General features: G+C 39.6%; 11 protein-coding genes and 1 long non-coding RNA gene across 35 annotated transcripts; 6 read left to right on the top strand and 6 right to left on the bottom strand.

The window, feature by feature from the left end:
- Nucleotides 1-1,611: 1,611 nt before the first annotated feature.
- EMC3 (ER membrane protein complex subunit 3) lies at nt 1,612-6,919 on the bottom strand. The gene is made up of 8 exons (XM_075433148.1): nt 6,698-6,919; nt 6,555-6,612; nt 5,944-6,037; nt 5,112-5,216; nt 4,324-4,405; nt 4,093-4,172; nt 3,403-3,485; nt 1,612-1,856 (listed from the first exon to the last, which is right to left on the bottom strand). Exons 1-8 carry the CDS (start codon nt 6,850-6,852, stop codon nt 1,728-1,730), a joined length of 786 nt encoding a protein of 261 aa, XP_075289263.1. The 5' UTR covers nt 6,853-6,919; the 3' UTR covers nt 1,612-1,727.
- A 232-nt stretch (nt 6,920-7,151) lies between these two features.
- On the top strand, nt 7,152-58,791 carry FANCD2 (FA complementation group D2). The gene is made up of 44 exons (XM_075433147.1): nt 7,152-7,251; nt 7,880-7,981; nt 8,738-8,872; nt 9,487-9,554; nt 10,435-10,538; nt 11,071-11,134; nt 12,164-12,216; nt 14,652-14,730; nt 15,475-15,599; nt 17,480-17,567; nt 18,526-18,630; nt 19,807-19,907; nt 20,399-20,507; nt 21,257-21,292; nt 21,701-21,844; nt 22,784-22,918; nt 24,333-24,464; nt 26,161-26,268; nt 29,372-29,481; nt 30,351-30,411; nt 31,124-31,249; nt 32,574-32,647; nt 32,736-32,876; nt 34,037-34,137; nt 34,433-34,548; nt 34,811-34,919; nt 36,810-36,908; nt 39,590-39,699; nt 41,087-41,233; nt 42,379-42,495; nt 43,358-43,486; nt 43,687-43,805; nt 45,404-45,517; nt 46,021-46,148; nt 47,513-47,612; nt 51,263-51,385; nt 52,156-52,249; nt 52,724-52,795; nt 53,647-53,685; nt 54,342-54,416; nt 55,536-55,610; nt 57,882-58,028; nt 58,545-58,634; nt 58,704-58,791. The coding sequence occupies exons 2-44, from the start codon at nt 7,903-7,905 to the stop codon at nt 58,767-58,769; spliced, it is 4,347 nt and encodes a 1,448-aa protein (XP_075289262.1). The 5' UTR covers nt 7,152-7,251; nt 7,880-7,902; the 3' UTR covers nt 58,770-58,791.
- Nucleotides 58,792-58,828: 37 nt separating this feature from the next.
- On the top strand, nt 58,829-59,379 carry BRK1 (BRICK1 subunit of SCAR/WAVE actin nucleating complex). Its single transcript, XM_075433146.1, has 3 exons — nt 58,829-58,991; nt 59,074-59,156; nt 59,237-59,379. The coding sequence occupies exons 1-3, from the start codon at nt 58,874-58,876 to the stop codon at nt 59,261-59,263; spliced, it is 228 nt and encodes a 75-aa protein (XP_075289261.1). The 5' UTR covers nt 58,829-58,873; the 3' UTR covers nt 59,264-59,379.
- A 20,469-nt stretch (nt 59,380-79,848) lies between these two features.
- Nucleotides 79,849-91,151, top strand: TMEM40 (transmembrane protein 40). Its single transcript, XM_075432450.1, has 12 exons — nt 79,849-80,086; nt 80,687-80,826; nt 81,433-81,586; nt 83,337-83,444; nt 84,327-84,389; nt 85,242-85,277; nt 86,617-86,649; nt 88,076-88,141; nt 88,380-88,451; nt 88,534-88,608; nt 89,363-89,425; nt 89,871-91,151. The coding sequence occupies exons 1-12, from the start codon at nt 79,849-79,851 to the stop codon at nt 89,888-89,890; spliced, it is 1,068 nt and encodes a 355-aa protein (XP_075288565.1). The 3' UTR covers nt 89,891-91,151.
- Nucleotides 91,152-92,438: 1,287 nt separating this feature from the next.
- TKT (transketolase) lies at nt 92,439-117,428 on the bottom strand. The gene is made up of 14 exons (XM_075432641.1): nt 117,156-117,428; nt 111,860-111,977; nt 110,146-110,259; nt 109,359-109,456; nt 107,516-107,707; nt 106,549-106,667; nt 104,636-104,829; nt 103,888-104,052; nt 102,455-102,611; nt 99,716-99,846; nt 98,291-98,374; nt 98,020-98,113; nt 96,213-96,335; nt 92,439-92,745 (listed from the first exon to the last, which is right to left on the bottom strand). Exons 1-14 carry the CDS (start codon nt 117,260-117,262, stop codon nt 92,558-92,560), a joined length of 1,884 nt encoding a protein of 627 aa, XP_075288756.1. The 5' UTR covers nt 117,263-117,428; the 3' UTR covers nt 92,439-92,557.
- A 150-nt stretch (nt 117,429-117,578) lies between these two features.
- LOC142362690 (uncharacterized) lies at nt 117,579-157,792 on the top strand. Its single transcript, XR_012765225.1, has 3 exons — nt 117,579-117,613; nt 139,171-139,271; nt 157,656-157,792. It is a non-coding gene; the product is annotated as an uncharacterized LOC142362690 (long non-coding RNA).
- Nucleotides 127,181-165,253, bottom strand: DCP1A (decapping mRNA 1A). The gene is made up of 10 exons (XM_075432523.1): nt 164,924-165,253; nt 164,168-164,208; nt 162,239-162,366; nt 153,951-154,017; nt 147,513-147,651; nt 143,257-143,376; nt 137,731-138,495; nt 135,142-135,207; nt 132,832-133,050; nt 127,181-131,244 (listed from the first exon to the last, which is right to left on the bottom strand). The coding sequence occupies exons 1-10, from the start codon at nt 165,056-165,058 to the stop codon at nt 131,164-131,166; spliced, it is 1,761 nt and encodes a 586-aa protein (XP_075288638.1). The 5' UTR covers nt 165,059-165,253; the 3' UTR covers nt 127,181-131,163.
- Nucleotides 165,254-209,222: 43,969 nt separating this feature from the next.
- On the top strand, nt 209,223-404,893 carry CACNA1D (calcium voltage-gated channel subunit alpha1 D). Of its 22 annotated transcripts, XM_075433149.1 has the most exons (51): nt 209,223-209,270; nt 210,056-210,100; nt 212,264-212,582; nt 215,045-215,150; nt 277,894-278,033; nt 281,953-282,095; nt 283,495-283,647; nt 284,590-284,786; nt 298,192-298,295; nt 308,711-308,880; nt 316,720-316,807; nt 317,527-317,553; nt 323,835-323,995; nt 324,582-324,807; nt 324,952-325,159; nt 327,061-327,181; nt 328,241-328,355; nt 329,063-329,132; nt 329,760-329,829; nt 330,647-330,791; nt 332,614-332,743; nt 335,573-335,632; nt 335,713-335,772; nt 340,087-340,193; nt 341,319-341,406; nt 341,891-341,998; nt 342,168-342,220; nt 342,478-342,624; nt 343,291-343,492; nt 344,676-344,834; nt 346,148-346,258; nt 351,431-351,514; nt 351,840-351,923; nt 363,681-363,719; nt 364,138-364,266; nt 364,941-365,006; nt 366,768-366,859; nt 368,189-368,348; nt 369,590-369,717; nt 369,832-369,928; nt 371,541-371,643; nt 372,723-372,824; nt 378,456-378,586; nt 391,925-392,041; nt 393,558-393,925; nt 394,234-394,260; nt 395,202-395,351; nt 397,853-398,016; nt 401,817-401,938; nt 403,174-403,494; nt 404,525-404,893. In XM_075433149.1, the coding sequence occupies exons 2-51, from the start codon at nt 210,061-210,063 to the stop codon at nt 404,816-404,818; spliced, it is 6,606 nt and encodes a 2,201-aa protein (XP_075289264.1). In that variant the 5' UTR covers nt 209,223-209,270; nt 210,056-210,060; the 3' UTR covers nt 404,819-404,893. The 22 variants fall into 22 exon arrangements, with proteins under 22 accessions (XP_075289264.1, XP_075289266.1, XP_075289265.1 ...); XM_075433151.1 differs by lacking the exon at nt 209,223-209,270 and having other exon boundaries at nt 210,012-210,100; nt 330,650-330,791; XM_075433150.1 differs by lacking the exons at nt 209,223-209,270; nt 298,192-298,295 and adding an exon at nt 297,610-297,713 and having other exon boundaries at nt 210,012-210,100.
- A 390-nt stretch (nt 404,894-405,283) lies between these two features.
- CHDH (choline dehydrogenase) lies at nt 405,284-426,477 on the bottom strand. Its single transcript, XM_075433173.1, has 10 exons — nt 426,039-426,477; nt 424,182-424,301; nt 420,286-421,094; nt 419,692-419,843; nt 415,199-415,328; nt 414,404-414,538; nt 413,145-413,287; nt 412,219-412,321; nt 409,609-411,654; nt 405,284-405,370 (listed from the first exon to the last, which is right to left on the bottom strand). Exons 3-9 carry the CDS (start codon nt 421,037-421,039, stop codon nt 411,236-411,238), a joined length of 1,836 nt encoding a protein of 611 aa, XP_075289288.1. The 5' UTR covers nt 421,040-421,094; nt 424,182-424,301; nt 426,039-426,477; the 3' UTR covers nt 405,284-405,370; nt 409,609-411,235.
- Nucleotides 426,478-445,361: 18,884 nt separating this feature from the next.
- On the top strand, nt 445,362-453,086 carry IL17RB (interleukin 17 receptor B). Its single transcript, XM_075432449.1, is given in 6 exon segments — nt 445,362-445,569; nt 446,704-446,810; nt 447,486-447,575; nt 449,414-449,564; nt 452,730-452,986; nt 452,988-453,086. Coding segments are annotated over 6 exon segments (912 nt in total).
- Nucleotides 453,087-454,215: 1,129 nt separating this feature from the next.
- ACTR8 (actin related protein 8) lies at nt 454,216-462,394 on the bottom strand. Of its 3 annotated transcripts, XM_075432479.1 has the most exons (13): nt 462,186-462,394; nt 461,854-462,024; nt 460,919-461,029; nt 460,557-460,661; nt 459,748-459,921; nt 459,082-459,175; nt 458,514-458,646; nt 458,036-458,189; nt 457,404-457,499; nt 456,699-456,839; nt 456,032-456,296; nt 455,566-455,729; nt 454,216-454,903 (listed from the first exon to the last, which is right to left on the bottom strand). In XM_075432479.1, the coding sequence occupies exons 1-13, from the start codon at nt 462,306-462,308 to the stop codon at nt 454,760-454,762; spliced, it is 1,875 nt and encodes a 624-aa protein (XP_075288594.1). In that variant the 5' UTR covers nt 462,309-462,394; the 3' UTR covers nt 454,216-454,759. The 3 variants fall into 3 exon arrangements, with proteins under 3 accessions (XP_075288594.1, XP_075288596.1, XP_075288595.1); XM_075432481.1 differs by lacking the exons at nt 461,854-462,024; nt 462,186-462,394 and adding an exon at nt 461,704-461,801; XM_075432480.1 differs by lacking the exons at nt 461,854-462,024; nt 462,186-462,394 and adding an exon at nt 461,188-461,658.
- Nucleotides 462,395-464,909: 2,515 nt separating this feature from the next.
- On the bottom strand, nt 464,910-467,238 carry SELENOK (selenoprotein K). Its single transcript, XM_075432483.1, has 4 exons — nt 467,139-467,238; nt 466,515-466,605; nt 465,675-465,755; nt 464,910-465,006 (listed from the first exon to the last, which is right to left on the bottom strand). Exons 1-4 carry the CDS (start codon nt 467,155-467,157, stop codon nt 464,910-464,912), a joined length of 288 nt encoding a protein of 95 aa, XP_075288598.1. The 5' UTR covers nt 467,158-467,238.
- Nucleotides 467,239-487,387: the final 20,149 nt, after the last annotated feature.

The raw sequence follows: 487,387 nt of genomic DNA, 5'->3' as shown, positions 1-487,387 counted from the left end.
AGGTCAAGGGGGCTTGTGACACCCCAGTAAGAAGGTTTGAAGTCTTCATTTACCATGACAGTGTAACAGTGGAGCAGCTTGATCTTAGCTGGTGCCTCAGAGAGGGTTGGAAGAGCCTTAATGTAGAACAGCAGGCGGTCAGCTTCACTATGAAACGCTGACTTCCGCAGTGTGGCGTGGAGCCCACCGCAGGAAGAAGGGAGAGTGAAGTGGCAGCTCTCAGGTGCGGAGGTGTTTGGGTGTTCTGTGTCAGCATGCAGGCTTGCAGGAATGGCTCGTGCAAGAACACTGAGGGCAGGAAGGGAGGTGACACTCCCTGTTGCAAAAGGGAGGGTAAAATAACCCAAAACACTGGCTGTTTTGTCAGTGAAGCACTGTTATGGGCATGCAGGGAGGAGGTCGCTGAGGCAGAGCAGAGCATCTCTGAGCTAAGGCTCCTATTCAGAGGGGAAGTGATTTGGTAAGAATAGAAAGCAGGCTCTGTCTCAGTCCTGGCTCAGCTCCTGCTTTGAAAAGGGTCTGCAATTCACCCCAAAACAAAGGACCCAGAATAAAGAGGGGGGGGGGGAAATACCAGCTCTGGAATATGGAAGAGCTTCTGTTGAAGAAGTGTTTCCCCAGGTTAGGACTCTTCACCCTGGGGAAGAGAGGCCTGAGATGCTCCTGCAGAAGGGCAAGCCAGGAATGGTTGCTCCCTGTTCCCCGCAGTGCAAGATGGTCAGGTGGGAGGCTTAAAACAAGCGGAGCATGTATTTTCCCTGCCTGGCACAGTAAATAACTGCACAGGGACTACAGGGGCTGGCCAGGCACCCCTGCTAGATTGAGCATGCTGCTGCAAGTGGGGCAGCAGGAGGGGTGCTGTAGGCGGTCTGCAGGGTTTATAAATGGGCTTGGGAAGGATTAACAGGGAAACAGGCCATGTGTTTGCTACATCTGCACAGAAATGCCATCTCTGGCTCTCCGCTGCCCAAAGACCTCTGAGGAGCTGCTCTGCCCAGGAACGAAAGCAGCAGAGGGGGCCAGAAGTTGCCCCCACAACCACCGGTGTGTCCACCAGCAGGCTGGCCAGGGCAGGAGAGCAGAAGGGATTTTGCAGCACTGGGGAGCCTTGAGACAGGCTTGGATATGAGAGGAAGGTGAGCTGTCCCATGGTTTGCCGTGGGTGAGTATCTCCCTCTTGCTTTTGTTTTCTTCTGAGAAAGCTTCAAACCCAGATTATTGTAACAGGGAGAGTATGGAGGAAGGACAAACAACCACTTTCAGACACTGAATCCTCACACTGCTCCTGAAAATGTGTTAGATACTTCTTGCCAAGTCAGTTTTGAATTGCTAACATGATGTCTTAGTTATTCAAAAGCAAATGATAACTAGCTGTGCATTCGTTTAAAAGGATAAAACCAGAAACATAGGCATTCCTTGTACTTTTTCAGTCTCAGGAACCTTTAAGTTCCTTAACCCAAGCAAGCTTACTCTTTGTGTACTAGAACTGGAAATTTTAGGTCTTTTCTCCAGCTGACCTTTCCCAGGAAGAGAAACAGGACGCCACACCAAGAGCCTCTGGCTCAAATACAACCATACTCGGTCCTGGGGCTCAAATTGAGAGACTAAAGGTCTGAACATCATGTTTTTATTTTATTCTCAGCCTTGCTAAAATACAGTATATAGTTTTATGTAACACTTCTTTTCAAATTACTTTTACAAGAAGAGACAAAAGCCTATTTGCAAATTCAGAAGATGGAGGTCTGAAGTTCTTCCTTAAACATGCCTTCAAAATGGAGGTCTTTTGCCATGAGCTCTTCTTCTACATCTTCTAAGGCCCACTGATGATCAGTCAGTTCTAAAGCTTCCCATTCCGTCTGCATTGATAATAAACAGAGGTAGAGAAAGGAAAGCAACACAGCATTAGACAAGAACTATGAAAAGCAGTGCTTACCTTAAAAACTGCAATAAAAACCAAGTTCTGTTAAAAACCTGGCAATCCTGTCAACTCTCTGAAATCGGTGTTTGGCGCCTAATTGGGTATTAGGTAGTTGGTCAATACAAGTACATCATAGAAATTAGAAAAATTACATTATCTGCTTTTTGAAAGCCCTCTAACCTCCTAGAATAGTCTGTTTCTCATAAACCAGCTGTCTCTAGGAACACAGCCAATTCTCTTCTGGGGGTCAGGTGCTTTGTGGTTGGTTAATTCTTTAGTTCAGAGACATTTGATAAAAACAGTTACAGGCCAAAAATTTTGCAACTCATCAGACTTGCTGTGCCTCATTAGACTGTTCTCCAACCAACAAGCTCCCTGGAGCTGCAGAGTTTTTTAGTTAATTAAGCCAGGTGTTCATAGCAGCCTGAGACTTAAAAACAGAACTTCATCCTAAATATGAGAATGATCTCCCCCACTATTCATTTTCCCCACCTATGAACACAAATGTCTCCTCCTCTTACTCTAGTGTTGCTCACAGTAAGTATGGTGGCATAAGCTGCATACAGCCTGCAAAATCACATCATGCAATGCCCAGCAAGAGATTTGTATTTCTCGGCCAGAACAGTTCTCCTGCGCTACGGGCTTGCTTTCTTTGTTCCTGCTGGGGCCCACGTTGTGGGTTCAGGTCCCTACGGGGCTGAAGGGCAAAGCTGCTCTGGATAGGCAGTACTGGCAAGGGAGCAGAGGGATGCGAGCCCAGAGAGTGCACAGCACCAGCTGGAATTGCACCTCAGTGCCGACAGTGCAAAGCACAGACACCCTCTTCCCTGGCTGAACCCTGGGCTGGGTGATGGGTGTGGGGGTTTAACCAGGAAGGTTACAAGAAACTACAGGAGCAGACCATCCTGACTCCCCAGCCAACAGGTTGTCCGTGGGTAAATCTATATTACAGTACATGAAAACAGAAACCAGGACCTTCCCTTCAGGCATAGACTAGTGTCATGAAAGGCAGAGGCAGTTGTTAATCAAGTGTCTATGGAGACTGCTTAGGTGAGCTTCCAAGACACATGCAAATCCTGACAGATTTTCAGTTGAGCTAACTTGCTGACATGATTTTCTTACCCAAGTTCCATCATGTGCCTGCTGGACTCATGCTCAGCTGCATTATTATCATAACTCTCTGGGAGCCAGCTTCTGCTTCGGGACTAAATTGCAAGGGGGAGAAAAAGCTTTCCTCTGCAAAATCAGATGGTGATGCATGAATTCAGCTTTTGTGTCAGGAACGACTAAGTGGGTTTGCTTCAGGCTATTAGAGCTCTGCCAGACCCAGGGCAACTTCCATACGCTTCATCAGTTGTCAGCTCTAATTTTAGGAACGGGAATCCAGAGCAATTCCCTTGCTTGATGGAGGGAGAGGCCAAGTTACATACAGCCTCCAATCCTCTTAAGTTCACAGCACGGGAGTGCAGGTGGGAATACTGTACCTTAAATGCTTTGTTAGTATCTGCTGGCATGGCCATTGCTGCCCCTGTCATTTGTTCTTGCATCACCCTAGACTGATCTGCAGCTGTAAAAGAGAAATGAGAGGTTCATTTTAACTTGTGTCATTTAAACAGCATTTCTTGGAACCCAGTGCCACCAGGCTGTTATCCAGCTATGAACCAGAAAGTTGCAGAAACACCCAGAATGCAATACTAACTTGCCAGAAGGAGTTCTCACAAGATATCTTGTTCCCACTTTCTACATCTCAGCTAAATTTACATAAAATATGCAAATGGAGGAAAATAGTCTTCTAATTCCCAGTAACCCCAGAAACAGTATCTGTCCGCCCCCGCATCTACCATTAAGAAAGCCTTGCAGCTTTCCTTAAAACCAATCCTTACTAGAAATAAAAGTAAGCCTGAGCAAAGTTTCTGCACACCAGTTTGCAGGGAAGGAAAGCATGGGTTAATTCCCTTGGAATTTTACGAGCAGTTAGCTAACAACTGGTGCAGAAGATCTGGGTACTTGCTTCGGTGATGTCAAACCAGGCCAGTGGAGATTAACCTCACAGGAGTGAGAAAGGCTTTCAAGAGCTTTTTGGCTGGAAATTTAGAAATCCTTCCCCAGCCTCCCTCAGAAGTCACCCTGTGGAAGGAGAAGCCAGCTCTTTGACAGCAATGACAGTGTCTTACCATTATCTTGGCCCAGGATGAGAGTATAAATGCTTCTGAGTCCAAACACATTCAAGAAGTACCAGGAAGCAGAGCTCACCCTGATAAATCAGAACAAGCATGGCTGATTTCAGTTCAAAGCTGGCTTGTGATCTCATTTCAGAAGCATGCACAGACCATTCAAGGGTTATTAACACATTCAAAGTTTTCCAAGTGAACCTTCACCCTTGCTTGCTGAGGCCACAGGCTTACCAGGACGCATCTAAAGTGAGCAGTTCAATTCCCTGCTGCAACATTGGTTTAAAACGCAGCGTCAGAGGAAATGGGACCTTTGCTGCAGGATGAAAAAAACAAAAAGCCCAGTTTCACAAGGTAACACTACGTAATTGCAAAGCAAATGGTAAAGCGAGTCAATGTTTCCTTTACTGAATCTAATGTAGTCTGAATGCAACGCAGACAATAACAAGTTAACACACACTTTTGAAAAAGCTGTAGTTCTGTATTTACTTTAATATGAAAAGACTTTTTGAAACTTAATCAAATGGCCAAACCATCACAGGCGTTGTTTCAGTGACGGTGAAGGGGAATGTCTTTTGTTAAGGAAGCAGTGATCGCGTAAACAGTAAGAAAAAAACCCCAGACCCGTGAATTTAAGGTAGTATTTTTGATGTGTTCACTCTGCATTACACAGTAACCAACTCCCTGGACAGGTTCAGAGGAAAATCCACTCTATCAAAGCCCTGGCAGTTTTAATAAATTTAAACACTGTTTTCGCCACTACAATTGCTCCCGAATATATCAGCTATTTCCTTTGTGACTGTGGCCGGTACTCTGCAAACCATTTTCCCTCCTTTTGCTAGGGGGCAAGAAAATCCATGGAGTTCATGGGGTGAATAGTGGCAGTGCCACATGCCACATTCATGCTGCTTCCCATCGACTGCTTTCAGGTAGAGGAACAAATCTCTGCTGCAGCCCAGACCCTCGAGGCCACCATCAGAAACCCAGCCAGACCCGCAGGCCGTGTGATTCCAGACACTTACTTGTGACAAATCCTGAAAATGTCATGTTAATCCAACCACCGATGAGGATCATAGGCAGAACATTGGTTACATTCCCTTTCATCATATCTGTCAACATGGTAGGATCTGCAATTCAAAGACTTGGTGTAAAACAACAGTGTATCACAATAAAGGGAAAGAAGAGATTACTATTTTAATTAATAAATTAAGAAATTTAATTAAGAAACTGAATGAGAGTTAACAGTCATATCCTGCTATCTATCCCATATCTGTTGTTTTCCAGTGTTGTAAAATTCTTTGCAAAATAGGATGAACAGGCAGTGCGGCGGTGGCTGCTGCCCAAAGGGTCTTGTGTTCTCCGCTGCGTCTGACCCCAGCTGCTTTGTTTGACCCCATCCCTTGCTCCAGATCGCTGGACTTGCTAGAGCCCTCTGCGAGCCGATTTAGCTAGAAAAGGGACAACGAACTATCCAGCTAATTTGCTGCTGAGGTCTTTGGCCATGTTAATGAGTTAGTTACATCAGTTTAGAGAAGGTCCTGCAGGAGCTGGTGAGAAAAACTGATAAAAGGGCCCAAGTGAGCGCAGGACTTCCCACTCCTGGCCACACTGCGGTGGTCGTGGTCTTGTGAGGTGCTGCAGGCAGCTGGAGGCTGAAGTTACGCAAAATGAGGTGACCCAGCATTTTGGTCCTGAAGAGAGGGCTCTCGCCCCCGCCTCCTCCCCAATACCTAGCGGCACAGTCCCATCCCCTCCCCCCGTTCACTGAGCTCTCTGTGAAGCGGATTCACCTTCCTCCCTTGGCACAGAACTACAGATTTTCTGCCCAGCTGTATTTATGGTACCTTGACGTACCTGTCATTGGTGAAGGAGGCACTACTTTTCTTTTTGTTTTCTTAAAAAATCCATCCTCTGGGTTATTAAAAAAATACTTCCGAGTCAGGAAAGACTGGAAACAAAAAAAGCCAATACCAACACGGTAAGAAATTACAGGACAGAAGCGTTATTTGCTGCTCAGACATGCAGACATCTTACAAGCTCTTTCACAACACGTCCTTCTTGGAGGGGCACCTCACTGCCCACATGCTCTAAAGGTCCCCACTTTGCAGCTTCCCTGGGTCCAGAGTACCAGCTCTCTGCCTTTCTAAAATTCTTGAAATAACTCTTAAGAATTCTCTAAGGAAGGATCCAGAGCTTTCAGCGCTCTGCGCGGAGTCCTTGCTGGCTCAGCGCTGATACCGGCGCACCGGACGTTTCCACTCCCCCCAGCTGCCTTCTCCATCTCGCCGCACAGGTGTCTGCCAGCAGACCAGCCCAGGGGAGCGACTGGCTTCCAGCCCGGCAGCCGCCACAGCCGGCACCGCGCGGCTCCCCGCCCGCCGCCGACCCGCCGTGCGGCCACGGGCCGGGGCAGCCCCCGCCGCGCTCCGGGCCCCCCCTCCGCGGGGCGCGACGCCGGCCCGTACCTGCTTCGGGATGTACTTCCCGTTCTCCCGCAGGACCCTGCTCCGGATCAGGACTTGGCTGGCGGAAGAAGAGACAGCCCCCGTCAGCGGCCGCCGGCGGCAGCGGCCCCCCGCCCCCCTCCCGGGGCCGGCGCGGCGCTGACCTGTCGGACACCTGCTCCTGCGTCAGCCTCTTGTCGCTCTGCAGCAGGACGGACACGTAGTGCCGGATCATGCCCACGAAGAAGGTGATGAAGACGATGGGCAGCACCACCCACAGCCGGATGTTGGAGTCCAGCAGCAGCTCGGGCTCGCTCATCGTGGCGCCGCCGACGCCGGACCCGGCTCCCGCCGCTACCGGGCCGCCCCGCTTCCGTTTCCGGGACCGCTTCTTCCGCCGCCGCCGGAAGGGCGTCACCGCGCGCCGGTGGCGGGAAGCTCGAGCGCGGAGCGGTGGCAGGGCTCTGGAGGCGGCTGCGGCCCGGGGGAGGGGCCTTGGGCCGGCGCTCCCGAGCCTCCCCTGGGCGAGCCCGGGCTGCCGGTTCCCGGAGCGCCGGGTCGGCTGTCGAGCGGGGCCGGGGCCGGGCCCGGGCCCTCGCGGCTGAGGAGCCCGGGGCGCCGAGCCTCCGCGCGCGGCCGCTGAGGTGAGGGGGAGGCGGTCAGGCCGCGCCCGCGTCCGGCCCAGCTGCTGGAGGCCGGGCTTCTGGCTTTCCTTCAGGTATTCCACTTCACTCCGGGGTTTTCCGCAACTCATTTCCGCGGCCTTGGCTAAACAGTTAAAACTGATGATCAAACGTCTCTTTTAAATACTATTTTTTAAGTTTTAAAGGCGAGCCAAGCTTTATTTTTTCGTATCGGTCGCTGCCACCCACCAGAGGAGGACGAGAGGGCGGGAGGGAGATTCGTGCTGACAGAGCCCTCCTTGCAGCGGTACTGGGGCTGGCCTGTGCGTGCTGCGTTGGGAGGCCTCGGTGGCTTTCTCCGGGTGCGGGGAGAGCACCGCAGGCTGGGGTCACCGCAGTTACCTTAGTTACTCGGTTGAGCTTGCTATTTGATTTGCCTGGCGTCTGAAAGAAAAGCTAAGCCTTGTTTTCTGAGAAACTGAATTTCAGAAAACAGGATGTACTGCGCTGTTTAAATATGACAAGTTCTAAAATTTCAGCCTGTACAGCAGAACAATGCAGTGCGGCACTGGTTGACCAGGCAATCTGCCTTTTGTTGAGCAATTTCAGTTTCTGGAGCATTTCCCTTCACTATTCGCTGATACACTCTAGATTTGCGTAAAAAAACCCTGAATTAAAGTCACATCTGCTTGGCTCACTTGTCTTTTTCCTGCATTTTTATAGGCAACAGCAAAGGTTTTGTTACCATGGTTTCAAAGAGGAAATTGTCTAAAACTGACGCTTCCGCAGAGAGCTGCGGCACAGACTTGCCAAGCCGGTGCTCAGGTACGGTCTTAGGGGGAGGGGAGACCTGTTGGTGGAGGTGATGTTCTGCAGCAAGGAAAATGACAGTTTTGATAATGCTAACTGTTAATGACACTGTTGACCTTTAAATGGTTTTTTAAATACATAGCAATAAAGCAACAATGCTAAAAGCAGCACCGTATCTTTTTTTAGTTCTCGTACCTTTGATCGGTGTTTATCATCTTGAGCTTCACTGCCTTCAGAGTCTGCAGATTAATCACACTGGATCAAAACTGTTATCTATAAATCAAACCAAAATAAGCTCTCTACGTAGCTGGAGGGAAGTTATTTTTTGCTTTAGCAGATGAGTGGGTAACTAAGAGATAGCTCTAGTGGAGGAACCTAGATTAAATTTGTGCTTTTCAGGGCAGAGGAAAGCACGTGCTCTAGTGTTGCTCGTAATCTGTTAGTGGCTGTGTCTCCCATGAGAGTAAGCCGCTGAAGGTGTATCTGAACTGCCTTTGGTTATGGATCACTAAAAGGGGTGAGTAGGAAATGTTTCTGTCTGGTGTCGTGCCGCAGGGGTAACTGCTTTATAGGATCTGCGCGCTGGCACCTGGGCCGGCTAATGGCTGCTGTCAAATAGCAGTATGCTTTGCTGGTCTGGTCCCATAAGTGTATTCCTGTGTTCCTCTAATTTCTTACTAGAAGGTTAATTTTGAATTAGTTGTTCATATGAAGGATCCTTGCTATTTTTATTGTAGAATATTTTTGATGTAGCATGTCTTCTTTTCTCAGAAACCAAGAAGTCACGGATTTCTGATAAGAAAAAGGCCTCTGCCCATGATAGAGTGGAGAGTGAGGGAGTCTTTGAAGAGCTCCTTAGAACATCAGGAGTTGCACTGAAGACTGGGGAGGGACAGAATGAAATAGGTATGGGTTTAACACTTGCGCGCTCTGCTTGTATCTGAAAACTTGCAAAGATGACTGGTACAAAGTACAGATGTGTTTCACTTGCAGAGCTAAAATGCTTGAGCTGGCTTGTTGCGAAGTTCAAGCAAACCTTCATCTGCCCTCTGATTTGTTATATACCACCTGAATTGCAGTTCCTGCTGAATTCAGTGCATCAGCTAAACTCATTACACCAGCTTTTTGGGTGTATACGTGCTAAATTGAAAGGCTTCTGAAAGATTATTGGAGGTATGTGGAGTAAGAGTAGACTGCCTCTGTGATTACAGGATTGAGTTACCAAGGCAGGAGCTCTGAAACAGGAAAACGAACTTGTCGTGTTGCCTTTTGGCTTAGGCAAGGCCTTCAGGAGTTCGTGTGTTAAGCCTTTTTGATGCTATTAGCTGCTCTCGGCCAGACTGGAGAAAGCACACGTGGTGATACCACTCAGGCTTTTGCTAACTGGACTTCTCAGTAGAGCAAACGCAGAAGTGTTGGTGGGTGGGCTTGAGAGCTTGTACTTAGTGCAGCTTTTGTTGTGAAATTGTGTGGATAAAATGTGTCTGGGTCTTTCTTTTCATTTTCAACTTTCTCCTTAGCTGTAGATCAAATGGCTTTCCAGAAGAAGCTCTGCCTGGCCCTGGAGAAGCACCCTGCTTACCCAGGCGTAAGTAACAGACTGTGCTTTGGCAGGAGCCACCTTTAAGACTGCTGTGCAGCAAAAGGCACAGACGCAGCTGCCTGTCCCTGCTAGTCCTATACAAAAGTATGCAACACAGTGTCACAGAATCATAGAATGGAAGAGTGGCTTATCTTGGATTTCTGTGGTTCAGACTCCAATTCTCCCAGTGCTGCTGTTCTAGCCTTTTGGTCCCATTGTCCTTCTGCTACGTCTGTTTCTTCTCAGCTGTTAGGTCTGAATGGTCAGAAAAAGACGACTGGCCTGTGCCTCTGTTAAACCAGCCTTGGTGTGCATGCTCTGAGATTGGTTTCATACAATTACAAGCAAAAGTGCTGCACTTCCACCACCTTGCCCTGTCAAAGTAATTAACTGGCAATATTATTCAATGGAGAAAGACTCTTAAGGGAGAAAAATCACTTGCTTAACTTTCTAGGGGAAGCTGTATTTGATTTTGTGTTGGCTGGAAACTGGCAGCATTGAAACTGCCACGATGCGGTGCTCCTCTCCAGTCAGCAACCCCATCATGAAAGCCCTGAGGCCAGTGATTTGAATCCTGCAAATGTTTTTTTGGGTGCAGCTCTGGTCACATAAAATGTTGCTGTCTCAGCAGAACAGGGGGAAAGCAAAGTAAAATGTGAGACTGTTGCTTCAGAGTTATTCTGGAGAACAACCAGTGTTTCCTTTTGGAAATGGTTTTGACTAGAGTTCATTTATTATCCAGCTTTCCTTCCATCACAATTTCTGTCTGCAGTTCCCTGGCTAGCTCTTCCCTGTTCTCGTCATCCGCTCACAAAGAACGTCCTAAAAGACAGCAGTTGATCAGGGCGTCTTTTCAGGAAGTGGATAACTTCTCTCTGCTTTGCAGGTTGTGAAGCAGTTTGTCAGTGGCTTGGAATCTCACATCAAGGACAGAAACCAGTTCAAGAACTGTCTCTTGCCGTGCACTCCTGTACGGACTGAGGGGTCAAGGTCAGAGAAAACGTATTTTGTCTTCCCCTTCAGACAGAGCCAGTCTCTAGTTAAATACCGTGTACTGCTGAGCAGAGTGACGGGAGAGGCCATAGCTTCAGCTGATAAACAATAAGACTTGTTTTGTATGTAAAAGTGGCTAGTGTAATACGTTGCTATTTAATAGCAGTAAATTTAAAGTGGTAAGTCATGGAATTTACTAGTTGCCTGTGGCATGTATTGCGCTCCATGGCATTTTATAGCAAGAACCAACTGCTGGGGAAAAGAAAATTGACAAGGCTGGCAAAGATACAGCTTAACTACAGAAAATTCTGCATTTCCAGTTCACACTAGTCTTGTAGAGAGTAAACTTGTTTAGAGCTAAAATGTAATTTTAGATTTTTTTGTGTCTGTCTGTGGTTACCGTACATTACCATAAGTTGTTGTAGGTGTTTATTTTTGTTTTGTTTTTTTTTAAAGTAATGGAAAGAGTTAGAGCCTGTTGTCCTCACATGTGTTTATTACAACTGTAGTGGAATCTTTCATCTTGCAGGACTCTGGTGCACTCATATTGTGAAAGCCTCATTAAACTGCTTCTTGGAATTAAGATCTTACAGGTATGGACATCTTTCTTTGCTCTTCACAGTGGTGTTTATTTATTTAGGGGTCCTTTTGCTTATGTACGCAGAGGATTAATAGAACTGGTTGTGAGGAAGATGAGGCTGCATCTGGAATAGTGTCCAGTTTATTGTTTCTTTAGGGACACAAAGATGCTCAGGGCCTAGAGCACATAGCATACAAGAAGAGACAGAGAGAACTGGCTTTATTCAGTCTTAAGAAGAGGATTAAGCAAGATTTAGTTGTCTTCAAATATCTAGTTGCATGGTGTATAGAAAACAGAGCCAGACTCTTCTCAAAGGCAAACAGGGGCAGGATGATAGATGACGGCTCAGGTTAATCATGGGAAATTCTGATAGGATATAACCACTTCCACTGTGGAGAATATTTCCTTTAAGTGCTAGAACAGGTAGGCTAGAGAGGTGATGGAAACTCCGCTGTGCGAGGAATTTGAATCTTGGAGGTGTTTAAAAACGTGCAAGATGCGGAGCAACCTACAGCATGAACAAGTTCTGTTAAGTTGTATACAGGTTGCATCAAGATGTACATGGAGTTGAAGATGACAGATATCTCACCAAGACATGGGAAACCTTAGAGCAGCTGTGGATTTAAATCCTCTTATCTTTAAAATGTTTTAAAAGTTCTTGTCTTAAATACGTTTTTAGAATTGCATTTGGGTCAGGGTTAAAGGGAGGAAGAATTAGACCTACAAAGGGAATGGCACAAGCATGTGGGCTCTGTTTTAAAAGTTATCTAAAATTGATGTTTTAGATTCCTGTGTGGTGAAAGGCCACTCGGCTGGGTCTGAGAAAGAGAGCTTCGTGTGGCCCAGAGGAACTGTAGGCTGTATGCCTTCTTTCTGGTATTAGGGAACAGATTTCTTATACAGGAAGTATTTTAATTTGTCCTTTTGAGTCTTTTATTCTCTGCGCGTATTTAATCTTTTATGAAAGATCCGTTTTGGTGGTAATGCCGTAGCACACGCAGTAAATCATCATCCTAATGCTGTCTTTTTGCCTTTCTTCTAGCCTGCTGTCATAACACTGTTGTTGGAAAAGATCCCCGAATTCTTTTTTGACATGTGAGTATAGACTGTCTTCTCTGCCTTGAAATGAAATTTCTTGTTTTGGACCATCACCAGCTGTTTGACTTCTGCTGTTACATCAAATTGACCTGAATGCATGTTTGCACTGGTGTTTTTTTCTTCATACATGTGTGAAATTATCTGTGAGGTACCATGACTTCAAACATTTATGGAAGCTCAAATACAAACATTTCCCATGATCATTATGCTTTTCTTAGCTCCTGGCACAACCTTGGGAAGTATTTCAATAGAGGGACTGTGGAGCATCTCATTTAAAAAAAGGTGAAAGTGGCTGGCAGAGTTTTAGGAGGCTGCTAGATGCAAAGAGACCTCCTTTTGAAAATGCAGGTTTTGTTCAAAGAAACAAAATAGAAAAAGCATCTGTTGGTTTTTGAATGTAGAATGTCGTAGCAGAGTGAGAGATCTTGAGGTGCAATGTAGGCAAGACTTGAACACTTAAAATTCTTTTTCTGTTGCTCTGGGTGCTCGCTACAGAGTTGGCAGAGCAGGTTAATGGATAGAAAGAAGCCGAGGCTGTTTCTGATACAGGATTTGTTTCCATGCTGAGTATCAAGCAGGGTACAAATGCTGTACAGAGGCTGAGTCTGAAAAATTGTCTCAGATGAAAATCTCCTTAGAGGAGGGTTTAACACAAACAATCACAAGAACTGAATTGTCTTCACCCAAGAATTCTGAAGGAGCTTCGATGTATAAGTGATAAGCTGTTACTTGTGCTGTGAACCCTTTAGGAAGTCTTAAGAACGGATGTTTGAGCTGGAAGCTCAAACAAGCTGGAAGCTTGTCTCCTGTCAAACTGTAAGAAGTTTTTCCTGTGTGTTAATGACCAATTAAAAGGTGGGGGGTGGGGGGTGTGTGGGGGAGAAAGAAGTGGTCCATTGTGCAGTAGGAGGAGGATGGTCCCATGGAGATCTGAGTTGTTCAGCACATTCGCAAATGAAAAAGGAAATGAAAAGTGAGGTAACAACTTATGGTAACAATTTCCAGGATAATCCAATCTAAAACTATTTGCAAAGAACAATAGAGTTTTTTTTCAGTGGACTTCCTACTGTTTTTTTGGTTTGTTTAATTATGGGACAAGAAACAACACTGATTACAGCTAGTCTGTAATCAGACCTGTACTGACCAACCAATTTCTCCCAGATCTGACGTAAAAGCATAGACCTGTCAGACCTCTACAGGCTTAATGCCAGTTGATGCCTGGACATGCAATTTATTGACTTGGTTTATCCATGCAGTTTGGCAACAGCCAGCTGATTAATATGTGTGTGCTCACAGACCAGTGTGACTACAAGTTACAGAAGAGGGAAGGCATCTTAGACAGTACAGGTCCATAAACCTTGTTTTCTGAAAAAATCAGACTAAAACTAATCCCGATTGTATAAATGCAATTACAAACTCAGTGTTTTCATTGGAGAAAAGTATGTTGTATGGGTGCTTCTTTTCGTTTCTTATTTTTAGTATCAGTTCCATACCTAGCAGTAGTCAAAGCAGCAAACATAATGTTAGGGAAGGAATTGGGAACAAAATGGAAAACATCATGTCACTGTAAATGCACAGGACAACCACATTTTGAATGTTGCATGCACTTCTGGTCAGGCTGTCACAAAAATGTAGTAGAACAGTTTCCATGTAAGTAAGGAAAAGTATTCTAAATAAAATAGAATTCTGCCTGCCTTCAAAGGAGATTACTGGCAGAGAGATTATAGATGTCTATAAAAGCAACAAAGATTTGGAAAAGTTAACAGAGGAAGGTTTAACCACTGTTTCTAACTGTGCAAGGCAGCAAACAAAAAAAACAGATTTAAGTGTAATTACCCTGTTGAATTCAGCATTGGAGAATGTAGAGGTTAGTTGTGTGGGGTTTTTTTAAAAGGGTTAGGGAAATTGATGGAGGATAGATGTACTGCTGGATAGCAGACATGGGTTGGGTACCAGCTTCTGTCTTGGAGATTTTCTAAACTGCTTATTGTTGGAGGCTGAATGGAAACTGTGAAAAGATTGCTCTGTGAATGCCCTGTTAGCCAAAGTTATCCAAAAGCATCTCACTGTAGTTTGGGACAGGGATGCTGGACTCAAAGGAGATTTAGGCTAAGCTGGTGCAGCCACTCCTACAGTAGGCAGCACAGGAGATCTGAAGTAAGATCACATTGTATGTTTTGCTTTTTGTGCCATAACTTAGGATGGTGGTGGTGGTGCTATATTGAAACAGGCTGGTAGTATCCCTGCTTTGTCTGCACAGCAAATAAGAAGTAGGGTTCTAAAACCTGTAGGGGTGTTAATGATATTTTTATAATATGGTTTTGATAGGTGGTTAATTTGAATTGCATCTCACGGTCTTGCTGACCAGCAGCAAAGCTTTTGAGTGTGTCTGTAGGTCTGACTAATCTGTGTCTTGCTTTCTGCTGTTTTAGCGTGGGCACCTTTGGAACAAATTTTCCCCGGCTCATCGTCAATCAATTTAAATGGCTTGACAAGCTTCTTGACAGCCAGGTGGGTACTGACAGTGCGATCACATGTATTTTTTTTCCAGTTAACTTTTGGAATGTCTCTCAGGTGGAATGAGATTGATTATTATGCTAATAAGAACTGATGTTGTTTGTGTATTCATATGATGGAGGAGATTTAATTCTTTCTGTTTTATTATGATTGTCTTCAGTGACTTTTGAATCTCCTCTTTTACTATTTTTCTTCCTCCCTTGCTTTAGGTCTTTTTTTTCATAAACTTGTATCTGTATGTAAAATGGGTGACCCCATTTTAAAGGTGTTGCTGGCAGGAAGTTACAATCCTCTCTTCTTTAAATTTAAGAAGAGATGTTGGTTACTTGCAAGCATCTGGGGATGAACTTTCTGTTCCTCCTTTGGTGGTTCTTTTCTTTCTGTCCCTAAGTCAGGCAGTCTCTGTGGGTTACTTTGTACCGGAGGGCTGTTACTAGAGAGTCCCAGAATTAACTGAATCAAGACGTTGCACTAGACACTGAGAAGCTTGCTGTTGCATTTCCCAGTTTCCTTTGCTTACCAGGATAGTTATGTCTTACCTGTAAAATACCATTGTTCTATAAAAGTCTGTGGTACAATTCATGACTTCAACAGGACGATGAGTTAAGACACAGTTTGTATAAATCCAGACAAATGACCGACTGAGTGATCTTACAGGCATAATATTGTTGCCATGCTAATGAACCGCTTGCTCACAGCGAGACTCCTGCATCTTACAAGTCTTCCTCTCCTCTGCAGGATCTCGTCAAGAAGTTAATGCAGATGGTTAGTGTCTCTCCAGTACCAATCCAGCATGACATTATTACCAGTTTACCTGAGATCTTGGAGGATTCCCAGCAGAGTGAGGTTGCCAGAGAGCTCAGGTACATATGATTCTGTTGGGGTTTTTTTCTTTTTCTTTTTTTTTCTTTCTTTTCCCCTTGCACTTAGCAGAAAAGAACATCATGCATTAATGCAGGTTGGACCAGGACTGACTGAAGCAGTAGGACAACAGTCCGTTTCTGTTGGTGGTAACATTCAGGGACTGCTAGCACTGGCTTAGGACATTTAATATGTGCTGTTATGCTCTTAAGGAGAGGTCTAAATGCTCCAAAAGTGCTTTATCTGAAAAATTATTAAACTCTTGACTACCTGGATACATCACAGGTAGAATCCAGTTAAGCACTCATTACTTTTGCTGGATCAGTCTGTAATCAGTCACTTGGATATTAATATAGGCAGCTCTTGATTTGTCTTGGATTCTGCTACAGTAAGGGTCAATGTTGTTCTTATTAATAAAAAAAACCCAAAACACAATAAATGTGTGCATGAAGCAGAACTTTCTGGCTACTTTATATACGTTTCTCAAGCAAATTTACTGACCCAAAGAACAGAGGGACTTAATACCAATGAGAGCGCTACATTAAGCTAGCCCTTACATCTGTATTTTTTTATAGTGTATTCATTTTACACAATAATTTTTTCAGCAGTCTTAGCCTATATTTAATTATACACATCAGTGTTTATAATTCTTATCATTAGAGAGATCACTTATATTTATGCCCATGCTAATTATCTTTTCACACCTGTGGTCATTATTTCAGCCTACACCTGCAAGTGGTGCATCCTGTTCTTCTACCCTCTCAAAAATAATTGTAGCTTTGTGTTTCCATTCTCAGTTTACTGTCTCAGCTCCTAGATAAAAAAGGCCTACACAATTAAATTTTTATGCTAATTAAACTTCTCAGACTTCTGTTTTCTCTACTTGTATTTTTTCAAAGCTGAGAATCTCAACAGTATCAGCAAGGCATATTTATTTTCGTATTCATAATAGCCTCTACCCATTTCTGATGTGAAAAAGTACTCATTGCTTGTTGTAATGAATTAGGGAACATAAATGGAATTATTACCAGGAAGCTGAAAATTACATGTTTTTAAACTAGCACAATTCCAGTAGAACTTCTTGCTAGAGAAAGTTTATAGGAACTTAGATGGCAGCCAAGAATGATTAGATGAATTTTGCGAAAGTCCATGAGGCTGTGAAACACAGCTGCAGTCACTTGGTCAAGAAGATGCCAAACCACAGCTTGCTGGAAGCCAGACCAGTTTATATAGGAAGCATTTGTAAATATTTGTCCAATTCTTAGTCCGTTTGTTCCCTATTGACCAGTGCTGGGAAGAGGGTGCTAAATTAAACAGCTATCTGGTTGGGCCCCTTGTGCCTTTCGTTACATGTTTGCAGTTATTAGAAAAATACTGTGACTAGGAGAGCAGTCACACGTGAGACAGATTCAATCCCTGGCTTTGGTGGCAATCTCAGTTACACTTTGCTGATGGCACGTCCCTGGGACAGAAATGTGGCTGGAAGGTATCGGGCCCAAGTGATGTGTGTGGTTAAATCATATACCAGCAATCTCACAAATTTTTTCTATTTATGGTGAACCCAGGACCTTCCAGGTTTCTAGTTCTTGCTCGAGACTTGTACCAGGTCTTTGTCCACTCTCCGTGTTTTTAGAAGATTTGAAAATGGTAGATTCTTCATATCTGCTTCTAATCAGCAGCTGCAGAATCACAATTCAGCGTGTTCAGAGGGGGGTGATAATTTAGGGAACAAGTTTTTCATAATGCCAGTGGCATATGTTGTTGTCAGTTTCAGAGATCTTTTTGCAGTGACCACAAAAATTACTTGAATCATAGAATTTAGTAAAGATCCATTCATGGTTCTATTAAGAGGATCATTTGTTTCCTTTTTCTTGTGTATCAGCTGCTTACTAAAACAGGGCAGACGGCTAACAGTTCCAATCCTGGATGCCCTTTCTCGTCTGGATCTCGATGCAGGCCTTCTGGCTGAGGTAAGGGCTTTTACTGAGCAGTTGAGCAGAACCCAGCCCCTGCTTAGCAACACAAGTGCTAGAGCTGTTTGGTCATTCAAAGTATTTTGCTAGATCTGACTCCTATAGGCCTTCAAAAGTCCTGAGCTAGCTGAAATTGGAAAGGAGTCGGAGAAACTAAAACTGTTTTGGAAACATGCATGAGGGGTTCAGTGAGGAGCAGAGACATGTTTTCTGGCTGTTACAGTATGCATTCAGAAATTTCAAACACAGCTGTCTTAGCAAATGCAAAAGCACTTTGTCCTGCTGCAGTAAATGTTACTGCCCATCTTAAACCTGCTTGCTGTCACCGTTTCATTTTTAGAGGTACAGTGACCAGACTAGACTGCTATATTCTAGGAGAAGGCAGACTGGTGATTAAACAGTATATTAGACATAACATGGTCATAGTTTTTCTCTGCAGGATAATGATAAAGGAGATGAGATGCTGTGCCTTGGGTCTTTTGGAGGTGCTGGATTGTTGCACTTCTTGCAGTTAGGCTTCTTATAAATAGAATAAAATTGGTTCTTTTGAGTGCATTAAATATTATTTTACATAGTCCCCAAAGGCTCATGCTTTCTCGTTTTGAAAGCCAGTTTAAAAATGATGGAGCTAAGCTCTTCTCAGCAGTGCCAAGTGAAATGATAAGGGGCAATGGTCACAAATTGCAGCCCAGGAGGTTCAGGTTGGTCGTTTGGAAAAATGAGTTAGGGTCTGCAGCACTGGCATAAATTATCAAAGAGGTGGCAGGGGTTGGGGGGCTTCCTCCATCCCTGGATATCTTCAAAACTCAGTTAGCAAAGCCAAGGCTAGTCTGATCTAGTACTGACACTATTGCTGCTTTGAGCAGAAGGCTGGACTGTAAGCCTCCAGAGATTCCTTCCCACTGTTTCCGCGAATCATAGTCTTACACCTGATGCAGTATTGCTTCCTCCTCAGGTGCGTCAATCTGCCATGACCATTGTACCTTCTGTAAAACTGGAAGATTTGCCTGTAGTAGTAAAATTCATCCTCCATAATGTCAAGGCAGCAGACACAGTAGAGGTACAGTACTTTCTCTATACTAATAACGACCAATAAGTTGTTTAATCCAGTGCATGTTTTAACAGAGAGAAGTTGTTTCACACACAGAGGTGTATGCTTTAATGCTTTCAAGTAAAATTTTTCATATTGCCAAGGATGAAAGCAAATGTAGAAACTATTTCTGTCCTTTGACATGGGTTTGGTTATGCCTTCAGGCATGAGCATTGAAACCTCCTTTCTGCTGGCTATTGCAAATTTTTCTCATTTGTTCTTAGAATACTTTTTTTTGGGTGTAAACATCTTAAAGAACTGAAAGCAGTCAAATAGTCTTGAGTTAAACTCTTAGACCGAAAAACTGTGGTTAGGTGGCAACTTTAAGCTTTTGAATTTTGTCTAAGAATTTTGCATTGTACAGACCTTTTAAAGGTTTTAAATTCCAGAAATGTCCAGCAGACCTGGGACTGGAGCTTGGTAATTCTGTCCTTGTTTTCTCCACTGAGTTCTGTTCTAAATCATGTTTTGGAAACATCCCTACAAGGGTGGTTCTCCTGTTGGAGAACTGTTTTCATTCTAAAATGTAAACTTCCTCAGTTTTTTATCTAAGGAACCATACTCGGAATATCCTTAAAATGAACCAGATGGGTTTTGTCGAGACAGCCTTGCTGAACTATTGAACGTGCTTTTTTTCATACTTGGAGAAAGCCTCATCTTAGGCCAGATGTGGATTGTGATCTGCCCAGATCTTTCAGGAAGACTGCTGTGAAAACAGCATGCATATAACGTGCAACCCAGTCTGTGCTGGTCCACTACAATTTGACAGCAGAGAAATTGGTGAATTCACATGCCCGAAATTCCTGTGGCTGTCATATATCTTGCTCTGCTGCTAAACAGGATAAAACTAGTTCACAGTAACGTACAGCAGATATAGGTGTGAATTTCATGGAGTAGCTCTTACGAAATCATCTGCTTTCTGCATGCATGTGCATGACAGTGAAGAGCTAAGTGTGGCTGGTTCACTTTCTAAGTATTAAAAAAAAAAGTCCGAGCATGGTCAAATGCTTGTAAGTCTTTACAAATACATGAGGTTTTGATTTGTAATTTTAAGGTTATTCTGTGAGATTGTGTTTTCTTTTCCTCAGCCTTTTCTTTCCTCATATGTCACAGTGATTTGTGCTGGGATTTATTTATGTTTTACAGGTGATTTCTGATCTTCGTAAGAGCTTGGATCTGTCGTCGTGTGTTCTGCCCCTGCAGATCCTAGGTTCCCAGAAGAAGCTTAAAAGCCAAGTCCAGGCCAGGTACTTGAGCTGATTTGCATGATTCTCCAAGGGTAAGATGAGACAAGAGAACTCAGGCTCATCTTTATCTGCTCTCTCTGATACACATAGTTACATACATGAGCCTAATTTATCCCAAGTAAAAGTGCTGACATCTTTATTCCTTCCCGCTTGGTGCTTACATAACACATTTGTCAGTCCTTCTGGAGCTGGCTTCCCCTGCCATGCGTGTAGTTCCTTTTGAGCCCTCTGCATCCACGTCTGCATGGGGCTATGCTACTGCGTTTATTTTAGTGTTGGTGCTAGTTCATCTGTTTTAAGTTCCCTTCAATATGTCTTTGGTTGATTCTGCAGCCTCTGCTTCCACCCTTTTCTGAAACTCCCTATCCTTGCCAGAGCATTCCCCTCGAGGAATGGCTGCTTTAAGTAACTGCTGTGACTGCTAGGCTGCCTGGTTCCTTTTACTACAGTATTTACAATGACTGAGTCTCTTCCTTTCTGATCACTTGCAGTTCTTCCATGAGCCAAGTAACCACCAGCCAAAATTGCGTGAAGCTACTTTTTGATGTGATCAAGTTAGGTGTGAGATTTCAGAAAGATGTCTCTGAAGCTTGGATTAAGGTAAGATGCTTCAGTCCTGTCTCCTTGTTTAAATGAACTCCTAGGTTGAGCATGAGCCTTTCTTGTAATCCTATGTGATACCGAAAGACAAATATTAACCCTTTGTTTTGCTGGTACAAATTTCATTCTGTGTTCCAAATTAGCAGTGCTTTTTCAGGAGTCTGCTTTCTTCCTCAGCTACCGATTTCACAGTGCTTGCAAGATGGCCCCTGGGTTCCACTGTACAGAGCTCAGATCTTGAAATGCAGAATAAAGCTCGTTCTACATGTTCACGAGACAGTTTTGGAAAAAATAATCTTAGAGTTTTTTATGTCTGCAAGAGAGCAAAAATGTATGCCAGTATGTTGAGACTGAGCTGTGTGAAGCCTTAAGGTGCTTGAAAATATCCAGCAAGAAATATATATTGGCTAGTATTGAGCTAAATTTAATTTTAAGTAACATTTCAGTATAAACCATGAGACTGTTCCTTGTTCTCAGCCTTCTGTTGCTCAGTACCTTAGTTCCTTTTTCAAGCCTGTTGTTATTTGAGAACGTCCTCGTTCAAGCTGAATTTTCATGCTGTTTTTTTGAGAGCCTTCTGGATTCTCTGCTGTTGGCAAGATCCAGTTTGCTGGCTTTGATAGCTGTCCTGTTGTAGAGGAGACAAAACTGTGAGCAGTATTTCTTTTGGTGTCTGCCTTTTTTGATTTGGTTTTGAAATATAGTTTTGTACTCTAGCATAACAGCTTTCTTGGTTTTTTTGCTCTTAGGCTATTGAGAACAGTACGTCTGTATCTGACCATAAGGTAATACATCTGACTCTGCACTTGTCTCTGGGAGTGTCCTCTTCTGCTGGTGTTTTCAAGGGCTTCCTTTGTGATTGTAGGTGAAGAGATTTTTCTAGTTGGAGCAGCAACTGCCGGTGATGTTGCATGGGTGGTTCTTTTGGTATTTGACTTGTTCCTAGTAAAACAGCTATCCATTTTCTTTGTAACTCTTAGTTCATCCCTTCTAAAAGTCGAGGGACAGAGTTATCCTGCTTTAATCCTGCTTTAATTCTGTCCTGTTGGACTGATGATGTTTTCCTACAGTTGTGGCTGTCAGGGCTTTTTCAGCTCTCGATTTTCTTCTCAGTTTTGATTTCAAAGTCTGTAGTTGTCTGGACTGTTTAATGTCTTTTCAGCATAGTGATTGGTGGTTATTTCCTCAAAAAGGTTCTGGATCTGATAATTTTGCTGCTAATCCATTCTACAAACACCAAGAACAGGAAGCAAACTGAGAAAGTGTTGAGGAGTAAAATTCGACTGGGCTGCCTGCCAGAAAAGCTGATGCAGAATGCCTTCCAGAATCATTCAATGGTCAGTGCTGATTCTGCTTTGGGACTCCCTCTTCTCTTTCGCCTCTCAGAGATCTTGTCAGATGATGGTTTAACCCTATGCTGCATTATTTATACTATTCCTATGATGTACATTTACTTCTGTTTTTTAATTTTTGGTCCCAGGTCAGTCTCCCAAAGCACGTCCTCTGTTGTAACTGTCATGTGTTTTTTTTTTTTTAGAGATGAACTTTCCTCAGAATTGGATAGGCTTTTTATTTTGGTGCAAAACCTCTCAGCCCAAGAGATGTGGTCTAGCCTAAGATCTCTGCTGTGTGTTCCAGACACACTGTTGTCTCCGACAGTGTTTTTAGAAGTCCATATGTTTACATGCACCGTTTTTCAAGTGTAATGGTTTCTAGGTCTAGATATGTGTATATAGATTGGAGATATGTTTGTAATGTAATGTAAATTTCCATCTACTATGAGAAAACTGAAAAGATCAATGAAAAATGACGCAGTGCTGCTTGTCGGAGGTAGAGGGCAGATGACAAATACTGAACTATGAATTTAAAATTAATAAATTGAACTGTAATAATGCCTTAAGTAGGCATGTTTTATTCTGAATATAACCGGGTTTAACTCCCTTCCAGAGTAAGTTAAGATAAAGTAAATTAGGCCACTTTACATCTGAATAAGAGCTTGTTGTTCAAAGGAGCTCTGTGTGATTAAGCTAACTTTTGATGTAGCGGAGTGCTTCTGTTAAAGTAAGGCCAAGAGTGTGTCCGTCCTGGGGCTTTTATTCAGTGGCACATTGCTGTAATGTGACTTCTCTGGTGTCACCCGTAAGGGATATGCTGCTGGGAGCTTTGCAGGTTGGCAAAGTGTTCGGGATGAGCTGCAGCACGCTCTTTATTTAGGGAGCTGAATGTGTTTAAAATGAGCAGCACTAATCCCCTCTTTCATGATGTCTGTGTTTCAGGTTATCAAAGACTTCTTCCCTTCAATCCTAGCACTAGCGCAGACATTTCTGCACTCTGGACACCCAGCCATAGTCTCCTTTGGCAGCTGCATGTACAAACAAGCTTTTGCAGCCTTTGACTCTTACTGCCAGCAGGTACAGTGTGATGAATGCCATCTATTTATTTGTGTTTTGCATTTTGTTCTAGATGTATGTCGTGATCGTTTAGGGGGAGAGGATTTGAGGCAGCTGGAAGCCTTCGGACAGAGGTCTGTGCTGTAGAGTAGGCCAAGCAGAAGATGGGGAACACTCCATGAGGCTCTGGTAGCAAGTGACTCAAGCACAGTCCCTACTGGGAGGAGCAGGGAGCAAACAGGCAGACCTCACAAGTGACAGTACGAAAAATACTTGTGGAGCGGGGGGGACTGTGCTGGGTTTGCTGCAATTCAGAAATCAAACAAGATGACTGAGATCTAGCCAGGAAGTCAGGACTGGCCCCCAGGGTCAGGGAGGAGACTTGTTCATAAATCCATATTCCCGTTCTGTCATACCTAGTTGGTTTGAGCATCCTCTATTTTAAAAAGCCATTGTTATAGTTTGTATTGAAACTTTTTTCCCTTTCCCTGGATAACATACTGTGGTGAAAAGGTTTACACAGATTTCCCTCAGAGCTCTGACCACCTTGGACTCCTGCTGCATACTCTGAAATAATCACAGACTTGACTTTCAGCTCTGAGTATGAGGTCCAGCAGACATGCTGACATTAGAAAATCTAGGGATTGAAGACAGCTCTGCACAAGCTTTTGAATTTGCACTTTTTTGGGGCACAGTATGTTTATAATTAAGACTGTTTCCAGCGTTGTATCTGTATTACTTATTACAGCAAACTTAACAAATAGACAGAAAAGCAGCTGGGAAAAACCTGAGATGTGAAGGCATACGATGTCATCTGCAACAAGCTAGTGAGTCTAGTAATGCTCTGAGATGTTAAGAATTTCAAAAGAGGATGGCACTAGCAATTAGTGACATAGGAAAGACCCAGAGCCTCAGACAGGGGGTGGGAGTGGAGAGAGATCCCTGTCCAGAAGTCAAATGAAGTAAGGCTATAAAGGTATTTTTGGGGGAAAAAAAAAAAAGTAGAAAATTTTGAACTGCTGTTGATAAAGATTGTGAAGACACTGGAACTGCTGAAGTTAGAGGCAATGTCTTCCTGGGTATGGTGCCGTGTTCTTTGTGCCAGAGAAAACAGGGTAGATTTTTATCATTTTACGTGTTACTAGCAAAGAGCAGAAGCTGTAGCAGTGTTAGCAAGCAGGCAGGAAAAAATTGGTGAAGAGCTGCTTTATGGAATCATGGAGCTTTTAGAGCTGAATAAAATTCAAGCTCAAGGAGAACATCAATACTGTGGGTATCTGGTATTAAAGAGCAAACTGAAAAGGGACCTAGAATAATATGGTTGAGTTTCAGGATGATTTCCTGCACTCAGTCAACACATTCTATATGAGCAGAACAGGGCAGACATTTTTCTGTTGATATTTCGCTATGGTTTCTCTGGGGTCTTTTTCCTTAGGAGGTTGTGACTGCTTTGGTGACTCACGTGTGCAGTGGAAATGAGACAGAATTGGACATCTCCCTGGATGTGCTCACTGATTTGGTGATGCTGCACACATCCCTGCTGATGCGCTATGCCACCTTCGTGAAGGTATGGATATTTCTGGGAACATACTACGTTTCGGGACCCTTGCACCACTTTGCCCCAGATCCAGAACAGATCGGTACTTTTCAGAAACAGAGGTAACAGAACAACTTGTACCTGCAAAGCTGTCTGTCTGGAGAAATGCAGTGGTCAGAGGTGAAAAATATTTACTATGAAGGGGTGAGCTGTAAGATAGAACTGTATGATTTTTTTTGACAGAGGAAATTGAGATTCACAAAGAAAAAAGTTACCCTTCACTGTAACTAGAGAATGCTTAAATTGCAGGTGTGGAAAATACCTATGACAGAAGGAAAATGCTGTCTTTATTAACATGAGCTATTTCAAATACTTGGCAAAAAACTGCCCCCTTTGTGCACTGCCTGTTCTACCACATTAAAAGACTGACAGTACTTTAGCCAGTATATGAATCCTAAAGCAAAACTCCTGGCAGGAATCGGAAAAGACTTATGTCCTAAAATTTAAAAAGAAAGTACTCGATGGGGAGAAAAAAAAGTGTTCTTAACTCCTAAGAGTGACAAGCAGGGTCAGGCCTGCCCAGTTGCCTGTTTCCAAAAGTAGTAAAAGTGGAGACTGAGGGAAGAGCAAAATAGCAAGGCAAGCATGTAGCAATACTTTTCTTAAACACCCCCCCTCTGTGGTGATTTGTAGCTTAAGAACATCGTGTATTTAAGAGCCCTTGAAGAATATGGATATGTGTATTACCCCCACCCCTCTGACTCTCTTGATGCCCACTTGGTGTTTGTGGATTCTGCAGTTTAAGTACACACTGTGGGAAAGCTGTATACTTTTTGCTGTTTGGCTGGTCGATTGTTAAATTTAAATTACTTGCTTAAAATATGCTAAAAAGTCATTAAGATCTGCCTTAAGAATTTGCAATGCAATCTGTTCTGGCAGCGTACCATGTCTGGCATGCGTCTCCAAGGCGGTTGAGACACTAGCCAGCTACCTGTAAAAAGGTCTGTAGAGCTGCAGATGCCTGGCATATTTGACACTGAGCTGGAGCCTCTCCAGCACGGAGAGAACATGCAGATCTTAGCACAGATCAACTTCCCAAACAGCTATTTTCGAATCTTAAAACAGGGTGAATTTTCTTGAGGGACGCTAAAGTGCTTATCTAATCCTGTCAAACTTGACACCTTGTTTCAAATCTGGCTTGAGGCTGACCAGTAGTTAAGAGAAAAATAATGGCAGCAAAATGCCGTCTCAGTGGTAGGAAAGCCAGTGTGGCTCTGGGAAACAACTGGACTGTTTTCACTGAAGCACTGGAAGAAGAAATATCCTGAGAATGCCAGCCAGCACAGAAAATTCCACCCCTAAATTGTTAACAACTTGACTCTTACAGGGCTTATAATTTTGTCAAATACTTTGAATGCTACGACCAAACCTATGACAGAATATAAACAGCTGTCACTGATGGGATTGGAGTGCTCCCAAAATGCCTATGGTAGCCAGATTGTTCTTCCCATTGAGCCTCTGATAAAATGAAGTGCAATAATTGAGGGCAGAGCAATAGTTCTGCATTTATGTTTATTTAATTTGAATGTAGGTTTTTTTTTTTCCCTGCCTGTACAAAAAAGGTAAAGTTAATTGGCTTCCCTGGAGTTGACAGTTGGGGTATTATTTGGAACATGGACAGGGACTCTTGCTATATGTGAGCTAGTTTGTGGCTTTTCTCTTACAGACCATTTTAGACTCTACACAGAAACTGAATCCATGCCAAATCCGGAAGCTCTTCTACATTCTCAGCACACTAGCATTCAGCCAGAGGCAAGAAGGAAGCTATATTCAGGTAAGCAGGGACAACAAAAAGGATTTCAGGCTGTACCTTGGTCCTTTTTCCTAGGTTAACTTCCAGAGGTTTTGTTGTGCAAATAGTGGCCTTGTCTATGAACAGTGATGGATGTCAGGATGTTCTGCAGCTTAAAACACTCTTCTCTCCAACGGGCTGCAAGCCAGCTTGTGACTCCAGACTTTCCTACCCTGTATAGCAAGGACTCGTCACAGTGACTGCATACCTCGCATCTTTCCTGGAAAGGTCCTCTTCTCTTGCACATCTGAGAAATGTAGAGCTGATGGAAATGTTGGTGGAAGGGGACTGATGGCAGTCTCTAACCTCCCAGTCAAAGTGGGACTGTCACCAGCATGATATCAGGTTGGCTGTGGCTTTGTCTAGCTGAGCCTTGAAGGCTTGCAACAGTGTAAATTCAGCAGCCTCTTTCTCAAGTGCTGTTTCTCCATCCTTTGGAAGCATTCAGAAAGCATGGTTCAGCTTCTTCCCCGAGATGTTCATCTCGATTCAGCTGCTTAACATTTGTACTCCAGAGACAACAAAGACTCTCATGTTAGAACAACTGAGCTACACAGCACAGAGGACTCTGCTGTGAAGTGGTAGACTTCACACCTTTTGGGCCTGTAGTTTAAACACGAGAAGCTATCAAACCTGATCTGTGTAAAATTGTGTTCGTTTTACATAGGATACCTTGTGTGACTCAGTTGCAGCATAACAGTCGTGGTATCAGATACCTTTGTTTGGATTTCTGATTCCTTGAGCATGGCAGTGATCAGATAAAGAAATATCTCACAGACATTTATTTCACAGTGGAGATGTATGGGTTTAAAATCTTCCCATTCGTAAAACTCAGCTCCCAGAAATTAGGACTATATTTCTTTGAGTCCCTGCATAGGGTATGTTTGCACATGCTAGCTTAAGACTGTGAAGGAAAATCTGTTCCTCTTCTCTTCCTGATTGGTCTGTGGCATGTAAAACAGCATGTCTTTAGTCGTTTCTTCCCTGTCACCCTGTTAAGATGGAGCTCTTCACTGGCAACATTTCTGGCTGTATGGCAGGTTTAGCTCCTTTCTGAACTACTTTCCTCAGTGATTTCCCCTCCCCAAGTCTGTCTGTCTTGTGTGACTTGTGAAAATCACCTTGGCAACACCCAAGGTGACTTTGCAGCCCAGAAGGACTAGCTGTCAGGAGGAAGTGATCTGCTTCTCAGCCTCATAAATTGCAAGGAGAGGAGTGTAAGCTCTAGAATTTATTCTGAGCTGAGAGTTTGTGACTGTGGGGATCCAAGGTTGGCAGTTTGACCCTGTCCTTGGTGATACCAAAGACTGCAGGGGTAGATCGCCAAAGAAATCAGTATCCTGCGAACTAACTTCCTCTTTGCCTTCTCTTAACTATACTTCTAAAACCAATGCCTCTTGGACACGAGAATCTCTACAGGCAGATTAGGCATTTGTCCTTGCACTGCACAGGTCATTCCAGAGGCATCTTGCCTAGTGAAGATCAAGAAAAGACATAACCATGTACTGTCCTTTTCTCTGCTACCAGATTGATCTTTTTGGCACTGATAGTTTGCGTAGGATAACTCAAGCATTCATCTTTTCTGACTCAAAACCCCTCTCTGATCAGAGCTTGTGCTTTTGTGCAGCTCTCAATCCTTGAGGATCTCTGTATGGGCCAACCTCCTTCTTTGCAGGACCTGTAGGAAGAGTTAATAAGAATCAATGCAACCAGGACTGGATTGATTCCATAATGTTTTTCAGTGGCCTGTGAGATCTTTAATGCTTTTATGAAGCTGCTTCTGAGTTCTCGCACATGCTCTGTCGCGGTCTGGGAATGCTTCTCATAACAGGGATGCTGCTATTCTGCAGTGATCTCTGCTGAAGCTAGCAACAGGACTGTTGCTAGCTGGCTAAAATAAGTAGGTTTTCTGCTTAGTGCATTCATTGTTTCGTGTCTACTCTGAAATCAATTATTTCCTGATACCTACTTTTAGATATCAGGAAGCTGAGCGATCCCTTATGTTTGGTCAGGACCCTCTTGGCAGCCCTCTGCCATAATTGTCTACTTAGCTAAGGTTTCTGTCTTTTTTCACCTACCGTTTATCAGTTTAAGGGATCAGGCAGAACTTCTCCCTTTGTCAAAGACACTCTTCTGGACCACTTGGTATCTGCCCTGTTTTAGCCTCTGGTCAGCTGTTCCGTCCTCAAATCTCAGGATGATGGCTTTCTTGATTAGCATTCCTCTGCCAGCCATGCAGATGCAGCTTGGATTCCTGTGGCTGATTTGCTACACACCCCTCTGTGCTTTGTCTTTGATCTCTTCAGTGAGTATTAGACTTCTCATCCAGAAGACTAGTGTCCCAACTTTCCTGAAGTATCGCACTTCTATGACTGAGTGTACTTCATGTTCTCAGTGTCAGGAGAACTCTTGGTCCATCAGACTTCCAGAAATCTTCAAAACTCTTTGTGCCCATTTTGAGTAAGTGCAGCCGATCAGTTGCTTGACACAGCTATTGCAGTTGAGCGTGCTGCACTGGGACCTGCCGCGGGCTTACGGAGCTGCTGCAAAGAAACCTTTACAATGGTGCAGGGCACGCTTGCCCATAGCCAGGGGAAAAAGGGAGGCAGCATGAGAAATGGCTTAATCCCAGGTGTCTGGTATGCTGTTACCTGCAGTGGTCTTTGGACCTTCACCAAAAACTGCTCCATCTCTCAGCCACCTGAAGTTGACAGTGTCTTGGAGGGCAGCTCTGCAGCTGCTGTTTGTGTGTGAAGGGCTCCAAGACCATCGGCTTTTTTTTCTAATATATTCTTCTATTAATTTAGATGGACTAAACCTGAACCAACTACATGTTCTGTGTAGTAATTAGAGCAAAGTCAAAGCGAGTTGCTTTTAATGCTGTTTGCATCCTTTCCTAGAGTTGTGACCAGTGTTTTCATAATAAAGGAAATCACAGAATCTGCATACCTTTTGCAAAGCTGTAATCCCAATAAACCAGCCCCCTGCACCCTTTGCAGAGGACATTAAGTGAAGATTCCAATGGAATTGTGAATGATGCGCACAAGTACCTCTGTGGTGACATGGTCTGTGTTTTTCTGTTTAGGATGATATGCACATGGTGATCAGGAAATGGCTCTCCAGCACAGTTCCCAACCACAAGCAAATGGGGATTATTGGTGCTGTTACCATGATAGGCAGCATGGCATTAAAAAGGTGAGAGAGAAGGTAGCAAAGATGAATTTAACATGCTTTCAGTTCAGACCAAACAGAGAGTGCGACAAAGAAAGGGAGGCATTGCCTTCTTGCTCATGGTCAAATCCAGGAAGTTAAAACTTTCCTGCAGACTGGGGTATTTGGTGTTACAACCCATTTAATACTGCTCACCTGCTGCTAATCTCAAAGGTGCCCTGAATTTCTTGTTAATGCCTATTCACGGATGCCTTGACTAGCACCAGCAAGACCTGTTGCTTGGAAAAAAATCTGAACATTGTGGTGGACTGACTGCAGATCATCTTCTTGACACTAAGGTTATTCATCCTCCATGTCTGAATACAGGGAAATCTAAAAGAGAAGTAAGGAGAAAGATTGTTACTGCTGTGCTGGGCGTTGGCATGACAGTTTCCAATGTACTGTATAAATAATTTATGAGCAGAATTCATAAAGCAGGCAAACTCCTGATAAGATCTGTGACAAAGATTAAAGCACTTGGAAAATAAGAGTTCGGTGTTGGGAAGCGTTATGTAGCTTGCTGATTTTCCACTTCTTAGTAAAATGCTCTTGCTGTTTATTACTTGAAGAGAAAAACCCATCTTAGCTCCAGGCTGTGATTTGGTGGACTTCATTGTGGGGATGACTAGAGGGCTTTAGGTTTCAACAGGTTAGAAAAAGCATATCCTTGAAGAAGGCATTGAGTCTGGTTCTGAAGGACCCAAACAGCAGCAGGTCTTTTCCTAATAAATTCCAAAGAACATCTTTTTCATGCATAATTCTCCAATTTCTGGAGAGAGAATCTTGTGTGTGTGATGGGTTTTTCCATCTTTTAAGCGTTCTGCAACAAAAGCAAGGTAATCAATTGCTTTCAGAAACGAAGGAGATGGTAATTCATTGGAGAGACCAGAGCTGAACAGCGAACGTGATGGGCAGGTGAGTACCAAGAATGGGGCAGTGTGGGAGAGAGGGAGGACGTGGTCAGCAACGAGGTATGACTGGGAACACAGTCCTAGGTGAAGTAGTATTGTGTGTAGCTTTACTGGGTCTCAGATTCTGGTAAGTTGACTGCAGAGCCAAGAACCTATTAAAAATTGTTTCAGAGAAACAAAGATCTGTATTAAGATAGCACCCGCTGGTCTTGCCTATGGCTAGTCCAGGACAAGCAGTACTGCAGCCATCTAGTGAAAGTCTTCTATTCAGACGTAATTTCAGATAGAAAGGAAAGAAACAGGACAATCTGCTTCAGTGAACCAAAGGCAACCTTCGTCTTCCTCTCAGCTTGGCAGTGGTGCCTTTCAGGCCATCTAGAGAAAGTACTTCTGCTGTACAGGGTTGTCCCAGCCTCGGCCTTTTTCCTTAATTTGTGTTGAAGAGCATTCTTCTGGGGTGGCACTCTAAGTGTGGTCCTGAGCAGACTCCTTTGTGTTACTGCATGGTGGAGCAGGGCCAGGACCTTAAAAGACCCATATTCCTTCTTAAAACTGGGTCTTTGCAAGACCAGTCACCACAGGCTGTTACCATAGAGATGAAGCTTTGGATATGCCTCAGAGTAAATTAGTGTAAAAGAGGGAGGGACTCGAGGTAAAAGCTCGAGCTGGATCCATTTACCTTGCCCATTTCTGCAGACTGCTCTCTCTCCTTTCAGCTTTCTACCTTGCTGGACCTTGTGGGCTTCTGCTGTGAGCAAACACCAGAGGTCTTGGCTCTGTACTACGATGAACTCGCCAGTTTGATTGAGAAGCAGAAGGGGAATTTGGATTTGCAGCTCCTGGTAGGTTGCAGAGTAGTTTGAACTTAATCACTTTAAATGAATTCTTGGAAACATGATGTTTTTCAGGCAGTGGCAAGACAGAGTCTTTTGGAGGATTTCATCCCAGTCTGAGAACTCTTTTTTGTTCTAGGTATGCTTAAGGTTCCTGTAAGAGATTGATCAGATACAAAATCCTCTTTCAGCTCTCTCAGCTTTTTTGATGTGGGAGATTCTTCACTGTGCTTTAACAGCTTCGTTTATGTGAGCTTTTACATGACAACAGAGACGCCTTTTAATGGAAATTAAATGACGCTTCAGAGCCTGCTTTTAAGATCCATATGTAAAAGTAGAATCTGGAAGAACTTTAAACTTGGTATTGAAATTGGCTTCTGGTCTGACTGTTAAAGCTGTCTAATGCCTAAGGACTTGGAACAGCCACAGTAATTTATATAGTAAATAACATGGTATTTGTGGTAACAGGAGGAGGTTTGCAAAGGCCACTGGACAGTTCTTTCTTCTTGCTGGGGACTCTTTGCACGTGTGCTGTGCCTGCCAGGAGGGCAGCAAGCTGTTGTGGGGCCCAGGAGAGCATTGAGGGCTGCTGTGGAATTGAACACTCTTTGTGTCACAAGTGTTCTTTGCACCTGCTGGTTACGGAGAGGGGGAACTGCATGTTAGAGCAAGGGAAGGTGACCAGGGAGCTGTGAAATGCTGGCAGTCATGCTAAATGCTCTGTGCTTAGGGCTAGAAATGGCAGTCTCCTGAGGTCCAGCTGAGTACTCTGAGGAGGAAAAGCAAAGGAAGGAGGGTTTCTCCTTTTTCCTTGCAAGACTGAAATGTAAAAGCCAGCTAAGGTGGTTCTCACAACTTTTGTGCAGATATTTTGGGGTCTTTTCATTGTCTCTCTGGTCTGTGTCACATCTATTACTTTACTTCTCCCTTAGTTTTTTCTAACAGTGTAAGCGTGTGGGACATGTATGAAATAAAACTTTGCTAGCACTTTATAGCCATTTAATTCTGATGATTGGCTCTCAGGACAGAGAACTTCCCGTGGCTGCTTTCCTCTTCCAGCTGGCTGCTCTGCCTCTCTGCAGCACTGCAGAACTTGTAGACAAGCCCATGTCCAAAAAGCAAGGAAGAAATTGGTTGTGCATGCTTAGCAATGTTTCCTGGCTTTGTCTCTAAAGGCAGGCCTTGGCTCTCCCTTGCAGGCAGTGGGCTTCATTGCTCTGACTGTTCCAGGATACTTTTGCTTGGCCTTGTCTTCTCCATTTTCCACTGCTGCTGTTGAAGCTTTCTTCACTGAGCCCCTTTGCTGAGCAGGGTTTTTTTCCTTTCTTTACAGGACGAGTTTGGGAAGGGTTTGGTGGAGGACTTTCCCAGTGACTTTGTGGTGGATCTCAACCCTGCAGTGGATGGGTATGCTAATCCCAGGCTAAGTATTTGTAATGTCTCTGTCACCGAGAACTGAGGTGGTCAACAAGAGCTTGTCTGTGTTTCCTTGCAGTTCGTTCTTGTTTCCAGTGAAGTCCTTGTATAATCTGGATGAAGATGAAAGTCAGGGAGCAATTGCTATTAACCTCTTACCTTTGGTGTCACAGAGCGAGCTTGGCAGGGTCACTGATGGAATGAGTAACCAGAATAAAAGGTACTTTGACACTTACCTTTGCAGTCATCCCACAGTTAAAGGAATTGTTTTCATTTGGTGCACTACACTGCTGTCAGCCCTGCCTGCCAAAGTGCCTGGTAAGGAGCTGGTCAGAGAATTTACAAGTTTTCAGTGTTCTTTTCCTTCTTTTGCTGTTGGACATATTCAGATAGATGTAGAGGTATAAGCTGGTGAGGAACCGGCAACCTGTTTTGGCTCAGGCTGTTCAGGTGATCTTGGGTTAAGTCATGTTGCATCTGCCTTGTTCCCATCTGTTATATCAGAAGAGTAACTCTTTCTTCCCATGTTATGGTGATATTGAATGCCATATTGAGATGGATAGGCAACTTTGTGGTGGCAAAATTAGTATTTTGAGTGATGATTCTCAAATAGAGTGTCACCAAGGACTTGGGTGTGCATCAACAGTGTACGACTGGTTCTCACCTTCAGTTGTACTTTGACAACGTAGACTTGTGCTCCAGAGCAAAACCACAAACCTGCAGCCACAAGTGAAATTTGACTGAGAAATATGGGGTTTGTCTTTGGAGGATGGAAGAGGAAGCATGTAAGAAATAAAAACATTCATTTAAACAGTAGGGCATCAAAGTTAAAATAATAAAAGGCTTTTTTAACTGGCACTTTCATATCCTGCATAATTTATTGTCATAAGATTTTGTTGAGATTTCAATTGTGCTTAAAAAAAGACACGATCACTTTAAAATATAGCTGCTTTACATTCCTCTGTGGAAAAAATTTACTTTTTCTCACTTGGAATGTGAGCAGCAGCATGCTACAAAACATTCAAGAAGGTTTCTCCACTGCTCACAGCTGTCTTTTGCACAATTTATTATAGTTCCTTCTGAATTATTCAACTTTGCTTTCTACCAGAAATAAATCTGACCCCATTTTTTGTCCATTACAGCAGTTTTTCTGTCCTTATATACTTTTCCAGAAAACTGGTGATCACCAATTTTTAATTTTTTTTGTTTTAACCATATGGTGCATTTCTGATCAATATGCTGGGACTTGCAAGAAGCAAAATAGAAGGCATAGGCAAGGTGGAATGGGGAGGACGTAGGACATAATGGAAAACTGATGAGCATTCTGGAGGTGTATAAATCATAGGACCCACTCTATTTCTTTTTTTTTTTTTCCCCCAGGGTAGTGTCACCGATATGTCTGTCACCGTGTTTCCGATTGCTGAGGCTCTACACTGGAGAACAAAACAGTGGAAGCCTGGAGGAGATTGATGCCTTATTAGGTATGGGAAATGGACCTTTTATAGCGTCTGTCTGGCTGACTTTTTCCTGTCCCAGGTCTGCAGTTGTAGGAAGAATTGTGCAGTTAATGAAGGAGGCTGAGATGTTCTGTTGCCCACAAAGTGGAAGGGAGGCAGGGGAGACAATTGCTTTGTCTGGGGATGGAGTGGCTGACAAGGCTTACTCTAGATAGCCACTGGAATTGATACAGGCTTTGGTAAGAGACTTTGTCCACTCAAAGACCAGCGAATGGGTAGCAGACACAGTCCAACGTGTTCTCTTCCTGCTCTGTCGCAGGTTGCCCCCTGTACCTGACTGACCTGGAGGTTGAAGGGAAGCTGGACTCTCTATCCAAACAAGAACGGGAATTTCTTTGCTCACTCCTGTTCTATGCTCTCAACTGGTTTCGTGAGGTGAGTAGAGCATTGTCTGCAGGTTCTGGAGTGGCACTGAGGAGCAGCACTTACAAACACTGACCTTAGGCTTCAAGGGTGCAATTGTTTTTGAAGAAGGGTCTTGCCTTTTGGAAAACTTCTCCAGCAAGATCCTGGTGATGTCTCTGTGTTCTTCTCTTCGTTGCCTTTATCCTGCTGCTAACAGCAACTCTGCTTTCTTGGTCAGAGGCTCAGTGGGTACAAGCCTCCCTAAGTCAGTGAATTTGGTTTGTGTCTCTAGGTTGTAAATGCCTTCTGCCAGCAACAGGACGCTGAGATGAAGGGAAAAGTTTTGACTCGATTACAGAACATCACAGAGCTGCAGAATGTGCTGGGAAAATGCTTGGCAGGTGAGTATGAAACATTGGTACGTTCTGGGCCTGCACCAGCTGTGAAGTTAAAGGGATTGGCTTAAACATCAACAGAGGAAGTATATGGTAACACATACTGTGTTTTTACAGTGACCTAAGAGTTCATGCACAGACAGCTATTGTTTTCCATCTGTCTGAGTCCAAACTGCCCTTCTCGGTCACCTCCTCCGTGACATCTCTTTGACTGTTCCCAGGCTGACTTGGCAGAATCTGCCTGAGTGTGGTGGACACTGGAGTAAACCGGCTGCTATCCTAAAGAAACAGTGTGTTTCTCCAGTATTCAGGTTGTAACAAGCTGTTAAGGGATGTTGTAAGAATCTGCTGCCTCCATCTGCTCTAGGCCACTGATTTTCTCCTGCCTGGCTGCTGGAGCCTAGTGTGGAGATGCCGGGGTCTCTATCCCAGGCCAATGGATATGGCTACACAGACTGCCACAGACAAGGTGCTGCCTTCAATAGCACCAATGTATAGGACGCACATAAGTACAGACAGCTGAGGGACTGCTCTTCAGCTGGTTAAGACTGAAGTTCACTAAGGAAGGCACACATGCGACACACTCTAGAGTCACAAGTACACAAACATTTGCAGATGCCACAAGTATTGGCACAGCCCCTCCGTTTGCCCAATAGCCTGCCCAGATTCCAGGCCCTTTAGTCTGCTCCACAGGCTCTCTGCTCACTGGCTAGTCCAGCTTGCTGCTTGTTAGCAGGCAGACACGCACACTCACAGGCACAGGCTCCACACACAGTCTATGTGACCTGTAGGGATGCTCTCAAGAACTATGGCACCTTTAACACTGAGACGCTCGCTCACTCCAGTTACTGGCACTGCAGGCCCAGGGTGGTCTGACTGTAATTGCTGACCCAGTATTTACTCACACAGGTATAATGACCACTAGTTGGCATTTAGTCCTTGTAGCATGCGCGTGCACACAGGACAGTGAAATTACACTGAAAAATAGTTAAGAAAGTACTTAAAAAGAAAACAGGACAGACTGCGGTGATCAGGCACAGGGTTCAGTCAGACAAGTGTACTGATCGGACAGTTCTGCTGACCAGCAATGCTTTACTCATGGCCAGTCCATTTTACACTGTTTCTGCCCATTCCCCTCTTCATTCATCCCTGCCCCACTTCCCTGCACATTCCTTCATTAATTTGCATGGTTCTACCCTCCACCCCCATCAGAATACCCCAAGTCCTCACATTCCTCACATTCCTCCCATCTTATCAGTTACAAAGTCCAGGTGTCCGTTCCCAAAGCCATGTCTGGAGTTTCTTAATGCCCCATCAGTTACAGACCAGAGACTTTTGGTATTTGGCATTGTTTCCATTATCCCTTGTCTACCAGCTTTGTGTCTGTTATTGTTTATGGCTTGCCCCTTTACTTATTATCTCCTGTTACATTGAAAAGATCTTTGATAAGATAAACATAATGAAGAATACACTGTCGCCTTCCACATACCCTTACACAAGCTATCCATTAAGAGCTGTGTTTGTAAACCAAGACCAATTTCATCCGAAATAAAGTGCAGCCTCAACACCTTTCTGTTGCTCAAAGAGCACGAAAGGCCAGCACAAAAAGGGCTCAGATGTGCTAGAACAGCCCTTTAGGCTTCACCAACATGGACAGCTGTCCAAGAACAGCTGAGCACTTGTTATCCTCCCTTCCTGGAGGAATGCAAAGATCTGTAATTCCAGTGCAGTGTGGACATATGATAAGGCCAATTGGAGCTAGATGCATCTAAGCATAAGAGCAGGGGGATGTTTGCCAGGACAGTGAAATGTATGGTACTTCCTCTAGATCTGTATCTTGCCTGTATTTCGTCATTCGGCTCAACTAACCGAATTTCTACATTTTGGCTCTTTCAGCAACCCCTGGCTATGTCCCACCACCAGCTGCTTTTGATTCTGAAGCTCTGGAGGCCATACCGTCTGTTAATGCTGTTGGTCCAGTGAAAAAAAGGAATGGTAAAGGAAGCTTAAAACATTGAAGCAAAGGGATGTGATGTGGGGTTTAACTGGCATATTGTACTGCAGCCATTGCGAACAATTGTGTGTGCATAAGGCATAGAATTTCTGGCAAGGTCTATCTAGCTTGAAATCTTATGTGATCAACTCCTGTTGCAGCTGAAGTGGAGATGTAAAATATCCTACTCAAACAGGTGTTGGATAGTCTTATCTCCTAGGGAAAGCTGATGCTTAGCATTTAACTGTGAAAATCCAAGGCTTTCATTCACTGTTTTTACCTGCCAAAGTATTTTCTGCAGCAGTAAGTTCTGCCTTTGATGGGTTCGTGCAATTGTCTGATACTGACCTTGTGGCTTGAGCTGCCTTGCAAAATCCTTGACCTTTAGGTTGTACCTAACTGATCTCTTGGGAGCCTTGTCATGGCTCTACTGCACAAGGAAATGCTTCCTTCATCCTTCCCCATTGCTGGCTTCCACAGAGAAGAAACAGAACTCGCCTTGCAGTTTTTCAAGCTGAAGTAGATTTGCTGTGTTCTTTCTGTCTCTAATTCTATTTCTAGTTTAGATTAACATTTCCTGGGAACATGTCTGCCTTTGAGCCAAAGTGGACAAAAATTCACATTCCATTCAATGAAAACAACTGGAGGAGGCCACAGATTAGAGAGTACTTTTCTCCTGTGCCAAACCCATTCTGCAGGGACTGAACTTGTCACGTAAGAGTGATTAAGGCAGAAGGAGAGTTAGGACTATGTTCTGCAGACAAGAGGAGGATCCATCGCTTTAGGTACTTTATTTTGAAGGAGCAGAAGTGCTCAGACTAGTCAGACCAAGCCAGACCATGAGATTCTTGAGCTCAACTTATCTTGCATACAAAAAAAATCAGTGAATGTGGTGACCGTGGCTCACAGCCTTGAGAATGTACAGTTGTCACACCAGCCTTGCTCCTCCTTTAGGCTTGCAGCATCTCGCTGTGGCTGAGCCAAATTAAAGTTTGCTGATCATAAGTAGGGGAAGGCTTACCTCTCCCTGCGCTCTCAGCTGCATGATTTCCTGCCCCATGCTACTACATGGTAGCTTTTTTGCCAGGTTGTTTTTTCACTGCTTTAAGAAGTTAACTCTGCTTAATCAGTGATCAGGCTTCCTGAGTCAGTGCAAGGCAAGTGTCAGGCGTGTGTGGCTGGGCACAGGAGAAGGGTAGGAGGAGGAACAGCAGGACTACCCCTGAGCTGTTAGATCAGCTCAAGCACTGTCATAGAATCTAATCTAAGACTATTCCTCAGAGGAGAGGGAACAAGGAGCCCCTTAGAAGAGCTATAACATATCAAATTCACTTTCCAGTCTGGTTCAGAGGGTTTATTTATAATGACATAGAAGACTTTCTTCTATCTGACCCTGTTCTTCCAAAGACAATGCAATAAAACATGCAGCTTCGTTGATATTGTTTCACTTCATCTATGGCTTGGCCCCCAGAAAGGACCACAGAGATACAGAAGCAGAAGTCTCTGATGCTCATCAGCACAGCAGTTAGAAAATGGCAGATGAAAGCGCATGCCAGACTTCTCACGTGGGATTTCCCTGAGCATTCCCTTCTCCAGATTGCTTATGAAGCTGAATAGAACTGATTCCTGAAGGACTCAGTGGCTGATTCCATCTGAAAATTGCACATTAAGTACTACCCTTTGCTGCTTCTCCTCTAACATGCTTTCAGTCCAAGAAAGCACTATTCCAGTTCAGTTCCTTATTGGTTTCTGGTGTAAAACATTGTCAAAGTCCTTTTGGAAATCTAAATCTCTTCTGGCTGATACGTCCCTTTTATCCACATGATACCAACACCCTGGCAGGCTACTGAGGCAAGGTTTTCCTTTGCAGAAGCCCTGCTGACTTTACCCCAACAGACTGTATGTCCATGTGCTCGGTGATCTTATTTTTTTATTGTAGATAAATCTGCCATTTTCCCAGTAATGGAGGACAGGCTCATTGGTCTTTAAGTCCCTGGATTCCCATTAGATCCCTTTTTATCAAGAGGCATTATGTTGACAAGCTATCGGTCCTCTGGCACTGTGGCCCGCAGTTCTGAAATGTCACCTTTTAGTTCCTTTGAGGACCTTGTGTGAATGTCACCTGGCCCTGGCCTAAAGCATCCTGTGCAATTACTTGAAATGAATGTAGTTTCTTTGATCTCTCCACTACATAGTGCGTCAAGTATGAGAATCTCCCTGTCGTTGTCAGCAGTGAAGACCGTTGCAACGAAATCACTGAGTTACTCAGCTGTTGGCTTGGCATCCCTGCAAGTCCCCTCTGTAGCTGTGTCTTATCTTCCTTTTCCACATCCCCTTCCTTTCTCAATACAGAAACAAATTTTGGTTCAAGCGTTTTTCAAAATGAAGTCCCAGTCATTTTTGCAATCAGTTCATAATGTTTAAACTACAGTAAGAACAGTGAGACTTGCTTTAATTTCTTACTGTGATTTTGTAAAAGAGAAGCTGGTTGTGGGGGAGCCCCAAGTGCATTTGGCTCTCTTTTGGACCGTGATCCTGGCTTCGGATGACACATAACCTGTGTGTGCTCCATGCTTTCTTAGGGCTGATGAAAGCACAACCTGTGCGGTTTCCCTGGCTGCAAGTTCTGTATAGTGTTGACTGCAGTGTAGCCTTTGTTTCTGAATTTGCTTTTCTCTTTAAGGAAGGAAGAAAAAGGCTGATGGCAGTAAAGCCTGCTCTGCAGATCGTTCTCAAGCAGATGAAAGTTCTGAGGGAAACCAGCCTGATACTGAGCTCTCTGAGCTGGAGAAGGTAGGTGTACATTCCCAGGCACTTGCAAGAAAGACAGACTAGGGGAGATGACATAGAAGCATAAACAAAAGCTTTGAGAAGGATTGTTAATTTCAAAAGTTAATCACTGTCTAATGGTTCAATTCTGCTTTCTGTCATCTGCCTCCCACCTGAATTTTTGAAAACTGCTGCAGAGGCCAGCGACTCTCCAACAGGCAGTGTGGGTCAGGGCAGCACGAATGTGCGGGATTGTCAATAATAATATTAGTTACGCTCTGGTTAAGACTATGGAAGGTTTCTATTTTAAGCCAGCATCCCATCTCTCCAATTACTGCAATAACCTGCCATTCCTAGACAGATGTCGGAAATTGTGAAATGAATCTGGAAAATACAGACCCTGCTAAGGATCGTATCCCCGTCTGGTTCTAGTCTGTGTCAGTCACAGGTGCTCATTTTGTAAATTTTCCTTGAAGTATCTGATCAATGTATTTGTGATAAGGCATCTTTAAAATTATCCATTTTCATCACATGCCAAGAACTACTTCCCAAATCTATCAACACATGAATTACTGGATTTTGTTTCTTGTTCTTTTGAACAAGCTCTTACAGTATTGTCATCGTGTCTGGAATGCAAGATCTGTGCTGGCTGAAAGAGAGAGAAGCCACAGAAACGTGCCCAGCTTCGGGCTCAGCATCCTGGGGGCTGGGAATCTTACAAGCATCCCACAAGGTCCCACTTCTACCACTGTTACTAATAAATGTTATTCAGAGTATGTTTTATCAATTTCAGCCAGGCAAATATGCTGCTCCTACTTCCCTACTATTGTACAGATATGTAACTGAGCCAGGTATGGTAACAAAGTCACTTAAGTTACACAGAATAAGCAAAGTTTCAAATAGTTTTGGGAAGAAATGTATCTAATTTTTCTTACCTAACTAGAGTATCGGTCCCAGATTAGTCCTTAGATGCCATGCCCTGCCCAAGATGACAGAATACAGAAATCCCGTTGTGAGCCACGTGTAATGTACATTGGCTCCTGCCTCAGGGTTGTGCGGAGCAAATATGTAAGAACTTCATCTTGAGGTGCTTATGGTACTTGGTCTTTCACCAAGCCCAGAATGGGTTTCACAATGGCCACTGATTCACAGAAAGGAGATAGCAAAGATTATTCCAGTTTCCTAAGTATTATTTTTTCCTAGAAAATTTTTAGCGACTTGTACAGTCCAAAATGAAAATGCTGCTGATTCTACGTGCTTGTCTCTCTGCTAGCTATCATGAATTCTTCATAGCCTTTTTTTCAACCTGGCACAAAATATAGAAATCTGTGTGAAAGAAATAGCTTTATCTGAGCTAGAAAGTCTTAGAGTCTTGCAGGTTGCAACCTTAATTCTGCCATTTACTTTTCAGACTGCTTCTGAGAGAGAGGCAGGAAATCCTCTGGCACAGCTGCAGAGCTATCGCCCGTTCTTCCGAGAGTTAGACCTCGAAGTGTTCACTGTACTGCACTGTGGGCTGCTGACAAAGTCTGTCTTGGACACAGAGATGCATACAGAGGTGAATGGAATAGCATAAAACCATGCTGATAAGGCTTCGTGTAACTGCCTCTCTTGGGGCCCTTGGCCCCTTTGGCTCCATTAAAGTGAAAAGAAGATTGATGTTAAGCTGTGTTGGTCCAGGGCTGTGAGCTAGGTACCAGGGGAGAATTTGCCCCCAAAGAAACCAAAGTATTTCAAGGCACTGAGATAGAGGACTTTTCTGAGAGCAGCTGACACGTAGTATAGGAACATTAAAAAAGGAGTAATACAAATGTTGCATATAAGGCAAAAAAGATACCGTATAGCATGTATAGACCTAATGGAAAGAAAGGGGATTTAATATTAAACATTGCTAAGCTGTAGGATGTTAAATACACCAAGCGGTGGCTTGTCTATTAAAAAGAACCTATGACATTTAAGTAAAACCCATGTTGCAGAAAAGCAAGTGTCTCAAGGCATCAGCAGATGGGAAACAGCACAAATGTGGGACTGGTGTCGTGGATGTGCCCTCAGTGGGCAGACTCCCGTTTATCATCTGGGAGCTTATATAAAACTGCATTACTGTGGATGTGGAAAGCAGAAGTGCTTCATTTTGTTCGCTTTTTGTAGGCAGGCTGAGTCCTTCTGGAGTCTACTTTTGTCAGGCTACAGTAAGATTAGTAAAATGTGAAAAGGCCCTGGCAGGCTGGAATACAGCCTGGCCTACTCCAAGGACAATGCTGTCTGTGTGTGCAGGTCGCAGGCCAACTGAAAGGCTGTTTGACAAGTCTCTTGGGCTGTGTGGCATTATTTCAAATTACTTCTTGATTACTCAACTGGTGAATTTCCTGACTCTGAGCTTAAACCTCTTCTTATCCTTAGGAGCTTATTTTCAGTGTTGGTGTATACAAATCAGTTCTCTCAGCAGTTAAGTGTTACTGACATTGCCTCAGCTATGTTCAGAGCACCACGTCTGCTTCACGCTTTGAGTAACCAGAACCAATGCCCCATACCTGCAGTGGGGGAGACATAAAACCATAGCATCTACCAGATTGGTCCCTGTTAGGGGACCAGTTAGGTTAACTAAGCCAGGATTCATAACTGGAAATGGAGAGGGTGAACCTGAGCTTCAAGGTACTACAGTTATGTGCTGGGTTCTGGGATTGACTGTTCTTGTCATTGCAGGCTCGTGAAGTTGTGCAGCTGGGGCCTGCTGAACTTTGCTTCCTTCTGGATGACCTGTGCTGGAAGCTGGAACATGTGCTGACCCCGGGCTCCTCAAGAAGAGTGCCCTTTCCAAAGGCAAGTGGAGCAGCAGCCGGTGGGGCTAGACCTAGGCTGAGGCGAGCACATCAGTGGCCTCCAGGCCTTTCCTGAGATAAATGTTTTTCGGAATTATTTTTACCTAACAGTTAAATGGAAGTCCTGACGCCCAACTGTGTATCAGAGCAGTGCTTGCTCTGTCAAAAGAGGCTTCTGTACCGCTTCCCTTGCTGAAGTGTTTGCAGCATCTGATTCTCTGCATGTCTCAGGAAAGGGCATATAACTGAGGGAAAGCCTTGTAGACTCAAAACTCAAGTGACCCTTTTCCTAGCCCTCTTTGGGGACACTGCCTCTGCTGTTCAAGCAGCAGCTCAGGTTAGGCAGGCCAGGATCCAACAGAAGCTGCCCCATCCAACAGAAGCTGCTGGGTCTGGGTTTCTGCTTTTTCTGTAGCCTATAGAAGAACAACCTGAGTGCAGCGACTCCTTGCATTCCTGGCAGATGCCTTCAGAAGGAAAGTAAATGTGTGGTCCATTGCATTAAACCATGAGAAATTCCCTGCAACCTGATGGACTCCCCCATATTCAGTGTTCTTTCTCCTTGTCTTTCTACCTGTATTCATTCCCATGTGCAGAGACTGTCGTCTCTTAGTGTTTGAGTAAAATGTAAAAAAGCTATATGTCACATCAGTTTCATTCTTTTCATTGAATGTTATCCACTTGTCTGAGTTGGTGCTGGCTGTTCAGCAGAAGCCAACTTTTTTATTCTGTGATGCTTCCTGACAGAGTGTATGACATCAGGGACTGCGCTGCTTGGAAGCTGTCTAAGAGGTAGTGCTTGATGCGAAGTTGTTCTCAAGTAAGGCTGATGAGGTGACTTTAATCTTTTGGGTTTGCTGCAGGAAAGAGGCTACAAGGATATTGGCTTTTCCCACCTGTGTCAGAGATCCCCCAAGGAAGTTGCTACATGTGTAGTCATGCTACTAAAGCCACTGTGTAATCACATGGAGAACATGCACAACTACTTCCAGGTCAGTGGGCAGCAATTTTGACTCAAAAAACTGACAAATTTTGTCACCTCTAAAGGTATTTCTGGTTTTGTTTGTGGGGAAAAAAGAGAGTGGCTTTATTTTTTTCAGGTTTTTTAAACATGGAATTTATGGAAATGGATTCTTGTGCTATTATCTTTCCTTGGCACAGCATTTAATGACTTATTTGTTCTGTATTAAAGGCAATTGTTCTACAAAATCGGGATGTGGAAGACAACCCACGAGTGAACAGCCAGGAGCACCAGCTTATGTCCTGTTGTTACCAACAGCTGTTACTAACTTTTCGCTCCCTATTTGCTTGGTGAGTTTAAACAAGAGTATATAGTCACCTAAAGGAGCATAGTCTGTTTGTTGCTTCCTCTTCTTGTTCCTTTTCTTTAAAGTGTTTCCACCCAGCAAATGGCCTGTCAACCATGCAGCGCAACACACTGCAGCGGTTGGAGAATTTTAGGCTCTTTATAGTTATGTCAAGCATCATTTGCTGATCCTGAGCTGAACTAAAACTGTAGGTGATTAACAGTGAATGCACGGTGAGGCACTGAACTGGCTAGAATTCAGTGTGGTTTCAGATCAAAACCGGCATAAGTGGCATACTGGCACACCTAGTTGTGCAACTCCCATTCTGCCTAGGGATCCTGGAATGTCTTACCCAGTAAGTCCCCTCATCCTTTGCTAAACTGTCACTGCTTGAATCCTGAGCAATGACAGAATTTCTTTTGCCAGTGGGAAAGGATGAATGTGTACTTCGTTGAAGGAAAAGCCTGTGCTGCTGAGGCACTCAAACTGGATTCATAAATGCCAGTTGCAACAATGCGCGGGCAGCCTGAATTTGACCTCTGCATCTGCTAATATAATCCAGGATAACATCACAGAATTTTTTTCTGAACTCTAAATTAGTTCTTTGTGTGGAAAGTGTTTTACTTTTGTACTTAAAAAAACAGTAGTAATTATGTAAAAAGTGTCTGAGGTGTACTTCTCCTGTTAGCCACTACTGGAGCCTCAGGGACCCTGATCTGCTGCTGGTTATTTCCAGATTGGTCATTTTCTCATTAGCCAGTGTGAATGTTGGTTGTTCCTGAGCATATCCATCTTGTAAACCAAAGAACCTGACCCAGTTTATAACCACAGGCAGCTCAAGATCAGTTTTGCCATTTAGTTCAGATGGAGAATTCTGTTTCGCTGTAGGTCAGGCAGCCACATATCGGGGCTAGCTGTCCGGCCACTTTAGTCTAACAACCAAATTACAACTCCTTTTTACATACATTTAATCAAGCCCTCTTATATTACTGATTGATAGTTGTGTGTTAAAGGTGCACTTGAGCATTACCATTATCAAGTCCATGTATTCACTCTATAGATACAGAACGTGGATGCATTTGAGCCTTTCCAGAATGCATATCCTCACTGAATGATTTCAGACACCGGTAGTTCAAAGAACTGATGAAGATCTCTACAGTTTTCCACCCTGTTAGGCTCATACCTGCAGTTCAGGAGGTGACCAGCCACTATCGCTGCACTTGCACAGCAACTGTCATTAGACATCCTCTTTTTTTCAGGTCTGCATAGCATTGTTTTAGTATATACGGACCTCCGCTTATGTGAAACAGCTTGCCCTGTCCTAGCCAGGTCTGCAGCCTAGCTGAAAAGTTAGTTTTGTGTGTGCACATGATTTTCTGTTCCCTGGAAAGGATAAAATATGTATGAACTAAGTTTGCTATCAAAATCAGTTTTCAGTTTTTTATGTCCCCATATCACTTTCATATTGCAGGGTTATTCTTGTATGTCCAGCTTCTTTAATTTTCTTGTTGCAAAAATATGCCCAAATATGCTTTTGTATCTGATACTTCTCTTCCTTCTAGTCTGATGATGAACTGGATTTTTTTTTTTCTTCCCCTTCAGGAATGGTTTTTCTCAGCATGAAAATACTGACTTGCTAAGGTCAGCTCTCCAGGTGCTTGCAGACAGGCTAAAGCCAGGAGAGACAGAGTTTCTTCTTCTTGAGGAGCTGATAAGGTAGAATCAGTATTTTCCAGGCTCTGAAAGGGATGAATTTCAAGCATTTTTCCCTGTTTTGTGTGGGCACTATGGGTAAATGTGTGTTTGGGAGCTGTCAGAGACTGTACTACCTTCAGAGAGCTTTGTATTTAATTGAATGGCAATGCAGTCAAAGCTAATGAAAAGGAGCTAATGGATTATAAAATATGCATTAGTCTATGGCTCTCATTCATTTGTATGCTATTTGAGATTAGGAGATTAGTAGGATTCACAGAAGGAATGCACTTGTTCTGGGTAGTTAAAATGTCTACGGGAACATTAGGCAAAAGCAATATCTTGGTGACTGAATTTTTATCAGTGATTGACTACCCTTTCTTCAGAAGGGCACTGCCAGAGACAAAATAATAGGCTAGGGAGACCCTGGATCTGAGCCGGTCTAATGCTTCCTTTCTATTTATGTGTTTCTGGGAGATTACCCTATCTACAGTGTTCTCAGCTTTTCCCTTTCCTGTCATCCCCAGTGAGAGTTTTCAGTACCTACTGAATTTCCAGCAGAGTGTTCCCAGCTTCCACTGTGCGTTCATCCTCACTCAGCTCCTGATTGCCATCTCTGAGAAACCGATGGCTGGCTGGAAGAAAGAGAAAATGGGTAATGTGTGAAGAACCTCTAATCTCAGATCAGTTTTCTGCTGTCCTTTGCCTATAAATCTTGGGTTCTGTCTCTGGAATGCATCTTTTGAAGGGGAGATTTTTCCTTCAGTATCCTAGTAATCTCAGAGGGTGAACAGTCCTAGTGGTTAATGAAAGGAACAGCAGTAAATATATTGGAACCTCTTTGGTATTTGTTTTGCTGTGCCTGAGTCACATGCAGGGAGGCAGACTCACGGAATCACAGAATCCAGCTCTCTTAGAGCCTCATAGCTTTTAAGAGTTCTAAGAACAAGCCCGCTGTTCAGTTTTGGTACTGGTTTAATCACTGATTATGGAGGTGATCATAGACTTAATCCAATGTAGCTTGCTAGTGTAAGAACAGATGTCTGTGACACCTCATTTCCAAAAATTATGGAAATAAACTGCAAATACAGCTGTTACTTCAGAGCAGGGGGAGCAATACCTATGTGTTCTTAATGCCATGCAACAAACATTTTCAGTTAAGAGAGCTCTTCTTGGGGATTAGGACCCGTTCTGTAAGAGAAGCAGCATTCAAGAAGAGAAGACGTAGACATGTTTGGAGGGAACATGCAAGGAAACTGGTTTGTCTCCACTTAGTCACACATTGAAATAAAGACTCCAGACACAGTCACCTCTAGAATTTGTCCTTCTCAGATTCCCCTAGCCACTCAGAATTGTAAATTCCCTACTTTGAGATTATTTTACTATTCTGAACAGTCCCATGTTGAGAGAACTGCCCACTGAGTGTGGCAGGGAGTAAACAATTTTAAGTAATAATTTTCTGGTTTTAAACAGTCCTGCAAGAGACAAGCAGGTTTGTTAGCAGTTTTGATTTAAGATATCTGTAAACTTTAAACTTGCCTGTTCACATTTATTATTATAGCGCTGTGGCCAAAAAGTCAAGTCACTTGTTAGTAGAATTCCATTTCTAGAAATGGATGACCTAAGGGTTGCATATTGCCCTAATTAAAAACAAACAGTTGGCACATTATAGGAGCTATCAAACAAATAATGTTTAACATAAGTTTGTCAGGGAGAAATGGCCACAGACGGTTCACAGCTCTGATGTGAACAGGTATCCCAGACCAGGAACACACTGGATGTGCATATATTTTATTATCATGATATATGTCCTTGTGGGCTTACTGCTTTTTTGGGGCAAATGCATTCTGATTTACCAAAGCTCAGGCATATTGAGGGGTAGCAATGCTGTGATCTTTCAGAAAGCTATTGGGACCCACTGCCTTTATAGGGAAGAAGGAAATTGTCCTGGATTCTTGCAGTACATGGGAAATGAAACACACCTGTTTCCTTCAGCAAGTTATCCCTTATCTTTTACAGCTTCCCTAGCAAAGCAGTTCCTCTGCCAGTCTTGGGTGAAGCCCAGTGGCGACCGAGAGAAGGGCAGCCAGTTCAACAGTGCGCTGCACACTGTGCTCTGGTAAGGCACAAGCCATTTTTCCAAGCACTCCGAGATGCTCTTTTTCTAATAATTACTGTTCCTGCAGAGAAATGACCCCCCTCAATAATAAACCCACAGAATCACAGAATCACAGAATAGTAGGGGTTGGAAGGGACCTCTGTGGGTCATCTAGTCCAACCCCCCCGCCGAAGCAGGGTCACCTACAGCAGGCTGCACAGGACCTTGTCCAGGCGGGTCTTGAATATCTCCAGAGAAGGAGACTCCACAACCTCCCTGGGCAGCCTGTTCCAGTGCTCCGTCACCCTCAGAGAGAAGAAGTTCCTCCTCATGTTCAGACGGAACTTCCTGTGCCTCAGTTTGTGCCCATTACCCCTTGTCCTGTCACTGGGCACCACTGAAAAGAGCTTGGCCCCATCCTCCTGACACCCACCCTTCAGATATTTGTAGGCATTTATAAGGTCCCCTCGCACCCTTCTCTTCTTCAGGCTGAACAAGCCCAGTTCCCTCAACCTCTCCTCGTAGTGGAGATGTTCCAGTCCCCTCACCATCCTTGTAGCCCTCCGCTGGACTCTCTCCAGTAGCTCTTCATCCTTCTTGAACTGGGGAGCCCAGAACTGGACAGAGTACTCCAGATGAGGCCTCACCAGGGTAGTGTAGAGGGGAAGGAGAACCTCCCTCGTCCTGCTGGCCACACTCTTCTTGATGCACCCCAGGATCCCATTGGCCTTCTTGGCAGCCAGGGCACACTGCTGGCTCATAGTTAACCTGTCGTCCACCAGGACACCCAGGTCCCTCTCCGCAGAGCTGCTCTCCAGCAGGTCCACCCCAAGCCTGTACTGGTGCATGAGGTTGTTCCTCCCCAGGTGCAGGACCCTGCACTTGCCCTTGTTGAACCTCATCAGGTTCCTCTCTGCCCAGCACTCCAGCCTATCCAGGTCACGCTGAATGGCAGCACAGCCTTCTGGTGTATCTACCACACCTCCCAGTTTGGTGTCGTCAGCAAACTTGCTGAGGGTACATTCTAACTCTTCATCCAGGTCGTTGATGAAGAAGTTAAACAAGACTGGGCCCAGTACTGACCCCTGAGGGACACCACTTGTCACCAGCCTCCAACTAGACTCAGCGCCGCTGATGACAACCCTCTGAGTTCTGCCATTCAGCCAGTTCTCTATCCACTTCACCGACCACTCGTCCAGCCCACACTTCCTCAGCTTCCCCAGGAGGATATCATGGGAGACTGTGTCGAAAGCCTTGCTGAAGTCAAGGTAGATAACATCCACAGCTCTCCCTTCGTCTACCCAGCCAGTCATGTCATCGTAGAAAGCTATCAGATTGGTCAGGCATGATTTCCCCTTGGTGAATCCATGCTGACTACTCCTGATAACCTTCTTTTCTTCCACTTGCTTGATGATGGCCTCCAGGATAAGCTGCTCCATCACCTTTCCCGGGATGGAGGTGAGGCTGACCGGCCTGTAGTTCCCTGGGTCCTCCTTCTTGCCCTTTTTGAAGATTGGAGTGACATTGGCCTTTCTCCAGTCCTCGGGCACCTCTCCAGTCCTCCAGGACCTCTCAAAGATGATGGAGAGTGGCTCAGCAATGACATCCGCCAGCTCCCTCAGCACTCGTGGGTGCATTCCATCGGGGCCCATAGATTTGTGGACATCCAGATCGCTTAAGCGATCCCTCACACAGTCCTCCTCGACCAAGGGAAAGTCGTCCTCTCTGTAGGCTTCTTCTCTTACCTCCCGGGCCTGGGATTCCTGAGGGCCAGTCTTAGCACTGAAGACTGAAGCAAAGAAGGCATTCAGTAGCTCTGCCTTCTCCGCATCCTCCGTCACCAGGACACCCGCCTCATTCAGCAGCGGCCCCACGTTGTCCCTAGCCTTCCTTTTGCTGCTGATGTAGTTGAAGAAGCCCTTCTTGTTGTTTTTGACATCCCTGTTTTTGACAACCCTCATATTTACACAGTTTAGTCTAAAGCACTGTTTCTATAGCATTGGAAGACCGTGAGTGACAGGAAGAATTCTGTTGGCCATTGGCTATAGAAGCATGTTTGGACCTCAAGTTTGCTAGACTACAGCTTGTCAGTATACATCAACACATCTATACATGTGTACATGCATAGATACACATACAAGTGTGGATCTGGACCAAAGTGCCTGGTTTTGTTTTCTCTAAACTGAAAGCAAACTGGCTCTCACTAAAGTCCAGGAGAGCAGGACTGAGTATTAGGTGCCTCCCTCAGCACTTGTGGGTGCATCCCGTGAGGGCCTGTTGACTTACGTATGTCCAGTTTTCTTAGCTGTTCCCTAATATGATCCTCTTCCATGATGTCTTCCTTGCTCCAGACTTCCCCTGCTCCCTGAGGCATGGGATTTCTGAAGGCCGGTTTTGGTAGTAAAGACTAAGGTGATGAAGGCATTCGACCCCTTAACATGTACCTCAGCCTTTTCCATGTCCTGTGTCACCAGGGCCCTGCCCCGTTCAGCAGTGGACAACCACATTTTCCCTAGTCTTCCTTTTGCTACTTCGGTACTCAGAGAAGCTCTTCTTATTGCCCTCAACACCCCTTGTCAGATTCAACAGATTCAAATCCAGGAGGGCTTTGGCTTTCCTAACCACATCTCTGCACGCTTGGACAGTGTGTCTATATTCCTCCCAAGTTACCTGTCTCTGCTGCCACCTTCTGTATAATCCTTTTTCTGTGTTTGAGTTTTGCCAGGAGCCCCTTGTTCTTATGTGCAGGCCTCCCAGCACTTTTGTTTGACTTTCTGCTCTTTGAGATGGACTGTTCTTGAGCTTGGAGGAAGTGATCCTTGAATATCAGCCAGCTTTTATGGACCCCTCTTCCCTCTAGGCTCCTACCTCATGGCAAGAAGATCCATGAAGAGGCCAAAGTCTGCCCTCCTTAAGTCCAGGGTTATGATCTTCTGTTTGTCCCGCTCCCTGCACTCAGGATCCTGAACTCTGCCATCCCATAGTCAATGTAGCCAAGACTGCCTTTGACCTTCCTGTCCCCAGAGTCCTTCCTTGTTTTTAAGTGTGAGGTCCAGCAAAGCACCCTTCCTCATCAGTTCCTCTGTCACTTGTGTCAGGAAGTTGTCATCGATGCTCTCCAGGAACCTCCTGGATTGCTTATGCCCTGCTTTGTTGTCCTTCCAGCAGGTATCATGGTGGTTAGTCCCCGGTAAGGACCAGGGCCTGCAAACGTGTGGCTACTTTTAGCTGTCTGTAGAAGGCTTTGTTTACTTCTTGTTCCTGATCCAGGTGGCCTATAGCAAACATCCACTACAATGTCACCCGTATTGGTTGGCTGTTTCATCCTTTCTCCATAAGCTCTAGTTGGCTCATCACCCATCCTCAGGCAAAGCTCCACCCGTTCTCTCACATAAAGGGCAACTCCGTCTCCTCCTCTCCTGGGCCTGCCCTTCCTAAATACAAGAATGAGGAAGTATTAAATCCAGGTTTCTGTCAGATCATGGTAGCTTCTAACGATATTACTGTGACAGGTCTAAGTATTGCTTTGGATTTCCTGCATGTGAGTGCCTTTGGCCTAAGAATGAGCTTGACAATTTTAGGCCACATGTTGCAGCTAGGGAAGTGTTCAAAAACTTGCTGTGTTATTCTGCATAATATTTACTGATGAACTAAGCTGGTTTGGGATTTAGTGTCTACCTGGAGCACACAGATAACATCCTGAAAGCTATAGAAGAAATCTCCAGTGTTGGTGTTCCTGAGCTGATCAACTCTGCCAAAGATGGATGTTCTTCTACTTATCCTACACTAAGCAGGTATTTAGATCAATAGAAACTTTGAATTTCATGAGATGCATAATGGCAATTTCTGCTTTTTATTATTTTCTTATTTTGTCGTCTATTATGGTTTCATGTTAGTATTGCTGTGGGCTACTCCAGGCATTTGTACACATTTTTTTGGCAATATGCAACAGGTTAGTACACGGTTAGCTGTATGTCAAGGAGGAATGGCCTTGTGCATTAACACAATAAGGAATTTATTATTTGTGAGCCATTTTAATTGGAGAATGAACTGCTGTCTGTTGTTAGGTATGTTGCCTCTTTCTGTGCTACTGCAGTGGTATAAAGCACTTGAAGTAGTCAGTCTCAGAGGCCTGGGGCGGCTGCAGGCAATCCTGGCTGGTATGCAGTGTGCAAAAGCACAGTCGGGGTGTTTCTACTCCTACCGCAGGAATTTGGAAGCATGGTTTACGAGGCATGGCCAAAGTTCCTGCACTTTGGAACCACCAAATTCATCTTATGCTGAGAGCTACAGACCTTTTACTGTGCACCCCCAGAGCTGGAAAGAAGTGGGTGGTGTCTATGTGTGGTTCACAGTGGTAGTGACTTCCCAGGATTCTCCATCTGTCCGGGCCATGGGGCTGGGCTAGACACACTTAGGAGTCTTGGGGTCAATCTCCTGTGATTTCCTATTGAGAAGGATGCCCAGCTGGGTAACCTTCAAGTTTCCCACGTTGTTCTGGGGACAAGAAGCCTACCTAGATGCTCAGAGCTGGATTTTAGTTTTACTTTCACTTTCTCCACAGGCAGACTTTCCCAGTTTTCTTCAGAGTAATGATGGCTCAGCTAGAGAGTTCAGTGAAAAGCATCCCAGCTGGGAAACCAGCAGACTCCAGTGAGGTAGGAAAATAAATGCACTGGACTCTTTGAGGGGAAAAGACATAAGTTAAACTGTACAGTACAATAAAAATGCATAAATGGGAAAGGAATCTACCTCTGAACTTTGTCTAGGAAATGCAGTCAGACAGCCTCATTCATCAGCCAAAATGGATATATAGGGTAATATATAAGTAGCATCATTTTTTTCCTGGCTTGTACCAAGTCAAAAATCCGGTAAATCCAGCATAAGCTATAACCAGAAAAGAGGTATTAATCAGCAAGGAGGTGTGTTAACTCTTGGCATTTTAAGCCATGTGGGCATTGATCAGGCTGGAAGTGCCATTAAGTGGTTTTGCTGTGGTAAATCTGCCAGTGGTGAAGCTTTGTTCCTCTGTCCTCAACAACAGTGCTTTGGGTACAGCAAACGCTGAGAGCATCCAGCAAGGTGAGAGGAAATACACCACCTTGGGTTATTGTCCCCTTGCATCCTGCTAGGTGCAGCTGGAGAAACTGCTGCAGTGGAACATTGCTGTGCGGAATTTCCATATCCTTGTTAACTTGGTCAAGGTGAGGTTCTGATTGTTTTTCTGGCTTTACCATCAGATTCCTAGCAAAGCCCAGTGTACCCAGGTTCATGAGCACAAGGGAAAAATGTGAAGTATGGCTGACTAGTGGAACAACCTGCAGGTGGTAAATAAAGCCAGTTATAATGTGTGCAAGGGCTTCCATTTAACTTTCACTTCGATATTACTTAATTTTTACAGCCTGCACGTCTTATTAACATAGTTCTCACACAAATAATAAGCCTGCACAAAGACAGGATGATGTAAGTAAGTGCAGAAAAAGGACTGAACGAACACCCCAATTCCCTAGTACAGTGTTCTGTGTCTGACAGACACCACTGCCAGCTGTGGAAGAGGCAGATGATACAAAACCCTTCAGGTAGATCTGGAATAACATCTGACAGAAGGAAACGTTCTTCTGATGTACTCAGCTGAAGGCAGGCCAATACTCTGAACAGGAGGCTCGGATTCCTGTCTGTAACCTGCGTTCAGTGTTTAACTGATAGCCCTCAGCTTCACTTGCTCTTATGGTAACATACGATCTTCCTTTGAGCCTGCTGACAATTCATGTCATTCTGTGGTGTGCCATCTGCAAAAGGTGGACCTTAGATCACCAAACAGCCATCCTGCAAGTGCTTCTGCCCGACAGCCACTACATTTCATGCACTTTTGTCGTGTTCCCTGTTGAAACTTGAGAATGGATGCCACCTTAGAACAGGTTTCACACTTAAATGCAGGGTATGTAATGAAGGGCTATTTTTAATTGGCTGCTGTGCTTACAGTGTTCAGTGTTTCCTTTTAGACCTGACTACTGATCTGCCTCTCTCCTTGCCCCCCCCCCCCTTGCCCAAGTAGGTATTTGACAGCAGGCCTGTACTCGGCATCTGCCTGAAGGTAAGAAAGAATTCAAATTAACAGAAGAGAGCATTTTAAGTACTAGCTTTCTTGAATCACTGCCTCCAGTGGAGTAGAGGTTTCCAAATTCTCTGGAAGAAGCAGATACTGTTTCTTACACCTTTAACTGCCTTCCACTAATCCTCATTGTATGGCTTGACCACAACAAACTTACTGCAACTGGCATTACTAACTTTAGACCCTTCTACCTCTCTCCTTTCCTTGTGGTACTCCAAGTGAGAGGAGACATCACAGCAGTCAGGTCTCCCCTGGAGCCCAGAAAGATCATGTGTCCCTCCACAACTCCCTTTTCTGGCTAGGACTCATAGATATATATATATATATATATATATATATAGTGATTCTAACGTTTTGTGTTTAGTTCAGTTTTATTCCCAGTTTGCTAGAGAATAAAACCAGGGTTGTGTACAATGATGAGACCTTGACCTTCTAGCTCTCTTTGCAGTGATTGAAGTGGGATCCTTTACTGATCCTGTATATTCCAGTACAGCCTTCACATGAATGTAGTCTTTTACGAAGTGAAAACAGTCTCTGGGGTAGCTTGAAAGAATGTATCGTTATCTTGGCTGTCTTTGTGATGTTCTTCAAAAAGGAATTTAAATTTGCCTTCTGATATATTTATCATTCTGTTATAGTACGGCCGTCTCTTTGTAGAAGCATTTCTGAAGCTTGCCATGCCTCTCCTGGACTACAGCTTTAAAAAGCACAGGGTAAGTCTTTTGGAGACAGAATTGTCTGGAACCAGGTGGGAAGCATGACTGATGCTTGCTAGGGGGAGACTGCTGTCTCTGGTCACATGTTGGCATGACACTTTTGACACTTCATGACGAATGTGTCTGATGTCTCCAGCTGTGCTCCTCCCTGTTTACTTGCCCGTCCAGTGCTCTCTCAGCAAACAGATCACTGTTTCCCATGGCTTCACTGTTGGCAAAGTGAGCCCTTTCAACCTCCATCTTCTTCAGAATTTATTACCCAAAAGGTGTTGCTCACAGAGTAGGAAGCTCACGTGAACCGTCAGGTTGGTGAGGGCTTGTGGTCCAGATGGACAATGACATCGATGTCTTTGCAATAATTCTGGGAGCTTTGAGCAGGCCAACATGCATGAGTGCAGATGGGCAGGCCAACCTTGCTGCCCTACCTGACAAGCAAGAACAGTTCACTTATTCCTCCTGCTTTGTTGCAGGGCAGTCCAGCTTTGCCAGTGAGACTCATTCTTCGGCTTGGTCATCACAACTTGTCACTCTAATAGATAACTCCTTTCTGTTGCAAATGTGAGGTCGGTTCTTACAGATGTTTGAGGGAATGATGTTATCAAACAGGTATCTGTTCAGTGCCACTGGGCAATAGAAAGTGCCACGTAATTTGCTGAACAGAGAGGACTGATATCCAGAGTTTGTGCTGGATGCGTTTCAAATACCACAGTCTAGCAGTATGTTTTATACTTTTCCACTGGTTCACCTATTTCAGAAGGTTGTACTCAAGGCAAGATGTGACCAGTTTGTCTTGATTTTAATTTGATTTAATTAATAATTCTATTAATTGCCCCACTTTCACTGATATGCGTTCATTCCAAACTCTGATTCAAAATCCATTTCAGTTCAAAGTGCTTGGCCTTATGACATGTGGTCGTACTTCTGTTAGCAGTTACTTGACTTACATGCGCAGTGCAAGTCTCCTATGGCTTCATCCCGTTCATCTGATGCATACGTGCATCGTATCTCTGTCCCATAACCCTATGAAAGGATTGCTAGGACTGATACTGTTTCATTATTCTTGTTTCCCTTACGGAAAAATCCTTTGAGAATGATTTGCTGGCCTGCTTATTGCAGGATGATGTGCAGAGTTTGCTGAAAACCTTGCAGCTGAGTACCAGACAACTTCATCACATGTGTGGCCATTCCAAGGTAAGATAAGTTCTAACTGCAGCACAAACTCCTGTCCCAACACCTTGCATAAAGTATAGATGCCAGATTGATAACACGGGAGGGAAGCTCTTACAAAGATCAACAGCCATGCGAGCCAGAAGAATCAGCAACAGGAGGCGGATGAGTGGAGAACAAGGAGAGGGTTAGCGCCCTGCTTACAGTGTGGAGAGCCAGAGCTTTTCGCAGGAGAAAATCACGTGGGAGAAGGCAGTTAGGAAGAACTTCCTGCATGCTGCTTTGTTCCTGTTAGACACTGAAGAGGCTCAAGAACATGTCTGAGAAGGGAGCTTTGCCAAAGTAGTTGGAAGGGAGAAAGCATGGCTCCCCAACCTAGATTTGCTACCGATTTAGCCCAGAGCTGGCATCAAGAGCATAAAAGTCTAGCTGGAGATCAGAACATGCCATTGCAGCTACCGACACAGGGGAGAACTGGAAGCTGGCACAAACCCTGGAGAAGCTAAAAAGTCCTTCTCATGTTTGAAAGTGAAATCCTTGTGCCTGCTTTAAAGTCCCAGTTCACCTTGTGAACAGGATGACGACATTGCGGCTTGCGATGTCTTGTTTGTCTCTGCACTTAACTAGCATTTTCAAGTGCTGTGTCCCAAGGTCCCTCTTAGCCTACAACTGCAGTTGGTGCACACCTGTGTTTTACCATGGCTCTTGTGTCTGTTGCAATCTGATTAGGTCTCTGTGCTAATATGTTTTTGCAAGAATGAGAAGGCAGCAGCTGAATCTAGGCAAATAAATGTATGCAAGGAATGCTCCATATCTGTATCAGCTTCACCTATAAATTCCTGACTGTTTGCCATTTATTCTTCCACACCAAGCCTCCTTCTGTTTGCATATCTAATGCAGACCTAAGGACTGTTTCTGGAGACAGATTTTTGCAGATGCCATGGTACTTTGAGTCTCCAAACTGCCTGCAGACAGCTGGGCTGGTTCCAAGATGCAGCGAACACTGACTGCTGATCGTGTCGCTATCGAGGTTTTCCCTGATTTGGTTCTGATTAGTGCTGCTGATTGCTAGGCCCTGCCTGTTTCACGGGCTAGAGAACAGACTGCTGCTGGTGCTCAGTTCCCATTGCCCGTTGGCAGAACATGAAGCGAAGCAGCGTCCCCTCCCTCTTGAAGCAGCTTCAAGAGGTGTGTTGAACTCTTGCAGTTCTGCAGTACAGAACAGTACTCTGTTCTGTACTGCAGATCCAAGCCTAGCAGGAAGAGGTGCTGAATCTCACGCAATACCTGGCATAGCTGCCCTTCCTCAGCTGTTTTTTCGCTTGCAGCAACTCCATCTGTTCCTTCCTGTCCTAGTTCTCCAAAAGCCAGGGCTTCTTTGGTCTGGACAAGCTGGCTTTGGAGTTTACAATGTGCACACATTCCATGTAGCTAGTGTAAAGGAATTGCATCGGACACTGAGCAAGAAAAGATTGTCATTGCAGTGGCTTATTCAACACCTTTCTCATTTTTTCTTCTTTGTGCTTGGGAATTCAGCAGTTTCCTGACATGAAACTCCTTGCAGCACTAGTTTGCAGCTTGTGGCTAGCAGCCACCCTTCCTCAGGAGGTAGTTTTGCAGTCTGGCCACTTGTAGCATTGCTTTTTGCTTTGGACTGGAACAGTGTTACTGTCCATTGCTGACTTCCATAGGTAACCCTGCTACTTCACTGACACTAACTTGTCGGTGAGGCAGACTTACCCAGACGTTACCAACTGCACACACCACCGGCACCAGCAGCAGTGCGGCTTCCCGACGTCTGTGTGCGAGCAAGCTGTCCCTGCCACGAGCAAGATGGCAGCAGTGGGAGATCTGTGCATGAAGAGCTGTGTGTTGTTCTTGGAGGGCAAAGCAAGTGACACCAGCCTGTTGCTGATCTGATGGAGCAAAGGAAAAGCAGATTCTCAAAATGATTTCCCAAGGGTCAGCAGAATTCATCTGACTTGCATAGAAGAGTTACTAGCCTCTCTCTAAGGTTTACAAGAAAAGCTGAGGCTCCTTCTATTTTTATCCACAGTGGATATGGCTGTTTGGATTATTGCAAGGCATCATTTTGCTGCCTTAGACAAAGTGTTCTGAGTTTTATTTTTTTTAACAAAAGCCATAAAAGAATTTGGCCAAGAAATGATGTGATCTGGGCAAGCTTTGTGGGGATCGTGCCCCATCCCTCCCACCTGTGTAACCAATGGCTTTTCAAATAGCCAGAGTACTTGGACAAGAATGAATTGTAGTCACGTTGTGCTTTTTCACACTTAGATTCGCCAGGACATTGGACTGACCAACCACGTGCCTTTGCTGAAGAAGTCACTGGAACAATTTGTGTACCGTGTGAAGGCGATGCTGGCCTTCAACCACTGCCAGGAGGCCTTCTGGGTGGGCATCCTGAAAAATCGGGATCTTCAGGTGAGAATCGCTGTCCTGCCTGGGGCGATTAAAAACCGGGAAAGCGCAACGCTCCTCTTGCCCAGACAACTGTAACTGCCCTTGTGCGCGGGTGGAGCTCAAAGGCCGAATCCGAAGTCACTGTGCTATAGTCCTGCCCAGCGCAGCGGCAAGAAGTGGTTTATTTCAGGATTAAGGGGCTGCTTCTCGCGCTGAAGTGGTCAGGTCCTGCTGTTTGTAGTGAATGGGTGCGGGGATCCTTCCTCTGCTGGCTGGCGAAAGCTACGCGCAGCGAAGGGAACAGGTAAAGGCCACTCGGCACCTCTTCACACGCTCGTGCGTGGCTTGGGCGGAAGCCAGCCCTGGCCGTTTTGTTCACCTCTCACTTTAGAAGCAGGAGGGCTAAAATAAAACCTGCTTTTCGCTCAGAAGCTTCTTGGTTAGGATGGTACCAAAGCGCTGCGTTTTCCCCTGCCACCCTAGCGCGCTTCGGCTGCTTCGCATATGCTCAGCACAGGTCTCTGCTGTCCCACCTAGGGAGAAGAAATTTTGTCTCAGGCCTCTGAAGTGCGGGACTCGGAGGAGCCGGACTCGGAGGAGCCGGACTCGGCCGGCAGCGCGGCGGAGGTACGGCCCCTCGGGCGGGCGGCGCGGGCGCGGGGGCAGCTGCGGCTCTGACGGCGCCGTTCCCCGCAGGAGCCGAGCGGCAGCGGAGCGGACGGCAGCGACGAGCCCGGCCCCGAGCCTTCCCCGCGGCCCTGAGGCGGCGACGGCGGCGGGCGGGGCCTGGGGCGGCGGCGGCTCCGCCCGGCGGGGGCGGGGGGGGGAACTGCGCAGGCGCGGTGCGCGCCGCGGCGGGGGCGGCCATGTCGGTGCAGGAGGATCCGGTGCAGCGGGAGATCCACCAGGACTGGGCCAACCGGGAGTACATCGAGGTGATCACCAGCTCCATCAAGAAGATCGCAGACTTCCTCAACTCCTTCGGTGAGGGCGCGGCGGGGGCGGGGAGGGGGCGGCGGGCCGGGCGGGGCGGGCGCCGCGGGGCCTGACTGCCGCCTCCCCGCAGACATGTCCTGCCGCTCCCGCCTGGCCACCCTCAACGAGAAGCTGACGGCGCTCGAGCGCAGGATCGAGTACATCGAGGCCCGGGTGAGCGCCGAGCCGGGCCGGGCAGGGGCGGGCTGGGCCCTGGCGCCTCCGCTGAGGCCTTTCTGCTCTCTTCCCCGCAGGTCACCAAGGGCGAGACGCTGACGTAGGCCCGGGACGGCCCCGGTGCCCCCCCCCCCCCCCCCCGCCGGAGCACCGCCGCCCCGCTCGGGGCCCGCCGCCGCCTCTGCTTGTGTTGCCAATAAACCGCTGTGCTCCTGCCCTGCCTGCTCTCTGCCTGCCTGCTGCCTGGGGCTGGGCCACAGGCTGCCCGGTCCTCCTGCCACCTTGGATGCTCGGAGCCTGCCCTTCCGCCTGGCTGCCCCGCGGGGGTCAGGCCGCCTTCCTCCTCGCACGGCGGGGCTGTGACGGGAGGGGACGTGTGCCGGGGGCTGCGGGCTGGGCTGCTGGCAGCTCGGGGAGGCACCCAACCGGCGTGGCTCAGCCTTCGAGGTGCCTCGTGCTCCTGCTGGGGTGACGGCGGGAAGTCTGGTGGTCGTGATGGTTTGCAGGGTGTCTCGGCCTTCGCACCCGCTTGCTGTCAGGGCCCGGTGGGGACAGCAGGCTGCCCCGGCATGGTGCACATGCTGCAGGAGAGTGCCCTTTGCTGGCAGCTTGCCTGTCCTTCTCTCTAGGGACGCAGGTGGCAAGGAGAAGGAAATATCTCTTCCCTTCCTACCGCTCCTCTGTTTATCTCAGTTTTTCAGTGGGCATCCAGAGCTGCAAACTCACTGCTCGCATTCAGTGTTTGTTGCGGAGTCCATGGAGTTGGCATCAGTAAAGGTTGACTTGCTTCCCAGCAGGCTTTCTATGTCTCGGTGTATTATTCTCCAGCTGGAAGCTATCTTTTTCATGGCAGTATGATGTCTGCAGTGTTTACTCTGCTGGACACCTGGGTAACTTAATGTTCTTCTTTACATTTTTGAGCCTGGCAGGTCTGACATCGGCTGGTTGCTTCTCAACATAGATCCTCCCCCAAGCTCACAGGTTGTTCTCTGTAGGAAGCTCTCTGTTTTCCATTGTTTGAGTAAGTGCTGCTCCACCCTTTCCCTCAGTCCACCTAGTCGGTTATGCTTTGCTGTCAGGTTGGGCTGCACATCTGGGAGGCTTGGTGGCTTCTGGTGCCTACTTCCAAGGGGAAATAAGGGCTTATACCAACCCTGCAGAGCTTACAGTGGTATGGAGCCGCCACGGATCATTGCGTTTTTGCTCCGGGGGAGTACCAGACGATGAGAGATGATGAGAGATGGTGCTGCCATACAGGGTTGGCAGGTGGAGTGAAAGGACCTGTTTCTTACCGCAGAGGCAGTTGCTCTGTGGCCCAGGTACAGTGCGTGGCCCACGCGCTGCTTGTCCTGGGTGTGCTGGTGTGCAGTCCTGAGATGTCCATCCTTGGATCTGTCTCTGGAGGGTACCACTCCTGGCACGCATGGCCTCACAGAGTGTGAGTGCTGTGGGCTCAGCCTGGCTGGTCCGTCTCCCAGCGGGGATGCTGGGCAGCTCACTGCAGTACAGAGTTCAACCCTTTTTCTTTCCCTCTCAGGGTGTCTCAGTAGTTCTCTAGGGCTCTGCAAGACCAGGCTTTCTGGTTTGGGTTCTGCTTATTCCAGGCCATCTCTGGCAGGTGGAGAAGCCTTCTGGTCCTTAGGCTGACTGCTTCTTCAGTGCAGCTGTGTGCAGCCCTGTAGTAGATGGAGCTTTGGTATGTTTGAAGCATTCAGATTGTTTTGAAGACTGGGGAATTCTGCTTGCCTTTTTTTCTTGTGCTGTGTCTTTTTCAGAGTACAATGCCACAGGAACCCACATTGAACTTTTCTGGAGTGGATTTGTGTATTATAGATCAGGAGATTGATTTACATGCTGTGTTAGTGGTGCGGTTCTCCCCACCGCCCATTTAATGTAGCAGGAGATGATAATGTGCTCTGTGTCCTCAAAGCATGCCCTCCTCTTGTCCTGAGAGAGCTGGGTGCCCAGGCACTCTTGCAGCTCTGGTTATTGGTAGCTGAGACCTTTTGGTGGTCTGAGACCTCTTCCCGGAGCCTGAGCTGGAGAGCAAGCTGTTTTGAAGCCTCTTACAAAGGTGCCAGAATGGAGCAGTTCCATTAGAGCCTGAGCCACATCTGTAGCTTGAGAAAGGTTTGCGCTCTGAAGTGGCGAACAGGGGGCTTCAGTGCTCGCTGCCTGCTGGACAGGCAGCCACACCTCGTGCAGTCCTCGGAGCAATCCTGCAGTCGTCCTGTCAGTGACGGTTCCAAGTTTGGGAGGGAGGGGGCAGTACTGAATTTTGATCTCGTGCGGGAGATGAGGTGATAACTATGTTGGCATCGCCATTTTTCTGGTGTCAGCAAAAGTGGGAGATAGAGCTTGAACTCGGGCTTTGCACGCCCCCAGAGGTAGTGTCTGATGCGAAGCGCATATTTTAAGATGCATGGATTGGCCCAGACTTCTCAAATAATTCTAGCTTACAGTAAATAACCTCTGGGCTCTCTAGGTACCTGCTGCTAGCAGAGCCGTGATTTTAGGAAACCACTTTAAAGTCAAATGTACCTTCATCCCCTCTGTATTGATTGAACCTGATAATAATTCAGTCACCAGAGGTGATCTCCAGAGAGGAACATGTTAGGACACAGCTGAGTTGTTGAGGGAGAGCTGTTCTTTGTCTCTAATAGCGTTGCAAAGCTGGACTTTTCTTTAAAGATCCCAGAAGACAGTGTCTGCTTGCAATTTGGCACCAAGGCGCCGACAGCAGTGGAAGTCACCTCAAGTAGTTGTCTCCCAAAGAAAAGACTGGCCCTGCCTGCCCGTGGTTGCCAGAAGATGGCCCTTGCACCAGGTCACTGAGTTGGGAAAGTCACGGGGGTGTGGAAAGTCTCCAGATTCACTGAGATTTTTGTGTCCAGTTTCCAAAAAGCTGCAGGATTGCTCTGAACTCTGCAAACCATCAGGTCCTAGTGCCCATAAAAGCATTAAGGTGGGTACACTGTCAGCTTACCTTTCCCCTCGCCGTCCCTCTCTCCCCCTGCAGTCTGACACATCCTTGTGCACTTTCACTTTGTATCACAGAAACATGAAGCCAGTAGTTGACAGAGGCCTCTTTTTTGGGGGGGGAGGACTCTCACTGGGTACCTGGTGGAGCAGAAGTTTGAGAATAATATCGTGGGGAGACACTGGATAGATCAAACTCGGAGTCCTGCTGACAGCTCACCTTGACTTGTGTTCACAGGAGATCCGTGTGCCCGTGCCTCTCTAGGTACAGAAGGAGCACCCCAGGGAAGTCGCCAGGGGAGACATTACCTGATATTTAGCCTCCCTTAAAAAGCTAGATGTACACTGGGGGTTCTGCCTCTGGCCCCAGAGGAGGGCAAAAAGGCCGCTGGAGCCGAGGCTGAGATAACCATTGCTTTTAACGCAAGGGAAAGGAGTTGGAGGAGGGCTCTCTTGCAGTAAAATACTGCTTGCAGGCGGGAGAAATGGGGGTGAGATGTGGATTTACATCTTGGAGGCCTTTCTCCCCTCTATGCTGCTGCTGTCCCTGCTAACCCTCACCATTTCCCCTAACAAAACTGTGATGGCAGTACCTGATTTGGTGGCCCTAGCTCCACAGAAGTCCTCCACAAAAGGTCGGGATTGTGCTGAGGAAGGGGCTGTATCAAGAGGGAGGATCAGCTGGAGCAGGGAATGGGCACTGGGGCTCCCTGCACTTTGCGGGGAGCGTGGGCTCTCCCCTGCCTGCGGCTCTGCCTCCATGAGGTGCTTCCAGCCCTACTCTGAGGCCAGAAGAATGGAAGTGGGAAGCAGCTCAGGGAACTGTAAGGACGATGAAGAGGAGATGTGCTGATTCTGAGCAGGTTTTGTTGCAAGTTGCTCCTGGAAGGCTGGTCAGGGGAGAGCGCCCTCGGCCCTCCCGTTGATTCCTGGTGCTTGCTGCAGGATTCATGGGCTCAGCCAGGCCAGCGGCGGCGTGCAGTTCACTGCTCCCCACTGCTCTAGCAGCCCCTTCCTCAGATCCCCACCCTGCCCAGGCCTTCTCCTTGCTCCTTCAAGCCATTTGGGAGCAGGGTAAATATGGAATTGCACTAATGAAAAAATTAATTTAGATGTGATGAAACATTATGAACATTAAATAAAATACAGTTTAAACTGAACAGAAGCTGCCACGTTTCTGGTCAGAATTTGAAAGATGTTCTCCATACTGTGTTACCTTTCGTATCTGCAATGACCTTGGTTTGAGCTGAGGACATTGCCACCAGGAGAAATTCCCCATTTGGGGAGGGGTTCTCCCTTAGGAGGGCTGGGCTGGCTTTGCTTTAGCTACGGCCAGTGGATCGGTTCCCACAGCGCAGAGGCTGCTCTCCCCGTGGGACCCTCGTGGCCTGGCTCGGGGGCATGGAGCTGAGCTCAGAGCTGCCCCGGGGAGGGGAGACCTGGGCTGCCGCGTTCAGCGTTCCCTCAGCCGTGGCTGGTGAAGGGCCCGAGAGGTGCCCGTGTTGCTGTGGTCCATACGCTGGCGCTTCTCGAAACCTCCCTGTGGCAGAAGCTGGGGCTGGGCCCTCCAAGGCCCGCGGGAGGCTGGCATGGCGTGCACGAGAGGCTGGTGGTGCCCTGTCAGCTCCTCCCAGCCCCTCTCCTGCCCTGGGTGGGCTCGTGGCCAGGCCCTGAGCTGTCACAGTACCATTTGCCTCGGCCTCCAGTTCCTGCACCCGGGCTCAGGGTGTAGCACGTGCACGGCTGGGATCAGTTTTCACTCTTTGCTTTTGCCTCCTGCAAGGAGTAGGAGCAGGCCAAAGCCCTGGCCCCGCTGTGGGACAGGAGTCCTCGCAGAGAGAGGTGTCGCATCGGGAAAGCACAGAGGCAGCTGGAGAGATAGGAGCACGCGGAGTCGAGGGAGAGGGCAGAGGAGAAGGCCAGGTCCGCCTCTGCAGAGCGCGGCACACTGTGGCCTACACCTTCAGTTTATTTAGCCTGCTCAAACAGAAGAATCGTGCCAAAGCCAAGGGAACGTGCGAGGCCTCTCTTTCCCACCCCTGGCCAGTCCCTTGGTTTGCATTAACTGGCAAGAAACAGGATTCTCGGCTCGCTGACCGTGTGCTGACTTGTGCAGGAGCAGGCTGAGGCCGCACACGTCACGCCAAGGCAGCTGCAACAAGGGAGAGCTCCTTCGGTCTCGGGTGGCTGGGCTGCCCGCGTCTCCCTGGCCCCGCAGTCCCTTGGCTGTGGTCTCCTGTTGCTGTGGGGGACCGTGAGCTCCTCGCTGCCCCTGTGACAGGGCCCGGAAAACAGCGCAGAGCCGGGGGCTCGGCCCCGGCTGGGACTGTGTGCCAGCCCTTGGACGCAGCTGCCCAACGGGACGTGCTCCCCTCCCCAGGAGGGCAGCTCCCCTGGCTGGGCTCCAGCAGCTCTCCACGAGTGCCCTGAGAGCTGTCCCCATGCAGCCCTGGCCCGGCTGTGAGGCCATCACAGCGGGGCTGTGAGGTCGCAGAGCCCCGTGGGCCATAAGAACAAACCGCTCGGCCCCTGGCCCCAACTGCAGCAGCGGCAGCCAGAGCAGCAGCAGCAGTAGCAGCAAGGTGCGAGCGCAGTGGGCCGTGGCTGCTGTTCGACGCCTCCTCATCATCTTCTTCCTCCTGCTGGCCCTGCGTGTCAGGACTGCCAGCGCTGCTCCGTGGCGAGCCCAGAGAGCAGGTAAGCGGGCAGTGCTGGTGCAGCCTTTCACGGGCCTGCAGCCTCTTCTGTGAGGAGGCTGCCAGAAAGTGCTAAAGGGGATTTACTGATCGTTTTTCTGCTGGGTCCCAGTAAGACTCCGGTCACCTTTTTAGCGGATACGGGAGCTCAGATGTTGGCTCTCCGGACTGATGTTGCTAACCCCCAATGGCAGCAGCGTAGTCGCTGACAAGAAACAGGTTTGGGTCACAAATATTTTTGAAAGCTCTAAACCACAACCGAGGGCTTGAGTTAAGTGCTGGCTGCCTGAGGACAAAACCACCGCAGAGGCTGATACGATGCTGGGGACTTTACCAACGAATATTCTGGGGCTTGATTTGCTTAAAGGGCGTGCCTGGGTGGATCACGGGGCATTGGGGGGCATGGTGGTGGCGGGGGTAGGCGGGGAGAGTGTAAATTTGGCCTCAATGCGATGGCTCCAACCTGTGCTGGAGTTACCACCCTCAGTAACTGTAAGTGTTAAACCTGACCCTCTTCCTTAGGGGCCTGGGAGGGAAGAAGTCTTGTTGTAACTGAGGTGCGTGAGCAAGGGAGAACTATCCCGTCTCGCTCGCCCTACAAATCTCTGTTGTGGCCAGTCGGTAAACCAAATGGAAGGTGGCAGCTAACCCTTGAATAATGGCAATTAGTTGCCAGAACAGGTCCACTAACCGCTGCCGTACCTAACATAGCCAAACTGATTGCAACCATGCAGGAACAAGTCCACCGGATTTTAGCAGCCGTTGACGTGAAAGATAGGGGTTTTTATGGTTCCCTTGCAGGAAGCAGGCAGAGGCCGATGTGCCTTTACCTGGGAAAGTGTGCAGTTTGCTTTTACGTGTCTCCCCCAGGGATAATGTCATTCACCGACCATAGCCCACTGTGCGCTAGTACAAGAGCTTGTCCAAATTACTCCTGAAGAAGGGGTCAAAGATACATTGATGATCTACTGATTGGTGGCTCTGATACCACAGCAGTAAAACAGACCCAAACTAGAATAATCGATGTTTTGGGAAAGTTGGGGCTCCAAATCCCGGTGGAAAAACTTACCTCTTCTGAGGTAAAATTCCTAGGCGTTTGGTGGAGGGGAGGGACAGTATGTGTTCCCCTTGAGACCTTAAGCTTGAAGAGGTAAAAATGCCTGCAAATAAGAAGGAGCTACAACATGCCCTGGGCATGGTGGTCTTTTGGAGAAAAGACATTCCAGATTTTTTCTGTCATAGCTGGACCCCTTTACGAACTGGCCCGCAAGAGGGCCTGTTGGGACTGGACGCCTCTCCATGAGGAAGCCTTAAAACTACTGATCTTTGAGGCTGGGGTATATCGGAGCTTAGGGCTCACACATCCGACTGACCCACGCCCATATCGATGGGGGTTTTGCGATTCATGTGCTATCCATATGTATGTGGCAAGGTGGGCCTGAGGGTCGGATTTTCCCTATTGAGTTCTGGTCAGGCAGCTTCAAAGATGCAGAGAAATTATATTTGGCTTGGGAAAAGGGCCTCTTTGTGATCAGTTTAGCACTGCAGGAAGGTGAAAATACCACATGGCAACAGTCATTTTACGGGGGCCTTTTACAGCTTGAAACCAGCATTGGTATGAACCCCTTCCACTGTAGGCGTTGCACACAGCTGCAGCCCCGAGCTTTCCGGCAGTCGCTAGAGGCCCAAGGCCCAAGGGCAGCCCAGAGTAGGATCCCTCCCGTCAGCTGAGGTCCAGAGCGATGCCCTGACTCCCAGACTGGGCAGGGGCTCAGAGGGAACCTCCCCGTCCTCCTGCATCCTCTGTGCCTGAGCCGTGCTGAGGCTTTACCTGTCGTCTCTGCTTTTTGGCAGTGCTGTTAAAGCCCGGAGAAGACCACCATGGCTACGTCTATGGATTTTTTTCGGACGGACTCAGGTACTGAGCAGTCTTGCTGGGGTCCCGAAGTGGGAGACACATCCCAAAACCTGGGAGCGTCTGCAAGCGGTGCTCACGCTGGAGAAAAGACAGAGGGGAGCGCAAGGTTCAGGTGGCTCTTGAGAAGGCCTGACTCGGTCCCCTGGGGGGGGTGGGAGCTGGCCCCGGGGGAAGGAGAGTTGGGGGTGGCCCTGCCTGCTGCAGGGTTGTTTTTGTCCACGTCTCTCCAAGGAGCAAGCGGTCAGCCAGCTGCGCTGCCCTCCCCTGCTCTCCTTCTGGCCTTGTGGGTTTTGTTCCGTGGGACAGCCTGTCCCGAAGGGTCAGAACGTGCCTCCACGCACCAGCACTGGGGGGAAAGTGGTGCCATGAGCTTACCAGTGGTGCACGGGGCAGGCTAACGTCCTGAATTGCTGTTCCAGATGCGGTCGGCAAGAGAACTGCTGGCCATTCCACAAGTGTTCTCTGCCCTCAAGATGTGAGAAGGGGCTGCATGATAGAATCACAGAATGTTCGGGGTTGGAAGGGACCTCTGTGTGTCATCTAGTCCAACCCCCCTGCCGAAGCAGGATCACCAACAGCAGGCTGCACAGGACCTTGTTCAGGCGGGTCTTGAATATCTCCAGAGAAGTAGAAATAGTCACTGCAGATAGGCACAGCGGTGATCCTTGTTCTACTGCCGCTTGGGACAGTGTGTTGCCGTATCAGCATGCAGATGCGCAGGAAGGTCGAGCAGTGAGGTGTTGATTTCCCCCTCTGCACCCTTTGCTGCTGTAGGTATCCACTCATAGCCATGAAGCATTTCCAGTCAGGCTGCTGTGGAGTGGCACATTGGTGGTTGGCCAGAACACTCTGCTGAGGTTTCTGCTGCTGTCAGATGCTTTCTGTGGCCTCTTAATTCCTGGGCCACCTTCTCGGGAGCCTGCTCTGACTGGAGCCAGTGTGAGCTCAAACTGGACCTTGCCTGGGCAAGAGCAGCCCCCAGGAGTGACAGGCGCAGGCAAAGCAAGGTCAGGAGGAGAAAGAGCAGGGGATGAGATTGCCCTAGAAAGCGAGATGCTGCAGGCGCTAGTGCCCACTCCAGGCAGTGAACCTGCCCAGAGGAGTGTCCCCGCTTGGTGGTGCCATGAGGTGCAGGTGTCCAGCTCGGGCAGGGTGTGCCAACAGCTCAGCCCGTGCTGGTGAGCCTTGCCAGCTCTGGGTCGCGCTTCGGAGCACAGTCCCTGTGTCCCATTGGCAGCCGAGGGCCTCAGCAGCTCCCTCTCTCCACAGGCACTTCCCCGCAACTTCAAGAGCCCATGTGGAAACTGGTGGCTACCCCGCACAGCCAGACAGGCAGACCAGCTGCCCTGGCACACCTGAGAGCTGGACCCAGCCCCAGCAGCTGCTGCTTGTGCTTCGAAAACCTGCACACCTGCCTTCTCCACGGCCCCCCAGCCCTGGCTGCGCGGCTGCATCGGGGCCAGCCTTACACCGCCCATCTGCAGTTGAGATGGCCACCGTGCCCACTGAACGTGCGCAGTGTGAAAATGCTGGCCAAGTGTTACGTGAATGATGTAACCGACCAACAGCGTGGGACTGCTCCGTGGGCTGAAACTTACTGATAAGAAATTGAATGAGGACTTGTGCCTTTTGTGAATCGTGTGTGTTAGTTTCACCTAGCATCCAAACTTGCTGTCCGAGGTTCGGCCAGAGCAGGGTTAATTTTCGCCAGGAGGGGACGTAGCCAGATGGGTTGACCCAAGCTGGCCCAGCAAAAGAGGGTATTAGATACCATGTGCCATCACACTTGGTTTGGGGTGCAGGAGCAGGCTGGGCGAAGTGAGTCATGGTTTGGGAGCACGCTGGGCACTGGGCGGTGAGAGTTGCTCTGTGCATTTTGCCATTTGTTTTGTGTGTTTTTCGTATCAGTATTATTGCTGTTACTCTTTGCTTCATTTGCTGTTACGTTAAACTGCCTTTATCCTGACCCGCAAGTTTTTGCTTTTTTCCATTCTCCTCCTCACCCTCAGCGGGACAGTAGAGTGACTGTGTGGCCCAATTGCATAAATTTGTAATAAAACAGTATATTGAGTCAGTGCATGAGATTGGTCATTGCACACCGGGAATGAACTCGCATTTTTGCGACAACAGTTTTAGAGGCATGGTGTGAGCGCAGAGGGCCATGGCCTCTGCCCGATGCCTCCTCATCTTCTTCTTCCTCCTGCTGGCCCTGCATGCCAGGGCTGCCAGCGCTGTTCCGTGGCGAGCGCAGGGAGTCAATAAGCTGACAGTGCTGGTGCAGCCTTTCGTGGGCCAGTAGGCTCTTCTCCTCGAGAAGGAGGGACGATGGCTCTTTCCCTGCAGTATTTTAGAGAGGGTTTCCTCTGTGTGTGTGAGAGCTGTCCCAGTAAGAAAGCCCTGAGGGCCGTATGTTGGTCCATCTGCCTGTCGAGGGATGTTGCACGTGGCTGGGAAGAGTGCCGGAGAGCTGCCAGGAGCCAGCCAACAGGTCACCAGGCCCCTCTGCTGCTGACAAAATTTGTGCTGTAGATTGCAGGGATACGGGAGAGCACACAGGAGAATTATCCCATGCTTGCCTGGCTCTGGCGTGCCATCCTGGACTTCACTCACAGTCAAGGGACCCGAGGCTGGACTGCCCTTTGGGTTGAGGCAATCCTTCTCTTGAGAGGACAGCAGGACTGGATTCTTCCCCCCTCCCCATATTTGTCATGGAGTCATCCAGAGGATTGAGATGGGCTAACTTCAGACATGTGAGCTACTTAGCTGGTGTGCCCGCACAAACGTTGGTAGGCTGTTGCTGTAAGGCCATGGTCTCCCTCTAAGGCAGATACATTAAAGAGTCGTAAGGTTTGCACTCTGGGAGGGTTCCATGAGCACAAAGCAGGAACGAAAAGACCGTGCTGTATGTAGGTATCTGACTTGTAGGTGTGTAATGTCAAATTACATGAATCCTTGGCATTGTATAGCTGTTTCTTGGCTTCTGTTTCTCTAGGAATTAGAAAGGAAGTGCAAATGAAAGAAAATAAATGCATGCAGGCAGTGCAGACTCTTTTCAAGGCATAATCAATAAAGGATTTTGCGATATCAGAACTGGTGGCTTGTCAGTGGCAAGCCTCAAGATCCAGGCTCATCTGAGGCACTGGGAGGCAACTGGCTGGTGCCTCGCTGCCTGGTAGTGCCCTGGAGCATAGCTCAGGTTTCCTTAGATCCCTCTTTTGTTTACTAAAGCTCAGCTACAAAAGCTACCACTACAAATATGAAAAAAAATTTTAAATATTCCACGTCAGCTTATGCGAGACATTTCACAACCAACCCAGATGTGCTGCATCAGTACCAGCTCTACATTTAGTGATGACTGCAGGAACTGGTTTGGAAAAGTTCAGCTTTTCTCTTAGACCCAACCTACATTAGTACTACCTATCCCTCAACCTAGAGAAATTCTTAAGGTGTACTCCTTTTCTCTATGATCACGCACAAATACTACCATGTCTCCTGATCCAGAGCCCCAACCAAACTCCAAGTTCCAAAAACATAGACCATTTTTTGTTTTGGAACCTGGTCAGGGAAAAGAAATAGCTCATGTGGCAAGTGCCAGACCCAGGTCCACTTTCCCTCTGCTCCAGGCCAGAGTGGGTTTGCATTTAAGTATGACAGCAACTGCCTTCGCTGGGGTTTGTGACCTGGAGGGCTGTGCATCTGCAGGTGCTGTGACGTTCAGGTTCGCACAGCCACCTTCGTGTCTCTGGCCTTTAAGAGAGGCTACCCTTGCAGTTGCTGTGTTTCTGTGCTAAGAAACTGAGTACATTTCCACAAGAAGTTTGAGCTGTGAAATGATACTTCTGCTTTGCAGCTGAGTTGTCTGAACTGGCCTTCAGTTCTGCTTTATTCCAGCCATATGGGAAAGCCAGAAGAGCTTCTCACTTTATAGCACAGCAGTGAAAGAACCCATAGTGGCTGAGAAGGGCTTGCTCGGGCAGGCTGCAGCCGCAGCCCCTGCGGCGAGCTGGGACAGCCTGTGCCTGAAAAGGCCTGCGGAGCCGAGCATCAGCAGAGCCAAGCAAAGCTAAAAAAGACCCCTGGAGAGGGATATGGAGGGCAGGGTGGGAGCCAGGCTGCTGGCAAGGGCCTCCTGCACTCTGTCCCCCTGGCCAGGCACAAAGTCACACGATGGAAGCCTTTCTGCACAAGTGCTTCAGCACACACTGAAGGACCTTCAGGGCATTCAGCGGTACTGATGGGCCGGTGGCTTTTTCCCTAACTTCTGACTGCATGGGAGGGTGGGTGTTGAAATGATGGTCCCTTGTAGAGGGAAAAGAGGAATACCTTCTGGGGAGCTGCAGCAACTTGGAACATTTGGCCTTTGCCAAACTGGGAGCTGCATTTGCAAGAGCCACCACAGTCACCTTCTGAGTGGCACAAACTGCGAAGGGTCAAGTCTGTCTGCCTGTGACACTCCTAAGCAGTGCGCACTGTGGCATAGCAAAGCTGCTGGTGGCTCAATAGCTCCTCCGCACGGTTCCAGACCTGCTGTAACAAAATCTGATGCTCGTTTATTTCAAGAGCTGTACGCACCTGGCTTGCCAGCAGAGGCACAGGACAGCTGCTTAATATCCCTTAACACCCGGCCAAAAAACCCAAAAAATGGTGAGACTCAAGAACCTGCAGCATAGCCTGCTATTAGCAATATTATCATTGGTAATAAGGAGAAACAAAGCAGAACATTTCTTTGGAGTTTGTCAATGGGGCCTGCAACACACTAATTTAATCTTGTGCATCTTCAGCCTCTATCGCTACTGTCTCAGTAGTGCTTAGAAACCAGAGATTTTTAATATAAATAATAAAATTTTACTATGAGAATATAGCTATAGCACCCCAATCCACTTTCTACAATACATCGTATTAGAAAGCTTCTAAGGAATTTGAAGAAAATGTAATTTTGACTAGAAGAAAAAGTTTAAGGAAACAGAAAAAACAAGCACAGAGGTGAGCATTGTGTTCTGCTTGGCTCTTGATAGGGTTTAGAAGATATGCTAAAAGATCTGTACAGAACAAGAAACTCAGGTTACAAGATAAAAATTAGATAAAATTATGCCTGGTTCTTAAATTTAACAGGCTTCAGCAAAAATTTTAGTGCATTACCTTGAAATATTAATATAATAATTTAGTTATTATGGCAAGTCATTCCACAGAAGGGTACAGAATTAGAAAAAAATCTCCAAAAGGTCTCAGTAAGGTACAATGTGATGCACTCTTTCATATGATTCTGCAAAAACTTTCATGGCCAAACCTCAGACCTCCTCTCAGCTCAGCCAAAGGCAAAAGGCTGCTTTCTCATGACCTCGCAGCCTCAGAGGGTGTTACTGGCTCAGTGGCAGTCTGGAGGGTTAGGGGAGCAAGCTGTACTTACCACTTGTTGCTTTTCTCTTCCCTCTCTCTCTCTCAAAGGTGTGCAGAGTTTAAAAACAGAAAGGTATCTGTAAACTAGCCGTAGCCTGCAAAATGCAGCTGGCAGTGAAGAATAATCCTCTCTCAGTTCCTCATGCTTCGAAGTCTCACAACAATTGTTTTAGCAGGCTTTATTTAAAGAAAAAAAAAAGCACCTAAGTAAATGCATAGAAAGCACTAATTTAAACCAACCCTTTGAATAAAATTCAGGGTAGGGCAAGAGGTGTCATGGGAGTGTTTTAATCTGTCAGAAATGTGATGACTAAACGAGCAATTATGACTCTCAAAATGTACCAACACTGGGCCCCTCCTACACTCAGGAGTATTTCTACATTTCTTATGCAACCTGCCTGTGTGACAAATCTGCACACACACTGTACCCAATTAGTGTCAAGCATAAGAGCTGCTCAGCATGTGTCTTGTGCCTCTAAACCCCTCCTGGAAGCAATTTTCCCAGCATATAAGAAAAAAATCACCATTCTCCTAACTCTCCCAGAGGACAGTTCCCAAATAAGAGCAAAATAAACACATGTAATACACAATAAAGCATTCTAATTAATTAGATAATATTCTCCCAGCAGAAGTGTTAAACATTACACGTCATTAGATATGTCAGGGTAGGTGAGACAAGGCACTTGAACAGGCACTTGTGGAAAACCAGTGAAACAGCCTGCTTAAAAAAAAACCAAACACCCCCCCCCCCCCCCCCCAAAAAAAACCCACCCAAACACGACTGGAAAAGAAAAAAATCAATGTGCACCTACTACAGCAAGTACAAATTACTTTCTCTGTCTGTGTCCCAGTCTCTCCAGAAGCATCAGCAGAGGGAGAGGAGAGCAGAGGGAAGGTACGCAACCTGCTCTCCACACCCCCTCTTCAGGCCTCAACTGCACCAAGGTGAAACCGTTACCTTTAATTTGACAAATGACTTAACATGACCACACCTTGTAGAATCGATAGACACACTGTGCTATCAGAATGTCCCTATTAGTCTGCTATGACACCAGCTATTGCTCTTCACACACATTTTCAAGTGAGCAAACTTCATGCTTAGACAGAGACAATGCTTGCTGAGAAAAAGTAACTCTTACACCAGGATGTAATACAAATCCTACTGAAATGAAGCCAAACCCAGAACTGTGTTTTAGTCCAGCAACTGAAAGGTTGTGCTACCTCTGAGCAGGCCTAGAAGGAGGCCGTGGGAGACAGAGTGATTCCTTCAGTGAGAATGCTAGGGGCCAAAGGCAAGAGACTGGCATAAGAAAAGGCTTAATTAATCAGTTAATTATCTACCCAGGGGCAGCTGTAGTGGGAAACACCAAGGTGCAAATGTCTATTTCAGCATAGCTGGTGTATGTTAGGTGCTGAGCTGGGCTTCCTTTTTCTACAATTGTGCATAGGAGAGGTCTGCCCTCCCTTTCCTACTCTCTTGTTGCCTTCTGCCGAAGGCTGGCTGGGTCATAAACCATCATCTGCTAGTGAAGGAGCAGCTCCCCTGAACAGAAAACAGCCGTGGGGTGGCTTCAGTTTAATATTGTGCTGAAGAAGTTACATGCATCAGAGGTGGATGAGAAGGGCTCCGACGGGAGCACCAATGAGCTTACCGCAACAGGACAGGCAAAGCCAAGCACAGGGTTGCTTTGTTTCAGGTTATTCTAAGAGAGGCAGTGAGGATTATGAGGAAACAGTTTATATCTCTTCCTCCTGCCAGAAGATAAAGCATTAAACCTGCAATCAAAGTAAATTGGTACTCCGAGTGGCTGAGAGTGTGTAGCAGCCTGTACGCAGTAAGAGAGCCAGAGCACACGGATGCTGCACAGCCAGGTGAGGAGGACACGCAAGCAGTCACTAGCATGCGAGAAATTGCCTGTGGACAACTCAAGGAACTGAAAGAGCTTTATCCTTCAGGACTGTCCATCCTAATCTCTGATATTTGCTATTCTCAGAACTCAAGAGGCTGTTAATAAGAGTTACAGATTGCAAAGCAGATTGCTGGGTAAAGAAAAAAAAAAAAGGAAAAAAAGGGCAAAGAGATCTCCCCTTGTTTACCACCATTGCTCAGGCTCATCAGGGACTGGAGGCTGGATCCAGTCTAGGCTGCTCCCTGTTGCTCTCTAAGAGCAAGCAAACAATGCACTGCGAATGACACTTGACTGTGTAACAAATGGAGGATTTGCACCCACTCACTATTATTATATGTGTTGCTGGTAAAGCACACCCAATTTCATAGAAATTTAACTTCCAGCTATGAAATCCAGAGAACTTTTGTACCTGGCAAAGGTTCAGGTGGAAATCTATTGCAGGGTGCATGACGACAGACCTGAGACCCCCCTGTGAAAGTGAATGCTACGCTGGAGGGGTTCACTTAGGAAATACTCATATTTTCTTGGCCTCAGCTGACTTAGGTATTGGGATTTCTGTCTGATACTAAGCAGGTAAGCTTGGTGGGGATTTCGGGGGAATTCAGCATGCCTGGGGGCTGAGGGCTGGCAGGGTGGAGGGCCTGGGGGTAAACGGCCAGCCCTGCTCCTCACAACCCAGATGGCTCCTGGCAGTCAGCGCAGGCTGCTCCACCATCATACCCCAAGCACCTGCAAACAGCAGGAGATTGTGCTGTGTTCAAGTTCATCACCTGGTCAGGGTGGTGTAAAGGCCCTTTCCGCAGAGAGGTAGCTGTGCCTCTTACCTACGCAGGAGCCATCATTGACTTCCATGCAGAGCCAACAGCAGAGGAAGGTTTTGAAGATGGCTCCGTCCGTCGTGCTGCAGTGAGCATATCCGTAAAGCAGTGGTGGCTCTGGCTTTGTGTTCTCAGCACCCTCTCTGGTTGCTGGAGGCTGGTGTGATGGATGGTTTCCCTTCCCGCTCAGTGGCCCCCACTGCTCCATCACGGGACACCGCAGCCCTGGGGCACCGGGCCGTGGGCAGCGCGCTGCCTCAGGGCTGATGGCGGGGCCCGTCCTGGCCCCCTAGCGTGGAAGGCTGGACCCGACTCCCATGCTGGCAGTGTCCCATTCCTGATGAGGGTGGGGTACGAAAGCCAGCCGTCTCCTTACTCCCTGCACGTGCATCCCCCCCTGCACCTCGCTCCCTGAGCCGGGGACGCTCTGGGCAGGAGGGCAGTGCGCCTGCGCCTCCAGACCGCCATCATGGTGTCCCTGCTTGGCTTTCGGGAGCCCGGGGTGTTTCCCCTCAGAGAGGGATCCCCACGACCCCAGCCTCCCCCTCGTGTTCCAGACAGGCAGTCCCGGGCCTCCAGCCCGAGCAGGGGCTGCGCTGGAGCAGCCGCGGGCAGCTGAGGGGTCCCATCCAGCCAGGGTCGCTGAGGCCCGTCGGTGCCTGGGACAGGCTGGGAGGCCGCCCAGCTCCTCTCCCCGACGCCGGTGGGAGCAGCCCTTGGCCGCCTTCCCCGGAGCTCAGGAACACGGAAAACACACAGCTTCTCTCGACGCACCTGGAGCGCGACTGACGGTGGCCGGAGGACGACGCGGAGCCGCCTCCGCCTCTCTGGCTGTGAGTCAGGACAGGCCACGTGAGGCCCCATCGCCAGCCCTGACGCCTGCCCGCCATCACACGCCAGGGCCGGCGCTGCACACGCCCTGCCCTGGGATCCTGGCCCACAGCACGACCGGGCAGGTAAGCGCCGGGGAGCGGCTCGGGAGCTTCTTCTGGTCGAGGCCGAGGGTGTTCCAGAGTTGTGTCTGGCTCTTGGTACACAGCTGGGCTGTTGATTACTCCCCGAGGCACCACGACACTGTATGAGGGGTCGTGGCACTGTGGTAACGAGGCACAGGACTTCCCTGTAGCCTCTGTGTCTTCCTGACTAGACTTCCCCATCTTTTAAATATTTTTTTTCCTACAAATTTTTTTTTCCTCGTGGCAACCCCCACATTTTATGTGTAGAGGAAGATTTATTTGCCTTAACTTTACTCGGACTACAAACATGAGCTTTTCTGGCTTCTGATCAGTTCATTTTCTACCCTTCAGAGCTTTCCAGCGACTGCCGAGAGGAGCACACGGTGCGTGAGCAGTGATACAAACCAGGTAATTTCAAATGCTGTATGTAAATGCATACGGGAGCGCTGTCATTCTATGACCAGCACAGATGCAAAACAGGCAGCAAACCACCCCAGGTTTGCAGCTGCAGGGCTGGCAGCAGCGCAGCCACCATGTCCGGGCTTGCTGCGAGAGCTGGGAGAGGCAGGAAGCACCAAGGCTGTGGCAAGGGGCAGACGGGCTGCTCACCCCCATGGGGACGGCCACACCAAGCTTGGGGAGCTGCCCTCCCCACGGTGACATGCACTCGCTGAGTGTCTCCATGTACCTGGGTTCAAGGGCGCTGTAAAGAGTAAAAAGTCTTTGAGTTTTGTGACTTCTCTCTGTCACATTTCAACTATATTTGACAACAGGAAGGCAAGCAGACGAATAGCAGAATTATTTCACTGGCGGCATTGCCTGAGGAGACTAGAGTAGGAACTCAAACTGAGCTGGCGTGGATCTGTTTTTGTTGTCTCAGGGGAAGAAACTACCAGCTTTCACCACAGCCACAGCCCTCCAGGACATCTTCCTGTGGAACCAACCACTAGGACCAACCTGAGATTTGCAGGTGTGCTTTATGAAGTTGGTTTGGTTTGGTTTGGTTTGGTTTGGTTTGGTTTGGTTTGGTTTGGTTTGAGAGGAGGATAGGGAGGGACTTAACATTTATGTTTAAAATAAAATTTAGCAAAATTTGGTGTCAGCATATAACTTAAAATGAAAGCAAAAAGTAGTTTCAAATGGAAAAGGTTTAGGATTGTCTGGTTTTTGACTTCAAGTCAAAACAACCTCATTTTACTTTATTTATATTTTTTGCTATTTCACTCAGATATATTTCAACAGCTAAACAAAGAGTTGCTGTGTATGGCACTTATTACCCTCATTTTCTGAACAACTAGGAGAAGTCTGACTCTGCACATTAATTTTATTCTAACATGCTAAAAAGACCTCACTGCAATTAAGTTCTGATTTACTGTGGGGAAAGCAAGATGAGGTCTGTTCTTCATGTCATTCCCCAATGAGCTCATGGCCAGGCTGAAATGCGAGTATATCATCATCCTTCTCTCATTATGAGGTATAATCAACTAAATCACTTTTAAAACATACAATAATTAAATGCCTATGTTTATCCTTTGTTTAGATCTGATTTTCTTTCCAGAAGAGCCACAGGGGAATTAATTGTCCATAGTCTAAGAGAAATTAGGAACCCAACTTCCTTAGCTACGTAAAGCTTGGTGGCTGACTGGGCTTAGTTGTGCTGGAGGCACAGAAAGGGAGATAAGAGCAGACGCTGGCTGTTTCTGGATCCTCTTGTGGCATCCAGGTCTTATCATAGCAGGATGCAGAAGTGCATTAGGCAAATGTGTCTCTGGTGCTGGTACAGCTGAGCACCTGGTCATCTGGGCCAGCAAATGAATAGTTTTAAGGTAAATCAGTCTGATGGTAGCAAATGAAGTGGACAGTGTCTCCTCTGCCTTCCGTGTTGTATCTGCTCTTCCTTTGCTCGTGGTGGGACAGATCTGCTAGTGCCTACCTGCTCGCCTTGTCTTTGGGATGACGCAAAGCCAACGTAAGGCAGCTGCTGCGACAGGTTCGTGTCACAGGCAAAGCAACGTGCCTCGAGTGTGCCAATGAAAGTGGCCTTCACTAGGCATTGGGAGCCCCAAAGACAAACCTCCTGAATTTCACTCAACAGTAAAATCTGTGGATGTTTATATTTTTATGAAATGTGATTCATCAGTCAGAAAATAAATGTTTGTATTTAAAATAATTCTGTTCCTTTAGGCCTAGTATTTCAACAGTGCAGTCTACAAAGAGGTCTAAAGGATTTAACTTACAAGAGCAAACACCATTGCAAGGTTTAAGCTGAGTAAACAGGAAGGGAAGAAACATACTGAAAAAGGCTGAAAGCCATAGCTGAAGATACATAACTGCACAGAAATTACGTTTTTTATTGTGCGGCCAAGAACGAGTTTATCCAGGGTGCAGTATCCTGAGTTCCTGTATTTCAGCATCAGCCGCTGCTTACCAAAGCAGAGGGGACAGATGCGCTTCCGGCATTCCCTGTCGGGTGCTCACAGTCTCACATTGCCAGCGACTGTCACACAGTGCTGCTGCCACAGTGCAGCAGCAAAGGTCAGGCAAGGTTTGTGCAAGAGGTAGAAACTTTTATTAGGCTAGCTGATAGAGTTCAAAGCTTGTTTGTCAGTTTTTCCAGGTATATGAGGTGGTTAAATAAAAGTTATTATCTGCCGTTGTAGGTATCTTGCTTAGACTCATCATCAAGAATAATTTCAAAGTGTTCTTAAAATGTTAAATTATTTTTTCTCACAATACACCTAGGAGGTAGGTAAGCAGTTTTCTGGGCTTAGCCTGTACAAGTGTTTAAGGATGTTATGTAGTTTTCCCATAGCCTAACGGCAAACCAGCGGCTAAAAAGAGTTTCGAACTAAGGACCTCATCACTTGAACACTTGCAACCTAGGAGAGGAGAAAGCCCCCAGAATCACCTACATACCGCAAATGTGGGACCTTGACCCTGGCTCCAGAGCAGGGACGGGATTTGCAGCTACTTTGGAGTCTGTTTGTGTCTAATTCTCTATCTGAGAACTGACACACTAAAAAGTTGTTCTGTTTCCATAATGAAAATGTTTTTGCTTGTGTGTTATACTGTCCTTCTGAAGATATGAGCTGGACCTGTTTTGGATTTTGTATTAGAATATTTTTCTGACCAATGCGATGGTCTCTTAGAGAACTGAAACTGCCTGTAGGAAAAGAAACAGTTTTCCATCTGGAAAATTTAAAGGAAATACTTTGTTTTCGAACTACTTGATTGAAAGTGTTTTGTTGAATGGACCCAAAAGTCAGATAAGAAGAAGTGTGGGTGTATATGCTGTTTTCCTATTGCGCTCTGCAGAGTGGAAACTGTACTTCAGGCTCCCCAAAAATATTCATTTGCAGCTCTCAATACAACAGTGCTTTGGCTGAAATGCTGCATCAGGAGAGATGCAGTCAGTGCAGGATGCCTGGACCACAGCAGGTGGAGGCAACTGTTCAGAACCACATCCACCACAGGAAATGGATCACCAGAACAAAATGGCCTCAAAACAAAATTTCTGCAGTGAGTTTCGCAAAACAAAAGGAAACATTGTGTTTTGGGGATGTCAGAATATTTTGTTTCTGTGGCAAATACCAGTAAGAAATCTGGGGTCAACACTTAAAAATTTTTAACTAATAAACCCAAAGTTAGTGGAAATTTCCTTTGCATGACAACTTACGAAGAACAGGCATTGAAGTGTCGAAGTCTGCTCTGAGACAAGGATTCCACATCTCATGGGGCTCTCCTATGAGCTACTGCTATTCTCCCCAGTTGTTCATTTTAAGTATAGGGATGTGAAAGGTACAGAATAATCATTCTGTTTTGTGAATGGAACAGGGCTTATTAAGTTACTCACATCTGCTGTAAATAGTTAATTAGACACCTTGGTAGCTGTAAAAGAACAACAATGTGAATGATCAAGTTGAACTTCTTTCCGTTTTACTCATGATGATCAGAATTTTGTCCTTTCTTAATAACCAAAGGCCAGCCCAGCAAGACTCACTCATGGGAGTCAAGAATGGGTCCTGGGAAGGAAAATGAATCATATGTGAAACTGCCATTGCAACAGAGAAGTGATTTCAAAACCAAAGTGCCTAGAGACAGACGGCACGTCTGCAGAAAATCAAGTGAAAGAGAGAACAATGGAGAAGGTGGGACTGATTCGTTTCTAAACATGCTTTTTCTCGCCTTTCCAACAGGCACAGCAATGGAGAACCAGAATATCCCACTTCCCAAACTTACTGAAGAACAGCAAGGTAAGGGTAGCGCACAAATGTCAAAGCTTCTGCTCATTCACATTACGCAATGGTTTTTGTAGAGTGGTCATGAGTCAATGAAACTTGTTCCCTCCGAAAAGACACCCCATCCATCTCCTTGCTTGTAACAGAGAGACCAGCAGTCAGTTCCCAGCTCTTCCACAGGCTTCTCATCAGACCTTGGGCATGTGCTTGTGGGAATTTAGATGCAAGAAGGAGATTTCGCTGCCCATTAAATGCCTATTAAGCTATTTCAATGCCTTGGTATCCAGCCCTTTGTGTCTTTGTGTCTATCTGTCAGATAGCATGGACAGACTAAGCACGAGTTAAACAGCTAGGAATACTTCCCTTGCTTCTTTAACTGAGACAGTAGCATCACAAAGGCACTGGTAGGTAATTTGTATGGATTACTGACATTTTTCTACTGATTTCTGGCAGACTGAGTTGCTTTGTACAATACAGCACTACTCTCTTTCCTGTGTGCTAACATGCTGCAGAGTCTGATGTCTGTCACCATGCCTTCACCGCGCACCACAGAGAACCCCACCATGCAACCCACCTCTACTGCTTCCACAGTGATTTGCTCATTTTTCTTCCCAGACATTTTCCAGACGAGTTTTACTGCTGATGCCAGCTACTTGGAGGATCATGAGGAAATGAACCACTCCTTCTGGGAATCACTTGTAAATTGTTTAGCTACCACTGACCCGCCTGTTCTGAATACTGAAGAAAAGAACAATGTAAGTTACCCAAGAAACATTCATCATTTGTAGGACAGTGTTATACAGATACTTTTATACTTCTCTGATATATTTTGAGGAGAGAAAACATACAGTCCAATTATCTGATATGCTAAAACATATCTAAAACATGCTAAATGCTGTAAAAGGGCACTTAGATAAATGAGACTCAGGCCACGGCTTTTTACTTCATTGTTCTCCATGTGAAAAAACACCTGGCCTTGTATAAATTCCTCAGGATCAGCTCAGCTCACTATTTTCTAGGCAGGACCATTGCTGATGACATTTTGCTGTAAGATACTGCAGAGATTACATGTCCATTTTCAAACCCTATAATTCTATTTCTCCAGCTCTTTAAATAGTGAATTATTACACACCATGTTTTTTTCCCAGTTTCCTGCTCTGAGGTGCCGAATGGTGTTTACATTCTCTTCCCATCTTTGCCATTACTCTTTCTCCCTGATTTCCCACTTTTAAAGCAGGGACAGGAGATTACATTTCCCACAGATGGGGTGAGATGATACACTGATTTGTATAGCAGGGTATTTTTTTACTGGCTACATTTTATTGGAAGGACTAGTTACTATTTACTTGCCTTTCTTTCAGCTCCTCAACAGCTGCAATGTCCTGCCTGGAGGCTGTGCAGCCTGCCTGAAAGCCATAGAGAAGAAAGGAGTTCAGGCAATGGCTGTTCTTTACCTGTTGCTGAAGACAACCAACCCATCTGGGTATAGGCAACTGCCCAGCTCCAAGGGAAAGGGTGAGTCCTACCTGGCTGCTCGTCAGCTATTTTGTTAAAATTACTGCAGTGCCAAAGGGACATCATATCAGTTGGAAAACTCTGATGTATGCTTGGAAATGATTATTAGTGAACAACTAATATGGCTAGAAATACTGCTTAGAAAATTCAGTTAGGTACGGTGATAATGGGAGGAAAAGATAGTGTTTGACTTGGCTGCTTGGCTGAAAAAAACTTGTGTGTTTAGGGAGAGAGGATGTCGTGGGATGATGATGCTAAAGAAATTTCTCTGACTGGAAGTGGTGTCCCAGTCTTTCCTGTCTAGCTGGATTCATGACACCCAGGACACTTTTTTGCATGGACTGTTATACAGCCAGCCTAGGCCTCTCTGAGCTCTCATAGTGGTAAGAAATCCAAGCTGAGCCACCTGGAGAAGGCTGAGAGAGGACCTTATAAATGCTTATAAATATCTTAAGGGCAGGTGTCAAGAGGATGGGGCCAGACTCTTTTGGTGGTGCCCAGCGACAGGACAAGGGGCAACAGGCACAAACTGAAGCACAGGAAGTTCCACCTGAACACAAGGAAGAATTTCTTCACTCTGAGGGTGATGGAGCACTGGAACAGGCTGCCCAGAGAGGTTGTGGAGTCTCCTTCTCTGGAGATATTCAAGACCCACCTGGACAAGGTCCTCTGCAGCCTGCTGTAGGTGACCCTGCTTCGGCAGGGGGGAATTGGACTAGATGACCCACAGAGGTCCCTTCCAACCCCAAACATTCTGTGATTCTGTTTCTTCACTCTGAGGGTGACAGAGCCCTGGAACAGGCTGCCCAGAGAGGTTGTGGAGTCGGCTTCTCTGGAGATATTCAAGACCCGCCTGGACAAGGTCCTGTGCAGCCTGCTGTAGGAGACCCTGCTTCGGCAGGGGGCTTGGACTGGATGATTCCCAGAGGTCCCTGCCAACCCCAAACATTCTGTGATTCTGTGAAACATGTCCATGCAGGGGAAGAGACCTCCCAGCCTGGAGAGCAGCCCAGCTCTGGTCAGCTGTCAGAGTGGGAAAGTTTGCCACAGCAGGGACCCCCGTCCTGCTCTTGTATGGTGAGCAGCATCAAGCAGCCACGGGGGAACCGTGTCTAGCCGCGTATGTCCAAATATTACAACTAATAATGAAGAGATGCACAGGCACAGCGGCCTTCAGCGCAGAGCTGAAATTGAGCTGCTAAGACTCACCTGCGACTGCAGCCACACAAACCGGGAGCCACACAAATCGGGAGCCCAGGGGTCAGCACCCCGCAGGCTTCTCCTCCCCGGAGACCAGCCTAGCTGCCCTGGAGGGCCCTGCTCTTAGGCCACAAGAGGGTGCTGGCACTGCGGCATAAATCCCGGGAACCCAGCAGGAGTCACAGGGGTGGAGGGAGGAGCATCCCGGGGAAGGGTGAGCAACCAGGACAAAACGTCTTTCAGTTGCAGCTGCTATTGCTTCAGGGAGTGGGAATTGCATAGGGGTAGCATTATGGGTAAATTAAAGGCCAGCATATGAAAATTTAGGCATCTGCCACAACTATTGAAGAAAGTCTAAACAGTAATGTATGTGATGCTTTCATTTGTAATGCCGTGCATCACTTGTGTGCAAAAACCACAGCTGAAATAAGATTGAGGGTCTGATTTCCTGTCAGACAGACTTTAATAAAGCATTGTGAAATCTGTCACTGTAAAAGAGAGAAAATGTAAATAGTAGTTTCTAATATTTTTTCCTCTATATATAAAACAGATGAAAAATCAAAACCCTTGAAGAGATTGGAAAGGAATTTCACTCTTGCACAAGGGGAAAAAAAGGCTGAAAATTCATCCCAGGAGTCCACGGATGAAGATACACAAGGTAAAGAGGATTTACTTTATATTTCCCTGATCCATAATTTAGTCTGATTGCACAGTTATAGGAGATTCACAGAGGCTACTTGCAGCAATTCAGCTGCAATTCAGCAGAACTCTGAAAAAAAGTAAAAAATTGTGCAAAACAGAGAACACAGAAAACAATCAGTACTGCTAGATTCAATATCAGCAAAATAGTGGCTGCCTCCCGCTCTTCTGGAAGTTGGAGGTTTCAGAAACAGAAATCTGCTGCAAGATTTCTTCCCAAATAGAAGATCATAACTGTTACGATCTTCAGTGCATTTATGGTCTAACTGAAGCCTGTGCTATGGCAGGAGGCAAAAAATAGTCAACATACAGTAGTAGCTGGTGATGCTGTAGTACTTCTCTAGCATTTCTTTTCTTATTAGCAAACATCAGCAGTGTATCAAAAAATCACTTTGGCTACCACTAGAAGATTTCATTCATGGAAAATGAGAGGGACTGAGAAGTGACAGGCAACATGGAAATGATAATGCTAATATTGGCTTATTCTATTACAGAAAGCCACTAGCGGATTAAGATCAAATGAGTTGAATTTAGAAATAAATTTTTTAAACTAATTAGCAGTGCTAATGATGTGTGTGTTTAAAATAAGAACTTTCTCACTACACTCCTTTATACAAATTATTCCAATTTCAGATTTTGCTGTTTTTCTCCTATTCAGCCAGCTTTGACAAGAGCTGTGAGGCAAAAGCAGCTAATAACGATCCTTGCATTTCAAAGCCTTGATTTTTACCTACATACCCCAAGGCCATTATTATATTATGAGCAAACAATTACAGTGCTGTTTCTGATACTGCTGGGACATTTTTCTTTAATGTGATGAAAAAACACTTTCTCTATCCAGACAGTGATGGGGAAGATTTGGAAGATTTAGGAAGACAGAAGGCTGAAGGCCGATTACTTGGAGGTAGGACAAAATGACAACAATTTTGGTTTTTACTAGAAACAACCAATATAAACTGAAAAAAGGATAATTTCTGTTATTGTTTGGTTTGACTTCTGAACAAAGGTATATTAACATGTATATATGTAGGAAAAAGAGCAGTCAGAATTTGGCTGTAGGAAAGGTATGAAGCTCATGTAATACTAACACTCAGCCATGCCCTGTGCTTAGAGTTGACCCAGGAGAATAGCAAAATCTACTGTTGTGGGAGAAGTCCTGCTGCCTGGGTCTGCAGTTACCACTGAAATGCAGCAAAGGAGTTTTGAAAATATCTCTCACAGCCACTACTTACAGCATCTGCAGTTAGCCCTCAGCACGGCCTGCACCTTGGATCTCATTCCCGAGGCTTTTCCTTCCTTCCAAAGGAAAAATGGAAAATAAGTACAATGTAGATGAAGAAAATATGCTGTGTCAACACACAGAAATAGCTATCAGCTTATGGTATAGAACCATGGGTATAAAGAAGTTAGGGCTTTAACAATTTAATTAATGTCTTAAATTGATCCAGGCCGGATGTAAGAGCAGCTCATTTAAATTGACATTAGGACATCTGTCTCACAGGAGCCGGATTCTCCCTGACTCTAGATATCGTGAGAGATGGAATGTGGGGGGTTAATAATCCATCCATCTTTCCCACTTTCAAACTGCATAACCCACAACAGAGCTGCCCTCTCTCGCGAGTCAGAGTTGGGATCTACCTTGCCACTTGTACACCAGCACACTGATTTCAACAGAGTTGCATGGGCTAGGACTGGCAGCACAATATGCATACTCATTATGAATATTAATCTACATCATCTTTGTGTAATATTTTAGGCATGCCAGCAGAGGTTGTTCCCTACAGAGATTCAGGTAAGCATTCCCAGATAACCTCACCCTGCTGGAACGCTGTAACTGCAGTTTCTTCTTTCTGACATGCTTATATGTTAAAAAATAACCCCCTGCCTGTAAATCCATTGGTTTCCAGTCAGCCTGGTGCTGGACCTGGGCATGGTGCAGCCATTTTGTTGCAAGCTTGTCATAGTGGCTGGTAGATAGCAGCTGATTTGTACAAGGTGTTCTAGCAGATTAACCCATTTCTTTGTAGGCCTGCCATGTTCTTGCAAGATCAGTTCACAGCAGTTGTCATCCTTTTTAGGGGAAAATCCAGCAATTCTATTGGGCAACTATTCAGTCTTTTCCAAGAAAGCTAGGCAGTTTTCAGCATCCTTGCAGCCCTCCATCTCCTGCTGAATAGAGATGTAAGATGGGGAGGGATCCGGAACCTGGTTTCTGCAGAACACTGACACTCAGCTCTGAACACCTTCCTCACCTAGCTCAGGGCACAGGGCATTCCCCAACAGAAGACACGAGGTGAAAGCCAAATGACAAGCAACAGAGAGCCTTGAACAGTCAGCCAGTCTAAAGGCCAGTTTCCCTTTATCAGGCACTGCTGAGCAGCAGCAGAACAGATGTAAAAAGCCCACAGAAGGAAATTATCAATGGCTTGATTGCATTACCAACCTCATCCCTCCCACTCCCAGGCTAACATGCTCAACTGCTTTTCTTCTGTGGAGCGGGGAATAGTTGCTGTGACTTGGACTGTTTCAGCTGAGGACAGAGTTGGGAAGATGTAAATTGCGGCGTAATCTCTAGGGGAGGTTTCCGAGTTAGTGATCCCCAGGGAGCTACATAAAATACCGGGGTAAAGGAATATTCTCCCCGCATTGCAAGGTGCAGAAAGAGGATTCCAGTATTTTTCCAGTTGGATTTGGCCACTCCACCTCTCACTGTGGCCTTTGTTCCTTCAGTTCTAGATTACTTCAATACGCCAGACTGAGACACTGAAAATATTTAGCTAGTGCAGGACACCGTGCCTACTGCACTGGACAGGTTCAGGTGCTACACACATGCAGCGCTTGTGATCCCAGCTCTGCTTGGTTACAGCTTCAGTTCTAGCAGCTGAATATTGACACAGAGGCCAGCAATCTTCTACTGCCCAGCTATTTCAAAGAACCTGGGATCACTCTGAAGAGTCAGTTTTATTGTTATCTGTTCCTAGGCCCCTTTAACTTCCCACATTTCCTGGCATTTTCAAATACTGTTTTGTCTATACTGAGTCACTCGCTGTGCTTGCTAGTGCTGATAATGGTGGGAAACAATATATTTGTACTTTTAACATCAGCAATAATAAAACTATGTTGCTTTTCAGAGATTACCAGAAGAGAAGACTCCATTGCAGATGGTAAATACAAACAAGCGAACAGAAGCTTTTCTTCTGGATGCTCTCTTTCAGGACTGGGTTTTGCTTAAGTGATGATAGCTATTCCAGCTCATTCATACCTTGGTATTTCCTAATCAAACAGCAGAAGTTTGAGAATAGTTATTAAAATGCACTGTAATGCTTTAATAGAAGAAATAATGTGCAAGTCATTCCATGATACAAAGTTACAGTGGGACTATTGTATTTAGGAGGCAGAGTGATACAGAACAGACACTTGCCAAGTATGAACTGATGTTCTGATAAATTCTGCGTCTATAGATCATTCATACAACTGGACAGAGGAACATTTGTGAGTCAGAATAGTGCAATGCTGTGTTAACATTAGTAATCAAATAACCGAGTTTGTCCCTGAACCAGAACTTGATCAATCCAGAATGCTCAAAGAATCAAAAATTTAAAAATGTGACTCTGGTATCAGGTGACCCAGAACAGAATTTTGTGGCAAAGTTTAGTTGCTTCATGGTTCAAAAACACAATAGCAAAAGTCTGCAGCTCATTTGGAGTACATTTCCAGTACTCTCCTGTTACCATCTTTAAGGAAATTAAATTCACTACCAGGCAGTGGTTGCCTGGATGCACAGCCCAATGTAAGTGAAATCAGCATCGAAAACTTGTGATGAACCGAATCCCAGAGGCTTATGTACAGCAGAATGCCTAGGGGTCTTCTCAAGCGATCAACAAACCAAAAAGTAAAAAGCTTTCTGCTTTGAACATGTCATTGGAAATCTGGTAAAATATTCAGCTCTTTCTGACTCTTGAGATACAGTCAGAGAAAGAACAGAATTTGGCAACTGCTCACAACTAGCATAGGGCAAAATGTGATTTAAACCTCTAAAAATATCTAGCTTGTTCTTATGCTGTTCTTCCCATGTATCCGTATAGTTATCTATAGGACATGAATTGTCAGTGACATTTCTTTATTTGGGAGGTGCTGAAATACTTCAACATCAGGCTTAAGTAGATTGATGGTACTCGTACGCTTAGTAATGAAGATGGTTATGTTATTGTAGCTGTGACTGTGCAAAGCACCCAAGAATCAAACTGAAGCTCCCTTGTACTACTGCTTTACTCCCCCACTGTAATTCTGAGACTATTGGTTGTCCCAGACTAGCTAGAAAAGACCTGGAGTCCTTTAAAACAATTCTGGATTGTTAATGCAGCCATCTGATTATGCAGGTGTGGGGTTTGTTTCTTTTTTAAATACCTGCTCTTTTTGGAGCAATTTAAAAATTGCTAATTTGACCTTTCTGAAAGGCTTGCAGATTTTCCTTTGAACAGTTTTACATATATTCTGCTCTGAGAATTGATTTCAGATACAAAAAGGGCAATAAACTTAAAACACCTTAATTTCAGAGTTCCATGGCAATAAAAGACTTTTTTTTTGTAGCATATGAGAATGAGAACACTCATCTCCATCAGTGGACAGTACGGTGGATGGGCATACGGAAGGATGGTAATTTTTCTTTTTTTTTTTAAACTCAACTGATATCAACCGTGTTTAGCCTTAGTCCACAATAAGAATTCTGGCTCAAAACTTACTTGTGTGCCTATATATTTTGAAGTTGAGTCTGGTATATGAGACATGTCATGTGGAAATAAACTTTATTCGCTGAGCGATACACTCTACCTTAAGGTATATTCGTAAGGGCTGTGCCTCCAGTTGTGACCTAATTTTCCCCTCTCTATTTCAGATGAATTCTTTCATTTTGTCATTCTTTGCTTTGCAATTGGAGCTTTACTCATTTGCTACTACTACTACAAAGGTAAGGCAAGACTTCAATAGAATGATAAATTGTTGGACACTAGAAAAATGAACAAAGCCAAACATTTGTTTTGTTGCCTTAGATTGGACTATTTCGCTTGGAATTGGCTTAATCACCTTTGCTTCCCTGGAAACCACTGGGATATACTTTGGTCTAGGTAAGTGTACCCACAGCAGCCAGCTCTTTATCCACACTAACGATACGAGGTCACAGTCGTTAAACTATGCACGGCTATAAAACTGCTAGTGCTGATTCCGTAAATCATCACGTAACTCTCCCGTAGCATCTCATTCACAGTTACACGGTGTGGCTGGAGACAAACATGCCTTAGTGACACTGAAGGGAGAGGTTGACTCATTTTTCATTCTCAATAATCACAAGACCCTGAGTCACCTCTTTCTGCAGCAATGGCTGAACGCTACGTTGCCATGACAACGTATAATTTTAGCAGCAAGGCAGTCTTCCCAGATACACTCTATAAGGTGCTGCGCACTCGGGCTGCCATTCATTCCCCTGGGACTGAGGCGGCCGAACACCCCGAGGAAGAGCTCTCAGTAGAACCTGGATGGTGGCAGCTATTGAAAACAATATTAAAAAAATGGGGATTCACCCTAGGGGTGTTGTAGGAAAGGTGCAACTAGCAGCAAGTTATGGCTTCCCAGCTGAGAACAGAAGTCTCCTTTGTAATCTTTGCTAATATTTTTGGTAGGTTGTGGTTGGTTCTCTCGGGAATCAGCCTTGCCACTACTTTATTATTAATGGTATCACAAAAGTGCGTGTTTAAACAGTAATCTTTGGGTCATTAATATTGCTAGTGTAAGTGTTTGGGTTTTGCCACTTTTCTATTTTTTATAGTTTATATTGCTGTCTGTCTAATCTTGAAAAAAAAAAATGTTTGTTTTCACAATTAGTGTATCGAATTCGGAGCGTACTTGACAGTTTTGTTCCTCTGATCGACAAATTCAGGCCAAGAGGTAATAGTGTCCTTCTTACTGACTGCATGCATATTCCCTAGGCCTTCCAGGGTACTTAATTTTCATCAATTCTTAAGACCAACTTCTCTAAATTACAATTTCCAATCTTCTTTTCTTAATTAAAACAAAAAACCTACAGTTCATTACAGCTGCTTGGGTTTATTGTTGACTCTTTCCTTGTGGCAGAGCATTTTCACATTTTTAATACTCTCTTTAATATGGGGTATTAGCTATTTCCTCTCCGTGTCTGAATAAGAGTTCTACAGCTCGATTAAAAATTCAGGGAGTGGGAGTAGGTTTCTCCTGATGGGTCTTCAAACAGACTCCAGGGTCATGTTTTTCTGTGTTTCTGAACACAACATATGAAGAATGCAGAAAAGCTGCACAGATACGTGACAATTTGAACACAACAGTCCTGACAGTCATCTTTTTCTTCATTGTGCAGGCATGAGGAAAGTTGCCTAGGAGGAATATTTCAGGAGAGTTCCACAAAACCGTGCTGTCTGAATTTCTAATATTAAAAGAACTGCTTTATGAGGTGAACATAAAAACTTAATGGCTAACATGAAATATTGCAATGTTAAACCATAGAAAGACATCATTCCCACCCCTCAAAAATAAAGCTGAAACTGTTGTACAGGGTCCCATTCTCTCTTCTGAAGTGATTTGTGGCTCAGCAGAGCTCATATGACAATCTAGATGTAGGTTTATATTTAATTCTATTAAATGTAAGCACATTCTCCTTCCTTCCCCCATGCAACCATGTTAGTCTGCCTATGGTCTATCAAAATCAACAAAATGACCAGTATTATTCTCTGCTGGTTCTGGATTAGGCTCTGGATGTTTCAGTAGGAATCTTGGCAACCACTAAGCCACCTCCTTTCACCCCTTGTGATGCTGCAAACCAGGCAAACACCAGCTGCTTGCTTACACAGTTGAGCCCCAACAGTGCAATAGCACTGAAGCAGATTAATTTATTGTGGCAGAACTCAATATAGTGGGCGTATAATGATTTCACCCAGTGAAAGCTGGGTGAGATTTTACACGCAGTGACATAATGGTGCAGTAATGAGATTATTAACAGCAACAAATTTCATCTCTTCTTCTCAGGGGAAAAATAAAGTGCTTGATTTGACTTGCCCCCCAACATTTTTCTGTCTGAGTAAAATAAAGTGCAACTTTGACACACCTTTCATTTTATAGGCACATCTTACACATTCTATATGTGGGGCTAATGCAATCATAGGCAGACAGCAGAAAAAAGGATACTTTTAAGTTTTTAGTAACAATTCATACCCATAGAAGGATGAAGGCATCAAGTCACACAGGAAGAGCCATAAAAAAAGAAATTATACGAAAATGCAATGTAAAAGCCATTAGCCCAAACAGCCCAGAGTTTTAGAGAATTAATTTCAAGCCTTGCTCAGAAAATGAAAAAGCTTACTTTTTAGTTCTACTTAATTTTAAGCACCAGTGTTGATCATTCTTGTATATTGCAGTTCCGTTTGCACATCCAGAAATATCAACCATTGTATGCAGGCCTGTACCAACACAGCACAGCGATTACCTAACATGTCAGGGGTTAAATTAAGCAATAAGGATGAATACAAGTTATTTTGTAATATTTATATTCTCATTTACATGTACTATTTACATGTCTGTAGAAATACTCTGTCATACCAAAGCACTGTATATTTTGTGTTGTTAGTCTGCAAATAAAGTCTAATGTTAATGTCAAATGGCCTTTAGGTGAACTGAAAACTATGCATAGTCGCCCTGCTCCCATGAAAATTGCTTTTTCAGTTTCCTCTAATGTAGAACATCTTTCTGAAAGGTAATTTGTGGAATAGTCAGGACAAGAAACATTTTAGTACTAAATGTTTTCAAATTTGGTACTCTGCAGTCAACAAAATGAATTTTTTTTTATAAAAAAGAAAACAGAATCTGCTTAACGGTAAAATAAGCAAAACATTTAAAAATAGCAAAACATTCAAAAATCACCCAGTGGAATCCATCATGCGAGATGAACAGCTCACCCAACTTAGAGCAGCTCACATGAGAAGAGCCAATTCTACAGAAAAAAGCAACTTACATGTTCAGCTGCATCTCTTAGGTATCTGGGAATTTCCCGCTGTTCTTTCAGATCCTTCTTCCTGAGTCCATTTTAGCATTTTAAACATCCCTGCCTCTTGCCCAACAGCAGTGCTCTCATTCCGATCTCACGTATCACCCTTGCTGCAGCACTGGCGAAGCACTCCAAAATAATCAAGTTCCTATGAAGAGTTTCAGCCTTTTCAAATGAGTTTGTGCTCACTGAGCTGCCATTCTCCAGTCCAGCAAGTCCCTGCTGAGCCCAGGGCTCATCGCTCATTCCCACGGCTCATTGCTCATTCCCACGGCTCTGCTGGGCCTCCACCTCCCACTGTTGGTCCCCCAGGACCAACCTAGATACCTCTCTTCCACTTCGACAGTACCCAGCACATAGGGTGCTTCCTTCTTATCTTCAGTTTCAAATGGCTGGAGGGCAACGCAGAGAGGAAGAACTGAAGCAAAGGCACTAGCCACCCTCCTCCTGCAGCACATGTTCCTGCTTTGCACTATCCAATGCCTAACACTTCTGTCCAGAAGAGGGGCTAGGGAACTCTTCTGGCAGCGAGGGAAGAACCCTGCCTTCACCCTTCAAGACAGGATTTTAATCTTCAGCAGTAAGCTGGACCAAACATTGAACAGAAGTTACTCGATTCTCTCTGGGCTGCAATGCCCAATGTCTATTTGCCTGCTGAAGCACAGCCCGCTCAAACCCTCAGTGAACACCCAGCCACTCCACCACTAGAGATCACAGCAGGGAAGCTTAGCTGCAAAGCACAAAATGCTCCTGCTACACAGCAGGCAGGAAAAGGGCTGCCGCCCACAAATTGTTAAATAACCTGAAGGTTTTTCAATGACTGAAAACATTCAGTTGTTACCCCACTGCACAAAACCCCAGAGGAAAAAAGAGATTAACAACCAGAAGGTTTTTTAAGCTGGTATTTTTATTAGAACTCTCTACATAAAGCACCTTTGCGCCTGCCTTAAACTTATAGTACTTCTCTGAACACTGCTTTTCTGTAACACGGTACAAGATTCTTCAAACTACTCCGCATTTCTTGATTTGGACACTGCTGCCTTCACAGCTTGCATAATGGCATCTTTATCAATGCCAAACATCTTCAGAAGCTCAGCTGACTTCCCGCTGCGTGGTACATGAGATACAGCCAAGCGACTGACTGTGATGCCAGGCTCACCCACAACTGCAGCGCACACTGCTTCTCCAATGCCACCTATGACAAAAAAGCCAAACACAACATACATCCATATGCTTCAACAGGCAACGTATAGATTGCATGTATATCTGATGCAAACGCCCGTGCAAGTTAAATCCTCAATTCACATGCTTATGAGAAACACCAATCACAATATATGTCTGAGTTGCACATTTGCAAAATGAAAACAATTCCCTATTTCAAAGGCATTCTGAGGACAACCAGCCTGACATTTCTGGCAGTAAGAAACATATACCTCTAAAGGGCACAGAACTGTGAGAAAGCGCTCACCACTTCAGCATCATCCAACAAGAGCCACGTTTCAAAATGTATTTAGACTAAGGAGTATTTACAAATGTACTTAATGCACTGAAAGTCTTAATTCCCACCAATCTCAACAGCATTTAAGAGCTCCATCTTTTCACAATGCCTGTACACGTCGCTAGACACCTCCCTCTGAGTTATGCAATACATTCATCACAACCTCTGCTTAGAGCTCAGCTCAGACTGAATCATGATCAGTCACAGGGACAAAGGATGCAGCGGGGAACTGCGTGGTGGCAGGAGAGACACTGGGAGCGGGAGTACTAGGGAAGAAGAAAACACAGGACTAGTGTCAAGAGCACGTGCTCTGAGACCTGGCAGGAGACACCTTGGTGCTGCACTTCAGTTAGGGTGTATCCAGGAGCACAGGGCTTCCCACAGCTCTGGGCATGGTGTGATATAAACAAACTTAGCTTCCAGCCAGAGACACCTCCATGGATGTGGCTGACAAGATCAGACTGATGTGGGCTTGCAATGCATTCAGGCTTCTGATGTGTGCACACTTGACCTTCCTCGACTGCATCACACAGAGAAAGATGCGCCAGTGTAAATCGCATGTTTATCACCTCAGAGTGTGATGATATTACCATCTTGCAAATCTGCAGTAAAATATTTGCCCAGAGTTGAAAGATAAGCTAGAAAATGATGAGGGTCAGTGATGCTATCACCATCCGTAGTCTGGAATAAAAGTGTGGTGTAACCAGCACTTATTGTAATACCAGATCACTTCAGATACCTGGCAAAAGTGATGCTTCACCTGAAAGTAGGACAATATTATCTTATCTACTAATTTCTATTAGTAGATATCTATAATATCTACTAATGCCATAGTTCACAGCTGCCCCTCTGCAAATTTCTCCATCTCCCCCCAAGAGGAGCAAGCCTGACATGCAATTCACAACAGCTGCTCTCTGTTTGCATATGGTGTTATCTTCCCGGGACATGTTTGCACAGGCAAGCCCCTGAAAACCTGTGCAAACAAGGCATGTCAGAGAGCAGCGGCAGCAGATTATGAAGTTAACTCCAGTTGGCAGCCGCTCACAAGCAGTGCTCCCCAGGGCTCAGTTTTGGGGCCAGTTTTGCTTAATATCTTTGTCAACAATCTGGATGAGGGGATCAAGTGCTCCCTCACTGAGTTTGCAGATGACACCAAGCTGGGCAGGAGTGTCTATCTGCTGGAGGGTAGGAAGGCTCTGCAGCGGGATCTGGACAGGCTGGATCGATGGGCCAAAGCCAGCTGTATCAGGTTCAACAAGGCCAAGTGCCAACTCCTGCACTTTGGTCACAACCACACCATGCAATGCTACAGGCTTGGGGAAGAGTGGCTGGAAACCTGCCCGGCGGAAAAGGACCTGGGGGTGCTGGTCGACAGCCGGCTGAACATGAGCCAGCAGTGTGCCCAGGTGGCCAAGAAGGCCAATGGTATCCTGCCTTGTATCAGGAACAGTGTGGCCTGCAGGAGCAGGGAGGTGATTGTGCCCCTGTACTCGGCACTGGAGAGGCCGCACTTCGAATACTGTGTTTAGTTTTGGGCCCCTCACTACAAGAAGGACATTAAAGTGCTGGAGCCTGTCCAGAGAAGAGCAGCAAAGCTGGTGAAGGGTCTGGAGAACAAGTCTTGTGAGGAGTGGCTGAGGGAACTGGGATTGTTTAGTCTGGAGAAGAGGAGGCTGAGGGGAGACCTTATCGCTCTCTACAACTAACTTAAAGGAGGTTGTGGTGAGGTGGGTGTTGGTCTCTTCTCCCATGTACCAAGTAATAGGACGAGAGGAAATGGCCTCAAGTTGAGTCAGGGGAGGTTTAGATTGGATATTGGGAAAAATTTCTTTACTGCAAGAATGCTCAAGCATTGGCACAGGCTGCCCAGGGAAGTGGTGGGGTCACCATCCCTGGAGGTATTTCAAAGACAGGCAGATGTGGCACTCAGGGACATGAGTTAGTGGTGGACTTTGCAGTATCAGGTTAACGGTTGGACTCCATGGTATTAAGGGTCTTTACCAACCTAAATGAGTCTATGATTCTAAATAAAATCCTGGCACAGAATCTGGGGGAGTGTTATAGAGACTGCTCTGCTTCTCCAGAGAAGCATGTTATCTTAAGATTTACTGGGGAATCATCTTAGAAACTCCTTCTTGCATGCATCAAGCACTTTCTACCCTAGCTTAAGAACACTACCGTGTACCAGCAACAGATCCTGAAGCAGTCTGTAACCAGGTGAAATGAAGGAACAAAAAAGAGTCCAGTCAGGATGTGAAGTGCTCTGGCTCTTCACAGGCCCTGATCTACTCTTTTATAGCAGTGGAGAAGAAAGAGAGAGGAATTTATCTCAGGGTGACCACGGAAACTGTCAAATCCATCTGATTTCAGGAAATCTGAAATCAAGCTTTTGGACATAGGGAAAACTTATGAAACCTGCACAGCAACGGTCTCTCTTGCAATTTAATGAACTGCAGAGCAGCTGCTGTAAGGCCATTCTGCAACCATTCTGTGCAGAATCACTGCACCGCAGCAGGAATTTATAATTTCACTGGGTATAAATGAATCAAGATTTCACTTGGACCAAGCATACAGAAGGGCACTCAAGGGCAAGTTAATTAGAAAAGCAGCCATGATTAACCCATTATCTTTGGAAACTTTCAAACCTCAGTGTCATCTTCTAATCGGAACAGCAATCAAAAAGGCTGAAACTTCTCTTTTGCTTTAACTGAACAACACTTTCAGTACTTAAAGGCAGCCTATAGGAAAGATGGGGACAATCTTTTTAGCAGAGACAACAGTGACAGGACGAGGGGTAATGGTTTTAAATTAAAACAGGGTAGGTTTAGGCTAGATATAAGGAAGAAATTCTTTACAATGAGGATGGTGAAACACTGGAACGGGTTGCCCAGAGAGGTAGTGGAGGCCCCATCCCTGGAAACATTCAAGACCAGGTTGGACAGGGCTCTGAGCAACCTGATCTAGTTAGCGGTGTCCCTGCTCGCTGCAGGGGGGGTTGGACTAGATGACCTCTAGGGGTCCCTTCCGACCCAAAACGTTCTATGGTTCTATGATTCTATGAACAGCACCAAATCCCATACTTCTGTCTCAGGTTTGGAGAAGCTGTGAGCTTCCAGCCACTGGAGAACAACTGTGTGGGCTGTGACGTCCTGGACCCAGCTCACCTTCATGGTAATGGTCCTCAACAGTGATGATTCTGCCCTTGGTCGCTCTTGCATTTTCAAGTATTGTCTTCTTATCCAGGGGCTTTATAGTGAAGGGATCAATCACACGGATGAAGATTTTTTCTGCAGAAATAGAGTGAAATGATTTACAACATGAATTTGGAGAATATAAGACAATGCAAGTGGTACAGGCAGCCCCTGTGATCTTTTAGAGCTATTATGAAAACTGTCTAACTCCCAGGTATCTGTACTCACAGCTTGTCTACCACAGAATCCAAACAACCCTGATTTTTGTATGCACTCTTTCTTTATGCACCTTGTGAAATAGAAATATCCATGCATTCCACAGACGAACTTCCTGAGGCAGAAAAGCCTTGCAAAAGTGACTCACGGTGACTAGGACAGCCCATCAGCAAAACAGTAACTTAACTGGCCTTCCCACACATAAGGGCAGAATCTAGTTACCAGGAAATCCTTATTCAGACTATCAATCACAGTTGCTTTCCCACACCTTTATTTTACCTTTATTACCAAGTCAAGCACAGTTTCCTCCTCCTTCTTTGGTCTGTAGGTGTCCTGAATTCTTTATTGCAGGCTGCCCACCTACCAAGTACACCTGCTTGAACTTTTCCAGCCCTGATTGCAGCACCCTTAAGTTTGGCATCAAAACCAGAATTTTTCCTGTCATCACAAGGCAGGCCAAGATTGCTTATTAAAGCTATGTACAAATGGTGATTGTTTATAAAGAATAGCAAATTACATGAGGTTTTGGCTGATCTTGGCTAGCTGAACACTGAGTCATCTCTTACCATACATAAAGAAGCTCTATGTTCTGTTGACAGTTTTGTGACTGAAGGCTCTTTAGTGGTCCATGTATTTTAGGTACTAGACACTGCCCCTACACTAAGGGATTATCTCTCCATAGCTGGTTATTCACACTTCAAGATCAGCAGAGCATTGCAAAGCATGGTAAATGTGGAAAAATAACAATAGTTCTGAAATTACAACTTTCAAAATGTCCCAAGCTTGATGGCTCAGCGTCATGACAAAGTATCTGCACACCTAGATACAGCATACAAAGCTACCCATAAGCCACAGGCAGCACTAATTGTATTATCTCTTACTATTTGTAATCTCTTCCTGGGCATAGGCTACTGACTCATAGATGGATTTTTGATGGTTTCTTTCTCTTCTTATTTCATTAAAGGATTTTTATATTTGCTGTGAAACGTCTGTGCATTTGAGCACTATCATAGCATTATCGCCTCCCACACTAGTTAAAAGCCGATATATTCATTCAAAAAAACCTGGTTAGCAGTGAACCATATCCACACAAAGGCACTGCATATCAACAGCATTGTGTAAGGGCACACACAGTTGCTGTGGCTCGGCTGACAAACTGTATTTTGTTAACTGGCCCCAGCCTGATTGCATTCTGTTTTGTTGGCTCCCTAGCCCACCCAGGCAACATGCCAAGGGAAGGACCACTCCTGCTTCTTATGCGCTTCCTCTAAGATTCTGCCTGCAGGGTGCTTTCAGACAGAGAAGCAATTCTAAGGAGGCTTTGATCTGATCAATTTGGCAATTTTCATGGCTACTAATGGTGCTAAGCTAACTAAAACCTACTCAAGTAGGCAAGATTGGCAGATGTCATTGCACTGTACCAGCTTAACAGGTGACCAGCTGTGTGTATCATTTTAATTAATGTTTACTAGTACAAAGGGTGAGCAGTTAGGCTGAGTGGTATTGATTTCTTTGCTGTGTTAAGTGACAAAAAAAGGAAAAAAACGTCCCATAATCTGATCACCTTTTCTCAGCTGCTCTGCTGCAGCCAGAGCCTCATGCAGAGTGACTCCTGCTCCGATCACAGTCACTTGGTCATCCTTACTCTTCAGAACCACCTGCAAGAAAATGTTTCCATGTATTTTTAACAATAAATCTTACTGACATTTCTAACATTTCTGGAGATTTTATTAAAAAGATCAAATCTTTGGCATTAGAATGCTTTAGAGGGAAAGAGGCTTTCACAGGAGGAACTGCATATTTTTTCTGATTCTATTTATCTGGGCAATATTTACCTTTGCCTGTCCAATATGGAAGTCCTCATTGTTGTTGTAAATGACAGGATTTTCAGGACGACTAGTTCTTATGAAACAAATGCCCTGTTTCCGAAGTAAACATGTTATAAGTTACAAAACCAGAAAGGTGTTGACATTCTAGTTTGTAAACCCTACGAAAAAATACAGCAAAATGACTTTTTATGTTTGTCTGATTTTCATCCTTCTATGTTACCTCTGGTTCTACTCAGTAAACTCCTCCCTCCTCCCATTTCCATTATTCTTTTTTCAATAGCTGGTTGTTTCAGACATTACAATACAGTTAACCTCTTCTTTGAGCACGCTGATAACCTGTAATTTTCTTTATGATTCCAAGATCCTTATTTCTCTTTTGTTTTCTCGTGGAAATGGTGAATCCTACTTGAGCTAATTAGAATCTTAGAACTTTGCCATACATGTGCAAATCTTACTCTAGCGACTTTAAAGCAAAAGAAGAAATGCTCAGCTGAAAGCAAGGAAAAATGCTTTCCATCAGTTAATGTTCAGATGCCCTTCCAATATAAGTAACAAACCAGTACTTAAATCTAATCTCTCCCTCACACTAACTTTCCCTTTCTGCACCCCCCCCATCTTGTTTCACATTTGTTACATACCACATTTCTACATTCCTTCACTTAAAAGCTGTACTAGCAAGACTGAATTTTTTTTTCAGATTATTTGCTTCTTTCTCAAGGTAAACTCCTAGGGCAACCAAGAGAAGTGCCAATCAAGGAGATAATCCAACCCAATGCGACCAATGATGTTTGACCATTACTATGTCAAATTAGCTGAGGGTAAGAGAGATCAGAAACTCTGTCACAGCCACATTGGAAGTCTTAGTCATCTTCAGCCACAGCCCAATTTAACTGCAATCCACCACTGGCAACAGAGGAGCAAAAGATGACCAGTGAGACTGTCAACTGGTACAAGCACCAGCTCTCAGTATCTCCAAAAGATGTAGACTGTCTTGGACTCCCAGAGGACATGACTCCTGAACTTCTACATAAAGGCACTTGATCAAACTCCTCAAGATAAATTTGTCTCTCCATATCCAGCTTCAATTTTGACCCCAGAGATATCCCAATAGGAGACTACTTTCTGTAAATTTGTTCAAGACCAACAAGAGTTACACTTGCCATTATTTCTGAGCCAATTTAGGCCCAAATTACAGTCACTACATCTCCCCAAATATGGCCCACAGCATTCTAGACTGTTCATTCTGCACTAGCTTGGACAGAATGTCTGCAATCTTTCCACACAAAGAAAACATCCCACTGCCACACTGGAGCCTTTGAAAGAATTTATGTGGGTAGACACATGCAAGAAACACGCCAGAAGCGACAAAAGTAGTACCAAAAAAAACCCAAAAACAACAACACTCTGGCTCAGAAATACTGCAATGCAAACCTTGGTGTTGGCAGCTATTTCCACTGCTTTTTCAGTGGCTACAGCATCGCTAGGGTAAAACACAGTGGCATTGGGAACAGCCCGGAACATGCACAGATCCTCCAGTCCCATCTGAGATGGCCCATCCTCACCTAAAATAATTAAACCAGGGTTATAAAAAAGTAAGTGCACGTTTTTGACAATCACTCAATACAGCAGTGAGGTTCAATGTAAACCAGAAAAAAAAAATTTGTATAAAATCAGGCACACACAGGACATGCAAGTCTACCTGCTTGAGAAAAGAATCATCTTCTCCTGAAACTTGGAACCATCTAACCAGTAAATAAAGATAGAAAGAGACTAAAAAGAAAGAGAACTGGGGTTAAAAAGAACAAATAGAAAGTAAAGTATAACAATAAAACAACACAAAGGAAGACAACCAAAGTAGGAAGGGTACCGATACAGAAAGAGGGTCACAAGGTATCTGAGCATCTTCAGATTTACATGTACCGAGACTGCACAAGCAAAATTTATACTTGTCAATAGTGTTCCTCTAGATTTAAATTGCTGGAAATGTGAAAGGAAAATTGCATGTGTTCCATCAGAAAGGGAGAGTGCACTTGGTAAAACTACTCTCAAATTGTTAGGCTCACTTCAAGATTAAACGAAGGGTATGTATTTTTCAGTACTATAAAAAGTCTTTTAAAGAGCAATAAGGCATCCGTGTTGTCAATTTAACAACTCAAGCGCCTTACGGCAATTGTTACAGAGAACATGTGCTGGATGCCATGGTCTTCCATAAAGAAACAATCACCACAACACCCCCCGGCCCCAATGACCTTATGTAACGGTGCTTTGGGAACGGCACAGTTGCAAACTAACCATGCAGAGAGTTCTGAATCCAGTCATGTCACAGCCTGCAGAGCAGAAGCAGGGCAATAAGCCTTCCCACATGCACCCACTACCTGTTACTCAAGAAGGATGAGTTCACGAGGAAGGAGGAGAGTATTTTCACAAGAGCAGCACAAAACTCTGAAGAACTTGAAACATGTTAAAGAAATCAATCATTGAACTCTGCCACTATATGCTATGAATAAAGTTAAGAATCAACCAGGAAGAGAGTGCGTCTCGGCTTTCAGTCATAACATGAAAAAAGTTCTCAACATCACAGTTTCGCAATCTATACGCAATCTGACTGAATACGTGGCATCTCAGTGGGCATCTTCCTTTCCTAAAACGCACCCAAACAATGTATACATAGAAGAAAAGTGAAATTGCAAAGAATAAAATTAACAGGTACCTGAATCAGAATCTTGCCCAAGGTAGAGAGTACTCATGCCTGCCCTACTTTTGCTAATATGGTGCCAATAATACCAGCATTCACAGCTGATACCAGCAATTTATCGACTAGCACTAAGCTGAGTTCAGCCCCAAGTGCATCTTTATGAAAATCGTGATTTAAGTGGGTTTAGTGTAACACAGATCAAAAGACAGAAACTACCAATTACATCTGCAAAATCTACATTTATAGCTTAATAAAAAAAAAGTGAGTGCTTAATATGATCAGTATAAAATTACTAGAATATAAAACTGGTTGTCTAAACAACTCATATTTATATTTTTGACACATGTACACTATGATTTCTTTCCCTATATGTTCAGCTGAGAACACAGAGATTTTCCATCATTCTCTTATGACCTTGAAAACATATTTAAAGTTCCATTAGAAGTTTTGGTCCATCAGCAACTATTGGTCTGGGAGTGAACTTAGTACACGTTCAGAAGGTCACTATGACAATTATTTCTCATACATTTATTGGGCCCAGGTGTACCTAGAACTCCATACATAAAACTTCAATTTTCACCACAGATCCAGTCAGGATTCCGAATTCCATGCAGGCCCAAAGTTCTAATAGCAAGTACACTTAATTCATACCCTTCCATTTAAAATTGAATTTTCTAACTGCTAAAGGGTTTCTCTGAATTACTTTCTTTTACAACCTGGTTGCAAAACTTTGGGTTCAAATTCTTTTTTTAAAATCAGAGTTGAGGCCTGAATCAGATTTGTAACTCAAACAACTTTATAAATCCAAGTACGCACTTCACAATCACAGCTCCCAGCAGAACATTTCAAGTCCTGAAAACTGAAACTTGGAAGTGTAGTTCTAGGAGACAATTCAGGTAACCCAAAGGAGTTACCTTCTTAAATGAGCAAAGACCAAAGCTAATTGGCTTTTCCACCAACACCCTTTGCTGCTTGCTAAAAGACTTAAACTGGATTGAACTAGACTACGATGAGGTGGGAGGACTGATTTTAAAAAGAGGCTTGCAATAGAATCCCTCCCTTAATGACACACACAAGCCATAATCTGATATACTATACTTAGTCTTTGCTACTAAAGCATACTCTATATTGCTGCAAGTTAAGCTTGAGATTCTAGATGAGACTACACAGGTTTATGAAGTATCTTTAGAACTTTATAGAGATTTACCAATACTACAGGTCAAACTACCTATTTTGCTTTAAACAAAAAAACCCCAACCCTCCTCCAAACCGTACTGCTAGCCAAAACTATTAAATCAGCTGAAAAACTGATGTATGCAGATAGCCTTAATTTACTACCCCTGTCAGTTCTCCCCTTCTTTTCTCCTATAAATACCTAGTAGCGTTTCAAGTATGAATGTCTATCAGCTTGACTGCTAGACACTTAACACTAAATGGATGGCAACTGCTGATAAATAAGCCAAGGCTGCCCTTACCAATAGAAACACCACAGTGTGACCCACAGAGATTGATGTTACTCTCAGAGATGGCAGCCATACGGATCTGGTCAAACGCTCGTGTGAAGAAGGTAGCAAAGGTGCTGGCAAAAGCAACAGTTCTGTCACGAGTGGCACAACCAACTGCAATGCTCACCTGAAAAGAGGAAGATTGTACAGGAACAGTGAATTCCTCATTTATGATTTGTTTCCAAGAGATCATCTGTGCGACTTCCTACTGTAAAACTTTAGCAAGAAGCTCTTGATGCTGATTAAAAAGTCTGCTCCTAATTGTTGGCCTTTTCAGAAAAGACAGAAGGCCACTTGCTCCCCCAGTATCTATTTTCCAGCATCCCTTCTACTCCTTGCCTCACCTACTAGCTATTATTGTTGATCCTTACTGGCAGCTTCTTCTCTTCATCTGCTCTAAGCAGCCATACACAAGAGTTTTAAGACTTATCCATCCCCCCTTTCTTTTCCTGGATTAAAGGCTTACACTTTCAGTCCAAAGGACGTGGTTTTACTATCTCCAGCAGACAAAAATTATCATTACTAAGTGGGAATGTATTTACCTGTGTTATTTGGACTGTTATTTACTAAAAGGGCCCTTCTTCATCAAGATGGAAATTAGAACAAAATCCTTAAATTGTTTATTGCTACAATTACCCCATACATTTATTTCACACACAAACTGGTCTGCTCTACATGGCAAATTTCTCCTAAGCTGATGTAAATCCAAAATGCCTGACTCCGGCTCATGAAACTGTCCTAGTATAAAATTTGCAAGAGATGGTCCATGGGTTCTTTGGTTATAAATCATTAAAGAAAACAACAAATGTCTGCCTGAATTTGTGTCTCCAATTTCATTTGCTTCAGTGAAACCATACAGGTGGTAACTGAAGACTCAAACAGATGAATTATCAAATAATTTTTGTCCTTTCTCTACAATTCTCATCAGGCTAAAACGATTAATTGCTTCTCTGTCCTCATCTTTATAGCCAAGTCTAGTATAGAACTCATTGTCACATTGTACTCATTGTCACATTGTGACATTCCATTTCCTGTGAAGACCAAAAACCCCTAAAAAGTCTTCTGAGTTAAATCTCTACAAATCACATAGTGGAAAGTATTGCTACTGTTCACATGTCATCATCTCCTTGTGTTCTGCTGAAATGCAGACAATATGACCACAAAAATTAAAAGAAAAAAGGGGGATTTAGGAAGGAATTATTAGAAGCACTCCTGTTGTATTATATTTGTAAGCTTTTGCCACAGCCTAGTTTCTCCCTAAGAAGTGAGCAAGTCAAATTAAATATCCATGAATACACATGTAAAAAGCACGTATTAAACCCCACTCTCCAAAGACTGAGACTGAATGGTCTCAGATACTGCTGTGTAATACCAGTATTTCATAAACCCAAGAGACCAGTTACCATGTTCTGTTCAGCAATGTAGCATTCAATGTAGCGACTAGGATGTTCTTTCTTAAAAAGCTCTGAGAAGGTGGAGTTCTTTGTGTCCCCATCCAAAGCAATCACTCGATCATTAGCATGGCCCAGTTTTGCAAGTGCAACACCGTAAGCTTTGCGCGTAGCCCACTAGGAAAAGAAAAATATAGCAGTACTGTTATAACTTCTAGAAGCTTTTGGTTTTCATTTTCTTATTTTTCCATGAGCGCATGCACATACAATTAAAAACAAAATGAAACACAACCAAAAATATTTTAAATGCTAGCAGTATCAAAAGTACATATGAGAACAGTGACGCACAGAATAGTAGACAAAAAAATAAAAATAAGGTGAAGCATCAGGACACACGTGCTGAAATCAGCAACTCCCTACTAATCCAGCTAGGACTAGTTTGCAGTCATGGAAATTAACTGAACCTCGTGGAGTTTCTTTAATTTTAACTACACATAAAACAGTTTCAATAATTGATAACGATCACAAAATTAAGAAGAATATTTGAGTCTTTATATTTTAATATATCCTTCCAATACCCTGTGAGCTGAATGTCTGTGTGCCACACCACAGAAGTAGGTGTTTACCAGGGTACTCAAAATAGGAGAGAGGAGGTGGGTAGTTGAAATTTTGGCAACTGATAACAGAAACCCTCCTGCCACCCATTAAACAGTCTCACACTTGTAGATATCTGACAAACAGTGAAAAAGGAAGGGAGTACCTTTTCTCCCACTTTGTAAGTTGGTGGAGATGGCATCTTAATATTTCTAATATTTACTACAGGTGCATCTTCTTCTGGGAGGGCTGGAGAAAGCTTTTTCTTATTTTGGATTTTGTCATCTATTTCCTGAATGACTTGTTCAGCCATGTTTTTTGGAAGGGGTTTTCCATGCCAGCTGTCCTTATCTTCAACACCTGCGTATGTAAAATTACATTACCAATAAGAAAAACGTATGAACTATTTAAGTTTTCAGCTGCAGATTTTACTCAGATAAAAGTGTAGTGGAATATGACAGGGTAGTATAGTCTTCCGAGGAAGAACTTCCTTATTATTCCCACTGTAAACAATTACAATAGTATTCAATTGCATTAAGACAGACATGTTTACATACAGAAGAGAAATAGTCAAATGCCATATATTCCAAAGTAGTGACAAAATTCCAGTGCTGTCAACTGAAATTGTTTTTAAATTGACCTAAAGACCTGGTCCATAAGTGTGGCAAGAAGTAAACAGTAAATCAGTGTGAACAGTTAACATAACATTTCAACAGTTAGGCCTAAATAAACTCAGCTAAATTTTCAAACAACAGCTAACCAAGCTGTCTAATTCAAACAAGACCTGAAGTTTTACAGCTTTATTTTAATAGCTTCTGATGACTCTTCTCTTTGTGCACCCAGCACTAACAGCAAAATTACCTCTCTGGCTGATATGCTGCTTTTCACTGAGTAAGTCACTAAAAATAATGAATTTTGGCTGCTTATTCAGTGAAAAGGAATGAAGATATTCAGTCTTGTTATTAATATCCGCCTGGTCAGAAAGGCAAACTCAGAGTGCTGCTAAAAGCTGTAGCTGAAAAGAATCACGGCAACCCCTGACACACTGAATATGTATTTACTCCGTTCTATGGATACAACACTCAGTCAGCTAGCATACATGTCACTTGCAATAACCAAAATCATTTTCTTGGCACTAATGCTGTTGAGAAGCATAAAGAGTTTGAAAGACTTTCTGCATGCTGTTGCTCAAATGTGTAGGTACACATCTGTCTCCTAGACAATGACATTTAGGTAAGTTTCACACCACGTGAAAACTACAAAAGGATCTCAGAGGCATCATGAACTCCAAAATTCAAACTGCTGCTCACCTATGAAATAATTTCTGTGGACTACTGTATCCTGTATCTCAATGAATTACACGTCAGATCATATGAAATAACCTGTAGTATGCTTAAGTACCACATCTCATGCAGCTTTGTTAAAACTGTAAATGCAGCATCCCTTCTCGTTTTCTATGCATTTTTACTGCATGGCTGGTAACAAACAGACACAGGTATTTGCAACACAGGGAGCATGGAACTTTTGAGACAAAATTGCTCGCTTCTCTGTCTCAGAGTAGTCTCTGTGAGTCTAGGGATCAAGAGTAAGTCAAGAAGGTTGCCTTCTTTTGCTAGGGCAATTTTCAAGATCCAGTCACACGGTTCAATGTTCCCCCTCGTCCCCAGCCATCTTCCAGACTAGAAAAGTCTTTTTAAAGAGTAACAACTCAAGTACAGCTGACAGCAGAGGAAATTGCACTCTGCAACTGGGGATCTGTAAAAGCCCAGTCAACATGGAAGCGCACCTGGCTGGATAATGTGAAGAACTGAGAGCCACATCTTTGTTTGCTTCCAGTGATGTGTCAATTTAATGCCCTCCATAAGAAACGGCAACAAAGGAAAAAACCAATAGGGTGAAGTTCTGAGTTTTCAGATTGTATGGTAGTATGATCAAGTCAAAAAGCTGACAGGATACCAACCTTTTTCTAATGTATGAAACGTTAAACTTCTGGGTTTTTTTAATGATTGCACCTTTATTGCAGCACTATGTACATATTATTATGCACACACAGATGCAAAGCAATAGATGTTTTATTACCTGATATGCCTCTGCCTTTAAAAGTCTTTGCAATGATAGCCGTTGGCTGATGTTTGGCCTGGCCAAAGGCTTTGCAAAGTTCCTCCACACTGTGTCCATCAACGATGATAGCATGCCAGCTAAGAACGCAAACAGATCAACCGTTTCTAAAGGGTTTTAGCATGTGACACTTTCTGGTAGTTAGCGACAATAATAACAAATACTAACTTCATTCCAATGCAGTGTCTTTTTAAGTGACCCAAAGTACACTACAAACATGAACTAGCATTCATTTGAGATCATAAAATATCATAGTCCCATTTTTATAATGCAAAAGAAGTCACAGAGGGATTAACAGCTACTAGCAAAATCCACAGCCCACAGGTAACTAAGTTATCCTAGATTTCTTCAGACATAATGGTCATTTTTAATCAAAAGAGCAACTCAAACATCTAGAAATCAATTAAAGAATTTACAATGAAAGTTGATTAAAATAACAAAAATGCTCCGTCACAATTTGCATGGCCACTACTTGTATCTAACAGAGTTTTTTTGCCACAGATTTTTGCACCTACATAGAAATATAAAATTCTAAACTAAATGCAAGCTGCCAATATACAAAGAATTCTCTTATGAGTAATGGTTTCCATGCCCTTTTTTTGATCTACATGCTATGACAGCACATTTGGTCACACAAGCAGTTATAAAATCTGTATTTAATGTGATAAAAACTGCTTTAAGATCCTCTTAACAAATTTATCTGAGTAATCAGTCCTTTTATTTTTCCTCTGAACAAAAGTTCTGCCACTTTTAATATTTCTGCTGTACAAATAAAGACAACCAACATCAGGTGTTATGAAAGACCATCTTTCTTGGTGATGGTATCCTTTAAGAGCTGAAAGCTCATTTGAAAAATCCTCAAAAGCAAATAAAACATCCAGTTTCAAATGGGAGACTATACTGAGTTTTTTTCCAATCAATCACTTACCCAAAGGCTTCACAGCGTTTCTGGTAAATTTCAACATGATGCTGCAGAGGGGCAGGGTCACTTTGTCCAAGGCGGTTAACATCAAATATAGCAACGAGATTATCAAGCTTGTAAAGCCCAGCAAAGGCCATTGCCTCCCAAACAGAGCCTTCAGATAACTCTCCATCTCCAAGCAGACAATACACTCGATAGCTAGAAGAAGGGGGAAAAAACCCCAAAAAACAAAAAACAAACACACCAGCTTTGATGTGTAAGCACAATTGAATCAAAAGCAAAGCCCCTCTTAACAATTCATAATTAGGACTTTTCTATACCAAACTCAACTCCCATTGCTCAATGTATTCACCTCAGATAACCTTACATAAGCTTAGACAAATTAAATTCAAATACATTTGAGCGTTACAGATGAAAAAAAAAAGATAAGAAATACTGTACTCCTTTTCAAAAATTTGTCTCAAAAAAATCAGGTCTTAGGCCTCCTACTGGAAGGCTTGAATGAAGAGGCCCATTAAACACTGTCACTGTGACTCAGCAAGATCACTAATAACGCATGAAAGTTACTGTCTGCTTCCTCATTCCTACCATATGCTCTCTGGAAGGATGACCAATAATTTGATTTCAGGAAACTATAAATCAGAGATGAACTCAACTACGGATTAAAGCATGTTATTTGTTGCATAACTGAATTCAGAATTCAGGGAAAGAGATAACCAGCATGATAGCACTTTGCAGACTATTTCTCCAAAGACTGAAGCTTTTTATTTAGGTAAAACTCAGCAGGAGTACTGCCTGATCTCTGCAGGATTCAGACACTATATTTTTCTTTTATTACCACTCTCTTTTTCTGGATGACAAAGCTTTATAAAATGTTTATTACCTATTGAAATTTAAAAATCAAATATATAATTTTAAAACAAAATAATCAAGATGGCTGTTAGCAATTTTTTTTTACTAGCCATTAAGCTATAACAGACTTTTGATCCGAATCCCACCTGCCTTCAGCTAAATCCAAACTCCTTCCACATAAGCTGCTCCCCAGTACTGCATGCAAGACCACCTTTTTCTTCTGTCATGTAAGCATTGGTTAGCTTTTTTCCACACGTAGCATCTGCTAAACTCAATTAAACTCAGCAAGTCATCTTTCACAGAAATTATTTCAAGTTAGTGAAGTGTAGGATACATTAACCAGGCAGCCTATGCTCGAATGTACTAGAACTGTCACATAAAATACATCAACTACATCAGGCTATTTTCCTCCTCATACAGATTTGCCTTTAGACATCTACTTTTCTTGTCCACAAAACAAATGGCAGAAGCAGTCATTTTTGTCTCTATGGAGTAGAATGGCTTTCTGATAACATTTTGAAGCCCTACTTTGTGATTCAATGGTGCTATTATTGACCGTAACAGTTTCTTATCTAGAAACTCCATTATTTGCCATCTGACTTCGAACAGACACATCTCTAGTTTTCGTTGTCCTTCTAAGGGGAGACACACCAGGCTCAAAATGGCTACCAATTACTCTCTGGAAATTAGAGGCTGCTCCAACAACTTACTGCCTTCTCTGTTCAGGAACATCACCTTGCAATGGTGTGAGGTTACAAAAGGAACACACATATGCACTAATTCTTGCTAATCTTTAAATCCTTGGTAGTTTCACTGTCAATGGCCTTGTAACTATCAGGCTAGTAATCTATCATTTAAAACCTGAATTTGAAGTTAGATTTAGGAACGGAGAACAGAATAAAGGAGGTTTTTTTTCCCCTGAGACAAGAATATAACTTCTTTTCACAAAATATTTCCACTGAATGCCCATATTCATGAAATATGAAGGTGGAATTACCTGGCTCTGTCGAAGAATTTGCCAGTGTATGCCATTCCACATGCAGCACCAAGACCCTGTCCAAGGGATCCAGTAGCCACATCAGTGAATGCCTGCCTCTGAGAATAAAACCACAACAATTATTTTACAGTTAAGAAACAGAGGAACAAAATCCCAGTGCTAGGAGATGGTTCAACATACATCAAAATTCAGCTTCTCAGCCATAACAATACAGTGCAAGTCCCTCCAAATCTTGCCCTGTTCCCCTTCTTTCCTTGCAATGCATGTACCTTGATGACCACTGTCACAAACTAACTAGGCTCTCTGAGACGGAATGGTACCTAAGGCCCAGGAATTTCTCAGCTATGCCTGGGATGGCAACAGTTAAGAACTGATGATTTTACATAAAAAAAAGAATCAATTGAAACAACTGGCTGGGAATGGAAAGACCAGCTGGGAATGGAAAGACCAATGAAATTACCTAACTGGATACAAACTATTGAAATATCTCAAAGCTTCTTCAAGGATGAGAAAAGCCATGCTGGAACTTTATATAAACCTTTTTAAAACAGAAAAGAATGACATACAGGACTGTAGGAGAATTTTACTACAACAATAAAGGTAACTTTTTCCACACTTATTCAAATGCAGACATTGATGTAGTTGTGAATCCATAAATATCATCATCCTTTTTGTAAGTCTTTATCTTTCCCTGTACTGTAGTCGGCAATCAAGAATTGCTGCAAAATGCATGCACTTCTTGTTTTACAGAAAACACCATCTTACATCAAAGGTTATGAGCACTCACTGGTACTGGGTGTCCTTCTAAGACAGAATCAATTTTCCTCAAGTTCAGTAATTCTGCTTCTTGTAGAAAGCCAGCCTCTGCCCAAACAGAATATAAAATTGGTGCTGCATGACCCTAGAAAGAAACATAAATTTTAAGCAAAGCACAAGTTTCACAATATCCTAGTATCAAGGCAAAATTCTACAAAGCTCACAAACCCTGGAATCAGGTTCTTACGTCCACTAAAAAAGGATCGAGTTACAAAACACTTTTACAATGCAACACTCACACTGATGCTTCTTTCCATGTCCCCCATGCCCTGCTCAGAGCATCCCAGATAGCTGACGACAGTTAAGACAGAAAGAATGCAGCACTCCTGAGAGCTATTTAGGATGTCCACACACACACACACGCACACGCGCGCGCGCGGCAGGGAAAGAAGGTCTCTCTCAGCCATGCAGGTCCAACTCCAAGAAGTAGTTTTGCTATCCAAATAAAAAAACCTCTTGATTCAATTTGCTTTGGTACCAGTTTCAAGAACAGAGCACTGTTCACTAAACCAGTAAGCAGATGGATGAGCAAGTGTTACGCCATTAGAACCTCTTCAATACATATGTATTCAAAGTAAGATGCAGCGAGGGGTAACAGGCAAAATTTTAAGCTTTATCCACTCAGATCCTTGCAGGCAGGTGCAGCTGGACAACTGCAAAGTAGCAGTAGTCATCTTTCTCATTAGGAGTCAAAAAAGCATGCAGAGGTTTAAAGCCATTTAGCAATTCTGGGCGTAAACTCTGATTAAAGAGAGGTAAAGCAAACATGGCAAAGCGACTCTCTTACTGCTTTACCACCTCAGCATTAGCTACTTGCTTTTCATCCAATTACTTATGTCAGACTAGCAACCAGAAGTGGCAACAGTCCTATCCAATGCAAGGACATACACCATCAGCTATGCAGCACTACTGTAAGCCACCATGAGAGGAACTCTGACTCAAAGATGGAACGTGCCTCACTGGAGTACATATCCCATTTTTTACATCATTATGTTTTCTGAAGGCCCCCCAACTGCCTTTATGTCATATGATCAAAATGTCCCTGCGGTTTGCAAGGGCACAAGGCAAATGGGGGCAGAAACACTAATGGCCAGTCCAGATTGTGGTTTTATGTGTTTTTCTGAACCACAGTGACTTCAGAATTAGCACTGACTTTAATACCATACTGGCACAGTAGGAATGCAAACTACCCACGAATCTACCATAACTGTTTCATATAACGCTCCCTGAAAAGCTGACAGTAATTAGTGCACATTGTGATGTGACTGCAGGCATAACAGCATGGCTGCATTTAACAAGTAGAGCACAAAAGCTAACTGTGACTTACTCATCAGAAAATTGGTTATGCCAAAATAAAACATACTTTAATATTCCTTGATAGATTTTATAGACATGATAATAACTTTTATTATTTAATATTGGAACAACTTAACATAGTGAAGTTAAGACTTATCAAGACACATTATAGAGACATTTTTAATCAGTTTTGAGTTATGCTACAACTTAACCAGCTTATGTCTTTCTGAAATAGTCAAATTCCAAGTTCTCAAATATTTCCAATAGACTTCTGTGTAGATGCAAGCATAACTATGCATAAGTCAAGGAAGACAAGTCAATTGAATTTACGGACTGACAGCTTTTTAATAGGAGACTGCAACAGTATAGCATAACAGTTACAATTTTACCTTTGAAAGAACAAACCGGTCATTGCTGGCGTTCCTGGGATCTTGCACTTTGTACCTCATGGTATGGAAAAACAGCACAGACATAATCTCTGCTGCACTGCAACATGACGTAGGGTGCCTACAAGTCAAGAGAGACCCAAGATTACCATTTCTCATTATTGTTTGCTCAGGACCACATTTTAAAAATATCACTTTACCAGTCCCCTACTCCTCAGCATTAAAATACATAGTCTTAAGTGTTTTTGATAACCCATCCCATCTACCATTACCCCAATGCCAATTAGTTGTATCTTGAGACAAAGGGAGCCTTCTTATCTAGCTAAAGTGGACGTTGAAAGATAGACGCTGGTGACAGCTCAAAGACCTATCTTTTAGAGCTCTCTGTTCTTCTTCATGCCAAGGGACACCACCTTAATCGGCGACTGAGAGGCACGCGAAGCAGTATGACCCTGTGCCTGAAATCATGCTCTACTGATTTATCTGGCAGCAGAAATTCATGCTGATGCAGAGGAAACAAAGACAGCTTTCCACAGTACTTTAGCCACTCACTGAGCGAAGGAATTAAAAGCGTGGCATCATGACTTGTTCAGGCCCCATTGCACAGGCACGGATTGGTAACGCAAAATTAACTTTTGCAGAAAGCTCTGGAACATTTAGAACTCTATATCTTAAGTACCATTTAATTTCATTTTACCATGTTAGAGCTGATGGAACTGAAATTCTGATTTCTAAAGAAGGCAATAAATAATACAATTCTTGTATTTCATCTTCTACTGAAACTGGGCACAAAAATTTACTGTCTCCAGTAAACACCCAGATACACATTGTGAAATATGAATTTGCTTAATCTTTGGCTAAGAGACGAACCAACATTTTCTACATTTAAATCTATATCAGTTTAAAATATTGAACTAGTTGGTTTATCAAGCAAGTATCTGGGATGACTTTTGCAACAATTTTCAACAGCAGCAAAAATTAATACTTCAACTATAACTTGCTTTAGAAATACACAGGCCCATTTCTGAAGCAACAATGCCATATAGTACCAACAAGAAAATATAAAGTTACATAAAAAAGGGTTTTTCCAAGCGGCAAATACTGAGTTATTCCTGAACAAGGTATATATTTCATTTGAAGTGTAATAGAAGGGTATGCAATTATTTTATTTATCTACATTACTGTAATTTAAATAGTGATCACTGTAGCTGTTATGCATCTTGAAAGAATGGCACTACTTGGCCATTAGGTGTATCAGCCTTGGCTTTTCACTTGAGACAAAGCTTAAAAGGGGTAAGGAGACTCTTTAAAAACCCCTACCAAGTGTGGGAAGTAGCATTTTTCAGATTTTACTGGTATAAACAGGATCATTCTTGACATCAGTGGTTGCTACCAAAGTACAGGAAAGCGAATGATGAACAGTAAGAAGGTTATGGCTGCAGAAAACTGCACCAGCTTTGAAAATATCTTGCAATCTCATCTCACTTTCTCTTCTACCAACATTTATTTTTTCATCTTCAACACGATACTCTTAAAATATTTGACCCTACTTGTAAAACAGGACAAATTTACTATGAAAGTGTCACATATCGTTTCCCACATGTACATTTACCATGCATGTTAGGATTAGACAACACTTTCACTCGAACTTTAAGCAGAATATTCTCTTCTGGTAGTAATAAACCTTCCCTCCCATCATCCCCAATAGTGCTGTAATAAGAGAATAAAAACATGCAAAACACTAGCAAAATATGAATTACGGTTAGTGTCCATCCCTTAGTAAGTACTCACACACAGGGAACCAAAAGAATTAGCTTAAAACCATGGTTCAAACATATTAGTAAATATTTATATATTTGAGTTAATCAATAAGCCTTACATGCTTGTTTAAAGCTTTCATTCCTTTAATTTTATTAACTTTATACTTAACCATACTTCTATGAACTCCTGGTCTTGGTAAAAAAAGTTTTAAACAACCTAAAATGGTAGCGCGTGGAAATAAAAAAAAAGGTAGAAAAATTTAATAAATTACCTGAAAATTGGGGGAAAAAAAATTCTTATTAAAACTAACGGTTAATCATATGATTTCCTACTAACATAAATTACCCATTAGCTACATATCGGACACCAGAAACAATTCTAAAATCAACTATACAATTTTCTTTAAATATAGCCATCTTAACTAAATCTACTGGTCTTCTATTACCTCATACTTTTATAGTAAGTTTTGTTAAAATAATTCCCTGTTTAGCCTAGCAAAGTGTATTTGGATTACTTGTAGAAGGGCAGGAAAAAAAACACAGCAAGACATCTACACTATTCTCACACAATCTTCCATGTTTTGTTCCTGACTGAGAAACAACCTAGAACTTTCTGGTGGTGGTCCAATTAACATCCTTCTCTGCCAGATAGCTTCTACTGAAGAACTGCCTTAACGCTGAAATAAATCCCTTCAGTAGGAAACCAAACCAAAATACATTAGAACACTGAAATCCTGGATCCACACAAATCAAGAGTAAAATAATTACTCCAATGTAATTTTGTGGGGTTTTTTTAATTACTCTGCATCAATTTGTCTTAGCTCTGTCTACACGGGTCTACACATTTCAACTAAAAAGAATAGTGGTGGAACATTAAAACGGAATACTGAGTGAAAGACAAAAGCTAGAAAATTGAAGGAGAAAATAACCTGCAACAAGCAATCATTCCACATGTTATGAAATTTAACTGCCTCTTAAGAAACTCTTGCAACTTCCACTTTTAAGAATTTAACCATCTAATTCTAGGAAGCCAGGCACTCTTTCAAAACTGCAGAAATTTATCATCAGCTACAAAAGGGACTACCAGTTATGATGAAAGTGTCTTCACTACGTACCTAAAAAACAAAAAGACCCCTTCTTCCACACCCAAGTATGTTCAGTCTTTACAATTAACTTAATCAAATTTTTTCCCCACCTAAGGCTTTTTAAGCACAAAATGCTTTTCCAGTTCACTGAATTTTTCCACTACAGCTGGTAAAGTACTCAGTGACACGTTCAAGCATCTTCAAGATCAGACTACCTGATCTTTCAGCTCTTGTCCAGACCAAGGCTGTACTTTCTTTACATGTAAAGACTGCAGGAACTGGTGTGTCATGGAACCGCTTGTGTTGCAATATATGCCACAGTTTACAGAAATTACTTCCTTGAAAGAAGTACACAGGTCCTGTTTTGTTTGAAGTGCTTTTATTGCAAGTATTTCCTTCAGTTTTAAAAACAACACCTTTAACAAACACAAATTTCCTTACAAAGTCAATGCAAACATGACTTTTTTTTTTAACTGTAAGCTTCTATTTAAATTTAACTTGCATTCAAACATCTTTCTACATTCTTTGTGATTTGCCTAACACCACAACAGACTCGGAATGTCTTTTTCTCTTAGGCACATTACTACATCATCATCTTGGTAACCAAATCTTATTAATTAAGAAAATATATGACTTGTCAACAGAATCTTCCCTCCAGAGCCCATCTTTCATAATCTGCTCATTATCAGGTTGTGTAATAATTTCAGGCTCCATACAACTCTAGTGCTAGAATAAGCTAGAGTGATTAATGAAATGCCTTTTTCAAGAATTACTTGGTACTTTAGCATACATGATCCAGGAATAAAAAGCCTGAGGAAAAACTACTTTTACTGTTTCTTCATCAGTATGGGAAGAATAGTTTTACTATTGAATTTCATGGATCACAGAAGCGAAGCAAAGGCTGTAGCAAGATCCTTATTCTTTAATAGCACATCAGACAAAACAGAGAAATAATTTTATATGCAGATAGGACAACTGATACCATACATCTCTATGGCCTGTTTCAAATACACACTATGTTCTCAAAACCGAAGCCCAAGTTCTGCTAAGTAGATTTAGCACAATTTTTCTTACCTACAACCTTACACAGGCTTGTGGAATACTGCCCATACATTGTAGCTTTGAAACAAATCAAGAATTAAAAAAGCAATTGTTGGATATCCAGTACTTCTGTCTCCAGACTAGACCAAACTAGCTATGGCTTTGTAAAAACACGCTGCTATGGCTAGCTGAGAGCTTCCCGTGCCCCAACGCTCCATTTTACAGGAAGAACCACAGCAGCATTTTCATTCGCTGTATACAAAGCGAACGAGTAAAGTTCAGTTGCAGTACGCTTTGAGAGCGCCATGTGAGGTAGCCCACGCCAGACACAGGGTAGAAAGCGTAAGGCAATTCAAAGCAGCTTTGAAATACTTCATACACCACCTTTCTCCACACAAACCTCAGCATCCAAAGGATTCCTTCAATTTTTTTTTTTAAACATCCAGTTTCAAAGAGGTCCAAAGGAGGAAATTGCAACAAGATGTGATATTAAAAAAAAAAAAAAAAAGAGGCCAGCACTCTGTATGGAAGCACTCAAATATCTTATTCAAGCAGAAAAAATGGCTTTAATTTTACATGAGCAAAAGCGGATTGCTTGCAGAGATTTTTTTTCCATAGGTAAAGCACGATCAAAGGAAGGATAACGCTGGAATCTGCACACATCAGAGCCCACGCTAAATCCTGTCCAGAGGCCTGAATAAACCGCCCATTCGAGACCGCGGGCATTTCACAGATAATCCCGTTTGCGCTCACTTGAAATTCTGTGCAGAATTAGTTCCAACTGACGGGCACGAAATGAAAAAGAAACCGCTTGCGCCTCAGGCACAAATTCTTTGGTTTTCAGTCCTGCATCAACTTAGCATTCCCGGCCTCTCTCCGCAGTCACAACACCAGCGCGGCCCGCGGCGGGGCGGCTGCTGCCCCGCGCCGGGCCGCCTTTGGCCGCGGGAGCCCCGCACCTCGCCCGCGGACGCCATTTCCAGATGTGGCACCCCCACGCCAGGCAGCTCCGCGCGAAGCCCCCGAGCGCCAGGGGGTCTCGGCCGTGACCGCCGCCCACCCCGCGTTAGGGCTCCCCACCCGCATCCCCGCGCAGTGCGGGTCCCGCCCCGCGGCCGCCTCAGCCGGCGGGAGGCGCGGACCGGCCCCTGGCAGCCCCGCCCGCCCGGTGCTCCGCACAGTGGGCAGGAAGCACAGGACGAGGGGGGGAGTCTGCCCTCGGGAGACGCCGGCCTGTTCCCGGGCAGCGGGAGCCTGGCACAGCCACTTCCCAGCGCCCCCCCCCCCCCCCCCAAGCCGACCGGACCAGAAGCCAGGATGCGGGAGCGCGGATCGCCGGAGCGGCCGGCACCGCGCACCCGCGGCGGTCGGTCTGCGGCCAGGGCTAGGGCGCAGCCCGCCTGCCTCACTCACCCGGAGCCGGCCGCCGTCGTGGCCTTGATGGAGCTGATGCGGAGCCGGTTGGCCGTGTCCTTCAGGGCCTGTAGGGTCTGCTGGTCGGGCTTGTGGTAATCCTCCATGGGGGCGAAGCAGGAGGGCCGCGGCGGCAGCGGGGCTCGGGCGGCGGTGGCACTTGGGGCTGGGTAGGGAGGGCGGCGCGCCTCGGCCGGGCCGTGCGGTGAGAACGGAGAGACAGAGAGAGAGGGCGGCCGCCCCGCCTCCCGCCTGCGCCGGGCCGGGCCGCGCTCAGCGCCGGGGCCGCCCGCAGGAGGGGCGGGGCAGGCCGCGACGGCTCTGCCTCGCGGGGCCGCCGGCTCCCCCTGCCGGCGCCAGGAGGCGGCTCCGGTCGGTCGCCCTGGCCGCGCGCAGGCGCCATTGGCGCCATTTCCCCCCGGTGGGCAGGAGACGGCGGCGCCTCAGGGCGGAGCGCGGTAAGTGGGGGTGGCCCTGCGGGCGGGAACGGCCGGGCTGAGGGGAAGGGACGCCAGCTCCCGCCTCTCTGCCCTTCTCCCTCCGTGCGATAAAGCTGTTTCGGGGGGTTTCCACCTCAAGCCTGGTCCTGTCTGTAACAGCACGCCGCTGCACCCCGCCCCCCGTAGCAGTGACCTTGTTCCGCTAGATAGGCAGGAGTAATACGAACAGAATTACTTTGCGTGGCTTTCTTTTAAGAAAAAATTCGTATACATTTAGAAATTTGGCAAATACAGAGACTTTTGCATAAAAGATTGACTTCACCAGCCATCAATCAGGAAATACATTTCCTCTAGCAATTATGAACACCATGACATGAAAGCAACAGACTGAACTAGGCAAGTTAAATATTTCGTATTTGTTCTGGAAAGCTCGAGCAGCACTGGAAGTCACAATCTGAAAAAAAAGTTTAAACAGAAGACAAACCCCAAAATTTCACATCTTGCCCATGAAGTCTGGTATTCCTGCACTGCCATCTCCGTGTATTTTGGTGTTCTGTCCACTGCTAGTTTGTCCTGGAAGCCGTATTACACGATTTAAAAATACTAATATATTTTTAAAATCTGTTTTAAATGTAAACTGTTACATCTAGTCAACTAGTGCTATCATCATCTAATTTCAGAAGACATTAGTGATGTGTACCATTTACATTAAAAAAAGCTACACCTTTTTCTTCAAGACTGAGGACTCTGGGTTTCAGAAACAAAGGAAGCCACCTGTATTTACAAAGTATCCATTCTCGTCAAGTTGCAGCTATAAAGTAACATGGCAAACTCTTAGCAAGGTAAAGATAAAACTTTCTTCTGTAAACTAACCACTTTGTTGGAAGAAATAAAAGCGGACGCCATTCCTTTAGTTTAACTGTTTTCTTAAACTGCTCCATCCATTGTCTTTTCAAAAACCCCTTTAATAAAAATAACCTCAGAAGAAAAACTGGACTGGAAATAGGCTATATGCTATGAAGAAGAAAAAAACAAAGCCAGACAACCAAACTCAACACTAGCAAAGTGCAGAGTTAATTTTAGAGAGCTCTATACAAAGATTAGTTGCTGCAACTGCCACTTGCTATGCTCCAATCTATATTCTACTTTAAAACATCTAGGTAGGCGAACTACTTTATTTTCTTTTTGCAGAACCAGTTACCCAAATCTTTTCATTTCAGTAATACACTTTTCAGCCAAGAAATGAAGTTGTTAATGCACTTCAAGGGTCATTGTGCAGATCTGCTGCTGTCTCAAGGTACAGCAAGACAAGTCGTATATCCTGTAACATGCTATGTCTAAAAGGCAACTTGGAAATTAAATATTACTCTGTAGCTAGAAATTAGGTAGTTGTGTAGGAAATCATAGCAAAGAGATCATAATTGAGGAAACGTAGAATAAGGACTGCCAGACATGGCAAGTACAATCCACAGCCATTCTTCGTAGCAGTTTCCCCACAATATTCCTGTTGAAATCCAGCTTGGTTCAATAATACATGGACTTCTTTCACCCTCCTGGAGCTATGATGCCCAGATGAATATGGTCAGCAGGGGCACTATGAAAAATCTCAAGTTACTGTAGCATGTACAAGAGAATCACTGATTTAGGGCTCCTCCTTTTCAGGTTATGAACTATAAAACCTACTGTAACTCTTTTAGAAATAACAGTAAATTCCAACCTTAAGTTCCCCATAAAAGATCCTTAACTGAACCTTATTCTTGCTACATACCAGCAAATATCTTGCTAGGGATCTGACTGTGCCATAGCCTCAAATAGGCCTAAATCAGTCTAACCTTGTAGTCCGAGGTCACCAGCCTCTCCAGCAGTTACACAAGTTTCCCTCTTCTCCTTTGTCCTGCCTTGCATCCTTTCCACTACTTCTTAGCCTTTCTCTAGACAATACCACACTTCCTTCTTCTGCACCCATATGCTCAGAAGGTAAATCTAAAGTACCTTGAGCCAGAAGTACAGTCTTGGATCAAACCTCCTGATAATTCCTGCTTACTATGCTTTGGCTTGCCCTGCAGAGCACTCTCAGAGCTCATTAACTGGATTCCTTTCAAGTAAAGACGAAGCAGAAGATTCAGTCTGAGAAAGCAATACGCCCCAGCCATTAATGAGTATTCAGTCCAACAGGACACGCAAGAGCTAGTCTGGAGCAGAATTCCAAATACATATATATATAGTGTGGACATTGCCTCTGGAGCATTGTCTCATGTGCTCTATAGACCTGCTGTATTGGAGTCTCCTATCTGCTGACGTTGATACAGCCACAGAACCACGTTACTAGCACAGCAGCATTTATTAGCTTGAGCTCTGCTCCATGCTTACTGATTAAGAGTAGTTGCTAAAATACTGGCTGTGGCAGCGAAGTGAATGGCAATTTTTCTATCACCCCAGCTGTTTAGACACTGCTCTTTAGACAGATGTTGTCATCTGGCTCAACCATTGTCTCAGTGACATGGATAACTTCATGTCAGTTGAGCAAGGTTAGGAAGGATAACTTAGCCTACCCTAATCTGTGGTTTAGAAGAGGTGCATCCATTAAATTCTTCAAATGAGGCCAAGCATAAGTGAAATAATAGCTATGGTACCGAGCTCCACAGCATTTAGCGTTGACTGAAGATACATTAAGAAAACATGGCTGTACAATCTTCCAGTTTCACCTACATACAATAAGTTTCCAAAAACTTCCAAAAATTGTTCGCATCAGGAAACAAAAAGCTTATTTTAGCATACTAAAGCTTATTTTTAGGTACTTCATCTTTCTGGGTGCCTAGTACTATTTATAAACACAGTAGAAAAATACAATAATGGAAGCAGGTATCACAAGAACCATCAAGTAATTTCTACACTATGTTTTTGCTTGTAATAGATTAATTTACTCCATGTTTTATGTATATACAGCATGATTAAGATGTAAGCATTGCCAGGCTGTTAACTGTTTCTCTCTGCATACATCATTGGTAGTGGCAAAATGAGAAAACAGTCAACTAAAATAGACTTCAGTCACTCCCTGTTCCTTAGTCAACGTCCTTCGTTTTCCGTCACAGTTCTTTTAAATATACACAGACTAGATCACAGCCTCAGTTTTGGCCTTATTGTTCCAGGCTGATTTCATTCTTCAGCTGAAGAGTAAGGCCTGTGATCAAGTCTCTGTGATTACAGTGAAGATGTGTTCTTGAATTGTAAAGATGTCTTTTTTGAATTGTAAAGATGGCTTCCTAACAAACTGTCTCCCAAGTGTACTGTAGTGATAGCAATCTTATCAACTACCTTCTCAGGCTGGACATATGGTGCTTTCTTTTTTCCCTCCTGTAAGAAAATAAGGGGGATGATCTGGATAAGACCAGTATTACCATGGCTCACAACTTACTTTGTTTCCTCCATTGTTATCTGGATGGTAGAAAGACTTTAAGATAGACTTAGCTTAGATAATATCATTGGGAGATTACTGCCTGCAACTCACCCTCCTTTCCCTGAATCCTCATGCTGCATTGCTAAGTGCTTAGTTACGGTACTGTGCTGTTAAAACAGCAGACTCAAGCATACACAGGATGAAATTCCACCTTGTATCAGTGCCTTCACTTTGATCTACAGAAATGGCTTGTTATTTCTGCAACTTTGACCATGTGTGATGGACTGTAAAGCAATAGCTCAAGTCATGGCATGTATTGTGTACAACAGTCAACATTTCTTCTACATTCTTTGCATTTGCCTCTGAAACCACACACTATATGATTAAAAAAAGGATGCAGATGTATGGACAAACATTCTTGCTTCAATATATACAATCACATGTCGTTAGCTTCAACATTAACTACCAGACTAGACAGCTTCTTAAATACATACGCAGGACAACTGGATTCCATCCCCTCCTCCACACATTTCACAGTCAGGGCATTATGTGCAGTAGAAACATGGAAGCTGAGCTATGGCTGTCATTTGCTGAGATACTGCAAAAATGCATTGCTGACATAAGTATATGCAACCCTGTTTACCAGAGCAGGAGCCACATGCACTCAGCACGGCTGAAATTCAAGCCATTTAGCTACCATGGGGCTACGTGCCCAATTTTCCATTAAAAACTGTTCTCAAAAGAAATCTAAAAATTAAAGTCTAGTAAGAACACTGAGTGGTTAAGTAGCTCGTCACCTACAAAATCCAAACAATATCAAGTAAAGAAAATGAGTGGAGGCATGGGAGGAGACCAGTGGGCTGTGCAATTGCATTTTAAACACTGGACAGATTCCAAACTGAACTGCAATCTGCTGATCACTGCTGGCATGGATTGTAACCTTGCTAGTCTTGCACACCTCTGTATAGTGTCCAGGTTTTCATTTCATTTGCAGGGTATCTTAAAAGAGACAAGTTATGCAGTAGAACTCTAATTATTGTAGTCTAGTGTACAGGAATGCAGCATGTTCTCAGACCAAATTTGGTGCTGCAGGTTTTCCAGAGATTCAGTCCATACTGAATGGACCATATCTTACTCAAAATAAACTCTGTTCTTTTGTCAGTGATAGCAAGTGGTTTTAGTTAAGCACAAATGCACACTCAGGTAAACACCCTGTGAAAAGAATATTCAGCAGGCTATGAAATGATGATCGACTCTGCAGTTCCCACTGGAGCATGAAAAACACTTTAAACATCCTTTAGTTTCCACAGAACAGCAGTTGTCTCTGCTACACAGGCTACAAAGAGCTATAGCCAGCAACCTGGAAAACGCAAGGTTCTCATGCAGCACCTGACATAGGGAAGTCAATTCACCTTTGAAGTCCATAAGAGCAAGATACAAGAAAAAGATACATACATGCAGAATATACTCATAGTTTAACTCAGTTATAACCTTCTCCTCAGATACAGCTGACAAAGTAATCTGCAACAGGAAAAATGTTCATGGATATCTTCATAACAGAACAGACCATTTTTGAGCTACAGGCAGCCCAATGTTGGACAAAAAGAATTTAAAAATAATAGTAATTTTTATATTGCCTCTAAATAAAATGTCATTTAGTAAAAACAGACTGGAAAACAAACGAAAATTTGCAAAGTTTCAAAAATATTATGGCAGTTCTATGATACATGTAAAATGATTAGATTAAACCAAACAGGCCAAATAATTAGAGACAAATTTAATACAGAGACATTTTAATATATGTCTAACACTGGCTACCAGAGAAAAACCAAACCATTGCATGTCTTACACAGTTAAAAGGAATTCACCATGACCGGTTTTGGTAATTACTCTGCTGTTTCATGATATTTAGGGAAGTATTTATGCTAATACAACAAAATTATAATATTTAAATAGAAGTTTGTAATGCTAATACAGCAATATTTGAGGGTATTTGGATTAGTTTAATTTAACCGATTGCTAACATTAGTATTATTTACAGAATTTTTGTAAATTTACAAACTGAACTTTCACTTGGTGCAATTTCTTCCTGATTATCTGTTAACATAAACACAAAATACTTATGTGGTAGGAGTAAGGCACTTGCCAGCATCTATGCTTGAAAGACCTACTGAGTATTTAAATATTCCACAGTCACTTCATCAGATTTGCTGTCTCTATTTGATTCTTAATAATCCAGCTTCCATAACTCTTACTCTTCAAACGAGCTGGGAGTTTTAGTCACTTTAGACTCTGTTTAAATGAATATCTGTATTCAAATAACTGAATTTGATAAAATTAAAAGAATAAAGTTATCAATAACTTATGCTAAGAGAAATCTCTCAAACAGTGATGCTTTCATAGGTTGTGTAAATTTAGAAAGAAGGTAGGGGAGATAGCTACAATGACCAAGTAAAGCAGGATTTATTTGTGCTGTAATGCATATGAAAAGAAAGAACTGAAAGATATTTTCTTCAGCTTGTCCTCTGCAACACAACAGGCTTTGACTATTCTTGCCCTTTGAAAGAACAGCTGCATTAGAAGCCCTTCAAGAAGGGAACTGTTCAAGAATGGATGAGATGGATTTATGCCATATTCCCTAATTATGCAGACCATTATGCATCACCAGCACATCCTTCCACATGTGCAAAAGTACAGTGACTTCAGTTACAGATGGAACAGATTGTTCCACTAGTCTTTAGTAATAACATTATTTAGCTGCTAATAAAGTAAAAAAAAATTGAAAAAATCTCCAATTGCTGTGCAACATAGCATCAAGAATTGCAAAAAATAATGATGCGTACTGCATGGGAATGGCTATAGGTGTAGTAGTAAGATCAGTCTGTCTTTTTTATCTAAAATGAAGCTATAGATAGAGCTATATCATGGGCCCAGGCTCAGTCACTATGTAGTAAGCAATCTACATTACTTTCACATACATCTTTTATTTTAGCAGTTTCCTTCAGACAGCGATCCTCGTATCTGCAAAATGTTGTTCTACACTTATTTTCAACCCCTTATTAAAAGTACTGCATGTGTTTCTAACAAAGCCTTTGGGTTTTCTCTAAGGGGATCATCTGTTGTAGCAGGATTTTCCTATTCAAATATTGGAAAGCAGACATCTCTCCTTATAATGGGTACCCTTGAAATTACACCAGGAGCAGGGCTTGCTGTAAACAACAGATTCTCTACACATCTGAATCCTGTAGGCTTTAATTTCACCCTTTTATCTCAATTCTTGTGGTAAGTTTAAGATAGCAGAAACTTCCTTCACAGCAATTTTGTTACATGGGAGCAGGGTGCCCCCAGAGAACTGAAGCTAATTTATTTGATGCTTAAAAAGTAAAGTAGAAGGCACTTAACATTATCCAGAAATCACAAGTCTACATGAAAATCAGATGGATAACCTGCTAAGTCTTTCCCATCCCTCTTATGAATCACAAGTAGTAAAGCAGGATGTGCAAGCCATATGCTCTCTAAATTAAGACCACGTAGAGTTTTGCATACATGAGACAGGCTTGGAGATCTTTGCTCTGTACATACTCTTAAAGCTTCTTGACTTATTTATGAGGAGAAAAGAAACACAGCTTGTGCATTTACATCAAATACCTGTAAGTTTTCAAGTAAGGCCTAAGGGCAAGTGCTTTCATTTTAGCCAGCATATAAAAGACAGCTTATTCCTTTGTGGTTATATTTCCCAAGGTTGATTTTGTAAAAGGGAGCTTCTTGAATTTTAAAGAATGGATTATGGTAGAAATACTTTTAAAAGTCTGTTTAAAATCAAAGATAAAGGGCATAAAGGTATGAGCAGCCTTGCTCTATATAGCAGATTTTAAGCTGCAATGTGAAGCCATAAAGCAAAGATAAAAACTAGGTACTGCTATGAATCAGCCAACTCCATTATGCTGCTTCATAACTGGAGGTTAAAAAACCCCGTAGCGAACCTGGAAAATTATGTATTGCTACCTCAAGGATCAGAGCGGGGAAATCATGCCTAACCACTCTGGTTTTGAACAAACCCTGAAATAGTCTGGATTCTTATAGGCAAATCACATTTGAGCTTGGGGAATACCTGAAGATGACATACAGCAGTACAGAAGCAAAAACTCTAACTTTAATTCTTCCATGCTTCTGGAATACCTTCACAGGCTATACTCGTCTCTTGATAACATTCCCTTTCACATTTACATACACTCTTTTGCTATTCCTTCCCTTGTTCACTTCTCAGGACCTATTTACTGGTCCTTTCATTTTATTCCAAGTGCTCTTTCAAAAATGCAGCAACTGATAAAAATATTATCTCTTCACTGCCCTCTTTTCCCAGTGCTTTCTGAACCTAATTAGGAGTCTCATATGAAGGCGGCTTCTAAGCGGAAGTGAAAAATTGTTACATAACTGACAAAGATCAGCTTTACAGCTAATGGCCATATTTCAGTTAGAGGTCTATTACTGAAGTTCAACTTTCCTAAATTAGCAGGTCAGTTCAAAAGTAAATCCCTCAATAATAAAATACGGAAGAGAGAAAAAAGCTGATTCAAACCTGAAGTTGCGTGAAGATACGGGAAAAAAAAAATCTACTGTTGGGCACTGAAAATAACTTTCAAAGTTGTTCAACATACATTATAATTTCTAATCTTTTGAATTTCAGAGTAGGTCACTAAACTTGGAGAAATTTACCTCAGCTATATTAAAGACTGTATTTAGTGATTTGACTGCATCCTCTTCATAAATGAATAAGAGTTGGATGAATGACAGGTTTCTTATCATCTATGCTTGTGTTAACCCCCCCCCAGTATTCTGTATGTCAAAAATCCAGTATAGCTGAATCCTTAGCAAATACATGAGTCCACTGACTTCAATTAATTTGGTCCATGAACACAAGCTACAACTTTATTTAAAAAGCCAGTTGCTATTTCATTCTGAAAGCCTGCAAATAAAATTTGAGTTTTAGTGGACGAGTTTTAGGAAGCCTAACGCTTACTCCTTGATTCTATCTAGTGCTGTATCACCATCATAGTAGGGACTGACTTCATGCTCTCACGCACTTTCAAAAGACATGACTGTAGAGCACACGCTAGCAAGAGAGAAAAGACCAAAAAGATTTTGTTCTGCATAATTTTTTTGGTACAGTGCCTGGTTTAGCTGCAGCTACACACAGTAAGCCAAAAGTATTATCTCCAAACCAAAGGTGAGCACTTCATATGAATACAGTAACCAGGAATACCTGCATCCACAGAAGACAAAAAGGTTAACAGCATTAGCAATGCAAAAAATAATTCCGCAATATTGACCAAACAGGCAACACATCCAACACACAGTTTAAAATTGGATTCTAGGCCTTAGCTGTTTTCCCTTTTTCTCAATTATCTCACAGTAAACCCACAACTTCTGTACTTGTTCTGTATGTTAGTCTTCCACTAGAAGACTCTGCTTCTGTGTATAGTACAGGAGCCAGTTCAGTATTAGCTACTAGAGCAAACGTCATTCTTCAGTGGCACCTCCTGACATTTGGTACGCCTCGCAAACTCTTGTGGGTAGTTAGAATGGGAATAAGCATCCAGCTAAGACTGAGGGACTTCAGCATAAGGTTTTGATTAATTTCAAGATCTATTCCAACAGAACTGCTACGTTTTTCCTCCTCATCAGCTTCCCTATTTTACTTTGCAAAATTGGCATCAATCAGTTGCATGACAACTGAAATTTCCAAAGTCTATAATCAGAGAACAACACTGGATTGAGTATCATATGCTATGTCTAGATGGATGAAAGAAGATACCATAAAAAAAAGTGATAAGGCACTAAACCCAGCTATACTTGTAAGACAGTGAACTTGCAGGTGCATTTTTTAACTTGAAAGGAAATTGGTCCGTTTATCAAATTCAAAATGCAAGCCTACTTACAGCAATACAGAGGATAGCCAGAAGCTGTTACAAGTGACAGATGCTGTTCTCAGCTGTCCTTCAAGCAGGCATACTGCATTTTTGTTAGTGAATAAATGCAATTTGTTTTTGCCCCCAGTATGAAGTAAACAGTTGGAGTTTCTTCTCTGGAAAATATTAACCCCAAATAAAATCAGAACTTATCCTTCTAGCAGGCTGCTAGAGCTCTAGAAATAAACGGAAACACTGGAAGATTTTAGGAGGTGCTGAAACATTTGTTTTGAAGTTTTATTACAAAAATATATTTGCAAACATACAAAATTTTGGATGAAAAAATGCTCATTCTTAAACATTTATGCAATAACTTAATAACTGCAAACATACATAGGTGCTATAAAATCCACACCATACCAAAAACGTTAATGATGCAGTATCTACATTTACTGACTTACAATTATTCCCGGTTTCCAGAAATCTTTTCCTGAAGCCCCCCTTCCCCATGGTCTTCACACTGAAAGAACATGCAAATAGGTACAATTGGTGTATCCACAAAAGTGATAAAACACAGAAATTACTAAAAGCACATAATGTACATTAAAAAACCTAACCAACCATATGCCCATACACTGAATAGATAAAAATAAATACACCGCCAAATTAGACATACTGCATTTTTTCCAACTTGAAGTGAAAGGAAGATATTGCATCTTAACATTTTCGTAACATTGCCAGACAAAACTGAGGTGATATATATTGCACACATTCCTCCTGTTAAGATATGCTGTACAAAGCAACCCAAATACCTGGCAAAAAGCTGGCTGATTTTTTTTGAATACTTTTAAAAACAGGAAGTCTCAAATTAAAGTTTGTTTTCAAAAAAATATCAGAAATTGTATCCATGACTACACATGGCATAATGGGTTTCAAAAATAACACCAAAATGAAGCAATTAGAAATGCAAGCAAAAGTAAGCTACATCCAGCAGCGTTTAAATATTATATTATTTATACACAGAATTAAATATTTCATATGAAATCAAGATGAATCACTTAATTTTCTTTTTCTTAACTTTATTCGATCATTCCACAAATCTTGTTTAATTTGGAAAGATATACTGCTTCTAAGTTAATAGCTGTTAGGCACCTTACATATTGACTTTGCATTATTAAATAACAGCAGATAAAGTCTAACTACAAAACTGAGAATATTGATTTTCCTGAACAATTCAGCAGCTGTAGGTTTTAAAGCTGTCTTTGATTAGGTCTGAGTCTGGTTTTTGTGTGTATTTTTTTTTTTTTTTTAAAGTGACTTAATGCTAGCCACAAAACACATGCTTAGATAATACAATTATTTTGGGGAGTATAGTCTAAAATAATAGATTTTTAATTCTTAAAACTAATAGGTAAAATTCCATTAAGCCAGTAGTTTTGCAAAGAAAAAAAACACCACTTGAAAATGGTCACAGTAATTTCCTGTGATGACCCATGTAACTTGCTACACACTAGTTATCCCTACATGTGGCTAATGTGAATCAAGCCCTTCGGCAGCCTGGTAATTTTAGATTTACACAGACAGTTAAAATAATCAGGAAAAAAAGTTGTTATATAACACAGTCCACATTAAAAAACAAATCAGATTTTACACTGTAGTTGAGCTTGTGTTTTACAATGCAACTTTTCATTAAAGAGGTTTATCTGTTAAAACCACTACCCTGACACTTGTCATAAACCACAGACTGACTCCGTGGTGTATTGGATGACACCTAGCTTGGTTCCAGTGTCTGCTGCCTACATGTAGAGATCGCAGAACAAACGTGCAGGTGTTCAAGATGAACAGGTTTGCTTTTTGTAAAAAAGCCTGTCTAGTAATTACAATTTCAACTATGTTTCTCTTCCAGTCCATTTTGAAAGTTGGTGGGGGAAAAAAAAAAGTAAACCAATAATGTATTGCTACAAGTACCTTACAAAAACAAAGTAAAGTAAGGATCTGCCAACTGCTTGTGGGGGTTCCTGGACAGCTGAAAACAAGTTAAGGATATTCAAAGTAGAGTCAAACTCCTGTAACTGCACTGCTACTCTAAGCAGTATTACTTCTGTCAACTGTATATGATTGAAGAACTCAAAGTAAAACTCCCTCCTATCATTTCTACAGATCTTTGGATATAACTATTTAGCAAACAGTACAAATACACACTATCAGCTTCCAATATTTCTATTCTTAGAAACTTTTATCAAATCTTCCTTTAAAGAAACCAGAAGCTGTCCATAAGAAGTGAGAAGTTATGGGCTTTATCTCTGCTAAACCCAGATAAAAAGCAGCTTGCTGTTTGGTTTAGGCTATCCATTTTTGTTCAGAGGAACTGCTCATTGGTTTGTCCCTTTTAGTGAAACTTTTTCTAAAAAAGCCAACAAAACAAATGAGTTTAGACCTTACATCCAATTTGAGTCTCATTGTTTATGTGCATACACAGTGTTATAACTAGAATTTATGTAGGAAGCTCTTAGCTTTCTTAACAAGGCTGAGTTTATATTGCTGAATTCGAATGCTACCATTAAAGCCAATATATTTCTTGATGAACGTGCATGATATTAGCATCCTTCCCTGAATCTTGCACATTTTTCTAACAAAATATTATATCTTTTAACCAGAAACACTGAACTCAAATGCTGAGAATAGCTTTTCAGAAGGCAGGTAGCGCTAAACAAAGTACATTTTTCACTAAAAAGCTATGAAAAAAAACTAAAATAGATCAAATATGTAAAAATGTAAATATTTGTTGTATCTAATATGTACTGATTTGTGAACAAGTCACAATTAAAGCTCAATGACTAGTTTCCAATGAAATGACCATGCAATTTGACTTTGTCAACATTAACTAATCCTTAGGATATATATACATACATATATGTTGTAAGGAGCCAAACAATTTTTTCCTTTGTATTTCAATAGTGCTTGAGGGAAAAGAAAGCAGCAGTGCATCATAACTCACTACAGATTATCTTTTTACTCAATAAATCAAAACTTTTTCTACTGGAAAAGCATCCTTTAAAACTACTATTGCTGAAGAAAGTTGTGACCTGAAATCTTATTAATTACCTTTGCATGCCTTTAAGAATTGGTAAACCAACGCAGCAGCATAAGAAACTAGAATTAGAAATTTTATGATTTCAAATGGGAAAGTATCCAGTTAAATTCTTACATTAGTGAATAGTGATTTACTAAGTCACATACAAGAAGCGATAACATGGTAATTAGATAAACTTCGGACTGAAGTATGCACTAACAATGTGGGGAGAGGGCAACAGAAGAAAAGCATGCATTTGTTCCCCATCTGCATAGTGTTCAACACTGCAGTTCCAACACAACTGAAGAATGAAAGGCAACTATGACATGGCCCATCCTTAAGCTAAAAGGGAAACAGAGTATTTAAATTATATCAAACACTGCTGAACAGGAAGAAGGTCTTCCAGTGGTGGTCTTGTAACTATAAATTTAAAACAAGAGAATGTCAACCTGCAACAGAACTACTGTATTGCTTGCGGGGGGTGGGGGGCGAAGATACAATCGCTGAGAGTTTTGCATATTTCAAATTTTGCCTTTTTAGAGAAAGTGGCCTTACTCACTTGGATACCTGTTTAATGTCAGCAATGCAGCAGCAAATAAGATTAATGGAATATTTAAAAGATGAATTTATTAGCTAGAGACTGTCAATTTATTGAGCAAATCACATTTTTAAACCTTTTGTTAAAGATTTAGCTCCACAGGCCTGGCTTCCAGATCCATGCCTTCCCATACCTGCCAACTTAATCACAAGGCATTTTTCTCTCCTTTGTCTCAGCCATTCAAACCGGAACTAGTTTCCCACAACTGAATTTTGTTCTGGTGTGGTGTAGTGTACTGTACTATGTATTTGCTGGTTTACATAACACTGAGTCTGTAATCCTTGAACAGTGAATACAGCTAGGAACGAAAGCCAGAGGAAACATCTGCACATTCACTTAATGCTAATGAGAGCTCAAATGCAACTTAAGTCCCCTCCCCAATAAAAACAAAGGTTTGCTGGTGATGATCACAGTGAAAACTTAGATCACTTCTGAGAACATTACTTTCATAAGTATTTAAGGAATAGTCTTTCCTAACAGGTTCAAATTCAAGACATTGAAAACTAAATATTCTTTTACAAAAATATTAGTCTTTTAGACGAGGCATAATAGTTTCTAAAATGGATATATTTTAAGTAGATTTAGCTTCAATTATAGCTTAATGTTGTCTGTATTCTTGGTTAGGACTTGCAAGTAGACTTCATGAATAGTGCTGAGAAAACGGGAATCATTCTGCAGGGGAAAAAAAACCCAAATTAGAAACATTAGTAGAATAACATAAAAAGTTTAATGCCATTTATGCTGTGCATAAGGATTCCTTATAGTGCTAGCTATCTGAGAGTTAAGAGAAGGGAACTAGCTGCATACTTGCGCAAGAGGCAATGCTTTTTGGACAACACACAGACTTTGAACTATGAATCTGGTAAGATAGCTAAAGGGATCACCAAGCACACTGGATGCTCAAACAAAACAGGGGTCACTAGGTCAGCCTTGGCCACATGATTTCACTTCCCTCTAGAGTCCAAACCTTAGTCTTAGACAAGAGAATTCCATTCTGTGTACAGGCTCCCAAATAAAGTCTGCATGTCAGAAGTAATGTTATTTCTGTCTGTCAGACCAGCCTGTTGTAAAGGATTGCGGTGTGTTACACAAGAATTCTCATGTCAAAGCATGATTGTGAAGTTAACTATTTTAATCTATAGACAATATTTACAGAGATATTTTTTGAGACTAATTCCTTCAAATAACAAGTCTACAAGACTGGTATGTAATCATTTAGCTTGAAGATGTAACATTCTTTTTATAAGATCCGCACATCAAATTTGGTATCCTGCTTGGACTGCTATGCAAGTACTCCCCTGCTGCAGGGTATGCCCATTTTGGCCTTCATTCAGATATCTCTCTATATGAAGGAAGACTGGAGATAAATACTCCAGTCAGCTCTCTAAAGTCACCAAAATGATGTTCTTCACACTAATGGGTGAGAATCAGTGTGCTATGTCTCTAATGAGAGTAAGACTTCTGGCAGTGGAGCTCGGTTGGAAGACTGAGGAGTAAGCTTGTTAAGCCTTTTAAGAGAAAAAACCATACACACCAATACACAAAAAGGTTACGCAAAAAGGAACAACATACATAAATCAGGCAACCTAGCTAAAAATGGGATTTGGTAGCGGCCCCTTTTGGTCCTAACAACTTTATTGCTGGGAAGATATTGTTTGTTCCTTTTAGACTTGCATTTCAGGTGTTAAGCTCAATTAACCATGAGGAGGGGGCAAGAACCGTTTGTCATTCATGGCAATTTCACCATGAAATTAGAGATCAAAATTATCTCAACTCAGTTGGCTACTCCCATCATCACATATTTGATTCAGCTGAACTTTTCAGTCCCTAGAAATAGCAGAACTAGAACTTTGCAATTTCCATTTCAGATACACATACTTCAATTAAAGATCAGGAACACTTCTAGGGAACTGGAAGCAGGAAATCTTACAAAGACAACAAACCCAACTTCCCCTGTCCCCACACCAGGGCTTCTACTAGTGCAACTTCTTCCTCACTTGTCCACAAATTCATACAGATGTGAAAGGACACATCTGATGTACAGCTCTGTCCTAAGTCCTGCATACGGCAACCAAAAGGAGCAAACTCTGCCATACTACGTGTACAGTGTGGAGTAATCTACCCCTTCCAACAAAAAGGAACAACTTCTGTAACGTTTCAAGGCAAAAGGAGTTGTACGGGTACACAATTTCTCAGTACTGGCTACTGTACTTGGAAACCACCCCATCCCTCAGAAATTGAGCTCTGTAAAGACAGGACCTTTATTAGGTGTATCAGTGCTTCTTGAAGCTGAGACCTACTGAGAACAGTAGGAGGTATAGTCTGAATTTCTGTTGTTCCAAGTGTTAAAGGCGAAGAAGAATTGGCTTTATTCTCCACTTCAGCAGCTTTTGTAGCCGACTGCTGAAAAACACTAGGAGACAAGAGGATTGAAGGCGTTACTGTAGTTGTGGCTGTAACAAACTGCGGAAGTGCAACCTGTAAAAGAACAGAAAATTAATAAGCACCGTGTCCAGTAAGAATGAATGCTGTTATAAAGGCTGTAGAGACGAGCAAAAAAAAAAAGTTGAAATAAATTGTAGCCACTACTATTCAGTCAGATATTACAGAATAGCTGCTCTTAATGAAGAAACATCTACCTATGAAGATTAATATCAATAGTAATTCTCATTTCAAGAGCTGAAGAAGCTAACAGTCTTCAATATTCTCGTATGCAGACTCCCTCCTCCTCGTGGTTGCTACCTTCCAGAATTTTTGAAATATAACACACAGGATAAGAGATGAACTTTTCACCTAGGTAATCTAAGAAGCATGCAGTTGTTTTGCAAATTATTATCTTCCTCTGGAGTTTACAGAAAGGCTAGTCCTGCTTCCTGCCCCCCCCCCCACTTCTATGGTCTCCAACAAATACACTTACAATTTGAAGTGAAGTATCTCAAAGCTATTTACAATGACTGGTGAACTGTAATTAAAGCACTGGAGTATACTGAAATATTCTCATTCTAAGTACAGTTTCCCTTGGGGGAAGGTGGGGACAGGAATATTTTGAGGACCATCTTCCCACCTCCTTCTTCCACAGGTCTGTATCAATTTCATTACAGAAATCCACACACTGCTTTTACCACTTTTCCTTTTAGACATAAATTGCAAATGTATAGGAATATTATATTTGCATAAAGTGGATGTGAATAAACATCCACTTTGAGCAACTCCCATGTCTCCTGATAACTGCAATTATTATTCAGTATGATAACCTACATCTTCCTCAGGCTTCCAGAATGACCAAGGAGTGGGGGGGGGGGGGGGGGGGGGGGGGGGGGGGCAGAAAATAAACAAGCCAATCTCACTCAAAAGACAGCAAGACTAAATGTGGTATGTAAAGATGTCTGATACATCAGCAGAAAGAGTTCCCTTTGGATAATCAAAAATCTTCAGAAATAAAAAAAAAAGTTAAGGCATATATATCAACAACAGTAGAACGAGCAAATTGATTTTGTTACAGTCAAAACTGCAAAGACTTACAGCGTGGGATTCCGGCTGAAGACAACATTTTTAAACTAACAAATACAGTTTGCCACACAACATGCACACGCTTCTTAAAATGCCAAAATCCAAGTAAAATGTTTTTATTTATATAATTATTTACTGTGTCATGAACAGACTGTAGAGCTTGTCCTATAGCAGGCCAGTAGCTGAAACACCATTTTACTTTCAGCAGGACCATTTTTACTGCCTTCATAATCAGATATGGGCATGCTACTAAAATTGCTTTTATGTAGTGCAAGGTAGACAAGAATGAGGTAATGTAACAGGTCTGAAAAAGGAGGGGGTAGGTAAAAGAAAAGCAGAATTAAATCACAGATAGCATCCTGAAAAGAATACATTACAAAAAGGTGATTGAAAATAATTCCTCAAGCCTTGACTATTACCAGTTATTTTTTGAACTGCAACATGAAATTTTATATTGACATTATTTTGAACTGTTATTCAAAGGCAGTTCTAAAAATGTTACATCTGTATTTAGATCACTACGACTTTCTATTAGCAAGTTTTGCAGCAACAAGTGCTTGTTATTCTTTTCTTCCTTTATCTGGCATTTTTTTTCGCTTGGCGTCTTTTTTCGTAAAATACAAGGTATCTCAGAAAAACTGAAAGATACAGCAAGGTTACGATTGCATTTTATGCCTCTGGGGTGGTTAAGGCTGGGCTAAGGCTAACAGACCCCACTGCAATGTTACAGCATTAGTACTGCTTGCTTGCAAGATAAAAAAAATCAGTTCAAATGGTACAAACTCAATGGAAGATTGCAGATCCAAAAATGTATTTTCATTTCACATTGGCACCAACACTAAGAGACACTGTACAACAAAAAAGTGTACTTATCCATAGCAGTCTACAGAAACTCCTCTTTGCTTCAGTACAGCTTGTTGCTGCTTCGTAACAGCACTTTAAATATGGTCAGTGGGCAATGACTATTTGAGATACCAACTGCTTACCACAGTTTAACAACCACCACCCCCCCCTTTTTTTAAGAAACCCAACAATTGCCAGAAGTATTTATCTACTTACTTGACTTGCTTTAGGCAAAGTCTTCGGCTGTGGAAATACTTCTGGTTCCTTGTTTTGTTGTACAGGCTAAGTTAAAAAGAAAGCATAATTCACAAGTTAGCATCCACACTTCAATTTCCAATGGTGAATGAAAGCACAAAAATGCAAATGTCAACAGATTTTAGATGTAATTTGATCCATTTTGTAAAACTGATACAATCAATGGGAGGCTGGAAAAGAAGGAAACATTCATGTTTTATGCTTTCAATATTACAGTAAACCTGTAAAGCCACAACAAAGCACTTCTGAAGAAAGACTACTACAATTAAAAAAAATCTGTAAATGTTAAACCACTGAAACTGGGAACAAAACAAATGCTACGAAGTGAAGAGTTCAGTACCTTATAATCAATCTGATAAATTGCCAGGAATGTTAAATTCACTATTTTTTGTAGGAGTTTTATCTAATCACCTCCACAAAAATGAAATGCTGTTTTCTGCTAGAATTTCAGAAGCATTTTATACCTTTAGAAACAGCATCCAGATATTTATTTAGTCAGATTTCAAGACTGTAATATAATAAAATTCAAGTATCATAAAATATTAGAAAACCCAATAAGAGGCACGTAGATAAGGTACTTCAGTAAATTCCTGGGGCATTCTTTGAAAGGCTTGTTATAGCCACTTGGAACACCTCTTGGCAACACAGAGCAGCAAAAAATACCTTTGCAACAGACAATACTCAGCTTATTTGAACTGCAATAAAAACACTCAGGAAATTGATAGTCCTTAATGACAAAAATAAAATCAGTTTTATGAAGTGGTAACTATCACAAGACCAAATTCTTCAAGTCTACTTACACAAGAGGTAAGTAGTCTTCTGCTACTTTGAGAGTATGTTTGGACTATGATGAATTTTGTCTAATGAAAATATGTACATGCAGCAGACATGGTGGAAGGAAAAAAGGGGTGTAAGACTGTCACGTGAAGAGCTAAGTCCCTGTCAAGCAGACCTTGAATAACTGCACTCAAGGGCAGTTATGCATAAACCCAGCCAGCTTTTCTAAATGCTCAAAGATGTCACAACCCTCAGTCAAATCTGTACAAAGTTTAGTCGCACACAAAAGAAAAATACTGCTCAGAATGCACAGTTCTTCAATACTATATCAAGATAGCTGCTCAATGCTGTACTTGGACCTCCTCCTCGCTCTGCAAAATGAATCAGTCCATACATCTCAAAAAGGTGATCGCTAGTAAAATAAGCCTTAACATGTAGCAGTCATAGCATTCTTGAAAATTTTCAACAATAGCAGTCAATTAGAAATAAGGTATTTAGAAAGACAGCACAATGAAAACACACCCATTTCTTAAGACAGGGATAACTCTTTTGAGGACAGAAAAACACCACTTGAAAAATACAGGGTACTCTAAAATAATGCTCAGGATCAAGATACAGACTGAAGAGTTGCGCTTTGGACTAGATCTCTGTTATGAGTAAGTCATCACCATATTCATAGCAAAGAGTAGCAGCTGACCCAGACAGGGCTACCAAAGATCTTGTTAAAACCCAGTGGCAAGCACTGGATAATAGTAAGCATTCGGAAATTCATGCAGATGAAGCTGTAAGTAGTTTTGTTTGGTGTTTTTTATTCTTGCATTATCACTGTACCCAAGATGCAAGAAGGCACGATCAAACACTGGCTTGGTGCGCATGACTAAAATAAAATAATAATGCAACAAAAAAAAGCGAAGTCTTTGGATAACCTCAGAGGTGGGCACTACAGAAAGTTACACCCTTTGGAGAAAAAAAGAAATCCAATAACCCAAACTCAGTGATGTCTTTACTGCTGAGGTACCCAATTATACAGCAGAGCAACACTAATTGATAGAAAGTAATTTATAACGCAAAGCCACATTCATTAACCTTACAGACTAGCAGTGACATTTTCACCTAGTCTCTCAAAACAAATTTACCGCTTTGGCTTATATTAAGGCATAGACGATAGACTCTCCTCCAAGAAATAAAAAGTTTAAGAGGTCCTTTGTAAGCGATACTAGGATCAAACAAACCAAGGTGGTCAATTAGATAAAATAAATCAGTTTACGAGCTAATTTACTAAATAACTAACAGGGTATCCCCAGCAGAAAGGGCTTAAAATTGAAGTAGTACAAAACATCCAAAGCAAAACAGCTAGAAACAGGAAATTGTTAATTTTGTATCTTCAAAGATGGTACAGGCTAGACTTCCACAGCATCAACTCTCACAACAGCGATCAGTCTTCTGTCCCTTCTCAGATCATCAGTTCTTAGCAGCATTTTTGACACAAGACAGATCAATTCTTTAGGACTTACTTATACCCTAACAGTACCATACAGTACTCCCTATGAAAAACCTCCTCCTCTACACACAGGTCTGTCACTGACAGCAGATGCAAATGATGTAAAACTAATGGAATTGGATTTCTAAGGTAGCAATTCAATCAATATCATCCAGGGGAAATCCTCTGTTGTTTTAAAAAGGCTAATATGTAACAGCACATTTTCCAAGGAAAAACACTTGTAAGTCTAAAAACAGTCTAATGCTTCATGGATATGAAAACCCACAGAATACCTGAAGGGGAGTGATTATCTTGCTGTTCAAGGCTGATGGCTTACTGTGAGATTCTTTGAAGCTTTCTGGTGTTGCAAGTTGGCCAACCGAGGCAGAGATGTTTGGTGTTAAGGAAGTCTTAGTGAGAGACTGCTGTTGCATTTGGTCATGCTGTGGGGTCAACCTGAGCTTCTGGAGAAGATCAACACTTGTATGGGATGTATTTGAGACAGTTCCTGTATTTGTTGACGTCAAGGGTGCTATAAGCTGACTTTGGCCAGCCATGAGATTTTGTGGAGCATGGTTCACTTCAGACGGCAGCTGATTCACTAGTGGGGATATCTGCTTGGCAGCTTGCTGCATAACTTGCATTATACTGTTGTTTTGTTTTAGGCCAGGAAGCATCTGAGCAGGGGCAGCTTCCACTGTCGAGGCTGAATTAAGAATAGGGCTTAAACAAACTGAATAGCTTGAAACATTTTTTACATCAGGCTGGGAAACTGAAGCTGGAGGTATTAGCATAGGTGTTGAACATTCCTGCTGATTCAAAGGATTGACACTGGTTTTGATGCTTGGACTTTCAGATTTCCCTAATGATTGTTGTATTGCTGTTGACTGGTCAAAGGAAAAAGGCAAGAGCAAACTGGGTTGCTCTCTGGCAGAGGTGTCAGTCTGCAACTTCTCCATTCTCTCTGGATTGGGACATGGAGCTGCAAGCTGTTCCTTTGGTACAGAAGTTCCAAACAGTTCCTCCAAAGTCAGATGCTTCTGCCTTGACTGAAGTGGCTAGAAAGGGAAAAGGAACTTTTCAGTTTAGAAATATACATACCACAGTGCATCTCACAGTCTATTACAATTTCAAGCAAACTACGAAAGAAAACTAGGTCAAATGCATTTAAAATACAGTTTGGATATCAGGTGTACCCTGTTCACAGGAATTTTGAAATCCAATTTCATTCACGAGGAGCATCCTGTCTATGTAAGCATTTTGTCTCCATTCTTCTACGGAGAGACTGTACACTCGTAGTAAAGAAGAGGGAAGGCTATGGATTCTGTTGTCACAATGGCACCTGTCACCATCGATCAGCCCTAACTACACAAGGCACTTCAGGGCCAGGGGGAGAACATACAGGTTGAACAAAATCCACATAAGAATTTATAGAGTTGGAAATAATTAAAAGGCCTAGAAGATGGGAAAGGAGTAGAGAAACCTGAAGGTACGCATATATCTCCTTGAAAAGCATATATATACACACAGAGTTACATCTACCAGTCTTTTAGGCTCCCCCAAAATCATACATCTAGCCCACACCACTGACATTGCTAGGAAAATCTGATTTTAAGGATATAATCTTCTCAATATTTTGCTGAAAATATTTAGAAGTGTGTTTCACTAAAGAGAAAAGAAACAGCTATTAACACCCTTTATCTCAAAAATTGCCTTTTTTTCTTTTTTTTAAGGCTGCACAAGACCAGAAGTTACATAAAACAGCTGGGCTAAAACATAACATTCTGTTCAGAAGGCTGAATGGCCTGCAGCACAATTCCACTGCATTCTGATGGTATGTCTAAACAAAGATGCTATTTTACAATGACAACTAATGTGCCATGACATTGCTACGCTAGCTCTAATTTTACTAGCACAGGCAACAGCAGTGAAGGTATGGCAGTACAGGTAGCATGCAAGCAGCCTAACAAAAAAGCCCTTTAGCTTCAAATCATATTGACTTCTGCCCAGGTTACTAATCTCCATTGCCATTGTTGTTACTCATTTTTAGCTAGCTTTAAGTCAGGCACACTTTCATTTTGCAGCTGAGACATTCTATAGTTTATAAACCTTATTAATTATGGTAGCAATTCTTCCTAGAAAGTTGTTCTTACTTTTTTCCACTGATCTTACTGTTCCAGAGACCTGTCCTTCAGCTGTAAAGACTCTGTTAAGAGAAAAACCACTATTCCATCTCATTTCAATCTCAGCTTTTCACTTCATCATGATAAACTGACTAGCTCTCCTTTATTAATAAATTATTATATTCAAGTAATAAGCAGAAATCTCTATCATGCTCTGATCCAAAACAGACTAGCCCCTTATGTGGATACAGTCTCAAACATGAAGGTAATTTTCCAGCCTGAAGTAGAAAACACATTTTTTGCCTGTCTCATCTCTGGCTAAGGTATATTTTGAGTATTTTATCAACCCAGTGTGTTATGAAGACCCTTATCAGCAGGGGCTGCAAAAAGCAACATGATCACATTACTTGACAGGAACTGAGTGCTGCCCAGATGGTTTCTCCAGAAATCATTTCAGATATATTGAAACATGAATTAGCAGTCAGAGCTGGCACTATAAAGTTTAATTTCAGTGTTCCGATTCAGTTTTGCTGATTGCTGGCACAAAAGCATTTCATGACACAACTGATTTTCATTTTGAACTGCCAAGATAAAAAACTTGAACTTCAGAATATCAGAGAAGACATTTATTTTAATTCCCAAATCTGCGATATCTTTAGCATGAAATGAAGTTAGAAAATCAACATACAAGTGTGACATTTTGGAGGCGGTTTAGCAAACTCACCACACTTCTCATACGTACACTATTTTTTAATTTCAGTGGTCACCTGTTTTGATTTGATAAAAAAAAAAAGTACTTTTGCAGGTTAAACGGAATGTTTTGCCAGGAGTCTTCCAGTTATCCATGTTATTAAAAATCCGATTAAGAACACATTTATTATATATTTGAACCCAGTTCATTAGCTTTACAGAATTATCACTTAAGTTACCCAGTTTTTTTGTTTTTTCCAACATCTCTGCAGCTATTATTTTAAATAGCTCAACAGAGTTTAAAATATGTTATTTCACCTGTTCTATAAATTGACTATTTCCCTTTAATTACTTCAGAGGAATTTGTTAGAATCTTATCTTTCCAATTTTATCATGCAATTCCATGCACTGTCAGGTGGGGCACTTCAGCTGACTGTGTACAGCCTACATCAAGTGAGCCAAAAGAAAATACCTTCTTTTAAAACAAAGCCTCAGCAACCCCGCTGACCAGGCATGCAGCAAGCAGACCTGGCTACTGGCGCCAGTCTATCCCCGGTGCTGAACCAAAAGCAGAGGGGGCTGTCACAACCAACAATCCCAGCGAACTCCGCACCCCTCATTTTAATTCATTAACTGTTACTGCCCCATCCCCTAAAACAGATTCCTGCTGCCCATACCCTAGCCTTAACCTGTACTTGAAATTACTTACTACTACTACTACAAAGTACTTTGTTTACAAGCACTAAGTGCAAGGTTGCATACGCTTTCACAGGGCATTTTGATTGTCAGACAGAGATTTGTTGCATCAGAAACACAACAGCAGACCTGCAGCTGACCTCAGCAGAACATCTTCTGAGAACCACTGCTGACCTTGCCGTGCCCACCGGGTGGCACTGTAAGCAGGCCCACATTACTTGGGAGTGGAGGGAATTTAGCTATTGCAGAATTTTTTTTTTTTTCCTAAGTTTATCTCTAAGAAGTCCTGTAGGAAGCTACAGCTTCCTTGTGCAGAAATGCTTACTAGAAAATGGAGCCAAATACAGAACTATTGATACCTACTCCAGCACCTCCAGTGGTGATACTAAGTATTTTGTAACAAGTTTCCTGTAGCTCAAAGACAACATTTACACGAGGCAGAGGTTATTTTCACTAGCATTTTTACTGTGGTTTAAACTTTAATAACAGGAGTAACACCAAGTTTTACAATTTGTAGATTATTTGGATACATGCTGATTCAATGTGCTGTATTTAACACTTACCCGAAATAGATCTCAACACTGGTATTGACACAATTTGAGCAACATCCCTCCCAAAAAACACTGAATTTTTTTTTTTTTTTAACAGTAATTCCCTTCCTGCAGAGGAAGGAATATACTGTGAAAAAGTTCTTAACACAGGAAAAAAACCCTCAAACAACGCTCCTCCCCTGCCTCCAAGAAAACACACCCCCCCGAAGCAAACCAACACAAAACCATGCACACTTTTCCCACAATCTAAGTACACAGGAATCAGCCAAGCTGACTGATACCGTTACCAAACAGTCATACAAGCAGCAGTTCAATGCAAACTACAGAAGTGGTTTGGGAGAAGATAGGTAAACACATTTTCAGTTATGCCAAAGAGAATTCAATGCTGCCATAACTGAAGAGCCTTCCATTTCATGTCTAGCAATTCACTGTTGATTTAAGTTAGCAGGACCATAGCTACAGCTTTGAAATCAACACAGATAAACCTTAAGTGTCTGAAACACAACAGGGCTTGAGTTCACGTGTGAAAGACTGCAACACAGTATGCAGCTAACTGATGCCATATTTAGTTCAATAATGAGACAGACGTAATTTTTCCTTGCTTCCTGGCCCTGCACATCATCCTGCACATTACCACAGACTGACTTCTTCCAGAATCCAAATTAGCCCATTTAAACATACTTGGATATTCACAGTAGTGCAACACAGCCTCATATTAATTGGGCAGGAGTGTCGATCTGCTGGAGGGTAGGAAGGCTCTGCAGAGGGATCTGGACAGGCTGGATCGATGGGCCAAAGCCAGCTGTATCAGGTTCAACAAGGCCAAGTGCCAACTCCTGCACTTTGGTCACAACCACACCATGCAATGCTACAGGCTTGGGGAAGAGTGGCTGGAAACCTGCCCGGCGGAAAAGGACCTGGGGGTGCTGGTCGACAGCCGGCTGAACATGAGCCAGCAGTGTGCCCAGGTGGCCAAGAAGGCCAATGGTATCCTGCCTTGTATCAGGAATAGTGTGGCCTGCAGGAGCAGGAAGTGATTGTGCCCCTGTACTCGGCACTGGTGAGGCCGCACCTTGAATACTGTGTTCAGTTTTGGGCCTCCCAGTGCAAGAAGGTCATTGAGGTGCTGGAGTGTGTCCAGAGAAGGGCAATGATGCTAGTGAAGGGTCTGGAGAACAAATCTTATGAGGAGCTTCTGAGGAAACTGGGATTGTTTAGTCTGGAACAGGCCGAGGGCACACCTTATCGCTCTCTACAACCACGTGAAAAGGTGGCTGTAGTGAGGCAGGTGCTGGTCTCTTCTCCCATGTACCAAGTGATAGGACCAGAGGAAATAGCCTCAAGTTGCGTCAGGGGAGGTTCAGATTGAATATTAGGCAAAATTTCTTTACTACAAGAGTGGTCAGGCATTGGAACAGGCTGCCCAGGGAAGTGATGGGGTCACCATCCCTGGAGGTGTTCAAAAAACGTGTCGATATGGCACTACAGGACACCGTTTAGCAGGCATGGTGGTGATACGCTGACAGTTGGACTTGATGATCTTAGAGGTCTTTTCCAACCTTAATGATTCTATGACTTTTAAATGCTAAGTCAAAAGACAGAATTTAGGATCCTAAAATCTTGAAACCCATTAGCTTATTTAAAGAGGCAATACATTCAGCAGACAACACTGCAGGCATTCTACAAAAAACATACTTTGGTACCAAAACAAAGCAATAAATAAAAAAAGGCACCTTATTTAGGTCTGGATGAAACATACCTGCTCTTGCACTAGTAATGAAGTTTTTTGTTCCGAAGACTCTCTGCTTTCTGACTTTGGAGGATTTGCATTTTGTTGCATTCCAGAACTTGATATAATACTTAAGTCACTGATCTGATTCTAGGGGAGGAAAAAAAAATTAACACAAATACATGAGTTTTAAGTCTACATTTATCCACTCCTACAATCCTGTTCACATGGCACTTTCACTGAAATACAGATAATGTACAGAGTACCGATGCTTGTAAGACACTGAAATTCACAAATTTTAGGAAATAAAAGTCATACCAAGACATCCACCATCTGGTATGCAATCATAAAGCTTTTACTCTTTATTATTAAAAAAAGACAACTGGCTTCAAAAGTTTTTCACTAAGAAAAAAAAGGTATGCTTTTCACATCCTTGTCACTGACTTATTTCCACCAGACTGAATTAACCATGTACATGTATTTTCAGAAGGTGTTAATTTGGTTTTCTGTGAATAAGACAAAAAAAAGACCAGTGTTGCATTATAACAGACAGTATGATTACAAATCGAGTTGACATTCATCTTTAATAAGAACATACATAAACTAATATAAATTTTATTGCAGTTTGAATCACCAGTAAAAAAAAACTGTAGAACAGTCTAGCTTTCAATAGCTACCGTATTTTATGCATATAATATAGCTGAACATCCACACAACACATGATGATTGCTCTGGTCACTTAGCCACAGCAGCAAAATATGGGTTAAACTTTTTAGCAACAAGTTAAAAAAGAATCTGAGCTTCACTTTTTTTGCTTTCAATTTCAAATTGAAAGCAATAAATACAAAATCAAGACTATACATTGTGATTTAGGGACAGAGGCAAGAAGCAAGTTCTCTTCCATCTTTCCAACTTTTAGCCACTAACTTGAAATTCAAAACTCTTTGTGCCTGAAATGCTGGATGCCTTGCGGTTACAAAAGTCAGACAAAGAATAGTTTTCTTTTCACTAGAGGATGTTTTGATGCTCATACTGAAACATACACACAAAACACTACGCTGTAAAAAGCATCCATTTACTTCATTAAAAAAAAAAAATCTCAGAATTCATTCATTTTCACATATGGATTTGATGTAGCGAGTACTTCAAGGATTAAGCTGATTTGGAATCCTAGATTAAGTCACTCAGACCTTCATAAATCTCTTTTTCACTCTCTCTGCCCCCTTCTCGTGCTGACACTCTGCCAATCTCATGTGGGCTGCACACAAGGATTACTGTATGATCCATCTGGAATGTACCAGGCAGATAAGTACTTTCTGCTCCTAAATACAAATTCATGCATAATTACTGAGTGCCATAAAATAATTTGAAAAAAAAAAAAAAAATCAAGACAGGAAAGGTCTTTCAAGCAGCCATCTTCAAAACAAGTTGGTTACCTAACCATGTTAACATTGACACACCTCGGCTACAAGGAGTTCCAAAATTAACATGCCAGAGGTTTGTTGCTAAAGCCTAGGTGGTCAAGAAAACATTCTCCAAAGAAGTTTGCTTGAAATGTGACGAATATTGCTCAATTCTGTTTATCTGGCAAATTCTACATAACTACAGTCACAGCAGGCTATGGGACTGTGTTCAACAGATTCAGTTCACATATACACACAAAAAGGAAATTGAATACTTATTCTAGTTTTACTAGTGTTCTAAAAGCATCAAACACACACACACGATAACAACAACTAATCAAGACACAAAATGCCCAATTATACAGTAGCTCAACTGTAGTCCATGCCCTACATAGTTCCCTACTGTATTACAGGCACCAGACATCAACTGTCCATCACAGAATCTGCATACCAGTGCCTGTTTACCAGTATTTTACTTGTCTGCAGAAGCTGTTCCATGATGCTCAGGAACTTCATTTCTAGCAAAAGCTTTTCAGTACTCTCACATGAAAAAGATTTGAAAATTTGGAGAGAAGAAGCTGGAATATCCTTTTTGAGTCACTTTTAAGAGCATCTGTTGGAAATATGTATTATCCAATACTGCAAGACCAAGGAGGGACAAAGGCTTCATCACACCCTAAGAGGGTACTACCAAAACAGTGAGTTCTTGTGGTGTATGCTTTCTTTTTTTGAGGGTTTTTTCCCCCCTTCTCAAAAAGCCTTCAGTTTCTTCAAATCTGTCTCAATTGATACAACACTGAAAGATGAGTCATTCAGGTTTTGATGCTTACTTCTGTGCTCTCACAAAAGCTGCTACTTCCACAATGCTGGCCTTTGTACAAAGACACCTTCTCCCCAAACAGCACTGATGCTCAGAGACTCAGAAGCGATTTTTTTTTAATCTAACACATCACTGATTTTCAGAAACTAGTATCTGGCCTGGTCAAATATATTGTATGGTTTGTCACATTCACCTGCCCTCAATCTATGTCAGAAAGTGACAAGTTAAGTTTGCTCATACAGGGCTTAATCCACATGTTCATTCTTTACTCCTCATCCCACACTATACCGTTAACAATTTAGAATCCTACAGAGACTCAAATCCCAAGTACTCAAAGGAACTCTGCTGTAACCTACTGGACAAGCAAGTTCTGGAAGGAATCATGCACTCTACTATGTGCCAAGTCTTCTCCCACCAGTACAGCAACAAAAAACATACCACAGCTCTGCAATGTTATACTCACACACTACTTACCATTGCACATTCTTCTACTACTACACCTGGGGAGAGGCATGTTCAGAATCTTTGTTTCCTTTTTTGGATCTCCCACATATTACCCTTGTATGCATCCTGCATGTATGAATTCAGTCTTCAGGACTGTATGAAATAATTCTTTCCCAAAAGAACTCACTATGTAAACTTGTGAATTCAGAACTGGCAAAAGATACCAGACTCACCCTTCCAAAAATCATTTAATTTATTAAAAGGGTAGACACATAGTAGACAGGACAGGAGTAGTAAACTCGGGAACAGAAGGACAGAGGAACAGTATTGTTATAGTTAGTCTATAGCTATTAAAAATATGGTTCATAGTCTACAAATGTACTGAATGACTAAATCTGTAATCTCTAATACCAGAAGACTTCTTCTGAGACTAAGAAGAGACAGACAGTGTTGGGTACAATTTTTATTTACTATTCATGGAGACAAAATTTTCTCACAGCAGTAGAAATCATTGTAAAATGGGTCTATCAAGTTACATTTCAAGTTCGATCACATGATTGGTAGTCAACCCATCTTGCCTGAAATTAGAGACTTTGCTAGTAAAGTGTACTTAAAGGAGGGAAAAGGACATCAGTCTGAAAAGAAGGCTACTGAAACAATGGCAGTGAATGCCTACTCTTCAAACAAAACATAGCCGATGTGTTAAAAAAAAAATTGTTTCCAGATAGGCTTTCTTAAAAATTAAAAATAATGAAAAAATAGGCAAATAGTTGCCCATTAAGGTAATAATTACAGAGACAAAACCTATAAATTCATGCAACATGCAAATCCCACACCATTTTAAAACACACATTTTTCCCCACATTACCCCTTCTCTCTAAGTCATTGTACATCTGTGCTTGTATCACAGACATGGGATAGTTCCTGAAGTTTCTGGGCTTCTGTTATATTATTTAACATGCCAAAGCATTTTAGCACGCAGCTCAGTGAATGCTCTTGATTATGGCATGGATCATAGCAGATCTCCTCCAGTGACTTGCAGCACAGAGGAAAAGAAAGAAAAACCAAAGTGTCAGGCACTGTAAGGAATATTTACAATGACGGAATTTCAAGATCACAAAACCAGACACGCTCAGTGGTACATTCTTCTACAGTGTTACACATATACCTATTTGTTCATGTTTTCTTTGACACTGATCTCACAAAACAAGATGGTAGATCAATACTGAAATTAAGCAGCCCATGCATGTATGTTAGAAAAATATTTTGTTGTGTCTGTATCTCCAAGTATCTGTTTTTAAAATCATATTTATTCTCCTCAGAAGGTAGCAATTCAAACACAAGAATATAGAGTCGTATTAATTATGGATTAGGTACACTACTTTGTTGTCTTGGGTTAGAGTGTATTGCACAGGACAATTTAGTATATCAGAATTATTCTCTATCACATCTCTCAGAAATCACAGGGTGCTCTATTTCAGTGGACTCCATATGATGTCATAAGCCCCTTATTCATAAGTAGAAGTAGTGTTTTTATTGATCCATAAGGTTGGGGGGGGAGAGGAGACAACAAAAAAACCACAAACAAACAAAAAACTTGAACAGAGAAATTTCCTTACTCGTTCATATTCATCCTTGGCTTTACTAAGCATTTCCAGGATGTCAATGGGCCTGTTTTCATTGCAGCCGTTGGTTCTGCTGGGACTTTTTCTGTCCTGGCAAACTTGCTGCGATCTCTGAGCTTCTTGTTCTACCACTCTGAAACAGGAAAGGACAATGAAGATTTTAAAATTTTATCTGGAGTTAACATCTTGTAAAAAGCAGTAAAGAAAAAAGTACTCCCAGCATATTAACACACATATATTATATTTATATAGATATAAAAACCCAACAGATAGTTGACTAGAGTTACACAAGTTTTCATTCACTATAAAGTTTATACAAGTCAAACTGTCAAATGGTCTGTACGATTTCTTCTCCAATCAAGAGAGCACTTGTCTGTCTCTCACAAAGTTTGCTTACAGTAAACACTACTTCTGTAAAACTGTCTTATTTAGACATTTTTACAATAAAATACGTCAACATTCAAGCACATGTTACACAAAGAGCACATGTACTGAGCAAAATAAATTTTTTACTCTTTATTTCCTAACATGCATTTTTTCCATATTTAGCCAAATCAAGCTATGTCATTCAATGAAATGACTTACAAAACAATTCTAATTTAGGATAAGGCCTGCCATTATACAATAAAACAAGGACACTGGGAAGTGTCCACGGGGACACTGGACACAGCTGGCTTATACCAGATGTCTCTGGAGTCAGTCCGCAAGAAGGCTTAGAGCAAGTTACCTCTTACTCGCCCACTTAAGGCTCTGGAAAGAAAGGCAAACGATTTTCTTCTCTAGCTGCCCTGCAGTCATCCAATTACCTGCAGGTCTACAACACATCTTTCCCTCTGGCCTTCAGTGTCTATGGTTCATTTGCCAATTCTACTCTACCCCTACCTGCCTCAAGTATCACAGAATCATAGAATATTATTAAAAAAAAAAAAAGTTTAAAAGATGGTTAAGATATGCAAGATGATGATGTGTACCTGGTACATTTCATTAATAAAAGTAAAGGCAGCATATAGTTCTACTCCTAATCCATACGCAGTTCACAAGATATACATGGCTGTGCAATACACTAAAGCTTATCCTCTTGAAATAAACACACACCAGCCTGTAATCCCTTCTTTTTTTAAGCCTGCATTAATCAAATATGTTAAGAAAAAACAAGCACTGTAAACAGGGCAGAGCTCTGGAGCTGGCACGTCAGTTGAACTCTCATGCTGTGGAACTGATGGCTGATGGGGGAGCCAAGAGGTGCCATCACAACAATCACAGAAAGTGTCAATCATTCCAGCCTCCAGTTTCTTTGGGTCAGTTTGGATTCAGAAGTAACTCTAGATTTTTATAGACTGTAGAGCAATGAGGTATATGCACCTCTATATTGCCATTTCTGAGGAAAAAAAATAGTTCTAGTCTTAGAAGTTTCTTCCCAGTTTTCTAGCAACCAAGCCTCTTTACTTTACTAGAGTTTAGCTGTGTTTATTTGAAGAAGGGTTTGATTTGGCTTTTAACAATTCAATGTTGCTTTCAAAATTGCTTTGGAAATTTTTAATCGTACAAACTGCTTATTTAACCAGCTTCTCATTATTAGTACAGCTTTCTCTGCTTGTAAGCAAGCACTCGCCTCCAAATGCAACTCAGGATAGGAAGGCCAATCTCCACTCTCCGACAATGGCCAAGAACTGCATCTTGTGCTCGTTTGGACGAAGCAGCTCAATACTGTGCAAATGTTTCTATGGAGACACCCTGAGAGAACATTTTGTCCTAGCACCTCACGTGGTCATACAGTCCTGACTTAGGACTTATCTAAATTCAACTCCAAAACTAGGGGTGAGAAAGGGCAAGGTAAAAGCACCAGAACACTTTGCTGAGATTTTAAGTATCAGCATAATTGTGTCAGAAAAAAAATACTTCAGTTAGGGGAAAATTCTGGACAGCTGAAGTCATGCATGTGCAGCCTGATAGGTGAAGCAAAGGCTTCAGTCTTGAGACCCTCCTTCTGCTTTTAACTAGTTGGTCCAGCAGGTTTCAACAAAACATCTTCCCAGCAACATAGCACTAACTAGTCTTGCAGCAAAACATCATCAGGGAGTACATCCATTTCACAGAAACGTTTCACAAAGATTTCTGAAAAACATTTAGTAAGATTTTTCTATTGTCCATTATGAAGTATTTGTAACCTTTTAAAGTTTACATTTTTTTTTTTTTGAAGAGTAACAATTAAATTATCTTCTCATGTAGGTAACTAACAGCTCTTCCTGCACCTTCTGTCTTGTGCAGCTTACATTCAGATGGTGGTGAAGGGGTAACTGTGGAACAGTATACTCCCAAAACCGTCCGAGATACTAGCAGCAAGCTAGAAGTGGGAGAGTATCTTAGAAGCCAGTTTGGGTCTCACTGCTGAAACAGGGTAAAACAAGCCTATGAACTAACATAAAAATAAAAAAAACCCAACAAGTTTACATGCCAGAGTGCAATAGTTTCACAAAGATTTGAAAAAGCCTAGTTTCTGTCCTACTTGTAGAAAGTTCATACCTCAATCAGCTTGACTTGACCCAAATTAATTCTTTCTAAAGTTAGCAGTTTGATGACTCCCATAATTTTTTTTTAAAATTCAGAAAATTCTAGAATTCTTTAAAAAAAAAAAAAGTTCTGTAAATCAAATACCTTTGCTGGGGAAAACAGTCAACTAAAGCAAATCTGTACACTGAGCATGCTCTGTGTGCAATCCAGGATTAAATCTTTTTTAAGCAAGGCCTGCTGTTTCTTTCCATTATATCAGACAGTGGAAGAGGCACATATTCCCTCGGGGACACAGTAGCTGCTGTGACAGTTTGCTTCAGAATATTTACACTTCGAGCATTGAAAATATACCTGGCACAACCTCACAGGAGGAGTGTAGGGAGCAGGGGGAAAAAGAGAGAGAGAATGTGAGAGGTGAAGTCTGCGATTACAAAGCCCACACTAAAGCTAATTTACTTTTCTTTTAAAGATAAGCCACCAAAATATAAATGGATGGCCTGCAATCTTGTTAACTCAGTCTGGCACAATAAGGTCAAGCCAAACAGCAGGAAAGAGAATGCAAATCTCCCTGAAACCTTTTATGGTTATGTTTTTGAAGCTCTGATATACTATAAAGGCAGAACTCTTTCCTATCAGTGATAAAAAAGACCCCCACGAAAGTGTGCCAATCCAAATTTCCACCCAAGACAAAGACAAAAACTACGGAACAAAATTAATACTCTTGGAAGACAACATAAATATATATTTCAAAACATACTGAGCTAAGCCTGATGGAGCCTGCTACTATAAGCTGAAATGCAGCTTTCCTTCTCCAAGATGCAATTTTATTTTTTAAATTTAAAAGTATATTTTAAGTTTTCTTAAATACATCTTTCATCCCAGGATGAAATAATTCCTGCAATTTCAGCCTCCGTCTTGTAGAGAAGCACACAGAATTATCAGCGTTTTTGCTTTTCTTCTGACGGCCTTCTACCCATTTTGGGGGAGAGAAAGCTTGATGTTTGTGGAAATGGATGTCAGCAAAATAATATCAATCTGTTTTTCATCAAGTTTGTAACAACAGCCTCAGAAGTGCAGCTTTTCCATGCTACGGTAACGTGCAACTAAAAAGCCTTCATTTTATTTTCCCTAATATGAATCTTTAGATACTCAGAATCTGTAAGGCATGTGGTACCAAATGAAGTGTGATTTCATTTCACAATGATTTTTCAACAAATTAGTAAGTATACTTACACTTTCTCAGTATAAAAACAGCTTCTCCAAATACTTTTGATAGCCCCAAACCAATACACAATTTTAAAGGAAAAAAGAACTGGAAGCATTCAGACATTCCACAATCTAATAATGAAGAAAGGCGTTATAAACAGCACTCAGATAATGAAAGACTTATTACTAGCAGTACTTACACTAGCAAAGATCACTTATACCTTTTTTTACCAAGTTAATGGCAGCCAAGACTAAAAATCATACTAAAGTGAGGTCCTAGCCAGCTCAACAAAATTTAACTGTATTCTGTGAATATCCAATCAATAAATCTTTAGGTACACATTTGATTTCTCTAGTTTCACTTGCATAAGTCTCAAGTGACAAAGCTCAATACATGTTCCCCAAAGTCTGCTTGATGCATTAACTCTAATTTCCATTTCAAAGATACTCCTAATCCACAGTCGTTCCAACACCTATCATAAAAAAATCCAACATTCAAAAAAATACATTTCCACTTTTTGACCTTTCAAAGTAATTTGTAATCTCAGAAACTTTCTAGGGTGCCGAGATATTACAATTACAAGAGTGTGTGAGTATCTCGCCCATTAACAGAGGCAAAACAATAATGCCAGCTTTGGCACTTCTGCCTGTGTGTTAAAGCAGCTGCAGTACAGGCATCGGGGACCCAAGGAAAGGCAGGCTACAGTAGTTTACAAAGCAGATGACAATAAAGCTTTGACCATTCCCAGACTGACTTTAAATCAACCTACTGGGTTACAGTTATTCCCAGAATATTACAGAACTCAGCAAAAAGGGTAGATGTGCTTTATGGACTGCTGAGCCATGGCTAGACTGGTCTGTTACCTGATTACACTGAAGTATCTATAGCCCGTGATTTGTGCTATAGCGACTAGTTTATTACTAAATGAACTCAAGTTTGCTACACGACATTTAGATCTGCAGTACAGCTGTGCATGACAGAATAAGAGTATGGTAGAGTTTGAAGGATTCCGCTCTCCCCCCCACTGCAAACATTAGTCATAGTTTTAAATTAAAAGGTGCTTTAAAACATGAAAACCTTGCTGTTCTGATGCTCTGCTTATAAAGCAGAGAGGCAACTGACATTTTATTTGTTTGGGTAACAATTTCTGAGAGTCAGTTTCACACAATTGTTTTCCATTAATCATTATAATTAATCCTCATATTTAGACAAGCCAAATAACAGCAAAAAGTCCAACAGAGCTGGGGAGAAGAAAAAAAAACAAACATGGGAAACTGTACAGGATTATCAGGATGAGAGAAAAAAAAGTAAGAATTTAGAAAGAGACCTTGATATCAAGTCTTGTCATGTGTGTTGTCTTACATTGCTTCTGTGGGGGAAGCCAAAATAACCCAAAACAAAAATCTCAGAATAAGATATTAGCATCCAGCTTAAAATGTCTACACTATGACTAGTTTCCATATAATTAAGTTTTGCCAGTCTTCAAGATGTTCTGACTTGCAAGACATGACATGGTGATTAAGGCATGCAATAAAAAAGAAAGTTCAGGAAAGCCGAGTGTGATGAAGAAAAGCAGAGAACTAGGGATGAGAAGATATCCCATGCAATACATACACTAGCAAAAATGCAGAACTACCCTGTCACACACTTCAAGTTCCTTCCCCTTGTAAGAACACTGAAGATTTGTTTAATGCTCATCCTTTTCTATCAGTAAGAAGTCTTGACTTAATCTGCAAGGCCTCATCTGAAGGAACAAAAAGGTGCAAGAAAACCCTCCAACCACAAGAAGTTTTAAAGACTTTATGCCACATTGCCAACTCAACCAGTTCCAGCCTTCTTTGACCTCTGTTGTTCACACAAACTTCTGTACTCTAGTCTGAAGCCCTCCTGAGCTGTGGCAGGGCAACCATGTACAGTACAGATACATTAACCATATGGCTACAGCGACAGCAGCTAAAACCAGCTAACAAACCCATGTTATTGCAAACACAGTCTTTCAAGATTGCTTTAAATTGAGATCACTTCAGAAATTCTCCTGCTGCATGATATCTTAGAAGCCCTTGGAACCACAAGATAATAGCAAGTGACATGGTAGCTTTATAAAGAAACTTTATCTCCAATGCAGAAAAAGAAAGAAAGAAGTAAAACAAAAATCAAACAATCCAGAATTGGCAACAACAAGCTCCCATTATTTCATAGTTCTGCTTACTCTCCTAACATCACTTGAATTCTATAAAATTCCACCTACCTCTCCCACTATTCTCCAATCTGTTCACTTCAGTCGGGAATAACAACTAAGCCTTAAAAAAACCACACAAACCCAAACAAAAACCAGTACACCACCAAACAAATCACAAACCCAACAAAAAAATGTAGCCATCATTTATTTGATTACACTTTCTGCATCAGAGGGTCTTCTGCCAGCATCCCTATACAACATGAAACGTAAAATAAACACTGTTTATACTTGCTTTCTTTGGAGCATGCTAATACTTGAACTGACTTTTTTACCACTCATGAAAATTTTGATGATGTAGTTTTTAAAAAAACCAAACATTTTGATTACTAAAAAATACAAAGAACCAGCAAGAACCTTGTATTTTTCTATTTAAGGAGAGTGAGAAAAAAACCAAACACATTTAATAGGACAAATAGGGTCAATATTTTTTTCTGTATTGCATAAAAGAATTACAGAATAAGACCACTGTACTTACTTAGCCATGAGTTTTGCTATTCGATGACAGTCATTCTTGTCGTAAAACCAGATACTGTAAATTGACACTTGAAAAGAAGAAAAAAGGCAAGTGTAAGATGAATTAAAAAAAATCCATAGGAAAAAAACAGAAAATCAGCAGTCCGTTAGATCTGCAACATATGAATTACCATCAATTTCCAATCAAATATTTTGTGTGTGACTGACTACTATTTATAAAGCAATGAGAGATTGCACATGTGCAAACACAAATACAACTTCAGTCAGATTAAATGCAAGAACTACAAAATGTTGATACTGTTTATAAACAAAAGTGGCAGGAAAATGAAGTTTAACTACCAGATGCCTTCTTACTACAGTTGTAACCCTCTGTTTTGAATTACTGACTTTACCATTTAAACTAGGCTAAATAATAGCCATGTTTTTTAAAAAACTCATTTTTAAATTTGTCAATTTTTGAAGCTCAACAAAAATAGTAAAGTTTGAATTACAGTATGACAGTTCAGTCAGATGCTCTATGGAAGGTTCCCTCCCCAAATTCTTTTCATAATAGAAGTAACTATATAGGTAAAATTCCACTGAAAGTTGGCAGAGTTAGAGCCCGATGACTGAGCTGAAAGACACTCCGACAGAGGGAAACTTTGTCCATAGTACCATGTACCATTTCTTCATCAGCAACCCCACTTCAAAGAGGCCATTTTTTTAACCAACACACATACTCATCACCTTACTGTCCCCACAGTTGTGCCAACGCCACAAATCTGCAGAACTCTTCAGAATTTTATTTAATCCAACCCACAAAAGCAGGTTATTTTAAATCTTCGTTCACCTATGAAGTTTGTCAATGCACAGTGTGCAAATACATCAAAGGCCATCAGACACTTCACGTATGTTACCATTAAAGTATTTTCATTTCTGAAAAGACACTTTTAGCCTTTTAAAACTCATCTTTATACTGCAGTTCATGCCAACATTTTTATGAAGTTGAATTCGCCAGTTATAAAAATATGACTTAAAGTGAAAGAATGTTTAACCCCCCCCCCAACACATAGCCTTTTCCAGCCAGATGCAGACTTTTATTTCAAAGCGAAATCCTCCCCCCCCTTTTTTTTTTCTCCTCCTCAAAACATTCAAAAATCTCAAGCAAAGTCCAGTCAAAATTATTTTGAGCCATGGCAGAGCGGACAATTATTTACCAAACTTTTCCCCAGACCTTCTAGTTGTCCTAGGCTTACTGTTTTGGACCCAAACCCCAAAAAGTCATGCCTACACTTAATTTCTACAGCAATATCCTAAGACAAACTGAAGATCTACTTTGCTTCTTTTTTTTGTTTTATTAAAAAACAACTGTATTCATTTGGGTGTTTGTTTCTTTAGAAGTTACAGCTTAAATGATAAACAACAAAGCTTTTCAAGTTATAAGCAAAGAAATCAATACAGCAGAATTTAAGGAACTTTTTTCTTATGAAAGGCATAAGCCAATAAAAAAAGCATTTCATACATCTCATCAATGCTTATGAAATATTAATATATACAGTTTAATACAACTGGATTGTCTACTGCACAGAAACCTGAAAATGTTTCCAGTCTGAGCTACTACTTTAGTCATGTAGCGTATTTGAACACTGAAGAAAAACTCTTTCCCTTCCCTGACTCCACTGTCAGACAAACTGCCAAGAGAAGAAAGCTTCTTCAAAAGCATACTTGCTGAAGAAATGAAGATAAGGAACCTATAATGATATCTTAATGGGACAAATGACGCGAGTCACACTCAATTCTGCCAGAAACAGGCCTACACAAGACCAGAAGTAGATCCAAATCTCTGTTTGGTGTACAGAGCATCAGGCTTTTTTCCACTTTGTACTACTGGCAAGCAATCATAGGGAGTCACTGCAGGACATTAGCAGTATTACAAAGATGTACAGCAGATTATGAACAAGTAAACTCAGGCATTAACTTAGATATGGTCCAACAGGCCGGAATGTTTACCATCCTCTTTTCAAAAGAGGACTCATTTGTACTATCAGTTCAGCTCCCTTGCCCCAGAAGTATATGTGTGTGTCCCAACTGTGTTACTATATCTGATATATTTCATACATGCAACTTTAGCTATTAATATCCTTTTATTCAAAACAGACTTCACAGAGAATCACAGAATGGTAGGGCTTGGAAGGGACCTCTGTGGGTCATCTAGTCCAACCCCCCTGCTGAAGCAGGGTCACCTACAGCAGGCTGCACAGGACCTTGTGTCCAGGCGGGTCTTGAACATCTCCAGCGAAGGAGACTCCACAGCCTCCCTGGGCAGCCTGTTCCAGTGCTCCGTCACCCTCAGAGGGAAGAAGTTCTTCCTCATGTTCAGACGGAACTTCCTCTGCTTCAGTTTGTGCCCGACGCCCCTTGTCCTGTTGCTGGGCTCCACTGAAAAGAGTCTGGCCCCATCCTCCTGACACCTGCCCTTAAGATATTTATAAGCATTTATAAGATCCCCTCTCAGCCTTCTCTTCTTCAGGCTGAACAAGCCCAGCTCCCTCAGCCTCTCCTCGTAGGAGAGATGCTCCAGTCCCCTCATCATCCTCGTAGCCCTTTTGAAGCCATGCTTTGAACTTAGTCTGCCCTTTCAAGGTTTACATTTGGAAAACCAAGTCACCATTCCCAGCACCAACCTCCAGTGATCACTACAAGAACACCCAGGGCAGGGTTTCAGGACCACCCTTGAGTATTCAGCCTGCTCCAGGAGCTTTCCAGACCCCACTGCAAGGCCCAGCTTATCCCAAGCTCAATTATTCCTGCTCTTGCTGCACTGCTATGGAGCAAATACACAGCTGTGAATGTTACAGACCTAGCTGAAACCTGGCAGCCTTCAGAGTCCATTCACTCTAGGACTGCATTTTTGCTCGCCTTTTTCTTGATAGTTTTTATACTTGTTTTGCAACTTGAAGTGGCTTTTCCAAATACAGTCCACAGCACAAGCCCACAAGCAGTTGCATTGGAGTAATTCAGCAGGTGTAAAGAACATTCAAAATGAGGAATACTTTAACAAACTGCTCGCTGATAAAGTATAGTGTGGAGTGAGAAGGATTCCTACTTTGCAGCACTGAACCAGAGCAGAAAACCCCTTCTAGTTAGAGTGCTATCTTTCAGGTCAAACAAAATATTTTTAGAACTTCCTAACAGCTTTCAATGGTTCCTCCCCTCCCCCTAGCTTGCATTGCTGCTTCTGCTATAAAGGTATCAAGAACAGGCTCCTTATCTTAGACTAAACCACCGGGTTAATGCGCTTGCTGGAGAGCCATTCAGCTTCAGCAATTAGAGAGATATGTTGTACTTAGTGCATTACCAGTCGGGAGTGAAGGTGATAGTGAGAGACTTTCCTTACCAGTAGAGATGCCCTGTTTTGAAACAAGTCAGGAGCTCTTTCAAAGAATTTTAAAAGCCATTTAAAATAATGCAAATCATTTTGCTTCTGCTGTTATGAATACAAGTTTGTTTAATTAATGATAATACAAGCCCAGAAGACAACACCTTGTAACTGAGTTTTCCACTTAAACATATAAACCTCTCCAAAATCCATTATTTTTGTTTTACTGACTCTTACCATTGGACAGGAATAAGCAAGCAAGAAAAAAAACAAAACAAAAAACCCACACCAAACAAGGACCATTTATAGTAATACCCAAGTTTTATGCTTAAGCATCTGTCTTTTCAGCACCATGGAAATCAACCTGCCTGATGTCCCAAGTGATGTAGCTTGGATTAGAAAGCCTTTTAATCAAGACCAACGCCACCAATACAGAGGGAAAGTTATAAATGAGAAAGACTTAGAAGAATACTTCCTGCAGACTTTAAGAGGTAAGTTAGCCATTGTTTAAAACTTCCACTAATTTTCCTCTATTATTAATCAAGCTATGAACTATCAGCTCCAAATTCTCACATTACAGATTGAAAGAAAGTACTGAACTTTCAGTTATTGTTACTGGCAGAACTGTATGCATTTTTTAAACAGTTTAACATACTCCTCACAAAATACAAACAAGACGAAACAAGCTTAAGTTCATTAAAAAAATAGGTCAATGGGATTCCACGCTTCATGAACAAATACTCTGAATATTCTAAAGAATGTGCATGCGTCCCGAGGAAAAGTTAAAGGATCAAATGTACCTGCCAACACATATTCCAGATTAAGCAATAATAAATAGCACATTAAGTATCAAGTATAATCTAAAAAATTCTACCTTTTAAAAGGAATTCTAGATTTCAAATATGTTACAGTACTGAAATGAAAAAAAATTGTTTGACTTAATTTCTTGATTTTTTCACATTTGGGGATATTTGCTTTCTTTAATTTTCTCTAACAATGAAAAGTAGAATACTTTTTTTTCTAGTTACCACTGTAACTGGTATAACATCTTGCAGCTGCTTAATCACACCCCTGTCATTTCTGCTTTAGCATCTGATGCCTTATGAATAAATGGTGAGAGTTTTTGGGCAACATTATATATAACTTTTAAAGTAGACATAGCCTTCCTCAAATTTTGGGTTTAAGTATTCTTTTGGGGCTTGAACTATATTATGTAGCCAGAATGATTTTGAGAAAAAAAAAAAAAGCCTGGAGCTGGGAAAGATTTCCCCACTAACAGCTGGAATATCAACATGGGTTTTTTTTCGGGAGGTGGGGGGGTGTTGGAGTGCCTGTACACGTGTTACATCTAAGCAGAATAACAAATTGACCTAAATGTCTTCCATTTGTATACAACAAAAGGCAGATATAACAAAGGTACTTATCACTTTGTCTATTCTCCTTCCAGAACACCCATGAAAAACTCCTTCATATCCCACCCTACAAACACAGGGGAAAAGCCCCCAACAACTATGAAAGAATAAACAAAAATAAAATGGCAATTACCTAGTCTCGTTCTAAGAGTATGAAAAAGTCTTTGTGCAATTGGATAAAGGATCTCCTGTCTATAGCTTAACAAAAGTAAGTTCTGATATGCAGCAAACCAGAAATTCCATTGTACATTAAAAATAAGTATTTGAACAAACCAAACTATAAACAAATGATAAAACCCATGAAAAATATCAGGATCTAGCATAACAGGCAAATCATTCTTACAGTATCCAGCCAAGCAAAAATAATGCTTAAAAGCTACTTGCAAAGTCTCCTAACTTGTTAGCTGCTCTGCATAGACTGGAATACATCACTTGATATACTCAGAACAGCTCATACCATGTAAGACAGAAGTGCCAGAGGTCTGGTATACGTAAGAAGATAACAGGGGCAAGGTCTATTAAGTCAAGACAGAATCCCAGAACAAAGTGAAAATGTGAAGTTTATAAAACAGTAGTATGATATTCAGCTATAAAGATTGTTGACATGGAATCCTCCACGAATATGTGCTGGCATAATTTTGCTTTGATCATCTTCTGCCATTCCCCGCGGAAGTGTAAACCGCCATTTGTCACTGACCCTGTCACAACCTAAGTATACAGGCATAAAATATATTTGTCTCTGCCAAACAGCAGTATTATTAAACATAATTAGGTGTTTATCAGGGTAGTCTGAACCATTCCCCATCTGTAAGCTAAGGAAACAGAATCACCAGTTCAACCATTCAGCAGTCTTAGCAAGAAAACTTACACTTCAGAGGAGTTTCTAATGATCACAGCTGATTGCCTCACGCACAACATAAAAAAATCCCACTCTACAAGAAACATAGTGTTGGCAGCAACAGTCCTAAGAGGCATATTTTCCTTGCACTACACCTAGCTGTCCATCCTCTTTCAGTCATTAAAGGATCTCAGAAGAGCTTCTCATTAAGCCCTTAGAGATAACCATTAGATTAACCATTGGCTTAAAACTCCTATTAGAATCAGTCACAAAAATGCAAAGGTTTTTCATGCCAGCAGGCAGCTGAGCAGAAGTGGACATCTCTCTGCATTAAAAGAACTTGTACAAGAATCCCCTAACCTACCCATATATATAAAACATATACATGTTGAAATTTGTCTGCAAATCCAAATCAATCCTGAAGGGTTTTTTCAATTTTTTCTTTTAAAGTTTCACAAATACTATGCAGACAGAGACAAACAGATTTAACATTGAATATTTAAATCATAATGTTTTCTTCTAACTAGCTCAGGGGACAGAGGTCAGAAAACTTGGGAAACCGCATGCAAAAGAAAATCCAAACCACAACAGCTAAATGCAAAACATAAGGGAGTTAGCAGTGCTGAAACTGTAAGGAATAAAAAGCTTAGAGGCCATTTTCTATGCTTTTAAGCTTGTATTTGAACAAGATGAACACTAGTAGAGCACACAAAAACTGATCTGCTGCTGATTTGTAGCACTCAGGGAAATAACTAATGACACACTAACTTCATTGAACATTTTCAATTAGTAATCAGTGTAGACTGTTTCTGGACATGCTACCACCCTCTTCCAGGAGGCAGGACAGAGTGACGCAAAAAAAGGATAGTTTCCAACCAAAGTCTTTTAAAATGACAATGGGAAAGATATAATGGGGAAAAAATACTCTTGATTATTTCAGAATGCAATTATATCCCATATCCAGTCTATAATATCTTCCCTCGCTCACCTTTGTATGAATTCCTTCCTTCCTTCCTCATACTTGTCTATGTCATCTCCATCCCAGCTCCCACAGATCTTACACAATAGGGTCCCATAGGAAAAGGGGAGCTTTTATCAACGAGAGAAAGGCATGTAATTAGCTTCAGGGGTTTCTAATGAACTCACACACAGACTACCTTCTCTGATTGCTTCCTTCAAGTGATCCTCTAGTCACTCCCACTAGCATTCACCATGGTAATTCCACAGCACCTCCTGCTTCCCTATACTATCAGCATTTCCAACAAACCAATCAACTTCCTGCTTCCCTTACGTCACCAATCTCACAACTGTAATTCTTTCCTCTGCTGCCACCTCACCAGCCATCCTACCCCCACCACCATTATCTACAGCTCCTCTTCCTTCCAAACCAAGCAACCCGCCCAAACATCCAACTCAATGTGGTATTTTCTTCCCCCTCCCAATTTCTTGCCAGTCATTTACTTCCCTAATCTCCTAGACTACTGACAAGTTTCGACTTTTTCCTCTCGATGACACTTAGAGAAGGAGGATTGCTAAGACTACCAAACAGAGAAGACTACCTACCTTAAGCTGTTCTTTGTCACCATAATGGAACCTATCCTACTCCCCACAGATCCTAGAGGCTTTCCACGGCGGAAACAGGAAGGGATTAACATTTGACTGTTCTTTTGGGTACGCTGAGGCATAGCCAAAGCAGTGTTCTTAATCTGTAATTCAAGGGGACATTCTGATAGGAAGAAGACATGGTGTTGAGGAAGTACTGTATCCAGAGAGCATACAGGTCCTCCAAGTAACTCAGCAAGGAGAACCTTTTGCTAGACAGCTGCAAACTAGTTTCAAGAATTTTGCCTAGAAAAGAGGACATGAAAGAATATCTTTGCATCAGGACGACCCTCTGCTCTGTGGGGTGCCTTTTATTTATATACTTAAGTAACACGAATTTAATATACTCCACTCTTTAAGGGCTAAATAATTTATACTTTGAGCTCTTTGCAGTGACAGTATTGTTAGTGCATACCTAATTTGAACATAGTACACTGGGACTCTGAAGGTTGACTGATGACTCAAAACACTAGTAGAATTCAAAAAGCAGCAAGAAGATATGACTACTATTTTACCACTCATCTGTGTAATGAATATCCCAACACCCAGACTTGCTGGAGTCTAGACTCCAGGAAATTTAGTATGGACATCTATCTCCCGAGTCCGAAATCTATTGTGGAAATAGAAACCATCAACCTAGAGATGAGCAATCTTCTCAACTTCTTCAAGAAGCTACTGATTAATACTCAAATTTTCACTTGCAAAAGAGGAAGCCCTTATAACTGTCCTTGGTGTTAAATTATTTCACAATCTATCAATCTTCACTATTCTTTCATAGTTTTTTATTAATGCTATAGCATTGTGTATACGTTTAGATAAACCTATCATATCATTAATTAAAAAGAATACAGTACTATTGAACTTTGTTAGTATATCCTGCTTCTTTTGAAAGCAGGTGGTCATCATAGTATAATACCACAACTATAGAAGTAAGTCTAGCACTGTAAACAGAAAACGTCATTAGACATTTCACTGGAACACGCCCCATTACATTATACTTGAAACAGACATCACAGTAATCAGAAGTGGTGTAGGTTGTAAAACAGCAGTTTATACAGATTAAAGAAAGTTATACTCACAGCTAGCATTTCTGTAGAGAAGAAAGGGTTCATGGAGCTGAAACTCCAAATCTTTATTTACTGGTTCAACCAGGTTATGCATGTTCAGTCGATTCACTATCGTAAAACCATGATAAGGAGAAGCTGACCTATTGTTTCAATTAAAACAAAGACAAGGATTAATACCTTGATCAGCATATACAATTTTCTGAAACACAGTTATGAATTAATCTTCAAATCTCCACTGCTTTATTAGCTGAAGCTTTAGCAGTTCTGAAGCTCTAATAGTTGTTCTTCTATGCAATTTCTTGGCATGCCAACTAATTTCAATTTAAAACTGCACTTACCTCAAAGCAGGATTACCATTACAGTTCTACACTGCTAAACTGCTGACTCAAAGATTTGCCTCAAAAACGTCTATTAAAAAACAAACTATGGTAGGTGCAGGATTAAAATGCAACTGTATTCAATACTTCATGTAAGACAGTTTTGAGGCATTTTAGAATCTTTTATTATAGGAGAAAAACCAAACCACATAAGAAACAACATTTACTTTATCGTAAATAGGTATGACAATAAGAGCTGTTATCTTAAGTAACATGAAATACACTTAGAGGGTAACAAGAAGCAGCAATTTCTTCTGAAAGGGAGACTCTTAAAATAAGACCTAACTCAATGTCCTCAAAGTAGATATTATTCAGAATTGTACTGCTGAGTGGAACATTTTTTATTTTCTAGATTTTTGCTAGACACCACGTGGAAAAAGAAAACATCAAGCAAGCAAGCACTGGAACTTACAGATAGTTTTAAAGCTGTTTTCTCTTGCTGCATGAATGTCATGTCAGCATACTCAACCATGCCTGTAAGCAGTCACATCATCAACAGGGCAGCATGATGAAGGCAGCATGAAAATCAGATATAATTAGCTACTAAGAGCTGAGATTTCTGTAACAATGTGGCCACCTCTACTCAAAGATCGACAACAAAATCTGTCAGGAGCTTCTAAGGAGGGGGCAAAAACAATCCTTACCATCATGAATTAGTCTTTTAATGCATCTAACAGGACTTGTTTGAAATAAGCAGCCAGTCACAAGGAAACTTTTTGCTTAGTTTTTTGGGTTTTAGTTTGGTTGGCTTTCTTACATTACGTATTTCCAAGCTTGGAGCTAAAGAAAAGTAGGCAGGAACTGGTTACTAGTATCCCTTCACAGTGCCAGGATAAAACATTGTAATGACCTGCTCTATGGCAGTCTGTTTCAGGGTGGATTAAGTCTGCATTATTTATATTTCTTACATTCAACAGAGTGGTATTTAATTGTCAGACTTTTTTATTTCCCTGTAATAGAAAACTTAAGTCCATGACTGGCTTCATGTGCTGTTTTTCCCTCCCGCTTCTTTCCCCCATCCCACGTAACTGGAAAAAGAATAATGGTTTTGAAGAGGAAATCAAGTAGCCCCCAAAACTATACACCAGCAGATCTCTAGCTATTAGGCTACTTCATCCATTTACAAAACTGTCAGGAAGTTGCAGAGATTAAGTTAAAACAGATTATTTAATTTGTCATCTGTATTGTTTTCATAATCAACTTTATGGATTTTAGAAGACAAAGAAAGACTCAGCATTTAACAAACTCAACACATTAACAAATGCTACTGGATTAACAAAATAAGCTCGATAAACAAGGTTTTTGTGTGGATACATATGCAGTGTTTGTCAAGTTTGATGATTTTTCAGCAGTATTTTAGGTGAACAACTGTCAAAAGCACTTACGTGCAGAGTTTATTCTTTTCAAATGACTATACAGATGTTAACAGTTAGACAAACACATAATTATGAGTTTACTGGATGCAGTAAATCCAGTACGAAAGCTACATGTGAAGCCACCTGAGGTTTGTTTTCTTAAGGAAGGAAAACCAAGAAAAAAAATCCTAAACACAAAACCCCCTTACCTTTTGTACACAAACAAGGTCCCTTCTATGTCCGTTTTCTCCTACAAAAGACACCAATTGCATTTAGGGGATATTCTTGTACACACACTTCTGTAGTTTTTGTATAGCACTTTAGTTACAGATATTTACAATATTTTCATCTTTCCATGACGTTTGCATCATAGGACTGAAACCACGATCTCTTATTTTAAGAAATGACATATTTTTTCTTAGTAAGGTTAGGAAATTAAACCCGTTTTCAGAAGATTTTGTTCGTGCTATCAATCTGATGATGCAATAAACAGTACTCTACAACTTCCCTGCGTCGGAGCTGAACACCTTCCTCATAGCTCCTTACTTGAAAGGCAGGCTGCGCTCCCTCAGCGACAAGCACGGGGCAGGCCGCCCTCCTCGGCCGCGGCTGAACCATGGCGATGACAGCACCGCCAGCAGCAAAACCGCGTATCTCCGGGGCGCGGCCCTGTTCCAGGCTTCAGTTTCCACGGCAAGCCGTACCGGCGGCCAGGCAAAAACCGCGTCCGAACGCAGTGACGACTACTAACACTTCTCAAACCCCGCTCCCCCCGCATCAGGGCTCTGCTCGACACGCAAGAGCAACAACAACAAACTGCAATTTTTTTTTTAAAAAGGCCACCCCAGCCCCGGCCACCAAGAGCAGAAGCCTCCCCCGCCGGGCGGCACCGGGCCAGGCGGCTGCCGGGGCGAGGGCCCCCCAGCCCGGCCCGGCCCAAGCCAGGCCCGCTCCTACGGACTCACCCACTCGTTGGCCTTGGGGCTGAAGCTGTAGAGCGCTACCTGGCCGGTCACATCGGCGATGCTGGTGATGTACGGGTCGTGCTGCTTCAGGGCCGCCAGGCTGATCTCCTGCCCCGCTCTAATTACCGACTCCATCTTGGATCCCAGCAGCCACTCGCGGGGGAGGGCAAGAAGCAGCCGCGCGGTGTCACCGGCGCACCCGTCCCCGCCGCCGGCCGGAACCCCAAGCCCCGCGCCTGCCGTTCCTCCCGGCGGTTAGGTGCCCCCCAATCTGGGGGTTAGGCTGGGCGGGCGGGCGGTGAGCACCCGCAGCGGCCGGGCCTCCGCCGACTGCGGAGTTTGGCCGAGCTTCTCGGTGGGAGCTGGCGCAGCTGAGCCACGGCCTCGGCGCTACCGTGCTGCCCGCAGACCCCGATCGCCGCCGGGCTCGGCCCGCGGGGCTCTCGGCCTGCCCCCGCACGGGAGGCTGCTGTTGGGGGTGTTGTCGCTCCGGTTCAGCTCACTCGGTGCTGCGGGGAAAGGACTTTCAGTGCTTTGCTGAAGAAGGGGTCGGATCACTCACTCTGCGCAGCTCCACTGACTCCCCCCGAGCGCGTTGTATAAGGTGGTCAGGGGACCGGAGCATCGCTCTTAGGGGGACGGGATGAGGGACCTGGGACGCTTTAGGCTGGAGAAGAGAAGGCTGAGAGGGGATCTTATAAATGCTTATAAATATCGTAAGGGTGGGTGTCAAGAGGACGGGGCCAGACTCTTTTCAGTGGTGCCCAGCGACAGGACAAGGGGCAACGGGCACAAACTGAAGCATGAACATGAGGAAGAACTTCTTCCCTCTGAGGGTGACAGAGCACTGGAACAGGCTGCCCAGGGAGGCTGTGGAGTCTCCTTCTCTGGAGATATTCAAGACCCGCCTGGACAAGGTCCTGTGCAGCCTGCTGTAGGTGACCCTGCTTCGGCAAGGGGGTTAGACTGCATGATTCCCGGAGGTCCCTGCCAACCCCTGCCGTTCTGTGATTCTGTGATTCAGCCGACTACTTCTGAGCTGTCTCTCCACATCTGGACATGTCATGAAGACAAACAGTTTCCTTTCAATGGAACAGATTAAGTTAAAGATCTGTGTGTTATTTACACTGTAAGAGCTCATTATTTTTATTGTTACTATTTATTTACTGACATTACTAATACAAAGGCTTCTGTTTTACTGCAGGCTGGTATATGAAGTGCAATGAGCTGGGTCACAGGCTGGAGGAATTATCTTCCAGTACCTTGGGGGAGTGCTGTTTCTTCACATGTTTATTATTATCCAGTATTTGAATATTTCACCGTCTGCAGTGGCATGTGGAATTATCAAGATTTTTAAAGAATTTTAGAACTAAACACGTTTTTTTTCTCAGGTGTAGTAAACATATCAGCTGTCCTCTGTAGTACATATTTAAGTTCACTGGAACAAGAGCAAGGTGACATGCAGTGCACTGAGCTTTGTTCCTGCAATTTTTTTAATCATTTGTGAATTTTAGGAACAGGAAAGTGTAGAATATTTGTTAGAACCAAGATATTAATGACTTCCAAGATAACATCACTGAGATTCAAGTATCTTTGTAGCACTTTGTGCAATCTGACAGGAAAAAACAGGATTGTAAATTTCTAAACCTAACCATGTTTGTGGCAAGCTTCTGACCCTTTTGTGAATGTAAAGAATTTCCTCGAAGCTCTGTATTACCGCAGGTCATGTTCTCCGTTGCAGGTGGACATACTTCTGATTTTAATACAGCTTTACAGTATAATCCTCTCCCACAATGTCAGACATTTAATGCACAAGCTATAAGCAAGGATCCAGCAGTTGTGTGGTTCCATAAAAAGTCTTTCTGCCAAGTAATGGCAATATCAACTTCAAGTATAATATGATTTTTTAAAATTATGAAAGTAAAGCTTTTTGGAGAGAACATTAATTTAGGTGTTTTGATGTCAAACAGTTCTAGTACAAAATAAAAAGACATTTCTTAGGAAAAAAAAAATGTTATCTGAACACAAAGTTCCTGGGTGCTTCATTCCAGTAATTTACCCCTGAATCCCAAGACCTGAGCATCAGTAAAAAACTTAATAAAAATAATAGAGAATGTCTTAAAGCTCCATAAATGTTCCATCTCCTTCTAATGGTTTTACCACAGGAGGACCTAATCTAATCCGTAAAATTTGGGGTTTCACGGGTTCTCACAGTAAAGTACATAAAACTGTTTCCATCAAGGGCAAATAATGACACTTAGTGTGATGTCAAAAATACTTTGATGTAAAATGAATGCCTAGTTACTATTCAGTAACACTTTAGATTAGGAGGAGATAGTATGAGGAAGTTAAAGTTTGAAAGCAATCTTTTATAAAGACACAATCAACATTCTAAGGGCTGGAGTGAAATAGAAGGAAAACAGCAAAAACTTTTTTAAAAGCTGGTTTTAAGTGGCATCTTAAACATCGCACCAAATCACTCCTTTCTGCAAGAGTGCTGTAAAGCAAAGGTGTCTTTCAAAGTAAAAAACTTATTGGCAAAGGACAGCCTTCTGCTGTGTGAGATCTTCTCATGTGTGAAAACTCCTTGGCTTCATCTTGAATTAAATGTGAAACATGAGGAGCATCGATAAAAAAAGAGAAGTGGTGATTTCTGGTTGTGGATGGTTTTCCTCTTTCATCTGTTAATTCCAGTTATGCATTTTAGTGAATTTATTTTCCCTGCCCTTCTTCGCTGTTGTTGCCTTGGAATAAAATATTTTGTATCAGAAATGAGTCATATGGCCTGCCATCTGCCTCCTCCACCTTGAAGTGCACCGAAGTATATAGCACACTTAGACTCAAGCTGTGACCTCAGTGTAAACTGAAATGTTGGTTGCATCCATTCAGGCTTGTTCAGTGATTATTGTATATTGCAAATCTCTCTGTCCTCCCTTGAAGCTATGCAGCAGTTACTGCTGGGGAAATGTTCATCTATCACTCTCCATTCCCGATCGCTGCATTGAACCAGGCAGAGTGGAATGATGTACATAATACCCTTTGGGGGGTTTCTCTGTGAGTAGGACAGATTCTGTTTGTGTTTCAACAAGCAAAGAGAACATTATGTTCTATATTTCAGTTATTCAGCTGAGGTTTTGTTGAACAGGATATGATGATTTATTACCCTAAGTACTGTTATCCACTTGATATATATTAATATTAAGGTAGGTGAAATAATAAAGACCCTCTTTTACGCCTTCAGTTGCTTGTGACGGCGTGGCTGGGTCTCTCCATTGATGTTTGCTCTGCTGTTCATGGTTGTGTTATACAAACTCTTTTTCTGGCCCCTGTTTTTCCCAGATCAGATTACCTATATATTTCCAAAGCTTATTTGGGCTGCAGTCACTCCTTTCAGACTTCAAACAGTAAAAGTCTTCATCAGTCTGCAGTCGCTTTGTTTTTCCCTTGTTAGCTGAATATTGTCAGGAAAGAATGTATTGCTACTGTTAAGATGATGGAGAAGTGCAGTAAGCATTCCCGGTCAGTGCATTTTCTGTTACTACTGAAAGTTGAGTTAGGATCCAGTGGAGTCCAGCAAATCTCAGTGACTCATAGAGCTCATATTCTATCTTTGTGGTTTTCCACTTGAAACAATTGTCAGAAGTTTCTGGTTTCATGAGATGTTTTGCAAATGCCACAGTTTTAATTAGATGCTTACAGATGTTTTTCCTTGAATTGTAATAGCAGGAAATTCTTGGGCTGTTGATTAGTAATTGCATTGTTATCTATACCTTAAATTTCAGTGATAATGGCAGTAATTATAACACACACTTTATTTGGGCTTAGTCCTAGCTAGGGCAAACTGTCTTGATAACTTCCTTAATCAATAAATTAATGAACTTTTATTTTTCTTTTTAATTCTTTGAGCAAGCCTACAAATCTTTAGCCTGTCTTTTTAGGAAAGATGCAGATTGCTTTGTTATTCTAAAGTGGTTAAAACAACAAGGGCAGAGGGGGTGCTAGAATTTTGCAAGGGTTGCCATTTTGGTTGAAAAATCATTTTATTTCACAGGAAGCATTACTTCAGCATTTTTATTTGCTTATTATTTATTACATTGTTTACTCCAGTTGTATTCTTTGCTCTACTGTGAATGCACATTTGATCTTTGCTGTTGGTGAGGCTGACAGTTCCTGATATTCAGTCTCCTTACTATACTTTACTGTACAAATAGTTCTTCCTGTGGTGATTCTCCAAGCTGATAGAGGATAACTGAAAACTGCTACAGTTAGAGATTATGACCCATCTCTTTGTACATGAGTTTTGTAAAAATCTCACATTTTGAGGATTAGCACAGAAATGGCCTTGTATGCTATCAATAGCAGTTTGCACCATATTTATGTACATAAAGTCCCAGCAATTATTCTGCTCTTTAGAAGTGCTGAGTGAATCACAAGCCTTTCCCAGGTCTTCCAACTTGCAGTGTGCTCTTTCTGCACTAATGCTGCGTCCATGGGTACCTTACTGCTTATTCATGGTGACAGATATTTATTTTTAGCTGTGAAAAATCTTTTTCCACCTTTAGAAGAAAGTTTTCTGTATTGCTACACAGTGCTATGTGCTATGAGGCAGCAAAATTTTTCCTTTTTACCTTAGAGTTTTTAAAATTTGGATACTTGGCAGTATGTGTTGGTCACTAAATCAATTTCTTCCCCTGGCTACAGTACTAAACTTGTTAAAACACTTGCTGATTGTCATCAGGATAAAATACCACCGAATGTACAACTAATATCCTTTCCTTGGATTTTTAGTGATTAATTCCATGACAAATTTGTCAATTCATAACGTCCTGCTTGAGTGATACATAAAATAAGAATTGTAGACAAACTGAGGAGACTCCGGGGAAAAAGCTAGAGGAATGGCAAAAAAATTAGAATGCGTGCTTTGCAAGAGAAAACAAAAGAAATGATTATGTTGCTGGGTCAAAAGAAAGAGAAATTAAAACAAAGAACATGGCAACTTACACATTTGATGTGTAAAAGGTTGTTACAGGTAGCAGTTCTCCACACTTACTGGCAGAAGAACAAAATGAACTCAGGTTAATGTACAGCAAAAATAATTATGCTGAACCCTAACATTCCCGATCAGTAGGAACTGTTAAGCAATATAACAAGTTACTGAAGGATGTCATGGTATGTCCTTCACTGTTGTTTTTTAGGATGAGATGATACAATATCTGTCAGGGTTGATCTTTACATACTTGTTCTTAGCTCTGTGCAGAACCTTTCAGTTACAGTAATTATTCCGTTTTGCTGATGTATCATTTCTCTCCTACCTTTCTCAGGAGAGCAGTACCCCTTCACTTCTGCCAAGTCAATTGTTTAAGTCAGAATTGTGAAATAAGCCTACCATGTGTTTCTACAGTTCTTCACACCAAAGATGACCATTTCTGGCCCGGGTTTTGTCAACAGGGTTTTGGAGTTTATGACTACATCTGTAAATACAGTCTGGATGGATACAGAGCAGTGGTAATCTAAACAATTAAAATCCATGGGATAGGTTGGTGAGTGACAAGGTGTAGGAAAATGGTTCAGGGATTTCTGACTTACCCAGCTGTAGGTATTGGATTTTTTCCTGTTTCTGTGCTATACCTAAAACAGAGATAATACATAACTACTTTGTAGAGTATCTGAGTTTTTCACATGCTGCAATACTGAAATCTGAATTTAACTATAAATTGGTTTCATTTTGTCATGTAATAGTTGCAGTCATGATTTTGTAAGAGGAATGGATGACTTTTTCTCTCTTTCTTTCTTTTTTTTTCGCCTTGTACAACTGGCAAAATGTTCTAGCAAATGTGAAATGAAGTGCTAAAAACAACAGTGGATTACTGAAATAGTGTAATTTAATAAAGTGCAAGGAAAATGACATAAAAAAAAATTTAGCCATCTATGTGTTCACTGCCATTTTGGACATGATTATTACCAACAGTTATGGTCCTTCTAAGAGATGCTAAAAAAATTGAACAAAGAAAAAACATTAAACTACCCTTACAATTCAGTAAAACCAAAATAATGAAAATACTCAATTCAATTTATACAGTAAAGCTGTTCCCACAACAACAGTGCAAGAGGTTGAAATAGGTCACAGGCAGCCCTCCTTACATTGCTCAAGAACATTAGAAGGCTTAATCATTTATGGATTATCTCCTAGAAACAATGATCTGGTGCAGACAGGTAATCCAATCCCTCTGTCTTTCTAACCTGGTTTGCCGTTTCACAGGGGATTGTGGAAGGGTGGCAATTTTTTCTAGGAAGACATTGCTTGCCAGCTTGAAACATGTAAATTGCTGCAATTTGCATCAAAATATGACAGCTCTTCTCTGACGAAGGTAGGTAGTGAAATTAGACAGGTAAAACTGACTTTTTTAAACTAGAGCACAGAGGTGTGGCTCAGAAATTATATTACGTTCACTCTTAGTTATAATCTGTCACTGAACAGAGTAAAGAGAGAAGTTGACATAAATCAGAACTAGAGAGAAAACATTATTCCTGGGACTATGCATTTTGCATAAATAGCTAATAATATGTTCTTCCTGACTAAATTTGTTCAAAAATTTGAATACAACTTATTTTTGAATACAAGCCTTTCAGTGATCACAGCCTCTGTAAGTACATTAGAAGTAGGTGTATGGCCTGACTTTTATTGATTTATATACTTAATGTAATATATAGGGCTTTGAACATACATCTTTATCCAGTTTTGTCATATTTTATCGAACAGTAGATACAAGGCCTGCTGCTGAATATATTAGAACTGTACTAATTTCATTACTGATAATGAACTCTATTGCAAATCTCCATTGTGGCAAATTAGCAATTGGACAAAATATTGCAGAAGCGAAGGTGCACCATCAGGGATTCTCTATTGCTTGTTTCATTTTACATGTAGTTTCTGTTTTATTGGTATAATAACATTAGGAAAAACAATATGCAGTTACTATCACAAGGCAGAGTAGCCTGTTCTCCTAGGTCTTCTTGCACAGATTATAGACTGCACAGATCAAAAAAATGACAATTAGATTAGCAAGGTTCTGCTCTGCACAGAATTGAAAAATGCATCAGGAATAATTGTGCATCAGTAGTAGATCTGTTGAGCCTGGAGAAAGCTACTTTAGTGGAACTATGTTAGATTTTAACTCAGTCAATTTTTAATTATTGAATTATCTCCCTTAAATGTACCATGTCAGCTTTATGGCATTATTCTGTGCTTACAGTTTTGTTTTCTTGTGAGCATCTTTTTGTATCCTTTAAGGTTGCTGGGCCACTTTTGATGCCTCTATGTATCTAGCTCATTAAATGCTGAAACTATCACATACATTTTAAAATGTGGGTTTATATGCTGCTTTATCTCTGAACCCTTGCTGTAAAATAGCAAGTCAGAATTCCTTTTTTTTTTTTAAGCTAGCCCTCTTGCAAAATATGCACATATCAGAACAATCATCTTTAAAATAGGTTAGATAAATTTTTTATGATCAAACATGTATTTTTCAATAGGCTGTTCTTGGTGTGGTACAGCACTAATAAAGAAGATGCAACACAATTCTGAGAGTAAATAGCTTCTAGAGCTTTTCAGATGTGACTGGGAACAAATATAATATAAAACAGTTTGGCTGGTTTTGGTGCTTCTTAGGTTGTCCAGTATCAAAGGAATGGGAATCAGTAAAGCTGCATTCATTTTGTAGGGTGTTAAACCACTTCAGCTCTCTGTGCCTTCATTTTCCCAGACAGAAAATGAGTACAATGTATCTGCTCATCATCTCATTGAAAGACTTTTTTGAAGAGTAATATAAACACTAGGCATTGTGATGATATTTCACACATCCGGGGAAGGGCTGGTGGATTGCTGATCTATCATCACAAGACCTTGTTTGAAGGTGAGGGCAGCAACTGCACTGACTGCTGACATCCTAATGCTGCAGTCATGGCGAAGGAGCAGGTTCAGGCACACTGCTCTGCTCTGGCAGGGTGAATTTCCTCAGGCCCCTCACTGCCGCCTAACACCTTCTCTGGGTTCTCTTCTGCCTGCTGGGCTGCAAACTGAAAGGTACCCATGTGTAGCCAGAGACTTAAGGCACGGCTCTGATTAATTCTTAGTGTAAGCACATGTCTCTTTTGCTCTTTTCTTTGTCAGCTTTCTCCAGGATGTATCATGCCCAAGAATATTCAGCACCATAACCACATGGATTTAATGTGTGTTGTGTGCTAAATTCTGCCCCTAATGCTTGCAGGCAAGAATCCATAACGTGTTTCTGCTTTGAACTGAAACTCTGAGGCAGACCCACCCTGTCTGGGATGGGATGGTGTTCCTCCAGGGGCTAAGGAAGGCAGGCTAAGAAAAGCGGAAAGGAGTCACCATACTGGTGAAAAGCGAAGCTCAGTTATATCATGGCTGAGTAAACAGACTGGATGAGATGCTAGCCTCTTATTTGGCTTCTTTTTAACAATGAAGTTCTGGCTGATGGAGAATTCCTTTGCTGTAGTTACTCAGAAGAGTGTCTGCTGAAGATCCTCTGGGGAGCCCCATGGCTAAGATGTGCAAAGAATGGCATAGGAAGGGCATTTCAAGGGGAAGGCATTCACACGCAATGCTGTGGATGTTTGCAATCAAACTAGCACAGAGCTTAGCATGAGAAACAACTGTAGTTCAGGCAGGCCTTAAGGGCTCTGGTGGAAGTGCAATTGCAGCCTTTAAGTTTGGAACGTCCCAACCCTTGACTGTGATGTTAGAAAATAAGTGATATGATAGTAGTGAAGTACTTAAGAACAAAGCAGTAACATCTTATTTAATTAATTTCAAATGTGTTGTGTGCAGTTATGTGTGTAAAGCAAAATGCCTGTCAACTGGTAAAATATTTTCTACAAAATTCTGTGTACAGATTTATTGAATTTTCCTTTTGAAAATGATTGTAATTGTAGAGATTAATCTACAAACTACATTGTTTACTTTGGCATGTTTTCAAAGGAAAAAGAACTAACTAATTTGTTGTGTGTTGAAACCATCCGCTACATTCCTACAGTAATTTTTCCCCAGTGGTATTTCATGATAAAATTACTTTTACATGTCAAATTAGTGTACTGAAATGATGAATCCAAAGGGTAGGGGTGATACATTTTGTCGGGTAAAGAATGAAAAGCTGATGAGCATCTCTCCAATAGATTGTAATAATCACAAATAATTATTTAAACACCTCATGAGTACCAGTTTACATTACAGGCTCTAACAGGTTCTTTCAAAACTCTCACGGTCAATACGATGACTATTTCTCATTTTCAAAATTATTACCTCTTCTAAAGTCTATTTAAGTTATGTGATTTTCAAAACAATGAAATGTAACAGACTTTGAGAGCTGCAGTGTAAGCAGTGCATGTATGCAAGAACAGCTGAAGGACCAGACCTTCTCTTGCTTTTTCTTTCTGGTGTGATGCCTTCCAGAGCTGGCCAGTTCAGCCGAGCTCTGCAGTCCTGAAGGTCTAAGCCCAGTGCCTGTGTAGCTGCCCAGCTCCTCCTCTACCTGTGAGTGCAATCTGTGGCTGACGACAGCTGGTGTAGAGATTGGTGAAGGGTAGGTCAAACTGGCCATGTTTGCCCCTATCCTTGTGTGCATGTGTGCACCTGGTGTCGGTCAGACAGAGATGGGGCGTTTTTTAGGAGGCCTGACACTTCCATGACAAAACAGACCTGCCAGCCAAGAGAACCGAGTTCCAGAAGTGATGAACTGTCCTGCAGGGCAGAAATGACCAGAGTCCACTGTTTACCCTAAAGGAAAAGAATTCAAAACCAGTTTGCAAAAAACAGAACAAAAAATTACCTTGGTAAAACATTTTCACTCTGGGATAAAACTGGCATGCACTATTTTTGCCTTTTTTGGATTAAAAGATGTTCTGATCAGTTCCATTTTCATGACAGACTTGTCAGCTGAATAATTCATGAGTGGTTACATCTAGGAGGTAAGATGAATACGGAGGGAGAGCTGTTGGTGTACCTGTGTGGGACCAGTCAAGCGGTTAGGCAGGCTGATCCTCCTGCTCTTTGCTTTAGCTCTCAGTAGCGAGAGTGTCCGCACAGGGGTAGCAGGGGAGCTCAGGCTGAAGAAGGTCTTAGCAGGCAAAGACAGCCATATCTTTGCAATGTATTTGTGTGGGAGGGGGACTGTTTGACTCTGGTAATATCATGGGCATGTATTTTTAGTAAGATCCTCCCATTATGGTTCATTTTGGTTATTTTTTGTGGTTTTTGGGGACTCAGTCATAAATTCCAGCTGTAATGGGGAGCTGGCCAATTAGGCTGTGTAAACTTTTGAGATTTAGTATTTCAGGGCCACCATGTGATTCAAGAGCTTTTGTGACATGAGAGCTAGGCAATGCTGTTGGCTTACAAACAGCTGTGGGGAATGCTTAAGTTAAAGGAGCAATAATCTATTATTCTTGCTCCTTGAGAAAATCCCCAAAATATTACTGTGTAATATCAGGGGTTTTAAATGTATTCAACTTCAGATATTCCTTTTTTAGGCCCTAATCTACTTCACAGTGCTTGTTTAATGGTCACACTTCTGCAAAGTGCTCTCCATGGCTTAATGGCACCGTGCCAACTGCTGAGAGGTTCAAAGCTAGTAACTATTTGTTTGTTTTTAAACAATGAGAGGCCTACTAAGTAAAATGCACTGCAAGTGAAAGCTAGTAACTGAAACTGACAGTTTCACTGACAGTCAGCAGAGCAGACAGAGGGACTTACTAAACTTACTCCAATCCCCATTAGTTCTTGATAACCTTGACAAAAAATCAGACCACAAGATAAAAAAATTGACTATAGTCTATCTAAGTTGATTTTTCATTTGTATCTCTAGTCAGAAGGCAATGTTTAATGTTTGCAAAAACATTTTCTGGTATATGGGCTATTTGCAAACTGTTCACTGAGATTGTTATTTAAGATATCTCTTAATTTTAGTTTTCAATTAATTATGCAATATTCTAATGGCTCTTGAAAGGCTTCCAAAGCCTTCAAGCGTTCTCCAGAGGATATGCTAATGAGGCATATAATGGGACATCAAGATAAATTTATTATTTTAATGTCTACATAAAAAGATTATTTTTGATACTTTTGTTACCTGTGTCTCAGTAAAAATAATCTAATAATAGAAAATCCGTACCCTGTAGTATTATCAAAAGAAAATATCTTGTTTATTTGTATGTAGCCAAAGGAATAGAGTAGCAGCAGGGCTTGTATATGTACTTGTATCACAATCAGCAAAACAGTAATAGAGTAAAAAGACAACTAAGACGTAGATTTGTAGCAAGATCTTCTGTCAGTTCACAGATTTCTGAAGCTTCTGCAGTCTCTTTGGGGCCCAGGTCTTTCTCATATTTCAGCTGCAATTGCCTGTTTTTGCACCTCCATGGAGCTTACGGAAGAGAGGAACTCTACAGATGTCCATAAATTATTTTTCTGATGGGAAACTTTGCAAGCATATGTGTGGCAATTAGGGTCTTCACTCATCTATGTAATCAGGGGGAGCTGTTACCAGCCTAAGTCTGGATCTGGGTGACCCAGACTGATCTCAGTGGGGGGCTGCTAAGGACTTCTGGCTGGGCTGAACCTTTCAGCAAGTCCACAGCCATGGTGACCACGGTCAACTCTGTGAACACTCACTGGTGCTAATATCAGTGTTATTTAAGGGAGCATCTAAATTTGTTGTCTGAATAGTCAGTAGCTGAGGTGTATGGCTATTTGAAAGTGCTAATTTTGTGACCCTCGGCTTGCATCCAGGACCTATTTCAGTCCTAACCTTTGGCTTGTACCTTGGTTTCTGACTCAGGCTCTTGACCTTTGGTATTTAGCGTGATTGTGATTGCTGGTCTTTGGGTGCTAGATCATTTCTTGTCCTAGGCTTGCATTCTGGTTTCAGATATTAGCTCTAATTGTTTGTTGCAGCTTGGCACTTAAATTTTATTTGTGCTTTTGAAATTTTCCCGTTAGGTCGCTAATTGTACTTACGTTTCTTTTTCACTCTTTATATAAAGGAGTCAAAACTATTGTAATCAGAACAGCTCTATGTCCCTCAATTCTAGATGCGTCCTTTATCTCATGGTTCATTAAACTGAGGATGTAGAGCTGTTGGGACACTCCTCCAGGAATCCTTGATTCCTGCTTCACAGGGGTAGGCACTTGGTTGCCTTTGTGCTCACACTTCTCTGTTAGGATGGCTCCTGACTCTGTGCAGTTGAGTGGGTGCCCATCAGCAAAGCCTCAGCCCCAGGTGGCCATGGGAAGTCTGCTTTATGGCTGGACATTCCAAAACAAAAAATGAGTGCAAGCCTGATAAATCCCATCATCCTGTTAGCTAGAAGTCTGTTGCTGAGGCACCGACCTATAAAATGGCTTATTTGAGCAAATGTGGCAGAATGAAAAACTTTCCATAAATTAAAATGAGATCAGTTAATTTCCTCCCAAGACATTTGATATGAAATAACAGCAAAATCATATTTAAGGACAATAAAAACAATCCCTAGCATCTCTACAGTATTTTCAGTAAAAGCACCACAAAATTCTGTCAGCTTTGAAGGTCAGATGACAAGCTTCAGGTTCGCAGTTGTGCTCACGTGAGTTTGTTTCCCTGGCTTTACAGGGACTGTTTGTGTGAATAACTACTCCCGCAGAGTGAATAAAGACATTTGCAATCTGGTCCCAGCTGGAAACTTGTTTCTGAAGCCAGTTCACTCCCTTTGTAAAGCACAGATTCTTTATTTTATCTTGTTTTGTATTTAGTTCAAATTATTTGAGATCTTTGGGTTGACTGCTACTCCATTCCGAATCGCTTCCTACTGGAAGAGATGTACACTTCAGAGCTCTTAATTCTTTCTAGACATGTATTTGGAACAGAGATATTCTTTTTGTCTGGGAGGGGAAAGGTAATTACTGCCTGCCTGGATATCAGTTAATTAGCAGTCTCCTCACCAGTGGACGCCTGGCTAAATTCACTCCTTTGCTGAGTGATTTATTAAGAACTACAACGCTATTCAGGCAGCCCAACAGTGATAACAAAGCACTAATTACTTAGTCTATTTAATGGCAAAAAGGGATGCAAGGAAACAAAGGGCATATATTCTCAATTGCTTATGAACCTTCTGTCACACCTTTCTCTTGGATCACAGAGCTCAGTGAATTAGATCCAGTTGTTCCTTGAGTGAGGAAGCGGCATAATTTCAGAGGAGCTATTGACTACCCTTTTCTTCCACGGTTAATGCAAGCTTGGCCTGCTTGGGAATGCAGCATAACGTTTCAGACAGGAATCACTGTGATAGCCCTAGCAAGGCTGCTTAGATAGGGAGAATTAGCTCCACTAAGTGCTGATGCTTGTGTAGTGGCTTGGGAAATGTACAGAGGAAATGCATGATAAACCTTTTGCTTGGCTCCCCTGTCACATCTTCTGCGGTGCGGCTGTCCATTAACATGCCACTGGCTCAGCGAGAGTGCTGTGGTCTGCTCAGATCACTTGGTAGCTGTCAAGTGGATAAGACAAGCTTTCTGGGCAATGTACTAAGATAATTACAGGACGGTGAAGTTAAATTGCATACATGTGCTGCACGGAGTGCTGTGAGCAATGAAGGCTTTATTCTGTGGTACGGGGACCAGATGGACTCAGTGACCTTTCGGTTTCTGGGGGAGAATTCAGTACATATGGTCTGGAATCAACACCTCATTTTGTCAGTTCAAGTCATAGTACCACACTCTCCCTCTCCACCCCCCCCCCCCCCCAATTTTTGTTGGTGTTTTATAAACACAACATCTACTGGTGAGTGCGAGCAGGTATGTGTTAAGGCAGTGTTTTGATATTTGCCAGCACTTTATCTCTTTTGCTGGCCCCCCTGGCAGTCAGAATCACAAGTTATTTTCTCCTCTTTTCTGCAGGGTAGAGACAGCTGTTATTTTGAAAAGAGAGTCTGTGTATTGTAGTCATTCTTCTCTGCAATTTGAAAAAAGCACAAGTCCTCTGTTACTCTAATGCCTTGTCAGCTGATTTGCTGTTTATATATATAAAATATACTATTGTATAAATTGTGACTAGGGAAGGTCAGTAGATCCAATGGTTAGGTCTAACCCTGTTCTTTTAGGACTAATCCTTGCACCATAACTGAGGTATCTTAGCACACAAAAGGTACACACAGCTATTTCCTAGGTATTACTTCATGAGTAATACCAATGGTCAGTTTTAATGCTGAGATAGGCTAACTGGGGAGGAAGCACTTCTTCCCAATATATTGCTCCTGCAAAACTGAACACATGCATGTTAAAACATTATTCTACACAGAATTGTTGGTCATCTGTTAAAGCCTTTCTACAGGGAAAACAAGGATTAACTCCATATCTTAGTATTCTGAATAATTTAATGTGCTGCAGAAGGTTAATTTGAAGAGAGCCCTTTTTGTGGGGTAGTAAGTAGACAAGCAAATGTAACAAAATTGGGGACCTGGCTTGGTAACTCTAGTATATGTATATGACTGTACTTCATAGTATGGTCACATAAAAAGAAAATTAAAACTCTGTAGTCTATTTGTTAAAACAATTTAAATTTTAGTTTTATCTAGAACTTTTCTGCCACATTTTAAATTTGTGTGAAATCCTGAAGCTTTGTGCTTAATGAAATATGTGTGGTATAATGAAAGCAACTATCATTTTAGATATTCATATATAATAGGCTGAGAACTAAATAGTGAGTTTTGATGTCTGTTAGTTTTTCCTTGAATAATCACCCGCCCATTCTTGAGAGGTGTTTGTGATAGGGCAGTTTTGCTGTTGTTTGATGCCACAATTTTAGAATATTAAAGCAGTAAATAGCACAGAAAAGAAATTTTTGCATAATGGAGGCAACTAATTCATACCAGGAAGTGTTAAATAACAAGGCTGAAATATTGTATTATCATCTTGTTACAGATCAGAAATCCTGGGTGTTGACAATACAGACCAGGTCATCTTTGGGCTTTGGCGGGCTTGACCTTGGGTCAGCTCAGAACATTTTTCATATGAATAGCAAAACTGAACTAGTGTTACAGGTAAAGGAGAAGCAGAACTCCACAGTCCTCTAAATATAGGGGTTTTTTTGTTAAAAGGAATAGTTAGTTTTCAAGGCAGAACAGGTTAGTAATGATGCTTTAAACCAATGATGATTCCTTTTTTATTTTTGAAAAAATCTCTCCTGACTGACATGTTATTAAAGGCTGTTTAGAATGTGTTTGTTTTAATTAAATGGTTAAGTGGAATTAGGTAAAGAATTACACTGAGTTCAGAAAACTTTCAGATGGTGGTGCCAGTTTGCTCTTTATGAAGATCCGAAGGATTGCCCTCAGAATGGTTACTATTGCAGCACTTGCCTATCACTGACTGCTGGAGCTGCTGTCTTTTGCTTTTTGCAAAACTAGTTGAAGTTTTATTTCATCCTGGTTTGTTTACACTGAGTTGATGCACACTATCAAGTGTTTCAGCAGCATGGATGAAGATCATTACTTTGAGAGAAGCAGTTTCCATAGATTCCTTATATCTGATGTCACATAAGGCTTGTATCTTGCATTGTGGACTCTATTGCTCATTTTTATTTCTGGTATTTTAGAAAGCACACCTATAACTTCTGAGATTAAAAAGTTATCAAAGCTGTCATTGTCCATTGCATTCAGGCTTTGACTTTTCCTTTGTATTTCCCATTATTCATTAATAATTACATGCTGACTGATCTCACTCACTTTTTATGATGCACAGGCACTCCATTTGTATGATAAACACCTGCCAAAGCCTGGGAGGCTTTTTTTTTCCTTTCTGAATTGATTATCTTCAAAGTCCTGACCCATATCTATTTTTCTTTTTTTTTTTCTTTTGCAACAAGATCTTTCTGTGTGTCAGGGAGACGGATCAAAGGTGGACTTAAACAAGACTGTTTCCCCAGCTGACGGATCAGCTGTGTGATGGTGGTGGTTTAGGATCTACTAGAGGGTTGGATGTGACAGGTTTTACAACTGCATGCTGCACAACCTCCGCTCTGATGGCAGAGGTTAAATTGCCTTGAATCTTCTCCAAAAATATACTAGCAAATTATTGTTCTGGCTGCTGTTTTTTTTACTATAATTCCTATCTACTGGATCTTACACTTAGATCTAAAATATAATGGCCTTCAGGAAGTAATTAATATAACTTTCTACTGGGAAAACAATTGCAGAACTTTTGTGAAATATTTCTTTTCCGACTCATCCATTTGTGGACAAGTATTTATATTTCACCCTGAATCAGAGGCAGTTCATCTGCTCTGTCACCCTTCATGTAGGGGCAGGTGTAGTGAGTCTGTTCCTGCATTCTGTGTGAAATTGGCTTCTTTTCCTCTTGCCACAAGTGGGCTTGGACAGGAGCTAAACAACAAATGAAGCATCCACCATGAGGGCACTTCACTGATGTTACACATCGCCATATCTGTCAGGCTTTCCATGATACAAGTTTGGATGCATCACAGGAAAAGCTGACAACACCTTTCAACATGAGAGTTCCCACCTGGCAGAGCAGTGGAGGAGTGTCCTCTGCGGCCTTGCTCCCCTTGGACCCCTTTCTCCCTTTTGCACTGTTTTGAAACTGCATCGAGACCAACCAAGTGGAAGTTCCCCCATCATTTCCAGCCTGAGCAGAGACACTTGCAGAGCATCTGGACCTTGCCCAGACTTCATGCTTGAAAGTCTTCTGTGCACTCAGAATCCCAATAAAAAATCTGGGATTTAGGTTTGGAGAATAGTACGGAAATAGGTACTGAATAATTTGACACACATTTCTGACTGGCTGGTAGGTCATTTAAGTCTCTGAAACTAAATCTGTAAAAAAAGGTGATGTGGAAGCTACATTTGGGATAAAAGCAACTTTTATGTGTCTGTAGCAGTTCACGAGGATGAAAGTTGTAAAAAAAAAAAAGTATTTGTTCATATCTTTTCAAGAGTGATACTGTAATTCCTTTTTCTGTTTATATAAAATATTGATTTAAGAAAATGCCCAGTGCATTAGCTTTCAAACACCTTTAAACTTCATAGTCTCCAAATTTGGTATAGGCATTAAATTAGTAGCAGCTGTTTCTAGTCCTTTTTTTCCCTCCCTTCCTGAATATGAATCACAGACACAAGACGTACGATTTATAAAAAGATTGCAAGTGCAGACACATTCTTAAAACTCAGGGCAGCTTCAGGTAGTTCTTTTTAATTTCGCTCTTTCTTTGAAAGGTGATAAAATAAAAAATTTCCAATAAGCTGTAGAAAAAAGAATTTTTACTGTTGGAAAATACCTAATTCAAAATGTCTTCTAGTAATATGGAAGAAGTTGGTATGGAAAACATTCAAAACATTTAAAATATAAAATTGAATACTCCATTTCAACATTTCCATTTTTCATTTGAATATTTTTTTTTGTTAAAACTTTAAGATGTACAGACTATAATGTTTCAAAATTACCGTAAAAGTATTGCAGCAGGGCTTGGCTGATATTTCCAAATTAGAAGACAGTGGAATCCACATTTTACTAAACATTTTGAGGTTTCAATATTTTTTACCCACTTAGGATGAAAATGATTTTTTACATGCATGGGTTTCCGAAGGATAGACAATGTATTGCTCTAACTAAAAGGGGTTTTGCTACAGAGCTCCCTAACGTAGGATCACATCCTTAGTAGACAAAGCAGGGTGCTACCTCTTGCAATCTTGACTAGTAAAGCACAAGAGATGTCAAATAAGAAAAAAATGTGTAGCACGTAAGAACAGTGTACCAGTAACACATTGTTTAAAATCAAAGGAAATTAAGACCAAAAGAATCATGTTTCTTTTCACCTTAACACTAAATCAAACAAATGTTAATTAACCTTCAGAGACAGCAAGAACTTCAGAAAATAATGGTTTTTCCAGTATTTTTATCAGTGGAAAGCCCTTGGTCTCCAGATACATAGCACAGAACTGTTTTTACAGTTCCAAGGGATTATTTAAAGAAAAAAAGAAGTTACATCAAGATTTGTAGTCTCGCTGAAGTCCATGAGCATTGGATTAGGTCCTTAGATCCGCTTATGTAAACATTTCTGCAACATATTTAGACTTTCAGGTTTGGACTGTTACTATAGAATGCTGCAGTGCTTCTCACAGCTTTGTATTTTAATACCTACACTTGAAGAGCTTATAATTTATTTTCCACCTGGTACATCCTCTTCCCACGTTAACATATACACTGGTATTTAAGAGTATCACTCTTTCCTTTCTGTACTCATTGAAATATGTGAAACAGCTGCCTGAGGTCTGACAAAATCTAAGAGTCTTGCTGAGCCTCGGTGATCCTTGAAGTTATCCTCGTATAAAGAGTCAGTGCAAAATCTCAGGTCCTTGCCCAAGAATGCTTAACCCCACCTAAAAACCTTGCTTCAGGTGTTACCTGGGGCTTCAGTGGCACAGAAAGGCTGTGCTAGACTGTGCAGAGGAGGCCTGGAGACAGAGGACTAGGAAACACTTGGTTTTGATTTGGGGAGCTGTACGTTCAGACACAAGGTGAAGACAGTACTAATCATTCTGGGGTCCCATCAGAAGGAAATAAGGACCTCAGTTTGAAAAAGACCAGACTCTTCTGTTAATTCTGCATTCTGCACTGACTTTTTTAACCTAATTTTTCCAAAAATATCTCTCACTACTAACTGGGCAGCGCTAAGCAAAGGGAGCAGACTGATCTAAAAAGAGTCAATAATAGATGCCTTGCATCAGAACCGCTGAACAAGTGCACACCAACAAAGTGAAACGTGGTCCCTCATTCATTGTTCATTCTACACTCCTGTGCCATCTGTTACGCTAGCCCAGTGACACGCTAATCATTGCATCTCAGAAGCATCAGCATTTTGCACAAAGGAAGCAGACAGCGAGTGCCAGAGAAATGGTTTTGAACGTGTGATCTGTATCTTCTGCAAACAGCATGCCCTTCCCTGACAACACAGGCAAGCAGGGGAATCGAGTTTCATCTCTTCCCTGTGACAAATGACAGTACATTTTATATTATAATGTGCATACATGTCCTGATAAACTTATGACAGAACTGTGGTTCTTAAGCAACAGCATTGTTAATTACTACAGTGAAAAGAATTCCTTGGCTACCAAATTAAACCGATGTTGTGTGGAAGTGCTTGTTTTAATATTGCCTTTAATTCCCTGTTTCTTACAACCATCAGAGCTGTCGTATAATGAGCACAATACAATTTTTCCACGTGCAGCAGTTGCACTGCTTTAGGAATGATGCACTAGACTTTCTTGAACTCTTGAATGTATGTTATGCACAGCTGCCCTTCTTCAAGAGCTGCTGAAAGAATATCACAGTCCAAACCTGCACTCATTTATGAAGTCAAGAAAGGCGCTACCCTAACAAAGTCAATGTGATTAGGTGACCTATATAACTGTTATCTTAGGGTCTCTGTTATAACTAATTCTGAACATGGGAACTAAACACCTTCTTTTTGAACTTACTGGCATTCTTCAAATCCGTATAAAATTTTAGTGAGATAATAACAGCAATCATATGTTTGATTATAGATAGTACTGTTCATCTCCAAGGGCTTTTTAAAGGTAAGAAGCAACTTCATTGATGCTGAAACAAAACTAAATGGCTTGTGCTAAGTCCCAGAGCAGCTACTGACACAAATGGGGAGTAAACCATCCAATGCACCTGGTCTGTGTAACAGTAACTGCATCTCTGTTGTTTTTACTATTTTCTATGAGAGTAATGAAACCTATCAAAAAATTTTTAGAAATATAAAAAATAATAACAAATACTGTGATTCTACACACACTTTAACTTAGCATTAGCTAGCTCTGTTACTGCAAAAAGTGGTCCCAAACCTCTCTGATCTTGTCCACAAGCTGATCCGTAGGAACAGAGATTCTCACAGGTTGGAAGGGACCTCGGGAGATCACCCAGACCAGCCTCCTGCTCAAAGCAGGCGTCAGCACTGGTCTCAGACTAGATTGCTCAGGGTTTTGTCAAAGTTGAAACTGACCCACCATCACAGCTTAGTTTTACTTTAAATCAATTCTTTACTCTGGGTCATTCTGCATCCAGATGGTTACCAGTATTTAGGCTGACAATGGAGCTGAGGGAATGAAGCAGAAGGGTGAGTGAGATCATGTCTTTCGATGGCGGTACTAATTCATGCTATCCTACAATGTAAGGCTCACTGTTGAAGTAGAAGAGGTATTTTGATGTTATGCTCAGTCCTGCTTTCTGCTTGTATTTGGACATTTGTTGGAGCAAAGTCCCAACTCTGAAAGGGGGAAGGGAGAAAGGTAGTCTACACTGCTTGAGAGAAACCTCTTACATTAGTGGCACTTTCCACTTCCCAAACCAGTCCAAGCACACATATTTTGATACATTCACTGAGTGAAGTCTGATATCAACTGCTCAGATGTACTACTTGTGTGTGGTCTGCCTCTTCTTTCTAGCTTACTTATTTCCATTGTACTGCAGCATAAATTTAACTTAAATTGCCATATTAACACTTCATCTTCTGGATCTTTTAAGCCATTCATAGTGGTTTCATAACAATATATCACACTGAGCTTTCAGTGCAAATCCCCCTTTTTCACACGATCTTTCGATTCTTTCTAACTAACACGATAGTTCTCCTAGCTTAACTTCTTGCATCGTTCTTTGTAAAGTACTATTTGTTCCTGACATGCGAATGTATTTTAGAATGCTGTCCTTGAAGTCTTTGCTTTCCTTTTCACAGTATTCTTATTGTGTCTGTCTGTGCTTTAAGTTTTATGCTTTGCCAAATTTTAGCCTGGAGTGACAGCAGAGAAATGAGCATTATAATGAAAGTGCTGACAAACCCTTGGCTGTAATGACGTGAATGGTACAGCTATCATTTGAGTTTGCTGTGTTCTTTACTTTAAATCTTTAATGCTATTTTATCCTTTTATCCTGGGGTGAGCAGTGGGATTACTCAAGTGGTTTATGTCTTAGAAGTTGTGCAGTTGAGTTGTTCAGTGAGGTGGAAGGACTCTTCTCTGGGGGCTACCTTCTTTATTTTAGAGGTGTTTAAAAGTTTAAGGTTTGAGGAAGAAAAACATTGTTAGCAAGATGTTTGATATTGCATTGCCATTCCAGCACTGCCATAAACTTTACCCCCTGTGACCAGTCACTCTAATGGCGCCTTATTTTGTATATCTCTGACTGAGGTCAGGTCAGTGTCCTCTAAGGTATAAGAAACAGGGCATTTTGTATTGTAAAGGGGAAAAGAGTGAAGCCTTAAGAGTGAGAAAATCTAGCTCATATTAAAGAAGTATTAGTTAATGATGTAGGCATTAAGATTTTAGACTGTAAGTCATTTGAAGCAGGATGTCTGCATTCCTGTGTGTATGGATGCCGTCCAAAACATTTCTGACATTACCACTGCACACATAATGCATGGACTAGATATGAATCCGTACTGAAGTGCCCACTCCGTCTGCATGTACCTGACATTGCAGCAATGGAAGTAATGAACCTGTGGAGTTTCCCATTGACTTCAGTAAAAGCAGAGACAAATTTTCAAGAGGCCTTTTTGGATTAGATCTCTAGCTTTTCTGAAATGGCAGAAGTCCTTTCATCTTGAATATGCCGTGCCGTTTTATGCTAAACAAGGATTTGGCTCTGAGAATCGCCTCTGGACTATATCTGCCTGATTCCAGTTGGATGCAATTACTGTGTGGGTGGATGTGTGGCTCTTGCCATGTGACCAGGTAATGCTAAAGAAGAAGAGAACTATAATCCCTTTAGCTCCATCATCTATCTTCCCATGGTGACTGAGATTAACATTATATTAATTTGAACAAAATAAATACGCTATGCATATATTAAAAAAGATAAAACAAGATGTATGTGCAGAGGGATATTAACATCCTACAGACATCAACTGACATGAGCTTCATGAAGCTCAGCCCCATTTCCCCACTGTGCAAATGAAATCCTCATCTTTGGACATGGAGGAGACTTGATTGGGCAAGGCCATGAGCAACCTGCTGTAAGTTGGTTCTGCTCTGAGCAGGGGAATGGACCAGGTGACCATCAGAGATCCTTTCCAGCTGATACCATTCTACAAATCTAGACTATTAAAAGAAAGATTAGTGGTGAAATCATTGTCCTTGGTGTTGTGAATCTGACTAACCTACCGAACCAGTGGGTGCTTAGACCTAACTGGAGGGAGATTAATGGCTCTGGCAGGATCACTGAAGGAAGACCCTTTGAACGTGTTATACCAGGAACAGATTAGCTCATTGCCGTCAGCTAAATTAGGGTACAAACTTTCATTTAATCTCCTGTGCTTCCCTGTCACTATGAGATCTGTATTTCTCTCGTTCTTTATTATGATCTTCGAATCAAAATGCTTATACCTCAAGATTTCACCTGCTTTGTCTGAAATAATCCCACTTTTCCATGTATGGAAATTATGTTGATTCACGGAGAAGACATTAATGTGCATCATACCTGCCTTTGCTCTCATTTTCTTTTCTCCTTTTCACATGTGATGGCATTATATTGCAGGCCTTGCACCCACTTCTCAAGTTCCTTGGGGTATGATTTGGAGAGTTCCTAGAACTGTGTTGCACAGATGTGGCCACCCCGGGGAACACTGCTGTGAGCTGCTTTCCATAAGAAACGGCGTAAATTCTTCAGATCAATGTCTCTGCTTCACTCTCCTTGCTCCTTCAAGATTTCACTACCTAAAGAAGACACACAGGCACACTGTCTATACAACTGGGCGTAACACTTATTTTCTTGAGCTGACAGCTACCACAAGTTATTCATTCATAGTCTTTTGAGGGACAATGCTAATAAGAGTGAGAACAGCAGCAGTGGGGGTGATATCATGCTTCTCTGAGTCAGGTTTGATTAAAGAAGGTAAAAAATCATCAGAAGAAGCTTCTGAGAATCAGAATTGCAAAACAGGTGATAACAGCCTTCTCTGGATTATGTCTGACTCTTCAGCTAAAACAGTTATCTGTATTTTTTGGATCTTCATTGACAACATGCTGGTGGTCATAAAGCGTATGAGCACAAGAATATTTATGGAAAAAGATCCAACTAACCTGCTTGCTTTATTTTGCTTTACTATCATTGTACTCCAGAGCAGATCACAGCACATGAAGGAAAGTCAGAACTTTCAGGATTTTATTCTTACCCCAGACTTGTAATTGCAACAAAACTTGTTTCATCTCTCATTGCCTCATCTTACCTCCACGTAAAATGCAGATTTTTGGTTTATATTGAAAAGGAGGATTAGAAGCTTAATCCTTTCATCTTTGTAAAGTATTTTGAAATATTTAGAAGACGTGTGAGTCCAAAGTTTTGCTGGTTAGGAGCCTGCTGTGCTGGGTGACAACAGTATTAAAATCCAGATGCATGTTTTGTGAATGCATTTCTGGACTCTTGTTTTGCAGTGTGACATGAAGAGTTCATAAAGAAACCTTGGCAGAAACTGTGGTTACAGAGCACCCCCAAAACAGATACATGATGATCTCAGTAACTCTTGGATTGGGAATATACACACAGGAGACAGATACACATATTTTCTTGAGTGTACAACCAAAGTTATGCAATGATTAATAAGACTTGAGTGTTAAGCATTATTCTGATTTTATTATGAATGCTCTTTGAGACACAGATATAAGCTGAAGTATAAAAAAATACTGATTTGTTGAGTGTCTAGTAAACTTTGAGAAAACCTCCAAAAACACCAGCATAAGTGTAAATTAAATTGTAGACTTTTTGTCCTTGGTACTACTTTTCCAAATAGCTTATGGGAAGTCCAGTGTGTCAAGTGAAGAGGAAAGCTTAAGAAAATGAATTATATATATTCTGTCCAAGAAGCCACACAAGTTTTCATCCCTGAATACAGAGGCAATATTTGACACTAGGACATTCCGGTATATATGGCAACATGTAAACCCGTGTTGGTTCATACTGACACTGTACATGTGGCTTAGCTAGACAGCCATGGAAAGAAATGCCCTGCAAAGAGACAGACAGGTATGTGGGTGTGCTCTCAGCCACCTCTGTCCAGTGACCTTTTTCTGGCAGCCTTCTTTTCACTGGATGCCAAGAGAAAGCTAGAATTTAATTTTCAGAGGGACTATGGCAGAGACCTGTGTGAGACCACAGCTGCTTCCCTGTCGTGGGGCTCACTCACCAACTTTGATGAAGTGCTGCTAAAACTTGTCCTAACTAATTTAGCTTGTCTCCCTTTTCCCTGCTGAAACATATGTATTACGTCATCAGCAAGTCTACTTTCTATTCTGAGAATTACTTTCTTGCAGATTTCCCTATGGAGAACTAGCACCTATCTTGCGGGGAGACAAAAGTGTGTAGATGTCTGACAAATTACATTTTTTCTGTGTTTGCCCTTCATTTGTGTACAGCAAGAGGCTAAAAATTGTCAAGGATATTTGTTGCTTTTCACTCTCATTTGTGCATGAGCATACACATACAGCCTTATGCAGAGACATGGAAACTTTGAATTTTAAAACAGTAAGAAAAGGTTTTATATCCGTGTTTATCCTCTAGGCACTGTGCTCTCACTTCTCTTTTGATGCTGATGGGAAAGAGGCTTATTAATGGTCTGATTCAATAGACTTGTTAAAAGATTTTCTTTATCATAAAGGAAAAAAGCCTCTTTGAAATTCCATCACTGAATGAAATTACATCACTGATTTAGCCTTTATTTTCCAAATGACTAAGCATTCCATTTTTATACAGAATAAAAATTTGTGTAAAGAAAAATTGGTCACAGTTCAGATGTTTTCTAACAAGACAACGGCTGCACCGTTAGTATGGTTTTCCTCTCTAAGTTGAGCATCAGCTTATTTGAGAAAGAAGTGATATGCTGAGCTCCACGTCCTTCCTCCCTCTCTGATCTGCATATCGCACTCCATTGCTGTGGTACATTAATTCTCTTGTGACCCAGCCTTTCATAAATTAGCTCTCTCGTCATCACTACAGAGAGGACAGAATTACAAACTTTAGTGAGGGAAAGATCTTGTAGGTCAGCGCACTCCATTTCTTCACCAGCACGAGATTGTTCTATGATAGCTAGAGTCTACATAGGCCTCTCCACTAATACAAAACCATGCGTGTGGCCTAGGAGCAAAGGAGAGAAGCCAGAAAGATGTGCTTGTGAAGGAGTTGAGGAAACCAGTGGCACTGAGTTTCCAGATTATTCTAGTAGCGTAGGTGGAAACTGGGACACTGAGATACTTATTTTCCTCTCCCTGAGGAGTTTGAGACCCTTCTGTCTCTCCAGTGAAGACCTGGTATCCTTCTCTTTAGAAGTATTTTTTCCAAGGAAAAGCCATTCTGTTTTTTTCCTCACAGATTGCAGGACAGAAAAAAAGATTCCTATTGTACAGAACATTTAATTTCAATGAATATTTGTTTTGTATCTGAAAAACAAGCTATGTATTTGTTCTGTATAGCTTGAAATGAAATACATGAATGTTAACCCAAATGTTTTAAAGTTCAATACAGTTTTATGGCAAATTTTGTTTTCAGGATCTTTTTCTGATTTGTGAGAATCAATCTCATAGAAATTCTGTTTGCCTTGGTTTTAAATCCAATCTTGCTTACACTTTTTTTCTGCACGAAGCCTTGTGGGACTGTGACAGCTCATGTATTTACAGACACGTACCCTTCCCAGAAGATGTAGTCAAATGAGGGTAATTCAGTAATCTTACAGAGGTAAATCTTCACATGAAATCTCCCATGATATCCACCTGGGGAAGCTGAGGAAGTGTGGGCTGGATGAGTGGTCGGTGAAGTGGATAGAGAACTGGCTGAATGGCAGAACTCAGAGGGTTGTCATCAGCGGCGCTGAGTCTAGTTGGAGGCTGGTGACAAGTGGTGTCCCTCAGGGGTCAGTACTGGGCCCAGTCTTGTTTAACTTCTTCATCAACGACCTGGATGAAGAGTTAGAATGTACCCTCAGCAAGTTTGCTGATGACACCAAACTGGGAGGTGTGGTAGATACACCGGAAGGCTGTGCTGCCATTCAGCGTGACCTGGATAGGCTGGAAAGCTGGGCTGAGAGGAACCTGATGAAGTTCAACAAGGGCAAGTGCAGGGTCCTGCACCTGGGGAGGAACAACCTCATGCACCAGTACAGGCTTGGGGTGGACCTGCTGGAGAGCAGCTCTGCGGAGAGGGACCTGGGTGTCCTGGTGGACGACAGGTTAACCATGAGCCAGCAGTGTGCCCTGGCTGCCAAGAAAGCTAATGGGATCCTGGGGTGCATCAAGAAGAGTGTGGCCAGCAGGACGAGGGAGGTTCTCCTTCCCCTCTACACTGCCCTGGTGAGGCCTCATCTAGAGTACTGTGTCCAGTTCTGGGCTCCCCAGTTCAAGAAGGATGAAGAGCTACTGGAGAGAGTCCAGCGGAGGGCTACAAGGATGGTGAGGGGACTGGAGCATCTCCACTACGAGGAGAGGTTGAGGGAACTGGGCTTGTTCAGCCTGAAGAAGAGAAGGCTGCGAGGGGACCTAATAAATGCCTACAAATATCTGAAGGGTGGGTGTCAGGAGGATGGGGCCAAGCTCTTTTCAGTGGTGCCCAGTGACAGGACAAGGGGCAATGGGCACAAACTGAGGCACAGGAAGTTCCGTCTGAACATGAGGAAGAACTTCTTCCCTCTGAGGGTGACGGAGCACTGGAACAGGCTGCCCAGGGAGGTTGTGGAGTCTCCTTCTCTGGAGATATTCAAGACCCACCTGTACAAGGTCCTGTGCAGCCTGCTGTAGGTGACCCTGCTTTGGCAGGGGGGTTGGACTAGATGACCCACAGAGGTCCCTTCCAACCCCTACTATTCTGTGATTCTGTGATTCTATGACTATTTTTCTTCTGAAATAATCAATACATTCCAAGCTATACATGTAGCCAACTTACAAATATCTGTTGCCAAATATCTATTTCATTTCTCTGTGGAACTTTGCTTTACTCTTGTGTGTTAATGGGTAGATATACAAATACTTTTTACACTGTAAAATACTTTTAGACTGTAAGTAGCCAGTGACAAAAAAGATTATTTTATACATTTATTTCTTACACTCAGTGGACCTTTCAATGCCATTGTTTATAGGGATGGGTTGCGGTCACTCTGCTGCTGAAGTGGGAGTCAGCTAGTCTCCTGGAAGATATAATTCTTAAGAGTCTAGCATTTTCTTCATTATGAAAAGTGACTTTATTCAGGTCAGGAAATAATTTCATCAGCTGAGCTCAAAAAACATCTCAGGGAGCATTCTGAGACACTCCTCTAAGGCAGTTAAGAAATGTTTCATTCTTACGACTGCTGCACAGCTTTGCACATTGTATTTGCATTTGAGACTAATGTGCAGGGTGAGCCTGAAGTCAAATGTCCACTGGGATTTTAAGCTTAGTTCTTAACCCAGTTCAGAATAAGGATAAATGAAAATGGCCCATGCTGCGACTGGCTTCACTGGTGTCAGAGCTAATCATAGGTTTCTGCACGAACTCTCTAGTCGAGATGAAACCTGGTAGAGATTGTACTAAGCAAGAACATTTAGTTTCTGCAATAAAGCCTTCTCTTTATGGGCATGAAGCAAAGTTCAGAGAAACAAATGGAGGAAATTATTTTCTTGTGATAAATAAGCATCAAAATCACACACACACACACACACACAGATACGCAAATTGTACCTGCTGTTGTGAATGCAATTTGAGGAATGCCTTAAAAAAGAGCCACAATGACTAGAGAGGAGTTGAGGGGCAGGAAAAATAGAGAGTTAATTAACATTTCTGAAACCATTTCATTGCTGACAAAAGTTCATTCATCTATGTGCCTTTAGCTGAGAGATATCTTTCTGTTGAGATTTGGCTACACAGTAATCTGGATTATCTCCCTCATTGTCTGTTACACTCCGTAACGTCAAATACACATAAACTGAATGAGAATCTTGTGTAGTGTGAGAAAGAGCAAAAAAAAGGAGGAGAGAAAACAAATAGACAGCATCTATTTTAAAAACACTCTAAAATTATTAGATACTCATGGTAGATACTAATTAACAGTTGATGCAGAATTTAAACCCTGCAATTTTGAGTTAATTCCCATATTTAAAGGACTGCAGTCAATGGGAAACAACTGATGATGTATCCAGATGACAGAGTTTCCTTGGTGGGACATTCCTATGCTTTAAGAAAGTGAAAAATGCAGCCACAATTCAGAAATTAAAGGGATGGTGGACTGATCATCCCTATTTTGACATCCACTTCATTAACCCTATTCACACTGATGGACTCCCTAACATAAATGAAACTACTTTTTTGGAGAAAGGAATGTTCACTGTGTGTAAAATTGGCAGAAGTAGACTCTTAAAGGACTAAAGGAATAGTTTAGTAAAATTTCATTCTTCCTGTACATATTTAACTGCTTTCTGTCTAAGTCTATTTCTAAGGTTTTTTTTAATCCAGTTTTTCAGTACTAAATAATGTTTATGAAGGAATGATGGGAAGTTCAATAGTTGCTTCTTTTTCCAGATTTTTAATGGATTTGTGCAGGGAAAAGCTTTTTGTAAAAGTTGCCTTCAGGGAAATGTCTTTTACTTTCTCTGCAAAAGTATATTGCTATGACCATTAAAATGTGAGTTTGGAAATGAGAGTAGACAGTAGCAGATGAGGTGCCATTACTGTTGTTTTGGGAACTGGAAAAAGATGTGATTGCAAAGCGACAATTCCCTTCTTTTTGGAAGTCTAATCACTATTCTTCTGGGTGTTGTAGTTTCAGGAGTAAAGGGAATTAAAGGTATGTCCTAGTTATATATGAAGAAGCTGTTTCTAGTCAGTTTTGCACTCAATGTGTGGTCACAATTTTCGTAAAAATTATGTTTGAATATTATTATAAGAAAAGTACAATATATAAAATACACAGTGGGTGATCTTTTAAAATTCAGTTTAACTTAGTTCAGCATGAATGTGCACAGATATACTAGTTCATATCTTCAGCACTGTGAGTGAAGTGGCCAATTTAAGCACGTGATAGTAGAACTTCCCAGCTCACCATCATATGATATCTTTCCCTCTCTTTCAACACATTTTTTAATTGTAAATCCTGCTGCTTCTGAATCACTGATGCAGGCAATCTCCAGCAAAGCCATTAGCCATACCTTTAGCTGCAGGCACCTGCAAAAATCCCATTCATATCCTGACTTCCAGAGCTGGGAACAAATTACTTCTGAGGCACCTGCCCCAAAGGAACTAGACAATCATCAGCGTAAATTTAGAAGAACTTTACAGAAAATATTTTTGAAAAAAGGAGACAAAGAGTAAATAAAATACAATGCAGTACAGATACTCTATAAATAAATCACACATGAATGAAGTACAAAACTCGCACATCTACACTGTCAAACGGGATTTTGTAACAGGCTACCAGCCTATCGGGAAGGAAAGCTTACCCGACTGAAAAATCAGAGAGAAAGCTCTGAAGAAGGTCTACGCCTTCTAGATGGAAACCTCTCCAACAATGGTAATTGAACGTGAGAGAAACACCACCTCACAGCAAAGCTCTTACTATCTTTTCACAAATGTAGAGTTACTTTAACCTAGAAGGGCAAGTACATACGTGCATTTTGTCGTTCGCAGTGTTAACACTGCTAATTCTTTTGCTTCTTGCTTCTGATGCTGTGTAGCTGTTCTACTTCCTACTAGCTCAGCTGAATGAAATGGTGTCTGTCTGAGACCTGGGCTTCCTGTAGTTCCTTGCACTGTGAGCTTCTATATACATATTCAAATTACTTTCAATAGTTACTTACACTGTCTTATATGCTTGGCTTTCTTAATAGGTAACTGTTGTACCAAAGTTTCACAGACTGAGACAAATATTTGATTGCTTAGCTGAAATAAAATGATTAAATGTAAAGGTGAAAAATGTTATTGCATCGTTCTAGAAGGAGCTCTGGTCAAGAACTGACTTCCTTGTTTCCCTAGAATTTTTTGAATACTGTCCATAAAATCTTACCAAATCCAGAATCTGTGGTTTCTGGAAGATAAATATGTCTGCTTGTAATCAAACATAAGGTTTCTGTTGAGATACTGATACATCAATATAATGCAAAGGAAGGTCTGTACGTCTGTTAGCCTTATTGCATTTCCTATAATGATGTCTATTAAAAAAATTTCTCATTTTCCTGCTTGAATTCATGACATTACTGATTTTATTTATTTTTTGAAATTGAAATCAGAAATCAAAGGAATTCATGTTCAGTTTAAAGAAGAAATTCCAGTGTCTTTTATAGAAATCCCACAATCCCACCTACCCACTAATAGTCTTTCATGTTTTCAGTAATAGCTTTTGAATGTGGGGAGGTTTATGAACCATTAATTTGTGCCTTGGAAACATGCTGAAAGAATGATTTTCACTTAACATTGATTCTACATGACAGTCTATAAAGTAATGAGCTGTACATTTTGAAACCATAAGAGACCATTGTGACTGTCTATTTTGATCTATGCAATTTTATGAATGAATCATTGTATCACATCCAACAGCTATGACTGAAAGAGAAGTGAGTTTTTAGAAAAATACCCAACTTTGATTTGAAGGTATTCAGTGATGCAAAGTCCTTTGCAGGCCCACAGTATACACCTTCTCCACAAGGTACATCAGACAATTTTTAATACATTGTATGCCACACTGATGTTATCATCCTGGTTTAGTAATCAAAAGGACAGGTCAAATACCACAGAGAAGTCTAAATATAATACATTAATGAAGTTATTTTATCAAAACATCTCTTAGTCTCCGAAGAAAAAAATGTTGCAAGGTGGTCTGAAAGATTTGTTTTCCATTGTCCTATGCTGACTTGCATGAATTATATTACCTTCCTTTAGTTTTTTGTTGCTTAAAAATTCCAGTGCTGGCTTTTCTATTATTTTGCCCAGGATCGCTGTCAGGCTGACAGACCTATAATTACCCTGGTCTTTCCATTTACTCTGTTCAAATTTGGCATGATTTAGCTTTTTTTCTGTCAAGCTGAATTTTAGTATTGAATTCTCCTTCAAAGTTGGGAAATTGTCCTTGGAAATGTTAAAAATAATAACTGACACTGTATTGTTCACATCATGAAACCATAAGCATGTGTCGTTGAGATATAAAACTGTTTTCTAAATAATTAATCTTTATATCTAGAAAAAAAACCTGTAGCAGTGGAGGACAACTTAAAATATTATACTTTTTTTTTAAGAGTTAACTTTGCTGTAGTAAGAATTTGAATACTTATGTTCTTGAAGTGTTTAATTCAGTGGTCAGTGAACACAGAATGACTTTGCAGCACTGGAATTTCTGCATGCAGAAGTGCAAGTTGGGATGATAGGTTGTATTACTGCTTCAAGATTTATAATAGTTTATTTAGAGGTGAAATAACAAGTTAAAACAGAGAAGGACCATCTTGCTAGTTATTAAGTAATTCATAACAGCAAATTAATCTTCAGGAAAACTCAGAACCATCATGGGTTGATTATGAATTCAGTTGCATGTCCTTCAAGACAGCAGTCCAGTTTACCAAAGTACCACACTGCATTTTTAAATATCAAAGAAGTAACAGACACTTGAGCCCTTTTCTGGAATGGCCACATTCGTTCTTTATTTGTTGCAGACACACAAACAAAATCAGATGTTAGTTTTAGTAGCACTTTAAGTAACTAAACTATCATCCATAGTGAGTAAAGTCTTCACCTCACGAAAGCTCTGTAAAAGAAAAATTGTTTAGGAAACTTTTAAAAAAGAATATGCGAGTCTCTTAGATTTCTCTGTAGACTTCCACAGGTTAGCTACTTTAGTACTTTACATCCCATACTAATTAGTAGATGATGACTAATACTAAGCTCTAATGTTTCTCCTGGCTGCAACTTCATTGCCAAAATACCATGATTTGAAGGCTGTTTTTCCATTAAAAAGTATTACGCTATTCAATACAATGTACTTTCCTGAAGTTGGTTTACCTTTACAAATTTGATTCTACATATGCCCATTTTATTTCAGTGCCCATTTTAATGGCTTTAAATGATTGTGAGTTACTGCAATAGTATTACATAATTTTTCACAATTTTACTATATTATGGAGGTATTTAACTTTTTCCTTCTCATTTTCCATGAAAGCTCACTTAATATTAAAATGTGCCATTTTCATCTCTCTTGATAATAAATTTTGCTGTGGCTTATTTTATTTACAACTAGTTTTAGTAGTGATTCTGCTGGAAACCATGGGATCAATGTATATTTTATAGTGTGTAGAACCTATTGTGACAAATCTTACGTAACAAGTCCTTTGATACAAATAAGACTGTTAAAATTATGGATCTGAATCCTGCCTGCTCATACACTGTGTAGTCACTGGTTTGCTATCTAACATTGGTGAGTTTTCTTCCATTTAACCTTCATGACGTTGCCAGAATAGTTTCTGCAGCAAAAAGTGAAGTCCTAATGCTATTGAAATCAACAGCAGAGCTCCCTCTGGTTTCAGTAACTCCATGATTTTATCTTAAATACATAACCTTTCCTGACACTGATAAAATCAATACAAAGCAATGAAGGCTACTGTTTTGGGGTGTCTTGTGGTGTTGTTCTTACATGGGATGCAAGCCTACTGAAACCTTATTCTTTGGTGTCATAAGCACATACATAAACCTTTGTGCTGGCTGTCATTGCAAGGGGGAATTTTGCCCTGATGCAATAGATGTCTTCAGTGGCATTTTGCCTGCTTGCTCCAGCAAAACACTTGGCTCCAAGTTCTTCGTTGTCTGTGATCGCTCTGTAAAGCAATTAGCTAACTAGCCTTATTCTTAAAGCTGTGCTGACATCAGCAATGATGATGGTGGCCAAAGAGTTTTGGCAAGAGTCTCTTTAATGTAATGTCATCAGATAGAGCATCCATAGTAGTTTCAGTACAGCCTGAAACAGGGAATAGTGTAGGCTATTAGGGAAAAGTCAGTAAGTAGGTAAGAAACATATCCACACACATTTAAATTAAGCAGCATTCAATGACATAAAGGTGAAAAAACCACAAGGTTGTTTGAATGTGCATTTACAAAGACAGGTGTCTACAGAGAAAAAGAAATGTCAATTGCATAGTGGTGAGTTTATTTAGTGTGCAAAATCTGGGCAGAAGTGTTCTGAATCTGATGAAGAGAATAGTTGGAGAAAATGTATTTTGCAGCTTGTTTTGGCAGTTGTTAGGCTTCAGACATCACTTCAATAACCTCTTCACAGCAGAAAATGTGTTAATTAATCAAAGACAGTGATCAGTGTTATGCATACTTGGATGTAGAGAAACCAAGAAGGCACTAGCTTCTCTCTTTTTCTGTGGTTGACTAAATTACTTACTTGATACAAAAGATTTAATTAAACTAAGTTACGGCAAAATATTATGTTCTTTAATTTTGTCTGATAATATCTTTTGAATCTAAGAGGGTCAGTGAGTTCCTTCCTTCATGCTGCTAACTCTAAGGCCAGTGATTTCATGCAGGATGGGCCTGCTCACCTTTTATGCAAAGAGATGGTAGAATATAAGGTACACACCCTGGTGTGAAGGACTATCAGCATTTGGGTTATTTCACAGTGCTGAAATAGGGCTCATGACTGGTCCTGAAATACCCATTCTTTCCAATCTGCCATAAAATTTTAATAGAAACAGTCTTAATTCCCTGACACTGTGAATACGGGTGCTGCCACTCTCCAATGGTTCTGCCTAAGTAGTAAGCCACTGGTTTCTGTGAAAAAACAAGGACAGAAACTAGGCGGAGGTTGTAAACACTTCTGTCAGATTGACTTAACTTCAAAGTAATGGAAAATGAAGTTCCAAACATACTATATTTGCAAAGGTTGTCCCATTGTGGATTGCTATGGAATGCTTTTTATTTCTTCCTACACGGTTCCTGATCTCATGCTTTAATGTTGGTAGGATCACTCTGGCCACTCAGGTTATAATGAGTCATCTCTGCTTTCCTAGCTCTTTCAGATTTGGTTTCTGAAGGCTGGAATAACATCCACTTATTTTTGTGTTCACCTTGAGCTCTTTCTACAAAATCACCGTTGAAGTGTCACATTTGTTTGAAATTTTCTTTCAAGTGTATCTGTCACAAATAATCTAGCCTCACAGCTTCTCTGTATTATTGGTTATTCTAGATGGTACAAAGGTTAGTTCTTATTTCATTGCTCTTAAAATCTTATTTTTACAGTATCCTCTGGAAGTCGTGTTCTCTTTTCTGGCATTTCACTTTTCTTTACTGCATATATATTGAATAGAAGTGTGCATTTACATTTCTAGGTTTATCTTGTCATTTTGCTAAGTCCTCTCAGGCACAGGTTCTGTTAACAGCTTAGTAGCTAATTCCTTGTTGGTTTTCACATCACTTAAATATTTTGAGATCCTTTATTGTTTTTCTTTCCTTTCTGAGCAATCTTCTCACTTTGTCAGTTCTGGCAGCCTTTAACTGTACTGTTGTTGGGTTTGAGGTTTTTTTACAGCCTTTCAGTTTCAGTTCATAATTCTCTTAATCCTCTCCAGATTTCATGTTCTTATATATGTCATATACCCTCTATTTTTCCTCAAGAGCTCTTCTGACATTCTGAGTCATCCACATCAGTCTTATCCCTCTTTTATGCCTAGAATAGACCATCTTTCTCAAGCTCTCGCAATCCCTTGACCTCCCTCTCTTGCCCCAACTACTGTTTTGTTCATTATTTAGCACTGGATGTGTCTGGATTGAAAGAAATACCAGATCTCATGGAAGTCAATGATATTGAAGTGTCTGCCTATTTAGGGGAAGCATTGATGTTTAGCTTCAGTGGTTCTGAGTCAGTCTTTGCCCCCAGGCCACTGCCGCATTGCTGGCTCATTTGAGCAGCAGAGAAGGTGGTGCTTGGTGATGCAACAGGCACAGACAGAATAGATGCAGATTTTGCTCGCGGAAAGGTAAATGTGTATGTAAGCAGGATGCTTAGGCAGAGGTAAAAAATAAACTTAAATTGCTGTGTTTGCAAGATAATGTGCTGAATTTATGAGAAGCCAGAAAAAGTCCTTCTGTAGAGTATATCAGCTAATGCACTATGCATACAGGGCATCTGGTTTTACAGTGGGCATTTGCGCATCAGAAGGAAGATAAAACCCAAATCTTCATATTTTAATGTAATTTAAGTAGTGTTTCTGATTCATTTATAACATTGATATATTGTATCTGAAAACAGAATTAGAATTGAAGGATAGAGAAAAAGAGTATTTCACATGGGTTTACAGTGTAGCCTGTTTGACAAAAATCCAGCCTACTGAAGAAGCATTCCTGTCTATTTTTATATAGCTTGTTTCCCCATGTTTTCTTAGTAGTTTAACAGCTTAGTAGTCTAAAAAATAGATTCACAACAACCCTTTTTTGAAGTCCCTGTTACATTTGCTCTCTCCATAGTTCTGGAGCTGTACCTCCCAGGCATCTCAGCACCATGCCTCACTGCCATCAACAAGGAACATTTTAATGCCTCATTATAATAAGCTGTTCCCTAGCTAGGGTGAGTGTTCATGAGTGGGCATGTATGTTGTGTGTATCTCAGTACCTGCCTGCAGTGCACTTCCAGGCGAGAGCTACTTTTCAAGAATATAGGCAGCAGGAAAGTCAGCATTAGCGTTCTTCTCTTGTGTCAGATACTAAAACTAATAAAACATCTGCAGTCTTTTTTTTTTTCTTTTCTTGTTGTTGTCAAACCTGCCTGAAATATTTGAGCTGTTTTTTTCTCCTTTCCACTCTGAAAGAAAACATTCGACTAAATTTGTTCTCCAATTAGAACTGCTCTGTGGAGAGATGGCACTGATGGAAGGAGGTACTCTACAGATCTGTTTACATTCTGGCAATCCCGCACTATGTCTAGGGGCTGGTCTAATATCTGACATGAATTAATTTACCTTGGAGACTCTTGAAGTATATGCCTGACTGCAAGATGCTAAGAAATTGTATAATTAGCCAGGGATCTCCTTGGCAAAGGTCACAATAATTTGTACTTCCATTGAGAACATCATGTACTAAAGGCTAGAGCAGTTCTGAGGTTCCTCTGAGACATTAAATCTTCAAAAATAGTGATGGTTGAGACACAGTCTTTGCTAAGGTTTTTTAATAGTTGTGTTTGTCTCTTTCAAATTTGTTTAAATCTTGAATATTTTATCAAAATTGCGCAGGAATTTATGAGACATTGTGTAACATACAAGGTACAGCTGTAACATGCCCATGTTGTGTGACTTTAGAATATGACTTGGTAAGCGTAGGGCTCTCAAATGTGTTTTCTATTGCTAGGTACCTATATTAACTATATTATCTCTCAGGAGGCATACTAAACATAATTTCCCTCTCACCAAGTGTTGTTTTACCCACTGTATAATACAAAAAGTAGGTCAAAATGTGCTACAGCTAAGTAGAGCCCTTAAACCTAAATCAACTTAATCTAAGTTGAACTTCTAAGTGAAATTCACCATTTGGTTTGTTTACAATTTTCTAAATTCAGTATGAGACAAGAGGAAGCAATCTGTATCTTTAGAGAATTAAAATATGCCCATAAATAAGCTCAATCACTGGCCTTTGTATAGAACAAGACAAAAAACCCCCATATACTAAATCATCTGGAAGCTGAAAATAAATTCTCAGACTGTAGTCTACGTTGTTTTGTTTTTTGGGTTCTCTTAAACTGTGTATTTTTATGGAACAGCAAACACAGATTATGCCTTAGTAATTTTTATGGCTTCGGCATCTGTCCCTTGCTTTTATTCACATATATTCATAGCCGTAATCTCTAGTTTCTTGTTTGATGATGCAAACCTTTCAGATGCAGAAATGGATAAAAATCTTGCCAAGTCTAATGAGAGTCATTTGCAGGAATAATCCTTTTATTTGACAGGAAATAAAGACCCCAGGCAAAAAAAAAAAAAAGCATGCATATTAAATGACTGAAGATATTAGTGTCCACTGTTTTCATAGCTAGCTTTCTGCGTAAAGAAATGCTTGGAGAATTGCTCTATAACAACAAACTGGAAAAGCCCCAAGACATAATCCACCTGAGCCGAAGTTTTATTTTGCATGCATAATAGAGCTTTATTGTGTCTGAAATTGCAGAGTATGCTGACAGGTCTGTCAGCTATCTCAAGGAGATATCCATAATGGGATACACCCCTTTCACTGGGAAATGGCACCCTGCTTTGAGATGCCAGTTCCATGGTCGTTGAAAGGAGCTTTACACATAAGTTCAAAGCGGTAAGTGGACTGCATCATCAAGCCAACTGTATGAGGCAGGTGCTTATAGAATATTGAGATTTGGCTGCACTTGCAGATTTTCAATTAGTTTCAAGGGCATGCAGAAGAAAGCAAAAGTGTGACAGAATTTGTTAGTTTGTTTTACAAATATTAATATGATGCAACACTGGAATATTTCCATTAAATTAAACACGTCATAGCATATCCTCATTTGACATGCTTGGACAGTGGTGTCTCTGATGAAAACAAAACAGTCCCCAAACCGTCTAAGTAATGAATCGTACCCTACAAACACCTTCTGATAACTGCACCTGCTAGCTGAAAAGCGGGGAGTCCATTGTGTCCTAAAGGAATGTTTGCAGCTACTCTGTTACTGATTGAAAGCTCCTCTGTTGCCTCGTCTACTACTAGCATGATCCCTCCGCACTTTTCTATAGGGATTTGTTTCCCTAGTCTATTAAGCTGGTCTTTGTGTTATGAAGAGCTACACAGTGAAGTCCTATGATATGAATGGATATTTACTTTTCTTCCTTATTTATGCTTTTGTCCATTCGAACTCTTTGAACTGCAGTGAAAGCACTGTTGTCAAAGATTTGACCTAACATGGTTCTGTGTTTTGTTGAATGTCCCTATAAAGCCAAGAAGAATAATTTTTGGTAGGGTAGCAGTCTCGATATCCTACTGGATTCAGAGAGACAGGGAAAGGAATTTTTGAACAATATGCAACTCACAGATGTGTCTATGTATCCATAAAAACAAGGACTGAATATATATATGAGATATTAATGTAAAAGCCAAAGATGGGATCTTTACGTGACAGTCTCTGTTCTACCTAGCGAGGCACTTTAAAAGTTATTGTGCTGTCATCTACTGTTGAGATTTACCACAATTTTTAAAATATTTAATAATTGTAATGCTTTACTTCTGAGTAATGCAGCTCATTGGATCTACTTGTCAAATTTTAAAATGTCAAATTTTAAAGAAAAAGGGCTTTAAAAGCTTGCTCCAGATCTGAAAATCTAGACTTGTATTTTACTTCAGCAGCATTTTATGTTTTTTCCCCAATTCTCTAATGCAGTTACTGTGACTCCTCCCTCATTCTATAGGCCTGTGATTTTCATATTATCTGTGGTTCCTCTTCCAGTGTGGGGTGCCAACACCAACAAAGAGACATGACTACATCTTCTCCAGTAGGCACCGATTAGCACAGATAGAAAGCTTTAATTTTACAGTTGTTGTTAGCTCCTACTTCCTCTAAAACTTGTTTGTGCTTACTGCTAGCCCCATTTATTGTGAAACAAATACGGGCAAATCGTGCATGCCTTTGCTGCAACAGAATTTTGCCTTCCAACAAAATAAGCTCGGAATACATTTTGTATTGTATCCATTGCTGAACATGCAAATTAATTAATCAGATGAAAAGATAAATGTAAATATTTACTGTCAGTTTCTTGCTGTAAGTATAGGTTTTTGCACACTACATAGTGTGTATTCCTGTAAAAGGAAGAATGGCTCACGTGAAGCTGTGTCATGATGCAGCCCCAGAATGAAGTAGGACATTTCTTGACCTTGGTGTGCTCAACTGTGCAGCTGTAGGCTTCTTCAGGAGCTACTTTTGACTTTGACTCTCAAAGTCATTTGAAAAATTTGTTTGGAAAAGATTCTGCAGAGAAATTTGCTAAATTCATGTTTCCTGCATCTGGCAAGAGACAAACATTTTTTGAACCGCAGATAATGAGCTGTGTTCAGCAACTGGAGCACAGATAGGTAAACCTGAGAATTTGATTTCACTCTGTACTCTGCTACATGTTAAAAACCATGACTTAATACTTATTCCCTAATCTCCATAAGTGTCAGTTTCTTAATATTTAATACGGAGCTAATGAATTTTACTTCTTCTGGCAAAAATACTTCCAGATAACACAGCAGAAAAAGTTGACTTATAAGTGAAAAGTAAGCTTACATTTGAAAGGATACATTTGCACTTTCATAGGAGAAAACAAAGGGCTTTCTAGGAAGAGCAATGACTCTTGCACGAAAGCCTGTTTCCATTTGGGCTGGGGTCTTGGGCAGCGCCTCGGGTGGCTCCCACAGGGTGCAGTGGGAGAAGCTCCCGGGGCTGGAATTCCCACCTGACGCTGTCAGACCTGGCTGCCCCCTCTCCTGCTGCCTCCCGCGGTGCCTGCTGAGTGCTGGTGCTGCCTGGCTGTTGTCTCCTGCAGTTGCCGTGGGAGAGCCCCCACACAAACGTATTTGCTTCTGTTTAAAATCTGTGCAGTTTTTAGTAGTCTTCCAGCCTCCGGTGCGGGGTTTTGAAACTCCGTCACAAGCCACCGTCAGAATACCCTGCAGAAGCTGGAGTGTGGCTTGTATTTATAAAAGTTATTTGTTTGCATGAGGCACATGTGCTGATACTGTGAGTCATCCATCCATTTCACTGTGACATTTTCAAGCACAATTATGTGTAGCGGAATTTTTTTGGTAGCTGGCTATGTTGCCCATCTGTGAAATCATCATTCTACTGAGCACTAAAAATAGAGATGAAACTCTTCAGAGAAAATTTTGAATCTACTTAAATGACAGTTTGAAATGTGTTCCTGCAGTCAACAGTTTAAATATTTTCTATCCTAAATATGGATACTCTAAATTTAAGGTGATGTAGTCCTGCTGTCACCACTTCAGTTCACCTTGCTAGCACAGTGATATAGTTGGAAATAATTTCTGGCTAGGAACCCAGACTAGTGCCCACCAAAGCCAATTCACTGGGGCCTCAAATGACTAGGACTGGCATAGGCATGTAGGAGTTCTGGAAGGGAGATAACACACAGGGTGGAAAGTACTTACTAATAATGGTGGATCACCAGAGAAATATGTAGCAGAAAATCCATGACTGTAGATCACAGGAAACAGGGAGAAGATGAAAAAGACTACTAGGAAATGAAGCTTTGAGATAAAGAACAACAGAATATACAGCAACTTCTAAGTGGCTGTATTTTCAGTGAAATAATCAAAGCAAGTTGTGAAAAGATACGGTAAACACTGAGAAGAGTGAAGAACTATAGCTAGGAGAGGGAACTGATGGAAGAATATAAACTGTGTTGCTGAGTAATAGCATCCTAATTGAAGCCACAGAAAGCCAAAGAATCTAATTAGTCAGGAAAACACATTTAATTACATTCTTAGTAATTTGTTTTGAAAAAATCCAACTGGAGTTTAAGTTTAACAGATTTTCAATATGTTCCGAGCAGATTACACTGTCTATACTTGCATATAGAGAAAATGAAAAATATAGTTTCAGAGACATATACAAGAAATCATTTAATTCAAAATCTTGCTTGCAGTTGTCCCTTACTGTCTGGGTACCATTACATAGAGCTCTGCTGAGAAGATGGAAAAACTAAATTAGGACTTTTTTTGAGTTGGTAAGCATTACTGGAGACCATCACCCATTTCTTCAATTCACAGGCATTATGAGACATACTCGAAGCTATAAGCCAAACAAATGAAGAGAGCATGGTCTGTACACCCTGCTGCCTTCCCTCCCTCTCTCCCTCCCTGTTTCTGTACAAGTTTTCACAATGAGATTTTTTCACAAAATGTACAGCTAGATCTCCAGCTAGACTGAAGTAGTGTTACTCACTTCATTTACATTTAGCTTTCAAAAATTTGTATTTTTGGTGAGCTTATAGGCAAATGATTACATGGTAAGACTTCAGTGTGGTAGGTTTCTTGAATCTTGAATGTTGTTGTCAAACACTAAATAGCAGAGAAGAAAATAAAAATTATGCTCAGTATTAGGATACTCTGCTCACACAAATTAATAAAAAAACAATTATGCAAAACCGTAAAAGATTGTTCTTGCAGAGGGCAAATAAAAATTCAGTGTTATATCCTCTTGGAATTTTTTTACCTATTCAATCTAGAGTGTGGATAAGGTCAATAACATGAACAATTAAGCCTCCCTCTCATCGTCTTTATTCTACAGTGGATTAATGTATTTTAAAATCCATTTATATACATTTTTATCTATTTTTGAGATCCCAGTTAATGGGTTTTCAGAAGTATGCACTTTTTATAGTTGCCCATATAAACTACATTCATAATAACAAAGTGCTATTTTAAGTTCTTCAGAGAGTCACCATTACTTGTACTGACATCAGAAAGATGGTATTCACTGATTTGACATAAACAATAGGTGGACATATTTAAATTTCATCATGGTCTTTTTTAGATAAAAATTTCAGCTCTACCGTACTTCAGATGAGAAGAATGAAAATAGAAGTCTTTAGGCAGAAAGAAAAAGAGGATGCATCTGCAAATATATGCAAAATTGAAAGGAAATACATAACATGGATGAGAATGAATCCTGCAAGTCCTTGCTTGCAACATAGCCATCTTTCATTAAAATATTCCTCCCATCTATAAGGATAGTAATAGTTTAGTATATATTAGCATACTAATAACTTCAGCTGGACTATTAGAATTAATAATGGATTAACCCGCATGAGTGAGAATCTCTGCCTTGTTAAGGACTAGGCTAGTTCTGTTGCTTCCCATTTTTTATAAAATTACATATTTGCTGCGCACGTTCCTCCCACATGCATTGCAATTGGATTTGTTCTTTCTTCCTGAAATGAGCTGCTGTGCACTACTCCACAAGTTCATAGTGCCGGAAGTTTTGGTTAAATAGGTTTATCTTTCTGCACAACGCTCCGAAATTCTTAATGGGCTTCCACTCCTACGATGTTCATAAGAAGCTGCTTCTTTGGCCAGCTCTTTCCCTTAAGGAGAAGGAATCCCTGACAAGCAATAAATGTTATCAAGAGGGAAGTCGTAGTAATTTAGTTGCAAATCTGCAATAAAAGGATGGTAATATTATATGTACTTGTTCCCTGCTCTACCATTCTTTAACATATAAAGGAAGTACACTGAATATGGTATAGCACAGACTGTATGACAGATGAGGACATTTGTATTTTTTTTTGCCTGAAAAATGGTTGTTTCCATTCAAAATGCCATCACTTACTATGGTAGCTGGTATACGTTCTAAAACATCCATATAATGCTGGCCATTTCATCCAGGAATGAGTAACTAATATCGAAGTGACATAAAAGCGAAGCAATCTTAGTGAAATAATTAGACACAAGTTTCTAGAAGAAACAGGGAAAACAGCTGTTTAAAGAAGAGTTGATGGCTTTGGTAATTGGCACTTTTGGGACTAAATAGTATCAGTGTTCTTGAATACTTTCTCAAAACTTTCTAAAAGGACTTGCATTTATTTTTTAACTACAATTTCAATTTTGAAAATGTAGTAGATAATTAGATCTAGCAATAAAGGACCAGTTAGCTTTTGAAATATGCAAAACCATGCTCACAGGTTTGGACGAACTGTGAAAAAAAATTTCTCTCTGGTTCATGGTTTTATTGGGAGGCTCATGAAGTTGGGTTTTGAGAAGTGTTTGGTAGCTTCCAGTACATATTGCTATGGTCTGTTATAAGGACTGGAGGTTAGAAAATAGGCATTGGTGAGGCCAGAATCCAGGAGTTTCATGAAAGCATTTGCAAGGGAGGCAGCGCTTTTCTATGGGATGCCTTTTTGCTCGTGTTAGATCCAGGCCTTATTAGTTACGAATTTCTCACTAGTGCCTCAGTGCTTAACATCATAAGCCTTATTTAAAAAAAAAATGATTTAGATAGCTGAGTCTAGATTTGTAAAGGTGCTAAGAGCCTAAGCAGGTTAGGCACTAACTCCTGCTAAGCACGTTAGGTGCCTACTTCCAGTGCCTGCAGCGGTTTTTAGGCAACTGGTCTTGATTTAGACACTTATGAAAACACACCAAGCATTTTTGACACCCAAATATGTGACTGTCGAGAAAAGAAGTCCTAGTGACTTTCACGGATGTTTAAGGCAAGTACCTACGTGCATGGACTTCTAATCTGGAAAGGCATGTGCTGTAATGATGGAAACCTGTAAATGGGTGTGGTACCTTCCCAATTAAACCAAACCAGCAGATTAACTCCTCATTGCAACAGCTGAATCCACTAGGTCTGAAGATTATAAAAAAGGAAGTGCTCAAAGCCAGCTTAAGGTGTAGTATTGGGGTTTTCTCTCTTTGGGAATATTCTCTTTACATTAGTCTTGCTGCTAAGGTTTTTTTTTATCCTTCAGTTTATGAAGGTGGCACCAAAAGGGATAGGTTCCACCCAACAGCTTCTTATAAAGCTGGAGGATATCAGCAGTATTAAGGTTTTCTTGCTCTTCTAATTACTGTATGTAGCTGGTTTTTACCATTAATTAGATGGAGGCAGTTGTGGATGAAGGATGGCTAAAAAAGTGGATGGGGATAGGCATAAGGAAGTGGTAGAGGAAAGGGATAGTAGAACTAGTTGCACTGAAATGTTTACTGAACAAAATACAAACTTTGTCAAAGATAAAGGTTCAAAACCATCGGGTCTGATCATGGCTTGTTCAAAAAAATATCCTGAAATACTCTTTAAAAAATATTAGAAGGCATTCCTTGCAGAGAAAACTAATTTTGATGCGTCAATTCTGTTTTGAGTGTGTATGTCTATAATTCTTACTTTATCATATCACTTCCTGCTGAAGTACTGCCTTGCAGTAGCTGAAGGCAGCTGTGGCGGGTTCTCTCCCTTGCAGTGCACCCCATGGTCCCTCCGGCTGTGTCCGTCGGGACGCCTGGGGTGGTTTCAGGACCGATGAAACAAAATCTAAATGAAAGTTTGAGGGTCCTGCAGTGAAAGGTAACGCCAAGAGTGAAATTTTTTGAAGCCAGACTTATTTATTTGGATGAGCTTTGAAATTCTCGGCGTTCGCCTGGAGTCAGACCGACGGCATTCCGCCGGTTTCGCCAGGCCGGCGCAGGGCTCGGCGCGGAGTGACTGGCGGGGAAGGCGGAGGCCGAGGAGCGGGGCCGGCGGCGCGAGCGCGCTGGGGGAGAACAGAGCAGAGCGGGCACGGGTGGACGGGGACGGTCCGTCCCGGGCCGGTAAGCCTCGAGCTGTCAGCAGCGAGGGACGCGGTCGCGGGTGTGCGTGTGCGTGGAAGGAGAGACGCTAAAGCCGCTCACGTCTGGGCGCTGCCCCGGGCGTTAGACCGGCCCCTGCCCCGTGGGGCAGCGTGAGTCGGGCGGGCGGGGTACGCGGGGCACTGCGCGGCCCCAGGCGCCCTGAGGGGACCGGGCGGCCACCGCGGGGCAGGACGGCTGGGGACGGCGCAGCTGAGGGGCGGGAACCGGGTGCGGCGAGGGCGCGGAGCGGGAAAGGCTGCGCGGCGGCGAAGGGGTTAAGGCGGCGGCAGCAGCAGCAGCTCTATTTGCGGCTCCGGAGCTCCGGGCGATTAGCGAGCGGCTCCGCGCCCCCGCCCGGCCGCGGGAGCAGCAGGTGGCGGTGTCAGCAGCGAGGGAGTTAACCCTGTGGCGGCGGCAAGCAGCAACAGCAGGAGGAGGGGGACTGAGGAGGAGCAGGCAGCAGGAGGAGAGGGATTGAGGAGCAGGCAGCAGCAGCAGCAGCCGGGTTGCTAGGGATGGAGAGATCCCGTGTCACCCGGATGTGAGTGTCATGTTGGCCCAAACTCTGAGGGATCTGGCAGCGGCGAAGCATCGGCAGGAGGAGGAGGAGCCCCTCGCGCGTCGCTAGTCACTACCATGGGGGTCGGGTAGCGGGGAGCGCAGGGGGCAGCGCACACCTGGCTCGGGGTGGGGTGGGGGGCGTCTCTGCCCTTTTTTGCTTTTGGTTTTTTTTTCTTCATTTTCCTCTCTCACACTGGAGAAAGTGAGAATGATGCACCACCAGCAGCAGCCGGAGCGGCACCCAGAAGGTAAGAGCCGGAGCGCCCACCAAGGGCAGCGGCGTGCCCGGGGCCGAGGGGAGGGAGGGGGGAGCGGGGGAGGATTTGTGAAGGATTGGGGGGATTAGGGAAGGGGTTGAGGATGGGGTAGGTTTGGGATGGGGAAGGCATGAGCGGCTGGGTTCGAGGAGGGACCAGGACGGGCAGGGGATGAGGTGAAGGTGAGATCAGGTGCTGCCTTCGGCGTGTGACCGACATGGGAGCGGGTTTACGTGCGTCCGTCTCTTGCCCCGAGGCTATTAATATCAGCTGGCTGCGCTGGGGGAGGACACGTCTCGGTCTGCGCTTCCCTCCTATTCGTGTAATCGTGGATAAACCTGCCCGGAGATGCGCCGGGGCGGGAGGGCGGCGAGGGCGTAGGGCAGGGCGGGGGGAGCGCAGTGCTCGGCCCCCTGCCCTGCCGGGGCGAGGCGCGGCGCTCATCCCCTGCGCCGACGGGCTCCGGCGCTGCCACATCCCCCACCGCTGTTTTTAGATGGTTGCTCGCTCCTCAATTAGCAGCAAGTTTGGGGTTTTGCCCCTGCCGTGGGGGCTCCCCCCGGGGGACGCGGCCACCCGGGCTTTGTTTCCCTCTCGAGTACTGGTTTAGAAAGACGATGGGTAGATAGATGGGTGGATGCATGGGTGGGTGGGTGGTTTGTTTGCGCCGAGCCACGTTTCATGGCATCCCAAAGGGCAGGCGGAAGGCGGGGGACATGGCTGTGCCACTGCTTTTTTATTAAAAACAAAGGCGGCGGGGGGGAGCAGGGAAGCTTTGGGAGAGCGTCGGCGATGAGTCCCACCTTTGCCCCCGCGGCGGCACTGCCCCCCCCCCCCCCAGCTGTTTGAGGTCCGCTGGCCCGCGCTCGCCGCTCTGGTGCCCGCTCCCGCGGCAGCTCGGCCGCCCCCGTGGGCGACGCGCGCGGGCCCCATAGTGACACCCCCCCCCCCGCCCCCGCCGCCATCCCGGGGAGCCATTTTAGCGCTCCCGCGGCCCCTCGCCCCCGCCGCGCGCTGCCGCCCCGCACGCAGGCAGGGGCGCGAGCGGAGCGGGGCGGAGGCAAGCGGCGGATCCGGGCTCCTCCGCATCCACGCGTGTTCGCGGCTCTCGCTTCTTTCTCGTTGTCTGATCCCCCCCTCCCCGGTCTGGCAAAGGGGGGGTGTGTGTGCTTTTTGTGGCTTTCCTCTGTCTGACGAGCAGCGATCGCTGGGGAGCTGTTTTCCTCTCCCTCCTGGGTAGATCGGTTTCACAGCCATCCCGCCCGCCAGCCCGAATTCCCAGCACGTAAATTGTGCTGTTCCTCCATTTTTTTTTTTTCCCCCCACCCAGGCATCCTCAAGTTTTGAATTTCACTTAGGAGTCTCTCCTTCCTACAGGTGCATGTAGGAGTAGACTCTGTTGCTCTAGTCAGAGAGCTCGCGAGGAAAGATCCTTGCGTGGAGGCGGTGTTTTGCCTTCCTTGCTGTCATCTAGATAAAGAGGGCTCTATTATTATTATTTGGAAGGTGCAGTTTATTTTATAAATCCTTGTGAAAAACCAAAACCAAACCCCGTTCCTTGACAGTGGTTTCACAGTTGTAATTTCTAGTGTGAAAGATACCAGTGCTTTATATTTATCAGCAGATAATACAGGATTTTCCACTTGTGGGAGGCATCCATGCATTTTTCTTCGAAAATGCAGATTAGGGCAAGATTTAACTTGCTTACAAGACTTCCCCCCCCCCATGTTGGTTATTCTTAGTTGAACAATGTGTAAGTATTTTAAACAACTACTCTTTTTTACTACAATGAAGTGAGGAAATAGTAAATGTGAAGGTACTACAGCAAAGTTGATATTAAGGAGTATCTATGTTTTATTGAATAAATATTGTGACAGAAAAGCTGTCATCCAATTAGGAAAAAAATCAGTAAGTGGAAGAATCAAAACATGAAGTGTTTCTGTAGCCCTTGGATTAAACCTGAAGTTATAGTACTGATCCCTGAGCATCTTTTCTGCTCTTCAGCCTCATACATATGTGCATACAGTTGTGCTCTGTAGTGTATGTAATGGAAGCATCACATTGCCAAGAGGTCTTAAAATAATCTTTTTGCCAGAAATGTTATGACATTTAGCATAAAAAATTATAACAGTACTTTTTTCTTCTGTCCCACAGAGGTGAACTATGCAAGTAGCACCAGGATTCCTCTCCCTGGTGACGGACCAGCTATTCAGTCAAACAGTTCAGCACCATCCAAGCAAACTGTTCTATCTTGGCAAGCTGCAATTGATGCTGCTAGACAAGCAAAGGCTGCCCAAAATATGAGTACCACCACAGCCCAGCCTGTAGGATCTCTGTCCCAAAGAAAACGCCAGCAATATGCCAAGAGCAAAAAACAGGGTAACACGTCTAACAGTCGGCCACCCCGTGCCCTGTTCTGTTTATCCCTCAACAACCCAATACGAAGAGCCTGCATTAGCCTAGTAGAATGGAAGTATCCTTTGATGCAGTTTCGCTTTTACAATCTGTTCCTTGTGTTTTCTGAATGTATCAAGGGGATTGTTTTACAGCATCGCTTGTAGCATCTCAACTAATGCATTAGTTCACTTGCACGTGTGGGTAACTGTCGTTAATGTTGATGGTGGTTAATTTTGCTTAAATTGCTGTCAAAGATACCCTCTTAATTTGTGTCATAATGACATGGAATATCCTTTAGTGAAGTAAGTAGTTCAAAGTCAGAGAAGAGCTAGTAACTGTTCCTTTTTTCTTGGAGGAGATGGGGGAATGTTTTCAGAAACTTTGAAGTTACAAGCTTACCTTAGGTTCCAGCAAATCTCTGTATGGCATTTGTTGCCCTTCCAGATAAGGTTGAATGGATATGAGTGCATCTAGCAGTGTTAACTGGGGGATGACCTGACGTCAAACCTGTATCTTCCATATTCGTTTGGTGTATTGCCATTAGGGCAAATGAGTCAGATGCAGAAATCTTTTAAAAAAGATTATTTTTCCAAGTACTAAAAGTAGGGAAGATTTTTAGTTAAGCCAAGGGCTCACTTTAAGTACATGGAAGTGTCTGAAATATATTAATCTTCTGAATTTTTACAACATATGTCTACCACCAAACATACTTGGAAGCATGTACATCTGTAGATAGGAGATCAGATATACTGGCTGTATTTGTGATGGCTTGTATGCTGGGACAGAATGCTTTGTCTTTAGTTCAGTGGTTGTGATGACGAAGTATGTGGATTTCTTCGGCAGAACTGAGATCAGGTTGATTTGGTATGTTATTTAATTCTCAAAAAAGGTTTGAAACGGGAAATAGTTTTGTTTAGGTATGAGGTGAAAAATGTTTGCCTATTAGCCCTGGCAACATCCCTGTAATGGGAAACAGCTGTTCAAGAGAGCAGGTTACTGAAGTAAAACTTGTTTTCTTAACTTTAAACAGAACAGCAAACCTGGCAATAGGAACTGTTACTCATTTATACACCTTGTTTTCTTCAATTCTTTGAACATAATTTAATTGCAAATTAAAGAATCTGCTTTCATTTAAACTGGTAGAAGTCCAACTAATTTCAGTAAATTGGCCTCTCCTTGGCTAAGGTCAGTTAAATGAAATTACTGTGGATCTAGAGAATAACTCAGGGCAGAATATGTCCCTGTAGCACTACATCATAAAACAAGGTTGTCAATCTTACACTGGTACCATTTGTTCATTTCAGTCTGTAGAATGCTACATGTTAAGAGGCATGTTGTAACTTTATTTTGTACACAGCATAGCAGCTGTTGATGTTGACAGGCTTTGTGAACATAAACTCAGACCCTGAGGTGACAAACTTTTTGTAGGCCAACAAACAGAATGTAACAGATCCTAAGGGGTACATGGGCTTCCTAGCAGTTTTTTTCAGGAAAAAATATTTTAAACTGACAAAAATATGCTTTTGAGTATATTCAGTACTCTTGCCTCAATCTTCTATGGGACTATTCTGAACATGCATCAGGAAGTTTTGCATTGATTTGAGGAAAGGATATAAAAAAATCACGCTAAAGCCCAAAGTACTCCCTTTCCAAACTTCCATGAATAGGTTTATCTGGGTACCTCTGTGTTTGTAGTTATTAGAAAATAATGAAATACTTTGGAGGAAAGGCAAATTAATGCTAAACTGAAGTATGAACTTCATAGGCATGAATTTTCGGAAATACTTTTCTTCCTGGAAGACAAAAGGCATCTGCAGTTTTCAATTGCTGTCATCCAGATATGGTATAAAAAGTGCAGCTGTGATTCACGCTCTTGTCAGTGTGAAAGCCTATAGCCTCTCAGTATGCATGGCTGCCAAGCCAACAACGATATTCTTTTCCCTAATCTACTCACCTAAACTTTCATCTGTCATGGCCAAAGCAAAATTTTTCAGGAGTCCAGCTGTCAGAGACATGAAGAGTGGCTCAATTTTCCTGCATCCATTGTACAGCTTTCCAGCTCTCATACAGGAGAACAGTTGTGATTTGCTGGGAATCTTTCTCATATCCTACTATAAACTAGATCCCAAATGGTCCTCCTCCTTTGGACAGATACATTTCTGTTAAAATTAATAAAACTTATGTGAGCATATGAGGACAGAAGCACTCAATAAGTATTCTTTACCAATCATGATGACCCGTGTATTAATTTAAGAGTGTCTTAACTATATGCATCTCTGGAATTTAATATGAAGTGCTCTGTGGCAGGAAGTGTAATAGTTTTCTTCTTCAAAAAGAGGAGGATGTTGAAAGATCATTCTGGTGGAAAATAATATGGTATAGTGATATAACTAAAGGTGATGGAGTGTTTGTCACAGTTATCAGTCAAAAGATTGCCTTAAAACTAAGAATTGCTTTACAAGTGATGTTGAAAGGAGACCTAGACTGAAAAGTTTGTAGATACTCATAATTCATGAATTCCTTAACAAGATTTTCTAGACCATTTGACATATTTATACTATTGTCCATTTTTGCCAATTGTGTGGCCTTAGCTGTTTACATCCCATTCCCAGAAGATGATTCTAATTCAACTAATCATAATTTGGTGAGTACTCTTGAGTTTTTATTTTATATCTGTTTGCTATACATTTAAGTTGATGGTCTTGATTAGCTGCTGGTATTTGAGACTGTATTAAGTATAGATAATTATAGTTAAAAAAATAAATTTGGTATATAGTGATACTTTAAAATGTATATGGAATTGCTTTGGAGTTTTTTCAGTTTTAATATGTATTCCCTTACGTCCTGTGTTTAAGATAAGATTTTTCAGCAGTGACATTTTTTGGAGGAGAATGTGCATTAATATTATGCTGCATGTATATGTATATTTGTGTGGTACACAAACTTTATTTTGATTTTCTATTGTTTATATTTATTAAATATATTTACTAGCTGTTATTGTGTTTCTGACACTTGTTTCAATCCTGAAGTTTTACTGCCTTTCCTAATATACTTGTCTGTTTTCAATTTTTAATGGTGTTATTTAGCTGTATATTTTACTAGATGTTTTTGGTTTTAATGAGAGGGTGGTGGGAAATTTTATATTAATGCATTTTAAAGTGGTAGGAACATAATTGTGAATTTTAGTAGCAGTCACTGCTGGTATAAGTGATCTTTCAAACAGGGATGGTGCTGCAGTAAGTAGTGTGTAGAGGTATATTTCTTTGAAAATAGTATACCAACATTGTGCTTGAAAATATATAATGAAATCTAATTTTGTTTTAGTTCTCGATTTTATTAAAACTTAAAGCCTGTTACACTGAAGGATAATATTGAATTACATTGCAGTAATTTCATTATTTATACTAAACATCATCTTGAAACAATGGAGTTCAGTGGTCCGGTGCACTCAAAATCTGCATGTGACACTTTTTGGGAGGAAGAGGAGGTTTGTTCATGAAGAATTAATTTACATGGAAAATTTAGGTTTATATGATGTCTTCTATTTATGAACATGTTTGTGTAATTTGTGGTGTGTAAGCTTGTTTGTTTTCCTAAAAGTACTTATTCTGTGTGTGTGACCCATGTAATATATATTTTTGTTTATCAAGATTAAGCAAATATGGACAATAAAAAGTGCTGGCAAAAGGCAGAATAATTCAGGTCAATGTAAAGAACAATTTATGCAGCTGTGCATCTAGCCAACCAACAGTCTTTAGCTCTCCCTTTTTTTTTTTTTCCTGCCCCGAGAAATTCAGGGCACAAATCTCCATAGCTGTCAATCCACCAGGACATCCGCTAGTAACTAATTTCGTAAAGCATTACATGAAAAGGGTAAAGCAGTTAGTTGTGTCAGAGGCTAATCATTTGGAAACAAATGTTTTTAGCATTAGTTTTGTTAGGCTAATGTCTGGTATTTCTGACCTAATTCTACAACACGCTGGTGTTTACAGAGAAATCAATCTTTTCATCCCTGATTTTTCTTTTTTTTGTCTAATGTGACCAAGTTAGTCTAAGCAAAAATCACATTTTTTAGTAAGTGATCCTAATACATTTGAAGTAGAAAGGGTCTTGGACCACCCCCAATTATATGTATATAAAGTTTATTTTGCCATTTGAAGTCTCGCAAATTCCCATTTTAATTTGCATCCTGTTTATACTGATGTTGAGTAATTCTACTAAATTTGCTCAAAGAGCAGAATTTATCCTGACAATGTACTCTCAGGTGCTGGGACAGATTGATGCCTGATAAGGGAACACACAGGCACATCTTGTGTACCTGATCTAATTAGATAGTTCTGGAATGAGCAGCATTGGCTTTTCTTATGACTGAGGTTCTACATAATGAAATACACTAACCAGTGATCTGAGTTCACATGTCTTCCTCTGGTATTTCACTGACACTTCTTATAGTGTAGATACATAGATGTAGACTTCCTTTGCTGAAGTCTTAGTGTGGATTCAAGTGTACTGTGAGGGCATATCACATCATACTGGTCTAAAAAGCAGACCAAATCTTAAAAATCAATATTAAATCTTATGAATAGGTTTGGTAGAATTTTATCCCCCTGCAATTAGATGTGTTTGTCTTCCATGATCCTTACACTGCCGGTTTGATCTTGCTAGGAGACTGTACCCTACTCTGGCTTTAATTTAAATTCAGAAGTTGAGGAGAATAAGATAATCTCCTCTGTCCTTCCAGCCCAGCTGTTTGATCCTATCAGCCCCACAGCCTCTTCTTCCCCCTTTCCTCTTCTTGGACCCAGGCATCTGTTGACACTAGTACAGATTGCAGCACTTGTATCATTTAGTGCATTGTGGGGAGAGACCAGCATGAGGAACAGGAACACGGTCTGCCTCCAGTTCCTTCACTTCCTCATAAGGTAAACCCCAAAAGTTCAGCTTTATAAATTTTAGCTTGCGTAGGGATATTATATCTAGGGCTTGGTTCTTAGGGGGTAAATCAATGTTGCTTCATTGAGTTGAACAGATTAATTGCTTTCCATCAGCTAACTGAACTGGCTCATATTTTTTTTAACTTGTAAAAAGAAAAATTAAGTATTGATGCATGTGGATTTTTTAAACACAAAATGTACCTAATTTGTAATCGGCCATGGAAAGAGGAAGCAATGGTACAAGAAGGCAAAAACCAGTGGAACACTGGTAAGTGGGAACCAGAAATGGAAGCTTTTCTGGTTTTGCTTGGGCTGGGGAGAAGATTGCATGTATGAGAAGCTGAGCAGTGCAAGTGTTCATTCTTTGACTTCAGGAAGTCTGCAATGGCAACCTTGATCCAAGGGTGTATATGCAGAGCAGGTATTCATTCCCCTTTGTGATGGGATGTTAGAAGACAGCCTCTGTATGATGGAATTTCCAGGACTTGTAGGAGAAACCTGAGATACAATTTCTGTCTTCACCTGTGACTGAGTCAGTGAAACACTGACCGTATGTCAGCCACATAACCACTGGTTGAGCTGTCAGTGAGCCCTGTTCTTTCTCATGAATGTTTCAGCATGTGGTGTCTAATCAACATGAAGTCAATTATATGTTGCAGTAGTAATGGCAAAATAAATTTTAGCACAAACAAACATTTTAAGAAACAGGTAGATGTATCTTAAGAGAAATAATAAATCAAATGTATGCATATTTATGTATTTTTTTTTAAATAGGATGTACTTGGGTATCTGTTATTCTTGCATCTGAGTCAGTTTTTTATCTTAAGTATCTTTAGATGTCTGGGAGAAGGTTCCACACCCTCGTTCTTGCTACAGTTGACTGTTACGGAAAATTGACAGTACAAGCCAAGTGTGAGGATGGGACAGTTGTGTGTTTCTGTGTTGGTCACTTGTCTTTGCTGAGGTGCAAGTTGTGATTATTGAACTTTTTGTGGTCGAGCCAGCAGCATGCTATGAGATATGTGATACTTATGATAACTTAAGGAAGCAAGAAAGGGTTTCTTCATTATATCAGTGACTGAATTAAGCAGATGGTAATCACTGATGTTGTAGGATAGGAGTCTCATTATTTTTCTTTGTCTGTCTTTTCATCTTCTGACTAGACAAGCTTAGTTTTCTGTTTTGCCTTCTTGCCGTTTTCTGAGAACGGAGGGTGCACTACAGCTGTCTTGCATAGTGGATTTGTGGTCATCCTTATTGTCTCTCAAGAATGATATGTTAGTACTGGGTGATACAAAACAATGCATTTCAAACAAAGCAGAAGTGCAGAGTTATTCAGACTGGACTGTGCTTGACAACTTGCCAATGTTAGTCCCCTGTTCTGTAGGAAAGTTTATCTAATCCTTTGTCTAAAACACCTTGACTTGTGTCTCTGGTTTGTGCTGGGAGAGGCGGGAGGAAGGGATCTTCTGTACTTTGAATGGAGCAGTTCTCTCAGGTACTTCTGTACCACATAGAGTGCAATACAGGCTAATGAACTTTAAAAACAGTTACTGAACTTTATCCTGAATTCTACTTAATAATTAGTCCCTAATCAGTTAACATTCTTTCACAAGTGGGCCCAGTTCTTCTGCCAGTGGATGGGTGAAACTATTATTGAACCAAAGAAAGTTCTTTTCTCTTATAGCAGTACAGGGCAAATGTACTCTGGGATGAAATCCTCATAAGATCACTATTTCATTCATATTTTAATGCAGTTTCTTTCATCTTCCTTTGGAAGTTTCAGGTGATCTGAACTTTCCATGCTTGATTCGGCTCTTCTTTTGGCAGTGTTTCTTGTCTGAGCTTGATAAGAAGCAGTTTCTGGCAGGATGGGTTTCCTGTATATACCTTTCTTCTGTTTCTGTCTTTTCCTTCCCCCCCATCTGTGTTATTTCTGTTTGTCTTTTGTCTTTGTTAACTTCCCACTCATTTCTTTCTTGTTATCTTTTGTGTCTGCCCTCTGGCTTCCCTCTGTGTTTACTCTTCTGTTTGTCCTCTTCCACAGCATGCTTTGCTCTATCTCACTCTCCCACCTCAGTTTTTCTTTCTTGTATCATCTGGCTGTACCATGTTCTGTTCTCCTGTTCTTTGCCTCCTACTGACTTTCCCACTGGTCTGACTAGCACAGACTTCTTTACTATGTGCAGGCAGACTGGTGCAATAGAAGTCTGGATTTTGGCCATGATTAAGACATTTTTAGTTATTCTTTTTCTTTCCTTTTTTCCTAAGTAAATGTGAACAGTAAGAAGGCATCCATACTGAGTCTATGAAAACTAGACCCCTGAAGTTTGAGTGGAGTCTGCTCTGGGTGTACTGCATTTCTTGTGACTAGTCCCTGAAGGTTTTCACTAGTGCCACTGTTCTACTTGAGATGAGATTGACAGCCTGTGGATTTGTGGAGACTTAATTGCATAAATTACAGCAGACTGGCAAATGCTAAGTCATGTGAGTAAAGGGCTTGACCCTAATGTATAAAGGGCTAGAACCTAATGATAAAGACACTCTGCTCCTGCTGTCAGGATTCATCAGCCTTGTATCTGACTACCATTGTCAGTGGGCAATGCTCTCAGAGTGGGGCTCTGCATTAAAAGAAGGTCTCTCCAGCCTATGCTTACAGAGCAGGTCAGGTGCTGGTCCTGGGTACTTCTTCTTTCTCCCTTTCTCTGGGAGAGCCATAGTGCGGGGACAGAAAGGTAAGTGTTTGTCCTATCTTTCAGGCAGAGATTTCCTCTGTAAGTAGATTTAGGTGGATCTTTCAGTGCCTCCAGCAATAGGAAAGCCAGTGTTGTCCCTGAATTGTTAGTTGTGCCTTCAATCTAGGGCACAGCAGGAGAGTACTCTGAGAAGAACCGGTTGAACTCTTGACTTAGAGGTGTCAGCCTTTCTATCCTTATCTTATTAGCAAGCCCATGACTCATGCAGTTCTAAGGCCACATGACTAATTAATCCATTCATTGAAAATGTTTTTGGTTTTTACCCTGCACCCAGTTATCCTATATATGCAGCTTATCTGAAAATGTTGTTGTAGAATGTTATTAATTTAACCACATCTAGAATTATTCATTAAAGATTTTTGTTTCATTGCTAAATGTTCTCTGATATACTTTAGAAAGGCTTCTACATGTATCTACTGTCTTTGCTGTGTTTACTTTTTCATTTCAGGGATCTTGGAGGCTTGGGTGTGTGTCTCTTCACTTAGAACATCTCCCAATCTACATAACTTTTTATCACTGTGTTTCCAGTTTTTTTCTACTTTAGGATTCTTAGCTAATGGTCTCTCCTAATGTCTCTGCTAGCTAGTATAAAAGTTGCCCAAGTAAACTTTTCAGGAAAGATGCAAGGTAATTTGGACTCTACTGAAAATACTTCATTTTGCATATGGGAAAACATGGTGGAGACATTACAATGTTTTCAGTGTACTTAGCCAAGCACCTAACTAATGGTACTAAAGGCACTAGAATAATTCTTTGTAAGGGAAAAAGCGGTTAAGTTTAATTTGAAAAAAGATTCAAAAATACTGGATCTAACTGTAACTGATATACTACAGGATTTTTATGTTGCATATCAATTAAAGTTAGTGAAATGTGTTTATAGCTCTGTATGAGTGGTCAGGAGGGCCTGAGAGAAAGCTGGTAGTTTAATTTTGAAAAAACCAGATGTTAGGACCTGTCTTTTTCTTCTTCACACAGGTTTAAAAATGAAGAGGCTTGAATTATCTCCTCATCAGTTTTTGTGTCTATATGCATTTTTTTTCTGCTATTTTTAGTGTACATCGATTACCCAGGCATCTATTGCCTTTATGGGTTCAAAAACCCATAAAGTAACTATTTAACTACTGGAGCAGCCTGACTTATCTTTCTGAAAATTAATAGTAAAGCTGTTTGATTGTTAGGTGAGACAGTATGCATCCACAGGTAACCTTTGCACAACTTCAAGAATTCCCGAATAGATGGCATTTCTGCAAGGGAACTATTAAAAAATATCATAATGCTGTATTCAGCCCTATCTTTATATTTCAATTTTCTTATATTACTGGCAGCCCAAAACTTCCAGTAGTATGCATTAGCTTATTTTTATGGATTGTTTTGACTTTTATCAGTGCAGGTCATGTATTTCGAAAAGTTTTTGCGTTGTAATGCACATCTCTGCAAAATAGATGAAAATTCTGAGTTTGTGAATTTTTACACCCACTTTGTCCTGCAGCCAGTTCCTAGGCCTGTTCTGTCTACTCTGCACTATACCAGTAACATGAAATACCTGTTCAATTTTTTGGTAAACATAATTGCATGTGTCAAGTCCATCTCTAGTGGTGAATGAAACAGAAACTTTATTTTACACTCTGGCTTAGGAAAAGGTACATTCCTGAAAGATATGACGAAGCTGATTGGCAATTTCCAACTGCTGGAAGGGTCACTTGGATTTGCAGGTGTTTGGGAATAACATAGACTAGATGGTGTTCTTTATTTTGTGTGCCCCAGTACAGCTGAGGGTCTACATACTTCAGCACAGATGAAAATGGCTGTTTGGAGTGCAAGAGTATGAGAAGAAGCTTCATAACTTAGTTTTATGGGTTTTAGTTAATGACACTGCAAAAATAATTTCCCTTCTTTTTTAATACAGGAGATAGCTTCTCAGTTATCCAAACCAGAATGCCTTACAAAATGATGTACTTAATCATTCCCATTTGAAAGGAAATGTTTTTTCCGTGTTCAAAGTTGCAAGCTTGTTTTTGTGGGAAATTCCTACAAAGGGCTTGTCTCTCCTTAAAAAGATTTGCTGGTAGTGGTTTACTGGCAAACTGCCTAGGGAGATAGAGCATATGCCAGAACGAGTTCTTTTTCTGTTATATCCTGAAGTCAGGCTCCCAAACAGAATAGTGCTGCACTGGTAGAAGGCCTTTTTTGTTTTTTTCCTGGTTTAGTTGTGCTGTGAGGACCAGTGATTCCCCGCCTACCCTCCCACCCCCCTGCTTTTCCCTGACTCCCTGCTTGATAAAGGTATGCCTGCAAAACATTATAGGCTGGTCACAATAAAAGTAAATCTGTGTACTTCCAAATACACAGAATAATCTTATTAGTTACCATATCAGATGGACGATCAGTGGGAGAGTAGTTAGATTTGACATTGTTATAATTCAAATCTAAAGTGAGCATTTAAGATGAGTGGGAGAAGTTTGTACTGTTCATGCAAACTATTGGAATAAAGTAGAAGTTGATTTTTAAGTGCTCTGAAAAGAACGTGAACAAACCTAGGTTATAAAAACAGTTTACTGACTATATGTAAACCATGTGAATTACTAATTTCCTCCAATATTGAGCATTTAAGTTGAACAAAATATAAATTTACAGTTTTATTCCTTGTCAATAGCTGCTATGCTAAAGGAAACCCTGAAAATTGTTTCTGAAGTTTTTACTCAAAAAGTGAACACGTAAAATTGACAATCTTCACATTGCCATGTATCAGTGGCACATCAAAAGTGGATTGTTAAAAATATTACTTGGATTTGCTTTATAAAAGCCTGTCTTAAAACTCTAGGTTAGGCAGAATATGAGTGTTTAATTTCTTTTAAAAACATGTTTCATGTAAGAAGGATATTATGTATTGAGAACTGTGGTGTTTTTTTTAATATGGTCTTTGTGTGTGTGAGTGCTGTCTTGAAATACCACGGAGCTGGGATCTGTGGCTTTTGAAAGTGCTGATCAAGGCTTGCTTACTTATTGCTTACTTAATTTGAGCAGAAATGGAGAAGTTCTGGGTGCTTTTGAAAAGCCAGTCCCTGTGTAATTCCAGAGACTCATGTAGCTATTAAGATCAATTAAAATGTATTTTCTGATCTGGTGAGCTTTAATGACAAACTGTTTTCAGTGATAGTTAATTGGAAGTGTGATTTGGTTTACCATTAATTTTCCAAGACTTCAGATTTGTTTACACTGCTGTTGTGCACCAAAACCTTTATTGTACTGTGCCATCTGGAAGGACAGGGATGTGAAGAAAGGTTAAATGAGTATATAGTGATAGTGGGAGAATGTTAATTAGGATGGATTTGCTTTTCAATGTTAGGTGGTTTTGATTATTGTGCAAACCTCTGCAATAGAATTTTCATTTAATGAATTGCAAATATAATATTACCACTCCACCCCCAGAGGAGATTGAGAGCATGCCCTTAGTTCCTGCTTGTATAAAACTCACTTGGTAGCACTGATTCACAGCCTACTGTTGTTCGTGTTTTTTCATAGTAATTTTTGTGAAGAAAAGTGCTTTTACAGTTCCATTCTTCTTGAAGAAAGCCTTGATTAAACAGAATATGATTCTTCTCAGAAACCTAGGTGCTTGACTTCAACATTTGAAACCAAACTTTATTTAAAGATTTGAGATTTATGCTCAAAATTTATCTATGAAAATAACGTTTACAGTGAAATCAACACAGCTGACCAGGATACATCATTTGCCTGTTCCGTGTTAGTAGGAAGTGTTATTCTAGAATAATACTGTAGTGGTTGATAGTAATATAGAACTTTGAAATGATGAGCAGATTGATTTGCATGGATTTATATAGTTATGAACCAAGAGTTTTTTCCTCCTATGTAATATTAAAAGGCATTATGTAAGTGTGTTTTCAGTTTTATTGCGTAGCTTAATATTTGGGCAGTGTCTAACTCAGAATCTGTTGCCATTACATGATGGCTTTCACAGCGGTCGTGGTTCATGTGGGTAGAGAGCTGCTTACAAGTTTGAAAGCTTGTAGAATTGTACCTTTTGATAATGTCATTGTTAAGGATCTGAATCTTGCTATTTGTTACTGTGGTAAATCACATAATACAAACTGTGATCAGTGTTGGTCAGTATAGCAGCAGGGGTAATGCTAGACAAAGAACTTGCAGAAGATCAGAATTTAATCTTAAAATTTATTTTTATTGCGTATTTCCTAGGAAACTAATATTAGAGGTATCTTAATTAAGGAAAGCCGTTCAGCCCAAAGATTCATTTGGCTAATTGCTTTAGTTGCTCCCTTCTCCTATGATACAAACAGGTCCTATGTTGAATTTTATTACGCTTGACAGCTTAAATATGTTGTACTGAACTACCACGTTGTATTTTGTGGAAGATCCAGTGGCACAAAGGAGCATACAGAGGCAGTTACATTTGTATGGCATAAAAGCTGGAAAGCTCTTTGCAGTGGAAGAACATAAACGTAAAAAGTATTCATTAATAAGGTTCAGTAGTTTAATAATTATACTTTTCTGTGTTGGCTGACAGTGACTGCAGCAGTGCAGCAGCCTCCAGCAAGATAGCATCTTATGCCACTCAGCTAATCAGAGAAATGCAGTCCTTCCAAGGTACTGAGTGGCAAATACCCCAAAGCTGTATTATGTTGATCAGACATTTTGTTAGTGCAGTTTTCACTCTGATGGATTTAAGATGATGTTGTTAACTTATTTTTTTTCAAGTACTTATCCAGAATCCTTTAAAACACATATCAATGATGTGTGGCATAAGTCAGCTATTCATCATAAATGATATTTAAGTAATTATATGCTTATCTTCATCTGAAGAAGAATTAGTAGTTCTGAGTTCAGGTAGCTTTTATTATTCTGTAATTTATTTCTTGCTATAGCAAAGGAAAAAGGTGAAAGAAAACAATATACCAAATTATATAGGTCTTCTACGTTTACTAAAATAAGGTCTCAAAATCTGTTGACACCACTGACTTTGGAAAAGCTAAATTAAAAAAAAATCGGTAATAAAAAGGAAGAATGTTTAACCCAACTGTATCTAAAAGTCTCATGGTATTAAATGATGCTTACTACAGTTTGAGCTCTGATTGACTGCCAGAGCAAAGATGAATACTTACAGGCACAAAGTCTCTGTGACTGACCTGCAATAGTAGTGCAAGACAGCTAGCAAGACAGCTCGGCTGCCATAATTCTTGAGGCATAGAGTAGAACAGAGAGTTTCTCCACATTCTAGTACCAAATTACTTATTGTTTTACATTTTGTCTTAAATACAACAAAACTATCACATCTAATTGAAATTCGCTAAAGCATAGTTTCAGCAGAAGCCATGTTCTTTTACTGACTAATGATTCAGTTTTATGTTTGTATTGCCATGGGTTTGTTGGTGTAAGCCCATCTTAAGAGCAGACATGCCTGCCATCTGTATTCTTAATACAGTAAGAAGACCTTACCCTGAACTCAAACTCGCTGGAGGCTTTGCAAGCTTAACACTGTGGTTAATGCAGATTGAGCATAGGTAGACTGAGCATGCACAGACCTAGTCTGTCAGCATAGGTTAGATTTGTGACTTTGTGAAATGACTTTGTCTCCTGTAGTAAAAGACTTTCAGCTGCTTCTGACATCTATGTTTTTCCTAAGCACTGAGTGTCTGAGAGCGCTTATCAATGTGGATGAAAAATACATGGGCCACAAGTTGTGATGTAGCTAGGGTTGTTCTTCCAGGAGCTTCATATGAAAAAGGGGGGGGGGGGTGGAAGCAAAAATAAAGCATTTGCAGTCACATGCTATGCACATATCTCTCTGAGCTCTCTAACTTCTGAGATTTCAACCAAATACAGCAGGAAAAAAGATTTCAAAGTAATTTTTGCATGTTTTTTGACAACAGGAAGAGAGAAACTTTGTGTTCCCTCTTCTCCCAGAGGCTGGCTGCAGCAAGAGCACACGTCATACCAAAACTCATCAACAAATGCCAGGCTGTAGGGATGAGGCTTTGTTCATTTTCACGCTTACAGAACTGCTTGTCTCCTTGAAGAGGAACACTCAATTATGCAGGCTAAGGAAATAAAATGGTTTTGTTGCCATAGTGGAAGTGGTAAGAGAAGGCAGGCAAGGTGCTAGCTAAGAACTTCAGAAATGAGCATTGAATTTTTTAGTTTGCCCCTAACTTCTTGGACAGGCGATGTATCTTTTTTAGTAGTTTAGTTTCCCACCTATAACGTAGTTTTCTGCTCTAGAAGAATACAAAGAGGAAAAGTAAGTTTGAGGCTGTGAAATGTGATGGTAATAGGGTTTATGTGAAAAGTAGAATGAAATTTAGGGAGTTCTCTTAAAACAGTTTCTTATTTTGTCTTTATTTGGAAATGGTTTGGCTGCCTTTCTGGTGAACACTTTCTGGTGGATTTTGTTGTCAGAGGCTATATTTTAAGCTTGAGAACGTAGAATGTTTTGGCAGCAAATTTTGGCGAAGAAAGTGGTTCGTAGTGGCAGTATAGGAACAGAAGGAACAGTCACTGTTCCCATAGTGATACAGCAAAAGCTGTTTACCTAAATGTCACTGCAGTAGGAAAGGAAATTTGGGGGAGTTAATGTTAGATGTCTCAGAAGATACAGTAATCTTCCGTAAGGTGTTTCATGTGTATCTGAAAATGTTAATGTTAAGCCTCTATTTGTTATATTAGTAGCACAAGCACTCCTCAATGTTTTTTTTGGTGGAGAGTTCAGTGACTTCCAGGAACAGGTGATCTGTGGATGAAGCCAAGGCAGGCAACATCCTGTTCAGCAGAAATTGCACATAGCCAAAGAAAGCATGATGTTTCAAGTGTGCATAAATATGCTAATGTGAACTGTCCAGCTGGTGGGAATGGCAGCACCAAAGGTGACACAGGGTTGACAAGGGTATTTTTAGAAACGCTTGCAGCAGCGTTAATATTGATCCAAATATTACGTACTTCTTAGCCACAAACAGTTATTTTAAATATATACATAAAAGCTCAAGTAGAGGACCTTAGTACTCATTTTACTCAACGAGTGCTGGGACGGAGGCGTTGCATGATGTTGCGTTTACTTCGCTGTTTATGTACTGGTCAGTGCAAATTCTGGAATCATGTAAGGATTTTAGCTTGCGCACTAAACAAATAACTAGGTCGATAAAAGTTTCATTTTTGTAATAGTAAGTGTTTGAAATAAGTATTAAGTAGGAAAAATAGGGCATTAAGTGCAGGGTAGGAAATGAATTTCATCAAAAGTTGTGGGAGAAATAGGGTTCTGGAGACTTTTTTACACTGAAATTTTCAGTAAAGATAAGTAATCAGTTAAAGTGTGGATTAGATTAACTGTCTTCTGGAGTGTTGCACAGTAAGGGGGATGGGGGTGAAGAGCAATGACTGTTGGAATTATTGTCCACACAGTGGCTCTGTGTGGGGGTTTATCTAGTCTCCTTTGTCCGTGTTTGTGAATGAGACTGCTTCAGAAAGCATCAGAAGAAAAGCAACAACTGGAAATGCTAATGGGAAGAAAGCGAACTTAAAAGAGCAACTGCTCAAAGATGGTGTATTTTAGTGTGGTATGACATAGTGCTTTTTAATAAATAATCTGAATGGGCTTGATCTGTTCTTTGAACAAAGATAAGGCTATGCTAGATCATCTTGCACATGCTTTGTTCTGTTCCAGTGAAAATCGTGTGAAGATTTACAGATGATTTTGAGGCCTTGAAATGAGCAGGTGTTCAGTGAATGGAGGGTTTCCAGTGAGGGGTTAAGTACCATTGTAAGCATGTCAGAGTTGTCTTTTTCTTGCCTTTGTGCAAGTGTAGAGGTAATAAAATACAAATGTGTTAGCGTATAACCTTCAAGCAAATTGATCACGATGAGTGAGTTAAGAAAACTATGGATTTCACTCTTGTTTGCAGTAAGGCATTTTGAAGAGTTTGAGATATATAGCCTGCCCTATTATTAGCCAATAATCTCAAAATAAGTCACTGACAAATGTGAAGGACAAATTAGGGTGCTAGAGGTCCAGATACTCAGGCTCTTTTCCACTTATTTGATTGCTCATTCCTTTTTCCACTTTTTCTCATTCTTCTCTAGAAGAAAGCTGATAGTGGAGGCTCCAAGCTGATATTTCCACCATGATAACATAGTTTTCATCTTGGCAAGTAGTAGAAGCTCACCTGTTCTTCTGTGAACTAAACCTTGAAGGACATGGACTGATAAGTAACCTAATCAACTGTCCATGAACTTACAGGATCTGGGCATCTCTTCATAGTAATTGTTTACAGATTCATAGTCTGCGTAATTATATAGTGCTGATGCCTACTCTTCACTAAACTATTAGGGAGGTCATTGAGAACAGAGATACTTCAGTTTCCTGGGCAAGGGGCAGATATGTGGGCTCACATTTGTCTGGAGGAGGCATTTCCTCGACCGACAAGCAGCGTTCAGTGTGCCAGACACTCCTACACAGGGTCAGCACTCAGCATGTAAGGTGATGGTGAAACATCAGTTGTTTTCTGCATTGTGCAATCTGTAAGCCCTTCTCAGTTTGTGAAGACAAGACAGGGGAATCTTAGGGTGGGAGAGCACAAGTTTTTCTATCCTTTCCGCTCTAAAGCTTTGGAGGAGTAACCGTGAGTAAAATGTCCATGAGTTTACCATACATAGGGGCATTTCAGGACATAGCCTGCAAAGCTGTGATCATGCATCTTAGTAAAGACTTGCGAAATTGCAAGTGCTTCCTCACTTTTACTTGCTGTTACTCCAATCATGAATAGTGCATGGTAAAGCCCTGCTGGAATGACAAAGTCCTTCAAGCTGAATCCTTGAATTTGAATGTTACTGTATGTAAGTGTGCAGTGGAATATTTGTTTCTCTTAAAAATGAAAAAGGTGTTTATCTTGACTTAGAAAGGGAAGTGAAAAGGGCTTACTCTGTTTTGAGATGTAATTCTCTTTTGAAGAAGTCAAAGGTTCTGGACTTCTCCGTATTACAGATGAAACTGCATTGCTTGAAGATTTGAGTCTCTTCTGCATTTTAACAATCTGACAGCTTAGCAGTAGTAATGGTGGTGGATGCTTCACTAGAAATGAATTTTATAGCTTGGTTTGTAGGTGAATAAAGACATTTCACGAAGTGTATTCAAACATTATAGAGTATTATCATTCTATCTAAAAGACAAAATTTTGACTGAAATTTTTATTTTAAAATTGTTTATCCTTAAACTAAATATCAGTCTTTGTATCTTTGTGTGATGACTTGATTAGAAATGATTGGGTGCTACTTCCCCAGCTGTAGAATGAATCACCTTATGCCAACTTTTTGATGCCTGCTCACGTTTTAAATTAATGCGTTTTACTTGCAGTTAAGATGTGTTAAACATGATCACTTAATGTGTAAGGACTTAGCTAATAAGTGATAAACTGCTGTGGTCCTATGATCACGTGAAAACACCTAACTCCCATGGAGCAGATAAGTTTTCAGCTTTCAGACAGTAATTAATTCAGATTGTAATTACCCCATGGGAAATGGTCCTCAGGGACAGGGGGGCATAACAGAGCTGTAAGATCTTTGAGGATGCTTTCCACAGAGCACAGGAGCTCTCAGTCCCCAGGTGTAAGAAGTCAGACAAGGAAAGGAAGAGATGGGCATGGCTGAGCTGAGATCTGTTGGTCAAACTAAAGGGCAAGAGACAACTGCACAGACAGTGGAAGCAGGTACAGGTATCTTGGGAAGAGTATGGGGATGCTGCCTGGTTGTGTAGGGATGAGGTCAGGAGGGCCAAAGTGCAACTGGAGCTGAACTTGGCCAGGGATGCAAAAAATAACAAGCAGGGCTTCTACAGGTATGTCAGCCAGAAATGTAAGGTTAAAAAAAGCGTACCCCTCTGATGAGCAAGAACGATAACCTCGTATCAACAGATGAGGAGAAGGCTGAGGTACTGAACAACTTTTTTGCCTCAGTCTTCACTGGTGACCTGTCTCCTCGCCTCTCCCCAGTTGATGGACTGAAAGACGGGGTCCAGAGGGGCAAAGCCCTTCCCACTGTAGCGGAAGACCAGGTTTGGGACCACCTGAGGAACCTGAACATGCATAAGTCTATGGGACCTGACAAGATGCATCCCAGAGTCCTGAGGGAATTGGCTGATGTCATTGCCAAGCCACTCTCCATGATATTTGAAAGGTCATGGCAGTCAGGCGAAATCCCTGGTGACTGGAAGAAGGGAACCATTGCACCCATTTTTTAAAAAGGGTAGGAAGGAGGACCCTGGGAACTGCTGACCTGTCAGCCTCACCTCAGTGCCTGGGAAGATCATGGAGCAAATCCTCCTAGAAGCTATGCTAAGGCACGTGGAGGCCAGGGAGGTGATTCGAGACAGCCAGCATGGCTTCACCAAGGGCTAGTCCTGCCTCACCAACCTAGTGGCCTTCTGCGATGGCGTGAGTAGATCAGTGGGCAAGGGAAGAGCTATGGATGTGATCTGTCTGGACTTCTGTAAAGCGTTCAACACAGTCCCTCACAACATACTCTCTATAAATTGGAGAAATACGGATTTGATGGGTGGACTATTCAGTGGCTAAGGAATTGGTTGCAATGTCGCAGCCAGAGGGTAGTGGTCAATGGCTCGATGCCCAAGTGGACGCCAGTGATGAGTGGTGTCCCTCAGGGGTCCGTACTGGGACCAGTGCTGTTTAACATTTCCATCAATGACTTAGTGGGATCGAGTGCACCCTTAGCAAGTTTGCAGACAATACCAAGCTGAGTGGTGTAGCTGACACACCAGAAGGACGGGATGCCATCCAGAGTGATGTGGACAAGCTTGAGAAGTGGGCCTGTGTGAACCTTATGAGGTTCAACAAGGCCAAGTGCAAGGTCATGCATCTGGGTTGGGGCAACCCCTGCTGTCAATACAAGCTGGGGGATGAGAGGATTGAGGGCATCCCTGCCGAGGAGGACTTGGGGGTACTGGTGGATGAAAAGCTTGACGTGAGCCACCGATGCGTGCTCGCAGTCCAGAAGGCCAACTGTATCCTGGGCCGCATCAAGAGAAGCGTGGCCAGCAGGTCAAGGGAGGTGATTGTGCCCCTCTGCTCTGGTGAGACCCCACCTGGAGTACTGTATCCAGCTCTGGAGCCCCCCAGCACAAGAAGGACATGGATGTGTTGGTCCAGAGGAGGGCCACAAAGATGATCCGAGGGCTGGAGCACCCCTCCTGTGAGGACAGGCTGAGAGAGTTGGGGCTGTTCAGCCTGGAGAAGAGAAGGCTGTGGTGAGACTTTAGAGCAGCCTTCCAGTACCTGAAGGGGGCCTGTAGGAAAGATGGGGATAATATTTTCAGTGGGACTTGTTGCAATAGAACAAGGGCAATGGCTTTAAACTAAGGGCAGGTAGATTTAGACTAGATATAAGGAAGAAATTTTTTACGATAAGGGTGGTGAAACACTGGAACAGATTGCCCAGAGAAGCAGTGGAGGCCCCATCCCCGGAAACATTCAAGGCCATGCTGGATGGCTCTCTGAGCAACCTGATCTAGTTGAAGTCACTGCTCATTGCAGAGGGGTTGTTCTAGATGACCTCTAAAGGTCCCTTCCAACCCAAAGCATTCTATGATTCTATGAATTAAATGTTAGAATTCTTGTAACTCTGAGTAGGATACACAGTCTTGGGGGATTGTACTTTAAGTCAAGCCTAGATTCTGGATATTGCACATAGACCTTGCCTTTCTCAATAGCTAGCTTCATAATTCAACTACTGTGCCTGTTTTCAGATCAGAAGAAGCTTATCTTAAGTTTTTTATATTTTGCCATTCATAATATTAACCCTATTATGGGTACTTTTCTGCATCTGGTTAACCCTTTCTTAAGGCTAAAGGCAAAATACCAAAGGCTGTGCTCCCCAGAAGAAGACGGAAGGATTCACTACCTTTGAAAACGTATCGATAAGTACACGTTATAGAAAAATGGTCAAAAAATCAGAGTGGATTACTTCTTGATAAATGTCATGGCTTCAAGTTGGAATTTACTCTGTCAATAACTGTTAGGTTGATAAAAAACTTATGAGAATTGATTCCATAATTTGTAAGTTGGTTATGTGTTACATGTATATTCACTCTACCAAAATATTTGGGTTCTGGTGCATTTTATTATGTAGTTTTTCCTAATATGGTTTTTCTTCCCTTATGGGTAGTTTTTTATAAATAGTGAGATTTCATTGACAAAAATAGTAACACTTCAAAATACATTAAAATTGATGAATGTTTTCCCTCAACTTCAGTGATAGTTGGATACTGTTATATTTTCCACTAATACGTGCGATGATTACTTGATAATTTGATGCTATATCTATTCAAGAATGCTGTGAGTTGTGAAAAATATCACATATTTTAACTTATAGTTGCTAGCTGTGATTTTTTGTATAAGCTTTAACAAGCAGTAATATGTGTGCTATGTGGTTTGCAGTGACTTTCATAGCTGGAAATAACTGTAAGAAAAAAGTCAAAGGCATGCTTAGAAATTCTTTGTTTGGAGGGCTAAATCTGACCTGTATTCTGCTGTCCTAATTGTGCATAGTGATTGGAGACCTTTTCAGCTTGGACAGACACAGATCCTCCAAAGGGCAGAATCAAGCGCTCAGCTTTGTTTTTATTTTATAATACAGTGTGTGTATATATACATATATCAGCCTAAAATACAGCAATGTGTTTGTTCTGAGCTATAGATTTCTAGTCTGCATACATTGTGTTTATGTAAATTTGACAAGCATTCATGAGACTAAAAAAGACTATTATTGGTTATTTTTATTGATAATTTAAGCACTGTAATTAGTTGGAAGTTAAATGTCAAGATCTTTCTTTCAGTTAGGATGTGCCCCAAAATTAACTTGGTCATGCTAGAATCAACTCTGTGTCTTAGCAAAATTTCCTTAATGTGGGAACAGCAAATTGTAACAGCTGTGCTGGGTTACAGCAGCAAGCTCCTGGTCCTGGCTCTAACAGACTGATAGGGGATGTATGGGGAAAGAAATAAATGCATAGTACTGGATCCAGCAGCCCTCATTTCAAGAACTTTGACGCAGAGGTAGGGTCTTTGTGTTTAATGGTTTTAGATGAGATGGTACACATCACAGTTAATAATTTAGTAATTTCATGCCATTCTTTAAATCTTTTGAGAGAATGTCATCTGGTCATTGTGCTTTTTTATTGTTCTCTTTTTTTTTCTAAAGATGCTTCAGCTGAGAGAGATTTTCTAACATCTCCCCCATATAAAAACATTCCATTATGGAGCAATCTCCCACTCACCTGCAGTTTTTTTTGTTACTCTTTCCATTGCTCCTTTAACAAGCTATTTTATTCTTTTGTCACTGTAGTAGGTATTTTTGCTTTTTCTTTCTGCACGTGTAAGGAAGTGAAATTTAAGAATGCAATGATTGTTGCTGTGGAGGTATTCTTCAGAAATAGTGTTTTGAACCAGAACTATTCATGAGATGGTGACATTTGGATTCCTTGTAAAGATGATCTGAGGTTCGGTCACACATAGTGTGTCATAATTCAGTGTTGTATCAGATTGATTCTGACCCAGTGTTTGCCAAGAAGTGATCTGGGTTACTAGAATATTCCGGTTTGGGTTTTTGTGCAGTTGAAGGCTTTCTGGTGTCCTTTAGCGTGTAATAGATACTGTTTATTCAGTAAGAGATATTATTTATTGAGGAATAAAAATAGTTTCGGTAAAAATAAAGCAGATGTCTTTTGAAAACTGCACTTAATAGTATCTTGTCTGTTGTTATTATCTAATGCTTATTTTGGCAAGCATAAAGTTTGAAATACAAAAGTAATTGAAGTATTTTCTTTGTTAGATGTCAAATAGAATCCAACAGCAAAGTTGATACTGATTTGATTCCCTCCTCAGCTGCCCCCATAATTCGAGTTACTTTTTGCATACTGCAACTACCCCCTCAATATCTAATTTTCTGTGTTTCTGAGATTCTGAATTGTAGCAGTATTTCTTGTGTAATGGAAGAGATAGTAAGAAGAGTGCATTTTGAGAAAGTAGGAGCTGTGATCATAACATATCTGCTGCTTCTATACCTCAAGTAAACAGTATACGCATGTGGAACTTACTACATCTAAGGCTGTGCCAGCTATGCCTTTTAGCAGATTTCACACTGTCACAAGTTTCTCATTTTAATTCTATCATTTCACTGTAGCACTTTTGCGTAGTTTTATTGGTAGAAGGTAAAGATAGTAGGTCCTGGACAAACTCTAATGACTTTGGATAAATCAGATCATCTCCAGATATTTAAATATAGTTTCTGCACATTACTGGTAATGATACCACATTGTGTATACCTACATATAATGATGACTCAGAACACTGTTCCTGAGTATACAGTGCTTGCAGTATTTCTCATAAAAGTGTATTGTAGTACTGTGAAATATCTTCCTAGCTCACTTGTTAATAAATAGAAACATATTCCGTATCGTACCACCATGTGTCTGTTCATTTTCTCTCTTCTTTTTTGTAAAGAAGGTAGCCAGTAGGGATGAAGATAAGCTACAGAACATTGAAACATTTGTCTGTGAATCGAAATGTGTGGTGAATGCAATTTAACAATTATTTCTTGCCTACACCACTCTCTCTGCCTTTTTTTTTCTCTGTCCATTGTTTCACCAGTGAAACATGTTTAAAAATAATTTTTAAATTGCCTAGATTGTGGAAGTCTCTCCGGCTTTCAATTACCAGAAAACAGATTGGAAAGTCTCCAGAATAAAGTAAATGTTTTCCCTTTATGTAGGGATGTTGCATTGTAATTTAGGGCAAATGAGAAGTCTTAATACTACATAAAAGCAAGAAAAGAAGAAGAGAAGCCAGGTAAACAAGCTTAGAAAAATCCATTTCCTTTACACTATAGAAATGTTAAAGAAAAATTCCTAACACTTCTAAATTCCTTGTTTGCCAGAAGCATCTCTGGTTGCTTGCAGATAAAATAAATGGATCCTGTTTGATGTTCACTGGTTTGTAACTTAATGTACAGTGTAGAAAGTCCTCAGTGGATAAGATCTTTAGAACTACTGATTTGGAAGTCTGCCACTTTTATCCAGGAAACAGTTACAACTGAAGTTGATGTTGTTTCAGTAGAGTGTGTGTGTGCACACGTGCATGCACATAAATATACATTTATACCCCCCCATATACATATATTACCTCCCCCATTTCTTTCTCTTGCCTTGACTGTTGAATGTAACTCAAATTTTAATTGGGAGATTGTTCTGCTTCCTTGACAAGAGCTCTCTTTAGCAGCTACTGCTGAACTGAAGTGTGTAGTACTTAGTATACTAATGATGAAACTGTTATAGAAATTCCTTTTTCCATTAAGATGCTTTTGGATCACTGATAATAGCTTCTATGAGTTCTTAAAGGAGACTGTCTCTAAGAGGTACTCATTACTAAGTAAGGAGCCATCTTGCAAGCCATTACATTTCTTGTCTAAGGTCAGCAGACTTGGGAATCTCGCAGATTATTCATCTCGGATGAGCTTTGTGCCTTTGTCTGTAAATTTACATCTTTTAGGAGGTTAGACAGGAATCAGTGAGCTGACGGGGTCTGTTTGGTGTACCCACATAACGTGGGTATAGGACTTTGGTAACTTAATACTGGCATGCCACAGTTTAAAAGAAAGTTTCTATGCAGGATGCTTACGAATTTCATTTGCCCTTGCTGCATGCCCTGTTGGGAGTCTCTATAGGAAAGCCCCCAGGCTAACCTGCCTGTGATGAAGCTGCTGGAAAATGAGGGAATATGTTCTGAACCACATACATTATTTCCCAGTCTTCATAGATTAGTATGTTTTATGGTACTTTTACAATTGTATTCTATGTTTTCTGTCATCTCCCAAAGTGTAGGCTAGTGCATCTTTTCAAGTTGTTACCATAATTTTTGTATAGCACAACTTGCCTTTTTTTAAAAGTAGAAAGTTATTCTGTATTGAAGGCTGATGTCTGTAAAAATTCTTGTACTTATGAGAAGAGCCTTTTCATTTAGCTCAGATGTAACTTTCATTTTTATCTTCAGATGTAGACAACAGCTGGGAGAAGAATGCTCTGGGTTGCTTTCACTGCTGATAAATACTTCAAAAATCATTAAAGAGAAGGCTCTTTCATGCTGAGGAAAAATCCTGCTTTCTTGTCTGTCCTTTCATGAAAATGTAGATGATTTTGTGTGTCTCATTAGTATTAGCATTATCTGTTACAAATCTGCTGACTATCTCTAGAAGAATAAGCCTGCAGTTTTTTACCATTATTCTTGGCTATCATCACGTCGTTTTATTTCCTCATCAGCATACTTTGCAAACAGCATTACACAGTGAGCTTGCAACTGAAACTCTGTGCATTAATCCAGTTTTGTTTGGCGGTGTGGAAGGGAGAATAAATGGCGAAGACCTTACCAGACACTTTGCATGGAGTTAGTGTCAAGGTCACACACAGTAAGAAATACAGTGAATATAAAATTCGGTTATTTGAACTCATGGTCTACAGGCTTTTTGCTTTGGACCAGAACACTTGTAAAATTTTTGTTTGTGTCAAAACTGTGGGCAATGTGAAGATTTTCTGCATAGCTAGTAAAGAAATGTCAAGTTTCTATAGCCAGATGTCTGTTTGCAGTGTCAAAACCTATTAAATGCCAGGTTATACGAAGTCAAGATGTTTGTGTGTAATCTGTGATTCTCTCTTTGGGTCTTATTCTAAAATGAGATTCCTAATATCACATTTAATCACCACCAGGATTACAAGAATTTGCTTGCTTTATCAGTTGCTTTATGGAACATTTTTAGGCAAAAAATGTACTGTGATAACGCTGAAATAATTTATTTTTCATATTTTAAACAATGACAGTATATAGAAAAGGCAATAAATTTCATTTAACACAAGCTGAGCAGAGGGGAGTGCATGATGGGAAATTCATAAAGCAAGTGCTTTTGTATTTTTGTGTTTATTCTAAAATTAATTACATGATTGAGGATTTAAAGCATCACTAGTAAATGCATATCTGAAATACTCGTTTATGTCTTAGTAGTATAGTCTTCAATTTGCAAGTTGATTTCAGATATCGAACTGTGATAATGTGGTTTGTCACCTTTTAACAGTTGAAGTGTCAGTGATCTAGAAGTTTTTCAGTTGTTTTCAGGAGCTGAGCCTGCGGTTATGGTGGAGAAGAGGGTAGAAGGATATTGGAATGTGGATACAGCAGAGACAATGCACAGGAATGATGTTGTATCATTTTATCTGTTTATTCAGAATGTTGCCATAATTGAGGTGTGGTTGCTTTCTAATTATACTGTTGAATTAGCTCTCAGAATTTTTGGGTAGGTTTCAAGGTCATTTGTTTCTTTAGAGTTCAAATGTCAAACTCTGCCATGTAATGTGAATTTACATGCAAATGTGAGTTGTGGTCCTCAGTGCCTGATTTACTTAAAATTTTAATCATTTTTTTGAAATTGCAGTCTCGCATAACATTTTCTTTATAATTACTCTATTTACCATTTCTCTTTTACTACCAGTAAACTTGCATATATAAGGAAGTTACAGGCTTTATTTTGAGGGGAGGGGGAAACTCCCAAACCTTCTGAGACTAGAAACCATATAGAGAAGTTTTGCATATTATAGACAACTGTGCATGCTGGACTTTCCTTATTGTGGCATGCATTTTTTTCTTCTTTAAACATAAAGTTTTGGCATATCTGAAATCAAACTAATGTTAAACTTGTTTTAATGTTTCTTGAAAATCCCAGACTTTCTTCATAGTATCTGTTCTAATTTTTCAAAGAGCACACCACACACATTGTGGTGGACCTAAGTATAGCCAAAGTCGTAACAAATTCTTCCCTGTTGCCTGAATGTATGATCCGTGCTAGCTTTCCAGCCAGTTAAATAGAGAATATTGCCTATTGAATAAGAGGCCTGTTTATCAATGTACAAGCATTTACCTGGCTTATCCTGTTGATTTCAATAAGCGTATTTATTTCAGTAACTGTTAACAGTGTAATTTAAGGAATCCTAATCTGTCTCAAGATGTTAAACAATTAAAAATCAGTAGCTCAACGATGTAAATTACACACCTTCCTGTATTGTTTATTGAACACTGGACTCCATTTGAAAGGGATTAAATGAGCAAATACTTGGGTTTATCCCTGATATTGTTGTTCTTGTATCTGATTCCTTGTGATCTTTGGTTTGTCTTCTCTTTCCCTGTTTTTCTTATCCTCTTTCTTCCTGTTTCCACTCCTGTTTTTCTTTTGTGCTTTTTGAACTTTAATTGCCATGTCTTACCTGGTGGATATTGGACTGGCTTATTGAAGTTTGCTTGTCCGTGAAATCTGAAAATATGTTTCATTGTAATTAGCGTGACTGCTTGAGCTGTGTAGAGCACATGTAAGGAGAAATATGCCTTCTAGCACTATGTATGTAGAAGACACTATTTCCTTGGTTTGCCTGATGCTGAAGGAAAATTCTTGATACAGCTCACCAGAATTTCCTAACTATCTGACAATTGGTGGATTGTCTGATATTTGCTTTTCTTTCTGGTTGGTATTATTTATACTAATTATGGTACTCCTCTCAGAAATTGAAACTAGTAATGACTGCTTGGCTGAGTGTCAGCTCTCTTGCCAACAGAACAAAGATGTAAGAATGGGAGCCCATCGGTATGGCTTTGGAGAGAGGCTAATGCTTCTGACGAGTTTGGAGGCTGGAATTAAGGAGGACCAGCAGCAGATCTCTAGGTGCTTTCATCTACCCATACAGCTGAGGAATCTAATGTACAGAGGCTCGAGGACATTTATTATACTTAAAAATGCTCCACATCAGGTTTCCTTGAAGAGCAGAAATCAGAGCCTATAAATGGATATTAAGGAAATTAGGGGTGATGGTGGAGGTGAGGCTATTTGGGAATGAATTCAGAGTAAACTGAAGGTATTGCTTCAGACCTAGTTTTCATACTAAAACTAAATTTGTGCCAGAATACTTGGTGAGAATTGTCTATTTAATATTCTTGCTAGAAAGTAAAGTGTTTAATAAACTTGAATATTTTGTTCAGATACTGGGCAATGTCCCAGCTCATGATGCTGTTGAAATGAGGAAGTGTTTAGACTGAGTAGTGTTGAAAGCCACAGCAGAGGCCTTAATATTGATGATATTTAAGTATTAACCAGGAAAATGGCATGTAGTGGGAAGTAACTATGTTCTTATTTAAACTTTGTAACTTTTAAGGAAACAACCTGTTGTCATATCAAAGTTAAAAGAACTGGGTCGATTCCATCTTTTTAGTCACGTAAACTAGGAATTTATTTCTAAGGTGTACACATGCAAAAATATTTTCCACTTGTCTAAACTAGATGTTTGGTGTTATTGGCACTATGAACTATTGTAATCCAATTTAAAATGTGCTAGCATGGGAGCTGGATTATTTTTATAAATATTGAATTTGAGCTATTAAGTGTTTATGATAGTGCAGTAAGCCTTCTGACCTTGTTTGTTTGATGTGGAGTTAGTTACTGTAATGACAAGGAGGGTGGTGACCCCTCAGGAGAGTAAGTGGTTATTCTATACCAATGAAATTTCCATACATGGGTGATTCAGAAATGCAGTCTGAAGAGTTTCATAGTTGTAAAGTTTTTCTGCACGTGTAACCATTGGTATCTAAAAGGTGAAACAGGGTATCTTTTACTAATGGGATATAGTGCTGTTTATATCTTGATCTCTTTTATTTTACCAGTACCTGGTGAGCAGTTATTACTGTCAGAATATTCTTTGAAGACTGGTTTACTGAAGCGGAAAGGATGGCCTTAACAAGACTTTCCCATTTAGTAAGAGTTGGATAGAAGAATGATGTTTTGTAGTCTTGGATTCTAGCTTTATTCTTTTTTCCTGCTAGAATGTCTGGTAGTGTACTCTGATGGAATGAAGGGCTTGGGTACTCTTCAGAAAAAGCAAACTAAAAAATCGCTTTCAGAGGAATAGGTTTCTTTACATTTGTGCCAAGCTACTTTTCAAGCTGGAAGGAGGTTAAAAATCTGTTTGGTATGTGTGAAGACTACACAAATCCAAGTTTTACATGCTGATTTTTCTAGTGTAACATATTGGTTGAAAGGTAAATGATGAGAAAAGTACAAAATCTTTGTGGAGAAATCTAGCTTTTTAGATAAATTGTTATAAAATGGAGTAACAAGAAACCAGAGAAGTGGAGAAGGATTTTTTCTGGTAGTGTAGAGTAGTTAGTCAATTCCTGGCTTCCAGTTTTTATTTCGGCAAGCTAAGTGACCATATCTCAATTCAGTTATTTTTGTGGGACTGAGAAAGAAGGCGGGAAAGATAGAAAGAAGAAAACTATGAAGTTTTTAAAAAATGTGTGTATTTCCAAAACATTCAGAATTGTCAAAAAGGTTAGATAAGATTTATTTGCATCATGAATATTATAAATACAGATATTATATAAAGCATTTATGATTGCATATTCAGAAGATCTGTCTTATGAAAAGCCTTTCTTTTTTTCTTAAATCCAAGCACTTTTAAAATTTGACACGACCTTTGTGCCTGAAAGGTAGAATACATTGGCAAAGTTGTGATAAATGTTTTTTGTATCAACTCATGTGGACAGGATTTAGAAACCTGTTAAATGCTGTGGTAAGGTGGATGTTCAAATCTGATGCCAAGTTCAGTTATATGTATAAAAGATATTATGAGTAGTTTTAAAAATGTATTGGAATGTATTAAAATCAAGATTGATCATTAGATCCTGTCTCTTCCTCTCTGCCAGAGGAACCCATTGTGTCATATCTGCCAGCCAAACTGTTGCTGTGGTGGTTCTCTACCCTAGTGTTTCAAAGTGAGTTAACAAAAACAGTTTAAACAATAAGCCTCACTTTTTTCCAAACTAGGCAGTGATGAGCAGCTAAGAACAGAATGCATGGGGTTCTCCTTTCTGCTGTACAGCTGAATCCAGATGATGTTTGCCCATAGTTTCATTTCCAAGTTTGACACACAATCTTTAATTGACTGGGTTTCTGCTCTGTGAGGGATTCTACAACCAGAATTTCCCTCCTTTTCTTGGAAATGCAGGAGGTGACAAGGGTTGAGAGCTTTATGTTGTTATACGGTAGCAAGGATTGGACCAAAGCAGGCAGAAGTGCTTGAGCAAGGGGCTTGCATTAAATTGCCTATGATGGATTGCAGTCTATAGTCTTTGTCAGTCTACTACAGCATTTGAATGCTGTGAGGCTTCCTTTGTTTGTGGAGGGATGCAACTTCAGCATCAGTGAAGAAAAAGAACTGAAATTCTTGGAATTAAAATCTTGGGGGGGTGGGGGGTGGTGCTTGGTTTTGCCCTCTGTGGACAGTTTCTGTTTTGCAGATAAAAGGTACTTGCATTAGCATGTGGCCAAGATGTTAACTGTACTAGTTCAGGTAATTCAGAATTAATATCTCTCTTTTTTATGCTTCAATACATATGCAGTGTAGAAGCTTTAATACATACATGAGCATGCAACATTTGGTAACAAGACACTATTATCAGTTTAAGGGCACAGATAGTACCTTTAATGTTATACAAGGCATGAAGAGACATGTTGCCAAGTTCTTCTTTTGGTTATACTGATGTTGACTATAATTCTGCAGTCTAGAATTGTATCTGATTTTAGTCCTGGCTTTGGCGGAAAAAACCTAACATAGTATTTGAAAAAATAATTAGTGCTTTTTTTCAGGTACCAACACAAAAAGGTGATTTAATTATTGCATTTAACTTATCCTATAGTGAGAAATTATCTTGTGATGCATATGTGCAATGAAGTCAGCTCAAGTCTACTCTTGGGAGTTTATTTTTCTTGATTTCTTCATTATGAAATATATACAGTTTTCAGTTAGGAACAGCTTCTCTATTTTCATATTTTGTAAGGTAAGCTGACACATGCCTATAACAGTCTACATACTTAAATGTGAAAAGTGTGGATATAATTTAAAGCATGTTGTGTCAAGCTGCTGTTACCTTAAGGAACAGTGTGCTTTGCCAGTAATAGAACATCTGTTGTCTGTTGACACTGTCAGAGATGGAGGTCAGTAATGGTATTATGGTCTACTGTATACTTAGGAAAGAGCAGGGTAAAGCTTTTCTGTTTCTAACATGTTTTGTGAGTTGTTTGCCTCCACCACCATCATTCATGTGTCTGATTATGAAAACCAGTACTGTTTGTAGCTTCCTTACATTTATTTGCATGTTGATTTTACTATGCTCCGAGATGTGAAAAGCTGCTAGTATTCTGATCTAATTATAAAATAAGAGATGTCAGGCACACTTCTGGTGAATTTAACTTCTCTGATCATCGGGATAATATTCTCATCTGTGGTGTATCTTCAGAAACTTGGGTCTTGGAAATAGAGGTCTGTGATCAGAAAGATTGTATTGCACCAAAGCTGACAGTGTTGGGTATGGCTGAGGAGAGATTATGAGGGTTTAGATGGCATCTGAGAGCGCTGCTAAGTATAGTGGGTAGAAAACTGGGATATAATGTAGGTGATCTGAATACAGCCCCTTGTGTCACCAGGTGCAGCAGAGAAAGGGTATGTGATCAACTGTTGCTGTTACTGTACTGTTTTAGTGACATTGTGCTGATGCAGCAAAGCTGTGGCCATAGCAAATCGTACAGCAAAAGTGTACTTTCCTTGGCATGTTTTGCTGATGCTTCTGGAAGAAAAGACATCTAAAAGGTGTTCCTGTACCAGTGAAAGCGTTGTTAGTAATGATCTATCAGAAATGAATATACTATGTGTCTTTTACAAAAAGCTTAAGAAACTGAATTCGTCTCGCAATGTGAAATTGCCACTAGAGTCTGTTTTGGCCTAACAAATTTCTAAGTGGTTCAGCAGCAAACCAGAAGAGCTCCTTCATTGTCCTGGGGTACTTCATTAAATAGGCTTAGGAAAAAATAGGACAAGATATTTGTTTTTAATTAAAATGCTAATTCATAATTACAGGAGGCACATATGACCTTAAATTATTATAGAATAATATATTTCTTGTCAGATCTTCTAAATGGTATAGCAGCATTAACATTTCTTGTAAGAGTGGTTTTGGTGATGAAAACCGGCTACAGTGCAGCATGGTACTCTCTGGTCAGTAATACATCTTGGGTACAGAGTTTGGTTTTTAAACTTAATATGAATGCCCTTCATTAGGAAGTAAAGTACGGACTTTCTGAAACTGCCAAAATTTAATATTTGTGGTCCTGCAAACTGATCTGGGCATACCAACCTCTACCCCTGTATGGAGAGCTATAGATTTTGCTGGTGTGCTACAGCAGTGGCAGGAGGATGGAGGATTGTGTTCAGACAATGTGGTTTTAGTCTTGCTTAGGTGTGTAAGCAAGGTGCTCAAAGTGGGAATGTGTTACCAGGGATCTTTTAAATACATTGTATAATTGGAGGTTATTGATTACTCTTACTGTCCCTCTGTGCTGGGTAAATATTTTACTACATCTGAAACAGACAGTGATGTAATGGGGAAGCCCAGCTTTAGAAATCTGCCTTTGTTTATACTGCTGAAGCTTTTACTGACTGGCAATGCAGGGGCCGTTGTCTCCTGTGACTGCAGAGTTAAAGCTTACATGGTCTTGCGCCTGTGACCTGGGAGCTGTCTGATGGTTTCTTCTATTCCAGGGTGTGCTAGGGGATCATTTCTGTATGCTTGCTCATACTTTTTTACACCTTTCTCTTTCTTCAATGGTCTTCAAGTTATGTCTAAATTTAGTATATATGGTGTGTTTTACACAGGGTATGTACTTTATTACACCTAAATTGGTTTGCCCCACTCCAAGTTCGCATTTCTTCAAAACACTGCTGGCGATTTGTTTGTAGCCACTGCTACCAGGCTGTGCTTGCGTTCTCATCCCATGCCCGTACACCTCTGTGCTGCAGCTTGTCTTTCCACTTTGCAAGGCCTCTGCTAGCATACCAGGCCTGTAGTCCTCCACACTAATCATAAATGTTTCATACTACACAAAGTAACTACTTGTTACAACTGTCTAAATACAGCTATGGTTATGCTATATGAAAACAAGCAGAAGTGAAACAAATCTGGTATAGCTACCTGGCTGTTAAAAAGAATTGCTGTTACAGCTAAACCAAATGAAAAGAAAGCTTCGGGTGGTTGAGACAAGTTCAGAAAAAGTCTGATGAGCCTTGGTTTTCAGAGCCAACACACTGAGTATGGAGCCTGTGCCCTGTCACTGGCAATGCTGTATTTACAGGGCTACAGTTGGTCTCTGCAATGTGACAGAGGTCAAAGTCATCCTGAGAAGTTGGTATGTGAGAACAGATTGCAGTCATAAGAGCAATTTTTCAATTTTTTAGTTGCAAACCTGTACAGCTGCTGAAATGTCCCTCTAAAGAGGTGGTTCTGAGGAAGTTGTGTAAATTACGTTGGTAGCAGGTGCGTTCCCAAAACTCTCATTTATCGGAAACAGTTTAGGATGGGTGAGGGGCATGCATGCTTTGAGGAGCAGGTACTTGTAGAAATGACTGGATTTACAAATGTGTAACATTCTATAACATTTATGTTGCATAAACACTTTTTCAACTTATCCATTACAAATATGATGCATGTATGTGAACTGCAAAGAGAAGTTTAGAACCAACCCAGTAAGATCGTAACTGTTACTCCCAGGTGTGCTGTGGGACTTTGCAAACGATAACACCAAACATTTTCTTGGGTCAGTACCTTTGGGGACAGTTAACTACAGGGGGGGAAAAAAGGACTGGTGCTTTATACTGACACACATATGAAAGTTGAATAGAGAATGACCCTCAGCACCTGTAGCTTGCACAAGGTAATACCATCACTTGTTCTCATCACTTATTCTCTTCCTGTGTCCTGTTGCCTCAGATTTGCAGGCATATCCTCCTGGCATCTGCTATTAGAGCCATCTCTGAGAGATATTTTCAACCACTGCAGTGCAAATGCAGTGGTAAAACTCCTTTCTAGTTAACTAATCCATTTAAATATTAACTGGGAACAAACTGCTAATATAGTGAAACCGTACATGTCCACCCTACCTGTTCTCACTTTCGATACAGGTTTTAGAGTAGGAAGGAGATAGCTGTGTAGTTGATGGCTAACAGGTGGTGCAGGTATCTGTCATGGTTAAGGCAATAACCTTGAATTTTTTCCTTCAGAGAAATCCTGAGATTAATGTAACAGTTTAGTCTTAGATGATCTCAGATGCCTTACTTGAATATAGAGTTAATTTCAAAGCAGTAGCGTTATTCTTGAGCAACTCTATAGCTTGCCAGTGTTGCTGCGATAGTTTTCTAAATTAAAATTGGGAACAGTCATAATTGTTTAATATGACAATAATAAACTAAACAGATTGTTCATTTCAAAAAGGAACTAAAATGCCTATAAAATTACAAGAAAAGACAATTTCAGTGTCTGCTGCTCACACGGGATTAATTTTCACATGTTCTCTGATGAAAGTTGTAGTCCAAGAAATTAAGATGAAAAATAAACCACAGTTCTTATGTGCAGTTACATTTTATTTACCAGATTCTATTGCTTACTTCTGTTATTTCTTAATGTGCTCAAGAGCTTGGATGTACACATGCAACAGAACTAAAACCAAACTGAAATAACAGTATTGTCCTCTTGTCTGACTGCCCTCGTGATTCTGTGCAGGATCAAATCATGTGTTTGTGCACATAGTGCAGCCCTTACACTGTGTGTATGGAAGTTCTCTCTTACCAAAGGAATGAAGTTACAGGATTTTTTTTTCTTTCAGGAAGTTAACATGTCTAGCCCTGTTCCTTATCCAGCTGCTCCTTGATTAGAAGTTGTTCTTCTCTGAATTCAATTTTGTGTCAGTCTTACAGAGAGCAAAAGAGGAATTTATCAGCTTTGGAAGAGAATGCTTCCTAAGCTAATTCTCAGTGTCTTTTCTCTGGTAAGAATAATAGCAATACTGATCATTAATGAAAGCCCTTCTTACTGCACCAAATTAAGTAAACAAAAGCAAAGAAATGAGGAAACTGAGAGTATGCAGGAAGAAAGTAGAGGAAATATGTTCATGTACGTGTGTGTGTGTGTATGATTTTGGACTGAATGAGTCTTGGAATTACTGGTACTGGAAAAATTGCACAGTTTGAATAAAATTGTAAGATACAATGTTCATCCACAAGGTTAGTTCCCTAAAAAAGGGAACTTCACAGATTTTTGTGTCTTGTATGATCTTACTAGAAGTGCAATTCATCTCCTTAGAAGATTTACCTGATCATGGAATAACTGGGGGGAAAAAAATAAGGAAATTTTGAAGATTGGTGGAAAGCTAGTAAGTACACTCATTGACTGTGCTTCATACTGCTGAAGAACTGGGTAAGAGACAGCATATTTTGTTTATTATAACTAAGTAGATTAATGTTTCATTTTTTTAAGAATGCAATTAATCAGCAGCATTCTCTTTAGGTGTCTTCTAAATGACTGTATAATTTTTGTAATGGAAAACTAACCAAGTCATTCTTCTGTTCAACTTGAGTGAAGGTACAGATCAGGAAACATAGATTATAAACAACACTGTACTGGAGACCTATATTTGGAAGTCTGCTATTGGAATTCCTGTATCAGAAAAAGGAGTGAATCATCTTTAATAATGTGTTCAAGTAACATGATCAGTACAATTTTTCCTGACTGTGTACAAAGACAGTCATGTTGAAGTGGTCATGGTTTATGTATTCTCACATGCTGTATCTTCTCAGAAGACAGCAGGTAGTGGTTTTGAGTACTAGGTTACAGAGTCTACCTATAAAGTTCTATCCTGTTAGAGAAATCACATTCTTAAAAGTAAGATTGATCAGCAAGGAAAGAACTGGCTGCATGGACATTGACTGGCAGAAGACGTTTTTCCTGAATGCTAATTTACTCTTTTTAACCTTTTGTTCAGGTTAACTTTCTAAGGAGGTGAATTGCACCTGGTGCAAGATCACAAAACTGAAGTTCTCTTCTTTAAGACACTAACCTCATATATTAACATGTTACGATTTCATATTTTTCCAAATCTTGTGACACTTTTTTCTTATGTATGGCTATGAATTGAAAAAACCCCAAACAACTCACCACTGCAACTTGAAAAACAATTGATCTGTTTCTGTGTTGGGGTTGATGTAGCTTGAGAGTTAGCATGACTAGGCCGTTTAAGCATAACTGAATAGGCTACTGGAAAAGACAACTAAGAATAACCATTGAGAAAGTTCTGATAGTGCACATGATGTGGGTTAGCAAAAACAAGATGTGTTCAAGCACATGGAGGCAGTCTGTTGCTATTGGCGCTAGTGCATAGTTACCAATCATAACGGAATATGGGGCGCGTGAACAGCGCGTGATTTATGTCTGTAGCCTATCTGAATAAGCGTGATCGCGTGTACAGATATGAAAAATGTATATAACCACGCAAGCGGAGCAATAAAGTGAATCGACTGATCATTGCATCAATGTGTGAGAGTCGTTCCTGTCCCTGCACGGATGCTGAAACTCGGCATTTCTGGAACTGGTTGCATTTCTGCACAGCACATGAGAATTTCTATGGGAAATTTGAGCAGTTCAAAGATAGCAGCTGTTACAGAACTTCAGATTACTCTCAATGGAATGTACTATTTTTAATGGTATTTTTTGTGGATGGTTTTGCAAGCCAATTACCAGAAGCTCAATTATATAATCCTAGCTTAATAACAGGTTAGTGTAAATTGAAAGAATATTTTACACAGAAAGCCAAACTGATCTGGTTCATTTGCAAAGACCTGATTTTGCAGGAAAACCTTCATGGTTATGGTCAATAAAAATATGTAGTAGCACAGGTGACTACATAAGACCTTTGAGAGAGATGCTGGCTGTGCAGGTCACAGACTTTTGAAATTGTCATCCCTTCTGCAAAAACTTTTTATTGTGTAATATTTTTGATTGGATTCTTTTAAGATGTACTGGAAGAATATAATGCATGAGCCTGTTGGCTGTATTTGTCTGAAATTACGAATTAAAATTTTAAATTCTTTTTCAAGCACATAGCTAGGGGACAAAACACTTTTATATCTTAAACAGAAACAATAATTCCATATAGGACTTTGTAGGGTTTAAGGTGTTGCCTAAGATTTTGGTAAGGAAAAGGCGAACTATTAATAATAGTTAATCTGGGGGAAAGAGGATAATAGGTTGCTAACCTAGAATAAAGATTATTCATAACATATGTGTGTTTCCTGTTATGGGACAGAATCTTTTCCCAGTTTCTATATGCCATGTTTTGTAACACTTTCAGCGTAGTGTTTCTATATGTTTTAAGATGGATAGCTAAGAGATTGCAGGACTGTCATCTAGGTATTTTTAAAAAAAAGTCTCTCAGACTTATGATTAAAGTTGTTTTATCTACTGATATGGTAAATAAAAGGTAGTTTAAATATATTGCGGTCTGAATTACTTTGCATTTCTTCTTCAGTAGTTACTCTGTAGAAGTTTTTCTTGTGGAGCAGTAAAAGACAATGAATGCCAAAGTCACATGCCTTGAACTTGTTAGCTTTTCTGCAATCTTGTAATTAGAGCTCCATATAAAGAAGACTTCTTCTGTGAAGGTACTAATCTAGAAAATAGGCCCATATTAATTATGTAATGGGAGTTGCTTTCAATGCAATTGCTAAAAGTTACTTTGTTACAGATGAAACGGCTCTTGAAATGACATTACATTTGGTAATATGCTTAGGAACTTTAAATTGTCTTTGCCCAAAACAGGTAATGTATTTTGTTTTCTAGCGGAAGCCAGCTGTGACTGTCCCTTCTAGCAGCAGAATTACTTTTATCATGTAAAATTTCATTGTTCGTTTTTTGGTCCAGCGCAGACTAGGAGAAATCTTTGAATTGATCTGCTTACTATCTCTTAGTTTTTCAAAGCTACTTTTACACTTCCACTTGTATAAAGTGTTTGGATTATAGTCAAATGAGTAGAACATCTGAACAAATCATTAAACTTCTTAAAGAAGAATTCTGTGGAAAGGGTAAGTCCATGGGTTGTGTTTTACTGAGACATATTTTAAGACTCCTTACTAAATTAGTAACAATATGATCCATATGCAATTGAAAACTTACTGTTTAAATTCAGAGGAGAAATTGTCAGTAAAAGGCAACCCATCTAATATTCTCTCAAGCATTGTGTTAACCAAATTGAGATTTTTGCAAACAGAAAATTAATTTTTAACTTCGGTGCTCAAGTGTGTTCATTTAACCTCATTTAACTACTCAACAATTTATTTTGTAGGCAGCAATATAGGTATCTTTGCAATAGTTGAATGTACATAATTCTGTACCTGGAATGGTAATTTTGAGTACCATATCTCTGGCTTTTTTCCTTGCATAAAACCAGCTAAAGCAAGAGCATGACTATTCTTGCTAGAGGAGAAGTTTAAATATTAACTATATTATCTGCAAAATCTTGTCAGGTTGAGCTGGTAGAGGAACATTGTCCCAGGTTTTATCATGACTTATTTTATGACCTGTACAATAAATTGCATATGTATAGAATAACAAATGGTCATAACTAGAATTACTAGAACTGCTTTTATTGAATAAAATAGCTTCTGTTGGAATTTACTTAAGTATCAGATTAGGTATTTGAATGTAAATGACTACAAAAGTACAGTCTATGAGTACACATTGGCATGAGAATGAAATTCAGCTAGTTTTATTCTAAATACTCCATTATAGTGGTGCAGAGCTTTAGTGTAATCAATCATAGCTTCTTTGAAGCTAACGAGCACGCAGCACACAGCCTTAGTCAATGACTTGCCAATTGTACAACAATCTATTTTTCTCCTATTTCTCCTACTCTGAATCTTCATTTAAATTTGGATTGCTGAAAACTTTTCTGACATGAATAACAAAAATTATGATCTGGAGAAACAACATTAACTTTCTAATCTAGAGTTCACGACAGCATAATTGGATCCTGACAGTTTTTTCATTGTCATTAACGTTTCAAAAAATCTTTTGTAGTACGGATACTATAGTGAACAATTTTTTAAGCTTGTTTACTTGTTTATCACTTTTTCAAACACATTTACTACATCCAAAATATTTGACAATCTTTTAGGTGTTCTACAGACATTTTTCTTTGGTGTTTTTTAATTTGAAGTATTGTGAATATCAGAAAATATCCAAGAAAACATTTATGCATCTTGAGCCCCATATAAATATGCCATGTATCTCTAGTTTCTTCTAAATAAGGATATGCTGATTCATTTGGAGAAACTGATTTAAAAAAAAGATTATGTATATTAAGGAGTGCACAATTTGATTTCTTCTTGAAAATTTGAGGGAGACTTTCATTATCTGTTTTTTAACTCCGCATGGCAGTTGTGATAGAGGAGCTTGTTGAAAGCATGCTGGTCTGTTGGGCACTCAGTTATGGCTAGGTTGTGTGGATTCATTAGGAAATTTTAATGTAGAATTCTCAAATTACATTTTTCTGTAGGAATGTGTTTTTTAAGATATCGTGATATGTTCATTAAGTACTGTGAGCAGCAAAGAACAGATTTTTTTTTTCAAGGTGGGGGCTGATTTTGTGTCTGAAATTGAGGCCCTCCAAATTCCACAAATTCTTCTGAAATTTCTCTTGGAAATAGAAATTTTATTCATTAAAGATCAGATTCGTTGCACTGAGTTTAAAAAAAAAAAAAAAAAAGAGAAAAGCATTTGCCTTCCAGGCTTTTGCTGGAGTAAAAGGCAGAGCCGCTTGTTTAATATTATTCTGTACCTGCGTTCATGGTTCCCAGAAATTATTATTTGGTCTAATGATTTAGGTTAATCTGGCAGTTAAAAAAAAGTTGATCAAGGAGGTGTCCAGTTTCAGTCACTCTTTATCTTCAATAGGCAGGTTCTAACCACTCTTTAGGAGGCATGTTGTATTAACTGTAGAGGTTTATGATTTGGAATAATTCTACTGACATGTTTATTCACTAACCTTACAAAGTACCAGCCTCACTATCCTGTGGACTTATGTAAGTGAAGGTCAAAAAAATTTCTCCTCAAACTGGCCTTTGCTTGGTCTGCTTACCAAATGGAGCAGTATCTATTTCTGCCAGTTTTTTAGTTCATAATATACAGAAAATGACTGGTGATGAGTGAGTTCTTCAGCAAAATTTCATTAAGTTCATGTCCCACACACATTCTAACTTCTGAAAGTGAGTACCAATATTTTAAACCTTGTTATCATATGTAACCCATTGTAAGTACTGAAATTATTTATGCACACAATGGGACCTTTTAAAACAGGGTATGATTCAGCTGTTCTTGCATTAAATAGTATTAAAGGTGTAATTGTATTTGTTTTGATTATTAGATGGTTACTGTAACACTTGATCAGAATGACTCCACTTTTAACTAGCCTCCAAGGACAAGATGTTGTGACTCATCCTCATGCTGAACTATTTTTAGTAAATATTTATTTTCTTGCATAGTTCTGAAAGGAAATGGACCTCACTGTGTTGACAGAGGAAGGAGTAAATCCCTAGTCTGGAGGTGTTCTAAGGTGTAGATTAAATAACAGGTTTTTTTCCCATGACTGGTTTCTATGAAATTAGGATTTCCTAGACCACATTATTACTGAACGTGTTGGACATAAGAAATTAAATTCAAAGAAATTTCAAATCACTGTCTGGTTTCAGGTACATACTAATTTTCTGTACTTAACATGGCCACTGCTAGTGTCCTTGAGCATGTCAGTGGTTTTGAGGGATACTTTATATATATATATATATATGTGCAGAAATATGAGATGACTTGCTGTACATCTTCCTACATAAGACCAAATTGGGGTTGAAAAATATAGTAATACAGAGATGGAACTACTTTTTGAATATGCAAAGTTGTTTTTTAATATTGGTATCATTTAATTAATACTGGCTTAACAGGTACATTGCTTTGTTTCCACTGGGTTGGTAGGAGTGTATTTCACTGTACTGCTGTTGTCCTGAAAGCATAGACTTCTGGGTGCTTTTCCTCAGTTTGGTGTTGTACTAACTTGTACTGATGTTCTTCAGAACATTGACACTTTTACTTAGTCTGTCATCATGCTGTAAATTAAAGATCATATCATAACAGGTAATGAAAGAATATTCAGCATTTACTTACATTCCATTCTGTACAATTTGAGCTTTTCTCCTGTGCAAGATTTTGATCTCAGTATTCCCAAATGAGGTAGTAATATTTCAAAATTGGAAGAAAGTCATGCAGTAAAATATAGTCACAGAAATAGTAAAGTTGTCAGCAGCAGCTTCTAAAATACATCCTTGTTAAATCTTTCAGGATTCCATCATGTTCTTAATCATTTCCTTAGAAGGGACTGTGATCACAGTGGAGAATGTGTTACTTTTCTTTGAGCAACACGTCTGTAGTCAACAGAAATAGTTTGAGATTGACCTTCTAAAGTCCTGCCTCTATTCTAGTTAGAAAGTTATTCTGTGGCTGTAAGGAGTGAATTGAGAATCCTGATCAATGAGAATAGAGACTTCTAGAAGCAGAAGGTGACTTACATGTACTGTGCTTTTTCCAAGGGGGCTCTGTTAGCCTGCTGGTTTTAAAGCAACAAGGTTTAAAAAATGACACAAATAATTTCTGGGGACAAGTAATCTCCATATTTTTCTCCAGACTTCACTGCTGGGCAAAGCCTCCAGAGACACTTTTTTTTTTTTTTTGCATCGTACCAAGCTGCTGGGAAAGTGTTCTGATTACATATGTAAGCAGATCTTTCTGGTTATTTGTACTTGAATGTTCCTATAGCAAGAAGAAACAACATTAGAAACTTAATATTTTAATGGTGTGGAGGTATGAGTGAAATTAATTCTGATAAATTTTGAATTTTATATTTTTTTTTTGTCCTCGATAGGTAATCACCTATTTTACTGAAAATAACTGCATTAAAAGTTTATAAAAAATGATATAGGTAAAAAATTCATTAAACTGTAGTAAAGATTAATAGAACTTAGTCCACTAACCAAAGCATCTGTGGTGGTTTAATATGACCTATTGAACAAAATAAGCTGTACTTTCTTCAGGCCATTTTACATGAATATTAATGCATTAGTATAAACAGTTAAAACTAATTTGGCTTTGCATTCTTAAATTCCACTATCCAGTCTCCTTAGCATGAATCATGGAACCATAGGTTGGAAAAGACCTCTTAAGATCATCAAGTCCAATAAATCTAGTCATTTTTAATGCAGTTTTTCTAGGTTTAAAGAAATTTCCATAATGTATAACTAAGTTGCAAGTTGTTTCTCAATGCACTAGACATGTATGATTATTTCGCCAAGCATTCAAAGCAACTTGTTACAGCAAAATACTCTAGTGAGAAATTTGTTTGAAGTGAGATCATGCAGCACATGCCACTGTTGGGTTTTTTGTTCTTGTTAGTGCATTTTTACTGAATATAGTGAATATGAAGCAAAGAACTCTGTGTTTAGGTAAGGTGGAACTTTTGCTTAGCTTTACCTTGTGAGATGAGAAGATTGAACAAGGTTACTGCCATAAGCTATAGTTATACGTATAGGAGCAAAGAGAACATGGAGTTCTGGGAAAAGACAGACAGACAGCTTGAAGAAAATAATTTGGTCAATATCTTATTTTACGTAATTTTTTGCTTTACAATTGGGTTGTAAAAATCTTTCCCATCATGTTCTCTTAAACATACAATTAAAAGGTTTCCTAAAAAATACTCCTCTCTTCTGCATCAGAACAGATTCTTTGATTTAGAACTACTGATAATTCACTTCCCCTTCAGTTACTGAAACAAGCTGGTTAATCTCCATAATCCCAAAGAAAATCATAATCTATGAAAGCAATTTGCATGTTTCTTTCTGTCATTAAGTATTCTTGCATTTCATTGCTATGCAAATGATGCTAATCCAATTTGTTCCCACTATGCGTTAGATCACATGACTGTCTAGAGCAAACTACTGTCTGTGAAATTATGGTAGATTCGCTCAGTTTTTTGGCACTTAGTTTTGTGTAGACTGAATTAGTTGTGACTACTGTTAATTGTGTGTGTTCTTTAAATTTTGTTTCACTAATAAAATTTTTTTCCTTGCTATTCTAGGTACAGGTATTTGTAACCCCTTTAACCTTAAATGCATCACCCCTCAATTTAACATGCAACTCTTTCCTAATCTTGTAATTAATTCCATTTTTTAGATAGGTTATTGTATATTGTTGTTCATTTTCAGAGTAAGCTGATATAGAGTACCTAAGGATGTTTTATCAAGATATATCAATGCCTACATATAATAAGACTAAGAGAGTTCTGGATAGGTCATGAAACACTTGAACTGTATTATTACATTTTTTCTATCCAAATTCTAAACCTCTCAGATATAGTGATCCTAAATGTCTTAATGCTGGAAACCGAAGCTATACAAACTCTGAGATGTAAGGTGAAAATTTTGAACAAGAGCTATGAATAATGCTACAAAGCGTTGACATTGGTTGTAGTAGATGCCCCACATGCATTTGACCGGTCTAAAAATCTGGATAGGATGCTCTTTGACTGGCATACGTCTCAGAGGGCAGAAGTGAATAGTACACAAAGTTTGTTTGGGGACCTGTCAGAGCTTTTGTCCCAGCTCTCTAGTGAATGACACAAGGCTTGAATATTGACTCCTAATACTTAAACACAGTTTCATGTGTTGTGGTTTTCTTCTGACAAGTTTATCTAGGGTCTCAGCCAAGAAAGAGCAGAGAAGGTCGGAGATATGTTTGGAGTGAGAAATGGAGTTACTAAACTTACCAAAGGACACTTCATTGTTCATAGATAATTTTTTTTCTCTAGGTTGATTGAAGGGCACTGCTTTTTGGCCTCAAGGAAAGGAGAAGCTTTTATTTATTAAGCTGAATCACTCTTATTTGTGTAGCTATAAAGCCCAGTCTGATTAAAAAACATTTCCCTGGGTTGCTGTGGCAGTCATTTTTTCAGGCTGGCCAGAGGCAAAACCAGTCTAAGCTTTTGTCATATGGAAGATCAGAGGATGATGATTTCTGCTTGGTTTTATAGCTCTGTTGCTGTTACTGGTAACTTCTGTGCTCCCATCTTCAAAATTTTGGAAGATGAAATCTGGTACCAAGCTAGCTTTGCTTTCTTCTTTTCTCCTCGTGCTGAAGTTACTTAAAGAATCCAGCTCTTGATACTTCTCTCTGGATACTTCTTTACAGTTCCCGTGCTAGATGATATGTCTTCAGTTATGGTTTGCTTTGTAGCTTTATTTCTCATATGGACTCTGTCTTCTGAAAACTGCCCTTTTTTTTTTCCTTAAAGAGAACATCTAAGATTTTAACTTGATGAACAATTTTCCGTTTCACTGCTTGCTTGAGCATTGCCTTCATTCTCCAGTGCATGTCTCTGCTGCATCGATTGAGCTGGTGTAATGCAGTGTACAGGTGTGTTGAGACAGATCAATGAATGAATTTGTGGTAAAATGGCTCCTCCCCACGATTTTTAATAAACATTTTTTAATTAACATATTCTCATGTAGTTGAAATGGTGTTGCTGTTGTGAGAGAGTGACAAGATGGAAAGAGTGAAAAATGCTCGGTGTAATCCAGTACTGCTGCTGGAATAAAAGTCTTGTCAGTGCCCTTCCCTGCACTTCTTGTTCTGTAGCAGACTGGACCTAAAACCATAGGTATTTGTAGTACGTAGAACTAATGTAAAATGAATAACTGTGGAAAACCTAACCTTTAAGCTGCAGTCTGGTAAAATACAGTCTGGTTTAGAGGCTGAAAGTACTAAACCAGAAATGCCACGTGCACATGGTATAGTATTCTGAACTCATGTGAATTTATGTAGCTGTTTTGCATTTGCTAAAGATTTTTTTCAGTAAATAAGCTTTTCATTGACACTTTATGCAGTGAAGGTATTGTCTCTTTGGCCTGCTAGGTCTTTTTCTGGATTAGGGATCATCTAACCTACTATAGCTGTCAAAAACTTCTATAAGCTCCATATTACATGCCATGAATAATTGAAGAGATACATGATCATGGGCTGAGTCTGATGTGAATCAAAATTTTTACTACTGGGTGGACTGGCACGGGTATACTGTGATTTTACAGCCTCATCCTCCAGACTTTTTGCTGTTTTGAACTCTGAGCAGCATTTTCAGGGAAGAACACATTTTAGCAAACCACTGGGACTTGTGGACTCAGACCTTCTAGCTGTGGATTTCTGGTTTGAATGAATACATGTGAAATGATTGCATAAATATTCCCCAACACTATTGTAAAATATTTTTTTGAGACTTAGTACTTTAAAGAATATTTCTGAATCCTGTTTTCTCCTCTGTGTCTGTAAGTCTTGTAGGCTAATGAGTTTCTTTTTGGAACTGATTTCATGTTGGCAGTTTGATTAGAAGTACATTATCATGGTTGCTTCTGCCACTGGAAGAAGTACAAATGTTATGTGCAGTTGTCAAGTGACTCAAAGTATTGTAACAACTGTACAGGTTAGCTGCAGAGTATGCAGTGTCTAGGCACTTGTAATGCTTTACTGGAAGGTATTTATGAAAAGGTAAATAATACCAGTTTAACAGATTTTTTTTTTTGTATTGTGTGATTTTTTTTTTTAGAATAAATGTAATGACATCCATTCTACAGAAAGCTAAGGATATAGTGTCAGTATATGTTGTACGGTTCAGGGATGGAAGGTCTTAAACTACATCTTAAAATGTTGGCGTGGTTTAATGTTTGATTATTTTTAATGCACTTTTTCTGGTAAACTGAGGTAAGGTGGCATACAAACATACTAGCACAGTAAAATGTCATATGTAGGTGTGTGATACTGTATTAATAAATATTCTCTTGCAATTTAAATGCTAAAAGAATTCAATTTTGTAACTAATGAATAGAGAATAACTGCTTGCTTACATCTTTCATCTAAAGCTTGTACAGCATTCATCATATTGGTATCTAACCATCTGCATTCTTTATGGAAAGTGAATTTGTTGCTTGAAGCAACCTGGACTTCTTTATCTACAAAAAGATACTATCCAGACGATCTTCGTGAAAGTTGTCAGATGCTTCATTGTGAACCTCAAGTACTGTAGTTACTGTTATATACTTATAACTTGGTCTGGCTGGGCAAGTGATTGAAGACAGATACTGGAATGGATTCTGAAGATCTCACCTAAACTTTGTTAAATTCATGTACTGACATTTTTCAAGTAGGCACCATGTAAGGATTACAAGGTTCCTGCCATGTAATCTGTGACGCAGGGCAGGTTTCCCTCAGGATACCAAAAGGATTAATCTCTTTTCTTGAATTCTTCTGTGTTCATGCTTGGTAGAAGAACAGAAAATAGAAAAGCAGTTATGATTCATGAAGTTATTTCCTTCTGTAAACATATATATGTCCTTCATTGACATTAGAGGTCATATTTATAGTGGAGTCTTTTATTTGTACTGAATATGGACTTAAAGCTGTGACAAACTGAATCTTTGCACAGCTAAACAGTTTCCAAATTTTAGTGTATATTAAAATATTTAAATTTTAGTAATATTTACTGACTAGAAAATAACTTCGTACCCAGTGCAGTCAAGGGTAAGGTTAGAGGATGTTTGCTTTTTTGCTGTTGCTGCCGAACAGATTGTCCAGCTATTTATGTGGACACACATGGTAGGACTTGCCGTGGGCATGCTAGTTGATTATACTGTAGGCTACAGAAGAACATTCAAAGAATCCAATTTGAACCACCATACACCTAAACTGAGTTCAAACAAATGATTGAAAGGTGAAGGGATTTATATCGTGTTATAACCTACTCTTCAGCTATGTTTTAATTTTAGTCCTCTGCTAAATTTTATGTGAACTCTGTGTGTTTGTGTTCATCCTAAAATGAACACACAGGGTTTTCAAACTTTTTTCCTAATCTCGTTTTCATGCTGAAAAATGAAACTTCATGCAAATCTTTATGAAAAGAGTGTCAGTGACGTAGTTTTAATATTAACAGCCTATGGAAGCTGACATCTCACATAAGGGGGGAAAAAAAGGCTTATGTTTTAGACTTTTGCTTTCAAAAAGCAAAGATATTCAATAACAGTAGGAAGCAAAAAATTAAATAATTACAATTTTATTTTTTAAAGAAACATTCATCTGCATTATATTGGTGTGGCAAGGAGAAATCATCTAGATTAGGATTGAGGCAGGGGTAATTTAGATACAAATAAATAAAAGCTCTGCATTTACTTTTTCAGTTTCTTACCTCTGCTTGCTTCCTCTGGCTTTATATGTAACAGTAATAGCAAACATATGAAAAAGCTTCTGATGGATATGTATTTTAATTTTCTCCCTTGCAGTCTGCAATAGTTGGCCAGCATAAAAATTTCAGGGAATACGACCAGGTCATATTGACCTACTTTCCTTGTTTTTGAAGGGGGCGAGAATACTTTTCTATCCTTGTACTCTCCTTCAGATGCATTTGGGAATAAGCCCAGAGGGGATCGGTTTGAAATCTTCTCACTTTTGCCCCACTTCTCAGAACATGCTACAAGGAGTCACTACCAGCTACAACATCTAAAAACTTTCCATTCTCTGCTATACTGATAGTTTGTGTATTACATATATACAGACTATATTACAATGTACAGACTACAGTATGTGTATTTATAGTCTGTAATATACAGCCTGTTTATTACAATATACAGACTATAGTTTCTATATTTATCTAACCTACCATTAAAATGTTAAAGAAAGATGCACGTAGAATTTGTACGTAACAGTCTTTTAGCTGTCCCAACTCCCCCAGAGCGGTGTTGGGCCAGATTCCCAGTCTCGGTTTCGAGTGCCTGGTTTCATCACTGTCATATATGCTAGTAGGAGATGGAGAGTGTGTATTTACACGTATGATTCTCAGATGCTGGTATAGAGACCCTAGACAGTCAGAAAGCTGTAATTTATCAGACTATTTGCCAGTTAGTACCAGGCTTTATGGTGCTATCAAACTGCTATGTCTAGCTGGTATACCCTGTAGTCAAAGGTTTAATTACAAAGGACACAGGGTAGATTTAAAGCTAGCTAGCTTGGGCATGAAGATCAGTGCAGCTGCAGTGCCAGTGACCTCACTCTACAGACTGTAGGTTACTAACCTGTGCTGATGCCTTGCTGCTACAACTTCAAGGCTATTAGTACTTCCTAGATTCAGTTAACACTAGTCTACCTATTTATGCTATGGTCGCTTAGCTATTAGCACTACAGGTAAAATATATATGTTAATAAGATAAATACATCTCTGTGGTTCTGTCCTTGATATATGTGTATTAATTACTTTTGACTCAGTTAAACTAATTGCACAAATATGATCAAAGCCTTAGCAGTAACTTAGAAGTAAAGTATCTGTTGTGATAGACAATCTAATGACACACAAGGTGAGCGCAAAGTCTTTTTCTCTACTTTAGAGCAAACATACTCAGTAATGTGAGAAAGGAAGGAGAATGCAATAAATAGAAGCAAATATGGTGTATTTTTTCTTTCCTTTTTGCAACCATGTTTTGCACTGAATTTTTGTGGAATTTGGGAAAACTTGGCAGTAAAGGGAAACTAGGAAGGTAAAGAAGTTTGATACCAGTTTGTCTTCACTTTTCTGTCTTCAGCATATCAAATTAATTTCATTGTTCCTTCACTGTAGTAATAATTTGCTGCCTGACTTCAGACATTTCCTGGCTTGTAGCATCTCAGGTCCTCCAAGGAAGCAGTGTTCTACATGGCCAGCGCCTGAGGGTTTTGATCTGGAAAATATCAGGGACCACCTATCAGCTGAACTAAGTTTTTGCAGCCTTTTGTTGAGAACTTTTATGCTTTTCCAGAGGGGAGTCTGAATGGTGTCTCAACACAGAATTCTTCAGAAATTGAAATATGTTCTGTAATTTAATTTTATTTAGTAACACATCTGTACTACCCTCCAAAACCCGAGTGAGGCATAAAACATCATTAGTACTCCAGTGTATTCTTGGTTGTCAGATGGGCTAATAGTTTCAATAATCTGTGGTCTAACTTCCAAATTATCTTCTTTCAGCTCGGCTAGGTAGTATTAGAATTACACTATCTGTAATATTTTGTTATCTTTTGGGAAAGCAAGGCAATGTGAAAGGATGCACTCATTCAAGAGAGAGACAAAGATCAAATGACAGCATTTACAATCTGTGTCAAGATACGCTATAAAAAACATAGGAAAATAGCTACATAGTGTAATCCCTGATAATCATATTTCTGGAAGACTGCAAATAAAGGTAAACTATTTTTTACAGAAATGTGGGATTTTTCTATAATCTCAAGGGCTGATTGCCTGGCTAATGTCTCTCTGCTCTTCTCATTGCTTATTGCTGTCACAGTAAATGACAAGTATATACCCTGAAGACCTAATCTAGCCATGTTTTCTAACAATAGTAAAAAGGCTTTGCATTTGTCCAACATACTTCATCCAAAGAAAACATTACTACAACAAAATATCACTGGATACCTTCCAATTTCTGGATTCAGTCCTGCTTGTTTTGATTTGAGAATATTGTTTAACTCTAGACATGATAAATACACGATAGTGCAGACATCATCAAGGCTTCTGTAACATGGAAAAAGACAACTTTACACAAATGAACCGGAATAATCCTTTCCTCTTCTAAGAAAATTCATGTACTTTTTAAGGATCCCCACAAAAGGACTCCCCAGGTGTGAAATGTTATGAAGCTCTATATGTTTATATAGAAAGGAGAAAAAGTTAAGGTGCCCTACTGAAATGGGGAGCTTCAAAAACTAGCATAAGAAATTTGATCAAATGTGATTGGAAAAATGTGTGTTGATTCTTTTGTGGAGTTCAATTGGCGACAGTTTTGACCCCAAAGTAAGGTTTTGAAGGTAGGAAGTTTAGAGGGATTCTCTGAAACAGAGACATATAAGAAATACATATTTTTAGATTACATAACAGATTTATGTACATGCTTTGTCACACTGTGGAAACTGCTTTGTGACAGAGGATAAATTAATCATCCTCTTTTGGATCAATTCAAATAGATGCAGAGGAAGGATAATAGGATGACTGTGTGAAGAAAACTTATTTCGTAAGACAGAACTGTAACAGCCTGATATTTTTCAGCTAGGAAAAACAAAAAATGATGTTTTTGTTTCTTCTCTGTTGAGGAGTGGGATTAGGTCTTTCACCGCACTTTTGCTACAGGGATCATAGGGATGTTTTATGTAGCTCTACACCAAATACTACTGTAGGAAATTACACAATTGCTGGATGCCTCACCAAAACTGAATGACATTTAAAGGCTTGTTTTTCTGTTGTCTGACAAGGAATCACTTCTATTTACGCCTGAAGAGTTGTGTTCTGTGATAGTGCGTCTGGAGTCTTTTAGTGCTGATTCTTCTAAAATTCATATACTCATCTAACTTATCTGGTTTCAGTGGCATTACTACAGATTTATGCTAGAGGAGAATCAGGCAACTGATTTTCTTGTGAGGCTATATTCCTTTTTAAATAATCGTAACTTCAAGGCTAATCTGCCTTTCAAAAAATAATAAATTATTCTAACCTATTGTAGAATTGGAGCTGTCTTTGTCTTCCGTTCTTTGTTTTCGATTGTTCAATACTCAATTCTTAGTCATCAGTGAACCTTTATATCATAAATATTGTCATTCGTTGCTGTGAATAAAAAAAATTTTATACTTTGCATAGCCATAAATATCCATTAGAAAAAACTCTTAAGATTTTAAATCTGAGCTAAGATGCGACTTGTTAACTTTTCAGGGAGAAAAGCCAGGTTCTTGATCAACCTAACAAAAATAAAGCTAACGGTTATTCTCTGGTCAACAGGCACATACTCTCTCCAGAGTGTTTTTGCATGCTGCTTTTTCTTTTTTGGCCTCTTTCATCTTTTAACTATATTTCCAGGATAAACTAAGCATGCAGATTAAAAGTTTGTCATTTTCTGTAAACTGTGTAAGTCGTACATGGAGTACACATGCATTCAGGGCTTTGAAGAGCTTTCTTCAAGTGTGTAGCTCTGTCAAATGGGGGCAAAAAAAGGTTTCGTCTTACATGCTGTAAAAAATCAAATGACTGCTTAATATTTTAAAAGGAGATGGTATCATAGTTTAAATATCAGATCTGAAATATATTATCATGTTGAGAATAGAGGTTCATTCTCTGATATGGTCAGTAGAGATTTTAAGGTTCCAAAATAAATACATTGTTTACTATCTGACCTTTTGATTCCTAAATCATCGTATATTTAAGTACTAGTAAAATACTAATGCATGCATCTCAGTTGATTTTGATGTAGTATCTGGACGAGATGACCCACAGAGGTCCCTTCCAACCCCAAACATTCTGTGATTCTGTGAATATGGCCTATACATGTATATAATTTCAGGACTGTTTCTGCTTCCAGAATAGGCACATTATAGGTCATAATTTTTAGTAGTCTGTGGGATTTTTGGAGATCACTGTAACTGTAATTATTATGTACTTTTCTGTGAGATTACTTCATCATAATGTGCAAGGCAGAATTTGTTGTTGGTATTTTTGCCTGTTTAAAAAAAAAAAAAGCCAGAAACAAACAACAAACCCAAAACAACCAACGAAAACGTCCAAACATAAAGAAGTTCAGATGCTTAAAAAGGATGTGAACTAAGCCATGTAATAAGGCTGAATTTCCCTGAAGGAGGAGAAAGGTGTCAGTTACGATTAGTGTGAACAACATTTATGGCCCTCGAGATGTGACCTCTCATTACAGTAAATGTGACAGCATGAATTACTTTCAATTACAGTGAACTACATTCCAGCTACATTAGTTTTGACACACCTCACTAGGAGACTGCTGCTTTGATAGCTTTAACCAAAGGAAAAAAAGGCAAAACTTCTGAGTGCAAATGTGTATGTCACTTGAGCAAAACCATTAGATTCTGACTAGGATGTATTATTGCCTCAGGTTTTACACACTTCTGTTACATCATTTGTTATTTCCGCTGGCACTTTAGGGTTTATGCCTTGAGCACTGGAGAATATGGAAACCACCTTTTTAATATGCCATGTGTAATAAATGTAAATCCTGATTTCTTTTTTTTTTTTTTAAACTAGATGAATTACTTTTTTTTTTGGTCAGATAGTAACCTGCACCTCTACTTGGAACTATCATAAGTGGAGTTTACTACCTATGAGCATAGCCCATTTGGTATGGCGTAACTCCCTTTAGTGTTTATTAACACTATCCAATTATTCTTACAAATTAAATATATTACAGCACAGGATTTTTATCACTTGACAGAAGCAGTTGTTATAATGTCACTACTTTTTCCTTCAAGGTTCAATTATCATGCTTCAGTTTCTACCTCTAAGCTTTCATAGAAAATAAGATGCCCAGGGCAGAAGTCAACCTTTCACTTTTGCTACAGAGATGCCATCTATTTCATGTTGTGCTAAGTAGTCCATCAAAACATGAGTAAAACAAAGCCTTTGGCAAATCATAAGTTAGAAATAGCACTAAGCAAAAGAAATAGCTTTAATTAAAGCATTTGGTTTATCTTTGAGGACTTTACAGAGTATTGGGCATTTTTTTCTTTCGAATTCAAGGGACTGGTGTTGTGGAATCACACTAGAAAACTTGCAAAGTCAAATTGCCAGTTAGCAAAAAGGAACAAAAAATGGTAGTTGCTTATTCCAATGTGATTCTGAGTTAAGGCTCTGCAGGGTAAATTCCTGTTAGTTTTTATCCCACGTTAAGGGCTAATTTTCAAAGCTCCGTTTTGCCAATATTTTCACTGGCCATTCGATGTTGTAGTAGTGGGTTGTGAAAATATTTGTAAATGTTTATTTTAAAAAAACAATATGAAGTATAAACTTATTTCCATATGTCAGCAACTTCCAGGCCATTAAGGCAGAAAAATTTGTGTATTAGTTATTACAATTTTTAAAAAAATCATAAAATTTTAGAGCTTTCTTCAAATCACTGCAACAGTGGGAGTCCAATAGCATTTTCTGTTCAGTCATTCTGGCTGTGAAATATCCTCACGTAGGCAACCAGATTCCTTAGAAGTGATTAAGATTCTTCTTTTTCTTTTAGTTTGTGCAACAGATGAGATTTAGAGGCTAATCTGAGTATCTCCATTGTTGTAAGCAGTAAATTTGATGTCAGACCAGATTTGGAATAGGTCAATTCAAAAAAGGAGTTTGTGGCCCAGTCCTTACATCCTGTCTGCATGGACAAAGCGGGATGGGTTAACAGATTACACTTTAGGTTGATAACAATGATTTTTTTTTTTTTCTTCTCACTTCTGGAGATGTGTGCTATTATTCAGTAATTTTCTTTATGTATTTCTGACAAATTATGGTGTTTCATGCCATCAAACCAAAGAGAAACTTCACGACTAACTCCATTAGATTTCTTTTCTGCTGTTCGTGCATTTAAGTTGTCACTTAAATGTACTAATGGTACCTGGCTGCTTCTAGTTGCAGTACATAGTTTGACTTTTGGGCTTTACGCACCACCTAACAACCCTTGCTCTCTTCTCAACAGAATGGGAAAATCTGCATGGACTGTCCATGTGGGCCAGGTAGACTAAGGGTTGTTGGTAGAATTATTGAGTTCTGCTGTATATATATAAAAGCATAGGGATATTTAATATGAATTAATGAGCACATTTACATAGACTGCACATAAGATTAAATTAGCCTAGCTTTTAGGGAATTCCTAATGATTGTTGTTTCATTTTTACAAGTATTAAAGTACACAAAAGCTCGAAAAATACAGGACTGACTACACATGAACTTCTTCAGCAAATATGTGTTTTTCAAAGGCTGTGCATACAACTGAAGGAGACAAAACTGTTTTTTATCTTTGTCTCTTGGTGTCTCAGTGATTTGTATCTGATCAAAATAATAGGTTTCTTTTGCCTGCTTGGAAGTAGTAGAGACGTCAGTTGTCTAAGGGAAAAAGCCTAAATTTTCCGCAAGGGAAATAACAACTCTTGTACCATGTAATTACTTTCAACAACACAGTTAGTAAATATGCTTTAGGGGCTATCTCACGGAATAGGTGGGAGAAAGTCACAGGGACTGTGACATCTTACATAAAACTGCTCTTCAGCTGATGTAAGTGGAGAAAAAGTGGGTGTTGGTATATTCAAACTGTCTTACAGTGATAACGGAAATGAACTTGAAACAGTGACCAAGCACTTATGAAGATATTATTGTGGACAGTGAGTTTTCTGGAAATCAAAACTTGTATCCTAGATAGGGGAATAAAGAAAAAAAAGCTTAGATGCAGTTCAGATGGGAATAATAAGAACAACACAATCTTCCTGATAGAGTTCTGTGCGGAGAAGTGGAAAATGAAATAAGAAATTCAAAACCTGAATACATCCCCTGGGCTGCCAAATTGTATAGGAATGAAAGGAAGAAAATGGTTTTGCGTTATAGCTTTGAAATTACAAGGATGCACTTAGAAGTGTTTGAGATTTTCAAGTACTGCTTACTGCCTTTAATGCTGGCTATGTGATTAAAAAAACCACGCATAGTCATTTGCCAAATCTGGAGCTGCAATTGTAGCAGCCGCTGGAGGGGCACTAACTAACATTAGTAATATTCCACAAGATAGAAGGCAAACTGATTCATCCATAGACAAGAAATTTGGCTTCAGGGCAGGCAGGCTCATATTTTCCTTTCTATCAGAAGTCGCTGTTTTTATGAGTAAGTTTTAATATGTAGAAAGCAGGAAGTGAACAGAAAATATTTCTTCAGCTTTATTCACTTATTTCAGTTTTGGTTTTACGTGACAGGTTTTCCTGGTACTTAAGCAATGACTATCAGTAATATTCCATGTGTTTATTTCTTTCAGTATTAGTACATTTATTGTTACTTTTGTTGAACACTTTTCTATCATGATTAGAATGAAGAGAAGAGTAAGGCTTCATGGGGGTGCTGTTACTAGAACCAAGCTAAATATGTTTTCATTTTTTTAACAAATTTCCAGAAGAGTGGACCAGTATTGTACCGGAGTGCAGCTGAAATCAAAACAGGTATATTACTGATCTTGTTTGTGGACTGGGTACAAACTGGTCTTTCAGCTGTGCTATTTTTTGAATTTTTCTTGGAGCTCCTTTATATTTATAGTGAGCCTTCTACCTCTTAATATTTCTTCTCCTAGTGCCCAATGTTTGCAATGTGCTTCCAAGCTTCTGTCCTTTTACTTTAAGGACCAAAGGGCTTTCCTTGAACACTGTCATGGTGGAGGAGTACATTTCTTGTTGCAACTGTATTTTCTCTACAGATCTGCATTTTCTTGGTTATGGAACATCCAGAGCAATCTGACCCTCAGATGCAGAACGAAAATGTTTTTATTTTCATTGGGCTTTATGTTTGAGTTGAAAGAATTATAGAGGTCTTCTCTTTCACAGTTATCCAAATACCCATTTTCTGTGCACAGAAAATGGGTATCTCCCTGCATTTTATTGCTGCAGGGAAAGACAATTTCTGCAGCCAAATTAAACTTTGCATGCCTGGAATTTACTACAAGATACTATTTCATAATAAAATCTTTTATCAGTGGGAAAGGTTTGATTTTTGGTGATTGTGGAACAAAATTTTTATTTAATAGGCATGTCAACTATTCAAAAACAACCACAAGAGAAGTACTAGGAAGAACTTCTCCACCAAACTGAGACAATCAATGATAAAGTTGTGCTTTGACATTTTCATGGATGTTGCAGACCATTCTCCTGTTAGTTTGGATGAATGCGTTTTTTTAGTTCTTCACATTGTTGTTCTGAACAGTGTCTACAAGGAGTATTTTATTCTGCCCTCTCCTACAGCTGAAAATTTGTTTCATTAACATCATTGCTGTTGACATTTTTACAGTTTATGACTCCTAATACTTTGCCAGGTTGTCTGCTCATAAATAATGCAGTCTTCCTAGATTTATTTGAGTGTTATCTTTTATAGTGCAGTACTGCATGTTACCTACTAACAAATAGAAAGTAAATTAATGTGTATCTAAGTAGTTAAGAAATTTTTTCTTCTAGAAAAAATTTCCAAAGATATTATGTAGTATGTCATTAACAGAAAAGCATTAGATCTTTTACAGTGGAAGAGGTTATTTACTAATCATTCCTTCTTCTCAGTGTAGAAGTGTAATATGCACATCATGTATTGTATTGAGTACCTTCTGTATGAAATTCTAGTGATGGTCAGATGTTAGGAAATATTAAAGAAGAAACTAAGAACTAAATACATATTTCTCTGATCAAATCTCTTAACATTGTTATCCCAATATAAGGGATTCACATCCTTTAGTACATTTTAAAGCCTGTGTTTGTTTTTTTATAATACTTTAATTCTGTAGCCTATTGTGCTACAGGAGACCTAATCCTTGTCATAGAAGTTGACTGCTCTACAAAAGCAGAGGATTTGAAGAAAGTATTCTTTTCTTGATCTTGCTGGCTTGCAGTGGTAGACCACAGGTGTAGGACGTAGCTCACTGGTTGACATCTGGTCTAGGTGTCTGCTATTTAAAAATTGAGGAGGATTATTAGAAAAAATCCAACAAAATAGTAGACGTAACCGTGTTCTCCCTTCATATTCTGGGACTTTAAAGTTGGGCCAGGACATATGCTAGGTACAGATCTGTGTGAATGAATTTTTGAAAGCCGTATTTATGGGGATTTCTGTAACCTTCTCCACTGTTACAAAAAAACCCCAAACCAACAACCAAAAAAACACCTCAAAACCCCAACAAACAAACAAACACTAAATTATTTAGCATTACTTAATGAAGGTTTCTATCCTGCTAAAGGTATTTGGAAAAGCGGACTGTCCCATTGGGTAGGTTTTTAACATATTTTGTAGTTTTTTAAGTGACAAGATAAAGAGCTACTGTGGTCATATCTGACAGATTAATGAGTAAAGTTCTGTAATGAAACTATTCTATTGGTTTTACCAAGTTCTTTTGTAATCAAATTGGAAATCAGATTTACAATCAGATGGCTAAATCTAGGACAAAAAAACACCTACTCAATGAATATGTCCTTGTTCTGTTTCCCAGCTGACACTATCAGTGCAGAACATAACTACAAAACCAATCTGTTCTCCTTATTTTTAATAATTTTTTAACAGAAAGTCCTTGATATTCTTAAAACACAGCACTGGAAGGAATGTACAGCTGTCAATGAACAGTTAACCCACAAAAATGTTACCTTGTTGGTCTTCTCACTGCCTTTGCATTTGTGATGCCATGTTCCTTCAGAGCGACTTGAAGAAAGCTTGCATGAAGTATCTCCTGGGAAATAATCTGGCTGTTGGGACAGACTTTTTCTTTGACAAGCTCACCTAAATAAAAGCTGAGCACAAAGTGACCATTAATTGAAATACAAGAGCTACTCTTTCATACAATTCAGAACTGTATTAGTCAAAGAACAAAATAGACAGGTTGGAAAACTATGAAACAATCAGCAAATGGACATAGGGAAAACGTGGATAGGCTTAAATCCAGGCTATTGCAGTATAACCTGAATAGGTTGACTATGTTTTTATGACAGTTTTACAAAATCAATATATATAGTATCAATATATATTCTTTTTAAGTACAATTAGTAAAACAATGCATAGGTACTCACAGAAAATACAGGGAGAGCGCACGTAGGAGTACTTTTAGAGCAGATTTTTTTTTTTCCTTGTGTGTTTCCTATTGAAATGCTGAAATGCATTATAGTTTACTTTGATTTAATTGGTGAGTTTTTGGTCTGGTGTTTTAAGGAAAAATATTTTGTGTTGGCTTTTGGGAATTTTTTTTAACCCACCTTGTCCTTGTGTTTTAGGTTCTCTTTGAACATTCTGGGAATTCTGTGTCTAAGAAACACTTGTGGAACAGAAAAAGTGGGCTTGTTACTAGTCTTGTAACATTTGAAAATTTTGCAGGTTCCAATGTATATTAAAAAAAAATTAGTAGAGGATTTACTGCTATCAGTACTTCTGTCTGTTTTCTGCCCAGGGGTATCTGCATGGTCAGAGCTGAATTTATAGGGATTAGACATTTCTCTTGGTTTATAAATTCTCAGAGAATTTGAAGATGTTCACTAAAGTATTTGACACCTAGTAACGTTCTCGCCCCCTGATTTCTAGCCCAAACTTGCTGTCTTACAAATAAGTAAAACTGCTAGCAAGTAACAAAATATATTAAACTTGACTTTAATGATGCTTTATGGCTAGATGCAGGCTTAATTCATCATTTGACACTGACTCTAGTCAACTATTTAAGGTACATTATATGACAGTGTGAAGGTATACATAAATATATGTATACTTTCCTTATATTGCTGACCTTATTATCCTGAATGTCATCAATTAGAGGGTGGCAGAAAGACACCCAAGTAATGTGGATTCTGTTCTAGTTATATACATTATTGCTTACTTGGCCTGCTTTCTATTGTGCAATTCAGATTCTTTGGCATGCTGTGCTCAATCTTTAATAGGAATTTTTTGGATTTAGAACTAAAACTCATGTGTCACTGGCTATTAGCATTTCTACAATTTGCCTTTCACACCCTGTAAGTATATACAGTCAATGCAGAATGATTGTTCATTGTCCCTTTGTTGATAATTTTTCATTAGATGGTAAATTTATGGGGGATCTGTTACAGTTCTAGTAATTTATGAGCAAATTTCCAAAATCATGCCATTTGTCTTGTTCCTTCGGAACAACTTGAAACAGAAAGATAGTCTGTGCCTCTGTGAGGGTATGTAGGGGAGTGCGAATAGTGTATTTAATGTACGTGCAGAATGGATATGTCTGTTGTTTCCACCTAGCTGTTATTGAGCAAAGTTCTGTATTACCTGTCAGAGAGCAGAGTTGCACTTAAATATAGCATAGGAAAAAACTAGACAAAGATCTTTAATGTAATGAATGGAAAAATATCTATTTAACATATGTCTTAAACAGAGGTTTTACATGAACAAAACCAGCATGGATCCACACAGATGCCTGTAATCGGTATGCAGATTTGTCATTTGGATGTAACATTTTCTTGTCTGTGCAAATGCTTGTTCACAGAACTGAGGTATTGAGCTATATCTCCATTATTGTGTTATTTACAAGGTAAAGTGGAAAATACATGATTAAAAATATGGGAAGCAATCACACTCAAAGATGAAATGCAGGTCTACAGTGCATTTAGAGGAAGTGATTACAGGAAATAAAAAGTAATAAAAGTGTTAAACATGATCTGCTTATTCATCTATCTCTGGCTGCCGGAATCTGTCACATGAAAGTATAGGCATTACTGCTACCTAAAACTCTTTGAAGGATGAGGTGCTATTTCAGTGATGTAAGTTATTCAAATGCTACTTCAGACTACATCATTAAAAAAGGGACTTTAAGGAACTTAATTACGCTTAATGTTAATTACATTTAATCTTAATTACACTTGCAGTGTGTAACTTGCACATCCATTTTGTTCATTTCCTGTGCTCAGTACTTGAGATGTCCTATTGCACATTCTTTTCTTGCAAGCATAAATGCATGCCTGAGATCTAGAGGGTGGAACTGTTGTTAATTGGCATGATACCAAGTGATTGTGAATTCACAGTTCAAATGAGATGAAAAGATTTCGTGTCCTCTTTGGAAACAGTGAAAATTCTGTGAGTGAGAAGTGAAATCCCTTTGGCTCTATATAAAACTACTTTAAGAGTGTTTATGGTGTGTAGCACCTACTTAGTTCTACTCCTAAGTGCCTTGGAAGACTGGAGATATTTCAGGGCCTAATGCCCTGAATTTTACATGTGAGCCAATGTATTCATTTCAGTTTTATTATTCCAGACTTTCACAATTAAAGCTAAATTTCCTACACTTTTTGTAGTAATTACTTTTGTAAATTCAAGAATGTGCTTGGACTCTGACTGCTGGGTAGTACCATAAGGGTTAAGAAATGTATTCTCAAAGTTTCCCAAAACAGGGCTCTGAATGCATAAAGACGTATTGTAAGTTAATATATGAAAACGTTTTAGCCATATCGGTACTTTTTCCACTAATACCTTCCAAATTTCTGAATTTTTGAAAGCACTCCTCAGGTCTTTCTCCAAACCTTTGTAAAACACTTTATGTATCTTGGTAGAGTGCCTCTCATACAGCTGTTCAGCAGTTGCTGTTTAAGAACGAATGCTACTACTCAACCAGCAACATAGAGTTAGTTTAGTCACCAAAAGTGGGAATCCACATGAGCATTTAATTGATTCAAAATACAATGTCTACACAAGCTGTCTGCTTTTCCGCACTGGAACCCTAGGAGCAATTTAAGGTCACGTGACATTGCTGGTCAAACATGACATGGTCCTGTGTATATGGAACATCATATGCACTTGAAATATGGAAATAATGTCTATTGGCCCATGTCTGTATTAAAGAAGTATAATTATGGTTAAGCAATTATATTTTTCTAACATTGCTGCAGAACTTTTCTGTCAAAAAGGGAAGTTGCACTTACAGGAAAGATAATGCAGACATCTGACATACTGGAGAGCAGTAGTTGTATTCCCTCAGGTGGGTCAGGACGGATCGGGAAGATGCAACATAATTTAATTGGATTGATCAGAACAAAAATCCTTAAAACATTGTTTTTCAAACTCTCCCTCCCTTGTTTGCTATTCTGTATCTTAAAGACATAGTTAACTCAATTAGTTGTCGTGGAAGTTTTGAGTGATAAATAATTCTAATTCTTCTAATAAAGGGAGAGCAATTTCCATGTCTAATCTAAGAAGTAAATTATTGCTTCAGCTTTAAAAGCAGAAACAAAATAAAGCTTTAGTGCTGTTTTCTTTTTTAAGGCACGTGGATTTCATATGTGTTTCATTTTCTAGACTGGGGAAACTGCTGTAACATTTTCCATGTGTGGGAATAAACAGGTTTACTTTCCTGTTCTTGTTTTAGTGTTACTGTGGTATAGCTCACAAATGATTTTCAGGTGAATACAGGTATACGAAGTGAAAAATTAAATTATTATATTTCAAAGTTCAAAACACAGTTACTTTTCTGTCTTATAAATGCTGTGTTTTCCCAGTGACAAAATTTGACACTATGGCTATTGGTCAAAAAGATAAATGGTTTTGTATGTTGTCAAGGCATCAATCACACATTTAATAGCATATGATTGATTATTAGTCCCCAAATAAAGAATATCAAAGTATTTGGTTTTGTGTATGTCTAAACAGCAGGACATTGATCAGTTTGGTACTTCACTTAAATGGAGTCACTGCATTTGCTAAGCAGTATTTACTCTCATACACGTATTTTACTCTGAGTGCAAAAATGTGTTTCTCCAGTTAAGAAATAATTCTTATCTCTGACGCCCAGGGAGTAGAAATTAATAGGAGAAGAGTTAATTACATAGCATCATAGATTAAGGTTTTGGGAATTGATGACTTTTTATTTTGAAACAATTGTCTTGTGAGACATCTTAAGTCAAATGCAGAGTTTTGGTGCATTACATTACAACATAGAAGAGTAGCTTTGCATATTTCTTTCAGAGATTTTGAAAATACAAAGATAATAAATGATGAGTAATGTACACCATCTGGCTAGGGTGGGAAAAGATTTTTCTTTCCTGAGCAACAAGGTTTCTGCTAAGCTAATTTACTTAAAATAAGAGCAAATGCTTTTTTGTTTTTTTCCTGAGAAAATGAAGGACTGACGACTTCACTGAAACTCAGTGGATAAGGGTAGCCTTTGATTTGTACTCCATGATCAGTATCAAAATGGAGCTCAACAGTTAGAAAGGCAGTTCTGTTGTTGCATCATATATTCAGAACAAGATTGCTGAGACTTGAAGGTTTTGAACAACATTAACAAAAGCATTAGACAGCCTTGCAGGAATCAGCCCCCTGTAAAGAGAGATGACCTAGCTCCAAGTAGTTTCAAATCAGTGAAAAAATCCCTATTAATCTATACAGCCATAGGATTAGAACCTTAGTAACATAGACTTATTTTTGTGCTTTGTATATTCTTTAGATTTACAGCTGTAATTCTTTTTCTCTGCTATGTTTGTGATGTAACAGAACTAAATGCAATAATACATATTAGAAATTCTGTACAACTTCTGATGTAATCTGTGGAATTTCTTAGAAGCAAATTTCTCTTCTCAATTTCTTTTAATATAGATCTTACTTTTCAGGCAGTCAGTCTTATGTATTTCTTTATTTTTTGTTTGGTTGTCTTATGTCATAGTGTTCCTGCTTCCAATTTTAATGAAATAAAGTATTCACTTAAAGATCTCAACTAATTTGAACAAAATAAGATGTGCAAGTATAGCTCTCTCCACAGCAGAGAGAAGGAAGCAGGTAAACGTGTGCGCCAAGCTGTTAGAACTGCAGTCTTCATTCTGTTTTTATAAATTATCTCTTTAGATTTATTTTTACATTGCAACCCTACCTTTGCAACTTTTCCAATAATATTGAAAATGGTATGATAGATTTAACTTTATTTACTCTTGGTTGCTTAAGCTCTGCACATGCTAGATGATGTATGACCTACAGATAGATCTTGGCTGTAGAGGCAAAAATTGATGTCCATAGTGACTGGCAGGAAGTTATAGAAGTATGAGAATGGACTGTCAGTACCTTCCTGAGGGTGAGCAGGTTGTTAACTTTGCAGCTTGTGTTAGAATATCTCTTGGCTGCCTACTTATTAAAAACCCAGTCTGTAAAGAAAGCACAGCCTATACTTTAAATATTGTTAACTGCTGGGCCAAATAATTCATCTGGCCTCTGTGGAAGACACAAGTTGTGATTTTAAAAAAGAAAAGTGAATGTGTAAGAGCATGAAAGGAGAAGAAAGGAAGGAAAGGAGGAAGGGAGGAAAAATGAAACACTAGAAAATAATAGGCCTCTCTGGTTGTAGATGTATAAAAATATGTGTTCCTTTCCCCAATGTTTTAAAGAAATTGTGGGTCTTGGATTGCCCAATGGCTATTGTTACAAAGCATCTTTCCCTTGTGCCATTTGCTCAATTGATAGCATCATCCCTGATTCTATCTTGTATCCTTTAGGAATATACATTTTTATGGGCAAATTCTGGAACCAGGCATATATATGCTTTACAACAGGGAACAAGGATGGATGGAAACAATTCCATTCTTCCACAGAAAGGAGGCAAAACTTTCCCAGTGTTCAACATTATGTAGAATGCAGGGGCTTTTACATGTTGAACATGTAGTGGATGTAGGTAGGTGTACATGCCTTGAATCTATCTGTACGTTCCCTATGATCATGTAAGAATGACCAGAATTATGTAATAGATAGGATAATAGAAATTACAGATAAGGATAATAGAAATTACAGAAATTTTAAATGGGAGAGACCTCTGGAGGTTACCTAGTCCTTCAGCTCCTAGCAGGACTGTCACCAGTGCTAGATCGGGTCAGCTGTACCTTTGTCTAGCTGCATCTTCAATACTTCTTTAAAGCTGCATATTCCTGCTCGGCACTACACTTCTGATAAACATTTCTTAACCTCCTGTGAACCTCCAAACCTGCAGCTTCTGGCTCTTTCGCCTTATCTTACTGTGTGCTGCTACTTTGAGTTTGGCTTCATACTCTTTTTAAGCCCCCTTCAAGTAGTTATAGTCTACTGTTAGACCTTCACTGAGCCTCCTCTTTGATGGAGAAGAGATCTTTCATTCACTGGAGTCTGCGCTTTCTCAAAACCCTTTTTGACCTAAAAGACCTGAAATTGTAGTAGTGTTTCACCCTCACAGCACTGAGTAGATGTGGATAATAATTTCCCTCTATCTGCTCACCAAGTTGTTCTTAATACAGCCCAATATGGAATTTGCCTGATTTACCATGAGCACATATTTAATTTGGTGCCCACTGTGACTTCCAGGTCCTTTCTCAGCCTGAATTGATGTGGGATTATTTAACCTGAGGTGCAGAAGTTTGCATTTTTCCTTGCTGAGATTCATGTGGCTTCTGTTGGTCTAGCTGCTGAGTTTTCTTATGGTCCATCTGCTGAGTGACACACACTGACCTTAAGCCCACCATTGGGTTTAAAAACTGAGTTTGTTTTACATTCTGTATTGTTAGAATAGAATGTTTGCAATACAGTTTAGGAAACAGTCCTGCTTCCATAAAAGGGAAATAAAATAAACAGGGACAAGACCAAATTTATTTTAAAAGATGGATGCTAAGTGATAGTGTAGAGTTATTAGATTTGAACTGTCACATTAAAATGAACTGGAAGGGTAATGTGACCATTAAGCAAGTTACACTGGAACTAGGACTGGTGCTTAGCTCTAATAGCAGAAGGGCGTTAGAACACTCTTTGAAGTAGAGCAGTGAAGGGCAAAGATGCTTTATAGGGTGGAATCTGGTAGGTTGATGGGAATTAAATTACATATTTGCCTGTAATAACAGGACACTTGACATGATGACTGAAGAGGTTATCTTGGCCCTGAAGGTCCCATGCAGTCCTGTGTCCCATGTTCCCTTTATGGAAAGAAGCTGATGAAATTCTGTGTATATGAAACTTCCTAACTCTCTTGTCTCACCTTTTTTTTTACTTATATGATTTTGATACATTTTTTGCCCATAGCAAATGCCAACTATAATATTTTTGTCTTCCTTCTGTTGTCTTACACTATTTATCTTTCTATATCCAAGCTGCAGACTTATTATATACAGGGAGACAGAAATAGCTGTTATTGTGAAATGTGTACATGGTAGAATTTGCTTGAGTTCAAGCGTTGTTGTGGTATGTTTCTCAGTAATGCTGATAATTCATATTACTGTAACCTCTGTGGTGCTCTGTAGCTGAAGAAATCTGATGGCTTTTGGTGCACAAACCATTTATGCTTCTTCTGTGACGCCCCTTTGCTCTTGCTGTCCAGTAATTGTTCCAGTTTATTGGTGATACATTAAGTGGAAGGGACAATTCTGAAAGAACTATTAGGGGAAAAAAAAATCTGGAAAAGGGAGCGAGGAGAAGGAGGATGTACATCAGTTTCACTGGGCTGGAAGATCTTGTTCAAAATATAAGGCAGCTGAGGAGAAGCTGTCTTGGGTGAAGCTCTGCAGTGCTTATGAAGTGGACTCAAAGCAGAGGAAAAAGGCAGGGGTGTAGGACTGAGCTGAGCAGAGGATGAGATCCAGGAATCCTTGCTTTGCACTTGGAGAAAGCCTTACCTCTCATAGTCATCCCAGGGTGCTGCTTGTCAGTGGTGAAGACCTGGAGAGCAGTATGTAGTTTGTTCACAAGCCTCTACATTTATTAAGTCACCAGTGTCAGATCTGTAAATGGATGTATCACATCCTATACATAACCAACCCTAAATGGCATTTTCATGGGGAAAAGAAATCTGGCCTCCCAAATTAAAGACTTTGCACGTGAGAACGTGAAGATCTTTAAATTGCAAATGGTCAATGCTTGGTTTTTATTTGGTTGTATGTGAAAGTGCCAAGCTGTGTAACAAATAGCAAATATGGAGTTACATGTGTAATATCTGTGCTGTATTTGAATATACGATAGTAGAAGATTGTAATCCTTACTGAGCAGTTATAGTCCATATAATGAATGCTCTGTGTGGTAAATGAGCAACATTGTATGTTCCCGAGCAAGTTTAAAAAAGTGAATCATTCTCTTTGTGTCTTTTATTCTTGACTCTAATATTTACATAGCAACAGATAGCTAAAAGTATTATATGAAGTGATGATGATTTCTGAAGGTAAAAAGAACAAATGTGTTAACAGATCTGTTTTGATAGCAGTGACTTACGATTTATCCAAATCGAATATGCTATTACTGTAGAAAGACGCCACAAAAAAATGTTTTCAGTTAGCTAGGAAAAGAGAGTCAATGTATAACTCTGTTTAAAGTAAGATTTTTGGTAAAACGAAGAAAGTAACAATGTTTAAAAAAGCTTTGAAACAAATCTGAAGCTGGAGCTTCAATGATACAAGGCGGGGATATGTTAACTTAAAATTTCTTCTGGCATATTAGGGTGATTTAATGAAATTCTGGTGATGTGGGAGGAATGTCAATGTAAACTTCCACATCAAGAAAAAGTTGCAAGACAGTGTAAAACTAAATGAGGACCCTCTTAAATAGTTTATAACTTTTTGAATCTCCGTAATATGGGATAACGCTGTCTCAAACTCCTTTATTAGGTAGAACTCTGTGTGTCCTAATTAAATAAAGGCTGATGGAACAAATAGTGAAAGTAACTATACCACTGCGCACCTTTTAAGGCTATTTCCAGGGCCCTCTTTTACATTAGTTTTTGGTTTTAATAAATGCAAAGAATCCTATTGACCTGGATCGGACTATTTGATTAAGCAAAGGTACAGTATACTTTCATGTTTGCAGAAACAGAGTGTTTTTCTCGCAAAGAACATGAAAACAGGAAAATCTCATACAATTATGTAATTATAACCTTCTTATTACAGCTGCCATTAAGTACTGTGCAATTAAAACCTGTAAAATAAACTGTCCTGGAGTATTATATCTCCTTAGTGCTGATCAATACAACTTACCCAATTGATGCAAATTCTAACTACTAAAAGAGCTGTTAAATTATATTGTCTTTCATTGTACTTTTTTTTGTCTTTTACAGGAAAAAGTAGAATATGCCTTCCTGATAATTTTTACAGTTGAAACATTTTTGAAGATTATAGCATACGGATTATTATTACACCCCAATGCGTATGTTAGAAATGGATGGAATTTATTGGATTTTGTAATAGTAGTAGTAGGGTAAGTAACTTATCTGTCATTATACAAAGATTTAAAATCTTTATAGTGAGGTAGATATAGGTCTGTTTGGCTGAGGGTAACTGCCTGTGCTTGATTTCTATTCCTTTGTAGTAAAAGAATGAACTGATAGGAGTGAAAAATTCAAAACAAAGTCTTAAAAGTTTTCAGTGCTATCTGTAGCTGCAGGTTGTGTTGCACAATCAGCTTTCTAGTAGAAGTTCCCAGGAAATTCTGAGTTCTGCCAAAAATTTTCATTGGTGATTGTCTTGTAGAATCTTTTCCATCTGATATTTTCCTAGGGTGAACCCTAAATGTCTTTCCATGTGATAAAGGTTGATCTGATTAGGTCTGTACATTATTATGTCATTTGTTCGTTTATCCCTATCCTGTGGTTATGTGGAGTTCGTAGATTCTATGAAGACCTCTGGGAGAACGCACCTGTTTCAAAGTGGAGGAGAGTGGTCAGGGGAGACAGAGTTAACTGGGTGGTTCATTGACCTTCCCAAAATCTGAGGAAAACTGGACACTGAAGTACTTTCCTTTGGGGTGCTGTACATCAGGCCTCAGAGATACAGGATTTTTGGCTTGCCTGGGGGAGAATGTATGGTAAAAATGCCATTGTTGTTTTTTTTTTTTTGTTTTTTTTTTTTTTAAAACCCTGTGTGCCTTGCTGTACCAGGAAACCCTGGAGAGTTTGTTCTGCTCCTTACAGGAGGGACTGCTTGGGCCTTATGCAGGCTACAGAAGAGTGGAGAGTGGAATATCCCACATTTACGTTATGCACCTGCTTATGTTAGATAACCCATCTGGCTCTTTTATCAGCAACTTCATGTCAATGGTTGTGCTAGTTCATTAGAAGATCCTCCCTTCAGCTGTCTAAGGAATTAATCTTGAGGCATATATTCCCCAGTTCCCTAAATATGGAGGAGATTATATAGAAAAAAAAGGAATTTCTAGTACTCTAAATTCTGTATACTCAAAGCATTTATTGATACAACATATGGAGAACATCATCCACATATAACTTTGTATGTTGTGGCTGGCTTTCAAAGAAGACTTTGGCATGCAGTGTGCAGTTCTAATTTCATTTTTAAGTTCAAATGATATCAAGGGTTGCCTGTAATTGAAAAGGCCCAGAAGTTAGTGTGTGCTGCTCTTAACTTGCATCATTACATTAAGGGAAATAAAAAAGACGCAAAGTAAAGGAATTTGTGGTAAAGCATTATTAAATTTGGAAAGACACTATGAACATATGAATACCCAATTTGTAACTATTTGATTCTGAGATAGTAAATGTTGCTGAGAAGACTGTATTTGGGCCAGTTGCTTGGCATTCAGGCAGTTTTGGTCCAGGGCTAAAATTTGTGTATAAATAGATCCTTCATCAGGTCGGGTCATTCTCAACAGATTGGCCTCTGTGCCTGAAGGGGAAGCTTGGTGGGCAGGTGTGGAGATTATCACACCTAAGAGCTCTATTCTCTTGCCAGACAGTTGCTTGAATAGAACTCTTCCCTCTTGTCAAGTGACCACGTAGTTACAGTAACCCTGGAGCAGTCTAATTAACATGATCTGTGTCTTTGGCTGTGTGCTAAATACATGATAACTAAAAAATTTTCCATTAACTTATAAAACAATTATTATTGGAGGCTAAGTCTACTTAGGTCAAATGCTCACACTGAATCCAAGGAAAATACGAAGAAAAAAGGACTGCATCTTATCAAATACTGAAATATCACACTAGGATTTAAATACTAGCTCAAAATCAAAAGTTTTGAAGTATAAACTATTGTGTAGGTTGTCGTCAGTCTACCTGGAAGACAAGGTGATCCATTCATAACATGTCAGGCACTGACAAAACTGTGAGCGGTATTTTTGTTCTTGAACCCTGTGAGCAATGTTTTTGTTTCATCTTTTAAGAAGAATACAATCCACATAAGCAAGTAAGCAAGCATGAGTCCATTTGTTTAATTAATGCTTAAAAGCCCAGTGAAAAATTGGTTTTCATATATAACCTAAGGTGGATATGGAATCCCTTCTGAATCTGATTTTTTGACTAGTTTCATTGTGAAATTTAATTAGGTATTTTAATAGCTTTGAAAGAGCTGCCACTATGTCCTATATTGAATGTATTAGATGAAATTTGCTTCGTGTGCTTTCTCAGCAGAAACTGTAGCAGTTCAAATGCATAAATCTTAGTTATATCAGAAGAAACCTCTGCTCACGAAAGAGAAGCATGTATAGAGACTTTTTTCCACAACATCAAATTTGACATTTAGAGTTTGGTAAACTGTACAGGAAAAGAAATGTCAATTTTAAAAGTAATAAAGGAGATCAATAGTTTTATACCTAAATGACTTTATAAGATAGACATAAAACGATAGGGCTATAGATATAGCTGTGAATGTGATATTTTCTCCTGTCTCTGTCATTTCTCTCTGAAACCAGTCAGAGTATAAATTACTTTCAGAGAAGTCTACTACTTGCCTGGATGCTATACCATGCTGCATAATTTGCATTGAGTTCTGTGAAAGAATAAGGTCCTGGTAGAGAAAGCTTTCATAGCACCTTCCTGTGCCTGTAGCCCTTGAATTTTCTGAATGATGTATGGACTGACAAGCTGAAAACAGCTTCTTTTAATGCAGGACTTGATTCAGAATTCTGTTTAATTATGTCTGCCTTTAGAGCATGAATAGTCACTCTGAAATCATTGAGATGGCTCATTTTCTTAGGATTATGCTTCTATTAAATTATAGGGATGACTCAGGACCTGAAATATTAAATGTCTGGATTTCTATGGTTATAGCAGAATGTAGGTTGCTGGTGTTCATCCTGAGATCTGTAGTCTTCGTGGCTGGATTTCACTCCGGAGGGGAATAAAGTGGAATAGGGATGGTTGTTGACTGGTGCAGGTCAATTGCTTACCTCGGGGAAAAGAAAGTCTTCAATATTCAAGTTTGGGTAACCTGTTAAATATGACGTGATTTCTAGCAACTGTCCAGCATGACAGAGTTGTGAAAACTTTTCTTGACAAAACCAAAACCCTGCACATTTCAGGGGTCCTTTACAAGTGTGAAACATTTTTCAGGATTATCAAACTATTGGCTTGATAATTCTTTCAGGAGAAGTTCATTTTTGCAGCTACTGAACTAGAGACTTTGTGCAAAGTATGATATGGTTTGCATGGTCTACCCATGGTCTAGAAAACCACACATCTGAAATGCAGGTCCAAACTAAAATAAATCTGAGATTACTTTGCACTTTAACCACTTGTGTGACTTTGAATTGCTGCTAGAAGTAGGAAAGAAAAATAAAACTCTTATCTTCCAAGCTGTTCTAATGAATGGCTAGCTCATTTCTGCACTGAAGAAATACAATATAATACATGAGTCATCTGGGAATACTTTTATCCTTAAAGATATTATGTGTAAGAAATAAATCTTTTTGGTGTTACTAAATGTTGGACTCTTAATTATTTTTCATATATTCAGTTTTTGCTGACAGTATTTAGAATATTGAACTGCAGTATCACTTGAAATTTGTATATTCCACCAAAATTAAAAAAGATGGTTTCTTGTGATTATAAATTTCATGTTCTATAGAGAAGGCTACTTCTCCAAACCTTACAGCTGAAGGGTTTGAACAAAGTAGTGGCAAAGTAGCTCCACTTATTTAAAAATAGCAGATTGTGTATACAAACAGGATGCTAATATATTAGATACTGTGTGATCATTGCTTTCTGGAGGGATTAGAAACTCTTGCACTTCATAATTCTTCCTGTCATGGTTTAATGTGTAAATACACCTCTCATTCTGACAGCTGAGCAGCTTTTCAGAATTATCTGCAGTTCAAGTAATTTCCTATTGCCTTTGATTGCATGGTAAATGGATGGTGATGACCTTACCTTCATCTCATTTTCTAGATTATTTAGTGTAATATTGGAACAATTAACCAAAGAAACAGAAGGTGGCAGCCACTCAGGTGGCAAACCTGGTGGCTTTGATGTCAAAGCCCTAAGAGCCTTTCGTGTATTGCGACCTCTCCGGCTTGTATCAGGAGTACCCAGTAAGCTCTTTCCTATTGAATTCCATTGGAATGAATACTGTAGTTGATCTGATTATTTGACTTTCTTGTGCCAGTCACTAACAGAAATGAGATAATATAAAGTTGATTTTTTTGTTGTCTGGTTATGTTTATAAAGTTAGTTTTGAGATGAATGATATCCAATTTCAAGTTCAACAAAGGATTGTGAATTTATTCAGTGTGTGATCATCTTACGCAGTTCAATAAGCAGATAGGGGAATACGCTCACTTTTTAGAAGCTTTTATATAAAAGTAAATTACGTGTTAAAATGCAAATACACCAGGAAAAAAAAAAAGAACTTTTTATATTCTAAACCCCTACAGATCTGAAAGTGTAGGTGGTCCTAAAATAGTTTATATGATGGTAAGCATAAAAAAGCACATTACACATTTCATATTTCCTGCCCCCTCCAATGCACTTGAATGCCTTCCATTTATCTCAGTAAACAGATAAATAGGAAAGTTAAGAAGTAGAACAATATTATTTAAAGAAAACAATTGAATTTTCTGATAATCATTCCTGTTTTCATTTAATACATTATTAACTACTGAAACTATTTGGTCTGGATAAGAGGTTCACAGCTTACAATTCAGCTCTTTCCAAGACATTCAAAAGAAGAATCCTAATGCTGTGCTTATTATATCCTAGTCTGTTACATGGAAATGATTATGGTTGTATATATTTAGCATAAGAACTCCAATGAAGAAAGAAGCAGTCTTATGAAATGTCAGAAAGGAAGTCTATTAAAATAAAAATGAGCTATATTTTGTTCTCATTGGTACTGTGGCAGCTTCATTAGTCTGGGATTTACTTTTGGTATGACAAAAAATGGCTAAATATTTAATTAAGGAGAAAAGAAGAGAAAAATGAAGTTGTTCTGAAAGTGATGTGAGGGATAAATGATGAAGTAGTGAGTTTGTTCAGAGTAGAAATGTGTTTTCCCAGGTAACTCTATCTTTCCAGACCAAAAATACAGCACTGCAATTGGCTGAGCATACATTTTCTCAGAACTTGTCACAAAGTTGTGGTTGTAGCACAGAACTTTTTAAAGGTCATACGAAATGACATACATCCGCACACTGACTACTTGCCCTTTCTTTCTAAAGAACCATAAATTCTTGTGACATGTTTCCAGCGATGACTTCCATGGCATAACCTTTATTAACAGAGGAAATCATTAGACTTTGACAGAAAGTTTTAGATTGTTATGAAGTATTTTATGTTACCAGAACATTTTGTGGCTCTGTGCAGTAGAATTTTTTTTGAAACTGATACTCTCTGCATGCCTGTATCATTAATTTCTTATATGACTATAGAAAATTTGATTAGGCAAGACACAGAAGTCTGATTCATATCTTGCATCCTCTTTCTTTCTTTTAGGTTTACAAGTTGTCTTGAACTCCATTATAAAAGCCATGGTCCCCCTCCTCCATATTGCCCTTTTGGTATTGTTTGTAATCATAATCTATGCTATTATAGGATTGGAACTTTTTATTGGAAAAATGCACAAATCTTGTTTTCTTATTGATTCAGGTAAGTCATGAAAATGTTGACAAAAGTAGGGAATTAATTTTGTTTTCTTTCAAGTTTGTGGGATTTCAGTTTGAAATATAACGGGTCAAAGCACTAGAACTGTTGTTATCCCAGTTTTCACTGTGGTTCATGATTTTAGGAAGAGTGCATTAAATCTGAAAAACAACAGCAACAATGCAAACTAGTTAGAGACTAGAACATGTTCTGAGTAGCTTTTCATTTCTGAAATGTGTAACTGAAATGTCAGTAGTGAAAATAGTAAGGGTGACTATCCAAAAAGGACAACTCAATTGTTTTTTCTAATCTCCAATTACTGAAGATCTAGCTAGTCCTATTCCAGGGCAGATATACTTTACTGAGTTCACAGTCTGGCAGTGCCTCTCCTTCAAGACTGTGGCAGTGTGGTAAGAAGTGCAGTTCTGAATTGAGTAAAGAAAGAAAACAGTGTTCCTCCGTCCAGGTGAAATGAGAATGTTTGTTATGGGAGAATTTTGAAGCAGTGAAACAACGTGATGGAGTATCTGATGGCTAAGGGTGCATTTCTATCAGCTAAGTAATGAAGTAGACTATACATAGGAATTAGTCCAGAGCTGTTTCCTTGGTGGTCCATATGTTAGTATGAACTGGCATGAAGTGAAGCAGCAGCAAAGAAAGAAAAATAGAATCGGGAGATTCTAAAAAGATATGTTGTATTACTACATGCTGCTTTTCACTGCTGAATTACTTCAGTTTTTATACATTCAGTTTTGCTTAGCCTTGTTTAAGGCTGTAAGACACAGATGTGAGAGACGCTAAAAGCTCTTGAAGCTCCTGCAGGTTGCCCTTCTCAGCATTTCTCAGGTTGATATGTGGGTTTACCTTCCAAAAGGGTTGATATGTCTTCATGCAAGAGTTAACCGACAAAAATTGAACTGAAAGTTTGATTTTTTTGTCAATTTTCAGATATACTAGTTGAAGAAGATCCAGCACCTTGTGCATTCTCAGGGAATGGACGTCAGTGTGTCATGAATGGCACTGAATGTAAGGGTGGATGGGTTGGACCAAATGGAGGCATAACCAACTTCGATAATTTTGCATTTGCAATGTTGACTGTGTTTCAGTGTATAACCATGGAAGGATGGACTGATGTGTTATACTGGGTAAGTTCATAAATCACTGAGCTTTGTTTACTTTTAAACAAGCTTCAATGTTCGTGAGAAATAAGCTGTTTTACAATACTGTCAGCAGGAAATCTTGGTGAGTTTTGCAAGAGATGAGCTCAGCTGCACACTTTTTCCAGTCACAGCATCTTACTGGACTCCTCAGGCTAAAAAGACATTTTAGAAACAAATTTATTCATTGCTCATTTGAGATTTTTTTGCCTATTCCATTTGGATAAATGTAATATTACATTTATGTCCTTCGGACAAGGATTTTTTCTTGCTAGCCTACAGTTTTTAAGGATGTCTTTCCTGATTAAGCTAAAGACCTCTCTTTTTGTAGTATTTCTACAAAATATTTCAAAATATTAAAATAAATTAGAACAAAGCAAGTTCTCAGCTGTCATTGCTTGCCATGGGGACTGCAAACCATTTGTTAAGCATTCAGAAACAACAAATCACAAGAGCTATGAGCCTGACATATTCTTCATAGAAGCAGGAAAAGGTATTCTAAAACCTGGCTATGTAAATCCCTACCTTTAAATGCTATGCTAGCACCAGCTATGGAACCTCCACAATTTCCAAATGTAGACAGACAGCTGGACACAGACTGGGAAACTGAAGATATATTTAGTCCTGATTTTACAAATGAGGAGAAGGAACTCACAGATTTTTATCTGTGTCACCTAAATATGCAGGTAGACATTTCTTTGCCTAACCCCATTCCAATCTAAGCACATTACGTTCCATTGTGAATCTTTAAGCACCTAAATAACCACTGTGAGTGATTTGTCCAAGGTCATTCAGGAAGTCTGCGACAGAACCTAACTACAATAGGTGCTGAAGATCAGTGAGAATATTCTGTACTACTTGGTACTCAGCAGTAAGTCTTTGCAGCAATTAGGACCTTATAACAAATGCAATTCTAACAGTTTGAATATTGGAAACTATTTCTGGAAGAAGAAAACTAATTACTAGTGAGGATCACTATTAGCAAGCTGTTAGAAATGAATGAGCTATCTCAAGATGTGTCTTACTGGAACTATACTCTAGGTTATGTTGCTCACAGCAGCTCGCATTTTGAATTTCTTTGTCTGGCCAAGTGGGACTATCTACTAATAGTGCATCTGTTGTGGAGTATTGGATGCATTTAAAGATGTGCTGTTACCCAGTGAGTAAACAATTTTATGTGGTCATTTGTTGGAAATCAAGGTGAAATATGCTGTTGCTAAAAAATATAACACCAGAGTGTAGTCTCAGATAAAATTTGTGATACTAGAATATAGAATATGGAGATATTTTTAAGATAATGTCACTGTTAAAGATAATTTAAATGGTAAATTAGCATTCTCTTAGGATTGAAAAGTGAAAAAAAAGAATTGGTAAAATATGAATCTCTGCTTCCACTGCCTGTTAGCAGCCGTACAAAACTGGCAATAAACATCCAAACTTTCAATACCGAAGAGTCTAAAAATAGTGCATAGCTACATATAGGCTAATGTATTGTTTCTCATAGTGTAGGTTTATCAACAGGTTTTGCTCTCCAACTCTTCCTGATTTTCTCAAAAAGACTGTGTGAATGTAGAATTAGTATGTGCTTTGTATGATTTGCGTTTGTGATGATGGCAGTTATTTTTGTCCCTCCTGAAAGAAGCGGGAAGATTTGCCATGATTCTCTAGAAAAAAAAAACACATTTAACATCTTTCAAGGCAAAAGTGTGGCCACATTTCAGTACCTGATATAATTCATCCACCTGCCTTTGACTTCAGCAAGGCTTTCGACACTGTCTCCCATAACATCCTCCTAGGGAAGCTCAGAAAGTGTGGGCTGGATGAGTGGTCGGTGAGGTGGACTGAGAACTGGCTGAATGGCAGAACTCAGAGGGTTGTCATCAGTGGCGCTGAGTCTAGTTGGAGGCTGGTAACTAGTGGTGTCCCTCAGGGGTCAGTACTGGGCCCAGCCTTGTTCAACTTCTTCATCAGTGACCTGGATGAAGAGTTAGAATGTACCCTCAGCAAGTTTGCTGATGACACAAAACTGGGAGGAGTGGTAGATAGACCAGAAGGCTGTGCTGCCATTCAGCAAGACCTGGAGAGGCTGGAAAGTTGGGCAGAGAGGAACCTGGTGAGGTTCAACAAAGGCAAATGCAGGCTCCTGCACCTGGGGAGGAACAACGCCGTGCACCAGTACAGGCTTGGGGCGGACCTGCTGGAGAGCAGCTCTGTGGAGAGGGACCTTGGAGTGCTGGTGGACAGACAGGTTGACCATGAGCCAGCAGTGTGCCCTGGCTGCCAAGAAAGCTAATGGGATCCTGGGGTGCATCAGGAGGAGTGTGGCCAACAGGTCGAGGGAGGTTCTCCTTCCCCTCTACACTGCCCTAGTGAGGCCGCATCTGGAGTATTGTGTCCAGTTCTGGGCTCCCCAGTTCAAGAAAGATGAAGAGCTACTGGAGAGAGTCCAGCGGAGGGCTACAAGGATGGTGAGGGGACTGGAGCATCTCTCCTATGAGGAAAGGCTGAGGGACCTGGCCTTGTTCAGTCTGAAGAAAAGGCTGTGAGGGGACCTAATAAATGCTTATAAGTATCTGAAGGGTGGGTGTCAGGAGGACGGGGCCAGACTCTTTTCAGTGGTGCCCAGCAACAGGACAAGGGGCAATGGGCACAAACTGAAGCAGAGGAAGTTCCATCTGAACATGAGGAAGAACTTCTTCCCTCTGAGGGTGACGGAGCACTGGAACAGGCTGCCCAGGGAGGTTGTGGAGTCTCCTTCTCTGGAGATATTCAAGACCTGCCTGGACAAGGTCCTGTGCAGCCTGCAAAAATTCAAAACAGCACACATGATTTACTTAATTTCTCTATGATGAGTAGAGTTCTGTCTATCTGTGGACCAACAAATTGCCCATTGTCAAGCTGAAATTACTTGCTGAGCACAAGAGAAGTGACAATTTATATGTTTTAGTTTTACCCCCCTGGATTAAGCTGAGATAAATTTAGCTATTGCTAGCTAAAAATTAGAAAAGATTTTTTTTTGACTGCAAATTGTGAAAACATTAGGGGTATACCAGATTGTAATAAAAATGTCTAAAGAAACTAAGGAAGCCATTTTAGCTAGAGGTGCATGGGTTTTGTTGGTTGCATTTTACTTGAAAATCTGTTGATGATACACAGATTGAACGAGTGTTATAGAAAATATAAAACCCAAACCCATAAATATTAGAAACTGCACAAATTTCTGGTTTCCGTTTGGTCACAGTGTGAACAGTAAAATTAACTATGCAGGCTTATCTCACTAGCAAGTGTAATCTGAGTGGGTGAAGTAAGTGCAGTATTTTGCATCATGTTATGTGGCATTCTGTTAGTGAGAATGACAGCTGAAAATGACAGCTTCCAGTAACACTCACTAGCACAGCTCGTTATCACCTGGTTAACAACAGTAAACTCAGCTTAAAAATTCTTCAGGCATGAATAATGATTTTTCTCGTATGCATATCTATTATAGATTTGAGGGCTTGATCCTGCTACTGCTAGACACCCTTGAGATGCTGGTGACTCACATGGACATCCTGCTGCTCACTAGTTTGCATCTTAATCCCTTAGGTCCTATTATTTTTCAGAGTGTCTTCATCTGACTACTTTTCTCTCCCTAACTTACGTGTAATTCACTGGATAGCATGTATTACATGTTTTATCCACAAAAAAAGTGACTCCTTAGTGCCAAATGCTAGACTTAACTGTAGAGGTTGAGGGGTAGTGTCCTTGTTTTCACCAGCCAGTGCGGCATATGTGTTCCCAAGTTGTATAATATGTTTGTGGATGCACATCTGTACATTTTCTCCATCTATATCAGGACTGTGTTTATTCCCAGTCATAGTCCTTTCTGTTTGTTCTCTAGCCCTAACCAAAGGCTCGTGCTATTAGCTTTGGATCCCAGTGCAGTGCTTGTTATTGGCAAAGTGGCAGCCTCTGTGTGCCCAAGTTTTTAATGCTCTGGCTCACATTCTAAAGCTGAGAGCACAGTATTCTTTGCCTCATTTTCAGTTTATGCTAGCAAGCACTCAAGAATTACAGAAATTGAGTCTGCATTTGCATATCTGGCTCTAGATTTTTTTCCATGTGTCTCAAGCATCTAGATTCATGCTGTTAATGGCAGACGTGTATTTTGCAAATTGCTTTTTAGTTTTAGCTATTTCACTTGATATGTAGGAACACATATAATGAGCAGTGGTACTTGTCAGTAAAACCCACAATTTTCCCAGGAGTACCAGAGTTAGTACATATTCTTGTTTTCACCATAGTGAAGTTATCTTGAGTTACTACACTTGAATAATCTGCACTGACACTACTGGAACTTGCATAAGAGATGGGAGGGGCCTCTGAAACAAAATACTGTGTGATGGATTACCAGAACAGTTGATTCAATGATGGAGCAACTGTATTTAGTGGCTACTGAATTTTACTAAGTCAGTTTTGTGGACAGATATTGTATTACTACGTTAAATATTAATAGCTCCTCCGTTCTCTGACACCTAGCTAGCGCTACTCAGATTGGTCTTGGAGATTTTTGGGATTGAAGCACTCAAGCTGAAATTGATGAATAATGGTACATTGAGGTCTTGCATGGTTTTGCCTATTAATACATCTACTGATATGTTAACAAGATGCTCTCTCAATGATTCATGTTTAAAATACACAATTCATTACCTGGAGTGTCTGTGTAATCTAAAATCTAATTAAAACTTGCATAAGGTTTCAGGAAAGGGGTGTCAGGTATGCCCTTTATCAGTATGTCAGCTTCTTAAAACTGTGTCCTTTACTACTGTTTGATAGTACTATATGTTATCATCAGAGAAAGACTTCATTCATAATTCCTCTGCTTTTATAACAAAAAGAAGTGTGCACTTAGAAATTTGTTTCTTGCTTTAGAAATTTTGCCTTATGCCCCATTGTAGTCCTTGAAGCATCTGAGAACATTTGAAGAAATCAATCATTTCTGTAACAGTCTGTTGTTTAGCCTGCATTGTACTTTGGTGTATGTCTAGTATGCAAGTGTCTACACAGCTATTGCATTAATGTTGCTGAAAGTAACATGTCAAGATAGAAAAGACTGTATCAGTATTTCTTTGAACGTATTTCCATGACCAAGTACAAGAGCTGTGGCTTCCTCACTAGCTTTCCAGTAGTACAAGATGACTTTATTGTGCATAAATCAAAAGGTAGAAAATCATTATATGTTTGTTTTCTGACTGGATAAGAATTTGAAAGAATAACTCCCACATAAACCTGTGCGTAGAAAAGAAAATAATTATGATAATAAAACAAAGCAGTCTATTGATTTTTTTCAGAATGTCAATCACATGATCAGGAACTCAGAGAATTTTCTAATCATGTCACCTTTTAGAATGCTCCTACTTCAAGAATCTTAAAGGACAGCCTACTCAGATGTATTGTAAGGGGATATAATGTATTTGAAACCAGCTGATGTGCCGCCAAAGATATTTCCTAAATGCAAGTAAATATTTTGAAAATATATCTTACAAGAAAGCACCTTGGCTCAGGCACAAAATATATTATTAGTCCACAAATAAAAATTTGCAAAGCATGGTTGAAGTGTTATCAAAACTGTCATCAGAGTGCGGGGCAGGAATCTCTAAAAGCATCTTTCAAAAAATGTGATCTACAGTCAAATAAGCAATAATACTCTAGAACTTTGAAATGAACAATTTAATAAACCAATGGGAAACAACTGCTTTGGGTGGTTTGAGTCATGTAAGTCACATTACAGTGGCAGAAATGGAAGGCATGTTACTGCATCCAAACAATACTTGTCAGCAGTGAATTTCAGCTCAGTCTGAGAGGAGTCAAAGGATGCTCAGCAGCCTTTTTCCTATTGTACATCAGCTGCAAATATTCAGCACTGTTAAAAATTTTGAGGGAATATGCTAGAAAAATCTTAGAAAATATTTATTTCTGCCTTTGTCTGTTGTGTACTAAGGATACCTTAAAGCTATTCTCTTAGCACTGCTGAACACCACTCACAAGGTCATCTAAGGGAGACTCTTCAGTGAAACAAGGCAGCTTATCCCCAAAGGCATTGGTGTGCTGGATGCACAGTGCACCCAGCCTTTTATGACTACATAGCCAGAAATTTAACACATGATATCCAGCTGGAGAAAGAGTGATAGAAATTTTGGATGACAGTATTAATATACTGCATAAATCACACTTAAGAGCCAGGAACTGCAGGCAGGATTTTTTGAATTTGCATGTTAATTACTTGAATCCAATTTCATGTTTAAATCTAGCTTCATCTCCTCACCTTTTATGATTTGAACTAATTAATTTTCTATATCCTCTAGATATGAAATCTTGGAATCAACCAAATTCAGATTGCAAAGACACAAGATTTAGATTGCCAATAAATTAGAAACCTCGGAAAGAGAGAAAAGGGAATGATAAAATTCAGGCGTGCAAACAGAGCTACCAAGTCAAAGAATATAAGTATTAAAAGTTTGCGTCAGCATTGAAAGGGATAATCATATGGTGTTTTTTTCTTTTTTTCAAATGAGTATCTTGCCACAAAGAATGCACCTGAGGAGGATTTTAAACTACCTTACAGGGAAATATCTTTAACCATGAACTGATCTTGATTTACTTTGATAAGATATGTACTATCTTAGTCTTAGCTGACTGCTGACCTGTACTGCAGTCAAAGCATGGAACTAATTTCTTGTCATAGATTATTGCAAATACTCAAAAGAATGTACTATTTCTCCCCAGAAAGTTTAAATAAAATGGATAGAAACCAGATTATAAGTAGGCTAGACTTTAGGTAGTGCTAAGAACACCACTACTTGAATAGCTAGAGTTTCTTCCAAAAACTTGGCCACAAGAGGCAAACAATCCTTTCAAAACCATCCTAGTTCCCATACTATCTCAGGATAACAGTTTAGTAGAAACATTTAGATCTACCCTGAGTATTGGAGTTTTGTTCATTGTCTCTACATAAAGTAAGGTAAGAATTTTACATCATCAATCTGAATAGTATCTGCTATTGTGCTTGCATTTTTTTGCATCCAGCATATGGGAAATATTAAATACATCCAATTATTATACAATGTTGTATGGTACGTATATAGGTGGCATAACAGATATGAAAATAAAAAAGGTATTTAGTACATATCATCAAAATGGATACTATTACTCTATGCATTTCAATACATTGTAACAAAATATTTAAAATTAAACACACTGTTCATCACGTTAGTTAATTAATTTCAATAGTTTTGTGAGCCCTTAGATTTCATAAACCAGATCAGTACATAGGTTTTATAAATTTCTTATGTGAAAGTAGTTTGGGCAATATAGATAAATAGGTAGAACACTAACAAGTTGTTAATCCTAAATTAATGTACTGCAACCAATGAAGGAATCAAACACTTCCATTTTGCTATACCTGGAATATAAAGTTTGTTAAAACTGGTAGAGTCCTTCCACAATCCAACAGAAAACCTTTTCTGGATTACTACTTTGTAGAGGCAGTACTGTTTATTATGGTAGTGTCCATCAGCTCTGCAAATTCAACCTGGGATAGCTACCTGAAAAAGAGAAAATCATTTCTTAGCAGTCACATTTGACATCTAGGCTTTCCTTGGAACAATTATCTGATTCCACCACCCCCACTCCCCAGTTAAAGACAGTAAACTGATTAATGAAATGGCACCAACAGTAATTAACTAAAATAGCATTAGATGCAAAATAAAGTATCTGAATGAAAAAACAAAAGTAAGACTTGCATATAAACTTAATTGTACTCTAGTATTAGAAAAAAAAATCATAAGCAGTCAGCTTTGAAGAATAAATTCTTTATGCGACTACCTGAATTATACACTTCATTAGCTAAAAATGGATAAACATAACAGAAGGTAGAAATTGAGGTCTATTCAGATAGATCAAAGCAAATTAATAAAACTGAACCAGTGTCTTACAAGTTGTGGTTTAACTTGAGACAGTCACTTATATGTGTCCTATATGCAACTTTATAGCACAATTTATGTACAGAAGACAGGTCAAATTTAGAGATTATTAAGTAATTATGAGGATCTCTACATACTGTAGCAATTTTTCACGTCACAAAGGATTATATTTCTCTTTATCCTACCTTAATGTGTGCGCCATGAAATTCTGATTTTCCAGTTGTTGCTGAGCTGAAATGCTTAACAAAGCAGCAGTCTCTGAGTTCACATCCCACCACTGTATCTCTTGGCTTTTTCTGTGTCGGCAGTACAACCAAGCTGAGTCTGGCCAGCTAGGAGAATGTCAGGGAAATCTGTGCTTTAACTCCAGAACCCAGAGAAGACAGAAGATAAAATTACATGCTTTTACAAACCAGCCTGGAGGCTGCTATGCTTCAAGCACAGCCTCTTTTAAGTCAGCTTTACGTTAAATCCACTTCAGCCTAGAATATCCCAGGACACAATCTTTGAAGCTAGAAGGCTTTGAAAGGCTGTCTGGTATGCTCTAAAATGAGTAGAATAAATAGCCTGTGGTCTGAGGTTTTGTGAACCTACATCATATGCGTCAAAGAATGTCTGCTGTAAATTTGGCTTTCTCCCTGTTTCCCTTCAGAGTCTCCGTCTCTGATCATCTACACTGCATTGTAATGATAGTTAACTCCAACTACAGAACAGCTTAACAAGATAATTCACTCTAAATGCTAGATGAGGCAGTTTCAGACTGCACCAAGTTTGTCCTGTCAACTCAAGATGGTTCTTCAAGACTTCGCAGATATATACTCATTTAAATTTAGAGCCAAATATATAACAAAAATTCATTATTCTCCACTAATTTAACTTGCATAGAGTAACTTGTCTCCAGATCTGGTAGCATCAACAAATGGGACCTCTTACAAGGACTTTTGAACTGTTGGTTAGTGCATCACTCATGAAAGGGATAGGAAGACCTACAGAGTTCAGTTCAAAATTCTTTTCAAAGCTATTTAAACATACAAATCTAACTTAACATCTGAATGAAGGGAATGAAAATGCCAGACTGTAGCCAAAAGTGGCATCTCTGGCAAATAAGCACTTTTAAACACTTACCTGAGTAGTACACATCTACTGTTATGGTGAAGCAGAATTGAGTGATATGAAAAATACTTTGTCCTTCATATCATTCATCATCTTATCTGTCCTCTAGTTGATGTGATGGACAAACTAATTTGAACTGAAATCCAAATGGTAAGACTAGATCTGGAAAAAGGCACAAAGAAGGTCAAGAAGGGTGGTGCTTGGGGGTGTCTTTGCAATAGATGTTATGGATGCTGAAACCTGAATGGAAGCAAAGAGATGGAACAAGGCTGTTGAAAGCCACTAAATATGACACCTCATTTGGTATAGTACATCCCTGAGCCGCAGAGAGTGGGAGTCTTGCAAGACTTTTTGCTGAGGATTTGTGATGTGATGTCTCCTAGATTTTCTGATGTTACTTTAACGTAATTCAGGGGCTTTTATTGTTTATGTTCCTTAGTTGCAACTTCCAATACATCTGGAACTTGTGTCTTCGTAACTCCTTATTCTGCACTTTGGGTGAGAAGTCAGCATTAATCCTTTCAACTGGAAATACCTTGTTTCTGAGGATGGAGATTTTCCTGTGCTCATATATTAACCAAACTCTGCCTCAATTTTTAATCAGAAGGCAAATTGACTCCTTTAATCTTTCTTTAATTGAAAGTTATGCAAAAATGCCTATTGATATGCATGAAATGAGCAGTGAAGTTTTCTGAAAAGAGAGGACATCTTTTTATACTTTCATCTCTGGTGTTAATGCAATCAGAAATATTACTTCATAAATAGAAATTTCAGTGTATTACTTGAATAGAGTTTAATTGTCTCTAGAATTAAATGGTAAAATTCTGGAGTAGATGCAGTTTTGGGCTGTTGCTTTTAGGAATTCGATCTTAGATTAGTGCCAAGATGTTCTATTAGATTAAGGGTTTCTGAGTTAGGAATGCTTTTGAATTAGTTCAGCATCTTCCGAAACCAAAGCATTTCTTCTAGCACTGGTTAGCTGCAGTTGCCAATTTTTACGTCACAGGGTATTAGTCTCAAATTAGCCTAAAACATTGGCTTAAAATCAAACTGCGTAAATGAGAAGAAATTTTTTCCATACGTTACACACTATAAACTGAACGAAGGAAATGCAAATCACAGCTGCCTGTGCTAATAGAGCCTTTATGACAGAGCATGGAAATTTCAGCTTTGCTCCTGGGTTACAAAGTTATCACAGTGGCTGGCTTCTTGAATATGTGTTCTTTGTGAGCAGAAAGAGTGTATCAAGTTGGATTGCAGTGATTGCCAGAGCTCTTTTTTCTCAAAGTAAAATTACAAATATTAATTAGAAATTACAAATATCAATCTTTCAGGTTTTTCAAAGATTTATAGCAGGAAAACGTTGGCATCAACACCAGATGAATTTGTGCCTTCACTCTGAACTCTGGTGACATGCAAACAACTGTTTGCTGATGGTATAGTTCACTTAGATGCAAAATGTGTTCATATGTATTTGAAATTTAATCAAAACGTTCCCTCTTATAAGCTATTGTTAGAAAAACACGTTGTCTGTATCATATGAACCATTTGTAATGAAGCAAACTCAATTCTAAAGTAGTAAAGTAATTCTGAATATGCATTTTGAAAAACCATTGAGTAAATTTTATTCCAAAACCTCAAGGCAAGATGCCTACAATTGAAAGAAGATGCAAAGGGCAACATACACTGGGACAAAGCAGAAATTCAGTCTGGGCAATAGGGTATTTTACTAAACACCCGAGCATCTTCATTGTTAAGTCTTCTCAAATGTAATGAACTTGCTCTGAGGGCATGGAAATGGATGATAAAAAAACCCAACAAAACAAAAAATTGATCTCAGCATAGGCACCTGACATACAAAGTGTTGCTAAAAGTATTGCACAGAAGGCTAAGTATAAGTAGGTCAGTATGATGGCAGCATTATGAAAGACTTTATTTTCCATATAAATATGCTGTTGCAGAATTGGACTGTGGAAACGTGGGAGCTTTTAAAATTGAAGGTAATAACCCCAGCCTTTCTGAATGACTATAACTCTTCTCCATTTTAATTTCTCCGAAATACATTTTTATTGAATTTAAAAGGAAATAAAATCCAAGTCAGCTATATATTTTGCAGTTTTCTTTTTTCCTAGCAAGTCGAAATAATTTTAAGTTACTTTTCAGTATCTCAGTTCAATTACTAAAGCATTTTAAAAGATGGTGCATAGAGAGATTATTTTAAAGGATGTGTGAAGAAGTTGTGTAAAATAATCTTCTTTGGTGACTCAGGAAGTTTGTTTACTTTAGTTAGTATAAAATGGCATTATTACAGATCATTGTTGAAGAAAAGTGCCTATGGGCCTTAACCTGCAAAGACTTAATGCGTGTGCTTATATCCATCCATAGGACCACCTTTCAGGAACAGATTATGATACACTTTTAAAAGACAAAGGAAAAAAGAAAATGAGTACGGTTTGAAAAACGTTTGTTCCCACATTTAATATGCCTGTTCCAACAGCGATGTTAAGGACAGGAGTAAAACTTCACTATTGGTAGAGCTCAAAGCCTAATCACAAATTTCAGATATGAAAAAGCCACAACATCAGTCACAGAAAAGAGGAAAATGTTTGCCCAAAGATTGTTCTACAATACCATATCCTGTCTGGAATGCTCTTGCCATTTTTATTGTCTGCTGAATTTTCCTGACTAAAAAGCATCTTAAGAAGAATCAAATGCAAACTTGTCAGTATAAACAAAAAAACCCCAAATAATTCCTCTCCCACAATAGACATTTCCAAGAATTTCCAAGTCAGAATTCTTTATGTAACTTATCAGAATGTCTTTATGCACCTGAATGCTACACACAAGACCAATTTTCCTGTGTTTTAAAATATCTGTTTTTCTGAGTAAGCCTTTTTACTTTTCTGTGGGTATGTTTCTTAAATCCATCTTCTGACAGGTACAAGGAGCTTGCCAAGAATAGACAGTGGAAAAGGTCTTATAGAAAAGCTTGTGTGGGTCTACAATGAGTGAATTTAAAGCTCAGTTACTTCAACCTTACTTTATTTAAAAAAAAAAAAAAGTAACAACTTTTTCAACTTTATTTAACCTTGATCTTGATGTAATTTTTGTTCAGAAGTGTTTCTGGAGTATTTCCATGTTTCCACTATGTTTCCAGAATTCGATTTCAGTTTTTCATTCTTCTAAAAATGTGTTCACATTTTTACACAAATTCATTCTCATTTACTTCTTTTTGAATTAATTTAAAATGTCTCACTGCATCCAACTGTAGTATTTCAGAACAAAAAACACAGAAATTCCATGTTACAGAAAAACCAGTATTGTTTGTACTATTGAAATACATATTACTGTTTCTTCTCTCAAAGGATCATTCAGGTAGCTAGGATATATGGGAACTAAAAATCCTAACATTTCAATATACTTTATAAGCATCATTTTAATTAGTGAGATCTGAAATTTAGTTCATGTTCTAGGTATTAAAGAACACAACTGTTGCAGTGCTCCATTTATGTTTGATAATATTTTAGATCTGAATGCTAGGTTCACTCAGTATTTTGTTTTAGAGTATGTATTAGAAATGTGAAGTGAATGTGGCCTGTGCCTTCTTTCTTGTATATCATCTTAGAATACTGAAGGAATGCATAAATGCTACGCTGAATGATTAAATTCTCTTTCTCTGACTCTTTATTGCTATTACTATAGTGATCTACTCTATAAGATCATCTTATTTCTTGCAGATGAATGATGCTATGGGATTTGAATTGCCATGGGTGTATTTTGTCAGTCTCGTCATCTTTGGGTCATTTTTCGTACTAAATCTTGTTCTTGGTGTATTGAGCGGGTAAGCATACAGCTTTTTCATCATGAAGGCAGAGTCCTGAATTCAGTTGCCATGAACACACAGGTTATCTTATACAGGTGAGACTTCAGTTGTGATGACATCTTTTAATAAAACTATTTCTTTCTCCTCTAATTACAACAGAAACAGTTTTCTGTAGCTATCGTATAAATAACATGCAAATACCAAAATCAGAGTTTAGATGTATCAGTAATATTCTTCATGTCCATATTTGTGGCAAAATTATAAAAAGGTCTAATAATTCTGCACTTATTTAAATATACTTTTAATTCATGTTCTAAGGCATCACATCTACAACATAATTTGGGTAAGTAAATAAATTAAATGTTCATTGATTTTTTAAAAAACTGAATAAAGCATAAACTTTCGGTGTTGAAACCTACGTGATCTGGCAGCTGCAAAAAGGACTCTGCTGTTTAATGAATGACTGAATCATAACTTATTTCCTTACATTTTACAGGTAAATGATGCAATAGGATGTGAATGGCCATGGATCTATTTTGTTAGTCTTATCATCCTTGGCTCATTTTTCGTACTTAACCTGGTTCTTGGTGTACTTAGTGGGTAAGCAGTTGAGTTAACATTGTGTATGCTACTGCTACTTGTAAGATGGCCTCTGCATTTACTCAAGCTTCTCAGCGATGGCTTTTTTGCATGCACTTGAGATTCTTATGTCATCCTACCAGTGTTTGCTCTTTTGACTGAACTGTGTGATTCTAGTGCCTGTATCTGTCTGACATCATGTTCACCATGCTTGCCAAAAATATTCATTAAATGAGGCACTAATCTCCTTATTCTATAATATTCCAACAGAGAGAAATATTATTTTGCACATGGGTGGTGCACCTGCACAAATAATCTCCCCTATAGATATAGACTATTGTCCTTTTCTGAAAGTCTAATGTTTGCTTTTGATAAAATATCTATAAAGTAATTGCAGTGTTATTTGTGTTTACCAGTCACATTGCAAAATATTTTTAATATTTGAGATCTGTCTTACAGAATGAAGGACTATGTTACCTTGACACAGTGTTTAGTGCTTCCTGTATTGTAAAGCTGTGTACTGCTGTGACAACCTTCACCAGCAAGCTGATATATTTATTAATAATCCAGTATCAATTTAATGTACTTGTCAGTGGGAGGTTGTCACAGCTTTTTGTTGGTTTGTGTACTCCAGACTTCAGCCAAGAACTAAAGTGGTGTCAGTTGTAGCTGTATAACATGGTTTAAAACTGTAGTTCATGGCAACAGTTTGCAAGGTTTTCTTCTTACAAAGCCCCCTTGCTGAAGGGGCTCAGTAAGACCCCTCCACTTCTTTTGCCATTTCCTGGTTTCTAACACACTTAAGCTCGGGAAACAGTAGGTTATGGTAAAGATATTTTCTGATAAATAAAAAGATCCTGCTAGCATTTGAATACTAAAAGAAAATTATTATAATTGTCTGTATTAGCTTTTAGTTATACAATGAACAATATTGTTCTGGCAATCTTAGGCAAGCTGTTCTGTCTTTGTTAGCCAACAGAAAAATGTCTCTTGCCTAGAAAACAGCCTGACACCATAGATGATGGTGTCATCAGACTGCTGATTGTGTGCGCAGCCCTATTCATGGCTTTGCTGTGTGGTACATTAGATTTTAAAGGAACTATAATGCATTATTATGTTCCTGGAAATTAGCCAATCAAACAATTTCCAGTTACTGATATAACTATGTTATAAGAGCATTTTTATCTAATGAGTGGTTTTACAATGTGTTTTTTAAAATCATAAGTCATTTATCTGTGATTGATTACTGTTGCACACAGGAAACTAGGGAAAGTATAGTCTTACCTTAGTGTCAGAATCACTTCACAAATCACATGTTTAACAGCAAAGAGATAGTTCTAAAAACACATTGCTGATTTTTAGATTTAATCTCTTCCTTCCAAGACCTACTCTGTAATGTTGGATTTATACAGTCAGATTGGCTTTGTTTTATTCAGGGACAAATGTGTAAATTGTTGCAAAACTAAAGGCCTACCTTTCATGTCACAGCCACACTGGACAAACAAAATAAGAAAGAGAAGGACAGATCAGCGAGGCTAGTTGCAGTGTAATTTATTTCTTCTTTTGATACTGTTACCTAACGTTGCTGTGTGCCTAGACTTCCCACTGAAGTCATTAGAGGATTAGGTTTTCACAATTCCTTTCACTGGCCCTTAAGAAGGTCATAAGCAGCAATTAGTTTTCTTTCTGTTGTGTGAAGGTGTCCTATGGTAACAGTTAACTAAATAGTCCCCTTTTCCCTGGCATGACTCGAATTCTGGTTGGTTTCAGATTTTTATGTTATGGGGAAAGTAATGCCAGACTTTGTGTTTTGTTGCACGTGTTCATTTCTTCTACTGAAGCCTTGGAAATTTAGAGACAGCCTCACAGCTAAGCTTTACATTTGATTTAATACATTTTAAATACTTTATAAAGTTTGCAACGTTATGATATGTATGATATTTGTTGGAATATGGAGTTGCTCTTTAGCTGCTGTTACAATAGAGAGGAAGAGGTGTCCTCTTGTCCTTGGTTCCATTCTGCAGACAAGAAATCACCACGGATTTCTAGGTATCGCTTGATCCGTAAAGCTCTAATGCTCTTCAGAGCCCTTGCTGGCTTGCCTTCAATGTCCAGTGAGCAGAAATGGTAGTGTCAAGGGTGTTTTGAGCTCTACTTAAATTCATAAATTCATTCCTAAATTCATTTTCTGCCATAGTGTCACCTAACTGTAGTGCCACTTGAGTGCTTGGGGTGCTTGATGAATTGTTTGAATCCATGTTTACCCTAAATATGTGAAAAGACCTTTCTAACACTCCAGTTTTTCATTTTCTGTGCTGAAGAAAATGATACTAGTGAACTGAGACATGTGATACGTAATTATCACCAATGATTGACATTGAGAGCGGAAGGAGAAAGGAAAAGAGAGTGTTCCTGAAAGATACCGATCATACCAAACTAATGTTTGGTACATAAGTGAAAAAAATGTCCTGGCATACTTGCTTGAAGCTCTGACAAGGGCCAGTGTAGAATACTGTTACACTGATTTATTTTGATCACTAAATGCCATTTGTATATAAAGCATAAATATTTTTCACGTATTTTCTATTTAAACTTACCTGTCTAAATTTTATGGGTGAAATGACGCACTAGTAAAATACTATGGATGTGTCTGTATTGCTTAGTAGAAAGCTAATATTTTTCATTCTGAGACAGGCATTGAATATGTAACACGTACGTTCTTTGTTTTTTATTGAAGAGTTATTAGCTTTTATGTTTTATGCTCTTCAAATCATAGCATGAAACTTGGTTTATGATCAATCTACAAAGAAAGTTAAATTTTACTAAACCAATCAAACTTCAAGAATGCAAAAATTATGCCAACTTATTTGAAAAGCATGACTTTGCATACAGATTTTAGAAGTGGAATCCGAATGCCTAATACACCTTTTCTGTATGAAAGTGTTATTTCCTGTAGTATCGTTATGCTGTGTGCATTTAGATGTTTGCAGTTTTAAAATATTCATTCATTCTCTTTGCACTCCTTTGTTACTCTGTGACCATCTACCCCTTTGTATTTCTGTAATGCCTCTTGTGCACTGCATGTTTGATGTATTTAGATACTGTACAGATGGATGAGAATGATGATTTGGGAGATCTTTTGTTTTACATCTAGCCATTTCTGAAGGTGAGTATTTCCTGGTGATCCATGTCAGTTTTGCCTGCTGAAGGTGACATTCTTAAAAATGGAGTTCATAGTTTTAGTAGCAGAGGTGTAAATTAATAGAAATAATATGTGTGTGTGGAGTCTGCATGTGGTAGATATTTTCAGCACCGTGAATTTCTTAGGAGTCTGGCTGGACACCTGGAACTGTCAGCTGATCTTACAAAATAAGACTGCATTTTTGAATTCTTTCAATATTTAGAAAGAGCAAAATGCTTGCAGCTCTGGAAAGCTGCCATAGATTTATTCAGGTATCTTTGTATTTTCATTATCTTGGGCTTGTCTGTGTTTTGCTCATTCACGATACCAATTTAAAGCTGTATGTGGCTCTGAATAATTGTTTTAGCTCCTAGAAATCTGAGGGTGATCATGACATGGTCACACTCTATTTTGGGTGCTACATCTTTTGAACCAGCATCAGGGAGTGGGCTCAATCTGTAAGAGATACCAGAACACCTTTTTTTCTTATGTAAGGCTTACTCTGGTTATGAACCAAGTATGAGGCAGTGCATCTTTGGGGCAACTTCACACTTGGTGGAATGGCACAGAGATTGCCACTGAGGAGATGCCCAGCAGTTCTGGTTCTATGAAGGGTACTGGACTGCTTCAGGAGAGTGCTTTTACATGTAGCTTTGGTTACGCACACTGTACGTAACAGGCATAAACTGGACCTGTGTTCTCCAAAGTCGTGAAATACGAGACACAGGAATTGGGAGCTGAGGACAGGCCTCATCCAAATATTCCGTGATAAAAGACCAGAGCATATAATGACTATTGGTGCAAGAGACCGTGAGCTGAAATTAGAAAGTTAAGTTAGAAATAACAGTTAAGTTTATTAGAAGGTTAACATATACAGCTAAACCTTAAAAAAGTAAGGGAATTAGAGGTATTCATCCACCCTGAAAGTACCTTTAAAATTGTGTTGAAAGTTAAAATAATTATGTCAGTAATTCAGCATTCATTAAACTGTTTTACTATGAACAGAGAAAATAATAAATTATAAAACTTCATACCTTATTTATCAAGAGGCATGGCTTTTAATGATGCATGATAATCTAGTCCTCAAGATAGTCCTTATCGTTAGAGGATGGTTTCCTCTGACGGCATTTTCTGCTCAAGGCATCAGTATTTCTTTGGGTAGCCATGGGAACAAATAAGACCTTTCAAACACACTTTAATAAATCTCTGTAAGTTGAATTTATTGCCTTGTTAAAGGACACCAAAGCATAAGCTTTGACATGTCCTTACATACATCCTCTTACATGCAAGTATTGTAGGTTACTAAGAGAATGTTATTTTTTTCAATTTCTTTACCACGCTATTATTTGCAATGTATGTATATAATGATTCTAAAAGCTAAGGGTACATACTCATCCATGCTAATCTCGCAGCAATATCTGTCAATTAATGTAATATAAAATATGTTGGCACAGATAAGCTTATACACCTAAGAACTGTTGTCTACAGTTTATGTGGGAAAAATCGGAGAAAAAGACATTTGCATAATGATGCAGCAAATAGAAAATGGCAGTGAACTGTCATCCATAGTCTTTCAGCAAAAGGGAAATGAACTGGTTTTGACAGTGTTCCTTTTCACAGCAGAGGGAAAGCTGAGTAAAAAAAAAAACAGTGCACTTCACGACGGTGGGGTGAATACACTCTGAGCTATGGTCCTACCCTCAGTACTACCAGTTCTTCCTCTAAGAAATCCGGTGTGTCCTGAGCCAAACAGGTCTTTACGCAGGACAGAATGAGGACATCTTAATATGCAGATATAACAACAGTGTGAAACATCAGATCTCAGTTTTGTTGCTCTATTGCGTTGTTCCCTATCTTGCTGTTCCCATGGATGATCCCATTGCAGCCATGTGCACTCTGGCACAATAATGCTGTACAAGCCCTCTGCTACACAGAGGTTGTGCTGGAGCTACTGAATACCCATTTTGTCAATTGCTAATGAACTACCTAGGAATAGCTATAGGTGGGTAATACCAGTTTGTATTTCTCCATCAAGAACCCAGTGCTCCTTGCTCAAGAAAAATTCCTGCTAGAAATTTTTTGCTGCAGAAATAATTCTGCAGTGTTTGGCCTATATTTTTTATTATTTCTAAAAGAAGGGGTAACAATGATGTATACAAATCTCCCAACAATTAAAGATGTGATGTTACTTAACCTTTTTTTGTGATGTTACTTAACCTTTTTCATGTTTCTACATTTGTTACATATTACACCCAGCTGTAAGCTTTTGTCCATGCCTATCTGTACAGTTTAAGGAGTTTGAGTTCTCTGATTTGATTCTGCGAATTTGTTGGTTGGTATGGTTGCGGCTGTGTGAAACCTCTTCTGTGAGTCTGGTGGCCAACGCTGTACTCCTGTGAGTACATTTTTGTTATTATGTGACTGTTCTCTGTGAATAAACGAGAGTCTAGGATGTCTGGGTGACAGTTCTACATATAGCATTAGCATAACACTTTCCACGTACCAGACCCTGTGTGTGGTAAGTTGCATACTGTGGTAGATGAATTCTCTTTCTCACTGCATTTGCAGTGACACAAAAGGGCAGTAATGTGGCCAACAAGGAATTAGTGTCCTGGTTTATGCTTAGACATTGAAGGCAACTGTTTATTTCCTATCATCAATGCCAAGCGATGCACAGGAGTTACAGCAACATTCATGTTGCTGCACAAGACCCTTTATGGAAAGTGTCTAGCCTTTAGCATGGAAGAACTTTCAGTTGACAGGAGGCCAGTATAGATGTCTCCTTAGTACTATGTCCGTGAATTACAAAGACAAAGCAGAGTGTACCAGATACTCACACTTAAGCAAATTGTCTTAGGATTTTTGGTTAATATGACTCTGCCTCAAATTCACGTGTGAGAACCAGAGCTGTGACTGAGTCCCAGTAGGTACTCCTGGCTGCTACCTCCACTGTGTTCCATCAAGCCATTCCCAGCTGATGCATAGCTGCAGGAGTTATTTCACTCTCTTGAAGAAAGAAAAACCTGTTAATGAGTATGGTTGCCCCAGACTACTGAAGCATGAACTCAAAACCTGCACTTTATATGCTTCTGCCCCAACAACCATTGTTGATGACAGTGCTGTGCCCAGAGAACTGAGACCATCTTTCTGCAAGGGGGAAAAGTATTTTGGGCCAATTATTGGTGATAACCAATATTTTTGCTTATCACTAAAAATAAGATGAGTATGTAGGTCAGTCTCTATATAATGCTGTTTTGCAAGTAATTTATCCTTTCTGCTGCAGGTGCAGTTGACTGAGTTATTTACATCATGGCTGCAATTTGAAGCTTTTCTCAGTTTACAGGATATTGTCATATGTTGCAATTTTTAGTCATATTTAAATAGATAACCCAGTCCCAGCCAGCCTAATTTTTATCTGATTTATCTGCATGTGCAGTGAAATCAAAAACTGAATTGCCTCTATCTAGGTAGTAATAGACTTTTGAAGAAAAGATTTTTGAAGGCAAGTGGGTAATTACAAGGTGTTCTCATACAAGTTATGCAGCTCTGCTTTATAAGATTCTTCAGAAGCAGAGATCTGCAGAAAGCTCTTTCTAGCCCTGCTGGCCTATAGTCTTATTTTTGAAGCATATTATCTTTAAAATATGAGACAGTAGTAAGCTTGGCTTTTTCTAGTTGTTGGAATTGGGACAAAAACATGTTTGTTTGAGTCTTGTGCTTTATGAAAAGTACTTAAATCTGTTTTATTTTTAAACTGAAATTTTACAGGCAATAGGCCTGATTTTCATTTCACATGCTGATTTCAAATCAGTGTAGCTTCTCAGAATTTTTCAGTTTGCAACTTGGGTAGAGACTGACATAAACTACATTTTAGTGGAGAGACCCTTGTGAATACTAGCATGGTCACAACAGCCCTTTGAATAAAATTTTCGTCAGTTTAGATATTGAACAAATACACCCACCCCACCCCTCCTCCCCAAATACACACTTTCAAATACCAGATCCAGGCCATTTTATTAAACCAGAATGTAATACGTATTTTGAAGTTGGCTCTTAGCACAGGCATTTGTGAAACCAAATATTTACAGTGCTTAAGTCCACTTACCACAATTAATGTGCCACTTCCTAAGCCTGTCAACTTCATGGGCTTCTGGACTGAGTACTGGGTTGATGACAGCCAAGGAGGCCAGTTCAGGCCGTTAGTCTAACCATGTCAGTACCTATGCTGCCTACATAGCCACAAGATTTTTCTTTCTGCCCTGGACACTGCCTATGCTCTCCATAGCCATGAAACACTGTACAAGCAGCTGTCTTATTCCTCCTTCCAGGAGATCAGCCAATGTCTACATATCTTTGTCTAAATACTCAAATGCCTTGTCTAAGTGTCTTTGTCAGAAGCTTTGAAGAGCCAACATTTCTCCCTCATCTCACCCTCATCATCTTTTCCAAATCACTTCTTGTTTTTTGGAAAAAATGTTTTTGTTCTGATAATAGGAAACTCATTACATTCCAATTCCGTGTAGTTCCGCTTTCTTATTAGTGGTATGTCTGTAAAAGGAATACATGCGTATGTGTGCCTGAGAGATGTCACTTCATTGTGACTGTGATAGAAAAAATACCATAGAGCTGTATTCCTTCCTCCCCTAAAAAAATGCAGTCTTCTCAGGTGTTATACTTCCTTATAAACAGTCAGGATTTAAAAATAAGACTTTTAAATGTCATGGAAATTAAGCACTATTGCATCTCCCCCTACTGATAAATTGCAGCAGCATTTAAAAAGACAATGTCTGACTTCTGTGGTGTATTAAAGGGAAAGATCATATTTAGCTGTGTATATAAAAAACTGTGTTTAATTCTCTGCATGCAGCCGTTTTAATGTAAAAGGTGGTTCAGTCATGGGTGTAGTGCTGTTGAAAGTATTAGCCTTGCTAACTGTTTCATTTTTAAATTACTTCTTTCACTTCACTCCATAGAACAACAGCAGCTTTCATTTTACTTTACCCACACAGATCATATATCCTTCACCCTAATGAAAAACACCTGAAGGACTTCACTGAACAAAACATGAATACTTAATAAAAGCCAGCAAGGCTCGTTACTTCTGATTTCATACTATGCCATGATAGCTCTTTTTTCAAAGATGTTGCCTGTGGAACGAGCGTCATGAGCATGTTGCCTCAATCGGATGTAAAGGACGGTCTCTTTGATACTCTCTCTGAGAGAAGCTTAAACCCAGCATTCCATAAACCAAACCGTTTCTTTTACACTTTTGTCATCTTTGCCAAAAACATGAAATATTTTTCTTTTGTTTTAAAATCAATTAACCCTGAGAGAGATCTATTGCGCGCTCTCTCTTTCTTGAGCATTTTTCTGAAGAGAGGGCCTTTTGAAGGACCTTGTCCTTGGATGCTGGGTGAAGGGTAGCAAATGCAGAGCAGGCACTGGCATTCTTCAGCTTCGTTACAGTGCCATCAGATGGAACAGCATGATCTCCACATGCCAAACCGAATTTTTGCTGAATTGAGTCCTCAACTGTAAAAAGTGTAGTGCCTGCTTCTTAGCTTTTGCAACAGCAAGCTTTTTAGCTGCTGCAATATAACATGAAAAAGAGGAAAAAAGGAAAAAAAAAAACCCCACAAAAACAAAAAAAACCCAAAACAAAGTCTGTATGGTTGCATGTAAAGAGCTTAACTCTTTTAAATTTACTAATGTTAAAGCAGAAAATTGGTGTTTAGAAGATGCATTTGAAGACTGAAAATAAACCAATAAAATCTGAAAAAAACCCCACCCTGGAGAGATTATACCTTTCCAATTCCAAATAAGTAATGTCTATCACCGAACTGAAATACTGTGTTGAAAAATGATGAGGCTTTCTGTTACTCTGCTATATTTTGTTAGCAGGACAACATCATATTGATTATTATGTTCAGCTTGTTAAAACATTTTGCAAGTCTTACACTAATTTCCTAATTTTTTTCCACTTGATAAAGGATATTGTTGAGTGCTTTAATAAATTTCACCTTAAGAGTGTATTAATTAGGGAATAATTTCAAATGAAAGTTCATGATAAATAAAGGGTTTGTAAATTCATAATAAATGGAATTACTATAGCCATTTTTTAGGTATAATTTCAGCCCTATTATAAGATTAATAGGTTAGAGCAAGCCTAATTTTAAATACTGAATCGCTACGTAGTTACAATACAATTCAAAAGATGCTTGCCTACCCCTAATCATACATATCGATACTTGGATAAATCGGAAAATATCTGATCCTTCTAGTGAAGGAAGTTATAAGTTTGGAGCTGTGTATTGCATGAAATGTCATAATGTCAGCATGTGAAATGTTGTGGTGCAAGAATTTACTTGATAATTGTCTTGAGTCATATATCATTAAGAGAGTCAAAGATCTGTGGGGCAATTCAGTTTAGAAGAGACTTCAACAGGCCATTTTATCCAACCTGCTTCTCAAAGAGCATGACTTAATTATTTTAATTATCATTCCATGATAATTTATGGATTTACCCAAATCATGAAGTTAGACTAGACAAACAGTCAGATACATTGTATTGAGATTGGGGCAATGAGACAGAGGATTCAATTTATATAAAAGGATGCATTTCTGATCTGTGAGAACATGATTTCTAGGTTCTGTTACAGAGACCGAAAGGGCAAAACATCCAGATCTTGAACAGCACAGGTGTCTGCATGACATAATTAAGAGAGCTTATTAGTGGAATTCTGTGAACTGTGCACTGAAAAAAATATGTTTGGACATGCCCAATAAACCTTGGCTGGAAGAGGAAGGATTTTAGAACTGGCTTCCAGAATTTGTTTTTCACTGAATCTAATACTTCTCTGAAATTATTTTATTAATGAAAGTCAGTTTCTATTTGTAGCCATTAGATAAAACCAATTTTAAAAACTGTATAGAAGAGCACATAACTAAATGGGACACACACAGAGACACGATTACACCGGAATGGAGTACTCTTCCAGTATGGGAAGAGTCAAGAATATTGTTTAATTTTCAATTAAATCATAAGAGCTCTGAAAGTTTTGATGTAGTGGAGTAGAAATTTGCCATAACTTCTTTGCACCACTGTCTTGTTTTCAAAGAAGCTCTCAGATCGTCGGTGTAGTTTATTCAGTTCATTTTCTATGTTAGTATATTATTCTGCAATGTCAAGACCTAGGTCAAAATGCATGGGAGTTTGGCAGTCAGTATTTTGTTCTGCTTTTTCTGAATTTGATAGAGAATTTTCCAAGGAAAGAGAAAAAGCCAAGGCCCGAGGGGACTTTCAGAAACTACGTGAAAAACAGCAGCTTGAAGAAGATCTGAAGGGATATTTAGACTGGATTACACAGGCAGAAGACATTGACCCTGAGAATGATGAAGAGGTTGATGAAGAAGGCAAACGAAACAGTACGTGTTCTTTATTCTGTACTAGTGCTGTGTGGGACAGTTTGGCTGCTTTAAAGGGTGTTACACTGGGGTGAATGCAGCCTATCTGATGTCACTTTCTGATTTTCAGTTTGCATAAGTGTTCATTAGTAGAGAAACCACGTCCATTAATATGTTGATACTTAGTCATGGAAGATAATTCAGAGTATTAACAACAAAATTCAGCTCTGAGCTGTCCATGTGCGAATCATTGTCTGCACTCAACCACTACTGAGACTTAAAAACTTTGCTTTACTTGTGTTCTGTAAAAAGTGGGTGCATACGAGCTATGTGCCACTAAGTATCATGATAAATCCTTAGTCAAGAAGAATATGTGTTTGCCTGTGGATGTATGCAATAGAAATAATAATAATAATATAAAAAGCTTACAAAATATGGCCAAAACTATGGTCAGGAAATAACCTTGTGCTAATAATGAGGATTTTTTTGAGTTTTGAAGTAGGGAAATTACATTCTGGATCTTTCTTTCTGATATCCAGGGAAACTATATAAAATCTTTTTTACTAGATGTATTAACTAAGTGTGAAATAAATGAAATCTTGTTGGATTTTTGTTTGACATCAAGAAATATAATTATCACTTATTACAATGTATTTATTCAACAGTAGCGTACAGTGTATTATACAAAAAGTTTTTTATGCCATAGTGGTCCTCTAGTGCTTCTGACCTGAATCCTAACATAAAGGAACATGTTAGCTTCATGATATCGCAACAACTGTAAGCGCTACAATTGATTTCTCTGTGTCAGAAATTTTGAATAACAGCAATATTTTAATGTAACAATTTAGCAGAAGTTACTCCACCTGGAGTCCCGTGTCCAGCTCTGGAGCCGTCAGCACAGGAAAGACATGGACCTGTTGGAGTGGGTCCAGAGGAGGCCACAAAAATGATCAGAGGGATGGAACACCTCTTCTGTGAGGAAAGGCTGAGAGAGTTGAGGCTGCTCAGCCTGGAGAAGAGAATGCTCTGGGGAGAACTGAGAGCAGCCTGCCAGTACCTGAAGGGGCCTACAAGAAAACTGGAGAGGGACTTTTTACAAGGGCACATAGTGATAGGACAAGGGGCAATGGCTTTAAACTCAAAGAGGGCAGATTTAGACTAGATATAAGAAAGAAATTCTTTATTGTGAGGGTGGTGAGGCGCTGCAACAGGTTGCTCAGAGGAGCTGTGGATGCCCCTTCCCTGGAAGTGTTCAAGGTGAGGTTGGACAGGGCTTTGGGCAACCTGGTCTGGTGGGAGGGGTCCCTGCCCATGGCAGGGGGGTTGGAACTCGATCTTTAAGGTCCCTTCCAACCCAAACCATTCTACGATTTTAGCCTCTTAGCCATGTTTACATAGTAGCGGTTAAATTTTTCATAACTTTTAGTGCTGTACATAAACAAGAACATGGATTCAGGATGTGGTTTATGATTTAATACTAAATGTAAGATTAAAGTCCAAATTTCCATATATATATTAATGCTAAATAGCACCTTATTATTCATTTAATACTCCGGAAAGTCAAGATATTTATTCATTGAACTACCATTGAGTATATCTAGGAAAATACATCTACAAGTGGTTTGTCAAAGGCAACTCAGAATATAATTTTTTATTAATACATTATTATTGTTCTTTTTTTGTTTCTGGTGCTGCTAATTTATTGTGAAGTATTCTTTTAAACTTTTCAGAAGTAGCAAAATAGTGAAAATTATGTGGTTTGATATTGAGGTATCTGATTTTAAGCTTATCTCTGTATTGCATGTAGTCAAATTTAAAAAAATCTTTGTATTTTTGAGCTTCAGAATTTTATTAGTCTTTTAGTTCCCAGTGAAAGTGGGGTATGAATCTGTGTTACTGACTGGAAGGAAACAAGGTGATTTTATGAGAGGCTGGAGAGCAGCTTGTGGGTTGATATTGATGCCAGCATCACCCAGAAATGAATAATTTATGTTTATATGAAAATCTGTAGCACAAACAATTTTTAGCTAGAGCAGAGCAAAAGAAGCCAAAGACTTCACTATATTTGGTTACTAATGTTGTGTGGAAGGAATACATAAACTGTGGGTTTGAGTATCAGTATAAAATCCAAAGACTGAGAAGGAAAAGATTGCACATTTTATGGAGTAAATACACTTTGTACAAGACTGTCATGCAGAATTATGGGTGATGCCGAATTTGCACAGAGCGTTGGACAACCATGCTGTCAGCTGTGGTGCTGATGGTCTTGGTTTGCAAGTCTGTAGGTGAAATCTGAGGAACGTTTTGCATCCTGTTCAAACTGGATGTTTGTTAATATGCTGCATAAGAACCATTTGCTTTGGCATTCATTAAACAGCTTCTAGGTCATACAGGTCTCTCGTAAATCAAAAATATTTGTTTGCATAGTTATTGAGTTAGAGCTTTTGGCTTTAAACTATTAAAGATATAATTTTAGGGTAAGTTAAGAGTTGGAGGACACTTACAGTGTAAAAATAGGAGGAGAAAAGTAATTAAAAGAACTTCGAAACAAATCCCAGTAATTTAATTTCAGGCATGCGTATGTGTTTTAAGTGGAAATTTCCAGCGAATAGGCAATCTTCTAGCACTCCTCTGGGTTTGTGTGTGCGTGTGCTTAAATGTGTGACTTGAAATTTAGTTTTTAATATCAGCAGCAACCGGGTGTAAAGGAGGAAGGATTGCTGAGTTGCTCCACCTCCTTGCACTCAAGACATGCTCTGCTGCATATCGCATTGCATGGGGAGATATGATGAGAGACAGCACAAACTATCTGTCCGGTTACTCCATGGGAAGCTCTTGGGTTAGGAGCATAGTTATGATAATGAGCTGCCTGTTTAGAAGTCAGGTGAAATTTAGCTAGTTATCACCAGGTTAATAATCTTGAGTAGTAAGCCTGGGAAATAAATTTAGTCCAAATACACTGGTGATGTGTTTCTAGAAGTGTCTTTGAAGCATAAAGTGGAGCTGGGTCACAAGATAGGCAGAATAATCATTTGGAGGCTTCCAGGCAGCTATGTCCCTACTTCAGATATGTAAAGCTCTGGATGATCAAGATTACTGCTGCTTTATGGTGATGAAAGATCACCATAATGCTCTTTAACAATGTGGAAGAGCTCTGGGTTTAGGATAAAGAAGATCTCTTCTTTCTATGGTGGGAAGAGGTACAGATTTAAACCGCAGTTAAATCAGTGATTAATAGCTACTTACATTATCCTTTGAAAATGTAGTTTAGGTTCCTGCACCCCCAGCATTTTAAAACTTCTAACCAGAAAAGTCGTGAAGTCATGTCATTTATATATGAACCCTCTGTATTCATACACTCTGCTGATGGTAGACAGGTATTCAGTGCTGTTGAATAACGGAATTCCTTTTAACTACTAGAATTGTAAATATGCCTTTAGTAAAAGTCGTAAGTCTTTATTATGAATCAATACCTATTAACCTGAAGTCAGTGAAAACTTTCCATTTACTTCAGAGCACTGCCAATTTATCTCAAAATGCAAAAATCTGTGAGAGGTGAGGGATTTAGCTCTGTACAGTTATGCTGCCGGTGATTTCAGTTTGTTTTGCCTAACATTGCTTGTGTTGTACACATGGACACGTTTTTATTTTTTGCGTTGCAACTGCTGCCATCTACTGCTTAAATGCTGGGATTACATGTCCTTAACACCAAGGGGTTACATTGGCTGACTTAATGGAAGAAAAGAAGAAAAGCAGACTTAGTTGCTTTGGCCGTTCTTCTAATAAACATGGTAAAACACGTTCTGATTTGCAGTTGAACTTTCTTTTGTGCCAATAGTGCATTTGATGTGTTAGCTTTTGAAAGCACATACTGTATGCATTTTCTGTAACAAAGGCATCTATATCTTTAACATGTAGACACTTGTGCATGCGGTTCTGCTGTTTTCAGTGCATGTCTGAAATAGGCTGGTGCTGCAGTGCTCTACCTTCCTCAAGCATAGTCATTAATTTGTTTAGATTTTCACTGAAGCGTCTTTGTCACTGCTCTGGTGGAAACATAGGTTTTCTTTTTCAAAAGTCAGCAAACCAGATAAAAAAAAGTATTTTAAATTCACCTGTGAAGAAATAAATCAAAGTATTTTGCAAGCTTTATAAAGGATTATAGTGTAAGCTTACAACAGTATGATGATAATATTTACTATTTATTTATAATACTTTTAATGTAGAATCTAGCAAAACATAACAAACTTCTACTGTATCTCCTCTTGTTATTGATGGTTTTGTTTCTGTAATTCGTGTTTTATTCAATTTCTTTCCCACTCACAATGGAGATGGACAAGGGTTTTAGGATATGATAGCTATTTTCAAATCTGCACTCTTTTAGTACTGGCAAACGTATTGATTTGACATAATCACAGTTGTACTAAATGGGAGATCTAGTTTTAATCCTACCTATGACAATTCTACTGAAGCAACTGACTTCTTTGCTGTGCTAAGAATCACTGTTGTGGCTCAGACTGAGGCCGACAAATCTGATCCAGTTGCATTACAGAATGCAGAACATTAAGTCAGAAATTGCTAGGACCCAATGGACTCATTTTCTACAAATACTGAGTCTACTTGAAATCATTTATGTAACTTCTACATATATTGTCTAACAGCTCGCACAACTTTACAGGCTGGCATAATTTTTCAATAAAAATTGCTAAAAGACAGTGGTTGCAGTTTTACTATGGATATGTGTTTCAACATAGCCTTTAAACTAGCAGGTTCAGGGTCTGATGTCAGACATGAAGTAGCACGGAACTGGCCGCAAACTTGCTGTTGTCTACCAGCCACAAATGTTGTCTCGCTACAAGTACCTGACCTTGCTAGTCAAAAGCATTTTCAAGTATGTGTGCAATGACTTGGTTTCCTTTGTGCCTGGCAGGGCAAGTATACCTTTTTATGAGTAAGATTTTTCTGGAGTACAAATCAGTGGCCTATTTCTTTTGGTACTTGTGACACTGTTAAGCTGATCTGAGGCTCTCAAACTTAGACTACCAATAGATTGGAAATCCCACCCTAAATATTTTTCTTTGTATTTCCTCTACCTCTTTTTTCTATTAAAAGCACCATATCTGTAGACTATACAACATTCCCAAGATTCATAGTGTCATCGTTCTGGCTAGAAGTGGTTGGTTCAGTGATGCTTCTGTAATGAAGACTGATTATTTCACTCTCTTTCCACTGCTATGCAACCATTCAACCTTGTATTGACTTTCCATAGGCTGCCTATAAAAAGAGAGAACCTATAAGAATGATTGCTGATAGTATCAACATTAAATCTGCACTATGAAAACAGATACCTCGCTATGGTATCATGCAGAACATCTTCCAGGCAGACCCCCTTTAAAATAAATTTACCCTGAGGAGCTTCACAGTCAGAATAGATAGCACCACTTCTTTCTGATGTGTTTTTCTGGACTTACAGCAGAATTAGGAAAATTTGAGATGAATTTGCAATGATAATGTTGCCTCTGGGAATTTGTTTTTATTCTGTTTTCCTGTTTGACTACCTCAAAGATCTGGTGTAAAGGATTCAGAAAATCCATATACTGATTTGAGAAAGAATTGGGAGAATTTTGGAGCTCATTGAATTGGTTGGATGTTACTAGCAGACAGAAGATGACCATTTTGCAAGTTTGATCTAAAGTTTTGCCACTATAGTACCTTTTTTAATCATTGTAAGATTCTCTCTAATGGTTATTAGTGATTATCTGACTAGCTGTGCAGATCGCTCCACTTCTGCAGCAATTTTCCTTCAGCATGTGTAACCAGAAAGCAACCCAAGGCGCATCAGTGCGGAAATGAGATGAGCCTATGGATCAAAAATGCATAGCTGAACTTGAACCAGATTAAAATATTAATTATGTACTTTCTAAAAGAAAACATTTCCAACAATAATACTTGCCACCATATTTCAGTAATTCAGGTTGTAATTTAGCCTGCTTCTGGATTCTGCAGTGACATTGAATTGTCGTATTTTAGGATTATGGAATTTAGTTCTTCCAAATCCATCTGGCTGGGACATATCAATACCGACGGACACTGACTTGCTCTTAGCTATGCATTAGTTATGTCTTGGAGTGAAGTCTGAAATCCCTGCTCCAAAATCTCAAAATTGTTTAGAGTAAATAGTGAACATTACGAGAAAAAGAATCTATTTTCTTATCTGCAGAAATAAAATGTAGTAGTGGATGTATTGGACCTGTTTTCTATATACTTAGAAAGTATTGAGCTGCATGCTGTATGGGTTGTTCATATTGCCTAATGCAAGCATTCTTTTATTTGAAACCAGTTACCATAATTGAATAGAGCTGATATCTAGAAATCTAGATAATCTTTCCAGAAGAATGCCAGTAAAATAATGGCAAAAGGTGAAAAAAGAATAGAGAAAATGTGGTATCTTCTTTTGAATACTGGAGGACCAGTTTAAAGATCTCAAAGCTGGCCTTACTGAGATCGGATGGTCTTTCAAAAGTTCATTCTGTGTGCTGTACTTTGCCCAATGAACACCACCCTTAAAAAGCAGTGGACATGAAATTGAGTCTTTTCAGGACTTGCCAGGTTGCTTGCCTTAGCGAGAGTGGTTGTGGCATGTGGTGTTGTTGCTGTTTTCTGGTGGCTAAAGATTTAATTAAAACTTGCTAGCATTGCTGGAGCTAGGCTTCCACATGGTGCCTTTCTCAGTACTTCTCTCAAGTTTTTCTTTTGTTATATAAATTACAGTGTAATGGTAGCTGAGTTTCTAATATAAACTGAACCGTCTGTGGTTCTTTTTTTTCTTCTGCTGTTTTGTAACACAGCACCTGTAAGTCACTAATAGAGCTAGACCAATAGCCTTGTCTGAAACAGAGTAGCATTCTGGTTGTATTTAATAATTAGGAGAACTGACATTGGCTTCATTAGGGACAAAGATTCCCTCCCACCCCTGCCTTTGGTACTTTGTTCTTCTTCATGCAGTCATGTTCAGAAACTACGGAGAACTTTGGCTGTTCATCATTTCCTAACACCTTTTGACATATGTTGTCCTCCCCCTGTGTTTCGGTTGATTTGAAGTTAAATAGCAATGACCAATCTGCAAATGAGTTTTGTCTAAAAATCCATTAGCTACAATTGCTAACTATTCCATAATGATCTGCTGTTTCTACAGTAATTCACTGTGTAACAAAAGAAAGAATCCCCTTTTTATTACTAGTAATTCTAATCATCCTTTGTAGTACCCATTCTGCCATTCCCAGTGCTCCTTTGTGTCTGCTCATGTAGTGTATTTGTAGCCACAATTACTTTCTACCATCTTGCTTTGATAATTCATAATGGAGGTAAAGGAACAGAGTTGTCAGTATGGTCAGAGTGTGTGATGATTCCTATTTTCAGGGTTTTTTTGATGACATTTCTTGGAATTAGTGAGCATGTTAACAGCGCATAAACTGATAAGCACCTCCAAAATGTTAACAGAATACTTCTTAAAATGAAGGGTTACAAAATCTATCCCAGGTTTATTTCTTTACTAGGAGTAGCATGGTCTTTGTTACAAAACTGCTCTACATTATATTCTGTAGTGCATTTTCAACAGTTAATGTTGAATCATTGAGAAGAAACAAAAAAGCTACTATACACTCTGGAATTCTGTGTGCTTTCTTTTATTATAAGAGGAGGACTGATGAAGTGTCTAACTTCATCTGCTGTTCCTCAGATCTTCCAAGCTCTCGTTAGACCTGCAAAAAGTGGAGACATTCTTGCAATAGAACAGGAGGTCACGTTCTGTGTAATGCCTTGTTTGGCTATGAATCTAAAGCAATTTCTGTCTCCTAACAGCAAGCATGCCCACCAGTGAAACTGAATCAGTGAACACAGAGAATGTGAGTGGAGAAGGAGAGAATCCAGCATGCTGTGGGAGTTTATGGTGAGTACATGGATGTTTTCAGATACCCGCCCTCTTCATCTCAAAATTTAAAAGAATCATTCATTCCCTGTTGTTTATTTAGCCAAAATTGCTTTCAAATAGTTAAGCTTTGTATGACACTTGTGGGTGTTTTTGCCTTTCAGTAGTTAATATAGACCAATTATTAGAGTATTAAAGCACTCCTAAAATTCTCAAGTTAAGAAGATATAAAACAATTCAGCTGAACTTCCAGTGGACTCATGTTTTCCTGAAAGCTTTTATAAAATACTATTATTGTCCAAAATAAGAAGAGAAGAATGGAAGCCCCCTATAATGTGTAAAAAGAAACATTTTCTGTTAAATTGTGCATGGTCTAGAGAATAGATATTTTTTTAGGCAATGACTGAATGTATAGGAGTGTTTCTATATTCCATGGTGTTTCCTATTTATTTGCTCAGATTTTCATGACTTCCAAGCAGCTTCCACATGAGCAGTTTATTTACTTAGTTTTAAAGGAGATTTCCTTTTTTTTACTTAGAAAGTTTGCAAAGCTTTAGGAATGGTGTTTCAGAAAATAAATAATAGACAATAGAATTTCAGCAGTCATGATGCATTTTGTTAAAAGCTTGGTTTTATGTATATGTAATTTCAATGTATTGATTTGAAAAATTCTAAAGAGAATGTATTTGTGTTAATTATATTTTACACATTTTAAAAAATATGTTTTCCTTTTCTTTTAGTCAAACCATCTCAAAATCCAAGTTCAGGTCAGTATTTTCCTCTCTTCATCACTTTTTTTTCCTTGTGACTATTTCTGCATCATGATGATCTCATATAGTTATTCTTTATTTATCATACTTTAAATTTTACTGTGTGAAAATTCCTCCGAACAGTTACTGGTGAATACAAAAGTAAAGTATCCATGAACACTCTAGGAAGTCAAGCTCCCTGATTTGCTTTGCTGGTATTTGTGGCTCTCTTTTCACTTCCTAGGAGTATTTGGGAATATGAGCTTCTGTTTTCAAGTATGAGTGCAGAAAGGAAGTGTTATAAACACAATTAAGTATTAATAGTCCTGATATTGTAGACGCTGGATATGCTGGTACAAAACCAATAGGTTTCTTTATTTTGATTTTATTTTCCAGTTTTATAGGACATGTATTTGTTAATTAGAAAGGATAACTGCAACACATAAGAGATATGTCTTTCTGTTTAAAAAGGTTCCATGAAGGAACAAAAAAAGATAGCTATATGATTTAAGGTAAGTAATCAAGTGGTAGACTTAGTGAATCATGGAGGGCAAAGACATTCTTACAGTTGCAGACAAATCACAGAATAAATATTTTTCACAGAAAATTTTCAGTGAGAAAAAGGGACAATCAAGAAGATTTGGCAACATCTGGCATCAGCAGTTTTGGCAACATCTGGAATAATTCCAAGTTTTTCACCCTAGTAAAGCTGATTTCAGTTTTGGATGTATAGCAAGGAATTAATTGGTAACAGCAGTGTATTCTCCTTGCAGCAATGAAGAGGAATAGCATACCCAGGTTTATTCTACTAGCCTTACTAGCTCTAATGACCTACCAGCGCTGACCAGTTGCAAGCAGTTGGAGTGGACTTGTGTTCCTTCTGAATAGTCTGCTTTTATTTTTTTGAAGAAGAGCTCCCAGGCAACAGTTAACTGGTGCTTTTCTACACTGAGAGTTTTTTCATGTGACGCTGTGACCAAGCTTTATTTTGTCACCCCTTTCATCCAGCAAACTGCCGACAGCATATAAATGTGCCTCACTGCTGAAGACTGTGACCAATGGAGATCTGGCCATTCAGGATGATAGTGAATACACAGCTAACTTTTCAGAAGTTTCATCATTAGTTATAAAAGCTGTATCATTTCTCACATGCCTTCTGCTACAGAAAATGGCCTTAGCTACACCAACTGAAAAGACCAATTATGTCGATGTGGACCTCTGAGCTTAACTCTTCATGAGAATTATGAGATGAGACTTCTTTTAGCTTAACATTGACAAGCAATTCAGTGTGCTACTGGTCTGTAATTTCTCTTGCCATTGCTTCCAGTTAGCATAACAGTAGAACAAATGGAGCGATTTGTTTAGTATTTCATTAGCTGAGAATCCCAAACAAGCATGGTTGTTTTGAATCATGAGATTTTCTCCAATCAACCTTATAGCATACTGTGTATTATTGTGAAGCCTGCTCGTGCCGGTTTGAAAGGAGAAGCTCAAATAGGAAGTAGCTGCATGAAGCTTCAAATACCAGGCACCGCAATAGATTGCTGTTGCACTACATTCTGCAAATTTGGTCTGTTTGCACAGTGGGGACTCGCAGAAGCATTACAACGAAAGCAAAGTAATGCCTCCATTCTGAACCATGTCCATTATTCATATTTGAAGGAAAAAGTGAACTCCAGAAGCTCCATTAAATGAAAGCTGCTACATCATCTTTGAGAAAAGAAAATTTCTACCCAAACCTGATGTTTTAAATAGTCCCAAGCAGTGAGTAAGAAGCAGTCACTTCTGTCCATCTCTACAGTCATAGTTCATAATCAAGACATCAGTATGAAGGAAAACTTACTTGCAAGCTGGAAAGTCACCAAAGTATCTCCAGCTGTCTAGATTCTGCCACTGTCATAAATGTCTTTTGCATGAGCATTTTGATCAGAATCTGTTCTTGTGCCATTAAAAAACACAAGCCACACACAAGTTCATTCATACATATATAGCTGCATCTGTTCACAGAAGTTGTGGCAATTGGCAACGGGATGTTGGTGTCTCATTTGGAAGTGCTGACGGGGTCTGCAGCTGCTTGAGGTCTTCCACCGTACTTAAACTTTTATAGCTGAATTTGGTAATGGGAATTCCCCCTTCAACTTTCATGTCTTTACTTGCAACACTGGGGAAAGTTCTATCCCATTTAACCTAGTGATTCCATGTGAGGAATAGTTTAGAGGCAACAGAGCTCAAAATTATAGTTGTGCCATTGTCTTCCAAACAGATGTGGCTTGCACCATGCCCCAGATACCTAAAAACAGCTGACATCTATTAGAGAGAAAAATCACTTGGAAGAACTGCTGGCTTGGCAATGTAACTAAGAGCAGAATGTGTCTGCTCTTCTGTCTCTGTAACAATCTGCAGACCACAGTTCTTATCCAACTGCTTCTGGATACTGAACATCTCATATTTGCAAAATTCATTTTTCTGATATGTCAGAAGAATGTAATTTTGATGTTTTTCATTTGAATCGTTAGTTTCTAAAAAGCTCTGTTTACCTAAAATACTGAAAGTCTCAATTCTGCAGCAAAGCCTTAGATTAAGTGCGCAGATGTCAGGGATGTCCTCGCACATTTGAAGCCAAATGCTAAATCTTGGTCTAATTCTTATTCTTCTGGCCTGATCCCCACTCCAGCTTTTGCAATGTTATTCTTCAATGGCAGTACACTGTTTCAGGGCAAATTAAATCGGAACATAGCTTATCAAGGATATCAGTTTGACCGTCAGCGTCTTTGCCTTTTAAAACATTTTTTACTGCAAGCTAGCCTACTTGTACCACAAATGAAGTTAGAAATTAATCCTTGGAAATATGTTTTTATATAGTCAGATGGGTACTTGGTCAAGAGAATTACGTCCTAGCAAGATACAGCAATTATCTGCCAGTTTATTATGTGTGATTGATATACACCTTCACTTTATACGAGGATATATATGGGTAAATATGATCTGTGCTGCATATTTGTAATCTTCCAGGTGGAATTTGAAATGTTTTCCTCCTAGAACAACTGGCTTTTTTTCCCCTCACATGGAAGTGACAGAGCTATGATTAGAGGAAGGTGGAGGTCTGCTATTTGAAGAGATTTGTGCACATTGTCTCCTGTGAAGATCCCTCTTCATAAAAATTTGCTTCCTCATTTGTCAGCATGATTATATGATCACATTAACCTTCAAGTCATGCTAAAAAGCTGGTACTATGCCCTGAATCCTGTAACTGCAAAAATGAGGAATGGAAAAATAATCTCAAAGGCTTCTATTTTTTCACAATCAGCGAGTGCTCTGGTGCAATTCTTCTGTCTCATATTTTATAAATATGAGTAGTGAATTGTAGGGTCTCTGCACAAATGTTAGCACTCACAATTACAGAAGAATTCATCTTGGGCGTTAATATTTACTTCTCTGTGAGCTTACTGGTGAAAATGAGGCACTCCAGCTTCACAGATACAGGGAATTATGCATGTGGCTCTAAACAGAAAGTCAAGTTTAGAAAAATACCATATTATAATGAAAGGCTGCTGATACAGAATAATCTGAAAATGAACGTTCCTACCTTTGCATAGGTCTAGTAGCAATACACAAACACACAGGAATAGCAAGTAAACAAACTAAACTTCATGGATTATGCAAGACTGACTGACATCAAGTTCAGTTAGACTCAATGTAAGGCTGGATTTCCCATGTGTGGATTCACAGTTAAGACTGGGGCCTTAAGGACCACCTAAACATGAATCCCCGAGTGAATGAAAGTGACTTGAGTACATATTTGTAAGAATAATTATTTTCTCATAAATAGTTATGAAGAAAAAAGTGATAAATTATTTAATAAGAACAAAAGCAGTGAATAATTTGGTTTGTTGTAACAAGCTGTCAACTGAAAGTGTCCTCTGTGATTTTAATATTTATTCAACTGCTATATTTTGTGAAAAATGCTTGATAATTTCATGAAAGCAATATTATATCATTGCAAATTTATGAAAATGGAATTTCTCTTCAAAATACAAGGGTATGTTTCATTCTTCCAGAAAAAAATTACGCTATTTTGTTAAAACTAGGAGGGGGGGGAGGTACTAAAAAATAGAAAACTGTGGAGTGAAAATAGCGTAATTTATTTTCCTATTTTATATAGCTGCAGGTTTTCCTGGCACAACAGGCCATCTACTTCAGTCTGCTAGTCACTACTTTTTTCTTTACTTGTACCAGTCTAAAGAAGGTAGAAAATTACTCCTGTTTTCCTTTCTGATTTTCCTTTTTGAATTTTTGCTTTATTTCTGCAGGCGTTTTACATATGCTTATATTATTCATATGCTACTACATGTGAGTGCCTTCGGCAGCATTTTTGTATGTGCATCAGTGTTTTGTCACTGATTTTACAGACCTTTTTTGGGGAAATCAAGCCCCGTTGGCTTCAGAGAGCTATAAGCTACACATGTTGAGACTGCTTTTGGCTCTTATGAGTAGAGATATCCAAACAATATTACTCTTGTCTCATAACACTCTTGTCTCATTTAGAGGATGTTCTGTAAGCATGGAAAAAAAAAAAAAAGAGATTGTTTTACCTACCCAGGGAGTTGAGCCATCCTGATGATGGCCATGGGCCTAGCACTGTTTAGCAGGGGACTGTCAAGATAGGAATGTTCTTGAATACCATGTTGCTCTAGGTCAGGACAGGATATTTTTCTTTTATAAGGTTAGAATACTGCAAAGGCTTGAAACAACTTTGTACCGATGTCTGAAACCAGTACTAGTTTCTATTACTACAAATACAAATTTAAGGTGCATAAGGAAAACTCAGTTAATGCTTGAATGCGATGCTAAGCTGTTATTTTTATGGTGGTGTTATTGCATATTGCTTGTACTGTCTGAGGCAGATTTAAAGCATTTCTAATTTTATACATACTAAAAACAATACCTGCTAATTCAGACATCAAAAATATGAAGAAATTAATCTAGTTATTGGCAAGAATTTTCAAAAGCCATTGTTCCACGTTTGTGGTACCGCCAAAAGGGCTGCAGTGCTCTTACCCTGTCTCAGCCACTCATTCTTCATGCTCTTTCTGTGATGCGGGAGTACAATGAATTGGATCAGACAACTGACAAGCTAAAATCAACCCAGAAGAAAAGAAATTGGTTTCCACCTGTCAATTCTCAGGTCTGGCTCACTTTATTAGGGCTAGTTTTGGCAAAAGGGAAAGGAGAGAGCAGAACAAGGAGACTAGATCACCCCTTTCCATCACAAGACTCATGCTAGACTGGCTTGATGGCAAAACTATAGAGGAAGAAGCTTATACATGCACACTCTCATCAGTTCTTTGCTGTTTTAAGGCTAGGTCAAGCTTCCATTGGAGTCTGCCTGCTCTGTCCCTTGAATTTTGGATGAAGCAGTTGTCGGTTCCTAAAATTTATTATCTGAGTCCACGGCTGTAGTTCTGGGTGTGTAAATTTTACATGCTTCCCTTTTAGGTAATATCAAGTGCTTCCTAATCCTTCTTGCCCTATGACCCAGCAATGTATTTTCTTCCTGTTTCACAAATGGAAATGCAACCCAAGGAGACTTACTGGTTTACTAAAGTTCCCAGAAATGAAACTGAGAAATCTAGTTTTATGAGTCCAAAGCTAAGCTAATACCCTCACTTGTGAATCTAACTCATATCTAGATAGGGCATGTTTATTTGTCCTTGATTGTCGCTCTTGTTTATTTCACAACTTTTGCCCACTGACACAATTTCAAGACACATCAGTAGAAATCTCTAGGAGTTGCTGACAAAGATTTCTAACATTATAGGGTAGATTTCTAAAAGTTGACCTCAACATTTCCACCTTGTTTCATCCTACCAGAATTATGCCTGTGGTTTAACTCAAACCCTATATTTTCAGTCTAAATGTAATTTGAATTCTAAGTTGCTTCACTGGCTTTTCTTTACCTCTACTAAGTGTATGGGTCCTGGGAAGACAGATCTGCCTTGTTTCTCAATGAAATGTTAAATGCAACTTAATCTAATTATGTCACAGGCAATTAGAGTCTCCAAAAATTATGGTTTATATTTAAAATTCTATAATGAAATCTAAAAAAGGAATAACAAATCAGCACTCCCTAATTTGCAACTGGTAATAATTTACACAACTAAGTATTGTGCACGTATTTATGAACATACGCCTGCTCACACATATGTACTTGCACTACATATCCTACACAGAATAAACCCTCTTTAAGTTTGTGCGTGTTTTCTGTTTAATAATAAATTTGTTTTTATTTGAACTTTCAGTCGACGCTGGCGTCGCTGGAATCGATTTAACCGAAGAAAATGTAGAGCCGCAGTAAAATCTGTCACATTTTATTGGCTTGTTATTGTCTTGGTCTTTCTGAACACATTAACTATCTCATCGGAGCATTATAATCAACCTGACTGGCTGACCCAGATCCAAGGTAAAATAAAAAATTATTTGTCCTGTTTTTGACCATGGATACTTGTATTCTGTCAGTGCCTACTTTTGTACTTTTTCATTTTGTTGTTGTTTGCTGTCCTGAAGGATATTCAGCCCAGCCAAAGGGAGATACAAGCAATGACTGAATGTATTTTATTTCCACAACTGTAACACAGCTTAATGGTATACCAGCAAATAACTGACAATACTAAACTGTAAATACCTGTACTTTTTTTGTTAAACCACGCTTCAAAGATGAGGAAGGAAAGGGTAACTGGTGCAGCAAAACATGCTGTGGTCTGCGTTGCTTAAGTTACAGTGTGGACTCAAGCTGTGAGTTGAGAGCCACGGACTGCACAATGGATTGAAAAGATGAATAGTTTATAGGTGGCAGGAAGCTTTATGTCCTTGTCTAACTTTTTGCACTTAGGCATCAAATATGGTCCAACACAAAAACCCCAGTATTTTCTTCTTAAGAAAAAGACTGTGAACTAGTATAGAAAGTATAGTACTAATATGTTAAAATAAAAATGGGATCTATGAGACGATTCAGGAATGTCTTTTTTTTTTTTAACATTTTGTTCCAGATATCGCAAATAAAGTTCTTCTGGCTTTATTCACCTGTGAAATGTTAGTAAAGATGTACAGCTTGGGCCTGCAGGCTTATTTTGTTTCTCTCTTTAACCGCTTTGATTGCTTCGTTGTATGCGGTGGTATTGTTGAAACTATTTTGGTGGAGTTGGAAATTATGTCACCCCTTGGAATTTCAGTGTTTCGCTGTGTTCGTCTCCTGCGTATTTTTAAAGTAACAAGGTAAGATGAACTAATGCTGTTAACTTTACAGATAGTTGAAGGTTATCAGTAATTTTGTTTGTAATACTTCATCACGTGCTGCTCTTTTACTGTTTTGTTTGGGGTTTTTTTGGTGTGTGTTAACACACGCATTTTAATTTATAGGCACTGGGCATCCCTGAGCAACTTGGTAGCATCCTTGTTAAACTCAATGAAGTCCATTGCTTCACTGTTGCTTCTGCTTTTCCTCTTCATCATAATCTTCTCGTTGCTTGGAATGCAGCTGTTTGGAGGCAAATTTAATTTTGATGAAACTCAAACAAAACGGAGCACCTTCGATAATTTTCCACAAGCTCTTTTAACTGTATTCCAGGTAACTTTCTTTCATCCCGTATGAAACATTTTACCTTTGATGATCAACAAAACTGTTTAACTGATCACGTTGCCTGAAAATAAAATCATGAATACTATTTATTCAGTTTACTTTAAGTAGCATTCTGCTCATTAAATTCAGTACTCTGGTAAATCTGCACCATTTGTACCATTTGTTTCATGTCTTATTTGATCTATCTATGCAACATAACTGTCATATTACTTCACAAAATTCAATCTACTTTGTCTATAAAATACATGACTAGAAAAAGAAGTGAAATGTTATTTTTATTTTAATTAAGTTGTTTGCTTTAACTTTATTAGCTATATTAGCTATTCCCAAGCAGGAAAAAATGAGAAGCATTGTAAAAGTGCATATTTGCATATGAGTCATATCAGTTACTATAATATAAAAATCAGTAGGAATTTCTTTAAAGAGACACTGTCAGGTTTATTAAAGTTTTAGAGCAACTTGTCTGTACTTGTGAAAAGATAGGACCATACTTACAGTTCACTTTTCACTATTGCGTGATCCTTTTTTTCAGTTTTCCCAATTTGGATACTGGTATTAGGCCAAGTGGTTTCATCTTTCTAGTCATTTACACATTCAGCTTTGCACATTACCACAATGTTTGGTTTCAGGCATTGTAGGTGAGTGTTTAAAGCTGACCCTGAAAGACTCAATTTTATATCAACTTCCAATCTCTTTGACAGAAGATTCATCTGGTGTCTGCCCAAAGCAAGCAAAAAATCTTTCCATGTAATTTTAACATGAGGAAATCTTAATGATAAATTTCCTTAAGAGGAATAGTGTCCACATTTGACCTGAAGTTGCCCCTGTAAAAAATGAAGGCTGTACTTTCAAACTCAGCTGATTTGGATTTTATTCAGATTTTAGGGTGCCGCGGTTGCAAAGGAATGAGGCTTCCTTCAGTTTTAGAATACACTCAGGTGCAACCAACTTGTTGGGTGCTCAGCAACAATGAAAATCAGATTGATAAGTTTAGATCTCCAAAAATGAGTTTCAGAATTTGGCAGGCATATAATTTTCTTGAACAACCACTTAATTACTTGGAAGGAGAGTCAATATTACATGTTTTCTCAGGATAGAACTGATAATTTTTAAGAAGTTACTTAGAAATTTATGAAGTGTCTCTATAACCTGCATTGTAATACTCAGAATTTTTGTTGTAGGACAGAAAAAGTGGAGTTGCCTTCTTGTAAACTATCCTTCTAACTAATCAACAGATTTCTGTAAAATTCTTTTAGACTTCTATCAAATTACGTGAAACAATAGCCAAGAAGAAAATAATGTAATTCTCCCAACAGCATTGAACTCCATTCAGTTTAAAACAGCTACCACTTCAAAAGCTATAGTAGTAGTGTATGTGTGTGGTATGTGTATTATATAATTTATGATAAAGTGGTCAGTCCCCATTAAAAATTAAATTGGGTGTACTAATTCGCAGGAGTAACAAAAGGCATACACTAGAAAAGATATGTGGCCATTATTTAAAAAAAAAAAGAGAGAGAGAGAATCTTAAAATGTATACTGACTTGATTTTCAAGAGTGAACATTTGTGGCCATTACTACCTATGTGGCATTACTGAAAATCAAGGCTCTTACTTTTGCATGCCAACATCAATAAAATTACAGGCTTATTTTTGCCTTTGAAGTTCAGTGATGTAAATACATAGCATAAAATAAAAGCTAGTAGAGTTAAACCCAGGCTTTCAGGACATTCTTATTTAAATGGAAATTTTAAAACAATGCATGAAGATATTATGGTATTGCTTTATATATACAGAAGCTTAGCCTTATTGTGTATTGTGGTCAGAGGAAAGTTAATTCTCTATTGATCTTTTTGATATTGAGTTACTAATAATATATCTGCTTCTTAGATTCTAACAGGTGAAGACTGGAATGCTGTTATGTATGATGGCATAATGGCATATGGTGGCCCATCATCGTCGGGCATGATAGTCTGTATATATTTCATTATCCTCTTCATCTGTGGTAACTGTATCCTTTGCTGTCACTGGAAACATCTCTAAACGGGGCTGTGTGCTGGAGACATATGCAAAATTTCTCTAGGAGGGAGTAAATTGCAATGGGTATGCAAGCGCTTTCTGCATGTGCAAAGTCCTTTAAACACTTTTATTTGTACACTCATTCCCTCATGAACGAGACTCCAGTGATCTCTGAGTCCATCTCCAGCCACCACACTGGCAGAAACCAAAGAATTTTTTCTTTCTTGCTTCAGCAGGATAACCGCCTTGTTCTACCTGCTTGTCTCTGTTTGACATCTCTCCCTCTGAAAATGCATGGATGTAGTCTGATCTCAATGGCAGTAATTTCCCGTTCATCCTTTTGATGCTTGATATAGCCCTGTTAATTCTGACATACACTGACAGTGGAGCCAGTGATCCAATGTACAGTGCAGGGACCAGATGAGAGAAATCTGTGCAGAGAAATGTTGAGTCAGTTAGGATTACATCTGCTGAAGCATTCCCCTTCTCTGCCTTCAGCATACTGGAAATACTTCACTGGCCTCATAAAGCAACAGAAACTAGCATCATTCTCAAAAGTTCTTAAAAGGTCAGGAGGTGATAAAAGGGCAAACCCGTTCTATTTTCTGTACTATACAGTACTTTTGTCGGTATTTGTACTTAACTGATGTGGACTGAAGTACAGAATTTATTATAGACTGTTGTAGACACAGAAGATAGTGCATTATAAAAACAGGTTTTTCAAAATGCTTGAACAGTCTTCGCTTTTAATACACCATGTTTCATATTTGAAACTTGCTCAGGCTATCATACAGTTGAATTTCATTTATTTAAAAAATACATCGTGTTCTGCTGTTTTAAAATCAGTGACCCTAATGGATCTCTGCTCACTTTACACCCAGTATTAATCTAGTCCGTTGAATGAGTGTTTGAACTACACTCCAGCATCACAAATCTCTCTGCTGTAGGTTGGGAACGTGTGTTTTATATCTCTCACATTGTCAGTGTTTACGCTGATAATAAATCAAACAAGTATAGTAAGGCATAATGTCCTTAAAATGATTTGGAATAGATATCTTGCTAAATGTCTTCTTGGCCATTGCTGTGGATAACTTGGCAGATGCTGAAAGTCTAAATACAGCTCAGAAAGAAGAAGCTGAAGAGAAGGAAAGGAAGAAGAATGCGAGGTAAAATAGCATAAGCATGTTGAATAAGCAGGAGAGGGAAGGAGGAGGGTACTTAATTCTTGCATAAGGATTTTCTTTTATATAGATGTGTTTACCATCTTCAAAACTTATTGGACTCAAGAAAAAAATGAAAGGGTTTATCTAACATTTAAATTAGACACAATAAGTATGATTTTAAATAAAAGTTGCGTAGTAATTGGGAAAATGGGGTGAATTAAGGACATAATGATAAACCAACTGATAGTTAAACATTGCAATGGTAGGATTTATTGCACAATTAGAACAAGAATGCATCTGTTGTTACCAGTGCACAACTCCCAGTGGAATCAGTTCTCTAAGCCTTATATAGACAAAACGAAAACCTTCATCTGAAATCAGTGCAGGCCTATTAAAGTCAATACAAGTTGTTTGTATGAGTCCAAGGGCACAGTTTATACCTCTAGAAAGGAGTAATGATCATGCATGGAATTTTTTAGCTATTAGCTTCTGGAATTATGTCCAAAATTATGAGCTTTTAAATGGATCATTGCATTCAAATGGAGTAGTTTTTATTGCTCTGACACCTGAAGCTGTGCAAATAATTTTAAGTATTTTACTATATGGTTTTAGATATGTTCTCTTAACTTTTCATAGAATGGATATAGTTCACTTAAAATCTTCTGTCTTTACATGACATGCTTTGTAATTGTTGTTGTATTCTTTTGTAGAAAAGAGAGTCTGGAAAATAAGAAAAGTGAGAAGTTGGAAGGTGACCAAAAGAAGCCCAAGGATAGTAAGGTGTTTATTCTAAAAATTGTGTCTTTTCTAAGAAGCAGTTTTACTAATTTTGCTAGGAGGTACTTTTGAAGACTACTGTGCATTGTACGATTGCTTTTATGAACCCATCATACCTACATTTTTTTCTAGGGAAAGGAAACTTAGTTGTGATGCTTTGCATCTTCACAGAATCTCTTAACCCAGAAAATCCTTTTGGTTTCAGGATATCCTGAGAAGGGAAGCTCTTACAGCATGAAATACTTGATGTTAGAAAAATGTGGCATTATTTTAGGATCCACGTAGGTATTTTGCCTAAGAAATCTAATGGAAGAGATTAGTGAATGATAAACTCTTAGAATGTTCAAACTTTCTTGGTATTTTTTACCCAAGCCTATTGGTTATGTTCTCATTGTGATCTACACAGCCAGAAGAAAGTGGATACTATAGAATAATCATCTTTTAAAAAGATGTATTTAACTGTCAGCTCTCCTCTGTTCTCAGTTACCCTGTTCTAAAAAAACTCAGGTGAACCATAGGGATCATGTTCCTGACTTTATAGGCTTATTTGGTTTGTTTTCTGTTACACTTTATATTCCAAGCTATATTTAAATTTGTTTTTCCTCTTGTGCATCCCTTTCTTTTCTCCAGGTGACAATTGCTGAATATGGAGAAGGAGAGGATGAGGATAAAGATCCCTATCCACCCTGTGACATACCAGGTATGTTAATACCAGCCAGAGGACAATCACATTTAAGTTTGTTTGCTAAAACATCCAAAACGTGCTCCTACTGAACACTGAAGCAATTCCTTTGAAATCAGTGAAGTTGTGCGCTGTTATCAGTGGATAAATGAGCCTGTAAGCTGATAAGTATTATCTGTTCCTGCAGCTTCTTAGACAAGTACAAACAGCATGTGAGAGTTAACACTGTGAGCCTGAAGGCTGCCGTGGTAATACTATCTGGATGTGAGAGCAAATTCTAAACTTTTCAAAACATTTGGCAAAAAAGGACATTGCAGGGCTGATGGTGTTTGATCCCTTCTGTCTTAGCTTCTTCCAGTCCGTTGAATACACTTGTTTAAAAATCAGTTTGGTCTGATTGTCTGGCTGCCTGTTACAGAAATCTGCACTACTTTTCGAGCACTCAGTGCTTAATCAGTGCACAGAGCTGAGCACCCCTACAACACAGCTCAGGCATGGACTGCCGATCGGGGCAGAGTTTAAGCAGGGCTCCAGAGCCCACGTGCAGGGCATGTGAGTGGAGACCCCAGATGAGGCTGGTCAGGGCCAGTAAAGCCTCTTAGTGCACTCAGGGCAGTTATGTGCCTACCCATATATGCACATAAACATGTATACAAGCTCATGACGACTATATGGATGCTCATATATTGATTCATAGATTTTGTTTTTTAAAGCCATGCTATGAATATGTATTTCCTAGAAGCCATATATATTTTAATACTAGCCGTGCTTTCATAATATTATGAACAAAACCTCAATGTTTTTTTTTTGTAGTAAAAAGGTGTTTCATTTAAAGTAGGTGAAGATGAAGAAGATGAGGAGGATGAACCAGAGGTACCTGCAGGTCCACGTCCCCGTAGAATATCAGAACTAAATATGAAGGAGAAGATAACACCGATCCCTGAAGGGAGTGCCTTCTTCATTTTCAGCAGCACCAATCCGTAAATATAATTTTGAAAAATACTGGTTTAGTCCCATCAAGGTTTAGCAGTGAAGGAACAGGCCTCCTTCCAGTGAGGTTAGGAATAGGAATCCAGTATCTTCAACAGGAGAGAGACTGGCTTCTCTCCTAAAATTTTCTAAAGGGCTTCGTAAATGAAAAGAATTTGATAAATATATTAATTTGCTTGCCTTTGCTTGCCACTTGAATATAATAGCGTTTTGTACATGTAGTCTGTCAAGTCTGCACATGTCTGAAAAGCACCATTTAATGTGTATTAGCTATTTAGTATGTTAGTCACTGGACATAAAAGGTGTGACGTAAGATCTGAGTATCTTCTACATGAGAGAAGATTCCTAGTAATCCTAATAACTGTTGTGGAGCAATACAGGTGAGGAAGAAGAAAAAAAAAAAAGAGAGAAAGAGAAAAGTAGGGGAAAGGATGTATATATTCCTCTTAGCGTAATAGTGTTTTCCCAGATTCAAGCAAACACTGAAGATAAAGACAAATTATTTCAAAAATCAAGAACAATAATAATTGGATTTGGGGCAGAATTGGAATCTTTCACCAATCAGTCGAACTCCAGAACATTTGAAGTTCTGCACTGATGAAGAAAGCAAGTTTCAGTAGTCAGTAGAAGTCATTACTGATTGTTGGATGAAAGCTAACGAGTGAACTAAATTCAGTTCCTGCAGACTGAACACAGCTGTTACATTTTTATATAGTAATTTCATGAGAAGTCTTAGAAGGGAGCTTAAAGAATTATTTTGCATGGGAGAATGCTGTCTTCTCAGTGGTAGAGGTCATCACAATTAAGTTTAGAAGATGGTGTAATGATCAAGATACAAGCCCAAAATATTGTATCTTACTCTTTGCATGGGTTGTCTAAAGCTCTTCAGAATTTTCAAACAAACTGGCAAGAGAGCTATTTAAACTAATAATTTTAAGAACACGTATGCTGAATGCGAAAACATTAGATTTGTTGAACATGTCAGATTGCTTTTGGCATTAATTCATGCTACTATTCTCAGGCCAAAATGGCCATCTTAACGAAGATACACTATACTCAAATCATCTGCTTAATACCAGGAGAACAAATTTTCCCCAAGAACCTTTTGATTCTTCAGCAGAATTTAGACAACTTCAGTGTTAGTTACAAACCTGATCCTGCCTTTTTGCCAATTTAATCCCAGACCTACTCTACCATGGTGCTCAGTAGCATTTATAATAAATTTGGGCTCAGTGACCCTAAGCATATATGCAGTTCCACTTCGTGTTATGTGGCTGAAACTTAGCAGCTCTGTAATCCTCAACTCCCACTTGTCCTATAATTCTATAAGACAATCTTCATAGGAGATTCTGATTTGGGTTGACTCTCTAAGTAGTACAATGACATCTGCAGCCTAAGCCACGTCACACCATACGGGTATTTTTGACAGCTTTAATCAGAATCAAATCAAACTAGGGATCTGAAATGATTTATTAGCTAGCATTGATCCTTTTGACATTGTCCTCTGTCAGTGCACAGTGGTACAAACAATGGAACTTGTAGTGACATTTATAACCCCTTGAAAACCAACAGGAGCTGGGAAATCCTCTCTCAGATTCTTTTGATAAGTGCATTTTCACTACAGGTGGATTGGATTCTGAATTCGTTTACATTTTTAGAAACCAGAGCAATAATTTCAGCATTTGCTCTGCTTTTAGCTGCTAATGGTTGCTCTGTTCTGTCATTGTTGGCAGAGTAATAGAAAACATGTTGTATATTAGCCATCTGCTGAATTCTGTTGACACGTGGTATATTTTTGTATCTCTTCTTCAGAATTCGAGTGGGATGCCACAGACTCATCAATCACCACATCTTTACCAATCTCATCCTTGTCTTCATTATGCTGAGCAGTGTTTCCCTAGCAGCAGAAGATCCAATTCGCAGCCACTCTTTTCGAAATAATGTAAGCCCTTCATTTCTATGTCTGAAGATAAAGATATCCTGACAGGATAACAATCCTCTGGGACTAGTGCCTGGTTTTCACTAAGTTAAGAAACTTTCCTTTTCCTTTTTCAAGTGGTACATTTATATTTTTTTTATTCAAAAAACATAAATCTTTAAAGTCAAGTAACTTCATTGATGAAACATCATAGCTATTAGAACAATTTATTATGAAAATAATGTTTTTCCTTTGGCTATTAATGTGTCAGAATAAAATATGCTCAAACTGAGCATAATCTTTATAATTTTCATATTTTTTCATAATTTTCAGCTGGTGTACCTGATATGCATTTCCTGAATCACTTTTAGTGCCTCTCAGTGTTTGACACTGATTTAAAAATCCCAGTTAAAATTATCACTGATTATAACATCTTGGGAAAAGACTCTAACCTGTCCTTGCTTCCCCTTCATTGGTTTTAATATATGGTCTTGGGGAAGCTAGATTATCACTCTGTTAATGAGTGTATGTATGCGTAAGGATATTACCTCTTCTTTCAGAGAAGCTAGTGTGGCCACAGTGATCAGTTAAGAGTACCACCACATGGAACCCAAGGATCCTTGCATTCCTCATTGGACAAATCAGAAACTAAACAAGTTCCACTTTTTTCTAAGCTCACACATAAGATGAGGATCAGAGCATGCCCAGCTCTTGCCATGATTCAGAGTCAAGTGCCATTTTAGCCTGTATACAAACCTCAAAATTTGGAAGTGTTTCTGCATCCTTTTTTAGATGTATTTATAGAAACAAAGTATTTGTAAGAATATTCATTTCAGAAATATCTGTTATTCAATAAAAGTGTAGTTTATGTGGTAAGTAAATATCTATGTTCTAAAACAAATTCCCAAATGCCCCATTTTAAGTTGTTCATATAGTAGAAGAGTTGCCTGTTGCATAAAAGCACAATTATTGGAGAAACAAAAATAAATCCACTGTCATGATCAGTAATGTTTGTCTTGCACTTGTGTTAGTGGTGAAGCAAGCCTCTCATGTTATTGTGAGTTGTGCACAGTTTAGGTTAGGTATGAAACAGTTGAGATGATGCAACTCGGTAGTAGTCTATGGGGACTTTGGGGATACTTTTACAGAACTTCCAGGCCTCTCTTGTCTTAGACATAAATTGATCTGTAGAGATTGCCATGGAGTTAGAGAAACTCTTCTGCCTCGTACAGGAAAGATGACCATACTAGGTCAGTAGAGGTTGTATCCCTCCAGTTCTTGCTAACGTAGATGCAGCCTCTGAAAGTCCTCTTTTGGCTGTTGACATTCTCTGAACATTTTTTCAGTAACATTAGTAAAAGCCCAAAAGCTAAAACTTTCCTCAAAGGTAAAAAGAGGGCAAAGCACAAAGAGACTCTTCGTGTACTATTCAGTAGAGCTGTGTGCTGCCCATATCTGTAAAACTTGACAAGTGCAAGTTTATAAATAAATCACACTAATGGATAAGCAAAAGACAGCTGGTGGGCAATGCTGAAATTGTTATTGTAGAAATGGCTTGAAGGGCTGATAACTATTTTTGTAACTTAGAGGAGTACGAGGAAAATAGAACTGGAGAGTGTTGATAAGTGAAAGGATTATTCCTGTTTGGGACACAGACAGGTAAAATGTGTGAGTGATTTCATGAAGGCATTGCCCTCTTTTTGTAATATTCACAAATGCACTAGACCTGCATGTTTTTCTTATTACTACCTTGAATGATTGTGTTCCTTCAACCAGCCAGTTCGGCAAGGGAATGAAAGTTTACAAACTAGAATGCCTTTAAATATTTTCTTTTAACTCTGGAACAAGTTCCTTACCAATTAATCTTTGTTGAATAGCTTTAATATTTGCCTATTTTTTTCAGCCACAGAAAGGGACAGAAGGATGTGATCTTCAACTGAACATGGGGAAAAGATTATTTCCTTTTTATGATCTAACATGAATACTTTCTTTGTGTCTTGTCTCTTTATTTTCTTTCTCCTTCCCATTTTATTAGTTGCTGAACCATAGGAAACATGTTTATGTGCACAACTGTTTGCTAGTTGGGTTGTTGGATCCTAAACTACAGTAGTACACTACTGCAGGGCATGTCAATTGCTAAATTAGGTGCTAGTGATATGGCCACCTTGAAAGGGTGAAATCTTGGATGTACTGAAAAATATGGCAATGTTCCTGTTGACAGAAGTGAGGTCAATATCACATCCATAATCTTTTTAAAAGTTTGCATAGCACTATGCAACTGTTGTGAGTTCTCTTAAATTTCCTACAAATAAATCACTGCTGTATCTTTCAAGTTCAAGAAAAAAGAGTTGTAGTGCTGCTTTTTAAGTGATTTAATTATTTGTTAATTTGCTGTGTGGCACTCTAGCCCAGTCTGTACAGGAACAATATAACATAGCAGAATGTAGAATTATGTGCAATCTAGAAGCATCCATTGAAGTTTTATTTCACTTTGGTTAAAAAAAAAAAGACTTATTAATAAGTATTTATTCTTTGCGTAAGATTCTGTGTCTTTGCTAAAGGCTGACGAAAATACCTGTGAAAGCTGATAGAGGGAGGGCTGAATTGAAAGGAAGTGTTGCTTGTTGGGTCCTGTTAACTCTTTAGAGGTGAAATCTAGTATCTAAGCACAGTGGCATCTGATAAAAATTTAAGTAAATAAAAATGGTTGCACAATAGCTGGAATTTTAAACTATGTCTAAATTCCCCTTCTACCTACTTAGATTAATTCAGGTGGTGTTGTGCATGTGGTCTAAATTGTAAAAAAATATTAATAGATGGATTTCTTACTGTGGTACATATTATACCTTGCAGATACTTGGTTACTTTGACTATGCTTTCACAGCCATCTTTACTGTTGAAATCCTGTTAAAGGTAATGCATTGTTAATTGATCCTTGTTAGCTCAAAAGCAGCTTTAGCAATAATGTTTGTAACTTTTTGTTTACCTTCCAGATCCTAGGGTATGCAGATTATGTCTTCACTAGTATGTTTACATTTGAGATCATTTTGAAGGTAACAGGTTTTTAAAGGAAGTTTGTTTAAAAGGATTTTCCTTGTGTGTCACCTGCCAAGAAAAGGCACTTGAAGTGTTGTTTGCCTTTTCTCTAAGTGATCAAAGCTAAACTTTTTTTAAACCAAAGGATTTTTTTTATTTAACAGTTCCTCATAATTTTGATTGGTTGTTTTTTACCATTGGGTGCATGAAGAAACTGATTTTTTTATCATTACATCTATTTAATTATTCATTTTTTACCCTTTTTAAACTTCGAGTTGTCAGAAAAAGGAAAAATAATTCACTGCGCATGAGCTTTTCCTTCTCCTTGCTCTGACATTTCCAAAAGAGATAATCGATCTTTTAAGGAGGGAGCATGTAATTTCTCTTTTTTTTTTCTTTTGCTCAACTGTATTCACAGAGCTAAAATAGTAGATAACTATTTTCTTGCAATAGGACTTGCAAGATATCTTGCATTTATCTATCTACATACTAAGATACTTTGCATTTATCTTGGGCATACATTTAAATACACAGAAAGGCATACATATGCTTGCTTAAATGTATTACCCATGCATGAGTCAAAAATTGGCATTTTAATGTATAGTTTGTGTACTGATTATTTAGAATATCCATTGGGGTTACTCAGATTTTAGATGTATGAAGCTTACTCTGACAAAGAAGTCGTATAACTGAGGATTAGGTTCACCTGTAAGAAAATGCTGACCAAAAAAATTAAAATTTTTGGTGGGAATTTGCGAAATATTTTTTCTGAGATTTACACAATTCCTAAAAGTTTCATGCTGTGCATATTTACCATGAGTATTTGGCTGAGTAACCCTGTGCTATGCACTGAAAAATTTCTGGTACACCAAGAAATCTGTACATAAACTTTGCATTTCCGGTTGAGGATTAAGCTTAACAAAATCTCTGCTCCCAGCTTTTGCTCATATTGCTGTGCATACTCTTCACAATGCGATCTGATTAATACTAATCGATGCAATATTTGGGCTGTTTACAAGATAACCCGTATGGTAAGAAGTAGACTATTTTTATGCTTGCGAATATTCTCCCAGACATACATTTATTCCCTTATTTCTCATTTTCAGCAGTGAGAAGCTTGCTATAGAGTTGATTAATCTTATAACATTTGTAGCATTCTAAAATAAATATCCATTTTTTTTGCTGCTAGAGAAAGCCCAAATTAAATGAAAGAATGAAGCACGGACAAGAACTGTAGCATTAGATCAAAATAGTTCCTAACTCTGAATTTGAGAAGCCATACAAAATATATTACCAACATTTCTGTGGCAGAAGAGAGTCGGTAAACTTGTACGCACTCTGAGCAGCAGGTTGTATAGCTCCTGCAGTTCCAGTTGTGTTTCTCTAGGAGACAGAGGAATTGCAAAGCATGGCATAAAGAGGCATAACTGGATGTGTTGTGAATAGCAACATTCCTACTAACTGCAAAAGATTCTGACACTGAGCAACTTGAGTTATCAAAGGGAAGTAGGAAGCTCTAGAGCTTGGGCTGCTGAAATCTGAGTTCGTAAAATATTACAAAGAAACAAGAAGCCCCATCATAGCAAAAAATATTGATGCTCCTGGCTCCACTTTCTCCAGGAAGCTCTGCCCTGCCATGCATCTATAAAGGAAAATAAATTGTATCATAAAAAATGTAATAGACAACCAGAACATGACACACGTACGTATACAGTGCCTGCTTTACTAACATGTCTCAGACACGGCTTTGCTTGCTTATGTCTGGAGTCCTCCATGTATTCTGTGCTGGGTTTTGCGCTGTGCTTTCCACAGTATCTGTCAAACAGAAGCTGTGTGTGTTCTGCAAGGAGTAAATTCAAGACTAGACCTGCAGTAACAGTAGCATTCCTTAATTTCCAGGCAAAAAGTATATGAAACTGAAATTAAGATAACCAGAGGCAGTAGTATCAGCTGCAGCGAAGAAACTCGTAAAAACCAAGCACTGAAACAGAATTACTCTCTGCATGTGGAGAGTCTCCCTGTGCTCAATCTTATTGACTGCTTTGCAGACATGAGGATTTCCACATTGTGGTGTCGACTATATGAACAAGGATATGAATAACATAAAAGCTGCAACATCAGTTTAAAGCATTTAAGAATTCTCTTATATAACCCCTATATGGCATTAAAATCCAGTTTATCATCCTGTTGGCAGTACTTGTGAAATGTGAAAACATCAGAGCAGAGGTCAGGTTAGGGCCTTGGACTTTTAACGTTACCCCAGTTGTGCTAATCCCACACCATTTAAACCAGTCCCCACTGGTGTGGAATTGCAGGCAGGAAGAAAAGAGCAGCACTGGTGGTGCCCGGGGCGCTCAGCTCGGTGAGCGTCCTGCAGCATCTGCTCCACTGAAGGCTGTGGGACAGCGCTCACCACCTCAAACCCACTCTAGGCCTTGCTGCGGTCTTGATCTGTGCCAAAGACAGAATGATTTGCTATTGAGAGTTTTAGTCGAATGTTTCCGCTGGCATTTGTAGTGACTGAAATATGAGTCTCCATATAAAGATGGGGAGATAGTACTTCACCTGTATTTTTAGGTCAATGTGTCCTTACTTTTGTCTTTACATGAAACTTTGTCTGCTGCTAACTGATAACATGCTACAGCATAAATGAGTATTTGTAGATAGATGCAGGTTTGATACTCAAGGTTATTTTAGTGTTCAGCTCCCACTGATTTTAATGAGTTTAGCCATATTCTGTACAGCTGTAAGTGAAGAGAGCTACAAATTTATTAGAAATTTTATAATATAGTTATATTACCTCTGTCATGTTATGGCGTAGGTTAAAGCTTTAGGGTTTTTATTCTTCTAGTTTTGAGGAAGATTTAGTATTTTGATCACGACAAAAGAAAGCTTAATACGAGAATAAGGAGAGAAGGCTTTCAAGAAGAATGCATCTTTTGCAGTCTGCATTCCTTTGCAGATATCCACCTTTCCCTGACGCTGATCTTTTTTCATGCAAAAGGCCTCCAAATTTGGGCACATGAATAGCGACACGGTGGACTGCGAGATGCCCATTAGCAGTTGATAGCTCTCTTCTACTTTGTGGGACAGTCTTGAAAGATGTAATAGTCTGCTGCAAGAGGAAAGGAAATAAAATTTTTTGCTTCATCTTGAGGAACAGAGCATAAAGTAATGGGTTTAAAATGCACAGTCAATATCAGATGTTGACTGGCTGGCATTGAGTTTCCTTACCTGTGGAAAACAATGAGTAGCTGAAAGTACTTGAAGAGGACCTTGAGGATGAAGAAATTAGAATCCATGTTCCTGAACTTACAGCTAGGTATTTTTCAAAGGTATCCTTATTTTAATTTTAAGTTTAGTTTTAGTATTTCAGTTTTAATCCATAACTGTGGAAAACAACCCTGAAAAATTCTACTCAAGTGCAGATTCTGTGCTTCTAGTGGCTTAACTGAATTCCTCTGTTTTTTAACAGGTACATACTCTCAGTTATGTTAAGGGTCTAATTCTTATAGATTTAGGAGCCAAATTAAGCTTTATGATATCTGAGAACATATGCCCAGATTCTGTCTGCAGCCATAATTACTTAGAGTCTCTGCCACTGGCTTCTAAAGAAACCTCTAAATGATGCATGCAGGTTCTTTCACAAGATACCCTTTGTGTCCTTATTTCATCTTCATCTAGGTGAAGAAAGCAAAAAATGAAGAGAAAGTCCAGTAGGGAGAGCAATGTTTGATATTACCCACAGACCAGCAAAACTTGGGGACCCTTGTTGTCCGCACACAACAGAGAAAAATCTGTGGATTATTCCAAGATACCCACTTGTGATCTTAACATGTCTCCTGTAAGCCAAAGGCAAACAGCAGTGTAATGCTGCCTTGTGACAGCCTTGTGCTGGTTCTGTACCAGATTTGTCTCTCAGTTTTTGCAATATATTTTCAGCTCTTTCAATTCTCAAGACAGTATGAATGATTAGGAGTCAGAATCTGAATGTTATGTTTCAGTAAGCATGGAAATTTTATGGTTCTTGCAGTCATTTTTCTACAAAAGCCAAATCAATTCGGTGTAATCAGCTCAGCCTAATCATTTCTTAGACAAAATATAACATCAGAAACAATTAACACATTTGCTGGTGTTACTTGAGAAGAATTTTTATGATTTAAATGAAAGATTTAATGTATATAGTGAGATTGTTTTATATCTCAGTCGCTTTCAGAAAGTGAGTTAACATTGTATGCATTCACACTCTAGGCAAGTGTCTTGTAAACAGCCTAAATGTGAATTTGAATAAATTGAAATGCAGACTAAACGTGTAACAATTCTATTTTTAGATGACAGCTTTTGGAGCATTCCTTCATAAAGGGTCCTTCTGCAGGAATTATTTTAATTTGCTGGATTTGCTAGTTGTGGGTGTTTCTCTGGTATCATTTGGTATTCAGTAAGTACTATACTTATAATGCGAATGATTTATTTTTGCGTTGGGGTTTTATATTGAAATCAGTGTTTCAGCTCCTTTTATTCCCCCACTATGTGTGGGTGTACAGTATCAGTATTCAGGGCTGGGACTGGCAAGAGGTAGTGCTTTACATGGATAGTGTTGTAACTCATTACTAATATGGCTTGGAAACAAATTACTGCTTCCCACTATTACCAAGAGAACAAGGAAGAGCACCAGACCACTGTATATTGCATAGCAAGTAATTACTGAAGCTTGAGGAGGTTTATATACCCTCTTTTGTATTATTGCCACATCTACAATCTAGTTCTATGAGCTTGCTCTTTCAGCATTGACCTACTGGAATATGTAACTTGACAGTATCTGAAGGGAATAGAAGTTGTACCTTAATCAGGATTGGAAGTGGTAGTGAAGAGGTTCTTTTGCTTTGTTTGGATCAGGCCAGATGTAATAAAAGAATCTGAAGGTGCTTGTTGATTCACTGAGCAGTTGTGCCTCATTTAAAATCACCTGTGAAACCCTTAGTGACTTAGAAAAGAGCAAGTGCTGAGTGTCAATCAACTGCTTCCCACTTTGTATTCTGCTGGTACTAGAATACTTATTACACAAGCTTTCAGTTTCATAATATGTTCTTTAAAAGGCTGTCTGCTAGGATTTCCACAAAGTGCAGTCCTAGCTACTTAAACGAAGAGAATGTGAGTAATTTGAGATCTTTTCATCTCCAGCTGTTTGGAAGTTAAGGTATTCAGTGATTTACAGGATTTACACAGTGTCTTCAAAAGAGCTTGTCAGCGCTGAAAAACACTTTGGGGGCTATTTTACTCCTGACCAAACTTAACTGCATTAGAGGTCAGGCAAGCATCTGAGCTGTCATTGCCCAAGTTGCTCCAGAAATCAGAATAATTCTCATGGTATTTATGAGTTTGATACAATTTTCTAATATTAATAAGGGATCAATAAAGAAATACTTCAAAAAAATCTTGTGTGTGTATATGTATCTTGAGACTTTTTTGAAATTTCACATATAGGGAGGTTGCAAGAACATTGTTGTTCTTAGTAATAAAATCAGTTACCTTAAAAGTAACAACAACTTTTTTTCCCCCCTAGATCAAGTGCTATCTCAGTTGTGAAGATCCTCAGAGTTTTAAGAGTCTTGAGGCCTCTAAGGGCAATAAACAGAGCAAAAGGACTTAAGGTGTTTATTTTTATTTTTTGAGTTTTATTTCTGTTGGCCTGATAGTTCAGTCCTGTCTCAGGTTAAAAATTCTTGTGCAAGAAAAGTTGCCTACAGGAGTTCACAGGGTAAGGACATAAATCGGTTCCTGGCTCTTAAACATACTGGGCCAAGTTCTTCCCACAGTTACAGCAATTTACACGTGGAGGAACATCACTGCTACAGAGAGCAGATTTTGACCGTAATGCTTGCTGTGAACCAACATGCCAGAGCAGTATTTTAATTGTCTTTTCATAATGATTATGTAATGTTTAGTTGGTTGGTGTTGATGGGTCTATGTCAAAGGACTTATAGACAAATTCAGAAGTTTAATTATGATAGTAGGTATAATACTGACAACACAAAAATAGAAAAATAATCCGAATCTGATAAAATAGAATTTTACAATATGTATCCTGTGATACTAAGTAACAAGTTGTATTAAATTTTTTTTTTTTTTTTCCAGCATGTTGTTCAATGTGTCTTTGTGGCTATTAGAACTATTGGTAATATCATGATTGTTACAACTCTGCTGCAGTTTATGTTTGCTTGTATTGGAGTGCAGCTATTCAAGGTAAGTAGGCATGCTCAAAATTTACACTGCATCAAGAAAAGCAAAGCTGAGTTGAATTCTTTGTGACTTGCTGCTGGAACTGGGTTAGTCCCATTCTGAACCAATCATAGTATAAATATGTTTATTTTGCATATTCTGTATTTTGTCATTACTTTTTTTTTATATGTAGGGAAAATTCTACAGGTGCACTGATGAGGCAAAACAGAATCCTGAGGAATGCCGGTGAGAGCATCTTTGATCTAAGAATGCCACATTACATTTTGAATAATTTAAACTGTAGCAGATATGGGCAGGCATGTGTCAGGCCATTTAGATTAGTGTAAATTGGAATTATAATTTTAAATCCACCAGAAAACACTGCTTAGCAAGGAAATGAGAGAAGCTTAGGGATGGAGTAAAATAAACTGTTTTGAATAGTGTTGAGTAACTCTGAGGCTAATTTAATATTTCATTAATGACAGTTTGTTTCTCTCCCACAGAGGGATATACATCGTTTATAAAGATGGAGATGTTGATAATCCAATGGTCAAAGAGAGGGTTTGGCAAAATAGTGATTTCAACTTTGATAACGTTCTGTCGGCTATGATGGCCTTGTTTACAGTATCCACTTTTGAAGGCTGGCCAGCGTGAGTGATTTCTCCATGTTTTCAGAGCATTGTTCAGACAGTTACATTTTCCAGAATAGTTCTTTATTATTTACCAGGCATTTTTGGGGAACAAAACAGTCTTAAGTGATGATATAAAAACTTATGAATCTGTGCACTTTTCCTGTATTTGTTCATTCACCTCTGTTTATAAAGGGAGGGGTTTTTTTATGTTATTAGATTCTTAATCTTTCAGCTACTTTTGCTATAATGAGCTATACTTTAGCTCTAATGGAAATAATCCTTTTAGATGTTTGTCCCTCAATGCCCTTTAATATGAAAATTTTAGGCCTTTGAGTAAAACTTTAACTACAAAATCAGACAGTAGTACACGAGATAGAGAAGTACAGGAAGAGCAAACTACCACTCACTGTTTCCCTAAATGAGAAAAGTCTTAGAGGATAGCTTCATCTGTGGTGAAAAAAAATTTAAAAATACAGCCATCTGGTCATTACCTTGAATCTTTTGGGAAGAAGCATTATAGCATTGTGTGGTATGATTCTTCTGGTTTCGATATGCTTGTAAGCACTGCTAGCAACTAGAAAAAGATAACAATGAACAGCAGACCATTTCTGAAATCTGTTCTGAGTCTGCATATTTTACTCTCATTTTAATGCTAATAAAGATAAAATTTTGTTTGTTTTTCAGGCTGCTATACAAAGCCATTGATTCAAACGGCGAGAATGTAGGACCTGTATACAACTATAGAGTGGAGATTTCAATTTTTTTCATCATCTATATCATCATTATTGCTTTCTTTATGATGAACATATTTGTTGGTTTTGTGATTGTTACATTCCAAGAACAGGGAGAACAGGAGTATAAGAACTGTGAGCTGGACAAAAATCAGGTTAAAATAAATAATGAACTCTTCACTTTTGAAAGTATTCTTTTTTGTTTATGCATGAAGAGCTTCCTTTCTGCTTTGGGTCAGAAGGGGGCACCAAATGCATATCTTAGTAAAAAAAAATGAATTAGTACATACTATCAACTGGTATTCAGGTCATTGTATGTTCTTCTTTCTGTAAGCCCAGCATATCAGTCTTTTTGTTGTGAAAGGTGTTATGTTAAGATTGTTAGCTTCTTAGTGTCTCACATGGTGTCACATTAAGAAGAATACAGCACTTGCCAGCTTATCCACAGGCAGAGTCAGGTTTTACAATAGGAACAGGAAAATAAATTTTGAGTTCCGAATAGTCTGAAAGCATTAAAAATGTTGTACGCTTCCCCTCCCTCCCCCCCCCGCCATTTATTTAGAGATTCACAGAAGATATTCAGATTCACATTTTAAAATGTTTAATCCTTTGGCTGAGAAACTCATCAATCACCAGTCATGATTTTTCAGGTACTCTTGTCTAACTTTAACACACTTCAAAGTTAAGCATTAAACTTTAGCCAGCTTTCGTTCTGCATTTTGTGCCCCATCAGTCAGCTTTACAAGCATTCTTCAAAAGACAAGTGGAAGGCCCAGCCTAAATGAAGATTTCAGGGACTAATAGAGCAGACGAATCAATGATGTTTCTCCATATGTGGCATGACTTTGCTGGGCAATTTAACTGAACTAGTAGGAATAACTCTTCCTCAATATTTATTTTTCTGACTCTGGGTTTTTATGCTATGCATTTGCATTGGTGGTTGAAAAGTTAGTAAAGACAAAGTATGACTTAGATGAATTAATAATCATGCTATTAATAGTCGTGCTATATACTGTACATACATATAGTCTGCGGTATACTGCTGTGTGCAACTACACTGTATAAAGGTGAAACACTTCAGAATTTCCATGAGCATTATTTGATTCTTTGCATGTGGCTGAGTAGTGCATATGATTAGGTACAGTTGTAAATAACCAAGTGAGGATTACTAAGCTACTTGATTATTAATAAACACTTAATAATAAAACCCCCTATATCAAGTAGATAGACTGCCTGTTTGTAAGACTTACATTTAACAATTTGCAGTTATTAATTATATTATTGGTTGATTAAATGTTAGGTATAGTCTGACAGCTTTTGATGTATTTGCTTTTACAGCGTCAGTGTGTAGAATATGCCTTGAAGGCACGTCCTCTTCGTAGATATATTCCAAAAAATCCTTACCAATACAAGTTCTGGTATGTGGTGAATTCTACTGGATTTGAATACATCATGTTTGTCCTCATCATGCTGAACACACTTTGCTTGGCTATGCAGGTAGGAAAACCAGAAGCTCTTTTGAAGTTGTTGGTATAAATTGCAGGGAAGGAATGGCTAATATAATACCTTTCATTTATGGCAGACTGTACTTTTTTATGAAGTCAAATTTAAAAAAAAACACCTCTGATCATAGTACTCTTCTGTGATGTGTTCTATTATGTTCATCAGTTCTCTGAAGCAAAATTGTTTAAAACAGTTTCATGTTGATAAAGGTCTTCCTAACCTAATCAAGCTCTTTGAGTTTCATTTTCTACCTATAGTGTAATTTGATTTAAATTATATGTGTGTGTTCCCAAGATAATCCACGTGCAAGAAGATCTGAGGAGAACATAGAAGTCTAATTTTGTTAGCAAACGTTTCTCTCAACCCCTTAGATTCTTTTATCTAATATATTCTTTTATGCAGTGCCTTTAAGCATTACTTCTATGTAGTTTCTGTACTTGTTCTATGTTCAGTTTTTATATGTACTACTCTATGTTTGGTTGGATGGGACTGAATGATCTTCAGTCCCTTCCAACTCAAACCATTCTGTGATATTTCTATCCTCTGTATCTATATCTTCTTCAGAAGTTCAGATATAAAACTCTAGTTTTGTGTGATAATGCAAACCTCACACAAACATGTTGTCATTTATTAGCTCTATATATATATCTGTGTATTTTTTATTTGTGGGGTTTTTTTGTGTGTATGTATGTTTTTATTATTACAGTTTTTCTACATTATGTACGCAGTTCTTCACCAGCTACTTCCCTTATCACTTTTCCAAGTTGTCTCTCTCTTTACCCTAGTACTTCAGATTTTGATAAGAAACAGAATGGTTCAAATTCAGTTCACAAAACCATTGTACTTCTGTCAGTAAACTTGCATGCACTGTATCCTCTTAAAAATATCACTCCTACACAATACCTGTTATTCAGTGACTAATATACTGCAAGCTTTCTAAGCAGGCGTGACACAAGGTTATGTAATTTTAAAACCTGATATATAAAACTTGGGAAAATACGGTTGTCTAATCCTCCTGTTTTGAGGGAGTGGTGTTCTTCCCAAAACCGTCTCTCTGGAGATTCTCTTAGGATGTAGAGGAATGACAATTTTGTTCCAATTTGTGCCTAAACAGAGTAGATTTAAACAACTCGATTCTTGACCAGAGATATTCAATTAGTCTTCTGTGTATATAGGTGTGCATCATAAATACTAATGGAAAATATTTTCCTGTGCTGCATTTTTGCCAACTTTGTCTTAGGCTGCCTTGCATTCACTTAATATTTTAAAGCCTTTACTTCTAAAAGTATTGTATTTTTCATTCACAGCACTATGGACAGTCTAAGCTCTTTAATGATGCAATGGACATTATGAATATGGTTTTCACAGGAGTGTTCACTGTTGAAATGGTTTTGAAACTGATTGCATTCAAACCCAAGGTAAGTTTTAGATATGATTTAATTAGGCCATCACCACAGGAATTAAGTATAACGTAAGTTTCACACTAGCTGTATGTTATTCAAAGAACAAAAAGAACCTATGTTTCCCACATTTATCTATCAGTGAAGTCATTATACAAATGTTAATCTGATAATATGTATATATGTAACTCCAGGAAATGAAATACAGATATCAGAAAAAATATTACAAGGTGGTTCATGAGATCTGGAATATTTTGAGGTAATGAAAATATCCCTTTGTAAATCAGATAAATCATGTCCTGTTAGAAGCATTACCACTTCTCTTATTTATGATATGACATTCATAACTTTACACTAAGTTAATATCCAGTAAAGACCTGTATGTTATGTTATATTTCCTATTCTAAAATGCAAAATTATTTCTTTACTTTATAAAATATAGCCAAGAACTATAAACATACACATAAATAATTTATATATTCAAGACCCTTTTTAGATTTTTTGTTGTCAGTTATACTTACACACTATTTGATAGAAGGCCCCACAGTCAGCAGTTGATTCCTTGCCTTAAAGGGACACTGTCAAAATGAATAATACAGAAACATTTTCAAAACTAGATTTTCAAGAGAAACTGATAACTATAATTACTAATTGAAAAAGAAGAGATGAAAATTAGACTGTAACAGTTAATGCAGTCTTTTGTTCAGTTCTCATACCCCATTTATGACAGTGCAAAAGTTAATAATGAAAAACTAAACTAAATTTTGTTTTCAGTACAATTAAATCAATATTTATTCTGGGCTTGTGTTTAAGTAAGAAAAATGTGGTCACTCAGTATATACGGAATTTGAAAAAAGCCAGTTATGCCATTTGAAGTTTACTGATCTCGCCATCTAAGGCTGATATTTCTCGTTTTCCATTGCCCTTCTTTTCAAGGAATCAGGATATTTGCATCTGGAATTGGCTGAACTGTGCCCTTTCTTGGTGTTAAGTAGCAAACTGGATGACTGTAGGCTGTGTGGGCAATCTTATTCTTGCTTTAACCAAGCTAGCTCTGATATTTAGAGTGACATAGTCATGGCTGCCCAGAGCTCGGCATGGAGTAGATGTTTAGCTACTTTCCAGCTTTTCAGAAATATTTATTCAGCTTCCATTTAGTCATGAGCTCGGTTGTGGAGCCTGAGCTACTTGATTTAAAGCTAGCTTGTATTTGCCTGCAGAAATAAACAAATTATACATCACTTGAGGTCTGGTGTTGAGATGTGAAGTGTGGAGTTCTGGGTGAATGCTTACCCACTCCCGTAGTCTCGCTCTGCACTGTCCAGTCCATTGTACATTTCTAATGAATTTATTTGTATTTTTGTGTCACCTATCTTATTTAAATGCTAAGGATTTCACATTAAAAATAACACAATACGAGGCCCCAGAGGAGATGGCTCAGATATGTGGACCACAGTGTCATGAGTATGCTGATTGTGTTTCCTGATTTGTATTTCCTGTTCTATATCTGTGTTTCACACTGAAGTTTCAGAAGACTTTGCTGCATTTTATCATCCACTCTTTGAAAGAAGGCTGTGAATCCTTGTATGGTTCTCCATGCACTTATGACTGTAGTCAGAAATAGCAGCTAATGCAAAATATAGTGGTCTGATCATGAGTGTATAAATCACAGTGCTCCATCTGTTATGGACTTCCTACTTATTATCAGATGCAATGTCTGAATACTGGTCTCTAAGACGTCGTACAATTTGAGTTTTAATTCTTGCAACATGCTTTCTATCCAACTGGATGTTTTTACTGTGACAGGGATCTGATGAACCCTGAGAGTCTGAAGGGCAGACACTGTCAGTGAAAGGTTCTCGTTTCCTGAATTTTGTTCCCTCATAGATGCAGAACACCTTAAACTTGTTAATTAGCAGGACAAGGTTAAAAGGCCATGATATTAATCAGACTTTGGGCCGAGATTAATTAGAAAAATAAGAATAGATAAAAGCATGTTAGTCTTTCTCATCTGCTTGACAGTGTGCCCTTAATACATTGACAAAAATCCTGTGAAAAATGTGATCTTTTTGTTTTGCTGGTCATGCAAACTTAGGGCTACTATAAATTATTGATACTCTTGCTATAATATTGTGTTATTTAAAACCAAGGTACTGCAGACTGCCTTCCAGCTCTGAAATACATATAAAACTTGGAGAAGTGATAGATACTAAAGGTGATGCTGAGTGTCTGGCACACTTCCTGACTGGGAGATTGGAACACAGTACTTTGCAAAATGAGTCCCTAAACTTTTTAACAGAGTACTAAAAGAACTAAAATATTTATGTGGCAGATCTATAGAAACATATTTTGGTGTTAATTCAATATGCCTACCTATTCCCCATGATTTGTGATTTTATCCTTCAGCATTTCTCAATGAATAAATTTTTCATAATATAAGTTAAAAGAGCAGGCCTTTTTTCTTCACATTGTTCTTCACATTTGCTAAAATCTGTTACTTAGAATGGTTTAGTACAGTACAAACCAAAATACAGCTATGAAATCTAAAATAGTACATCAACACATACCGTATGTACAGCTTCATGATAGCTAGCTGTTACTTAAACTTGTAATGATTTTCCATGTCATTTTACATCAGATTTTTGTAAGAAAAAAGGAAAGATGGCTAGTAAGTGAATTGATCTTGGGTAATTGCAGTGGTGAAAACAACTTATTTGCATGATGTTTATTTGCTGTGACTTGTCCATTCCTCCCTTTTCCAAAAACCATCTTTATTTTCTCTTAGTTTTTTTTGTTTATTTGTATGCTTTTGCTTTACATATTACTTTGAACAATATTTGTCTATACTGATGGAAAAGGTTTCATAAAAGAAATAAATGCGTAAAGTATTTTAGCTGTATCGAATCAAAAAGTGAATTTGTTATTTCAGTGCCTTATATTGTAGCATGTCTAGTAAATATAGCTGAAATTAACCTTTATTTGGAGGACCTTTTTCGGTTCCTGTTGTTGTAGAGGAAGTTGGATAGCACACCTCCGGATTGTGCTGGTTATCTGTTTGCCATTTGCCAGTAGTCTCTTATTTCATGTATGCATATAAATATCACCATTTTAAAATCAAGAATGATACTTGTTTTAAATAGGAGAAAAAGGGAATATGAATGATCAGGAAGAATATTATGAGAGTAGCTCCCCTTCTTTTGCTGGCAGCTACTAATCTCTTTAGGATTATAAATTTCAGTATTGTTGAGGTGATTCAGCATAGTGTTTAGTAGAAACTTTGGGAATGGCTTATTCTTGGGAAGTGGGATGACTAAGGAAGGAGAGATAGGGAGTTGTGCAGGAGCGCTCAGAAATGGATGCATTTGTTCAGGAGGCCAAATCCATGAACACTGGCTTTTGCCCCAAGACTGGAATTGATGATTAATCCCAAAGAAGCAGTGCATGTCGCACAAAGGGCTGTAGTGATAATCATACTCTGATCTAGTTTCCTTTTACAGCCCCTTCCTTAAATGAGGGAATGAATATAGTAATTTGTGTTTTGAAAGAGCTAAAAGAGAGTAGCATTAGAAACATAATGAGCCTTTCCTGATTTTGCTCAGTGCTTACTCCACTAGAATATGCTCTAGAGCTGTTGTCTTCTGTAGCAGCTCTCTCGTAGTCTCCAAGAGCAAATTTCCACATGAAACTAGCTTTTTTTTCAAATAGTAATGCACTTGAGTGTAATCTTTAAGCTATGAAGTTACTAGAAATTCTAACAGTTCAACATTGTGGGAAAAATATTGTCCAATTCTAGAAAAATTTGTAGCTGATTTTGCTTTTCTGTGCTAACACCACATGTAACAACTTAAACTACTCAGCTAAAACATTATCTCATAGTAAACAGAGTAACAATAAGTGTAACTAGACATAAGGTTAGGTTAGCACACTTGTCATATTAAACATTTTGCTAAATTTATTTTTTTAGTGCTTCAGTAGTGGCTGCAAGTTAGTATTTTTAAATTAATTACCAGGAAAGCAGAATGTACATGTACAAAATGCACATTTTGGCCTTTGTCATTTAATGACCATTCCTTAGGCATGGCTGGCTGATAAATTAATAAATCTGAAAAAGGGCAAGTTCAGCCATTTTTGCAATTCTGAATTTCTGTAATACCTAGGAAAAAATCTGCATATTGCAGAAAACCTACATATCCTGTCTCTGTAGAGTTGCCTTCAACAGAGTCATACATCTTGATTTGTTCCCAGTGACAGATGGATCCTGGAACCTACCCCAAGGTTTCTTCTGAAATGCCTTTTTTCTCGAATATGCAGTTTTGATGCTGATAGACAGCTGATTGTATGATAGCACTTTATAACCATTTGCAGCAGTGTGCCAGTAACATATACATAGGGAATATCTTTAAAGCCATAAAATCTCAGAAGGGAATATCTTTAAAGCCATAAAATCTCAGAAGGGTGACTAAGCAATTTATGAAAATGAAATTTCAGACTCTGGACTGTCTGCATTAAAAGCATGAAGAAATTGTTGAAGTTGCTATGGTTCCTAGCACTGACTTCACTGGTTACAGAATCAGGCCCTGACTGCAAATGTAGCGTGAGTTCATATATTAAACTTGGTTTAATAGAAGATTAGTAGAAGATTAAGTAAGTTCTCTAATATTTATGCCCATTTCCACGTTAATAATTGTGCATGATTAACCAGTGATGAGCTTTGACCCTTTAAATATTTTTACCAGTCGCTTAGGATATCATAAAGTCATTAATGTTAAGGAGGTTTCAATTGGCTTGGTCTTGTAGAAATATTATTAAAGGGATTTTGTTAGGGTATATACTAAGAATTTTTCAGCCTTGCTAGAAGTCCAAAACCGGTTTTGGATGATGGCTTGCCAACATTGTGCTTATACGGTGGTGTATTATGCATGTGTACTGCGTGTGTGTGTGTGTGTGTGCGCGTGTCTGTCCGTGTGTGTGTCTGTACATGTATATATATAAAGTATATATATACACACACATGCACATATATGTTGCTTTTCCTTCAGTAGGCAATATTGTTTGTTTTGTTTTGTTTTCTCATTAGACCACAGGTTTTGTTTAACTAATTTCTGTTTATGCAAAACTAAACAGAAGTATGCAAATATTTGACATTTCATGTGTAATCACAAACGTTTGCACCCTGCCTGCTCTGTTCAGGGCTATTTTAGTGATGCCTGGAATACGTTTGACTCCCTCATCGTTATTGGCAGCATAGTAGACGTCGTTCTCAGTGAAGCTGATGTGAGTATACCCCAGCTTACTTTCCCCAGTCCCTACTCCTCTTTCTCTGTCTCCCCACTATTTCCATCATCTGGACAAGTCACAGATTTTGATCTGATGTTTCTAAAGTTTGAGTACAGACCAGTCATAGGTCAATTATGTTGATATGGGAAATAAATAGCCTCTTTTTCTACCAATTTTTTTAGCTATGAAAAGGAAATATTAGATTTTATAGTGGTACATCAGAGAAGCCTAGTGTGTTTGTGTTATAACACTGTCCTTTTCTTCTCTTTTTCTGTTTGTGTTTTTCTCTTGCTCTCTTTCTGCTGAATGCTTGTCCTAACAGCACTATTTCACTGATGCATGGAACACTTTTGATGCCTTAATTGTTGTTGGTAGCGTCGTTGATATTGCTATAACAGAAGTTAATGTAAGTAGCAACTGTTCATGCACTAAAAAGTAATTGCTGTCGTCAAGAAATACAGAAAATGTAAACTTTATCCCCCCAAATCTGTTCTTAGAAAAGTATGTTTTATCCTGGAATCACAGACCAAAATATTGATATAGATGTTTATACAAGCTGTTATTATAAATCCATATACCTGTATAGATGCAAATGCACACAACATAGTGAAACAATGAGAATTATATTTTCTATATATGTACAGAAATTATTTAAAATGTTTTAGGTATAAAAAAGGAATTAAGCCTCTGTTACTATTTTAGTTGAAGCCCAGTGACTCTTGTAGGTATCTTGACCAAGATAATTCAAGATTCTGTGAGTTGTTTCGGTGGCTTAGTTTAACAAATAATGTGTTTTTTGCTGTGGGCGGTTTGGTTTTTAGAGCGATGTTAGTATTCTATAGTTTTGCTATCTCATGGGGTTAGGCAAAAAAAGAGTACATAATGAAAGTAAGGCTTTCCATGCTGTGACAAATAGAATGTTTATTTTTTCCTATTCCTTTTGCTTTTCCCATTGTGCAGTTAATATTTTGAGATTTGAATTACTCTTGAAGTAGTCGGAAAACTGTCTTTTCACCAAAATTTTGACTGATGTCCATTATACGTGTAGGTGTTTGGACAGCAGAAAGATCCCTTTCCAAAGAAAAAGATCGGGAAATACTGATTTTTGCATTTTTCAATCTCATTTGTTGGTTTTAATAAGGAAAGCTGTATTACAAAAATGAGAAATGAAAGATAACAAAATATATACCAGTTCTGTAGCAGATATGCAAGTGTTTCCCAAACTTACATGTTTCTTTACCTAGTCAAAATAAAATTTCAGAGGAAAGTGCCTCTTGCCTCTACTGCTTCTTGAGACCTCAAAAAGGGGAACTGAAGGAGGTGACACTTGTGTCCAACCCAGTCACTGAAAATGCTCAGGGAGCACACAGGCTCGGTAGGTGAGGGTAGGGTATTCCACCTGCTGAAGATCTTACCTCTTTATCTTTCTGAGAACCAAGTTATCCAGAAATACCCATAACGCAGGAGAATCCCAAACATTCACATATTTTCCCTGTACCAAAGAACAGATTTATCAGAGAAAGCTGTAGATATAAATAATTGCTTGGTATTCTTTTAAGCTTGCATGTTTTTCTACAGCAGTCACAGTTTATGAGCTGGCTAATAACTTTCCTTTTAAGTTTTAGTAAGCTACTTGCTAGACAACTTTTTTTGCCTCAGTGGATTTTATTACTTCCCCAAATGGTTTCTTTTCAGTAGAAATATTTAATACACATCATCTTTCAAAACACTTCTAAATTTGAACAAATACTCTTCAGTGATGAGTATTTAAGTTGCAATATCTCTATCATATTTTGGGGAAGCAAAACCATCCTGTGGCTGTTGTTGCCATTTAATTGAAACAGTTTTTCAGAGAAAACACATTTTAAAATTTGTTTTCCAAAGTGGTTCAAGTCAGAAATTTAGGATCACATTCCTCCAGTCCATAGCAGAAACAATACCCTTTACTCCATTTAGACAGTACCTTGATTTTTGGCACTGTAAATACCAGGCTAATGAAGTTCTGCAGGAACATGGAATAGAAATTGTATTTGAAAAAAATGTGACCTGTTCCAGGCATTCCAGGATGAGGGGGAAGAAATGCATGATTCTCAAATCAGATCTGTCTAGAAGACAATTTTTGGCTTTCAGTGCATTGTTCTGATTAGCAGACCACCTGCTAGGAGCTTGGATTTGGCAGGCTGATATCGATTGAGGCCATGGATTTCTTTTGGCATCTCCGTGAGCTTAAGCAGCCTTCACCCACAGCCCTTCTTATGGTCATAGCCATGTGGGCTGTGCTTCCACAAGAGTTTGGGGACTTCACAGTTGGCTGGATGAGGTGCTGAGCACAAAGTATTGGCAAAAGTGTGGGCTGTGGTAGGGCAGAAATGAGTAGATAAGGCTGCTGCCAAAGGAAGTACTTCCTATACTGTGCCATACAGGTCTCCCTTCAAAGTATATTAGCAATGGCACAGACAACATCAATTAGTGGCGGTAGTTGCTGTTGAGAGACAGTGGTTTATATAGTTTTTTACTTCTTTGGTTCTAGTCTATTTGGTAAGCATAGTAATACCCATTATAAATACATTTCAACCAAATATAGAAAAAACAAATGTATTCTTTTATCTCTTTTTTTAAGAGATGGCAGAATACCTTCAAGCATACACAGAGTCTATTAGGCCTCATTAAAGACTTAAAAATTCTTTGTAAAGCTGGAAATTCTACACTGCCATCTCAAAGAGTAAACACAATCAAAATAATTTTTAAGGCTGATTCACTTTAAAATTGCTTCCTGATTTTATGTTAAACTGTGAGAATCTCACGACTGCATTACTGGAGAGAACAATGGAGGACTGACAGGAGAACGTGTGAGCAGAAGGACCTTAGTCTGACCCTTAGATTTCAGACTGATTTTGCTCAGTTCTTGGGGGCGATGGATCTTACCATCTGTGAACTGAAGGAACCTGAGCTGACAGGGAGGGTCAGTCACCACAGGACTGCGTTGTCCCATTGAGACGTTTCTCAAAGTATAATTACAGTTCATGGAGAAGATTTTTTAAAAACTGTCTCTAATTTGTTTTTGGTGTTTGTTTTGTTTGGGTTTTTTTCCCAGAAAAGTTTGGATTTAGACTTTCAGCTCAAGTCTTGACAATTTACCCCCTATTTCCATTCACAGTAGTAGTGATGTGGATGAGCATAGTATCTGAGGAGCACAAAAAGACCAATCATTTAGAGTAGCTTTCCCTGATAACTGCAAAATGTACTTGATTGTGAAGAGATTGAAAAATAGCTCAAATGTACTTCTGTGATCATATAAGATGTCCCTGCATTTAATCTCATATTTAACGCTGTATGGACAGTGTTAATTTGACAGCATTACTTGTACCTGATCACTGCTGAGCTTTCAGCTGTGAAGAACACTGTCATTTTAATAATTCACACATTTGTCTTGAAAATATTCTGGAGATGCCTTTCTTCAGGAAAAGTACACACCACAGTCAACATCTAGCACTGTCATTTCTTAGTTTTTCATGCTATACTCACTGGAGAAAAAAGGCTCATCTTTGATGTCTTCTAGTACTGCACAGCAGACTATTTGTGTACTAAGTATTGTCTGTTTCTGGTCTTTTCCACTTTTTTGTGCTTTGTTTGTGCAAGTCATTAATGTATTCCAGTTTCAGTATATTTCTGGGCTTGATTTCCCATTTTCAACGTGAAACAGTGAATACTGCAGAGTGTCCTGGGAAATTTGTTAGATTTTTATTACTTTTATTGTTTTGTTTCTACTGAATTATTCCTGCTTCATTAGTTTGGTGTAAATTTCTATAATCCAAATTCAGTATTTTAGAATCTTAATATTTTTTCAGCATTCTGAATTGTGCCATTCCACCTGCGCGTTTATCTAACACTGACAGTGATTCTGGGAAATCTACAGCTCTGCTTAGATGCTGACAAGACTCTGTTTTCAATGGGATTTCAAGCATGATTGAAATGGCATCTGTGAAAATTCCCGCTATAGAAACTTATTAAACTGAGGAAGCTCAGCCTTGTTTGAGGGGTGATCTGAAACAGTGTAAATTGCTAACACGAATATAAAATCAGATCTTGTTGCAGCTGTAACTGTATGAGTACAGCCAACTTAATTGATCAGTGTAAAAGAAGATTTGAAAGAATGTGAATACCTAAAATAACGTACTCAAGATGAACTTAACAATCTTATAGATGTGCATATATAATATATATGCTGTGGAAACAGCTCCGGGTCTTTCTTATAGTCTAGCTGTATACATTTAGACTAATTCCAAAGGTCAGCAAGTTCTAGTATGTAAGATGTTTGTATCTGACCCATTTTTTTCGAGAGTGGGTTGGACTTTCTAGTTACATATCACCTTGATTTCAGTATTAAATTCTGGAAATTAAATGTCATCTCTTTTTGTTGTTTCATTTTTAATTTTTTTTTAACATTTATAATAATGTATATGGTGCCCTGAGGCTGAGTCTTCTGATCCAGTAACCTCCCATTCACATATAATCCAGGACATTACCGTGGCTTGAATATTTTTTGTGCCCATGGAAATCAGTGTGTAATGTGTTCAGCAATTTACAGGACTGCTTAGCGTCCTCAAGGACTGGATCAATGACCAGCTCCAGAAATGAACCACCTCAGAGCAACATATATTTTGGCAATACACATTTTCTATGATTGTTTTTTTTAATTTACTCTGTCATTTAATATCCCTTCCTTTAACCAGTTATTCTTTTATGAACCTAATTAGTTTTCGTGTTCATTTTATTTTTAGAAATTTTTAGAGGCAAGTATATATAAGTAAATATATACGGTATAGCAATAAAAAATTAAAGACACTACTAAAATCAATAGAAGTACTTGTGGGTTTTGTGATCTTTTCAAAAAGTTTCACATGGCACACAAGGTCTTGTGTGGTCATGAAAATGGTTGCTTTTCAATTAAAAAAGCAGAGCAGTGATTGTGAGATACAAAATGTGGTCAGTCCATTGTGGGAGAAGGACATATATAACTTAAGACAATGAGAGATAAATTGGGAAAAAATTCTGAATAAATGAGCAAGTTCTTAAATGGAAATAACAGACAAGTTTCAATCTGGCCTTGCTATATAGAAATGATCTTATTTGTCAGCTCAGAAACCATTCAGATGACCAGCACTGGATGACTTAGAGGCATGATCACATTGTTACAGTAGCAGTTACAAAGGTTTTAATTCACATTTTTTATTTAAGTTTCTTTTACCATTCATGTGCTGCCAAAATGTCAAGAAAATAATGGAGAGTTCACTTTTCTTTTGTGCAAATGTTTAATGCAGTCCCTATGGGACTGATTTTGTGCTTGAAGTAAAGTTAGAATTGAAGTTCTTTGCTGAAATAGGGCTTAAAGGAACAACATTCATATCTTCCTCCTGAGCCCCTCAGGAAAACCTGTTTGTCTTGAATCACCACTGTAAACATGTGAGGTTTATCCAACGCCTACACTACCATAACAACCAACAGTGGTTAGTAGCACTGTCATACATCAAAAAAGTCTCTTTCAAAACCAGAACTGGATATTCTGCCATTTGGGAAGCAGGAGCACCATTATTACCATTTCAGCACTATGCAGGGCATAATGTTGACTTGCGAACAGTGGGATGCTCTTTTTGTTTACTAGACTCCTAGTGCAGCATGTACTGGGAGAGCTGGTGTTTATGTAGTTGCCCCACTCAGTAACTGGTGGGACAGCTGATCTTGCTTGTGCGGGGAAGTGGATTAAAAAACCTCATATCTACCTCCTGTAAGAGATTCTGGATTCCAATTTTGAACAAAAGCACTGCAATTCAGTTTGAAATACATTCTCATATGGCTTTGCTTTCGTTAGTATGAAGTCTTATTGCAATATGAAATATATACTGTGTTGCAATATTTAATTTGGAAATAGTAAATTTCTGAGCTGCTTTTGTGAAGGTGTTAATACTAATAATTTACTATATTGCAAAATTGAATAGTTATTAGTTATAATAATACCCTATGCCATTAACATGTTATGAACTTTCAGTTTTAAATGCATCTTTTACAAGAGAAAAGATACTTCTTTTATCTAGTGTGGGGTTCTTCACACTGATTCAAAACTTTAACTAAATTATGTATATGGGTATTTGGTTCATGTTGAACAGGGAATATGGAGAGCACTGATAAGACTACAAAGAAAATTACTTGCTAGCATGTTTAAATTCCCATAATTATTCTCTGAACAAATTATCTGTATCTATACGTATATAAATGCATACAGACACATGTACTACACATTTCTGAAGATATTTTGGCAACCTGAATGATTTCCTATATATGTTATTGTCATCATATTTATTTGTCATTAAGATGTTTCCCTCTGTATTTGTAATGATGATTACATCATCATTCTGTGTTCATTTGTTTTGGCATACTCTCGTAGCCTTTGGCACAATCTGTGATAAAGAAGCATTTGATCAACACCTTATACTAATATCCACTGGTTTTCACCATGTTTAATTTTTCTTAAACACAGAGCTACAGTTTGCTTCCAATGCATGATGCAATCTGTTTCACACCTTCACAGTTTTGACATTGAAGCTTTTTTCAGTTAGGATGTTTATTTTGAACTTTTGTTGCAATAAGAAGAGTATAATGAGGAATTACTGGTTAGGAAATGTGATAAATTTTTCATAAATAGCAATAAATACTTGACCAAAATTGGTAGCAGGTTGCGAACAGTTTTATCAGTGAATCAGAAATTTAGATTGATCATTGGTTAATCTTTTTTGAGGGTTGGGATTTTTGGGGGAAGAAAGCTGCTGTGTTGAACTTTGATAATGAAAAAAGAAAAATCATATGTTGCTGCCTGTTTGAAGTATTTAGGAATTGGCTTAAAGTTACATAGTTATGAAGTGCTTTGCTGAACCACGGTCTCAGTGTCGCTGGCACACGGCAGACAGAAAAGGTAGAATAATTAAGCCAGTCTCTGTCCTCATTTACCTCATTGCAGTATAACTGTTAGCCAGGCAGAGAAAGCAGCAGCTGTTCATTTATTCTAGCTGTGCCCCATACCAGACTTCTAGCAGTGATCCCAGAAGCACGTCTGTCATCTTAGGAATCACATAGTCCCATGGAGGACAAAAAAAATCATGATAATGACCAGCCAGTCCTGAAGCGTTTGGGACATGAGTAGTATTGGAATGACTGGTGGAAGGTGAGGGGAAAGAGGAGGATGTAGGTAGATGGCCTGACTGCAGGAAACATTTTTATTTGCATTGTTGTCAGCAACCATCATCCAGACACTCTCTGCTCAACCTGCCCATCCCCCACCCCCCAGTCTCATAGAATCATAGAATGGTTTGGGTTGGAAGAGATCTTAAAGATCATCTGGTTCCAAACCCCCTGCCATCAGCAGGGACATCTTCCACCAGATCAGGGTGCTCAGAGCCCCGTCCAACCTGGCCTTGAACACTGCCAGGGAGGGGGCAGCCACAGCTTCTCTGAGCAACCTGGGCCAGTGTCTCACCACCCTCATGGTGAAGAATTTCTTCCTAATATCTAATCTAAATCTGCCCGACTTTCTGTGAGCAGCACTGAGAATCAGCCCCCCACTTATAAAAGCTATTTTGGTTAACACAGAAAGCTGAAAAGTCTGGTGAAAGGGGTCATTTTAGGAGCTGTGTGGTCTGCAACACATTAGGCATGAGTCCCTCAAGTCTATTCTAATACTTTCCCTACATATACATGATGTGCCACCTAATTACGTGTGTATGTGTCAAGTGATATTACTGAAGTTGCAAATTAGGTTATGTGTTTGGGTAGTGTGTTTTTTCCTTGTCTGTAGGAAGCAGGTGTTCTCTTTGTCAGTCTGTTAATTCCTGTTTCTGAAGATTGTGTTATCTTAATCTTAGTTTCCTGGATCTTAGTATTACTTTATGCTGGATGGACACACATAAAAGTTAAATAACTTGATCTCTTAGATGAGCATTTCCTTTATAAATAAGTATGAATAAGGTTTTCTTTGTGGCATATCACTATATTAGCTTCATTATAATTAGTATTAATAATATATACCAAGCTGCTGTATTATGAGAGGGAAATGCCTGATTCGAAGACCTGGTAGGAAAAACCTAACTACAATGTATACTGTTAAGCAGGTATTCTTTATTGCAGCGCTGAGCACACAGGGGATTTCTCCTCCAAATGTGCGCGCCAGACACCCTGTTACTTCAGGTTAAATACAATCACACATGTAAATATTCATTATATTTCTAAGATCTACTTAGCATATTCATTACTTTCCCGATAACTAATTAGCATATGTAAATATCTTTCACGTATGTCTGTTAGCATCTCTGGGTGGTCTTTGGGCGTCCCAAGATGAAGGCCCATCTTCTTCATCAGGGTGTTTGCTAATTGACCTTTGTTTCTGCTCAAACTCAGTTCTAGGATCATGTACATCATGTCCTTCAGGTTGTTTGGCTCTGGTCTTGTTGCTCTCTTGGTGCCTCCTTATCTCTGTAGCTTGGCACATTTGCCCTCCCAAGGCCGAGCTGTCTGCAGTAGAATTATTTCGGAGTCTCTTTTATCCCACAATTATCCCAATTATTTGCTGGGAACCAAGACCACTTTTGTTTCATGTAATTATTTTGTCTAACGACTAAGTGATAGCTTGTGCCCATGTCCATCCACTACATTCTTTAATGAGAAAACAGAGATTAGTGTAACAGTTACATCATTAGATCACTATGCATGCAGGAATACAAGTTACAGTAACAGTAACAGACTACTAAAATCTAGAAAATATTAAGTCTTTTTTGTTATAGTTTCATGTTTCTTACAATCCCCTCTATCATGTCAGAGAGGGTAAAAAATTAGATGCACTCACTTTAAAATGTCAGTAACCAAAATACTTGGCTAATAAAAGGCAGAAGTTGAATATTTTCAGCTCCGGTAGAAAAAAAATCCTCTGGTATCAGGAGTTCATTTTCATTGGTTGTTTCTAGCGTCTGTCTCCACCTGAGTATTTTTGTAAATTTACTTTTTGTGAACAGTGTGTTTTCCTTCATTCCTGGCCTGCTCCTTCCAGTGTCCATAATTTATAATCTCTTGCATATGACATCATAACACTTTCCAGTAGCAGCAGATCAGCCATCAGAAGCAGGCAACTGGGACTGTTTAGTCCAAAGAAGCTGGGAAAGAGTGATTTGTGAGAGGAGTGTGCGTTACACAGTCCTGTGCACACACAAATGCGCCTACAGAAATACCTTCGGTGCCCTTCAGACAGAAAAAAAAGTTGAGGGATTTTGCACTCTTTCCTAAGGACCTGCAGTAGAACTGTTCACATAGTTTTGGTAACCTGATCTCTGCCTGCGTTTTCAAAAGTGACAATTAAGCAATTATTAGGATAGTTATATGTAGAAAAAGTTTTTTTACTGACTTTTGTGAGGGTTTTTTCATAGAATCATAGAATGGTTTGGGTTGGAAGGGACCTTAAAGATCATCTGGTTCCAAACCCCCTGCCATCAGCAGGGACATCTTCCACCACACCAGGTTGCTCAGAGCTCCATCCAACCTGGCCTTGAACACTGCCAGGGAAGGGGCAGCCACAGTTTCTCTGGGCAACCTGGGCCAGTGTCTCACCACCCTCATGGTGAAGAATTTCTTCCTAATATCTAGTTTAAATCTGCCCTCTTTTAGTTTAGAGCCGTTCCCGCTTGTCCTATCACTACACATCCTTGTGAAAAGTCATAACCAAATCATAATGCACACTCCTCATTATTTTTTGCTTTTCAAAAGCAATTAAATAAAAATCTGTAGGATTCAAGTATCCTTGTTCTGTTCTTATCTATCCCATTACATATCGCTGTCCTAATACTGTTCCTAGCTTACTTGGGGCCCCGTCTTTCTCCTATAAAACTTAGCAGGAAAACCTCCCAAATGCAAATCCTAGAATTTTACTTAATTTTTTTTTTTTTTACTGTCAATTTGTGATGATACTGTAATTCAATCTGTTCTTAATCTGTCAAATACTTCATTTAATTTTAGATGATACAAAATATTGAATGCTAATTAAGTAATTTGCTCTTTGATTAAGACAGTATCAAGCTCAGCATGAGTCAGTCACCAGAGATTAATATGAAATTTCAGGCTTCATTTGCAGAAGGTGTAATGAATCCATTTTTCTTTGAAAGTTTCAGAGAAAAAGGAATTTTTTTTCTGTACCAAAAAGCCAATAGCAATGTGGGTCTGTGTACAATAGTACAGGTTTGTGGCTGATGTAGGTAGACAGCTTTGCAAGATTGTTTCCATGTTTTGTGATAATTTGGCATTTATGATCTTTGTGATTATTAATTTCTCCTTAATCTCTACTTTGGTTTTATTTCAAATTGTTGAACTATACAGGGAATTTTTAATGCAGCAACTGTCTTTCATTGGCAGCATATTTTTTGTGTGTTCTACATAAGTGCTTTCGAAGCTCAGATGTTATAGCTGATTTTACAAATACTCTGCTTACTGAAGCCTAATGAGGAGATCTGGGTTTTAGTTAATATTAATGCATCAATTTAGTAATAATCCCTTAAACAGTTTTAAAAGTCTTTGTTTCAGAAAATACTGATATCGCGGCAGGGCAGTAATGTATACATACGTATACTGCACGTAGCTGAACGAACAGTTATTTTTACCTGATTTTCCTGTTGTGATACCTTTATATTATATATCTTTTGCAAAAAGGTAATAGAAAAAACAATTAGTTTTTTAATAAATACCGCTTATGATCTGACTTTAACAAAGTACTATCTGTCCTTGGTTTTTTACTAGAGTATGTTTGTGTAATATACTGCCAATATTTTCAGCAGAATCAGCTCCTCTCTCTTCCCTTCCCTTCCTTCTCCCCAAGTTTTATCTTAGGTAATAGCAATTCTTGAGATTTTATTCAGCGAAGCATGGCATTGAGAGTGTGTCTGATGCATCCACAATGTGTTGGAAGCAGCACTGAGGAGGCATCATGAGTCTTGCTGCTAAATGTGACACTAGTAGTTGAAAGATGCCCCTTTAAAAGCAGCATATTTTAGGCAAGAGAGTAAGACCTATCACTTGGATCTAACGTCCAGAATCCTGTTTGTTCTTGTGCTATAAAAGTTTTTAAAGACACTTCCATTCAATTTTGGAAGAAGCTGCTGTGAATCTGTCAGTGCATAAGCAAGCATAGAGAGATGGCCCTTTGAACTTTGCTAGCTGCTTTGCTAAGTATCTGACCATTTGGGATATCAAGACAATTTCTCCAAAGATGGACAGACAGAGACATTGTAAAGAGAGAAGTGAGTTTCTTCTTCACAGGACATAGTTTGGCTCTGTGAACAAGAGGTTGGTGTGTGCCTGTCTCCTCCCTGTAACTCCTGAGGGTTGTACAGATCTGTTCCAAAAGGGTCAATCAAATCCTGCTGCCCTTTCTCCATGCCTGATCCTGTTACGTTGGCTCAGATATACAAGTACTTTGTAGATGGTGAGAGAATACAAATATTGCTTTCTCATTTGCACCTCTATGGAGGGTTAGCCTTCATGTCATTGTGCTGAAAATGTTTGTATATCACTTTGGCAGAGTGAAAATCTCCTTGTTAAGCCCTGCAAAACCCAGTGTTCATCACTGAGTTAACTCAAGTGAATTACTGTGCTCTAAGGGAGCTCCTGATGTGATATAAAACACAGTTACTTGAATATGGTTAGATTCCAGTGATGGAGCAGGTAATCTTCAAAAAGAACACAGTAGACAGGGGACCTGGAAAGGCTGGTTTGACCGCAAAGCTTTGTTCTTGAGTTTTACTTAGACTTACTGCTACAATTTCATACAACCTGTGGAAGTCGCTGGCTAATTTTGCTTGGCTTATGTAGGAGCAGATATTTTATTTTGCATTTACTTTCCATTGAGTCTTTTAAACATGTTTTATAGTAGCAGATTTTAGTATGAGTCAGCCAACATGGAATGCGAAAAGGAAGGTTTTAATAAGGATATGAATGTTTTGTTCAGGAAGTATATTGAGTTGAAAGATGTTCATTTACATTTAGAAATGAAAAATGTCCTTCCTTCTGTTTATGGTTAAGCTGATTTTTTTTAATCTTTTATTTGATTTTAATATTTAATGTTCTTAATTTCTTAAAGCCAAAGCCAACTGAAACAGTCACAACTGATGAGTCTGGGGTAAGATTAGTAAACTGACCCCAGTGGTTTTACCTCTACTTGAGTTTATTCTTTTTACCATGTCTATTTTCCACCAATTTTTTCTGTATTTTTCATAACTGTCTTACTACAAAGCTGTTATGCAGTGGTTTGCGTTCATTGTCAGTGTACTATTGAAGTCTACTACAAACAAACCCAATATGACCCTTGTTAACAAACCAGAAAACTTGGAAATGCATGTGATGTGTGAAGCATTTCTACAGGTCCTGTGTTTTTAGCATGTAATTTTTCCCTTCATGTTGTGCTTATTAAGGTGAAAAGGCCCTCAAGATACATTTTCAAATCTTACCTCTTCCACCTTTGCATTTGATGTTGTTTTTCTGGAAGTGTTGCATGTTCGAGTTTGTATTTGGTTTGACTTCTCCATGATGCTCTTCAGAACTCCGAAGACAGTGCTAGAATCTCCATCACTTTTTTCCGTCTCTTCCGGGTGATGAGGTTGGTGAAGCTGCTTAGCAGAGGAGAAGGAATCAGAACTTTATTGTGGACATTTATTAAGTCATTTCAGGTTAGTGAATTTTATTTAAATTTGCTTTATAATTACAACCATTTATACACCAAATTTTATGAAGCAATACCCTGTAGAGTGCAAATACCATTTATTTTGATATTCATGCTATCAATAATGACATTTAAATATATCTGCATACTAACGCCAAAATAAGCAGTTACTTCAGTTAGTCCAAGAGTCATTCTTTGTCATTTAGTATTAGCTGTTACCATGAGATTTCTGTGATACTTCATGAAAATGTATTTGGTATATCTAAGAAGGCTACGACAAGTTTGATACACACAGGTCTCATACTTCCACACATTTTATCAGATGACTACAAAAGAGGAATTTAATCAATTTATTTGTATAAAACTGATTTCATAAATGTAACAAACAGATATTTGAATTTTTCCTCCTGATAACTCTGATGAATGTGAAGATAATGGAACTCTATAAATGTATAAACTGCTAAAGATGTTTCTTCCCCCTGGATTGCTGGCACAAATAATAGCTTGTGTTCATTGTATGCAGCAGAATATCAAGAGTGAAAGGTAACAGCATTTTAAGCACTTGCATAGGAAGAAAAACCTTGGAAAAGCCTGTGCTCTACAGAGAAATTATTTTTGTAAATGGAAATTGAAATTATGGTGTGAAATTATTAAAAGACAATGCACCTGTCCTGTTTCTAGGCTCTGCCTTATGTCGCTCTTCTGATAGCCATGCTGTTCTTCATCTATGCTGTCATTGGAATGCAGGTAATTAGAGAATTTTTTTTAGCCTCAAACAAAAATGCAGTGTTGCCTTCTCTGAGACTTGTTTACTAAGGTGTGTATTGAAACATTCCTTTGATAGTGGTGCTATATATAAGGCAGAGGTTTCAGAGTAATGTGGCTATGATTTTGGTGGTCAGAAAATCGAACAAGATGCAAGAGAAGAGCTTGGTGTGAGCTTATATTATCTTGGTTTGCTGAAAGGAGCCACTTCTCTTCCACGTACTGTGAAGTTTATTCCTACGCATGAATGTATGAAAGGAATGCATGGGGTTTTTTTTTTTACTACAGACTTGTTTTGGGAATCAGGCATTAAAATTCCTGTTTTTTTTTTTTTAAAGTCTTTCCTATATGAAGAGACTAGAACTAAGAATCTAGCTAAAGATGCAGGGACAACTGAGTCTGTGGTTAATCAAGAGTAGGATATATGTATAAGATGTACAAGCACGGAAAGGATTTTGGTAACTTAAAATGTAAAAATGTGTTATTGGGATGAAGGTGCCACTCCTCACACCAGCCACGGTGCTGTGAGGGCAGAAGAGGTTCTCCAGTCTTAATAACTGGAGATAGCTGGATAGGAGGAACTTGTCAGGAAACTGTTCCTGAAATTCTTACTACTGGACCGGTTCTACTGTGAGGATGGTGTAGCCCTTTGGGTGGGGACTGCACAGATGGCAGGAAAGCAGCCGATTAAGGCACTGAGCATGGAGCTGTGGTCGGGAGTGTGGTTTCAGTTGCATGGTAGTCTCTGTGCCACACATGAGATCTAGTGCTTGCCTAAGGAGGTGCGTGAAGAGCATGGCTGGGTGGCCATCAATGTTTTGGCAGAAGTTCCTGTTAAATTCCAGTCAGGTATCCTGAATTTGGGCTGCAATTCTTCCCCATCCTCCCCCGTATCCCCACCCCCCCCACCCCCCCCCACCCCCCCCCTCGTCATAAGGCCTTAGAATAGCTCTGCATTCTGTAAAGCTTTACAGATGTTTTCATTTGTTCTCAAAGTTGTAAGGTTCTTAAATCAACAGAAAGGGAGGCCCTAATTAAATGGGGTGTATAGAAGAAATATGCTGTGGAGAGTGGTTTTGCTTCCAGATTCTTTCTTCTCATCATTTACCCAAAAGCAACCTAATATCCTTACAATCTAGCAGCATATATACAGAGCACAATGGTGTTAATCTCTCCAAATTAAGTAACAGCCTTCACTGTATTGTAAGAGGATATAAATGTATTATACTGGGGAAGAAAAATGGTCTTGTGGCCAAGGAATTGCAATTTAATTTTGAGGAAGAGAGTTCATTTCCATCTCTGCCCAAGACAGGATGCTCAGACTCTCTGTGCTTTGATTTCCATCTTTGCATCTCTCTTTCTCTATTAGATTTGAGGTTTCCAGGACAGGAATTATTTCTTAGTACAAGTATGTGCAATATATAATGCAGTAGGGCTTTGATGCCAAAAAAAGGGCTCTAGGTGTTAGTTTAAAACAAATAATATTTTCTCACCTGAAATACAGGAATATGTATTAGTATTATAATGGTTTATTGATGCTAAATTAAAATTATTAAGAATTATCTTGTACATGTAATATATTTACTGCATTTACATCATTATCAGGAAAAACTAAAGAGAGTAAAGAAAGTGTATTTGTGGAAGTGTTTTTCATACATTCTGAAGCAAGTTTAGATTGGAAGGCCTACAGCTTCCAACAGTACAGGTCACTAGGATGAAAGTCAAAACTCTGTTTTATTGTAGGTATTTGGAAAAGTGGCCATGAGGGATAACAATCAAATAAACAGAAACAACAATTTTCAGACTTTCCCCCAAGCTGTGCTGCTTCTTTTCAGGTGAGTAAACCTTAACCCTTACTTAATGCATCCCATTTCATTGATCTATGGAAAACATCTGTAGCTCTTGTACCAGGGATTGTTCAAAATGTGCTTCCAAGCAAGAAGCAATTTAGCGTAACAAACACATACTCTCTGTGGCTGTATGCTGAGTGTCCACTGGCACAAGAGGGTTCTAATCAAGTGATACAGACCCAAACTCGTAACAGCTGTCATGAAACATCTTGTTTATAGAGTAATTGTCTTCAGGTAGAGCCCAGTCAGCCCTGACATCACTGTGTTGGGAAAGGTGACAAAGACCGTGCCCTTACTGTATTCTTTGGAAGCATAGCTAGCATGACAGTTTGAAAAAATGAAAGATTGTTGCAAACATAAAGAAATAAACTGTTCTTTAGATTTGCTGAAGAGATGACAAGAAATAGAGGGTGTAACCTGCAGAAGGGAAAAGTCAGATAAGCAACAGGAAAAACTTTCCGATGGCATAGGTAGATAAATCTCCACGTAGGTGGTTTATGGAATCTCTATCACTAGAGAGCTTAAGAAGAGTGTAAACATTTTCCAAGAGTGCTTCACAATATCCTGGAGCAAGGAGAGGGAATGACATGGAACAGGGATAACTCTGAAGGTCTAAAGGGACAATCCTGAGAGCTTTTTTGCCTGTGATTCTGTAACTCCACTGGGCTCCTGTGCATTGTCACTAACCTGGTTGGCAAAACTGGCAGGTCATTCGTTATCTGAGACCAAAGGCATCACCCAATGAGATCTAAGTCACTTTATGCATTTAAAGACTTTTGCCTTTGAAACTAGGTAATGAACACAGGCAAAAAAGTCATAAATATATAGTTGTGTTTTAAATATTTGAAGTCATGGGTGTGTAGAGAGGCATTATCCAACTATGTAAAAAATGCAGTAGCAGAAGTTAGAGACAAGCATTTCTTCAATCATGGTGAGGAAAAGGCAATTCATCTTTTACAAATAGATACTTTCAACTTTTATGAAAGGTTTTCATACACAACACCACTTTCATATACAGCAGCTCCACTGCATTTAACTTGTAAATCACAGTTTGGGATTCAAATTTTTATATGCAAGCCTTTATGGTGCATTAGTCTACCTTATAAAACGTGTCTGCAATGTCAGATCTATGCCTGTCACTTCTGAAACTTGCTCTATATTTTTTTGATTAGTTCCTGCTCTGAAAAGTATGTGATCTGTCTTCACATTTGTGCTTGTACAGCTCCAAGCATTTTGTGCGAACTTAACAAACTGATACATCTTTAATCCATTTTTATCAAATAATGCTTATTTTATCTTTGTGACCTTATAAAGGTGTGCAACTGGAGAAGCCTGGCAGGAAATCATGCTGGCATGTTTACCTGGAAAACGCTGTGATCCAGAATCTGATTATAATCCAGGGGAAGAATACACATGTGGAAGCAATTTTGCCATAATTTATTTTATCAGTTTTTACATGCTTTGTGCATTTTTGGTGAGTCTAGCTTATGCTTATTAACAGAAATGAGCTGTGGTGTTTTGACTTTCTTCTGAACTAAAAGAGTAGTGAGTTCAGAGAACAATTGAAAATCCCGTATCTACAATATTTTTGCAAGATTATGTTTTTCCATACACAGCCCTAAATCCTGTATGTTTTACTGATTTTTACGGTGAGGGGGGTGAAACACTGGCACAGGTTGCCCAGAGGAGTGGTAGATACCCCATCCCTAGAACCATTCAAGGTCAGGTTCGACGGGGCTCTGAGCAACACGGTCTATCTGAAGATGTCCCTGCTCATTGCAGGGGGTTGGACCAGATGACCTTTAAAGGTCCATTCCAACCCAAACCATTCCGAGTCTGAATTCCCATGTGCAAGATGTTCTCCTGACTACCCATATGCAGGAGTGGTTGGTTGCACGATTGAAAGCTAAGTTAACAGTCTTTTTATCAGCTATTATTTCATGCATTTCTCAATAGTATAATTAAATATTCATTGATAATAAAGCTGCAATTCCTTTGGCGTACTGGTAATGCTATTTATATTAGTTAAACGTAGCAGAATTTGGATTCGTGTCTCTACAAGTGTGCTCCAACTGTGGCACATGAGATGTGAATGATAACCTTTCTCCCTAATCCATTTGCTCTAAAATAATCTTTGAAATATGTTTTTCCTCACTGCAGGTGTCTGGTCAAAGCTGATTGATTTGTTCTGTTCACAGTACTGTTCTCTTTGCAAAAGGAGAGTGGTCGAACAGAATTCTGTGAGCTAATGTAAAGATACACGTTCTGCTGTTCTATGTCATCTTCTGTGTTAACAAAACATATGCAGAAGTCTTATAGTCATGACACTGAATCCTATTAATACAAAAGCTCCTTCCTGAGATCTACACTGTGTCAAATACATGTATTGGATCCATTCTTTAATCTGATGTAGTGGGATCTGGGGATTCAAGGAAGAGAAACAAAACCATGTTGCAGCCTATGTCAAAGACTAGTACTCTAAGATAGAATCATGCTCTTGTCATGTCATTACTTGATAAAGTTCCAGTTATTCAGTTAAATGGGTAGCAAGTATTTTCAGTGTTATTTGATGATATTTGCCAAAAATCGTAACTTATGAGATCAGTTTATTTGTTTGAATTCTTAACCTGCTACCTTAAAAAACAATTTTATTTACTGAGTATTTTTTTAAATTTCAAAATAATTAAGGCAGATTGTTCTTAATTGCTTTTTTAGATTATAAACTTATTTGTGGCTGTCATTATGGATAATTTTGATTATTTGACACGTGACTGGTCTATTCTGGGTCCCCATCATTTGGATGAGTTCAAAAGGATATGGTCAGAATATGACCCTGAAGCAAAGTAAGTTAGATCATTTCTCTGATAAGATTTAACTGGTAGAACCAATAACAGCAGAGCATAGTATATTTTTTTGGAATGGATGTATGTTGGGTAACTGGTATGTGTTGGTTCTAGGGGAAGGATAAAACATCTTGATGTGGTTACATTACTGAGACGCATTCAGCCACCACTTGGTTTTGGCAAATTATGCCCTCACAGAGTGGCCTGCAAGGTAGGTTTTACCCTATTTTCTTTCTAGGTTTCTCTCACAGTTCATTCATTCATCCCTTCAGTTCTCCCCTATATGTGTCACCTATGCACAATAATCCTGTCTGTTCACAAGGTCTCCACTCTCTAGTTTACCCAGTTTTTTTTGCAGGCTTAATTTAAAACAGCAAAATTAGTGTCGTTTCTTTCAGTATACTAATCTGAGTAGTTACCACCAATTTAAAATTCTTCACAGAGCATCAAAATGAAGGAAGTCAGTCTGTAAATCTATCATTAGTCTGTTATAGTCACATATATGAACTACCTCATCCCAGCATTTCTGTGTCACATATAAGACTACTGCAGCCCAGTGACATTTCTGATTTCTCTTCAGTCCCAGGGAGAAGAGGGTGGTAGTTTAATTGACAATTAACTTTTGATACGGTACGTTTACAGTTGCATTCATGAGAAGTCTGCTGCACATGAAACTCAGAAATGAGATTGAAGTGTGGGGGCTGCAAGATGAAAAACCAAGCTGAAGTGAATAATGGTGTGCAATACAATATGTAGCAGTGAGTGAGAAGACTGAAAATTAAAGGGAATTTAAAATTAGGTAGACTTTTCCAGGCACAATGTGTAATTTAGATGAGGATTAATGGCTTTTTCAAATAAAAGTTGAAAAGCACAAAATAAAAAAAAAAAACAAAGGAGATGAATAATTATTACATTATTTGAGGACTTCAGAACTATGGATATTGTGGCTTTAGCAATGTCAATAGGAGTAAGAGCAAACCTTTTAATTAAAGGAGTATTACAACAGCACTGTCATTTGGATTTGTTTTGTATCTGTTTTATAAATAGGTAAGTTGATGTATAAAACACTGGGTTGAAATGGAATGCCACAAGGCATACTTAAAGCAAACCTATATGTATCTGTTAAGATAAATTATCCAATTGAATGATGATTTTAGACTGGAATAGAAGAAAATCCAAATCAGACATTAGGAAAAGATTTTGATAGTTTAAATAGAGTTCTTCTGACAGACAGGGTCACAGCGATACAGCTCTGAAAGATGAACACTCAGGCAGAGATGGGCTGATCAAAAGAGGAGAGCCCCTTTCACACTAATTCAGTGTAGGTAGTGTAAGAGATGCACAGCATCACTTGAGAATTACCTGAGAACTGAATCAGTTGATACAAGCTAGTGGTGCTGTGGTTCTTCATGGAGCATGAGGCTGGAGGAACCCATGGGAAACCTGGAACATGATTGCAACTGGAGTGCATGCTCTTAAATAACTGCATTTGTCATTAATACTTGCATAGTGTGACTTGCAGTCATAGCCCAGGACTGGGCTTCAGTGTTTGCAAATTAACTCAGTAAATGACTCATGAAAACTACTGGACCATTTTAGTTTTTGTATAAGCATGCATGTGATTGATATAAGAAAACAGCAATATTGGGTGATTACTATAGCATCTAGGATGGAAAACTCAACCTTTTTGAAGACTTCTATAATTTTTATGCCTCTCAGTGCATATTATTCTTTGAATACATCAGCTTTTCAGAAGTGAACATTACAGGAGGTTTTTTCAAACAAACCGGCATCAAAATTTGTTTTCCTTTCCTCATTTACAGAGATTAGTAGCCATGAATATGCCACTAAACAGTGATGGAACCGTCATGTTCAACGCTACTTTGTTTGCTTTGGTTAGGACTGCTCTAAAGATAAAAACAGAAGGTAAGGTTCGTAGCTGTAAAGCCTTTACTGCACTTGTGAGAAGGTACAGTGAGGAAAAGCTACAATTTACTTTATTCATTCTGTTGAACCTGAGTAAGGCTGCCTTAGTCTCATTAGATTTGGATCACAGTTTGTATTCACTGCTGCTAGGAATGATTTGCGAGAAAATGAAAGGGAAGGGATAGTGAGGCCAGAGCCCAAGAAATCGCAGAAATTATTATATGCTTTTATCTGGTCAGATAAAAACATGTAGCAGTGGCATAACAGGAGTTCTGCTGCAAGGAATGAATGAGTTCCCCCTTCTGTCCAACCAAGATGCTCCTTCCTCACTACTCTTAACTTGCTGCCTTGGATCCCATGTTGGTGCAACTGATGCTTTTGTATACTTGAAAGCAACATGCCCAGTTTTGACTGGGTTGAATGGATTTCTGTCATTTGCATCAAAGAGGAAAAAGTTTTAAAAAACAGTGGTATGTTTCAAAGAATTTTCATTCTATTTTCATACATTTTTTCATAATTTTGCCATCTTTTACTACTTTCTATTCTGTGTCTTCTGCTATTCTGAGCAGAATTTGAGTTCCACTGTCAATAACAAACTGATTAGATTAAGCCCCTCAGGCTTCTCTGGTGATCACTGCAAGAGATGAAAAACTGCTCAGTAGTCAGTTGCTTGAACTTTCAAGCCTGTACAACTGAGTAATTCCTATGATTAAACAAATAAAGGCTCATCTTTGGATCAAGAAAGAAGTGGCTCATAAAGAGCAAGTCCTCACTTTCCATGCAGTTTAAGCAGAAGTTATTAAGCAGTGAGAGTAGAGTCAAGATCTATAAATTACGGTTGACCTCCGTGGTACTCCAGAGACTGATCTGAAAGCCCCAGGAGCTCACTGCCTTACATCCTTTCTTCTCTTTAGTCGCTGGAGTATTGTTGTCTGCTACTTCATGTAGCTTAGGCTTCCTGTGAAGGACCCCTATTACAGTCTTTATTTGTATACAGCTAATTAATATCCAAAGGATCATTCATTGCAGCTGGTTGAAACATAATTGCCATCCTCCATTTTTGTATTTCATTGCCACAGGTAACCTGGAGCAAGCAAATGAAGAACTTAGAGCAGTTATAAAGAAAATATGGAAGAAAACGAGCATGAAATTACTTGACCAAGTTGTCCCTCCAGCTGGCGGTCAGTCTATAAACTTTGCAATATGCTGTTCTCTGTGCATTTTGGTCTTTCTAGATTGTTAGGAACCAAAGAAATAAAATTACTAAAATTTGCAATTATAATGTCACTAAAAGACAACAAACAATAATAACAGAATAAATACAGAGAAAATTATATCCTGTTACACTAGATAATACGTATAGGACTGATAAGTACAACCTCCTTAGATCAAAAAGAAGGAGAGGAAAATGTTATGGTTATTTTCTTGCTTGAAAAAAATACCTTATAAGACCTAAATCTAGTTTTGATTTCAAATCATTCAGCAAAATAAACTAAACTTAGTTTTATTTCAATGCATTGAGCAAAATAACATGTTTTGTTCTAATTGAGCTTGACAATGTACACTGTATTATAGCTTATATCCTTGTGTATGTTGAATACTTCTGGGAGAAAACTAAAAATAATTTAATTGCCAGCTTAACAATATATTTTTGCTGAATCAGTAAAGCAAGAGGCTAAACTATCTCAGTTACACTAGTTTAAATCAGAGCAGTTCCATAGTCAACAGATAATGGAAGTGGTTCAGATTTGTGCGAGTATGACTGAGATATAAATATGGCCCATGTGAGGAGGTATCTAAATTCTAATGACACCAATACGTTTCCAAGAACTACAAGGCACGTATATTAGTTGTTCCTACGTGCTGTAAAATGACATATCAAATACTTGTTAAATCTCTCTTTTTAAATATATATATTCTGATATATATATTTAGCCTTTTTCAGTATATATATTTTCCTTAATATGCTGTAGCATAGGTTTAGGTGACTGGTTTTTACTTGCTTTTTCAAGTTTTAAAGGTGCAGGATCTGTTGCACTGTCACCCACACCCAGGATACATTTCTCTAGACATCCAATACACAGATCCATTGTAATCATCTGGTATTTCTTGTAGTTTATTGTGCTTTTATAGTGTTACGGCAGCTTTCAAGACTGATCAGACTCAGGTTTGGAAGCAGACTCAAGATCCCAGGCCCGATGGTGGTGGAGGCTGATCCCTTTCTGAAGGTGACCCCCTCTCCGTCTCTGGGGGAGGAAGAGCATGCTGGCTGCACTGCTGTTCAGCATGACCCAAGAAGCAGCATTAGCTTTCTGGCTGAAGGGAGCCACTTGCTATTGGTGTGGTGGCTGCCAGGTAGTAGTGGGGTTGAAGGCAAAAATCTAGCAAATTTGACTATCCAAAGGGGAACTGATACTGCACATTTAAAACAACTTTTTGTGTTCTACTCTGTTGTTTTTAGCCTTACACCTAAGTGCTTGCATGGCATAGATGAATTGCTTTGTTGTTATTGTAACTATGTGCTTGAGCTTTTTCTGCAGCCTCTGTTCCTTTCAACTATGAGTCTTTCCGAATATTCTGAAGCAATTCTGTTTTAGGGTGGTGGCATGGAATTAGTGTTGCCTCTTGCCAACTTTATTCCCCTACATTTTTTTATTGAAAGAGATGCATGCTTCAGAATAGAGAGCTGTGCCTGCCTAAATCAGTCTGACAAAGAACCTGTAAAGATTACATTCCTAGAACTAATCTTACATAGTAACCCACTGTTAACTTCAGCTTCATTTCATTGCGGAATATAAGCTGTACATTTGTTTTCAGCTATACTAAAATTCATTGCTAATATTTATTCTGCAAATGTAGCTCTTCAGTGTAGCTAGAAGGCTGAAAACCTGGATTGCTGCTCAATTGATAGGAAGTAGTATGGCTTCTACACTCAGTATAAATAAGAACATGTTGGAAAGTCATTAAGATTTACGAATTTTTTATTTCAGTTTGGTTTGTTTCTCTGCGGACCTTCTTGTAACTTACCTGAAAACTGAAAATATTGTAATCTATGCAGAAAAAAGAGGAATACAGCTATTTTACATTCCTATTCCATAGGAGTGTAAAATAGCTTAGTATACATCAGAAACTAGTTTCTACTGATGTTTAATATACATAGAAAATTGTATATGGCGGTAACACCAATGGCAGCTGATAATAGCAGTCTGCTAGGGGACAGAAGATTCTCTTCAATATACATCAACGAAGCATCCAAATTCAATATGTTAAAATCACTTGCATTTAAACTAGACTGCTCAATACTTATTAATAATGTTTTTCTCCAGTATTACTTTTGCTGATATTACTGAAGGCTAGATCCTTTGTGTGCTCGTGACCATGTCTCCAGAACACAAACAGAACTATTTATTGGTAGAGTAGAATAAAAATAATCAGTGTAGCATTTTTTTCCTGAATTATAAATAGATACACTAGAAGTGAACAGTTAGTTAATTATTGGTACTGGTTAAATAACTCATTTCTATAATTAATTACACTGTTAATAGTTAACAACACATTTTCGGTACAGAAAAATGAATGAGTTAAAATTCTTAGGAGACCAGAAAGCAAGGGAAATACATAAAACTCACTAAAGATTTGCCTGTATTCTCTAAACTCCCCAGTCTTTACCTGCAAGCCCATTTAATCCTGCCTAATATTTTTTGCCCTCTTCCAAAACTTCCTGCTGAAATGATTCCTTTTGCTGTCACTGATTGTAATTACAGATTTGTCTATTCTGTGGTCAGTTATGCTTAGCTGCCTCCCTATACCTGTCCATATCTGGCTATATGTGTGTTAGTCAAAAAACCAAGTCAAGGATGGCCCCCCTTGGCCAGGCTTCAGTTCTTGTGTGCACGTGTCTGCAGTACTACTGACTGTGCCTGTGAAGCACATGTGCATCTTGTTTGTACGTACAGGCCTTGGCATGCACAGTGCAGCAAACTGGTAATGCATTCATGCATTTGCTCATAAAAAGTTCGTGCGTGTCCAGACTGATCAATAAGAGCCTGTCATTTCTGCACCCTGAGACTTCGCAGGGGTTGTCGTCTCAGGTACAGTCAGTAGTCGTGCAATGTCGTAGCCTGACTGGAGACATGCTGTCAGTGCAACCCATAACAGTATGTGTTATATCAAGTCTGTCCCTTCTATGTGCGTGTTCTTTCTAGGAGCCATTTGCTATATGACTTCCTTAAAAGTTCTGTTCTAATACTTGAAACAAAATAGTATAAAGGATGGGGAAAGGCTTATATGGGAAGTTTGACCAAGGCTACATTGCAGATTAATGGATTCAGCTAAACTAAGGAAGGCAAGTTTAGATTAGATGCTTTGTAAGAGATTTCTTCCTAATACCAAACACCATTAGTCTCCTGAGGAGCTTCCAAGGGAGATTACAGATGAACATCAATGCAAATGTTCACAAAAAGTTTAGAGTTATGGAGTCAATTAAAAAGCTTTTTACTGCTGAGACTGAATCTGTAGACTGGTGAGCGTTTCTTGTGAGCTGTGGAGTCCCTGCTATTTCCTAGTGGGAACTGGGGACTTGGGCCTTTGAAGAGATGTCAGTACTGGCAGAGCAGGCTCTTTAATGTGCTAAGATATTTCCTGCAACAGACTGGTCTCCCAACCAAGATACTTTAAAGCAATTACTATAATTATTTTAGCTTTGATACATTCAAAGACAAATAAAATGCTGGAAGAATACATCCCTAGTGCATTTTTACTGAAGTTAAAGCCTGTCATACTTTCTCCCATGCATACTGCCCATTTCAGACATTGTAATGAGAGGAGCTTATTTCAAATGATAGAGGATTCATTTTGAGACAAGTTTTGTCACAGAGGTAAAATGAGTTCAAACAGTATTGTACATGGATTGGATTTCCCCATCCTTTTTATTGATGTGAGAACAAGTCACAAAAAGAAGAAAGTTAATTAAATTCAAATTAGCAGAAGCTGTCATATTACAGGTAAAAGTACTATTGGAAATACTATCATTAGTGAGATACATTGGGATGTATTATTATTGATAAAAAGAAGACACAAGGAGACTATTTTAATCAAATGTTATTGTATGACATTACGGTATATGACAATTGATTAGAGTAATTGCTTGACAGTCAATTAGAGAAAAAGCTTGCTTAACAGAATGTGTTCGTATGTAAACAAACAAAGTAAAAACACACACAGAACAAAACAAAAAAACCAAACTCTAGTCTATCCTAAAGCTCCATTACAGAGTTAAAATATGGACAAAACAAATGACATAAAACTAAAAAATATCCACACATGCCTACGAAGGTGTGTTAAAATCTGTCTGGGCATGTTAGATTTTATGTGTTTAGTCAAGTCACAACTGCACAGAATAACCCAGATCCTGAGATGGGTTAAGCACCTGTCTGTCCCAGCAAGGGCAACTGGAATGATGGGAACTTGCTGCCTGTCTGGATGTGGGCCCTAATGGTGGAGAGAACTTTGATGCCTAAAACACACCAGCCCTCCTTTATGTATGGCAGTAGCCAACTAGCAACCATGGTGCAAACAGCTATGTCATGATACAGAAAAAAATTGAGAAATTAGGCAACACAGCTGAAAGGGAAATTGCGAACTTCATGCCAGATAGCTCTAGGAGGAAAAAAGTCTGTGAAAACTAAAGCAATGTTTTTCAGTCGAAAACTATTCCTAGTTTTCTGGCAAGCATTACTCATAAAGAGATTGAACTTGCACAGCTGAATGAGTGAATGGGACTCATAAAATAGGCACGTGCATTCTTAAAATGCTATGAACGAGGTGATTTTGATACCCTTATAAGGCACCTGCCTTTGAACTTTGAAACTTGGATTATGTTCACAACAGTGACTCTGTAAAAATGCGAGGTTTTACTGCACTTGCTATTTGCATATCTTTAGAATTGCACTAAATTAACCAATGGAAGTTCTTTTCATTTTTGTCAGCATTGCAGAGCTGATACCATACAATAATGTGGGAAAGCGCCATGTTGTTTCATATTTACTGTCATCATCATCACCCATCTAGAAGGTGCCTAAGGACCACATCTTCAGTTACAGAAGAGCCTCATAGAAAATATGTGAAAACGTAACTCCTGTGGGATTTCCTCAGAATCTAGAATCATCTTACTGGGTGACAATAAGATAGCGAAGATACAGCCCAACATAAGCACCTGGGACACAAATAAAATTAAAACTGGAAGATGCTCAGTTATTACAGCAAGGGCATGACACCAGTAAAAAATTGTGCCCACCAAAGCAGGCTGTAAAGATGCCCAAGTCCTTATGCAATTAGACCAACCTGATATTGATACACTGACTAAACAAATTTGGTTCAGCAGTGAAAAAAGAATAGATGTTGCAAGCAGGATTTTTTTTTATAGAGTCACTCTTATGAACCTAAGTTTATATATAGTAGCTTTTATTTTAATCCATTTATTCCAAGAGACTGAAGCCAGTCTTTCAGCTTCTATGCATACACAAACATGTTTATGGTTTTATTAGAAACTTACACGAACTTACTTAGAAGTACATGAGACTTGGTAAAGTATTGTATTTTCTTCTTTATTAAGGATGAGTTAACTTGACTGACTGAGCCTAAACTGCTTGCTAAAACATTGCTTTTCAGCTAGTTACAGGTTCCGTTGTTGTATGCTGAGAGCATAGTACCTATTGCACCCATCACATTTTTCCCCCCAGATCAGATATGAGTGTACAGGCTATTGATAAATGTGCTGACTTGGGAGAGATCTGTCTGGTCTGTTCGTTTAGATGATGAGGTAACCGTGGGGAAGTTCTATGCCACCTTCCTGATACAGGACTACTTTAGGAAATTCAAGAAACGCAAAGAACAAGGACTGGTGGGGAAATATCCTGCGAAGAATACCACGATTGCGCTGCAGGTGATTTTGTTTTTACATTTTTAACTAACCCTTTTGTGAGCTTACTTGAAATAGCAGGTAGATGAATGTTGATGGTTGTGCAGTGCTGCAAGGATTTTATTTAGCTGGGACATTTTTGGCCCTTATTCATCAGAAAAATAAAATGTAATCCTGCTGTTCTGTCTATAATAAGGTAAGTGCAAAAAGTTTTTCTCTGTGGATTACTCGAACAGTGGCAACGATTATAAAATTTCTTGTCAAGTCTAATTGATACATCATAATCTAAAGCTGCTGATGCCAAATCAGATAAATGAAGTTCTGAGTGAGCACTTCCGTTCTTTGTTTTGCTTTAACTGTTTAATTTCTTGCCTTCCTACAATGCTGTAAGCTAGTTCTGGGTAAACTTCTTAATACGCATTACCTTATAGCAAAGAGGTTTTTATTTGGTATAATTTTTCTTAATTCTCTTTGTTTTGTTTTTTCTTCATTTCCACTTATGATTACTAGTGAAATACCTTCCTATCAGTATTTTTTTATATTTGCAAATTTTGAACTTCACAATTATCAGTTTCTTTCGTAGGAAGTAATATTAGCATATTACATTAGTGTCACATGCTTCTGTCTGTCTCTTAAAACAAGCTATCAAATGGAAACCAGAACAATAGGTTTGGCCACCTGTCTCTCATGGGGCCTGCAGCAAGCAGTCCATAGCGTATATGAGATCTAAAGAGTACATTCTGAAAGCTTCTGTCTGGTGACACCCTTTGTATTTTGAACTTTGAAACAGGCAAATGGAAGGCTGCCCTCAAATAATTCCAGACATCGTACACTGCACCATTTTTACTGGATTGAGACTTTCTGAATTTCAGTTAATGCTGAGTAGTTTCCTGCAAACTATAAAGATATTTAGTGCTTCTGATAGCTTTTTATTCTGATGCCAAAATTTAGGAATATGTTGTGAATATCCCTTTCTAAAAGGGGAGAAATGTGTTAACCCGATTCAGATACTGTTTTCTTTGTTAAAAATCCTGCTGGTTTGTACTTTGATCTTGCAGAGTGATCTTTGTTGTCTTTAGTGGGTAATTTGTTTCATTCCTGTTGCCTAAGAATGTCTGTGCTGGCAGCTCTGACACACATTCTATTCCAAATCGCCATAAGCATAAGAGATGCAACAGGCAGAGAAAGATTCGTCACAATTCTTGCTGTTGCTGTTCGAGCACATGGCTTGCCAGGACAGTATGAACTATGTTTGCATATCATGAGAGAAGAGAAAATTATGGGGAATGGAAGAGATAAAAAGACTGGAAACAGTTGAGAGGGAAGTGAAAGACATCAGATTTTTAAGAAGGACTTTGCAGACTTCATTGCAGAAGCATTTGAGCATAAGGAGCTCAAGGTTAGTTTTAAGCCACAGTATTATGGTTTTCCACTTGTGTTTTTACAGTTTCACACATAACAATGTAGAAACAAACACCGAGTTTCCAAATGTGACTGTACTCTGTTGTTTGTTATCAGATCCCATTCAATAACAAAGATGGAGTGTAAGATAAAACTGGAACAAATTACCTCTCCCTCTGTCTTTAGACAGATGTTTTTCAATTCAAAACAGCTAAAAAAATGACCATGAATCTCTGCTAGGAATCTACAAAAGCTTATGGGATTTGAGGCATGGTGCTTATTTTTTTTCTGATTAGAATGGTGCTCATGTGGTAATAAAATGAGCGAGGCTGGTAGATGGGAAGGTCATTTCTTTCTTTCTCCCCGTTTTCCTGTGTTCTACTTCAGTCTTTCTAACAAATCAGTAGTAACTCAACTTGATTTACCAAACAAAAGTGGAAATGCCATTTCAAAGAAACCTGAAACCTATGGTTGGGAAAATGCCCAGTCTTACAGGTTTTCAGTCCAGCATATAAAAAAATAATATAGTTCAATACTGGAAGCTACAGCAAGTCAAATTCAACATCAGAATGCCGTGTTTGTTAGAATAATCAATTATATGAGGATACAGCTTTAAAACAGACCCGGATATCTTTTGAAAAGAGATGCTCTACTTCAGCAAGGAATTGATTTCTTCTGATCAGCGCCCCTGAGAACAGTCCTGTGGGATGTAATGTAGGGAAGTTAGTATAAATGATCACAGAGGATCCTTTTGGCCTTAGAATGTATAAAAATCTGATGTATCTCCATTTTCAGCCTCTTCATTCCAGACTTGCTTTGTCCAAAGCTTAAATGCTTATAAAACCTCAAAGTTTTCAAAAATCTATATTCTTAAAAACATTTTTGGCAACCAAATTTACACGTATACCATCAAACTTGTTTTTCAACTACAGAAATTTTGTTGAGTGATCTGTGAAAGGCTTGTAACTGTGAAGATATTACTTCAGTTCTTGGAGAGTTCATAGTAGCTATTTTTCCATTTATTCTCTCAAATACTCTAAGTAAACTAGTGTTTGCAGGTCTCTGGTAAATAACATACTAAGAAAAGCAGAAACATGCAGTATCCCTCTCATCCATTTTTTTATGGAAATTGTGATGCCTGTTGTGTCAGTATACACCACATTTCCATTGTAAACACTGAAGGAACTTCATATAGCAATTACGGCGGATTTATATCTTTATTACTCAGTTCATCCAGATGAATTTACTGCTTATTTATATACCTCTGTGTAAACTAATCATACAAATTGTACATACAGAATTGCAGCACCTGACTTTGCTTACAATGATATGGGTGGAACAGATTGTAAACAAAAAGAGAGAGTACCCAATTAGTGAGCCTTCTCTACTCTCTGGAGGGGAAGAATACCCTCAGCTGCACCTGAGTTCCTGACACTGGAATCTGCCAGTAAATATGGGGCCTTTATTTTTATTCTTGGCTGTATTTACCTTACCTTTTTGTTGTTCTGAGAACTTCCTGTAACCAGGGCAGGCATGTTACTTCAGCAGCAGCTTTTCTTTAGTTCCTCTAAACTAGTTAAGATTTCACAGTCTCTAGTAGTCATGAGAATACACTGCAAACACCTTCTGCTTTCTGAACTGGTGGACAAGATGAAAGCAGCAGAAGCTGGGCTAAGCCTGTCTTTAGTTTTGTGAGCTTTGTCATTCGGAACCTTCCTATACTAGGAAAGCTCACTTTTAATTACTTAAAGCTTTAAATGAGATGAAGAAAATACTTTTATCAGACTACAGTAAGAAAAGGCTTTCCAGCCATCCTGTTCTTCTATTTGTAAAGAACAAGACCAACAGTATTTTCACATTCTCTCAACATCTCACCCTATTGCAGACCAGTTGTAATGTTGCAAAATGCTTAAGCAAACCAGCAGACAAAAAGCAATGTCATCTGTTCCAGTTTAAGTCAGAACCAATATGAGCAATAAATGCTCTTGTGCTTTTGCTGCCATCTGTAATTTTCTCTTGGAGTAGTTCAAATTACCTGCAGAATTAGTTAGTTAAGAACATGCTTCCTAAGGATCTCATAAACCCTGCAGTTGCTGGATTATCTAGCCTGGCCTTACTTACCTCCTCTCTTCTGCAAGAAAGGGAGAAAACAGCGTTTTCAAGCTTTACAATCCATTCCTAACCATCAAGTGAAGCAAGAGGTGAGTTACAGTTCTATAATCCTGCTGAGACCTATAGTTGACCGTGTCACACTCTTCCTGGCTTCAGGGAGTAAACACCCACTGTGAGAGAGAAGGTATCTCTGCTCCTTGTGACAAAACTCATCCTGTGTTTCAATTCTGAAGAGAAGTGTTGAGGCAAGAAATTAACAGATGTTGCCATCTTCCCTGTTTCATGAGAATGTAATGGAGTTTTTTAAATTGAGATCACTCCTCTTTGCCTTCCTTTATTCCTCATGTTCTCAGTGGTATTTTTGGGGGGCTTGGGGTGTTTTTTTTATTTTTATTTTTTTTACAATAGTTTTGTTTACTATTTTTGAAGATACTGAAGGGAAAACCATGTAACTGTCAAATGGCTGAAGGCACTGCTTCTTCCAAGACTGTTGTGCCTACCTTTGTTTTTTTAACTAGTCCTTTAGTTATATTCTAGGATATGAAGTTAGATGCTTTGTTTTTAGCTATAGCTAAAACTGTTTAAAACATTTGCTTCTCATGCTGCTGTTTCAGATGGAATGACTTATGTTAACGTAGGCAGAAAAATGATGTGCAATAGTTTATGAACTTTGACATTCAAGATAAAAAGTTTTGTAGAACTGCAAACAAAAATCTTCACAATATTACAACTAGAATTCAAGGTCATAAGAATTAATGTTTTCAGCAACAAAAGCACTTTTAAAAAGTCTAGTATAAAAGACAAGGAGTCATCTGCACCATCTTTAGTTAATTGATGAGAACTGCATAACACAGGACAAAAATCTATGAAGTCAGGAAAGTCCAGTGAGGTTTTCTGGTGGCCTACATTAGTCATGTTAATAAGTCCTGTTTCAACAAGTGTGGGAATAAATCTTCCCTTGGAAGCCACATTATTTAGCTGAAGATTCAATCTGTGGACTCAGGAAGGCAGTCTGAGTGAGGAGCGTGTGTAAAAATACTGTTCTGAGAAGATGATATCTTTAGAGAGACACCAAAAGATTTAATTTCAAGGTTAAGTAAAAAGATTTTTTTTGTTAGATCAAGAACTTTTGGCAGTAGATGTTGTATCTAAAATCAATGGCACCTAATTCTACTCTTCTCCCAAATGTCTTTTCTATCATTTGCAATTCACTAGATAAAAGTATTCTATGTGTGCAGTTATATTGCCATCAAAATATTTTTCCAGCACTTTACAGACAAATTACTACAGCAAAATTTACTTTATCAAGCCTGTTATCCCAATTGAACCTGTTATTGTTCTGTAATTGTCAATAACATACGCCTAAATTTCAGAAACTTTTATCACCCTTTGGCTTTTGAACAATGTAAGGAATGTACTTTTTCCTTACTTTTAAAGAATATTCTGTTATGGATAGTCACATAGTTACTGAAAAGCAGTGTTGAGTTAGAGGAGGTTTAATGGCTTAGGAAATAATTAAAGGGGTTCTTAAGCTTTCTGAATTGACTGTTTTACTTAATCCTGCTTTCTTACATACACACTTCTTGCATCCCAATTACTTCTAGTTAAGATTACAATTCTAACACTCTCAAATTTAAGATAATGTTTGAAAAATTAGAACTAGTGAAAAAAAGTTTTATATTGCTTTAGGTTGTTCCTTTACTATATTACTCTATAAAATAAAACAAAACAAAATCATAACTTGTAGTATGCATCAACTACTAGCCCTGGTGGTATTTAGGTACCTGACATCAGTGATAAAGATGTGCGCAAACAGGGAATCACACTAAGGCTCTTGGCTGCTGCTTCTCTGATGTCAAAGATGTCAAGAGGTGCAAAATACCAAGAAAATACAGTAAGAAAATAAGTTTGTTTTCCCCCTCCAGCGTTCTGAAAGTTACCTAGGTAATAGGGTGCTACCCTGCCTTTCTGCCAACAAAATCAAAGCAGTTCTTTAAAGGAGTTGCACTTGATTCCGCTTTCACTTTGAAATGAGCTGCACTTTTCATGCGGTGCTGTTAAAATGGGTGTCTCTGTACTTTTGAAACTGTCAAGTAAGAAAATGTTATACTTGATCTTGATCCATGACAAGTATTTAACAAGATATAGGAAAACTAACAGAGCTTTAAAAACACCTGTTGTAAAGATTTTTTTTTTTTTCCTTCCCCATTTCTCTTTAGCCTACTTGAATTTCTCTCTTTTCAGGGTAGTGATACTTGGTCCTTCATTTGATAAAACATTTCTTAGAAATGCCTTTTTCACTATGCAGGTAGCTCTTTTGCGGTGTAATGGTAGTGTAACAAGCTAAACTAGAGAAAGAAAAGGAAAACTTATAGTGGTGGGTGGGCAGACATTTGCTTCTGCAAGAGATTTTATTCAACCATGTCCAGCATTTGATCAGACCCTTCCAGGCACTGTAGTGTGAGGAATGGCTGTGTCTGCCTCTCAGGGGACAGTGCAGAAGCTGTAAAATCAGCAGCTTCTGAATTAACACTAGAAATACAGAATGCTTTTTTCGTCATTAAGACTTTAGGAGTTTTGACACATAAAACCGTGAAAATCTCATCCTTTGGTCTTATGCAACCAAATAAAATTCAGGCAACACTCATGTACTATGTTGGGAGAATGTCACTGGCAGCCCCCTCACAATGTGGGGCCAGAACCTCGACCCAACTGGAGTAAAGAAAGCAGCAGCTTCTGATACTGGGTTTGAGAAATGTTTAGTAGGGAGAAGAAAAAATAAAAGTTTAGACTGAGTCAGCAGATTAGAATGGAGCTCCCTGCAAAACTAGATTTGCTTTGTGAATGCCAGAGCATGCAGCAGGCAGGAATTCCCCTTCTTGCTCCGCAATAATTGCATTTAGGGTGATTTTTACTGTGTGTGGCTTGGTTCTTCCTCAAGGATGCAGCATTTGCTGTTAGCCTAACACAGGCGGCTGTTTGGGTACATGCAATCAGGGAAGAGGAAGCACTCTAGAAAGTGAAGTGGGTCCCAGGAGATTATCTGCTCAGGCTATTCAGTAAAGTCTTTTTGCCATGAAGTTTCAAATTCCTCCGCACTCAAAGAAGGACACTTCAAATTATAACCAACAGCAGTTTGTCTAAACTTGCATAACATCACCAAAGACATCTTCAGAAATGAAATATCAATATTCCTTGGAATTACAACAGTCAGTCTTCTGCAGACCTGGGGGTTTCACTCCTTGCAAAGGGAAGAAGTGGTTCTGAAATGATAGGTGATCAGTTCACATTAGCGATCTACTATCAATTTTTTGGTGTTATATACACTCCTAGGACATGAGAAAAACATGTTCCTTATGGCTCACAGTGCATTTCTTATGCTGATACTTAAGCAGTGAGAACAAATAGATTTTCTGGGTAAGATCAGAACAAAATTATATTTGTAGCAGTAGTTTAGAAAATGTCTGTTTGTAGTGATGGAAATTTGTATTGAGCCAAACAGTCACATTGCTAGTAAAATAAATGTTAAGTGAAGCATGAACAGGTTTAATTACTTTTGTCTAGTACTTAGAGTGAACGAATTAATTCTACGCTACTTTTCTTACAAAAAATACTTACTGTAAACATTTGAATCTATATTTTACATTTATTTACATGTGACCCTCTTAATACATACAAATAAAAGTTAAAGGATATTTCCTTTCACATCACAAATACACAAAAGCATTGATTTATTGAACTGAACTTGATTTTGGGAACATGTTTCAAATTAAACTAATTATGCTCTTTTCTCTCTGCAAATTTTATAAGTATTATCAACCCTGGAGTAAACAGTAAAAGAAAAAAGAAAAAAAACCCTCTAGTAGTCATCAGCTGAGGGGTTAATATGTTCCTCAAGTTCAATTTAATTGTGCTCCAATGTTTATGTTGTGTTCACAGAAGGGCTTAGCTTGAAGGGAGCCTGGGTTGGACTGAAAGCACAGAGCTTTTGTGTAGTTGTAGAGCAGTGCACTCAGCTTCAGCGTTAGAAGATGGGCTCTGTGCAGATGCGTAACGCTGGGGAATCCAGACTTGACTACTACGTCTCCTATGCTCACTGCTATAGCGTAGGTTTATTCAACTATTTTTTTTTGCATGTTTATTTTCTATTTTAGTAGTTCTTGCATGGTATTCTGTTCATTCTAACCTCAGTTTATTTTTATGTTAAAGTGCCAGCCAAGCTTTGGTGGGTTTTTTTTGTTTTCTTTGCTATTAAATAAGCAGGTAGGAAGAATATCTTAATTATCTACAAATGCAGTGGTTTATATGAACATTTTCAGAGTCACAGGCTTTCAGTATTCTGAAGCTCTGAAGACCTAAGTATTTAGAATTCATGTTTATGCTTTATTTCAGAGTCAGTAAGTTTATATAGCACTATACTTAAATATCCATCATTCTTCTAAAATACATGAAGCAAACCTTACGGGTGTCTCTTCCATTTCCTGGTATCACTATAAGATGCCTCAAAAGAGGGAGCGTTGTGTATTTTACATGACTAGCAATACTGTAGGTGATAATGATACTTATTGTTTAAGTAAGGGTATTGTGCTTGCACTTCTTAAACTAAGTTTAAATGGCATCTGTATGTAGGTTGCACCATACCTCAAAATAGATGTGGGCTGAGTTTAGATACAGGGAAAATTATCTTTTTGTAGTTCCAGTATTTATAAGCATTTAAATGTATTTCTAAAAGTCGTAGCTCTGGAGTCTTGCATTATACACAAATTTCTTAGTATAAGAGATATATCTAAAAAGGTGTTACTGTTTTGTGCATACTACAGATGTGGAAAATTGATTTAAAATCTACTTGGCATTTGTAGTCTTCTTAAAATGTTTAACTGTTTAATATTTCAGTGTTTAACTGAAGTTTTAGATGTTTTGATGTTTTGGCGTGAGGTGCTTTCCAAGCATCTTCAAGCTTATCTCTCTGTAAATGAGCAATTCAGAAATGCGGTTATTAGTCATATGACATTGTTCTCACTGAGGGACTCGTACAGCTCTATTATTTCAGCATTTGAAAGCACATGTGTGTCATCTGAATGCTGTGTCTGAGACAGGGGCATCATTAATTGTCTCTGGAGATGCTATTTAGGACACTGCACTGGTGTATTAGTGCCTCGTGCCATCTTGAAAACATTGCAGGTGCTATTATGCCTCATAAAGCACAGCTGCACAGAATTATCATGTTAATTTGAAGTCATCCTGTGCATTTACAGGAAAGCCTATTTAAAGACATGCTTGGGTTTATTATGTAATTATGTCGTTCAGCACACTGTGTATCACTGGCTTGCTAAGTAACCCTTGGACTGACATGTCTCATCTTTCTTATGCCTACAAGGAAAAAATTAGACAAGGAAAGCATCAAAAATTAAATTTTGGAGAGAAAGCGTCTGAATAAGAAATAGCTTCTCTTGCAAACTTGTAGTGCAATCTCTAGAATAAAATTAGAGGCAATCACACACAGTAGCATTAATCTCTTTTCTTCCTCTACTTCAAAGAAACAATAAAATAGAAAAACCTGGGTAGAAACAACAGATGCCCTCTGCAGAACAGCATGAATAATTCAGCAATGCAATTTTGATCGATGTTATCCCTACAGAACTGGTACCTAAACATGTCTCTTGCATGTTTTATCTGTTCTGCTAGACCCTTTCATCTTTCAGTGTTTTTGATGAAAACAAAATTTTCTAATGGGTATAGGGTAAATGCATTTAAATATTAACCACCCATGTGAGAAAAAAAATGTGATTTTTTTCCAATTACAGGTACATTAGGCAGAGACATTTGTGTATAGCAAATAATAATAGTAATACTCTGTGTTGGAAAGTTAGAGATGAACAGAACTGAAAAATTCTGCAATACACTGGGATTATTAAACACATTTTCTTAGAAATGTGATCCGCCTGACTGATTTAACAGCCTTGTGAACCAGGGAGGTTTTCAATCTGGTGAGCTGAAATGGATTTTAGATATATATATGATGGCAGAACTAGCCCCTTGCTTCTTGAAATGTTGTGAATTGTATTTTGGTCCTCAAAAATTAGGAACTAAATCAATATTTATTATTCACGTTTCCACTTACGAAAAATTTTAAAAGTGGTTTTTACTGCTGAAATGTCATAAAATGATCTTGAAGCTTCCTTTAAGGAAAGGCAAGAATTCTCTGGACATGAGAAAATCTTCAGGAATTAAGAATCTGCCGTAAAAAATGAGGATATAAGGGAGACTAGAGAGAGTGTGACCCTTCCAGTAATCTTTACCAACCAAAGGAAATGTTACGGAAGTTCTTATATTGGTGTTTAGTGTCTGCTTATTGTTCTGTATGGGGAAAGTAAAGAGGATTTAGCTGTGATTTGCTTTCCTCTGCAGCTTTGATAAGCCATGCTCAAAGACTGTGAGGAAGTAATTTCTGTAAAACACTCAAATTTGACTTTTATTTTTGAAAGTCGTTATAGCATGATGCTTCAGGAATGTGGCTAGTCTTGCATCATTATATGCAGTAACAATAAAAGGTCTTATAATGTCCTACTTAGGGAAGTAATTGCCTCCTAAGAACTTCAGCAGTTGTAGTTAAAAAGAAACAAGCATTCCTCTGGCAAATGTAGACAAATCACAATCCAGGCTTTCTTTTTGAAAAGTCCCATCAACTCATTTTTTTGCTGAGAGAAGAAATTATCTCAAATTTAAATGTAGTTGGTTTTAGAACTTCACAAATGGAGGACAATGTATACTCCTGTTGCCCTCTTGTGCATTGTAATATCTCTAGGCTTCTTGCTAGGTAGACTAAAATGGACAATGTTACATAGGGAAATGTGTATCAGAAGGACCCTTCCCTGTAAGCTAATGGAGAGATGTGGGGAACGTTGGTTTGATTTTTGTGTGTGTTTTTATTTAAGAGATCTTTGATTTGGTTCTGAAGTGCTTGAAGGTAAAGTCAAATGTTGTATCAGTCCATGCCACCTCTAGGATCTTCACAGATGATGTTAACTGTGGTTCGGAGCAGGGATTTTCCTACTGACACATAAGTACCAATTCCTGCATTTTTACATCAGCTGCGCTTCAGTGGTAGCTGACTGACCCAGTCAAGGATTTTGTCTTCAGTAAGAGCTCAGTGTGAGAATTTGTCTCATTATGTGGCGCTCTCCTGTCTTAAGAATTGTTCTTAAAATACTTTTAGATCACACCAGGTAAAATGAGGCAGTACGTAGGAGTAGTCATTTTAATGACAGAGTTCACAAAATTGTTGTAGATAGTTCTATTAGAGCAAATAAACTGAGGAATATTTTAATTCTGCAGGCAGTTGTTGCTTGTAGAACCTGTGGCTTCTGTACTGGCTGTGAGTGAATAAAGCTGATCGGTTGAGTCTTTTGCTGTTGACTATGTTATTGCAAGAGGTCTGTTACATGAAAATGACTATTGCTCAAAAGATGTGAGAAGATAAAAGCTGCCTGCTTTCTCTTCAGTAGAGGAGTAATTCACCAAGAAGTAAACCAGAAGGCAGTTGGAAATGTAATCAAAATGAAATTACTATTGGATGAGTTGCTGCCAAACATATGGTTTTTCTCAGCTTTTAGGCATGTATTTGTGGTGATTTGTCACAATTTGGCAGACAGAAATATAAGCTAGTAGTTTTTGCCAGGGTTAAAATTTATAATATTGCTGTCTGAGAGTGTGGTGTTCACAGAAGGGCTTAGCTTGAAGGGAGCCTGGGTTGGACTGAAAGCACAGAGCTTTTGTGTAGTCGTAGAGCAGTACACTCAGCTTCAGCATTAGAAGATGGGCTCTGTGCAGATGCGTAACGCTGGGGAATCCAGACTTGACTACTATGTCTCTTTTGTGCACTGCTATAGTGTAGGTCTGTTCAGCTATTTTTCTGCATGCTTATTTTCTATTTTAGTAGTTCTTGCATGGTATTCTGTTCATTCTAACCTCAGTTTATTTTTATGTTAAAGTGCCAGCCAAGCTTTGGGGTTTTTTGGTTTTTTTTTGTTTTCTTTGCTATTAAATAAGCAGGTGGTGGGTGTGAATTGCAAGTGACTGTTCTTACTAATGACTGAATAACCAAAATATAATAGTAATCCTCTATGAAATAAATACTGCCTTTGCCTCTGCTAAATAAATAGAAGCCCTTGGTCTTTGACTTCGAAATCCATACCTTAAAGTGTTAATTTTACTTCCTTTCAGTGCCTTAAAAAATGATGACGTTAGCAACCTTGCTAAGGTCTTGACTATGCAATTAGCATAAGAAATGGGAGAAAGCACAATGTATTTGTGAAAAGTATATTGTATATTAACTTACTAATAAATGATTTTTAGAGCCTTGTTCAATTACAGGGTAACTCTCAAAGTTCATCCCTGAAGAAGAAATTGCCAAATACATATATATATATACATATATAGCTAATACATATATATACATATATATACATATATAGCTAATATATATACATATATAGCTAATCTGAGTAGTTAGGGGCCGTTTTCAGGAAGTGGAATACTGGTATGAGTGAAACCTAAAGAGGAGCCTACAGTAAATCCATGCAGTTACATGGAAAGCTTTTTGGTTCCTCGCTTTCCAGGTTCTGATTGCCCACCCTGCATAAATGCCATTTTGCTTCCCAGCAAACCAGCTGTTCCATTTTGAGCTGAAGCCTGACCTCAATGCTGTCGTGTGCTCCAGGCAACGGGTGTGATAGGCAGCAGGAGTGGGACCAAGCCATGTCTGGTGCCCTCCAAGGTCCTTCAGCTCCTTCTGGAGCTGTGAAATGTGCAAAATTCTCTGTGCATCTTCATGTCACCGCAGGTCAAGCAACGTGCAATGTCATGCCATGGAATTACAGCTCTGATGGGCAGGGACAGCCCTCATCTGCATCAAAGAAGTGCAGAAAAACAATAGATCAGGCTTTTAGATCATAATCAAGAATTGAGCCAAGTGCTGTGCAGTATTTTTAGTAGTTTAAGTGTAGTGTTAGTAAAGGGCTAAACAAACAAACCTTTGATGTCTTCTGAATCTCAGAAGATTAAAAAAAAGAGTTGGGAAGAACAAGATTACATTTTTTGCTTTGGACCATGACTGCCAGAGTTAAAACAGGAAAAATATCTCCTTTTTGAGGTAAGGCAGGCCTATACAAAAGCACTGAATTCATGGCCCTGAGTATGATGTCTGTTTCCTCTCTAATGTGCAGGTCTGTCCTTGGCAGTTCCAGCATTATCCATTTTCCTAAAGGTTCCTTGTAGCAGCAGGCTTGAGAGGAGTATGAACCAATATACGCTGAGGTCCATGCTCCTGTAGCTAAGTGGTTTTCTGTCCTAAGCTAAAGCTTTAAATCAAATTTCTGCATATTGCAGTGCAGATGAGCTGGAATTATTTCACTGCTTTCTTTTCATCTGAGCTCTGCTAAAACTGCTGTTGCTATAGCAAAGATCTCCTTTTGTTTCCTTTTTGGACACAGGCTGCAAACATAATTTTTAACATTAAATATACATCTCATTGAAATGCATTGTATTATAGTTCTTGTTGATTACTTATACTTTATTATAAGATGAATTTTATTTCCATAGGGTTCCATAAACATCAGTGGTCTTTTAGTCAAGATCTACATTGTGATATTAAAGACATGATCACCTCAGCAGGGTTGTAGTGGAATATAAGCCTTTTATTAATAACAGTAGAGGGACTTAGTCGGATGCATCCTCTATGTTGTCAGGATACAAAAACGTGTTAACTGTCCTTTAAATTTACATGCCTGTAATTAAACAATGAAAAAGAATTTACATTCCTAATGTATTATGATATTGTCATTGATTTAGGCAGGTCTAAGGACACTTCATGATATTGGCCCTGAAATACGCCGAGCTATATCCTGTGACTTGCAAGATGACGAACCAGAGGAAAACAACCCAGAGGAGGAGGAAGATGTTTATAAAGTAATGTCAGAACACAGCCACGTGAATTGTTTTATCATATAATATGAGATTAAAGAATGAACTTACCCTTGAATATGGAATAATAATTAAAAAAACTCTCAAACCAGAACTATATAAATATTATTTATAAATAAGTATATTTTATATATACACACCTATAAAATGGTATTTCCAGGACACTTGCATCTCACCATAAATTTAGGAAGCAGTTCCTGCAGGGTGATTCCCCTGCCCCTAATTCTTTCTCATTAATTCTTTTCTTAAGCAAATCCTATGAAAAGATCTGAACCTTGCCATCTCAAATTTTGATAGTGACAGGGTTAAACTGGAAGTGTCTTAGCTTCTGCAGTGGTGGATAGGAAGGAAAGAACGCAATCCTACGCAGCCAAACCACAACAGACAGCGCACTGCGTATTTTAAAAGTAATGCCTGGAATTACACAGAAGTCAACTAAATATAAACACCATTTCCAGTTCCCTGTGAGGGACATCAATAAGAATCAATCAGAAAAAAAAAAAAGTTTTCTTCTTTTATGCTATAGATATTCAGTCTAATAGTGAACATGTAAAGTTGGTATTATAGTTGGGAGCAATCTGCAAACCATTTGTCAGCCAGCAAGAAAAGTTAATCTTTCACAAGCATTTCAGAAGCAGCAGGCGTAAAAGCATGCTTCTGCAGTAATTATGCCAGGAGCCCCATAGCTTGCTGTTGTCCTTTACAAAAAAGGAGGGTGTGGCACTGGAGACAGTGCCGCAGTTACCATCAATAGATGCATTTCTCTGCCAACCATCATTACCCTCCTGTCTTCCCTAGATTGAGCTTCAAGACAGACTGCTGTCATCCAAGACCCACACCTGGCTAGACAGGGAGGCTACATAATCTGGGTCAGATGTAAAAGAGAGCTGCATGTCATAGTCTTAACTTGGCACTTCATTTTCTCTTTCACCATCCATTACACTCTCCAGAGCTTATAAAGAGTTACTACTCTTTCTTGTACCTCTGCAAGAAGAAAGAATGGAAGCACTGAAGCTTAATGTTACCTACTTGAGATACGCTTGCAAGCTGTTGCATGGCACTCCATCCTGTCTGAGTGACGCCTGTTGCAAACCGGTGCTTTGGGAGAATAGGAGAGAATTCCACCAAAGTGTTCTCAAAAATTAAGCAGACATGTCCCTTTCTGCGGAAGCTGGTGCATGCTCCTGTATGGGAATCGAGGTTTCTCCTGTGTAATAAAACGGAGAAAGCTGGATGTCACATTTAGTTATATGGAAAAAAACCTGATCACAGCATAATGTTGATTTGACTTTGAAGTACATATATTGTCATTATCACAATCACACCTCTAGCACTTCAGGAGATCCCATTTGAAGCATCATAAAATTAGAAAGAAAAATCACAGATAATTTGAATTGCTAATTTTGTATGCATGTAGGAGAGAAAAGTAAGTTATCACTGGCAAAAATGTGCTCTGTTACGGTATCTCATGTAATTTTTTCTTTCTCTTCCCCTAAAACAGAGGAATGGTGCCCTCTTTGGCAACCACATAAATCATATTAGCAGTGACAGACGAGATTCATTTCAGCAGATCAACACCACACACCGTCCATTACATGTTCAGCGGCCTTCAATTCCATCTGCAAGTGATACTGAGAAAAATACATATCCTCAGGCAGGAAATTCTATATACCACAATCATCATAATCACAACTCAGTAGGAAAGCAAGTTCCAAACTCAACAAATGCCAATCTCAATAATGCCAACGTGTCCAAAGTTGTTCATGGAAAACACACAAATTTTGGAAATCACGAGCTTAGATCTGAGAGCGGTTACTATTCATACTCCAGAACTGATCATGAGAAGCGTAGAAGGCCAAGCAGTAGGAGGTAAACTTACAAATACGTATTTGCTTTTAAATAAATTTATATATTATAAATACACTATAAGAAAACGTATGCTACATGAAACTAATTTTTATATTTAGTTTCATTTCTGTTTCCTACTGATGTATGAAATGTATTTAAAATACTCTGATGTATGGGAAATGTATATAACTAATATGGTTTGAAAGTAGTAGTTTTCTTTGAAATGAAATTATTGGTTACAGCACGAGCACTGTAATCGCCAATGAATTTCTCTAAACTACCTGATTTTAAAATATCTTTCTCCTTATTTTCATGACCTATCTGGTTAGAACCCGCTACTATGAAACATATATTAGGTGAGTTGATACTGTTCTGATGTATTTGAAGAAGACAAAGTAGTTTCTTTTTCTCTTTTCTTTTTTCTCTATTCCTTTTCACCTTTTCCTGTAACTTTTTCTGCTTTTTTTTTTTTTTTTTTAAGCAGTGCATTCTGCAAAATTAACTGTATGACAAGGTAAATGCTGAATAACTTATGTGACTATTTCTAAGTCAAGTTTTCCACTGCCTGTTCTAAAAGGATGAACTCCTGGTAAAGTTCAAAATTATTCAAGCCCTTTTAAAAGTCCAGGCAGGTTTATGCAGTCTTCAGCAAACAAAATATTGCACATAATGGTAGCCCTTGTTTAAAATTGACTTGCAAGGACTGGAAAGAACACTGGCTTTAGCTTTGATAAATATTAAGGCATACAGTTCCATTTATAGGGGACCCAAAATCTCTCCTGTTCTTATGTCTGAATATTTTCTAAGACCACTTTTAAAAATAGGATATATTGTGTTATTTGAAGTGCATTGCTAAATGTACATTCAGTGCTAGTTTTTAATGTCTAGATTTGTGCATCCGTTTTCCAGTTTTTCTTGGAATACCTCAGTGAGTGCTCCTTAATACTTTAGCCATTTGGCAAACTTCAGACATTTGAGAGAGGCTGTGTACTCTGAATTTGTATGTTGTAAAAACATCTTAAATGTATTTGATTTCACTGAGCATCCCCATATGAATTATTTTAATGGGGACAGAAATAACGGGAGGTCATCTTTAAGAAACAGATAAAATAGTCATGTTCTGAACTGTAGTTCTATGCAATTTACTATAACACCACATTCTGACAACAGGAGAATTGCTAATGCTTGTCCTTTTTTTTTTCTTGGAAGTACATTAAAATAACTGAATATAAAAAATACAATATATAATTTATATAAATAAAACATTTTTAGAAAAGCATTTGTTTGCTGCTTATAGGTCTGACTCTGGTGATGGGTGTCGACCTACTATTCGCCGTGAAGAACGTGAAGTTCAAGACTATTACAATGATGATCATTATTTGGGAGAGCAGGAATGTTTTAGTGGAGATGAATATTACGAGGAAGACAGTATGTTGTCAGGAAGCAGGTGAGGATATTTGTTAAATTGGGAAAAATATTTCAGTAAATTAGGTACATATCTGTAAAGGCTTACTAAGCACACATACTGAAAATTCTCTAATGAATTAATACTCTGCAACTGCTGGCAAGTGAAATGGTGAATAAGGTTAGTGTGTGTACCAAAGATCTTTTGTATTTGGCATTTTGTGCTGACTCCAGCAAAACTTCTGTACCAAATTCAAAGGAAAGTACAAAGTTCCTTTGAACTGAGTATAAACTAGACGGTGCATAACCAGAGAAGCATTTCATTTACAGATAAAATTTTCAGTAGAGTGGGAGAAGGATCAAGCTCAGATAGAGGAACCTTTGGAAATAGTTTTCTTCTTTTAATTTAACTTAGAAAGTTGAAACTGGTAAGCTATGGACTGAGATCATAAGGTAGTACTAGCTGGCCCAATAAAGAATTGGATGACTTCCTTTTGAAAATTCTTATTATATCTCTTTATTACTAATTCTCCTCTTGGCACCATCTTTTATCTCCTTAGGACAAACACTTAATGCTGTTGTAGTTGTCCTGGCCTTTTTATGTTTGGAATAGATGTTTTTTAAGGTTTATTCATAAGCTTTATGGAAATGCCATCAATTGAATTCTAGTGAACAACTAGCATTTCTTACAAATTTGTATTACCACATAATCATAGAATGCTTTGGGTTGGAAGGGACCTTTAAAGGTCATCTAGTCCAACGTCCCTGCAGTGAGCATGGATATTTTCAACTAGACCAGGTTGCTCAGAGCCCCATCCAACCTGGCCTTGAATGTTTCCAGCAATGGGGCCTCCACGACCTCTCTGGGAAACCTGTGCCAGTGTTTCACCCCCCTCACTGTAAAAAATTTCTTCCTTATATCTAGTCTAAATCTACCCTCCCTTAGTTTAAAGCCATTGCTCCTATCACAACAGGCCTTGCTAAAAAGATTGTCTGAATTTGTATTAATCTGAGGCTCCTTGCTGTAATTACAAAGTTCTAGTTTTGTTACCTGGTTCTCCCACTTTTCTAATTTCTGTTTTCTCCAAACAAAACTTGGAATAGTATCCTAGTTAATGATAGTACTTCTGCCCAGAAATGGTATTTAACAACTTTTGACTGGTCATGTGTATTTAACTGCCATGATCTTTGCATTCAGTATCTTAATTTCAGTTTTAAGAAGAAAATGCCTTGATTTAATTTTGGTAAATTTAAGCTTTTCTCTGCAGCTTTGTTTCACACAGGTTCTTCATACATGGACTGGGATGGTTTTTTCTAACTTCAGAACAGTGGCTCCCAAGTTAGTTCAGCTTTGAGAATTACCAAATTAGTTTGATTTAAGCACTGTGCTGTTGGCTTCAGGCAGCAATGGCTTCAGCAACAGGGCAGGTCCTAACTTTGCGTTGGGACCGCTCCTGTACATAAATAATAGGTTTCCAGTTGTTCAGGCAATGCTTGGGTGCTACTTTGGGAGGAAGTCCTGATATTCCTGGTTTGGTCTTTAAAATGTGAGACCGTTCCAGTGTTTTCCGAGTATCAACCTGTCATGGAACAGAACCTATATTTGGCAATACTGAAAGGCTTCCTATCTGGGGGGAAAAAAAAAATGCATCTTTTTCCCAGTTATCTCATTATTTTTTAAATTCCATAATATTCACCTTATTATGTCATAGAAAGACATACACGTTTACAAGATCTTGAGTAGATTATGTTTATCTTCCTTACAATAGCTATGTTTCTCTTCTGCTGAATAAATTCAATAACTTCTCAAAAATATCCTCCACTTCTGCCACTAAATTTTATTTTGGAGTCCAGCCCAGAAGTAGAGGAATTTATTTTCATTTTATATTAGATCCATAAGTGCATATGCATAAGTGCCAGATGTGCTTAATTCTACTCCTCCTCTACTTTCTTTTTTTGCCAAGTTCTGACAAGATTGACACCCTAATCTGCATCTCGTTGGTTTGCGTAAAAGCTAAGATTTGCATGAAAGCTAAACTTTGCAGAATTCTGAGGTCACTAATTGTTTTATATGATAATTACAGTCAAACAACACCCTTCCAAGGTCTGATTTTCGACAAGAGAAGAATGTAAAAGGATTAATTCCATTATCGCAGTTTCTGTGCTCCACACATTACCCAGGGTTCACAAGAGAGCATGGCAGTAGAACAAAGTTGGTTGTTTTTTTTTTTTTTCAAGCAACGTACAACTGAGGTCCTACATTTTAGTCTGTACTGGTAACAATAACTTCATTTAAAATGTAATTTGATAAAAATTTCACCTGACAACTAAGTATACTAATAGAAAAGTGTATGCTTGCTGTCTCAAAATCAGCTTGCATACAGAAACTGGATTTTAAAATTGAGTTGTGTAGTTATATAATGTCATGTTTGGTTATCTTGATGGAGAAAAAGTAGATTTGAAAATCTTCTAGAAAAAATTCTAATAGATCAATTTACAGAAACTGACTGAAATAACATTTTCTTTATTGTATTTTAAATGCAGGCATATATATGATTACCACTGTAGATATCACTGCTGTGACTCAGATTTTGAGAGACCAAAAGGTTATCATCATCCGCATGGGTTTTTTGAGGAAGACGATTCACACATCTGTTATGATACAAAAAGATCTCCTAGGAGACGGCTGCTACCTCCAACACCAACACGTAAGTACATTGAGAACAATTTGTCTGCAAATCCAGGATTATTTAAATGCATTCAGACATGTTCCAGTTTAAAAAGGCTTCTTTTTAACTTGGATTTTAAATGTGACACTTCTGGATTACTGTTGCTGGTGGATTATTATGCGTGGCAGAAATATCTGTCCATCCTGAGAGACTGCTCAGAGGATCTGTAGATCCTAGCTTACAAGTCAGTATTTCTAATATCCCTTGTCTCATTCATCCAATAATAAAATAACCACCAAGTTAATTGCCAGTTTTAACATGATTTGATAAATGAAGAAGGAGCAAGGTGGAATGCAGCAGCAGTTTGCTTTGAAACTTTGAGGAGAGGGTTTCAGTCTGTGCGCCCTTTGTTCACACCTGCAGTCATGCAGTGCTGCCCGGAGTCAGTGCCGTTGTCCCTCCAGTGACTCACCTGCCGGCCCTTCCCCTGTCTCTTAGCAGTCATGCTGCTTAATGGCATTGTCAACATCTTTCCCTCATACTGTTTTAATAAACACTAGAGACTGAAGTAGAATAATTTTCAGGGGGAAAAGAACCCAGAGTGAGCTTAATAGTGTGTTAGTTTTGGGGTTTTTTTTCCTTAGTTTTGAAGTGCCTTTGGCTTGTTAATTTTTCTCGAGTCCCTGTGAAAAATAAAAGTGTTATCCTGAGCTAAGCATCTTACTTTCGATTCACATTGGTACTTTATTCTGCCGCCTCAGGAACAATGCTTAGTATTGTGCGTTTCTTCTGAGGGAGAAAATGTTCAATTTATAGATTGAATTAGGGTTGTCAACTGATTTCTTTTTTACCCGTTTCTTTAATTTTCATTTATTCTGCTGCTTGGATCTTTCCCTTGGTTTCGCCTTATCTCAACCACAATATTGCTTTATCTGCATTTCTAAAAGCTCTCGTGGTTCTTATCTTGTAATTGTGTACATTCCAGGCCATGCTGCAGAGATGAGCAGTGCTAATCCTCTGGCAAAACTAGGCACAGACTCAAAACTCTTGGAGTTTGGTCTTTGACCTCTTACACTTTGCAGAGAGGAAGCACTTGGGGTTGTGAAGAGCAAAATAAATCCCTTTCTTGTTCATGCACAAGAAACAACACTCAGCTCCATGCAACCCCGTAGTGTCCCCATGAGAGCTCTTCTGCATAGTGTGGTCAGCACAGCCAGGTCTGCGTCTTTGGATGGTGCCATCTGACCAGCACCTTCCAGACAAGATGATACAGGATCATTTCTAGAAGCATCTCTGTATTTTGTCTGCTATAAGATGGATTGACTTTCTAGCAAAACCAGAGCCGTCTTTCATTCTGATGATGTTAGCAGCCACAGTCACAGTCCATTTACCTGTGGAAGTATGACTGTAAGGACCCCGTGGGTAGGAAAATGGGTTTCAGTCCTTTCCTATCTCAGACATCCTAAAGAAAATGCAGGTATAGATTTTAAAAATAAAAGCGTTTCAGAGACAAGTATAGTGGGATCATTATACAATATCTGACATACAGTTTCAGGCTGTTTAAAGCTACAGAAAGCTGTAGTAAAAGGCAGCAGCAAAATATATTATTATATGATACAGGAAACATTCTTCAGCAATGCCGTCAGCGCTGGATCCTCACTTTTGGCACTCAGCTTATGACAAGACTAGTAATGCTCTGCTCTTTGGCTTTCTGACCTTAAGGGGCACAGATGGAAAAAGCACAAAGAATATGAGTCTTGCTCTATAGAGGGTAAATAACGCAGATGAATGATAGTGAAATGTACAGAAAGCTGCTAGCTCTCTTCCAGTAGCAGAAGGAAAAGAAAGACATCAGACGAAGGGGAGACTGACAGGAGACTCCTGTACATCTTTCTACAAGCTTTTCTGATAGCAAAGGAATTTTAAGCCAGAGATGGATGTTTTCTATATCCATTCCATACATTGCAGGAGAAAAACCTTCTTACAAAAATCCTCTGGGGTCTTCTCACAGAAGCGTTGCGAGGGGAGGGTTGAAGGCTTCCTGTGACTGCAGCCTTTGGGATTCATTTAACTTTTCTGATAAAGTTTTGATGATAGTATTAAGCAGACTTTTTTTCAGAGGAAGCATACACTTTTTATCTCGCATACAAGAGACGAGATAAACGTACTAGATAAAGAGGGTATTTGGTATCTGAGGCTAAGAGGACCTAGTTCTGATCTAAGTTGCATGAGGGTAATTTAGGAAGTCCTTTGACTTACACCAATATAATGTCACAATAGTCAGGCCTCCTGTCATAACCATTTATTTGATGTTCAGGAACACAGTTCAGAAATTTTAGAGGCTCTGTGTCTCAGCAGATTTTAAAAGAAGTTCAAACTTATTATTTGCAACCAGTGTATGGGCTGTTTGGTTTGAGGACGAAGCCTTGATGGTGTCACGTAAGGAAAGAAAAAAGAAAAAGAAAATAAAGAATCTGCAACGTTACACTAAACAGTTTCTGCTAGCATATGGTTTCAGTCCCAGTTAATGTGACATACAGTGCCTTGGCTGAGTACTATAGTCAGTAAATTGAGCTCTGTGTCAAGCTTTCTAGAGGTTTTTATACAAACTCCTCACCACGGTATTTGAGCAATTTCCGGAAGCATACGGAGAAATGATGAAGATGTTCTTTCAGACTTTCCTGGGGAAGAGCATGTGCAGAGAAGTGTCTTGTTTTTGATGAGGGGAGGTTTTGGTTTGCTTTTTATTCATTTTGGTATTGGGACATTTAACGCTTGTTAGGATCAGGAGCTAAGGCTTATATTCCTGTATTTGGATTTACCATAGAGAGAATAGAAAGAGACACAAAGTTTGCATTAAGTGGATTGAATCACCTCCTGGAGGTGCCTACTTTAGTCCAACGGCTCTTTAAGAAACCTTGGTTGTTAGTATCCAGCATTAAGTTCTGGTGATAACTGAGGAATCCTGAGTCTATGGCACTTCACTCTTCAATTCTGTTCACAAAATTTTTGGTGTTGGAAAAAGAGGTATGAATAATAGTTTCAGTAAGTTTCAAGAGAGCACAATTCTGTATCATTGCTTTGTAGTCAGGTTCTTCCCAGTTTTCCACTGTGATGAATGTATCTGGATTCCAGCTGCTGTTCAGTGTCCGGGTTTTCTTCACACTGATGCTACCACAGAGGAATGATACCCACACATTGCTTCCTGTAGTTCTGCAGGCTTTCACCAAGACCAACTGAAACATTTCCACATCAGCCAAACATCTCGGTCCAGTTTCTACTTTTTCCTTTCTAGCATTTATATGAATAACAACAGCATACACAATGGCAGAGGCCATGGCTTATCATTGTCAGAAGAGAATAAACATCAGGAACTGACAACATGAGTCAGCTTTGACTTAGATATGGTTTTTCATATTGCACATTGTTTCCGAGGAACTGGGGATCTGGCATCTCCTTTGGGAAGTCTGATTCATTAGAATGAAGAGTTTAAAACCAGGGAGAAGAAAGAAGAAACTCTTCTTTGTAACTATTCACAGCAGAACTCTGAAGTACCTGAACCAGTCAGCTGCATAACATGAGCTTGCTTTGTGGAACAGCTGTTTCAAATTCTGTCACTTTAGGCTGCTTGTATGGTTTTTACCTAGGACTATATTTGCTTGTTTGATGAATCTATCCTTTACTTTATAACCAGCTGCTTGCTTCCATTAGAACAACTTACTTCTGCTGGCGAATATGCTTTTATTTGTGTGATTGTTGAACTCACACTGGAATTCTGGAAATAATAGAATTTGAGGGAAAGTATTTTATTTTCCTAATGAATTATGGTTTCCCTGTAGCAAACAGACGATCGTCTTTTAACTTCGAATGCCTCCGCCGACAAAGTAGTCAAGACGACATACCACTCTCCCCTAATTTCCACCACCGCACTGCTTTACCACTTCACTTAATGCAACAGCAGGTAAACACACAATCTTATTTAACTAGTAACGAATTTCATCTTTCCAGCTTCTGTAACGTCCTTCTGACTTTCGTTGTTGTTTGAAACCGTACTAGTGCATTAAGTAGTTTGCCTGTGCCGACTTCTAGGCCAGGTGTACTGGAGAGAGTCCAGCGGAGGGCTACAAGGATGGTGAGGGGACTGGAATATCTCTCCTACGAGGAGAGGCTGAGGGAGCTGGGCTTGTTCAGCCTGAAGAAGAGAAGGCTGCAAGGGGACCTAATATATACTTACAAATATCTGAAGGGTGGGTGTCAGGAGGATGGGGCCAAGCTCTTTTCAGTGGTGCCCAGTGACAGGACAAGGGGTAATGGGCACAAACTGAAGCAGAGGAAGTTCTGTCTGAACATGAGGAAGAATTTCTTCCCTCTGAGGGTGACGGAGCACTGGAACAGGCTGCCCAGGGAGGTTGTGGAGTCTCCTTCTCTGGAGATATTCAAGACCCGCCTGGACAAGGTCCTATGCAGCCTGCTGTAGGTGACCCTGCTTCGGTAGGAGGGTTGGACTAGATGACCCACAGAGGTCCCTTCCTACCCCTACTATTCTGTGATTCTGTGTAGGCTTGTAGTTGCTAGACATGAGGCTTCTCAAACATCGACTTTCTAAAAAACATTGAAAATAAGTAGTTTGTCCCCATGACCCTTTAAGTGTCCACAAAGGGTCAGAATGCCCTAAGGAGTTTTGACCAGGACTGCATAATATGGCAACAGTCAATTAATCTTTGCCTATGCAGTTACTCAGCTTCATTTGTGAGAGCTTGCAAGTACAATGTACACCTCTCCTGAGGCCCAGTGCCCAGCTCTGACGAGACCTGAGAAGATGGCAGTTTTCATATTCTAGAGACACCATCCAGAATACTGGGAAAATGCTGGCAGCTTCCCATCCTGTCCCCACAGGACAGAAGGGATGTTTCTACACTTTGCTTTTATCGTTTAACATATTGTATAAGCAATTATTTTTAGTTATTAATGCTAACACCAAGATTTTGTGATCCAAATAATAATAGAGAAAATACCATTTTATCCTGTCAATGTACCAATTTCAGTCCTGATCCTCCTTCTCAAGACTGTTATACATCAGAAGATGTTAACTATGCATAGCTGCTGCCTGAACAATTGGTTCGAACTGCTGAAATGAGAAATGAGTCTGACTGAGCATCTGAGATCACTGACTTCTAAAATTCTTCCCCTTCCCAGGTCATGGCTGTTGCGGGTCTGGATTCCAGCAAAGCTCATAAACATTCACCAAGTCGTTCAACACGTTCCTGGGCTACCCCGCCTGCAACCCCTCCGAACAGGGACCGTACTCCGTATTACACACCACTAATCCAGGTTGATAGGGCTGAATCTACCGAGCATATGAATGGGAGCCTGCCGTCCTTGCATAGGAGCTCTTGGTACACAGATGACCCTGATATATCCTACCGAACATTTACACCAGCCAATTTAACTGTACCTAATGACTTTAGGCATAAACATAGTGAGAAACAGAGGAGTGCAGACAGTTTGGTAGAAGCGGTAAGTATTACAGAAACCTCTGAAGTACCCGAGAGTGTCTGTCTGTTCAGTTTTTATGTTAGCTTTAAAAAGCATATAATTCAGTCCAGATTATCTTTCTGAAAATGTGGTATTTTCAGTCTCAAAGTTCAAAACTGTTTCTGGGTAAAGACAGGAGAACTTATAGTTGTCCTGTAGTAAAGGATTTCTGATTAATCCAAACCTTAACATCAGTGTGTTGGAGAACTGGAGATATTTCAAAGAGATTTGAAACTAAATTTGTTTTCTAGATGAGAATCAGTTTTGAAGTGTTGGTCCACAATGGCTGACAGGAAAGAGATGGTGCATATACCTATTCTCTCTGTTGTTTCTATAGAAAATACTTCACCATTTTTGCAGTAATCCGACTAAAAGAACAAGAGCTCTATGAATCAGTGTACTGAATGCAGAGAGGTGAATAACAACTACAAGGATTGATTTGTATGTGTACTAAAGAATGTTAAGAATTCCCTTTTATATTAAAAAAAGATTTGAAGATACAGAGTATATAGCATTTCTGAATCACAGTTACTTTTCTTGCTTCCATCTATCACTTCCTTCCCATTGCTATGAGCTGAACAGTACACTTTGTTAAATTTTATTTGCAAATGGGACTTCAGCGTCTTTCTTCCATGTACTTTAAAGTACTGAGAACATATCTAGAATTGAGTGTTTCATGAAATTGTTCTAATTGCACTATCTGTGATGTATTAACTCTTGTCTTTAGTGTATCAGCCTGATGACTGATGTTTATAAAAGACTACTCCCATATTTCTACAAAGAAAAGTTAGATGTATTGCATTATCAGTGACATTATCACATAACTGATACAGTGTGGTTTGGAGCCATTTGGTGTTGATTTGATTGTTCTTTACTCACGCAGTTTTGCTGTGGGTTGCTGTAGTGATTCAGCATGAGGTTTCTAGTATTTTCCACAAATAAGAAACATTATGACCTGTCTGTTCTTCTGTGATTCCACTGTATATCTCTTTCTTTTCCCTCCACCTTCCAGGTGCTTATATCTGAAGGCCTAGGAAGGTATGCAAAGGACCCTAAATTTGTTTCGGCTACAAAACACGAGATTGCTGATGCATGTGACATGACTATTGATGAGATGGAAAGTGCAGCAAGTAATCTTCTCAATGGAGATATTAGCGATGGGACAAATGGGGATATGTTTCCCATTTTAAGCAGACAAGATTATGAACTGCAAGATTTTGGTCCTGGCTACAGTGATGAAGAACCAGAAACGGGACGATATGAAGAAGAGTTAGCTGATGAAATGATATGCATTACGAGCTTATAGTATTTAACAAGGAAAATTATTTTAATAACAGAAAAAGTGCCTCACAGTTTAAAGATGCTAGGCACTAGCTGGAGTGAACAACCAATCAAGTTTTGTACAAGTGATGTCACACCTGAAGGAAGCCATAACTAATAAATTGATTATCTCCAGGATGCCGAAATGTGATCGGAGCTGCAGTACGTCAAGTCTCCTCCCACAGAATCTTCAGTTCCTCTGTAGGAATAAGGTTATTTTGAAACAAAGCAGACTGTGACAATCAGTTTTTTTGAGGGCTAGAGCAGGATTCTGAGGTGTAATATCTTGCCTGTCTTTCAGCCTTGTGCTGCTGTCCTTTGTAGTAGAGCAGGATTTTGTCAATCTGTGTTAACTCCGGCACAAAATTGTGTGGGAAATAGCAACATGAGATGAGTGATGACAACCAATAATGTCATTATCTCGGTACTCAATAGCATATCAGCTGCCCGTTGCATATCCATTCCAACATTGTTTTCAGACTTGCCTCCTGATTTCTTTTCTTAATGCTCTTCTAAAATATAGTTTGTCATGCTCTACCTGTTAGAGATTGTTGGAAAAAGAAGTGATATAAAGAATAATCTGTCATATGTAACACCAGTTTACATAGGAAAATATCATTCAGATAGTCTGTTTTATGACTATCATGTTAAGGGCAAAATATACTGGAATAATTGCATTCTTACTAATGCACTTGCAACCAGGTTATAGTAGAATTAGGTAAGATAGTTTGCTAAAAATTATATAGTAGAAATTATTGTAAATTAATTGTAATATACAATTATTTGTATTTGTAAAGAGATGTTCTATATTTTGTAATTATTGTACCGTAATTGAACTGCAGCAATATTTATGGACCCTAATTATTGTAACTCTCCACAGAATTCTAGTAGAAGTATTTTTACTTGGAATATATAGATCTATAGCATAAATATTTAAATAGAGCCACCTCTCGGTGTAAATCTCTTTCTGGGATAAAGTGTCAAGTTTGAACTTGGCAACAGAACAGATTTTTTTTTTTTTTTTTTAAATAGAGTCAAATGAATCTCTCTGCATAAGGGATGCACAGTTGACTTCACAGTCTTATACTTGGAAATTAACCTTTTGGATTGAAAAATAAGCTCTAATTTTATTTTTTTATTAATCCCATGCTAAAAAATAAATCTTAAAATCATTTAAAAATTGGCAAGTTCATGCCAAGGTATTACTGATCATGAGACAATTAGTTTTGATGAAGTATATTACCTACATACCCTACTTTCATAGGAAGCATCTTGGGCAGAAAACATTTCACAGGGAAGTGAAAATGTTTTACTTCAGTACTACTTACTCTGCTTGGAAAGAAAAGAAATACGATAAAATGATTCTTCAGAACCAAAAACCTTGATTATCTAAGAAGTATACTATTTTATTGCCTCTACCTTTCTGTTGTTCTACGTGTACTATTTCAAAGATTTATTTTTATGCAATCAAGAGAGGGCTTAGACATTGTTCACAATGCAGTAAAACCCTGAAATGACTTTGAGGCTAATATACCTTGGAGAAAAATCAAAAAACACTGAAAGCTACCATCTATTTTGTTAGCACTGGATAACAATGACTTGTTCTAACAAGTTATCTTATCAGGTTTTACCTGTAGTTCATATGCTAGATAGCAATCCAGTTCACATTTTTACAAATGTGATGTTTAAAAAAATGTCAATAAACATTTTGTACATAATGACAGTTTCCTATGAATCACTTACAGACTTCCTCTGAAATAATTCTTATTTCAAATGCCGGGATAAGAACTTAAAGGTTTGTAAATTATTTCTTGACCTACATGATTTTGTATTAAAACAAATGCAAAATGTTCTTCAAAATAAAACTGTGTAATAATTTTATTATATTTGGGACTCCTTTTGCTAATGGTTTTTCACCAAGAAGCTCCAAAATTTAAATTCTGTTTGCACTGTTTAAAGAATGGGAGGGAATTTGTGGAATATAGTGATCAGTCTACACTATCATAGTGTGTAAGTCTTTTATGAATGATTGCTGTTAACCAGAAAGAGACTGGAGTATTTGTATGAAAAAGGGCACTATTACTCCCCTGCTACCTAGGGGATTAGTGCATCCCTAGATACCGATCTACGGAAACAATTAGGAAATTCCAAGTAAAATTCCCTAAAAGGTCAAAACAAATCTTTCATTCTGTCTGCCAGGAAACACTTGGGTGGGTCCCCAGCAGTAGTCACTTTGTTAGACGTTCCCAGCTTACAGAAACAAGCTTCGAGACACCAAAATGGAGCTTTCCGGATCTTGTATCACTGTGAAACAACAATCAGTAGTTTTCAAAATTCCACCTGCTGTGGTATACCCACTTCTGAAAACCACCTTTAAGGCAACTGCAGTTGAACATTAAAAAAAACAGGAGGAAAAAAAATCCCAGACCAGGTTACTTAACTGCCTGGAGTCTTGATAGCACGTCAAATTTGGCAGATTGATCTGAATGACAATTTTTTAATTAATCACTTGTCCAAGGAGACAGAAAACAATGTGCTGACTTCACTGTATGTTCTTGCTAGTACGGTTTGTCCTTAGCTTTCAATAGTATGATGACAGAATCTTTAGGGCAGATACACTATTTTATGAGAAAACAGTCCTTACAAACAATGAAGGAAATTTAGTTACAAAGCCATGTTCTAGATAGCTACTGGTTTACGGGAGAACACATATATATGTGTATATATATATGCATACACAGAATACCTGTTGAATGTTATTACAGAACTATATGGGGAAAAAGTAATCAATATATGTACAATTACATGGTAATTGGAACCCTTAAAATACTGCCAATCATAGCAATTACTCTGTACAGAAAAACTAGAAGTTATCTCAACAACTAAAACATATTTCATGAAATTAAGAAATCTCATTGTTTATATATGTATAATGACAAAAAACATTAGTAAAGAATTAAACATAGCTAAGTGTTTCACAGTGAAGTAAATTCACTGAAAAAGTGAATATATAAAATATATTCATATTTGAACAATGTTTTTTGGAGCTTGGATGACAAGAATAGAGACTAAAAATTATGGTAATAAGATATGCTTTTCTCTACAAATAACTTCATTTTAACTATAATTTAAAAAAATGCATAAATGCTTTTGTTATTTCTCAGAATATGTTTCTATCTTTATTTTATAGATAATGGATGTTCCAAGCCCACTTTCCAGTTTTCCCATATTTATATAGCTGCCTCATTTGGTTGCAGACTAATTGAAATCGGACACTTCGAAAGGATTTTAAGCTGCAGAAACATCAAAAGTTCTGGTTTATGAAACCTTGAATGGCCTTATGTAAATTCAATGTACTGCAGTTTTACAAATACTGCTATTTTCTGCTGCTTTTAAAAGCATTTCTCATACTAAAGCAACTTGATCTGAAATGTGTGTACAAAAGAAACAGTTTTGGTCACTTTTCTCAACCTCATTGTCCCCAGCCAGAGACCTCCAACTGTGTCAGCAGCATCTGCAGCAAGCTGTAGCCCTGGCAGTGCTGGTGTTCTGACTTGCACTGCCGTTGCTGGTTCAAGCCATGCTGGCAGGTCTAGTAACTTCCAGATTCTTACATCAAACAATTTTTAAATGTAACTGTTTTTGACTACGTAATATAGTATCATCTGTGCATTTATAGAAAAATTTATATCTGGGTAGAACTGGGAATAATATTCAATTATACACTGTATTATTTTGTTAAGTAAGTAAAACTCTGGAATTATCAGCCTGTGCTCTGCAATCCGGTAAAGTGTAAAAGATGGTTAATTTTAGCTAGCAGACTGTCAGTGCTCCACAGAACATATTAGAGTATCTTGTACCTGTTCTAAATATCCCTTAGCAGATTTGACTGTGCTACAAGCAAGAATGATTTTAACAGGAATTTAATATCAGCAGCCACATGCAATGCAGGAGAAGCTAATGGTAGCATGATGCTACCTCAAGATTTCCCCAGGGCAACAACACTTTCAAATACCTGAGCCATTTCTTTAGCACTGCATCAAAGGAATGTCATGAAGGAGTCTCAACATTCTATAGCAGTGAGGCCTAAATTAATCAAGCAACTGCGGTTCACAGCATTGAAAATACTGAAGTCTTTAGAAGGGGAGGAATTTGCAAGGTGTGTACATATGTTTAGAAGAAATGTCTGATTATCTGACTGCACGATGCAGCAGTGTGTACCTGAACACAAGATGCACGTGCAGTTTGGCATGTATATCTAACCTTGCTGTTTCGTATTTTAGAGCTTGACATAATGGCGGAGGAGAGCTCTGTGCGTGTTCTGTAGTAAGTTATGTAAGACAGTGGCTTGTTAATCCTCTGCGGTTGCATAATAACAATTCCCATCTTGCATGCCTAGAGTGGAAACCCATGCTGTAAATCTGCAAATGCAGGAACTTCAGTATTCCGTGCTTCCGAATTGCTTCCCCTCTCAACTGCACAGGACTGTGGTAAGTCTCGCCAGTATATATTACTCTAATTATCCTAATACTTTGTATTCCAAATGACACTAAGACACCTACTGAATACCTTTAAAAGAAGATCTCAAAAGCACTGGTGTTGAATGAAAACAATTTGCCCTAAAAAGGTACACCATACACAGTTCATGCTTTCCCCAAATACACAATTGCTTCAGATTGTCTTATTAACACAGCTAATCAATCACCTATGACTTAAAATATTCTTGCTCTTCCCCGCATTCCAAAAGAATGCACCATATACATAGAAAGGCTTTACCTGTCTCCTTTTGGAGCTGAGTTCGCTGCTATCATCTTTCACTTTCCGCATTTTTATTTGTCTTTATGTAGATACTCTCATGAATTAAGTCCTTTCCCTCAGTTAGCAGCAGGGCTTCCAACCACTGCCTCACAGCAAGCAGCACCAGGTAGAAGTATCTGCCTTAAACAGCTGCTGTTGTCCCTCTAGCCAAAATCCGAGTCAGCAAGTTTTTTACGATTGCTCAGAGGGTGTAAAATCCCATTTTTTCTGAAAAAAAAAAAAGTTCATTCTGTTCACCACAAGTCCTGGGCAATATTAGGCTACAGAAGCCTTTACTTTATACTTTGACAGCTGCTTAGTCAGAAGTTATTTTGGAATACTCAATAAATAAAAAAAATTTAATGGATTCGATTTCATTCAATGAGTTCAGTTTCTTCAGGTTTGTTTTTCTTTAAACATCAGTTTAAAGATCTGAAAGTTACATTGACACAGAAAACAGTCCCAGAAGAGCATGTATCTTGCTTTACACATCTGAAGATAGTAAACCACAGATTTAAGTCATAACTAAAATATAGCATTGGCTCACTGAGTTACTTGCCTTCTAATTAAAAAGATCTCTTGCTGCATCATCAGTATCTGACCTTATGCAGTTACTTTGAGTAACCTTTCATTTTAAATCTATCTTGGCTGTAATTTTTTTTAAACAAAATTTGATAGTAAGGCACCATTTAGATGATTTGCTTAGAAATATCTTTTGTAAACATTCATCTTTGAGCAAAGACCAGTAACTTTACGGACATTACAGGAAGTGCAAAACTCTTACTGTGCTCAGTGATAAAGTCGTACAACTAGATCAGCTTAAATTGTGAACTGAATTCTACTAAGCTCCTTGTGAAAAAAGCAATGAGAAATTCCAGTTTTCCAGTGTATTTTTTTAAATATCAGCTCCTGTTGTGCATTTTTTAGAAAAACAAGTTTCTGATAAATACAATGTATGTTTTCTTTCTGAATACTATACAGTTAAGACTGCTAAGTATGGTGAACTCTAACTTTCAGTAAGGATTTGTAAACTGTGCATTGCTCCCATAAAAAAACACATTTGACAAATTCTGAGCACAGACAGGTTCCTCTCCCTCTCATGAATTCTGATACAAACTGCTTTGGCCTGTGAATATCAAATTGCATAAATGCTTACATTTACTTAACCGTTCTTTGCAGGATGTGGGGATTACTGACTAGCTGTTATTCTGGGTAACACTCTCACAGCAGTTAAAATCATTCCTTTAAAGAACAAGGCATACCATAATGATTTTCAAAACAGCTCACATTAATCTTTTCCATTCCTCATGCAACTGCACAGTATTTCTGGCTTGTGTGCACAACTGTCTTGTCACTTAGAAATAGCTTCTCTTCAACAAAAAACCTGTACCACAAAAGGTCGTGTTTAACTAAAATAAGCAGCTTAAGCCAGCTGATTAAAAAAAAAAAAATAGGTAGTCTAATATAAGAGAATAGTTCAAATTAATGGTTATTTTAATAGGATATGTTATTTTGCATGGTATTTATTTTGTTGGCATGTTCAGTATGAGATACCAATATAATGATGAAAGCCTAAGTAGCAAACGATGTGAAAGGATAAAAATGTTTATCTCTGCGTTTCCAACGTCTTGGGCTTATATACAGGAACATTTTTCTCCTGAAGCGACGGGAGGCCCTTAATTATATCTGCAGCTTTCTCTGCTATCATAATAGTTGGGGCATTCAAATTTCCACTGACAACACTGGGCATTATTGAAGCATCTACTACTCTCAAGTTTTCAATGCCAATTACTTTTGTTTGGGGATCAACTACAGCAGTGCTATCTGAAGGCTGACCCATTTTACAGGTGCAGGAAGGATGATAAGCACTATCAGCCTTCTGCCTTACGAAAGTATCTATTTCTTTGTCAGACTGAACATGGTTTCCTGGTTGAATTTCAGGCCCACGAAATTTTTCAAAAGCTTTCTGAGCGAAGATCTCTCTGGTCAACTTGACACACTGGCGGAATTCCCAAATATCTCTTTCTGTATGGAGAGAAAATAAGAAAAGTCTTAAGTACACCCTTAACTTAATAATACATACAGAATGCACAACAGAAAAAAATAGCATTGAAGAAAAAGAACTAGAGGGAAAGTCTCTCACTTATTGCTGAAAGTCATAATAAAGTAGGGTATTTTTCAAAGTCACAGATATTTACATTCACTGTGAACAAAACTCCCAAAAGGGGATAGGTGAGCTATGAAGAATTGCCCTTTATTTTGCTACACCCACTGTCTACAGCTAAGGACCTTAGTCTCAGCATGAAGCAGCAAATGAGATCCATCCCTACACAAGCAGAGGAGGAGATGAAATGAACAGCATGATGCAGCAAACACCGAGAACCCTGACTGCATCCCCAACAGGGAATTCCTTTTGCTTTATACAAAGCTTTGCTCAATGGCCTCGTTTGATACTGACTTTTATAAATGAGAAATAAATAACAATGCACTAGCCAGCACTTTTGAACTGGTGTTGAGCAGACATGAAAATCTGCTAATGAGACAGGCAGGAAATAAGTTGCCATCAGAACAAGGAGAGGCTGCATTTACCTGCTGACATGTAGTTAGGCTCAATGATAGGATGGTCATTTGGATCTGTGCTCTTCAGCTTTAGCCAGCCCACACTCGTGCTCCTCAAGGGCCCCACATGGACCTGCAACACCCACACTATACTTACGACACAATCTCATCAGATGTATTTCCAAATTCAGTATGGGTTTTTTTTTTTCAGTTCAGACACTCTTTACAAATTAAGCAAATGTAAATGTTAAAGGGGGATAATGGAAAATCCTATCACACATTTTTCCATTCCACATAAATTTGTTGTAGATATGATATTCCATAAGGGGAAGGAAATATACTTGTCTTCTCAACTCACAGCTGTTCTTTTAATTTAAAATACAACATTCCAATTTAGCCATAGCAGAGCATTCTAATACATTCAGCAATCAGACCAAATTACTATCATCGCTGAAGAAAAGAGGTGAGCAAGAAAAAATGTGTATATTCAGTGACAGTTCCTCAGCATTAGCACAGACTTTTGGATCAAGATCGTACTCTAAATGGGGCTTGGATTTGTGCCAGTGAATAAATGAGTGGCCTCATACATTCTCACTTAAACCTCTATCTAAACTGCAGTGAGACAGGGAACACCTTGTTTCAGTTTTATACAGCACTTAGCACAATGGTATCCTAATCAATAACACTATGGCATTTCAGTAGTGCAAATACTTCAACAGCAGTTAGATACTTGTCTACTTTTCCCAAGATAAAAAGTAAGATAATTTTGGTAGCAATATCCAATAACAAGCTCATGTTTTTTTCCCCGATGTAGGAGGTTAAGCCAGCTCTTTTTGTATTATACTGAACAAAGTATTTTTCAGTATATAGCTAAATTATCAATATTTATAACAGAGCATGAGCCTCCTTGCTAATCACTACAGAACATTACTGGAATATGTTCTTCAACAACTCACCTGGTAAGCTTCCATTGTGGAACCAACCCGACCATGATCAATCACCTGAGAAGGGAGAAAGTGGAACTGAATGTCGGGGTGAGGAACCCCTGGTTCACTTCGGATAAACCCACCAGATTCTAAGTGGGCAGTGGCTCCCTCACCTAGAGAGTGTAAATGAGAGAGAAACTGCCATTAAAAGACCTCATAAAAGCAAAAAATCCACTTCTTAACCCTTGGTTTCACTACTATGAATAATTCATATGTACACTGGAAATTGCAAGGAATGCAAATCCATTATAAGCAGCTTATAATTTAAGCAATATGCATCACTTTCATCTGCTTTTTAATCACTAGATAAATGTAAGTATGCATAGCTTTGGAAATCCCATTTCTCTGATGTCTGGTCCCAGGATCCCAAGGGGTGTGGAGGCAACTGACTGCAGCATCTTGATATTACTGCACTGCGTGTCCATGGAGTATACATGCAGTATAGTTATCCCATCAGTCACATGTAATAGGCAGAGCCGTCCATAACGCCTACCCTGAAGTGGAAAGATGACAAGCCTGCAGTGCCCCTCATATTATGTTATTTTCACATGTGTTTAAAACCATGAGTTATCTCTCAATATTTACTTGCATGGTAAAAAGCCACTCATACCCAATGTAAGTTGTCAACTACTAACATCATAATTCCACAAGTGATGAAGTCCTCAAATTTAGCCAAACTGTTTTCCTGATTTCAAGGATTACTTTCACGGATTCTTTTTAAAGCACAGCTTCCAGGTAGGTTACTGTAAAATGAGTGTGTCGTTTTAACAAAAGTGATTTCCGATTTATATGTAAACCTAAAGGGTTCTGATCAGAGCAACAAACGAATCCTTTTGGGGCAATTATATGGAAAACTGAATTTAGCTCAACAATATGTTTTTATTGACAAAATACTATCTCAAATAGAACTTTTTCTTAATTTTTTACAACAGCTGTTCTCAGTAGCACCAAGATTTAAAAGTAGAATTTTTTTTAAATGAGAAGAGATATAAAAATGTTAAAAACCACTGTATAAAAACCTCACTTGCTACCTACAATGTAATAACTGTTTTAAAATACTTTGATTTAGAAAAACAGAAATAGTTCAAGCCCATTTGCAAGCTCCAGTTATTTCCCAGGACATGGAAAATTTATGTATAAAGGCTCCCAGACTTTGAAATTCATGGATAAAAGGCTGTACTAATTGTAAAGCAATCAGTGGTAGAAGGACTGCATACTTTGTTTCATACCTGTAAACCTCCAAAGCCATTCTAGACCAATCCTCACCATGTTAACTGGCTTTTGTGCGTTATATAGAGTAATAGGTTTGGTGCACTTTTGTTGGACGTACACTTCTAAATGATCTTGAAGGTTCTGGCCTACTCCTTGTGGGGCAAGGAGAGGAAGAAAGGAGGAGAATGAAAAGAAAGGAAGGATAAAAAAAGTTATTTCACACAGAACAATTATACACAAAATTTGCAACCAAAACCCAACATAAATGGCAACTAAACTAACCTCTTACAAGGGCAGTGATTACTAAGACCAAGACCATGAGCTCTCTCAGCCTTTTGTTCATGTCAGAATAAGGTTTTACATAAGCATAGCATAACTAGAATGAAATTAGAAAGCTAAATGGCAGACGTATCACTTGTTCTAAAATTGCCAGATATGACTTCTAAGTACAGTTCTAGCTTTTCTAGTTTAAAGCAAAAGTGCATGCTATTCTTTCTGTCTTTGAATATATATGACAGTGGGAGTTTATACAATCTGTTGTGGATCAAAACTCATTCAAAATCCTAAATGATAAATATGCTGCTTTAAAAGTACTCAGTGGCATTTTTCACTATCAAATATAGTGAAGAAAGTGTAGGAGTTTATTGTTCAGTTCTAAAAGCCATGTGTGTTTCCACTGAATTGTAACACTGTGTTTCAGTCCACACAACCTGACATAAAGACAGCTGAATTTCATGGATTCATTTCATTTAACTGAATTACATTTGAATTGCATCCATAGGAAGATGTAAGGTTAAAATAAATAAAATTACCAGGAAGATGGCAAACAACAGGGATCCCCAGTTTTTTTAGATCATCTGCATTGCCAATTCCAGATAACATAAGCAGCTGTGGAGAATTTATGGCACCTCCACTTAAAATAACTTCTTTACTGGCAAAAGCCTAAAAGGAAATGAGCACAAAAGTCCTAACATTATTAAGCCTGATCTGAATACAAGCAACACATCAAGAGCTTCTGTTCAGATACGCTCTTCTGATCCAGATTAGACATCCTTCCCTCCCATTTTTCTCATTCTAAATGCATTCCTATCTTGCTGTAAGTTTCTGCAGAGATAAATGATCAAGCTTTCACTTTGATCATTTCTGTATTTATTCCCATGTTTGCAATCCGTTCAAACCGTATGGCAGACAAACATTCAGCTCAGCCAGTACCATGGCTGCCAATAAACTCCTGTGCTACTTGCCAGGAAAAAAGTACCTATGATGGTCAGATCAGTCAGTTAACCATCGCTTCCATTTTCAGTAAAGGTTTGTAAATTACAACAGAAACTCCTCAGGAAGATGTTTGAATTCAGAGACATGCTAGCCCAAAAATTCTCAAGAGTTTATTTTCTTAATTCATCCATGACTAATGTTTAGTTTCTTAGCTCACTGTAGTCCTCAGAAGCTCCTCAACCACTAAAGCACTACTGAGAAAACTGACTGCAGGCATATATATATAAAATTCAGTTTTGGTGACAGGCTTTTCATCAGTTTGAGTCTGACCCCTGAGGTGATCATGATATAGGGCTACAAGGATGGTGAGGGGACTGGAACATCTCTCCTATGAGGAGAGGCTGAGGGAGCTGGGCTTGTTCAGCCTGAAGAAGAGAAGGCTGCGAGAGGACCTTATAAATGCTTACAAATATCTGAAGGGTGGGTGTCAGGAGGATGGGGTCAAGCTCTTTTCAGTGGTGCCCAGCGACAGGACAAGGGGCAATGGGCACAAACTGAAGCACAGGAAGTTCTGTCTGAACATGAGGAAGAACTTCTTCCCTCTGAGGGTGACGGAGCACTGGAACAGGCTGCCCAGGGAGGTTGTGGAGTCTCCTTCTCTGGAGATATTCAAGACCCGCCTGGACAAGGTCCTCTACAGCCTACTGTAGGTGACCCTGCTTCGGTAGGAGGGTTGGACTAGATGACCCACAGAGGTCCCTTCCAACCCCGAACATTCTGTGATTCTGTGATATAGGTTGCTGAAATATTTCTCTGCCTTTGGCTCCATTTTCTGTGCTGGATAGCTCTTTTTCTAGAATCTTCTCTGCAAGTATTTTTGGCACAATTTCTTTCCAATGATTTCTGCCCCCAAATGCTCTCATTTAGCAATACCAAAATCATTCTCTGTGTCATTTGTATCTGGGGTTAGTGCTTTGCACTGTTAAAAGGGAAAACTGTGTGAAGTAAGAAAATACATATACCCACCCTCCCTTCCCCTTTACTCTGCGAAAGAGGATGATGTGGGTGACCCCAACATTGTTCAAATTATCCCTCTCTGTTCCAATGAAATGGCTCATGAACACACACACATTGGATACACTCCATCCTCCCTAGTTGCACGTATGTTGGCTGTTGAAACATAAGGTATCTTTTGTATACAGACTGAGTTAGGTAGTTGATTACAAACTGAATATTAACTCTTACATGTTAGGAAAAAAAAAAAAAGATTCTAGATTCACTTGTCCTTATGAAAGAACAACTGCACCACAGAAGAAACAAAAAGTAAGCAACAATTTATATTTAATGCGAAGTCCAATGCTACCTAAGCTAGTCAAATGTTTTAAAGCAATATACATTCGCAGAAGTAATACTATAACATTTATCTGTAAACTCTAACATATCAGTGTGGCCACAGTGAGGAAAAAAATAGATGAGGCACACAATTATGCCCCTGAACTTCCTCTCACTAGCAAGCAAAACCCGGAAGGGTTCAAGGAAACATATCTGGGATTGCTCATCTGCATTCTCTGCTCTTGTAGAATGTAAGGTACTATCATGAATAGTTGTTTGTTTTTATTTTAGATGAGACATTTAGCTTCTAAAGGAACATTAAAAAGTGCTATTTTATTCCTGCAGTATGGTGAAGTGTTAACAGATTAGCATGGAGTGCATATTAACTTGTAATAATCCTGTCCTTTTTTAATGACACCTCAGCTGCTATACAGAGAGATGGTGAATGAGATTGTTGCTAGCAACTAGATCAAAATGTAGCGCAAAGATAAACTTTGATAAATTGTTTCCATGCTATTTATCTGATATTGCCAATGGATAGCCAGCGCTGATATTTTTTGTTCGCTATTGTTTTGCTGCGGGTAATCATTAGTACGTTAAGACTAATACACAGCATATCTGTGATGGCTGAATCAATACTTAGATCTGTATTTTGCATGTTATAGAAATATAACATTTATATTTTCTGTGGTACACACAGAACTGGTGCCAGTTTGTTCCAGGTAGCATTTAAATCATGCTCAGAATCACAGAATAGTAGGGGTTGGAAGGGACCTCTGTGGGTCATCTAGTCCAACCCTCCTGCCGAAGCAGGGTCACCTACAGCAGGCTGCACAGGACCTTGTCCAGGCGGGTCTTGAATATCTCCAGAGAAGGAGACTCCACAACCTCCCTGGGCAGCTCATTTGGTCTGTGCTCACTGCAAAGTCAGCACTGTAGTTATTCTTAGCTCATATACAGTCTTTCATTGTGCTTAACGCTAACATGCAAAGAAGAAAAACTGAAACATTTTTGTATAGGTTATTTAGTCTATGGTACATTAAAAACATTTTTCTCCTTTAAATACACTTCTCTGCTTGATTCTGAACTCAGAAACTCCAGGAAAGTTCAGTCTACCTTCCCTACTTTTGTCAGAAGGCTTACTGGAGTCCAGGGAGCTCTGTGGGACCCCAGTGTCTACTGGAATAACACTTAAGTCACTGGCTTGATGACTATGTTTTGAAGCATGTTTGAATCAGGTTTTGATAATCTTTAAACTTTACTGATGACTGATGTAAAAAAGATCCTACCTAAAATACTGTAAAAACAAAAATGCTTTGATGTAATCAAGTGTTTCATCTTGATGTTCATAATGTAATAAAATTAGTAGTGCTTCCAGCCTGACAGGAAATAAAAGCAGACAAGTCCTACATTTTTGATTTTGGGGAGAAAAAAGGAAGGTAAATACTTTGAAGGTGTACTTTTTATGATATATGCTATAAACATATATCATTCACTATGTATAATTCATACATGTATCGATATGTATGAAAATTCATAGCAATAAAAGAATTTTGCAATTAAAGTGGTCCAGCATTCACAAAGCATTTGATCATGTGTAATTAGCTTTTCCAGACTTTCTTCCACAAAATTAATCTTGATAATGGCACAAGAACACCAAGTAGAGATGCTGTTTTTGCAGACATTTAATAGCTCATGAAATCAATTATATTTTCTGCAACTTCTGTTTTACATTGTTAATGATAATCATATTACCAATCCACTTAGAAAACAACAGATTTGTTCTGTGCATTAGAAAATGAAAGAACAGTTTATATTGCATTTTAACTTTCAGTAGGTGTTCAAGCGACAGAACACTTGTATGTTGAGTCTTGTAAGCCTTACTGGCTTACAAGTCAAATTGTCAAAATTTGTACTGTCCTCTCTTTAGGACATTGCTATTACACTTTTTAATTGTTTTATAATTGTTTGTGTCTAAATATCTTAAGTCATTAACATACAAATCCCTTTTTGGCAATTTCCTGGTTACATAATCCATAATCAGCTATAATAGTAAAGAGTTAAGGGAAATGAGAATGTTCAAGGTCTTACAGAAGTCAATGTATTGAAAGGTGCATAAAATCAACCGTTTATCCACAGAGTTAAGTTGTAATGGCAATTCAAGCTTCATTCCACATGATCAAATGTTCAGTGGAAGTTGGACTGAGACTGAAAAATATTCACTCCACAAACAACCATACGGCACATTTCCTCGTTATGTTTCATCATTACTATCCCAAAACTCAACTCATAGTGGCAATGTAGAAGTGCATGACTCATTACACCTGGAGCCGTTCAGATTTCATTATCTATCTTTTACAGATTTTCCTATGCCAGAACAGCATTTTCAGAATTGTTCTCCAGAAACATCATCATTTCAGCACACTAGTCTACATGCTGAGACAGTGCATGACTGCACCATAGGTTCCAGCTAGAAACCTTACACAATACTGTTGCGTAACATCAAGTTATGGCTTGTCCCCTCACACCTGAGAGATGGAAATATAATGGAGATGCTGATCTCTAAATCGACACAGCTGAAATATTACCTACTGTAAAATAACTGACAAAGAATCATACTGGAAGAGACAACATAACATCTGAAAAGCAGACATTTTGCATAGTAAAGTGCCACTTGTAATAAAACTTTGTTTAAAAAAAAAAAAATTAATTTTGCTTTGAATCATACCTTTCATACCAGAAAATAAAAACCTCTTACCTTTTTCCTTTGGCCATATTTCACATACTCAACACCAATGGATTTCGTTCCTTGAAACAAGATTTTTGTTACAAGTGTCTTTTCTGCAACTGTCAAATTTGGGCGTGATATGGCTGGGCGAAGGTAAGCACTAGCTGTGCTCCATCTCTGACCTACAATGCACATTTACATTAAACATCAAAATAGTCATACTCGGTATTCTTCAAGATTTTTGCCAATACCAATCAGGATGTTTACAGAGGGAAAGCCTTCACAGAGTTTATAGAGTTCAAAGCAAATGTGACTTGATATAATAAATACAGACTTTATTTTAACACAAGAAATTTCACAATGACATTCTGAACACCTACTATCCTTCCCAAATTTAAGTATGAATCAAGACTTGCATGCCAACGCAATTTTCAATGAAATACACCCTAGACTGATAGCAAGCTGCTGTGAAATGAAGAGGGTGTAAATACAGAGTGCCACAGCTCTTCAGTAATCTAAACAACCAAATGGCATTCAGTGCAGATTATATGCTCCAAAATGCTTTCAGAAGTATCACTGGTGGGTCAGAAATACAAATTACTTAAGCACCCCTTTATGATTTACCTTGGTGTACAGTCATGTCCATCCAGCCAAATCCTTCTTGCTCATAGCCATTCATATCATCTGTGAAGGGATACCCAGCTTGCTGGGTTGCCTCCAGGAATGCATGATGAAGGGGATGGTTTGTTTTCCCTCGTGACACATACAGGGGTCCATTTCCACCTCTGTACTGATCTGGACCCAGTTCATGTGTCTGTGCCTTCTTAAAATAGGGCAAGCAATGTTCATAGTCCCATCCTATCGCCCCTTCCCTGCTCCATCGGTTATAATCTTCTGCATGCCCACGGATGTATACCATAGCATTGAGCGACGAGGAGCCACCCCACACTCTTCCTCGGGGCCAGTACATAATTCGGTTATCCATATGCTTTTGTGATGTTGTGTGGTAATACCAGTTATACTTCTCATCACAGAGGTTGTATGTTAATGCAGCAGGCATATGAATCTTCCACATCAGTCTTTTACTACCTAGAAGGGTATCTTTAGGGCCTGCTTCCAAAAGTAGTACAGTACTGAGAGGGTCTTCAGTCAATCTGTTGGCTAATACACACCCTGCTGATCCAGCTCCAACAATGACATAATTGTAAGAGTTTGCCTTTTCAGAACTAAGTTGAGATGATGCACGTGAATTTCCGAATGATTGTTCATTGATGCCAAATACGTTCTTTAATATGTGTGCTTTAAACAGAGTTCGTGTTACTTTGTTCATCTGACTCACAGGACTGCAACATTTAAGTCCTTTCTTTAAGTATGACATCTTTACTGATGGTATCACTCTTGCAGAATTTCTAACAAAAATCCAGTGTTTCACCCTAGAAAAACAAACAAACAAAAAATCCTAATTAAGATGTAGGCATTAATACAGTGCATGACCTCTAGGATGTCAGTCATTTTCAGGTAAAACTGGTATATTTTACCCATTCTCACTATCCAAAAGGTTAACAACAATGCCCATACAACCAATAAATATTTACTCTGAAACTTGCTGTCTTATTCTTTTAATGCAGTCTATGCACCAGTCAAGTGGCAGACTATTTTGTATTATATGCAGCCTGATTTGGCTTGCTTCTTGTTCCGGAGATAGATACATAAAGCACATTTTCAAGTATTTGCCAAAACCATAAAGCATAGAAACCTCTGCTTACCTTGTAGTGTCTATTCATCTGCCTCTACTAGGTAAGAACGTCAGAAAACCAGTAATTTCATAAACTTCTCTGTTAAGTTTGTGACAGTCAGTGATATTGCATAGCCAAGTCACAACAGAAATGAAGAATATGCCCACTGTAGCTTCTGCCAGACCAAATCTAGGACAACATCTCTACAAAACACATGTGTAACAGTGAAACTCATTTTCAGCTACCCCTAAGGTGAAAAACTACTGGGTTTTGAGGTATGTCTCCTAAGACAGGAAAGGCAAAATCTGTTCGTCTGTGGCTTTCTACCTTATTATTAAAACCAGATCCCGCTGGAGTGTTCTGAGGACAATTACAATCTAATACCACCAGATCCTCAGGCTGAGTAGGAATGGCAATTTTTTTTACCTTCACACAAGCCTGTGAGCCTTGCAAGCAGCACAGGTTTAGCTCTGCGTTCCACAGTTTCAGGTATGGGGACTAAATGTAAGATTTTTTTCACTGCCCGTGTGTCACAGCTACCAATGCTGCTGGCCCGTTTGGAGTGCGTTTCTCTTACTCTCTCCCCTTGAAACCAGTCCTCTTTGTATAAACAACTACTGAAAATGGATATCCTCAGGCTGTAAATAGTATTTCTCCCTGGCCCATGGCATCTGCCTAAGCAGGTTGCCGTGGATGCTAGAGACTGACTTATCCAGAGGCTGTTACACTGTAATGCACTGCCCATCTGAAAGAGATAAGCAAGCTTTCTCCAAGAAATACATTGAATACTGTATTATGTTTGTGAAATCTAATTTTTCAGAAATTAATTAGATTATTAATGTTGATTTCTGTGATTTTCATACATTCAAGTTTCATAGTTATCCAATACTTTGTAATACAAGCCCTGTATTTTTGTAAAACATCTGGGTTTTTTCACTAAAAGAAAACATGTCTTAATGAATCACTGAAATAATCAGCTTTTTCTCACTAAAAGGTGGAACAGAACTGTACTCATTTTTCTTGGGTGAAACTCTACAATGTGCAGTTTGTGAGAGCACACACGAGCAACTAAGGGCCAACTGTAAAAAATCAGGTGCAGGTTCCCGATAAATGTTAAAAGTCTTCCACATACAACTATATTTATTTACAATTTGATGTACAATCTCAGATGCCAAAGTATATTTTTTCCTCTCAGGTAAAGGATGGGAATAAACATACATCTCTTACTCTTCCCTAGGAAAAATCTGTAATAGGCTACACAAACCCTCAACCTTCTGGAAAATAAACAACCAACCATAAAGAACAGCTTTCTCTGTTAAAAAAAAATGGATGCAAGGGATAGGTCTGGGCCCAGAGTTCATACAGCTGATTCTCATATAGCTAATTCAAAATTGATCCCAGCTGAAGGTGGGGTTGTCTTTTACAGGTGGAGAATATTAAAGGCTTCTTTCTCAGAAGAAAAGGTTTGGTTACTTCCTGTGATACAACAGAGGAATAAGCAAAGGTAGAAAGGTTTTTACTTGTTTTGATTTTATTTGTTTGTGATGAAGAGGGATACAATTCTGAAGCACCTATGTTTAACCTGCAGAACTGGTCGGTCACAAGACTTTTATTGTTTCAGGAACTGTAGATGGCTGATGGGGTTGGTAGACTATGAGCCTGCACCCTGATAATCTGGGAAAGGTACTTCGTCCCTGTAATGTGAGTTGTTTTTTTTTTTCTCTGGTGGAGATTCACCATGATGAGGTGAAGTGATTAACCTTACTTCCAAGGAAGTAAACCCTCAGGTTTTGGTCCTACAGATGGTCAATGCTTACTATTTAGATAGGTAGGCTTCACAGACTCTGGAACAAGTACAGGCTTGCTTATTTTGGCATGAGATCTATAATGCTGGCAAATATTACTGTGCCTCCTAACCAGAATGTGTCTGTTAAGCCTCCAACCAACCTAGCTGTTCGCTGTAAAGAGGATAGCTTCTGCAGAATCCCTGGAATCATGTTCAGTCAGAGACTGACTTACTTTGGTAGCGCTGGAGGCTGCAGTTCCACAGCTTGCTACAGCATAAGCAGTGGTTATTGAGCTCCTGAAAACACTCTCTAAAGTGAAACTCCAAAGGCAGCACTGATGTTAGAGGTCTAAGTGTTTGTACCTTGCCTTATGCCAGAGCCCTAATGCTGAAGTCTAGACCCTTTTAAAACTGGATATGTTAAGAGCCTCTCATATGTGCAGTCTTTGAAACTCATAGACTAATTAAACCTTGTATTGAAGGTGTTGGTATCAAGGACTGAGTTCATGAAGTCCTGTAATTAGAACATGATGATACTTCTCGATGAAATAATCTGTGTATCCCTATGAGCACACACGAGTTTATCACAATTCAACTTCTTCTACAGAAGATAGTTTTGTGAAATTTTGCAGGAGTCCCTCTTTGAACATGAGAACATCAGGCAAAAAGTAACCTTAATGCATCTTTGCTCTCAACTTTCCCTTATTTTTTTCTGGCCCCTTTTGCCAGGGAGAATTCACAACCTGTGCAGTGTTCCCAAGAACTGTATTTCAGCAAGAATATGTTTTCCAGTAAATGGAAAATTCAAGTTGTTATCCTAATAGGTAAAGCCATATGAGGCTCCAAGAGGTGCTGGAGAAGCTGACCAAATTTACCCAGTAGGGAACTATAGTTTTATGGCCAGCTCAATTAAATACTGTACTGGCTATGTCAAAACAAAATATGTAGAAATAGGGAGGCTTACACAACATGGTTCTGCTAGAATGCTCTGTACTTACCAACAAAAAGTTGTCTTCTGGGCCTTACTGAATATTACTGCATGTCTTTATCTGGATTCTCACATATCATGACCTTTATGAACATGTAGTAAGTTGTTCCTCAGGAATCAGTGAACAGACCTGCAGAAATGCATATGGCAGCAACATATTCACTGTATTGCATTAGAGCTTCAAATTCTGGAGCTCATTTTAAAAAAGTATGTATTTACAGATATTATTACTACTGAGCAGGGCCTATAGACAGTGGTCTTAGAACAGTGAGGAGAGCAGGAGCATCTCAGCAGGAAAAATCTGTTGCTACAGTTTAATAATGTATCTAATTGTACACAAGATAGCTAGAAGTGGGCAGTGGAGCTCTGAAGTTAGTTTGGGGCTCCTTACATCACTATAACACATTTCTGAATGCAGTATGAGGCTTGCATGAGAAATAAACCCGGATGTAACTCATGGGTACCTACCACTGCAACTCTACAGATGTTTATTTGGGGTCACATGTGAAAACAGACTTCTCTAGGGGACAGTGAAGCTGTGAAAGGTGAAGAATGAGTTACTTCACTTTTTTTTTTTTTAAAGGAAGAGAGAGACATAAAGGAGAGAAAAAGATATGTAAGAAGCTGTGTAGGGCATCTAAGTACTAAATTGGCTTGGTGTCTCTATAGGAAAGCTAATCAGAAGTGCTAGAGTTCAGCCCACGGACTTCTAGACTTCTAGATTTAAAAGGCTCACAGTCCACAACAGAGAGGAGGGTAGGTGTCCTGCACGCATAGCTGGGATATATTGAAAAATGGACAGTAATGAAACGGTTTTGTAGGTGGATGAGGTGGCTAATCCAAAATAGTTACAGGACACTGGGCATCATTACAGTTATCCAATCAGAGCCGTCCTGTTCTTTGATAAAACTTGCAATAAGAGTGATCAAAAATATGTACTGAGACAGTTAGGGTACCTGCTGTGTGGGCTAGAAGGCTGAAGTACCAGCCAAGAAAGCTAACTCTAATGTTTCTTTTATGTGACTGAAGTAGTATCTTGAATCTAATCCACCACATTTGTCAGATTTCTAGTTAGATGTTATTGCATGTTTTGCTTTGCTTTTTTTCTGTTGTTGTTTTACATCAAATGAAACACGACTGGCAGAGTAACACTTGAGAGAATTCTTCTTTTGCAAAGCCTGAGTTGAGAGTGAAGTCAGTCAACGGTGTCCTAGTTACAGTATTCAAGTAACTTTGTGAATCAGTGTGTAGATGATTTACAGATTTCTGTGATTTTAAGTTCACAAGTGCAGCAGTCAAAAATCAAGCCATTCTAATTTAAATACAGCACACACAGTTGGATTGAATAGATTAAAACACTAGTTTCAGTACACAACTCTTTGTCATACTGATCCATACCCACTCTCATCTACGCATGGTCCTCCCGCATGAGCACCATTCCACCCTAGGTCCTCCAAACCAATCCTGAAACAGGAGAGATGGTCACTTTACTCCCTGTCTTATTTTGCCACAGCCAAAGCAATATAATCTCTGACAGATGTAAAACATGATCCTCTCCCGGAGATGTCTAACAGCGTGGACAACATGTGGTGCAGCAGAGCAGTGGGACCTTTGCTGGACATTTACCCTCCACAGCGCTGCGCTGGTAAATGCTGTCAGGCATAGGAGGAACAGCTCCTCAGGTAAAAGCAGCTCTTGCTTGTTCCCCCCCCCCCACTGTAGACTCTGCACACAGTTTAAATTCATTTGCTGTGGGAGTGTTTTGGACTAACTTTCCCTTCAGTCCTGCTGGTAAGAAGTTCATTCACCTACAGAAACCTCGTGGCAAGTTTCATTTCCATGGCTGAAACTGTCCAAGCTTACTCACCTCACCTTTTCCTCCTTTAACAACAAACGTATCTGCTGGCCCAGGGCGTCAGGCTGCTGCCAACTCCCGCAGTCCGCGGGCACCCGCGACCCCGCTCCGCGGCTCCTCGCCAAGGCCCGGGGCCGGATCGGGCCCCCGGGCGGCGCCTCTCCTTGCCGGCCGGGGAGGCCTTAACCTCCCTCACAGCCGCTCGTGCACGGGGGCTGCCAGCGGCCGCCACTCGCTCCTGTCCCGTCGCGGCCTCGCTCCCCTCTCCCGCCTCCTCCCGGCCCTCCCTCCTCACGCCTCCCAGGAGCTCCTCCTCAGAGCCTCCCCAGCCCGCCGGCTGCGCGCCTGTACGCACTGCACGGGAAGCCCCGGCGGCGCTCCCCGTCGCGGCTCCCCAGGGCGGGGGTGGTCGACGCGAGGCGCTGGGGCCCCCGGCGGGGAGGCGGGTTGCGCGGCGGCGGGGCCGGGAGGTCTGCGGAGGAGGCTGGGCAGGGGAGCGGGTGGAACTTCCCGCAGGAATGCACCCGTTGGCCGCCGTGGAGGATCTCGGCCAAAGCGACTTCGTGCTGTTTCGAAACCGGGCAGAGCCGCAGCGGGCCGAAGTCCGCCTCTTTGCCCGCCTCGCTGGAGTCCCCGGGCGTCTCGGCGCCCCGCTGCGTCGCCGCTCCCGCCCGCCAGCCGGAACAGGGCGGGGAGCTTCGCCCGCGGGCCTCCAGCAGCGGCCGGAGCGGGGGCAGGCGGCAGGGCAGCGCTGAGGCGCCCGAAGGAGCGCTTTCAGTTTCTCACCCAGTGCTTCAGTGGGGTAAACAAAAGGCAGGGATTTTTCCTGAAAGCAGACGTGTTCGCCAGTGTTGCCACCTCGGCTGCGAAACTTCTTGAACGGGAAGCACTGGGAGCTGTAAGGCAACTTTGGGTCAAGGAGGGATGGGAGCTGTAAGGTGGCTTCAGGTGCAGGAGGGAGCGATGGGAAAGCCTGGCGTCGCGAGGAGGTGGCTGGCGCGTGTGAAAGAGACTGTTTCAGAGGCGTTTGGGCCTGGAGGGCTAATGAAGCCCGCAGTCGTTCTCTGGGCCAGTGTCACCTTAACGCCCACCTGCGGGTCCCTTTGCGGGTGGCCATGAGACCCGTGGCCTCTGCATCCCCACCTGCCACGCCTGGCCGGTGCATGTGGGCGCAGTGCTGGAGGGCTGCCTGTGTGAGGTGAGCTGCCATCTGCAATTCAAGTCTTTTGTCGCGGTCTTTACCTGTGTAATGTGTGTTTCAAAGAGAACGTGTTAGTTTGCAAGTGAGCAAATAGTACGAGTTGTCCCACCACATCAGCCTGCGTTAACTCGTTACCTCAGCAAAGACAACTAGTTGTTTCTAGTAGTCATCAGTGATAAGTGCGTGTTCAACAATATTTCTGAACAGTATCCCACTGGGTAGCCAAAAGTACTAAAAATCATGCAGGGCCTTTGCAACTGTCATGTAACTTACGCTTCTGTTGGCTTTGCCCTTTGAGTATCTTCAGCATATCCTATGTCCTACTTCAGTGCACATTCAGTGTAGGCTAACCTGCATTAGCAGGTGGTGGTGGGGAGAAGGTCCCACACAACTCCTTGCGCAATGGCCAAGGATTGGTGTGGTGTGAAGGGTCAGCGCCACTGCTCTTCTGAGCTGCCGGAGGATGAGCCTGAGAGTCTTTTTCCAGTTCAGAACACTCATTGGAGAATAACAATGATATAATGAAGACTAATCAAGATAATTGTTGTAAGAGCTTACACTTTCTCCAGACATTTTCTAATGGCAGCAGTCTCTGCTACAATATCTTTGATGTTGCCTGTAGATGCTGGTTATTTTTCCCGAGTCCTTCCATATAGTTCTGCTTGGAATGTGTTTGGTGAGTAATAATTTTCTGGGATAATTGCTTGTAAATGCTGTTGTTCTTAGATAAGCAGAAAATTATGGACGGTCTCTGGGTGGTTGGTTATTCATACTTAGGCACCAAACTGTGAACTTCTGAGTAATTATTTTTTAATGGAAAAGGGTAATTGTCTCCTGTGGAACTATGGCTAAATGTGTAGCTGGTGTTTAATTTTCATAGGGATTGAGAATGCTTGAAACCAAGCTGATGGGTGTTTGCAGTGGTTGAGTAATTTTGTATGCCTTCAATACTTTTATTCAGTAATCAAATAAAAAGCCTACAGACAATCCTACCCATAAGCATACAATAAAAAGGCACCCATTTCTCTTCAGCCAGGTTGACAGTACAGGAAAAATATATCAATTTTTAAGAAGGCATTCTGTAAGAAATTTTCGTGAGACATGCTAAAAAAATGGCCTCACGTGACCTGAGTAAGTATGATGATGAAGGCTACATATAAATAGGAGATATATGTGTGTACAAGCAAGGCCTATATGTGGTTGATGTGTTGTGTTGTTGACCTGATCATACAAAATTTAAGCTTCTGTGCCTACTTATTTGAATCCTGTCACACTGACCATGTATAGCATGGACCTATATGTTACTGGTCTTTCACAGGTATCCTACTACTGAATGGCACAAATAGGGGTATAGGGGAAAGCTTGAGCTTTAGGGTTTATTTCTACGTATGTTTGATCTTGAGTAAGTCTCCTTTTGAGAAAGTTGCTCAAAGCCTCTCCTTCAATTTGTCATTTGTAATTAGAGATTAAGTATTAATGAATATGTTCCCTAAACTGTTCTTAGTAAACTACTCAAATACAGTTGCAATGACCATGTAAACTTCAAAATAAATAGCATTGTTATACTTTATTATACTGTTGTAGTAGAAGATAGAGGTTTTGGAGTCGGTGCAATGTTTGGCTGTAAAACTGAAAGCAATATCAAACTAAAGTAAATTGTGTGAGTTGTCTTTCTCTGCCTTATTCAAACAACGGGCTGTTATGTGAAAGATAGGAATGTTTATTTGTCAGTTTTGGAAACGGGTTGTGGATTTTTCTGCTACATCTTTTTTTATACTGGAATCTTAGTTTACTTCAGTGGAATCAACACTCAACTTCATCAACATAAGAATCAAAATATTGACGGATACAAGAGAAAGCCTTAATGGAAAGCTTTATTTATAGTCAGGGGTAGAAAAGCAATATAAAATGTGTTTAGTTCCTATAACTGTAGTAACAGAAACATAGCTGGTCACTGTGAGGTGAACAATCCTTAAAAGAAAAATGTTAAATATAGCACATGAATATTAAGTAAGGCTAAACACTTAGGATAAAAGATGCTAGTATGCATTTGATGTGATGGCCTTTCTGCTTAGATTTATTCAAAAAGATATATGGCCTGTTGTTGCTTTAGAGAGTCATTGACAAAGGCGGTTGCAGAAGCCAAGCATGTAAGCAGTGGTGAGGTGAAAGAAGCATTTGTTGCATTGTATATTGTCTTCTGCTCAAACACCTGGAGAGCAAACCAAAAAACTTGAAGTAAAAGCCGTGATAAAGATTCAAGGAGCCTCATGCCTTCAGATGAGGACTAAGAGTATTTTTTTACAGCTTCCTAATTCACTAAGGAATTCATTGGGGGTGGCAGGAAGAGTTTAGTCTTCAACCATTATTAATCTAACAAAAATGTGAATGGTGATAACTGTAAATGTAACAAATGTAACATGTAGGGAATGTTATCACTTCAGGTGGTCAGAAACAAGTCTTGGTTCTTTGTGAATAATTCGGACGGTTGCAAGACAAGGGACTCCTGAATAATCCCTTTAGGCGCCTAGGCCTTGGGAGAACAGGTATGCAAACTACAGAGATAAGGAGGCTGCAGGATAATCTGAAGACCCCCGCCGAGAGACGCCAAACAAACATGTGCGATGGACATTACCATATATTAATGAATTCTCGGAAAAGCCATTACTATGATAAACATTTCTTGGAAATGTAATTAATATGTATGTTAACATAGCATAAATACCTAGTAACTGTGTCTCTTCGGTGCACACGTTTGGAGGAGAGATCCCCCGTGTGCCCGGCGCCGCAATAAAGAATACCTGCTTAATAGTCTGCTGACTATTGAGTCTTCAATTCCGGCTTTTCACGGCATCATTTCTGGCACCCCAGATGGGACCCGCTCTGCTCGGCTGCAGGACCCGCTGAGAACAGGACTCCCTAGGGTACCCCCGGGATTTCCCGGAGGGACTCCTCGCCTCACTCGGATCACTGCGGGAGCAGACAAGGACCATCTAAACGAGTAAAGGTATTCTTTTTTTTTTTCTTTCGCTTTCTTTCTCTGTTTTGGTATGTGAGACCGGTCATTTGGAGAGTTCTCGTAAGTCGTAGGAGACGTCCTACACTGAGCGCTGTACACCAGGCTACTAGTGCCTGAGGGTGTATGTCTTGGTGCGTTGGTGCAAGCACGGGTTGTGTTTTGCACTTCTGTAATAACGTGCTTTTGGTATTGTTGTATTGGTGCGTTGGTGCAGGCACGGGTTGTGTTTTGCACTTCTGTAATAACGTGCTTTTGGTATTGTTGTATTGGTGCGTTGGTGCAGGCACAGGTTGTGTTTTGCACTTCTGTAATAACGTGCTTTTGGTATTGGTACACCTAGGAAACCTGCTTAAGTTGTACTTCTGGTGATACGGATTTGTTGGTATTGAACTTGGATATCGGATATCTCGGATACTGGCTCGTTAAGAACCTTGTACGGCGAACCTCTTTTTTTATGTGACCAGAATATTAATTGTGACATTTGCGGAACGTGGTCAAAGCGGGACAGAAGGGGACAACAGTTTAGAATTTTAAGACAAAGATAACAGAAGTACAGAATCAGTAAAGTAAAATGGGGGACAGCAAAGCAGTGGTATTTTAAAGAAAAGCCCCTTAGGATGTATTCTAGCACATTGGAAAGCTTGTGTGACTGTGTATGAAGCCTCTGTGTGAAAGACAAGTAAGTCAAAAAAAAAAAAAAAGAAAAAAGAAAAAAAACACCACGTACGTTTGGTATGTTCTGCTGATTTCCAGTTTTTGACTTGGGACTGTTGTATTTGAACTCTGAGTCTTCGGGGCCGTGGTTTATGATTTCTTAAGTATCAGTGCAGGGTCTTCCCGCAGGGGGGATTTTGAGAGCCTCTCCCAGGATTTAGACGGCAACATTGGGAAAAGTAGGGGGAGACCCCTCACTCAACAACATCTTAATAATGTATGGGGTTTGGTTTGCTTAAAGAAAATCGGCATGATTTAGGAATTGAATTGGGAATTTGGGGATAGGTTTTAAAATACAAGTTGGTATATATTGTGGGGTAACAAGTTCTCTAGTTATGTGGCATTGATCGATCATTTAGGGACTCTGGTTTTGGGGTATGTATTAAATATACTGTATATATTGTTTTGAAAGAGCTCTATGTATATAAACATGTTAACTGAAGTTGTTTGCCTGTATATATTGTTGTACTTAGGTGATACAGTTTGTAAACGGAAGGATTTTAAAAGATCGCTTCTAGGTTGTGTGTGTGTGTGTGTGTGTTGTGTTAACCGATTGGCGGAGAAGTTGAGAAGTTATTTTATTGTAACATGAGCTTCGGAGGGAGGTGAGCCCCTCACAAGGAAACAATTAATTGAATTATGATATGTTGTTAGAATTGATGCGGTTTTGTGGACAATTAAAAAGTATAGGAGATGAAAAGTTTAACGCGGTATTGAAAAAAAAACAAAACAAAAAAAAAACCCAAAAGGAAAACCCCTCTGGATTTTCCAAAGGGTTGTGTAAAGTGATTAGAACAGAAAGGTATCAAGTTACAAGCTGCTTTGCTAGCTGCTGCTCTAAATGAAGGGGGAAAAAAAAAAAAAAAAAAAAAAAAAAAAAAGCAAAGTTCTTAGAAGTTAAGCAACAGAAAAACAAAATGAAAAAGAGGGGAAACAAGGTAACTTTTACAGTATGGACTACTAGTGGAGTGTGAATCAGAATACAATACTCCTGTGTTACCAGTAAAAAAAAAAAAAGCAAAACCAGGTGGAACTTACTGGGTAGTACAGAATTTAAGAGAAGTGAATAATATTGTCAGGGGCATACACCCTGTGGTAGCAAGTATGGTTTACGGTATTGGATTTAAATGATGCATTCTTCTGTCTGCCTTTAGCCAAAGAAAGTCTGAATTTATTTGCATTTGAGTGGGAAAATCCTACCACGGGTAAAAAAAAACCCAGCTTGCCTGGACAGTGTTACCCCAAGGTTTTAAGCATAGCCCAACGATCTTTGGAAATCAACTAACACGAGAACTTGAAGCATGGAACCCTTCCTCCAGAGATGGAACCCTTTTACAGTACATTAATAACAACTGAAACAAAACCTGACTGTATACAGTGGACTATCAGTTTGTTAAACTTTTTGAGATTAAATGGGTATCAAGTCTCTCAACAGGAAGCTCAGATGGTGTGGCAACGGGTAACCTACCTTGGATGCGAGCTGTCTGGACAAAGAGAACTAGGAACAGAACAGAATGAAGCCATCTGCAGGACTCCCCTCCGTCAGACGGTAAAAGAGCTCAGGACCTTTCTGGGACTGACAGGTTAGTGCTGGTTATGAATTTATAATTATGGAATAATAGTGAGACCCTTATGTGAACTTTTGAAAAACAACCCCACCCAATTGATGTGGTCCAAAGAAGCTCAAAATGCATTTCAGACACTTAAGAAGGATCTAATGAAGGTCCCGGCTCTGGGCCTGCCTGATGTTACTAAACCCTTTTGGCTGTTTTCTTATGAGACACAAGGCATAGGTCTGGGGATCCTAGCTCAACAGCTGGGACCCTACAAAAGAGCTGTGGCCTATTTTGCTAAACAGCTGGATGGAGTAAGCAAAGGATGGCCAGGATGTCTGCAAGCTGTGGCGGCGGTGGTCTTGACTATTCAGGAAGCCCGAAAATTCACCTTGGGCAAGAGATCACAGTACCGATCTCACACAGAGTATCAGCTGTACTGCAACAAAAAGGGAACTACTGGCTTTCCCCATCCCAATTTCTACGATACCAGGGACTAATACTACGAACCCAGCTTCTTTTCTCAGCGGATTAATCTCTGAACCATTGGTACCTGATTGCTTAGAAACCATAGAGACTGTGTACTCCAGCAGACCAGATCTGAAAGAGGAACCCCTGGAAGATGCACAGGACTCCTGGTTCACTGATGGAAGCAGCATTGTCGGACAAGGTATTCGAAAGGCCAGGTATGCGGTGACAACAGCAGATGAAGTAGTTTGTTCTCAATCATTACCTGCTAGAACATCAGCTCAAAAGGCTGAAACTATTGCCCTAACTAGGGCTCTGGAGTTAACAAAAGGAAAAAGATAAATATATGGACAGATTCCAAATATGCCTTTGGAGTTGTCCACGCTCATGGGGCAATTTGGAAGGAGCGAGGACTACTAACTGCTCAAGGGAAGCAGATTAAATATGCTGATGAAATCCTTCGACTATTAGAAGCCATTCAGCTACCAACAAAAGTTGCCATCGTGTACTGCCGAGGACACCTGAAGGGTAACACTGACCAGGAAAGAGGTAACAGGTTGGCTGACTCTGAAGCTAAACAGGCAGCAGAGAGAATGTAAGAGATTTTAGCCTTAATTCCAGATTATAGAAATAGAAACCTGAGTGACCAAGAAAATGTTGAGTATTCTAAAGCTGATGAAGAATTAATAGAGGGATTAGGGGGCCAAGTTCCATCCCAGGGGTGGGCCTACTTAAGTGATGGCAGAATTATAATCCCTGCTAAACAGATATGGGGGGTGGTTAAAGAAGAACACAATAGGACACACTGGAGAGCGGACTCCCTGTACAAATTTTTAAATCAGAAATTAATAGGGAAAAATTTGTATACTACAGTCCAACAAGTAACCCAACAGTGTGAAACATGTTTAAAAATAACCCCAATACAGGTAACCGGGTACAATTAGGTGGTATTGGGAAGGGAAGTATACCGGGACAACATTGGCAAATTGATTTCTCTGAACTTCCAAGAAAAGGAGGGTACAAGTACTTATTAGTACTTACGGATACCTTTTCAGGTTGGCCAGAAGCATTCCCTTGTAGAACAAATAAAGCAAGGGAAGTAACTAAGGTATTATTAAATGAAATAATACCTCGATTTGGGGTACCGACAATTATCTCCTCAGATAGGGGGACGCATTTTTGTGCAGAAGTAGTGCAACAGGTCAGCAAACTGTTAGGAATCAATTGGCAGTTACATACGCCCTACAGACCACAAGCCAGTGGGCAAGTAGAAAAGATGCAAAAATATGCCAGAAAGCGAATCTATATTGGTACCAAGCATTGCCTATTGCACTACTTCGGATACATGTAAAACCTAGGGTCAAAGAAAATTTGAGCCCTTTTGAGATACTATATGGGAGACCATATCAGGCTAAACATCAGGGGGAAGATTTGAACCAGTTGGGAAATCAGTATCTACAAAATTATGTTATATCCTTAGGAAAACAATTAGAAAGGATTAGTAAAAATGTTTTGGGTACCAGGGCTAAAGGGTTAGATCACTCGATCCATCCATTTCGCCCTGGAGATTGGGTTTATGTTAAGAATTTTTCAGGTGATCCACTGAGAGAGAAGTGGAATGGACCTTACCAGGTATTGCTGACTACCTTCACTGCAATCAAGATTAGAGAACAACCGGCCTGGATCCATTATTCCCGAGTGAAGAAGGCTCCTAAACCAGGATGGATGGTCGAAAAGGCTGGTGGTTTGAAACTATGATTGCGGCGGTAACTTTGTTAAACCTAGGCTTTTTAGGATACTGCGATCATGACAACTTGAACTACATGACTGGACCAAGATGTGACCTCCAGATATTAGATAACAACTCCCAGATATTGGTCAGCAATAATAGCTGCCTATGGAAAGCAAGATCCAACACTTGTTCGTGCTGACCCCCTTCCATACACACAAAAATTGTACTTGCAGAGATGGGTGGAATGATTATTTGATCAACAAAACTACAGTAGAAGTAGGAACTTGGGATTTGAAAGGGACAGGCGCGATATATATAGATTTTTGTAACAGAACCCACTTAGAAACCTATAGCCCCTCTAACTGGGATTATTTTAGGAATGTACCAATTGGCTGGGTAAACCGTGGAGCATTTTGCAGAGCTAATCTCACAGCCACTGACGGGCCCTGTAAATTACACAACACGTATTGGTGGCTATGTGGTGATGGCATTAGCAGAAAGCGACTCCCTGCAGGTTGGAAGGGAATGTGTACCATAGGTCATCTAGTCAGCCAGGACCGAATATATAATCGGTCCCAAATACCTAAAGGCATATTAAGAACATCATGGAGACAAGCCAAACGGGAAGACAACCCACTTGTAAGTAGGGGAACAAAATTTAACCTCTTGGCTCCCCAATTTAGAGTGATTGAAACAATTGTTCATGGGAATGATCACACTGGTCATTTTAGGAATACTTGTTTGCATGTCTCTCAAATGTCTCCTTTGGTGTTGTCGGGATTCAGTTGAGACACACAGTGACTGGAAAAAGGAATAAGATTAGGCAACAAATAGAATTATTTGAAAATAATACCTACAAAATAGAATAGTGAGGATTCATAGCTTTCTAGCTACAAATCCTCAAAAGAAAAGGAGGGATTGATAACTGTAAATGTAACAAATGTAACATGTAGGGAATGTTATCACTTCAGGTGGTCAGAAACAAGTCTTGGTTCTTTGTGAATAATTCGGACGGTTGCAAGACAAGGGACTCCTGAATAATCCCTTTAGGCGCCTAGGCCTTGGGAGAACAGGTATGCAAACTACAGAGATAAGGAGGCTGCAGGATAATCTGAAGACCCCCGCCGAGAGACGCCAAACAAACATGTGCGATGGACATTACCATATATTAATGAATTCTCGGAAAAGCCATTACTATGATAAACATTTCTTGGAAATGTAATTAATATGTATGTTAACATAGCATAAATACCTAGTAACTGTGTCTCTTCGGTGCACACGTTTGGAGGAGAGATCCCCCGTGTGCCCGGCGCCGCAATAAAGAATACCTGCTTAATAGTCTGCTGACTATTGAGTCTTCAATTCCGGCTTTTCACGGCATCAATGGGAAAAGAACAACCTGTAAGGGGTTTTAATACCTCATAAAGAAACAGATCTCACCCTTTTCCTTCCCACGTCTCCTTCAGCAGAAGTTTTTGATGTGTAGTAAAATCAAGTCAAGCAGTCTTACTGCAGATAAGGTCGATTTATAGAAGTAGTGGATGTTCCTTGAGATTTAGGAAGGACTGATGTTCACCTGCATGTAATTTTGCTCACAGCAAAACTTCTTTCAATTTGATTTGAATACACAATCAGATTGAGGAATTGTTTCGCAAGTTTTTAATGTTTGCATAGTTCAGCAAGGAAGTGCTTGAAGACCTAACAAATACAGCCTCAGGCTAGTTTTTGTAATCCCCAAAAGCCACACAATAGCAGTTGTCACCTGGACAAGGTTCCAGTTTTCTTCAAATTTTTTATTTTCCAGTAACTTGTTGGTACATGTTCTTGATCTGAATGCTTTGCAGTCATGCAGCAGTGTTCCAGTTCTGTTCAGATAGCCCACATCTGCAGAGCTGAGGTTCATGTGCAGACAAGATACACTTTTGTGTAAGTGTATCTTGTCTGCACGATACATGTAGTCCATGGAGTTGAGTAATTTTTGTTTGTTTTTCAATGAAAAGGGTGGATTTAAACCTCTGAAATTTAACAATTAAAGTTAGCTTCACTAAATTGTAAGCAGTACAGCAAAGGAAAAAAATCCTTGTTTTACATTTATTAAATGGTTTTACAATTTCATTACTTACCATAATAAGTAACTAAACACAACACTTAAATTAATTTGCTAATTGAATAAAATTTCTTGCTTAAAATGAAATAATATTTTTTCTTTTTTGGAACTACCAATAAGTTAAAATATAGTTCTATAGTTCTACAGATTATGCAAATATCTACACCTACAGGTTTTTTGCAGTCATTTTTGAAATGGTGCTTAGCAGCTTGACCTTGTCTATAGTTTCAGTTTAACATGAAAGCACGTTTTGTTGGTGATGGAATTTTCTTCCGTTTAATTTTTTTCTTCTGTATTCCTTCATGAAAGAAATGTCAGGAATACCAAGTTTTATCTTTTGCAAGTCTTCTGTATGACTAAATGCAAGTTCTACATCCTCAAGAAAGAAAGAGTGAAAAAGAGGGCTGACTGTAACAATGTTAACATCAAAACATTGATTTATTGTCATTGTTTAAAAAAGTGGGAAATACAGAAGTTTTAACAATCAGGCTATGATGACTTTCAACCACTTAACATTAAATTTTGTCTGTTAACAAAGATGTTGTAATTGCACCATCTGCCTGGTACACAGACCAAATATTCTAATTTAAAGATCAAAGGAAAAAAATCCACACCTGTATTTGTGAATGGAGGGAAATACATGTAAAAGATCAGACCTTCCCGGAAGTAAGGCTGATTATCAGCCTGTTATTTTCATCGAATACAGGGGTAGATTAAGGTTGAAAAAAATGTTACGATAGAAAATGGGTACTTGTTATTGCCTGCTGTACTCCACTGCTTTTTGCATCAGCACTACTAACTTTCAGAGAAGGCAGCAAAAGAGTAGAAATTTTAAATTATTCCATTTTGTGTATTCAATCTCCTGTTGACCAAGATTTACAGAGAATTATAGCGTTGTTAAGCATATCAGGGAGCAGACATATGGTCCTGTGTGATGCTGTCACCTGTGTGTTTCTCTCCATATTGTAAGTTATTTCTTCCATATTTATTTACTGACTTTCAGTGTAAATGCATTTGGTTTTTCTTGTGGTGCTTTGAATATTTGCTGATGGGAGAGATGGTGTAGCGTGTGGGTGGGGGGGAAGCACTGAGACATAAATTGCCTGGGGGGAAACAAAAGGATAATTAAAGGTCTCGGTACACATCTTAGACTATGAATGATTCCTAGTGAAGTTGGTTTTGGAAAGAAAAAGTAATTCTACCCAGACTGAAGAGATTGTATCAATTTTACCAACAGAGATGAGTCTGGCAGCTTGCATCCTGCTGAATTTGGTACTGAGCAGCTGTAGTGCAGGGGGACAAGCTAAACAGGTAAGACAGAAGAAGAAAAAATCATCCACCTTCCTCTTTTTCCTGTCTGTTCTGCATCAAAAGTGAATGAACAGTTTCTTATGCTGACTTGTGTGGGGGGATGGCAAGGCTCGACCGAATTGCTTGTTGTAGAAAATCCATTTTAAGCTTAGCACACGGTGTCCTTGACAGAACAAGGAATTTAACAAATCAACTCTGCGGTTAGCAAGAATGTGAAAAACAGGTTGCAGCTGGAGAAGAATGATGGAGTATGGGCGGAGTTGACAATTAGCTGGCTAGCCAATAATGAGCTCTAACTTTGCAATATGTAGTAACTAATTAATCACTCTATAAATTGTGTAACCAAACTGTAATAAACGAAGCTTGCTTATCACTCACATTGAGTCGGCTGCATTCTTCCGCCGCTTCTCCAGGTTCGCGACCCTCGGGGCAGGACTTAGCCGATCGCCCTGACATTTGGCGCCCGAACAGCGACCTGGAGCAGCGGCAAGGAGCGGGGCACTGGGAGCAGCGACCAGGGGGCAGAAGCGACCGAACACTGCGCTGTGGTGTGTCGACTTAGGAGCCTGACTACGTGATTTTGCGTACGCTCGCCACCGCAAGGGCTACAGGTTAAGGGCTGCAAGGATATCGCTTCGGCAGGTATATGTTTTTAATTGTTGTTAAAGGATAAAGGCTTATTGTTAAAGGTATGGATAAGGAAGTAGCCCTAGAGTTATTACAGTGCTTTTTAGAAAAGCGGGGAGGAGAGCTTGGTTGTATTAAACAGCTAGCGGGACTAGTGGCAACCGGTAAGCTCAAGGGGTTTTTTAAGACTCCAGATTCGTTATTTGAGGAGAAGGAGTGGAGGGATTTTGGAGACGTGTTATGGGATATGGTGATTGATGATGACAAGATAGGTAAAAAGTTAATGAAGCCGTGGCGGGAGGTTATCAATTGCATTAAGAGGTGTAAAGTTGAGAAAAACCTTGCGGCCGTTGTTACTCAGAAGTTGGAAAAGGTAGAGCCGTCAGCCCCCCCGCCGGAGGCGGGATGTTCCTTGTTTTCTAGTGGAACCACGGCACCCCCTGGAGACAATGCCTTATTATTTAGTACAAGTAAGGTCCCGGAGCCTCCGTGCTGGGAAAAAGTGAAGGTGACGATGGAAGGGTCTAGTAACAATCAAGAGGCTGAGGAAGAAAAGGAGTTAGGGATAGGGCGGAAGGTGGAGCAGCAAGGGATGGAGCAAGGAAAGGAGGAGCAAGGGAATAAAGAAACGGGAAAGGATAGTGGGACCTGTAGGAGACCGATGGGTATTAATTGGAGGAAGGTGGCAGACGAAGCGTCTGAGGCAGGGGAATTTCTCCCCTTGGCCTTTCCGGTAGCGTTTGAAGAAGATGCGCATGGGGATTATCATGGTAATCATGGTCCGTTAGGCTGGAAATTGTTGTCACAGTTACGGAACACGGTGAATGAATCAGGTTTGCACGGTGAGCCATCTAAGCAGATGTTGAATTATATATGGGGGGGTGCTGTGCTTTGTCCTGAGGATATTAAGGTTATTATGCGAATGATTATGACTCAGTCGCAGTTATTGTTGTGGCAGGCCCATTGGCAGCGATATTGTGAAGCGTCCGCTCAAACGCCGCGGGAGCAGGGCGATCCGCTGCGAGGTGTAACAGTAGAACAACTGATGGGGGCAGGTCCTTTTGTCACAATCAGGGCACAACTGCAGATGGGGCCGCAGCGATGCTTGGAGGCTATGCGTACGGCTAGAGCTGCTCTTGAACACGTTAAAACCGCACAGCCCTCGCCGTCCTATATGGGCATTAAGCAAGGAAGGGAGGAAACTTTTGCTCGCTTTATTGATCGCCTCACTAGTGCCATAGAACAGTCAGATGTACCGGAGTGGATGAGGGCAGCTTTGCTAAGGCAGTGTGTTATTCAGAATTCGAATACTCAAACCAGAAACATCATAAGTTCTTTACCCGCTGATGCCACAGTAGAACTGATGTTGGATAGAATGAGTAGGGTACCGGTAGGACCACAAGCTATGTTGGTCGAGGCTATGAAACAGTTAGGAAGCGATATCCTTCAAGCCCAACAACAGGCCTTCACAGCCCAACAGCAATTCCAACAGCAAGTGTTCGCCGCTCTGCAACCCCTTCGAGTTAATGCTGCGGAGGCACGACCGAAGCCGCCACGAAGCTTTAAATGTTACCGATGTGGGCGAGAAGGACATATGAGGCGAAATTGTCAAGCCACGAGGGTGTGGTGTGAGAACTGTCGTACGAATAATCACAATACCGAGATATGCCTCAAGTCGGGAAACGGTCGGATGAGCGCGTCGAGTCGCCGCGCCCCGACACAAGTAGCAGCTCCAGCAGTGCAACAAGAAGCTCCCAGCTTACCAACGCCCACCACGACGTCAGCGACAAGTTGCAACCAGCAACAGCCGGCAGCCTCGGGATGGATCTGGCAACGGCAGTAACTGTCACCCTATTGGATCAAAGACCCCAACGAGTACCAAGCAATGTAAAGGGACCAGTGATTATTAATAAACAAGCATGTGAAACGTTATTACTCGGCCGCTCGTCAACAAGCCTAAAAGGTTTGACGGTCATCCCAAGACTCATTGACGCCGATTTTACCGGGACTATTAGCATCATTGTCCAGACATCGTTTCCGCCAATACATATTCCAACAGGCAGCAAAATTGCCCAATTGGTACCGCTGCCGCACCTGACTGCGGGTATTTCCCCGAAAATCACCACCCCCCGGGAGGATCGAGGATTTGGCTCAACGGGAGCAGGAGTATTTCTGACCATGTCTATGAACCGTCGACCGACTACGATGGCTACGCTAGAGGCCCGGGGTCAACAGATCCACCTCTCGCTGCTGTTGGATACAGGTGCTGACTTAACTATTATAGAAGAAGGGGTCTGGCCTAAAACATGGCCTACGAAACCAATGGAGCGAGGAGTTGAAGGAGTGGGGGGATACACTCCGGTACAACGGAGCGTGGACCGTATTTTGATAATCATAGACAACAGACATGCGACCGTGCCAGTCACTGTCATGCCCCTCCCGACTGGAGTGAATGGTCTAATTGGAAGAGATGTTCTTGACCAATTGGGGGTGGTGCTAACCACCGAGAAGGTTTTTCAGTAACGGTCACTGCAACCTGGGCTTTCCCGATCCCATTGCAGTGGATAACGAACGAACCAGTGTGGGTCGAGCAGTGGCCGTTAAAGCAGGAAAGCCTCGCCGCCGCTCATCAAATAGTGCAAGAACAACTAGACCAAAAACATCTGCGGTTATCGACAAGCCCTTGGAATACCCCAATTTTTGTGATCAAGAAAAAATCTGGAAAATTTAGGCTAGTACATGACTTAAGGGCAGTTAACACTCAAATGCAATCGATGGGAGCGCTGCAGCCAGGACTACCTAACCCCGCTATGTTACCAGAGCATTGGAGACTGCTGATAGTGGACTTAAAAGATTGCTTTTTTACTATTGCATTACACGAGCAAGATATGCAACGTTTTGCGTTTACCTTGCCCTCTGTTAACAAAGAGGCACCAGCACAGCGTTTTGAATGGACAGTATTACCACAAGGAATGAAAAATAGTCCCACGCTGTGCCAGTTGTATGTGGACAATGCACTACAACCCTTAAGGAAATTATGGCCACACACGTTAATTTATCATTATATGGATGATATCCTGCTCGCGCAGGAGTCGGAGTTCAGCGCCGAACAAGTTCAGCTATTACATACGACACTGAGAGAGAATGGCTTAATAATAGCTGTTGAAAAAATTCAAACGAAAGCGCCATGGCTATATCTAGGCTGGAAGATTGCTGACTCTCAGATTCAACCACAAAAACTACAACTCAACACGTCAATCAACACGCTACATGATGCCCAGAGGCTGATGGGAGACATCCAATGGATCCGTCCTGTCGTCGGAATATCCAACGCACAGTTGGACAGCCTTCGACCGTTACTACGTGGGACAGACCCAACCACACCGGTGCAACTTACGTCGGAACAGCAGCGTATCCTCTCTCAAATTGCTGACCAGATTGCCTCACGTTTCGTCCACCGTCGTGACCCCGACCTCCCTATTGACCTTTGTGTATTTTTAACAAATTCTCATCTATTAGGAGCCCTATCGCAATTTAAAAAGAAAAAGGGGGAAGTGTGGGGGGATGGCAAGGCTCGACCGAATTGCTTGTTGTAGAAAATCCATTTTAAGCTTAGCACACGGTGTCCTTGACAGAACAAGGAATTTAACAAATCAACTCTGCGGTTAGCAAGAATGTGAAAAACAGGTTGCAGCTGGAGAAGAATGAGGGAGTATGGGCGGAGTTGACAATTAGCTGGCTAGCCAATAATGAGCTCTAACTTTGCAATATGTAGTAGCTAATTAATCACTCTATAAATTGTGTAACCAAACTGTAATAAACGAAGCTTGCTTATCACTCACATTGAGTCGGCTGCATTCTTCCGCCGCTTCTCCAGGTTCGCGACCCTCGGGGCAGGACTTAGCCGATCGCCCCGACAGACTTGACAATGTCAAGGGAAACTGATTCTTCATGCACTATGAGGAAAATGGATGCTACTGTGGCTACAGTTGGGTGACTTCTATTCCTCTACGGGATAATAGATTGAACCCACAGCTGCTACGCTCAGCTTCACTAATCATGTTTCTTTCCTTTAAAATTGTTGTGAGAAGAAGCCACTCACCTTAGCAAGAACACATTTGTCCCAAAGGATTTATGGTGAAGGAGGAAACTTGCGGAGTTCAAAGTCAGTACTTGGTGTATCAAGATAGCTTCTTGCTCAATAATATTTGAATCCAAGACAAACAAGTCTCAAATGTTGATAGTAATCAGCCTTTTAAACATGATAATCCATCATTTAAAAGGAAGGATGTTGTCTCTTTTCTGAAATATAGGATGGTAGCATAGAGCCAAAGCAATAGCTCCTACCTATTACAGGAAAAGATCCCTTAGTGTGCAAGATGCCCAGAAGTTTTGATATATTCTTCCTTTTCTTGCAGTCTGTCCTTATGGTCCAGATAGTTTTTTCTGATAAGTACTTACTTAATAGTATTTACCACACAAATATAAAATAAATTAATAGTCTGTTTTGCAAGGTGTCCACCTTATTTGCAGTCTCAAGGGTTTGAATAAGAAGCTAGATCTGCCTTTATTCTTTTAAGTTCTGTGCTGAAGCCCCTAAGCACCATTTAAAAAAAAAAAAAAAAAGCTATCCAGAAGCTATGTAACTGCTGAGTGATGACTATGGATGATCATGCTGTTTGTAGTGCTCTTGTTACTTTGTTCTTCCCTTGTTCATTAGTTATCTGTGAGCCCACTCATATACTTCTAGCTCCAGAATTTTCTGGAAATTAATTTAACAATTATTTAATGTCATTTTCTGAGAAAAAACTAAGTTATTGTGCCTTTAGCAAAAAACCTCTCCATATCCCCCCCCCAACAACACAAACATTAAACACTATGGATTTTTCTTTTCCATTGTTATGTGTGTTTGCTGCAAGAAGAAATAGGCCATATAAGAAGATAGTAAAACTAATTAGACACAAAAATCCCACCAGATGTGCAAAACAAAAAGAAAATCTATTTTGTCATGCGTGTTTTAATAGCTCAAGGGGATACCTGTAAACAGAGGAAACTGAAAGTGTGATTTTTGTCTTCAGATTCACAGAGAATACTGTCTGTAAGTGGATATGACTGCTCAATTTGTGCATTTTAAACAAAAATTTTTATTTTTCTTTCTTACAGTCTGTTGTGGGTGGCTTAGAAACAGGTAGGTACAAATACAAAGTTTTTAAAAAATTTCCAATCTGTGATTGCTTAAACAAACTAAAAGTGGCATACTTTCTTTACATATCTAGAACTTCTGATGCAATGTCCTTCTTTACATTTTCTTTCTCTTTCTTACTGTCTCCCTGATCAAACAGATTCCAGCTGAATTTGTCTTCCGCATCTCAATGCTCCAGGTACTTACCTCCCTTCTCAGACAGGTTTCTAGCTGCTTCCAACTTCTCTCTGACAATCTGTTAGGGTAAGGGCTGTTGCTCAGTTCTGCCGCAGAGGATGAGTTCTGTGTTTGTTGTGTAACTTATGGCCCATCTGAAGGAGCGCTGGAATTCTGACAGTTTGTTTCAGCCCATTGAGTTGCCAGAGACACAGGAATAGTTTGAGTCCCAGGACTACCGCATTTTGCAAAGTATGTGTTTTGCATACTTTTTAAAAGTACGGCTTAGTTTCTTTTACCAGAAATGTTTTCACCTTGCTTCTAATGAGAGATGTTATAGAAGCTCACCTCCCGTGATGATTTCAAATTTAAGAGCCAATTGTTAATTAATCAATTTTGAAGTTATTAGCAATAGAATTTATTTAAGCAAGCGATGAAGCAGGCAAAACAGCGCTGAGCGGCCGGGGAGCCTCCTGCTCCGCCAACGGTCCGCACCAATAACAGATGCAACCCCTCTTTTTATAGAGTTCCCATTTCCTGCATACGTGACTTCTGGTATTCTCTGCGTTGTGTTCGCGCTTGCGCAACTAACTGCCAGATGGTCGTTGTCTGCCTCTCGGTGGTCGTTGGGATGAAGGCCGAAGTCTTTCTCAGGCGCCCTGCTGTCTGCTCATTCATCCCCTAAGTCATTGCTTTGCTTATCAGCAGATGGGCCATCTCCTTTCAGCAAATGGTTGCTTACTTTGCTTACTCCTCCGGATGTCTGCGGCTCCAGCTTAAGTTACAAAGAAACTCCAACATTCACATGCGATTTCATGAACAAAGTTAACCCATTCATCGCAGGGCTTCTCCTCTTTCTCCATCAGCCGGTTTGAGAACAAATTTTATATGTATACATTTATTACAAGAGACACATGTGTATACTGGTACAGAAAACATCCCACAAACGTGATCTACAGTCTTATGCTAGTATTATGACTTTATCTGCTTATGTCATATCTCATTATATTTTTATCAGTCAGTGCAGCTTGAGACAAATAGTTTTTGTCTAGCTAAACAAGAAAGGAGTAAACATCAGGTTCTTCATTCTGTGGTTCCTAGAGCGATTTTTCTGGGTACATGGGAGAAGATTGGCTTCGTTATTCATAAACTCATACTGAAGTTCAAAATTCAAAGTGTGATTATTTTTTTTCCTTTCTTTATTTTTCCGCCCAACACCAGGTAAACATGCAATCCAGAGACTGATGGACAGGTGGGGATATGCTAGCTATGATCAGCGTATTTTAATTCCTGACTACATTTCTTCACAAGGTTCTGCTCGTGAGCTGAGAAAGTGGTGCAGCATTGCACCAGCAGATCTTCATAATCTCAGTGCTGCATCAGCTGAAGAAGAAGCTGAAACACAATTTCAGTCCTGTTTCATGAACGTAAGTTGGAGCCTCAGCACAGATGGTAAGTTTGTTGTCAGAGAGGCTGGTGGGGATCCTAAGGAGAATAAGAAAATGAACTGCTGGGGGTAATGCCAGAAGCGTGGCATGAGCAAACAGAAGGTATCCTACCACCTTTCAGTTTAACCATCAAGGTTTAAGACAGGTAATTTTCCTGAAGAGATTGGTTCATATAAACCTACATGCTTCCAGATCAATAGAGTTCTCCAGTCTATTAACTGACTTTGTGGTTCTGGGTGCATTGTTGCAGTGAATGCACTTGACACTTCTAAGGAGCAAATACATGTTCAGTAAAGCTTTTGATTTTTTTATGATATGGCTGCAGTCATAAATACACAAGACACTATGCCATTGGGAAGCATGGACAGGACAGGGCTTGTAGGCAAAAGTACTGTGTTGAGAAATAATAGTCAAACTTTTGCGCATTAAACCTTTCTTTATGTTAGAAACACAAGCAGTGGGTGTCAAAGCTAAATACAAGCTGGGAAAAAATGTTTGGAGTCTAGGGAGGAGAGTATCTTACTGATATTCTCACAAAAGAAAAGGTAGGTGTTATTTGCGGCATGCAGGGGACATAAAGGCAACTTATATCCTGTGGACACGGAGAGGGTGAGAAATTATAATAACCTGTAAAACTTCAGGATCCACTTTTCTCCTGCAGAATTATGAATTCTGGTTCCCAGAGCTGGGACCACACTTGTTAGAATATAAGATATTTTATATAGGATTTTCTGCCTGCAGTGAGTTGTTCTTAGTTCTGCAATGAAAAGACTGAAAATCATTTTTATTAGACCTGCAAAGACAGGCACATGTCCAAAGACACAATGGAAGCATACCCGTGACTGAGTGGAGAGCGGAAAATGAGAGTATTACCTAGATGTTTTGTGCTTTAATAACTTGGACTTTTTTTGCTTTAGAGTGATGAGAATGGCATGAACTGAATAAAACAGAGAAATGTGTTACAATCTCTGGTGTTAGTTCTGTAAACAGGCCAAAGGATCACGTACATGGCAAATTTAAAAACTGCTATATTTTATTCAGAGAAACTATTGTCACACAAGCTTTCTGTGCTTAATATCCTATGAGGTGAAACAACTTGCATTTTTTATTGATCAGCAAATGTCATCTTTACTTCTAGCCAGCATCAAAGAACTGACAGCCAAAAAGATTTGTGTAACCAGCAAAGGAATTGTTGAATGTTTTCAGTGTATTCAATGCAATTATACAGAAACGTTTCAAAGACAAGTGGCAGTTGCTAATTGAAGAGTAAGAAAACAACTACTTAAAAATATTGTTCGCTTAATTTAGTTCCGGGAGAAGGAGCTAGGGAATAGGGAAGTGACATTTAGAAGTATAGAGTAAAAATTTTCCCTCTGCTATGGTAGTAAGAAGGGATGTGAGAAAAAAAAATAGTAGTTTTATACTTCTTTCAGATGTTTAGTGAAAGACGGGCTTGAGCCTTATGTTTTGGGAGACTGAGAACAAAGCTATGGGAAAATTAGCCCATTTCTTTTCCATAACTTAATCTCTCCATCTGTTCTCAAATGGATGCTTAGAGCCAGGGTAACACAAGCCAAAAATATACGATCTGTTATTGGACTATCTGGGATAGGGGGTGGTGTGTTAGGGGACAACCCTCCTTCATTATGGGCTAAAATTTTAATTATTTCATATTGGCTGCAAGCTATAGGTGTGTATATACAGAATAATGAAATTGACACTCAATATCCTGTTGCTGTCTCTGAGGAATTCTCTTCTAGAAATCTATTCTTGTCCTTGTTAAGTACACTTAAAGTAACTGTTAGCGGTTACTAATCTATATAAATTCCTCTGTTAAACCTGGTCCCATTAGAATTGTATATATCTGTTTTTGTATTAAGTCCTTGAAGTGAACTTTTCTTCATTTTATTTTAGTGGTAGTTCCATTATATTGGATTCCCTGTAGAACTGGAAACAAAGTATTTTATCTGTGCTTACAATCTACCCCCAGCAAATATAAGAAAGGATTTTCCATGAAAATCCATTTTGCTGGCTACACCAGGTAATTTACCAAGCATTCTCTGCTTAATGATACTACTGTTTTTTTTCCATCCATGTTTTTACACAGATTTGCTTAAGAAGGCCAGAAATGGCTTCTGTTTCTAATGTGTTCTGAAATGTGTCTGGTACCCCAGTCATCAAAGCTGAGAACTCAGGTGCAGCCAGCTCTTTAGCAGTGGTTTGGGTTTTTTTTCCCATGCTTGTTTTGTTTCTGTATTTGCCTGCCACTTATATTTCAGCAACAGAGAAATGGATATTGTTTTTCAAAGGAAAAAAAAAAATTATTCTGCTGTCAATTTTAAAAGAATTTACACTTTTAGCTAGGCAGTTTTTCAATGTCATTTTAAATAAACATTAATCAGCAATATTATTATTATTATAAAATTTTAGGGCAGCCTGTAAGTTTAGAAGTCCTTTAAAGAAGAACATGTTGTTATGGTCATTTTGCTCGATGACTGTAGAACTGGCGATCTCTGTCTCCACACGAAAACAGAACTCGGTGCTTGTTCTCCAGGACACCTGTCCACCAGAGGAGTGGGTGTCCTCCTTAATAATATACCTCCCTTCAAGATTTGACTTCTCGGGTCAGGATCGAGGCATTGCTGTTGTGTACACAGTACGCTTCCATACAGGGGACATTCCCCAACTAGATGGGGTTGAATTAACTGTAGTTTGAAATAGGTCATACCTGTTTACTTGCTTTCTTGTTTTGTCTTGTATTGTTGGGAGATAGAGAATATGCAGAGCAGCATGATAATAGGATGCTTTTATTTTGGTTTATTTTAATCTGCAGTAAAATATTTACTGGTAAACAAGTTTTGTAGCCACAAGAAAGACCACTGGGATTCTTAATGCCTAGTTATCACTATTGCATTTTAGGCAGATGTCTATGAAGATTATGTAAGTGGAGCATGTTTAGTGTGAGTGCGTGCGTGTGTTTGAGGAGATGGTGATAGAAAATAAGACAAAAACACTGTTCACAGAGCAGGACCTACATAGGCCAGTACCTATTTTGAATTATCCTTTCTAAAATATATTGTACTTGGGGATTGATTTATGCATATTTTAATAGACTTTAGTGAAAATTCTCGCAGATCATGCATTTGCTAAAATTTTATAAGTTCATTTAAATTCACAGGCTGTAATGTAATGAAATAGAGCAGAAGTTGTACCAAAATGGGTAAGTGCTATCTACACATGTAAACATCATACTGAAGGGGTAAAAATAACTCTTCAAAAGTGTTTCACAATATCATCTTTGCCTGAATATTGAATAGGGTCTAAGATTTACCTCTGCATCTTTCCCTATATCATACTCATGGCCTTAAAATGGGAATTTTAAGATTTCTCTACCATTTAATTTTGAAAACATTGCCATATTTTAATCCATGAATATGAGATTGAGAAGTTTTCTTGGTTTCTCTGAAATTATTAATTTAGTCTAGTCTAGTTACTGGTTGGTCCACTATGACATGAACAAATGTACCCTTAGTAGACTACACAAATTCCGTGGAGATTTGAGCATGCAGATGTGGGGTTAACACTAAGTACTAAATCTGTTGGAGGTTTAATGGGCTAGATATTTTTACCACATACACTTTCAAGCAACAGTGCATGAATTCAAACAACTCCAGGGCGGTCCCTATTGTAATGCAGGGTTCTGACTTGCTCCTTCAAAAGCACAAACACTTTTAGGTCATAAGGTGCCACCTGCAGGGTGTATGGTGCCTGTCACAAGCACAGTTATAGCAGAAATCCATTTCATCACTTACATAGTTATTAAAAATTTCAAACTGAAATCTTGTCAGCCCACAGGAAATTTGTGGAATCCAAATAGAACCATTTGTGAAATGGAGATAGAATTAGAAGTGAATTTTACAAGCAGCAGTTTTGGGCTTGAATATTTAATACTGTTTTATGTGTGTCAAAAGTATGAAGTACTTCTTGAAGAAAAAACATGTAAGTAAAGGTAATTTTCTGTTAAATCATAATAAATTGAAAGCATAGTTCTCTAAGTTCTTGTTCTGTATTAACACAGCAGGAGGCATACGCTTCCAGTGAAATTGAATCAGGAATCAGCAGAGCTGGCCAGCAAACACTGAGGAGATGGTCTAGAAGAACTGTGGTTGCTTTCAGAAGAGCTCTGCTCCGCTGTTACAGTATGTTATTTTATTTTTGAGATAATATTCTTTATTTTTAAAGGATGTTCTTAAGCAATATTATTTTGTTCAGAGTGAGAGTAAGCAATGAACATGAAAATGTAAGAAAATATATAGTAACTAGTTAACTAGGCTTAACTAAAATGAAACACACTTTGCTTGTAATTGCTACTAAGATATTCACCCTATTTTGTTACATTAGAGTAGTGGATTTATACAGAAATATATGCACTATCTATAATGGTGACATTAAGAATATATAACAGTTTTAAAGCCTATTAAGTGCAATTTGAAATGCAATTAAATATTAAGTGATTTAACTTAGTAATGACTCCTTTTATGATAAATGACATTTTTTTCTCTCCCACACGCTTCTTCAGGATTTCATTTCATGATTAAAGGAAACTAGAATTTCTGTGAGGATACCAGGTAGTGATGAGAGCACTGATATTTTTGTAGAGTTAAGTAACATTTTTGATTTGTTTTCAGTGAAAAGGGTATTTGCTTTTTTATAGTTAACAGATGTGAAGACGTGTACTATTTCTGGTTAGCAAACAAGACACAAACATGTACATCACTTAATTTTTTTCTTATTAATTTGTTTTTTATTATGAATTGGTAGATAACGAGCCTCTTCTCCTGGTGGTAATTTAAGTCTTTATTATTCTGTAGAGTGTCCCTGTGCTATAAAGCTTAAAGCAAACATACTTGATATGTTTACACTGAATTGTCTCAAATTCTTACTTATCTCATGAATCTCTCTTAATTTTTGTTATTTGTATTAGTCGTAAGGATACTCTTGCAGGAAAATCCAGTAACAGTTTTAGGAAACACAGTCCTGTCAGGAGCCATAACCATAGCACAGAATGAAACGCATGAAAGGAATTAATCTGTGCAGAAATCCCATTTAACTGTGTGTTGGAATTATTCTACTCTTTTTTCCCCCAGATAATTCCTTACATTGCTAAGTGTGAGTATGACTGCCCAAGGCCTGCAGAAAACCTAACAAACTGCATGAAGATGAAAGCAATGGTTAATTGAGTATTTATAATTCTTGAGTCAATATTCAATGCAAACTAAACAGAAACTGCTCAATGTTTTCTGTTGCATTATGTATTATTTATATTCAGCAGATTTTTTGCAAAAATCTGGGAAAATAAATGTTTTGGTACACAGATATTTAAATTGTCAAAATCCTGTTAAAAGCAGATGACTTTAGTCTTAGATGACTTTATGTACATTTTGCCTTTCATCTTCTTCAAAGTTGAAGTTTTATGCTTAATACTGTGATGCTGCAGTTCAGGAATTAGTTATTTTGTTACTACTGTTTAGAGTAGAACTCTAAACAAAAGGGAAGAGAGAACGACTGATGAGATGTCAGGCTGCAGGAGGAGCTACATTCCAGAAACATAGGAGGAACTTGGAGAGAGCAGATTCAAACTGGTATGTTTTGTTTCTTTCAAAGCAGGGAAGAAAATTAAGTAACTTAGTCAACACTTCCGTAGTTCTCAATGTGATTATTAATCCTTTTGCATTACCTTTTAGTACAATTTCTCTTCCATAGATAGACATTGGAAATGCTCATTTCAATAATTCATTAACTGAAGACAGCTTTTTCAGCTGTACAAGACGTGTTTCAAAGTGATTGTTCCTTCTCTTTTAGAGATCCTCACAATCAATTCAGCTGGAAGGTTTGCGTTTCCTCTTTGTTGCTCTACTTGTATTATTGCTGCAGTAGTTTGAGTCATCACAAAGCGAGGTAAGAGTTCTCACTTTTTTGAACTTTAGTATTTCTGCAATTCCTGTTCTCTGATTTTTGCTGCAAGCATCCTTTTTTAGGTGAGATAGATCATATGAAAGACACTATCTTTTATGTATCATTGTCACAGATACTTTTCAAGTTTGTTTAGGAAACTCCAGATGTGTCTACATTAATGTTTTAGTTTAAACCAGTATTGCACTTTTGAAGGGAATCACACGCTGGCCCCACCGTGGTTTGGTTTGTAGTGCAGGGTGGTTGAGGAGGGCAGCCATGATTGTCTCAGGTGGAATTAAACTGGAAGATGTGCCCTAACGAATCTAACATAGTCTGACTGCTAATGGATATGCAGGCCACAGGCCTGGACTAGAGCTAGGCTGCAGGAACCCCCCTGAAATACTTAATGCAGAAGTCTGTTCCTTGGCTGACCTGTTCTGCGCTGTAGTCTCTGCCATTCTACCACTACTTGCCAATGCAGGCCTAGCCTTTTTGCTTCCACTGTTTTTTTTCCTAAATGAGGAGTAAATATATAATCTCTTAAACACTTGTAAGAACAGTGAATCACCTGAAGTGCAGATAGTTTTTGGTTAGCCCTTTCCTCTTTAACAAACGTCAGCTGCAGTCACATGAGCATTTTGCAGTTTAATTTTTGTTTCCTTAGCACTTTTTTTCACAGTATTAGTTTTGCAGAATGACTAACAGATAAAGTACTGTGCCTCTCCTGCTCTCTTCTCATCAGTCTGTAATGCAAGGCTGCTCCCTTGGTGTAGACCTTAAACTGTTCTAGCTACTGAACACTGTTTTGCTAAATTATTTTCAACATTCCTGGAGAGATGAAGTACAGATAAATTGTCTAAGCTGGATCTATTTAATCATGAAGATGGGATTCTGAGCTCTGAATTCTAATATCAGTTCACTGTTTTTGCTTTTCATACTTTTATACAAATGTAATTTTTTCTAGCAAAAAATGAGGCACAGTCAACCCCTCCGTAACAAATCAGAATGCCATTCAAATTCTATTTACATTGTTTCTATAAATACTGATATTTTAAGAGAGTATATAGTGTCTTTTTTGTTAAACAGATTAATTTAGGAGGCAATTCTTCCATCAGGTGCAGCTACAACTACGTATTAAAAGTAATGGTTATATATCCAGAAGTGTGTTTTCATCACAGTGTCCTTTCTTTTGCTGAACTCTTGCATGAGGGCTGCCAGACACGTGGGAGAAAAGAATTGCTGAAAAAGGTCCTGTACAGCGGCTTGCTGCTCAAGAACCAGCGGCAGATACGGTGATTTTCCTCAGTTCAAACACTACCACTGCTGCACGTGATGTTTCTGGAAGCATAGGAAACTACAATAACATGGAAAATACGTTCACTCTTGCAGTTAACCTCTTCTGCAGTGACATCACAAATCAGTCCTCTGTACAAAAATACACAGTTGTTTGTTCCAATGAGGTTGAGTTCACAAGACACTTGACCAAGTGTTCTGAACCTCTGTCCAAAATACTATCTTGTGAAAGACATCGAGAACTTCTGCAGAGACTTCCGTTTCATGCAATGAGGTGCACGGCAAGAAATCAGAAATTAACAGGTGTCAGGATATTGAGCTCTAGTCCTACAAAACTGAAGGCAAAAGTATCAATAGCTGAACAAACATTAGGGCGCTGTAGCTACTGGGCCAGATTTAGTACAAGCTTACTTATTTGAAATAAATCCTGAACAAAAAATTTCTAAGTTGTGGCAAACTAAGATGTGACTTCCATAACAAGAAATGAAATTTTATAAGAAAATTGTGATCAAATAAAAGAATCAGAAGTAATTGGTTGTGAAAATACCATAACACAGTCTATCAAGTAATTTAGAAGTACTGCTCTCCTCTGCGTAGAGTTTGTGAAGTTAACTGATGGGAACCCCATTAAGGTGCATGGGTTTTCCTACATGACTTAAAAGCTGGTTTTGTGATTCTGTTACTTTGTTGAGTTACAGTGTGCATTTACAGCTTGTTTAATATGGTGTTGTGAGAATAATGTAGCTTTTATAGTGGAGTAATTTACCTCACCCTTCAGTGTGTCCAAGTGTCAGCACCCACTGACGTGAAGTTGTGAAGTGGTTGCTGTAGATCAACAAATCCAAACCAAATCTTTGTACATATGTACTTTCTTTTCTATATCACAATCATGCGAGTTTAAAAAAAAATACATTTATTCTAGAACAGGAATTCTGGACCATTTTCTGGAAGGGAACGCTCCCTTCTCCCCCCAAAAAAACAAACCCAGCAATGATATCTAAACCTGCCAGAGTAAAATTTGAAGTGTTGTATGCAGTCTTCAATATGAGAGAGCCCAAAGGTCCTTGTCTTAAATAAAATACAGGAATGTAGCCACAGCCTGCAGTAAAATACTTTCAGATAAGATTATACCCTTCATTACAGAAGACAAAACCCAACAAAAAGAGCACTTCTGTACGTAAGGATTATTTGTTAGGAGACAAAGCCCAGGTGCCTGTACCACTGGATTGAAGTTGGCACTGGCTATATAAAAATTCATCTAGTTCTTTTGGGTGTATTATAATGATTTTTTTTTTTTTTTTTTTTTAAACAGGGAAAATAGTGGGTAACTACCATGGATAATGAGAAGCTAACAAGAGCTTCTGATGATAACAGGTAAGAAAAAAAATACTCCACTTCCGAATTTGTAAGTCTTTCCACTGGATAGTTTATTATATAAGCAAAATACCAATGGCAACTGTAGTTTAGGTTCTCTATTTCACTTTTTCCATAATGATCGCTTGTATAACAATTTAATCTCCTAGTAACATTAAGAGTAGGAATCAGAATAACACATTAAACCAACAGCCTGCACTCTTCAGCTATTGCTCCTGCGCACACGTATCTGGAATGAATCTTGGCTTAACATCTGCCACATCAGTATTTTATACCTCAAATTCCCATATTGTGCAATTTTAATATATGTAACCTGTATAATATAAATGTAGCAAATTTTGAGATGACTGCAATGCTTTGTACACAAAATTCAATGCATACAACTCAAAAGAAGTAGTATAGCAACGCTGAATTAATGTGCATTCAGGAAGACTTTTGGAAAAATCTCAGCTGAAGTTAATTTTAATAACATACAAAATTATCAGCAGAAGATCAATATATCTGCACTGGAAAAAAGGGGCATTTGGGGAAAGGAATCCTCAGTTAATCAGGTTCCACTGTAAACATATCCATTACCATACAAATGCAGCTCGCTCTCGTAACATTCTGACACCAAAACGCTGCCATTCTCGCTGATATATCCATAGCTCCTGAGTTGTATCAAGACAGGCTAAAACTGCACCTCCTTTCCATGCAATTAAGCGGGGATCCATATCCTAAATTCAAAACACAGATTGTACACAATCACTGGTCTAATTTTGCATAGTCTCAAAAGTTGTATCCCAATTTTTCCAACAGTATTCACCACTTACAATCTTGGAAGGGAGGGGAGAAGAAAATAAATTTTTCAAAATTATTCAGAAAAAAATAGTGAGATAAAAGTATGGAAAGAATATTTAAGAAGTTCTGAGAATTCACTTTTTTTAAGATGCCTTCTAGGCATGTCATGAACATCCTGCCTTCCGCTATGGAGGTTCTGATATACCTAAGTTTTCGTTTTAAATATTTTGCCTGATTAATGCCAAATCAAAATTGCTCTTTTAATGCCATACTTTTTTACCTTAATAATAATAAAAAACCCTAACATAATTTCTTGCTGCGCAGACAGGTTAACTTCACAGGCCAGTAGTAACTGCTTCTTTAAGAATATAGCCTTTAGCTAATCAACACTTCACTGATCAATAGTAGTAACACGCTTGCTGTACCTCTAACTTCCTGCCTGTAATTGGCGAGTACTATGTCATGAGCTGAAAGCTCTCCTAAATCCCCTCAGATATTCAGCTAATCTGTGGGTTTGAAAGAGTCTGGTTTTGTAAACTTTCAAAGATTTCAACCAATCGTAGCTTGTTGATCATTTAGCTATCAGTTAACAGTATACCTTAGGTCTTGTGATGACTTCAACATTTTCAACAACTCTTCTGAAAGAAGGTGGCATTTTGTTGAGAATTCGGTGTTGAAGAAACTCTTGAGCTTTATGAAACATAAGGCCCCCTCCCACTACTAAGATGGAGCTGTACATCTTCTTTTTTGTATCATCAGATGCTGGAACGAATGGACATACAGAAATATAGCTGTTTCTTAAAGCTAATACGGCTTGTACTTGTATTATAAAAAATTTAGTGCAGGTCAAACCAGATAGAAACTGGTTAAGTGCTTTTAAAATTCTTTTTCTACTCCCTGGAGATTCCAAACATCTAGCTCAAGAAACCTCAACAAAGATGCAAGTACAAGGAACAGCGTAGCCACTCTAGAGATGATAAAACTTAGGGACATACACATTATTTTGGTAAAATACAGGCATTACCATGTATATTTTTATGGAATTGTACAAATGTAATTCTTACCACAGCAGTCAATACTATGAAGAATAGCTTTGTCAAGGCCCAAGGCTTTGCCTTCAAACTGAGTAATAGCTGTTTTCCTGGACATGTGTGCACTTAAAGGCTCCTCTGAATCATTTCCAGATATCATACAATCACTCTGGGAAGATCCCAGTTCCACTTCTTGTGGGTAGATCCTCTCTGAGATGTCTGAGGCTTGGCCTCTCAAGTCTCCCTCAAACGCACCAGGCTTCGACATAGATTTTCTATCAGCTGTAGCTTTTGCAGACTTAAAAATGAGAAAAGAAGTTGGACTATGAAAATGCAAAAAGATCTTCAGCAGGTTACAGAACAACAGAGACTTAACTAAGCACCATTGTACTTCTCTTCACCTTTTTGCACTGAAAGGTTAAGCATTGCATTATTACCTTATATAATTTTAATCCCCACTTTCAAAGTTAAGGGTTTTATCTTGAACTCTATCAGATTTATATGAAGCCCTCAGACTCTGAAGATACACAGTTGCAATTAAAGACTTGTCTAGACATCCGTAATTCCTTACTCCAAATTTATTCTTTAATGCTTTTGACTCAGGTCACAAACTTTGGTTTCTGAGATGAGCTAATGAGTCCCGATTTTATTCCCCAATTAAATAATGCTTAATGAAAAAATAAAACAAGCATTCACACACCTGCTCCTGCTTACTCTGAGTGGCTACCAGATAATGTTCATCATGAGGATCTTCAGGGTCACCTTGTGACCTGTGTTGCAAAGTTGTCATTTTTTGTCCAACAATTCCAAAAGTTGCTGGATAAAACAGAGCCATTGGAGCCTGAAGAATGAGATATTTGGCATGGTTTTACTACATGGTTTTTCTGGTTTGGGCTTTTACTATAAAAAAAAAAAAAAAAGAAACTCACAATTCAAAATTCAGTATAAATTTTTTTCCAAATAGTTTTGTAAAAGGCTAAAGTGTCTTCAGCTTTGTATAATTAAAAAAAACAAATACACTTGTACATGTATATAAGTTTCTTTACAGATTCTGGCATTGTATGATAAATAAGTGCTCAAATGCAGTTTGTTACTAAGTTAGAAAATTCAACAGTGAACTGAAAAACTCGCAGAATTCCCATTCACTCCTTGCACTTGAAGGATAAATATCATACTTAGTTGACGCTACAACCATTCTGGCTAAAGCTAGTTAGGGAGTCTTGTGCATTCATTAGTGCTGCATTAGGCCCATTTACACATACAGTAATTAACTTTAAAACTATCCACAAGCATATGTTAAGAACAATCCATAAATCACGTGGGCTTAGTAGCACTGGGCTGATACAAAGTGAGGTACTGAGTGTGAATGCTGAGTATAATGCTTGTAATTAAAAAAAAAAATCACCTGTAACTTTTCATCCCCTAATCGGAACTGGTATAATAAAGCTGGAGAATCCGGATGTCGAATTTGGAACTCATGATCTTGCAATCCAGAAATATCCTAAGGTCAAAAACAATATGAACAAAAAATTGTATCTTTCACATCTCTCCAATGAGCCGCATAATCTATTTAAACTGTAGGAAACAAGAAAAAGTAACAAAACTCTTCGGCCTATGAATTTCATTTACCTGTTCTTGAATGCTTAGTCTTTTCCCTGTAGCATGATCTGCCAAAACAGCTTTCTACATGACTAAGCCTCAAATATGAGGGTTTGTGCAGAAAGAAGAGACCTGCTGGCAGATCTTACAAAATTAAAGTGAAAACCAGCAAACGCACAGCTACTATCAGCTTCTTTGAGTAATAAGGACAAAGAAACTACCTTTCTAAGAGTTGGGATTCCTTTTGACTAGAAGAAAAATAAAGCAAATTACAAAAGCTTCAAGTCTAAAGCTTCTCCAGCTTTTGCCAGTATTCTACTGAGTAAAATATTACACGCACAATAAATTGTAGACTCACAAAACGGTTCTCCAGAGTAGCATTCTGTGCAGGGAAAAAAAAAAAAATTACTTGGAGAATATGCTATTTTCCTTTCTCACCTGGTCTAGATGACAGAATGTCTCCTTTAGGTGCTGAAGCAGCAGGCAATCCAACTTACTAGTTAACTGACAGTCTCTGTATGGGAAGCCTGCTCGTTGCATAAGCCAATAAAAACACCTTGACACATCGGATCCTCCATACGCAAGGCACAGCCTAAAGCACAAAGAAGAAAAAGGTTATGTTATTACTTTGTGGCAATACCGGCCTTCTGCAGTAGCATACACAGGAACACAAGTAACATTTTGGACATACTGTGATCATAACTTCCATATAGTTTACAGAGCACAGTTATCAATTCTACCTGTTTTTTTCTTTTAAAGATGTCAGAATTCTTTAAGGTTTATATTATAATATGCTGACCCTGTCACGCAGCTCACAGTAAAAAAACTCTGTAAAAAGTTTTTCTTGTTTTTAAGGTCAAGTTTTTGGTAAGCAGCTAAGTACATGCTTATAATAATTCTGCCTATTAAAAGATACCTGGTGTTGCGATGGGAAACGCCATCTTCTACACAGCAAACACTTGTCTTCTGATCTCCCACATCTACTATACATGCACTGCTTAAACCACTTCCAAAGGTAGCACAGACAGACTCCTGGTGTACAACAATTCCTAGCAATATGAGAAAAAAATATATCCAATATATGCCAAGCTCTAGAGCCATGTTGCTGACATGTAAAGGACATCTTAATGTCTTTAGAAATCTACTAATAGCCTGACTCTGCACTGGATGTCTGTGTATTTAATGAAGATGGGCTGGGGGGCATTTACAGCTTTTTTTGTTGGGTAGGCCCTTAAACTCCTGCGAAAAGCTAAGAGCGGGGTGGATGCCTATATTCAAATGTTCTTATTTTTTGCAAGTTTAAAGATACTGCCTCCAGACCAACCATTTTGTCCTATTAATAGAGACAACAGTTATGGGAATAGCAAAACATGAAAGGTGCTAGTCCTAGCCAAACTGGGACTGATGTGCAATAATATGCCTTAAAGGAAAAGAAATATCTTTACACTATTAATCATTAAGTGCTTGCTTATGTATGGTTTTACCTGAGAAGCCCATCTTCATTAGGATCATATTTACCAGTTCTTTCACATGTTGTTTATTATAGATGTCTGGAATTAGTAAAATGCATCTGTAGTACTGAAGATAAGAACAGTAAATTAAAGCCAGCTCTCAAATTAAGTTTCTCTTTACATCCTTGAATACCTGATGCTAAGGAAGAAAGCATAATACACAAGTTATTAAAAGAAGCAAAATTATGGAAAGGGGGAAGGTTTTTAATAATTTGAAAAGTGAGTTCAGAGTAAGTACCAAGTTAAGAGTTCACAGGCCACTAAAATGTTTAAAAGTACATCAGATATGAGAAAAAAGCCTATTCTGCAAGGAGAAGAAATTTATGCAAGTATTAGGCAACCATTCCTCAGTTGCCTCCTTTTTCGTCAACACAAAAAAACCCAACCCTAGACTAAGACCGTGAAATTTCTATAATGGGATTTCCAAACCTCCTCGGTAGAAGTTCTATTAACAATTTTCGTCTTAAAGACAGGGACAAAATTCCAAATGAAGTCTTAGGAACCATGCTCACCAGCAGAAAGAATTTATTCGTTAAGAAAACCACTGGCAAGAGGCTACCAGTAACAGCAGGTTGCTTCTCCTTTATAGCAACATTTGCAGAATTGGATACAGCCCACATTAATGTGTTGACAGCTCACCTTTAAGTCTTTCAGTGGTATTTCCAGGTATTTTTGTATTGCATGTGACCATATAACTTCAAGGTCTGCTAACACTGCAGTGAGGGAGCCACCAGGTCCTGTGTGAAGATTCAACTGCCCTCTTCTAATAGGCCAATGTATATTATAAGAATCTAGTGGATTAACATACAGTGCCTGAAAATAAGAAATTATGTTCTATGCATTGCTTTTCCCAAAACATTAATAACAAACACTAGAAAAATATTTCACAAGCAGATACAAGACCTACAGCAGCACTCAGACCGATGTGACAGCAATACAGTGGATTTCTTTTTAACAGGGCTTGATTATAAAGCGTTAAAATAAAAAAAGACATTAAATACATGGTGTGAACAGTTTGACTTTTCATATCCACAGACATAACAGTATATTTTTCCATTATCTCAAGTTAGTAACTAAAATAATTTAAAGACTCTTTGAAGCTCATGAATACCTAATTACTCAGCAGTGACTGCATGTCCTGGTGCTTTTATTAGTTTCTTGCCTTTTCTCTGAATTATACCACATGGGCAGAGTTCTTAGCTAGTCCCTGCAGAAACACTGATCTATAGCAGCAAAGGATCCAGGCTACTTGCTAGGCAAATGGGGGAAGCTGTCTGATCTTGCTGAATAATAATAAATATTCAGTTCATAGTAAAGAGTCTTATGTATTGCTTGGCTAAATTTATATGCCTTTCCATACATACTAACATATAGCAAACTGCTACTGATTGCATAGCCGCATTAAAACATAATATTAAGCCTCATTTCAGCAGGAAAATTAATCTTACCTCTTCTCCTACCAAAAATTCAGGATGATTCGATGTGTTTGTCCACTTGGCCCCAGAGCTGTGATCTAAAATAGCTGGCCGCATTTGTCTGTTGTATAACCTGGCCTGAAATGTAATAAAAACAAATACTGTTGATAAATATTTTACCAGTCACTTTATTCATGAAAGAAAAAAGAAACACCCCCATGCCCCTGAAGAACCATTTTAAACCATCATTTTCACAGCATTTCAGAGCTAGGGCACACAATAGCACTATCCATATTTGCTGTACAAAGGATATCTGTTCTCATCCGCTAAAACATAGCATCACACCAGACAACTACACAAATGAACACTTTAATAAAATCTTAAGAATGAGTTACCTGATCAGGTGACACTGGTATACGCCTTGCACCATTTGACATCTTTTTGGACCATATTGCTTGGTCCACCATTTTAAGGCCATTTTGTCTCTGCTCAGTACTTTCAGGTTTCTAAACAAAACCCATAAACACACAACATAAATACTTACTTTCAAAGTACATGTCTCTATGCTGGTAATACTGAAGCTACTATTAAACAATGAAATCATTACTGTAGTAGACAGACTGTAGAAAGGACAGAAGGTTTGTACAATGTAAAATGCACATACACTTATTTTTGAAGAAACTCTTTTTTACATTTGAGTTCCCAAGCCCTGCTTGTCTAAGTCAACTTGAGTCATTTAACTGATTGTAGTGGCTGCTGGACTTCTCCAGAGTGATGAGCTCAGGACATTATCTTCTTAACTACAGAAATATTAAGTAGGAGCAAAAATGTTTAAATATATCTTCAATATTTAAAGGTGAGGTTGAATATTAAAGGCATTAATTTGATTAATGTTTCTTTGTACAGATTCAAACTATGAATAAGATCACTACAGGTATTTTTTGAGCAGGCCAGACTAAAATTACTGGCTACGCTATCCAAGTTACAAGCCAACTTGTAAAAAAAAGCATTTACAAATGGAGCGGTCCGATTCTAGTTCTACAGCTGCCATTCTATAAACACAAACACTGTGTGTGGTATCAGACCAGAGAGCAGAGAAATGCACCTGTACAGACCCTACCACTCAGTTCACTACATTTGGTTCATTGCGAACAAGTGGGATAAACCCCCTAACACGCACTGGCGCCCGCCTGCGCGCTTCAGCAAGGCCGGCACCCACGGCACATGAAAAGGGCAAATCCGCGTTCTTCTCCGGAAAAACGTAAGGCGTGCAGGGAAGACGCGCACTACGCCACAGAACCGCGTCGCGCCAGCATCCGCTCTAGCTCACGTTGAGGCCGTCCCTGAGGAGCCAGCTGTCCCTGTAGGCCGCCTGCCCTTGCTGCTTGTGCCGCCGCGCGATGACGTGCGGGATGCCCACGGGCAGCGTGTCCGTGGCCCTCCCGAGCCGCAGAGTCGTCGAGCCGGGGTGGATCACCACGATGAAGTTGCTCTGGATTTGCTGAAAGCACCACAACGCGCCCGAGGGTGAGCCGCTGCCCCGGCGCCTCCCCCCGTCCAGGCCTTTAAAAGGCCGAGCCCGGGCCCGGCCCGCCCCAGCGCAGCCCCCCGGAAGGGAGCCCCGCCCCGCGCCGCTCCGCTCCCCGGCCGGCCGGGCCTCACCTCCTGCAGGGACTCGGGCACGGCGGCGGGGACGATGGGCCGCTTGACGCCGCGCTGCTCGCGCTCCCGGTCGCGCTCCTTGTCCTTCCCGTTCTCCGCCTCGCCCTTCTCCGCCTGGGTCATGCTCCCCGCCGGGCCAGCGGCGCCGGGCGGAAGCCGCGCCTGCGAGGGCCGAGCGGCGCCGAGCCCGGCGTTCGCGCGGGGCGGAAGCGGGCGGGCCCGCGCGCGGCGCCGCCCCGCCCCTCAGGCAGGTACCGTGGGAGGCTCGGCGGGAGGCGGGCGCCGGGCCCGGGTCGCCTCGGCTCGGCGTGCGGCGGTCCGACACAGCAGCTGCCGGGCGCTGTCAGCCGGGCCGGAGGAGGGGCGGCACAGCACGACACAGCACAGCCCTCCGAGCAGGTGAAGGAGGCCTTGCCCGTGGAAGCACCGCAGCCCGGCGGCCGCACGCCTGACGCCTGCGAGGAGCTGGCGACCGCCCACCTACCTGCAGGCGCCTGGCCCGTGGGCGGGAAGCTCCGCCGTGAAGGTGCGACGGCTGAGCGGGGCTGAGGAAGATCTGTCTGTTAGAGCGAAGGGCGCCGTTACACAGCAAGTTCAACGGGTAGTGACTTGGTGTTGGGTACGCGTAGCGAGAGTGGGAGCCAGCGGAGGGGGTGATCTTAGGCTAACTAGCTGGGAAAAACCAGCTGATCAGTAGTTACGGTTTGTTAGTGGTTGTGTTAACCAAGGGACGTTGTTGGATGTTACAATTTTCCCCTAAAAAGATTATTAGAGGGGTTTGAGTAAGAAAATTGCAGTGGTACCTTGTAGAACATAATTTAGCCTGGATTCTTGGCAGCTAATCTCTCTAATGGAGGAAGCCCTCCCCGCTGAACCCAGGAACAACAGGAAGAAACTCCCATTCAGAACTGGGCTTAGTTAAGAGGTAGTTACCGTTTGAAAGAAAGTAACTCTTCTGTGTTAGCACTTGGTATTTGAGTTCACTACCTTTTTCTCCATGTAATAAAAACAAAGCCTGCTTTTACTGAAGAAAGTCTTACCAATATTTGTACAGCAAATAGGTTTATACATTTGAGAAAGTTTGTAATGGAGAAGGAAGCTGTTTGAGGAGGTGCTTCTAAAACACGCATGTTATAAAACCCATTATGGGCTTCAAGGAAGCGAGCTTGTAGAAGGCAAGGGTTGTAAAAGTAATTTTTAAGTTGCATTTTAAAAGTGGTTTTAAAGTATCATTAATATGAAAATACAGCAAGGTGCAGAATGTTAGTACTGACAAAAACAGTAAATACAAACCCCATTGGGAAGCACTGCTTTGACTCTTGAGGTTTCTGTATCAGATAAATATGTTCTTCCTCATTTGAACAGAAAAGGAATTCCTATACTTCAGACAGATTTTTTTTTCTAAAAATTAGAAAGCCTTGTGACAAGCCAAATATAATTTATTTATTAATTTACAACTACAGTAAAATGTTCAGAAACTGTACAAAGATTTTAGACAGTCAGCATGTATTTAACAAAACTGTGGTTCAGTTACACTGGATCCTTGAAGGAGTTCCCAGTACAACTTCATTAATCTGCTTATATCACAGAACAGTTTCCAGTTAGACATACACATTCACAACATTCAAACTCATTTGGTCCACCACTAAACTCTTCTTCCCCTTCATTTTGCAAATGTGTATGCTTTTGCCTGCCTCTTCAGCAGTCGCTTACCTAAAAGATAATTACAGTACATTTAAAGATAACAAGGCCTTTCTTTGTGAGATAAAATCATGTCAGTAAAAATTTTAAAATAAAATTGTTTCTAATTTAGCTAAATGGGACATGCTAAATGCTTGCAAACTTCTATTCCTGAGCAGATTACATATCACCATTATTACCCAAAAGCCTTCCCCACAGCCTTTGCTGGCCTCATGTCTAGTCAAAAAAACCCAAACCAATCCATCCAGATTTAAAAAGAAAATGCGTAGAAGCTTATCCTTTCTCTAGGGAACTGAAATACTGGTGCATGTGGTTTCTGGAATATGAACTTTCTCCTACAAGATTTACAGCTATTAACCACCTGCATGTGTTTCTTTTTCTTGTAACTTTTGTTATGGTAACAACGGTGAGCGATTCATGAAAAAGAAGGATTGTTTACTGAAGTTGAGGCAGCTGTAAGAAACTTAAAGATTGGCTTTCTTAATGGTTTTTGCCCTCCTTTTTAAGCAATTCTGATTTTTATGCTACACTAGAATTCAAGATTTGCATAGCTGTATCACTGTAACAGGAAAAAAAAAAGTTTTGCTAATAGTCTTTTAACAACTTTATTTTCCTTCTTTTCTATTGATAAGTATGTACTTTAAACAAAAGAACCTCATGTCATATGATAACCACTAGAAATGCAAACAAAGTTTCAGTCACTACTGATCTGGACAGGACTTTCAATTAGCAGCCAAAAAAGATTATAAGTTGTACATAATTTTATCAGCTATATTCAAAAATCTTTGCTACACTTTGTATATCCACTTCTATGCAATTAAAAGTAGAAGCTCAGCAATTCTGAGCCAAAACCTTTTAACACTTCCCCCTTTACTGAAAGTATCTAACTATTTTGATTTTCTTCCTGTTTTGGTAAGTTTTGCAAAAGGGGGACACAATGCTCCGTTCTACCTTGACCTTCAATTATCATTGTTATTTAATAAAAAAAAAAAAAGTTCAAAGCAGGATACAGCAGATTTGGAATTACCTTCCTCATCCACCTCCAGCCATTGGTGGTGGACTGGGGCCTCCACCCCAGTGATTTATTCGACCCATCCTACGGCGAGGATGTGCTGGAGGCCTGACAAGAAAGCAAGGAAACCAACATCTATTCAATTGGCATTAAACTGTTAAGCTAGAAATATAATAACACTGTCTCTAAATTATAGTAATTAGGAATTTAGAGCCTCTGGAAAAGTTGTTTAGGTTTCATGTGGAAAGCTGTAAAAAAAACCCCACTTTCATGAAAATTCTCTTATTCAAACTGTTGTAATTACTCCTGTCTCACAAGAGAAAGCTACAGCTAACAGGCTTTTACACAGTCCTACAAAGAAGTCAGGCAAACCCTTCACAACAAAGAAACACAGTAACTATATGTTTATAGAAGTGATACCCCTATGACAAAGTGTTTCCCTTTATCTGTAGGTAATCTAATACATGAAATGACTGATTTAATGTAAATCAAATGCTGAGTATAAGCAGCTCTAACAGAAGAATTTCAACAAAGGTGCACACTGTCTATGAGGCAGGTTTGAAGAATTGTTTCAGTGAGAGTTAGACTATGCTGTTACTACAAGCTATCCAAAGCTATGTTATCAGTGAGTTGCAGACAAAATACCACAGATAAACAACATTTTAATTGTCTTATGTGACCTGATTCAATGCAAATCACAACTGTAATCTGACTACATTACATAATTTTTCTAAGATAGGAAAAAAATCAGAACTAGTGCAAATATGAAAAAATACCCTCTTCCATCATTGTGTCTTGAATAGGAGGAAGATGTGTAGCCTCTTCTTCTCAAATCTGGTTGAAGAATGCTCTGGAAACTGAAAAATAAACCAGGACTCGGGTGAATTGATTGCTAGATATAATTTCTGAGATTCTGGATTGCAAGATAAGAAATGGCCTGTAAAACAATAAGTAGTGTTCGGGAATGAACGGTCTATCTTCTCAAGATTATTGTTATTTAATAAACCTTGGCAACTTTTCTCCTACATACGAAGATAAAATCTGAAGTAATTCCAAATTACTGTAAGGCTCAAACTATAAAATCTATTCTTCTGGTAAATAAAGTGCAAGAAATGCATAAACTATAAACCTGTAACTGAAATAATGAAGAACTGTTGAATACATCAAAATAAATTTTTGTTTTATAACTGGCTTTATTTGGGGCCATGAATTTGTGATTACTGCTGTCTGATTATTTTTAGATAGCCAGAATCTAATGTCACCAGTAGAAATTCTCCAAATAATATCTTAATTACTCGAGCAGCTGTTAGAAACTAGCTATTTAACAAATGTATAAGCTTTTTCTTTTTGCAGTATTAAAATTGAAGAAATGCAATAAAACTCATTTGAACTGCCAGTAAGTTAGCAGCACTTTTCATACACTTTTTATTAAATATACTATAGTGCTTAATAACCAAAGCCACCCAGTCATAGCAAAGCCTTCATATATGTTTTGGGGACAGTAGGTATGGAATGCTGAAGAGTAAATCTAACATTTTTATTGTTGTGTTACTGAGTACCTTCTACCTGTGACAAATCTAAAATAAAGCTCATCAAAATCATTTGTTTCTACTTACAAAAGAACCACAAAATCTGCTATCGACCAGAAGAAATCTGTTATAGATGACAAACGCCAAGGAGCCCGACTCCGGTTATCCAAAACTTGTCCTGTAATGGATGGAGATACAAACCATGCGGTGATGCTCAGTGGGTGACGCTGTACAGAACGGTACCGAAAGGCCCATCTGCCAGTCCAGCGTTCGCAGACAGGGTGCAGAAACTGCACTTTGTGGGCAGCGGTGGCGAGTTCCACTCCCTGCAGGGTGCTGACCCGAAGGAACCGGATCGCCACCACCAAACAGACCCAGCGTCCGTCCGGGTAAACCGACGCACAACCACCACTACGGCCTCCGTTTCCCTGTACGTGGTTAAGCTGCTCCTCCGTCCCGCCCCCGCCGCACGCAGAACACGCTTCGGCTCTTACAAGCCCTTAAACGCCGCTCGGAAGCGCAGCGGGCTTCGGCGCGGGATGCAGGGCTGACTTGGCAGCGGCCGGGCCGTGCTGCTCGCTCAGGGCAGGCCCGATGCCCACCCCCACCCCTCCCAGCCGCCCCTCGCTCGCTGCCCGGACTCTACCCGCCCCCCGCCGAGGGGTAAAGGCGCGACCCCTCTCTCCCGCCCGCCCGCTCGCCGCCCCTCACCGTTGGAGATGTACACCATCGCGGCGCCTCCCCAGCTGCCCCGTCCCCGCCCTCCGCCACACTGCGCCTGCGCCGGCGGCGGGCGCCTGCCCAGAACCTGCCGTGGTACCGGCTCCTCGCTTCCGCTGACGGGGCTGAGGGGAACGGGGCGGCCGCGGCGGCGCGGGGCGGGGCGGGGCGGGGCGGGGCGGCCGCGGCGGCGTGGGGCGGGGCGGCGCGGCCGCGGCGGCGTGGGGCGGGGCATTGTTTGCCGGCTCTCTGGCCGCAGGAAGGGCAGCAGTATGCAGCCCCCCGGTAACGGGGGGGTCCCCTCAGGAGCCCCGCTGCGGGGCCGGCCGCCGTCGAGGTGGGCCGTCTGCTCCCTGAGAGCGGTGTTGTAGTGGTGACGGCGCTGGGCAGCGCTGCGGCGGAGGTGCCGTGCCGTGGTGCGCGGTAAGCGTCTGCTTCTACCAGCGGTAACAGGAAACAGTAACGGTAGCTTTCACAGAAGTTACGTGTTCTTGGCGTACTCCATGGTTAACTTCTGCTGGATGTTAGTAAACGCGAGCGCTTTTGTCCTCTGTGGCCGCCTCAGTTTGCTCTGGTTGTTGAAGAGAGCCTTGCCCACCCCTGTCGTTTTCTCTAATGGAATATTAAAAGTGATAACTCACTGCAGTAATACTGGAAATAGAACCAAACGTAGATACTTATTTTACACTTGGCTCTAAAAGGAACTGCTGTTCCCTTTACGTAATGACGTGTATGTGGTTATGTGTATTCCATTATGTTGGCAGGAATGTTGGGCTCGAAGTTGAGCATTTGTTTTAATTTATTTTTTATAAAAACTTAGCCCTGCAAATGGTGGCTAGCATTTCTTCTCATGGAGAATCCATGCACTTAAAATTGGGGGTAACTATAAAGCTATATAGGCAAATTTAATACAATGCCTTCCCTCTCCTTTAAACTAAATGAGTAGAAAAGGGATGTGTAGTTCTGCTGGGAGAGAGCAGCAGGAAAACTGAAGATAAAAGCATTTTAGTACTGCCTTTGCAAGACCTGTCTTTTCCTAATAACTATGAGGTAAAATCTGTTGCTAAACCTTTTAACACAGGAGTGTTGTCTGAACTTGAAATTTTAATATGATGTCTCTGACATTTTAGTTGTCCCCTAGTAAAGAAATTGTTTGCAACTGACAGGTGTTTATAAATGTTCGATGTCCCAGAAATAAACTCTTGCTGACAACTGAGGGCAATTGTGAAAGAAAAGTATCTGTAGCAACATACATAAAATAATATTTATCATCATCATCAGAACTAGGTAATCTACCGCTTAGTAAATGGGGAAATACAGAAGTGTTTAGAAAATAGTGGGTACCTCACGGTGTATAATGGGCATAAATGCAGGCAGTATGTTAAAATTATTCAGGGACAACATCTATACTTTTTCTTAATTAGCTATGTTTATGATGACTTTTTCCAAATAATAGTCAAGTGTAGTCAGATCAGTTTCAGTTTCCAAACTGCAAAACACAGCCTACATGGGTATAGAAGAAAAACAGAGATTCAGTCAGTAAGTCATCTGGACATTGTGTTTAGATTCTCAGTAAAATGAGATAAATGGAACAGTAAACTGGAAGAAAGATGTTTTAGTGTACTTTTAATTTATGGAATGCGTAGTAGATCTGATGCTGTGTGTTAAGCGATACTGTTACATAAATACGAAGTTTATATGGAAAATGAAAACATTACGTTAAAAAGGTATTGTCAAATAACAGGAAAATAACAGTACTCAAGGAAAGTATATGACAAATGCATACCTTTGTATTAGTATGCTAAAGTGTGAAAATGATAGTCTTGTTTTTAAATTATTTTTATAAATACACTTTGTTTTCTTTTCACTAGGCTTTAAGACAAAGCAGTGAATTATCTTATGTTTAAAGAGCTACTGCGCAAGTTGTAGATACAACATTTACCAAGCAGATAACAGAGGGAGGATGGCAATGGGAATATAATAGCCGTAAGTAGAGATAAAGGAGGTATTCTAAATTTTGTGAGGCACTGAAAACACACACAAACTGACTCTTGCTAGTATAAAAACAAATGTCACAGTCCAAACTTTTCACTGTAGTTTAGACAGAAACAAAATAGTGAACCTGAATATGAGCAGGTAATTTTTCCACCTGAACTCATGCTCTGTATGCAGTTGATGCTGTCCTGCATGAACTAATGTAGTAAGAGTTTCATAGAATCATGGAATGGTTTGGGTGGGAAGGGACCTTAAAGATCATTGAGTTCCAACCCCCCTGCCATAGGCAGGGAGATCTGCCATGAGACCAGGTTGCTCAGAGCCCCATCCAGCCTGGCCTTAAACACTGCCAGGGAGGGGGCAGCCACAGCTTCTCTGGGCAACCTGTTCCAGTGCCTCACCACCCTCATAATAAAGAATTTCTTTCGTATATCTAATCTAAATCTGCCCTCTTTCAGTCGAAAGCCATTACCCCTTGTCCTATCACTATATTCCCTTGTAAAAAGTCCCTCTCCATCTTTCTTGTAGGCCCCTTCAGGTACTGGAAGGCTGCTCTAAGGTCTCGCCAGAGCCTTCTCTTCTCCAGGATGAACAGCCCCAACTGTCTCAGCCTTTCATGAAGTTTTGAGCAATTAATTCCTTTTTTTTCAATGTATTATCTTTGAGATGGCATGTGTTAATCACACAGAAAGAAACAATGTATTTTTTGTTTTCAAATTATAAAAAAAATCCCAAACAACAAAGAAGACAATTAGTGGGTTCTTCAGGTTTTTTGTTTTGTTTTTTTTTTTTAAAGTAAAATTATATGTGAGATAGTCTTGGTTTATTTAATAATGAAATAATAATAAGTGTTGTCTCAGTACCCTAAAATTATATAGTTAAAATGCAAGCTTTCTGTGTGAAATATATTTTTGGTGAATGAAGTTAAAGAAATGTTTTTAAATGGAGATTACTAATGTGTGTGTGTGTATTCCTAGCAGGTATATTTTTCCAAGAAAGCATGTCCAGGTACTTAGCAGTGGCAAAATAAAGAGCCATTGTATGAAATGATGCATGAAAATGCTAGTATTTATAACTATTTTTAAAGTGCTTACAGAAGCATTATTTATTTATTTATTTCCATATTTAAGTTTTATACACAAAAACATGAGATTTAAAAGGTGTGGTTAAAAATCAATGGTAGCATTGCATTATCAAGCTTATTATCTGCCTGTGCTTGGGTCAGGAATGGAGTAGAGAAGAGGAATAGGAAAACAGTTATTCACATGCATTTGCAGTTTATGATACAGCTGGGGCAGCAGGTGTGGACATAAGGTCTGGTGGGAGCTTGTTTCTGGTAGCGACACAGCCCTAGCATCCCACTCTGAGCAGCTGCTCCTTCACAGAGGGCCGGGTGGGTATCTCTAGCTATTGCTAGCTAGAGCCCTTCAGTGACCCGCACCTTTCCTTGCAGTCTGTGTCCCTCATGCTGGGAAGTTCAGAGGAACACAGCAGTAGTGCATCTGCACTTAATGAAAGACAGTAGAAGACATTTTGGAAGTCAGCAACAGAAATACAAAACAGCTGGGTTGCCCTCTGAAGGTGAGTACCATGAGGAACGGAGCCAGGTAGTCACTGGTGCGTAAGAACTAAAAGTTAACGTAGATGCTATTTGGAAACTGGGGAGATGTGATCGTTTGATACTAAGCAAAGTGATTATCTGTACAATGCCATGAAGTGTAGTGTAGGCTGTATATTAAGATATGTAATTGAAAAAGATCAGTGCTAAATGGGCTTTTGATTTTTTTTTTTTAATGCAGTCTGAACTCTCAGAGGGATGCCTTCTGTTTTCAGGTGGTTTGGCCTTCTAGGCTGTGCTCCAGATGTAGATTTGTACAGTTTAAGGCCTTGTGAATTGTGTATTTGTGTATCAATACCTAAGTACAGGTGTCCAAGCACCGTATTACTCTGCTTTAGTAACTTCCGTGTTTTCATCAAAAGTCATAAAACCACGGGTCACCTATTTTTCTAGCATTTTATGTACTAACTGATGACATTTTAGGTTTGATGCAAGAGAATTAGAAAATTGTGTGCATAGAGAAGTGGTGATACAGCAGGAACAGGGCTTGTACTCTCTAAAATGTATGCTACATTTTAATGTGAAAGTAAGCTTTTTAAGAGAAAATAATTTTGAATTAAAAGCTAAATAGGGAAACTTGACCCTTCCCTGAAGAGGATTTGCAAACCGTTGACCACATTTGAATCGCAGAAATAGAAGATATTTTTGTTGCTGATCTGTTGTTTTTTCACATAGTGATTATTGTGTTGCGCTGTCACATAATTTAAACGAAAACATTCAAAACTTAATTTGGACTTGAATTATTCATAGAAGAGCTGATTGTCATGTACTCTGTGTCTTACGCACAGACAATTAATACTTTATGTATTAGAATGAGAAGGTCTTTTAAACTCCACATTGCAAACGTAGAATATTCATTGCAACATAAACATAAAATTCAGGGGATATTTCACAGGATTCTATTTTTAATGGCTTTTATAAGGAAATAAAATAATTTGCTATTTGTGAAGGAGCTGAAACTCAATTCTTTGAACTATATTATGTTCATTTAATATCAGAATTTAAACAAAACTTATCTGTTTAAGTAAGCTTCAGTTCTGTATAATTGAATACCTATTTCTTTTTATTCTTTGGTGACCCGGACAAGGGATGTAGTCATGTACTGTGGGGTTTGAGTTAAAGGTATCTTGTGCAGATTTCAACTGGAAGATGCATTTTGCAAAATCAGCAGCTCTTATCTCAGCATAAAATCAGGTGAAGAAAATAAGCACATAATGCACATAATACTGTGAACTATTTTTCCCCCTAGCTGGAACAGAGACTAGATGTTCTAGTAACAGAATTTGTCTGCATTTTTTTTTTTTTTTAATACCATTTGTTGATATCTGTATAACAAACATGATGAGGCTTTAGTGCAAAATTACTAGCAAATATATGCTGGAGGAATGCAAAAGGACTGTCTTGTGCTTTTGTGTTTTGTTAGATAACAGCATGTCCTTATATACAGAAAGCTGTAGCTGTCTGTAAATGTTACATGTTCTTCTTAATAAAAAAAGACTTCAGACCTCGATTTAAAGTTGTATGAGAGTCTAGAAAGAAACTTCCACACTCCTCTATGCAGGGTGAACAGTGTGCTAGATTTTCTGTTCAGGCAGAAAAAGAACTTGTTCAGTAATGGGTGAAACTACCTGAGCACAGTGCAGAAATACCCGTGTTTCATGCGTGGTTATGGAGTAGTGGTGATACTTCAAATATCCATCAGGTGGCAGCGTAAGTGTGAAATAACGCGATCTGCTTTGTTTAGTTCCACAGCAAACTTTCTACCAAGTTAGTCATAACATGTTTTGCTTCTCTTTTATACAAAAATCCTTATAGACCAGTGCCACTAGACGCTTATGTAATGCAGAAGTGGCAAATTCTTACTGGATTAAGGACCAGTACTGAATACACAGATGTGTACTCTTTTGGGAATTTGTCAGGTGCCTCATATTGGTAGGGTCTTGGGTAAAGTTGGAGAAAAGCATATATGTTTGTGTAATTATAGATATATAATGAGAAAAATTGGGAGGTTTGTTTGTTTGTGGGTTTTTTTTTACCTCCTGCCCCCCCCCCCCCCCCCCCCCCCCCGGTTAGTCTTGGGAGAAGCTGAGAACTCTGCTGTGAAATAGCAGACTTCCGATTTTGTTAGTGATGCCATTGACAATTTTTTTGTATAAATGAAAAAAGGTGAACATAAATAAGTGTAATAATTACCTTTTGGAGTATAGGAGGTAGGAAGAATAATGATAATCAGATGGGTCAACTGAAAGTAAAAATTGCATCCTCCAACCTGTGCAGCAAGTTAATGGCAAAGCCTGAAACAGGACTGGCTTGTTCTCACAGCTGTGTTAATTTCTTGAGGATATGCTTGTATCTGCTGGGTAGAGGAAACAAAAGCAATCTTAGATGCTTTTACTACTTTGGTTTAAGGCAAATATCCTTTGCCTTGTTATGCTTTCTGCTAATGCATGAGAATTTGATTTGTCGTGTACCTGATGAGATTGGATTTTGAATGTATGCACGCACATAATGCCTGCTTTTGCATGTTTTTCTTCCTCCTCTTTCTGAACTCATTTAAAAATAATGGGCTTTCTGTTTATTGAAAAGTAAAATTTAATGCAATGAAGTTTGAAGAATGAATGTTCAAGTTAGGGAGTATCCTTTTTATTACTGTTACATTTTTAAATCCTATTTGTGAAGTTAGCTTGTAAGCACATCTACAGTCTTCATATGGCTATTTCCACTTCCCAGATTTTAATTTGATACTGAAAATGGCATCATTATCCTGTTGTGATATCTATAAAAATTAACAGGAATGATTAACCAAAGGAATGGATTTGTTAAGAAAAATGGTGTGACGTGGATGTTAGCTTTTCTGCCAGACTGTTTAGCCCATAGACCAAGGCACTACATCAGCTGCAGGTGACAATACGATTGAACAGATATTGTAGTCTTCTGCTGTTATTTTGGTCTTATCTGCATGCAAAAATTTGCTTGTACTGATTTGTTTAGCACTGTGGTACTAGCAAAGCAGGGAGAGATGTTTTAAAGGCTGGGAAAAGATAAACATGTTAACAAAAAAAATGGCATCTCGAAGTGCGGAAGAATGGTTGAAATGCCAGACATTATCATATCTAAGTAAACCTCATTTCATTCAAAAGGTTGATTAACAATCCATTTTATGTTGAATGTGTTCTCTGGGGCCTGTTAAGGCATATAGTGTGTTTCTGTTATCTAGAAAAGATGTACTAAATGTTTGGCATACATTAAGTTGTCCATTTTAGGTGATAGCTTGGTTATGAATACACTCCAAAGAGGAAAAAAGGCTTTAGCTCACTGATGCTTATCAGCAACCTGGTGGGAGAGCTATGGGCTATATGGCTGAGAAAAGTCATATGTGAAAAATGGGAAAGGAGTCTGGAAAGACTGGCATTCCAACAATCCACTACTGCTTGTCATTCATCTTTTTTTTTTGTGTCTGAGATGACTACAACACAAAGTATGTATGGAATCCTCTGGCCTCGCTGATCTTCAGGTGGGCCTTGTGTGGGCCGTGCCTCATGGGATAGCTGGGGCAGGTGTGTGAAGCCACAGCTGAAAAAGTATTAGATTTTAGTAGGAGAGAGTTTTGTGAATGTCTGTACTGAAGCATACATGTTTCTGAAGAAAAGAAACATGAATCGCTCTGAATATTTTTCAAGTGTTTATTTTCTCATTTGTATGCATTTTGTTTTTGTTAGAGCTGGCTGCTGTCCGTTGTGCTCCTGCACTTGGTTTAATATGGTTGGTTTTATCAGAAAGTTTCATTCCCACAGCCAAATCCAGTTCTACTGAGCATCAGTACTATTTCCAACTGTGGCTCTTCGGAGACTTGCTGAATATTTATGGGCTGAGATGTTTATACATGAATTATATTTCTCTGTTATGTTAGTCCTTTTAATATAATTAACACTCTTATTTCTAAATTGTTAAATATTGTTAAAGAACAAACTCACGTAATTGTTTCTTACGTCTCTCATACTCCACTGAAATGGCACTTGTCCCTGAAAATATATGCAGCTAGGATATAGACAGTGCTGTTTTCTGCTGGATATGCATCTACGCTGATGATAGAGTGAGCAGGAATGTTTCTTCTTGATGCAAATTTGCTTTACTGGATGTTTGGATTTTTGTGTCTGCATTTGGAGTCTTGTGGTAGGCACTTGAACATACTGCTGTTGTGCTGAGAGTGGATTCCCTCCTGCTGAACCAAGGCTGAGATTGCACAGCAGCTGGAGCACTCCTGCAGTGTGGGCACAGGGTTATTTGCCCTCTGTTCGTATGTGGTGCACACTGAGGACTGGCAGCTGACATGAACTTTCCTGCTGGTAAAGATGTAATGTGGCTACGTGGTCTGGAATCATATCAGGTTTCGGCAAATGAAACCTTGTTTTTTCCCCTCTGCTGCATAAGGGCCAGCAATGCAGACTTGTCAATGGAAATTGTATATGACAAGATTAACGTAAATTTTGAGAATGTCCATTAGTGTATTAGAAAGGATTATGCAAGTAAGGTGACTAATTATACAAGGCTCTAACTGTTGATAGAGGCATCTCTGATGCTTGATCTACAGCTTTAGCTGTTGAACTTTCTTTAACTGTTTCAGACTTAACAGCCAAGACAAAAATAGCAGTTAAGGTATTTGTCAGAAGTACGTGGATAAAGCCAATTCCATAATCTATTTGATGACTAAAACAGTGATGTGATAATTGACACGTTGTTCTGAAGAGCTCTTATGGTTGTGTTGGGGTATTAATATCAATTTTTGTCTTCTGAAAAATTATTACTTTAATATGTTAATGCAATCGAAGAACATTTAAATGGGCGCAAGCAGTGTAGATGTTTAAAAAACACCTAGTTATGATTTGTTAGGGGGTGTTAGGAAAGATGCGGATGCTGTGAAGCCTGGAATGGGTGCTGATGTGATGATTCTGTAGAGGGTTTAAAAGCACATTGCCATGAGGTTGCAGCATTCCTACTCTATTCGTGTTCCTCCTGATGTTGCTGTTTCTCTGTATGCAACCTTGACATTTTTGGTTTTACTGCATGTAAAAGGGAAACTACAGCCACGACAAAAGATTCTTTGCAAAAACAGATTGTCTCCTCTGAAAGATGTATTTAAAACAGTAGTTTTCTGGTAACAAAAATCCCCTACAAGCTATAATAGGAGTAATCTGGGACAACACACCCCCAGAAAAATTCCACATTTTGCAGGAGGTTGGTATGCTGTGCTGTATAGTGTCTCATGGGTTGCAAAAATGGTTTTGAGTTACTGTGTGAAATGAATTTAGGCACATGTGAGACCTTTTATAGTAGACTTAATCAAAGAAGTATTATGTAGTATCTGATTGGGGCACATATACCTCATCCCTAGTTTAGCTTTTATGTGAATATCATGTCTGCTTCTGTCATTACCACATGATGGAGGACTCCAAAGAATCTGATTTTAAAGTACAGCTGAATTCTTTATTGTCTTATTTATTGCATTTTCCATTTTTCTCATGTAAGATAGTCCACTGCATTATACCTCATAATCTAAAACATAAGATACACTCAGTGTTATCAGAAGCAGAGCTAGCCCCCCGTAAGAAGGAATTGCATATACACTTCTTGAATATTTTTGTCCATCTCCATCAGACTAGGTGACAAAACCATGCTTTCAGTTCTCTACATTCATATTGTCATGACTTTAAAAATTGTCCCTTTTCTGCCTGGCTTAAATAAGTAGTGTTTAAACTCAGAAGGAAGAAATTCAGGACACTGAGAAGAATCTCCAGTTACTTCTTTATGTTGGCAGTTAATTGCAATTGAATTGTCATGTGTTTCATGCTCAAAGAAGAAAAATACCTAGCCCGTAAAGAATTGATAAATGCTAATTTCATTCACCAATAACTATGGTAAAAATTAAGGTTCTCCAGCAATCCAGTCAGCATGAAGCTGAGCTTCAGTGGTAGAGAAAAAGAATGCAAGTCAGACTAAGTAATGAGACGATAAAATTTCATGTTTAATTCTTCAATAGAGTGTGATGTTGAGTTCTAATTACTGCATCATTAAAAAAAAAAAGACATTACAGCAATACAGAGGATGGTAGTAGAAGCTGATTTCTTTTAGAAGCAAAGTCAGGCATTAAACCAGATATGTAGTAGTACCTAAGTATCTGAGAAGAGAAATAGTACGAGAGTTGAAATACGTAAAAATGTAAGCGGATTAAGCAATGCGAAGTTTTGGATTTTTCCTTGGTACCAAAATCATTTGATATCAATGAAAATTAGTGGGTGATAACAGTTATCAGGAAGCCCTTTATGCTGGGATTTCTTCATTCTTGTTATGCTGGGACAAAACAAAATTAATCAGTGAGAATCAAAAGGAATTGGATGCTTTTGGCTAAGAAAGAGTTTTAATTTATGCTTTAAAAAAAAAAGTCAGGAATATAAATGGTTATGTTTGAGTTTCCAAGCAGTAGGAATTAAGCTGAGAAGTTTGACTGAAGTACCTTATTCCCTTATTTATCTCATATGGTATCTCTTGTACTTTGAATTGTTTGACATCGGGTACTGGAAAGAGCTATAGTAAAGCATTTGATGCCTGGAACTCCTTTCAGAGACTTTCCAAGCATCGTTGCTGCCTCCTGCTTACCTTGCTGCTGCAGATCTGCAGCCTTTCTTGTGGGTATTAGAAGCAGTCGTTAAGCTTCTGGAATATTTGCTTCTCTCACTCTGTTTGTGTTACAGCTTCAGTTTTTTCATCATTAACAGAAGTTTCCACATGTTGTCTTGGCAGCATTTGTCTAACTTGTTTCTAAGGCAAGATAATACTGTACTGCAAGGTTCCATTCTGTGACATGGTCTTGCTGAGAACCAGTAAGCATTAGTTCAAGTCAATTGTGAGAGTGCAGTCGGGCACCAGTGTGAAAATGCAAGCATTTTAAACAAAAAGTTCCTTTGACTAGCTTTCTCATGAAGCAGATACCTCAATCGAACTTTAAATGCTGCCAAAGCTGCAAGGCTACAGTATCTGTTAAAGTTCTCTAAATGATAATGGATATCATTTGTATAATACATTAGGTGGGTGTGACTTGCAAAGAAGGTGCCCCTGAACTTTCCCCACCTAGAACATGACCCTGTAGGCTAGCCTTTACGATTGACGTGACATACCACACACATTCCCTGATACGGAAAGAAGGAGAAGAGATCAGTATTTGGCTGTTCATACAGCTGCCGGAGAACAAGAAGGACAAGGATGCCAGGCTTGAGATAGCTGCTTTTCTTCACTGTGTGGCAAGTCTCTAGGTGTATGGCAGCAAGGTAAGTGGGAGACAGTTGGTGATGAAGTTCTGTATTTTCTTGGGTATTTCCTTAATTTGAAGATCCTTTCTGCACCCATTAAAGCTGTCATAATTTTAAGTCATTAAGAAGGAGAGAGAAAGGGTAAAGAGGGTTGGTTCCTCTGGGCTTATACTTCCACCCTGAACATTTTGGCTCTGTGTTCTGCCTATTTCTCAGTTTCAAAGCAGACTCATTCAAGGAGTCCTCTCCATCCTTTATGTTACAAGATTTTCTTCCAGGCTGTTAGCGAGGTACATGAATCAGTGTAGTCCTGATCAGAGAAATAAAAGCTAAAATGGTCCGAGGGAAGCTTCCAAGTGGTTGAACTCACAATAGATCACAATGCTTTATTAGGCTAATAGACTTTAGAAAGTGCTTGTTTACAGATTCTCCTCTTGAAGCTGTTCAAAACATGCTCCTGAGAACAAGTTTAAAAAAACCACAAACAATAGAGTAGTTTTGGCCATCGCTTGCTCTTCTGCTGCAATGTGACTGGTCCCATCAGACTTTACTCATTTAGTGCTGAGAGGCAGAATCTGAGTTCTGGAACCAGTGAGTTGTATTTTGTCAGGTTGCTTTCTTTTGTCAATTACAGCTGTTCTGAAGAGACAGAAACTTCATTAATAGCTCCTTAAAGTTCCTTCTGTTATTTTGGATTAGTAGCTTTCCATGCATAGAAAAGTGACAGTTGCCTTCAAATTTCAGATATGTTTCATTGCTTGACAGCATCATGTGTTGATTTTGCATTCTTTTGCCTAAGGCTTATTTTCTAAAGCTGTTTTTCAGATGACACCTGACTACACTAATACATTTTTTAAATTAAAAATTTTATAGTAGCTTAAGCAATCTACATTTTTGCATGGAAATTGCATAATGTCATAGGAAGTTACCTAATTTGCACAGCCTGATATACAGATTCCTGATATACTAATGAAAAACATGTGTTCTTTGGGGATGCAAGTGTAGAGGTCTCTTCTGAGTGTTTTCTGACCAGCAATATAAAATCTGAGGGTCTCTTTCATTGGGTAAATTGCTCGTATGGTTCTGTATCTTTCTTGAACCTTTGCTTCAGCAGATTCTGATACATTTATAAATACTATAATGATAATGTATTAATTGTCTGCATATATCCAATATTTGGGTACCCACAAAGCAACGTTTCTGCAGAGAGTGATTAAGCACAGAAGAGTAATTTATTATTAGACTGATATAAAAACAATTATTTGAATCTCTTAATGTTGAATATGTCTGTCTTTTTCTAGCCATTTGTCCTGGGTTCAACTGGGATAGGGTTAATTTTCACAAGAAGCTGGTTGGGCTGACCCAAACTAACCAATCAAATGGGATATTCTATGCCATGTAATGCTCAGTATTTAAGTGGGGGAGCTGGCTGAAGCATGGGGATTTGCTACTCGGGAGAAAACTGAGCATTGGGCAGTGAGAACACTGCATGCTGTATATTCTTTTTATCAGTGTTATTGTTATTTTTGTCTCCCTTTGCCGTTCTGTTAAACTGTTTTTATCACAACCCACAATTTTTGCCTTTTCTTTGTGATTGTCCTCCCCATCCCACCAGGATGGGGAAGGAATGAGAGAGCAACCGCGTCGTTCTTTGTTACCAACTGAGGCTAAACCACAACACCCTTTTCCTTTTTTATGGTTGTGAGGCAACTCTTTAACTTTTTTACAGACAGTAACAGTGACAGTGTATGGATTATTAGCATTTAAAGATCTGAATTTTTGATCACAGCATTTTTCCCTCTCTTTCCATTAATTTTCTAATGAAGTTAATGTTGCATTTTTCATTATTGCTATCATTGAAATACTTATAGTCAGCTCAAGCTATGTATAAAATAAGAACAGAATATTTAACTACACTGCACATTTCATTTTAAGGATGAAAGTGAATAAACTTGATACTTTTGGAAAAAACAGTTTCCTTAATAAGAATAATCAATTACATTTTTCTCTCTGCCACATGGCCAGACATGCAGAGCATATCTTTCCACCTGGGTCCCTCATGTCATTTGAAATGCCAAAATTAAAAGGGACAGAACAGGATTGCAGTTCTCACTATTTCATCACATAAACTTTCCCTCTGTGCAGCTGGTAAACTGAAAGTGTAGCTGCTTCAGAGTAGACTCAATAGATATTAACTGTGAGAACAAAAGAACTTTAATTCTATATTGTGATTTTTGTCCTAGAGAATAGGTATTAATGATATTGTGGGGATCCATAGTCATCTCAGTACTTCAACACAACATGAGCTTCCTCATGTCTTTCTGTAAGTTTTGGTTTGTTTCTTTTTGTCCCCCTGCTCTTGCTAGCCTTCCTAAAACTTCTGTCCCCTGATTGTGGAGTGTAAATCTCCTTTGTAGTGTCATCTGTAGTAATAGATACCCTGCAAATTATGCACTTATCCTCACCTCAGCAGTTAATTCCTTCAGTATTTTATGGCATATGTGTATAGCCACTGGCAAGTACAAAATAGTCGGGATAAGCAGAAACCAGACGAAGCACATAAGTAAGAATAAAAACATAGAAACAAGGGAGAAAAAAAGTGTTTTCTGCGCAAGTGGTTGTTTATGTATATGTTGCAGCTGCTTATGTGTCCTTGCTGGTGTGTATGACATTGAAAACTTAGGTCGTCTTCAGAGTTACTCCTCTGAAGTCCGCAGACCCTCCCTTTGAAGTAAATGTCTGTGGCTCTTCAAGCCTCCATCAGTAACTGAATTTCTTTGTATAAGACTATGTTCTGGCTTCTACTGGGTAGTACAAGGCAAAAGTATATCTCTCTTGGCTGAAGAAGTTACTACATGTGTTATGTAGAGACAGTTTTCACAATCTGTATTGTAAAGGCAGTTTAATTTTTCTAATTTGTAATTCTTCAGGTAGGGTCTTCACAGGGTCTTTACAGAGTTCTTAAGCTTCATCACTGCTTCATCAGAATGTAATATTATTTGAAATCGTGAGGGTCTTTGAGCTCCTAAGCCTGCTGTGACTCTGCAGAACTCCTATAGATTGTTGCTAATATTTTTGCAGGACCTTTTCTACTCTTTGCATATTGATGTATTGTGCTCGTGTCTCATATAACTAGTGCAGCATTTTGTTGTAAAATGTTGTTGTAAATCATTTTTATGTTTTCAAATGTCTTTGCAAGGTGGTGGAATGACTTGGCAGAAAATATTGCAGTTGCTGACAACAGATTCTTTCGCTTATGAGATAATGCTAGCAAAAAGAAAACAATATGATGGTGTAAGCAGAAAAAAAAATCTGGAAGACTTGTTGCCCACATCAGTTCTGTGACCTTGTATATAATTAAAAGACTTCCTATCTGTGTCACTCAAACGATGTGCAGACGGTCCTGTACACAAACTTGAATAATTTTATGAAGAAAGAGAAAAAATAAGCTAGAGTTTAGGAACTTGGCATGAAAGGTAACTATATAGATTTTTTTCTAATAAATTTTTATTAAAAATTGTGCTCTCTGAGACCTGAACAAACACAGATTTTTCTACTTTTTGTATCTATTAGTTCCGTCTAATGCAGCAAATTACTAAAGGAAAAATAAAATAAAACAAGGTTTTTGGGTTTATTTGTTTTCTATGCAAACCTTTACCTAATTAAAAAGATGTGAGTATTGTCTTTATTCTACAAAGTTATCTGATTAATTATATTATGTATTTCATTAGTGAGTATGTGTCCTTAGAAACTCTTAAATGAAAATAGGAAATTTTAATCTGACCATATTTGTGGTATCATGGGATATCCTATTTCAATTATAATCCTCTTTTCCTTTTGTCAAGGATCCTATTTTAAATGTCTGATGGCTATGATGGCAGTCAGGTTATGTGAAGTCTGACTCGTACTCTCCTAGCACATATCCTGTTTTACATATCTTCATTTTATTATTGTTAACCAAATCAGACCTAAGTGCCATCAGCCACAATGTGGTTTTGTTTTATAGCATTCTGACTTAGTTCAGTGCTACCAGGTCTTTCTTTTCCTGTGATTGCACAGAGGTTAGCAAGACAGTGCTATTTATAACTTTTTTTTTAGTCTACTCATTCTTTGTTTCTGGGCCTCTGGAGGAATTATGGGAACTCTCATACATTGCTTGAGCTCCCAGGAGAGCTAGGTAGTCCTGGGGGAAGAATGTCTGAGGGACCATGAATTTATTGATATGCTTAGCCTGAGACTGTAGGAAAAAAAAAAAAACACAAACCCAAAACACCGCCGCCCCAAAAGGAAACCACCACAGGCTTTTCAGATGGCTATGTAGCATGAGACTACAGTGGTACTCGGCGATAGGCTGCTCTAGGACCACAGTGCAACCGCTCTAAATCATCTTCAAACTTCACATTGAAAAAGATTCTGTAAACCTCCCAGACCGTCTTGACCGTGTGGTTACTTTTGGGGGAATGGCTGCTGGGGCTTTCCGACAAAGCTAGTTCCTTTATGATTAAATTTTTTCAAAAAGGGAAGAGTATGTATATTTTAAGCTGAGTACCAACCATCGTGGGGCAGTAGCACTAGATGACATTTCTCTCTCCTGTTCTTACCATCTTATCCCAAAATCAGTAGTAGTCTTTGACCAGTATTGCTGTGATTGAGAGACAGATTGTGTTGTTAAAGGTACTTCACAGAGTATGAAAAAAATAATTTGAGGACTGCTTAGATTAATAATTCATAGTTGGGTGATGTAGCAGGACAAACAATGTAGACTCAAAGTTCCAGTTACCTGAAGATCATGAATGTCACTGCATCCTTAAGATAACGGACATGATGCTGCTTCAGGACTTTCAGGGACAGTGTATTCAATGTTCTTCAGTTTGTCCAATGTAGCAATGAATGTGATTAAGCTAGCACCAAATCTGTTTTAAATACTGTTACACTGGGTCATTAACTTTAACACTGTCATCATGTTCTCCCTATTGCATTTACCTTATTTAGGGAAGATACTAATTCTTAACATTCACTTGGATCAGGAATATATGAATGCTTCTCTAGTTTTTAAGATACTACTCAAACTGTTCATGTATTAGGAATTACATTGGACCAAAAGGGGGGAAAAAATCAGCCTTATATCCCTTAGCCACTTGAAACTCCCACTGAAATAATAGCAAGTGTCTCTAGATCTGTATTTTGCAAACCTATTGGTGTTTAGCCAGTTGTGTGTGTGTTTTTTATCTTGATGGTTGGTCTTTTAGGTTACCTTCTGGCCTACCTAGAATAAAAAAAAGATAGAGCTGTTTGTAGGTCCTGTAAAGGATATGATGCAAGGTAATTCAGAATAAATCATCAGTATTTCTCAAGCAGTTCTTTTTATTCAGAAGATACGCTAAGGCGTGCTGGATTTTCTAGTGAGAACTATTGGGACTGGCAGGAGGCAACTATAAGGGGTACCCAAGAATGAGTCAGCAGTGGGTAGTAGGTCTAGACATGGGTGAAATGTTTTTTAGAAATAAATAATGGAAAAAACTGCATAGAAAACTGGTTGGTTTTTGAAAATTGACCCTTGTGTAGAACTGCCCGAATAATCCATGGTCATGTAACTGAATTTCATTCTACAGAGATTCGGGGAAAGGTTCTGATGTCAGTTACACAGCCATGAACCTACAGAAGCAGTTATTCAGGTAGCAGTTGATGCAAGTGCCTTCTAGTCTTTACCAAATATACCTCATGTGCTTGAAACAAGGAAGTGAATTACTATCACATATAAAATATCTGTGTGCTAGAAACTTACTGGGAGAAAAGAAGAAAAGAGAATGCATTGATTTTTATTATTACAGGTGTTGGTCTGGCACTGCTCTCATTTTTCTTGTGTGGAAACAAGAGTAAGAAAAAGGTCTAAAGTAAATTCATAGTTTGTAATTTGCATGTATTTGATCTTAGGGGAACAAGTCCTTGGACTTGAACTTAAGATGAAGAGGAAATATACTCATGTGGCTCCATATCCAAAGAAATTCCTAGAAAAGCATTGAGTAAGTACATATATCTGCTAATGGATTTCAGACATGATCTTCGAATGTTCATGTTATTTTACTTTTAAAACTCTCCCAGGTAAAGACAGATACTAAAATCTCAAGGATGTTGGGTTCACCCACCATGACACATGAAAAAGTCTATTAGGAACTAGTGTGGAAATTAATCTGTGAACTCACTTCCACTAAGAACAGAATATATTCCCAGCTGTGAAATAGGAGGTGGGTGTTCTTGACCAAATGATGCAAGAGTGCAAGCTCAAAAAAAAAAAAAAGGTATTGGTCTCATCTGAAAGAAATGGAGAAATTGAGTAGTGTCTGGTAAATAGGCAGAAGGTTCTCATGCAGATTATAGACTGCCCTCGCAATGTGAAGAGGAGAGGAAAAGAGAGTAGTAGAAGTCAACAGGAGTATAGGAATGGACACGCAAAGCTTCTAACATATAGGGGCAGAGACTGTTTCCAGCCTAGGGAGATTGTGCATGGGGACTTTGTGGGGGAAAAAGGAAGTGTGTAAGTAGGCCACCACATGTGCAATCTGTTGTGCCTATGGAACAACAAAATGTATAACCTAAGTAATTGGGAGATTGGCCTGGAATGATTTTCAGGGGGATATAATAGAAAAAAATTTTGATTGTGAACTTGTAGTCTGCCATTAAATCCTTATAAATACTCTTACAGAGAAATCAGAGTAGGCTATTTTGTGCGTAGTGAATGGTTAAAGAGTGCCCAAAAAGGGAGTTAGGATGGACTGGTGAGTGCACTGTAAAGTTCTCCCTAGCTTATGGTGTACTGTTCCACGTGTAGAAAAGCCCAGAGTTGTCTAAGGGCTTGCATACATAGGAACAGTCATCAGAGTTAAGGTGGCTTTACTAAAGAAAGGTAAGACCTCATTAAGTGAGATGTGTACCACGTTAAAGACAATGAGACGGGCTCTCATTGAAGTGTAAAGTGATTGGGAAAACATTTATTTTTATTTTTGATACTTTTTAAAAAAATGTGTAGTCTTCTATGAAGTGCATAATGCAATTGGATCTCTTTCTGGAACAGGCAGTGTTATGTTTTTATGTATTAGTCTATATGAAAATCTGCATGTCAATAATTATGCTTGCTTGCTTTCAACCTCTTTGTTTGTTTGGTTGGTTTTTTTCTTCCAAGTTCTCGTAGTTTTCAAAGAAGTTCCCAATGTTTTGCAATTTGACCTGGAGGGTCAGAATGAGATGTATACAAAACTGTTCCTATAGACCTGGTGAAAAATATGGTGAATTCTGTCTCCCTGGTGTAGAGCAGGAGACATGTTGTGTTAATTAACTTCTTTCATAGCTGCATCATTCCTTAAAATACATTCTAGAGAAATGGTTGTAGTTCTGGATAGAGGTTAGCTTTTTCACTTTTCAGCCCTGGTGCATACCATAAACTGAATTACCTCTAATAGCCCTTCTGTTCTAAAATCATTGAGTTTTTGTCACTAGGTGGCCTTTGAAACCATATGTCTGCAGTACTTTGTATCTTGAAATAAACCGAGAGAACTTTCACAGTTCTGTAGAATCATCTGACTTGATAAGTACGAAAGAAGATGGAGTTTTTCTTGTGCACTAGCCAGATGGATTCCACAGATTCCATATTGCACAGTCTGATCTATAGTCTTGGCAATAGATAGTGTCTAATGTACAGTTTACCTTCAGTTTCTAATTTGTGATGACCTTCATTTCATTAGCTTGTGATTTTAAAATGTGCAATCTGTCAGCTGTTTGGTCCGTTAGCCATATAGTTCTAGAAATTGCTTCCCGACAGATTTTCTTAATGTTTTGTGGTTTTGGAGGGAGAGTGGGAGAGAAGAGAATTTCTTGGTTCTTGGACATTTCCAAGTGTCTGCAAAATTGGGATCAAGAATATATAATACTTTAGAAAAATTCCTTTTAATTATCTAGTCCACTTCCTTGTGAGAAAATTGTATCTCTTCTGGGCAAAATCCTCCACAAAATAATTTTTTTGCCAGAGAAGGTGTATCTGCTCTTCTATCCTTTGCATCTTCCTCAAATACTATCAAAATTTTCTATATTTAAAATGATAAAACATAGTGAATGTTCTTCAGAGATTCCCTTTTACAGGTACTTGGGAAAATATGCATTTGTTTATCAGAAATTCAAAGTCTCTATCATTCTTGCAAAACAATGAGAACTTTAGAAGTTTGGCCCCTTTCACTGTAGTATTTGCTGTATAGCAGGCTGGACAATCAACATTTCTGACTGTCAAAATCACACCTTATATCCCTTGGCATCCCTTCTCCCATGGCAGTTTTAAAACTGACTCAGGTGCGTAGCAAAGTGGTTGATTCCAACAATTAGTATTTTAATCTTTCTGAAGTTGTATGATATGTTTTAAGGAAACAAAGGCTTTCCCATGCAGCAGTCAACTGAAAGGAATTAGAAATGCCTAACAGTTGCCCAGAGAACTTACTTTTTCTATGAAAACTAACTGAACCTTGAATTTTTTTTATGGCATGTGCCTGTCATGAGTAATGTAGAGGGCAGGTGGGAGGTGGGAAGATACTTGGACCCTATGAAAATCCTCAGCTGAGACAAGAAGAGAAAGACAGACTTGTGTGAAGGTACCATGGGGTTCATTTATGGATAAAAAAAGAGGAATGATTTTATGACGTATCTCTCCAAGGTAAAGTGGTAGCAGCCTACTTTGATTTCATTCCAAAGGATCTGTGACACACAAAACAATTTCAGGGAGGTAAGCAGCGTTATGCAGTGATCCCAAGAGCTTTAGATGTTATTTTCTGTAGGGTCAGGAAAAAAGCATTAAAATTTTGTGTATACAATTTTTTCACATATGACAAACTCATTATTTCCTCAGAGAACATAGATCAGTCTGAGGGTAAGAAACTTTAGATCCTAGACTAGTGAAAAACTGTCCCCACAATTAATTTTTCAAATCTTTCAGATGGAAATCATGCAGACTGCATTTCAAGGTTAAAAGAGATTATCGTAATGAGATGAGTATACAAAAAATTAATAGATTATGCTTTCTAGACTAAGCCTTTTAAACTGTTAATGATGTTGCATTCAGTATTTGTAATACAGGATCTAGGGACTTCTGTCTGTTGTTAACCCAGGCATTTGGAATAACAGTTAACTGTATTTGCAGAGAACCACTGTTTAATAATACGAAGGTCAGTGTGGCATAGCAAAGAGCTTGTGGGCATCTCTTGGCTGATATCCTGATGCTAATTTAATACTGGTGCACTAATTTCACTTTCTGCAGAAACTTTTAAGAACCTCTGTAATAGGTG

This window comes from Opisthocomus hoazin, chromosome 11 (assembly GCF_030867145.1).
Source record: "Opisthocomus hoazin isolate bOpiHoa1 chromosome 11, bOpiHoa1.hap1, whole genome shotgun sequence".
NCBI classification, from domain to species: domain Eukaryota; kingdom Metazoa; phylum Chordata; class Aves; order Opisthocomiformes; family Opisthocomidae; genus Opisthocomus; species Opisthocomus hoazin.
Note: the sequence above shows the minus strand (reverse complement) of the source record. Positions and strands in the feature narration are given on the sequence as shown.

Coding starts and splice junctions, on each gene's coding strand:
- EMC3 (XM_075433148.1), bottom strand. CDS start 6,852: ATGAGCGAGCCCGAGCTGCTGCTGGACTCCAACATCCGGCTGTGGGTG. Junction 6,613..6,697: donor CAGGAGCAGGTGTCCGACAG/GTCAGCGCCGCG, acceptor TTCTTCCGCCAG/CCAAGTCCTGATCCGGAGCA. Junction 4,406..5,111: donor ATTTTCAGGATTTGTCACAA/GTAAGTGTCTGG, acceptor TTCATCCTGCAG/CAAAGGTCCCATTTCCTCTG.
- FANCD2 (XM_075433147.1), top strand. CDS start 7,903: ATGGTTTCAAAGAGGAAATTGTCTAAAACTGACGCTTCCGCAGAGAGC. Junction 8,873..9,486: donor GGAGGGACAGAATGAAATAG/GTATGGGTTTAA, acceptor CTTTCTCCTTAG/CTGTAGATCAAATGGCTTTC. Junction 45,518..46,020: donor CTTCTTGAGGAGCTGATAAG/GTAGAATCAGTA, acceptor TGTCATCCCCAG/TGAGAGTTTTCAGTACCTAC.
- BRK1 (XM_075433146.1), top strand. CDS start 58,874: ATGTCGGTGCAGGAGGATCCGGTGCAGCGGGAGATCCACCAGGACTGG. Junction 58,992..59,073: donor AGACTTCCTCAACTCCTTCG/GTGAGGGCGCGG, acceptor GCCTCCCCGCAG/ACATGTCCTGCCGCTCCCGC. Junction 59,157..59,236: donor TCGAGTACATCGAGGCCCGG/GTGAGCGCCGAG, acceptor TCTTCCCCGCAG/GTCACCAAGGGCGAGACGCT.
- TMEM40 (XM_075432450.1), top strand. CDS start 79,849: ATGGGTCCTGGGAAGGAAAATGAATCATATGTGAAACTGCCATTGCAA. Junction 80,827..81,432: donor ATACTGAAGAAAAGAACAAT/GTAAGTTACCCA, acceptor CCTTTCTTTCAG/CTCCTCAACAGCTGCAATGT. Junction 85,278..86,616: donor TGTTCCCTACAGAGATTCAG/GTAAGCATTCCC, acceptor GTTGCTTTTCAG/AGATTACCAGAAGAGAAGAC.
- TKT (XM_075432641.1), bottom strand. CDS start 117,262: ATGGAGGATTACCACAAGCCCGACCAGCAGACCCTACAGGCCCTGAAG. Junction 102,612..103,887: donor ACATTGCTGAACAGAACATG/GTAACTGGTCTC, acceptor TCCTCTTTTCAG/GTGAGCATTGCAGTTGGTTG. Junction 98,114..98,290: donor TCCATATTGGACAGGCAAAG/GTAAATATTGCC, acceptor ATTTTCTTGCAG/GTGGTTCTGAAGAGTAAGGA.
- DCP1A (XM_075432523.1), bottom strand. CDS start 165,058: ATGGAGTCGGTAATTAGAGCGGGGCAGGAGATCAGCCTGGCGGCCCTG. Junction 162,367..164,167: donor ACCTTGTTTGTGTACAAAAG/GTAAGGGGGTTT, acceptor TTGAAACAATAG/GTCAGCTTCTCCTTATCATG. Junction 131,245..132,831: donor CACTGATACACCTAATAAAG/GTCCTGTCTTTA, acceptor TTTCCCCTGCAG/AATGATTCCCGTTTTCTCAG.
- CACNA1D (XM_075433149.1), top strand. CDS start 210,061: ATGATGCACCACCAGCAGCAGCCGGAGCGGCACCCAGAAG. Junction 316,808..317,526: donor GCATGCTGTGGGAGTTTATG/GTGAGTACATGG, acceptor CTTTTCTTTTAG/TCAAACCATCTCAAAATCCA. Junction 341,407..341,890: donor ACAGAGCAAAAGGACTTAAG/GTGTTTATTTTT, acceptor TTTTTTTTCCAG/CATGTTGTTCAATGTGTCTT.
- CHDH (XM_075433173.1), bottom strand. CDS start 421,039: ATGTCATACTTAAAGAAAGGACTTAAATGTTGCAGTCCTGTGAGTCAG. Junction 419,844..420,285: donor GGACATGACTGTACACCAAG/GTAAATCATAAA, acceptor TGTGCATTGTAG/GTCAGAGATGGAGCACAGCT. Junction 412,322..413,144: donor CCACAATGGAAGCTTACCAG/GTGAGTTGTTGA, acceptor TGGGTGTTGCAG/GTCCATGTGGGGCCCTTGAG.
- ACTR8 (XM_075432479.1), bottom strand. CDS start 462,308: ATGACCCAGGCGGAGAAGGGCGAGGCGGAGAACGGGAAGGACAAGGAG. Junction 456,840..457,403: donor TAGGGGATGAAAAGTTACAG/GTGATTTTTTTT, acceptor CTCATTCTTCAG/GCTCCAATGGCTCTGTTTTA. Junction 455,730..456,031: donor TCATAGTATTGACTGCTGTG/GTAAGAATTACA, acceptor CATTCGTTCCAG/CATCTGATGATACAAAAAAG.